The 576716-nt window shown below is 41.2% G+C and overlaps 1 protein-coding gene and 1 non-coding gene across 2 annotated transcripts; both read right to left on the bottom strand.

Annotated features, from left to right (window-relative positions):
- Window positions 1-17762: 17762 nt before the first annotated feature.
- TRNAF-GAA (transfer RNA phenylalanine (anticodon GAA)) lies at window positions 17763-17834 on the bottom strand. Its single transcript has one exon. It is a non-coding gene; the product is annotated as a tRNA-Phe (tRNA).
- Window positions 17835-143574: 125740 nt separating this feature from the next.
- On the bottom strand, window positions 143575-537173 carry NTRK2 (neurotrophic receptor tyrosine kinase 2). Its single transcript, XM_052644926.1, has 18 exons — window positions 536962-537173; window positions 501381-501455; window positions 501197-501268; window positions 494787-494855; window positions 491491-491645; window positions 470807-470943; window positions 470161-470293; window positions 467441-467746; window positions 452665-452700; window positions 449510-449607; window positions 436042-436141; window positions 316779-316826; window positions 310864-311052; window positions 240988-241118; window positions 223935-224107; window positions 215830-216064; window positions 144653-144811; window positions 143575-143760 (listed from the first exon to the last, which is right to left on the bottom strand). Exons 1-18 carry the CDS (start codon window positions 537171-537173, stop codon window positions 143575-143577), a joined length of 2514 nt encoding a protein of 837 aa, XP_052500886.1.
- Between the last annotated feature and the right edge of the window lie 39543 nt (window positions 537174-576716).

Below are 576716 nucleotides of genomic sequence, written 5' to 3'. Positions count from 1 at the left end.
CTCTGCGCCAAATTGAATCCATTTTTACACTTAGGGAACAGTGCCAGAATCTTGAGCCTAAAAGGCTGAAATAGTTGGTTCCAGGGTCCTAATCAATGGACAACAGGCTTCAGTGAGATGACATGAGCCTTCCACTGGAGCCAAAGAAACTGCTAAGATAGAGAATGAAATTATTGCCAAGGGGATGACAAAGAGACACAGAATACAGCAGTAGCTAATCTTGGTGATTTGTTTCCAGGCATTCTATAGTCATTCCATTTCATTGATTAATGACTCTGATTTCTAGGAAGTAACAATGGAAAAATGCCAACCTTGGGTATGCAATTTAAGTCTCTCAAACTGCGTTTTAAGTGGTATCTGTCCGTTGTCCCTAAGGCGATAGATGAGGATTTCCACATACCCACAGAAAAGTCTCATCTTTCTCATCTCTGGACTGAGTACCAATTCCACCACTGGCCTTTTAGGGGGTTCTTTAAGAGCCACTTGACTCTTTTCACAGTTACTATGGATGGAGGAAGTGTCAAAAAGAAGGAAGACTTGTGTTTGGATGCCAAATACTGAGAGATCTTTTCCAGCTTTAGATCCATGAGAAGTGATGATGCCTCATGTCATCATGTCTACTGTCATTTTGGAGACAGAGATCTTGATTCTTTCCATTTACTTGCTCATTGTACAATCATTTTCCTTTTAGACCACTCAGAAAAAACTTCTATCCACTCCAATAAGTCAAGTCCTTCCACAAGGCATTTTATTGAGACAATGCCTAGAGTTCATTGACATCAAATACTTTGAAAGGCATTAACAGTATCAGTAGCCATGGTCTTATTTAAACGGGTGCATATCTGAGTGATTGTCTAGTGGTCCATGAAGTAGATCACAGTAAACCTTACTGGATTCCATTATCAGGTCCAGACAATATTGTTCAGCAAATAAAGTTTATCTTCTGTCTATTGAACATTTTTTCCCCTTAAGGAATCTCTTATCTCCTTTCCTTTCTCTCAGCTTCATATTCTCATTTTCATTCTTCCTTTTAAAATCTCCTTTGAATAATGGATCTAACACACTCATTTACACTTGGTATGTAGGTCAGATGAGACCTACTTAATCTGTTCATTCTCATAATCAGTTAAGATAATAGATAAGAAAGCAAGAAAGGAGGAAGCACTCCCAGTAGTTCACATTTAAAAAGATATAAACTCATAAATGGTAGAAGTAAGTGTCTAATTGCAGAGCTAAAGACATGAGTGAGTTGGTAGGAACTTTTTAAAGTGCATGATAACTCTACCTTCATGAACATCTATTTGTGGTTAACCTTGCCCAACTCTGTTAGCCCCAACTACAGTCATCATAATGAACACTTCCAATTCTAGGAAATATACTAGAATGTGAAATACTTTGGATGTGAAAATTGGCATCTCCAGTCAGAAGGAGATGGTCTAGTTTTATAGGGGAAAAAGTCACTGACCTCATTATATATATAAATGATATGCTAAACATATGTAATGAAACACAAGTTTGATTTTTTTAATTCTTCTTTACCTTTAAAGTGTATTTTGTATGAGACTCTTCTATGAAGCCACAGAATGAAAACGTTTCGAGTCCCTGGACTTTTCAGTCATTCTTAGGTAATAGATATCCTCTCAATAACTTTGTCATGGAGACAGTCTCAGTTCACAAAATCAGAATGTCTAGAAGACATTGATAAAAATTATGGATGAAATTATGAATGATTTAGAATGAAATTAGCTCTGTGTTAGCAACTTTAGAGAAAAAGTAATTCTTTGAAAGTGTCCAAGTGGTCTCATGAAAGCCTCCTCTTTGGACTTTAGGTAAAGAAGGTAATACTCCTCTCCCTCCTTTCTGGGGGAATTAGAGACTCAGGAAGACAACAGCTCTTTCTGAAGAAATATCCCTGTTACTTCACACAATGTACAGTTTTTATAGCCTTGATATTACTGAAGGGGTTAAGAGTGATGAAACTTGTTTTATATCATTACTTTGAAAATTATGTGTTTGAGTGTTTGTCCCACACCTACTTTGATAAACTGAACCTATCTTAGAGATGCTTTGGTTGCAGTTAAGACCAGAATGGTCCCACTTTAACATACCTTATATTAATAAACCGGTATTTCCCCTAGTGGTTTTAACTTGTAAATTGGGGTTAGGTAGGGCCTCACTGATCAGAAATGTTGGCTACTCTTTATTCTTAAAATGCAAACACAGAACCAGTATTTCATATGTCCAAATGATGGCTATATGGATTGAGAAAGGTAACTGATTAGACAGCTGTAGATATCACAGAGACTTGAATTTGCTAAGTTAAATTTTCTTTTAAGCATTGAAGTTCCATGGGACAGTCTGTAAAGTGTTTGTAATCATGTTTCTGCAAGTTTAATCTTATTCCCTGGGAAACCAAATATAAGAACTATTTTAGTTATGATCTTAGAGACAGAAGGGTGAGTCCGAGATACTCTTCTCACTGCACAAGCCAATGAAAAAAGTACTGAAATTAATCTTTGGTCTCATTTCACCAGTGCCTTGTTTCACCAGCCTGTACCTCATTATATTCCAGGTCAACATAAGCACATTGCTATTCCACTTAATGGTACAATGTTAAGGGTGGTGGTTTTTGGTTGAGGGTGAGACAGTCATGAAACCCTGCAGTGAATCCAAAATGGAACACAGAAACATAAGTGCCACACTCCATCCTACTGGGTTACTGGTCACCATGAATGTTTCTCTTTCATTCCTCAATTATCTTTTCCCTTTGTGAAGGACCATTTTCCAGAATCTTGCAAATATGTGGCCTGATTTTGTGGATTTCCTAAAAGTTATTGCAATTTCTTTATATGTTGTTTCACACATCTATTGATAAATCTTTTTATTAAACTTAGCCTAAAGAAACTGACAAATTCAATAAACCGTTCAAAAGGCTAGACTTGATTGTAAAGAAACCAGCATTTATATTCTTATTCATCAGAGCACTTGGTGAAGTCCTTCTTTGATGATAATATTGGGCTTTATCATGATAAATATAGTCCCTCCTTAATATGGCTCTATTTTTATTCCTTTGCTTTCCTGTGCTTTCTAATTATGCAAAGTATTCCTCTAGTAATGACCAAAGACTACCAAGGCTGGTGACACAGGCTAGTGCAAGCAGTTGAAATTAAGAGATAAGAAAATATAAAGGATTGACATTCAACAGTAAATCTTTTGATTTAATGGGTGCATGAGTAGTGAACCCATATGCTGCTGGTGATGGCTTTAAACTATGTTTGCAAATTCTATGATACTTCTTCAAAAAGTGGAGTTTAAGTCTCCTTTTCATCAGTGTGAGAACCTAGTGACTAGCATATGTTAATGTGATGGCATGTAGCTTTGTAAAAAGCACTGGAACTTCAGCTTTTCTCTCTTGGGTTATTGACTCTGAAAGAAGACAGCATGGTGGCCTAAGGGCACATCAAACAGTCCATGGAGAGGCTTCTGAGACAAAGATCTGAGGCTTCCTGTCCACAGCCATGAGAGTGAGTCATCTTGGATGCTGATCTTCTAGCTCCAGCCAAACTTTCAGATTACTGCAGCCCAAGCTGACATCTTGACTACAGCATCATGAGGGACTCCAAGTCAGAAGTATCCAGCTAAATATTTCTTGAGTTCTTGATACATAGAACCTGAGATAATAATTCTTTTTTTAAAAATCTATGAGTTTTGAGGGTAATTTGTTATGCAGCAACAGATAAATAATACATTCCTGAAAGCAATACTTTCTGCATGTCTCTGAAATGGAGAGGTACTGAAGTTGAATTGAGTTGAAGTTTCATCCTAGTGATAAAATACAAGTCTTTCTTTTGTTTACTGCAAACAATAGATGATTTGATTACTGTAAGAAGAGAATTCTTTGGCATAAAAATGGCGTCTTTGGGAAACTGAAAATGGCAACAAAAAGCACTTGAGAGTTTTCCATTAAAGGTAACTGAAATCATTGAAGGCTACTGTTAGCAAGAGGTTTTTGATGTTGATAGAAAAGGGAGCAGGGGAAAATGCAACATATTTTCTTAAGGGCATTTTCATTTATCAAAAATAGAATCTTAGGGGCATTCACACACTAAATTTGGCAGGATTTTCAAAGCAAAAAAGCTTATTTAAACTCAGTTTGGTATCCTAGCATAAATGAAAAATGCCTGCAATTGCTATTGAGTCAGCTTCCCTAGTGCACCAGCGTCCTGCTCTGTCCATTGCAATTTGCCTACATTCTGCCTACACCTAAATAGTCATAAAAGGTCTCCATACATACTTTACTAATCTCTCCTTGAACTGCTTAATTTGAGAGTACCATCTTGTTCTTGCTGGTAGGATGCTTGGAGATCTGCCCCAAACCCACAATGTTGCCTTTTTGCCGATAGGTGGGGATTGGGCCTTATCGAGGTCAGGGCCACCTCATTTTAATTTGTGGCCCCAGCAGAGCATCCAGCCCACAGTAAGCAGTCAACACAAGCTTAACAAACATGTGAACAAACATACTCAGAGGAAGCAGAATTAAAACATACAGTAAGGCGTAAGGATGGAGAGAAAACCCATTCACCAAAAAGTATATTTTGAATGAACCTGAGAAGCAATATAGTCCATCTCAAGTATTATGGAGCTTGAGAATACTGCAAGAAGCTGCATATTTTAAAAATTCTCTTCGGATAAAATATAACCTCTAAGTCAAAACTTGACCTGTAAGAATAAGTTTTGTGTTTAAGAGCCAAATGCTTTGCAATCAGCCCAGCCTCACTGAATCTTCATGCTCCTTTTCTAGTTTTACAATGATAACAAAGTCATTTAAACATTTGCGGCCTCAGTTTTCTCATCTGTGAGATGGGAATAACAATATCTACCTGTAAGTGTTGTTGTAAAGGTTAGTGAGATCATATTTGTAAAGCCCTTAGTGCAGGGTTGAACACTGAGACAGAACTTAATAAATGAAAGCTTTTATGTTTTTGTTATGATTTCTCAAAAGGCATTATGATTTCTCAAAAGACATACAAAGCTAAAAATGGAGTAAACATAAAAATGAAAGATAACATATGCTATGGATAATCTTTCTCCCTTTATTACACAGTGTAAACTTGTACTCAAAATATGCTAGTCCCTGATCACTTAATCAGTCATTATGCACTGAGTATTTCCATCCTGGCCTCCCTCCTATGTCAACTAAGCTTCTGCTTTAGGGCCTTTGCACTTGCTGTTTTATCTGCTTCCAAAGCTCTTCTTTCAGATATTTACACATCTCTCTGATTCACTTTGTTCAGATTACTATACAAATACAACAGAGGTTTCACTTCTCCTTACCTGGTTTAACTTTTCTCTATAGCCATTATTACTACCCGGTATATAGGCATACACTCAGCTCTCCATATCTACAGTTTCTGCATCCTCAATTTGGATTCAACCAATTGAGGATTGAAAATATATTTTTTAATTCTAAAAAGCTCCCAAAAGCAAAACATGAATTTGCCATGCACCAGAAACTCTTTATACGATATTTGCATTGTGTTTGCATTTATCTACATGCGGTTACATTGTGTTAGGTACGACCAGTGATCCACAGATGATTTTAAGCATACAGGAGATACACATAATTTGTATGCAAATATGATATCATTTTATATAAAGGACTTGAGTATCCCCAGATTTTGGTATCTGGGGGCTGTGCTAGAACTAATTCCCTGTGGATACTGAGGACAACTGTATTTGCTTCTTGGTGTATTATCCATCTTCCTCATCCCTGTATTAGACTCAGGAGGGCAGCGACTTTGCTTTACTCACTGCTGAGTCCCAGTTTATAGAACAGTGCTTAGCACTGAATGAGTTTGTAATAAATACTTGAAGAATGAATGACTGAATAAAATTCTGAGTTACAAAGATAATAGTGTATGATATTGTATCAGAACTAGAGCTTACAGACTATCTACTTGCATTTGTCCATTATTTTCTTCCCACCGGCATATACCCTAATTCCACATTTTAAATCAAATTTGGCTTCAACTCCCCGTCCCAACTCTCAGCTGTTCCCAGGGAGATTTGTGCAATAAGTCCACCTGACATTAATACATCCCTTCTCTGAAATCCCTTAAGTTAGATCTTGATTAATGAGAAATAATTGAACAAGAGAAGCCATGTGACTGATTTCCTATGGTGGTGAAAGGTAATTTGTGCTTTAGTGAAGATAATCTCTATTAAACTTCTTCAACCTAATAGCTTTATAAAGAAGTACATACATACTCACCTGGTGTTTGGACTTCTACCATCCTCTTAGAACCTCCCATGGGAAGGTGTGGGGGCATATGAACTAGACAACTCAGTTTTGCCTGGTACCTAAATCCTGTAGAAGTCACTCCAAACGCATGGACTGTCCAGTTAGCATAAACCTGCCCAGCCCTTGAGATAAATACATTAGTTTTCTGATTAGATAAGAAAGAATATTTATGTTATCATAATTCTGTTCCATATCCTAGGAGATCTAGGAGATTAGTCATCATGCAAGGAGAGAGTTAAAAAAAAGAGGCATTTGCCAAGAGCCCTGGCTCTAGGGTCAATATACAAACTCTGTGTTCTTGAGCAAAGTTTGCTTTCTTTGAAACGAAGTTTTCTTCTCTGGAAATACTTGGCCAATTTACCACACAAGGATGGAAGTGGCTTCATAAGCTATAAAGAGCTTTATATATTGAAGTGCAATTTACCTTGACTGTTAAGCCCAACTGCTGCCATCTTAGTAGATAGCTACCATGCACCAGGACAAGGGCTACGGATGTGATGAGTGCTACAACAGGCCTAGGGCTACTGAATGAGTTCCCCAGGGCTGCTAGAGCACGGTACCACAGACTGGACAGCTTACACAACAGACCTTTATTGTCTCATAGTTTTGAAAGTTAAAATCAGAGATCAAGGTTTTGCTGCTTCTAAGAGCTGTGAGAAAGGATCTGATCCATGCCTCTCTCCTAGTTTCTGGGGGTTTTCTGGCTTTAGAAGCATTCCCTCGGTCTCTGCCTTTACCTTGACATGATGTTCTCCCTGTGTGCATGTGTCTTTGTGTCCCAGCGTTCCCTTTGTATAAGGACACCAGACACAATGGCCTAGGGCTCATCCTAGTGACCTTATCTGAACTTAGCTAATTACATCTGCAATGACTCTACTTCCAAATAAGGTCACGCTGTGAGATACTGGGGGACAGGATATCAACATATGAATTTGGGGGAGAAACAATTCAACCCACGTAACAATCGTGTACCCAGAATGCCTCGCCAGATCAAATTATCATGAGGCAAGAGTTTGTTTCCGAGTTAGTCTAGCTTACCTTCCCTTACAATATGTTCTGTTTCCTCTAGCCGACTGCCATGCACTTTCATAATATCTTCCTGTTGGTGCCCAGACATCAGTTCCATGCCAACGAGGAGAGAGGTGGGAGTGGTCTGCCCTAGTGGGATGAATATTTTATCACTCATGTTGTTCAGAGTTGCTAGAGCAAGGTGATAATCAAAAGCAGATGAACTTTCAGTTGGTTATATTATTGTTGTTAAATCCTCTACAGACAGTGTATCCCTTTATTGCCAGCACTCAGAGAGGATTGCTCCCACTGACCTGCCCTTGACACACCACTGCCAGACCTGCCCAAACACAGCTCAACTCACCAGTGGGAATAGCATGAATGATTTCCCAGGAGGCTCCTCAGTCCCTCTGCAAATAGAATTTCACCAAACCTCATCCACAAATGCATAAACATGCCCAGATATCCTTGTTGAGAAAAGCTATCCTAAACTTGTTTATGGCCAAGAGAGTACAAAATGACCTTCTAAAAATGTACTGGGGTATGATTTAACAAGCCCAAGAAGGACCATTTATCTTTGGAAATGTACCTTTCATGGCTCTGCTATGTATTGTTAATTAAAGACTCATATTTTGTGAAGTTAATGTTAATTTGTCAGTCTTGCTGAGATGCAAATAATTTTTGTCCAGTTGAAAAGATAAGGCATTCACCTAGCAATCTTACTCTTATTTTCTTAAATGCCTACGAATACCCAGCTCCTCAAAAATTTTTAACTGAATTTATTATCTTAGTGGGTCCATTGTTAATTAATTAATATGTCTTTGACATGGTCAAAATGCACCAGTCCTCAATAGAAGGATATGCTTAAGCTGCATCCCGGTTTTTATAGGGTATGGCTTATTCCAAACTGCTTAATGTTCTGAAGTATGGTTGATGAAGACACTGGTACTTCTTTTGTTTAGTATATGTCTGTCTCTTCTTTCCTTTGACTGCTGTCAATGCTTCATTCTTTTTCACTCAATGTGAGAAAGAGCCATCAGTAAAGGGAGAGGGAAAGGTTTGTGCTTGTACACATGGAAGTTAGAAGCAGAGTTTTAGGTAGAAAATAGAGTGGGATGGCTTTCCACTGAATTGTATACTTGCCACACAATGAAAATTAATTTCTGGGCAGGTGATGCCTGAAGAGAGGGGACATGAGTTCTCATTGGTGGCAAAACCAGGAAATACATGGAGGATTTAACATTACTGAAAATTCATTCTCTCTAGGACTTTTTCCAGGATTCCTGATTATGCAGCTTTATGTTTGTTTGTTATTTTTTTCTCAAAATCTAACCAACAGGAAATTGAATATTAAGAGAGATGGCAAATACCCTGTTTTACTGGAGTTACACTTACTTTTTCAAGCCCCCAAGTTGGTCATCTGCAGTGTGCATTCCCAGGTTTTGGATGTGTAAGAAGTTGCTATAATGGAAGGTGTGCTAGTGGCCCTTATGCACTGAATATTAGATATTGAAGTGAGTTGCAAAGCATCGCCCTGCAGGACTTCCAAGAAGGGAATCAGAAATCAACTATACCCCTAATCCTCATGGGGATTATAAAAAAGTCTAGATAGGTGGAGATGAGGGGAGGATTTCTGGCAAGGATTTCTTGGAAAAGAGTAATGCTTAGTACCATGCCTAAGATAAGGAGCAACGATGTTTCGCCTTTAGAGAGAGATGATAACAGAGCTAATCTGAGAGCTGGTTTTGTGTCCCTTGAACCTATAACACAGAGTGGTTCTTGGATGTGGAAAATTAGCCTATCATTAAAAAAAAGTCCTTCCCTGTCCATGGCCATGGGTGGAGTGTGCTTCTCCTGTGTCTTGATCCATCATTCTACTATGGGACTTGATTTATCAATAGGGTGTTAGCAACTGATTCAAGCAAGAGCTTGGAATGTGTATGGGCATGCCTGTCAGTGTCTCCACTTTTGTCATGGGAAGAACATGCCTGGCTAGCCACCTGGTATAAGGAGAATGAAAGACTCACGGAACAGACCTGCTGCTACAAACAATCCATAGGTATAAGAATAAACTACTGTTATTTTAAGCCACTGAGATTTGAGGTTGTTTGCTATAGAGCATCACTGTGGTCACAGATGATTGATATTTTTGTCTTACTACTTTGATGGTAGAGAAAAAGAGAGTTGCTCCTTGCTTGGAGTCAACCCCCGCTCTCAGTGCATCCAAAGACATGCTTGAGAGTTTCCTGTGAACTGGATGTGCTATCTGCATTGGAAAGACTTAGCATGGGGATTGTGTCAGGCAAGGCTGATAGATTTGGTTGGTACAGAAACAATGATCCCTTATAATATTCAAATAGCTTATTATACATAGAGATAGCGAAAGCAAGAGGAGCAAGTGTGCTAGTTTTCTGTGTCCCTTGTTCAATAGGGCAGCACCAGAATAAGAGGGTCTGGACACTACACCATGAATGGTGGGACATCCTGGTGCTGAAAAGCCCATTCTTGCTGCAGATAGCCATTCAGCAGCCTGCAGCTCTACTCTAAGTAGGAGTGAGACAGAAAGTCTCAGACCTTGGCAGAATCCAGGTGGCACTGAGGAGCCATCTGGTGACAGCCTCCCAGGAAGGCAAGTGAGAGATAGCCCCTTCTGCGCTGTATGTCATCATTAGTCTTTCAGCCCTGAAGAAGTGTTTGAAGGGACTGCTGTGCTCTGCCCTACTTAGTTGCTCAAACTCTTTGCAACCCTATGGACTATATCCTGCCAGGCTCCTCTCTCCATGGCATTCTCCAGGCAGGAATACTGGAGTGGGTTGCCATGCCCTTCTCTGGGGAAATCTTCCTAACCCAGGGATGGAACCCAGGTCTCAGGTGGATTCTTTACCATCTGAGCCACCAGGGAAGTCCAAGAATACTGGAGTGGGTAACCTACCCCTTCGCCAGGGGATCTTCCCGATCCAGGAATCAACCCGGAGTCTCCTGCATTGCAGGCAGATTCTTTATCAGCTGAACTATCAGGGAAGCCTGAAAGCTGCTTCCAGAAGTATTTTCAGATTTGAAAATTGTAAGCAAATTTTCAAGTGCCGAATGCAGTCTACAATAATATTTATTAAAAATATTCTAGCTTTATTCATAATTATAGAGATTATCAGAGATTTTTTCTTAAGGCATAGCCATGGATGCAAGTAATCGCATTGCAGAAAAATTTTCCTCTGCTTGTGCAATACTGTATGTTATATATAGTATATATACATGTGGGCTTCCCAGGTGGTGCAGTGGTAAAAAATCTGCCTGCCAACGACGATATGCAAAAAACCTCAGTTCAGTCCCTGGGTCAGGAGGATTCCCTGGAGTAGGAAATGGCAACCCATTCCAGTATTCTTGCCTGGAAAACCCCATGGATGGAGGAGCCTGGCAGGCTATAGTCCACGGGGTTGCAAAGAGTCATGCACAACTGAGCAACTGAATACGCACACATAAATGCATATGTGTTAATAAATGTATTATCTTGAAAAGACTTGCTTATAAGACTATTGTGAATAAAATCCCTTTTAGATGAGAGTTCAAAATAATAGCAAAGTTTTGCAAAGGCTCTGAAGTTGAGTTAGAACTTAGAAAACTTTTACTGCCTTTGAGGAGGTAATATAAATACCAATTTTAGTAAATATTTGAAGACAAGGACAGACAACATGCAATCAGTGTTGAAGCGAAACATAGATGATTCTATGGAAGGTGTTAGCTGACCTGCCCATAGTCTATGTCATGCTGTCAAACAGCATTTGATGTTTTTTCTATTGACATTGAAGTAATTGTCACGAAATCTTTGTACTTTGGTATTTGTATGGCTGTGTGTGTGTGTGTGTGTGTGAGTCGCTCAGTTGTGTCAGACTATTTGCCACCCCATGGACTATAGCCTGCCAGGCTTCTATGTCCATGGAATTCTCCAGGCAAGAATACTGGAGTGGGTTGCCATTCCCTTCTCCAGAGGAACTTCCTATCTCAGGGACTGAACCCTTGTCTCTTGCATCACAGGCTGATTCTTTACCATTTGAGCTACAGGGAAGTCATATTGTATGGTTGGAATTGAGCAATTAAAGGATTTTTGTGATCTTGTTGTCATTTAGTATTTTTCAATCTTCTCACATTCCCAAAGCCCACTGACTGTCTTTGACAAATGCAACTGAGAGAATCCTCAGTATATTCAAAGCACTAAAAGTATATTTTAATTCTGAAGGGATGCCTCCTCCCAAATCTTACTGACTTTTAAGTAATCTGTTAAGGGAAGTCTACTTACTTCTTATCACTTACAGTTTTCAATATCTCTTTAGCAGTAAGATTATGCAAATTAAGAGAAAAGAAAACAGTATTATTGAAGACTCCATCACTTGAAGGAACTCATTGAATGTGTTAAAGAAAAATGACAAAAAAATTTATCCTTCAAGTGTTAAGGCTGTTCTTAAAAGGACAAACTTACTTATGAACAGAATAAGAAAATCCGACTTGAAGTGGATAATTATTACAGTACTTGCCATGCCTATCTTTTGAAATGGATTTTATCCCTTGAAAAATTCAATTCTAATATATGGATGTTACTAAATACTCTTATAGTATGTGTAGTATTGAAGAAGGGATTGAAATTTGATGATCATGCTCTTTCATTTTTTGTCAGTGAACAACATTTAAAAAATTGTTGATCAAGTGATTCAATGTATTCCTGAAGAATGGAAAAGTAAGCTATGCCATGAAAGATGGCACTGTGTGCTTAAAAAAAATCAGATTATAAGTCTTACAGTTGTTCATTTTATGCATGTACATGTTCAGTATACCGGCTTACAATGTTAATTTGAGCATAGCTTCTCAACATAGAATGTTCAATCGACAAAAAACAAAGTAAGTTGGATGTGACCACTGTATAAGCTATGTTACAATATGAGGGGAACTTAGACTGTAACTGTAAGAAATTTTATAAGCAAATTCTGCAAAATAAGTAACTTGTCAGGAAAGCCAACTCAGCAGAGAAATATATTAAAGAAAGAAATATGTAATTTAGATACTTATCAGCTATTTCAGATAAAATACAAATAATTTTTTAGTATCAAATATATATATTTCCATATTTTTCTTTTTCTCTCAATCTACAGTGTATGGACAATTCAAAATAATTAATGTTTTCCTGAGTATCCCATAGCTTTATTTGCTTAATCTGACAACCCTGGTCAAATAGAGGATGTCTTGGGGTCTCCTAAGCTCTCTAATTTACTTGGGAACCAATCTTTGACACAAACAGATCATGAAATAGAGAGGAAAAGTATTCATGATAAATATAGAGTCTTCAAGTAGACCTAGAACCTTGGAAATTTATCCAATAAGAGAAGAAATCCCATCACTAAAGATAGCCTTTCAACTTTGCCTCAATAGCCCAATAGCTAGACAGATGCAAGTGGATAGCCCATATATACTTTATAAATTTTTCATCACTTTGTAGACATTTTAAAAGTCAGAGTTCACATAAAAATAGCTTGTGGTTCTTGCTGACTGTGGGCAGAGCTAATGTTGAGCCCTGAAGATGCTTTCTGTGAAGGAGTTTGAGCACAGAGGAGTGTGTAATCTGTCTGCCCAAGGGTTGCCTGTCCCTGGGGGCATCTGGGAGACTCTGGGTTGCATTTTTATTGTTTCTTAAGTAGCAGCAGCACTTCCATTAACATATTCCCTGGTTAGAAGATAAACTTCATTCATATAAATGTTCTCTAGGGCTTGCCTTTCTGTCTATAATGCTTCTCCTAATGGCCTCTCAAAAAATTACCTTTTCTGTCCTTGTTTTAAATTTACACTAAGAACCATGTTGCTGTCTCCTGGCTTGAGCGTAGGGTTTAGCAAAATCCTCAGACCATTCTTTTACCTGTGGGTTACTGTTAGGAGAAGTGATGAGGAAAAGCAGAAGTGGAATTCACAAAGAAACCTGTGTTTCAAGTAACAAAGCGCCTTCAACAATGAGATGCTTACTGAGGCAGGACCGGTAGTGGCACTGGCTACAAATCCAGAAAATGCCCAAGAGGCAACTCACACCTGAGCTTCCCCTTAAGAAGTGAAAGTGGGATTCAGGACACAGTGGTATGTAAACATATAAAAGAAAGCTTCGGTGGAAAGAGCAGTGGATTCACATTCTTACAGACTGATTTTACGATAGGTCTGAGTTCAAGTTTTTGCTGGAAAAAAAATCAACCCCTTGAAGTGTGTTACCTCTTTTGATAAAACATATGGGTGTGATGTCTTTCTCATGAAATTGTTGTGAGGATTAAACACACACACAGGCACTCAGTAAATGTTATTTGTCTTTACCCTTCATTTATTTGTGCCTTCATAGTGTCATTCAATCTACAGACACTTATTGAGCCCCTACTATGTGATTGCACTCTGGAGGGTGTTAGGGATATAATGAAGAAAAAACTCCCTCCCTCCAAAAACATAACCAAAACCCAGAGCCCTTGATTCTTACCCTTTATTGTTATCATACTGGCAGAAGAGATAGAAATTAGATATCAGATTACAACTAGAATGCTTGATATGAAAGGGATATTTTGATGCTATAAGAATACATGTTAGGGGGCTTCAGGTCAGCTTTCTCTTATTAAAATTGAATGTAGATTCAAAGGATGACTAGGAAATAACTGGGCTAACAGGAGTTAGCATGACAAAGTTGGGAGGGAACATTGGGCATCTCAAGAAAGGAAAAAAGAACACCAATAAAGCATATTGGAAACTATAAAGAAACGTGCAGAGAGGCAGCATGGTGTTTGGTCTTACTTGCAAAGTTGGAAGTAAATTACATCAGAACACTCATATTAGCTCTAAAATTCAGCACATATAGCTTCATATTCCACCACACTGAATACTGTGGACTGACTCAGTGCAGAGAAATGGATTAAATTTTCCTTAATGGTCACTCAATTCAATTATTTATTGACCAAAGTAACCAGATCACAACCAATTATTTCAGTCTTCTTAATAACACATTAGCTTGATTATAGCGATAATTGCGAAAGATGACTCCGTTAATTGGTTTAGGGGAAAATGGGTTTTCCCATATATGTAAGGCTTAATGTAATCTAACATTGTTTGGTTAGAATCTAGCTGGAAATGGAAAGCTGTGTTCTTGACAAGCCAGTTTAGGCTTTAAAAATATGTCTTTGTTTATGACCTTATAGTACTGATCTCATTTTGACCTGACATGACCTGATATATTATGCATGGCTTCTAGGGTCCAAGGATACATCTATATATCTGTCAGAGAACCCACATCAGGAACATAAACCTTGAGAACATAATTCTTTAACAGAGCAAGATAACTACACTATAGTTACAGAGAACTCGGACACATGGCAGCGTTTCTATAGGGTTTATCGCCAAATACAGTTCGGCAGATCAAGCCAGAGATTGGGAATCACCCAAATTGGGGTTTGAATCTAAGCTTGACCATGAGTTGTGTGACTTTGGACAAATGACCTAAGTTGTATGGGGCCTTAGGTTCATCATCTGTAAGATGGGAATTATCATTCTCATTTCTCAAGATTAAGTGAAATCAAATGCGCTCACAGCTATCCAATTAGTATTTACTACTTTATCATCTTCCATTATAAGTTAACTGAGGAGACTGGACACGCACAATGAGGAAACTGATAAGCCCAAATAGTAGTTCCTGAGGACAGAAAGGAGTTCCACAGGGAATGATAGCAGAGTCCATGGAGAGGATGTCAGGGCAGGACTCAAGAGAGGCAGTCGCTGGGCTCAGAGGATTCCATCTCCCAGAGATGGAAGCATCCATGCTGCTGACTATTGAACCAACTTGATTCACCTGCAAAGGAGTTGATGTATTTGAGAACCATGGAATAACCTGGGAATGTGTGCTAAGTCACTTCAGTTGTGTCCGATTCTTTGCGACTCTATGGACTGTAGCCCAGCAGGCTCCTCTGTCCATGGGATTCTCCAGGTAAGAATACTGGAGTGGGTAGCCATTCTCTTCTCCAGGGGATCTTCCCAACCCAAGGATCGAACCTGTGTCTCTTACATCTCCTGCTTTGGCAGGTGGGTTCTTTGCCATAAGTGTCACCTGGGAGTATCTGTATTTTAAAAAGACCAATGTGCAAAAAACTGTTTTTTGCTCTCTTTGCTGAAAAACCACTGCTCTAAATGAATTCTTTTATTTCTTCAGCTCAAAAGACAGACTCAAAAGGCCTGAGGGGAACTGATCTGTCATAACTGGTATGAAGTTATTATTGTGCTCAGGAGATTTACATGGAGGACCTGACTACCTTTGTTATTACCATCTCAGAAAGAAATAGAACTTGCATTCTGAGGAAGTCAGTTTCAGTTTTCCAAAATTCCATGAACCCCTCAGCTGGCAAGAGAATTCTATCGGCAGTCCCTTGGAGCTGGCTGCAGTCTTGTGTTAAAATCATGATCCCATTAACCAAGGAACTATTAATCTTCTTATAGACTGTTAAACAGAAAACCGCAGGCAGTGAAATAACAGCTGGTTGGGAGTGATGAAACTTTAAAGGGCACAGTTGAGAGGCCTGGTGTGAAACCACACCAAAGCTCAGCCTTCCAGCAGCAAACTCAACTGCCATCCTAGACAGGCTGGCTGAAACACGTACTGAGCTGGCAAGAGCCACCAGATGGGTGTGAGGATCCTGGGATGCCCAGCTAGTCATGTAACTCACAGCACAAGCCTTGGAAGAGGCAGCCAAAAAGTAAAATCCTTGAACTTGCACAGATTCTGACCAGCCCACACACATTTTCTCCCTCCACTTCCCACGCTTACCTGTCAGCCACGGCACAGGCACTGGCAAACTGCCTGGAGAAATGTTGCAGGGTTTCTCCTTTTATTAGGACTCATATTTGCCCACAGAGCAATTTTCTTAATATCTAGGCTGGGCTTTGGCACAGTGCTGGCTTAAAGAGCTGTGCTATTTAAGTAAAATTTAGTCCTAGGGCTCCCAAGACTTAAAATGATGATAATGGTATAGCCAATCAGCTCAGCCCCAGGAGGATTTGGCTTGAAGGACAGGACCACTGTCATATTTCTGAGTTCCTGATGGTTCCCAGTAGTCTCCAGGTCTGGATATGTTAAGTTGGAGCTGGACAGGAATAATGTCACCCAGCCTCCTCCTATGAGCCAAGCAAAAATATCAATGAGAAAACGCAAAAGCTAATATTCACCTGGAAATTGTCATAGTTGGGGCTGCAGAGTGTAGAGGCAAGAGTAATCCCTTGGAGAAAGAGCCAGTGGAGCCCAGCAGTTTTAGTGGAGGACAGCATTTTTGTAGGGGCCTGTGAGATGTGTAACGTGGTAATTACTCAAGTGGTACTTTAGCTGCTTTTCAGGGCTTTGCTTTCTCAGGTGTTCCTCTTTTACTATTTGCAAAAAGAAGTCTCCTCCATAAAGGTGTGAAGAAACTGGAAACTTCCTATGTTGCTGAGAGGGCAGCCACTTCAGAAAAAAGTCTGACAGTTCTGCAACAAATTAAAGAGGGTTACCTTATGACCCAGAAATTTCTCTCCTAGATATATACGTAAGAGAATTGAAAACGTACGTCCACAAAAGAGACTTATTTCCAAAGGATCATAACAACAGCATTCATAATAGCCCCCACATGGAATGAAAACAACCCACATGTCTATCAACAGGTGAATGCATAAGCGAAATGTAATATATCCTCCCAATGGAATATTATTCAGCCATGAAAAGGAGTGAAGTATTTATATATGCTATAACATGGATAAAATTTGAAAGCATCATGCTAAAAAGTGATAGAGAAGCTAGATGCAAATTATGACTCCATTTAAAGGAGATGTTCAGATAAGAGGATTTTACAGAGACAGAAAGTAGATCAGTGTTTACCTGGGATCAGTGTGGGGGCCATAGGGAGTGACTGCTAATGCATACGGGATTCCTTTCTGGGGTGATAAAATTGATCTGGAAATAGATAGTGGTGATGGTTACACAACCTTTTAAACAAAATAGTGAGTGAGTGCAGAGAAGGCAATGGCACTTCACTCCAGTACTCTTGCCTGGAAAATCACATGGACGGAGGAGCCTGGTAGGCTGCAGTCCATGGGGTCGCTAGGAGTCAGACACGGCTGAGCGACTTCACTTTCACTTTTCACTTTCATGCATTGGAGAAGGAAATGGCAACCCACTCCAGTGTTCTTGCCTGAAGAATCCCAGGGACGGGGGAGCCTGGTGGGCTGCCGTCTATGGGGTCACACAGAGTCGGACATGACTGAAGCGACTTAGCAGCAGCAGCAGCAGCAGTGAGTGAGTGAGTGAAGTCGCTCAGTCGTGTCTGACTCTTTGCGACCCCGTGGACTGTAGCCCACCAGGCTTCTCCATCCATGGGATTCTCCAGGCAACAATACTGGAGTGGGTTGCCATTTCCATCTCTGGGGGATCTTCCCAACCCAGGGATCGAACCCAGGTCTCCTGCATTTCAGGCAGATGCTTTAACCTCTGAGCCACCAGGGAAGCCCTTTTAAACATAATAAAACCCACTGAATTGTGTAATTTAAATGGTGAATTTCACAGTATGTAAAAATATATCATTTTAAAAAATATCTCATCCAAAGTGAAAAGAGACTGTAGAAAGTTTAGTTAAGAGACAGAATCTAGATTTGTGTTTGGAAGTTCGCATGCTTACTTAGGACATTGGATAGACATTTCATTTTGAGCACTTTATAATGTCTATAAAAAGATATTTTCCTCGAAAGGGTAAAACCATGAATTTCAAATATAAGTAAATATAAATAAAGCAAATATAAAATGAGCTCATATCAGAAGCTTTAGTTAATTAATGAGGAAATTAGTAAGAGGCAACAGCAACTTCAAGGAGTGTTCGAAGAATGAGAAATATATAGGCAGAAACGGAAAATGAAATGAACCTTAAAATTATTATAAAACTAGCCTATCCACAGGGCAATAATCAATTGTGTTCCACAAGCCATAATTTATTTGCATTTCTGTGGACAAGAATCATTTGCATTATTATCAGTATTCTTCAACCTACAAAGTTGTGAAATAGCTCAAAGTCAATAAAAGGCAGAGGAAAATCCCTGAAAAGATGTGCTAGAGAGGAGATACAGTAATCAAAACTTTTTTGCTCATTTCAAAGTCCATAATTTTTCTTGGCTTGTCTAAGATACTGTAGGTACTTTGATGGTTGAATGGAAGAATGAATGAATACTACTGTTTCATTTAAATTTATTTTGTTTTAATCAGTTCAGTCCAGTTCAGTCACTCAGTTGCATCCGTCTTTTTGTGACCCCCTGAACCGCAGCATGCCAAATCATACATATTCAAACTTACATATTCCATAATAAATGCTGGTCATGTCAATCATTATCCAGGGGATCCGTATTTATTTAGAAGTTACTGGGTGCTAGGTCAGGAGCTTACAATTTAGTTGGGGTGGCCTGGGTGAAAAAATGAAAAACATCTGAATATGAAAGTGATTAACCACTTAATGAGAAACACTAACAGAGCAAAAGAGAGCCCAGAGAAAAGCAAAGTCACTGTGGGCTGAAAGACTCTGAGGAAGGAAGTGGTATTTTGAGCTGCACTTTCAACACACAACAAATATTTAATGATCAGTCACTAAAGGTGACACACTAAGATAAGTGCTTGTGTTCAGATGACACAACCCAGACTGAATCTCAACTTCACTCTCTTTGCAAAGTAAGTTGGGAAAGTTACATGAGCTTTCTGCACCACAGTTTTCTCTTTTTCAAAATGGGACTAATAAAGGGAACCTAACCCATGGGCTTAGACGGTAAAGCGTCTGCCTGCAATGCGGGAGACTTGGGTTCGATCCCTGGGTTGGGAAGATCCCCTGGAGAAGGAAATGGCCACCCACTCCAGTACTCTTGCCTGGAAAATTCCATGGACTGAGGAGCCTGGTAGGTTACAGTCCATGGGGTCGCAAAGAGTCAGACACGACTGAGCGACCTCATACTCATAATCCATGAATTGCAGATGGTGACTGCAGCCATGAAATCAAAAGATGCTTACTCCTTGAAAGGAAAGTTATGACTGACCTAGACAGCATATTAAAATGCAAAGACATTACTTTGCCAACAAAGGTCCATCTAGTCAAGGCTATGGTTTTTCCAGTAGTTATGTACGGATGTGAGAATTGGACTATAAAGAAAGCTGAGCACCAAAGAATTGATGCTTCTGAACTGTGGTGTTGGAGAAGACTCTTGAGAGTCCCTTGGAGTGAAAGGAGATCCAACCAGTCCATCCTAAAGGAGATCAATCCTGGGTGTTCATTGGAAGGACTGATGTTTAAGATTAAACTCCAATACTTTGGCCACCAGATGGGAAGAGCTGACTCATTTGAAAAGACCCTGATGCTGGGAAAAATTGAGGGCAGGAGGAGAAGGGGATGACAGAGGATGAGATGGTTGGATGGCATCACCGACTCAATGGACATGGGTTTGGATAGGCTCTGGGAGCTGGTGATGGACAGGGAGGCCTGGTGTGCTGTGGTTCATGGGGTTGCAAAGAGTTGGACATGACTGAGTGACTGAACTGAACTGAACTGAACTGAACCCATGAATATCTCATGAAGATTAAACGAGCTAAAGAAGGTAAAGTGTCACAAGCAGCATGTTACATATAGTAAACTCTCAATAAATAATATTTATGTCCATTAAACTGTTACTGAGGGCCATTTCTTGTTTTGTAACAGCACAAAGTCAGGAGGGAAGAAAGCTGTGAACAGGGAAGGGGTGTTGATTTCTTAAAATGCCTATAAAGTGAAAGCTCTCCCCAACAAGTTTATATATGTCATTTCCTCTAATTCTTACAATAAACCTGCGAGTTAAGTATCATCATACTCTTCTTAAAGGTCAGGAAAAGGGACCCACAGGGTGGATTAAAATCCTGGCTCATCTTGGGCTGAGAATCAGTGTTTGCCATATGTATGCCCTGTGCTCAGAGCAGGAATGCACGTGCATTGTGCTGAGAGAGCACAGAAGGGGAAATCCTTCTCTATCAAGAGAAATATCTTGGCAGGGGGAGAGCATTCCAGGTTGGGAAGTGGCTTAGATGGAGACACAAGGGCAAACAATGGGAAATGGGAGGCAGGTTTTATAAACAATAACAATAACATGTGCAGCAATGGCAAGGCAAGAGAAAAGACTAATAATATCTTTATGTTTGGATGAAAACACACGAGGAGAAGAGCAGAAGCCTGAGAGTGGTACTCTCAGCACAAGCATGTAGAACGGCTTTAACTCTTTCAGGCCTTGCCATTTCCCTTACATCAGTATTGTCAAGCATTTCTTTGTAGCAGCAGGATCCTCTTGTCCTCTTGGCCTTCTCTTCCTCCACTTGCTGAAAGATAGAATAGGAGAACAATCTTTGGGGCCACATAGCTCCTTGGTTAATAGAACATTGTGCAAAAAAATAAATAAATAAGCTGAGTTAGTCGGAAATGATAAGCCATCTAAGCAACCTGGAATTCTACACTCAAACAGTCAGCAACTGTTTGAGGTCAGAAATAGGTGATGTCACTGGTAGTGGGGGCAATGATTCAGTCCACTGGGGAGGAGTGAGGTAACTCACAAGAATAAAAAATCTAGGTCATATCCACAAAATCGTGGTAGTAGAATGGAACTCAGTAGTGTAAAATGTAGATCAGAGAGTGGATGCACAGAAGAAGGAGACATAACTTCCAGTATCTCTGAAGTACAACAGCTGTTTGTGAACTTCAGATGACTTTTATATTTCTGAGAGTTTGACCACCTGGCCCAGTCACTTTCTTTGAGTGCATGTCCAAATATATATTCTATTGTCTATGTCAAAGACATAGTCACATCTTGCTGTTGGCCAGGGGATATAGCAGGAGGATTATCAATCCCAGATGCTTCTTCACATCCAACTGCTGCTGCTGCTGCTGCTAAGTCGCTTCAGTCATGTCTGACTCTGGGCAACCCCATAGATGACAGCCCACCAGGCTTGCCGTCCCAGGGATTCTCCAGGTAAGAACACTGGATTGGGTTGCCATTTCCTTCTCCAATGCATGAAAATGAAAAGTGAAAGAGGTCACTCAGTCGTGTCCGACTCTTCGCGACCCCATGGACTGTAGCCTACCAGGCTTTTCCGTCCATGGGATTTTCCAGGCAAGAGTACTGGAGTGGGATGTCATCGCCTTCTCCGTCATATCCAACTAGGAGGGTGGTTTAAGCTTGAGGTTTTGTGTCAAATCCTCTCCATTATCTGAACCATTATTTTCTGAGACACTTAATGGGGGATTCTATTGGCCGAAAGTCACTAGGTGTCTGAGGGTTCAACTTACACAAATCAATAGAAACTTACAATATATTTGATGGATCTTGACTTCGAACCTAAGCCCTAGTGATTTCAAGGTCACACTGCTCACGATTTTTAATTTCAAATTTTCTTTAATGAAGAACCTTTAGAGGATTAATAAAAAAATGTTCCAGCCAGGCTTTTGATGAGAGAATATGGCCTTTCAGTTGCAAAAGGAAAATATATATTGGACCCCCTTGGCAAACAGGAGAGGCATAGAGGAATCTAAGTTTTGGAATTTTATTTGAGAATTGTGAATGTCTTTGTGTTTAGTTTGTATAATATTCACCAAGGGTTATTAGAATCTGATAAGCTTCTTTGTTGCTTATAACAGACCATGCATGCTGAGAGTAACAATCTAATTATCCAAACTGCTGGTATCCAAGATACTGTCTCCCAAGATTAATGTGTTTGCGTTATGAGTTTCCCTCTGAGTGAGAGACAGTGGTCCTAAATAAATTGCACTGAATTGCTGTAATGAACAATGAAAATAAATCAGTTTCTCATGTCAATTCTAGATGTGAGTGATTTCCACTGTTGATAGAGCAAGGCCAGTCTCGTGTGTTAGAATTAAAGCAAAGCAATTCTTTGGACCATAAAAAACCATGACAGTCCTTCTTGGTTAATGAGCTTGCTGCTCTTCTCAGAGTTCTGTTACCTGCAATTTTCCTTTTTACTATTCCTTTCTGCAGATGCCTATTTCACGCTGTGGCTTTCAATCCTGCCCACAGGCATTTATGTAGTCCCAGAGGTTAGCCCACCTGTGAGACACCCTGACATTGAGGTTGCTTCTAACATAGTAATTAAAAAGAGGCTGTGGAACCACGATGCTCAAGTTCACATCCCAGCTTCTGTATTTATTATGCACCCTGCATATTAGTTAACCATTCTGAGCTTCTTTTTCATTGTCTGTAAATGAGGATGAAGAAATTTAAACTTTTGTATAAGGATAAAATAAATTCTACGTGTAGAATGTATAAAATAGTGCCTGACATATAGTGGGTCTTAATCATGTGAGTTTTTATTATTTTCACCATTATTACCTAGTATGATATAAAGTGTCCTGGATGTGGAGCCAAAATAGCTGAGTCCAAAAAACCCTAGTTCTCCAAGTGGAATTCCAGATCTATGAATTTGGGAAATGTAATTTCAACTCTGAAATATAAAACCCATCTATAAAAGGTGGCAAAATATACTTCACAGAGTTCAAGAGGATTAAGGAGAAAAGCACGTGGAAGCAGAGATACACTGTGTAGTGGTCAAGGGCATGTATTATGGAATCACACTGAGCTGGACACATATGTCAGCTAGTTATGTGGCCCTGGGGAAGTTATTTTTCCTACTAAACCTCAGATTTATTTATAAAATGGGGACAACAGTAGTTTGTTTTTGTGTGTGAGGATTAAATGTTTTAGCACAGTTTCTGGTCAGAGTTCCATTGGACAACTGATAAACAGCAGTGAACACTGTTGTCAAAAAAGCACACAAGCAACACCTGGCCCAATATCTGATGCTCAGCCCCCCATTTTCTACCTCCTCCCTCTCTTCCTCCACCCACTCCTTGGAACTTGGCAGAAGTTCTGCCCCTGCATCCTGTTAGGAGCTGCTGCTTGGCATAGTCACAGCTCTCACACCCCTTTCCCTCAGTATGAATTGTACCTTATTTCAGAGGCCTCAGCTCGTGTCTATTACTATTTCTTTTCCTCCTCAACACAGGGAGCAACACTTCACATTTTTTAGAATGCTTTGCACTTTCCAGAGGGTTCATAAGATAATAAGATCCTATGGAATAGGGGTGTTTATTAGCACCATTCAATAGATCAAGTGATTTGTGGGCAAAAACACATGTTTGTTCAAGGGCTCGGATGTGCCAGACACTGATTAAATAGGTTTCATATCTACTGATTTCCCAGTTATATGGGTGAGGAAGCTGAAGCTCAGGGAGACTAGTAGGCTTGCTCACCATAGCAGATGGGAAGACCCAGAGATGAAAGTCAACAGTGGGTCTCTTTGCATAGAAAACAAACTTATGGACCAAAGGGGAAAAAGCGGAGGGAACTAAATTAGGAGTTTGGGATTAGCAGATACAAACTACCATATATAAAACAGACAAACAAGAAAGTCCTACTGTACAGCGCAAGGAACTGTATTAAAAACATCTTATAATCGACTAAGAGAAAAAAATATCTGAAAAAGAATGCACATATACTTGTATGCATGGATGTATATAAAGCTGAATCACTTTACTGCACACAGAAACTAACACAACATTATAAATCAACCATATTTCAATTTTAAGAAAAGAGTCTTTGAGTTCAAAAGCTTGAAGTTTTAACACAAATCACAGAAAGAGTCAAGGAGTTGCCACAGGATTATTACTGAAAACTTGTAGAAAGATTATTTGAATGAAACGTTTGATTTTTGCTTTCCTGATTAAAAAAAAAATAGTGAAATGTACCGAATAAGTCAGAATCTGCCCTTAAGACACTCACAGTTCATGAAATTCATCTGTACCAACAGGGAGAGATATTTGTATAACATGCAATAATTCTGATACAAATTTTTAGTAAAATTGAAACCTGCATTGTACACTATGGCAGTCATTAACTCTTTGTAAATATTTATGTTTTAATTGAAATAAACTGAAATTAAATACAGTTTTTTTTTGCCGCTTGTTTATTTTTTTTAATTGAAGGATAATTGTTTTACAGAATTTTGTGATTTTCTGTCACACATCAACAAGAATCATCCCGTAGGTACAACCATGTCCTCTCCGTCCCAAACCTCCCTCTCATCACCTTCCCCATCCCACCTTCTAGATTGTCACAGAGCCCCTGTTTGAGTTCCCCATGTCATACTGCAAGTTCCTATTGGCTACCTGTTTTACACACGGTGTTGTAAGTTTCCATGTTACTCTTTCCATAGGTCTCACCTTCTCCCTCTTCCCCTCCCCTGTGTCCATAGGTCTGTTCTTAATATGTTTTCCATTGCTGCCCTGAAATTCATCAGTACCATCTTTCTAGGTTCCATATGTAAGCATCAGTATATAATATTTATATTTCTCTTCCTGATTTACTTCACTCTGTATAATAGGCTCTAGCTTGGTCCACCTCATTAGGTCTGATTCTAATGTGTTCCTTTTTATGGCTGAGTAGTATTCCATCGTGTACATGTACCATATCTTCCTTATCCATTCATCTGTTGAGGGACATCTAGGTTGCATCTATGTTCTAGCTATTGTAAATAGTGCTGCAGTGAACATTGGGATACATGTGTCTTTTTTAGTGAAATTACTGGGCCATATGGTGGTTTAAATACAATTAATGAGATTAATGCTATGCTTTCTGGGTCTTCTGCCAGGACTGCCTGAGTTGAGAGCTGGGGAAAGTTGAGACCTACAAGGAACCCAGCACTGTGGAAACTGCATTCATCCAGCAGTAAAGAAAAGATCCTGGTCTCCTGGAGCCTGGGGAGCAAGGTAGCCCACAACAAGGAATGGAAGCTCCTTCCTCTTCTAATCTCTCTCCTAGAAAATGAAGAAGGGGCATGAGAAAACCTGGGATATGGAAATATTCTGTGCTGATTGAGGCAGTGGTTTTATGGGTGTAAATATCTGTCAAAGCTCATTGAATTCTATATTCTAAATGAATGTAGTTCCTTATATGTAAATTAAATCACAGTGAAATTGATTTTGAAAAGGAAATATATGGACGTGAGTTTGAGAAAGCTCTAGGAGTTGGTGATGGACAGGGAAGCCTGGCATGCTGCCGTCCCTGGGGTCACAAAGAGTCGGACATGCTTGGGTGACTGAACTGAACTGAAGCATATACACACACGTGCACATATGTGCATGAACACACATACACACTCAACCTTGGCCCAAGATGGGTAAAAATATTGAACATACCAGGTTTTGGTGAAGGTGTGAAGCAACTGGAACTTTCCTAACACTGTTGATAGGAAAGAAAAATGTGTAGTATTGGAAAACTCTTTTGCAGGAACTATTGAAACTGAACATATGCATACCTTTGCCCAGCAATTCCACTCCTAATAAATAACAGAAATGCAAACATATGTTCACCAAAAGATGTCTAGCAAAATGTTCATAGCAGCACTGAAATGCTCAGAGCTTCAAACTGGAAAATATTCAAATGGCCATAATAGATGAATGGGTTAGCCCATTGTTGTATATTAATGTAATGGAATATTAAATGTCAACAGAAATAGACAAATTATAACCATACAATATGGGTGAAGCTTAAAAATACTGTGTTGAATATAAAAAGACAGACACAAAGGGATTAAAGAACATGATTATTCCATTTATTAAAAAATTCAAAATAGGCAAGTTATGATGAAAAGTCTGGGTTCTGTTTACTCATGTGGGGAATTAGTGACAAGAAGAGGCCACTGAAGTGCTTCTAGGTGTCCTACTTCATTCTTTCTTGATGTGGGTGATGTTTACATGAGTGTTTTCAGGTTATAATAAGTCACTGCACTGTGCCATTTTGGTTTAAGTCCTTTTCTATATGTGTGTTACATTTCAGTAATGAATTTACTTAAGAAACATTTCAGCACTGCTTAATGTATTCACAGCTCAAACCTGCTGGGTTTGAATATTTTAAGGGAACCTGTGCTTCTTCAAAGAGAATGAACCATTACTATTTTAGATTACTGTGAATTTGTTCTCCTTGAGGATATCCCAGCTATCATCTGTAAGAGCATATGGAGTTATCACAGGCAGGACAATATAAGGTGCTCTTCAACTCTCTGTTGATAGGAGGAGGAGGAACCAGACTGGAGCCGATAAAACATTCCTGTTCCAAGGGTGAGAAGCCCCGAAATAAAAGCAGGTGAGCCTCCTTCCCTTGATAGAAGTTTAAAAGGAAAAGACTTAAGATTTTTTTTTTTACTTTACTCTGTTAGTAGTCTGTCTGTCTAGTTTGTGCATCAGGTGAGAGAAAACTTAAAGATATGCCAAATATTGGTGTAAGCCTGGGTGGTAGATGGTAGTAAGGCATCTTAGTATAACAGAGGGAGCTTAGGCTTTGTGGACACACAGGGCTGAACCTGAATTCTGAATCACTGTCCCTTGGTGTATCTGGATGAACTTAGAGAAAGTTATGAAATCTTTCAGAGCCCCACATTTCTGATGTAAAACAAACGAGAAACATTTCACATTTGGGACAAGTATTAGCATTAAATGTCAGAGTTCTACACACTTTATTTGACCATGAACTTTATCAAGATGAACCTTTAACATTTTACATCAGGATCAAAAACAACTTTATATACATACACACACACACACACACAGAGAAAAAACATTTTACAAAGTAATACTCTTGTTATTTGTGGTGAATTGATGTTTTTGATTGTTTCATTTATTTTCATAAAACATTTTTGATTCTCTTTCATTTATTTTAAATTATTTATTCTGTCAGCTGCAACCATCTAAATCTATTTCATCCCCTACTAGTAAGCCATTGCCCAGAGTCTAAAAAACCTCAGTCTCAACCCTTAATGCAAGGCTGACAGTCATCAGGCATAAATGAGACCACCATAAAGTTTGGATCAAATAACTTCTTTAAAATTTCATCAGACTACAGTCTGCTGTTTATTAGCAAAGCAGGGTCTTTCCAAAGCAAAAACCCCTGAAAGGTGTGGTTCTTGGTGAAACTCCTGACCTCAGTAGTGTTTCCCAACTATGGCTCCATATTAGATCATCTCCTATGCTTAAAAGACGCTTACTCCTTGGAAGAAAAGTTATGACCAACCTAGACAGCATATTCAAAAGCAGAGACATTACTTTGCCAACAAAGATCCGTCTAGTCAAGGCTATGGTTTTTCCTGTGGTCATGTATGGATGTGAGAGTTGAACTGTGAAGAAAGCTGAGTGCCGAAGAATTGATATTTTTGAACTGTGATGTTGGAGAAGACTCTTGAGGGTTCCTTGGACTGCAGGGAGATCCAACCAGTCCATCCTACAGAAAATCAGTCCTGAATATTCATTGGAAGGACTGATGTTGAAGCTGAAACTCCAGTACTTTGGTCACCTGATGCAAAGAAATGACTCATTTGAAAAGACCCTGATGCTGGGAAAGATTGAAGGTGGGAGGAGAAGGGGACAACAGAGGATGAGATGGTTGGATGGCGTCACTGACTCAATGGACATGAATATGAGTAAACTCTGGGACTTGGTGATGGACAGGGAGGCCTGGCGTGCTGCAGTCCGTGGGGTCGCAAAGAGTCGGACACGACTGAGTGACTGAATTGAACTGACCATTCTATAAAAGCCTGATACCCCAATGGTAATACCTTGATGGGAGCGTGACAGGAGTGCGTGCATACTTAGTTGCTCTTGGTCCGACTTTCTGCGACCTCATGGACTGTAGCCCATCCATTGAATTTTCAAGGCAAGAACACTGGAGTGGGTTGCCATTTCCTCCTTCAGGAATCTTCCCCATCCAGAGATCAAACCTGCATCTCCTGCATTGCAGGCAGATTCTTTATATTCTGAGCCATCAGGAAAGCCCTGTTGGGAGTGGAGTAAGAACTCATTTCTCAGGCTCTAAAGCAGTGACTAAATTTATGTTAATCTGTGAATTCACCTGAAACAACAAGAATGGAGAGTCTGGGGACTTCCTCAGGCTCTTGTTAAAGTCAGCAGACTAACATTGGTAAAGTACCTTGAGGTCCCTTGATCAAGTGACTAAGAGATTATGTTAATGAGGTTGTGCCATTTGGAGTTTACTACTGAAGATAAATGAAGACAAGACAGTGTTTCCCCAAAGGGTGTGCTCAGATCACACACTATCCTGCTTTTACGTCAGCCTGCTGTGTATCTCATTGTGAAGGCATAAAAATTTAGCTAATTCTGGGAGACCAGAACTTTGCCTTTTTATCTGCATTCTGAAATATGTTTATGACCAAAACATCTTATGACCCATAAGATGCTTTTCCAATCACATAAGAACATAATTGTAAAGATGCCCTAAATTTCCAATCTGGTTGCAGCACTTAGACTGACCAGAAATCTCTTCCTATTACAGAAAATATAGTTGAAAAATGACACAGCAGAAATGTTCAGCAAGTTTCCTTCTCTTGATTTTTTCAAGCTACCCGGGTTTAATCTCTCACAAAGGAGCATTTAAAACAAAGATATACTTGCTTCTTGTACGAACATATAATTCCATTTAGTATTTTCAGACATGCTCATGCAGGAGGAGAAAAAGGTCTGAAAGAGCTAAGAGAGAGCCTTTATCTTTTGTGTGCAGTTCCAATCAATCATTCCATTTACCACATGATACAAAGCACAGGGTTGACTGCATTATGGGGCTTATTGAGCTCAGCTCTTTGAGACCCCATTTACTCTTCTAGAAGTATGTGCTCCGATTAATAATAGATGGTTAGCTACATAGTTAAGTAGAATGATTGGCACCTTTTATTGTTTGTTTTTAAGACTAAGTTCATGAAACTGGCTGAACAGAGCAGAGGTTTGTTCCTGGGCTGGCTAATAAATGCCTGCCTGTTTGTAAACTCAGAAAGCCCTCCTCCCAAAGATCAAAATATTGGTGCTCTCTGGACATTTGCTCCATTATTTGTGGTGCTCAAATCCTTGTGAATACTATGGCCCTTGAGTCTTCTTTTCCTGTAAGGATAGGTCACCCTTTTGGTAACTGGAAAAGTTGTTGCTGGCATGTTCTTTCCTCTAAGCAGACAGCATAATTAGAAATTTACCACTGATTTGATACAGTTGGGCTTCCCTGGTGGCTCAGATGGTAAGGAATCTGCCTGCAATGCAGGATATCTGGATTTGACCCCTGGGTTGGGAAGATCCCCTGGAGAAGGGAATGGCACCCTACTTCAGTATTTTTGCCAAGAGAATTCCATGGACAGAGGAGTCTGACAGGCTATATAGTCCATGGGGTCACAAAAAGTCAGACAGGACTTTCACTTTTTTTTTTTGGTACAGACAGTACTTCATGGGCTACATAAAGTTTGGGAAGGATGGGCTGAAGTTTAGTTGCTAAAACTCTGCCAAGGAATGTGAAGTGAATAAACATTTAATCCCAAACCTAAAACCCAAAAGCTTAAAATTAGAAAGGCTGACATTATAGCAAACATTGCGTGCATATACAAGTGTATATGCTGAGCATATGTACCGAGTGTGGGACTTCCCAGGTGGAGCTAGTGGTACAGACCTCCGCTGCCAATGCAGGAGATGATGTGAGTTGGATCCTTGGGTTGGGAAGATCCCTTGGAGGAGGGAATGAAAGTCCATTTCAGTATTCTTGCCTGGAAAATTCCATGGACTGAAGAGCCTGGAGGGGTATAGTCCATGGGGTCACAAAGAGTCGGACATGACTGAAGTGACTTAGCATCCACACATGTACCAAGTGTGGGACAGGTTTCTTCAAAACCTGCCCACATCCTGTACATAACCCGTTTACTGAAGTCTCCCCAGTCACTTAGGTTGAGTGGGCCATCTGATGCCCTCCTGAGCCCTTGGAGAGATGAGGACCTGGAAATTCAGATTGCATAAGTAACCTGGCCTTGGCCAAGGTCACATAAAGAATAGTTGGGTGACCTCGTGTTTCACCCTTTGGGAACACAAAGCCAGTATTGTTAGATATTGCAGAATACACAGCTATGACTTGAGTTTTCTCAAAGGGGATGGATGACAACTCAGGTGAGTAGATGAAAACAGGTGAGGAAAGTGGTATGGAAAACAGGTGAGGTGACAGCTTTCCATGGGTTAGTCACACTTGCTGCTACAAAGAAATATTAAATGGGAACAAAGGCATCAGCACATCTTAGAATTACAGGGTCATCTAGACACCAAGATCATCGATGGGCCAAACTGGAGCTCCTCAGAGACAGGAAACTGCCACTGGCTGACATTTGCCTTTGTACTCTCCGTGATCTGGCAACTCACCAAGGGATCCTTACTTTCCTCTAGAACTTTTTTAAAACTTTTGCAGTCCAGTTCAGTTCAGTTCAGTTCAGTTGCTCAGTCGTGTCTGATTTTTGCAACCCCATGAATCACAGCACACCAGGCCTCCCTGTCCGTCACCAACTCCCGGAGTTCACTCAGACTCGCGTCCATCGAGTCAGTGATGCCATCCAGCCATCTCATCCTCTGTTGTCCCCTTCTCCTCCTGCCCCCAATCCCTCCCAGCATCAAAGACTTTTCCAATGAGTCAGCTCTTCAAATGAGGTGTCCAAAGTACTGGAGTTTCAGCTTTAGCATCATTCCTTCCAAAGAAATCCCAGAGTTGATCTCCTTCAGAATGGACTGGTTGGATCTCCTTGCAGTCCAAGGGACTCGCAAGAGTCTTCTCCAACACCACAGTTCAAAAGCATCAATTCCTCGGCACTCAGCCTTCTTCATAGTCCAACTCTCGCATCCATACATGACTACTGGAAAAACCATAGCCTTGACTAGACGGCCCTTAGTCAGCAAAGTAATGTCTCTGCTTTTGAATATACTATCTAGGTTGGTCATAACTTTACTTCCAAGGAGTAAGCGTCTTTTAATTTCATGGCTGCAGTCACCATCTGCAGTGATTTTGGAGCCCCCCAAAATAAAGTCTGACACTGTTTCCCCGTCTATTTCCCATGGAGTGATGGGACCGGATGCCATGATCTTCGTTTTCTGAATGTTGAGCTTTAAGCCAACTTTTTCACTCTCCTCTTTCACTTTCATCAAGAGGCTTTTTAGCTCCTCTTCACTTTCTGCCATAAAGGTGGTGTCATCTGCATATCTGAGGTGATTGATATTTGTCCCAGCAATCTTGATTCCAGCTTGTGTTTCTTCCAGTCCAGCATTTCTCATGGGAATTAAAGATGACCAGGTCCTTGTTGGTTATCTGTTTTGAATGTAGCACAGGGAAATCTGCTCAATATTCTGTAATAATTTAAATGGGAAAACAATTTGAAAAAGTAGATACATATGTATGTATAACTGAATCACTTTGCTGTACACCTTAAATTAATACAACATTGTTAAATCAAACATACTCTGATACAAAATAAAAATTAAAAAAAAGAACAGGATTGATGTATAGTAAAACAGTTACGCTGAGGGAGCTCGTCAATCCATTAAAAATAGTAATACAATTAATATTCATTGAGTGGTTACTATGCACTAGATACCATGATAATAACTGTATGTATATTGAAGTATTTAATTCTCCCAAAAGCCCATAATGTTGGTCTGATAATGCATTTTACAGATGAGACTGGATGATAGAGTGGCTCAGAAACTTCCTTAAAGCCTTAGCACTAGTCAGCAGGTAGAACCGGGACTCAACTTCAGGTCTGTTTGATATCAATATCCTTGCTCTGAACATTATAATCTATAGGTATATAGGTGGCTTTGTGGGTATTTTTTCCTTGCTATTTTTCCCAACGGAACATTCCCCACTTTTCACCTCTTCCTTAGTATGCATTTTCTCTTATTTTTTCCCAAGCATCCAGAAGATGTCTTTTCAATGATGAGAGCTCCTCTCTCCTAGCGTAAGTGAGACACTGTCTTTGATCTTCCATAGCTTTGAAATTCTTGAATCTAGGTATTGTCCAAGTCTCTTGCCCATTCTTTAAGTGGAGAGAGCAAGACCGTACTAAATGTTAAAAGTGATGGACCAATATTTAAGAAGCACTAAGAGCTCTTCCACTCAATATTTTCCCAGAATGTACAAGCATTTCCAATTACTGTGCTTTTCTCCAAACCTAGGATCAACAAATGAGTCACAGATGTCAACTTTCACGGAAGGCTACTCGCTGAATGCAGTCTGTTCTTGCTTATTGGAAACCCTTTAGCATGGGTTCTTTGTGTTTCTGTTACCATGACAATATTTGACCCCTTCTCGTGTTTTCTTTTTCCAGATCTGAGGCACACTTCACACAAGTGGAATCATTACGAAAACTACTTGCTGCCTATGATGATAATCTTAAGTGGATTTCATTTATTGTCCTTTATCAGGACCATGCTGTTTATATGAGGACTTCAGTTTGTCAAGTTATAATATTTTGGCACAAGGGATATTTTCACCTTTTATGTTTCAGATTTCAGCTCAAAGATCACCTGTGAACTTCTTTCCTGACTCTGCAAGACTACATTAGACTACTAAAGTTTCTGCATTATCCCTTCCATTGTATTTTCTACAATCACTGAAGTTTTCTTTTTTAAAAATAGACACTTTTAGAGCAGTTTCAGGTACACAGAAAATTGAGCAGACAGTGCAGAGGATTTCCAGACACTTCCTACCTCTACACATGGACAACATCTCCACCAACACATCCTGTCCCAGAGTGAACATTTGGTACTATTGATGCTGCTGCTACTGCTAAGTCACTTCAGTCATGTCTGACTCTGTGCAACCCCAGAGACAGCAGCCCACCAGGCTCTCCTGTCCCTGGGATTCTCCAGGCAAGAACACTGGAGTGGGTTGCCATTTCCTTCTCCAATGCATGAAAGTGAAAAGTGAAAGTGAAGTCGCTCAGTCGTGTCCGACTCTTAGCGACCCCATGGACTGCAGCCTACCAGGCTCCTCCGCCCATGGGATTTTCGAGGCAAGAGTACTGGAGTGGGGTGCCACTGCCTTCTCCGTGATGAACCTATGTCAACACATCATTATTATCCCAAGTCCACACTTTGAATGGTTTCACTCTTGGTGTTGTACATCCATAGGTTTGTGATAAAGTTATAATGACACATAGCCACAATGATAGTATGATTAAGAGTAGTTTCACTGCTTTCAAAATCCTCTGTGCTCTGCCTACCCCTCACTCCCTCCTCCCCAGCCCACCAATAAGCATCAATCTTTTTACTGTCTCCAGAGTTTTGCCTTTTCCAGAATGACATATAATATTCAGATTGGCTTATTTCACTTATGCCATGAAATTAAGAGACGCTTACTCCTTGGAAGAAAAGTTATGACCAACCTAGATAACATATTGAAAACAGAGACATTACTTTGCCAACAAAGGTTCGTCTAGTCAAGTCTATGGTGTTTCCAGTAACAGATGTCAACTTTCACGGAAGGCTACTCTCTGAATGCAGTCTGTTCTTACTTATTGGAAACCCTTTAGCATGGGTTCTTTGTGTTTCATGCATGGATGTGACAGTTGGACGGTGAAGAAAGCTGAGCACCAAAGAGTTGATGCTTTTGAACAGTGGTGTTGGAGGAGACTCTTGAGAGTCCCTTGGACTGCAAGGAGATCCAACCAGTCCATTCTGAAGGAGATCAGCCCTGGGATTTCTTTGGAAGGAATGATGCTAAAGCTGAAACTCCAGTACTTTGGACACCTCATGTGAAGAGTTGACTCATTGGAAAAGACTCTGATGCTGGGAGGGATTGTGGACAGGAGAAGAAGGGGACGACAGAGGATGAGATGGCTGGATGGCATCACTGACTCGATGGAAGTGACTCTAAGTGAACTCCGGGAGTTGGTGATGGACAGGGAGGCCTGGCATGCTGCAATTCATGGGGTCGCAAAGAGTCGGACATGACTGAGCGACTGAACTGAACTGAACTAAACTGGACTGAATATGCACTTAAGATTCCTCCATATCTTTTCATGGCTTGATAGCTCATTGTTTTAAGCTTTAAATGATATTTCATTGTCTATATATACCACGATTATTTATCCATTCACCTAATGAAGGTCATCTTCATTGCTTCTGAGTTCTGTCAACTATGAACAAAGCTACTATAAACATCTGTGTGTGGATTATTGTGTGAACATAAATTTTCAGTTCTTTTGGGTAAATACAAAGGAGCACAATTTCTTGATTATATAGTAAGAATATGCTTATTTATTTATCTATTTGGAAACTGTAAGCTTGTCTTGCAAAGAGGCTGTACCATTTTGCATTCCCACCAGCAGTGAATGAGAGTTCCTGTTGCTTCACATACTTGCCAGTGATTGATGTTGTGTGTGTGTTGAATTTGGTCAATCTAATGAATGGGTAGTGGTAGCTCATTGTTTTAATTTGTAATTCCCTGATGATATATGCTGTTGAGCACCTTTTCTTATACTTACATGCCATATGTTTGTCGTCTTTGGTAACGTGTCTGTTCAGCTCTTGCCATCTTCAAATCAGGTTGTTCATTTTCTAATGTAGTTGTTTAATGCCTGTGTTCACTGTAGCAACATAAAATCCTAGAAGTCAGGAGCTCTGAGTTTTTTCTTACTGTTGTCTTCTCAGCACCTGGCCCAGGGCCTACAGGGATTCAGTAAGTGTTTGTTTAATAAAAGAATGAGTGTGCGCATGAACTTGATCACCGCTCTGGCCAACCTGACATCATTGAAACCCATATTTGCCAATGTACTCATCACCGTAAGCAGTTTCCTTATTCTAATTCTCAGTTCTCTTATTTCTAAAGTGGATGTTATCATAAAATCAAACTTTCCAATAGGTGTGAGAATTATATGAGATAATAACTGAAAATACTTTGTAAACTGTAATGCTGGTTATTTCTAATATCATATTATTACTTATGATTAAGTCCAGCAAATCAAGCTTTAAAGAAGTATTTCAAGAAAATTTTAGGTGTAGGATAATTGTCATCTACTTCAGTAATTTCAGTCTGAGCTTAATGATAGAGCTTATGGTAGAGCTTAATGATAGCTACTGGAGAAGGCAATGGCACCCCACTCCAGTACTCTTGCCTGGAGAATCCTATGGATGGAGGAGCCTGGAAGGCTGCAGTCCATGGGGTCGCTGAGGGTCAGACACGACTGAGCGACTTCACTTTCACTTTTCACTTTCATGCATTGGAGAAGGAAATGGCAACCCACTCCAGTGTTCTTGCCTGGAGAATCCCAGGGACGGGGGAGCCTGGTGGGCTGCCATCTATGGGGTCGCACAGAGTCAGACACGACTGAAGCGACTTAGCAGCAATGATAGCTACTGTTAAATGACTGTGTCCTATATGCCAAGTGTTCTCCACACATGATTTCTAATCACTGTAACCACATGCACTGTAAGTATCATTTTTCATAGATGAAAAATCTATCAATCACAGTGACTGAGCAAGAATTTGAACCCAGGTTAGCTTCATAGCAAACCCTATGTGTTTCCACTTGCCCTGAATGGTGTCTGACAACTAAACTAAATCAGCTGAAGTGGAAACTTTTAGCCTGCACAGCTTTAGAATTTTCTGGAAGAATAACTCAGTCTTTGCAAGAGAAAATTGAGAAACTAGAGATTTTCACTGGTTACTGTGGAATAGAAGTATTCTGGAAGCTTTTGAGAAAGTGCTCTGCTTGCACCTCCCTTATTGGTCTTTAAGAACCTGAAGCTCCAAGCCCTCATGCACAGATGGGCAACAAGGGCTCAGGCAGAAGTGTGGTCAGCCCTGCCTTGGCCTTGCTGTGAAGTCAGACTCTTTATGTCAAATATGGGCAGTGATGCTTTCCCTAATGGGACTGTATGTTTCGGCTGGAAGCCCAGACATGAAGACATGAATGTATCTCTTGCCTACCCACTGGCTCAACATAATGGCAAAGATCAGACTTAGCTTGAAGAAAGGTTCTTTACTTCCTACAGTGGGATTGTTCACACTCATATCTGGTTTGTAACTAAATGACTAGACTATTGAGAGTTGCTTTCACAGTGACCCTTTCCTCCACAACTTGCTACATCCATAAAACTCTGCCAGAGACAGATTAGGCCACCTGGAGATCAGAGCACCTCAGACACCACGGAGTTGAGAGCTGACTCTATTCCTGTTAGCCACGACACAACAGACGTAGATTTAAAGTAGTCTGTTAGAATCGGTCCTGGGCGAATTTTAGGAGGTTGACAATTGCTAGGGTTTCTATTTTAGTCTAGAATCTGAAAATGTATTTTGTGCTTATTCTGCTATCTAGGTACAGTATTCTTCTAAAAAATGCTGGTTCTTGCCCTAGTTTTTCTTTGCTAAAAGTCTCTTCAAGGCAGAAGTAAATCTCTTCTCTGTATTGCTGTAGATTACATCTTATGTATCCCTTCATCTATGATAAAACTAGAAAATGGTAAGTGCTCTGTCATTATTGAAAGGCTATAAGCAAAAATGACCTTTCTTGCCCACTTTCTGCCAGCTGCCCACCCCCGACCTGACCATCACCCTCATTTGAAAACATTTCATGAGGTCTTTCAAGACCACACATACGAAAGGGCATCCCCATCACTGAGACTGACTTCTGCCCTGCATCAGTGTTTCTTATTACTCTTATCTGCTTATTGGATTACCATTAGCTACTTATCTTGACAAATGCACAACCATAAATATAATTTACTGGATTTTGAAACTATAAGCCATGGCTTGTTTATATCATTCTTTGTTTCCAGGCAGGATTTAGTAGTACATGCATTTTATTAAAGGATCCTTCCTCTGCCTCAGTCCAGGCTAACAAATACATATTTCCCTGCTCCTTTCCCCTTTATTTTTCTGCCAAAAAGGCCCAAATAGAAACTGTTGCTTGGTTTATAGCCTTCTAAGTTTTTTTTCCTGAAACAGAAGGCTATGACGTTTGAACAAAATATGGTATTTCCTTCACAGCAATTTGTATGTTAGTGATGAGAAAGAGCCAATGTAAAATTCAAAAATATTCCTGACACCTTATCTCATACATGTGTCAGCGAAGTTTCAGACGGGAACTCACGAAGTAAAGAATCTTTTCCTATTTCACCTTTGACAAGTGAGTGCACGTTTTCCGTCATTTGAGGAGTGTATATCTTAAGGAACTCTGAAAGACAAAAGCACTACAACTTGATTCCAGCTGCCAAATAAGGAATCTGTGATGGGCGAACCTCTATTCTGCTTCAGCATCAGCTATGCAAACTCTTCACAACGCCTCTTTCACTTGTCCTAAAACCGCCCAACCTTATCTTCTGCCTGGAAAGTTTTCCACTGATTAACTGACATTTCTATTTGAGACACTTGCCTGGATTCTGATGTGGGAAATTCAGGGACAGGTCAAGAATGCCTGGGTTAAAATTTTTTACTTGGAGTTGAAAGCAAATCCAGAAATAGAATTCAGTGGCTTGGGCATGGGAAGGTTTCAAGAGTCTGTAGACTCTGCTAATGGACTCTGCAGTCACTGCTTTTTAAACCTCTCATCAAGCTGTTTGCAAATAAGCAGGGAAGACCTGCCCTTTAGCCTGTGCATGAAACACGTACTCTCCTTACTTCAGCCCTCAGAATCCCCAAAGAGACCCTAGGGCACTGATCTAGTTTGCCCTCTGAGCTGAAAAGCCCCTGGCTTATCACAGTATACCCATCAGTGTTGAGAGCAGGTATAACTCATTCACTCACACAGGCAGACGCAGAGTAAAAGCATTTGCAAGTGATTGTATTATTTTTACCAAGTTACCAAGTGCTTATGAAAACAAAATGCTCTATTCAGAAAACCCCAGAATTTGCAATCCAAATCTTTCAAACTTCTGGGGCCCTTGATCTTAGTATGACTCAGTAAGACAACCCAGGCCCCCATCCCACGGTCCGGGAGGGACTCCTCCCTGTATCCCAGAAGATTTCTAGGGAGCTCTCAATTTCTTGATAAGTCCACACAGCATCCAGTTTGGCAGCAGGCTTTAGGTTTTGTCTTTCTGGTTTCCTTTACCTCACACTGGAAATCACTCCAAAACCTTCCTTTCCTCAGAGTACCACTAAGTCTTTTGTATCTAGTGAAATTTACAGAAAATTTGAACTATTAATAAGAGAAGGGCAAAATCTTCACCTTGGATTTTAAATATCACTATCCAAAGATTCCATCAGCCAATTCTCACCATAGGCAATTTATCGGAAGCCAAGCTCTCTTGTGACTCAGCTGGTAAAGAATCTGCCTGCAATATATTATTATATATTAAATATACAATTTAAATCTTATACACTGATGCTTGAAGGCAGGTAACACAATCCACATTTAATAAGGAAAGAATGGGAGGTTCTAAGATGCTAATTAACTTGCCTGAGGCCACACTCCTGGTAAGTGGTGGAGATGGGATTTAATCCAAGGCTTGGCTGATTTCTAGGTTCACGCCTCTTCCTGCACACATGCGATGAGTTGCCTAGGATAGCTTCTTCTGGTTCTACTCTCTTGCTTTTTGGGTAATCAAAGATCATAATCCAGGCAGTTGAAGAACCTAGGAAGTAGATGGCTCCCAATAGCTTCATTTCTGCCTTCTGTCTCCCAAACATAAACTGAACTCTTTAGAGAAAAAGTTTACTCTCCTGTCTATAAAGACCCTTAAATTCTCCAAAGCTTCACAGCTGTGTGAAGCACACTACGCCCTTCCTTCCTCACCCCAAAGTCCTACAGTAGAACATTAACTTTGTAGAAAGGCTTAGGTTTTATTCACAAACACCCATTTTGTTTTATCACAAACACCTATTGACACAATTTCTTAACATATCCCATTGATGGTATACATATTTTAGGTTAAGAATTACAATAAATACAATGACCTCGAATTAGGTCCATAACCTAATTGGTCCAATGACCACAGAATTAGAAAAAAAAAAAAATCTTCTTTTTTCCTCACTCAAGTAGAAGCTTATGAATCTCTTTTCTCATATTCTCCCATCTTCTACAATGATCCTCCCAAGGTCATTGTCTCATCCACTCATTTGGAATAATGATGGGGTGACTAATGACCATGTGGGAAAGATGGAAATCAGGGATGGTTCCGAGTGGCACAAACCTCTCCTTATTCCTGAGCCCCTCCAATTACAATTGTACCTGCTGACAGATGCAGACCTGCTAACTCACAGAGAAACATGAAATCTTGGTATTTTTTCTTGGCACTTAGAGTTACCAAGTTTCTCAAGAACTTCTTCCCTGGAGGAAAAATAGAAAGTATTCACTGACAGATTAGACCAGAATTACCTTTTAATAAAGAGATACTGGGTAATATCAATTGCCATTAATGAAAGATACCTTTTCCCTACCAATAATCTTCCAAAAATTGATCAGAAATCACCAGGACTCTGCTGAGACAAAATCATGGTGGATAAACCACCACTATTTCACACATGGATTAATGCATCGCCCTCCTATCTACTTTCAACTGTCTCCCACCGTGTGTGGGGGGGCCCCAAGACCACTCTCAGGCTCAGTGATTTGCTAGGACAGACAGGACTCAGAAAAGTTGTTTTACTCATGGTACAGTTTATTATAATAAAGGCAGGCAGTTGGAAATTAGGAAAAGTCACATGGGTGGAGTCCAGGAGAAACCAGGCACAAGCTTCCAGGTGTGTCCTCCTGGGGGAGTCAGACAGGACATATTGAATATCCTTTCAACAATGATGTGTGACTATGTTTGTCAATTGTTTCAACTAGGAAAACCTTGTGTTCAGGCTTTTATTGTGGGTCAGTCATGTACATATGCAGCATCTGTGTGAGTGATCCCAGCTACTCAGACTGCAGTCCTCTTATCTGCTGAAACTAGTATAGCCTGTCCTAAACCCTCATGAACAACAAAACTCTTTTTAAACAGAGTATTCCAAGGGCTCAGAAGTTATCTCCCAGGAGCCCCACTAAAGCATCTGTTTTTTGAAGCCAGATCTCTGTTGAATGTGCAGGATTTGAGCAACCCAGGCCTGCTGAGTTAACTCTTACTTCCCTTGAGTCTATTCTCTGCAGAGATGACTGCTTAAAGTCAGAGAGATGCTGCTTAAAACTGAAGACAGGAAACACCATCACTCCTCTGCTCAGAAGCCCTGAGCTTCCTTGGTGGGTCAGACAGGAAAGAATCTGCCTTCTATGAGGGAGATTCAGGTTCAAACCTTGGGTTGGGAAGATCCCCTGGAGAAGGAAATGACTACCTATTCCAGTATTCTTTCCTGGAGAATTTCCATGGATAGAGGAGTCTGGCAGGCTATAGTCCATGGGGCTGCAAAAAGTCAGACTTGATTAAGCAACTAACACTATGACTCCACGTCATCTGGTTCCTGCCATGTCTTCATTCACCCCATTTGCTCCTCCTTAGCTCACTAGACGCCAGTCTCATCAGCCCCCTCCCTGTGTCTCAAAACCATATGCGCATTCATGCCTCCAGGAATATGTTTCCTCCCCTCAGAATGACTTTTTGTCATTTGTGCACAAGATTTCCTTCCTTGGTCACAACATCTAACATTTAACCCCATTCCCAGAACATTGCATATTTTACTTTTGCCTATTTTTCCCTGCTTACCACTCATCATTGACTATTATACTCTATGACTTCATTACTCATTACTCCTCTCCCCCCTAGAATGCTAACTCCTGAGGTGTGTCATCTTTGTTCTCTGCCATATCCATGGTTAGAAGCAGTGCTTGACATACTCAATACTATTGTTGAATGAATAAATAAATGAGGTGAAGGTGGTTGTATGGATCCCCATCCTAAGTAGCCAGGAAACAATGATCATCATATCAACATCACATCAACATCATTAATAAAGCTTTACCCTTTGGGGTCATTTTACAGATTTCAAAAAGTTTCTGTAGTTATTAACTACCTGGGCCTCATCTCTCTGGGAAGTGAGTATAATAAATAGTGAATGCTTCTTCTGTGCTAATGTGGGATGTAGGGGAAGGTGAGTACAAGGTAAGGAGATGCAGAGGAAAGGAGATTGGAATCAATGTCTTCGGCACTTTGGTCTTCCATAAACTTCCACTCTATGGGGCTTGTATAAGACACTATCATTTATGGGTTCAGTTTGTCTTTGTTTATAAAATAAAGAAGTTGAACTTGGTTTTGATAATGTGAAGTCCTTCTTTTTCCATAAGCTTGTTGTAATAGCCCAGTTTAATGAGCTCCAATGTGGTTTCTTTCAACTCATACTGTTCTTTTTCTGAGAAAGGACAGTTTGGATCAAGGGTCTTCTTTCTCTAAGACTATAGGTGGGATTCTAGATCTGTCCTGAGATTTACCTTGAACTTCCTGTGGCAATCGCTGCTATTGCAATTAGGAAGGGTAATTAACTCCTTCTAAGTTCACCCTTTTATTTTAACCAAGTATCTCTACTGCTTTCAAATACATAACAATGTTTCGATAACCTGGAGAAATGCCTATGCTATTTTACTAAGTGTTAAAAAATAGCATCAAAAAGTAAATTTAAAGTATTGTCTTAATTACACAAAAACGTGTATAGCAAATGTATGGAAGTATGCAAAATGTCAACTGTGCTTTCTTTGTGTACTGGCAGTTTTCCCCATCTAGCTATTTGTTCATTTCTATATTTTTCATAATGTCTAAAATAAATGTGCTTTGATACCTAACATTATTTGCTTAATTTGAAATTTTAAGACAAAACCAAACATAATAAGAAAACTAAGTATAGAGTGACAAAATTTATGTTATTTTTATTTTCCAAGGTGATTTTTTGAGATTATGAACATAGTTGACCAAAAAAGGTTAAAATTTGTATTTCCTTGGATTGAGTATCATTTCAGTACTTAGTCAATGCCAACTGGTAGTCAAGCTCTCCTTTTGGGGATGTATGCTAGAGTATCAGAAGTTTATTTGAGGAGAGCAGCCATTAGAATCACATCTTTCATGCAATTTAACTTGCTTTCAGAACTACCGTTTGCCCCAGCCTAAATGAATTTTCACCCACTTCAATCCTTGGAGAAGAAACTCAGAACCAGAAGGCTTTGCTCTTTATTAGTTCTGGAACAGGTAGGCTTGAAGCAGCAGCAAGTTCCTGTTCCAAATGGGCCAATCCAATCGTGTTGACAGTGATTTAAAACAAGTAGGATACTTTTAGGGCAAAAGTGTGTGTGTGTGTGTGTGTGTGTGTGTGTGTGTGTGCGTGTGTGTGTATGATAGAAAGATTCTTGATATTCTCTTAAACTGAGTACTTCCTCTCTGCCCATATATAATTGTCCCTTATTGTGGGAAAGACATGATATACAATAACAACAACAACAGACCACTAAGTGAGCTGTTTCCAAGCTTCATTTACACCCTATCATTTAACTGAGTGCTAAAGTGCTCGAGTTTAATCCTCTTTCTCAAGTGCCAAAACTGAGCGTACATGAAAAGCAAAATGTATTTTCCCAAGTATCAGGTTTCACAGGCAGATGTTACATAGATGTGACCAACTATGTCTGTGTGTGTTTTCAGTAAACATTTCAACTTCTATTATTGAGTTTAATTTACCCAGCTTATATGTTTGTCAGCTATCCTCTGTCTCCGTATCCAAGGGATTGGAACTCAACTGAACTTCCCATAACACAAATCACCAAACTGTGTTCTGCATCAGTGTCTGTTAGTGCATGTACTTTATCTTCCTTACAAAATTACAAGTTCTTAAAGATTAGGGGCTGAATCTATTTTAAAATTTTCATATTCTGTCACACAGTGTCTTTGTCACAAAAGTTGATGGCTGTCACTGAGACTATCTACAGTTGGGCACTAAGTGGCCAGTGGTTGATGGAAGAGTGGGGACAAGAGAGGACAGACATTTAAGATGTGTTGAGTATAAGCTCTTAACAGTCACTAGACTAAGGACGTTAAAAAACTCATTTTCTCTGATAATATCTTTTATATGTGTATTATTATTTGAATCACTTTATAGATGAGGAAAAGGCAATTTGAATGAGTGACATCATTTATGAAGCATTAGGATTCAAAAACATTTCAGTCTAATACTCCAATTTTACGTCTTTTGATTGACTGTTCCAGGACTTCACAGTGACCTTGGCCTTGAAATTTGCTCCAGATTGCCTGGCAGTCATGGACATTTCATTCAGTACAAAAAGAAGTGTACCGTCTCTCTCTTGCTTTTCTATAGGGTCCACTGTCTTATTTGTAAGCAGCGTCTGGAGCCTGGGAGAACCTCTGTTTCTTTTGAAACTTGGCTTTGAATGTTAAACCTATTTATTTATAAAGGACATTTAAGAGCTCCCCAGAGGCTGATGGTTCTACTATTTGCAGGTGGATCCCTGCCCAAACTGAGGTCATCTTTCAGAGTAACAGTTGAAAGCAATGGTCTTTCTACTTTATCTTTTTCATGGCAGGTAACTCATCTGTCAACAGCATGTCAATCAAATTTCAATTATTAATGAATGTCCTTAGGATGGAGGACATTTGAGAAATGGACACATCATGTGGTACAATCTTGAATGTATTTACTGGCTCTTGCCATGCAGCGCTAAGTCACTTCAGTCGTGTCTGACTCTTTGCGACCCTATGGATTATAGCCTGCCAGGCTTCTCTGTCCATGGGATTCTCCAGGCAAGAATACTGGAGTGGGTTTCCGTGCCCTCCTCCAGGAGATCTTCCCGACTCAGGGATCGAATCTATGTCTCCTTAAGCTCCCATATTGTAGGCAGATTCTTTACTGCTGAGCCTCTGGGAAGCCCTTATTGGTGCATATGACAGTCTATAAACATTGTATGTGTGCAGTCTGGCCGCTTCACTGACCCCTGATATGGAACTGGATGGAAGGAAGTTCTTGCTACACTTTGTGATCACTCCAGTGAGCCAGTCTCCCACTGTCCTGTTCACAGCATTCTAGGCAGCTGATGATAATGGGGACACATCTTCCATACATATTTAGGGAAAGGCTGCAGTCCATGGGGTCTCGAAGAGTCGGACACAACTGAGTGACTACACTTTCACTTTCCACTTGCATGCACTGGAGAAAGAAATGGCACCCCACTCCAGTGTTCTTGCCTGGAGAATCCCAGGGGCGGCAGAGCCTGGTGGGCTGCCGTCTATGGGGTCACACAGAGTTGGACACGACTGAAGTGACTTAGCAGCAGCAGCAGCAGCACTACCAGGAAGAGCTACTGGAAATGATGGTAATGAGGCACTGTGCAGGCAGACTCCACACAGTCAAAGTACTGCTCATGTGGGAAGCTGGGAGGCTGGAAATTTATAGGAGAGAAGCCAGCAGTAAGTAAGACAATCCCACCTCCACAGCCCCCCACCCCACTCGTCAGGGAGCTTAAGGCTCCCTCCTAATCTTTCTTTGACCCCAGCTTACTCCAAACTGGTTTGTGCCGGCTAAGAGCTTGGTAGGAACCTTTGCTCCCTGCAATATTTTTTTACACCATACCTGTTCCCTGGTGACTCAGATGGTAAAAAGTCTGCCTGCAGTGCAGGAGAATTCCATAGACAGAGGAGCCTGGTGGGCTACAGTGCTTGGGGTCACGAAGAGTCGGACATGACTGAACGACTAACACTGTGTATAAAGAACTTGTACTGAGATTTCACAAGACCCTTGACATTACCCAAAAAGAACATCAGGAAACAGAGCAAGCATCAGTGTGTCTGCCTACATGCAGAGGAAACTTCAGAAAGAGAGCCACTCTGGATACACAGTGATAGCCAAATGCGTTGAACTCAGAGAATCCACATATTCTGTGTGCTTTGGGAAAATAGGAACTGACCACGGGACTCTGTGCCCATAATTTCTGTCGATTTTTTTCCTCTGAGGATTTTATTTTCCTTGTGCTTTTCTTTGGTGAGAGCTGGACTTGAGACCCAGTTGATTGTTAATTTAAAACACAATAAACATCATTATTTACTTAAAATTAGATTTTTTGTCCCTTAATACTGAACTGCCACATGAAACAAAACACCCCCGTGCAGACAAGGCACAGAAGGTTGCGTAACCCAGGCTGCCTGCTTCTGTTTTCCTAATGAAATGGCCGCGTCTCTGGTTTTATGGGCACGACAGAGTCTGGGAAAGGCACACGTCAATGTTGCTCCTGAAGGAACATGCTGGTGAGATTCCTTTGCTCTGAGCTGCTTCTCTTTACTTCATTCCCCCTGCTGAGTTCTTCCTTACTCGGCAGAGGAGAAACTACTTTGGGGTTGAAATAAATTAAAATGAAGTCTGACTCTGTCCCTTATACTGGTAACTTCTCCTCCTTTATTGTCTATGCACCTCTCCCTGGATTTTCCCAGTCTGTCTTGGATGTTTGTCTATTTTCACTAGAAGACATCCTCCCCATGCCCTGACCTTGTTCCTAAGGTCACTTTCCGGTTTGTATTAGAACCCAGAATGGTTGTGCTTGGAAGGTGAATCCACAGGCAAGCTTACCAGAAGCTGAGATTCACTGTGGTCATAACAGAACCTGATCCCCAAGGCTGAAAGTATGTGAATCAACACTCCAGTTCCAGCTTGCTAACGCAGGACCGTGACTGAGGTTTTGTAGAGAGATGGGGAATATCCTGCCAGGGAGGTGAGGGAAAGGTGTGTGTTTGGCGTGGCTTCAAACAAGAAGGCATAAGCTCTGTCGTTCAGTTTCAGGCAATATGGTTGCCAAGGGAAGATTATGAAGTAAGAGTCCTTCCTAGGGCACATGGAATCTCATTATCAAGGTGGCCGCTGACTGTCCATATGAAGGCCAGCCTGGCTGTCCAGACCAATCCCCAGATGGGTGAGTTACTCTGGAGGGCAGGTGCTACACTAGTGAAGTGGTGTCATTGGCCAGGCAGGAAACCAAAAGAGAAGCATTTCTTTTTTTGGTGGGATTCATGCTCCATTTCCCCAGCTGCTTGCTCCCTGGAATGGCATCCCCAGCTTTGGCCCCAGGCCACCAGGCCTTGGGGCTGAGCATTCCTCGAGCCTTTGGAACAGCTTGGCATCCAGTCAGTGTGCACATCTGGAATGTGCAGCTGGATTCAGAACTTTCCAGTGGACTCTGGCACTCGGCAGTGTGTTGGGACTGTTGGCATTGACTCAGTTTGAAGGGGTTACAGCCCATATTTCCTCAAATGGTGCTTCTTGCTCATCAATACCTGCAGTCCAAGGCAGAGAAGGAGCCTCTGTTCCACTCAGGCAAAGAGAGCAAGGTCACGGTTAAGTTGGATGAAGAAGCCCCGTGTAGCAGGTCCAGATGTCTGTCAGCCATGGGATGAGGTTTTCTGTTCAGAGCAGAGCAGTGAACAACAGGATGTGATTAGGAATTCATGGAACAAACTGGCTTCTCCCTGGCTGCCTGTGCCTTCTTCGTGGCACTCACAGTTCACCCAGGCTGAGAGCAAGGCAGGCAGAGAGAGCCACGCCCACCCTCTTTCCCACCCTCTTTCCCTTACTTCCTTAATGTGTCTGACTCTTCAAAAACAGCAACAGTCATTTGTTGAGTACTTATTAAGTGCCAAGAACTTTATATACATTGGCTCGCTTAACCTTTACAAGAACCCAATGATGTATGATTCCTGCCCGGATTTGAAGCAAAGGAAACGAGACTCAGAGATATTAATTATCTCAGACTTCTGGACACTCTTAGAGAGTGGCCAAATGAAATCCTGTGTTGTTTCTATCTGCCTTCAAAGTCCATTACTCTTTATGACTTGGTCATGCCACATTAACTCGACTTTCCAAGAGTTTTGATAGGAGTTAGATTATCTAGGATACAGGGTGACTGCTGTAACAAACACCCAGGATAAGAATAGCTTATACAAATCAAAAGTTTAATTTTTCTCAACCCAAACAAAAGCAGTCCAAGACTGATGTGGTAGTTCTGCAGCGCCAGGGAGGCACTATAGCTCCTCTACGTGGTTCAATGTGGTTCTTTCTGATATCTGCTTCCAACTGGAAGGATGAACAAAAGTGAGGCAAGACAACACACACACCCCCAAATGGCTCAGTCACAGATCCACACATAGCAATAAGGATAGCATAAAAATTAGGCTTTATGCTAAACCTTTATGTGGATGACTAAAGTCTAGTACCAAATAAGCACAGAAGAGGGCAAGAATGGATATTGAGGCACAGTTCTCCCTATTTGCCATGTATTCTAATGGCCAATCCAAATTTCAGAAGGAAAAAAAATAGTGTGATACCTTTAATGTAAAGGCATCTGGATCTTTCTGGACTGGATCAAGAATAATAGAAGTCTGAGATACAAGCAAGCCATCTTCCTTGAGAAATGGAAAAATAGGAGAAGAGAGAGAGACAGAGACCTGTAAAGATACCAGTGATTCATAGATCATCGGATAGAACTGGTCATATGGCTTCAACTGGACTGCAACAGAGGCTGGAAAATATTGGGGAGATCATGGATTTGGGATGAGCATCAATTGTCTCTGCCGTGGAGATTTCACAAAAAACAAGACTTTCCAACTTTTCTTGGAAAATCAGATGTAGCAACTGGAGATGTAATCAGATGAAATCAGATGTAGCACCATGGTGAACGAGACACACTGGAAACCAATTTCTCTGACTAAAGTGGGCAGTTGAGGAGCTCCAGTTGCTACATCTGATTTTCCAAGAAAAGTTGGAAAGTCTTGTTTTTTGTGAAATCTCCACGGCAGAGACAATTGATGCTCATCCCAAATCCATGATCTCCCCAATATTTTCCAGCCTCTGTTGCAGTCAGAATGGAGAAGGCAATGGCACCCCACTCCAGTACTCTTGCCTGGAAAATCCCATGGACGGAGGAGCCTGGAAGGCTACAGTCCATGGGGTCGCTAAGAGTTGGACACGACTGAGCGACTTCACTTTCACTTTTCACTTTCATGCATTGGAGAAGGAAATGGCAACCCACTCCAGTGTTCTTGCCTGGAGAATCCCAGGGATGGTGGAGCCTGATGGGCTGCCATCTATGGGGTCGCACAGAGTCGGACACGACTGAAGCAACTTAGGAGCAGCAGCAGTGTCAGATACAGTTTTGAATGATTTTAGAAGGCTTGTCCTAAGTTGTTCCTGACAAGCCAAGGCAATTCATTTTATTCCAGAATAAGAATTGTTTCGCCCTAAATACATTTCCTTACATTTTCCTCAATGACTCTCTACACTTCCTCACACTTTGACTGTGAGAACAACCTTCATGTAGCCCTGTGGGTTGATATTTTGAAACTCAAAGATTGTGGGAAACATCTAGTATGGGCTTTGCAAGTGTAAGAAATAGTACTGTGCATATTTTAATGAAAACTTTATGAATGGCCATGCCTCTTCTTTTCACTCTGTTCAAGGAAGGTGGAGAGAATTAGTAAGCTAAAGATCGAGGTTGAAGTGTTAGTCTATGACTTGTTAGATGTCTGACCATGGGTGCATCTTTAGCCTCTTGGAACCCTTATAAAACATTCAGTACAAAGTGGTCATAGGAATTCCCTTGTGTTCCAGTGGTTAGGACTTGGCACTTTCAGTGCTATGACCCAGGTTCAGTCTCTGTTCACGGAGCTGAGATCCCACAAGCTGCTCAGCGTGACCGCAAACAAAAATCGGTGGCAATGAGGATTAAGTGAGGTAAAGTTTGTGACGGCATTGTAAACTGCAACACCAATGACACCAATTCAGTTTATAATCTATCTTTCAAGTTTTGTAGCTTTCTATTTCTTTTAAATTTTCAATAATGCAGTCTCCTCTACACTTATTTTATTTTTATTTTACTTAAGATAAAGGCAAGAACTTAAACATAGTTCTAGATATCTAGAAGAGACAAGAAAAATATTCTCCTTTTACAGTTCAAGAAACAGACCAAGTAGACTCACCAGAGTCAAACAGCGAAGGCAGAATAAAAGTTGAAAGTTAGTCGTGTCCGACTCTTGCTACCCCCCGGACTACACGGTCCATGGAATTCTCCAGCCAGAATACCGGAGTGTCTAGCTGTTCCCTTCTCCAGGGGATCTTGCCTGCCCAGGGATCAAACCCAGGTCTCCCATATTGCAGGATTCTTTACCAGCTGAGCCGCCAGGGAAGCCCAAAAGTTGAAAGGTTGTGGGCAAAATTAAAAGAAAGACCAAATACAGCTGATTCTCATTATTTGCAGATTCTCTATTTGCAAATTTGCCTACTGGTTAACATTTATCTGTAATTCTAAAATCAATATTCCTAGAGTAGTCATTTGCAGACATGAGCAGAGCAGTGAAAAATTTAAATCACCCCACAAAGCACATTCCTAACTGAGCTTGGACAGGGTGACATTGCCTTCTTGTTTCAGGTCTTATACTGTAAACACGTGTTCTTTTTGCAGTTTTGTTTTGTTTTGCATTTTTGTGCTTCTTATTGGTGTTTTCACTCTTTAAAATGGCTCCCAAACATAGAGCTGCAGTGTTATCTAACATAAGAAGTGTGTGATGAGCCTTATGGAGAAAGTATGTGCTATAGATAACTCCACTGAAGGATGAGTTATGTTGCTGCTGACCAAAATTTCAATTTTAATGAAACACACACACACACACACACACACATTGCGTAAGGTGCTTTAAATAGAGAAACATAAAACAAGATCATGTATTGATTTGTTGATCAAAATGTAACCATAGGCTTGCAGGAACTTAACTCTATGATTTCCTTAAAAGTAATGGCTCAATATTAGCTAATTGTATATCTGAGGCAAATTTATAGAGCATAATTACTGTGAATAATGCAAATCAACTGTATATTGCCAGATGCAAGCCCTTCATTATAATTCAAAACTTTTAACAAGATTGCTTTCATTTCAAGCCCCTTTCAAGTAGAGTGATGGAACCAATGGAAAGCACTGTGTCTTGGTGGCATCTTTGACATGCCACCGATGTTATCAGCTAACTTTGGAAATATATAGCTTAGCCACAAGTCACTTTGAGCTCCATGTGAGCTATAGCATGAGCCTGAATTCAATATTTAGGGTCTAAGCTCAGAAGTAGATGTATTTCATTCATTTTGACTTCACAATCAATATAAGTTAAAAGTTGACTGATTGGTGGTTTAGGTTAATAAGATGAAAAATTATGAAATGTTTAGATTTCTCATTTCCTTTTGAAATAGTTGTGTAAATCAGTCTGTCTTTCTGCCTTTCTCCTCTCCTTGCCTTCATCCTATTCTCTTCTCTTTTCCTCTCGATTTTAATCTCTTTCACTTCTCTCACTCCCCTCTCTGCTCTCTCTTCTCCCTCATTTCTCTTTCCTGATGTCATGACACTTTTCTGTGTACAGAGCACAAAGCAAACCAGAAACTTGATAATTACTCATTTAATTTCATGACTACAGAGGACAACCCTATCAAATGCACTCTGAGAACTCTCAAAATGCAAAGATCAAAAGGCGACTTGAGGAAGCTGCGTTTTGAGATAACTTTTAAAACCTCTATTTGTTTTTTTCTCCTAGCTCAGGGCAAAAGAATTAAAAAAGTGAAAATACGTTTAAAGAAATCCCTGAGAGTTGAACTGTATTTTAGGTAACTTAGATCTCAAAAGTGACTTTTAAAAAGTGTGAAAAAACATGATGCACAACTGTATGATCTTAATTACATAAAAATGAAGGCTTAGTTGTGTAAATACACAAATGAGATCTAGAAGGACACATCAAATGGTAAGCTGCTTGTGATTATGGATGACTTTGTGTTTTGCTTCTTGTGTTTTTTGGTTTCCTATTATGCACGTGTTAACTTTTAATAAATAAATATTTTAAAAGTAAAAAAAATTTTGAATTAGCTGCTGATTGCATTGAGCAAAGGCTGGAAATAAATGAAACCAATTCACTTGGAGACTTAGTTAGAAATTGGCTAAATTTGGAGCTTTGTTTGCCTTTTGTGAAATATCTACCTGGTTACAGTATTTCATGTTTTAATAACAAGCCTGGCTTTGTTAAAGATGCGTGAGCATTGGAGGTAACATGCTTGATCTTGTTAAGATCTGTTGGGGCACTCTCTCTTTTCTCCCTTAGATGCACAAGTTTCAGTCCTGATCCATCATGCCAAGATAAGAGCTGGAGAGCTTTTAGTTGAAGAGTAGCCATTTAGTGCTTCTGAAAGAAGTCTCAGTACAGCTTCCCCATGCACCCGGAGTCACTTTAACGATACCAGGGAGCACATAATGCACTTTACCCTGATGTTTCACTACTTTAGGCACTAACCCATTGTCAGATCCACCATCAATATCTTATTAAATTCATCACTGTGTCCTTGACATTATTTTAATAGCTCTGGCAATTGCATGATAGATATAAATAAATCACAAGCCTGAATTTTCTTTTATGTGACTTCCTGACTCAATCCACCACTCACTTTCTCTTTAGCTATAAAAATCCTTAGGCAACCAGTCACTTTTTCAGTTGGTAGGAGCACTGTGACAGGAGCTTTACATAGATGCTTTCTGAAGCATTTGCTTTAACACTGCAGATTTATCTATGGAGCCAAACCCTTGAACATCAAAGACAAGGGTTTTGTCTTTGATTGTTTGATTGGCCCTGGTCTACTGAGAACTTGACCTCAGCCCTCTCCAGTTTCAGGTACCTGGGAAACACGTGTTCTCGTGATTCATGTACATAGGTAAAACATGCTTTGAAATGCTTTCTTTAGTCCTTGCTAGATGAGAGCAGTGTTACTATTTCAAGCTTAACCAGCAGTCTGGATTTCTCTATTTCACAAGCTTGAATAAATCGAACATCTTATTTTGAAAGTTCTCTGCCCTTTTCTTCCTTTTTTCTTTCTTAGCAACATATGAGCTTTTACACCATTTACTGATGCAAATTGCAGACATTTTTTTAGAACTATGCTGTGGCTAGCTTCTTTAGGCTAAAAATACTCCAGCTTAACTGTGTTAGAGATGATGATTTATGAATTTTATGGGAAACCAGGGGAAGATCACTATTAGATAATATTATCGCCAGGAAAACACAAGTCCCCAAATCATGCTTATAGAGGAATTATTATGCCTGAGAACGAGATAAACTGAAACAGAAGATAAAGTAACACTGTTTTTAGCTTACCTCCGTCTTCACGAAAAACTTGAGTGAAATGGATTGGGTTACAAGAAAGCAACTTTTCCTTCCACAAGGTGCTCAAGCTTGAGTATGTGTAAGAATCACCTAGAAGCCTGGTTAACATGCAAGTCACTTGGCCCTATCCTTGATGTAGTAAGTCAGGGGTGGGGCTTGAGAGTTTGCATTTCTCACTTTGAGATCTTCTGAGTTAGGCCTTCATCACCTCAAGATAAAGCAAAACGTGAAGTCCAACCCGCCTATAGCCCTCCAAGTCCATGCCCATGTTTTTGATCTTAACCCCATGATGTCAGGAAAATTCCTTCAGTTCCTGGCACTGAGCTGGCCCCAGCCTAGTACGTTGGGCATTGTGTTCCATTTCAGTAACTCCAGGTCTGCCTGATGGATGAGAGAAACTCAATACTGGGCCCCACGGGTGGAAGAAAAGAAAGAAGATGGTGCCACTCCGTCATTCACTGGCTGTGCCCAACACTGAAAAGCTCTGCCCATCGCACATGGCCCACTCGTTTGTATGATGAGAGCTGACCAGTGAGCTCGGTCCCCTCCTTGCACACCCAGCACCAAAGAGGGAGTACAGAGAAGGGCTCACGCTAGTTTTAGAAAAGGAAATTGTACCCTCATTTCTTCCCCCACTGCTGATTTCTTCGGATAAACCACAGTCAGTGGTTTCCCATGTGTGTCTCCTGCCCACTGGTACCAAGTCATCTTCTTTGCGTGTGTGCCTCTATTTCAACAGCAGAAGTGCACAATTATGTTTGAAAACAGACTTCAATTCTTGCAGAAAATATCCTTGAAAGTAATCCTATAATGAGTATTTTTGTAAATTATGTCTTTTCTCCTTAAATCATCTATTTTATATATTCCTGCTATCATGGATACAGTCTGAAGTAAGTGAGACATGTAAATTTGGACTTATCTGCCCATTGCTTATTTTGCTGTTAACGTTTTATTGTAGAAAATTTCAAACATGCTTTTATTTTTTTCAATTTTTTAAAAGAATAATCTTTATTTAAAAATTTATTTATTTTTGGTTGTGCTGGGTCTTCATTGCTCTACAGGCTTTTCTCTAGTTGTGATGCGTGAGTTTCTCACTGCGGTGGCTTCTCTTGCTATGGAGCATGGGCTCTAGGGCATGCAGGCTTCCATATTTCTGGCACATGGGCTCAGTAGTTGCAGCCTCCAGGCTCTACAGCACAGGTTCAATAGTGGTGGTGCACTGGCTTAGTTGCTCCCTGGCATGTGGGATCTTTCTGGATTCAGGGATTGAATGTGTCCTTCACTGGCGGGCAGATTCCTTACCACTGAAGTATCTGGGAAGCCCTCTTTGTTTTCAGAATGGAGAACACGTGTATACCCATGGCAGATTCATGTTGATGTATGGCAAAACCAATACAATATTGTAAAGTAATTAGCCTCCAATTAAAATACACAAATTTATAATTTAAAAAACTATTTTCCCCAACTTTTCTGCTGTTTGAACTTTATCTGGTATGGAGAGAAAATACAAGACTCTCTTAGGAATTTGGGTTGAGGATAGTAGACTTCCCATCACATAGTATTTTCTTATGACCCTTCAGTGTTGGGAAAAACTGTTCTTTACTTGCAGAAGTGATGTCTTTTTTTGGATAGATAATGTGAACCTTGCTCTGATTGTGCTTCTGTCTACTTTAATTTGAGGTCTTTTAGAGACAATTTGTAATAACTTCTAGCTTGTGTATAGAAGCTTTGGGCACTCATTTCTGAATGCTACAGTGGTCTTTAATTTCTTCCCCTTGTCTCTTAAAAAATTCTATTTTATTCAAAACATTTCTGTTAACACTCTCTGATCAACTTTTAAAAAGGAGATAGGGTAAAAACAAATGCATTTTTCAGACAAAGGGATTATCTTCCTGCCCTTACAGTAACAGCCCATCGTGGAGTCTATGTGCTAGACAAGAAAAGCATTTGATCTCATTGAAAGAAATCCATGCCCAGCAGTAACCTGACAAATACACCGCAGGAACATCAGTGGGCATCACGAGAATGCGTACTTATGGCCAGTCAAGAAGCCTTTTTGCATCCATTAGTCTCACGTGAGCTCATTGACTTTACTGAGCTCCAGTGAATGAAAGCCCTTTCAAGTCTGGTTCCTTCCAACCTCCAATAGGTTGTGATTCCATCAATTTCTACTATTTGGGGTTGCAGAAATACTATATATTAAGGTAAAAAACCTGGACAAGATGACTTAAAATATATTACAAAGTCCTACAAATATGTACAAAAAAGACAACTCATTAGGAAAATGGAATTGGATCAAAAAAGTATTTCACAGAACTAAAAATGACCACACGTGTATGAGAAAAGTCTGGGCAATCTCATTCCTAACAGAGAACAAGCAAATTACATAACAAACAAAATAGTGGCTTTGGCCAGCTAGATTGGCAATATTTTAGGAAAAGTAGGAGAGTATGGGAAATGAATCCTCTTAATCACCGTTGATGGGATTATTGTCCTAACCTGAAGGTAAGTTGCAAAGAATTACCCCAAACTTAAATGGGGAGCCTGTACCAGGAAGAATTCTTCTAGGGAATTATCCTTCACAAATAGTGGCACTTGTATACAGAGGCATGTATATGCATGCCACGGTCACATTCATTATAATATTGAAAAAAGGGATAATTAAATAGTCCATTAATAGGTGAATGATAAAGTAATCATTATGTGGATGTATCCATATGATGGCACCCTATGCAGCAGTTTAATGAGCATGATAGCTCTCTGTGTGCCAGCATGGAAACACTCTTCAAAACATATGGTTCAAAGGATAAAAGCAAGATGCAGAACAATATGAAAAGACTATGAGTCCACATATGTAGCAAACGAACTACTGCAGACAATATGTTTTTGTGTGTCTTTAAGAAGGCAAACACACCGAGAAAGGACTTTTAAAAATAGCTAGTCCTGGTTAGGGGAGTGGGCTGGAGATGGCGATGGGGAGGAGAGTGAAGAAGGGCTTTTAATTTGTTATCGTATGTAGTTCTGCAACATTTGAACTTTAACTTTTTCATGTTTGCATCCCTGCATAGTGCAATTACCCCCCCCCCCAAAAAGAGCCTTTAAAATAATGATAAAAATTAGGATAAAAGAACTAAATAGATACATATTCAAATATAATCTGGGTAATGGAATTACAGATAGTTTTTAGTTGTTTTGAGTGGCTGTTTCCAAATTTTTACAGTGAATATATACTGTTTTATAAGCAGACCCCCCTAAAAAAAAACAACTTCCTCACTTTGATACATTTTACTCTGCCCTTTCTAAGCATATAGGAAAGGGATAGGACAGAACAATGTATTTTAACCACGCTAATTTTCTTTCCCATTCTTTCAGCTACTCTCATCATTAGAGAGAATCTTCTGTTTCCTCCATTCCTGCACTTTAACACTTTCTGACAGAGCTTCTTGGGTTATATTCACTGCTTCTCTCAAACGCTAGGAATAAGTTCAGCCCTTGTTCAGTTGCTAAGTCATGTCCAATGCTTTGAGACCTCAAAGACTGCAGCATGCCAGGCTTCCCTGTCCTCCACTATCTCCTGGAGTTTGCTCAAATTCATGTCCAAGTTTTAGTGCTGATAGTGTCTTATTCCCAGAAAAGCCATCAACTCCCACTTCCTCCAGGGGAAGGATGCTGAGCTTCTTTTTTTTCTTCTTCTTCTTCTAATTTGTCCTTTTTGTCAGTACAGCATTATGCAGTCCAGAGTCCCCATCTTCTGTGTATTTACCTGGACACCTGGGAATTTCTTTTTTGACAAGAAACATATTTTCCTCCAGCTGTGCCCTCATGGACAACTCCCATCTCCATTCGGTCTGGAGATTTCACAGGCTGAACTCCTGCCTATCTCCCTTGGATCAGCTCAGAATCATGCTTTCTCCTGAACAGGCCATATGGACTACTTGTGGATGATTTCCCATGGCCCATTCACCTTTTATCATAAGCACACCAAGGTATCCACGTGTGGCACATGTTTTTGAGAGGTAAAGAGAATTTCATGGAAATGGATCCATGCATGGGCTTCCCTTTCCCCCGCCACCTTGCTTTTCCCCACAGTAGTATCTCTTATGTATACAAATTATCTCCTTAAGGCAGACTTCTCAATCTATAAAATATATGCAAATAGCCTAGGGATTTGGTTAAAATGCAGATGCAGATTCTAATTCATTAAGTCTAGGGCAAGACCTTGCATTTCCATCGATTTCCCAGGGGATGGTGATTCTGCTAATCCCTAGGGTGCATTTATGGCAACCCACTCCAGTAGTCTTGGCTGGAGAATCCCAGGGACGGCGGAGCCTGGTGGGCTGCCGTCTATGGGATCGCACATGGTCGGACACGACTGAAGTGACTTAGCAGCAGCAGGGTGCACTTAGAATGGTAAGGTTCTCAGAGACAGGAGTGAGAATTAGTCTCATCAAAGCTATGTAAGGGTATGAATCAAAGGTATGATTGAACTTATGGATACAAGTTTCATTTGGATATATCATCTTAAGTATAAACCAAAAGACCCACAGTTTTATAGAAAGACCTGGCTGTGAATCCCATAACACTGGAATCCCAGGAATGAAAAAGCAGCTCAGAAGGGGTGTACTGAACTCTCAAAGAAAAAACATGTATCCCATTTCTTTTTTGATATATTTAGAGTTTATTTCAGGTTGTCATACGGGTACAGAGTAATTAAAATACAGTGTGGTTATTTGAGCATTTCTTTATATTGAATATTTGTTTAAATTTTTTTATGCTGAACACTATTTATACTGTTTTTGAATATGTTATTTTGAGGTTTTCTTAGTAGTTTCTCTGTGTACTACAATATATGCTTGTAGTTTACAGCTATTTAATGACTTCAAGTGAGATGAAACCTTGTTTCCATTTATTTCTCTTTACTCTCTCAATTTCTCTCTTTCTCCTTCTGTTACAAGATATAAATTAAAGAAAAAAATGTGCCATTGATGGCCTTTAGTACACTCACAATATTTTGCAACCATAACCACTGTCTAATTTAACACTGTGCATTCTGCTGCTGCTAAGTCACTTCAGTCATGTCCGACTCTGTGTGACCCCGTAGACGGCAGCCCTCCAGGCTCCCCTGTCCCTGGGATTCTCCAGGCAAGAACACCAGAATGGGTTGCCATTTCCTTCTCCAATGCACAAAAGTGAAAAGTGAAAGTGAAGTCGCTCAGTCGTGTCTGACTCTTAGCAACCCCATGGACTGCAGCCTACCAGGCTCCTCCATCCATGCATTCTAATCACCTTCAAAAGAAACCATATACCTATAAGTAGTTACTCTCCATGCTTCCTCTCCCTAGTCCCAGGCAACCACTAAACTACTTTCTGCTTCTATGGATTTGGTTGTTCTAGATATTTTATATAAATGGAATCAGAACACATGGCCTTTATGTCTGATTCCTTTCACTTATCATAATGTTATCAAAGTTTACTCATGTAGTAAGATATATCAGCATGTCATTCATTTTCATAGCTGTATCATATTCCATATTAACTGGTATGTGAATGGGAAACTTCTATTATAAAGTCATTATACATTTGTATTCATTCAGGACTGGGACTAGGGTGACAAATATGAACAAAGTGAAATAATTATCTTGAACCCTTAATTTTACAAGAAGCTAAAAGCAACTTAATACTCCTGATAAATAATAAGATAATATTTTGAAAAATCAAAATTAATGTAAAAAGTCCATGATAAAATATCAGTTTTAAATAAAGACAGGATCAGTATTACTGCTGTCTCTTCTTGACATTGGCTGCAATGTGGCTTGGCACATCACTGTTACTGGCAATGTATTTTATTTTTTTGTTTTTTTAATTTTTTTTTTTTTAGATTTTTAGATTTTTATTTATTTATTTATTTTCAATTTTTATTTTTACTTCATTTTACTTTACAATATTGTATTGGTTTTGCCATACATTGACATGAATCCACCACGGGTGTACATGCGTTCCCAAACATGAACCCCCCTCCCACCTCCCTCCCCATAACATCTCTCTGGGTCATCCCCGTGCACCAGCCCCAAGCATGCTGTATCCTGCATCAGACATAGACTGGCGATTCGTTTCTTACATGATAGTATACATGTTTCAATGCCATTCTCCAAATCATCCCACCCTCTCCCTCTCCCTCTGAGTCCAAAAGTCCACTCTACACACCTGTGTCTCTTTTGCTGTCTCGCATACAGGGTCATCATGTTACTGGCATGTATTTTAAAAGTTGATATTTGTTAGTCAGACATTTTCATACTGATTTTGATAAAATATTATACTGGAAAAATATTTTGTTTTGATCCCTGAGTTTTTGGTGTCACCTTAAATTGGGCACCAGAAGAGAGAGTGTCTCAATCACTTCACCTTAATCCTGGCCCCTAGAAAAAATAATGGCAACCTACTCCAGTATTCTTGCCTGGAGAATCCCATGGATAAGGGAGCCTGGCTACAGTCCATGGGGTTGCAAAGAGTTGGACACGACTGAGTGATTCAGTTCAGTTCAGTCGCTCAGTCGTGTCCGACTCTTTGCAACCCCACGAATCGCAGCACGCCAGGCCTCCCTGTCCATCACCAACTCCCGGAGTTCACTCAGACTCACATCCTTTGAGTCAATGATGCCATCTAGCCATCTCATCCTCGGTTGTCCCCTTCTCCTCCTGCCCCCAATCTCTCCCAGCATCAGAGTCTTTTCCAACGAGTCAACTCTTCGTATGAGGTGGCCAAAGTACTGGAGTTTCAGCTTTAGCATCATTCCTTCTAAAGAAATCCCAGGGTTGATCTCCTTCAGAATGGACTGGTTGGATCTCCTTGCAGTCCAAGGGACTCTCAAGAGTTTTCTCCAACACCACAGTTCAAAAGCATCACTTCTTCCGCACTCAGCCTTCTTCACAGTTCAACTCTCACATCCATACATGACCACTGGAAAAACCATAGCCTTGACTAGACGGCCCTTAGTTGGCAAAGTAATGTCTCTGCTTTTGAATATGCTATCTAGGTTGGTCATAACTTTCCTTCCAAGGAGTAAGTGTCTTTTAATTTCATGGCTGCAGTCCCTTACTACTAATGTTTTTTTTTTTTTTTTTAATGCAAACTACTTTGCCCTCATATACTAATAAAACAAGAGAAAATACTAGCAGAATGAACAAGATGACTTCCAAAATTAAATTAAAATGAGTTAAAAATTTAGTGAAAGGCTTGAAATATAAAGTCTTGACAACCCTCAAGAAGATAAATCCAAAGCCAATGACATAAAAATATGAGAGAAAAAAAATTCAGTCAGTTCACTTCAGTCACTCAGTCATGTCTGACTCTTTGTGACCCCACAGACTGCAGTACGCCAGGCTTCCCTGTCCATCACCAACTCCCGAAGCTTGCTCAAACTCATGTCCATTGAGTTGATGATGCCATCCAACCATCTCATCCTCTGTTGTTCCCTTCCCCTCCTGCCTTCTATCTTTCACAGCATCAGGGTCTTTTCCAATAAATCAGTTCTTTGCAAGAATCTAACCAGAAAAAAACTTAACATCAGACTATTAAGAATTTAAAAGTTAAACACACATGTACACACACACACACACCCCTACACATACACACAGAGGAGATATTTATTAACTAAATTTTACCAGAAAAATTCTGTGACCTAAAAGGTCTCCAAAGAGTGATAGAAGATTCAAACTCAGGAGCATCATTGCAAAATTTCAGAACACCAAAGATAACAGCATACAGAGGAAAAAAAAAAAGAAAAGAAAAATTTCAGACAAAGGAATGAGTATCAGAATGACATCAGGTTCTTGAAAGAACACTTTAAGCACTGTGTGGGCAGATACTCTGCTGCGTGGCCTGCCTCACTGTGAATGACTGCATTATGTCTGAAAATAAAAATACAGTGATGGTAAGTGACATTTGTAAGAGATGTTACCAAGATAAATCTGAACAAAGTGGTCCCCAAGTACAATACAATCGAGAGTCTGAAAAACCCAGAGCAGGTGGAAGGTGAGCCACCATCCTTAGAACGGTGTGCCCTCTTATACATTTGGCACATTTGAATCACACCATAATATAAGTTCCACAGGACCTGGGACCTGCTTTACCTGTTCACTGAAGTATTGGCAGCATCTAAAGTATGGTGTGACACAAATTAGTGCTCTGTAAAAACTTACTGAGCAGATAAATAAATGGATCTTTGAGGTCCATCACTGATCGTCTTATGAGCAAGGTGGGTACCATGTAAAAATGTGTTTAGACAAGGTGGGAGCAAGAACATCCTGGTGCAGCATGAATCAGAACTGCAGGGAGCACAGAGGTCTCCCATTTTTGCTGGTCTGTATTGGGAGCTTGGGTGTTCCCCTCTGGCCTACTTCATGCTACATTCTTAGTTTTAATTAATAATGGAGACTTTAATGAAATATTTGGAAGCACAGAGATGCCTAATAACAACACAAAAGCACTTGCTATTAGGAGGCTTCATTTCTAACACTTGCACCCTTATTACTTTTAGGTATTCTGTTTTGTTTTCCAACAGTTTAAAGTACATGTTTCCTAGAGAAGTCAGCACGTCTATTTTCAGAGTTTGAAGAAAACATATTTTTGGCATTTATATAGTTTGTGTCTCATTTGTTGGTTTATTATTTTTTTCTGGTATTTATTTTTTCTCCTTATTTCTAATCCCTCTAACGAATTTAATCCCATCCTTCACATGTATATGCCCAAGATAATGTTCTGAACCTTGGCAGATCTCAACTAAATACTTTTTAATTAACTCACTGCCATTTCCATCCCTGGTTTCATTTGGACCAAAAAATAAAAAATAAAATAAAGTTGTCCTGTCTCTAGCAGATGCCTTGAGACGCCTGACAGTGCACTGTTGTGAAAGACTTTGACAGACTTGCCAAGCAGACTGAAGGCTCCTTCCTTTAACCTTAAAGAAATGTCCCAACCGCTCCCAGAAATATATGTCTTCTGCCCAGGAATAGGGAGCAGAGCCAAGCCATGTCATGCTTCTGCTTAGATTCTTATTAATCTATTTTCAATTATTTTTAAAAGTTTTCCTTTGGTAAATGTACCAAATAAGTGCATGTGATTCACTTCAGGGACCAAGGCACTTCTGCATTAGAAACAGGCCAATCCTGTGAGTGATTAGAAAGTTTCCTGGAGGACCATTCTGTGCAAATTGGACTTAACCCAAGATCTGACTTCAAAGGACAAAACTGATGGTTAAGTGGAGAAAAATTATTCCCTTATGATTAAAAAGAAAATGGTATATTTTGTGCAGACTGGAAGCATCATTCTGATGCAAAAGCTTCCCTCTCTCCTGCTCTGTGCCTTTTGTGAGGAAGCAGCCAAAGAGAGAGAAACTAATTACACTCCGAATTTCCTCTCCCGGGAAAGCTCTGGACTAGTGCTACTTCAGGTGAGGTCTGTGGACCTGGCTGCCACTCCTCACACTGCTGGTTGCTGTTAACAAGACAAAGAACTTGCAAGGGAATGTAAACCCATTACATCATTAAGCAGACTTTTGAGTCCCAGAAATTCACAAGGAGACTTCCTTGATGAAGGAGGCAGGTCTTGATTCACATTCTGAGGTAAGCTTCTTGTCTCCATTGAACTGGTACTTTGGGTGGCACTGTGGTAATCCATGGGGCTTTTCAGGTGTCACTAGTGGTAAAGAACCCACCTGCCAATGCAGAAGCCTCAAGAGGTGAAGGTTCGATCCCTGGTTGGGAAGATACCCTGGAGGAGGAAATGGCATCCCACTCCAGTATTCTTGCCTGGAAAACTCGTGGACAGAGGGGCCTGGTGGACGACAGTCCATGGCATTGCAAGAGTCAGGCATGACTGAGCGACTGCATGTATGAACACGGTAGTCCGTGGTGGAAGGATAACTCCTGAATTGGTTCTTGAGAAGCCAGTGAATTAGTTCTGGTTGCAAGTGACAGCAACACACCCAAGCCAGCCCAAGAAAAGACTTTAAGAATGCAAACATGGAAACTCGTGGAAATCCAAAAGCTGAGATCATGGATCAGAAACTTCCAGAAGCTAGAAAGCCTGCTCCAGAAGCAAAGTGCTCTAACAGGAGCAGCAGCAAAACCTTGTGACGTACATATGTATGCAGTTCAGTTAACAGGTTTTGGAGACATTTCACTCCTCTGCTTTTACTTACAGTTTCTGCTTCCTCCTGACAGTGTGTATCAGTATCCAGCACATAGTGAACTGAATCTAATTCAACTTGAGGTCACTTTTTTCTCAATGAATTTTATTAAAGGTAAAAGAAACTTGGAGTTATTAAACCTCTGCATGGGGATTATAGATAATACAAGGGCTCTAGCAATATATTTGAAAAGTACTTTACTTTCCACTGGCAATGATATAAAAAAGATTTTGATGAAGGCGTAGATCACAGTGCCAGTTACATAGACAAGAAAAGGGTGAATAAGAAGCAGAGCTTAAAATAAGCAGTTTAAAAGAGACAAAAATCAGTTGTCTGAGCAACAGATCTATCTTGCAGATGTGCTTTATTTAACCTACATATTGCTTTCACACACCTTTACACTCATATACACTTACTTGTATATTTTAAAATTTACCCTTGTGTATTAACCCATATTGTGCTGAGTTAACTCATATGTGCTAGGTTACTCTGTGGCTGCTGCAAAAATTGCCACAAGCTTGCTTCTTACAGTTCTGGGGGCCAGAAGTCCAAAATCAGTTTTACTGGGCTGAAATCAAGATGTTGGCAGGAGATATGTTCCTTGAACATTTCAGCTACTGGTAGCTGCCAGCATTCCTTGACTTGAGGCTGCATCATCTAATCTCAGTGATCACATTGCCTTCTCCTCTTTCATGTGAAATTTCCCTCTTCTCCATTTCATAAAGACATTCATGGTGGCATTTAAGGCCCACCCACATAATTCAGGATCATCTCCCAAGATCCTTAACTTAATCACATTTGCAAAGACCCCTTTCCCAGAGATATCTTGGGGCATTGCATTCAGCCTACCACATCCTATGAGATAATTTTTTGACTATTTCTTATCTATGAAAGTAACTATCATATGACAAAAATGAATGGTTGCCAGAAAATAAATCAGGTTCAATATAAAATTCAGATCTCTGTCTTTTCCTGAAAAATGGGAAGACTTGGATAAACTGGGGCCAAATCCTCAGTAGGAACACAGGTGGTTGTCAGCAGCATCTGACCCTGTGTAGAATTCACCTGTGGTCTCCAGCTCACTATTGCGCCTGTTTCTGGTACTTACTTGGACTCTGAATTGATTTGAGTTTGTAACCTCTGACAGAGTTGCAATGTTCACAAAGGCACACCTCTACTACAAAGTACCAAGGATACTCTCATGGATAAGGTCTGCTTGAGCAGGTTCTAAAGGTTAGCCAGGCAAAGTTCAGGGTGGGGAAATAGGTAAGCTCATTCTAAATAAGTAAGCAGAGCCAGAAAGCTGGGAAAGAATTAGCTTCTAAGCCACTGTATGGCACCCCGATATTTCTTCCTACAGCCTTGAAGGCAAGATTGCTCTTACATGATGGTTGAACCCACCTGGAATGAAGGGATCCTAAGAGAGCCTCAGTAACTTCATTGTGGTCTTCACCCCATTAATCCCATATTAGAATCAACTGACTGGGGCAGCTGGCCTATTCTGCAAGGTTCTGGAAGGCACAGTACATTTGTCCCTATGGCAACTTGTAGACACAAATCATAATGCAGACACAAAATGAGATGCAATGATACTCCTTGAGGATAAACAAGAAGTACATAGCTTTCATTACCTTTATCATGGTTCCAGAAGTGCTTTGTGTTTATCTGGGGAAAGAGACAAGCCCCTGAGCTGGGAGCACACTGGTGTGTTCCAGGGGCAGTGAGGAGGCCAGTGTGTCTGCAGTGAAGGGGTGGATTGAGGAAGTAATAGGAAATGAGGTGAAAGAGAGGACCTTGTAGGCTGTGAAGGGATTTGATATTTATTGTGATAAGATTGGATAATATGGGAGGATTTTGAGGAGGGGAGTATTATGACCTGAATTGTCTTTTACAGGCTAACTCTGGCTGCTATCTAATCTGGGATTAGATTATAGCTGGTTCAGAGTGGTAGAGGAGAGATGAGAGAAAGAGTCACACAAGAGAAGAGTGTGTCTGCCCTGGTGGTAGGAGAAATATTTCTGAAGGGAGAGTAAGAAAAATGTCACAAAGCTCTTATGCTAATTAGAACCAGGAACATCAATATATGATTATATCCCAATTTAAGACAATGCAATAAGGTTTCAGGGGAAGGACTATGGCATAGGATTCCAATAAAACTCTATACCATTCCTAAAATATAGTAAAATGAGCCAAACATACTTCTTAAAGAATGGGAAAGTAGAAGAATAGCGCTGGAATCGCATGGCTCCCATGCAGTGGCCTTATCATTTATAGGGTCTTTACTGCGATGCTCTAAAACACTGGTTTTCACTCCCTCCAAAATAAATAAAAGGTACAGTGCCATTTACATTAGTAAATTTGACTGAAAATTCCGTGGGAAAACAGGAAAGAGTATTTATATCACAGGTAAAAGGCCAAAGAGAAATTCCTTGATATTTTGTTCATTGATTAATTTCCAAATCCAAGCCTCTCTACTCATTCTCTGTACTTCCACCAACTTCGTACAAGGCCCCTTTACTGTCCAAAGGAGTTAAGCTCTGGTTCTCAGCTTAGATCCTCTTAACAAAACCAAACCAAAAGTAGTTGTCTCTCCCCTCGCTCTTCCAACGTAGCAACAATCTATTTTATTGTTGTTCAAGCATGGCTCCAAGTTCTAGTCCCCTATTCCAAGTAGTTTATTAAAATATTAACCCAACAAATACAGGCCTTTTCTAGGATTAAGGATGTTGCTGACAGGAAATACAATTTTTCTACACATTGTGATGAAAAGAAGTTTGTAATTTTTGTATCAAAATTATAGAATATCAAACACTTTGTAAAATTTTACCCAGAAATAGAGAAATAGTGAAGTTCATAAAATGGTACACAGCCAGTGGTGTCCTGCAGCCAGTTCATAGTGGCTCATGAAAGCCATTATTGTATGTTCTTCTCAACATCCAAATTCAGGGGCACCATGCTGTAGCTGAAATAAGCCATGATGCCGCTGTTTACACCACAGGAATTATAATGCTGAAATCAAGCTTTTTTTTTTTTTTCCTATAAAATTGATTTGCCACATATCACTTCTTATTGGAAGAGACAGCAGAAAAAAACTTATAAAAAGTTCACTTTCATTCTCCGACTTGAAACAAGGAAGACTAAGAAGTCTAAATGAGAAGTCCACATAAAAACAGATTAGAAATCAAGTATGAAAAACCTGTATGTTGATCTATTTAAGTGTACAACTAGAATCAAATGACTTGGGGCTTCAGTTCTTCAAAGGCACACTAGCCCATTCCTCCCTTGTCATTCCCCTCTCCCCTACAATTAAAAGACCCTGGATGTACTACAACAAAGGATACAAAGTTTCTGAAAGTGAAAAGAAGGCTGCTGCTGCTGCTGCTAAGTCGCTTCAGTCATGTCTGACTCTGTGCAGCCACATAGATGGCAGCCCACTAGCCTCCTCCATCCCTGGGATTCTCCAGGAGAGAATACTGGAGTGGGTTGCCATCTCCTTCTCCAATGCATGAAAGTGAAAAGTGAAAGTGAAGTCACTCAGTCTAGTCCAACTCCTAGTGACCCCGTGGACTACAGCCTACCAGGCTCCTCTGTCCATGGGATTTTCCAGGCAAGAGTACTTGACTGGGTTGCCATTGCCTTCTCTGGAAAGAAGGCAGAGGAATGCCTAAAATTCTTGGGCTATAAGGAACAATAAGATAGTGAATTCCCTGGGTTTCCTTGTTCCCCACTGCACCCCCCACCCCTGGCCCTGCCACCGCCACCCACCCATGTATCCTTTTTTTTTTAATTTTTATTTTTACTTCATTTTACTTTACAATACTGTATTGGTTTTGCCATACATTGACATGAATCCTTGAGAAAACATTGCAGAAGCTTCCAACTCAGCACTGCTAAACAACATAGGCAGGACATGGTCCTCCTAGCCAAAGACGTCAGGAAAGAACAGCTAACAACAGAAAATCTTTTCAACAGTGCTTTAACCTGACACAAATGGAAAAGCTGAACTCCTTGCTGAGGTTTCACTGGGGTTGTATAGTAGCTCTAAACCCTCACAGAAGCAGGTGGCATCTCTGATTCCCCTTGCCAGGTGGTGTCTGCAGAGCTGAGCATAGAGCTAATCTTGCATCTCCCATCTGGGAGAAGGAGGTAGTGAAAATTTGGTTGGCACATTGTGTGATGTTGGATGAACTAAGTGGGCAGTTGATCTTTAATCCCTTGCTTGTCAAAGCAGGTAGTGGTCCAAATCACTTGGTCATGGTTGAGTTGATGGAATCCAATGTGGAGCTGAGCCTCCACCTCCACACAACAGAATGGGTTGTGATGAGGAAGTAGTAGGCAGAGCTAATCCCCATTCAGTTTTACCACCCTTCCTTCAGTGCCATCAGAGTCCACCTCTACCTAGGATCAACAGGACTGAAGGAGCTTGACAAATGCAGGACTAGTTGGCACCCTGCTTACCCCCTGCTCTCCCCTGGTTCCAGTGGGAATCTAGGGCTCTACATTCACTTTTCAGTAACAGAGTGCTGTGAGTCTGCCATCTGCTTTTTCCCTCTCTGATGTCAGTGAAGCCCAGTGAGGAGCTGATCTTGTACCTCCACTTGAAGAAAATGAAGCAATGTAATGTGGACTCCACTTTCCCTGGAAAGTTACTGGGGCAGCTGAACTTTTATCCAACATGTTTCACTGAGGCAATGTGAATCAGGGCCTCTATTTGCAGGGGTGTTTTCAGCACTGCCTTGTGAGAGGCTGAACATCCCATCCAGCCCTCATGCTATACCTCAACCTGTTAAACAGGATATACAGTTTCAATCCTAAAGGAAATCAACCCTGAATGTTCATTGCAAGGACTGATGTTGAAGCTGAAGCTTCAGTATTTTGGTCACCTGATGCAAAAAGCCAACTAATTGGAAAAGACCTTGACGCTGGGAAATATTGGAGGCCAAAGGAGAAGGGGGTGGTAGAACATGAGATGGTTAAATAGCATCACTGACTCAGTGGATATTATTAATTTGAGCAAACTCTGAGAGATAGTGAAGGACAGGGAAGCCTTCCATGCTGCAGTCTATGGGGTCGCAAAAGTCAGACTCCACTTACTGACTAACAACAGCAAAGTTTCAAAATACAGTATTTAAAATGTCCAGGTAATAAAGAAAAAAAATAATAAAACATTATTTTTTATTTAATAATATTAAATAATTAATATTATATTAATCATTACAAGTGATAAAAAATCACTAGTCAGTCCAAGAACCTGGAGAATCACAACATAAATGAGAAAAAACTGATGATAAAAGTGAAACAAATCCAATGTTGGGGCTACCTGAAAATGCTTTAAAACAATTATAAATTACCTTCAAAACAATTATAAATTACCTTGGATTAATAAAAATAGAAAACTTCCTCAGATAAGTAGAAATTATATAAAAAACCCAATGGATGTTATAGAGCTAAAGCATATAACAACTGAAAAAACCCCACTGGATGAATTCATTATAGAGTAGAGTCTACAGAAGATAGAATTAGTGAACTTGAGGACAGATCAATAGAAGTTACTCAATCTGAACATAAAAAGAACGTGAATTAATAAAAGGACAAAACCTCAGGTACCTGTGGGACAAATGAACTAATAACAAAAGAGCTAATATTTGCATCATTGGAGCTCCAGAAGAAAAAGAGAAAGAAAGATGCTGGGAAATATGGCTAGAAACATCTTGAACTGTTGATACCTAAATGTTTATTACAATCAGTGTGTTGAAGAAACTAGAGGGAAATGGAAGTTCACCAGAGACTTAGTATCCTTAAAAAAGAACCAAATAAAAACTATATAAATGAAAAATGCAACATCTGATATTAAGAAGTCAATAAATATATTTAAGAGCAGATTAAATGCAGGCATGTAGACAGACACATTGAATGATATGCCAATAAAATAGCCAGACTAAAGTTCAGAGAGAGATAGAAAATGTGAGAATTATGGGGCAAAAGTTTAAGAGCTATTTGGAAAATAGTGGGGTTTCCCACATGGTGCTAGTGGTAAAGAACCCACCTGCCGAGGCTGAAGAGACGAAGGTTTGACCCCTGGTTCTGGAAGATCCCTTAGAGGAGGAAATGGCAACCTACTCCAGTATTCTTGTCTGGGAAATCCCATGGACAGAGAAGTCTGGCAGGCTTCAGTCCATGAGGCCATAGAGTCAGACACCCCTGAGTGGCCGAGCATGAAGCATGGGGCAAATGCCGAAGAGCTATTTGGAAAACAATAGAAACAGACCCACTCCAGTGCTGTTGCCTGGAGAATCCCATGGATGGAGGAGCCTGGTAGGCTGCAGTCCATGGGGTCGCTAGGAGTCAGACACGACTGAGCGACTTCACTTTCACTTTTCATTTTCATGCATTGGAGAAGGAAATGGCAACCCACTCCAGTGTTCTTGCCTGGAGAATCCCAGGGACAGGGGAGCCTGGTGGGCTGCCGTCTGTGGGGTCGCACAGAGTCGGACATGACTGAAGCGACTTAGCAGAAGCAGCAGCAGCAGAAATAGACTAATGTATGTGACTTCAAGTTTCAAAAGCAGCCCATACGGGAGGAAATGATCACCTTCAAAGCAGCAACAAAGCAAAAATTAGGTCATCACTAACCTCTCGGTAGAGACAGTAGAAGCCAGGAGACAGTAGAACGACATCTTTAAAATGTTGAAAGAATGAAACTGCCAACTAGAATTCTTTAGACTGTGAAAATATCCTTCAAAAACAAAGGCAAAATTAAGATGTTTGTAGAAAAATTAAAGTCGAGTGTTGTTAGCTGACATGACTGCATGATATACTAAAGGGAGCTTTTTAGAAAAGGCAAAATGAAGGAAGAACAGAAAAGACAAGTTAAAATGAACATTGACTAAATAATGTAGTAGTAGTAATGTCTCACTATTCTTAAAATGCATTAAGACTCAAATGCAGGATAACTATACATTGAAAGTGGTAGGAGGCAAATGTACCTAAAGCATTATCAGAGAGGCAGTAAAGGTAATAATCTACATTATTAACCTCTTATAACTTAGGAGTATACATGTTCATGTATAGAATAGCTTTTCAAAGGAAAGTAAAAAGCGAAACCATAACCAATAGGACAACAGAGGAAAAGATGATATAATAAAATATTTTATTACTTTCCAAAAGATATCAAGTAATGAAAGCAAAGGAACAAAAAATCAAGTGTTTGATGGCAGCGATAAACACAAATATATTAGTAATTATAATAAGTGAAATGGACTAAATACTCCAATGAAAAGTCATAAATTGTCAGCCATTTATATGCTGCTTACAAAACACACTCCTTGATATAAGCAAAATGTTTTAAAATATACTATGAAAATACCAAACAAAAGAAAGCTGAGCTAGCTATGCTAATACTAGACAAAGGAGAATTTAATGTGAGAAGCATTTCTAGAGACAAAGCAAGTAATTTCATAATGATATACAGATCAATCTATTGGAACAACATAAAAATTCTAAATTTGTAAGCACTCAGTAGCATTGCTTTAAGACATATAGGGCAAAAACTGACACAATTAAAGAGAGATTAGACAAATGTACAATGATGATATGGGCTTCCCTTGTGGCTCAGCTGGTAAAGAATCCACCTGCAATGCAGGAGACCTTGGTTCAATCCCTGAGTTGGGAAGACCTCCTGGAGAAGGGAAAGGCTACCCACTCCAGTATCATGATCTGGAGAATTCCATGGACTGTGTAGTCCATGGGGTCACAAAGAGTCGGACATGACTGAGCAACTTTCAGACTAGACAATGATGATTTAAGATTTTAAAAAACTTCTCTCAACTGAAAAGACAAGCATTAAAAAAAGTCAATAGTGATATAGAAGACCTTAACAACCTGCATATTGATACATACAGAATACTGGACCTGATGGCAACAACATATAGTTTATTTTCAAGTTGCATAAGATATTTACCAAAATTTCTAAGAAAAGAATAAATACAGAAAGGTTTTCAATATACGATGCAAGTATTCATTTTGACCTATGAAATAATAGCAAAAAATAAAAAAATTAAAAACCCCACAAAATAAAACCTCAAAGAAACTAGAAGGAAATAATTAATTAAAAACAGAAATCATAAAAGGGATACCAAATGTTCAATAAAGAAATCAACAGTGCCAAAATTGGCTTTTTGAAAAGATTAATAAATTTGGCAAACTCCTAGCAACATTGATAAAGGAAAAAAGAATAAAAGAATTGCCAGTAACGTGAATAAAATAAGGACATCAGTATGTATTCTAAAGATATTAAAAAGATCATAAGAAGATACTATAAGCAATTTTATACCAATACATTTGAAAATTTAGATGCTATGAACCAATCTCTCAAAAACAGCTGTTAAATATGACCCAAAAGGAAATAAAAAATCTAAATAAGCTTTTGATTGAACAAATTGAGTGATAGTCATCCCAGAAAGAAAACTATCCCCAGATGATTCACAAGTAATTTTTTCCAAATATTTAATGAAGAAATACTATCAACCTTACATAAACTTTTCCAGAGTAAAGGAAAAGATAGAACACATCTGAATTTGTTTTCACAGGACAGCTTAATTTTGATACCAAACTCTGACAAAAACATAATAATAATGGATGTTATAAGCCATGTATCTCATAATTTAGATATAAAAATCTTATATAAAATACTTGCAAATCAACCGAACTAACACATAGACATAGTTTAGCATTCAAAAATTCAGTTAATGTTATTCACCACATTAACACAAATAGGAAAATTACTATATATTCCTTATTGAGAAACACAAAGCATTAAATAAAATTCAATACTCATTATATTTTTAAAAATCCTCTTAGCAAACTAGAATTAGGAGACTCTAATTCAAAAAGGAATTTTTTAATGCAAAATGTTACAGTAAGATTTTCACACTTAAGGTAAAATATTAAAAACTTTGCTCCTGAGATTGGGAATGAGACAAAGACGTATACTTCAAGCTCCTATTCAACTTTTACTAGAGGTTCTAGCAAGCACAATAGGATAAAAAAATTAAGTAAAATGCTTCCAAATGGGAAAGGAGAACATACTGTCATCATTTGAAGATATTGTTATTGTGCAAAAAGAAAATTTAAAAGAATCTGCAAATAATTAGAACTAACAATTGAACTTAGCAAGATGACTAAGTACAAGGCAAATATTTTAAAAGTCAATTTTTATTTTTCCATATTTCATATTTTCCATATTTCCATAAAATCAATTTCCATATTTATCTCTGTATATCAGAAACAATACAAAAAAGATGTTAATGACCCAGATAACCATGATGGTGTGATCACTCACCTAGAGCCAGACATCTTGGAGTCTGAAGTCAGGTGGGCCTTAGAAGCATCACTAAGAACAAAACTAGTGGAAGTGATGGAATTACAGCTGAGCTATTTCAAGCTCTAAAAGATGATGTTGTTAAAGTGCTGCACTCAATATGCCAGCAAATGTGTGAAACTCAGTGGTGGCCACAGGACTGGAAAAGGTTAGTTTTTATTCCAATCCCAAAGAACATTCAAACTCCTGCACAATTGCACTCATCTCATATGCTAGCAAAGTAATGCTCAAAATTCTCCAAACTAGTCTTCAGAAGTAAGTGAACCAAGAACTTCCTGACGCTGAAGCTAGATTTTTAAAAGGCAGAGGAACCAGAGATCAAATTGCCAACATCCTTTGGATCATAAAAAATGAGAGTTCCAGAAAAACATCTACTTTTGCTTTATTGACTATGCCAAAGCCTTTGACTCTGTGGATCACAACAAACTGTTGAAAATTTTCAAGAAATGGGAATACCAGACAACATTGCCTGCCTTCTGAGAAATCTGTATGCAGGCCAAGAAGCAAAAGTTAGAACCAGACGTGGAACAATGGACTGGTTCCATTGAAAAAGGAGTATGTCAAGGCTGTATATTGTCACCCTGCTTATTTAACTTATATGCAGAGTACACCATGGGACATGCTGGGCAGTATGAAGAATAAGTTGGAATCAAGATTGCTGGGAGAAATTTCAATAACTTCAGACATGAAGATGACACCACCCTTATTGCAGAAAGGGAAGAGGAACTGAAGAGCCTCTTGATGAAAGTGAAAGAGGAGAGTGAAAAATTTGGCTTAAAATTCAACATTCAGAAAATGAAGATCATGGCATCTGGTCCCACCACTTCATGGCAAATAGATGGGGAAACAATGGAAACAGCAACAGACTGTTTTGGGGGGCTCCAAAATCACTTAAAATGGTGACTACAGCCATGAAATTAAAAGACGCTTGCTCCTTGGAAGAAAAGCTATGGCCAACTTGAACAGCATATTAAAAAGCAGAGATATTACTTTGCCAACAAGGTCCATTTAGTCAAAGCTATGGTTTTTCCAGTGGTCATGTATGGATGTGAGAGTTGGACTGTAAAGACAGCTGAACGCTGAAGAACTGATGCTTTTGAGCTGTGATATTGGAGAAGACTCTTGAGAGTCCTTTGGACTGCAAGGAGATCCAACCATTCAATTCTAAAGGAATTCAGTGCTGAATATTCACTCGAAGGACTGATGCTGAAGATGAAACTCCACAAAAAAAAAAAAAAGATGAAACTCCACTACCTTGGTCACCTGATATGAAGAACTGACTCATTGGAAAAGTCCCTGATGCTGGGAAAGATTAAAGGCAGAAGGAGAAGGGGACAACAGATGATGAGATGGTTGGATGGCATCACTGACTCGATGGACATGAGTTTGAGCAAGCTCTGGCAGTTCGTGATGGACAGGGAAGCATAGCATGCTGCAGTCCATGGGGTCGCAAAGAGTTGGACACAAGTGAGTGATTGACCTGAACCAGAAGCAAAATAGAAATTAAGATGAAATAATCTACACACTATTAAAATTAATACTTGAACTTAGCAAGGTAATTATAAAATAGAAAATTAGTAAAGTATCAAATGCTTAGAAGTACATACAATAAAATTAGTGAAGACTTCTATTTTGTAAACTACAAAACATTATTGAGGGAAATTAAGGAAGATCTAAATAAACGGAGTAATATTCTATGATCATTGATTGGAAGACTCATTATAGCAAGCATGTCAATTTCCCCAAAATTTTAAACATATTCAGTGAAATTCTAATCAATGTTCCAGCAGATGTGTGTGTGTGTGTGTGTGTGTGTGTGTGTGTGTACAGGTTAATTTAAAAAAGTGATTCAAAAGTGTATGTGGAAATACAAAGAGACAAGGATAATCAAGACACTCTTGAAGAGGAGCACTAACAAAGCTGGAAAGCCCAATTGGCAGAAACCAAGAATGACTATAAAGCTATAGTGATTAAGACAATGTGATATTGACCCAAGGGTGCATACTGACAAGTAAGACAAAAGAGAGAACTCATAGAGAAGCCTACATATACACAGTCTCCTGGTTTATGACATTGACATTGAAATATGTTGAAATACGTTGAGCAAAGGACAGTCTTTTTAATAAATGATGTGGGGTCAACCGAATATACACATGAAAAAAAATAAATCTCAACTTCTGTTTCACCCCACACACAAAAATCAATTCCAGATGGATTGAGGATGAAAATATAAGCAATAAAACAATAAAGCTTTTAGAAGACTGTTTTCACAAATATAGGCAGAGTTCTTAGTTCAGTTCAGTCGCTCAGTCGTGTCCGACTCTTTGCGACCCCATAAACCACAGTACACCAGGCCTCCCTGTCCATCAACCCAGGGAGTCCACCCAAACCCATGTCCATTGTGTCGGTGATGCCATCCAACCAGCTCATCCTCTGTCGTCTCCTTCTCCTCCTGCCCTCAATCTTTCCCAGCATCAGGGTCTTTTCAAATGAGTCAGCTCTCCGCATCAGGTGGCCAAAGTATTGGAGTTTCAGTATCAACATCAGTCCCTCAAATGAACACCCAGGACTGATCTCCTTTAGGATGGACTGGTTGGATCTCCTTGAAATCCAAGGGACTCTCAAGAGTCTTCTCCAACACCACAGTTCAAAAGCATCAATTCTTCAGCACTCAGCTTTCTTTATAGTCCAACTCTCACATCCATACATGACTGCTGGAAAAACCATAGCCTTGACTAGATGGACCTTCGTTGGCAAAGTAATGTCTCTGCTTTTTAATATGCTGTCTAGTTTGGTCATAATTTTCCTTCCAAGGACTAAGCATCTTTTAATTTCATGGCTGCAATCACCATCCACAGTGATTTTGGAGCCCAGAAAATAAAGTCAGCCACTGTTTCCACTTTTTCCCCATCTATTTGCCATGAAGGATGGGACCAGATGCCATGATCTTAGTTTCTGAATTTTGAGCTTTAAGCCAACTTTTTCACTCTCCTCTTTCACTTTCATCAAGAGCCTCTTTAGTTTTTATTCACTTTCTGCCATAAGGGTGGTGTCCTCTGCATATATGAGGCTATTGATATTTCTCCTGGCAATCTTGATTCCAGCTTGTGCTTCTTCCAGCCCAGTGTTTCTCTTGATGTGCTCTACATAGAAGTTGAATAAGCAGAATGACAATACACAGCCTTGACGTACTCCTTTTCCTATTTGGAACCAGTCTGTTGTTCCATGTCCAGTTCTAACTGTTGCTTCCTGACCTGCATACAGGTTTCTCAAGAGGCAGGTCAGGTGGTCTGGTATTCCCATTTCTTGAAAATTTTCAACAGTTTGTTGTGATCCACAGAGTCAAAGGCTTTGGCATAGTCAATAAAGCAGAAATAGATGTTTTTCTGGAACTCTCTTGCTTTTTCCATGATCCAGCGGATGTTGGCAATTTGATCTCTGGTTCCTCTGCCTTTTCCAAAACCAGCTTGAACATCTGGAAGTTCATGGTTCACGTACTGCTGAAGTCTGGCTTGGAGAATTTTGAGCATTACTTTATTAGCATGTGAGATGAGTGCAATTGTGCAGTAGTTTGAGCATTCTTTGGCATTACCTTTCTTTGGGATTGGAATGAAAACTGACCTTTTCCAGTCCTGTGGCCATTGCTGAGTTTTCCAAATTTGCTGACATATTGAGTGCAGCACTTTCACAGCATCATCTTTTAGAATTTGAAATGGTCAACTGGAATTCCATAAATGTAGTACAAAAAGCATTGGTCATAAAGGGAAAAGAAAAGATTTATTGGACCATGGTAATGTCAACTTCCGTGTGTGGAAAGATACTTTTAATTGAGTGAAAAAGCTAGCTATAGAGTGGAGTTATATAACATACATATTTAACAAAGTATTCTTTTGCATAAGAGCCAGATTAAAAACATACATATATAACACACAAAGTTGACCATTGGGCTTTAACTGTCTTGGTTCACTTATATGTGTATTTTTTTTAATAGTAGATACAACAGTACTACATGATCCTTACAGCTGAATCTGGGAATGTGGAACCATGAATATAGAGGAAAGTTGCATAATGAAGTTGTTGTTCAATCTGTTATAAATTACATGGGATTTTTGACTACTCAGAGGGTCAGTGCCCCTCATTCCAGTGTTGTTTAAGGATCAACTTTATATATATATATATAATGTATGTATTTAATGTGTATTTATATAATATAAACTATAATTATATAAATTATAACTATATCATTACATAAAATATTATACATAAATATACAATCAATAAAAGGCCAGAAAACCAATAGAAAGAAAGACAACAGATACTTACAGAAGAATGTATCCAAGTATTGAACATGTGCATGAAAAAATACTTCATTAGTCATCAGGGAAATGCAAAAATAATACCACAATACAACTTCAACACAGTCACCAGAATTGTTAAAATGTAAAAAAGCAAGTGTTGGTGGAACAATCAGAGCTCTTGTGTGCTGCTGATGGGAGTGTACATGGGTAAATCAGTTGGAAAACTGTGCAGTGGTATTTACTAAATCTGAACATATACAGACGCTATGGCTGAATAGTTTCCTTTTTAGTTACATGCCCAGCAGAAATCTGAACATATGTTCACCACAAACATGGATGAGGAAGTGCATAGATGTACAATTTGTGATCATCAATATTGGAAACAACTGAAGTGTCCATCAAAAATGGACTGACATGAAAAATTCCTGGTCACAGCAAGTGGTCCTACTGCAGGAGCTGGCAGGGACTCTCTTGCTGGGGACCCTCAGAAGTCTGACAGCCTAGAAGAAAAAGGTCACTGGGTGATACCACTAGGTAGATGCCCAAAGAGGATAGGTTAGCACACATGCGCTCCCCAATTCCTGTTCCATGCTATCGAGTGAGTCTATAGAGAGGGACAAGGAAATCCTCTATTGCCTGAGTTTAAATCTAAAACAGGCTTTTCCAGCTGGCTCAGTGGTAAAGAACCCACCTGCCGGTGCAGGAGACATAAGAGATATGGGTTCGTTCCTTGGGCCAGAAGTATCCCCTGAAGGAAGAAATGGCAAGACACTCTAGTATTCTTGCCTGGAAAAGTCCTGTGGTCAGAGGGACCTGGTAGGCTACAGTTGATGGGGTCACAGAGAGTTGGATATGACTGAGCATGCAAGCACACAAACCTAAAACAGTGAGAATAACACTAGTAACTATTTCTTTAGAGTATTTTACTTTTATTTTTTTATTTTACTTTATTTTACTTTACAATACTGTATTGGTTTTGCCATGCATCAACATGAATCTGCCAGGGGTGTACATGAGTTCCTAATCCTGAACCACCCTCCCACCTCCCTCCCCATACCATCTCTCTGGGTCATCCCAGTGCACCAGCTCCAAGCATCCTGTATCCTGCTTAGAACCTAGACTGGCGATTCGTTTCTTACATGATATTATACATGTTTCAATGCCATTCTTCCAAATCATCCCACCCTCTCCCTCTCCCACAGAGTCCAAAGGTCTGTTTTATACATCTGTGTCTCTTTTGCTGTCTCACATACAGGGTTATTGTTACCATCTTTCTAAATTCCATATATATGTGTTAGTATACTGTATTGGTGTTTTTCTTTCTGGCTTACTTCACTCTGTATAATTGGCTCCAGTTTCATTCACCTTATTAGAACTGATTCAAATGTATTCTTTTTAATGGCTGAGTAATACTCCATTGTGTATATGTACCACAGCTTTCCTATCCATTCATCTGCTGATGGACATCTAGATTGCTTCCATGTCCTGGCTATTATAAACAGTGCTGCGATGAACATTGGGGTACACGTGTCTCTTTGAATTCTGGTTTCCTTGGTGTGTATGCCCAGCAGTGGGATTGCTGGGTCATAAGGCAGTTCTATTTCCAGTTTTTTAAGGAATCTCCACACTGTTCTCCATAGTGGCTGTACTAAAAGAATGAAACTAGAAAACCTTCTAACACCACACACAAAAATAAACTCAAAATGGATTAAAGATCTAAACGTAAGACCAGAAACTATAAAACTCCTAGAGGAGAACATAGGCAAAACACTCTCCGACATAAATCACAGCAGGATCCTCTATGACCCACCTCCCAGAATATTGGAAATAAAAGCAAAAATAAACAAATGGGATGTAATTAAAATTAAAAGCTTCTGCACAACAAAGGAAACTATAAGCAAGGTGAAAAGACAGCCTTTGGAATGGGAGAAAATAACAGCAAATGAAGCAACTGACAAACAACTAATCTCAAAAATATACAAGCAACTCATGCAGTTCAATTCCAGAAAAACAAATGACCCAATCAAAAAATGGGCCAAAGAACTAAATAGACATTTCTCCAAAGAAGACATACAGATGGCTAACAAACACATGAAAAGATGCTCAACATCACTCATTATCAGAGAAATGCAAATCAAGACCACAATGAGGTACCACTTCACACCAGTCAGAATGGCTGCGATCCAAAAGTCTACAAGCAATAAATGCTGGAGAGGGTGTGGAGAAAAGGGAACCCTCTTACACTGTTGGTGGAGTATTTTAGATTAGGCTTACAAAAGTTATTTTCTTGCTTCTCACATCTTTTTTTAAATTGTGATAAAATACATATAATATTTACCATCTTAAGTTTACCATTCTTAAGTTTACAGTCCATTGCCATTAAGTCCATTTATGTTGAGATAGTATCACAGGAAGTCTTTTCATCTTGCAAAACTGAAACTCTGTACTCATGAAGTACCATTCCTCCCTCTCCCTGCCTCCTCTGTCTTCTGTCTCGATGAGTCACCCTATCTAGGTAGCTCATATAAATGAAATAACACAGTATTTGTCATTTTGTGTATGGCCTGTTTCACTTAGCACGATGTCATTAAGATTCATCTTGACATTATAACATGTGTTAGGATTTCCTTTTTAAAAAACGCAGAATAATATTGTTTTGTATGGATATACCACATTCTGTGTATTCATTCCTCTATGAAAACTTGAATTTCTTCCACATGCTGGTTATTGTGAACAAATGCTGCCATAAACCTGGATACAAGTATCTCCTTTGAGTTCTTGCTTTCTATTCCTTTGAGTACCTACCCAGCAGTGGAATTGCTAGATCATATGGTGATTCTATCTGTAATCTTTTGAGGAACCACCTTATTGTTTTCCATAGTGACTGCACCATTTTGCATGGAATATTTTATATTAAGCTTTTAAGGGAAAAGGAAACTCGAGACAGAAGCTCAATTCAGTTGTAGGAAAACAAAGACAATTACATTTGTTTTCCACACCTGTGTTTGTTGACTGAAGACATGTATACCTGCTGTGCTTGTTTGAATTAAGGATTCTGCTTTCTCCCTCCTGAGGTTTGAATTCAACAACTTGCCCTTATTTTTTTTTCATCTGCAGAGTGCCAAAAGAAGATGATTTGCATGGATTTTTGCCTTTGCATCCCGCATCTTAGCACTATGAAAACACAGCCTTTCCCTGCCTTCTTATGGGTGGAGAAGTAGGCTGCAGCTCTGCAAACACTGCTTTTTCTTCTAGCCCTCCTCCTCCTCCTTGTCATCTTTGTTGGGCTGGATCTTGCAGACCAGTCTCCTTTACTCTTTGTCGTTCCTTGATTTCTGTTCCTGTTTGCTTTCTACTTCTCTGACCACGCTTCTTCCTCCTCCTGTTCCAGAGATGTCACCAAGGATATGCCCATGGCCTTCCTCTCCTCTAGGCAGTCCAGCGGCCCCTCTGGCCCACGATTCTTAGGGAACACTAGGAAAGCAGAGCAAAGGCCAGGAGTCAGAAACCTCTTGACACTGATTCTGCTGTCAGTGGCCAAGTTCATGGTACAGCTGACTGAGTGTTGGTAAAAGCCAGGACTTAGATGATTCAGAGGTTCCTATTTGGGCAAATGGATTGTGCCACCACCTGTGATGGAAAGCCAGAAGAAGATAAGGGCTTCAGTTATAGACACCTTAGTCTGAGCTGCCTGCAGGAGATCTAGGTGGCATATGCTGCTTCCTATCTCTCACGTCTCCTCCTGTTCTGATTCCCTGCCAGTGCCCTGATCACTGCTCACCTGGGCTAGCTGAATAGCCTGAACAGGCCTCTCTCCTAGTTTCTACTTCCTATCCCAAACTCTAGGGTTAATCATCCTAGAGCGAGACCTTGGTCATATGCTACTCTTCCCTACAAGTCACGGTGTCTGCTACCACCCAGTCATGTCACATACATCATCCTATGCTGCCTGTACACAATTCACACTGCTACACAGTCATGTCACTTACTGTCATCATATGTCACACAGTACACACAGCCACACAATCATATGACACATTGTCATGATATATTGCATGTCACATAGTACACACTACTATAAGTTGTATCATGTGCTATTGCATATGTTACATGCTACAATTATTTATTATTAGTGTGCTCATGCAGTGTGTCTATTTGTGACCCCATGGACTGTCACCTGCCAGGCTCCTCTGTCCATGAAATTTTACAGGAAAGAATACTGGAGTAAACTGCCATTTCCTACTCCAGGGGATCTTCCTGATCAAGAAGTCTAACTCAGGCCTCCTGTGTCTTGTGCACTGGCAGGTGGGTTCTTTACCAGCAGCGCCACCTGGGAAGCCCATGCTACAAACCATCACACAATCAGGTTCCATCCTTTCCTACATCACACTTCACGTAGTATACACTAATATACAATCACATCATATTACGGGATTTGTCACACAGCACACACTACCACATAATCACATCACATGTAAAAACTGCAACCCCTCAGCAACCTTAACTCATCGTCATCCTTTCTATATTAAATATAAATTTCCTATCCTGGAATTCCGCATGCTAGGATGTTTTTGGTTGCAAGACATAAATCCCGATTTAACATGTTTTAAGCGATAAGGATGCTAAGTGTTTTTCATCCTCAGTCAGGTAAATCACATTAACTCTGGATTAGAGAAGAGGAAATGGAGACCCAGAATTGTTAAGTGATTTGCTCAGCACCAAACAGCTAATAAATGTCAGAGTCAAGCCTTTTAACTTCATCTACTGTCTCCAAAGCCCATGGTCTCTTTCCTCTGTATATTTCCTAATGTGACTTGTCCCTTGCATTCTCCATTTCTTATTTTAAGAGGTTGGGGTGAAGGAGATCTTGGTGAATGACAATGTTTTTTCAATTCTGACCTAGTGAATAAAAAGTCTTTTTAGAGTACCTGCTGTGTGCCAGCAGAGTGGGAAACACTGAAAACCATGTAGCCTAGTTCTTGCCCTTAAGGCATGTCCAACCTAGTAGGAGAAAGATGGCATCAAAGCACAGCTAATCTTTAGAGACTGATAAAGTGGGGCAAATCTGTAATTGTGCAGAGCAGAAGAGAAGCTGATCGCACTGTGACTGCTTGGGTCTTGTCAACGGGTAGGATTTTCATGAAGCAAATGTGAAGAGCATTCTAACAGCATGAACAGGACCTGACAGCAGGAATTCATGGAGAAATTAGTAGCTATTAAAGAAGAGACCCCTTTGTCCTGCTTTTCTCTGTATGCCATGTCCCGTACTGCATTTCCCCTCCAGTCCTAAGCCCTTCTTCCTTCTAGGGCTTTCCTCTGACCTGTCTACCTCTTTCATCTAGAGCCACAATGTCTTCCTTTATTGACCTTTTCCTAGCTACATCTAAACATTCTCAAATCTCTCCTACCTTAAAAAGAAGAAATGCTTCCACATATCTGCTTCCGTCTCTCTCTCTCCTTCCCAGCCTGACTTCTCTACACAGAGAATGATGCACGGTATTCAATTCTTCACCCCTACTCCCTGCTGCTGTCATCTGGATTTCATCCTCAGTAAAGCTCTTCATATTTGTGCTGATCTCAGCACAAAGTCTTCCTTGGAGCTGAATGCAATGGCCATTTTCAGTCTTTTAGGCCCTTAATCAATTTGGCCTGGTCAAATTGCTGGTCAAGCAGCATTTGGCCCTGGTCATGATCATGCTTCTGTGGTGGCTCAGTGGTAAAGAATCTGCCTGTCAATGCAGGAGATGAGGGTTCAATCCCTGGGTGGGGAAGATTCCCTGGAGAAGGGTATGGCAACTCAGTCTAGTTTTTTTGGGCTTTCCTGATGGCTCAGACAGTAAAGCATCTACCTGCAATGTGGGAGAAGTGTGTTCAATTCCTAGGTTGGGAAGATCCCCTAGAGAAGGAAATGGCAATTCACTCCAGCACTCTTGCCTGGAAAATCCCATGGACAGAGGAGCCTGATAGGCTACAGCCCATGGGGTCGCAAAGAGTGGGACACGACTGAGTGACTTCACTTTCACTTTCATGATCTCCTAGCTTCCAAGGTGGTGCTAGCAGTAAAGAATCTCCCTGCTAGTGCAGGAGACAAGAGATACAGATTTGATCCCTGGGTCGGGATGATCCCATGGAGGAGGGCACGGCAATCCACTTCAGTATTCTTGCTGGAGAATCCCATGGACAGAGGAGCCTGGCAGGCTACAGTCCACAGGGTCTCAGAGAGTCAGTCATGCCTGAAGCGACTTAGCACAGCACACACGTGGTCTCCTTGGAGCTCTCCTTCCTGGCTTCTCTAACCCCACCCATCCCTCATTTGCCTCTGCCATCTCTTGTTTTGGTGTCATCTGGAAGGTTCACTTTCTCTGCCCTGCCCAACCTTGCCTGCTTCTGTTCTCTTTAAATGGTGCTGACCTACGTGTACTGTCCCTTCACTCTCTCTCAGTGATCAGCAACCCCTGGCTTGACCTTGATTACCCTGAACCTTAGATTTCTGTCTCTGGACCAGAGTTTTCTTCTGAGCTTCAGATCTTAATGGGCGTCTCAGGGGAATGTTTCCAAGACCCTCAAAATTGATGTTCAAAACCAAAATCATCATCTTTTTCCTCCCATCCCCATGGCTGCTCCCCCACCTCTTTATCCTGCCTCCTTACATAGCACTACTGCTCATCTGGAACTAATCCTTCAGCATCTCTGGGGTAACTTCCAACACCTCCCCACTTCTCACCCTCCATTGACCAACTCTCATGGATTCTTAATTTCAAACATATATCCCTCCAACAGTCCTGTCCATCTGCCTTGGCCACTGGTAAGCCCATCATCATGTCTCTCACTTGGACAACTGGTATAGCCTTCTAACAGAACTTTCTGCTTCCAGTCTTCAGGGTGAAGGTTGGACTTAGCACTCTAGCCCAAACCAACTTTATAAAATTCAAATGCGTTCATGTCATCCCCTTGCCTAAAATCCTTCAATGCCCCTTAGTCTATTGCTTGTCACTCTGGGTGGGAGTCCTGGCTTGCCTTTCCTATCTCGCATATGACCTATATCCCTCACATTTGTAGTTGTATTCATCCGGAAATTTTTCATTTCCCAGAATGTGCCTGTCTTTTGCCTTTGAGTCTTTGTAGATGCTGCCCCCTTTTGCCTGCAGCGCTCCCAACTCTGCCCCTTGATATTTCTGAGAGTTGGAGAGATGCCCTTTCCGCCTTCTCCATGGCATCCTCTACATCAGTCAGTTCAGTTCAGTCGCTCAGTCGTATCCGACTTTTTGTGACCCCCATGAATCACATCATGGCAGGCTCACCTACCCATCACCAACTCCTGGAGTTCACTCAGACTCACATCCATCGAGTCCGTGATGCCATCCAGCCATCTCATCCTCTGTCGTCCCCTTCTCCTCCTGCCCCCAAGCCCTCCCAGCATCAGAGTCTTTTCCAATGAGTCAGGTCTTCGCATGAGGTGGCCAAAGTACTGGAGTTTCAGCTTTAGCATCATTCCTTCCAAAGAAATCCCAGGGCTGATCTCCTTCGGAATGGACCGGTTGGATATCCTTGCAGTCCAAGGGACTCTCAAGAGTCTTCTCCAACACCACAGTTCAAAAGCATCAATTCTTCAGTGCTCATATATTTAATATATCTATTTCCTTTTAAAATTTATTTTATTAGAGTACAGTTTATTTACAATGGTGTGTTAGTTTCTGCTATATAGCAAAGTGAATCAGTTATTCACAGATATATATTCAGTTATTTTAGATTCTTCATTTGGGTCATTACAGAGTATTGAGTAGAATTCCTTGTGCTATACAGTAGATCCTTATTAGCTATCTATATTATATATAGTCGTGTATATATGGGGCTTCCCTGGTGGCTCAGATGATAAAGAATTTGCCTGCAATGTGGGAGACCAAGGTTTAATCCCTGGGTCAGGAAGATGCCCTGGAGGAAGTCATGGCAATACACTCTAGTATCTTTGTCTGGAGAATCCCATGGACAGAGGATCCTGGCAGACTATAGTCCATGGGGTTGCCAAGAGTCGGATATGCCTGAAGCAATTTAGCACACACAGCACAGTGTATATATGTCATTCCCAATCTCCCAATTCATCCCTCCCCCATCTCCCCCATTTTCCCCTTGGTTACTGTAAGTTTTTTTTTTTTCCCCTAGATCTGTGACTCAATTTCCGTTTCATAAAAGAGTTCATCTGTATCATTTTTAAAGATTCATTCTCTAATTTCATAGTTCTGTTTACATTATTGTTAACTTGTCTGATTCTGACTCTGGACTGAGCTTGATGAGGATGAGAACCATGTTCTTTCTGTTAAATAAAAAATTGCATAAGATGACTCACTGTATCATATCCCTTTTGTTTCTAGGTGAATTGATAGAAAAGGGGAAATAAATATGATGAATTGAAAAAAACAGTATGCAATGAAGAGAAAAATACTACAAGAAAACACCTGGGCTTGCAGTTCTGGCTTAAAATTGGAAATTTTCAATTTAGTACATGGACTTACAGAATGTTTGAGCTGGAAGGGCCATCAAGTATCACCACTGCCCAATCCTTTCATTCTACAGATGAGGAAATTGATGTGTAACTTGTCTAAATCTGCAATGGAATTAACCTAGAACCAAAGTCTTTGGGCTTGGTGCTGGTTGGGCTTCGCTGGTGACTCAGGCAGTGAAGAATCCACATGCAATGCAGGAGACCTGGGGTTCGATCCCTGGGTTGGGAAGATCCCCTGGAGGAGGGCATGGCAGCCCATTCCAGTATTTTTTGCCTGGAGAATCCCCATGGACAGAGGAGCCTGGCGGGCTACAATCCATGAGGTTGCAAAGAGTTGGACATGACTGAGTGACTAAGCATATACACAGTGAAGTCAGGCAGCTTCCCAAGGTCTCATGGTTCTTCCTATAGTGCCAAGGCTATAGTTCAACACCAGGCTCTAGTTCCAGGCAGGAAGTTGGCCTAGACACACAGCAGCCACATCTGTGTTGTGCTTTGCACAGCTTCCTCCACTGACTGCATCACATTTTCCTCTGTGGGCTTATTCTGAACTCAGAGTAGGAGGCCACTTTACTCTGATCCATCAGAGTGCCGGACTCACAGGCAACCTCGGTGAAATAATTTATCTTCCTCCCAATTTTCTGTCATTCTTCACCATAAAGACAACATGTTCATCTATCAGCTACGGGACTCTCCCATCTTCTTGAGCCAAAATCTAACACAAAAACTCCTCTTCCACTAATCTGAGGGTGCTGCCAGATGTTTTGTTTTGTTTTTCAAATAATGTTTTCCCCTGGTGCCAATTTATCACTATCAGATAGTTCTTCCATAAAATGCCCAGGTGCATACTTTTCCCTCCTACACACTAAAGCAAATAGGGCAAGTTGACACTGCTATTCTAGGACAGAAATCCTAGAACTCACATAAAACCGAGCCCAGCTGTGTTCAGATACATACAGAGAAGGCCTGTTCAGACCTGGAGGGATATCTCCTCTCCAGACCATCCTGGAGAGGAGATAAGGAATGGAAGAGAACCTACATCTACCCCCTGAAGTAAGGGGGGACGTCTGTTATTTCTGACTGCCTCTTATCCTCTTAACGTGTGACGGAGAAATGAGACTTTCCTGAAGATAGACATAGCGTGTCCGGTGGAATGGGAGCTGGGTGGGAAGAGGAAGGGGAGAGATGATAGGGAGAAGGCCTGGAGGGACAGTTTTACAGGAAGACTGAGAACTCAGGCCCTGACTTAGGATTCCATTTCCTACTCCAGGGGAGTAGCAGGTGAGAGGAGTGGAGAGAGGCATATATCCTGTGACATCAGTCTATGGGGACCCAGGAAAAATACTCATCTGCCAGTAGCAGGTTGAGGGAGAGGGTTGGTGAGCCTGTTTCCTTGCTGAGTGCCTGTCGTACTGCTGTCTGCTGCCCACTGTAAACTGGTGTAGAGCAGAGGACGGCAGACTAGTCTGCAGGCCTGTTTTTTCATGGCTGGAGAGCTAAGAATGGCTTTCAGGTTTTTAAAAGGAAGCTTGGTGAAATGTTCTCTCTCTATATATGTATATATACATATATATCTATATAGTCATATTGAATATATATATACTGTTGTATGTACATCATATATATATTTATGTATGAATATATGAGAAAGACCATATGTGTCCCCCAAAGCCTAAAACTTTTTTCTTACTCTTTACAGCAGGTTTTACTGACCCTGGTGTAGAGGATTGGACTATCTAGATGGCTTAGAAGGGTGTTACATTGCCCTTCTATTTATTTCTATTTATGGAATTGCCTTCATGGCCTCTGGGTGGGTTCTCTCAAAGTCCATGAGGGACCAAACCCTTGGTCTCTAAAGTTGCAGGGGCTGTGGAAATTGCCTTCCCAGCATGGCTCTCATGGGAACTCAGGGCTTATTCTAGTGTTCAAGATGGGTCTTATAAATATTTTATGTACATGGGGTATTTTCTAAATTAAGCACCATTTTCCAACTAAAAGACTAACAAAAACTTTAAAAGGAGAAATTATATAATAAATAGTCCTCCTCCACCCTAGACTCTAAATTCGAAAGGACTACTATTGGAAGTTTCCTGTGTATCCTTAGTCTCATATATCTTAGTCTTATACAATGGGAACAAGTTATGCTACTGTCCAAATCTTGCTTTTTTTTCCCATTAACATAGTAATATAATGAGAAGATTTTTCCACATCAACAAATACAATCTGGCTCCTTGTTAATAGCATCATAGTATTCCTTTGACAGAATGTACCATATTTGAGTGAAGCATTCAGTTATTAATAACAACTAAATAGTCACTAGTATTTGCTAAAAACTTTAAATTTCTAATCCTTATAAACATAGCTTTGTGCAAATATGTGAATATAACTGGAAGATAAAGTCTTAGATGTGAAATTTCTGAGTTCAGTCGCTCAGTCATGTCCGACTCTTTGCGACCTCATGAATCGCAGCACACCAGGCCTCCCTGTCCATCACCAACTCCTAGAGTTCACTCAAACTCATGTCCATCGAGTCGGTGATGCCATCCAGCCATCTCATCCTTGATCATCCCCTTCTCCTCCTGCCCCCAATCCCTCCCAGCATCAGAGTCTTTTCCAATGAGTCAACTCTTCGTACAAGGTGTCCAAAGTATTGGAGTTTCAGCCTCAGCATTAGTCCTTCTAATGAAAACCCAGGACTGATCTCCTTTAGAATGGACTGGTTGGATCTCCTTGCAGTCCAAGGGACTCTCAAGAGTCTTATCCAGCACCACAGTTCAAAAGCATCAGTTCTTCAGCACTCAGCTTTCTTCACAGTCCAACTCTCACATCCATACATGACCACTGGAAAAATCATAGCCTTGACTAGATGGCCCTTTGTTGGCAAAGTAACGTCTCTGCTTTTTAATACGCTATCTAGGTTTGTCATAACTTTCCTTCCAAGGAGTAAGCATCTCTTAATTTCATGGCTACAGTCACCATCTGCAGTGATTTTGGTGAGTGAGTGAAATAGCTCAGTCGTGTCTGACTCTTTGCAACCCCAGGGACTGTAGCCTACCAGGCTCCTTAGTCCATGGGATTTTCCAGGCAAGAATACTAGAGTGGGTTGCCATTTCCTTCTCCAGGGGATCTTCCCAACCCAGGGATCGAACCCAGGTCTCCTGCATTGTAGGCAGACAGTTTACTGTCTGAGCTACCAGTGATTTTGGAGCCCCCCAAAATGAAGTCTGACAGTTTCCACTGTTTCCCCATCTATTTCCCCTGAAGTGATGGGACCAGATGCTTAACTGGTTTTAAATTTTACTTTGTTTTTGTTCAGTCACTCAGCCTTTACAACTCTTCGTGACCCCATGGACTATAGCATGCCAGGCTTCCCTTTCCTTCACTATCTCCTAGATTTTGCTCAAACTCATGTCCATCAAGTTGGTGACGCCATCCAACCAACTCATCCTCTGTTGCCCCCTTCTCCTCCTGCCCTCAATCTTTTCCAGTGAGTCAGCTCTTTCCATCAGGTAGTCAAAGTATTGGAGCTTCAGCTTCAGCATCTGTCCTTCCAATGGATATTCAGGACCTGATTTCCTTTAGGATAGACTGGTTTGATCTCCTTGCTGTCCAAGGGACTCTCAAGAGTCTTCTCCAGCACCACAGTTTGAAAGCATGAATTGTTTAGTGCTCAGCCTTAATGGTCCCACTCTCACATCTGCACATGACTAATGGGGAAATCATAGCTTTGACTATATGCACCTTTGTCACCAAAATGATGCCTCTGCTTTTTAATATTCTAAATTTATCATAGCTTTTTTTCCAAGGAGCAAGCATCTTTTAATTTCATGACTACAGTCATTGTCCATGGTGATTTTGGAGCCCAAGAAAATAGTCTCTCACTGTTTCCATTGTTTTCCCATCTATTTTCCATGAAGTGATGGGATCTGATGCTGTGATCTTCGTTTTTTGAATGTTGAGTTTTAAGCCAACTTATTCACTCTCCTCTTTCACCTTCACCTAGAGGCTCTTTAGTTCCTCTTCACTTTCTGCCATAAGTGTGGTGTCATCTGCATATCTGAGGTTATTTATATTTCTCCCAGCAATCTTGATTCCAGCTTGCGCTTCATCCCGTGCAGAATTTCACGTGTACTCTGCACATAAGTTGAATAAGCAGGGTGACAATATACAGCCTTGACATATTCCTTTCCCAATTTGGAATCAGTCCATTATTCCATGTCTGGTTCTAACTGTTGCTTCTTGATTTGCATATAGGTTTCACAGGAAGCAGATGAGGTGGTCTGGTATTACCATCTCTTTAAGAATTTTCTACAATTTTTTTGTGTGTGATCCACACAGCCAAAGGCTTAAGTGTAGTTGACAAAGCAGAGGTAGATGCTTTTCTGGAATTCCCTTGCTTTTTGTATGATCCAATGGATGTTGGCAATTTGATCTCTGGTTCCTCTTCCATTTCTAAATCCAGATTGTACACCTGGAAGTTCATGGTTCACATACTGTTAGAGTCTAGCTTGAAGGATTTTGAGCAGTACCTTGCTAGCATGTGAAATGAGTGAAACTGTGCCATAGTTTGGCATTCTTTGGCATTGTACTTATTTGGGACTGGAATGAAAACTGACCTTTTCCAATCATGGGGCCACTGCTGAGTTTTCCAAATTTGCTGGTGTGTTGAATGCAGCACTTTAACAGCATCATCTTTTAGGATTTGAAATAGCTCAGCTGGAATTCCATCACCTCCACTAGCTTTGTTCGTAGCAATGCTTCCTAAGGCCCACTTGATTTCACACTCCAGGATGTCTGACTCTAGGTGAGTGATCACACCATTGTGGTTATCTGGGTCATTAAGACATTTTTTGTTTAGTTTTTCTGTGTATTCTTGCCACCTCTTCTTAATGTCCTCTGCTTTTGTTGGGTCCCTACTTTTTCGGTCCTTTATTGTACCCATAATTGCATGAAATGTTCCCTTGCTATCTCTAATTTTCTTGAAGAGATCTCTAGTCTTTCCCATTGTGTCACTGTCCTCTATTTCTTTACATTGTTCACTTAGGACTTTGTTGCTTTTAATCTCTCCTTGTTATTCTTTGGAACTCTGCATTCAGATGGATATATCTTTCCCTTTCTCCCTTGCCTTTCACTTCTCTTATCAGCTATTTGTAAGGTCTCCTCAGACAACCGCTTTGCCATCTTGCATTTCTTTTTCTTGGGGTTTGGTTACCACCTCCTGTATAATATTATGAACCTCTGTCCATAGTTCTTCACTCACTCTGTCTATCGGATCTCGTCCCTTGAATCTATTTGTCACTTCCATTATATAATCATCAGGGATTTGATTTAGGTCATGCCTGAATGGCTTAGTGGTTTTCCGTATGTTCTTTGATTTGTCTGAATTTTGCAATAAGGAGTTCCTGATATAAGCCATAGTCAGCTCCCAGCCTTGTTTTATGCTGACTGTATAGAGCTTCTCCATCTTTGGTGGCAAGGAATAGAATCAAGTTGATTTTGGTATTGACCATCTGGTGATGTCCATGTATAGATACAAAGTGGTGATGTCCATGGGTAGATACATATTGATACATACTGGCAAACAACCCTCCAGAAAGCTGGCAAAGAATCAACTCTCCACCAACAGTTGGAAAGATACTTTCCCCCAAAAGTTTTGTTAATTTTGAGTCTTTTTTAAAAGGTTTTTAAAATTTTTATTTTTATTTATTTGTTTGTTTTTGGCTGTGCTAGGTCTTTGTTGTTGTGGGCGGGCTTTCTCTAGTTGCAGCAAGCAGGGGCTACCCTCTAGCTGTGGTGCACAGGCTTTTCACTGCAGTAGCTTCTCTTGTTGCAGAACATGGGTTGTAGGTGCATGGGCTTCAGTAGTCAAGATACTTGGGCTTATTTATACTGGGGCATGTGGGATCTTCCAGGTCCAGGGATCAAATCTGTATCCCCTGCATTGACAGGTGGATTCTCAACCACTAGACTACCAGGGAAGTCCAATATTGAATCTTATCATTGCCAATTTGGTAGGTCAGTATCAAAGTCCATTGAATAACATTGTATAAATCATCACCTATTATGTTTATTTTATTGGGATTTGTCAATTCACGCTTACGTTCATTGAGCTGTTAGAGTTTTTCTCCTTAACGCCTCCCACACCATCACTCACACATTACTGAAAACAGGGATTTTATCTGTCTTGTTTACCCACTGAGCCCCTGATCAATGCCCAGAACTGCATCTGACATACAGTAAGAAGATGTGTATGCACGTATGCTAAGTCCTTTCTGTCGTATTCATCTCTTTGTGACTCAGTGGACCATCACCTGTCAGGTTCCTCTGTCCATAGGATTCTCTAGGCAAGAATATTGGAGTAGGTTGCCATGCCCTCCTTCAGGGGATCTTCCTGACCCAGGGATCGAACCTGTGCCTATTACACCTCCTGCATTGGCAGGTGGGTTCTTTATAATTAGTGCCACCTGGGAAACACCAGTAGGCAGATGGTATTTGTTAAATGCATGATGAGTTTAAGAATCATTATATCATAAGAAAATTAAGCCCTCTGACTGTCAATACGTGTTGCAATTTTTTTCACTTTCATAATTCTTTTGGTTATTTAGTTTTTGTAATATAAAATGTTCATGAAATTTTCCATAGTTAAGAATATCATCCTTTGATTCATTTAAAATATGTTTTGCTATAAGATATGTCCAAGAAGGCACTGGTAACCCACTCCAGTACTCTTGCCTGGAAAATCCCATGGATGGAGGAGCCTGGTAGGCTGCAGTCCATGTGGTCGCTGAGAGTTGGCCATGACTGAGTGACTTCACTTTCATGCATTGGAGAACGAAATGGCAACTCACCCGAGAACCCAAGTGTTCTTGCCTTGAGAATCCCAGGGATGGGGGAACCTGGTGGGCTGCCGTCTATGTGGTCACGCAGAGTCGGACATGACTGAGGCAACTTAGCAGCAGCAGAAGCATAAGATATGTGGAAGAAATCAAGCTTAAATGTTTCTGCTTGATGAGGTCTTAAGGACACTTGAATGAGTCTAGCATATACTCTACTTGCTGGTTGGTTCACAAAATCCCATTTTAATCATGTCAAGCCTTCATCTCAAGGCTCTGGGTCATGCTCCTGAGAAGTGTAGATTTTATTCTGATGGAATGATGGGACAAAGTAGAGTGCTGGTTGGTACAGAGAAAGAAGTTCCCACTAGAGAGACAAGAGTATAGAAAAGAAAATTAGAAATTCGAAGACTGGCTTTTTCTTATCTTACAAAAATTATAAGACTAGCTTAATTAGGATATCTTACATTTGAGATAAATGCAGTTTTATTTATTTTTTTCTCATGCAAATTAGTGATGCTAATTCTCAGCCTGCCTACTCCTTGAGATGTAAAAGGTTACCTTTTACCATACTTCCCTGCTCCTTGAGATTGGACAGTCTGGAAGAGCATTCAAATGTTTTTTAAGAATTTCTGAAAGTCTTAAATTCTCCTGCTTCCGCTGCCTCTTCATCTTCAACGTATTCACTACATTTTCATATGAACCCCAGGCAAACACATATCTTTCCCCATTGTCACTACCCAATCATCAACAAAAATCCCTCATGCCAAATCTTTGTGAGTTTTGCAGAGCTTATGGAGGACATTTTTGAGCTAACCTTCTACCACCACACTGCTACCATCTTTGTACCCATCTTAATCCTCTGCCTCTGTTTGTCCTCACCCTCCCCCCTGTACTGGTCTAAGGACTTGCAAATTTTTTCCCTCAGTTAAGAAAACACCCTACCCTGCAATGTTACCCAGCAAGAAAGGGAGAGACTGTAGAGACTTTTTCCAACAAAGACAGTTTTGTGTCCTAATGGAATGCCAACTGTTGAGATCACAAAGTGTTCTCTAACCTCACTGTATTTACATTACATTTTTACAAGTCCATTACTGCACTTTTTCCCATCACACTTCGACTACCACCGCACACAACCATCTGCACATACATACATTTTCTTTTGCCTCTCTTTATCCATTATAAGGCAAGTTAGCGAACAATATGAAGGCTATGTGAATTTAATGGGTTGATAACCTTTGAGACATGGCTGTGTTGTTCCTGGTTCAGGGTCTAGACTAGATCCAGAAATTAGAACTGCAGACACTTAGAGTACTTACTGGTCCCTTAACAATTTGAGGTCCTAGGAGAAAATAAAGACTGGAAGCAACAGGCAAAAAAATAGGAATAGTCTAACACTTCCTCTGGTACCAGGGGAGTCTACATATAAATAGTGATACAATGTCTAGCAGGTGTGCAAAGGCAGATGATGATGAACCCAGAAGCTAATCAAACATGGGTGGATCTGCCTGGTGTTTTCAATTGTTGGAACCTGGGGGGCATCAGGGAAGTCTCACAGCAGGGAACAGACCCCTGCTCTATTTCAATGTGCAAAATGGTTGCCCTTGAAAACAAAGTGGCTGAGAAAATGAGTGGCAAGTATCACAGGCTACTAAAACTTAAAATGGGGAAAATATAAAGGGAAGGTCAATGATCATGAATGTCTGGAAAAGGGGTCAGCACACTATGGCTCATGGTCAAATCTCAATCTCTACTTATTTTTATAAATAAAGTTATATTGAAACACAGTGACAACATTTATATGTGTATTTTGTCTATTTCTGCTTTGATGCTCTAATAGCAGTGTTGAGTTGAAACAGTGATCACATGGCCTCCATAGCCTAAAATATTTACTATCTGGCCCTTTCACAGAAAAAAAATTACCTACCCCTGCTTGAGAATGTGAGTTCCCAAGAGCAGAGTTTTTCCTGTCTTGTCTCTGTCTCTATTTTCAGTATCTACATTAGGGCCTGGCACATCTAAAGTATTCAGTCAGTATTTGTTAAATGAATGAATAAGTAAATAAATGAACCAAGCCCCAAATGTTGAGAATCTCTTACTTTCCAAGCTCCTTTTGCCAAAGAGGAGCACTGGTTATGAGGACTAGGACAGGGTCTCTCGAGAGCAAGATTTACAAAGAACATACCACTACCTGAAGATCATCCTGTAGACAAAAGGAGTTTCTCAGATGCCCCTAACTGCTTTACCAGAAGAAACCTCCCCTGTGTGTCTATTTCTGGAAACTAAGCCTAATTTTAAATCTGTAGAATTAGTTAAGCACCTTGATAGTTTCACTAATGAATTCTGATGGTTAATTATGCTTAGTTTCTTAATGGTTTTCTCCCTCCATTAGAGCCCCTCTGTGCTAGCTTTTCTCAGAGGGCACAAATGATACCTACTGATTGGCATTCTTCTTCTTCAAGAAAAGGTTTTGAGTTCACTGAAGATTTCTTTTCCTTTCCTTGCCAATCCTCCTTGTTTTTACTGTTAATTATGAGCAGATAGAAAAAAAAATAAGATAATGGCAACCAGCAGAAGCTATGCTCAATATTTTGTAATAGCCTGTATAGGAAAGGTGCCAAAGAATGCTCAAACTACCGCACAATTGCACTCATCTCACATGCTAGTAAAGTAATGCTCAAAATTCTCCAAGCCAGGCTTCAGCAGTACGTGAACCATGAACTTCCAGATGTTCAAGCTGGTTTTAGAAAAGGCAGAAGAACCAGAGATTAAATTGAATTGCCAACATCCGCTGGATCATGGAAAAAGCGAGAGAATTCCAGAAAAACATCTATGTCTGCTTTATTGACTATGCCAAAGCCTTTGACTGTGTGGATCACAATAAACCGTGGAAAATTCTGAAAGAGATGGGGATACCAGACCACCTGACCTGCCTCTTGAGAAGCCTATATGCAGATCAGGAAGCAACAGTTAGAACTGGACATGGAACAACAGACTGGTTCCAAATAGGAAAAAGAGTACGTCAAGGCTGTATTTTGTCACCCTGCTTATTTAACTTATATGCAGAGTACATCATGAGAAACGCTGGGCTGGAAGAAGCACAAGCTGGAATCAAGATTGCCAGGAAAATATCAATAACCTCAGATATGCAGATGACACCACCCTTATGGCAGAAAGTGAAGAGGAGCTAAAAAGCCTCTAGATGAAAGTGAAAGAGGAGAGTGAAAAAGTTGGCATAAAGCTCAACATTCAGAAAATAAAGATCATGGCCTCTGGTCTCATCACTTCATGACAAATGAATGGGGAAACAGTGAAAACAGTGTCAGACTTTATTTTTTGGGGCTCCAAAATCACTGCAGATGGTGACTGCAGCCATGAAATTAAAAGACGCTTACTCCTTGGAAGAAAAGTTATAACCAATCTAGATAGCATATTGAAAAGCAGAGATATTACTTTGCCAACAAAGGGCCATCTAGTCAAGCCTATGGTTTTTCCAGTAGTCACGTATGGATGTGAGAGTTGGACTGTGAAGAAGGCTGAGCGCTGAATTGATGCTTTTGAACTGTGGTGTTGGAGAAGACTCTTCAGAGTCCCTTGGCCTGCAAGGAGATCCAACCAGTCCATTCTGAAGGAGATCAGCCCTGGGATTTCTTTGGAAGGAATGATGCTAAAGCTGAAACGCCTGTACAACCTCATGCGAAGAGTTGACTCATTGGAAAAGACTCTGATGCTGGGAGGGATTGGGAGCAGGAGGAGAAGGGGACGACAGAGGATGAGATGGCTGGATGGCATCACGGACTCGATGGAGGTGAGTCTGAGTGAACTCCAGGAGTTGGTGATGGACAGGGAGGCCTGGTGTGCTGCAATTCATGGGGTGGCAAAGAGTCGGACACAACTGAGCAACTGAACTGAACTCATATAGGAAAAGAATCTGAAAAAGAAGATAAATAGATAGATAGATAGATAAGTGAATCACCCTACTGTACACTTGAAACTAATGCAACATTATAAATCAACTTTACTTCAATTAAAAAAAAATACAAGAAGAACAATCAACTAGTTGTGTTCAATTTTCAGTTTTTAAAGTGTCTGCAACTGGCTTTTCAGACCTTGGACTGGGGTGAAGCTGCTGCTGTTGCTAAGTCACTTCAGTTCTGTCCGACTCTGTGCAACCCCATAGATGGCAACCCACCAGGCTCTGCTGTCCCTGGGATTCTCCAGGCAAGAACCCTGGAGTGGGTTGCCATTTCCTTCTCCAATGCATGAAAGTGAAAAGTAAAAGTGAAGTCACTCAGTCGTGTCCAACTCTTAGCGACCCCATGGACTGAAGCCTATGAGGCTCCTCCATCCATGGGATTTTCCAGGCAAGAGTACTGGACTGGGTTGGGTGAAAGTTGGTGTTAAATGACTACCCTTTCTCCCCAGTCACCAAAGTTTCTAAAGAAGTGAAATAAAAGCCTCATTCTTAGAATTAGAACTTGACAAGGATATTATATCCTACCCAAGGAACCAAAACTATTAAGCAGGAGGCACCCTACTCTCTCAAGTCTCCTGGGTGAGCATGTAGTAAAGGCCTTCATTCACCATTTCCCTCAAGCTTTTCTTTCTTAAAGGAGTTGTGTCATGATAGAGAACTCTTCAAACCCTGGAAGTGTGGTCTCTTCTTGTATCAGTCTGCTCAGGTTGTTATAACAAGAATATCATTTACTGGATGACTTAAACAACAGAAATTTATTTCTTACAGTTTGGAGGCTAGGAAGTCCAAGATCCAGATGTCAGCAGATTTGGTGACTGGTGAAGATCCACTTTTTGGTTTGCAGACGGTCATCTTCTCACTGTGTCCTCACATGATGAAGAGAGAGCATCTCTCTGGTGTCTCTAACAAGGGCATGAATCCCATTCATGAAGGTTCCATCTTTGCAACCTAGTTCAGTTCAGTTCAGTTGCTCAGTCCTATCTGATTCTTTGCAACCGCACGGACTACAGCATGCCAGGCTTCCCTGTCTATCACCAACTCCTGGAGCTTACTGAAACTCATGTCCATTGAGACAGTGATGCCATAGAACCATCTCATTCTCTGTTGTCCCCTTCTCCTCCCACCTTCAATCATTCCCAGCATCAGGGTGTTTTCCAATGAGTCAGTTCTTCCCATTAGGTGGCCAAAGTATTGAAATTTCAGCTTCAGCATCAGTTCAGTTCAGTTCAGTCACTCAGTTGTGTGTGACTCATTGTGACCCCACAAACCACAGCACACCAGGCCTCCCTGTCCATCACCAGTTCCCGGAGCGCACCCAAACCCATGTCCATCGAGTCGGTGATGCCATCCAGCCATCTTATCCTCTTTTGTCCCCTTCTCCTCCTGACCTCAATCTTTCCCAGCATCACTGTCTTTTCAAATGAGTCAGCTCTTCGCATCAACTGGCCAAAGTATTGGAGTTTCAGCTTCAGCCATTAGTACTTCCAATGAATACCCAGGACTGATCTCCTTTAGGATGGACTGGTTGGATCTCCTTGCAGTCCAAGGGACTCTCAAAAGTCTTCTCCAACACCACAGCTCAAAAGCATCAATTTGGCGCTCAGCTGTCTTTATAGTCCAACTCTCACATCCATACATGACTACTGGAAAAACCATAGCTTTGACTAGATGGCCCTTTGTTGGCAAAGTAATGTCTCTGCTTTTTAATATGCTGTCTAGGTTTGTCATAACTTTTTTTCCAAGGTGCAAGCATCTTTTAATTTCACAGCTGCAGTCACCATCTGCAGTGATGTTGGAGTCCCCCAAAATAAAGTCTGTCACTGTTTCCACTGTTTCCCCATCTATTTGCCATGAGGTGATGGGACCAGATGCCATGATCTTAGTTTTCTGAGTGTTGAGTTGTAAGCCAACTCTTTCATGACTTAATCACCTCCCAAAGGCCCCATCTCTCAGTACCATCACACTTCAACATATGAATTTATGGGTCAGGCACAAACCTTCAGTCCATAGCACCTATGCCATTAAAGGAAATAGACACATGCTTTCCTGGGTTTCCTGTCACTCTGATTGGTTTACATCTTCTGAGGTTTTCCAGAAAAAAGTACTGGATGCCAGTTCCAGTCATCATACAACCCTTCTCCTGACTTCTGCACTCAGTGTGTACTGTTTACAGTTTTGTTGTTGTTCCAGCACTCAGTCATGTCCAACTCTTTGTGACCCCATGGACTGCAGCAAGCCAGGCTTCAATGTCTTTCACCATCTTCTGGAGCTTGTTCAAACTCATGTCCATTGAGTAAGTGATGCCATCCAATCATCTCATCCTCTGTCTTCCCCTCTCTTCCTGCCGTTGATCTTTCCCAGTATCAGGGTCTTTTTCAATGAGTTGGCTCTTTGTATCAGGTGGTCAAAGTAGTAGAGATTCAGCTTCAGCATCAGTCCTTCTAATGAATAATCAGGATTGATTTCCTTTAGGATTGATTGGTTTGATCTCCTTGCAGTCCAAGGGACTCTCAAGAGTCTTTTCCAACTCCACAGATCAAAAGTATCAATTCTTCAGTGTTCAGCCTTTTTATGGTTCAACTCTTACATCCATACATGACTACTGGAAAAACCATAGCTTTGACTAGATGGACCTTTGTTGGCAAAGTAATGTCTCTGATTTTTAATATGCTATCTAGATTTGTCAAAGCTTTTCTTTCAAGAAGCAAGCACATTTTAATTTCATAACTGCAGACACCATCCACAGTGATTTTGCAGCCTGGGAAAATAAAATCTGTCACTGTTTCCATTGTTTCCCCATCTATCTGCCATGAAGTAATGGTCCCATCCCATCCCATCTGGCATGGGACTAGATGCCATGATATTTGTTTTCTGAATTTTGAGTTTTAAACCAACTTTTTTCACTCTCATCTTTCACCTTCACCAAGTGGCTCTTTAGTTCCTCTTCACTTTCTGTCATAAAGGTGGTGTCACCTGCATATCTGAGGTTACTGATATTTCTCCAGGCAATCTTGATTCCAGCTTGTGCTTCATCCAGCCTAGCATTTCTCATGATGTATTCTGCATATAAGTTAAATAAGCAGGGTTAAATACACAGCCTTGACATACTCTTTTCCCAACTTGGAATCAGTCCATTATTCTATGTCCAGTTCTAACTGTTGCTTCTTGATCTGCATACAGGTTTCTCAGGAGGCTGGTAAGGTGGTCTGGTATCCCCCTCTCTTTAAGAATTTTCCACAGTTTTTGTTTACCATCCGCCATGGTTCGCCACACCAGAAACTGCACCCAGTGTGTGCAGCCAGTCAAGTCCCAGGTATTTATTGAGTATCTTACATGTTTGTGACATTCACTTGGACATGTGTTGGAGACATAAGGATAAATAAAGTGAAATAAGGACCCATCTAGAGAAAAATTAAAGCTCAGAAGCATGCATAAAGTTATTATCCAACAAACAGTTGGTTAAAATCCAGGATTATCTTAAAGTTCAACCAAGTTGGAATTTAACTGAAATATAAAACTTGGGTTAAGTGAACCCCAGTCCTCCCAGGTGAGGTTCTGTTGATAAGGCAGTTAAAATTGCCTTTAGCAATGCACCTCTGAGGGCTTCCCTTGTGGCTCAGCAGTAAAGAATTTACCTGCCACAGCAGGAGACTCAAGAGACATGGATTCAATCTCTGGATCGGGAAGATCCCTTGGAGGAGGGCATAGCAACCCACTCCAGTATTCTTGCCTGGAGAGTCCCATGGACAGAGGAGCCTGGTGGGATAGTCGGACACAACTGAAGCAACTGAGCACAGCATAGCACAGCCCACCTCAGAAAATTCAGGTGATGGGTCTGTTCTCAGTACTTTTTAAAAAAGTAAACCAGAGCTCAGAAGAGTATTTGCATAGGACTCTGGGGACACATCGATTTCTGGATTGTCTGGGTATTTTTCAGGATTGATGCTGAATTGGAAAAGACTAGTAATTGATTTGGAGTGAATATTTAGAATTTTTCAATGTCGTATTTGTAACTTTCCCTGTAATTTGCCTGTAATCTATTTTCAAAGTGAATTTAGAATTGGCTTTAAAAATAATGGATGTATACTGAAACCATGCTAGCATAAGTTTTTTAGACTTAATAGAACTCTAGAAAAATGATGAATATTATATGTAAATTTCAAACATAAAAGTGTACTCCCAATTCATCCCCTATTAGTATTCACTATGGAGAAGCATGCAGGACTAGAAGGGTATGTTTTGGTCATAACCATAAAATTTTCATTTCTAAAAATAACATATGAGACCATCTCTTTTATTATATAAAAATTTCAATCTCTCCTTGCTTCTCCTTACTGAATTTCCCTCCTCAAGTTCCATGTCTAAAAAGCTTTCCTTCACTTTAGCCTGCCTCTTCTCACCTCTTCAACAGCTTTCTCTCATGAATTGTCACCTCCAAGCAGGAGAGCACAGCAGTACTTTTAAGCATGAGAAATCTGCTTGATAAATCTGCAGTTCACCATCAGACAACTTGACTGTTCAAGAATATTTTTTCAGTTTGGATCCCAGTGCAACTGACTGGTCTTTGTGGAGTTGAATGTTAAAATTGGGATGCTTCTGGGGAGAGTAAGATGGGCTATTTGCACAGGGCTCTTGGTCCCAAACAACAGCTGATCACAGAGACACAGGGATGGGACTACAGGCAGAAAATGCCCATTGTGAAGTTTTACATTTGTATCCTGCCAAGAAAAATTATCCACAGCCTAGAAACAGGCAAAAGGATCAGTATGAATCCTTTAGTGCCCTGGTGAAGCACTGCCTAACAAGCCTGCTACAAAGAGACCTGACTCTCTAGGGGAGTGTAACTTGTTTTGCACAATTGATTAAGGTCCAGACATTTACAATTCTCTGAAACAGATAAGGTGGGCTGAATTTCTTTCCTGATTCTGAGACAAGACAGCCAAAGATGATACTTTCCTGGCTCTGTGGCTTACTCACCGGTGAGCATCTAATTTATTAATCTTATGTTGACATTTCTGGATTTCCCATTGACCATAAACATCTCAAGTTTCCTTTTTCTTTGTTTTTTTTATTTGGATGTGTAGGGTCTTAGTTGTGGCATGTGGGATCTAAGTTCCCTGATCAGGGATCAGATCTGGGCTCCCTGAGTTGGGAACACGGAGTCTTAATCACTGGATCACTAGGGAAGTCCCTCATATTCTCCTTTTGAACTGGTGTTGCCATCCTTCTGTTTCTCCATTAATGATTCAGATGTTATATTGCGAAAACTTTGGCACATGTTCACTCTCTACTGTCCAAAGCTGTTTTTAAGTGTTTTGGACATTGTATTTTTACACTTTTTACCAATCCACAATGCCTATACTGAACTATGAGTTGATACTGTTCATCAATATCTCACTGTTCTCATGAATGGCTTAATTATATGGTATTATATGCTTATTAAAAGCATTAATTTCTCTAAAGTACATTTAAATTATAGCATAATCCTTGTGTTTCTGTTTTGATATTTATTTTTGATATAGCAAGAGTTTCATAAAGAGGCCTCACTTGACTTCTGAGAAGTCCTGGTTGGTCATCACCTTCCGAAATGTGCTAGAAAAATGTGAGAAAGTCTCTCCTTGTTGCTAAATTGTCAATGGAATTTTAAAGATGTATTGAACGTTGAGAAACACCAACACACACCCCTCTTTTCTTCCTAAAATAAGAGCTTAGGGATGTCCCAAAGGGAAGGAAACCTTTCCCCTTTTCCCTTTGATTTTGTTTTTCTTTTTATGTCTCCTTCACAGTCTGGGTACCATTAACACCTGACATCAAAGTCACAGGCATGACCTTCCTCAAAGGAATTCTAGAGAAAATTACTTTTCAAAAATGGCCAGTTATAGCCGTAGAATTTTGGGAACCTGGAGATCAACCCTGGGATTTCTTTGGAAGGAATGATGCTAAAGCTGAAACTCCAGTACTTTGGCCACCTCATGCGAAGAGTTGACTCATTGGAGAAGACTTTGATGCTGGGAGGGATTGCGGCAGGAGAAGAAGGGGACGAGAGAGGATGAGATGGCTGGATGGCATCACTGATCCGATGGACGTGAGTCTGAGTGAACTCCGGGAGTTGGTGATGGACAGGGAGGCCTAGCGTGCTGCAGTTCATGGGGTCGCAAAGAGTCGGACATGACTGAGTGACTGAACTGAACTGAACTGAAGGTAGAGTACAGAGATTAGAGACTGCCTTCCAGGGCTGCTTAGGTAATACTGATCTCTGTGTTCTTGGCAGAAGCCCCCTGGATCCATGAAGCACATCACCTGTATGTAACAGCAGCTCTGGATCTGGGGCTCAGGAAAATCACAAATTCAGGATGTTCAACGCTGAACTCATGATGCACTCTTTCTCATCTTCCCCATCTCAGTCAAAATCAGATTTTCAGATGTCAAATCTTGAAGTCAATTTTAAAATCTCTTCCTCTTATGATGGAATCCAGCCAAGTTTCACTGATTCTACCACCAAAATATCCCTTGAATTCATCCACACATCCCATGTCCATTGCCTGTAGCTAATGTGACGCAACATTATTTCTCCCCTGAGTGACTGCCATAGATTCCATAACTCTTATGCCCACTCCCATCATTACCTTTCTTCAGTTTCAGTAAATACAACAAGTTGCAGTCCATCAGCTCACTGCTGCTCCCTTAGAAAGAATTCAACCTGTGCCTTAGCCTACGAGGTGCCCACTTATCTCTCCAAGATATCTCTGCACATATTCTTCTCCTCTTTATGCTAGCATCTCTGTCTGCACTGGCCTTCCTCCAGTTTTTGACTATGTCAGGCCCCATACTGCCTCAGGATCTTTCCCGTGCTGAGAACACTCTCTTCTCTCCTTGGCAGCTCAGAGGTGACTTCCTGACCCCTAGGTGAGTCAGACCTTGTTACAAGTTCTCACTTCACTTCATGTTTCTCTATCAAACAATTTTCCACAAAGGGAATTGTAGCAGTATCTTAAGTGTTTGAATATTCAATGTGTCATTGATATGTGGAAGTATATATATATATATATTTCTCTTTCCCTTTCTGTGTGTTTGTGCAAGGATGACTCTAGGTCTGAGTGAAAATCTACCTCTTTCTCTACACTCTTTCCACCATGTGGACACCAGAAAATTCTTTCTCAAGACCAAGGGCATTGCACCATTGAGAGTGGGGAAACATGCTTTCTGTCAAAAGGGAGGGGCCATATGTATACCTATGACTGATTCATGTTGATGTATGGCAGAAACCAACACAGCATTTATTGTAAAGCAATTATCGTCCGATTAAAAATTAATTAATTAAAAAAGAAAATGGTTTGGGAACATGTCTCACAGGAACTTCAGCTTCTCCTGATGAGTGAGGTGCTACTGGAAGACACGTAGGGGTTTTCAGCTAAAACATTAGGAGACCAAAGGCAGAACTTACGACACTGAGGTGGGAGCAAATTGGTGATGAGAAAGAGTCGTTTCTGCCTATGATGACTTCGTGTGTACTTCCTGTGAGGAGCCTGGTCCAGATTAGTCCTCTGGTGAGTGGATCTGCTGCTAGGAGGTGGTCTAGCAAGCCCACCAGGAAGCCTTCATACAAGTGGCAATTCCAAGTCACCTGCATTGAGGCCACTGTCTGTCAGAGCATCTGAGAACCCAAGGGGACCTCTGGGATCCTGTGGGGAATAAGGGAGAGTTATAGACTTCAGGAGAACCTGGAATTTTAGACATATTGGAGCACTCCACACTGATCTAGAGCGCCTCCTACTGTATTCTCTGGTAATGCTATGCCTAATACTCAGATACTTTCACCCCAGTAAGTTGCAACTTCCAAGAAAGTTGGGATTGTCTCTGGATCACTGCATATACTCAAATTAGACAGTAACAAGACAAAGGCTTGTTCAAGTCTTCCAAGGGAAATGGGGAGACAGCTATGTAAATGATTCTTAAGGTGAATATAACCTCAGAAATGCCCCTAATTTAAAAAGAAACTGATTTAGAATCCCAGTGTGGACATTGGTAAAAAGAAAATGAGGGTGCTCTGGCTGAGTCAGGCATAAACACTTGGCCTTCAGCGTCTGAGTCGACCCCTGACTTCCCTGCTCCTTTCTCAAGGCATGCCTTGCTGGGCTGCTTGGAACACCACTCAACAACCCAGGGCTGGGTCATTCAGTAATGAGTCTGTGCTTCAGTTGCACAGAATTTGCCAGTTACAGCATGCTTTCTTATTGTTGTTCTCACTAAATTAGTGACCTGAAAATGTATTCTATCCCAAGACTCTCTGAAATTTGTGACCTAAGAAAATTGTAAGCTTTAAGGGTCTTAAGGATATTCTTGATGTCGAAAGCTGAAATTTCTGGTTCCCTAATTCCAATTCCAAAGAAAGGCAATGAAAAAGAATGCTCAAACTACTGCACAATTGCACTCATCTCACATGCTAGTAAAGTAATGCTCAAAATTCTCCAAGCCAGGCTTCAGCAATACATGAACCGTTAACTCCCTGATGTTCAAGCTGGTTTTAGAAAAGCCAGAGGAACCAGAGATCAAATTGCCAACATCCGCTAGATTATGGAAAAAGCAAGAGAATTCCAGAAAAACATCTATTTCTGCTTTATTGACTATGCCAAAGCCTTTGACTGTGTGGATCACAATAAACTGTGGAAAATTCTGAAAGAGATGGGAATACCAGACCACCTAACCTGCCTCTTGAGAAATCTGTATGCAGGTCAGGAAGAAACAGTTAGAACTGGACATGGAACAACAGACTGGTTCCAAATAGGAAAAAGAGTACGTCAAGGCTGTATATTGTCACCCTGCTTATTTAACTTCTATGCAGAGTACATCATGAGAAATGCTGGACTGGAAGAAACACAAGCTGGAATCAAGATTACCAGGAGAAATTTCAATAACCTCAGATATGCAGATGACACCACCCTTATGGCAGAAAGTGAAGAAGAGCTAAAAAGCCTCTTGATGAAAGTGAAAGAGGAGAGTGAAAAAGTTGGCTTAAAACTCAACATTCAGAAAACAAAGGTCATGTCATCCGGTCCCATCACTCCATGGGAAATAGATGGGGAAACAGTGGAAACAGTGTCAGACTTTATTTTTTTGGGCTCCAAAATCACTGCAGATGGTGACTGCAGCCATGAAATTAAAAGACTCTTACTCCTTGGAAGAAAAGTTCTGACCAACCTAGACAGTATATTCAAAAGCAGAGACATTACTTTGCTGACTAAGGTCTGTCTAGTTAAGGCAGCAGTTTTTCCAGTAGTCATGTATGGATGTGAGAGTTGGACTGTGAGGAAGGCTGAGCACCGAAGAATTGATGCTTTTGAACTGTGGTGTTGGAGAAGACTCTTGAGAGTCCCTTGGACTGCAAGGAGATCCAACCAGTCCATTCTGAAGGAGATCAACCCTGGGATTTCTTTGGAAAGAATGATGCTAAAGCTGAAGCTCCAGTACTTTGGCCACCTCACGTGAAGAGTTGACTCATTGGAAAAGACTGTGATGCTGGGAGGGATTGGGGGCAGGAGGAGAAGGGGATGACCAAGGATGAGATGGCTGGATGGCATCACGGACTCGATGGAGGTGAGTCTGAGTGAACTCCAGGAGATGGTGATGGACAGGGAGGCCTGGCATGCTACGATTCATGGGATCGCGAAGAGTTGGACACGACTGAGCGACTGAACTGAACTGAAAAAGCTTCCTTAATACACTGTGATGAGTTGCTTTTGGTGTTTCAAGGAAATCCCAAAAGATTGTCCATGACTGAGGGCCGGTCTCCTATACTTTAGGCAGTCAGAAAAGGCTAACTCAGCCAATTTCTGCTTTGGACAGAGAAGTCTGTCTGATTTCTTTGATTAGTTATCGCATTAGACACACTGGTTTCATCTTAAATCTCCAGCCCTCTCTTACTTACATGTCAAGAATGAGTGTGGGATCCCCATTCTGCCAAATCTGGACTCCATCTGCTCACTTCTCCACACTGCCTCCATCATACCTGCTGTTTGCCACATGTGTACTGACCCCAAGCAAACCCTGCTGTACTCCACCAAGACCTGTCAATACCCTGCTCTCCTCCCCTCCTACGTACTCTTTCTTAATCACTGGCTGTCAGACTTAGGGGACTGTCCTCACTTAATAAAGAAGTCATTGTTTAGATTGCATTTCCTAACATGATGGTGCCAGATTTTCAGCACAAAGCCAGCCCTTATGACAGACATGCAAATTAGCTTAGATCCAAAGGTCCAGGATCTGAAAGAAATTTAGGGTGATTAGAGCTAATCACTTGTAGGGGAACATATTTTATATTGAAAATACCACTCATGGCTCTAGGATGGGCAATTTGGCCAACATCTTCTCCTCTTAGTGCAGCTGACTGAGAGCAGTGCCTGAACCCTGCCACTCTAAAGTCAATAGGATGCATGGAAAGAGGCCTACATTCTTTAAACTTCAAGAGAAACCTGAATCTTCATGGGTAAAGATGGGCATGATTTTAAACTTCAATTTAATATTTGATAGACCCTTGAAAAATATCACCTGTGCTTTTTTTCATGAAAAAATGATTATGGTAATCTCTAGCCGTGCTCTGAAAATATTTGTCTGACAAAAGACCAGTCAATACTAAAGGAAATCAACCGTGAATATTCATTGGAAGGACTGATGCTAAAGCTGAAGCACCAATATTTTGGACACCTGATGCGAAGGGCCGATTCACTGGAAAAGACTGATGCTGGGAAAGATTGAGGGCAGGAAGAGAAAGGGGCAACTCAGGATGAGATCACTGATTCAATGGACATGAGTTTGAGCAAACTCCAGGAGACAGTGAAGGACAGGGACCCAAGGAAGGACTGGCATGCTGTAGTCCATGGGGTAGCAAAGAGTCGGACACGACTTGGCAACTGAACAACAGATATAATTTGATGGATCTCCATGAAAATAATTGCTATAGACTCTAATTACTTTTATCAAAAATTATGACTTCCAAATTCTCTTAGAGAGGGGTATACTATCTCAGTCAATCATCTAGAGCCACTCCTTATCATAGTCCCCTACCTTCCCTATTCCTGTGTTTTCTCCAGATGAATTACATGCATGGGGAAATTCAGGCTTGCAGCCGCTAAGCTGTGAGGCCAACAGTGGAACTCACATCTGTCAATTAATTTCCAAAGGATATATATTTTGCATTCTGCTGGAATAGGTTTCTGTAACACCCTTTCTCTACCAAGATGCTACCCATTTTAATTTTTCCCTTCTCCATTTGTTTCAGCCCATCAACTTACTTTCCAACCTCTCTTCATATCACTGTCACATTTAATAACTCTTTTTCCTTTCTCATATTTTTTTATCTTCTAAGGTTTTTTTTTTAATTTATTGGAATATAGCTGATTTAAAATGCTGTGTTAGTTTCTGCTATACAGCAAAGTGAATCACTTATACACACTTATATATCCATTCTTTCTTAGATTATTTTCCCATATATGTCACTACAGAGTATTGAGTAGAGATCCCTGCAGCTTTTTTTGTTTGTCTCCTTCCATTCATATTTTACAATGGCAGAAAAAGCCAGAGTGAAAGAGAATTGACTAGAGGATTGGCATGTAAATATGATTATATTTATTCTCCATCAATTGCACTAGATATTCAAGGATACCACAAGCTTTCCAAACAAGTCCCCTCATCTAAATTTGCTTGTCATAAAACAATTGCCTAATTTCCTGGGGCAATGTTATTCTTTTGGGGACTAATACTCCACATTAGGTTTATTTTACTATAAAACTTTATTTAATTTGACTCAAGTAATCAGGAAAGTCCCATAAAGCCCTTGTATTGGGGAAGAACAGAGATAAATTTTTTGTGGGGGAGAGGGGATCTATAAAGAAAAAATGTGCTAAGCCACTGGTAGTGCCAACCAGGGATGTGTCTAATCTGCTTTAAAGAACAAATGTTTTGAAGAACCATGGTATATGCATCATTCATATGTTAATAAGTTCCTCTCAAATATTTGTTATTCAAATAAAATGCTCAAATATTGACATAACTTGAACTACATATACAGTTTCATTAATATTTTTCTTTATATTTACTCTCTCACTTTTAAAATTTTAGACATTTTTAATTGAAATATAGTTACAAGGTGTTAGTTTCAGGTGTATAAAAAAGAATTCAAATACATATATATATATATATATATATATATATATATATATATATATACTTTTTCAACCCTTTTCCATTACAAGCTATTACAAGATAGTGGATATAGTTCCCTGTGCCATATAGTAGACATTTATTGTTTATCTATTATATATATGTTATATATATATTATTGTGTTTATGTCAATTCCCAATTTACTAATTTATCTCTCATTTTTACACAAATAAGTATATGTTCAAACCACTTCATCTCATCAGATAGATGGCAAACAAGATTCAGTCCATAAATAGAATCTTTCAGTGAACATTATTCAAAGGAAATAGCACAAATTATCAACTTCTGTCTAGATATGGCCTGCTAAAGGCTCCTAGTCTATGACTTATTTTCCCTCTGTTTTTAAAGGAGACTGGCAAGGGTTAAAAAGTGTTGATCAAATCATAGTCTTGCATTAAGTCTTTCTCCTTTGGGGAATCAGAATATATGAAGAGACTTGCAAATGCAACAACTTTTTGCTATGCAATTTTATATTCTTAATGTATTATGCCCTTAAAACTCCCGTTAATTTTTTGTACCATGAGTGGTATATTTTCTTCACCCTTAGTCTCACTCACTGATGTGTTTATTCACTCACTATCTCTACAAGCAGTATCATCAAGTCTTCTTGTAGATATTTTATATTTAGTGAATTGCCTCACCTAAAAACCCAGGAGCTAGAGGTGAGCGTCCGAGGCCACTTCTGTCAGAAGGTCAGCCTTTAGACCAACCCACTCCCTGCCTGGGGCTTCCCTGGTGGCTTAGATGGTAAAGAACCTGCCTACAATGCAGGAGACCAGAGTTCAATCCCCAGGTTGGGAAGATCCCCTGGAGAAGGGAATGGCTACACAATCCAGTAGTCTTACCTAGAGAATTTCATGCACAGACTACAGGGTCTTAAAGTGTTGGACACAACTGAGCGACTGACACACAGTGAATTGCCAACTTGAATGTAACAAAACTTCATTCCTTTCCCTATAATTCAGATTCTTACTACTTTTTTTGCATTGATCCTCTGAGGCATCTTCCCTAATAATCAACCCATATTTGTTTCAGTATAATCAACTTTAAGCCAATGAGTTCTTACCAGCCTTTCTGACACTATTCTGAATAGTGCCCACCTAGAAACTCAACGAGCTCACCATGCAACTTCCCGGCACAGTCACTTAATTTGTAGGGCCCCATTCAATAATTACCAAAATTTTGAGTGAGTTCTTCCTTTTGGAAGCCTCTTTGTTCATTTTAAAGGGTCCTTGAACCCCTCCTACAAGTGATGTCAGATTTGCTTTGCACCCACCTGCTCAAATGATGAAAGTGAGATGTACCATTTGCTGGGCGGTTTCTCTATGATGACATGAAGATGAGTGAATGACAATTTAGACAGTGAAGTTTACAGGTAGGATTCCATTTTTGAAAAGCAAAACCAGAGATAAGCCTGCATGTGAAATGATTCTTTGGGACCCCATGGGCTGTGGCCCACCAGGCTCCTCTGTCCATGGGATTCTCCAGGCAAGAATAGTGGAGTGGGTTGCCATTTCCTCCTGCCCCAGGGACTGAACCCACATCTCTAACCTCTCCTGCAATTGACAGGCGAGTTCTTTACCACAAGCGCCACCTGGGAAACAGGATATTTATTCTAGGCTGTATGTGTACTTATTTTCTGTAGTAACTAAATCTTCTGGAATCTCTAAATGTCTAGAGAGTGGAAAATTTAAGCTTGCCAATCATTGCATTGTCAGCACCCCCTTCCCTTCTTGTGTATAAAGCATCCCTGCCCCAGGTCAGCACGGTATCTCTGTGGGTATCTAGAGTCTAATGCTCCTCCTCTCCATCCTCCTTCCAAGATGGCATCTGGTGAAGTTATTGCTAGGGATTGTGGCTGATGATGGGACAAGGGGCCTAGGTAGCCCATCCAGCTGCTGTTCTCCACTGTGCTCTGGGGGAGGAACTCTGTCCCAATTATTACTACACACAAGCTTCCTCTCTGCTGAAGTCCCTGCTTCCAAGGACCTCCACCAGGACCAGGATTTAGGTCTGTTCTGCTCATTGCTGCCTCCCTGGCACCTTCAAAGAGTCATGTCAGGCACGCAGTTGGTACAGGAGAATCACTTCTAGAGTAAACACATGAATGTAATTGGTTCCTCTTTTTCTGTGACCCTGAACTACATAGTTACCACTGAGGCCTTGACCTTGGTGACCTCCCTGCCTACTCCCAGACCTGTGCCAGCCTGTAGGTGTTTAAGTCTCTCCCTTCACCTTGGAGGCCCACTTAGAAATTTCCCTCTTCCTGCAAACTCAGACCCAGAACCATGTATAAAAAAGGACACTGGAGAGTGTACTCTCCGAGTCCCCCCTGTAGCTCAGAGAAAAACTCAGAAGAGTAAAGTAGTGATGCCAAGTCGGTAAGAGACTGTCCAGCATTCCTTGCTTAAAAATTTAGAAAAGCTTTGCTCTCTTGCCAGACTATTGTCTTTCTGCAGGGTCAGAGATCTTATTTTCATGTATCAGAAGAGGAACACTGACCCAGCTCTTCTACTTCCTCTCGCTAGAAACATAATTCTCCCCAAGGTGAAGGTATGCCTCCAACAGAAAAGGAGATGGGTTATGTTCAAGGCAATGCAAGAAAGAAAGACAGGTTTGTAAGTGAATTAGCCAACAACTGATATATCTGTGGGCATATCCTTCTCATGAATACAAAGTAAAGTTTAAAATACTACTTTTTGAACACTAGTACCTGGGGTGGGGGAGTGGCGTGGGCTTAGCATAGGTGTTACTTGTAACTTATTGTTGCATGCATGCACACTCATTTGCTCAGTTGTGTCCAACTCTTAACAACCTCATGAACTTAGCCCTCCAGGCTCCTCTGTCCATGGGATTTCCCAGGCAAGAATACTGGAGTGGGCTGCCATTTCCTACTTCAGGGGATCTTCCCCACCCAGGGATTGAATCTGTGTCTCTTGTGGCTCCTGCATTGCAGGCGTATTCTTTACCACTGTGCCACTTGTTACACACATTTTTATGTTTGAATGGCTGCAATAAACATCGTTACCTTAAAAATCTTGAGAAGTGTAAAAATGTTCTAAGAGTAAAAACTAAACTGCTTGGGTCTTCTTCAAAGTTGTATGTGTCTGTATGTTTAAGTGTAAAACTACTGAGAACTCTCGGGTGGGTGAAAATCACTGGGGAACTGAAAACCCCAAAGGCCTGGGTCCCACCTCAGGATAACATACTTAGGGTGATCCTCATGCCCAGTGGGCACTGAGGCCCACCCTGCAGTGTGGATGGTGGTGATAGGGATGTTCTGGGGTCAGCGTGCAAGAGGCCCTGAGGAGTCTTCTGGGACTTTTGAGGCATACAACTTCGCAGCATGGGCTGGAGAGGTGGAGTGATTACAACAAAATTCTATCACTCCGTGTGTTCTGCAGGCCAACTGGAGCAGGCAGTGACAAGCAAGCCAAGAATTCGAGAGTCATTTTAACAGAATCTCAATAAGATTCTAATATTTCAGGCGCCCTTGACACTGACACCAGAAGTTTCAGTAATGAAAGGAAATAGGGACAGTGGCTTTGAAATCATAAACACACAGGGTTGGGATGACTTATGAGAGCAAAGGTTGGCAAGAACAGCCCCTTGGAGACGATCAGCAGAGACGCGGTCAGGAAAGCAACTCAGACATGAGTACCTTTGGCACAGGCATCAGCAGGTGGATATTGCAGCCTCTGGTGCATCTTAGGGACAGGAAACCTAGGCTAACCTGCAGCGAAAAGAGCTAGCTGGTCCACAGAGCATCCATGAGGTCCGTCCTGGGAACTTTCCAGAAGTATTTGTCAGGAATTTGAGGTGGCAACTGAGCTAGAAAAATACTGTTTGTCTCATCATTAGTCTGATTCATTCTTGGGCTCCCTTCTGAAAAGAAAAAAAAAATTGCTCAAATAGCCAATCAGGATTTCCCTGGTGGTAGAGTGGCACCCCACTCCAGTACTCTTGCCTGGAAAATCCCATGGACGGAGGAGCCTGGTAGGCTGTAGTCCATGGGGTCGCTAGGAGTCAGACACGACTGAGCGACTTCTCTTTCACTTTTCACTTTATGCATTGGAGAAGGAAATGGCAACCCACTCTAGTGTTCTTGCCTGGAGAATCCCAAGGACAGGGGAGCCTGGTGGGCTGCCGTCTATGGGGTCACACAGAGTCAGACATGACTGAAGTGATTGAGCAGCAGCAGCAGCAGCAGCAGCAGAGTGGTTAAAAATCCACTTGCCTGTGCAGGGGACACGGGTTCAGTACCTGGTCTGGGAGGATCTCACATACCACAGGGCAATAAGCCCGTGTGCCGCTACTGAGCCTGCACTCTAAGGCCTGTGCACCAGAAGTAGAGAGTAACCCTTACTTGCTGCAACTAGAGAAAGCTCATGAGTGGCAAAGAAGACCCAGTGCAGCCAAAATAAATAAATAAATAGGCAAGTAAATTCTTAAAAAAGAAATTTAAAAGGGGGCCAATCACCCTGCACCAGGACAAGTTGAGTGTCAGGAAGGCTTCACTGAGGAGGTGACAGGAAGTGTGCTCCCAGGTGGGCCCACACAACACAGGGTTTGGGCGGAAATTGTCACTACCTACTGCTGCCCAATGTGATCAAGGAATCTTCATCAAGGCCTGCTTTCTTGGACTTCCCCCATTGGTCTATATGTCTGTAATGTCCCTTGGTGACATGGGGAATCTCTGCTTAGTGTATTGTCTGGGAATGTATTTGTGGTTTCATCTGAGTAGAATTTCCAGTTACCAACTTGTAACAGCAAGAAAAGAATCTGTCACCAGCTCTATGCCAAACATGAGGTTCAAAACTCCAAATACTCAAAAAAGAAATCTGGTGTCTCTTCTATCTTGATTTTTTTCTCTCCAATTTTTTCCGAATGTTGCCCTTTGGTTCTTATTTCTTATTTCTTATTTGTGGAAGACCATTTCCCTCAGGCTCTATGTCTTCTGTCAGCAAGGCCCAGGCTAACTTATGAGATTCATGTGGTAGCTTCTTTTTCAAAGAAAAATAAGTGAAGTAAATGTGATTATGCTCAGAAGACCAAAGAATCATCCTACTGTCTCATTTTTGTGGTCCTGTATTTCAACCTCTCTGAAGAAAAATTCAGAGTTAAAAGGAAAAATCCAAAATATCAGCTTTCCTTTGCCTCTGCTTCTGCACATTCAGTGGCCTTTGCAGCAGGAAACAAACCAGAGCATCGCTTGCCAAGACGTATGTTTAAAATACAGATATATTTCAATAAAACTTTAGTATACTTAACACATATAAATTATACACTTTAGAGGGAAAGTTTAAGTGAATAAATAAAGGTTGTAAAAACAAGTCTAGTTTACCTGTTCTACTAAAGAAATAGTCTTAATGTGATGATGGTGCAATTATGCTCTTCATAAAACTTTTAAGAATTTACCAAAAGTATTAATTTATCACACACAAAAAAGAAATGAAGTCTGAGAATAAGAGCTAAGATCAGAGTTGTATAACAAGCATCTCCTTTCATTCCTTCTTAGACTTCTTTGGGACTCTTGGTATACCTCAGGTAAGACTTCAAGTAGACTTGAAACACTGTTCCAGTGGCCTCTGGTCCACCATCTCAGCCTTGCTCTCAGGCAGCCTAGCCTTACTCTGCCATGAGGGTCAGTTTTGTGCAACTGCAATGGTCAAATAAAAGCTGCTTTTCACTCAGCTAGCTTTTCCTTCTTGGAGCAGTTTGGATATTGCTGGATCATAAGTCCTGCCTATGTTACAAGAGACCCTGCCTTCCCCATCCTGGCCTCCTCCCTGTAGAGCCTAGTGAGCCTCCTTTGAGCTGCTCAAAGATTCTACCTCATTTTCCCTTATGTCACACAGGCTCTTCTCCTGAAGGATCTATACAAATCAGTAAAGGAAAGCAAGACACATAAACCTACCCTGGCATAGAAACATGGGACAATTGGCATGGGCCCCTGGCCTAAACAGGCTTCGCTGGTGGCTCAGATGGTAAAGAATCTGCCTGCAATGCAGGAGACCCAGGTTTGATCCCTAGGTTGGGAAGATCCCCTGGAGAAGGGAATGCCTATCCACTCCAGTATTCTCACCTAGAGAATCCCATAAGCAGGGGAGCCTGGCAGGCTATTGTCCATGGACTCGCAAACAGTCGGACATGACTGAGAAATTACCAATTTCATTTTTCACTTTTACTTCCTGGCCTAAATAAAAGAGTAAGGAGAATAGGGAGATACGAATTTTACCTAAGGTTAAAAACAAACTTGAGCACTGCCCCTCTACAGCTTCATCAGATCCAGGCCTTGTGGTCCTTGAAGGTGAAGGCATAGTGACGTTTTGCAGCTTGGAGGAATATTTGTGGGTCGAAAAGCAGACCTAATAACTGCACTCTACCCATGACAGTTTCTTGAGCAGAATTCTAATAGAAATCAATCTCTTCCAAAGAAGCTTTCTGAGGAAACTCCAGTATAAATATCAATCTACTTGGGAATATCCATAGACCAAGAAATGAAAAAGAGATGAAGAGGGAGACCAGGTCAAAATAATGCAGGGATTTGTTAATAAGAGTGTGAGGAGAGGTAAGGTCAGCTGATGAGATCAACTGAGCTTTGGCCTTGGGCTGAATGTTCACTGGTTGGGGGTGGACATAGGAGAGTGGATCCAGGTAGGAGATGGTGCCTTGTTCTGAGGTACAGTGTCAGGTTATGGCCATACCAGAGCGACAGGTACATCACTCATGGATTAGGGGAACAGGTAGAGAAAGTCCCCAAAGTACAGAGGAGGGTTGGTTCAGTATGGAAACCCTCAACTTTCCCCATCAAGGAGTCAGGTTACTCTGTTTCTCTGGGGTACACATGAGACAGAAAGATGTGCATTAAAAACATTGGTTTAAAAAACTAGAAAGACATTAGAACTTAGGAAGGAAGAATAGACCCTGACACCCCTTTGAATTGACTATCAATAACAAAGCAAACTGAACTTTCTGGATCTGTTTTGAATCTTAATGGGCAGGAGAATGTAAAGTGAAGAGTGGGAATTCATTGCAGGGGATACATGAGTACTGATGCACGATATGAAGCATGGCATTAATGTGAGCATCCTTTCTTGGGCCATATTGTCTTGTTTTTAATACATGAAGTAATATCCACGGAAGCTTCATTTGTCCATTCATAAACTTGTTGCCACTATTGGTTATCTCCACAGAGCTCTGAAATCTTTAACTATGGTCTCCTACCTTGAGAGTTCCAAGGATGCAAATCTTTGAAATTCCTAGGAGTCTGGCTGTCTTGATGGTGAGTTATCGATTTGCCACCTCTGGTCCTAGTTTTCTGGGGACCAGAGTAAAAATGTGAGCAAGCTCAGATGTCCTTTCCTATGAATGCCCTGTGATTTTTCTTCAAGAATGTCTTGCCTGCCTGGACTCAGAAGCCCCTTTCTCTGTGCCTGCATCGTGTGGCTCACCTGTGACCCATCTGAAGTTTCTGCTGATGGCCCTGCTCACACGTAGGCTCGGTTTCCCGCCTCCAGGAAGGAAAAAGAAATAAGACCAAGTGTAGTTTAAAAGAGCAGTGTAACTACTTTATAACCTGAGGAAGACCATGGCAACCCACTCCAGGATTCTTGCCTGGAGAATCCCACAGAGGAGCCTGGCAGGCTACAGTCCATAGAGCTGTAAAGAGTTGGACACGACTGAAGAAACTTGGCACATACAACTACTACATATAAAACAGGTAAGGACCTACTGCACAGCACAGGGAACTATACCCAGTATTTTATCATAACCTATAAGGGAAAAGAATCTGAAAAGTAATATATACCAGGCTTCCCTAGTAGGTCAGCTAGTAAAGAATCTGCCTGCAATGCAGGAGACCTCAGTTCAATTCCTGGGTTGGGAAGATCCCTTGGAGAAGGGATAGGCTACCCACTCCAGTATTCTCGGGCTTCCCTGGTGACTCATATGGTAAAGAATCCACCTGCAATATGGGAGACCTGGGTTCAATCCCTGGGTTGGGAAAATTCCCTGGAGGAGGGCATGGCAACCCACTCGAGGATTCTTGCCTGGAGAATCCTCATGGACAGAGGAGCCTGGTGGGCTTCTGTTCATGGGGTCACAAAGAGTCAGACATGACTGAGTGACTAAGTGCAGCTCAGCATATATATATATACACACACATATATAATATATATGCATAATTGAATATATATATAATATATATGTATATACATATACACACACATATATATGTATACACACATAATATATAATAACTCATAATATATAATAATACATAATATACATGTGTGTATATATACACACACACATATATATATACACACACATATATATACACACGCATATATATATATATACACACACATATAATATATATGTATAATTGAATATATATAATATATATGTATAATTGAATATATATAATATATATGTATAATTGAATCACTTTGCATACTTCAATTTAAAAAAAAAAAAGAATGGTGTAAAACCTTTGTCCTGGGACCTGGAAATCTAGATTGTCATCCGAGCCCTACGACCATCTGATTGTGAACCCTGAAGCAAATCACTTCACTTTCCAAGGTTTGAGGCTTCTTGTCTTTAGAATGGAGATGTAGGCCTAGCGCCCTAGGACTTCTTCAGCTCTTACATGATAAGATCCTTTTAAATATAAATTTTCAATTTTTTAGGATATATGAATAGATTATACAACTAACACCTTTGTGCCTACCTCCTTTTATGAAACACCAAAAATTACCAATACTTCTTTATATGTAATTCCTCTGTATCAAATTCTCTGATTTCAATCCCCTTCTCCCACCTCAGAGGGAATGCTATTCTGAATATAGTATTTATTATTTTTTGCAAGTCTTTATACTTCAATTATATACATTTTTGCCCCTCAGCAATATATGGTACTGTTATGCATTTTTTAAACTTGATGTATGCAAATGTAGTCAAGTCTATGTGTATTCTTTGGCAAATGAAAGTTTCTGCTCAAAATTATATGTATGAGAGCCATATATGCTGGCATCTGTTGTTTTATTTTTAAAATTTTCTTTGTTATGAAATATCATCTTAAGAATATACAGAATATTTGTATTGATTCTCCAGCTGTTCAGCATTTAGGTTGTTTTCCATTGTTTACTGTTACGAACACCCAGATTTTGGCTTATGTAGCCTTGTATGCAAAGATATGTTCTTAGGGTATATACCTACATGTGTGACCTCTGGTCTCAAGAGATGTGCACGTACAACTTTATTAAACTACTTTGACAGATTGTTCTCTAAAGTGTTAATTTATATCCCTACCAGCAGGATATTAGAGTATATGAATCTAGAAAGTGAGGCCCTGCAATGGTTTCTCCTGATAAAACAGTGTGGTCTTCCCTTCATAGGTGGTGAAACATTTTGTCTAATTGATAGGTGACAATGATGGAAAATTCAAAATTATTAATATGGTTCATTTATTCCACAAATATTCTTGAGCATCTGCTACATACCTGGCCCTGAAAAGTGCTGGGTATCAAGAGTCCCTCCCTCATGGAACTAACCACACATGCATTTATTAAATGTCTCTTTTGTGCAAGGAGTTTATTATCTATTTTTCTCATTTAATTATTGCCATAGACATAGATTGGCAAGTAAAATACTGCCAATTCCATTTTTCAAATGGAGAAACTGAGGCACAGCAAAAGCACATAGCTAAGAGATGGGATCAGAGCCCTAATGTGACTATAAATGTCCTGTCCATTCCCCTGTTTTCTCCTTCCCTGCTGGTTGTCTGAAATCCTCTACACAGGCAGAGAAAGCCCATCCATGTATGTGGTTCATCCTGAGATCCAGTGTGGATGAACTGCAAAGCATGTGCCTACCCTCCAGACTCAGAAACCTGGAACTCCCTGAGGAGGAACTGGTCTCTCAAGCTCTCATATTGGGAAATATTTAGAAACTCCTGAGAAGAGTTCTTATATCTTCTCCCATGCTTTCTTTCTGTATCTTTTGGGAGAATTCATGTTTGATTATAGATGTCTGGATTACAGTCTCTGAGAAACAATAGTCGTATCCCACAGAGATATGAAACTATGCTGGTGCCAAATAATATCGAGTTATAAAAACTCCAGTCTTGAGGTGTTTTTTTTTTTCTCCCACAACATCTTGAAAGCATTTTCTCTGTGTCAACTATGTATTCTAATCCTAAAAGAAAGGTCTTGATATTTGGAATATACAATATGCCCTTTTCCCTCAGCAAGGTGTACAATTAATTCCTTATGTTCTCGAATAAAATGGTGAAGCAGAGAGTGTCTCCAGGATCCCCTGAGCTTCCAGGCATACAATAAGAGTGTTTATCTTTTCATTTTCAGAAGCAATCACTGAATACCCCTGCCTGCAGGAGAACGAGTAGTGGGGATTTCTTTCAATTGTTTTCCCAAAGAGAGAGTAAATGAAGTCATCAAGCCATCTGGTCGACCTTCAGCAGTCATTTACTATATTCATTTATCATATCTATGAGTAAACTATAATAACAAGAAAAGAACTAGCCACAGGAATAAGAATCATGGGAAAAGTTTAAATGTTAAGAGGTTAAAAGTTATAAAAGGAAGAAATGGAAAATGGGAAAAGCTTCCTCATGCACCGTGCTTGCCTCAGTCTGCTTGTGTTGACGCATCTGTCCTGCAGTCCTGGCTGACTCCTCATCTTGACAGGTGGTTGTTATAGCTCTCCACCCTGGGGGAAGGGATAAAGGGGGAATCAAATTTCTGGGGGAACTCCCTCTCTATCTAAAGTCAGAGGCTGAGTAACTTCTCTGAATCAGAGCATTTTAGACAGATAGCTTGGAATTCAAAATACTGCCAGACTCCTAAATCTCTATCCACCCCCCCCTTCAACTTCCCATTACTGAGATCTAACTCTTTAATCAAAGCCAAAAATTTTCCTCAAACTAGAACAGACACAAAACCAAGAGCTCATGGGAACTGGGGCAAAGATTAACTATAGAAGTGAGCTAGAAAATCTTTCCTTCTCAATGTCTCCCCATCTCCTCTGAAGATGTACATGCAGTGCCCGTATCTTCAAAGAACCTCAATTGTAGACTATTTGGTAAGAAATGATCTGTGATTGACTGGTGCCACAGTAACTGTGGATGTGCCCATGCATGCAAGAGGGGCAGCTCAGAGTCTACAGTCTGTGTGGCATCATCTGGCTGTACTGGGCTCAGGGAACAAATCCCAACACCCCACCTGGGGTTGGGGGCCACCTTAATTGTCTTATCCCTTTGGATTGTTCTAGAGGATACTTTTAAAACAGATTTGAAGAATCTTAATTTAGCTGTTAATTTTCATCTTAGGTTTTCTTTCCTGAATGACCCTTCAGTTCAGTTCAGTTCAGTTCAGTCGCTCAGTTGTGTCTGACTCTTTGAGACTCTGTGAATCACAGCACGCCAGGCGTCCCTGTCCATCACCATCTCCCGGAGTTCACTCAGACTCACGTTCATCGAGTCCGTGATGCCATCCAACCATCTCATCCTCTGTCATCCCCTTCTCCTCCTGCCCCCAATCCTTCCCAGCATCAGAGTTTTTTCCAATGAGTCAGGTCTTCGCATGAGGTGGCCAAAGTACTGGAGTTTCAGCTTCAGCATCATTCCTTCTAAAGAAATCCCAGGGCTGATCTCCTTCAGAATGGACTGGTTGGATCTCCTTGCAGTCCAAGGGACTCTCAAGAGTCTCCTCCAACACCACAGTTAGCATATGGATTTGGATGGGAACTTCTTACATTTTATTACTACATGTGTTAAGGTGTTTTTTTTTTTGTTTGTTTGTTTCACTTTAAACTTTTTATTTTGTATTTCTTTTTCATACTGATGGCTTCGAAGAAAAGCTGTGTCCAACCTGAAAGTGAAAGCTGCTCAGTCATGTCTGACTCTTTGCGACTCCAAGGATTATACAGTCCATGGAATTCTCCAGGGCAGAATACTTGAGTGGGTAGCCTTTCCCTTCTCCAGGGGATCTTCCCAACCCAGGGATCGACCCCAGGTCTCCTGCATTGCAGGTAGATTATTTACCAGCTGAGCCACAAGGGAAGGAAGCCCAAGAATACCAGAGTGGGTAGCCTATCCCTTCTCCAGCAGATCTTCCCCACCCAGGAATTGAACTGGGGTCTCCTGCTTTGCAGGAGGATTCTTTACCAACTGATCTATCAGGGAAGCCAGTGACCAACCTAGACAGTATATTAAAAAGCAGAGACATCACTTTGCCAACAAAGGTCCATATAGTCAAAGCTTTGGCTTTTCCAGTAGTCATGTATGGATGTAAGAGTTGGACCATTAAGAAGGCTGAACACCAAAAAATTGATGTTTTTGAACTGTGGTGCTGGTAAAGACTCTTAAGAGTCCCTTGGACAGCAAGGAGATCAAACCAGTCAATCCTAAAGGAAATCAACCCTGAATATCCATTGGAAGGACTGATGCTGAAGCTAAAGCTCCTATACTTTGGACACCTGATGTGAAGAGGAGACTTATTGGAAAAGACCCTGATGCTGGGAAAGAAGGCAGGAAGAGAAGGGGATGACAGAGGATGAGATGGTTGGATGGTGTCACTGACTCGATTGACATGAGTTTTGGCAAGCACCAGGAGATGGTGAAGGACAAGAAAGCCTTGTGGGCTGCAGTCCATGGGTCACAAAGAGTTGAACACGACTGAGCACTGAACAGCAATTTTGTATTGGGGTATAGCTGATTAACAATGTTATATTGCCCAAATATCTTTTTTCATGGAGTGTGAGAAGAGTGGGCAATGGGAAGAAATTAGGACTGTAGTTGGGATAAACATTTTAAGGCACAAATTTTCTCTGGGCCATTCAAAACATAGATGAGACTACCGAGTTTCCCTCTAAACAAGGCTGACCCTAGTTCTACCACTTTTTGGGATAATGGCCTGTCTTCCCAGATGCCCAACATTTTTCAAGATGTCAGGTAAGAGCTGCACATATTTTTTTCATAGTGTATCTGATTTTTACATATAAAGGAAAAAGAAAAATTTAATTAATTACTGTGATGCACAGATTCTGTGATACATTGCCCAAGTGCTCCTTTAATGAAGAATTTTTGCCCCAGCTGCTGGGTGTGCTTTTAGCAGATAGCCTTTAATAGCAGATAACCTATTTTCAGGTCTCCTGCATCTGGAGAGAGCCCCAGTTCCCAAAGCTGCATCTCTTTCTATGGAACACAGCATGCACATGGGGCAAAATCATTACGTGGCTAACAAGAATACTACTCAATTTGTATCATAAAGAATATCAAGGACGGGTGATAAGAAGTGACACCTTATCACATTTGCCATAATCTATCTGTTACAAGCACATCACAGGTCCTGCCCACACTACGGGGAGCACCCTAGGGTCTGTCTCCCACACTGAATCGTCAAAAAGGCTGCCAGCTTCAAGTACCCAAAGCAGGAAAGGGCTTTGTGGCAGGTCCACAGTGAAGTACAAACAACACAGCTATTTGGGCCTTAGGACCTGAGAGACCCAACGGTATTAGAAAGTGGTAAAGAAAAGTTACATGGAGTTCATTAATATTTTGAATATCATTTTATGCAACACAATAAATAATAATATTTTATTAATGTGATATCTTGATTGAATCATGATTTTTCTGGCTTATTTTTCTACAAATTAATCAAAACTTAGCAGCCTCATTTTCAATGATATAATCGAAAGCAATGTTGGTTTGCTCTTGGAAAATGTAAGATCAAAAATAATTTTTAATTTCGAGAAGGTACTTTCTGCTGATAAAACCATTACTGGAGTTGTTAGGAGTATATTACAGACTGTGACAACATTGGGACAAATTCCAGACAAATTATTTCAAAATAAGACTTCAGTACATCTAGACCGTGATTCTAAATCCTTTTCTAAAAAGATTTAACTCTTCATATAAATCATTTTTGTTTAAGTCTGAGTTTAATTTTAAACATAAATTTATACAATGACATTTTAATGCTTCCTCTGACATTTCCTATAATTCATGGAATTTTACAAGAAATTAAAGTGACTTTGTGATTTGTATATAACTCAAAATGCCTGTTATACAGTATTGCTACATCTTCTATGACAAGAATACATCGATTTTTAAATTGCCTTTCTTGTTAGCAACTGGTTCATTGGAAAGTTCATATAAAACTACAGCTCTTTCCATTAAATGGGACAATTTAAAATTTAATTTCTATTTCTAGTGTATGGACCTATGCTTTCCAATCTTGCAGCAAATTCAAAACCAGAAATTCTACATTCCTTGAAGAATTCTAGTAATTCCTGATATGCTTTATTGCAGTGTTCTTGTTTATGCTTTCTAAAGAGCTCTGGTTCTAATAAAAATAAGTAATGTGATAGTAGGGGGCAGTTCCCCCACATATCCAAGCAATTCTCAGATACCAGCTGGGTGTCCCACAATTCAGCTCATTTCTGACACTACCTGCAGATAGAATCAGATTCCACAGGTTAAGGGATCAGTTCTACAAGACTGTCCCCCTACACACACACACACACACACACACACACACAAACACATACTTCAGATGCCAACTGCAAGTCCAGATCATCACTTGACCCATTGATCAGAGGATCCAACAACCCACTCCTTGGTTTTGGCTAATTTGATAGAGCAGCTCACAGAACTCAGAGAAAAATTTTACTTACTAGATCACTGGTTTGTTATAAAAGGATATAACTCAGGAACAGTCAGATAGAAGAGATGCATAGGTCTAGGTATGGGGAAAGGGCAAAGAGCTTCCATGTCCTGTCTATGAGAGCCACACCCAAATCTCCAGATGTTCATTAACCAAAGTGAAAGTGAAAGTGAAGTCGCTCAGTTGTGCTGACTCTTTGCAACCCCATAGACTGTAGCCTACCAGGCTCCTCCGTCCATGGGATTTTCCAGGCAAGAGTACTGGAGTGGGTTGCCATTTCCTTCTCCAGAGGATCTTCCCGACCCAGGGATAGAACCCGGGTCTCCCACATTGTAGGCAGACGCTTTACCGTCTGAGCCACCAGGGAAGCCTTTCATTAACCAAGAAGCTCTCTAAATCCCATCCGTTGGGTTTTTATGGAGGCTTCATTACATAGGCATCATTGGCCATCGGCCATTGGTTAAACTTCCAGCCCCTCTTCCCTCCATGGAGGTCAGAAGAGGAGACTGAAAGTTTCAACCTTCTAATCATATGATTGATTCTCCTGGCAATTAAACTACCTCCTTGCAAGTGAAAGTGAAGTTGCTCAGTTGTGTCTGACTCCTTGTGACCCCATGGACTGTAGCCTACCAGGCTCCTCTGTCCATGGTTTTTACCAGGCAAGAGTATTGGAGTGGGTTGTCATTTCCTTCTCCAGGGGATTTTCCCAACCCAGGGAATGCTGGCAGACACTATTTTGTCTGAGCCACCAGGGAAGCCCAACCTACCTCCTTAGATGCTTTCTAAAAGTCATCTCATTAACATAACAAAAGTACCTCTGAGCCCTTAGGAAACATCAAGGGTTTGAGGAGCTCTGTGCCTGAAATGGGGATGAAGACCAATAATATATTTATTATAACTCACAGTATCACACTTTATTTTTGTAATAACTTACTGAAATGTTTACTGGCTGAGCACAGATAGTCCCTCTCTCAGCCCTCAGGCTGAAGAGTTAATATTTGTGCAGATGCCACAGCTCCAGCCTCCAGGGATGAATGGGAAAGACGGCTTCTCACCACAGGTCCCAGCACTAAACTCAAGAGCTTTCTCTCCTTTCTTCCAGGACTGTGGCTGCCACCATGGCTGTTTCTGTTGCTGCTGCTGCCATTCCGGTCCAGGCCACCCCTGCGATCTTCAGAGCCCTGACCAGTCCCAGGTATGCTTAGGTGCACCAGGTACCCAGGCTGATTGCTTGGTGTGCATGCTGAACACTGACTGCTCTGCCTGTGGATCTGACAGTATATGCACTGTTACCTGGTTATTTCCCCTGCATACACACATGTCCTGTTCTACTGGACTTCCCTGATAGGCATAAGTTAAAAGATAAAATCATTAGGAACTTTAAGATGGTGTTCACAGAGCACTAAACCAAGCATGCAGCCCTTTAGGAGAATGGAGTCCTGTGTGACTACGTTGATTACATGCCCATGAAGCTAGCCCTGATGGCATAAAGTCAGTGTTCTTGGATGTCCTATGTGTTGGTGGCTGCTACACTGTCACAGGACCAAGCAGGGAAGACCACACAGAACCAAGAAGAGAAGTGCCTTCGCTTTCCACATCCCACCAGAATCCCTCTAATGCCCTTAACAAAGCTAAATACTATGCCAGATGGGAAAGATAAAGTACGGTCCAGCTTCAGCATCACAGTGCAGGATGAAGAATGGACTTAGAGAGGTTTTCCTGGTGGTCCAGTTGTTAGGACTCTGTGCTTCCACTGCAGAGGGCACAAGTTTGATCCCTGGTCAGGGAACTAAGATTCTGCATACAGCACAGTGCAGCCAAAAAGAAAGTGAATTTAGAGGACTAAGGAGTTGACTTAACTCAATTTGGAAATGTGCAGAGTTTGAAAGGCTAAAGGCAAAAGGAAATTTACATAAGCACTGTGTTCCAGTTGATAGTTTTGTTCCATGAAGGTTTGGGTTACCAATTTTGACACCACTATGCATGTATACTTGGGCTGGGCAATCAAGTAGATGGTAGAAGCCAGGTTTCACACTGTTGAAGTGGGAGGTTATGAATAAGCAAGGGAACGAGGCTAGAATGCTCCATGTGGTAATAGATTAGAGTTGGAGACATCAGTATGAACCCATGTTTGGCTCAGTATTGGAAGGACTGATGCTGAAGCTGAAGCTTCAATACCTTGGCCATTAGATGCAAAGAGTTGACTCATTGGAAAAGACCATGATGCTGAGAAAGATTGAAGGCAGGAGGAGAAGGGGGGTGACAGAGGATGAGATCATTAGATGGCATCATAGACTCAATGGATAGGAGTTTGAGCAAACTCTGGGAGATAGTGAAGGACAGGGAAGCCTGGCGTGCTGCTATCCATGGAGTCACAAAGAGTCAGACACAACTGAGTGACTGAACAATAACAACAAAGATATACATGGTTACATATAGAAATATTTACACAGAGGAATGCATCCATATATCTCCTTGACCTGAGAGGAGGACTGGGAAGCGAAGACCCATTAATTACAGTAAACATATCTAGAACTCAGATCTTGGTTTCTAATGTTGTTCTCAAATAAAGGGAATCAGGGTTTGTTGAAGAACTAATTGATACTAGGACTGAGGCAGGAAACATTCAAAATGAGCCTGGAGTATCTAAGATGCCAAAAAATAGGAAAATGCAAAAAAACAAAACCAATCAGAAAAATGAATAGTAATGGGGAGTTCCACTGTAATGGAAAGGAATCCAGATGCCAGCTAAAAGAGTTCCAAATGGCCAGAGCTGGAATGATTTGAGCAATAAGATAAATAATGGAGTGTTGAATTATTGTCCAAAGTATAATATTAATTTCTACAAGTCCATAGTGGTGTAAATAAATAATTGACTAAATTAATAAGTGGGAGAAAATAGACAAATCTTCCATGCAGAAGAATTCTGAATAATTAACGTAGCTACTCCTTCACCCTCAAGGTAGTACAACATGGGAAAAGATTTATAAAAAGAGTAACTTTACAGTGGAGACTCTGACAAACATCACTGCAAGCCAGATGACCAGAGTTAGCATCAACTCGGACAGGTCACACAAATAGCATGTACTCTTCAAATAATGTGAAGAGTGGCCCATAACTCTGTGACCTTCTTGCCCAAAGCACATTACTCCACAAATCCCAACTGAGGAATAATCTATATAATAACTGACCTCAAGACTGTCAAAATCAACAAAAACAAAGAATGTCCAAGAAAAGACCATAATCAAGAGAAGTCTAAGGATACTTGACTACTAAATGTTATGTGTGGTCCTGGATGGGATCCTGGGGCAGAAAAGAACATGAGGGAAACACTGGGGCAATCTGAACAAAGAACGGACTTTAGTTAATAATAATATGCTAATATTGATCCTTTAGTTGTGACAAGTATATTATGCAGATGTAGGATGTTAGTTATAGGGAGAACTGGGTGATGGATATACAGTAATTCTCTGTACTATCTTCACAATTATTCTGTAAACATAAAACTGCTCTAAAATAACAATTTAGTTTTAAAAGAATAGATCTGAAGCTGAGAGACTGAAACTTGGTAAGTGTATGACATATTAATGTCCTTCAGAGAGTATTCAACCCTGAAAGAGGCACCGAACTATAGAAGAGACAAAATGCTTTGGTCCACTAACCTCAGCCAGCCTCTATCCTCAGCCATTGCAGTAAAGGCACAAAGGCACATGTGTGAAATGTACAGATGACCGGGGATGAAGCAGGCACCTGACCCATCAGCATGTACTCCAACATACCGAGGTTGATCTAGCTATCTTCATGGCTGAATGTCTAACCCGCCCATTATGGGGGCCAATAACGAGCTCTTAATATTGGCATGAGGCAAAATGGCCACTTGGTGTCAAGTTGTCAAGTCAACTACATTGAACCTCTGTCGCCTTCTCAATCCTGCTTCCTTCTCTTCTCATCCATAAGCATTCATCCCAAGAGCACTGTTTAATAAACATCTTACATGCTGATCTCCAACCCAGCATTTGTATCCCAAGGAAACTGACCTGTGACAAATGTCCACTCAGTGTCAAGATCTATGCTGGGTGACTTGCATTTCTCATTTCTTCTATTTTTCACAACACCCTGTGAGATATTTTCAATGGTGCCTACCTTTAAGAGTTGAGGCAGGAAGTCTCAGAGGTTAATGAACTTGTCCAGGGCTCTATCACTCTTAGGTTCAGAGCTACTTTACAGGCCATGTCTGAGAAGGCTACCATGGTAGCTACACCTGTTGTAAGAAAAAGAAAAGGACACTAATCATTTCCTTCAATAGACCAGACATTTTGCTAGATCCTTGTGCCTACATATCATTCAGTTCCACTAACTCAATTAAAGTAGAGAGGATTATCCCCATTTTAAACATCAATAAAGCCAAGTATAAGGGACTTTAACTAGATGAGCAAAAACATTGGTTGTGGAATCCATTCCTGTCTGAATTAAAAGGCAGCACACTCTCCTCCAGGTCAAATTACTTACTCTAAGATCAAGAGCCACCCAGAGACAGCCTGAGAGATTGGAGTCCCTGAGACATGTATTTACCTAGAAACCACACAAACTATGCTGTATTCATTGACTTATCAACCAAAAAGATGGGTATCTTCTTTCTCAGTGAGTTTCACAGATTTTCCAAACGGGTCTCCCAACAGCCTCCTAGACCCTGCAGTTACCTATAATAAGTGTTATTGTTGTTTAGTCAATAAGTCATATCTGACTCTTACTGATCCCATGGACTGTAGCCCACCAGGCTCCTCTGTCTGTGGGATTTTCCAGGCAAGAATACTGGAGTGGGTTGCTGTGCCCTCCTCCAGGGGATCTTCTCTATCCAGGGATCAAACTCGCAACTCCTGCATCTCCTGCATTGATAGGCCAATTATTTACCACTGAGCCACCAGGGAAGCTCTAATAATAACGGCGCTTACATAATTTTTGATCCAAAGCATGATATGTAAGAGTATCATGGACAATAGGAGAAAACCAGATGGCCACGAGTAAATGGAGAAAAATGCTGCCCCTACTATTGAGAAAACATGTTCTATGTTTCTTACATACTCTTGATTCACAATTAGTGCCGCAAACCAAATCACACTGTAAGTTGGGTTTTAGGAGAGAGCGCTTCACTGAATGGCCCTGGCTTTAATGCACTAAGTTTTCCCCTGAAAATTCAACCACAATCCTGGCCTCTTAATCACATAGCCGCTTGAGTTCCACTCTGATATAAACACTGCACATTTCCGATTTGTGGAATTGTTTTCCTTTAATTAAATGAAGGGGGGAGGTGTAGTTATTTTCAACTCTCTTCACAAATTACTACCCAGTAGAAACAGAATCATGTATTGTAAGTAGTACTCATTCTATTTATTGTGCCGTCTATTGATGTGTGTTGGACTTGTTCTATTTTGGAGGCACTGCCATGGTAACTGGGCTCCTGACAAAGGCCTGTGTCAGAGCCAAACTTGTACATGCAGAACTTCAGATAAGTGATGAAATAAAGAATCAACCTCAGCAGGCTCAAAAATAACAATTTGGAGAATCATGTTTTGCTCCTGAGTGTTTTCATCCACAAAGTTGGGAAGTTCTGAGAGGCAGATCATGGGATTTACTGGACATCAAACTGGATCTGAGCAAAAGGGTGGAAGGAAGTCTATTTTCACATTCTCTTAGCATCCCCCTGTCAACTTCTACGGCTTTGCCTTTGGGTCAGGCTCACAGTTTTAGGCACAAAGTACAGGCTGGTGTTCAGCCTTTAGAGAACCAGGGTGGCTTTAGAGGATTGGCCTTGACTCCACGGCCCTGAGATGTGGCCCTGAATCTGCCCTTAGATAGCTCAGGGGCTTCACCAAACCAGGATTCTGTTGCCACTTCTATACATGGAAGCCCTTGGAAGGCACGGGTGCCCTAATGTCAGGTTCCCCCTGAAGCTGGTGCAGGGAGGAGATGGGGAGGAGTCTGCTTGAGTCTCCATTCTCTGTAGAACCAGCAGATCTCAGTGTTCCTGTGGTGAGTGGCATGGCACCTAAACCATGCTGACTCTCTATAGCCCAGGTCTGCAGGGACCAAGGACACCAGAAGGAAGCTCACATGAACAAAACTCCTTTCCCTGGAGGATCTCCCTTTGGATTTTGCATAGAAATAACAGTCTCTCGTTACTTCCATTCAATTTCTCACTCTGTAAAGCATAAGCAGCGACCAGGTCAAGCTCTTCCTTCCCCATCTCTACCCCATCCTCCTTCCTTTTCCTAGATCCCCTCAGCCTATCAGTTCAGGCTTGGTTTAACTCCTGAGTTGGGTCCAGGAGTAGAAGGGAGTTCAGATGCTCAGGGGTGGCTATGGACCAGTCCATAGAACTCATCCTGGGGTTCAACACCAGTGGGAGAATTACCTTTCCTTTCCCACTAGTTTTAGCCAATGCTCATGGCTTCATGAACTAACTTATTCAGGTCTGAATTCAATCCAGAAGCAAGATGACCACCATCTATGTGGAGCATGTTCAGAAGGACTAAAAGTAGATGTCTAACAAGTCTCTGGGAAGCCATGAGCTCCAGAGGGAAGGTTAATGGGAATGGTACCATCTGTGTATATTTCCTGACCCCAGGGAGAACGAACCAGGGCACAGACAAGAAGGGAGAAAACTGAGGGGTTTCCCTGTTTATTAGAGAAACAGATTTCACTTGGCTGAAATAAAATTTGTAAGATTATCTAGGAATCCCAACTTCTCACATTAGCCATCATTTCCTATCCCCAGTATTTGAGAGGTGATTGTAAACTTAGCACAGAAGGGTAAGCTTAGTGCCCCATCCTGTTAGTACTTCAACAAAAAAAAAACCACATGGTGTCCCACCTCACGATCCTTGGTGTCCCCCTATCCCATAAAGCATTTCAGTCCTTGGTTCTCCCATTGGCCCTCCCCTATCCCCAAGCTTTAACCAGAAGGCTTGACTCTCTTGAGGGTTTCTGTGACTAAGGGGTCCTTGGGTCAGAAATAACAGATGTGGGCCTGGATTGACCCAGCTCTCCTCAACTCTCTCACCCTCTGAGTTTTCTTTTATTGATGATGGGAATCCCACATTTCTCTCTGATCCTACTTCTTATTTCTCTTCCCCCAAATCTCCCCCTCCCATAAACAACAGAAACAACTGCTTTCCCACTCAACAGCCTTCTCTCTTGGGATCCTGGGTATTTCCATTTAGGGGAGTCAGTTATCATGCTAGCTATGCCTTCCTCCCTTATTTAATCCATGCCTCCTCCAGTTTGTCAAATACTCCCCTTGCGAAGGGGGAGGGGGAAGCAGAGTTGGGGACCATGGAGGCATTGAGACAACAGGTGTAGAAATCTTTTTAGATTAAAAAGCAAACTGACTAAGATGTCCACCGATGGTAATCTTATGATTTTTCTACAGGGTAGAGTTCACAGTTTGGTAAAAAAAAAAAAAATAGTGCTGATTATCCACATCTAGGGTGAATATATGTAAAGGTGAGAGAGGTCACGGAGGAAGTAGGGAACTGGAGAAATTCTTAATAAACCATAGGAAGAAGACCAACATGGGGCTTTCTATTTTTAGGGGTGACAGAATACTTCCGGCCTGTTAGGACTTGAGATGTTAATTATAGGACCTGTGGATGTCAGCAGAGAGCTTTTAAAAGAATAACTTAAGTGCCTAAAATCCCCCCAAGAATACAGAGCCCGTTTTTAGAAATGGCCGTCAAAGACAACAAAAGCCAAATGCGCAAATGCCTTCTACGCAAGGTGGTGCTGGGCAACCAGCTCGCTTTCCAGCCTCCCCCCACGCTGTTGCTAGGAAACCAAAGGGCTATACTTCCATCATCTCCATACTTGCTGGGAGATTGAGTAATTGGTCTCTGGATGTGCGTGTGCTGCTTCCCAAAATATCTTTTTAAAAAGACGTGAGAGAGATGCAGAGCTCGTAGGTAGGATGGCGGAGGGCGGACTGTGTCCCCAGAGGGCAGCGGGTTCCAAAAGCCAGGACTGCAGCAGAGGGGGAGGAGGGGAGGACCCACGTTGGGGACGGAAGTTGGCAGCTGTTTACAGCTTCCCAGATTCTTTCTTATCTTCAGTTTTCTTATTTGAGACTGATCTCCTAAACTGAATCTGGAAATTGGTAGCAACAATTAAAACCTGGAGAGTAATGTGGTTTAGTTTTTGTTCTTATTATTGATACAGCAAGGCCAGAAGAAATACTTTATTTTGCATGCACTTAAAATATAAATGCACATCCTTTGCAGTGCTGGATTACAGTTGTTGAACCTCATTTTGTGGGGCAGGGAGCTGGTGTTAGAAATAGGCAGGCTGTGGACATATACCCATGCACACATGCACCCAGGCCACTGTGATGAAAATGCCTCCTTCAGCTGCAGGGAGTCAAAGAAATAGAACATCAGGGCCCACAGCTGAGGATGTCTGGAAGTTGGGAAACAAAGTACTGAGACTTAGCACTGCTCCTAACAGCTGCAAGACTGTTCATTATCTTTCTGTGCCTCAGTTTCATCATCTGTGACCCTACGTGGTTGAGATAGTCCATCCCCAGTGTACATTTCACATATTTATCTACATCTAGTCCCACCTTCTCCCCAGAGTCAAGGGACAAGGTCATATCATTGCTTTGTGAAGCTTTTCAATCTTTCCTATTAATTATGTGAATGATTTCTGCATTTTGTATTTTTCCAATATTGATTCAAATTACTTGTTGCTGGAAGTCTTGAAGAGTAGACTTGCAAACCAAGTAAGTGACATTTAAATTGTATTATTTTCCTTTTTGTTACACTTTTCATACACTTAACGTGTTCAAAAATTCACTTTTAATAGCATCACTTTAAAAAAAATAAAAAACCAAGGTAGGAGGATGGAAGGAGGTAGGGGGTTTAGGATATATTGACATTATATTCTGATCTTATAAATGAGAACTTAGAATCTGGGGAGTTTTCCTTACAGTCACTCACTGGGTGATTAAGTGTTGTAAAATTCTATCAGGAATTAGGAAACTCGCTTTCTAGTTCTGACTCTTATCTTCCTTACTTTCAACTCCTGGGACCATGATCAGACTCTTCTCTGTAAAATGGAGGGAAAGTCCATGCTCCAATCCTCAGAGGAATGTTAGGAAACAAAATTGCCATAATATATGTAACTGAACTTTGGAACGTAGAAAGGGTGCACAGAATGTTCTGCATTCTTTTCACTGTGTGCCTGATAAATTTATTCATTTATTCAGCAGGCATTTTCTGAGATGATTCTGCCACTAGGCCCTCATTAGGTATTGATTCACATGGCACATATCCGTGGTCAATGTCATCCCCTCAGTTTTGGGGAGAGGGACCCTCGATTACTATGGATGACTGAATTCTCAACATCCACACCCCCTGGGTACTAGACCTTCTCATAGGCTGAACCTTTGCCCAGTGTGAAAACTGCTCTTAAATCACTCCCAGGAGTGTCTGTCTTACTGCATTCTCGAACACTCCCAGTGACAGAAACCTCAGACACTTTACTTCCTGTGTTAATGAGCGCTAGTGCCTGATCGCTATACAAGCAGATGTTCCTGAGCCAAAACAAACAAACAAAAAATTACACCTATCTTTAGGTTAGCAAATATCCCCTACCCTTGGCTGAGCAGGCAAATAAGCAATGCTTTTCACCTTTTTTTTTTCTCATTAGAGACAATAAAGCTCGCTGTCTCTGGGAACATCCAGACCCCCTCATTTTCCTCATTTTCGAGAGCATCCTGGGAGGTTTTGGATGGACCTCTATTATGAGGGCTGTGAGGAGTGTTAGCTGTCTTGACATCACCAGTAAGTGGGGTGGAGGAGCCACACCTCGTTTTTAATCTTTATGGAGAGGAGGCGCCACACCTCACTTTTAGTCTTTCTGATCCCGTTAGAAGTTGCTTTCTCCTTGTGCCAAAAGTGAATTGAAACCTGGAGAGCAAGGGAGGGAAAATGGGACTTGTGGACTGGGCATTAGCTTTACCAGGCAGAGCTGAGTTCCTTCTCTTTTTGTCTTGGGTATTTGGCAAAGATTCCAGAGTTTTCTGTAGGGGGATGGATGTGGGAGGAAGAGCACAAGGGAGTCATAAAAGGGTGCCAAGTAATAATGAATGAGAGTTATTCTGTGCACTCCCAGGAGATCTGAGCCCATAGGAGGCAGATGTCAGTTCAGCACCAGGAAGTGCTTGCTTAGGAAACTTTGTAAAATGCAAATGGCCTAGGGGGAGAGTGGGTAGGCTGGAGCAGGGCAAGGCAGGAGGAGATGTTCAAATAAATTCCCTTTCACTGGGACTGGCCCCCCTAGCAAGAATGTCCATGGGACTGCCCTCTGTGCCCCCTCCAACCCTGTGAATCTGTGATGCTACAGGAGCTCCAGGAAAGACATTCTGATCCATAATCACCCCTCTACCCTCAATCCAGAAAGGTCTTCTTTGTCCCAAACTAAGAAGTATGATACAACGTTTCAAAGTGCTTTTTAAAAGTCTACACTAGAAAAGTCCCCAAGTCCAGCTGAATTGAACAAAAATGACTTATCATCCCTGGGGCTGGGGGACTTATAATTTGCATGATTAAGGAAGTGCTGGCCTTTCACCTGTAATGGTCTCATGCTAGTGTTTAATAGCAATATGGCAGAACTTGAGCTCCAGTGTATCCAGACAGCTCCGTTTTCATGGTCACAGGCTAAGTCCAAGCCTTGTGGTTGCCCTGCTTTTTATGGTAAGCTAGCAGCTGGGTGTTCTTCATCAGAACCCATGGTTGGAGAACCACCATCTTCTTCTGCCATTATGGGAAGCTGGAGCCCAACCTTTCAGTTGATCAGGACTGATTGATTGCTTTCAATACAGGGCCATAATGGGTCTCCATGGAGCTTTGCAGGAAGGAGAACATGCAATTTACTACTTAACTCCTTGGACATTGATGATCTGCTTTTCAAATCTATCTAGTGTTCTGTCTAGCACTGGTGACAGTTCTAGGCCCTTTTCGGTCTGACCCATTCTCTGTTGGAGTCAAGTACTCGGATGTTTCTATTTGGATGGTTGAAATTCTGATGCTGAATCTTATCAGCCTCTAGAACAACAATTCTCCACATTAGTTACACATTAGAAACAACTAGACAGTGTACACACACACACACACACACACACACACATACACACACATAAAAGCCAAACAGTGTCTGGTCCAACTTGTCCAACTCAGACTAATAGCAACTAATTCTTTCAGGGTGAGACTTTGGCTTCTGCATTTTTCAAAGTTCTCCAAGTGATTCTGATCTACAACAAGAACTGCTGTTGCCAGAAAAATAGGACTACGTGAAAAGAATCCTCACCTAAATGAAGGAAGAAAGTGTTGAGATTTCCAGGAAGATGGAGCACAAAACAAGTACAGAAAGCTTCTGTCTTGTTCACATACACATGCTTGGTAAAATATAACCAAATGGAAAAAGAAACAGAAAAATCTCCACAAGCCAAAGGAAACCTAAAGACAAATTAAGGCCTGTCACTCAGTTTGAGAGTAGATAGCCATCATACCGTGTGGATCAAGTGTCAGGAGGCGGTGGCCCTCGAGGTGGCTGTAGTATGTTGGAGGACATTTGACCTAGAGGCAGAGCTCTCATTTCTGGCATCAGAATCACTGGATTGTGATGGAAGGTAAATGGGAAGCCCTTCTTGTATTTCCTGGGTGTCGGTGAATCTTGAGATCTAAAGGATACCCTAGGAAGGGAGGGCACACCCAGTAACTGCTGAGATTGGTTTTGCTCCTGCAGGATGCGGACTTGAGTCAAATATAGCCTGATCTAAAGGAAATGAAGTAGTGGCATTTCCCACCCTTAGGCTGGTATCTACAAATCCATACGTACCTGCTGTAGAAGGAGAGGTTGTAGTTGTTGGTAGGCAGGTTGTTATAGCATCTGTATGGCTTTAGGGCTTTGCCTGGTGGCTCAGCAGTAAAGAATCAGCTTGCAATGTGGGAGATGCAGGTTTGATACATAGGTTTGATCACTGGAGTTGGATCATAGGGGTCAGAAAGATCCCCTGGAGAAGGACATGGCAGCCCACTCCAGTATTCTTGCATGGAAAATCCCATGGAAAGAGATGCCTAACAGGCTACAGTCCATGAGTCATGGAAGAGTCAAACACAGCTGAGTGACTAAACAACAATACAACATGATGTGTGTATACAAATAAACCTATATAGTAATACTAAAAGTGATTAGATATCATGACCTATCTCATGAAAAATAGATGTCCTATAGATGAATAGTGGTGCCCATGTGAGAAGTGATTGAAGTAGTTAATTGGTATTTAAAATGCTATTATCAATACCAGGCTGTTTGCTAATGAGGATAAGGGACGTGGCAGATTTTTGTATGTACATGAAGTGATTGATTCTGAAGACTGAGGATTTATTCTAAGTGTTGTACAAGTGTCATTGTTGCTACATGAAGGAGGCAGAAGAATCTGGCAGAGCCCAGGTCTCTAATGCCAGGAATGCAGCTTTCAGTGACCAGAGCTCCCTGGGTCTTCCATCGTGTCTCCCCCAACCCCATCCCCACGTCACCTGAACAGAGGTCAGGCTGGTCTTGGCATTAGCACATCATTGCACCTGTGACTTCCATGCAAGGCCAGGGAAGGGAAGTTTCCAGGCCCACATTGCATTTTATGTATGCTCAGACACTCAGTTGTGTCGGACTCTTTGCCACCCCATAGACTATAGCCCACCAGCCTCATAGTCAATAAATCATTGCTTGTTGGATGAATTTGGTGTGAGTCTGGCATTCATTGTAAAATACCACCTGTAGAAGGCAGGAGGGATGAGGTCTTTAGCTCTCATATAGCTCTAACCGTGGGAGAGCTGACACGGGGGAAATGGCCAGATTTGCAGAGAGGTAGTCTCGCATACTGCAAGCCTCAGAACCTGGTTGCTAGGCAACCGTCTCCACTGCAGGCTCACCCTCCCGAAGCTGATGTGTGATGTGAAGAGGGTTAAGGAGCAGTGGGTCCAGGAAAGCATCCCAAAGACCATGCCAGATTTGGGCTTTGGCTTCATGCCAAATTCTTACGCCATCCGTAATGACCCAAATCTTTACACTCCAGGTTTAACTTCCTAGAAACTCTCTAGTCTCCTGGAACCTGGAATCTTGGCATCAGCTCCCCCTCATAACTCCATCCGTAACAGGGCTGGGATGTTGAATTGTTTTCAGCAGTCTCTGAGGGGCCTGGAGCCCAGACCCTAAGCACTAAGACACGTGGCTAGACTGAACTCCAGCTGCGGACTTCAGGGAACCAGCCAGGTGCCTGCATTTCTATTCTGCCTGTTGCCTGGAGTGGGACCTCATGAGTTTCTCCCTTGTTGGGGGATTAAATGACTACCTCTCTGGCAAATAGTAAGTACTATATTTGCTGGTCCATGTTTTTTGTTCTAATTTTTTGGCAGTTCCTTAAGTCACAGTGCCTTAGTTTTCTCACCTGTAACTGGGGATAATAATAGTACCCACCTCTCAGGGTTGATGTAAGAGCTGGGTAAGTTACCATACTGGAGAGGTTTAGAGGGAGGCCTCCAAAAGGATATGCCAACAGAGTAGTCCCCGGAACCTGGGAACCTGATCTGATAAGGCAAAAAAGAGCAAGGAAGAGCTTTTCCTAGATTATCTGGGTGGGTCTTAAATGTAGCCACATGTATCCTTATAAGACAGACACACAGAAGAGGAGGCAAGGTGGCCGCTGAGGCAGAGATTGGAGTGATGTGGCCACAAGGAACACCTGGAGCCCCCAGAGGCTGGAACAGTAAAGGACAGTCTCCCTGAGTGTCTCCAGAGGGAGCGTGTTCCCACCCACACCTCAGGTTCAGACTTCGTGCCTCCAGGACTGAGAGACAAGACATTTCTGTTGTTTTAAACCACTCAGTTGGTGGCAATTTGTTAGAGAAAAATCAGGAAACTAATACACATACATAACACCTTGGCATGCACTGAGCACTTGTTTTGTTAGTCAATTTGTTCTAAAGGTTAGGACACCTGTTTGAATGAGGTTATTAGCCACAATACTTCAGAAGTTATGTTCCCAGCCAAGCAGTTAGGCTTTCTCAAGGGTAAACTAAAGGTGTATATTTGAGGGAGAAAATGGGATGGGGTCTACAAACCAGGAGATGAGGGCTCTGAAAAGTTTGACTTTAGGTTTGGAATTTAAACTGATTATTGGGGCTTCCTTAGTGGCTCAGATGGTAAAGAATCTGCCTGCAATGCAGGAGACCCGGCTTCGATCCCTGGGTTGAAAAGATCCCCCAGAGAAGGGAATGGCTGCCCACTCTAGTGTTCTTGCCTGGAGAATTCCATGAACAGAGGAGCCTGGGGTGGGGTACAGTCCATGGGGTCACAAAGAGTCAGACAGGACTGAGCGACTAACACTTTTACTCACCAATTATAACTATACAAATAATAGGGATATAAAAACATTGTCTGGTAAAGGTGTGGATCTTTAATGATCCAAATGGGTTATGACTGGCTAGAGCCTCAGTGGTTTGCCCTGCAGTCTGTAATGCTGTTTCTCTGAGTGGGATCTACACTTCAATCCTGCAGCGACGACATGTGTTCCTACTGGGATGTTTGGACAAGTTATTCCCTCCCCCCATGGCTTTGAATTCCCCAAGTCTCTGCTGACTTTTAACCTGATTGTGTCTTTTTAACTCAAGGAACATATATCTGAGCCAGTGAGAGGCGTTTTCATGGACAAAGCTCCTGAGGAGTATGATATAAGGACAGGGCTGTCAAACTACATTCCTGAAGCCTCCAGTAGGAATGCTGCCCAGATGCCTTCTGTGCATCTCAGAGGAGATGGATAGGCAGTGGTCAGACAGTGGGGAACACAACGGTGAGATGCTGAGAAACGCAAGTGTGAGTGGATGGCTCTGATGGCCAGGAAAAGATGGTCTGCCAGATCTCCGTGAAACCACCCTTCTTTTATCTTCCTTCACCTGTAAGTTAGGAAACACTGGTTAACGGAGAGGCTGAGAATATGTGAAAATGGCTACTTCTGTTCCTGAATCCTTATGATTCCTAGAGCTGCCCCAACCCTAGACCATGATATACAACGTTTCTCTTATGGTAAGTTTCTTAGGTCTGATCTGTTAGAAATCCTGGTGATTCTATCTGCTTGTTCCATGCTGTTTCACATGGTAGTCTCGAGACACCTGTGACTCTTTAAATGTAATTGAAATGAAATCAAATTTAAAATTCAGCTCTTAGTCCCACTCGCCACATGTCAAGTGCCCACTAGCCCTATTGGACAGTGCAGATAAAATACTTCTATCATTGCAGAAAGTTCTATTGGACAGAGATGTTCTAGTTATCCAAGATCAAAGTTTAAAATGTCAGGTTATGGAAGGGTGAGCCAGGGGGAATCTTTTACTCTCATTGCTTCAACTGATAAAAAATGGCAGGTACCTGCAGTGACCTTATCTAAAATACAGACAGACGGACAGACAAAGAGCACACCATGCCTTGTGAAAATTCTAGTAATCATCATGTCACTTTTAGTGTCTCTTTTGGAGGATGTTATTTATTGTAAGACATCATTTTTATTAAATACAGTGTAGTACAAGAGACTTTCCATGTCAGGTTGAGAGAAGCTGGTCACATAATTTACAAACAAAACTTTTTTTTTGTTTTTTTTAAGCACTGATATTCTGGTGTCACTTTGAAATCAGCCAAGATGCAGTGGGTCTTAATAAAGCAATGGACCTCCAAAAAGATTGCAAAATAAGAACCAGTAAGTATCAGTACAGAGACGTCACATTAAAAGGAAAATAAAGCAAATGAAAAGAGAGTTTCAAATACCAGGTCACAATTTAAGGGGCAATATATCTTTAGATGTTGAAATGTGTATGTGTGTGTGTGTGTGTGTGTGTGTGTGTGTGTGTGTGTGTGTGGATATGGCCTGGATATATACAAACATCTCTCCATGTACAGAAGCAGATCCAGAGACTGACTGCATCTCTAGGCAGATTTGTGAGGGATAGATAATGATCAATGAATGCAAGGAACAGTATTTCACCATAATTTAGTCATTTGTCCAGGGATTATATATTTAAAATCCACATTTAATTCAAAGACCTCATATTGAAACACTTCCAGCAGTTTTATACATTTTTACAGTAAGACATACAATCTGCAAGATGTAGGCCTTTACATTTCATTTTCTTCAATTTTTTTTCTCCCAATTCAAACCTGTGGCTATTAGCAGCTTTTATTTTGCTTGCTCCAGTATGTTGAACATTCAGCCTTCACCCAGGATCATTCTCATTAAGGTACAGACCAAAGAAATAAACACAGACCTGGCCTAAAATGCATAGACTAAAAAAAATGGCATCTCATGTTTTCCCATTGCGTCTTCTGAGACGCATGTTAAGATGGCAAAGAGTTGCTTGGTTGCTCTTGTGAAATTCACAGTGTTTTGCCTGCAACACGTATACATATATATATATATATATATATATATTTTTTTTTTTTTTTGCTTCTCTTTGTGTCTGTGATGAATGGAGCAAAGAAATATATATATAAATAAATAAATACATAAATAAATAAAGGTAGAAGAAAAAAAGGAAAAAAAAAGTACAAAAACTAAGGATATTCGAGAACCTTTGACTTATAGCAGCAGTGATCCATTCCAGCCCTGACAACAAGAACATACCCCTTCATATTTCTCTCCAAGTCCCTCCCACTGTGGATTCGTTAGAATATCATTTGCTGTCTCAACCTCAGAGTCTCTGCACCCTACCGTCACTAATTGGGAAGAAACTGCTTTAACTGCTCACTTAGCCATCTGAGGAGTTGGGTCTCTGGCATTCCCCCTCATGAGATTTTCTGTAACAGTGATAATAGGACCAAACTGAAGCTCATCATGGGAAACAAAAAGTCCTCAAATGGGGGAAAAGAGGGAAAGAAAGAGCAAGAGAATTGAGGGTATGTGTGTCTGTAGTCATTTATTTAATTAGATACATGATTTAATGTTATTGGTATTATAGAAGGTCCAATGTAAAAAGGAAAAAGTTAAAAAAAAAAAGAAGTCTATTCCTGACCAGGGGATCCTGTCGTCATGGTTCTTGGCAAAGGCCAGCATTGTACACTGTTGTCTCTTGTGTTCCACTAGGATGTGGGAATTCACCCTGCAGTGGGGTCTTGGATCTCACCACTGGCCTTTAGGACACTGGGTTCCCTCCACTCCAGTGCTCTTTTGGAGTGCTTGGCCTCTGAAAGCAAGTGTAAAGGGGTTTCAGTGGGACAGGTAAGCATAATACAAATAAATGTGCAAAAGGATTAAAAAAAATAAATTTTCCTTTTCTGGAACTTTACATAAGGAGATCTATTTCCAGCTGCATTTTCCTTTGCAAAGAGGCAGAAAAAAGGACTCAGTGTAGTGGGATGGCTTCGATTCAGTTATGGGAAGCACATTATCCTAAATATGTCTCCCACCCATGCAGTACTGCACAGAGTTGAAAAGTGTAATGGGGTCCTACCCACATGGAGAAGGGAAGCACTACCAGCAACATGACATTAAAAAGGTTTTGGTTATTCAGCAGATTTTAAGCAAATTATTCATACTGCACCCTACTCATAATTATGTCTATTACTGTGTGCCTATAAATTTATACATAAGCTCACAAACACACTATGCACGTATGTTTGTCTATGTATAAATCAAGTATTTATAACACACATATAAATATGTGGAAATATCACAGGGAGCGCTGATGTGAACACATAATGTGAATTCTGATATCATCTTTTATAGTCTACTTCAAAATGTTTCCTAAATAAGCCTGATTATGACATTGGTTCAGTGTGCAAAGGTTTAGCTGAAGCTATGAACATGATTATATATCATGAGATCTCAGCTGCTTACATCTCACATAATTCATTTTGCTCTTCTAATTTCATATCCTACTTCATGAATTTGTTAGCCAGCTTTCTCTTTCATACAGTTTGTTTATATATGAGAGTCTCTCGTGGACCAAATCATGAACTTCAGAGTCAAGAGTACTTAGATTAAGTCCCTGGGGTGCCTGGAGAGTTCTAGCATGTCATTTAACTTCTCCAAGTCTCAATTTCCTCACCTCTAAAAAATGGGAATAATTTGTCACCGTATGTGAAAAAAAATGCTTGGGAAACGATGAAACAATGTATAAATGGAAACTTTGTCAGGCCAAGTTCAGGCTAGAGAATTGGGTTTGTCACCACTCTTGTTGTAGTTTTTAATGAATCTCATGGCAGGTCCTATTTTGTGACCTTTGCGCTGCTGAATTAGGTTGGCCCTTTTTTTAAAATTATAAGCATGAGAAGAGAGGATTCTGGAGGAACAAGGGTGGAGACTCGAAGATGGTTTGTGTTTCGTTCAGCTACTTTAAAAGCAATCTGGGATCCTTTACAATGTGAGACGTCTCTGCAGTCAGTACATACTCTTGAGATAACAGAGGAAAAAAATTAATAATAAGCAGCAATATAAATAACTATAAAACTTTGCACTTGCATAGAACCTTTCATTTCAAGACCTTGAGGGAGTCAGAAGGTAAAGAGAATTTTTTTCTTTTTTCTTTTTTTTTTTTTTTTTGCTTTTTTCCTTCAGAGGAAAACACAACACTGAAAGGGGAGGGGAATGCTTCCCTCCTCTCATCTGCTTTAAACAAATCCTTGCTCCAATACTGCACGGCCCTCCTTTAATCTGAACCCTTCAAGTATTACCGCCTTTGCTCTCTGTTAAAATCAAACAAGTAACTTGCAGCTTCTTCCCCCAGAGCAGCTGGCCAGTTGCACAGAATGACAAACCTGTGGAGGCTTTTGGGTCATTGCTGATGAAATCTAGAGAAATTTTATACAAACCTGCCTCTTCTTACTGCTTCACAGGGTGCCACAGTGTTTTAACAGTACTATGGGTCCTTAATAGGATATATACATGCAGGTATATATCATGGAGATATGGCTTTCATTATATTATTATGTGTGTTCTGGAGGGTTTTTTGTCACCAACCAAGAGAACAACAATTCAGCTCCCATGTCTCATAGGCCAGTGCAGAACTTGAAAGGACTATGGGGTTTGTCTTGTCCAACCCCCTTCATTTGACAGCAGATACTACTGGGTTTCCTTTTGTTCTCTGTTAACGGATACTTTTGATTTTTTGAGAACTGGCTTTCAATGCCTATAATGGAAAATAAGGTGCTCCAGTAATTAAGGGCATAAGGGCACAAGCAAAACCTAAACAGAGCACTTGCACCTTCAGAAACAAACATGAAATAAAATGACTTAAGTTGAATTCAAATCTCTCCCTTTCAATCTGGCTCATATTATAAAGATGCCAAGTTAGCAAAATTCCCCTCACAGAGGGTAGCAAGTTTTCTTGAGGAACAGAAAAAATTTTCTTCCTTGGTATAACTGATCACCCAGGTAACTGTAAATTTCTATTTAAATTTACAACTTCTTTTTGCAAAACCTGTGACTATGCCCAGAAGCACACCTCCAAAGCTCAGTCTGGGCATAGCCTCCCATTGGTATGCTGTGCCTAATTTTTACTTTTTAAAAATGCAGTGAAAAGAACAAAACAGCTTATTAACAATGGAGTACATTTAGAATGAAACCACTCTCCCAACCAGAGCCCAGAGCAAGGTCTCGGCCTGTGTACACTGAACATCAATGCCTGTGATACCCCCAGGGTGGGCGAGGTTTCCTCTCCCTTGGGGGTTGATTTTGCCCTTTCCCCAGCCCCACAGTGGGTGGGATGTTGTTGAGGATATCCAAGTTTCAGGGTCCGTATTTGTTAACAACCCATCACCACCATATGACCCAGAGACATTTATACTCAGCTGATGAATTCAATTAGCTTCCCATAATTATTTAAGTTACACCTTTTACGGATCTGCTCTATATATCAGGGGCACGATGTCTGGAGCTGTAGTTTATGCACACAAGGTATTAATTGATGAAGACCATGCACAGTTTTGCTTGCACAGTTGGATGGACAGGTGGGGTGGAGGGCAGGGGTCGAGGGAAGTGCTGTCTGTAAAGTTCAATGTAAGAGAAACTTGCCTCTGAGTTTAGAGCTTGTCCTCTCTTTTCCAAGTCCTTGGCTTTCCCATCTGACCCTGAAATGATCTCTGGACGAGAATCCACCTGAACTTGACAAAGGCTCAGTGGATAACACTCGGCAAAACAAACCAGTGCCATCACTATGGCCTACAAGGATGAGACTGTCGGAATGTGTTGTGTGCCATCTTGCCTCCCAGAAGCTGTATTTTCTCTGTACTACACTCTAGCATTTCCGGTGATGGGAAAAGAATAGCCCATGGCACAGAGTTCAACAGTCCTCATACTCCTCAGAAAGGTCCTTGGGGGAAAGTGCCCGATACATTCCTCCCAGCTACCAGTGGCTGGGTTTTCTTAAGTTGAAACTGACGCCAGTAGATTCCAATGGTTGTCTTTGTTCTTCCCATACTGTGGTTTATAATAAATCTTCTTTCTCTCTGGTCTTAATCTCCCATAGATAAAGGCTTCCCAAATTGAACACAAGTTTTCCTTTTTCATACACAGGCTTAAGCCATCCCAAAACAATAAGAACAGTAATAATAATAAATAAATAGAAGTGAATCCATAGAAACTCTCGGTGTCTGTACAGCAAAAGTGACAAAGTTTAAGTCAAATATTTGTTTTCCCTTTTTTTCATCCACATCAAAGGCAGGAATACAACAAGGCATTGTTAGTTGTGGTGGGCAAACTGGAGTGTCTGCTGATATAACAAATTAGGTTTGTTAAGGCCTTTGTCTATGCAGAGTTAATAGTAATGCAGAAGCCAGATTGATTAAAAAAGAAAAGGTAAGGGTTGTAAAGCAAGGAAGACAAAAAATAAAGTGGGGGCGGAAACTAGAGAATAAATGAAGGGAGATGGAAAGAGAGAAAGAGAATGCTAAAAAGAAGTCCATACTGTGTCTACAGGTGGAGAAGTACACGTCGCTTCCCTCGGAAAGCTTCTCGGTGTCTTTGTTGTTAATACTGTCAGAGCAAAGAACAGCGGATTGATGGCATCGAGCGGCAGTTAAAAGACGTTCATCCTCTCGGCCCAACTGAGGAAGTGCTTTGGGAAGGACTGGTCTGGGGGAATGGGCCCTACCCTAGAATATCCAGGTAGACTGGAGATGCCTTGGCCAAGTTCTGAAGGAGGGTGTGGATGCCCTTGATGTTCTTCCTCATGTGGGGCTCTCGCTGCCAGCACCCCAGCATCAGCTCGTAGACTTCCTGGGGGCATGTTCGAGGTCGCTGCAGGACTCGGCCCTGAGTGATGCATTCTATCACCTGGATGGAATGGAGCACAGAGACAGGATCAGACCAGAGGAAAAACAATGTGGATGCAATAATGTCAGTACAGAGAGAGGGTTGCTTTAAAGAAACCCACTCAGTGTTTTTCTTTCTTTCTTTTTTTTTTTTTTTTTTCACAAGGAAGAAAGCAATTGTTCTAGGTTTGCATATCATGGTTAATTTGATGGGTTCATATCCATTTTTCAAGTCACACTGATTTCATCAAAGTGGCGGAGAAATAATTTATCTAGATGGAACCTTCCTAAACCACACCCTGGAATTCCAATGGGTTTCAGTTGTACTGGCCTGAGATGGAACCAGGGTCACTTTTGTGCCAGGGAATCTTAGGGTACAGAAATGAGCAGTCATTTTGGATCATGGAATTGGATAAAAGACAGACTTGGACCTGAAGAAGTGAGGTGCCTGATCAAGAAGTAATGTTTAAATATAGACATAATTGCAAAAGGATTAGAAAAGAAAAACAAAATGCCTGAGTTTTTCACTAGAAGTAATGTACCAGTGAAATGTGCAAAAAAGGAGAGAAGCTTGAAAGCTTCTTGGAATAATACCAAAAGAGCTAGCTGGACTCTCAGGGTGCCAAAATGCCACATCTGCTATCAATTTCCTAGATGAACAGCACGAAATGACTCCTGGATCCCCACAACCAGAGAATCACAGGCACATCAGCAAATGCTGTGCTTTTCTCTTTCCAGAACTCTTACGTTTGGAGAATGACCATGATACTTAGGTACATGGCAGGCCATGGGGAGGTGCTGCTCCCAACAAAGCCACAGGGACGCCACAGGAGAGCATTTCGTGGCTTCCAGCCCAGGGATATCTCTCAGTGTCAGCCCTCTAGGCATCTTGGTGCTGCTCACCACACACGCACCTCGTTGTTTGACAGCTGGTACCAGGGCTGTTTCCCGTACGTGAAGATCTCCCACAACACGACCCCCAGGCTCCAGACGTCACTTTCGGTGGTGAACTTCCTATACATGATGCTCTCTGGGGGCATCCAGCGAATGGGCAGCATTGTGTGGCCACCGACCTGGCAGAAAAGAGGTAAGCAGGATGGCATCAGTCACCTGGAAACCAACTTCCCATCATCAGGGGCAAAAGTGTGAAAGGGAGACGGGGTGCATTTTTTCCCTTTATTTGTATTTATTAATTTTAACTGTTTATAAGGCATAAGGGAAATACAATTTGTTTATCATCTCAAGCAACAGAGACAGAGGGCAAAGCGTGGTCAAAGGATTTTTTCTCATACTGTTTGCAATTCTCTTTCTCAAAACTATATAGGAGCAGAGATGGTGATTGGGTGGATAGTCATCTTGTATAAAACACAAACGCACATACTTTCTGGTATGAGAATGACTTGATTGTCTAACTAACAAGATAACTTTGGCCAGGATAATGAGGGTTCAGGATCCAAAAATGACCCACCAAAGGACTCTGTTTCCTTAGCAAACCACAGCTTCCTTATGCTTCCTTAAACTGTCAGGAGATCACACAGAGCTGTCTTGAACATCCTTGTCACAACCCAGCAATGGTCAGGGCAGAAATGACTATTCCCATTTTACAGATGAGGCAACTGAGGTTCAGGTTGCTATGGACACAAAGAAATCAGGTCTTTGAGCTCAAGACTTTACTATAGCACTTCAACTGAAGTGATTTACAAAAGTAAATTGGTAAGTATGTAATAGGGAAGAACATTTTGTATTCTATTACAAGTTAATCACTAAAGGGATACTGAGTATAAGCTTAAATTATACGTAATGCCCCATCTCTGGGAATCCTGCTTCACAGCTATTAGCATTCAGCTAAAATACGTTTGTTTAATTCACAGGAAACATCCTGACCAGGCCCTTCCTCCACTGCTGGGAGGGAGAATTTAACACACCCCTCTAGAGGCAGATGGGAACCAGGAAATGCTTGACTTATCCCTTCCCCTTTTAGTATAAAAAAGTCTGAATTCTAACACAGGCAAGATGGGTCTTTGGGGCATGAGCCTGCCATCTGCTTGGTCTGCTGTCCTTCTGAATAAAGTGGTTATTCCTTGCCCCAGCGACTCATATCTCGATTATCGGCCTGCAGTGCAGTGAGGAGTGCAAGCTTAAACTCAAAGACAAGTATGGGTTTTCAAAAGCCCGTTTTAGTAAAAACGCCAAGGCTGAGGCGTTACACAGCAACAGCATTAGCACAGGTGAAGAAAACTTTGACCAAAGAGATTTATCATTTCCTACTTCCTGGAGAAAAAGTAAGAATTCCATGTATAGGTTTGTAGCCCATCAAGGCTTTCTGATTTTTGAATTGAGATCAGATTTATGCACCATAGCCCTGTGGGAGGCAGGTCCCACTTTTCATGCTGGTGAACCCCAGCACTACCTGCCCAAATGCCAAGCTGACATTGGGGCAGTGGTTGAGTTCATAGGACTTCAGGAATTAGACTTCCCTGACAACTGCCAGCCCCTGAGTTCTGAGACCAATGCCACATAGAATTTCTGCCCAATTACAATTCTCAGTGTCCCTTGGACAGCAAGGAGATCAAACCAGTCAATCCTAAAGGAAACCAACCCTGAATATTCATTGGAAGGACTGATGCTGAAGCTGAAGCTCCAATACTTTGGCCACCTGATGTGAAGAGTCGACTCACTGGAAAAGATCCTGATGTTGGGAAAGACTGAAGGTAGAAGGAGAAGGGGACAGCAGAGGGTGAGATGGTTGGGTGGCATCCCTGACTCGATGGACATGACTTTGAGCAAATTCCAGGAGATAGTAAAGGACAGGGAGGCTTGAAGTGCTGCAGTCCATGGGGTCAAAAAGAGTCTGTCATGACCAAGCAACAACAACAATTCTCATTTCTGACTCATTAAGGGAAGAAAATGGACTAAAAGTGCCTAAAAAAATGCTGCTCCACTCTGAAGTCCAAGGAGCGGAGAGTGTCAGAGATCTCTAATTTGTTTGGTAATTTTAAATGATGCTCTTATTAGCCAAAAAAGCACACATGTGAAAAAAATCACACATTCTCTGTACAAAGAGTCTGACAAGTGGAGACATAACTTGCTGGCACAGGATTAAGGTGCCCCTGTAGTTTTACTCTTCAGGATTTAAATGCATGAAAAGTTCAGGTGCTAAGTGTGGGCTTGTTGCCTTCCACCAGATTTCAATTTCATCACTTTTTCCTCATTCTGCCATCGCTGTTAAATGACCACTGATTTCCCTCATGGAGCTGCCTGGACATGTTTGTAAGTGATAACGGTACTCACCACCAGGGGTTGATGTCCAAAACACAACCTGTACAACCCAGGTTGAGCAGAAAGGATGCTGGTGGTCATAGGGTGACAGCCACATGGGCATGTTTCTGGCTGACGGATATCCGCCAGGCTCTGAAACCCTGAAACCCCATGTATCCAGGACTTTGGGAAAGGAAATCTACCAACATTTTCAGATGCTTACAAACACTGGGGACACCAAGCTTGTATGCACCCCCAGGTGCTGGCAGCCCACACCCCTGCACCAATGTGGGTGGCAGTGTGGGGAGCTACGTGGTGCAGAGTGACATGGAGTGAGAGGTCTCTGCCTAGCTTTTCAGTGAAAACACATAATTCTATCTTTTATGGGAATAGTGAAATTATTGAAGTTGAAATATTGAAATTAGGATTAGAAAAATGTTGAAATCAGATAATGCATGCTCAGTTGCTTCAGTTGTGTCTGACTCTTTGTGATCCCATGGATTGTAGCCCGCCAGACTCCTCTGTCCCTGGGATTCTCTAGGCAAGAATACATCCAATGAATAGTGGATCTGTGGTGGTAAAGAGAAGACAGGGATATTATGGAACAATGTGGTGTTTTTCTGGCTACTTCACCTTCAAAGTATTAAGAGCTAGGTCTCCACACTTGCTCTTAGGTCAGAGTCTTCCCAGGTGGCATAGTGGTAAACAATCCACCTGCCAGTGCAGGAGACATGGGTTCAGTCCCTGGGTGGAGAAGATCCCCTGGAGGAGAAAATGGCCAGTATTCTTGCCTGGACAATTCCATGAACGGCAGAGCCTGGAGGTCTAGAGTCCATGGAGTTGCAAAGAGTTGGACACAACTGAGCATGCGCGCGCGCGCACACACACACACACACACACACACACACACACACACACTCCACATGTGTTCCTAGGTCAGAGGTGTCAAATATAATCTGTAACCCTCCTCATTTCTTGGAGATCCACAATGAACAGAATACCCTTGAAGTGTCCCAGGAGTTTGGCAGAAAGAATAAATTAAACTTCGTTTAATTTAGTGAACTGAGTTAATTTAAATGTGTTTTTGTAGGGCAGAAAGAGAGAGAAAGAGCCACTTACATACATTCCTAGAACTAGACAGTAAAAATCCCACTTTGGGACACATTAAACTACGAAGATGCCAGGCTTTTGTATTCTTTGTGTGTTCCCAGCTGTGGTGCAGTGGACAATACTCAACTCATGACTTTAGATGGGGGCCAAAAGGTACAGATTTCCAGCTCTAAATAAGTCCTGAGGGTACAATGTACAGCATGGTGACTATACTAAATAAGACTATATTGCATATTTGAAAGTAGATCCTGAAAGTTTTCCTCACAACAACGAAAAAATTTTTCCTATATTAAGTAGACAACTATTAACTAGATTTATTCTGTGGTGATCACTGTGCAGTACATAGAAATACCAATTAGTTATACTGTATACAAATAGAAGGGTTTCCCTGGTGGCTCAGTCAGTAAAGAATCTGCTGCAAGGCAGGAGGCTGCCTGCAATGCAGGAGACCAGGGTTCAGTTCCTGGGTCAGGAAGATCCCCTGGAGAGGGAAATGGCAACCCACTCCAGTATGCTTCCCTGGGAAATCCCATGGACAGAGGAGCCAGGTGGGCTACAGTCCTGGGGTTGCAAGAGTCAGGCGTAAATGAGCAACTAAACCACCAGACAAACTGAGTACTATATGTCAAGTATACTTCAATTTAAAAAGCAAAATAGGGAATTCCCTGGTGGTCCAGTGGTTAAGACCCTACACTTTCACTGCAAGGGGCACAGGTTTGATCCCTGGTCTGGGAACTAACCCACATGCCACAAATGAAATGCTGGGCTCCAATACATACTACTCCATATACTATTTCCTAGCTGGATAAACTTAAACAGTTGCCAAACCTCTCTGTGTCCTAGTTTTTCCAATTATAAACTGTCGGTAATAATATATACCTCCTAAGGTTATCACAAGCTAAATACTCAAGCAAACAATATTTGTGAGGGCTCTTTATGAATTTTAATGCACTAAATTATTTCTAGGTGTTGCTTCTTTCTCTGGAGCCTTTATTATCTTCTTCTGTCAATGGGAAGCAGCCATTCTAGATACATTAAGACGAGTCAGCACTACTGGCTTCCCACAGAGGGCAGTCACTTCCTCCCTCTGCAGTGACCAGTACTGTAGGGCACCTCTCATTACAACACCTACTCTTACAGGTTCTCTGTCCTGTGTTGCTCATAGCCGAAGAAAAGTCTCCCATGTCCTTTAAAGGAGAAAAAAAAAAAAGATTCACATTTTGATTTACATGTTTTCCCATCTGATCATTTATTTTACACTTGCAGTCTCTTTGGGACAGATTTTTCACTCTAATATTAGTTTCCAAGAACCCCCTCTGAGATTTCACACATGCCATTATAAATAATGCTCTCCTTGTTCTAATGTCAAATGGGCCAGTGGTGGGAGCATCTAATAAAAGTTCAGACAGGGTTCACGAGTTTTCTAAACCCATTTAGAACATTTCTGAGTATTTCTTTTGCCACCTTTTCTCAGGAGTTTGGATCATGTCACAAAAGTGCCCCCCACAAAATAAAAAGAAAGCCACCCTGGTTACAGAATACTGTCACATTCCAGTCACAGTCACCGGGTGGTTTTGGATCTCACAACACCACATACTGTGCGCGACAAACACAATGAGATATTTGTCCTGTATTGTGCAACTTGGCAGTTGGCCCTCACACTCTTGCTTAAATATTTGTGAGATGGAAAGTGATCCCAAGTATGACATGGGGAGTCAGAACTGCTGCTCTGATTGCCAGACACACAGTGATGCCGGGAGAGACCTTCCAGTGATCAACCTTGGTCAGGAATGTGCTCTTCACTAAATGTACCGGAAGGAGCTGATACAACATGGGAAATCCACTTAACTAGGGAGCTGACTTGGCTTACAGTTTTTATTTTCCTCAACCCAAGAGACTGGAATTTTAGCTCTGTAATTAACTACTTGCCACTACTTTCCCACCATAATCATCTGTCAACACACAGCAGCTTACCTTTACAAAGAATTTCTGCTCAGTGATTTCACTTGAACCCAGTTAATTACCCTCTTGAGTAGACATCAGCTTGCCTTCATATTATAAATAATGCCCCTAAATTCAGAGAGTTGAAGTGGCTTATCTAGAGCCATATGCATAACCCCTCCCCCAGGACACCTTGTGGCTCATTCTGATGGCTCACTTTGTGTTTCAGACTTCTGCAATCTCCAGTTCATGCCCTGAATTCAGCCAGCAAACAGCTGTGGCTCCTCACCCAGGCCAAACCGACTTGTGCCTTTTGGAAAGTTTGATCTAGTTTTCTACCTCCTCTGGAATATCTCTTAAAGGCAAATTCAAGTTCCATCACTTCAAGGAACTTATCCTCCCTTCTATAGCTCAGCGATATTTCTAAGTGCCAGGGAACCCAGCACCCCTTAGCACAGCTCTTGTAACACTGAGGGCACTCCCTACTCCTGCTAATGGATCACATGCCCAAGAGGGAAGGGTGCCGATCACTTAATGGCTGGCAAGGCATGGGGGGCATTGGTTGGTAAGCAGACCATATCTTTAAGTTTCTTCTGAGCGTTGATATTTGGGGAGGAATTTTCAATGTGTTCCTTCAAAGAGATCAGTATTTAGTACTTTCTCATCTATTTGCCAATAACTTCTCTAAACTCTTCATAGAAATGCCCTTAGATTAAATGGTTGGAAACTGCCTAACCTAATAGACACCCCAAATAAGAACCATTCAGTGAAATTCAAAACTTCTTAATAAAATGTAATCCAAAATACTGGTGTGCACAGGGAGTATAAAAACTCTCTAAGTTGTGTATGAAATCCCACTCATTCCTCTGTACATCCTATACATTAATATACGATTCTGTACATTACCATCTGTACAGTAGATGGGGGCGTCTATGGTGCAGACTTCACGCTAGTTGATCTAGGAATGAGGTTTAGGAAGATGTCATAATGAATAACATGAGGGAATATTGCTCTGTAAGATGGTGACTGACGTCTCATATCCTCTGAAGATGGAGAAAAAGGACAGAGACTTAGACTTGGAAAGTCAAATGATGCAAAAGGAAAGACTGGCTGGCCATCAAGGCTGCTTATCATTGTGACTTGCTTAAATCAGTGAAGCTAATCAGAGCAATGTCCGGAGCCAGTGGCCATAAAGAAAAAAAAAAAAATTCCATACTGCCTAAAGTAAATCAAGCTATGGAAAAGAATGGATTCTCTCATTAAAACATCTATGAAAAGAACTGTTTGTTTGGTTCTAAATATTTATTTCTATGACACTTCATAATTTTGAGGGTGACATGTATAGGATGATCTGGTTAAAAAAGGAAACTGTTCTTGGAAAAACACCTAGACCTAAGCGTCCTTTAAATCTCCATGTTTGAAAGGTGTTAAAACAACAAATCCTGGACAAAATACTAAAAGGGCCTAGGGCCTTCATAAAACTGAAGTCAATGATTTTACTATTTTTAAATCAACTTGGATACATCTAATCAGTTTAACTACAATATTTGTTTCTTGCCCAAGAAATACTCTTTGGTTACATACTCTTTGGTCACTAGGTTATCAGGTCAGTTCAGTTCAGTCGCTCAGTCGTGTCTGACTCTTTGCAACCCCATGAATCGCAGCACGCCAGGCCTCCCTGAATCACCAACTCCCGGAGTTCACTCAGACTCACGTCCATCAAGTCTGTGATGCCATCCAGCCATCTCATCCTCAGTCGTCCCCTTCTTCTCCTGCCCCCAATCCCTCCCAGCATCAGAGTCTTTTCCAATGAGTCAACTCTTCGCATGAGGTGGCCAAGGTACTGGAGTTTCAGCTTTAGTATCATTCCTTCCAAACAACACCCAGGGCTGATCTCCTTTAGAATGGACTGGTTGGATCTCCTTGCAGGCCAAGGGACTCTCAAGAGTCTTCTCCAACACCACAGTTCAAAAGCATCAATTCTTTGGCGCTCAGCCTTCTTCACAGTCCAACTCTCACATCCATACATGACCACTCGAAAAACCATAGCCTTGACTAGATGGACCTTTGTTGGCAAAGTAATATCTCTGCTTTTCTATATGCTATCTAGGTTGGTCATAACTTTTCTTCCAAGGAGTAAGCGTCTTTTAATTTCATGGCTGCAGTCACCATCTGCAGTGATTTTGGAGCCCAAAAAAATAAAGTCTGACACTGTTTCCACTGTTTCCCCATCTATTTCCCATGAAGTGATGGGAGCAGATGCCATGATCTTTGTTTTCTGAAAGTTGAGCTTTAAGCCAACTTTTTCACTCTCCTCTTTCACTTTCATCAGGAGGCTTTTTAGTTCCTCTTCACTTTCTGCCATGAAGGTGGTGTCATCTGCATATCTGAGGTTATTGATATTTTTCCCAGCAATCTTGATTCCAGCTTGTGCTTGTTCCAGCCTAGCGTTTCTCATGATGTAAGTTAAATAAGTTAAATAAGCAAGGTGACAATATACAGCCTTGACGTACTGCTTTTCCTATTTGGAACCAGTCTGTTGTTCCATGTCCAGTTCTAACTGTTGCTTCCTGACCTGCATACAGATTTCTCAAGAGGCAGGTTAGGTGGTCTGGTATTCCCATAGCTTTCAGAATTTTCCACAGTTTCTTGTGATCCACACAGTCAAAGGCTTTGGCATAGTCAATAAAGCAGAAATAGATGTTTTTCTGGAACTCTCTTGCTTTTTCCATGATCCAGCGGATGTTGGCAATTTGATCTCTGGTTCCTCTGCCTTTTCTAAAACCAGCTTGAACATTATAGATTGTGGAAATTTCTCCATTGCTTAATGTGCAATGGATTTATTTTTCTACATTGGGAAACTAGGATTTAGGAAGGTCAAGGAACTTGCTGAGCAAGTGGAGACATGAATTGGTGACCAGCAGTATTGAAGCCAGCTCTCTAATCCACTATTATTTGGAGTTTAGGCTCTTTCTTATTTATTTATTTATTTATTTAACAAATACACATAGTATCTTTATCCCTGGTGCAAGTTGAAGAGGAATATGCAATCTGTTTTCCAGGTACACTGGTTGATGAGAGGAGGTAACAAGCATAGCTCTCATTCTTTTGAGCTTCACATAAAACACATCTACCATCTTCCTTGCTCCCTTGCTGTCTTCTCTGACAGCATCTATCCCTTTCAGTGTGGACCCTCCCACTTTATCTCTGAGTCCCTTTCTCTGTATCTTCTCTCAAATCTCACTTGTCTAGTCTCCTTTCAAATGCCAACATTGCCCTTTGTTTTGCCTAATTCTTTTATCTCCCAAAGCATCATTCTTGTCCTCCCCACAGCTCATTCTCCTACCACAGTGATACTTACTCTCCCCTCTGTGAATCTCAGAGGCATGGTGGCAGGCTGGAGCCCTTCTATAGATCCAAAGCAAGTGCCCAGCTGGCTTTGTAAACACTGATGATTTAAAGGTGAATAAAGTGGCTCCATGGTAAAGAAGAAGAATCTGCCTGCCAATACAAGAGATGCAGGTTCATTCCCCTGGTTGGGAAGATCCCTTGGAGAAGGAAAGGGCAACCCACTCCAATGTTGGGAAATCCCATGGACAGAGGAGCCTGGTGGGCTATCGTCAATGGGGTCACAAAGACTTGGACATGATTTAGCAACTAAACAACAACAATACAGCTAATGTGGGACCTTCTAAACTCAAGTAGCAAAGATCAACGATGCCTGGGAGGCCACGTTCAACTTGTGGTCTTTAGTGAGTGAGTGATAACTCATTTGGAAGCCAAACATTTTACTCCCTTAGAAACAGGCAGGCCAAAGGGCAAGCCCCATTAAGGGATGATTAGCTGTCAGAGGCTTTTGGCTGCATTAAATATTGAAAAAACTCCTAGCTCTCCTGATCACACTCTACACCCACTTGCTTTATTTCTGCAGTTTCTCCTAAGCTGTTCCTTAAAAATTTATGATATCTGTAAATTTTAAGAAGTATTTGGACCTTATATATTTATTTATTATATACTGCATCTGTAATAGGAAATTTAAAAAAAAGGGGTAGAGTGAAACAATTTGTGCAAAATCATCTCCTTGGAGAACCTGGGACTGCTGTGGTCAGACTGCGAACACTTTATGACCATATCCAGGATCACATCTCCTATTACAAAGAGTGATGGGTGCTTTTGTGGTGTGTGGCTAGCAAACCAGAGGATACTTCATGGGAAGTGATTCAGCCCTTCCCAGATGTTGTGAATGAACGGAGCTTCGTGAACACAGCCATGAATGAATGGGGTCAGGAGGAGTGCTGGGGACAGCCTGGTCACCCTGTCTCTTCCAGTGGGAAATGATTATTGCCTCACCTGAAACTGCTGTCACTTGCAGCCTAGAAAATCTTCCATTATCTTTTATTAATCTGGTCATAGAGGGTGTGACATTAATTTCAAGCCAAGTGGTTTCTGGGTTAGTCAAAATATTTTCGGAATATTTTTTCCCGATGAGAATTCATTTTGTCTTTATTCCACCACCATGAAATAATAATATAAATAGTGGGAAAATACCTTCTGTTTGTATACATTTTCTGCTTTTTCATAGCACTTCCATATCTATTAATTGTATAATAATGGTACATATCTCAGAATATGGTTGTGAAGATTCAATAAACTGATATTAGAAAAGCTTTGTGGTGCCACAGTGTGATACCATTTGTATTACATTCTTGAGAAGACAGAACTATAGGCCTAGAAAACCTATGGTTGTCAGGGCCTGGGAATTTGGGGGGAGCTTGTCTTACAGATGTATGAGGGAATTGGGGGTGGTGATGACAATGTTCTGAACTCTTATTGTGGTAGCAGTTAAATGACTATGTTTGTCAAAACCCAGAACTATACACTAAAAAAGGTGAATTTAACTATATGCCATAAAGCTCTTAGAATTAACATCTGGTACACATTAATAACAAAAGTACAAAACATATTAGCTGTTGTTACACTAAGAATTGATTCCCTGATAATCTTCTAGGGTAAGCCAAGCATGTCTTTTCATCTCAGTCTAAGAGTTGAGGAATCTCCAGTCCCAGAGGCAAAGTGACCTACCAGAGACCACACAGGTTAGAAGGCAGAGCTACACCAGAACCCATCTCTCCGGAAGCATTCTGCCTCCAGTCTGATATGGAGTCAGACTCAGGGCTAGGAAAGGCTCTCTGGATTCATTTGCTGAGACTGCCATAACAAAAGGCCACGGACTGGGGAGCTAAAACAGGACATTTATTTTCTCACAGTACTAGAACCCAGCATCAAGTTTCCAGCCAGTTCAGTCTCTGGTGAGAGCTCTGGTTTACTAGCAACTTTGTGTAGCTTGTGTGAGTGCAGGGAGAGTATGAGCTTTCGATGTCTCTTCTTATAAGGACACTAATCCTGCTGATGGGGCCCCACTCTGTGACCTCATTTGACCTCAATTATTTCCTCAGAGACTCTGTTTTTAAATTCAGCCACATAGGAGTTAGGGCTTCAAGACCTAAATTTGGTGGAGAGGGACACACTCAGTCCACAACACTCTGCTTGCCACTTTGCTTGCCACAGGAGCAAGAACAGCTCCCAAAATGAGAAGATGCACAATTCTGGTCCAGAAGGCAGATCTGTAGTCCTCGGTCAGCATTTTCAGGGCCTCCCAAGTGGTGCTAGTGGTAAAGAACTCACCTCCCAGTGCAGGTAGACAAGAGATGCAAGTTCAATCCCTGGGTCAAGAAGATCCCCTGGAGAGCATGGCAACCCACTCCAGTATTCTTGCCTGAAGAATCCCATGGACAGAGAAGCCTGGCGGGTTACCTTCCATAAGGTCACAAAGAGCTGGACACAATTGAAGCGACTTAGCACACACGCACATCAGTTTTTTCATGCCTGCAAGTGAAGGTCTAAGCCACTGCTCTCTTCCCTTCTTAGGTAGTTCTTGACAGTTTTGCTGTTATCAACTGATTCCAGAGCTTAACAGATGCTGTTGTTCCATAGCAGCCCCAGATTCAGCTTGTTTCCCTGCAAACCTCAGGGCAATCTCAGTCCTCATCTTGTCCACCAACTCCACCCCAGTTCCTCTGGGGGTAGCTAAGAGAGAGTAAGCAGACCCTCGGACTTCCCCATCATTTGTGGATGAAGGGAGAAGGGCTTCCCAGACTCCATGTCACCTCAGGTGACATCCCTCATGGGTCCTCTTGCCCCTGCTTGTGCTCTCTATACAGTTTCAAGAGCCAACCACCCTAGTCTTAGAAGTTAGTGTAGTTTTCACTTGATTTTACATTCTCTCCAATCAGGAGCAAAAAAGTCTTCTCTCAGTAAAGCTTAAAACTGCAATTTTTAAGCTTAAACCATGTTTAAGAATCACATTGGGATCTAGAAATGAGGATTCTTCATTTTATCAATAAAGTGAAATTAAACAGTGAAAACATCCCCCTTTCTCTGACTGCCTCCCCACTCCTTAACCCACTAACTCTTGTCCATTTTGATGGGGAGTTTCCCAAGTGAATCAATGGGAGGATAAAGACTTTGGAAAGAATGAAGACAGCAGGCAGCCTGACGTGTGGTCCTTGTACCCCTACATCACTCAGCAATGGGAACTTGTTCATTCTAACGATACACGCCTCATCCACCTGCCATTATTTTAGTGTTCAACATTACTGAGCTTACAGCCTCTTAAGCATTATGGGTTTTAGCCCAAGAGATCATCTGACTCTTTAGTACTTGAGACCAAAGCATTGCATCCTTTCATAGTGAAAAGCCAACAGGGACTGACCAGTCATGAGCAAAGGCAACCAGGAAAGCAGAGGCTATGTCGATCTGTGTCACTGTCTAGGTGATCACATTACGTTGGTTTAGTTCCAAAGTTCCAATGTGAAGTTGCTTCTATGGAAATAACTCAGAAAGGCTGAATTCCAGCTAACTTTAAGTAAAGGAAGAAGTCAGCGATTTTCCAACAGTGTAGGGGGGGAAAAAAAAGCTTCTCTGTACTACAAACAGTATTCTCAGTATCAGTGGTAGCTACTGAAGGCATTCTGTTTAGTACATGGGCAAATAAGGTTTCCGGCTGGATACCACACATCTGTTCCACCATTAACCCCAGCTTGTTAGTTAACACTGAGGACCCTGTCAGAACGCATATTCCACCATTAACCAGAGATGAGGACTTAATACACCAGAGCCCGTTAAAAATGAGTAAGTTATCTTTCTTCCCAGTTCATTCTGATACAGAAACTGATGTCCGTGTCCACGTGAATGTAACATTAATGGGAAAGTTGCTTTCTCTAGGGAGCTCTGAATGCCTGCCTGACATCATTATGGTCCTTTTCTGCTATGTCTGTGATATATGAAATGTGCAGCAATTGTGACCTTGGTTATAATAGACACTGTGATTTCTTAGGATGATTGTGAAAGCTAAGAAGTCATGTAATACAAGTAACTCTCAGTTACTGAGTCCTCATGCTGTACATGATGTTCTGTGCTAAAGACAATACTCACACTTAAATTTCATTTGTTCGTACCTCTCCCAACATACCTACAGATAAAATATATCCATAAAAAATGCACATATTATAAGAAACAGCTGTTTTGTGATTGTGAAGCTGAAACTCAGTTTCTGACCAGCAGCTTTTCTTTTCAGAATGGACAGCAAACAGTTAATAACAGTGGCTGCTGAGGGTTATGGAAAATCAGTGTCTCTGGATGCCTCTTAAGCCATCGCACGAAGCACCTACAACTGAAGAAAGTAAAAGACCAGCGGTTGGGGAGGAACTGGGGCCATGTGTCTACGGGCCTAGCACAAGGTCCTTATGGCCACTGTGGAATTTCTTTAAAGTCTTTAAAGAAATTTAAAGATAAATAAAGACTTTATTTCATCTTTAACATCTTATATAACTGTTGCATTCGATTCCACAGCACATTAAGAAAAGTGATGATTTCTCCCTAAATCATGTATTAAAATGGATACTTCAGGAACCTGGGCCATGCTGATTTTGTACCTTCATGAGTTCCTGTTCTGGACATGCCAACTTGTGTCCAGAGTCTAGGCAGATACCTGTTTGAGAGGCATTGGTGGCAGAGAGTAAAGGGTTTTAGAGTCAACAGATCTGGTTTCTTGCTCTAGCTCAGCTAGTTACTAAGTGAGTATAAATAAATTACTTCCTATGATAGTATCTTTCATCACATATACATAGGAATAAAATCTTAGAAGCTTGAATCAAGCCTACACCCTTTCCCAACATGCTAAGTTCTAGAAAAGCTGGTAAACAAGCCCAGTGGCCAGAAACAGGCAAAAAGAAGTATTTTAGCAGTCACCTTGGGATGACAACAATAAGCCTGCACCAGGATGCTACAGGGTCCTGAGGGGCCCCTTTCCTACTGTGGTCTATGTAGACACTCCCTCCTGGGGGTGCCCAGCATGGTGTCTTGCATCACAGCCCGGGGGTCTTCTCTGGTGCTGACAAGACTCTCCATGTGACTTTGGCCAAGGCATCACCTTCCTCTAAGCCCTAGGTTTTTCACATATAGAAGAGAGACCCTGTTGTTATCTGTGAGGCTCCAGTGAGGCAGCTGAAATAAAATGTCTTACGTGGTAACACCCAATACACGTGGCTTTATTTAGTACATATCAACTCACTTACAGTTAAGTACTACATGCACTGTGGGGAAACAGCATTGGATGAGATTAGATGGGAGCTTGTTCCATAATCATAACACAAGGTGGGGAATTGATGCTATGGTGGAAATGTGACCAACAGCTAGGGCTTGTGACACTGGTCCCTTTCTGTCCACTCCTTAATTTACTCTTGCTCCCAGCCCCCTTCCATTTAAAAGTTGATATTAGGATGCCTGAACATTTGCTACTGTGTCCAGAGGGTCATAGGAAAGGGAGAGTATTGGGAAAGAGCAGGAGAGAAAGTTGTCAAAGAAGATCAAGGTCCTGAGTCTCTGTAGAAGTTTCCTGAGAAGGAGTTGGTCACACTGCCCCATAGAGGCTGTGATGGCAAGGGTGTGTTAAGCTTTCTGGCTAATGGTCAAATCCAAATAGCATGTACTACAGGTCAACCAAACACTACACACGATCTCACCGAGCTGCCCTGAACTACAAGTTGAGCCAACGCAGGGATGCTGAGGACACATAAGTCAGGAATCACCATCAGCAGCAGCATGTGATGGAATGGAGTCAGTGGCTTAGCCACATATTGAGGGTAGGGGGGGCGTCACTCTTTTCCCTTCCTGAAAGTCCTGAAGCACACAGTCAAGGGTTGGTGAACTCTAAGAAGTCCTTCTGAGGATATCCTTCAAAAGACATCTCAACTCTCTTCATTTCTTTCCACCCCTGTGTTGATCTCCTGATTGGGTCCTTTCCCTCCCTCGGTGACTGTGTCAGCTTCCTAACTGCTCCATCACTTTTCTCCTTTTATTTATTTCTTTCTTTACTTTATTTTATTTTTTGGCTGTGTTGTGTGAAAAGGCAGAGGAACCAGAGATCAAACTACCATCTGTTGGATCATCGGAAGAGCAAGAGAGTTCCAGAAAAACATCTACTCCCACTTTATTGACTATGCCAAAGCCTTTGACTGTGTGGATCACAACAAACTCAAAAATTCTGAAAGAGATGGGAATATGAGACCACTTGACCTGCCTCTTGAGAAATCTGTATGCAAGTCAAGAAGCAACAGTTAGAACTGGACATGGAACAACAGACTGGTTCCAAATCAGGAAAGGAGTACATCAAGGCTGTGTATTGTTACCCTGCTTATTTAACTTATATGCAGAATACATCATGAGAAATGCTGGGCTGGATGAATCACAAGCTGGAATCAAGATTGGCAGGAGAAATATCAATAACCTCAGATATGCAGATGACACCACCCTTATGGCAGAAAGTGAAGAGGAACTAAAAAGCCTCTTAATGAAAGTGAGAGGAGAGTGAAAAAGCTGGCTTAAAGCTCAACATTCAGAAAATTAAGATCATGGCATCTGGTCCAGTCACCTCATGGCAAATAAATGGGGAAACAGTGGAAACAGTGAGAGACTTTTGGGGCTCCAAAATCACTGCAGATGGTGATTGCAGCCATGAAATTAAAAGACGTTTACTCCTTGGAAGAAAAGTTATGACCAACCTAATCAGCATATTAAAAAGCAGAGACATTACTTTGCCAACAAAGGTCCGTCTTGTCAAAGCTATGGTTTTTCGAGTGGTCATGTATGGATGTGAGAGTTGGACTATAAAGAAAGCTGAGCACCAAAGAATTGAAGCTTTTGAACTGTGGTGTTGCAGAAGACTCTTGAGAGTCAATTCTAAAGGAAATCAGTCCTGAATATTCATTGGAAGGACTCATGCCGAAGCTGAAACTCCAATACTTTGGCACCTGATGCAAAGAGCTGACTCATTTGAAAAGACCCTGATGCTGAGAAAGACTGAAGCCAGGAGAAGACGGGGACACGGTGGAGGGCAACACCAACTCAAAGGACACGAGTTTGAGTTAACTCCGGAAGTTGGTGACGGACAGGGAGGCCTGGCATGCTGCAGTCCATGGGGTCTCAAAGAGTCGGACATGAATGAGCGACTGAACTGTCTGGGCTTTCTCTAGTTGCGGTGAAGTGGGGTGGGGTGTGTGCTGCTCTCCGTTACGGTTCACAAGCTTCTCTTCAGCAGCTTATCTTGTTGCAGGTGGGCTCTAGGATGCACGGGCTTCAGTAGTTGCAGCCCTCAGGCTCAGTAGTTGTGGTGCATGGGCTCAGTCGCTCCGTGGCAGGTGGGATCTTCTCTTGACCAAGATTCGAACCCATGTCCTCTGTATAGGCAGGCGGATTTTCACCCATTGCACCACCAGGGAAGTGTTATCATTTCCCTTCTTAACTTTCTCCAAATTACTGTCCATCCAATAGCCAGAGAAATGGTCTTGAAATATTAATTATATCTACTCATTTGTTTTTCTGCTATAAACTCTCCAATGACTTTGCATTGCCCTTAGGATAAAATGAAATGTCACTGGAGTGTCTGAGAGCACCCTAGTTGTTCTCGGTGCCTCCCTCCCCAGTGTTCTCTTTACCGCTTTTCTGATAGTAACCTCCATCTGGTCTTAACTTTCCTTAGTGCTTCCTCATCACAGGTCCTTCACACATGCAGCTTCTCAATTTTTACCTGGCTGACTTCTTTGTGTCCATTAGGACTAAACTTAAGTACTTTTGATGCTTAAAAGCAAGTTGAACTCTCAGGGAGACCCACAGTATCAATCAGTAGCATTGCTTATTTGTATGGTCACATGCTTGGCTATCTCTCTCTGCCTCTGATGCACACTTCCTAAAGAAAGTACTAGCCAGTGCCTGTATGCTCAACAAATATCTGTTAAATAAAACAGTTGCATCTGGCTCCCCAGGGGCATAGTCTTGGTAGATAGACACTACAGTATGAAATAAATATGGAAGAAGAAGAAGGGCCAAAACGTCAAAGGCATCTTCCTGTCAACCCTCCTTGGGTCTGTCAGTACAGAGTCCTTGGAGCCCGGATGGGTATGGGGGACAGAAGGGAAAGGACAGTAGCCAATTTGCTTGGAAAGCGACACCCGTTTCTAATTTAAACTGCAAATAAGGAATGGAAACAGACATGTGTTGTACACAGAGTAACGAACATATGGGACCAGTTACCCAAAAAAGCCATGGAAGCCTGAAGATTAATGAGTTGAAGTGACACCTCGGTGGAGGAGAGGGTGTGAAGGTGTGGGGAGGAGTCAGAGAGGCAAAGGGCTGGCTGTCCTGTCCCGGGGGTTCCCATCCCTCTGCTTACCCTGAGGTATGTTCCATTGGCTATCTCAACTTCTCTGGATGAAGCCATCTTACTTACAGTATCCCCCAAGTGGCCTCATCAGAACCTTCCTATGGGAGGGGCTTGTGGGGAGCAGGAGAGGTTGGGAGCAGACACGTACAGGTGGGAGAGGCTGGACTGGAAGCCGTCCTGGATGTATCACTACTACTTAGTCTCCATGGCTGGGGAAGTAAGGGGACAGATAGATATTGGTGAGAGGAGGTCTAAAGCCCTCAGACCTCTACTCAGCATCACCCTGCCTCCTACATCATCTACCCTCTGATTCTCACCTCCTGCGGTAGCTGCATAGCCTTAAATCCTGAGCAGAGTGCTTGGAGTAACTAAAGCCTGGAGAAATTTAGCTAAAAGCCAAATCCCCATCTTCAAAGGACTATCCATTTCCATCTTGGCAGATAATATTTGGAAAAGCTATTATGACATGTTTTGGATTCTCAAACCCTCATTGCACAGAGGAGATTGATCTGTTTCATCGACTTGATAATCATTTGTTTGTTTTGGCATCATTCATTCATTTAGCAACAATCTATTAAGCTACCTGGACCGGGTGCTGAGCCATGTTGTGGGCACTGGGGTGGGACGTCCATTAGCTCCATGTTCTCATGAAGCCCTCAGTTTAATGAGAGGTACAGACCATGCATCAATAAACAGATATCTATGCCTGATAATGCCAAGGGTGAGAAACACCGTGAGGAAAAGGAGGTGAATAGATGGATAGGCTAGAGGGGCAGTGGTAATTTAAACAGAAAGCTCAGCAAAGGGTATTCTAAGCAGGGAAAATCTAAGCATAAATCTGAAAAAATGTGAAAGAACAAGACACACAAACATCAGGAAGAAGGGCTTTCCAGGCACTAGAGTTAACAGATAAAAAGGTCCTGAGGTGGGAATAAACTTTGTTTGGATAGTAAGGAGACCAGTGTGGCTGTAGCGACTATAGCAAGGGGGGTGATAGGTAGGAATGGGTGTGGCATCTTAGGGGTCATCACTGGTGGGGTTTTATGTAAGGGCACAGCTTCACTGAATGGCATGTCTATAGCTGTGCATTTGTATCTATATCTTAACTTCTATATCTAAATAATATGCTACATTCCAGATAGTATTTTAAGGCAAGCTATTTAACATTGTTTTAAAGCAAACACATAATCTATGACCTAACTATCATTTCTATTCACTAAGGAGAGACATCTGAGCGCACAATCAGAATCAGAGTCTGAGGTGACAATGGGAGAGCCCAAATCCACAAATCTTGCCCCTTTCTTTGATTTTTGCCCCTTATTTTGCACCACTTTCCCAAATCCACTTGGTGGATGACCAGCCAGGAAAGCCAGCTAAAGCGATTAGCCACTTTCTCTGAGTCCTGCTCAGGAGGAAATCCCTTCTTCCCCAATCTATACAGCTCAACAGTGATAACCGATACTTTCTTTTCCAGAAAGTGATGGATTCAGGAAACAAAATGAGTCTGACCACATGGGCCCCTCGCTCTTTCTGTCAATGGAAGGAGGAGGGGGCAGGAGAGAGATTCGTTAACTTCTAGTCCCTTAAGTAGCACAGAAGCATTCCCGAGTTTCTCAGGACCCTGAGTTATACCCCCCATGATGTTGAACTTCGGGATTTATGCTGATGGTCCCAGCACACTTCTCTCTGTCAGTACATATGTAGGAAGCGCCCTCCACATTACCTTGTTTTTCCTGATTACTCCCCCGATATTCCATCAGTTATATGATTATCTCTCTGCTGAGGTCACCCCTTGACTACTAAAAAGTTTGAGCTTCCTTTGAGGAAGAAAACAACCCTGGTGGTATCCCACCAGGGATATTGGGAATTGGGAAAAGATTTCAGAGCCTTGGTGTCCTTAATGCTTGTCTGTTTCTGTTCTTTCTTTGTGTACTTTGCTTCCTGCCTCTCAATCCCTCAGTCAACCCCCTATGACATTATTTTTTCCTTGCAAATTCCCTCCCAAGGTCTCTATGCCTGCCAATTATATTTTGTTTATACCAAACCATCCATTTAGGTACAGATCATTGGCATTTAGCATATGACATTTACTGGTTAATATCTACTTGACTCCATTTACGGAAATAGCTTGCATGAAACACATAAAGGTCTTCAAGCACTCCTAATCTCCTCTGTGAACACAGACTCGGGGATAACAATTCTCTTCAGTCCTGAATTTGTCTTCAGAGATGAAGACAAGAACACTCCAGAGAAGGGCAAGGTTTATACAGAACAAACAAGCTACTGCAAATTAACTGAACACTGAGGGGAAAAGATCAGAAACGATTCCCAACTTAAGAATGTTGAACTTCAAAACAATCTGTCCCCTTTCCAATGGTAGTGTGTCTTCTGCTTACTGAAAAGGTTGCTGCTGCTGCTGCTAAGACACTTCAGTCGCGTTCGACTCTGTGTGATCCCATAGATGGCCTCCTACCAGACTCCTCTGTCCCTGGGATTCTCCAGGCAAGAACACTGGGGTGGGTTGCCATTTCCTTCTCCAATGCATGAAAGTGAAAAGTAAAAGTGAAGTCGCTCAGTCATGTCCAACTCTTAGCAACCCCATGGACTGTAGCCCACCAGGCTCCTCCATCCGTGGGATTTTCCAGGCAAGAGTACTGGAGTGGGGTGCCAAATGTCCTCAGATTTCTTTCCCTTTTGAATCCCTGTCTCTCCCTTCTTCTTCCCTAAATATCACCGCTATCCTCACGGACCACTGTGTGTGTTTGTGTGTCAGTTGCTCAGTCGTGTCTGACTCTTTGTGATCCCATAGACTGTAGCCCACCAGGCTCCTCTGTCCATGGGATTCTCCAGACAAGAATATTGGAGTGGATTGTCATTCCCTCCTCCAGGGGATCTTCCCAACCCAGGGATTAAACCCAGGTCTCCCACATTGCAGGCAGATTCTTTACCATCTAAGCCATCAGGAAAGCCCACTGACCACCATATTTTTATTTAAAGCTGAGAGTCACCATTGATTCCCTAGTCTCCCTCATTGCCCATATCCAAGTCATCATTAGGTTCTTTCAGTTCGACCTGCAAAGCATGCCTGAATGTGCCCACGTTCTCATGTCCACTGTTACATAATTCAAGCCTTCTTGCACATTTACTCGAACTTCTGCAGTTGCCTCCTCTAAGCTCTTCTAGCTCTACCCTCCAAGTGCTGTCCCAACTCAGAGGGCAACTAACCCGAGTTACTCTTATCCTAGCCTGGCCTGATGTTGAAGTATCCTTCGAAGACAACCTTACCTGCTCCCAGAAACTCCTTCCTGGTCTTGGTGGTCTGATATGCCACCTCTATCCCATAGCAATGACTTAGTGAATGACCTCTCTCTTTGCCCTGGGGTCATATTTTAACCTTTGCCTATCACCGTAACTTGAATAAAACTGAATCCTCGAGCAATAAAATGACAAAAAGTATACATTCAAGTGATTAGTTCTTCATGGGCTATATCTGGTCAAACTTTCGAAGATAGGAATGCTTATGTTTTGAGGAATTTGTGGAAGACTTTTTATCAATTTGCTAAACATGTTACTGGTCACTTCATCACCTCTCTAAATGAAATCACTAAAGTTGCACCTTTATTTTTAAGTGGGAAAAGTGGTTACCCTGAAGGAAAAAAAAATTGGTTCCACAGAAAAGGAACCCAAAATGATCTTTATAAAGTAAACCACCATGGAGAGACAGCAGCAGCTAATAGCATCTGGGAAGACCACACACCCACACATCTGAGGCTCACACCAGCGGAGAGCCTCATGGGTCAGGCTCTTAATGACCTCTGCTAATGAAAACTCAACCAATCAGAACTGGTTTCATTCTGAGAGTTATCCTCCTGGGGTCTTCAGAAATTACCAGCAAGCTTGCTTTGCATTTATATCACCCACGGTCCTGGTCAGGAAAACTAGGAGTTTATTCAGCTGGAGGGAAGTAGGCTAAGGGGTGACCAGACATCATCTTCAGGCAAGAAGGCAGAACCTTCAGGAGAGCAATGCCTGGCTGCTTGCACTCAAGGGCACGTCAAGGAAAGGTGACACACTAATCTCACATGTGATATAATTGGCTTCTTGACATGAATGCCCAATAGGTCATTAACTGCCTGAATGCTCAGTGAGGGCAGCTGTGAAGTCCCCTGCCCTGCATCCTCTGATGCTCTGAGTTGAGATACCCAGTGGAACTTTCCCAGCTGTCCCCTGATTTAAAATTTTCAGTCTCCAGCGTAGGGAAAAGGAGCTCTGGGCAACTCATATTCTAGAGAAAATCAATCAGTCAGAGTCCAGCACCTGAAAGTTGGACCAGATTCCTGCTCCTGTAATAGAAAAACCCCTTCAGTAACCAGGTACCACCCTAGATTCCTCCCCTCTCTCAGTCTGTGTGGGGAGAAAACTGGGGCAGGGAGGGAACAAAGGAATGGATTTGCTGGTCTCGGGGCCACTGGTGGCATGTATGAGACCCACCACATGACGATCTAGAAAAAGCAAAACTATGGACACAGTAAAAAGATCAGTGACTGATGGGCTAGAGGGAGCAAGGGATGAATAGGCGGAGCACAGAGGATATTTAGGGCACTGAAACTATTCTGTATGATACTATAATGGTGGCTATGTGTCATTATAAATTCGTAAAAACCCATAAAATGTACAGGCTTCCCAGGTGTCACAGTGGTAGAGAATTCACCTACCAATGCATGAAATGCAAGAGACGCGATCCCTGGGTTGGGAAGATCCCCCGGAGTAGGAAATGGCAACCCGCCCCAGTACTCTTGCCTGGAGAAGCCCATGGACAGAGGAGTCTGGCGGGCTCTGACATGACTGAACACACACATAAAATGTACAGCACTAATATGAACTCTTATTGAAACTTTTGGTGATGATGGATCCTTTTTTTTACCATAGAATATATACACTGTTTCCCCCACATATGACTTGGGGCAAAACACTCTTACTGACTTTTGGTGATAATGCTGTGTCAGTGTACATTCATGATTATAACATACCCTGGAGAGATTTGATAGTAGGGGCCACTATGCATGTGTTGGGTTAGGGTGTGTACAGGAATTTTACTTTCTGATCAATTTTCTAGGAACCTAAAACTACTCTAAAAAATAAAGTGTATTTCTTAAAGTGCTACAGTAAGCAGGCTGTGGCATTGACTTAGGCTCCATTGCTCGCTTAGCACCCTGCCATCTAAAATTTCTGGAAAAGAGGTTGTGTCCTCCTTCCTCGGTTCTCAGTGTGATCTGCTATCCTTCACTGTGCTGTGGAGGCTCTTCCAAATGGACTGAGAACCCAAGCAGTGAACACAGAAATAGGGTTGGAGGAAACCCACAGAGAACACAGCAGGGTGGAGGCTGGTATGGAGCGGTCCACCCTCCCAGCCCCAGGGCAGAAGCCGGTGTAGTTGGAAGTCTACTCTCAATAAGAAACGGGATGCTGAGCTGCTCGGGCATATCTGAAATGGGGAAGCAATGAGAGTTTGGGAAAGAAGCCAAGAGAATTTGGGGCAGGCCATTCTTACCAAGATGAAATTAACTTTAGTGTGGACTGCACACATTATTTCCTCCACATATGACTTGGGGCAAAAATCCTTTTTTTGTTGTTAATGTTGGGAACTTGATAGCTAAATTTGCTAAAAACAATTAGAAGGATGTTGGGTATATCAGTATAGCAATGATGCTGAGTTAGTATAAATTAAGATGAGGAAGAACTAAAGGATATTAGTGAGAAGTGTCTTTAATATAATGATTTGTGCCATAATGGTGTTGTCATTGACATAGTGAAAGGTATTAGAATATGATTTTCATCATGATAATTCTCTTTTAAGGATATTGGAGTCTTGACAGACAGTACAAAATGAGCTTTCATAAGTTACTAATGAGGAGGAGTCTCAGTTGAGAACAGTGAATGTCTTACAACCATTCCTACAAGCTTAGGCAGTCATAAAAGAGGAACCGTCCATACTGGGTGACCGAAGGGTGTTCAGTGGGAGAGACAAACAGCTAACATGGGCTAACTGGGTGTTCAACCTTGTCCTCCTGCACATATAGATAAGTGGCTGGGTTCTCTGATGTAGGCCGAGGAGGTGGGGCCCCAGGAGGTACCTGAGACAAAATATTTGGAAAATGCACCAAGAATCCCCAAGGACAGAGGACAACAAGGAAGAGCTACCCTGGCTGAGAGAATGGAAAGGCTCCTCGAGGGGCTCACAAAAGAGACTGACAAACCTCAGCCACAGATGAGGGTCCATTTGGGGCAAACCTTCCCACAGCGGGGCTTTACTAAAATGACATCATCTGAGTCTGGATGGCGAAACCATGTCGGGGGTGACACTGTGGATAAATGAGGTCCTTCTTGTAGAAAACTCCTTTACTTTACTGAATCAATTCGCCGTATATCAAATTCTAAGGAATGAGAATGGTAGCAGAAAAGAGAGTTTCTCCATGCAGCAGAGCCTGAGGTCAAGGGTTCTTGGAGCCTACCTTCTCAGAGTGCAACAGCAGGGAAGCCAGGGTTGGGGGAAAGGAGAGTGAGGGAGGGAAGGAGGCAGAGGCAGTAAGAAGAGCGGCTGAGCTGGCTCCTGTGTGGTGTCTGTGTGACTAACTGCCCGCAGGATGCTTCTGAGAGGTTACAGGAATACGGGGTCTCAAAAGAGTCTGAATGAAGAGAAGATTGGGGAATAACTTATCTACAGGCTCCTGTCTCCTATTACTCAAAAATTCCAATACTGTGTCTTGGTTTCCCTGAACTTCTATGTTGAGTGAGCCTCACAGGCATCAGCGTGAGCCCAATAGAGTTTGATGTCTCAGTATTGATGGAGAGGCACCAAGCCAGGAGGTGAGAGGTACATAGTATGGGCGAGATGTAAGGCACTGCACAGTCAGCTGGGGAACCCACACACAGCTGGTCATCGCAACAGGAGCTGGAGCGGAATGAAGGGGCCAATGGTTCCAAAGACAGGCAAAGCCAAAAGGATCTGAAGCAGGGCATGAGGTGTATCTGCTATAGGGAGGGGGTCAAGCAACAACACCCCACTATCTCTTCCTTCTTCTGCCATTCCATCATGGCTGGAGACACCTTTCCCCACCCAAGTTAACAGACCCATCATTGCTTAAGCAGCCTCAGGTTATTTCAACCCCTTCTTAAATTTTCTTTGCTGAAGACAAAATCAGCCCCCATGTCAGGGTGACTTGGCACTCCTTCCATCTTATGCCTGGATTCACTCTTGTTCTCCATCCCCAAGGGGTGGCAAGCATCTGTGCTGGTCACCACATACTCTCAGCTCAAAGCTCACGGTGCTGGAGTTTCTCCAGGAAGGCTCTTTCCTGGTACAGGATTCGGCTCCATCTTAGTCTAGTTATCACTCCGGTAATCACAGCTGTCCCTCAGGCTTCCAGAGATGCCTGGATATGTGCCTTGAAACACAAGCTCAGTGATGATCCCCAACCCCTAGGACAAATGCCTTAAAGCCAACTCCTGCCTGACAGGACTTTGAGGTATCCATGTGTAAGACTTGTGGTCCATCTATTTCAGGGGACACTCAGCTTCTTTTGATCCCTAACGTCAAGTGGAGACTGACTTTAATCTCAACCAGTGACTGTGTCCCTGAGCTAATGCCCTGCCACTCGTTGGACCTGCTCATCATTGTGCCAGGTCTAAATCCCAGCCACCGCCTGACCCTCCACCTGCCCTGTCTGGCTGCCATGCCTTCTCTGCGAATTCTACACTGTGAGGACAACAGCAAGTCAGGAGTTGATGGAGAAGTCCTCATTAGCTGCCTCCATGGCCAGGAGACAGGGATGTAGATACATGCTACTTATCACAAAGCTGAATGTGGACAAAGCCCCAGGTGATTCTGTGTGTAGGTGAAGCTGGGTTCACCAGCTTGGAAACAGCCATAGAGAGGAAGAGGGTTAACAGGGGTGAGGCGGGGGGAGGGGGCAATGAGAAAATCAGTCTTTTTCCTGCTCTTCCCACAGCACGCATCTGAGAGAGGGATTGGGCTGCTATCTATTACCCTCCATCTCTTTCTCTCTCTATCTCTCCATACTTCTCTAAGTTTTCATATAATGCCATGATACAGATGGGAGGTCTGGTACTTACAGGCCTACCCGAGGCCAACAGCCTTCTGGTTGCAGACTGAGAATAGAGCCCTTGCTCTCTGATTCTGAATCCAGGGCCCACTGCCCTCCACTGCATATCCTAAAGCAGTGGTCCCCAGCCTTCCTCACACCAGGGACTGGTTTCCTGGAAGACAGTTTTCCCATGGACAGGGATGGGAGATGGTTTCAAGGTGATTCAAGTGCATTACACTTATACTGCTACTGATCTGACAGGAAGCAGGACTTAAGCTGTAAAGTGAGCTATAGGGAGCTGCTATAAATTCAGATGAAGCTCCACTTGCTGGCTGCTCGCCTCCTGCCTGTGTGCCTGAGTTCCTAACAGCAGCATCGGGTCATGGCCTGGGGGCTGGGGAGTCCCATCTTAGGGCACCGATCTACGTCCTCTCCTGGGAACCACACAGGGAGGGCAGACTCTGAGGTCCCAATGCAGAATGTCTCTCCTTGAATAAGGTGTGATCAGGAGACAGGCAGAGCAGGGAATAGTTCCATTTTCCATCTGCAAAACTGAGCTTTAAATGACTTACGTCTGGGCATCTGTGCTCTGCCCACTAGCCCACAGTCATCCGGGGCAGAATCACTATCTTACTCCACCATATTCCTCTAACTGCTGCTGCTACTGCTGAGTCTCTCAATTGTGTCAGACTCTTCGCAACCCCACGGACTTGTAGCCTACTAGGCTCCTCTGTCCATAGAATTCTGCAGGCAAGAATACTGGAGTGGGTTGCCATTTCCTTCTCCAGGGGATCTTCCAGACTAAGGGGTTGAACTCATGTTTCCTGTGTCTCCTGCATTGCAGGCAGATTCTGTACCCACTGAGTCATCGGGGAAGCTATCCCCCTGACGTGACACCTTAAATCTTCATTGCTAAGCTTGATGGACTAAGAAACCATGAAGGAGGTCATTGCCTGGTCTCATCACAGCTATGTGTTTCATGCTGCATTAATAAACGCTGAGTTGCTTAATCACTCACATTAATGGAAAGGGGATTACATCTTTAGAAATGCTTTTTCCTAAGGTTAATATTTCGTGTTAAATCTATTCACTTTTTTGACATTTTATGACCTGTGTACAGCAGTCTCGTATGTTCACAATAATGTTCAAATTGAAAGAGCGTGATGATCACTTCACAAAATAAAAAGTATTCTTTGTTAAGTCGATTTTAAGCATCTCATTACATTTGAGACTCGCATCCAATCAGATCTTTTCCCTTTAAAACTTTGACTCCTTTATTTTCCCAGGCTTGTAATGATATTCAAAGTCTAAGAAGAGAATGCTGACGTCTCTGGGGATCTCAAGTGTCCATGTGTTTCTCATCCTCTCTTAAAGGCTAATTACCTTCAGACAGTTGAATGTGATCTATTGTATTAAAAACTTAACAAGCCTGGAATTGTTAGCTTAAATTTGGACCTGATCTCAAGTTTCTGTTTAGTTGGCTAGATAAAGGTGGTATGTTCCAGTGTTGGAAACATCACCAATCTGTGTTCCAGGCCATATGCTGGTTCTTTACATACATTAATTTATTTAATTCTTGCAACAACCCAGCAAGCTAGGGATTATGATGTCCAGTTCTCAGAAAAAGAGACAGGCTCAGAGAGGATAAACGACTTGCCCAAGTATGTGACAGAATGACTCCAGCAGCGCCTTGACTCCCAGGCCAGGATCATTTCTAATTTGCTGGAGTTCTTGGCTTCAGTTGAGAACCTACAGAAGTCATACCTGCTCTTCACTTGAGCATCTGGGATACTGCAGGTCCCGATGGGCTGAGTGAGACTCAGAGGCTATCCCAATGCAAAAAAAAACAAGCCAGGGATAAGGATTTGTTTTTTCTTAAATTCTACCAATATTATAATTACTAGGGGAGAGAAAAACCAGCGGCAACAGAGTGTAGTCATTCTTGGGCACACAGTCCAGAGCAGTGTGATTCTTCCTGAAGCCCAGCAGGCTTTCTACAGCAATTCCTGCTGATAAGGGGCCAGGGGCTGCCTACATCTCAGTAGGAATCTATGGGTTGCATTTCCCTTAAGGAAGGCTCTGCAAAGGAAAAAAAATGAAATAGAATTTTTCTAACACGTTTCTGTTTCTAAGGACTCACGTGGACTTTATCATTCACTGGCTATTTTTAAAATGGTTTAAGGCTACTTCTAAGCCCTGATCACAATGTCACCTTGTCTCAGGGGCAATCCTCCCATTCCAGTTGGAGCATGTTGTATGCATGGCCACTGGGCTGTCTGTACATCCATCCTTCTGCATGTTAGTGATTCATCTAGGTCTAATTTAGGCCACAATGCACACCGGGCAGGAACTCTTCAATCCCATGTTCTCTGCAATGTTCAGCAGATTTTGTTCACTCAACAAATGTTAAATGCCAGTAATAACTAACACCTTCTCTCTCTAAATAAAACACTATTTTGAGACAGCATATACATACCATTGTGATTTAATCTTTTATTTAGAGAACAGGAAAAAAATGTCACACACAAATTCTGCCAGCAATGAGTTTAGAAGTCTAAAACTGGGTCATGGTAACAGGATGGAGGATATGGGATGCTGAAGAGTTGGGAAGTATTGGAATGATCTGGGGATGGTAATAATAGTGTCTCGTGAAAGGCGTCACAAAGGAGACAAGGTGGGAGAATGGAAAGAGCACTAGATCGGGGCTGGCCATTGAGTCAGGAGCCAATTCAGCCGGCAGTTTCACCTTTGTGGGACTCAAGGGTTAAATTGGATGATACCTAAGAAAGGTCTACTCATTTATTTAAATTATTCATTCATTCATTGAGCACATGCTTATTAGGTATCTACTATGCATTTGATATGGGGAAAATATTGGCAAAGATGGTGCCCCCCTCCCCCTACAGAACTTAGAAAAAGTGAGTGTTAGTCATTCAGTTGTGTCTGACTCTTTGTCACCCCATGGACTATAGCCCACCAGGCTCCTCTGTCCACAGAATTCTCCAGGCAAGAATACTAGAGGGGGTTGCCATGCCTTTCTCCAGGGGATCTTCCTGATCCAGGGATCGAACCTGGGTCTTCCGCATTGCAAGCAGATTATTTACCAACTGAGCCACCAGGGAAGTCCACAGAACTTAGAGATATTCATCAAATAATCTCAAAATAAGTGTGAAATTCAAGTGTGATGAATGCTGTAGAGGAGAGGTACATGATGCATAAAAATAGGAGAGATAGTCAAAATAGCTAACAGGCACCAACTAAAGGTAACCGGCACGGAGTTGTGTCTAAAGGTTCCTTATGCATGGAGTTAACTCTTCAGTGGCTGAAGGAAATGGACTCAGGGTGGTGGGTATTTACCAAATTGTGCAGAAATATTTCACATTTTGCAGTTAGTATTCTGGCTAAATATTGGCGTTGCCTAAGAGTTGGACTGTGAAGAAGGCTGAGCACCAAAGAATTGATGCTTTTGAACTGTGGTGTTGGAGAAGACTCTTGAGAATCCCTTGGACTGCAAGGAGATCCAACCAGTCCATTCTGAAGGAGATCAGCCCTGGGATTTCTTTGGAAGGAATGATGCTAAAGCTGAAACTCCAGTACTTTGGCCACCTCATGTGAAGAGTTGACTCATTGGAAAAGACTGATGCTGGGAGGGATTGGGGGAAGGAGGAGAAGGGGACGACCGAGGATGAGATGGCTGGATGGGATCACTGATTCGATGGATGTGAGTTGGTGACGGACAGAGAGGCCTGGCGTGCTGCGATTCATGGGGTTGCAAAGAGTCGAACACGACTGAGTGACTGAAATGAAATGAACTGAAGAGCTTCTAATGAAAGGACTTGCTCTGTGCTGCATAACTGGTTAAAGGCTTCATGTAATGGTGACATTTGAGCCAAGACTTGAAGAATAATTAAGAATTAACTAGGTGAAGAGAGGAGAATAATTATTCTAGGCATAGTAAGTGGAGCATGTTCCAAGGTCCTGTGGCAGGAGGGAATGAAATGTGTTTGAGGAGCTTTAAAACTAGAGAATGCAGTAAGCGATGGAAGTTGACTAGGGCATGGGGTAGGGGATTTAGATAAGACCCAGAACTTTTAGGATCTTACAGGTCAGGAAAAGGGTCTCATTTTTATTTATTTATTTTTTTCCTCAATGAGCAATGGGAAGTCAGTAAAGATTTTAAGCTGAGAAGGGCATGGTCAGGTTTGCATTTTACAAAGAACACCCAGGCTACCATGTTAAGCAGGAATGGCACTGGCAGGAGCTGAAAGGCTGCTGTGGTCATCAAGGGGAGAGGTTGGTGGCTCAGACTAGGATCCTGGTGATAAAGGTGGAAAAAGCATGAAGTTTCTTATTTGCTAAATTGGTAGATGATGGCCAGTCACTGAGCTAGACCTGGGGCATTCTGGAGTTGGGAGCCAGAGAGAGACTGTTGGAAGGGATGGGGTTGACCATGGAGTGATGGAGGGACCACTGCAGTATTCAAGGGGAAATATGAGTGCAGGGATGGTCTGGGCTAGAGGTATGCCTTCAAAGGTCATCTTTGCAACAGTGGTCACTGATGCCCAGATGGGCAAAAGAAGCCTAGGGATGAGTGGCAGGCTGAGGAGAGGCTTGAGAAACTCCAGCAGTTAATGACTGGCCTCTATCTGTGAAGTCTAAGAGTACCTAGGGCAGATGGGGAAGACAAAGTGGTCCAGCATCAAGGAAGCCTGGAGAGAGAACATTTCAAAAGGTGTGGAAACAATTATCAAGTGGAATGAGGACTGAAAAGGTCCATTGGCTTATCTCCTGAGAGATTTCACTGAAGATTTACTGAGTGCTGATATACTTTCCTTTTAACTCTTCCCTTTGAATTAATCATGGACTCACAAATAATTGTTTGTATAGTTCAGAGAGGTCCCTGGACCATCATCTTGTTTCCCCAATGTGATATCTTGCACAGCAATAACATCAAAACCTGGAAACTGACATGGCACAATACAATGAACTGGACCAGAGACCTCAGTCACATTACAGTAATAGATGTTCTGATGGAACAGTGAGGACAGGAGTGGGCCGGGCAGGGAGTTAAAGAGGGAACAGAGGCATGGTAGAGAGTAAATATTTATTATATTCTGCTCTGCTCCAAGCATGAGGCCAGACACTGGGCACAGTGTGGAGCCCTGTGGAAACCTTGACATTTACAGGATCTGGACGAGGATTCAGGCAAGGAGAAGCTGAGGTAAAAGTCTACCTCTGGAAGTTGGTGCCAGTGTCAGAGGCCACAGCAGGCCGGGAGCAGGCACAATAGTGGTGAGTCATTGAGAACAGGCTCTGAAGCCCAACAGTGGTTGGAGAAAGTATATATGGGGACAGAAAGCATCAGGGCTCTTCCTTTAGGACAGATTTTCTGGGGGTTTTACCATTCCAATGCTTCTCAGATTTTACAAACTTGTAAGAACAATGGACCTTTCTGCACTGGAGCTTAAATCATTTCACATCTCTTAGGTTTTCTACTTGCATTTTAGAGGGAACTTTTAGCTGGTAGGTTGGAGTGAAATATTCCTAACAAATCCATTTTACAGGTAAATGCACTGAACCTCAACCACATAGCACAGCCCTTCCTAGATCTTGGAATTCAGACTTGATGGCATTGGCATAGAGATCTCTACTTCCGACTTTGCCCTGGATCTCTACTAAGCTGTGTAAATCATCATTGCTTTTTCTGAAAGTTTGAACGTTTTTTTTTTTTTTTCTAATATCATCCAAGTTGGCTACCTCCAGGTTTCAAACAGCCAACAATATCACAGGGCATGTTTTATATTTGTCTTTTGCTCTGTCTGATGGATGGCCAACAACCAGAAAAATAATTAAGTATATAAAACCATAAGGATAGATCTTACTGCTGCTCCTCATTCCAACTACTCCCCCACTAGGGTCATTCCATGAAGCCCTGTTCCCAAGATGGAAGGAGGCAAAGAAGAGGAAGTCAAAGGAAGAGACACAGGTGGAACATGATAGAAAGACCTGGATCCCCATGGGGATACATGGGAAATGAGGCTGCATTTAGTCTCATTCAGACAGGTGTGCTGGGAGTTTCCCCTCATCTACCCCATTCCATCTCAGCCACTGGAACTTAACGAACGCTGGCCGCTATATGAGAGAAGCTGCAACCAGAGGTTCTGGTCCTGCATACTGATTGGCCCACATTAATGACTTTTCATCCCCTCCCTGCAACTGCAACAATCCCCTCTTCCGAAATCACCCGTTCTTAGCAGAGGAGGCTGCTGCCATGGCAACCTAGCCATCCAATGCTGGGAAAACTCACCATAGAGACATGAGGAGAAAAAATCCACTGTTGGGTTTCCTAAGAAAAGGGGCTCAAAGGAAAGGGAGAAGGAGAACAAAGATCGGGGAGGAGGGAAAGGGATGATGTGACTGGAGTCAGGGCGCTTTCCTGGCTGATAGCTGAGGGTGCCCTGTACAAACGTGCGTCCAGACACACAAACCCACAGAGAACAGGTCAGAGGGGGCCTGGCTCTGTGAGATGCCATCTACATACACCAACACCTTACCCATGAGGTGCCCAGTTCAGAAGAGGAAAGACAGAAGCACGCCTGCCACGCCTGTCTCCTTAATGAAATGCTCCCTCCATACTCGTAAGCAGAGAGCTCTAACATGCTCTGATCAAAATGTGGACTTTATCACTGAGAGCTTTTTTTATTGTTTTCCGCTATTAGAAGATAATATTTGAAATAGTATCTTCTTTGAAAAGAGAGGAAGTATATTCAATGGGACATATATATTGTTGACTTGTAAGTTTGTTTGGAAGCAGCCTGCTTCCACCCGACATTGTGATGTTGCTATGGAGGAAGACACCAGGCCCACACACTCTTTAAAAGAACAGCAGACAGGGGTGTTTGGTGATCTCTTCTAATTCCAGGGTCCCCCTTAGCATTGTCTGAAGCTCTGTCCTTTCTGAAATAGTTTAGTTCGTTCTCCTCTGTTCTTTAAAACTCCCCTTCGGATTCCCTTTCTTCCTGTTTCTAAAGCAAGGAAGTGCCTTTTGCGTCATGAGCCCATGGCATCATTTCTGAAACACCCCAGTGTTCAGGAGCTGGAGCACATAATGTCAAAATGGGGTGTTTAGTTCTCAGAACCAAAGCAAACACATACACAAATGTTCTCTCTGGGACCAACGTGGGAGACAGTTTATAAAGGCCGACCACAAGCTGATTGTGTTTCTTGACAGTCCCCTTCTCAAAGGAACAAGCAAATTCCCCCATGCCTTTCTATGTGCTTGACAACTCCCTGAAGCCAGCCAGGGCTGGGAGCTCACTTCAGATACAAGCCAGAAAAGCCTGGGAGCAGGAGACAGCTTGCGCTTGGAGCATGGAGCACTGGAAACCACACAAAACCAGGAGGCACTTGTTTTTCAGATAGAAAGAGCAAAGACTTCTTTGATTGTATTAAATAATGTACAACAATGTCACATTTATCTTTGTCCCTCTGATGTCATTTTTGACACAAAGACTGTGATGTGCTTGCTCCCAAGCCCGGAATTTCAACGTGATCTTCGATAAATCTTTCGTTCATTTCTTTTCAACAGATATTTATTGGGCAAACTCTTCTAGATGCCAGAAACACAAAGATGCATATCCGCCTGGCCTCCTTTTAGAGAGTAGTGGAGATACTAGCAGCCTCTTACATTTGCAGTCTACTTCCAGTGTCCAAAGCACTTCACACACATTATCTAATTTAATCCTGGGGAATAGCCTGGCAGAGTGTAGATAAAACCTGGGCTGCAAGAAATGAGAGGCAGGAAGTCCTTGACAAAAGATGCCACCAGGGTTGGCGGACGGTATCCTTGATATTAACTACTTACTTTGCACTTGGGAAATTTAGGTGCTAAAAGTACGTGTTCTCTGGGTACCGAAGTGCAAGGCTGTCTGGGTATGGAAAGCCTCTCGGGAAATTAAATAAGTTATCCTTCAAAGAAATCTTTGAAAGTGGGGACACTTTATTCAGAAAGAAAATTGGCTTTCCTCTCAACAAAGACTGCAAAGAAGATATTTTCAAAGCGATGGCTTAATGAGGTAGAAAGAACACTGAACAAGGAGTTGGGAAGTTAGTGGCCTGGTCCTACTCTGTGGCTTTTGGCAAATGAGGAAATTGGGCCAGATTATCTGTCAACTGCAGGTCCAAAATGTTGCATGACTGACTAGATAGGTTTGCCACTTTAAATGTTTTTCAGCAGTTCCTGAAAACAAGTTGAGCAAAGACAGTTTTAGAAATTATACAATTATTGCTACATAATATGTGTACTTATTTAATTTCCAAGATTGGTCTGGTGTCAAGGGATAAATAGCATTTTCTAGGACTTCTAATTTTGAGGTCCTCTACCACATGTACGATAGGAAGGATAAGGATGAAATGCATGATTCCTGGAACAAAATAGATACTTCATCAATATTTGCCTCATAAACACATGAAGACATGGATAAATAAGTGAATAAATGAGGAACACATGGCCTTAGAGAGCAACGATCAGCATTTTGTCCTGCTGACATCCTGGGGTATGCAAAAGGATACGGTTCTGCGAAGTGTATCAAAGTATCTTGTGCTAAAACTAAAAGCCATGTAGCCATAAACAAAACAGTGCCTTGCGGAGAGGAAGGCTGGGTGGGTACATGTGAACAAGAAATTTAATTTTGCTACTTTAGGCCCAATGTTTCCTCGAGGTTAGGTTGGTGCTTTATTGTTGAGTAGTAAGTTGTCTGTGTTCTCTGATCCGAGATATTTGCATTTGGAAATGAAGTACTCTCATTCTGGCCCCATGCCAAGACAATTCTGTGCAGATCCACACTTTAGATTTAAGTCCAGAATCGCAGCTTATAGCAGAGATATTTTTTGTCATTTTATGTCATCCCTTGCTACCAGATAAGCCATTTGTGGTCCTCTGGGCTCCTTGGCATTGGCTTGTGAACTGTCACACTGACAGTGCCCTCAAGGTTATGTCCACCCTGTATGTTGTGTAGGTGCAGCCTGAAGAACCTGCCACTTCTAGACATCTCTCTCCCCAAAGAAGCCCTTGGCTTCAGCCATAGAAGTCTCCTATGGACCTTCCTGTGCCTCTGCTCTGCAGCTGTGTCTCCTGGGGAAATGCGTTCATTCTTCTGGATCTTGTCAACTCCCTTCAACATATGGCACAGGCTTCTTGGTGGCTCTCTACAAACCACTGCACCCCACCCCCACCCCCCACCCCAACCCCAACACATGAGCTACATCTAGCATTTACTCTTCTGATACAACTACTTATGGTAGTATCACTTTATGCATAAATTTTGTCTTTCCAAATAGGTTTAAAATGTGTAGACTGGAAACTGTATTTAGTGCACAACCATGATCCTACAGTGACTCAGTTCAGTTCAGTTCAGTTGCTCAGTTGTGTCCGACTCTTTGCAACCCCATGAATCGCAGCACGCCAGGCCTCCCTGTCCATCACCAACTCCCAGAGTTCACCCAGACTCATGTCCATCGAGTCAGTGATGCCATCCAGCCATCTCATCCTCGGTCGCCCCCTTCTTCTCCTGCCCCCAATCCCTCCCAGCATCAGAGTCAACTCTTCGCATGAGGTGGCCAAAGTACTGGAGTTTCAGCTTTAGCATCATTCCTTCCAAAGAAATCCCAGGGCTGATCTCCTTCAGAAGGGACTGGTTGGATCTCCTTGCAGGCCAAGGGACTCTCAAGAGTCTTCTCCAACACCACAGTTCAAAAGCATCAATTCTTCGGTGCTCAGCCTTCTTCACAGTCCAACTCTCACATCCATACGTGACCACTGGAAAAACCATAGCCTTGACTAGATGGACCTTAGTTGGCAAAGTAATGTCTCTGCTTTTCAATATGCTATCTAGGTTGGTCATAACTTTTCTTCCAAGGAGCAAGCATCTTTTAATTTCATGGCTGCAATCACCATCTGCAGTGATTTTGGAGCCCCCCAAAATAAGGTCTGACACTGTTTCCACTGTTTCCCCATCTATTTCCCATGGAGTGATGGGACCAGACGCCATGATCTTCGTTTTCTGAATGTTGAGCTTTAAGCCAACTTTTTCACTCTCCTCTTTTACTTTCACCAAGAGGCTTCTTAGTTCCTCTTCACTTTCTGCCAAGGGTTAAGCAACTATTTGTTGATTGATGGTGATGATAAATTGAAATTATCATGGAGTCATCACAGTTTTGGCATACAAAAATGAGTTGGGTGGCCATTGAGGATCTGGTCTCAGACATGTCTCTGCATCACTGAAAACCTGGGGGTTTTTTGAGCTATACCAGGTCCAAGGACACCAGTGACACCAACCATTCAGAACAACACCTGCCTCAAGGTCTCCCCTCATAATCATGTAGTCATCTGGGGCCCCAACCAATTCTTAACAAATATCCCTTGTGCCAACTCCAATTACAATTATTAATAGACAACTCATATAACTCACTATAACATTGCCGTTGTCTGTCTTTATAAGCCTCCCCCATTTTATAGTCTGGTGGATCATAATTCAGGTGCTTTTTAAATCTATATCTCCCAGTTGAAGTCCTAACAAACCCCAAAGAAACACCTTTTTATTTCAATTACATCTCTGCTTCTGAAATTTTGGTTAACAAGGGATAATAAATACATCATAGGATGTACAATAAATACATTAAGGAAGTTCAGTTCAGTTCATTTCATTTCAGTCACTCAGTCGTGTCCGACTCTGTGCAACCTCATAGACGCCAGCCCACCAGGTTCCCCCATCCCTGGGATTCTCCAGGCAAGAATACTGGAATGGGTTGCCATTTCCTTCTCCAATGCATGAAAGTGAAAAGTGAAAGTGAAGTCACTCAGCCATGTGCGACTCCTAGCGACTCCATGGACTGCAGCCTACCAGGCTCCTCTGTCCATGGGATTTTCCAGGCAAGAGTACTGGAGTGGGGTGCCATTGCCTTCTCTGGTTTAGTGACTAAGTCATGACCAACTCTTTTGTGACCCCATGAACTATAGCCCTCCAGGCTCCTCTGGCCATCGGATTTCTCAGGCAAGAATACTGGATTGGGTAGAAGTTTCCTTCTCCAGGGGATCTTCCTCAATGAGAGATCCAATACCCATCTCCCGCATTGGAAAGGAGATTCTTTACCAAGATTCTTTATCAGGGAAGCCCTTATACTTTAGTAGTGGTAAGTTAAGCAATCAAGAAGAAATTATTTAAAGAGAAAAGCAGGAATACAATTATCTCCTCACAGGCACCATTGCTTAGTTAATGCTTCTGCTCAGAAAAATAATTTGAATTATTCGATTTGGTATTAACTGATATTTCCCTCTTAATATTTCACTAAAAATCATGAGCTTTGAATGCTTCTGAGACTAACAGGAGAGATATAAAAAAGAAAGGAAAAGAGGGAATTTAATGATGGAAGATCCTCAAAGACTTGGGTTCCCGTCTCTGAACTGAGGAAATGACACTACTTGTATTTTCCTAACTTCAAAAAGAAAACAGGTGTGGGGTTTCTTACCCATGTGTTTTGTAAAACTGAATCACATTTCATGTACTGAGCCATCTAAATGTAGTCACTGGATCATTTCTTCTTCCACCCAAATCAGTTATTGACCAGATATTGATGAGAGCCCAGCCATTTAAAGCTGGGGGCTCAATTAACATAAATCTGTAAAAATATCATTTCAGTGGAGTGGAATGGCTACAAGGCTGAATTTCCTAGCAATTTCCTTTCACCTCGAAATGAAAACTTGGGCCATTTCAGGTCTCAACTGCTCAGTTTTTAAAATCAAAAGGTATCAAATCTAAGATCTCATTTACAGGAGAAAATGTGACCTTTCTCCCTCAGTCTCAACAGAAACAGCCCCAGCTGATTTCATATTTCCTTAGTGAAACTGCCTGTGTTTCAGAGGCCAATTATCACATGATCTCTTCTGATCAAAAGCATACTTTTATAGGGTGTTTGGATGGAATGACCTGAGTGGAACAGTTAAATTAAAAGCACCGTCCTAGACCGAAACACACAGAGTGCAACAGTGAGTCCCCATTCAGGGCACAAGTTTCTCTCTCCCACCTGACTCTGTCTCTTTTGCCCCTTCTCTTCAATAGTTTATCAAATAGTTTCAGTAGATCTAAAGGAATTAATTCTACCAACAAATGAGATGCATAAATGACCATGAAATGTTAATATTGTAAATAGAAGAAGTTTTGAGGTTGCCAAACACTGTTTCAGTGGTGACTGGAGCAATCCCTTTAAAGAATTTCTATCAGTCAGTCTGAATTGGTGAGGGCATGAGAATCTTATCATTTGGCTTGAGGGCTGCCTGAAGCTGGTCATCTGTGGCCTTCAAATAGCAGTCAAATCAGAACTGTAATTTAACCTTTTAGTGCCTCACTGTCTAGCAGCCACCTTTTCACTCGGGGTGGTTCTACAAAAAAACACGGAGTGATTCTCTGTGTAATTAAAGTTCCAGCTGCATGGGTCTGCTCCCTAGAAATTCAAAGAGTCCTAGAGACCTGTCTCATAGAGCCTTCTTGTTCCCACCACCCTGATCCGCCATCCTCCTGTTTCCTCCTCTTTCCCACCCTTTCTGGGTTTTAACTCACCTCTGAAATAGTGACAAAAAAAAAAACACTGTAAAATAATTAATAGTCTCTCTTCCTAACTAAATTGGGTGCTCCTTGAAGGCATGTGTTATTTGTCTTAACACAGAGCCTTAATAAATGTTGGCAGAATTAATGAAAGTTCCCTTTGCCCATAATGATGCTGGCAAAAACATGTCCATGTGAATAAATTAAGTGTTTTAAAATCTTTAACCCAAATTGTGCTTAACCCATTCAAGGATAGATTTTATTCTTCAAAAAGATACCATAATAGTATTTATCCATATTTATGCCTAACAAGGACCATAAATATTAATTCACAGATAGGTATCATCACTCTTAGCAAGTCAATAGCATACTGAAAGGCCAGGCAACTAACAATTAGTTTTCAGAGGGATAGTTAAGATCTTGGGCTGTGCAGGGAATACTCTGCAGGTTCCAATCCTGGCTTTTAACATTTATCGATGGTGTGAAAGGTAGGCTGAGTTTCTTCACCTTTACAGCAGGGTCCAGTATAGTCATGGAGTTGTTGGCTGAATTTTATGAGTGGCACCTATAAAGTACTCACAGGGGTTTGTCCTCAGTAAGACTCCATAAGCTTGAGTCAGCAGCCAGCTGCCCACAATAACAAAACTACTCTTTCAAGCAGTGAGACAAATTATGGGGTTTCAGATAGGGTAACTTTACCTTGTTTCCATCATGGAAAAAGAATATGAAAATAACATCAAGAGATTGGTTCATACCTGATTACTAATTCCCTATGTGCTTGATTTATCTACATAAAATAATATATTAATAAAGGGCTCAGATGTTTCTACCAACACCCTTGCAAGGACAGATAAGAGATTTTTAAACCTCTTTTTCCTCAAAAGACACAGCCTTGTCCTGGTAGCTTAGTCAAAGACATTTCTATCAATGTCTTTGAATTCATAGAAATATTCATAGAAAAATTCATAGGAGAATAAAGTCATGCTCACAGCCCGTAATAATAGCAGTGACTTTGGGGTCCTATTGGTTAACATACTAGTACAGTTTCAAGTGTTCAAAATATATGTCATTCATGTGATCACAGCCATCTGCCAAAGATACAGGAGAAAGACAAGCAGAGTGAAACAGGGAGGTTTAGGAGGCTTCTCATTTAAGAGGAATTAGTGGCAACAGTGAGACTGGAACCCAGGTATGTTGGCTCTTAACACCAAGCTCTTTTTAGTTTAACCTGAAATGCTTCTTTATGAACTACAGTTGATTTTTTAAAATTTGAATGCCTGGGGGGCCTGATCTATTTTACCAAGGCCCCTCTACAATTCCCATGTACACCAAGGTTTATGAGTCACTTCCCTACAGCAGCAGTCCCCAGCCATTGTGGGCACCAAGGACTGCTTTCATGGAAGACATTTTTTTCCATGGACCGAGGTGGGGTGGCTGGGGGATGGTTTCAGGATGATTCAAGCAAATTACATATATTGTGCACTTTATTTCTATTATATCAGCTCCACCTCAGATCATCAGGCATTAGGTCTCAGAGGCTGGGGACCCCTGTCCTAGAGCAAGCAAGCTAATAATAACTAAATTATCTTATTCAGTTCTTATAATACCTCTAAGATCTGTAATATCATCATTTTAGATAAAAGAAACTGAGGCTCTAAAGGAATAATCAAACTTTCTGACATCATGGGTCAGTAAGAGAAAACTGAAACTCACACCTATGTCTGCCTGGCTCCAGAGGCCCAGCTCCTAAACTTACTGCTTCTCAACACCCTCAAAAAATGGGGTTTTACTAGAGAACTTTCCAACCAGCTTATCTATAATTTCTACCAGGTTGTTCCTTTTCTTTGCAAAAGACCTTCCCACTTAAAATGATGGCTATTATGTCTCTCCATTCTCATCATATAATTTAGGGATGAGATGTTAAAATAATCAGTTTGACAATGGAGATCTGAGGTTTACTAGAAAGTTATTTTAAAAAACAAACAAAAAACCCCCTAATTCCAGTGGGGCCCATGCTCCTATAGCCTAGGTCACTTGCTATACTTCTCCAAATTTGAAGAACACTTTCGGTCACTGACTGGGACTTATTTTCTAAGAGAATAAAAAGGTAATTAACTTCCATTTCCATAACTAGAACAAGCTCAAGAATGCAAAGAGAATTGTTTACATATAATTAAACAAAGAGTCAAAAAAAAAAAAAAAGGCAAGGGCTTGAGTTAGCAGAAGAAACAACCAATGGAAGTCTTTACAGCTCTCTTTTGAAATACTTTTCAAAGAACAACAGATACTTTGTCCTGGAATCTGTTGATGCTGATTGAAGGCCAGGGCCTCTGCTTAAGGGGCTACATATTTCATTTAATGTTGTTTCTCTCTCCATCAGTCTTTAAGTTTTCAAGCAGTCATGGGAACAGAACTGATTATAAACTTAAAAAGACAGCAGTTTGGTATTAAGTTGCTGTCAAAAGGCAAATAGGTAGTCATTTTTAAGACTAGAATTGGGAACACTTACGGGGCCTTTTTTTCTCTAGCTCGTGCACCTGAAAAATGACTGCCCTACCAAGAACCAATTTGAAGGGTCAGAATAGGAAGTGCCCTTTCCCACCTCCCTATTCTTGCTTTGCTTAACAAAAGTTGGATCCAGAAAGAACAAGAGACAGAGGAAAGAAACCACCACAACTCTGAGGAAAAAAAACCTATATAATCTACTTAACTACATGCTACCCATCCCCTTTGACTAATAAACATACATCATTGTACTTTATCTACATATCTATATGAAATGAAGATTAACTGAGGCTGTCTTATCTTTGAAATAATTTTTAAGTCAGACTGTATAAATTACTTCCTTTAAGCCTAATGGTCATATGAACATTAAACAGTAGCTATATGAGAGTTGGACCATAAAGAAAGCTGAGCACTGGAGAATTGATGCTTTTGAACTGTAGTGTTGGAGAAGACTCCTGAGAGTTCCTTAGACTGGAAGGAGATCAAACCAGTCAATCCTAAAGGAAATCAGTCCTGAATATTCATTGGAAGGACTGATGCTGAAGCTGAAGCTCCTATACTTTGGCCTCCCAATGTGAAGAACTGACTCATTGGAAAAGACCCTGATGCTGGGAAAGACTGAAGGGAGGAAGAGAAGGAGGCGACAGAGGATGAGATGGTTGGATGGCATCACCAACTCAATGGACATGAGTTTGAGTAAACTCCGGGAGTTGGTGAAGGACAGGAAAGCCTGGTGTGCTGCAGTCCATGGGGTCACAAAGAGTCAGACATGACTTGGTGACTGAACAACAATAACAAATACTATGTACTGGACATCTTTGCATTCTGTACCCTACATTTTTATATTCCATGGCACGTGTGCAAAAGTGTGGTTTTAAAATCAGCACATTAGTTCATAAGAAGGAAAATAAATGGAGAGATTGGCGAAACGAGAATAAGGTGGATCTGAGAGCAGCATAAGGATTTTGGTGAGGATGAGAAGGCCTTAGCACACAGAGGAAGAGGCACTTGGCTACCATGTGGACTTAGGTTAGATGCCTCCTTTGATACAATTTAAGGTCAAGGTCCTGCTGAGAAAGAATCCTGAACAATTGTGCTTTGCTTTGCGAGTCCTCAGTCAGTAAGAGCCGCCGAGGGAAACTGCTGTGTGTCAGTCTTCACAGTATGCCCACCACTGTGAGCTTTTCTAAAAGCCACCTTGGCTAAAGGCCACCAAACTCTGCTCCCTTTCTAATACTGATATCTAATAGTAAAACTTTGTGGCACGGGATTGTGTCATTCATAATTCAATGGGTGAGTGTTTCTAAAAGCCACGTTGGCTAAAGGCCACCTAAGTCTGTTTCCTTTCCTAAACCTCTAATACTGACATCTAATAGTAAAACTTTGTGGCATGGGATTGTGTAATTCATAATTCAATCCATTCAAAAGGGAAAATGTTATCGCATGGGGACACTAAGAAAATGCAAAACATTCTTTAGTTTACATTTGCACTAATCAGAATGTCCATGCAATAACAAAGGCACTGGATAGAAATTCAGAAATTAACTCTCTTGGGTAGTTATTCCACATGATGCTGATCCATCAACTGGATTGTTATCCTTCTTGCCCATAGAATTAGCTAATTTTTTGACTAAGCCAATTTAATTCTTTTGGCTGCCTAGGTTCCTCTTTAGACTTATCAATGAAAACCCAGAAACTATCATTTTAAAGGTTAAACTGCTAAATGGTTCACAACACAGACATTTTAAAACAATTTCCCTCTCTAGAACTCGTTCCTTTTTATTCTGTGGACATAATGACTGAAGTGAAATGCTATTTTTTTAAAAATGCAATTCTTTCACTTATGGAGAAAAAGGACACTGGAGTATCATGCACTCTCAAATGACTTAAGAAACAATGAAAAAATCAGCAATTTCCAATGGGTATGCACTTTGAACTATAGGTTAAACAAACTATGTTTTGTTTCCAAAATAAAATAGAAAAAAAATGGATTAGGAAAAACATTTGCTTAATTACATATAGATGAGTAATTACATACACACACATGCACACATGCAATCACATCCCACATATTTTAAGGAATTACTCAGTTAAAAATAAAATTTAGACCTCAATGTGTAAAAAGCACACAGGCAGAAAATCTACATTAGATTAGAGAAAACAATAATGGGTTACAAAAAGTGGAGTGTTTGGCTTTGCCATTTGTCCTTTCCAGCCTCTTTGGAGGAGAAGGCAATGGCACCCCACTCCAGTACTCTTGCCTGGAGAATCCCACGGATGAAGGAGCCTGGTAGGCTACAGTCCATGGGGTCGCAGAGAGTCAGACACGACTGAGTGACTTCACTTTCACTTTTCACCTTCATGCATTGGAGAAGGAAATGGCAACCCACTCCAATGTTCCTGCCTGGAGAATCCCAGGGACGGGGGAGCCTGGTGGGCTGCTGTCTATGGGGTCACACAGAGTCGGACATGACTGAAATGACTTAGCAGCAGCAGCCCCTTTGGAAAGGTCTGCTCAGCCTATGAAAGCATCACCTAAATGCCTATAAAAGCCTGGCATGGGTATATGAATTTGTTTCAGGCTACTTGCTCTCTCACAGTTTGAGCCACTAACGCTTGCTTCCATGGTCCCAGTTTCTTCATTACATCTACTCTAAGGGAGTTCAGCATTGCATGCTTTGATAGCTCCTCTTGCCACCCTACACAAACTGGACCTGGCAAACGTTCCTTCAGATTCACAGTCAGCCTCTGCTCTTTTACTGGAAAGGTGGAGCAGGGACTTTCTTGGCTGTTAATTTCCTGCATTGCCCTAGAGGAACTCATCAACAGTCAGAGAGACAGAGATCATGCAACCATAATCAAAGGGATCCAGATGCACACCCAGGGGACAGTGTTTTATTTAAGAATTTGCCAAACTTTTCATTTGGTTACCCATCTTCTTTGGCTTGGATGGAACTGAGACACCCAGGGATTGGGGATTAGCAACATTCATATCATGGTGCACTCTATACAACTGTTTTAAAAGCAGGATGATGATACAGATTGAGTCATAATGACATTCATATTCTGTGAGCCACTACTGGAGTTTATGCTACGTAAATCATTCAAAATTAAAATATCCTGTGTACCATCATGCTCTTTGTACAGTTATTTAAAATGATAAGAAAAGAAAGAATCTAGAAATCAAACTATAGGGAAGAACATGTTAATTATGCTAACTCAATGGAATATTACTTAGTCATCAAAAGTGATCATTCACTGTAACAATAAAAATGTTTATAATAGACTAAGCACAAAAACCAAATAAGCATTTTAAGTTCAAAGTGACTACAGTTATAGAATGTGTGTGTGTACAGTATATGTGCCATAGAGCCTCATTATTCATAAATTCTGTGTTTGTAAGTTTACCTAATCCCTAAAATATGTTTATAATCCCCATATCAATAATCACATTGCTTTCCTAGGTATTCACAGGTATGTACAGAGCAGTGAAAACTTTAGGTCATCTGTACATTCCTGGTTATGTTGGAACAAGGTAAAACTCTGTCTTCTTGTTTTAGCTCTGACACTGAAAGTGAGCATTCTTTTCACAGTCTATTTAAGGCCATTAAAAAAAAATCTTCTTTATTGGTGATTTCACTATTTAAAATGGCCTGCAGGGATAATGCTAATGTGCTATCTAGTGTTCCTAAGAGCAAGAAGGATACGCTGTACCTTACAGAGAAAAAAATATGTATGAAAGAAAAGTTGTATTCAAGCATGAGTTATGGTTGGCCATGAATTCAACCTTAATAGATCAACAGTATATATAAAACAAGATGTCTTTAAACAGAAACATGAAACAAGGCTATGTTTTGATCAGTTGATAAAAATGTCATGATCAAAGGTTCACAGGAACCTGGTTCCAAATAGGAAAAGGAGTACGTCAAGGCTGTATATTGTCACCCTGCTTATTTAACTTATATGCAGAGTACTTCCCTGGTGGCTCAGATGGTAAAGCGTCTGTCTACAATGTGGGAGACCCGGGTTTGATCCCTGGGTCTGGAAGATCCCCTGGAGAAGGAAATGGCAATCCCCTCCAGTACTATTGCCTGGAAAATCCCATGGACAGATGAGCCTGGTAGGCTACAGTCCATGGGGTCGCAAAGAGTTGGACGCGACTGAGCAACTTCACTTCTTCATATCATGAGAAACACTGGCCTGGAGGGAGCACAAGCTGGAATCAAGATTGCTGGGAGAAATATCAATAACCACAGATATGCAGATGACACCACCCTTATGGCAGAAAGTGAAGAGGAACTAAAAAGCCTCTTGATGAAAGTGAAAGAGGAGAGTGAAAAAGTTGGCTTAAAGCTCAACATTAGAAAACGAAGATCATGGCACCTGGTCCCATCACTTCATGGCAAATATATGGGGAAACAGTGGCTGGCTTTATTTTTCTGGGCTCCAAAATTACTGCAGATGGTGGCTGCAGCAATGAAATTAAAGATGCTTACTCCTTGGAAGGAAAGTTATGACCAACCTAGACAGCATATTAAAAAGTAGAGACATTACTTTGCCAACAAAGGTCTGTCTAGTCAAGGCAATGGTTTTTCCAGTGGTCATGTATGGACATGAGAGTTGGACTATAAAGAAAGCTGAGCACAGAAGAATTGATGCTTTTGAACTTTTATAAAGAAAGCTGAGCACAGAAGAATTGATGCTTTTGAACTCTGGTGTTGGAGAAGACTCTTGAGAGTCCCTCGGACTGCAAGGAGATCCAACCAGTCCATCCTAAAGGAGATCAGTCCTGGGTGTTCGTTGGAAGGACTGATGTTGAAGCTGAGACTCCAATACTTTGGCCACCTGATGAGAAGAGTTGACTCATTTGAAAAGACCCTGATGATGGGAAAGATTGAGGGCAGGAGGAGAAGGGGATGACAGAGGATGAGATGGTTGGATGGCATCACTGACATGATGGACATGGGTTTGGGTGGACTCCGGGAGTCATGATGAACAGGGAGGCCTGGCGTGCTGCGGTTCATGGAGTGGCAAAGAGTCAGACACGTCTGAGCGACTGAACTGAACTGAACTGAACCCTGTATTTTCTCTGAGAACAATGATTCAATATATGCTAGTTTTTGTAGAACACAACTATCACTAATAAAAATTGACTTCATATACATATCCATGCATACATATCCATACATGTATACATATCTGCCTATATACAAACATATATATATATATACACACAATATAAGAGAATTACTGTGTATAAATACACATGTATGTAACTATGTGAGTTTAAGAATGACAGTTTTCCTCTTAAAATTTTAAAAGTTTTTTATATCATTGCTTTTACCATGAAAACATTTAATATGGACAAAAGCCAAATAATCCATGCTGACTGATAACAGAGTTCCCTAGTCATATGTACAGATCTCTTAGAATTGGTGCCTTGCAATCTCTGTCAAACAAAGCAGGTTGGCCAGCATGTGTCCTTCATGCGCATTTCCTGGACAAATCACCTGATCTCCCAATGTTTTAGTTGGCAGAGGTAAAAATAATATGGGGCCCTGCATGAATGTATACATTAAAATCTTGCAGTAGGTTTCCCAGGGAGATACTCTGATTCACCTATCATTGTGGTCTTCAGAGCATCTACTCTGAATGGTTACTCAGTGCTATGGACTGAGTTTTCTCTTCCAAAATTCATAAGTTGAAAACCTAATCTCCTAATAGGAGAGTATCAAAATGTAGCGCCTTTTGAAGGTGGTTATATTTAGACATAGCCAAGACTGTGATACCCTCAAGATGGGATTAATGCTCTTATAAAAAAGGGAGGTGACAAGGAGCCTCTCTCTCTTTCTCTTTCATTGGTTCTCTGTGTTCATATGCCAAGGAACATGTGCATGTGAAGATATAACTAGGAAGACAGCCCACACCAACAAGCTAACTATTCTGACCACCAGAGCCCTGCCCTTCAGACCAGCAGAAATACATTTTTGCTGCTAAAGCCATCTGGTCTCCAGCATTCTCTTACGAAGCCCAAGCTGCTTCATGCACTTGGGTCCAGTCCTCTTGCCACCTGGCTTCCCATTGGGTTCAAAGGACAGGGTGCTGGGTGTGGAGTCATCACAGGCTGGCCACCTCCTTCTAACAAAAGGCACAGCTCGTGTCAGGTGGTCCTCTCCAGGTGACTACCTTTCCTGGGTTCAGGTAACCCCTCCTTCCCCCTGTTACCTCAGTCCAACAGGTTATGAGGTCCTACACTATCCCTTGTGGTTTCCCTAAAACCTACCTACATTTTTGTAAATAGTCCTTTAATTTAAATATGTTTCTCTTACTCAAGTTCAGTGTGTCACTATTTTCTGCCAAAACTCTGGCAGGATCTAACAAAACATAGGGATTGCTAAAAAAATTATTTTAATAAAAACAGAATTCCAAACATCATTTCTCTGATAAAGAGATTGAGACCTAAGAACTTCTAATCAACAGGTAACAATGTAACATCCTCAGGGGCACTGGCGTCATCACAACTGGGATCACCAGACACTTCCCTGCTGGTCTGGTAGTTAAGGGCTCACCTTCCAATGCAGGGGACATAGGTCCATCCCTGTCTGGGGAACTAAGATCCCACATGCTGTGGAGTAACTAAGCCCACACGCCACAGCTAGAGAATCTGTGCAACCCCATGAAAGATCCCCCTGATGCAACTAAGACCCAACACAGCCAAATAAATCAGTAAATATTGAAAAAAAAATAACAACAAAAAAAGAAAAAAATGGGGTCACCATGGGGCAGTGGCTGTTGTATGGCCTATACCACTTGGCTTGTGATGACAAAGACCACGTGATGGAAGCAATGGAACCTCTTCTGGTCTGCCTAGAGTAAAACGTTCATATTGCATTTTTATTCCCATGCTCTATGAGCCAGCCCTTCCACAATCTCTGCTTCCATTTTTATTTCGGCCATGTCTTTTCCTCCCATCTTGGTTCCATTCACTGAAAAGTCTCCATTGTTCTAGGGGTCAGGAAACAAGGGCAGTTGGGGCGCTTGCTGAGAAGTGATTGCCTAGCAACCCATCTTCCTTCTTCCAAGGACAGAGGCTATTTGCATTTTGGGAAAAAAAGAAAAAAGCTCCCCTTCTCATGAGTCCCGGAGTAAGAATATCTTGCTGACCACTCCTCAAAGGAACCTTCCTTTCTCTGAGGACTCCCCCTGGGTGGCCTTTCTCTGCCTGCTGCTGCTGTGTGTCCTCCTCTCAGGGTGGGCGCCACCTTCTGAGGGGCACCCAGAGCTGCGGAGGCCAATGAGTGCCTTCTGGCACTGCCAAGCTGCAGCCCCGGGTGGGCAGCACCAGGACAGGGCTCAGAACATCCTGATCTCATTCATGTGGACTTTACTTTCCCACACTGCTCTTTCCTTTTGTAGCTTTCTTTCCTGGAAACCTGCCACACCCAGGGGGTGTCTAGGCATGCTGCTCCTAACCCTCAAGCTGCTGGTGAGTTCCCCGAACTTGCTTAGGGGAAGCTGAAGCTAGCTGAGGCAGGGAAACAGGAGGGCTGTAAACTTCACTGAGAAGCTATTCGCCCACCTACGTGAGGTGGGAACTGAGAGAAGAGAGACTGTTTTTACATCATCGGGGAAACTGAACTGGGTTTACATATGGGAAAATCACTATTCCAAACTAGAGACCTCCTACAAAAACATCTCATCCTCCATTTTTCTCAGTCTCCATGCTGAAGGAAAAAAGGATTATCCTCTTATAAGGGAGGCGTGAAGAGTGGTAAGACAGGAGCCCTCCCTGTTTTATGCCTTAAAGAGATAAACAGAACTCTTGGGCAATCTGGGTTCAAGTTGGGCAAGAACTTCAATCTTTTGAAGCTCTGACTTGTCATCTTTAAAACTGAGATCTTTAAGAATTACATTGAACACTGTTGACAATGTTTAACTCCAGTAGCTCAAGGCATGTACTCCGGGGTGTACTACTTAACGAAAACCATTGCATTACTGTATTCACGTTGGTTTCCTCTGCCCCTTTAGGATATTCGTCTTGAGGAGAGGGCCTGGTTATCCACAGATAACTGACCTACAACCCTATAGAAGATACAGCTGGCATTTTACCTTCCCAGGTAGCGCTAGTGGTAAAGAACCCACCTGACAAAGGAGATGTAAGAGTCATGGGTTCAATCCCTGGGTCTGGAAGATCCTTGGAAGGAAGGCACTGCAGCCCACTCCAGTATTCTTGCCTGGACAGAGGAGCCTGGTGGGATATGGTCCATAGGCTCACAAAGAGTAGGACATGACTGAAGCAACTTAGCACACACACACACAAGAAGATGTTACCAGGTTTTAAAGAACTTGGCATTCCTTGACCATTTTATGTATTGAGTTGGCCAAGAAGTTTGTTCAGGTTTTTCCATAAGATGTTACTGATATGTATGTGTATTTCCTTGTGTACATATAACCCAAGACAAAGAAACCATGGAAGTCCATATATGGCTAATAAATAAATAAACTTCTTTGACTACTATATGGAAACTCCTTCAAGAGAGAAACAGTGGAAAACTAATCCTCTTATCTGTAAGGCCAGGAGATAAATACAGAAGAAAATTCTGAATGATTCATGGGAGTTGGTCTATAAGCAGAGGAAGAAACAATTCTTTTTTTAATACCACTAACCCCCAAATTTTATCTCCTCTGGTAAAACAAGCATGGCTTTATTTTTATTTGCTATTTTTACCAGATTTTTTAATTCTCTAAGAATTGATCTTAAGCCTTCTCTAGGTAGAAAATATTTAATTCAGTGGAACTTGGAATTGAGCTTTGAATTTTAGAGCCAGAAGGACTATAGAAGTTATCTGACCCAAACAATATCATCATTTCACAGTTGAGGCCCATACCCTGAGGTCCAAGGAGGTTTGGGTTTGCCCAAAGAACATGCAAATCACACGGGTGGTTCCTAATGCATAGAAATCATTGCTTATGACACTTCAGGTTCATGTAACTACAGGCAGCTGAATTTATTAGTGACAGGAGTAATATGCTTGTTAGCAGGTCACTTTGTTTCACACTTGAAAGAGTTCTGAGGTATATATTTTGTGTATGGGGATTAGAAATCTAGAATGCTAAAGCAAGGGACTGAAATAGGCCACCATACTTCTATTCATTTCTCATTCATCCCAGTGGGAGCATTATAGGACACACTATGTGTCCTACCAGTGCATGGGCAAGTAGAGAAAACAATTACAGCTAAGTGTGTTCTTGGGTACATGGTCTCTCCACTGAAAAACTGGTGAATCTGTCTTGAGATTCTAGAGAACAGTGAAGCAGTCATCTGGTAAAAAGGTGAATCAAGCATTCTCTGAGTTTCTCGGACCTGCTTACCATTTCTCTCTCTCTCTCTGTTTTTTCTCTTTAACTGCTCCCGCTTTGTTATTCACAGCTTCAAAACTGTGAACATTTGGGAATTCTCTCTCTGACATGGAGAACCTGTTGGTCGTGGTCCCTACACCATTTAAATAATTATGTCATAAGTATAATGAGATGCTAAGCCTCAGACTCTTTATATTAGTCCCTGCACATAAAATCAATGCCTTTGAAAGCTCAGATGAAGTTTGGCAACTTTGAAAGAAGCAAGAAGAGTGTAAACTAAGGGCTTACTGGAAAGTGTTGAGTAAATTGGAAAAATAGTTGATTCTGGAAACAGAGTGCTTTATAAATTTCTCCCTGTGTGTAGAAGAATTCTATCTGGTTGTATCCTTTTTATTTGTGCTAAAATAATTTACATAAATGAGAATATGGTAGCTGACTTTGATTGTAAGAATAGAAACCTTGAAATCTTTGAGCTATCAAGGACTTTAGAAGTAATCTACATTACAGAATCCACCAAACTAAGTAAAGTAAAAATGCATCATATCGGTATGAATTTACTTATAAAATTTCACATTGGTTACATTTATGTATTATAAATCAAACCCACCCCCCCCCCCAAAAAAATCAAAGTTTTGCTATTTTCCAGTGTGTTAAAATTGTATATACAACCCATCTGAGCATGTTGGTTTCTGTTAGTTTTTATTAATGGTTATAATGTACTTAGTATTAATAGTTATGTTAATTGTTATAATACATATAAGCAGATGACATTTAAATATAGAACTAATCACTGAAACTCCTCCACGAAAATACCTGTCTTCCACAGAACACAGTTCTACAACATCATGGAAGATGGAAAGCCTATGCTTGGATGCTTCACTCCAGTGACAAGGAACTCATCTCTTGGCAAGGTTTCCCATCAGAGCTCTCACTCTTAGGTACTTCCTCTTTACACAGTGCCACATCCACTTCATGAAACTTTTACCTAGCAGTCCCCTTCCTGGCCTCTAGAAATACTGTCTTCATTGGCAGGGGAGAAAGCAGCTATTGTGTTTATATCTAGGCCTTTCTTTCTCTCACCCCAATATTCCCCATTCCCTCAACTATCTCTCCTATGGACTGGTCCCAGACTTCTTGATCACTCTCCTCCCAGTGTTCTCTTGCTTCTTAGAACATGAAATATACACCCAAGAAATATAGCTGGCTTAAAATTACATCAAACTCAATATGTACCAACTGAGTTCTTGTTCTCTTCCCAGCCCATCTGAAAACTAGGACAGGGAATCACACCACTGACTGTCTAACCATGCAGGTCAGAAATCTATTTCACATCCTTGACATCCGATGCTTTGCACTTTCCATACCGAATCCACCACTACATCCTGCGATTCTGCCTTATAAATAGCTTATAAACCTCTTTATTGGTTTTGTCTCCACTGCCATCACCCTTGACCACCATACATACCAGCCTGTCTTTCCTGAACTTCTGTAAGAACCTCTTAACCCATCTGCTTATAGCTGCCCTGGCTCTCCAGAGTTGCACCACCCAACATGCTTTCATACTCTGGTGCTGGAGAAGACTCTTGAGAGTTCCTTGGACAGCAAGGATATCAAACCAGTCAGTCCTAAAGGGAATCAATTCTGAATATTCACTGGAAGAACTGATGCTGAAGCTGAGGCTCCAATACTTTGGCCACCTGATGCGAAGAGTCGACTCATTGGAAAAGACCCTGATGATGGGAAAGACTGAGAGAAGGAGGAGAAGAGGGCAACAGAGGATGAGATGGTTGGATGGCATCATTGACTCAATGGCCATGAGTTTAAGCAAACTCTAAGAGACAGTGAAGGACAGGGAAGCCTGGGGTGCTGCAGTCCATGGGGTTGCAAAGAGTCAGACATGACTTAGCAACTAAACAACAATAACATCTTGCTCGAAATTCTTAGCAGCATCTCATTCTTTCATGATAATGGAAAATGGCTGACAAGGTCCTTTGTGACTCAGCTCCTTTCTTCCTTTCTGCTTCTCCATCTGGATTGACACCTCACACTCTGTGTTTAGCACACTGGCCATCTTTTGTTTCCTTCCTTATGCTCTGCTTCTCTTGCAACAGGCCTTCCTACCTGGGGTGTTTTTTTCCACTTTTTTTAATATAAATTTATTTATTTTAATCGGAAGTTAATTACTTCACAATATTGTATTGGTTTTGCCATATACCAACATGTATCCACCACAGGTATACATGTGTTCCCCATCCTGAACCCTCCTCCCTCCTCCCTCCTCCCTCCCCATACCATCCCTCTGGGTCATCTCAGTGCACCAGCCCCAAGTTGCTTTCTTCCCCCTGGGCTGTACTTTTTTGTCCTAGTAAACCCAACCTGCAGGATTCAGCTCAAAGATTCCTACCTCAGTCTTCCCAGAGGTCAGATCCCTTGTTGTAAATAATTACAGCCCTCAGGACATCTGCTTCATGACACTCATCACAGCTCTTACTTACATATTTTCATTTGATTAATGCCTGGCTCCCCAGCTGGACCATTAGCTTCACTAGGCTGAGACGTGTCTATTTTTGCTCACTTCTTCTCTCCTAGGGCACATAAGGTGCTCCAAAATATTTGTTGAGTAAATTAACTATGCAATTCCTATTTTGATATTTGATATCTGGTTCCATCAAGGCAATTGATCTAAAGTTTAGGAAAAAACATGACACAAATATGATCAATAATAACTTGAAACCCAAAGCAGATGAATAAATGGAGAACTCAAAGTTGTTTTTAAAAGAATGTGTGTCTCTGGGTATAGTTAAAGAATGTCCAGCTTATCCCTTGACAATATTAAGTCTGAGATTTATGTGAACAGTAGGAACTAGGGAAAAGGAAGAAGAACAGATGATAAAGAGAGACGAACAAATGTTGACCAATTTTCAAAAGGGACTGAAGAAGCAAGATTACAAAAACAACTTACAACCAAACATGACCTTTATCCTAAACTGAAATTTAACAGAAACTATTAACATTTAAAAAGGGTTTAAATGCACTTGGAAAAAGAAGTGATGGTGATCAGGAGCAAGTATAGTTTCATCAAGATTAGGTCATAGCAGATGGTCATCCACTTTCTGTTAGGTGAACTACAGCATAGGGACAAGGGAGAATGTCAAGAGCATGAAGTATATTGATTTCATCAAGACTCTTGGCAAAATCCACTGTAGTATCCTTGAGATGTAAGGAAATATGGGCTGAAAAGTGAAGTCGCTCAGTTATGTCTGACACTTTGCGACCCCTACCAGGCTCCTCCATCCACGGGATTTTCCAGGCAAGAATACTGGAGTGCGTTGCCATTTCCTCCTCCATGGGCTGAACCTGTGGATAGTTAAACACTGGTATGTGCCTGCCTAGTTTAACACTGCCCTGTCTAGGACTGATTCACTCCAATGTTCTTTAGCTCTGAGGGGTTCTCTTTAAATGTTCAAATATACTTAAAATAATGATAGCTGACACACGAAACACTCACTATGTGGTGGGTACAATTTCAAGTGCATTTAATCCTTGCAACAGTAATTTGAAAAGTTATTATGGTCATTGCCATTTAACAGTTGAAGAAATTGAGTGTAGAGGTTAAGGAGCATGTTCAATGTCACAGAGTTAGTAAGAGGTAGAATTGGCATTTGAACCTAGGCAGTCTGGCCCCAGAGTCTAAATTCTGTATGCTACCCTAATCCCCACCACTACCTCCATGCTTCAGATGCTCTAGAATGCTCTCAGCCAGGGAGAGGGACTCCACCATACCTGACTGATGGTCATTCATGCACCGGTCTGTAATGTTCTAAAGTAGGGCCTATAATGCACAGACTCTCAAGGGATCCATGAAAAAAATTCAGAGGGTTCTGTAAGCATGGTTTGTACCTAATTTTCACAAACCTAACAAAAGTTAGTATTTCCAGTCCTTAATGTTGGCAGCAAACCACAGTATTGTCACCCATAAAAAGCAGATATTTTCAGGTTACATGATTGCTGTTGCAGGTATTACAACACATCATTTATGCTCATCACCTGTAAATTAGAGGGGTTATTAGACCTGCCACCAGATCTCATTATTGAATATTTTAACAAAAACACTGGCATTAGTATATCACATTTTAAACATGTTGTAACTGTACTGCAATGGAATGGTGTACCTGCTTAGCCACATGTATTTTATGTTATGCATTTAAAGCCTTATTTGGGGAAGGAGTCCCTAGACTTCATCAGCTTGTGAAAGGGCAGAGGCTGCCCCATGCTGTTGAAGCCAAATTTGTGCTACAGCGTGTGTGGCTTAGGCCATGATGCTTTCCCTTCATGACCTGTGTTTCATGCTCAAGCAAATAGTTATGACTAATCATGGCTGACAAAAGGTAAGCAAGTGATAGTTCTGGACCACAAAGAGAAAAGGAGTATAGCACACAGAATATTAAAATGGGTTTTCTGCAGTGGCAGCTAAAGTTGTCTTTAAGGATATAGCAGAAGAAATACAGAGTACAAATCAACAGGCAGAAAGGATCAGGGAAGTCTTCTGACATTCTCAAAGACCTCATAAGCATCACTCTAGCCTGGGAGGGCTGCCCAACAGAGTATAAAAAGTGGTTGTAAAACACTCGTGGGAGGAATGTCATAAATCCAGGGGACAAGGATTGAAAGAGCGATGGCCAATGTATGTGGCCCTATGTCGACACCCTGAGACCACCCTATAAAGATCTGAAACAGTGCCCACATTCCTAGGAACCCATCCAAGTTTCTGGCATGTTTATCTAAGAGCATTTCTCCAAACATGGGAGATGGGGCCCAATATATGCCACAGGGTTTCCACATTGTTCCTGTTCATTGATTAGAAGAATAACTCACATACATATTCTCTACACCTTCCACGGCGGCTTCACAACAGCACCAAGCAACAGGCAGAACAAACTTCTTTGCCATTTCACTGAGATGGAAAGTAAGGTCAGAGAAGTGAAAGGAGTTGCTCAGAGCCACACACTGCATATATATTGCAGGTGAGGATGAAACCAGCTCTGCTGTTTGCTGGTTCCATATTCCTTGGCATACTAACCAGATTTGAAATCTGGGAAGAATCCAGATTCCTTCCTTGAGAAGTCAGACTAGCTATATCTGAAGCCCTTTGAAGCTGTGATTCTGAAATTTAAAGTACGCATCCCCTTTTCTCCTATAGCCAACCAGGCTTGAGGAATCTGTCCTACACAGTGAACCAGTGTCCTAGCTGGACCTGAATGACCACTAAGGGCAGAACTCAGAGAATTCACCAGGCAACCTGTCTCCACCTCCCAGAGAGAAGACTGGGGAAGCTGGGCATGTGATGACGGAACCAGGGAGTTTCAGAGTGGGAAGAACATGGCTTTTTCCTTCTAGCACAGGGGTTCAAATGTCAGTTCTGCCACTTGGATGAGCTATGGGATCTCAGGAAACTGACTTCACCTCTCCAAATATTACTCTGTTAGTCTGCATGTGGTTGAGAAGCTTACATGTCAAGCTGAGATATAAAAAGAGGCCAGTGAATGTTAGTCTTCCTTCCAAGACCCAATATCAGCCCTCTAAGATATTAGCAGGGGGCTTTTCAGGTCACAGTTGTTTCCTACAATGAAACTTAATGAGTTTTCCAGGAGAAATTCACTACTTGATCTAAAAGAGCTGGGAAGAGTTCAAATACCTGAGGTGGCCACAAAAATAATAGCAAAATGCTGATGTGGGACTTAATTCACTGTGCAACTTCACCTTGGAGTAAAGCCTCCCTCTGTGCCCTAAAAACTGGAGCATCAATGACTATACTCTCGAGAAAGGTTTCTGTGCTCAAACGGATTCTGAGGCATGAGCCTCAAATCCTCCTCAGCCTCCTCTGCTGTATCCCCGTCATCAGCAACATGTGAATGAACCAAATTATCTCCAGGGCTGAGGGCGTGGGCCACATAGCTGGCTCCACCGTCAAAGGAGCCCAGCGTCATGTTCTCCACCCCCTTAGGAGGTGGCTAGTGCTGTCGTAGGGCTGTGAGGGAGGAAGCCAGCCTGGAAATGCCATGTAGGGAAGAAACTGTTCCATTTCAGTGTGAGGATTCTAAAATAGCTGCTAATAAAAAGCCTTCATACTGTGACACTTCAATACAGACACCCACAAGGATACCTTGACAAGCTGTTTGACTCCTCACAAGCTTTTTCTTGCTTTTCCTGCACAGGGCCCCCACCAGTCACCCACACAGACATACAACTATGCAGTGACAGAGAAAGCCAGCAGGGGTCTGCCTAGACTGTAGGACCAGCCAGGGAGCCCCAGTTCCCTGCGGGAGGGAAGCATCGCTGCTCTGATGTTGGCTTGTCCAGGTACCTGTCACAGCAATTTGAACCTGCTGCTTATTCTCTCTCTATCCTTCTGTTGTCTTTGACAATGCTTAGCCAGACAATGAGTCAAGCTTACCTCCTGGGATGAGAGGGGAGAACATCAAATGAAATTCCATTTACCAATTCAGAAATGCCATGGTTCAGTGGATCTAGGCTCTGAACATAAGGGGAGTAGAACATGACTCTACGATAGTGGTTAAAATCTGAAGAGCTTCTCCCATTGGAAGTGCTAACGATCCTTTAATTACTATAGCACTATCTCAATCAGGAAAATAATAGGTCAAGTTTGAAAGAAGTTTTAACAGCACTTATTCTATTTCTGAAGCTTGATAATTAAGATCTTTCATAAAATTACTATGTGAATCTTAGCATAGATGAGACCGTATTACCTACTTTCTATAAATGCTGCTGAGCAGAAACCAGATGATTCTTATACTTGAGTGTACGTTGGATTCACCTAAGAAGCTTGCTGTGAGAAGGCAATGGCACCCCACTCCAGTACTCTTGCCTGGAAAATCCCATGGACGGGGGAACCTGGTAGACTGCAGTCCATGGGGTTGCTAGGAGTTGGACACGACTGAGAGACTTCACTTTGACTTTTCACTTTCATGCATTGGAGAAGGAAATGGCAACCTACTTCAGTGTTCTTGCCTGGAGAATCCCAGGGACGGGGAGCCTGTTGGGCTGCCGTCTATGGGGTCGCACAGAGTCGGACATGACTGAAGTGACTTAGCAGCAGTAGCAGCAAGAAGCTTGATAAAAGTATAAATTCCCAATTCTCATCTTCAGAGATGCTGGATCAGTATATCTAAGGTGAGACCCAGTGATCGATATTTTGAAGAAATCACTTTGAAGTTATTCAGAGGCATGGTCAAGCCTGGGATGCATGATAGCACTAGGTAAGGTCACCCTGCTATGCCTCCTTAGCATGAAAAGAACTTGAGAAGTTGTCTAACAGTTGGATATCCTAAAGTAGAGCTTCCCCAGTGGCTTGGTGGTAAAGAATCCGCTGGAAAAGGAAGAACAGCAGGAGACTCAGGTTTGACCCCTGGGTCAGGAAGTTCCCCTGGGGGAGGGTATGGGAACCCACTCTAGTATTCTTGCCTGGAGAATCCCATGGACAGAGGAGCCTAGCAGACTACAATCCATAGGGTCGCAGAGTCAGACACGACTGAAGCGACTTAGCATGCACATTCTAAAGCAACTTTATGTTTGAGAATTCTCTTAGTGGAATTCAATTTGGAACTTGTTTTTATTAGATAAGTAGAATTTTTCAGTTTTTATGCCTTTAATAAGTTCTCATGACCACCAATTAATGACTACCAAGAGAAGCTGTTGTACATCCTGGCGTTTTTAATGTCTTCATATATACACAGATTAGGTTAGGTTGTTGTAACAATCTCTTGTAATTTTATAATTCTTCAAATCTGGATCAATAGACCAAATAAGAATGTGAACTAACTGCCTGAGGATAGAATTCTAAGCAAGTGTTATGGAGAGTTGAGCTGCTAAGTTGCTTCAGTCATGTCCGACTCTGTGCGACCCCATAGACGACAGCCCACCAGGCTCCCCTATCCCTGGGATTCTCCAGGCAAGAACACTGGAGTGGGTTGCCATTTCCTTCTCCAGTGCATGAAAGTGAAAAGTCAAAGTGAAGTCACTCAGTTGTGCCCGACTCTTAGCGACCCCATGGACTGCAGCCCACAAGGCTCCTCCGTCCATGGGATTTTCCAGGCAAGAGTACTGGAGTGGGGTGCCATTGCCTTCTCCGATGGAGAGTTGAGAGATAAAGTCAAATCATACTTGCACCTAGGACCTATTTCCACACTGAAGTCCCACTATTATGGATAAATCTTTACTGCCAAAGACTTCAAAGGGAATGGTGTACAGGCTTTCTCAGACCTTCCTTTTAAGCAATTATCATAATCAGTAAGAACCCAGAAAGAGCTCAGCACTGTGTGAGGCATTATGGAGGTTAATGTTAGAAGATGCACATTCTACCTGAGAAGTACTTGTAATCAGGTCACGTAGTCTTGATTATAACTTCAGTCATCTGCAATAGTCTTTAAGTTCAATACCACCTGCATCTGCTATTCTTTCTCTCTTTTTTATAAATTTTTAAAAATTTTAATTGGAGGCTAATTAGTTTACACTATTGTGGTGGTTTTTGTCATACATTCACATGAATCAGCCATGGGTGTACATGTGTTCCCCATCCTGACCCTCCCTCCCACTTCCTTCCCCATCCCATCCCTCAGGGTCGTCCCAGTGCACCAGCCCTGAGCAGCCTGCCTCATGCATCGAACCTGGACTGGTGATTTATTTAACATATGATAATATATATGTTTCAATGTTATTCTCTCAAATCATCCCACCCTCGCCTTCTCCCACAGAGTCTAACAGTCTGTTCTTTACATCTGTGTCTCTTTTGCTGTCTTGCATATAAGGTCATCGTTGTTGCTGCTGCTGCTGCTAAGTCATTTCAGTCGTGTCTGACTCCATGTGACCCCAGAGACAGCAGCCCATCAGGCTCCCCCGTTCCTGGGATTCTCCAGGCAAGAACACTGGAGTGGGTCGCCATTTCCTTCTCCAATGCATGAAAGTGAAAAGTGAAAGTGAAGTCGCGCAGTGTCTGACCCTCAGCGACTTCATAGACTGCTCTTTCTAAATTCCATATATATGCATTAATACACTGTATTGGTGTTTTTCTTTCTGACTTACTTCACTCTGTATAATAGGCTCTAGTTTCATCTACCTCATTAGCACTGATTCAAATGCATATTTTTTAATAGCTGAGTAATATTCCATTGTGTATATGTACCACAGCTTTCTTATCTATTTGTCTACCACTTACATCTGGGTTGCTTCCATGTCCTGGCTATTGTAAACAGTGCCAAGATGAACATTGGGCTACATGTGTCTCTTTCAATTCTGGTTTCCTCAGTGTGTATGCCCAGCAGTGGGATTGCTGGGTTGTACAGCAGTCCTATTTCCAGTTTGTTTTTTAAGGAATCTCCACACTGTTCTCCATAGTGGCTGTACTGGTTTGCATTCCCATCAACAGTGTAAGAGGGTTCCTTTTTCTCTGCACCCTCTCCAGCATTTATTGTTTGTAGACTTTGATAGCAGCCATTCGGACTGGCGTGAGATGGTACCTCACTGTGGTTTTGATTTGCATTTCTCTGATAATGAGTGGTGTTGAGCATCTTTTCATGTGTTTGTTAGCCATTTGTATGTCTTCTTTGGAGAAATGACTACTTAGTTTTTTGGCCCACTTTTTGATTGGGTTGCTTATTTTTCTGGAATTGAGCTGCAGGAATTGCTTGTATGTTTTTGGGATTAATTCTTTGTCACTTGCTTCATTCTTTCTTTAAGACTCAAGTCAAATTCTATTTCTCTCCCAGATTTCATCCCACATGCCAATAAAAATCAATTTGTCTCTACACTTCACAACATGCCTAGCATTAGAGTGATTTATTATGTTTCTTCTCCCCCAAGAGATTTGTGGTTTTCTTTAGGGAACAGAATACATCTCATTCAGAATCTACATTTTGGAGAGACATGGCTAAAAATTATATATGCAGTACCATATTGGACGAATTCAGTCCTTATCCATCCAAGGTGTTCTGTCCCTGACCACAGGACAAAGTCTGTGGGAAAATGTGAAAAGTGTGGAGTATTATTAATATTCTGCTCACACAGCTTTTTCCAAAGCTTTCTTGAACTAGTTCACATTTTGAGCCTTGGGAATCTCTCAGAGGTAACAAGGAAGCTTAGATAATTTTCTCTTGCTCAACACTCACTGAAGATGGAGAAAATCTACTCTCTTACAAAAGTAATAATCTTGTGTAGGCAGGAAAACTGATTGTAGAAGAAGTATTATGTAAATGTAAGTTACTTAATTAAAAAGAAAAAAAATCCTTCACAGGAAGTAGCTGATCTAAAGAGGTGGGAGAACTTGTTTTCTTTACTGCAGCTTACACGTAGTTCACTGATAGATTTTTTAATGACATATTAATCATCATTGAGAGATGGCAACTGTCTTCTACTTCTAAGCAAGGTGGAGTGACAGGGAAAGAATATACTGTCTCATCAGAAACAACCAAAAACTGACTTAAATATGCATATGAAACAATTATTTTCAAGACACTAGATAATAGGCAATTAGAGATCATGATACTTGAGAGATTAGAAACAAACACAGTGAGTCCCACGGTTGCCAAGATTACTTCATTCATTGGTGGAGCACAGCATGCTCCTTGAGTTGAGGAGATGGAGCTGAGAGCCCAGAGAGATCAAGGTGACTACAGTGGACAAGACACAAAACCAGAGAAGAGAGAGCTGCACACAGAAAACTCTGAGGACCTACAGAAGGTGCCTTTCAAGTATTCAGCTGAGTATGGATCATTGCATGCAAATGAGGACACTCTCAATGGCTGGGAAAGAACAACCCAAAAGGATCAGTGCCCAGTGCTCACACAGGACCAGGAATACTGCCAGTTCCCATGAAGCAGAGTGAAAATCTCATGATTCATGGGGAATCAGGTAGCGTGCCTAGTAGATCTTGCCTCAGCAATGGGGAATTATTAGTTCTAAAGTAAGCAATGATTTAGAAATACCTAATAAATCGTACCAGCAACACACAAAGGGATCAAGTAGTTTCAAGGCATTATAACCACATTTCAGAACAAAGCTCAAAAATATTTTTAGTAAGGCAAAATATCCAGCATACAGCAAGATAGAATTCAAAATGTCTGGCATCCAATCTAAAATCATAAGGCATACAAAGCACTTGGAAAATATGATCCATGATAAGGAGAAAAATCAAACAATGAAAATGGATCCAGGACTGACACACATGATAGAACTACAGGCAAACAGACTGAAACATTTATTACACATTTATAGAGCATAATTATAAAATTATAGTTTCATAATATAAACATTTAAATATAAATTTAACATATAAATATAAATTTAAATATAAAATGTTTATAATAAACATTTATTATAAAAGTTAATTGGAGTTAATTAGAATGGAAGATATAAGAAAAGGTCCATATAGAACTTGTAGGAATGAAAACTTGAATAAGTGATATGAAAACTATAATGAATGGGAATGAAGGATCCTAAATTAGACACTGCAGAAGAAAAAAATTATGGAAGTTGAAGGCAAAATAATAGAAATTATCCAAAATGAAACACACAAAGAAAGGAGAATCCAAAACTATAAAACGAGCTCAGTGAGCCATGAGGAAGCTGTAAGTGACTTAACAAAAGTGAAATTGGAGTCCCTGCAAGTAAGTGAGGGCATAGATGAAATATTTGAACACATAGTGGCCCCAAATCTTCAAACTGATGAAAATTATAAGCCCACAATCCAAGAAACCCAGTGAATCCAAGGGAAAATCTTTAAAGCAGCTTGAAGAAAAAGATGCATTATATACAGAGGAGTAAAACTCTCCTATTGAAAAATGCCAGCAATTTTATTTTTTTAGCAGTTAATATGTGGCACTTCAATTTATTTTACTCAGCAAGCTTTAAAGGCAGATGCTCATTGAGAATAAAGAAACAGAGGCCATGATGGCACCTAAGGTGAGCATGGAAAGGTTTCTTTGCTCTTCTCAGAGCCACTCACTTTGGCTTCCTTTTCACCTATAGTACAATCACAGTTTATCTAGATCTTCAGAAAGCCATTCATCTCTGCTAGTCAGTTCAGTCCTTGGTCCTGGCCCATGTGTGGTCAGTGAGGTATAAGACGGAGTCTTTGCGGAAGAGTTCTGGGAAAGAGTTACTTCCTGATGAAAGAAAGGTATATAGGTAGAAATTATTTTCACCTGCAGCCATCCTGCCTCCTTTCTCCTCCAACTGCAGTTTTGACATGTTTGGAATTGAGGCAACCATCCTTCAGCCATGAATAAAACACCAAGAAAATGTCAGGTGCCAGTAAATTGCTCTGACACTGGAAAGCTTCTGAACCCATTAGAAAACTGCCCACCTGTAAATTTCTTATAGTGTGAACAAAAGCAACTCCCTATCTGCTTGGCCTATGCCTAAGTGCATTCCCACCTAACTGCTAGAAAAGGGAAATCAGATATTTGAACTTTCGTCTTTAGGATCACTGTTGGATGCTCTTTTCTCTGTATCATTGTTAGGTCTTTATTGTCAGTGTCCTTTTAAGGGGCTCTTGTCTCAGTGATGCAAAGATATGGAATGTGACAGATATAAGACAGCTGAAGCCTAACTGCTTCCAGATGGGTAAAAATGGGAGAAAGTATCTACTGAATATACTTCTCAGTACTTTGAGGAATCAGAACCCTTCTGGCCCATGCACATCAATGGGCTATTGCCTACCATCCTTCCCAGCACACCTGAAAACACCAATTTCTGTATGTAGTACTCCTGTGTACACAAGAGGAAGGGCTCTTGATTTCAAGAATAAGAGACTCAGAAGACTAAAAAACAAGAGGATTTATCCCATCATCTGCTAACAGACTCCACTAGTTGGTAAATGGATGGAGCCAGGGCTCTGGACAAAGCTCTGGATAGAACCAGGGCTCTGAAGCAGGCCAGCTCTTTGTGCAGACTTTGGCCACTTTCTATAGCTCTTCTGAAAAGGCCACACATCCCAGTAATAGATGAAAGGCTCTAAGGAGTTCTGTAGCAAGGAAATTATTGCTTACCTTAGTGATCATGGATCTCTTTTACTGGTGAAAGAGATGGATCAGCTAAGGGATCTAGTTTGAGAGACACTGCACTAGACCAATCAAATACATACAGCAGTGGAGATCTGGGGATCTGTTGGGCAGATCTATTTTCATAAGCTGCCAGAATGCAATCTGACATGTCACTTTCTGGCATAAAATCTCTCAGTAGCTTCCCACTGACAAAAAGGCCAAGTTCAAAGAATTTGGCATAGCAAACAGGCAGCTGTGAAGCCTGATAATAATGTGAATAGCCTACTTTCTTAACCTCAAGGGTATGTAAAGGAGCTTCATTCTCAGGCCATGCATTATGATGTTTTCACACCATTTCTTCTCCTATGCTACCTCCTATGCCAAGAATTCCCCCCTCTCCTCATCGTCGACAGCCTTCTTGCCAATAGATAAATTTCTGATTCATATCTTAAATACCAGTTCAAATGCCTTGTCTTTGTGACCTTGACTCTGATTTCCTAAAGCAGACTGGTAGCTTTCTTTTTAGGGTTCCTTATACATATTTCTGTTGATATTTCAGCATCCATCACATTGTGTTCAGTTACTCAGTTGTGTCCAGCTCTGTGCGATCCCATGGACTGTAGCCCATAAGAATCCTCTGTCCATTGAATTTTTCAGGCAAGAATTCTGAAGTGGGTTGCCAATTCCTACTCCGGGGGATCTTCCCAATCCAGGGATGGAATACATGTCTCTTGTGCCTCCTGCATTGGCAGGTGGATTCTTTATCACTAGCGCCAACTAGGAAGCCCCTTCATCATATGGTGCTGTGTGTCACTTCAGTAGTGTCTAACTCTTTGTGATCATATGGACTGTAGTCCACCAGGTTCCTCTATCCATGGGATTCTCCAGGCAAGAATACTGGAGTGGGCTGCATGCCCTCCTCCAGGGGGGATCTTCCCAACCCAGAGATCAAACTCATATCTCCTACATTACAGGAAGATTCTTTACTGCCGGGCCACCAGGGAAGCCATTATCACACATCTAAAGACTCTGCCTTTATTATTTAGTACAGTATCTAGCATGTGGCAGCTGCTTCATTAATGTGTGTTGAATGAATGAATAAATGGACACTCACCCACCCTGTTACAACTCCAAAGCATATGTGAAAGGTTCTTAGGGAGGATTGAATACAAACTGAGTCAATTTAGCATCTTAAAACAATTTATGCAAATCTACTTTAACATAGAATTAGCCTGAATTCAATGTTCTGATTTCTGCCCAACAGGCAAGTTCCTCTGAACTGTGCTTTTTCTCTCACTGTTGTTCAAGGCATAAAATTAAAGATGATTTCATAGAATAAACAACCTCTTATGTTTCTGGGGCCACTTCAATCAAAAGAACCTAACCGGAAAGGTCTATAATTGTTTGTGTGAAAGTTAAGAGTCATCGTGTGAGTATCTATTAAGGAGAAAAATAAGGAAATGGTATCTGCAAAAGAGAGTTAATGACACAGAGAACATTCTTCTTTCAGGAAGATGTGTTTGTTGCCTTTTTATATGAATACTCTGTCTGGTTTTAAGGGTTCTAGGCAAATATATCAGAGGAAGTTTGTCCACTATAGTGTTAATGTAAATAAGTTTCAGCTCTGGGCTTTCTACTGAAAATAAATTGTCTGAGATAAAGATGTCCCTGTATCTCTAGCTTTACTTCCTGAAGGCAGTGTTCCTAGACCCAGCACCAGGCCTGTCTGCAAGTCTGAGTATCTTCAGTTTTCATCAATAGAGCTAAAAAGACACATTCATCAAGGCTTTTCCTTATATGTGTCCTATTCAGCATACCTAGTCTGTGCCGTGCACTCTGCCAGGCACAGAGATAAAGATATATAAAATTTATCCTCTCTCCGCTCTCACATCAATGAGAAGACATGAGCAGATTTCCATGATGCAAAATACTCTATGCTGTAACACTTATTTCTAACAAGTATTGAGGGATCACAGATTTGTCAGCCATTGTTCTGTTTGGAGGAAGTCAGGGAGGTGGTGGAACTGAGGTTATCGCTTAGGAATCAGCAGTTATCACCAGGTAGACACAGTGTTGCTCCTCATAACGGGGATGACCTGAGCATTTTACAAAGCACAGTAAAAACATCTGTGGAATGAGTTAAGATTTACCTATTTACTCCACAATCTATTCATCTATCTATTTATCATCTACCTACCTACTTAGAAATGCTCACATTACAAGCAAATATTCCTTAAAAAAATAAACACTTTTATTTTTCAAGACCAAGGTATAAAAATTAACCCTTGATTATTTTTCATGTGCTTGTCCAGTTTTTAAATTACCTAAGGCAATGCCAAAGAATGCTCAAACTACCACACAATTGCACTCATCTCACACGCTAGTAAAGTAATGCTCAAAATTCTCCAAGCCAGGCTTCAGCAATATGTGAACCGTGAACTTCCTGATGTTCAAGCTGGTTTTAGAAAAAGCAGAGGAACCAGAGATCAAATTGCCAACATCCGCTGGATCATCGAAAAAGCAAGAGAGTTCCAGAAAAACAACTATTTCTGCTTTATTGACTATGCCAAAGCCTTTGACTGTGTGGATCACAACAAACTGGAAAATTCTGAAAGAGATGGGAATACAAGACCACCTGACCTGCCTCTTGAGAAACCTGTAATGCAAGTAGGAAGAAACAGTTAGAACTGGACATGGAACAACAGACTGGTTCCAAATAGGAAAAGGAGTACGTCAAGGCTGTATATTGTCGCCCTGCTTATTTAACTTATATGCAGAGTACATCATGAGAAATGGTGGGCTGGAAGAAGCACAAGCTGGAATCAAGATTGCCGGGAGAAATATCAATAACCTCAGATATGCAGATGACACCACCCTTATGGCAGAAACTGAAGAAGAACTAAAGAGCCTCTTGATGAAAGTGAAAGAGGAGAGTGAAAAAGTTGGCTTAAAGCTCAACATTCAGAAAACGAAGATCATGGCATGTGGTCCCATCACTTCATGGGAAATAGACGGGGAAACAGTGGAAACAGTGTCAGATTTTTTTTTGGGGGGGGGGCTCCAGAATCACTGCAGATGGTGATTGCAGCCATGAAATTAAAAGACACTTACTCCTTGGAAGAAAAGTTATGACCAACCTAGATATCATATTGAAAAGCAGAGACATTACTTTGCCAACTAAGGGCGGTCTAGTCAAGGCTATGGTTTTTCCAGTAGTCATGTATGGATGTGAGAGTTAGACTGTGAAGAAAGCTGAGTGCCTAAGAATTGATGCTTTTGAAGTGTGGTGTTGGAGAAGACTCTTGAGAGTCCCTTGGACTGCAAGGACATCCAACCAGTCCATTCTGAAGGAGATCAACCCTGGGATTTCTTTGGAGGGAATGATGCTGAAGCTGAAACTCCAGTACTTTGGCCACCTCATGTGAAGAGTTGACTCATTGGAAAAGACTCTGATGCTGGGAGGGATTGGGGGCAGGAGAAGGAGACGACAGAGGATGAGATGGCTGGATGGCATCACTGACTCGATGGACATGAGTCTGAGTGAACTCCAGGAGTTGGTGACGGACAGGGAGGCCTGGCGTGCTGCGATTCATGGGGTCGCAAAGAGTCGGACACGACTGAGTGACTGAACTGAACTGAACTGAAGCCTTCTCTCTTCTATGGTTCAGGACTTTATTTTCTAGTTTATCACCCTTTTTCCTCCGGGGTAGGCAGAGTAAGGGACAAAGTACCTAAAGTTCAAAACAGTTCTTTTTGCTACTTGTTATATTAGCTTAGTTTAACAAAACTTGTCTTCCTTTCTCTGTGCTGTTGATAAACTGTATTAAGCACTTTCAGATGATTTCCAGACTTGTTTATATCATTTTAACACTTTAGGATTCTCACCATGGCCTTTAACCAAGTTAGATTCACTTGCTTCTTTAAATGTCCACTATTAATGAGCTTCCCAATTCTGTTTCCCTGTTTTTTATTAAGTGAAAGATGAATTAAAAGATAGAATTGCTTACCCCCACCACCATAAAACTAAAACTCAAAGTGTTGTATAAGACTTAAAAGTGAGGATTTCAGATCTTTGGGGCTCTGTACTCACCAATGGTCACCATTCATTTTAAAGGCATGTTGAAACCAAATCATGGAAAATACCAAAGCATACATTTAAAAATCTCAGTGGATCCACTGAGGCATAGTAATGACCAAGTAGACTGAGATCCTAGGTCTCTGACAGTCAGAATGTGACAGAAATCTGGTTCAGATGCTTCCTAAATGTCAGGCTTTGCCAGTGGAGGGAAGGAATAAAAACGAAATGAAAGACTGGTACCGCAGAGCTGCTAATTAAAACAATTCAGAGAACATAAATGCTAGAGTAATTTTGGACCTGCCATATCAGGCTGGTTTCAATGCAAATGTAGTGTTCCGATTTCTTCCTTCTTTAGGAAGATATAATTAGCTCAGCTGCAACAGGGTGGAAGCTTTGAGGCAGCCGTTTCCTGGTGCTGCCAGCTCCCCCATGATGGAGGAACAGCTGCCACCCGCCCCTCCTGCCATAGATCACACAGAGCTGGGGCCACCCCACAAGGCAGCTCACAAGCCACCATGAGCAGAAGGCTCAGGCTGACAGTGGGATTGGTTCTTGCTTAAAGATAAAGATCATGTAACTCCTTAATCCAGTTGACTCCATGCCCAAACAGCATCTTTCCATGGAAGACACCCTTGGTGAAGACAAAAGTCCTCATCCACTACTGTGCAGGAAGGATATTAACGTGGTGATGATGATAGCCCACATTAGCCACAGCAGTTCCCCACCTTGGAGTATGAAAGCTTTTGAAGAAATTAAGAACAAAATAATTACAAAAATGTGCTCACAAATGAGCTGTAAGGAGAATAGATTCCCCAGCTTCCATGGCAGAAAAGATGAAGAGAAACCATGATGAGGATGGGCTTAACACTAAGCTTATGGATGGTCCAACAGGTGGGTGACTTATGTGAAAGCAAAAGTGTCCTGGGAGGTAAGCCATACAAAGTCATGCTGGATTCACATGCAGAAATAGAGCAATGGCTTCTACTTGTCCATTGGACAAACTCAAGAGAGTGAACTTCATGGATAGGCTTTTGATATTTGAATAAGCAAAGATATTCTACAAATGAGTTCTATGACAATAAATACTTTCATGGAACCAAAAAGTAGATTACCACTTGAAAATTTTAGAGACAGCAAAATGAAATTCATAATTTCTTATTTTTTCTAAGCTACTACTAAATCAGCCAGTTCTTATGCTCATCATCCACTTTGTACCAAATCCCACCAGGCCCACTTGTCACAGAGGTCAAGGTAAGGCTGGTTCTTTCTCCTCATCCTCAATGGGAACAACAAACAACAAAGTGAGCATATAAACCTTGAAGTCGCAACTGAGTAGGGACCATGGTGGGGGGATTAAATCAGTGTGGCACCTGAAGCACATTTCTTAATGACTAAGACAGTTTTGTGAAGAACATCTAACAAATAAAGAAACTGGGAATCATTATTTCCTCCAATCTATTCAGAAGGAAGTATTTCAAGAAAATCTCACTAAGTGGAGAATTTTCTTTTTAACAAAATCAGAATATATGGTAGATGACAAATGACAGTGTTTTAAAATGCATAAATGACCAAGGCTAAATTCTCATGTCTATAATAATGGTCATTGCTTTCTAGTATTTTTGAGGCTTTTTAAATCAAGATATAATTCTTATACCATAATATTTACCCTTTTAAAGTGCATGTTCAATGATTTTTATTATATTTACACACATACTAAACAACCATCACACTACACAATTATAGAACATTTTCATCACTCCAAAAAGAAACTTCATGTCCAGAACCAGTCACTTCTCATTCTCCATTGTCCCCCAGCTTCTGGTAACCACAAATCTACCTCCTGCTCTGTGGATTTGCCTATTCTGGATATTCCGTATAAATGGAATCATATAGTATGTAACCTTTTGCGCTTGATTTCCTTCACTTAACCATAATAATGTTTTCAATGTTCATATTGTAGCATGAATCAGTACATCATTCCTTTTGATTAATGAATAATAGTCAATCATACAGATGATCACATTTTGTTTATCTGTTTACTATTTGATGGACCCTTAAACTGTTTCCACTTTTGAGCTATTATGAATAATGCTGCTATTTCATTTGTGTACCTGTGTGTGTGTGTGTGTGTGTGTGTGTGTGTACACATATGGTTTTAATTCTCTTGGGTATATACCAACGAGTAGAATTTCTGAGTTATATGATGACTCTGTTGTACATTTTGAGGAACTGCCAAACTATTTCCAAAGCAACTGCACCAATTTACATTCCCACCAGCAATTTATGAGGGTTCCAATTTCTCCACATCCCTGTTAACACTTCGTATTGTCTGTTTTGCCCAGTGGATATGAAGTGGTACCTCATTGTGGTTTTGATTTACATTTCCCTAATGACTGATGATGTTGAGCATCATTTTATGTACTTATTGGCCATTTGTATATTTTTTGGGGGGGCACCAAAAGAAAATTAAATCTTTCACCTATTTTATAATTGGGTAATCTATCTTCATATTGTTAAGTTTTTCAGTCCTTTTCTTCAGAATTATTTTTCCAGAGATTGTAGCAAAAGTCACTGAGTTCTACCTCATTCAGTCACAGCTTTGAGAATGAAGCATAGCTTTATTGATTTGGATAATGATAAAGTTGAAAATATTTACTGAGCACTTATTTTGTGCCAGACCACTCTGAAACCTTTATTAACGTACTGTGAAAGGGAGAGCCACTGCCAGGGCCACATGTTTCTTCCCTGGATGCTCATCAAGATCAGTAAAGATTGTTTTTAAGGAAAAGCCCATGTGTTCATTTGTCTCCTTGGACAGGGAAATGCCCCCATCTGTCCACTCCCTGCCAAAGAAGCAGAGCTAACAGAGAACACACATCCATTGGCATGTAACCTCCAGCCGTGTTTTAGCTTTCCAGACCACACTAGTCATCACTAGACTTAGAACAGGTGCTTATCACAATGTGTATCAAAATGACAAAGGAAGAACCCCCACAAAACAATCTACAGAAGAATATGCAGCTAAGCAATGGGTTCATTGTCCTAGACTAATTGTAGCAAAGTCAGCTCAGCTAAAAGGCAGACATTGAGGTGAGAGAGGCTGCAAGAAAGACTACAGGAGACAAAAGGAGGAAGTTCTTCTTCAAAGATAGGTCATGATGGGAGGAGCAAAGGCAAGTACAGGCATGTTCTTCGCCAGGCCCAATCTAGTACAAAAGTTAGTTCAGTTATAGGTTTTATCTTTTTAGGTGATATATTTCTAAAACACTTGTTTTTCTCCCTACATCCCTCTGCCCTTAAAAATCAAGCATGACAACAAGAAAAAAAGTGGGGGTTTGAGATGGTAGAACATGACCCCAAATCTTCACTTTCAATATCACAACTTCACAGTTTCCAGAAATGACCCTTTTCTTTCATACCCGAGTTCTGAGATCTCAGTTAACAAATCTAATACTCCAAGGCGGCTAACTCCAGGTAATCAGTGGATTTGCATCATTGAATACAATTCTAGCTGTTAGCTTGTTAGAGGGTGGAACCCAGACAGACTGGGTAGGACAGAACCTCTTATCAAGAGGTCACCAACCAAGATGGTTCTCAGTGGCAACTTCCAACATCTTAGTGCACCTTCATTTATGTGAATGAGTTCACCTAAAGTCAAACCTCAAACAAAAGGCTTCAGGCATAATTTCACGGAATCAAAACCAAACCTCTAAATCCTTTAACTTTGTGGCCTCCTAAAGTCCTCAGGGCTGCCCCGGCACAACTCTCATGTTGAAATCTTTCTCTTGACAATATCTAGAGAACCATGGAAAGGGCAGGATGGTGTGGCGGGCTGAATTATGTCCTCCCCAGACTTACATGCAGAAGCCTTAGCCCCTAGTATCCCAGAATACAGTTGTATTCAGAGATGGGCCTTTAAAGAGGTAATTAAGCTAAAATGAGGCCATTAGGGTGGGCCTTAAACCAGCCTGACTGACATTCTTATAAGAAGCAATTTAGACACAGAGAGAGACCCCAGGGATATATGTGCACAAAGAAACCATGTCCTCCACTTGAGGACGTACACAGCACGAAGGCACAGACTGTAAGCCAAGGAGAGAAGCCTTAAAAGAAAACAACCCTACTGTCGCCTTGAGCTTGGACTTCCAGCCTCCAGCACTGTGTGAAAATCATCCTCTGCCGTGCAAGCCACTGAGCCTGCAGTATTCTGTTGCGGCAGCCCAGGCACATGACTACAACAAGGAAGGAGGGAAGCCCAGGGAAGGAGAGCCCTGGGCCTCCTCACGGGTACAGCCACTCACCCTGTAGTAGTCAGTGCTGTACACGTCCCGGGACATGCCGAAGTCCCCGATCTTCACCAGGAGGTTCTCGCCCACCAGGCAGTTCCGGGTGGCCAGGTCTCGGTGCACGAAGTGCTGCGACGCCAGGTAGACCATGCCTGCAGCGATCTGCTGGGCGATGTGCAGCATCTGTGATTGCGTCAGCTCCGCCGGTGGGTTGCCCTCGGCCATCAGCACTGCATCCGGTCCATGTGCCCTGGGAAGGACACAAAAGGCCTCATGGAGCCTCGGCTCTTTGCCTTGAGGGGTCCTGTGCCCCTCATCAGCTGCTGGTGTGGGAGGATACTACTTGCCTTAGCGAAAATAGGAGGCAAGGACAATCCACCCATAGTTTTACCTCCAAAACCTCCAGAGTACCCAGGCTTCATTTCCCAGAAAGTCTAACATTTCCAGGACCCCATGGGCCTGAACAGTGCTCCCTCAACATACAGACAGGTTCACCTTTTAGGGCTCTGGAACTACACTGGGGTCAGGCACTGGCTAGATTACAAAACCCTAGAAAGCAGTGGGTGGCTGAAGCAAAAACAAGTGAACAAAAAAATATGCAAATTAAAATAAAACACTGGAGGAGAGTTTCACTCTCCTGGGGTCAGGAGTCATTGCACCCCTGCAGGAGCCCCAACTCTCCCCCTCTCAGCCATGTCCTGCAGCAGAGGGTCCTCACCCAGGCTGGTCCCTCCAGAGTGCAGCTCTGATCTCCCCCCATTTCACCCGTTCCATGGCCCAACATGGTTTCAAGCTACCCTTGTCATCCTCAAACCAGCTTGGCAAAATAACTGAGCATCCTCATCCCAGGCATTCATTCCCAGTGAAAAATGCCATCTCCTTCAGCTCAGCCCCATCCCTGATCTCCAGCTCCATCTGCACTGGCCACCACAGAGGGCAGCTTTTTGAATCACAATACATTTAGTCTCTCACTGGGGCAACTTTTATTCCCCATACTATGTGTGGGGAGTGGTGAAGTATGGTGCTGTTGTATATCTTCTTTATATTCTGTCTTATCCAGTTTTCTCCCAGCTATGTGGCAACTTAAGGCATCTGAACAGTGGCATGTGCTTCAGGGAAGGGAGGGTCTCAGTCTTAGGATGCCACTGTTAACCCTTTACCTCCACCCGCATTCCCCAACTTGGAATTCTGCCTGGTGAGCTAAGACTGGAGTCACTGCCTGGATGGACTGAGGGGGTGCTTCAGGGCCAGGAGGAAAGGCTACTTTTGCTGCTGGACCTGCCAGGACAGTCTAAGGGCTTCTCCCTCCCAAAGGCAAACAAGGGAGATCCTTCAGGACAGTTGGAAGCACTTCAAATAAACATAGAAGATTCTAAACAAATTTTAAACTGGGTGACCCCATCCACAGTGTTCCAGAGCTATATCAGTATTTGAAAATAAGAGCCAGAATTATCCAAGAACATCCAACTTGTTTGGCCCCTCCTCCTACCGGCCAGCCCCACAGCCCCTCCCACCACGGCTGCGGCCACACTGGCTCCCAAAACACACTGTCACCAGACATTTTGTCCTTGCATTTTCAGAGAATAAGCACTGGACAAGCAGGTGGGGAATGTCCCAGCTCTGGCTGTGTCCAGCCCTGTGGCCCGGGAAAGTCTTTTCGTGAGTCCAGTTTGTTGTTGCTCTTCAGTCGCTCAGTTGTGTCTGATTCTCTGTGACCCCATGGACTGCAGCACAGCAGGCTTCCCTGTCCTTCACTATCTCCTGAAATTTGCTCAAACTCATGTCATTGAGTCAATGATGCCCAGTCTGTAATTTTCCCATCAGTCAAAAATCCAAAGGTCTTTTATGTTGGGTTATCATTTGATTTGGCTGTCGTTGCTAAGTTGTGTCTGACTCTTGTGACCCAACGGACCATATCCTGCCAGGCTCCTCTGTCCATGGGATTTCCTAGGCAAGAATACTGGAGTGGGTAGCCATTTGCTTCTCCAAGGGATCTTCCTGATCCAGGGATCAAACTTGGATCTCCTCCATTGCAGGTGGATTCTTTACTGACTGAGCCACTGGGGCTGTCACTTAGGTTCCTTTTATCCGAAAACATCTGGATATAACCTTTCCTGTTTTGGTACAAGGCAAATTCTAACACATTTATTTCACCTCCATTCAAACTCCAGCCCTGACTGCCAATGGTCACACTGAGGAGAATACAGGAAAAGCCTTGCCTTCTTTCTGCTCAGACTCTCTTACTGGAGTAAGAAGTCTTACAGTGCAGTGGGCAAGGTTCTAGGTTATCAGAAATGAATTTGATCTCCTTCTAACATGCTAGTTTTGACCTCAGTGGATGCAGACATCTCTGGGCCTGCTTCCTCATTCTGTGAAGTGGGGATACTGACTATACCTTCCTAATACGATTACACTGACAGAAGAGGCTTTAGACACTGCTAGCGTGGTGCCTTGTGGATTTTCACTTTAAAGCCAGAGGGAAATGCTTTGAAATACAGTTTTCCTTAAAAAAAGAAATGGATGGTGATATGAAAACATTCATTATCCCCTGTGCGTTTCTTTTTGTGATTGGCCTGTGAGGAGGCTCTCAGAACTGGCCCCGTCCCCTCGCTAAAGGTTACTCAAACCCAATCCTTCCTAGCACCAAGGGGGCAGGGCAAAGTGACAGCATTTTCACTCATCATAGGAAATGCCAGGAAAGGGATCTAGAGATGCACATAAATTATGAGAAACACCCAGAAAATGTAAGCCAGGGTGAAATCGTCCCAGATTCAGTTCAAAGAGTGACCTACTGTGATGATAGATAATCTGTGGCTGAAATAAGGCTGTGTACCCTCTCATCGATGTGATGGACATGAATTTGACTAGGCTCTGAGAGTTGGTGATGGACAGGGAAGCCTGGCATGATGCAGCCCATGGGGTCGCAAAGAGTCGGACATGACCGAGCTACTGAACTGACTGACTGACTGACCCTCTCCTATCATGTGTGCCTGTGTATTGAGGTTGCATGCAGGCATGCCAGGTTGCTTCAGTCACTTTCAACTCTCTGCTACCCTATGGGCCATGGCCCTCCAGGCTCCTCTGTCCATGGGATTCTCCAGGCAAGAATACTGGAGTAGATGTTGTCCCCACAAACTTTCCTCTCTGACACATTTTCCTCTTTATTCTGGTTGATGGATCTGTAATCCTGGGAGTTATACCTTCTGCATTATGGCAGCACCTGGACTGCTCTGTCCTCCAGTTTCTATAGTACTGGGAGAAGCACTGGAAGTTCCATGGAGCCACTGGAAGTTTCAGGAACTGTAGAATTTAAGGAACAAGTCAATTGCTGAGAGAAAGTAGAAGGGGGAATGGGTACTGCTGTGTTTAGAAATGGCATCACATGGCTTACACAGTCTGGATCATTCTGACCCTCTATAACCTCATGAATGGGGCTTCCTAGGGGGTGCTGGTGGTAAATAATCCACCTGCCAATGCAGGAGACCTAAGATGCGGGTTCAATCCCTGGGTAGGGATGATCCCCTGGAGGAGGGCATGGCAACCCACTCGAGTATTCTTGCCTGGAGAATCCCATGGAGAGAGGAGCCTGGTGGGCTATGGTCCATAAGATAGCAGAGAGTTGGAAACGATTGAAGCAATTTGGCACACCTGCACACAACCTCATGAATATACACGCACACGTGATAGAAGAGGGGACACAGCATTATTTCAGCCCCAGAAATCCAGACTCCTCTAAGAATCTTTCTGTGGCAGAGACTTTAGGAAAGAGAAAAAGGTAGAGGCCAGTGCAAAAGGCCACCTCTGTGTGCAAAACCCCCATCCTGCAGCAGTCTGCTCCATAGCACTGGAAAGCAGGGGCTCTCCAGGACCCCCTGCCCTGTACCCCCTCCCCTTGGGGGTGGGGCAGGCTCGTGCATTGTTAACCAGACATTTCTCCTGCTCAGTTCTGGGTATCTTGAGTAGAAAGTCCTGGTGTAAAAAGAGGGCAGGCAAGGCTTTTAAATAAGTTCTTAAGAGGAGTGCAGACAAAGGTGACAACCCCTCTCTGCTTCACTCCACAGGGTACCCTGCAGCTCTTGGAAATAGCAACATATTTCACCTCTTTAAGGAGAACATGCCTCAAGAGGGGAGAGCCCCTCTGGGCTTGGGGAGCAGGTAGCAGGGTCAGGATTCTGACCAGGGAGGCTTCCCTCCCTGCCTTGGCCTGTTGTCTCCCAGTGTGGGTGGCAGAAGCACTCAGCCACACTCTTGTGGTTCTTTAGTTCAGCTCAGTTCAGTCGCTCAGTCGTGTCCTACTCTTTGCAGCTCCATGAACCGCAGCACGCCAGGGCTCCCTGTCCATCACCAACTCCCGGAGTCCACCCAAACCCACTGTGACTCTAGACCATTACAAAACACTGCTTCCCTTCTGATTTTTAATGGCCCCCTCAGGAGGAAGTGTTGATGTGGCTGAGGCAATGGGGTTTGCAGCCAGGGGCTCTGGCTTTGAATCTCAGCTCTGTCATTCACTAGTCATGTGACTTTTTTCAGCTGTATACTGTGGATGTTGGTGTGCTCTGTGCTGTGCTAAGTCACGTCAGTCTGGTTCTTTGCAACCCCATGGACTGTAGCCTGCCAAGCTCCTCTGTCCATGGGGTTCTCCAGACAAGAGTACTGGAGTGGGTTGCCATGCCCTCCTCCAGGGGATCCTCTCCACCCAGGGGTTGAACATGCATCTCTTAGGTCTCCTGCATTGGCAAGTGGATTCTTTACTGCCAGCATCACATAGGAAGCCCCAGGGATAATGGCAATGATAGCTGATTAAGCTGATACATTTAAAACATTAGAATGCTTAGAAAGACTCAATAAATAGCTATTTTGTTTGGCCTTGCCATGAGGCTTGAGGGATATTAGTTCCCTGATCAGGTGTTAAACCTGGCTCCCAGCAATGAAATTCCCTTGTCCTAACCACTGGACCGCCAGGGAACTCCCAATAAACAGCTGTTATCACTTGAAAAAAGGGCCCTTTTCTATATTCCCTTCATTGAAGGTAATTCAGGAGACTTTTAAGAGGAAAAATTGTAATCTCCCTGAAAGCAAGGACTATGCTTGACTCTTCATCTCCCAGCCAACCTAACATAAGGCCTGTTCCTGTTGGTCCTCAATGGCTTTGGGATGAATAAAAGGGGTGGGAGGATAACTGTAGACATCTGTCTTCACAGAGAAGTTCCAATGATACTTGAGGACACAATTCATGGCAGCGTAAGGACATGGTTCCCTCCCAGAAGGAGAGGACAGACTGTAGTTCACAGCATATCCTTGCACCTGAGAACCTGATTCTTAGCATAGAAACCCTTTTGCTCCGAGAATTCAGCAGGTTCTGAAATTGAGTAGAGGAGGTTTTCAACAACTCCCTGCCCTGTACAAGCTGCCGAGGGAGAATCAGGTGCCTGCTCCTTCTGGAAGGCATGGAGGAGAACTAGGGATGGAGCTGAGAGTGAAGGAATCAACACACACACACACATGCACACACACGTGTGCACACACAAACATGTGCACAGTCTGAGCACACAGAGGCATTTACTTGAGTCCAGGTGAGTACATTTGAATCTATTATTCTACAGTTTGGGGAAAGCACCATTTTACAATAGGGACATAGTCTAGAACATGGGAATAGAAGGAAATTAGTTCTCCTATAAGCAGCTAGATCTCAACTAAATGCAGCTTCTTTTCTTCCGTTCACATTAGATGAGTCAAACTGTGTATAAGCCCCCACTGTCTTCTCTCCTACCACCTGTGTATGTGTATTCATGAGGCTAGAGACGGTCAAAAGGATCCAGACTGCACAAGCCATGGGATGCCATTTCCAAACACAGTAGTACCCTCTCCCCATTTCACTTTCTGTCAGCAATTGACTTATTCCTTAAATTATACATTTCCTGAACTTTCCAGTGGCTGCATGAAGCTACTGGTACTGATTTTATTGGAAGTCTCTCTCTAGTGCCTGTGGAAACTGGAGGAAGACAGAGTAGTCTAAGTGCTACAGTAATGCAAAAGGTGTAATTTCCCAGGATTACGGATCCCTCAACCAAAATGAACAGGAAAATGTGTCAGAGAAGAAGGGCTATGGATGCAACATCTATTGATTACCTGCTCTCACAATGGGTTTCCCTGATGGCTCAGACAGTAAACAACTTGCCTGTAATGCAGGAAGTCTGGGTTTGATCCATGGGTCTGGAAGCACCCCTGGAGAAGGATATGGCTATCCACTCCAGTATTCTTGCCTGGAGAATCACATGGACAGAGGAGCCCGGCGGGCTATAGTCCATGGAATTGCAAAGAGTCAGACATGACTGAGCGACTAACAATACGTTAGCCTTTTCTAACACACAACATTAGCCATCACAATAGTCCCAACACCAGTCCATGAGATGGGTGTTATTATACCCCTTTTGCAGGTGAGAAAACTGAAGCCAGTGAGGAACATCTTCCTTATTTCTCTTAAGTTAAACTATCTACCAAGGAATCATAGCTAACAACTGCATTTTAAAGAAAACAGCATGTTAGAGCCAGATGTGTCTTTGAGAGGATCTAACTCAGACCCACCTGAGGGTTGAGGTGATTGAGGCAAAGTGGGTTGGGGACCCACCCAAGGACCCCAAGCAGCAGATGCAGAACAGGAAGGAGAGCTGTGTCTTCTAGCCCTCACCACTGAGAGAGACTTCTTACTTTTCCCATTGTGTAAGATCTTAAATGTGTGGCTTCCATTTGCACATCTGCTTAATGTAAATAAAAGCATCACTTGATTTCCTTCACCAAGGAGTATCGGGATCACCACACTTATTTTCTCCCCTGGTAGATACAGGATAAGAAAGCTCACTATGGGTTCCAGTAGGGTGACCACAACCATCCTCTATCTCCCTCAATAAACCCAGCTCCCTTCAGTTTCCCTCACTGAGGTAGTTGGTGTATGAGTAGAAATCACTAGTAGCAGGATTCAAGCTTCTGCTTGTTGAAAACATCCTACCGGCTTCTATGCCATGAGCTTTCTATTCATTCTAATTCAGCCTCATGCTTACCCTGCTGGCTCAGTAGTGTCATCAGAACAGCTAAGAGACTTGCCCAAGGTCATTCAGCTAATACATGCCAGAGCTGAGATTCAACTCCAGCACAGCATCCTGCCTGGATCATTAGTGTCCCCTCAAGAGACACTGCTCTGCGATGCCTTTCACTTTGTGAGGTATCTCTCACTTGCTATATCTTGCAGCCCCTCCCAGGCCCCTGCACCCATTGCCCCAAGGAAGGGACCTGCCTGAGAACCTGCCATTGAAACAAGACCCAGTTTGGCCAGTGCTGGAAATCCAAGTGACAACCCTATTTAGCAACCCAACAACTCCCTTTTATCCACCACGCTTCCCCTTTCCTCATTTTGCCACCTTTCAGTTTCTCCCTGACCACACAACCCCCAGATGAAGCTGGCCATCTTTTCCTGACTTCAGGGACTTGACTTGAGTCCCAATCCTGAGTCTTCCCTAGACCTGTCCTTCCTTCTAGATGTTTCACTCTTTTGATGGTGTTCTTTTCACTCAATCCTCTGACCTACTGACCTCCTGGTTCTGCTTTCTGTCCTCAGAACAGAGTCCAAATGTCCATCTTTCCAGCCATGACTCCTCCTACCTCCTTGTCTAACCCTCCTTTCGCCCTGGTTTTTTGCGTTGTTGGGTGTCTCCAGACTCATCACTCTCACCAGCCCTTTTCCTGTGACACCTGGGAGCCTGAGCTCTTGCTGTTTCCTTTATCAGAACAACACTCTTCCCTTATCCACCTGGAAAACTTCTACAGATCCTAAGGCCCATCTCAGATGTACATGTCATGTACCATTTAATAAGCCAACACTCAATAAATGCAGGTGGGAAGGAGTGGAATCATTAGTGTCACGTTAGTAGAGTTTGTTGATTCAGGAAAAGAAGCAGGGCAGTGGACTTGGGCTCTTTTTCTGTGGCAGGCATTGGTGTTGTCACCAGGATAGGTGGTTCCAGAGAAAGCTCCAGGGGCCCCTTGGTCACTCCTGGGAACTTCCTGTCCTCACCCCCAGCTCATATGGAGCCCACCTCCCCCCTGGCTCCCGGCACCTCCCGTACCTGAGGAATTTGTTGAGGTCCCCATGCTTCATGTACTCGAAGACCATTATGAGTGGGTCGCCCTCCACGCAGACGCCATAGAACTTGACAATGTGCTCGTGCTGGAGGTTGGTCAGCAGCTCGGCCTCGCGGTGGAAGTCCTTGCGTGCATTGTCGCTGGCATCCTTCAGCGTCTGAGGGCCAGGGGCAGAGAAGAGAAACCAACACAGCTCAGACTGAGGGTGTGAGCGGGAAGCTGTCAAGCAGTCATTATTCTAGGGGGCTTGATGTTCCTGGATGGGAAGGTCATTCATCCCATGTATCACACACTCAGGTATCAGAAAATTGAGAACAAATGGCCTAATTCCTGAGGAAAAAAATGTTTGTCTGAAGAACTGAGGAAAAGCTCCTTCTGGATATGGAAAGTTTTACAGTTTACGAAGCATTTGCATAGATGTTCTCCATTAAGCAACTGACATGAACTTTTCTTTTTATAGGATGTTGAATATATTTCCTTGTGCTATACAGTAGGTCCTTGTTTATTTTATATATATTAAATAGTAGTGTGTATCTCTTAAACCCAGATTTCCAGTTTATCCATCCCTCCTTCTTTCCTCTTTGGTAAACATAAGTTTGTTTTCTATGTCTGTGAGTCTATTTCTGTTTTATAAATAAGTTCCTTTCTATCATTTTTTAGATTCCACAAATATTTCTCTTTCTCTTTAGGTCCATCCATGTTGCTGCAAATGGCATTACTTTGTTCTTTTTACGGCTGATTAATATTCCATTGTATATATGTACCACATTTTCTTTATTCATTCATCTGTTGCTAGGCATTTAGGCTGTTTTCTTGACTATTATGTCTTGGCTATTATGAATAGTGCAGGTATAAACATTAAACTGCAAGTATCTTTCTGAATTAAAGTTTTCATCTTTTCTGGATATATGTCATGAGTGGGATTGCTGGATCATACGGCAACTCTGTTTTTAGTTCTTTAAGGAACTTCCATACTGTTCTCTATGATGGCTGTACCGACTTACATTCGGACCAACAGCATAGGAGGGCTCCCTTTTTGCCATGTGCTCTCCAGCATTCGTTATTTGTAGACTTTCTGATGATGGCCATTCTGAGCAGTGTGAGGTACAGCTGTTAAGATTTTTATCCTCATCATTTTAAACCATGGTCCCAATCATTACCTCTCCCATTTGGGGGCCAGTTGGGCTTCCCTCATAACTCAGTCGGTAAAAAAATCCACCTGCAATGCAGGAGATCCCGGTTTAATTCCTGGGTCGGGAAGATCCCCTGGAGAAGGGATAGGCTACCTACTCCAGTATTCTTGGGCTTCCCTTGTGGCTCAGCTGGTAAAGAATCCACCTGCAATGTAGGAGCCCTGGGTTCAATCCGTGGGTTGGGAAGATCCCCTGGAGAAGGGAAAGGCTACCCACTCCAGTATTCTGGCCTGGAGAATTCCAGGGACTATACAGTCCATGGGGTCGCAAAGAGCTGGACATGACTGAGCAACTTTCACTTTCACTTGTACTTTCTAGGCTGTCCTGTGCACCTCACCCCTACTCATATAAACTTTGTAAAGCTTTATATTATGAAAATATTTAGTAGAGAGAAGAACATAATAAACCCTCAGGTACCCATCTTCCAGCTTCAGCAATGAAGATATCTCCAGTCTTTATTATGTAAGCTCTCCAAAAAGACTTCCCCAGCTTGTGCCCCATCCACTGCTGGCTCAGGAAATGTCTGTGCCAGTGAGCTCATGAAGGCCAGTCATGCTGCCACAAAAACCATGTCCAAGAGCATGCAGATGGGCTCTGGTGCCTCTAGTTCTCTGTTCATTCCATTTCGCCTCCCACCACAGTGTCACAACAGGGCACAACTAGCATTTGTTGACACCACACACACGCTGAGCTCCTGTCCTATGCCAGTCCCTGACCAGAGCTGCAGCGGCATCAAGAAGATGTTGACCTAAATAGCGGCCTCAGACACTCATGAGCAAATAGGGTGATAAATCACAATTATAATTCAACCTCCAGACACAGTGCCTGAATGATCTGGCTTCCCTGCATCTCTATCCAGCTTGATCTCTTGACATGCCTGTCTTGAAACTTATGCTTCCACTTTATGAAATGTCTGAAGCTGCCCAAATGACACTGGCCACATTCCTCCTGCCCTGTCCGTGTTCATCTCTCTGCCTGGTATGCTGATTTGGCCGGGGTCACCGATACTGGGGGTTGAATAATACCCTGCCCCAAAGGTATCCACATTCTAGTTCCTGAATGTGTTACCTTACATGGCAAAGGGGACTATACAAATATGATTAGGTTAAGGATCTTGATGTGGGGAGATGACCCTAGGTTATCTGAGTGACTTCAATGTCATCACAAACAAGGATCCTTATGAGAGACAGGCAGGAGGTTTTTCCAGCAGTCATGTGTGGATGTGAGTGTTGGACCATACAGAGGGCTAAGTGCTGAAGAACTGATGCTTTTGAACTGTGGTGCTGGAGGAGATTCTTGAGAGTCCCTTGGACTGCAAGGAGATCCAAAAATCCTAAAGGAAATGAACACTGAATATTCATTGGAAGGACTGATGCTGAAGCTGAAGCTCCAATATTTGGTCACCTGATGTGAAGAGCAACTCACCGGAAAAGACCCCGATTCTGGGAAAGATTGAAGGCAGGAGGAGAAGGGGATGACAGAGGATGAGATGGTTGGATGGCATCACTGACTCAATGGACATGAGTTTGAGCAAACTCCAGGAGATGGTGAAGGACAGATAAGCCTGGCATGCTGCAGTCCACTGGGTCTCAAAGAGTCAGACATGACTTAGTGACTGAACAACAACAACAAAGAGGAGCAAGAAAAAAAAACTGTTAGGATAGAAGCAGAGATGAGAGAGGAGAGAAGATACTTTACTGCTGGCTTGGAAGAATTGAGAAGAGGCCATGAGCCAATGGGGAATATGGGGAGCCTCTAAAATCCAGACAAGGCAAGGAAAAGAATTCTCCCCTAGATCCTCCAGAAGGAGCCAAAGCATCTTGGCCTTAACTAAGAAAACCTAATTTCAGATATCTGCCCCCAACACTGTGAGAGAAATAATTTGCATTGTTTAAGCCCCTGAGTTCGTAGTAATCTGTTACAGCACCTGTAAGAATACATAGACTACCACTACACCTGGTTAACACCTAGCAGTCCTCCAAGACTAGGCTCTGCCATCACCTTCCTGAGAAGTGTTCACTGACACGTGGATTGTTGTCACGTCCCTGCGGCCTGGCCTCCCAGGCTAGCTTGGACAACCCTCATAGGTGCACCTCATTCCACCTCTATCATATCACTGGCCATAGTACACTCTAATTGCACATTTATTTGCTTATCTCTGGTACAGATGGTAAGCTTCTTGACCCAGGGACTGTGTCCCCACCTCCACACTGCTGGCGCTGGGCACAGCACCAGGCACATGGTGTACAGTCCAGAGGTGTTTGTGGAATGGGTGATAAAGGCTATGAGAAGCAAACACTGGGAGCAAAAGAGGAGGTCAGAGGGAAGCCCAAAGGACTCCTCCTGGGAGAGGTGGCATGTGACTCCCTTCTCCAAGGAAACTGCAGTAGGTCATGATCAAAGTTAGATGGCAAATGAGAATATCTATATTCACTTAAGTAGACACTGGAACAGAATGAAAGCACTGTCATCCGCCAGTGTGTCTGAGTGCAGGGCTCGCACTGTGTCCTGTGTCCAAGAACTCTGTCAGGTACTTGGTGGTCATTGTGTAGCTCACTGCCTGGATGCATCTGACCTGGACAACAAATGGACCTTGGGATATGCCACAGGTCAGGATCCCTGGGGAGAAGACTGAGATGGAGTTTGGTGGGCAAGACACGTATTGGGATTCATACCTGTGGGAGGAATTGTGCAGAAAGTGAGGCTAAGCTGTGATTCAGTCTAATAGAAGCTCATCTGCCCTGCAGGATGAGCCTTCAGAGTGGTCCTGAGTTGGGCAAAGGGGGCTGGGCCTTTATAGCCCCTTAACAAGGAACCATTGGATGGTGGACACACCAGGAAAGGAGTATGACCTTGAGTGGACTTGCTGAGCCCTCATAAGTTGCTGGCACCCAAGGACTGTCTGTTGCAGCAAGTGCTTCATTCCCAGGGGGTCTGGGTGGTCTGTCATTGAGTTTACCACACAATGAGTTTGTAATATACAATCAACCCCACCTAAGACTGCTCTCCAGACAGTACACTGAGAATACGCAGGGCCTGCCTTGCATCAGCAACAGGAAATATAAGCAGCAGCAAGATCATGAAGTCTTTTCTGTTACGACCTTTCCAGAAGCTAGTATTTTCATAAACTGCCTTTAGTAGGATTTGAAGCTTTCTTTCCAGTGACCTAACCTAAGGAGACAGGAATTGTAGGTATACTTCTCATTAGACCAGACACAGTTGCTTCTTATGTCAAATTCTAGAGATCCTTGAGATGTCATTCCAAAAACAAAAAGTGTCTGGTGATGGGGTTCACTATTCTCCCTTAAGAGTGAGGTTTTCTGAGAAGTGTCCCTAAATGCACCACTGGTTCTGCTTGGAAAGTGAGCAGATTTGGGCCAGTGAGTGCTCAGAGAGGCCATAAAGCTGTGATAGAGTCGTTGCTACAGAAACTGCACATTTCTTCATATAATAACAAAATGAACAGTGACTGAAAATTTGAGGTCTAGGGCTCTGCTCCCTTTCAGCTCAGAAAACTGGGCTCACACACTTTCAAACTAATCTCCTCTCATCTCTGTTGCATTGCAAGTGAGAAGAACTTATCTTGGTGATTTGTTTACCTTGGTTTCACCCATTGGCAAGTTCTTAGCTGTTTTTTTTTTTTTTTTTTAATCCACACACTGTTTTGTAGATGAGGTGAGTAGATGGACATGGAGGGATGCCCCTCATGTCCTTATCAGCTTTGGGCTCACAGAGCAAAACACACACAGAGCATTTCTTACACTCAGATTTCCATTATGATTTTGGTACGTGCCCGTCTCCCCTATGTCCTTTGACAGAAATGTGTTGTGTTCACCCATTTATCACTGGCTGCCTATCTCAGTGTCTGGCAACTTCAAGAACCCATGACCCATGAGGTCTGTGCAAACTAGAGATTAAGGAGCATTGGGAAGGGATGAAAAGTGATTGGTTATCTGGAAAGACAGAGCATGAGCCCAAGTAAGGAACAGAAATGAAGGAAGCATCTGGAAGAGAAAGCAGGTAGGGGGGTGCAAGGTTAAGGAGAGGACAGCCCAAAGCACTCTCTCCTGGACAGCTGACCCCAAAGTTTGTGTAGATATTGACACTGGTGATACCCACAGGGGAGCAGGTCTAGCTTCACATCAAAAGATCCAGGTTCAAACCTTGGCTCTGCTCTGGACCTCTCTGAACTCTGGTTTTCTCTTCTGTAGGATAAAGAAGGGGTAACAATGTAATTTCCTTCACAGGCTGCCTGGCAGGACTAAGTGAGGTAGTATAAGCTGAAATACCTCCCCAGCTCCCTGGTACAGACTGATATTTGGGAGATTCAAACTTGAAACTTCAACCAACTTGCATTCAATTCGCTCATGCTAAGTAAGATCTGAGAAGGCCAAAAGATGCATGGATAAGGCATGAGGCCAGTCCAAGGCATGAAAGTACCTCTGAGACTGCCTTGGTTCCCTCCTGAAATCCCTTGAAGCCTGTGGAGCTTTCTCAGAGATCCAGTCTCTTTATGCACTCTGCTTTGAGTTGCTGAGATAATTCATTTCCAGTCTCTTTATGCACTCTGCTTTGAGTTGCTGCTGTGGTCAGGCCTTGTTCCATCTTTAACCATGAATTGGAGAAGGCAACTGAGATTTTCAGATCATTATCAAAAAGCATGAACACATTCTGCAGGTAAACATTCTTCTCAAGTTTCAGCTATGTAGTACTGACTCAAGAACGTTAGATTTTGTGTGTTTATATGCGTGTGTTAGAGAAAGAGAGAAAGAGAGACATGAAGGGATGTCAGACAGCAGGGTAGAGTGGGAAGGAAGACAGGGTTTTCTTGTGTTGGGGGCACCAAACTGAAAGACTTAACAAACATCTCATATTTCCATTCCCCAAAGCAAAATCCTACAAGAAGAGACTCCACTCTCAGTGCAAAACTGTGCTTAAAAACTGTGCTTCAGTACTATTTCTCAATTTAAGAAAACGAGATCTCACTATTCATGGGACAAACGTATTTAACAAATCTGGCTTCATCCTATGTATGTGCCCATCCATTTTTACATGTAAAGTTCTTTTGCTAAATTATGATCCAATTCTATTTTAAGAGATTCAGAAAATATGGCGGTAACGAGTTGGGCAAAATCATCTTCTGAATTTGGCACTCGAAGGACAGAATTTTTCTAAGGGTGGAACCATAGCCAGACAGCAATCAGAAGCTGGAAAAATCCTGCTATCAACCCTATTTATAAATTTCATCTCTGTTTTAGCACCGTGGCTGATTGTCATTTTACTCAATTAAGGGTGGCGTGGCTAGTTCCCCAATCCCTTGGCAATGGACACAGGGTGGCAGCTTCCCTCACTGACAGTCCCTTCCACTTAAGTTTCATTTTGACAGGCGTATTTGCCCCATCATTGAACACTGCTATTTTCTTACTCCTAGCATCTGCTTTGTAGCTTCATTTCATCTTATTCCTGGTGAATTTCCTGACACTCTAAAGATGCTACCCTTTCTGAAGACATTCTCAAGGGAGAAGACTTATCCAGAGCTTCAGTGAGTTACTGTCTGGTGTTCACATTGATCCAGAGTTGGAAGAGTGGATTAAAATGAAATAAACTCAAGTACAGAGCTGAAGTGAAGGTAAAATAGGAGGAAAAAACAAAAGAAGATTAACATTTTTCTGAAATGCTTCCACAGACTATTAAGACTAACAGGAAGCTAGTAGGAGAAGCCAGAGGACTTATTTGAAACCATTGGTGTGGCTGGATGCTGTGGGACATGACAAATGATTGTGTGTTCAAAGTATAGGTGGTTTAGGAGTTGTTTTTCAGTTGCCAAGTTGTGTCAAACTCTTCACAACCTCATGGACTGTAGCATACCAGGCTTCCTGTATCTCACCATCTCCGGTTGCCCAAGTTTATGTCCATTGAATCAGTGATTCAATCCACCTATCTCATCCTCTGTCACCCTCTTCTCCTTCTGCCTTCAATCTTTCCCAGCATCAGGGTTTTTTCCAGTGACACAAGGTAAAATGAAGACTATCCTTTTTAACATGCTGGTCTTATATCTTTCTCTTTTACATTTTAGAGAGCAGAGAAACAGAGTTAAGGTGAAAGATAAAAAAAGAGATTATTATGGCAAAACCTTATTACACACTATGCATACCACTGTGCTTAAAGCATAAAAGGCAATGAGTAAACTCTCCTATGAGGCAACCAATATCTGTGAGAATTGTGGCCAACATGCTGAAGTGTTTCTGGGTCAAGATCTGTTTCTAACTGAGACTGTTTACTCTTCTGATGTCTTCCAGATCTGCAATGTCCAAAATGGTAGCCAACAGCTACATTTGGTCAGTGATAATTTGAATATAGATGGTCCAAACTGAGATATGCTACAAGTGTAAAATACAGATTTCAGATTTTGAAAACTTGGTGTACATAAAATATCTCATTAATATTTTTAGATTAACAGTATGTTGAAATGAAAATATTTTAGGTAGATTGAGTTAAATTAAATACATTAATATAATTAGTTTCATCTGCATGCTTATACTTTTTAACGTGCAGACTAGGAAATTTTGAAACACAAACAATTTGTGGCTTGCTTTTGTGACTCACATTGTACTTCTACTGGACAGATCCATTCTATAAAATCCACCTTAGTAGGCTATTAATGAGTCAATCTGCTTTGGGGGAAAATAATGCTAAAGTGAAATACTGTTAAGACAGACATGCTCCTCATACAGTTCCTTACAGGCAATGATTACTCCAGTATTTAGAAGGAGATGGTGAAGGACAAGGAAGCCTGGCATGCTGCAATCCATGGGTCACAAAGAGTTGGACACAACTGAGCAACTGAACAACAAAAGCCACAAGACTGTATGATTCTTCTAACTTATAGGGTCATCTCTGAAGAAAAGTAGATGAAGCTTCTAACCAATTCTTACAAAAGTGAAATTTTGAGGAGTATATTTTAATAAATTCAGAGAGAGAAAGAGCTTGATAGAAATAAAATCTTAGAAACTAAGAAGAGTGTAGTAACTGCCCTCCTAGCATTCCTAGAAATGTAAAAGCTAATTAGATGACTGAATAAAGACAATACTGCTCACACACACACCTAGATAGTTCTCACTGTACTAGAAACCAACACTCTGTATATCAACTCAATGATATGCAACCAGCCCTTGCAAGGATTTTAAATATATACCAAGTGGCAGTCTCAGATACAAGATTCATAGCCAGGGTGCTGATTGCTGCTATGTTTATTTTCACAACCATGGTTCCAACTCTAACAAGTCAAACATCTAATGAGAATCATGAGGTTAATTTCTAATTCACATACTTTAAGTACTTACAGAATTTGAGGAAAAAGATTGATGGTTTGTGTGTGTATATTATATCAAGTTGCATATTATAAATGCTAATCTTTGAAAGACAGGAAACTAATTCACAGCAACTGTCATATTAGAGAAATATTGACTCAAAAGAATAAATCAGAAGTTGGCCTTCAATATGGACAATTGCAAGACACTTACAGGCTTTAAATACACCAGCATTCAATTGACTGAGATAATTCCACTGGATAGAAAAGAGCTGATGGGTCCCTGTAGACCCTGATTCGACTCTGAGTTGGGCTGCCATGTTAAAGTCAATTAAAAAGCAGCCCATCTGCCACAATGTATATTTTCCAGGGATGCACAGGAGTTAAATGAATACCCCAGCTATGTTTGGTATCAGATGAGTCCTCAGTAGAGTGGAATGTACTGCTTGGTTTCAGCATTTCTGAAAAGATGTATGTAAATTGGAGAAAAGCCAAGAAAAAAAGGGTTAAGGAGACAAATTAACGAGACAAAAAACAGATCTCCCATCAAAGGTTAAAAGTTGAAGTTACTGGGGAAGGGACATTGATGGAGCAACTTAATAACTGGGGCCCAAGTGACTCCAGTACAAGAGGGATTCTGACACGGGAAATGTTACTGTCCATCCTACAGCACATGTGAGTGCACACACACACACACACACACACACGAGCACATGTATACACATGCACTCACCAAGAAAGAATGCACTCCCACTACAAGAAGATAGAGATCTATTAAGCAATGTCCAGACAATAAGATGATTAAGCCTTTTAGCAAGCCGCCATTAAAAGTTATACAATTTGTTACCAGAAACTTATAAAGATGGAATTGATAGTATTTTCTGCAACATTATATTCTGTTAAGGAATATAACTATCTTTTAAGGGCAACACTGATAAATATTCTCTTAACTACATTAATCTTGTCATCAATTTCTATTTGTGGGAAAGGAATTTCACATACTAAAGTAAATTAAGAAGAGGAGAGGGGCACAGGAAGAAGGAGGAATGGGTGAGAGACTTCACAAATAATCAAGATGTAAGAACAGAAGGATGACTCTTCTTAAAAATTAAACATAAGGAAGGAAAGAAGAAAGACAAGAAGAAGGAAAGGAAGGAAGGAAGGAAGAGAAGAAGGGAGAAAGAAAATAGCCATCTGGTTTAGAAATAAACTTGTGTGGATAAAGTATTTGAGTTGATGAACTCTTGACACTCTTTCTTATCTACAGATTGCTTCCCTGTTCCAGAACCGGTGGTTCCTGGAAAGCGATTCTTTTCAAGCTCTTCCACTGCCCTTACAAATATTTTAAGACAACTGGCTTTAGTTGCTTCTGGCCTATAAGTGGTCTCATCTGTGTCACGTGATCACACTGGATTCTTGGACTGCAGGCAGGTGCCTGGCAGGAACACTGAGTGGAATAACTGGACACATGGTATTTCCTTCTTAAGGAATCTAAAGGTAAGTTATAGAGCCCATGGGAGCAGCAGCTGCCAGGACGCAGCAGCCCAAGCCAGGGAGCAGAGAGGGGTGAGATAGCTGTGCCATGCCAGCAGGGAAGCCTGGAGGAGAGACCTAGTGCCTCCTGCAAGGATAACAAAGGGACTGCCCTAAGGGCCAGTTCAGATCCTAGCGAGCTTCTAGACCCAACTGCTCTACTCACAGTGAGGTCCTGCAAGTCCTATTTGAGATGGTCATCTTTCATTTTTTCCTGTCAGATCTCTTTTCTCTGTCTTCTCACTTAGCAGCTCTACCATTCTTTCAGGAAACAAACGCCTCCCTACATTTGGTCAACATGTGTGAGGAGAGCTGACCTCATCTTCCATTTGCAGGGATAGGCATGTGACCCAGGCCTGGATAATCAGAACATTCTATTCCCTTGGCTGGAGGGCCTGGTGAAACAACTCAAGATAAACCAATAGGGGGTGGCCCTTCAACTTGTGCATAGTTGTTGGGAAAGAGGAGTTCTCTTTTGGGTTGCCAGGATGGCTGCATGTAAACCCAGAGCAGTTCTTGCTGAATCTTTACCAAAGTATGGGGAGAACCTGCCCAAGAATGCATTCAGCATAGAAGAAAGCAGAGCTGAGAGATGGAGAGAGAGAAAGAGAGAGAGAGAGGGGGGGGGAATTGCTGATGCCAGGGAGCTAGAGCACCAACAGCAAGGGTTTCCAGTAGTTTGGGCAAATAAATTCCCTTTTCTGCCTAAATCAGCTTGAGTTGTGTTTCCAATGAACATTATACTGCTCTTATATACTGCTCAAAGCTGATTGAGATATTTTGCTTGCATCCCCTCACGAGGCGAAAGCACTCACTCTGGAATTTTCTTTATTTCCACCTATTTCCTTGAATTACATTTCTATTTGGGAAAACAAGAATATCTCTCTTATTATCATACACAATTGAGCAAAATTACCCACTCCTTTGTATTACCTCATACATCATGTTGAATTTCCTCAGTTTGGTTTATAGGGCATGTGTAGGATTCAGTACATGAAAATATGATGCACAGGGAGCCTGGGGCTGATGTGGAGGTCAGAGTTTTAGTCCTTGGTCTGACATTAAGTGATCTCGTTCAAGCTATGTGACTTTGGAAGGATCATTTATCTTCTCTGGGCCCCTCTTCTGTTTCCTCATTGGCAAAAAAGTATGAGTTAAACTAAAAAAATTCAATAATAGCTCTATATTTCTGCATAGTGATTTAGTTATTTCTAAAATGATTTCTCATTAGATTACATCATATATATATACACACACATATACTATACACACATATAAATAGCTGATCAAATCATTTCCTTAGTTAGAAGTGCCAACTGCCAACACTTTACTTTTTCAAAAGGCTCTTTTTCAATAGTCCATCCATCCATCCAACAAGCATTTATTGCCTGCTATTACATACTAGGCAATGTGCTAAAAGGTATGATTCCTACCCTCAAGAATATGCCACTCTACTGGAGAAGATAGACAAATGTTGCTGATTAAATATACCCACAAATACATGTACTGATTAACAGCCTTAACAAATGCTCTTAAGGACAAGTACAGATGCCTCAATAACATGGAACTGGGAGGTCTGACCTAGACCAGGGAGTAAGAGGAAGTCTCCTTGAAGGGGTAACTTGAGATGAGAGCTGATGGGTGAGGGGAGCTGTATGGCTCCTCTGTAGGGCAGGGCCCCCCAGGCAAGGGCATGGCCATGGTGTGTTAGATACTATGTGAGCTGGCTCGTGGTAACATGCCACAGAGTGTATTAGTCAACTTTGCCAAAACCCTTGCATCATTTCCTCTGTTGTTGACAAGCAAATATTTAGTAATATGAAAAGAAAAAGCCCTTCGTTAGATATAAAGAAAGTGCCTGCTGAGCTCAGACATCACTGTTTCGCACCTTGCCAAGTCTTGTGCAGCATCTATAACTCCTTTTAACTCGCACCTCAAGGAAGTCACTCAGCTTCTCTGGATCTGTCATCTATAAAACACGAGACGTGGGTTATAGATACGATTCCTAAGGCCTCTCTTGTGTTTCTAGGAATACACCTGAGTTAGTGGAGAGGGGGAAGAGAGACTATGAATCCTACAAAGCCCACTTGTGGCTATATTTTAAAAAATGAAAATTAGCGTGCATTCACAGCACAAGGAAATGTAGGAATTGTAGCTATTGAAAAGCAAATTGGATGGAGCCAAAAATAGTTAATGCATCCACAGCTAATGCAGAGAAACTGCAATGAAGTGTTTCCTTGGCAATTGAGTTAAAGATAAAGGAACTTATTTTGATCAAAGACTGGTTTCTATGCATCTCATTTTCTCTCTGGGTTCTCCAGTTGTCTTTCAGTGGGAAGGCACAAATCCATTTCACTAAGAAACAAAGGTCATCCAAAAATATCAAGCAAAGGGCAATCTGACTGGATCCAAACAAGCAGATACTCTAATGAGAGAGGCTGGCTCAGGCTCTGAACCCTTGAGGGGTCTGCACAAGCCTAGGCTAACTCCCATCTTAAACTGACTTCTGCGGATCCCTCAAGCTCTTTAGTCATTTGGAACAAGCAGCGTCAAAATTTACAGGAACCTGACATCTGTCAGTCTGAATGTAAAACCTTGGATTTCAAACCAGTCAGCTCCTTCTAGAGAAGGAAAGAGGACAATAGCTGCTATTTCTTAGCATGCATCATCAATGCTGCAGGGGTTGCTAGGCAACGGGCAGAAAGACTGTCAAACATCCCTGGGTGCCTCCAATGGAAGAGAAGCAGCCCCGGCAGCCACTCCTCAGAGGTGACAGGTTATGGAGGCCCTGGAGGCCACGTTCAGTTCCTTTTTAAAAAAATTCCTTTACTGTGGTCAGCAAGGCACCATAGACATTTTCCTCCCAGACTTCTCAGATAGTCTTTGAATACACTTGCAATTGGCCCACGTGCCTAAACATGAGCAGGTCAGGCCGGCAAGAGTCAGCTCCATGTGTTATTCTGATCCCATTCATCCCAGAGCCCACGGAAACCCGGACTTGTTCCTTGCGTGGCTGTGGCCTCTGGATCTCACAGTTAAAATGGGCCCCCGCCCCACCGAAGCTTGAAATCATTCCGGCCAAGGTAAGCAAAGCCTCTGATTTCCACAAAAGGCTACATTTGAGGTAAGGGAGATGAGATTTCTTTGGTGTATGACCTTGTAGTTGAAATGACTGTTTAAGCTGTGGCTATTTTTTTCTCACTACTTGAGAGAAAGGGGCAAATTTTCTTTGTTTTCTTTTTCAGCAGTTTTGATTAAAGAGCACACACTCATCGTGGGTTGTTAATCTGCAAACAATTATTTGGCAAAGCCAGGAGGTTCATGGGGACTGGGGCCTGGGTCTGGGTGGAACATGGGATGAGGGCTGTGATCGGGATTTAAAGAAAGGCTGCAGTCCATGGGGTGGTGAAGAGTCGGACATGACTGAGCGACTTCACTTTCACTTTTCACTTTCAAGCATTGGAGAAGGAAATGGCAACCCACTCCAGTGTTCTTGCCTGGAGAATCCCAGGAACAGGGGAGCCTGGTGGGCTGCTGTCTATGGGGTCGCACAGAGTCGGACACGACTACAGTGACTTAGCAGCAGCAGCAGCACCAACAGTAGTGATGGGAAGTATGCTGTGGGCAGGACCATTGGCTGAACATTGCTGACACTGGCTAATCCTTCATCTTTACTAGATTAAGCTCTGAAATCCTGTTTAGCATGCGTTTGGAAGGAAAAGTGATGTCTGAGTTAAAGGTGCCCTGGATTTAGCTGGGTAGCACTGGCTCCTTAAGGACACTGCAAGAAGTACAGAGGAGCAAGCACAGAATTAGAAATAACAGGAACATGAAAGGCGATACCCGCTGAGAAATTTTGAGTCTATTTCTATCAAGCGGAGGGCTTCCCACGTGGCACTAGTGGTAAAGAACCCACCTGCCAATGCAGGAGACATAAGTCATGTGGGTTCGATTCCTGGGTTGGGAAGATCCCCCGGAGGGGGGCATGGCAACCCACTCCAGTATTCTTCCCTAGAGAATGCCATGGACAGAGGAGCCTGGCTAGCTACAGTCCATGGGGGCGCAAAGAGTCGGACACGGCTGAAGCAACTGAGCACACACTACCGAGCTGAGGCCTCTCAGCTATTCCTACACTATCCTCTAGGTTTCCCTCATCTCCTACGATTTTCTCACATTCAAAGCTTTCACCTTGTGACCTCATGAAGTGAACAGTTTCCTGGATGGCCTCCAAACATCAGTGGGAAACATGGCCCAGACCTTGGCCCCAGGGTCCTCATTGTCCTTGTCTATGACACATGCAAGATTGGGGTTACATGTTCCCAGAATGTCTTCCAGCTCTATCCTTATATCAGGCTCTGAATCTCCAAAAATAGAGGCACCTTTTGGTCCCATTTTTCCAAAGGGGGTAAAAAAAGATAACAGCAGAAGAAAGCGAAGACTGCAGATATAACACTGCCAAATGTTCTGAACATTTTGTGCTTTAAAAAAAATAACAAACTTTTTGAGTAAATGAAAGAAAAGAGGAAGCCTTCTCAGCAGCAGGAATTAAACATCCTCAGGGTCCCTGCAGGATTCTCCTTTCACTCCACTCACCCCGCTTGACCTTGATTCTCTCCCGCATCTCCCTTCCCCTCTTCTCTCCTCTGTCTCACTACCCCCTCCACTTGCCTATCTTAGTGAGATGATGTTTATTCCATAGATATTACATTTCTCATCCCTAGAAAGGCCTGTCCTTTATTCACCCCAAAGTATAGCTTTTTAGGAGCCTTTCCTGAGAGTTTAAGTGTATCTGAGCCACTCGGCTTAGTTACTTTTGATGGCGAGGAAAGCAAATGCATGGTGTTTCATTAGGATGAACTGTAACAGAAACTATGTTTAGTCTGTAGGTTGGGAAAGTTTAAGAATCATTTTATTTCTCTCCTCCGTTACCCATTAAGCATATTTTGAAGTATTTTAAGGCTGAGTACAACAGTAATGGAATACATATCTCTTTTAAAAAATGAAAAGTTCCTCAGTACCATTTTTCTAGATTCCGTTATATATGTGTCAATATACAATATTTGTTTTTCTCTTTCAGACTTATTTCACTCTGTATAATAGGATGAAATGAGATTCATCCACCTCAGCTCAATTTGCAGGGCAGGTATAGAGAAGAAGACATAAAGAACAGATTTGCGGACACAATGAGGGAAGGAGACGGTGAGACCGCTTCAGAGAGTAGCACTGAAACATACAGAGTACCATATGTAAAATAGATAACTAGTGGGAAGTTGCTGTGTAACACAGGGGACTCCGCTCAGTGCGCTGCGGCAACCTAGAGGGGTGGGATGGGGAGGGCATGGGAGAAGGGTTCAAGGGGGAGGGGACATATATATACTTATGGCTGATTCATGTAGGTATACAGCAGAAACCAAGACAACTCTGTAAAGCAATTATCCTCCAATTAAAAACGAATAAAAGTTAAAGCATTAAAAGACCAGAAAAATAAATAAATAAATAAAACACATCCATCGACTCGCAAAGAAAGTTGTCCTGGTTATAATGAGGAAATAAATGCCACTTGTGCAAATACTTTGTTTGGCCAAATGAACAAATAAAAACCAAAACTCAATCATCTTACGTTAGGTCACAAAGTTACATTTTATTACATTAGCCACATACTTATTCATTTGGCCCTTAATTCATTTTATAAACACATGCCTCTCTTAAGTGTTTTACATAAATTGTACCTTGGTGATTTTTTTAAACATTTTTACAGTGCACATGTAAAAGATATGCTGAAGTTTTTTGTGCTATTTGTGTTAATCCTTGTGATTTAGAGGGTCCAGTGGAAATTTCAGCCCTTTCAATAATGTTTATTTTTTTAATATAAATTTATTTATTTTAATTGGAGGCTAATTACTTAACAATTTTATTGAAGATGCTGCTGCTGCTAAGTTGCTTCATTTGTGTCTGACCCTATGCAACTCCATAGATAGCAGCCCACCAGGCTCCTCTGTCCCTGGGATTCTCCAGGCAAAAACACTGGAGTGGGTTGCCATTTCCTTCTCCAATGCATGAGAGTGAAAAGTGAAAATGAAGTTGCTCAGTCGTGTCAGACTCTTTGCAACCCCATAGACTGTAGTCACCAGGCTCCTCCGTCCATGGGATTTTCCAGGCAAGAGTACTGGAATGGGTTGCCATTTCCTTCTCCATATTGAAAATGAGGTCTCCTTTAAAAAATTATTGTAATTTAACACATAGGCATTTATTATTTTATTTTTATTTTCCATGCCATGCAGCACGTGTGATCTTAGTTCCCTGACCAGGGATCGAACCTGCATCCTCTGCAATGGAAGCATGGAGCTTTACAACAATTGGACTGCCAGGGGATTCCTCAGGTCTCCTTTTTAGAGTTTATGGAAAAATGGTTATGACAAAAGATTTTCAGACTTCTGTCTTTCAATAAAATCTCGTGTCTCCTAGGGCGGTAAGATCCATCCCCCAGAGATGTTCCCTTCCAGATGCCATGTCTAGGGCCTTGGAGATATTTGGAAGGGACAAAGTAAGTACATAACAAAACTTCTCAGCAGAAATGAGGCTGAGAGAGGGAAGTGAAGATCACAGTATCCTTTCCAGGTCTTCTGAACATGAGACAAGCTCCAGCTGAACTTGGACACGCTCCGAGCAATCTGAGGAGAAAGCGAAGTCTCCAAGTTTGGTGGGGTGGATTGTGTTTGACCCCAATGACCTCTGTCCAGAGTTCAGTTAACACTGACTGGGGAGATTAACTCAGAGATATCCACTGCCTGCAGGCTGGAAAGATGTTCCTGAGCAGAACCCGTTGTCCCTGTGCCCCAAACATCCTTCCCACTGTCCATCACTTAAAGGAATTTGGACACATCCTCCATGGTAGATGTACTTTGCTCCTGAAACGGTCACTGCAATAAAATAAAATAAAGCAACACTTCCACACGTGAGTAGTGATCATGGGTAATGAGACATTCTGGAGTGTTCGCTTACCTTCACAGCCACCAAGATCTTGTCCTGCTCAGGACAGAGGTTATAGCATTCAGCGAGGAAAACTTTTCCAAAGGCTCCTTCACCTAGCTCCCTTTTCAAGACAATGTTGTGTCGCTTGATGTGCTGAACAACTGTAAGACAAAGACAGAAGGGAAATTGGAATCGAGGCAGCCAGAGCTGAAGGCAAAGGGCAGGAGTTGGCAGGCTGCATCCTGAGCTCACAGGCCTAAAGTCTCTCCTCTGCACATGGAAAACTGGAGGATAAACTCAGCATCCATCCTCTACGTCCAAAAGGGCTTCCAGGCAGTCGGTGGTTTAGGCTTGCTCTCCAGAATGGAATCACTGTTTTTGATAGAACCAAAGGAATCACTTAGCTGTTGGCTGCAAAACATCATTCATGATCTTTATGGACCAAGAAAGGGGAGAATTGAGAAGGGGATGGATATGAATGGCAGGTCTCTCATAAGCCAGATGCTTTGCATATATTCATCAGTTATGTCTAGTGGGAAAAGCAGAGAGCTAGCTAGGAAGCCCTGAGCCTTTGTTAAGCCCCTTCAGCTTATTGAGGGAGACAGGCTCAGAGGACACAAAGGGAAAATGCAAGATCTGTGCATTGCTGATGAAGGCTGTGTCCTCACCTCACTTTTTGCTTCCTCACGTGGTGGGCTCCATGGTTGAGTTTTGGTGACTCCTTCCATTTAGACCAGAAATGGCTAGCCGATTGTGCTAACGGCTGGTTTCCTTAGCTCCTTTCTAAGAGCAGGTTCTAGCCTTGGCTGTTTAAAGCCAAGAAGAGACATGCACAGAAGCATCAGGGGAAGGGGGATGATTTATTCTTCTCATCTAGAGCTGAGCTGGCCCATGCCACTCATCCATCATCTTCCTGGAGGAGGCAGGAGGCGGTCCCAAGGTGGTTCTTTGGGAGCCTGGTAGTGCACAGTGGGAGGCAAGTGAATGATTCTCAGGACAAAGCTGGTGGAGAAGCCCGAAAAGAGACTCTGCAGAGGATAGAGGACTTTACAAGGACGAGGCTTGGGCCTCGTCACCCAGCACATCAAGCGTTGGATCCCCGAGCCCAGGGCTTCCACTGGGTCACTGCCACCAGGCATTTCTGAACTTCTCATCCCTGAGTGGCATACTGAAAAAAGAGACTGTGAGTCCCTCTAGGGCTTGGAATGTGCAGTCAACAATATTCTCTCATTGGACTCTAAGAAGCATTCTTTCCTACATTTTAGACATGGGGAAACTGAGTCTGCAGGAATTTCAATGATTCATAGTGTGGGAATGGAGGAATTGGGATGTGGACTCAGGTTTGTGTGAACCCAGAGTCTGTAACTTTTCTTCTGCACCAGAAAGTTCTTGTTTCAGTTGTAAGTTATGCTAAGTGTGATGAGAGAAAGGGAAGTATGTAAGCAAGAGAGTAAAAGGTAAAAATAACCTCCCAGTTTCCTTCCTGCTTAGTTCAACAGCCAGTTCAAATTATCAAAAGTTCCAAAGAAAATACAAAGCTTATCTCTACAGTTTTAATCATGATAATAACATGAATACCCATGAAGTCACCATTCCATTAAGAAACAGAACATCACTAGTACTTTTGAAGCACCACTGTGTTCTTTCTGGATTGTACCCATTTCCGACTCACCTCCCTGGGATAATCACTATCCTGAATTTTGTGTTAATCATTCCCTTGTTGGTTTGCTACCACTGACATCTCCCCAGTGAGAGACTGTTGCTTGTTTTGAAGCTAATAAATGGAGTCATATTACATGCATCCTTCCCTGTCTTACATCTATCTCTCAACATTGTTCTTGAGACTGAATTACACTGTGTGTAGTAGTAGTAGTACTTCTTTTGCTTCTACTTTGTAATATTCTGTGGAAGGACTGTAATACCATTTATTTGTCCATGCTAGGTTGATGGATATGATATATACAGTTTCTTCTTAGATACAACTTGATATAAAATGCAAGTGGTGATTAAGGTTTTGCTTTAATAGGATTTTACCCCTGATAATTCATGCGGTTTGGAGCTATGGCTGCTTCCTTGGGCCTCTGGGAACTCAGGGTGATAAAAATCAAAAGGTCTTTTATGAGCAACATTATTAATGAATCTAAGAATGTATATTAATTTCTCATGCTCCAGCAGCAATGCCTGAATTTAAGAGGGGAAAGACGTGTTCATTAGGAAGAGTGCCCATATAAAGAGATGAATGTAATTCTTGCAGGGAATTAGCTGCCCTATTTAAATCTAATATTTAACTCCACAGTTGTCATATGTTCATTGAGAATTAAATTGCCACTTGATTTACTTTACACTCTAACCAGATCAAGGCTAGTATTTAACTTTTTTTTTTTTTTGCATTTGATTTACACTTTTCTTGCCTCCCTCCTCCCCTCTCTCCTTTCTTTCTCCTTCTTTCCTTCCTTTTCCTTCCTTTTCCTTTTCTCCCTCTCTCCCCATCCCTCCCCACCACCCCACCACCCTCTCTTTCATTCCAAGGAGTAAAAAAGGTTGATGGGAAATAACTTTCTAAAGCTATAGATAAAGCCACAACTTCATCATCTTCCAAGCTAAAATTGATGAGACCAGTTTTACCACACTGGCCTTGAAGGCAGCAGACACATCTTTTCAGAAAATGGCTATTTTGCATTAATTTGCTTTGCTATGTTTGGGATATAGTAGATTACACGAATAGTGGCCTTTTGCCAATGTACTCCATCTAAATAGAAGGAATTCCTCTTTTCTAAGACTGGAAGCCACTGAGGGGCACAGGTAACAAGTTTTTGTCTGTATTTGCATTTCTGCCAGGGTTTCATAGTGCTCTGCACACAGCTGGTGCTATCCAAATATTTGTTGGAAAATGTGCCAAATGATAATAGAAGCAAGAGACAAATACTGTTCAGTTTTATGATTTCAGTTAACTGACAATAATTCTACTGAATGTGCAGGCAATAAAAAAGCTCAGTTCTCCAAGATGTCAGCAGTAGGAAGAACAAGTAGTCTGAAGCGATCATATACTTGAGCTAAGAATTTCTTCCCATTCTTCTCCAGGAGAGCATTGAAACATATCCCAAACTGCCTCATTGCCCGTTTCCCTCAATCACCAAAGGAATTCCTCAGTACCCTCTCAGACCATCCCTCTTTATCCAGCCTCAAACTGCCAAATTGCTCATAACTTCCCCAAGCAGAGCCAATGCTAACCCCTTCATCTCCCTCACAAGTCCTTCCATCAGTTCTTCTGGGCGAAATGCCCATCATCCAGTAGGTCCCTGTATCCTAAATCTCTCCTTAAACTTCTCTTTACCTCCTCAGCTCCAATAAAACCTTGGCTTTGCTGAGGATGCACTTCTCTGATGGCTCAGCAGTAAAGAATATGCCTACCAATGCAGGAGATGCAGGTCAGGAAAATTTCATCCCTGGGTCAGGAAGATACCCTAGAGAAGGAAATGACTGCCTACTCAGGCATTCTTGCCTGGGAAATCCCATGGACAGAGGAGACCAGCAGGCTACAGTTCCATGGGGTCGCAAAAGAGTCAGATACAAAATGACTTAGCAGCTAAAACACCACCACCATAATGTGCCTGAGGACACCCATGACTTCTCCCTCCAGTCCTCTCAAATGAAAGCCATCCCCACCCTTCATTCCCAGGTACATCAAGGCCTTTGGGCATGATGTCTGACCATGACCCACCACCCTCCACACCCCACCATCTCCTGCTAGAGCCGCAACCAGTTCAAAGCATCTGTCTTAGGGAGCCATCAGCCTGTACCACGTTGGGCCCCTCACTATGACATCTTGGCTACCTCACTCACTCACTGAGCTCCTTGCTCACATTTTCCCTCTACCTCCTGATACCAGCATTCTAAGAGCCCGAGGCACAGACAGGTGAAGTGTTAATAGTTTGCCCAAGTTGTACAAACACTCAGCTGCCGTTCATCTTGTGTCTTTCAGCAATGCAGCTAAGAGGAAAGGCATTGGGAAGTTTGGTTTGGCTGTTTGCGTGGCATTTAGCAGACTTTTTCTTGGGAGTCAGACTTTCTTTTTTAAAATTTTATGTTATTATTATCATTATTTGGTGGGGGGCAAGCTGCACACATACAGGATCTTAGCTCCCTGGCTGGGGATCGAACTTGAAGTGTGGAGTCCTAATCACTGGACCACCAGGGAAGTCCCAAGACTTTCCTAATGAAAAAAGGAATGCACTGGTTTCTATTCGAGACAATCTCACTGTGGACAGGCGCTTTGAATAACACTGCCTTAAAGAGCCCTAGGAACATTTGGGCCAAGTGAGTCTAAGTGAAAGTCACTCAGTTGTGCCTAACTCTGCAACATTATAGACTGTAGCCTACCAGGCTCCTCTGTTCATGGAATTCTTTAGGCAAGAATACTGGAGTGGGTAAATGTTCCCTTCTCCAGGGGATCTTCCCAACCCAGGGATTGAACCCAGATCTCCTGCACTGCAGGTGGATTCCTTACCATCTGAACCACCAGGGAAGCCCAAAGATTCCATGATAAATAAGCTATCGGGTAAGCATGTTAAAACTTTTTACATTCTTTATTTCTTAGGTCAGTCGAAGCTCTGCTTTTAACTTTGGAGACTCAAGTAAAACCACTTCAAACCCAATATGAATAACTAACAAAAATAAATAAATGAAACACCCAGACTCTACCATAAATAGCTTCTTAGATTTGAAGGGGAAAACATCAAGACAATAGTTGATTTCTTTAAATAAATTTTTTTTTTTATAAAAAGTACCTTTTTAAAATTCACCTTGCCAAAGATAGGAGTACCCGGAAGAGGTGTGTGTGGTGTGGGGACCACCAAACTCCTGTGGTCTGCAGACTGATCTATGTATGTTCATATAGTCAAAACAAAAGGTGTGATTAGATTACTGTACAAATATATCTACTCTATGGAATCAGGGAGAAATTGATGACCAGAAGTAATAATTGAGATGAGGGACTAAATATTGTGGATGTCTTTATCATTAATGGAATTTTCCAGGGTGGAAATTCACTGCACTTGGGCATTTGCTTCCTAAGTACCAGAACTGAGTAGATTTCTAGTTTTGCATTAGCATCACATTCCAGCCACTGAAAAATGCGTTCTGCCACAAAGAAGTTTCAGTAGTTGTTGGAGATGCTTGTAGTTTCAGATGGTTTAAATAAAATTCCTAGTATCAACTTCTCCCAGAAGTAAATATCCTATATATACATGCAGTCTACAGTTCAACCCAGGTCTATATTCATTACTACTAAATCTAAAACTAACAAAATGAATAAATAAATATCACTCCACCCATTTAAAGTTGAAATTGGAAACATATCCTCCCATTTCCTTAGTAATAGAGTATCACAGAGAACCTTGTCCCCCTGGACATATCCTACTCATCACATGGACCTTAAATTGAGACATTCATGGAATCTTTAATATATGCCAACTACTCTGCAGTTAAAAGGAAAGACATCTTATATTTGTGAGTAGGACTGTATAAATAATATACCCCAGAAAATAATGTTCTGTATTAGGAGGAATCTCTATGTTTCCCTACAAACCTAAATGTACGGCCCGCCTCAGCAGTTCCAGTGCAGAGGACCAGATGCTGTGATGGAAACAGAAGTTAAAGATCACTGAGACCGACTCCCTCATGTTTGACAGTTGGCCAGTGAGTCTCAGAGAGGTGAAGTGACTCTCCCAGGGCCACACAGCTAGAAAGTGACCAAGCTAGAACTCAGATCCCCTCTCAGGAGAATGACCTTGGACTCTGTAACACAAGCCCCTATTTGAGATTGCATGCAGTGAGCATTCCCTGCCAGTAAAGTGAAAACAGGTATATCATTCAGTTAATCATCTCTTCAACTAGAAATACTTGAAACATTCACATTTATCATCTGAAATGGATCAAGTATCTCATAATGAAGAATATCATTACAAAATGGCCAATAAACATAAAATATGAGTGCATAAAGTAGGATGCCAAAGCTATGAAAAATGCTTGAGCTTGATTTTAAATGCAAGTAACAAAAATTATTTACTAAATATCTTAATGTCTATATCATAAGGAGCATATTGAAACAGGTTAAATCATCCACCTTGAAAAAGTCAATTTATATGAAAGATGGGAACTATGGTTTTGAATGTCATCTATATTATTATTATTAAGATATAAGTTTGGATAATATTGAAAATAAATGTGATTAAGACCAGAGATGTAAAACACACCAGGACAAGACAAAGCCAAATATTCATAAATAACATTAATGATAAAATAAAACATGTAACAATACTGAGCCATTCTTAAGCAATTTTCAGCAAAAAATCCCAATGTGCATTACCATCGATTAATTTTCATATCCCTCTGAATGAGGTCAATAGTTACATTTATTTTACAGATGACACTACAATTAATTGACTAACTTGTGGTCATAGAGCAATCCACTTACCTTTTTCCAAGTGCAATTTCCAATGAAACAAGGAAATAGGAAGGAAAGAGAGAGACCCTAATATGTGCTGATTGCTATTAAGGGCCTGGAAATGTGCTGAGAGGTTTACGAAGGTTATCAATCTTCACAGCAATCTAGTAGGGTATCCTTATTTCCATTTTCAGATTAAAGTAACAAGGAGGGGATCACATGTGCTAAATAACTCGTCTGAATTGATGCTGAAGCTGAAACTCCAGTACTTTGGCCACCTGATGCGAAGAGCTGACTCATTTGAAAACCTCTAATGCTGGGAAAGATTGAAGGCAGGAGGAGAAGGGGACAACAGAGGATGAGATGGTTGGATGGCATCACTGACTCAATGGACGTGAGTTTGAGTAAACTCTCGGAGTGGGTGATGGACAGGGAGGCCTGATGTGCTGCGGTCCGTGGGGTCACAAAGAGTCTGACACGACTGAGCGACTGAATTGAATTGAACTGAATTGAACTGAATTTGTATTATACAATTGGTAACAGGCAGAGTTTAAATTCTTTCCACTACAACACTTTATCTTTCCTTGGCCTTCTTACAACAGACAAAGTGAAAGAGAAAGTGAGCTTGAATTTGCCCACCTGGGGATCATGGGTCTACATTTATCACTTTAGTTCAACAAACCTTCATTAAGCATGTACTATAGCCTGGACTTCGCTGGTAGCTCAGATGGCAAAGAATTTGCCTGCAATGCAGGAGACAAAGGGTTGATCTTTGGGTCAGGAAGATCCCCTGGAGAAAGGAATGGCTACCCACTCCAGTATTCTTAGGGCTTCCCAGGTGGCGCTAGTGGTAAAGAACCCACTTGGCAGCACAGGAGACATAAGAGATGTGGGTTCGATGCCTGGGTCAGGAAGATTCCCTGGAGGAAGGCATGGCTATCTACTCCAGTATTCTTGCCTGGAGAATCCCACAGACAGAGGAGTCTGGCGGGTTATAGTCCACGGGGTCACAAAAGAGTTGGACATGACTAAAGCAATTTCAGGTACTTTATGCAATCATGCAAGGGAAAAGAAAACCTTAAATAAGAACTCAAATCAGAGAAAACAGAAAAGAAGGCTAAAACAAGATAAGTAGAAATGCAAATGTGCAGATTCTAAGGTTCCACATAGCTATTAAAATTGCCATAATTTGACTCTGAGTTTCCTGGCAGCAGAAGCCAAGAGGGAAACACAATAATTTATAAAATTTTGACTACTCATAAGTAAGAGCACAGAAATTCCTATGATAAGTAAAATTTTTCATGGAATTTAGTTTTGAAAGGAATACATCAAAAAAATAAAAGAAAGGAATACATCAAATGGATTTTACATTGAAAATCAATGTCTTTAACAACATCTGTAGTGTAAATAGTAAGCATCCTAAGAATATTTCTTATGGCAGAGCTCAATAAGGAAAAAACATATGACACAAAAACCACCCTCAGTCAAACACTACACAGGGAGTCTAGAGTGCTTATCATCATAATGGCATAAAAATCAATGTCTATGGGCTTACTCAGGAATGCTTTGGGGATGGGGTTAAAGAAGAGATGTAATTTTCCACACCGACTGCTGGGCCTACAACATATTAGGCAATCAATACTATTTTATGAATAAATAATAACATGAACATGCAAAAATAGATGAGTGATTGAACAAGAGATGAGAATGGTAGAGAAGAGGGCATTTAAGGAGGGGGAAGAGAAAAAGCAAGGATGAGGATGAGGAAAAAGCCCACAGTGCTATTTAAGAAGTTGTGATTTGTCCTATTTTTTTCCTAAAGAGAAGGAGCAGACAATATGTAGCAAAAGGAAGATGAGGTTGGATCAGAGAGGACCTTGAAGTCCTTATAAACAAGCCTGGACTCATGGACAAATGACTTCACTGCTTTTTGCCTTCATTTTGTTGTCTTTAAATCAAAGAGTTTAGATTAAACAGTATTTTAGGTCTGCTTCAGCACATTCATGTTCCATAATCAGTGAATCCTTGGATTTGTTTTATATGTAAGTTCTATCTAGAAGACTTTTGAGCGTGGAAGAAAAGTGACAAGAACAAACGATTCTGGCAGTAGTCGAACTAGAGGCAGAGGGGCAAGTTTAGAAGTAACTACCGACCTCCCTCTCACAGAGGCCCATGCTGAGCGGGAAGGTGGGCTCCATCCAGCCACTCATCCATCCTTCCTCTCCAGTCTCCTGTCCAAGAAATGCACACAGCTCAGGGTGACAGACCACAGGGAGGCTGAGATCAAGTCTGTGACCCCAAAGGGAACAGGTGAAGTCACCAAGGACTAATCCTGATGTTTTCAGGGACAGACAGAAAACAAGGAGCCTTAGAACAAGACCAAAGTGGACAGATGTGAGAGGCAGGAGAAAGGGCCAAGGATGAGCCAGAAGAGAGCAGAAGGGAGACTTCTGGGGCCGGGGAGTAAGTGAGAGGTTAGGAAGTGGTGGTGGTGAGTGGAGATTGCACAAGTGGAGGGTTGGGGCAGGGACAGACAGGTGGGTCTAGGGATGACACAGTGACTCTCAGGGATGGGTACTGGGGGGATTTAGAGGAGGGAGAGATTTGAGGGTGTTTGTAAGTAAGGAGAATGTGCGTGCTCAGTCACTCAGTTGTGTCTGACTCTTCACGGCCCCATGGACTGTGGCTCTTTTACCCATGGGATTCTCCAGGCAAGAATGCTGGATAGGTTGTCATTTCCTCGTTTCCAGGGTACTCTCTCAACCCAGGGATCGAACTCTTGTCTCTTGCATCTCCTGCATTGGCAGGCAGGTTCTTTACCACTAGTACCACCTGGGAAGCCCCAAGGAGAATAGTAGAAAGCAAGACATTAAATAGGTACCGCAAATTGGAAGGAAGGGGAAAAAAAGGAGAGAAGGAAGGAAAAGAAATCTAGTGGGACAGATGACTGGGGAAGACACTGGGAATCCAATAAGATTGATGAAGCAGAAAAATTCAGAGAGTGGAAAGATTTTGAGTGAATCATCTTCTAAGGGCCTCAGCTTTGATGCTGGACCACTGAAGAAGGAAGTGGACTTTCAGGGATTCCCAAGAGGCCCAGTGGGACCCTTCAGGCTAAGCCTTGCACTGGGTCTAGTGATGGGCAAAACAGACTCTTACAAGGTAAGTTTGCCTTGCTGGGAGTGCACCAGGTACCTACTTGGATACCCCTTATGACATCCAATGGCAGCAAAGGACCTTTTCCTCCTAAATCAAATTTTAATACCGTGTGTTGAATGAGTGCAGAGCAGCTATGGGAAGAAAGGTAAGATTGGGTTTTGTCTAACCTGAAATTCACATTAGATAAAAGACTTGAGTTATCTGAAATTAAAATACTCAAAACTTCTTGTAGAAAACAGCCAGAGAGGGGGAAAGCCCCAGAAATCTTTCAAGCTGTTAGACTAAAGGGAACACCACACTTCAAAATACACATACGGCACATCCTTCGCTTTGACAGCCCCTAACAGCCAAAATTATATCTGTTCTACACTCTGGCATGTGGTAGAGTTGGATTGATTTGCCCTGACAGCCCTCCCTGCTGGAACAATACTTGTCAGTCAGCCCCAGCAATGTTTGTATTTTCAAGAATAATTATGCAGAGTGATGTACAAGATTCTGGCAGGTGGGCCAGACAGGCTTATCTGCCTACTTCTCCAACCCTGTGTCCCTAAGCCCTAATGCTCTACCTGCTTCTGAGGATGGAAAACACCCCTTTAATGCCCTCTGTCCCCCTCCCAAGCTGTGCATCATCTTCCATTTGAGGGGTCTATGCTGATGTCTGTTTTATCATTTGGGATCCCCCATTCTATGCTCTCCAAACAGAAACCATCATTTCTTCAATAATTTCAACTGGTAGCCACTTATATTCCTAATTGATTTTTTAAAGTTAGCTGGCCTTTACCAATGTACTTCTGAATGAAAGCTCCATTGTGCATGACATGTTTCATCTTTGGTGGGGTTAATTCACATATCACACACACACACACACACACACCCCAGTGTGCATTCAGTGGCCTCCTTACTCTATGTCTTAATTGTGGACAGTTTATCTGAGCTTAAATATATTGAGTATCTTCTCTGTGCACATACTCTAGTAAGGGTAAGAGAAATGCAGATATAATGACAATGTGGTCAGAATGTGATAAACAGAGATGACAGGGGCCAAACAAGTGTTCTGAAGGTGGGGCCATTCAGGAAAGGTTCCTTGGAGTCATTGAGACAATTCTAGAAAAGCAAGTTTTTCTTCATGAGGAAAGCTCTGAACTCATGAGAATGGGGCAAGCACTTAGCCTAAGAAACAGTGGGAGCCAGTGGGCACTTCATGAGTTCTGGCATTCCTTGCCAGCTTCCCAGGCTGCTTTCCATGGCTGCAGAACTGCCTCAATTCCACAGAAAGGCAGTGATTAGTAGAGCTCATGATATGTGATGAACGAAAAGGAAAGGATCACAAACAACGTTTTTGGGTGCATCACGTGTTTTCCATCTCTGGATGGGTTACTAGACAATATACTGAACAGAGTACTATGGTATTTCCTCTTCAATATGATTACTAGAAAACTTGTATTCTCAAAGGTAGGGATAATTTTGTTTTCCTTAAAGGATTTTTCAATACTTTCAGCATCTTTCACTCCAACATACCTTTTTTTGTTTTTTCTCTTTCTCATTTCACCATTTAAGCTTCTATGTGTAAAGAATTGTGTTTGATGCTGGGGAAGGTTCAAGGGTGAATAAGGGCAAGAGGAAGTCAGGCTGATGGTCATTAATTGTATATCCACTACATACGAGGTGTTATGTCAAGCCTTGGGCATACAATTTCTTATTCAGACATCCTACTGGACGTAAGAAGAGACATCACTATCTTCCTTTGGAGGTTGGGAGAAATAAGTCTTGGAGATGTTAAGCAATTTGCCCAAAGCCCTACAGCTGGAAAGTGGGCAAGGCAAGTTAGAACTGTCTTTAAAACCAGGCTGCTGCTGCTGCTGCTGCTAAGTCACTTCCGTCGTGTCCGACTCTGCGCGACCCCATAGACGGCAGCCCACCAGGCTCCCCCGTCCCTGGGATTCTCCAGGCGAGAACACTGGAGTGGGTTGCCATTTCCTTCTCCAATGCATGAAAGTGAAAAGTCAAAGTGAAGCCGCTCAGTTGTGTCCGACTCTTAGCAACCTCATGGACTGCAGCCCACCAGGCAGTCTCTCCCAACAGAACACAAATGTTTCCCCTAAAGGAACTGTAGTCTACTAGGGAGATGAGACACAAAGTACACAGATAACAGTTGTACAAGGAAGAGTGTACAACTCACAATGACAGATGTTTGAAATACAGGGTTGTGACTTGTGCATGTTTAGAAGAAAAAGTAAGTTCTTTAAATAGAGGGTATAGGGTTGTAGGATGTGCCATTTGAATTTTCCCCTGTAAGTTGAAAGGGTTTGAAATGTTGGTTAGAAAGAAGGGTGTTGTTGAGTAATGAATTAAGACATTTCCAAACTGCCAGAATGTCACTGGCTTGCTCATGTACTGGATATTCATATTAAGGCATATCCTCGTTAAAGTCCAAAATCTGAAATCTATTTGCTGCTGTTGCTACGTCACTTCAGTCATGTCCAACTCTGCGTGACCCCAGAGATGGCAGCCCACCAGGCCCCTGTCCCTGGGGTTCTCCAGGCAAGAACACTGGAGTGGGTTGCCATTTCCTTCTCCAATGCATGAAAGTGAAAAGTGAAAGTGAAGTCGCTCAGTCGTGTCCGACTCTTAGCGACCCCATGGACTGCAGCCTACCAGGCTCCTCCGTCCATGGCTTTTTCCAGGCAAGAAATCTATTTAGGTTGAACCAAATGAATTTTCCATGTTTGCAGACCCAAATGAGACAAACATTAGCTATTTCATGTGGCTTATTGTTAGGTTGTATCTTTACAAACAGAAACTCTGAAAGTTAGAAAGGAACTCATATCTTTTAATGTTCAGAAAAAGGAAAGTAATACATGCACATGATAAAAAACCAAGAGCCTTAAGAAAAAAGTTGTACCCTTCCATTCTCCTCCCTGTCCTTGGTCTTACTCTCTTGGGAAATCAATATAATACAATTTGGATTTTGGTTTTCTAGGGGTGATTGCCATAACTCTAATTAATAAGCTATTGTTTTCCCAATTTAAGACTTCTCTATTGATTCTCCACTTTATTAGAGGAGGATTTTGCTCATACTACCTCCTACTCAGTCCAATAATTAACTGCTGTATTAATTTTTAGCTATTCTATTGATTATCTATCATACTATACCTCCATTTCAGCCAGTATCCTGACACCCTTTGTATATAAGCATATATATGGGTGTATTAGCACTCCTATCTTCTCTCTACCCCATTCACACATTGGGGTTTATTCTTTGAGCTTGGCCTTTACTACAACTGTGCCAATATTATTGCCATGTACATTCCATTCACAATATGATACAATAAAGGCTTTTATGGTTCTAAAACTTGAACTGCAATAAATAAACTTTATGTTACTATGATGGTGAAGAATCCACCTGCAATGCTGGAGTTTCAGGTTCAATCTCTGGGTATGAAAGATCCCCTGGAGAAGGGAATGGCAACCCACTCCAGTATTCTTGCCTAGGAAATCCTATAGACAGAGGAGCCTGGCGGGCTACAGTCCATGGGGTCACAAAGAGTTAGAGACGACTGACAGACTAACATTTCACTTCATGTTGATATGACCAGCTTAATACTGTATATTACAAGGCTAAATGAGTGCTGGGTCTACATTTGTGTTTCATGACTAATGCCCTGTAGAGAACTTCTGAGCCACTTGAAGAAGGATGTTCATAGCAACAAGATCAAAAGACTTCTCTCTTCTAACCATGAAGACTGTTCTGGCATAAAATTCAAACAGACAGATTTTTCATTTCTCCTGCTGGTACTTAGCAGACCTCTCAGATTGAAGTCTATGGTACTTATTCAACACTGGGAAGTCATTTTTGGTTTTTCCTTTGATAATTTTCTCCTACCATTTTCCTCAGTTCTCATTATTATCTGGAAATCTTAATAATCATATTCCACTTCTCCTGATACAATCGAATTGTATGAATTCTCTCTCATGAATTAATTCTTTTTCTCTTCTTCTCTAGCTCTGTCTGCCTCTGCCTTTTTGCTCTTTATTCTGGAAGAATTTCTTTTGTATCTTTCATACCTATGATTGAAACTTCCATTTCTACCATCATAGATTTAATTTGTATGAGTTCCTTATCTTATAATTCCTTTTTTCTAGCTATCCAATTTTGATTTATGTGTATCAAATCTCAAATCAGAGAACATTTTTTCTTCTTTAAAATTTTCTTCCACTCAAAAAGTTTCTGTACCCTCCAAGGTCAGTTTTTCTCTCAGATCTTCTCTTTCAGTTGCTATTGTCCTCACATGTAGAGTGGATCTTGAATCTTATTTACACTGAAAGAAGAAAGTCTGGGTAGCCAATAAGGATTTCCTGAGTTATTTAGTCAGTATTGCCAACTTCAGAAAGGAAGGTTAGTTAAGAATTGGATCATTGGTAGAACATAGATAGGAATGCCTTGCTTTAGGATGAACAGGCGGACAATGGACCATTTGGCTAGAGTATAAACAGGTCAGAGTAAAGAGAACAGTACTCTGGAGTTCTAATACCCATGTTACTACCAGGCTTTATCCTCTATGACAGTCTGGCAATTTCTGCACAGAAATGTTTTAGATTCTTTTTTGTATGAAGATAAATATATATCCACTTCTCTGCCCAGTTGGAGATGGGAGTGTATATCTCTCATGCCTCCCTTGTTTTAAGCCCTTTCTCACTCTTTCCTTCTGTTGAACCTGCTGCACTTGCTGATCCCAAGCCTGGAGCCACTGCAGCTTCCACCGAAGGGCACTCTTGCCTCCACTTCAGATCCCCATGGCATATCCTGAGCTGAAGATCTCTCCTCTATGTTTCATGTATCAGCATGGCAACCACGCTCCATCTATTTTCCAGAAATCTAATGAAAAATCTCAGCCGTTACAGCCCCAGCCTCTCCTTCACTTCACTGTTATGGATAAGGGGGCAAACAGATACACTCCAGTCAGCAATCTGTGCAGAATGTCTTCAGTACCTTACTAGGGAAGTTCTCCTTGGAGTCTCCACGCAGATGGAATGTTCTCAAGAGCTCAACCCAGGGTGCCTGAGGCCCTTAAACAACCTATTTATTTCACAAATGAAGACAGCAAGGCACAGTAAAAGTGCTAATTTCCCAGAGCTTAGCCAGGACTCAAAACCATTTGCTTGCCCTCAAATCCAGTGCCATTTTCATTATACCCTGGTCTTTCTCATTATAGATATTTATCAACCAAACACAGCACATAGTTCAAAAGTGTAAGAACAGGGGAAGGCAGGGAAGATAAGGACTGCATGAAGTCAGCAGAATATGGCTGTAGCCTGTGCCCAGAAGTCAAATCACTCTTCCTCTGCAGCTACCAGATTTATCTCTTGTGCCCTCTGCCTATTTACACTCTCCATCTCCGATGAGCTGCAAAAGCTGGGGTGTGAACTCACATCAAGAAGCACTGTGTTAAAGGCAGTGTATGAACTGAAGGCAGATTTATAATATGACAGTCATGGTGCTTGGGTTCCATTCCTCTCTGTCTTAGGACAAGAACATGTTTTGTGTGCTTCTGTCAGCTGGAATACTTCCAAACTTTGCAGTCAATGCTACGAATTCAGTTTTTGGAGAGTTGTTATAAAAAGCGCACAGCTAAGTCATGTTACCTAATTACACTGCTTTAGAGAAGCGAGAACCATCCCTACCCACTGAGCATGGGGTCCTGTTGAGGATCCTATATTGGGTCAAGCTAATCTGGCTCTTGCTCTGGTTCCCCAAGTTTATAATGAAGTCCTTTCTAGACACTGCCTTCTCCTGAGAAAGTTTCAATGCAACTATTACAAAGGAAACTACTTATATTGGGTGATTAAAAATTCTGTTGTTAAATGTTAATAACCACTTACAGCTGCAATTAGCATGGTCTAAAGTATTAAAATGACATCAAATATTCAGAGTAGATTACATAAAATTCATTCAAGAAAATGATGGGATCAACAAGGGATTGATTTCTCAAATATACAAACAGCTCAGTCAGTTTAGTGTCAGAAAAACAAACAATAAAACCAACAAATGGGCAGAACAACTAAATAGACATTTCTCCAAAGAAGATATACAGATGACTAAGAGGCATATGAAAAGATGCTTAACATTATTAGAGAAAAGAAAATCAAAACTACAATGAAGTACCACCTCACACTTGTTAAAATGATTATTATCAAACAAATCTACAAATAAGAAACGCTGGAGAAGGTATGGAGAAAAGGGAACTCTCCTACATTGCTGGTGGGAATGTAAATTGGTACAGCCACTACAGAGAACAGAATGAAATTTCTTTCAGAAACTAAAAGCTATGATAAGATCCATCAATCCCTCTCTTGGACATATATCTGGAAAAAGAGGAAAACTAATTGAAAAAGATGCATGAGCCCTGAAGTTCCCAGCAGCACTATTGAAATATCAAAGATATAGAAGAGAAATGGATAGAAAGATGTGGTGTAGACCTATAATGGAATACTACTCAGTCATCAAAGGAATGAAGTAATGCTATTTGAAGCAGCACAGATGAACCTAGAGATATCATACTCAGCGAAATCAGCCAGAGAAAAACAAATATCATTCGATATCACTTACATACGGAATCTAAAAAGAGATACAAATGACCTTATTTATAACACAGAAATAGACTCACAGAGAAAACAAATCTAAGGTTACCAAAGGAGAAAGAGGTGGGGATAAATTGGGAGTCTGGGATGAATAGATACACACCACTATATATAAACCAGATAAACAAGGAATTACTATACTCAATATCTTACAATAATACCTGTAATGGAATAGAATTTTAAAAAGAATATATACATATACATATGCATATACATCTATATATATTATGTATAAATACACATTTGAAACTAACAGAGCATTGTAAATCTACTATATTTCAATAAAAAATAAGATAACAGAAGATAAAAAATAAGCCATTGTTAAATTTTATGGTATACTGAAGTGGAGGCAGTAATCAGCTGATGGCAATTTGTTCCTATGGGTGTGGTTAAATGATGTCAGCCTCACCTAGCGCTGAGCGGACAAGCCTCCAGAGAGAACTTGATGCCTCAGGAGGAATGAAATCTGCATGGGGTTGAACTGATAGTTAGGACTTAACATGGGACCCAGGTCACTTATGTGATCCAGGTTCTCCTACCATAAAATGCTTGAGTGAACCAATAGGATTTGGAAGGTACAATAAAAGATTCTTAGATTTTGAGATGAATATGCACATGACTGCAATGAACAGGAGTGAGGTCCATACAAGTCCAGATGGATCTCACCAGAGCCATGAGAGAACCAGTGAAGACCCAGGGGGAAATGTCTGTTGAGGAAGAAAAGTGTGAAATAAGGAGGAAAGTGCCCCATGGCAGGGGCCAGGGTGGTGGTGGGGGAAGCAGTGAGTGAAAATAACCACAGTTTGCAGTCCGGGTTGAAGAGGCAGAAAGGAAGCCTCAGTCCAATCGTTGCTGTAACTTACGACACGCGTGTGTGTGTGCATGCTCAGTCGTGTCCGACTCTTTGCGAGCCCATGGACTGTAGCCTGCCAGGCTCCTCTGTCCATGGGATTTCCCAGGCAAGAATACTGGAGTGGGTTGGTATTTCCAACTTCAGGGGATCTTCCTGACCCAGGGATCAAACCCGCATCTCCTGCAGCTTCTGCTGCATTGGCAGGTGAATTCTTTACTGCTGAACCACTTGGGAAGCTGACTAACTACACGAGTTAACAGCAATTCACTTCATATATCTGTCCAACTTCCATTTCTCTCCTCCTGCTGTAAAATGAGAATAGAAATCCCTGACCCTTGCATCCTAGCAAGAACAAAATGGTATTCTAAATAAAAGGCACTCGGAAAAGTAAAATGTAGTATAAATGGTGTATAAATGTAGTATATATAGTAACCATAAATGGTTACATGGTGTGACCACTGCTACTGAGCAATCTGGTGTTCAAGATAAATAGTGCCTTACAGACGTATTTTTGGGGTTCAATTCAACATTAACTATTATAGACAAACTATAATACTAATGGGGCCTTCTGCTCTGGAGTACTTAAAGGCTTACAAAGTACTCTGACATGTTATTTTACATGAGCACGGAAAAAGATCTGTGGAATGGGCTATGAACAGTTTCCTGAGTTTCATTTCACAGCTAAGGAAGCAGAGGCTCAGAGGTTGAGGGGCTTATCCGAGGTTACACAGCTGGACAGTTATAGAACCAGAACCCAAGCTTGACCTTTCAATTTCAAGTTCAGTGTTCTTTACACCAGAAAGGCATAGTGGCATTATGCAGATCACGAATCACAAAAGTAAAAAAATCATTCTGGAGATAAGACTTGTAGATAAAATGTTAAGATCAATGCAAAACACTAGTGGAAAAATAGTGCCAAACATTTGTCTACTCGAAAGATATGAACTCAAGAAAGGAGAAGTTAATGTGAATGGTAATTACAGGAAAGGCTTCACATATTAAGAAAAGCTCTGGGTTTTCATGTGAAAAATGGATTTCTTAGAATAGTTGGAAATAAAGGAGAAGAAGCAAAAGCATGAAGTCAGAATGGTGAGACTAAAATTGCTGTTTAATCAGGGGTGCAGTAAGAGGTGGTGGGAGAGAAGTTTCAACAGAAGATTTGATAGGTTAAATGGAACCAGATCATACAGAGCCCAAGGTTAGATGAGAAGGTTTAGCTTTGATTCCACAAGCAGAATCTAGGTTCCTGAAAAAGGGAGTGGCATTATAAATGCAGTATGTTGAAAAAGACCCTGATGCTGGCAAAGACTGAAGGCAAAAGGAGAAGAGGGCAGCAGAGGATGAGATGGTTAGATAACATCACTGACTCAGTGGACATGAATCTGAGCAAACTCTGGGAGATGGTGAAGGACAGGAAGTCTGACATGCTGCTGTCCACGAGGTCACAAAGAGTCAGACATGACCTAGCAACTGAACAACCACAACAACTTATTGTCTGGCAGGAATATGCACAGTGTATTAAATGCACCCAGAAACACAGAGAGTAGCTAGGAGATCACTGCATTAACGACAACATACTCATGAAGCCCCTGTACCACAGCAGTGGCAATGAAAATAAAAGGAAAGCTACAAATCCTGAGTCAAGTCGTCACTGGATAATCAGAGCAAGAGAATTACTCACTCAGCTCATTCAACTGCCATACTCCACCTGACTTTCAGAAGCATAAATAGTTGTCTTAATCATATTTTCCCTTAACCATGCTGCCAAATTAAGTGATCCAGAGTTGCCAAAGAAAAAAGTTCATTAAAAATCACTGGAATTTGTCAAAAAGGTTCTTTAATTCATCCCTTGGTCTTCTATCCAAGATTTCTCAGAAGTGAAATTGCTATACACATGCACAAACACCACTAGGCTAGGGTCACCTTCAGACCTTTCCAATGCCTTTAAATATGGACCCATGTCATGAATCCTTGTATTTAATGTCAAAACATATTGTCAAGTGTCACTTTTCACTGGACCCATATAAGCTCTGAGGGGGTGAGGTGAAGATGGGGAGAAGAAACTGATGCAAAGGAGCCTCAAATATGAAGCAGGGGAGGAGAAGGACAGGAAGATACGGGCCAGTATGGCACTGTGGATGGAGAGCCCAGATCTTAATAACTTGGTTGTCTGAACCAACCCAAGCTCAGTGCTTCAGTCTGCCTTTCCAGCATTCATTATCTGAACCTTGCCCCGAAGCAAAGCAGGTTAAAAGTTGAAATTAGTCCTCTTTCTTGGTTGGCTGGTAGGTTCATAGACATGGTCTGATTTGAACAGCTTCCATTTCCCAAGTGACTTTTAATAAAGACATACTTTCCCTTTAAATTTCAACAGCTCTGCTGTGTTTTCCATTCCCTCTTCATTTCAGCATGTGGGCATCACACACAGACACACACACACACACACAGACACCTCGCACGCTGCACTGACAGCTGCTTGCCAGTCAATGAAGTCACGTTACTCTGTCATGAGGATGTGTGAAATCAGCCATCTCCCAGGAGGTGGGCAGAGGCACGCACGATGCAATCAATGTAAACGGGGAATTTTCTGTCTCCTGAGCCTGTTTTGTTGGCTCATTGAGCAGAGGAGTCAACAAGCTTCATTGGGTGCAGAACTGTACTTAGGAAAAGCCTTTTCTTTTTATTGCCATTATATGTGATAATGACTTCATGAGACTGTCACCTTTAGATTCACACTGGCTGGATGAAGCAGGCTCCCTGCTCTCAGAAAAATCCCACAGAATTAACCTCTTTTTCTCACGAAGATGTCAATAGCTATATTCAACCCATACTCCACAAGCAGGCAGACCAGAGCCCCTCCAATGGCCCCAAGGCTGGGGACAAGCTCCATCACTGTCATGATAGCTTCAGCACCTCAAAGCATCTCTCTCAGAGCTGATGATCACAGTGCCCCATGCCAGACAGTCGTCACTGCTGCCAAGGAACTGTCAGCCCAGGCATTCCTCTGGCTGCACATGTATTCATGGGTCATTCCAATACAAAGACCTCCCTCCCAGACTCCAGCAACCCAGAAATGGATGACTTAAACCAAGTACTGCAGAGCTTAATTGTATTATTCCACAGGGATTTTGTACTCCATGGAAAGAACTTATGAAAGACAGATGTCTATTTTTGGGTTAAACATGCTTACATAATGCCTGATGGTGTGCAAAAAATGATTTGTCTTGTCTCACCTGACATTTGTTCATTGTTAGACTACCTCCAAGGACTTCCCTGCCCCCAGTTAAACCACTATCCAAAATAAACCAAAGCCAACAATTAGGCTTCATTGTTTAAATAAGAAATGTACAGAGGGAGGAAAGCTCCAGGACACTGGGACAGGGTGAGACCCTGGATGGCTAATTAACAGGACAGGGAAGGGAGTGTGACAGTCTCACACATAGGAGCTGGCAGCCCTAACTAATTAGCAACAAATAATTTTACAGTAAGAGCAAGGACACATGTATTATGTTCTATAAAAGCTTAATAGATGTCACCATAAATCACTCCCATCTCTCCCCTGAAATTGAACTTGCAAGCAGGCTGCCTTGAAATCTTCAGGAATGAGGAATGTAGAGGATTACACCCACTCCAGTATCCCTGCCTATTATCTCTTGTATCTCAATACGAAAGCAAGATTGCTTTCTTTCTGCCACTTGGCCCTTGACACATCTCAGCTGTTGTAACTGAGGTAGCATCAGTAACCTCTGTGGCACCCTGGCCCTGAACCAGTTCTGATTATGGAAGGCAAGAAATGATCAGCCAGAGTTCCTGTTAGGATCTCGGATCCATGGTGTTGCTCTGGATTGGATGTCTGGTGTTTCCAGAAGGAGCTTCCTGCCTGAGATATAGAACAGATTCCTTCATCTATGCCTCCTCTTACTGATTAGAACATTATGTTGAGAGGATGGGGCTTTGGGGAAAGAGTGCCATGAGCAACTAGTAATGTCTGCTAGGCACTGGGATTAGAAGCACTGTTGGTTTTCATTCTGTTTTCATTTGCCACCATTAAAGAAATATGTAAAATACATATAACACAAAATTTATCATTTTTAATGTGTACATTTTAGTGGCAGTAAACACATCACAATTCTGTGCAACTATCACTACTATCTGGTGATTCCCAGGTGGCTCAAGAGTAAAGAACCTGCCTGCCAATACTAGAGATGCAGGTTCCATCCCTGGGTCAGGAAGATTCCTTGGAGAAGGAAATGGTAACCCACTCCAGTATCCTGCCTGGAAAATCCCATGGACAGAGGAGCCTGGTGGGCTACAGTCCATGGGGTTGCAAAGAGTCAGATATGACTTAGCAACTGAACAACAACAAATCATTACTATCTACTCTCTAGTTTTCAGAATTTTTCCATCACCCCAAGTGGAAACTCTGAACCTGTTAAGCATTCACTTCCTATTCCCTGCTGTACCTCAGTCCCTGGCAACTACTAATCTGTTTTCTGTCTCTATAGATTTGTCTATCCTGGATATTTCAGATATACGGAATCATACAGTATGTGCCCTTTTGTGTCTGGCATCTTTTAACTTAATGTTTTCAAGGGTCACCATGTTCTAGCAGGTGTGAGTGCTGTTGTTCTGATCACCCTGACTAGGCCTGTCAAGATCCTAGACCATTATTCTCCTTCAGGTTCCTAAATAGGATCTCAGTTCCCTTTCGAATCAGGAACCCACTATGAAACCCAGCCAAGTCTTTCTAGGTCTTTATGTCAAATAGTCGACCTTTATTCTCATCCTCCCAGGCACTCGGTGGAACACTGCTCTCAGAGGGCAAAGTAACTGAAACCAGCACTCTGCTACCTGTTACATAGCTATTGCTGCCATGCTCCACCAACCAGACTGCCTTTCCTGGGAATGGAAGCAGACTTGACCCACTCTTCAGAGTCCTGTACATTGCTTATTCATGACTGAGAGATTTCAAAAGCTAGGCTTTAGCCAGGTGAGTTCCCTCAGTCTTGAGTGTGACCTTTGCTTCCAGGAAGACAGAATAGATATACTTTTCTCAATGTTTCCCACTAAGTACCACTAAACACCTTTAATAATATATGTAAAGCAAATTTAAGAAAACTCTAAAAGAAGTAATAATTGAAACTTCGCAAATCTAGCAAAGACATAAACCTGAAGATTCAAGAAGCATCCAAGCACACGAGCACTCAAAAATATACTTTCTTCTGTCTTTTCATTCCTGTATGCTTCAGTCAAAAGAGGAAGTGGTTTAGGAATGAAGATAGAGAAAACACTGGTATTCCTTGAGATGAGCTGTGGCTGGGCATGCGTACTAAGTTGCTTCAGTCGTGCCCCACTCTGTGTGACCCTGTGGACCTTAGCCCGCCAGGCTCTTCTGTCCATGGGATTCTCCAAGCAAGAACACTGGAGTGGATGCCATGCACTCCTCCAGGGGATCCTCCTGATTCAGGGATCAGAGCTGTTGCTGAGGGGAATCCAAAAGGGTGGTATGAAGTATTACTTTCTTTCTAAGTGTAGCCAAAAAATGACTAATGTGTGTGTTAGCTACTCAGTGTGTCTGACTCTTTGCAACCCCTTGGACTGTAGCCTGCCAGCCCCTCCTGTGCCTGGAATTCTCTAGGCAAGAGTACTTGAATGGGTTGCCATGCCCTTCTCCTGGGGATCCTCTCAACCCAGGGATCAAACCTGGGTTTCCTGCATTGTAAGCAGAATTTTTACTATCTGAGCCACGAGGGAAGTGATAATGATTAATACATTTATTTAACTCCCCTTAAATGAATCAGTAATAGGTGAACCGTGAACTTCCAGATGTTCAAGCTGGTTTTAGAAAAGGCATGGGAACCAGAGATCAAATTGCCAACATCTGCTGGATCATCGAAAAAGCAAGAGAGTTCCAGAAAAACACTACTTCTGCTTTATTGACTACGCCAAAGCCTTTGACTGTGTGGATCACAATAAACTGTGGAAAATTCTTAAAGAGATGGGAATACCAGACCACCTAACCTGCCTCTTGCGAAAACTGTATGCAGGTCAGGAAGCAACAGTTAGAACTGGACATGGAACAACAGACTGGTTCCAAATAGGAAAAGGAGTACATCAAGGCTGTATATTGTCACCCTGCTTATTTAACTTATATGCAGAGAACATCATGAAGAAACGTTGGACTAGAAGAAGCACAAGCTGGAATCAAGATTGCCGGGAGAAATATCAATAACCTCAGATATGCAGATGACACCACCCTTATGGCAGAAAGTGAAGAAGAACTGAAAAGCCTCTAGATGAAAGTGAAAATGGAGAGTGAAAAAGTTGCCTTAAAGCTCAACATTCAGAAAACGAAGATCATGGCATCTGCTCCCATCACTTCATGGGAAATAGACGGGGAAACAGTGGCAACAGTGGCTGACTTTATTTGGGGAGGGGGGGCTCCAGAATCACTGCAGATGGTGATTGCAGCCATGAAATTAAAAGATGCTTACTCCTTGGAAGAAAAGTTATGACCAAACTAGATAGCATATTGAAAAGCAGAGACATTACTTTGCCAACAAAGGTCCATTTAATCAGGGCTATGGTTTTTCCAGTGGTCATGTATGGATGTGAGAGTTGGACTGTGAAGAAAGCTGAGTGCCAAAGAATTAATGCTTTTGAACTATGGTGTTGGAAAAGACTTTGAGAGTCACTTGGACTGTAAGGAAATCCAACCAGTCCATTCTAAAGGAGATCAGTCCTGGGTGTTCTTTGGAAGGACTGATGCTGAAGCTGAAACTCCAATACTTTGGCCACCTCATGCGAAGAGCTGACTCACTGGAAAAGACCCTGATGCTGTGGGGAATTGGGGGCAGGAGGAAAAGGGGACGACAGAGGATGAGATGGCTGGATGGCATCACTGACTTGATGGAAGTGACTTTGAGTGAACTCTGGGAGTTGGTGATGGACAGGGAGGCCTGGCGTGCTGCCATTCATGGGGTTGCAAAGAGTCAGACATGACTGAGCGACTGAAATGAAATGAAATGAATCAAGTATCCCTCTTCCATGGATAAGTGGTATTACACACTGTGTTTCTTTAAATACTATAATAAAAACATTTCCTTGAAAAAAAAAGTTAATCCCAAACAGGATAAACCCAAAGAAATACACACTATGAAGATTAGAGTCAAACTTTTGAAAACTAAAGACAAAGAAAAAATGTTGAATGTACTGAGAGAAATGACACCTCATGTATAAGGGAAAAACTATTTGAATGTAGTGGATTTCTCATATGAAACCATGGAGACCAGAAGAAAGTAGCCTAACCTTACTCAAGTGATTAAAGATATTGTTAACTTAGAATCTTACATCCAGTGAAATATTCTTCAGGAGTAAGAAAAGAAAACAAATAATTAGTAAATATAATACATTTTCCTTCTATTTTTGAGTTTTCTAAAGGAAAGAGGAAAGTGAAAAAGTTGGCTTAAAGCTCAACATTCAGAAAACAAAGATCATGGCATGTGGTCCCATCACTTCATGGCAAATAGATGGGGAAACAGTGGAAACAGTGTCACACTTTATTTTTGGGGGCTCCAAAATCACTGCAGATGGTGATTGCAGCCATGAAATTAAAAGACACTTACTCCTTGTAACAAAAGTTATGAGCAACCTAGATAGCATATTGAAAAGCAGAGACATTACTTTGCCAACAAAGGTCCATCTAGTCAAGGCTATGGTTTTTCCTGTGGTCATGTATGGATGTGAGAGTTGGACTGTGAAGAAAGCTGAGCGCCGAAGAAATGATGCTTTTGAACTGTGGTGTTGGAGAAGACTCTTGAGAGTGCCTTGGACTGCAAGGAGATCCAACCAGTCCATTCTAAAGGAGATCAGCCCTGGGTGTTCTTTGGAAGGAATGATACTGAAGCTGAAACTCCAATACTTTGGCCACCTCATGTGAAGAGTTGACTCATTGGAAAAGACTCTGATGCTGGGAGGGATTGTGGGCAGGAGGAGAAGGGGACAACAGAGGATGAGATGGCTGGATGGCATCACTGACTCGATGGACATGAGTTTGAGTGAACTCCAGGAGTTGGTGATGGACAGGGAGGCCTGGCGTGCTGCGATTCATGGGGTCGCAAAGAGTCGGACACCACTGAGTGACTGAACTGAACTGAACTGAACTGAACTGAATGTATATTTGGTGGATGAAGCAAAAATTATAACATTGTTTTATTATTAATGTACATAGAAAAAATAATGAAGACAATTTTAAGTTACAAAGGGAAAGTAAGGGGAGTAGCATTTCTACATTTTATTTGAACTGGTAAAATGCCAGAACAGTAGACTATGATAAATTATGTTAATATAATACCAAGAGCAAGCATTAAGAAAGGTATGCAAAGGGACATACTTAAAAATGCTATAGATACATCAAAATGCAATTATAAAAAATGTTCAACTAACTTGAGGAAATCAGGAAGAAGAAACAAAGAGAAATAAAGGCAGCAACAAAAGAGAACAAACAGAAAAAAAAATTAAATAAGAGACTTAAGCCCTAAGATATAAGTAACTGCATGAAATGGAAGGCTCTAAAAAGCCAATTAAAAGATAGAAATTCATATATGAATGAATGATATATACAAGACAACTATATGAAATCCATAAGAAAGTCACTTAAATATAATAGTATAGGCAAGCTGAAAAGAAAAGAATGAATGGAAAATGACCATGGAAACATCAATCAAAAGAAATCAGAAATGGTTATATCACTTAAACTAAACTTTAGAGCACAGAAAATTATCAGAGACAGAAGGAGATACTAGACAATTGATATGAGTCAATCAACTAAAAATACACACCAATCCTAAATGCGAATGCACCAAAAAATATGTAAGAAAAAAGTGAGATCACTTAAAACAGAAACAGACAAATCCACTATAAAAATTACAGACTTCAATCTCTTTCAATAACTGGTAAAACTACTCAACAGAAAAATCAGCTAGAATGAAGAAGACTTTTCACAGATCATCCTTTAGGATTTGAAATGACTTAACTGGAATTCCATCACCTCCACTAGCTATGTTCATAGTCATGCTTCCTAAGGCCCACTTGACTTCCTGTTCCAGGATGTCTGGCTCTAGGTGAGTGATCATACCATCGTGATTATCTCGGTGGTGAAGTTCTTTTTTGTATAATTCTTCTGTGTATTCTTGCCACCTCTTCTTAATATCTCCTGCTTTTGTTAGATCTATACCACTTCCATCCTTTATTGTGCCCGTCTTTGAAAGAAATGTTCACACCTAACTTGCCTCTTGAGAGATCTGTATGCAGGTCAGGAAGGAAGAGTTAGAACTGGATATGGAACAGACTGGTTCCAAATAGGGAAAGCAGTACATCAAGGCTGTATATTGTCACCCTGCTTATTTAACTTATATGCAGAGTACATCATGAGAAATGCTGGGCTGGATGAAGCACAAGCTGGAATCAAGATTACCAGGAGAAATATCCACAACCTCAGATATGCAGATGACACCACCCTTATGGAAGAAAGTAAAGAGGAACGAAAGAGCCTCTTGATGAAAGTGAAAGAGGAGAGTGAAAAAGTTGGCTTAAAGCTCAACATTCAGAAAACGAAGATCATGGCATCTGGTCCCATCACTTCATGGCAAATAGATGGGGAAACAGTAGCAACAGTGCCTGACTTTATTTGGGGGAGGGCTCCAAAATCACCGCAGATGGTGACTGCAGCCATGAAATTAAAAGATGCTTACTCCTTGGAAGAAAAGCTATGACCAACTTGGACAGCATATTAAAAAGCAGAGACATTACTTTGCCAACAAGGTCCATCTAGTCAAAGCTATGTTTTTTCCAGTAGTCATGTATGGATGTGAGAGTTGGACTATAAATACAGCTGAGCACTGAAGAATTGATGCTTTTGAACTGTGGTGTTGGAGAAGATTCTTGAAAGTCCCTTGGACTGCAAGGAGATCCACCAGTCCATTCTAAAGGAGATCAGTTCTAAATAGTTCTGAATATTCATTAGAAGGACTGATGCTGAAGCTGAAACTCCAATACTTTGGCCACCTGATGGAAAGAACTGACTCATTTGAAAAGACCCTGATGCTGAGAAAGAGTGAAGGCGGGAGGAGAAGGAGACGACAGAGGATGAGATGGCTGGATGGTATCACCGACTCAATGGACATGAGTTTGGGTGGACTCCGGGAGTTGGTGATGGACAGGGAGGCCTGGCGTGCTACAATTCATGGGGTTGCAAAGAGTCGGACACGACCAAGCGACTGAACTGAAACTGAACTGAACTGAATCAAAATTTAAAACTTTTACTAATGGTTCTGTTAAACAGATGAAAAGACCTCAAAAACACTAGGAGGAAATTTTTTCAACCTTATCTCTGACAAAGTATCTAGAATACATAAATAATTCTCAGAACTCAATTGTTAAAAGGCAACAAAAAATCCAATTACAAGATGAATATGAAAAGTATCTAGAGGCGGCATGGCAGAAAATGACAAGAAAAGCTATTCAAAATAATTAGCTGCTGCTGTTGCTAAGTCGCTTCAGTTGTATCCGACTCATTGCGACCCCATGGACTGCAGCCTACCAGGCTCCTCCATCCATGGGATTTTCCAGGCAGGAGTACTGGAGTGGGTTGTCATTGCCTTCTCCGAATTAGCTGCTAGGGAAATGCAAAGTAAAGCCACAATGAGTTATCATTACATACCTATCAAAATGGCTAAAAGAGAAATCATAACAATATCAAGTGCTGACAAGGGTGAAGAAATGGGTCACTCATACATAGCTTATGGGCGTGGAAAATGGTACAACCATTCTGTAAAAAGGTTTGGCAGTTTCTTAAAAAAAAAAAAGATAAATATACAACTATATACCACCCAACTATTGTAATTCTGGGCATTAATTCTAGAGGAATGAAAACTTACATTCACACACTGTGAAAGTGTAAGTGTTAGTCGCTCAGTTCTGTCTGACTTTTTGCAACTCCATGGACTGTAGTTCACCAGGCTCCTCTGTCCATGGAATTTTCCAGGCAAGAATACTGGAGTGGGTAGCCATTCCCTTCCCCAGGATCCTCCTAACCCAGGGATCAAACCTGGGTCTCCCACATTGCAGGCAGAGTCTTTACTGTCTGTCCCACCAAGGAAGCACCTGTGTACACACAGTGTACACAAATATTTATGTGTACATAGTAGCTTTCTCCACAACAGCCCTAAACTGGAAACAACCCAGATGTTTTTTAATAGGTATATGATTAAATGAACTGTGATATGTCTATACAATGGAATACAGTAGTAAAGTAGAAGTCACTCAGTTGTGTCCAACTCTTTGCAACCCCATGGACCGTAGTGCACCAGGCTCCTCTGGCCATGGAATTCTGCAAAAAAGAATACTGGAGTGGGTTGTTATTCCTTTCTCCAGGGGATCTTCCCAAATGGAATACAACTTAGCAATAAATGGAAACTAGTCATTGATACACACAAAAACCTGAATGGATTTCTGGAGAATTAGGCTGAATGAGAAAAAAAAAAAAAAAGAGAGAGAGAGAGAAACTTCAAAAGATTGTATCTTTTATGACTCCATTTACATAATATTCTTGAAACGAAAAAATTATAGAACTAGATTAGTGGTTGCCAAAGGATTATGGATGGAAGAGAGAAAAGTCAGGAAAAGGAATAGAATGTAGCTATAAAAGGGAAACATAAGGAATCTTGGGGGTGATGGAGAGGCTCTGCATCTTGACTGTATCCTTGGCGACAACCCAACTGTGATACTGTCCTATAATTTTACAAGATATTATCATGGGAGGAAACTGAGGAAAAGATACATGGGATCACTCTGTATTATTACTTACAACTGCATGTGAATCTACAATTATCGCAAAGTAAAATTTTTAATTTAAAAATGTCAGAGACATGCCTTGTGCCATCAGGTAAGTTTTAAATATGGACAAAGCACATTAGTTGCTTGTGCAGAACAGTTTGCCACTAAAAGCTACCATTCATTATGAACAATTACAGCTTTGGTCCCACCTGAATCATAAGTGAGCTCCTTGAGGGCCTGACTCATGTATTATTTATCCATAAATACCCAACAGTGCATAGAAAGCACCCTGCTATGTAATAAGTGCTCAATAAATGCTTGTTGACAATACTTTTATCAGTAATGCTTTGAGTATGTCAGTATGTGTATGGTGCACAGCTGAAACATTGATTGCTGCAAATGAGGAAGACATTAAAGAAATGCGTCATGGAGCAAATGAATGCCACCCTTAAGAAAGCAATTAGATCCTTTGTTTTTAAACTAGTGTTCTGTTTATTTTTCTTTGTTTTTGTCAGATTACAAATATAATTGATGTTCATTACAGGAAAGTTTTAAAGTCTAGAAAAGTGAAAAGACCTTTCACTATACTATTTTAATGACTGGACAAGTTACTTATTTGACATGCTGCATTTCCAAAGTAGCTCACCTCCATTTTCTTGCTCTTGAATCATCCCTTCATCAGACTTGAGTTGCTGTGTTGTACTTAGTCGCTAGTCATATCTGACTCTTTGCAACCCCATGGACTGTAGCCTGCCAGGCTCCTCTGTCCATGGAGATTCTCCAGGCAACCCGGATCTTCCCAACCACCAGGGAAGCCCAAAAATATCAGAGTGGGTAGCCTATCCCTTCTCCAGGGAATCTTCCTGACCCAGGAATCAAACCCAGGGTCTTCTTCATGGCAGGTGGATTCTTTACCAACTGAGCTACCATGGAAGCCCAGACTTATGTTGAGGACTTGCCAAGGGCAGTCATGCATACCCAGAGGTAAATGTGCCCCCCTGTGTTTTCCTACAAATAAAATTAACTCAGTTGTTTGGAGGGTCCAGCCAAAGGACCCTATTTCTCTTTTCTGGTGGTTGGTATCAGAAAAGCCTGTTCTGTATATTTTGATATCTTCAAAGGACAGTGCTCCCTCATTAATGATAAATACAGTTGATAATTTGCCCAGCAGTAAAGGTTTCCAGATGATAACTCCAGAAGACGTCTCCAGGCCAGGCACCACAATTAACAGAGAAGGCAAGAAACAGCCAAAGGCTATCAATTGGCCTTGAATAAGAGATTGGGAGTTCAGAAACTGTAAACGTGGGCAAGATTCTGAATGTAATCGAATGTTTCCAAAACAGAACAAAGCAAATCAACACAGGACAAGGTGCTAGGATACATAACCATGCAATATTTACATCAAATCCATATTCCTGGAAAAACTAGGAAAAGAAAAGCAAGCAACAACCTTTACAGGGAAAAAAGTAATTACCTCCAAGAACAACCAGGCAAATTCTGTTACTTTATCAAGAGAAATACATTATTTTCCTTCCTTGATATTTGTTGCTGGTATAAGTTTTATCTACTAGCCTGAGATGAATTAAGTAAAACTTCTGGAATTTTTGCCAATCAGGTACAAACAAATTGTGTGCTAGTGTTTGTTCCACATTTTGAAAGGGAAGTAAACTAATTCAGAGTGTGTTTCTGTTTGTTTATTGCTCCTGTTAATAATAATGGAGAATCAAAGAACCCAGACGTTTACAAAAATACTAAATGGGATGTTAAATGCAACATGCTTTTCAATTCATTTTCTGAAAATGTTCTTTTGCTATGGAAATAGTTTGCAACTTATCTTGATGAAACCCATTCTTCCCAGGTGAAGACCTTCTAACTGGGTTCACCATATTGTCTCACCTTTCATAGATAATGAGCTAGTTGAAATCTGCATTAGAATCAGTCCTGCCAGCTATGAACAGAGTGGTAGATGTCAAGGTCACATTCAACACCACTTATTATTAGTGGTGCATGTGTGTTTCTTAGGCATGTCCAAGTCTTTGTGGACCTGTGGACTGTAGCCCACCAGGCTCCTCTGTCCATGGGATTCTTCAGGCAAGAAGACTAGAGTGGGATACCAGGCCCTACTCCAGGGGATCTTCCCGACCCAGGGATCAAACTCGCGTCTCTTAAGTCCCCTGCATTGGCAGGTGGGTTCTTTATCACTATCGCCACCTGGAAAGCCCAGAACTAAAATTAACTGTACTTAAACAATCAGGATGACACTGGTCAGACCACCACCTGACCAATTTCAAGATGACTATCACAGCTGACTGCTGTTTCTACATGTAACCCTCTTCCTTTGTCTATAAAAACCCTTGCTCATTGATGGTGGGGGGAGTCAGCCTTTGGAAGGGTGTCTACCACCCTCCCCCACACCCTCCCTGACAATATTCAAAATAAAGCAAAATTTCCTTTCCACAAACCTTGCCTCTTTAATGGCTTTTCAGCAGTAAGCAGCTGGACCTCACTTTCAGTTACAGTATGACTTACTAATGAGCTAAAACATGCAGTTTAGAAACCATTGGTTTAAAAGACAATTTAGTAGAAACATTTTCCTCTTATCCACTCTAGTACTCTATCTTGTACCATGCAGGAGAAACAGAAATTTTCAACATTCTTTAATTATGCCCAGCACATGTATTTTCACTGTGATTAGCACATAACATAGAATTTAGCATCTTAACCACTTCCAAGTGTACAGTTCATGGGCCTTAAGTACATTCACACTGTTGTGCAACTATCACCACCATCCATCTCCAAACTCATTTTTGAAAAACAGAAACTCTGCTTCATTAAACAAAAACTTCCCAGTCGCCTCAACCCCAGCCCTTGATAGCCATTCTAGGTCTGCTCTCTATGGATCTGATTACTATAGGTGCCTCATTTAAGTGGAATCATGCAGTGTTCGCCCTTTGAGGCTAGATTATTTCGCTCAGCATGATGTCGCTAAAGTTTATCCATGTTGGAGCATATGTCAGATTTCTCTTCTTTTTTAATTCTGACTACTGCATACTTTTTTCCCTGGTGGCTCAGACAGTAAAGAATCTGCCTGAAATTTGGGAAACTCATGTTCGATCCCTGGGTCAGGACGATCCCCTGGAGAAAGGAAGGGCAACCCACTCTAGTATTCTTGCCTGGAAAATCCTATGGATAGAGGAGCCTGGCGGGCTACAGTCCACAGGGTCAAACAGAGTTGGACACGACTGAACCACTAACACTTTTACTTTCCTTTCATTTCACGTAGCATAATGTCCTTAAAGTTTATCCATGCTGCCGCACATGTCAGATTTCCCTTCCTGTTTTAAGTCTGCCTATTGCGTACTTTGTATGAACACACCACATTTTGTTCGTCCATTCATCCACCAATGCATACTGTGCCTTGTGCTTTTAAAGCTCTGCTTCTGTGTCCATATCATTTCCTGGACATTCTTAGCTTCCACCACAGCACCCCTAAAACACACACACACACACACACCATTCCAACACCCCACCATGGAGTGGGTATGGGGATAACAGTACTACTTGGTATCTCACTTGTGGCCTTCCTGCCACATCTCCACCAGCTTCCTTCTTCCCCTTCGAGAGACCATATGACACACTCCGCTCTGTTCCCCACTTGGATCATATTTCCACAGTACAGCTAACTACACTAACAAATCCTTTCTCCTGAATGTGTAAACCATCTCAAGCCCCGAGTACCACATTTCACCTAAGGCTACACCGTCATAACAGCGTCATCTCACCATCCACCTTTCCTCTCTCCTTTTTTTAAAGGAAAAATAAATCCATAGTGTTCTTTAGGGTTGACAAGCCTAAGTGAGGCTACAAAAATATTGGTATAGGAGACAAGAAAAGCTAGAGACTTATAAACTAAAATGGAGATGTTTTCTATTTACTTAAATACTTGGCTTAAAACAGTGTTACTTTCCACTGTTTTTCATGGCAAAGTTAGAGATCTGACTGTTAGAGAAATAGGTTTATGCAAGCTAGCCTCATAGCCTAACCACCATGTATGAAATTGTTCCTGTCAGAGTAGTGTGTTCAAAACATTGGCTTTATATTCAGCCAGCATATGTAATAGAAGAAAAAAAACTCCTCTCTCTTCACAGAATACCTTGTGATTTAAAGTGATAACTCTAACTTTTCATCTCTGATATCAAAAAGGAGACAGAATTTGCAAACATTCACAGAAAATTCAGATGCCCTTTTTAGCAATTAGTTTCCACTTTCTTAACTACATTTTCTCAAACTACAGTTGTTATGCAAAGATAAAATATAAGGGAAGTGGAGGATAGCAGAAAATGCCATCCAGAGAAGGGGTATGAAGAGGAGATAAAGCAAAGCATGTGATAAAACCATAAGGTGGAAGCCGTACCTAAAGAATAAATGGCTGCCTTGCTGAGAACTTATTAAAATTCAAAGGTATTTATAAAGATTAAAAATTAAGGTTGGCTGGAGTTACTCAGCTAGGCAAGTTCTCTGCAAATTCCATTAATAATTAAACCTTTTATACCAATCCATGTGATTCCTAGAGGAATGCATTAAAGACATGGTGTGTCCTCTGCCCAAGGTTAGGCAAGAAGCCAATTCAATGATGAGGATAAAATTCATGAATTCTCAGTTCAGCACACCATGTGCCTAGCATACATGGTAGAAGAAAATAACCTATAATAAATTCTGATTAAGAAAGGGAGTCCAGAGAACAAAGTGTTTTGAAGTAAGGTCATTTCCATAGGTAAGCTGTTTTGCAGCACCTATCAGATTTTGGTCTCACTTCTTTTTGGCATTATAGGCACCATTCATTTAGAGTCACTCATTTTTGAACAGTCTGAAGCAGCTTATTGTAATAGCTAGAGCACCTGCTTAGTAATACTCTAGGCAGGAAGCTCTACAGATTCGTTGATGACGTATCCCCCTGATTCAGCACAAAGACAACAGTCTTTCAGTAAACCTCCTAGGTCAGGTCACATCCTTACTGTGTTCTGGAAGGAGGACAGGATAGGAAGGAAGGAAGGAGGAAAGAAGGAAAGAAAAAAGAAGGAAAGTAGGAAGAAAAGAAGGAAGGAAAACAAAATAATGAATGAACTAATGGAGGTAGGACTGAGAGAAGGAAAGATTTTCCTGACTACTGGGAGTATACTGCTTTTCCTTTTTTATTTAATTTTTTTTTAATTGGAGGGAATAGGAATGGTGTTGAGTCTTGAACCTGGGGCTTTCTGACAGGAAAGCCCATGCTGTTTTCACTGTCACAGAGAAGAACAAAGCAGGATTCTTAGGCAAGCTGGACAAAGCTGGAAAGGGGAGAGGTAGCAGCTGTTTTTGACTGGAATACCCTTCTGTCATCCCTACCCTTCTATTACTAGCCTTGTAGATTAGTTTGCCTACTTCCCTTCTCCCCATAATAATCTAAAATTTAAATATAAAAACACTTAAACCAATGATACTCATTGTTTATACAAATTCAGAGTTCTAAAATTACTAAAAACAGAAAACAAAAAGCACCCCAAATCTCATCCCAAAACTTTTCATCTCACTTTGCCTTTAACTACTATGAAATATAACACAGATTCACCCTAAGCCCCAGGTTCCCAAAGAATACACATGGATCCATTGAGCTGTTCAAAGAACACTCAAGAATTTTTTTGTTTCTTGCCTTCTCATTAGTAGGAAAAAGAAAACGCTCCTTACTAATAGTTTTGATGGTAGTCTTTAGATTAAACTCTTACTAGGCAAAGATACAAAGCAACATTACATCACCGATTCAATGGACATGAACTTGGGCAAACTCCAGGAGATGGTGAGGGACGGGCTGGCGTGCTGTAGCCCATGGGGTCATGAAGAGTCGGACATGACTTGGTGACTGAACAACAACAACATCCACCTTTACTTCAAAGGAAAGGTGAGTTTCGGGGCATTGTGAGCAGTGGGGTTATGACTGAGACATGGGTGGATCTCGGGCTTTTCAGAAGAAGCCAGCAGAGGGGAAAGGGGAGCCGAGATCCAGGGGTGAACCACATTCTCAAGAACCACCATTACTATTGCATGTTAGACACAACCATAATATTTTGGATAAAGCAAAGTTATAAATAAAGAGACAGATGAAAACATGTATGTTCTTCATAATAATTTGGAGGTTCTTGTATCAGTATTAATATGGTTCAGTCTTGCTTATTTTATAGGGTTCAGAACACTGTTTACATTTTTTAAATTATAAAAGAGCTTATAGTAATTTATATTTGTCTCTTCATTTTGTGGGTCCTATCTGCAAGTTAATTGTTGGGAAAAACCTTAATTAAACATGTAACCTGTGATTGCATGTTTTCTTTTTTTAAAATGCCATTCTGTTTACAATGTTCCTGTTAGTAATTTTATTTCTAGGTTAAAATGTATGCTGTTCATTGGCACAAATGGCTTCTCCCTCCTGTTACCTACTCATGCACCTTTTGATCAATGTGCTGCTTCCTTACGCTTGAAAAAATAGTTTTTGTACTTAAATTGATAGCCATCTTTGGCTGTTAAAAACTCTTTAGCTGAAGATTTGCGGAAATGAATTTTAAGTGAATCAGTTAAATGAGGGCTTCGCATTATGATTTTATGCAGGCCGCCCTCTGTCATCTTAGAAGAGCCGAGGAGGCTTCCTTTCTGATTCAATGACTGGAGAAGATGATACTAAAGATCCAATCCCTGGAAAAGTTGGCAAATTATCATTGAACTCACACCTGCAAATATATATATATATAAATATATACTTTTAAATAGCACTGTTGGATCCTCTCAAAGAATGCCTCTGAAATGCAGCCGCTGTGGCTGACTTTAGCCTTGCTCACTCTAGAACTGTCAATCCTCAGAGCCACAGATCATGGACAAAATAAAAAAGAAACCATGCTCTCATTGTGCCCATGGAATTCCTAGGACTCTTGGTGGTCCCAGATTTAAGGATGAAAATGTCAAGAATATCCTTTCTTCACGATCCTCAATCCAATGAACATACCCCAAAACAGAATCTTTCATACACCCTGAACCTCAGGAGGGTAGAAGAGAGAAGGGCAGTATCAGAGCCCTAGTCAGAAATAGGAAGACTGACTTCTCATCCCCTCTCTGCTATTCATTAGCTATGAGATATTGAATTAGTCCCATACTCTTACAATGGTTTTCTTATGTTTTAACTAAAGAGGTAGAACTATGGGACCTCTAAGATCTAACATTCTGAATGTGACTGTGGCTATAGAGACACCAGCACTTCCTTTCCTTGAGATGAATGAAATCTGTCTGATTTCCATCAAGAGAAGCATTTGGCACTGTGTCTCACAGGCAAAATGGAGCAATGAGATATCTGGTTTGCTTGAGATGTCCCCAGACTGAGTCATTCCTTTACTATGGCCTCCTTCCTTTGTATCCACCCTGATGGGTATTGTTAAATCAGGTTTCTCCTTGGATTTTCTAACTAGCCCTAAAATGCAGGCCAGGCAGGGAGGTTTTTTCCATAGACCAAGGAACTCAGAATTTGAGGGGCTTAGTGTCCACACAATAGGGAACTAGACTGCTGGTCTGTGGGCTCCTATATTATAGTGTTGCTGTGTTCTTCGTCCAGACACACTCTGCCTTCATTGTCCTCTCTGTCCCTACCTCTCCGTCTCTTCCTTCCTTTCGACTTTCTTTTCTCTATGACTCAAAATAAGCAATAGAAATAGAAATCCCTATGCAAATAGTATAGAGTAGTTTGGCATGTTATTTGCACAGCTGGTTCGAATTCCTGACCTACATTCCAATATGTTACACAAACAATGCCCTTTTGAAAGACCTAAACAGACATCTCTCCGAAGGAGACCTACAGATGGCCAACACGAACATGAAAAGACACTCAATATCACTAATTACTAGAGAAATGCAAATCAAATCCACAGTGCGCTATCACCTCACACCAGTCAGAATGGCCATATTAAAAATATTTACAAATAATAAATGCTGGAGAGTGTGTGGAGAAAAGGGAACCCTCCTATACTGTTGGGGGGAATAGAAGTTGGTGCAGCCATTATGGAGAACAGTATGGAGGTTTCTTAAAAAAACTAAAAACAGGGCTACCATATGATCCAACAATCCCACACTTGAGCAAATATCTTGAGAAGATGAAAACTCTCATTCAAAAATATCCATGCACCTCAGTGTTCAAGAAACACTATTTGCAATAACAAAGACATGGAAACAACCCAAGTGCCTATCAACAGATGATTGGTTTAAGAAAATGTGATATATATATATATATATATATATATATATACACACACACACATATATATATACAATGGAATATTATTGAGCCATAAGAAAGAATGAATAATGTCATTTGAAACAACATAGACAGACCTAGAGAATGTCATACTAAGTGAAGTAAGTCAGACAGAGAGAAACAAATATTATATGCTATCACTTATATGAGAAATTAAAAAATAATATAAATGAATCTGTATACAAAACAGCTGCTGCTGCTAAGTCACTTCAGTCGTGTCTGGCTCTGTGCGACCCCATAGACGGCAGCCCTCCAGGCTCCCCGTCCCTGGGATTCTCCAGGCAAGAACACTGGAGTGGGTTGCCATTTCCTTCTCCACTGCATGAAAGTGGAAAGTGAAAAGTGAAAGTGAAGTCGCTCAGTCATGTCCGACCCTCAGCGACCCCATGGACTGCAGCCTACCAGGCTCCTCCATCCATGGGATTTTCCAGGCAAGAGTACTGGAGTGGGGTGCCATTGCTTTCTCCGATACAATACAGAAATGGACTCAAAAACATAAAAAACAAATTATGTTTACTAAAGGGGAAAGAGAGGAGGGGGAGGGATAATTTGGGAGTATAGTGTTAACAGATACAACCTACTATTATATAAAATAGATAAACAATAAGATGCTACTGTATAGCACAGGGAACTATATTCAATATCATGTAATAACCTATAATGGAAAATGATCTGAAAAATAATACATAAGTGAATTACTTTGCTGAACACTTGAAACTAACCCAATATTGTAAATTGACTCTACTTCAATAAAAAGAAAACAATGCCCTTTCGGCCCTCCATGACATAGTCCCAGGGATGGGAACATCAGACGGAGGACTGAGGCTAACAGCTGGAAGGGCAAGTAACCTCCCAACTTTCCAGAGAGAGGAAAAACAATCAGATCATAATGACAGACAGAACTGTTAAACATTCTCCTTGTATTGAAGGTACACATTTAAAACTCACATAGAAAACACATTTATGGTTTCCGGTAGAGGAGGGATAAATTAGGAGGATGGGATTAACATATACACATTGCTATAGATAATCATCAGGGGCCTGATATATTAAAAGAAAAACAAACATGAAAACAAAGACATTGCTACCATCCATGCCTAGAGTGCTATGCACACCCCTTCAGATATTTTAGGCACACATCTCCTGTTATAGCCTGAAATACATGTTCAGCTTTTGATGGAGAGTTACTGTAGAATTAGATAAGAGAAAGAATAAAATCTCTAAGTTATTAGAATTTTCTGAAAAGTCAATACTCTTGATTGTCTTTAATAGAACCATACTTAGCGTTTCTCAGGGCAGTGAGACAAACATCCATGATGGCATATTTCCAAAGGAATTATTAAGGCATCGGTTTGAGAATCATCACCCTCTTGTCCCCCAATTTCAGTACTCAGATCACTCAAAAAGGGCACATTTGTACTACCCTAGACTCTGCTGGCACTAAAGACAAGTATCTTGGTAAAGCAAGCCTTCATTCAGAAATAAACTGCAAACAATAGAAAAGTTCTTTCTATAGTAACTTTAAAGCCACTGTGTAATTCTCCAAGTCCGAGTGTGTATATAACAAAAACAAGGTCCTTTTGTCCAGTCAGAAATATCTACTTCATCTAAATACATTGTTCTCAGCCACAGGCAGACCCAATTTTTTATATTACAGTGTCACTTGGAAAATCACAACTAATTACAGACACAGCCCAGAGATATTGTGGGTTTAGGTCCAGACCACCACAATAAGGTGAATATCGCAATAAAGTGAGTCGCATATTTTTTTATTTCCCAGTGCATGTAGAAGTTGTTTCCTCTCTACTGTAGTCTGTTACATGTGCAATAGCACTGTGTCTAAAAAACAATGCACATGCCTCCATTAAAGATACTTTATTGCTAAAAAATGATAATCATCTTCTGAGCCTTCAGCAAGTCATGCTGACCACAGATTATCATAACAAACACAATAGTGAAAAGCGTGAAATATTGTGAGAATAACCAAAGTGAGCAAATGCTGCTGGGAAAATGGTGCCAATAGAATTGCTCAACACAGGGTTGCCCAGATCTTAACTTTGTTAAAAAATGAGAGAGGGAGAAAACATAGTATCTTTGAAGCAGAATAAAGTGAAGTGCAATAAAATGAGGTGTACCTGATATAAGAGGGAGACAGTTTTCTGAGGAAGTAATGGCACCATGGATATCAGCTGTGAGACAGAAGTAGACTCCTGCAAGCCCAGGGGCCAGACATTTCCAAGCCACTATTTTGTGACTTGAGCAAATCTCCTCACTATTTCTCAAATGGTAAAGAATCTACCTGTAATGCAAAGGACCGAGGTTCGATCCCCAGATCAGGAAGATCCCCTAGAGAAGAGAATGGCTACCCACCCGTTTTCTTGCCTGGAGAATTCCATGGACAGAGTAGCCTGGTAGGCTACGGTCCATGGGGTCACAAAGAGTCAGACACAACTGAGCGACTGATACTTTCACACTTTCTTTCACAGTCGTTTCCCGCTAATACATCAGAGGTTGAAGCATTTCCATCAAAAATGAATCTGTCTTACAAAGGGGGCTTTCAAAACCAGTTATGGATGTCATGGAAAGAATCAACAGTAGCAGATAGAAGCCCTCATCTCTGTCTGATCTATAGGCTTTTCTGCCTCTGGGTTTCCTCACGAGTCAAAAGGAGCACCGCGCACAAGAGAACAGGTCTGGCTTTCTACCCACTGCAGGGCTAGGCTACAGTTGCCATGGTTACAAAGACAAGGACATCCCTGGTCTTCCCCTCACAAGCCTTTTCAGTTGTCATTTAGTGCATCTTCTTCATATCCATGTGTGACAGGAGTGAAATTCATCACTGTCCCAGCTAACGTGGGGGACAACCACCCCGTGAGAAATGGGACAGAAGTGCCCCCAAGAAGTACTTCGGGGATGTGGATGAAAGGCTTGCTGCTGTGCCCCATCCTTCTGGGTCCTAAGGCACTGACTACACATGGGTAGCAGGCATTATTCTCAGCCTCACAGTGTTTTTGTCCAGGGACAGGACTAGAGGACTAGCACCCAAGGGACTCCTGTGCCTGATCAGGTGAGTGACGGTGTGACTGGTGTTAGAGGCTCCAGAGCAGAAGTCAGAACCACAGCATAAAGAATGCCACAGCAGTACCCACAGCACAGGGTCCCAGAGGATATAGGGCCTCAGTTCAGTTCAGTTCAGTCGCTCAGTTGTGTCTGACTCTTCGGGACCCCATGGCTTCCCTGTTCATCATCAACTCCCAGAGCTGGCTCAAACTCATGTCCACTGAGTCAGTGATGCCATTCAACCATCTCATCCTCTGTCGTCCCCTTCTCCTCCTGCGTTCAATCTTTCCTAGCATTAGGGTCTTTTCCAATGAGTCACTTCTTCACATCAGGGGGCCAAAGTATTGGAGTTTCAGCTTCAGCTTCAGCATCACTTCTTCCAATGAATATTATGGACGATTTACCTTAGGATTTACTGGCTTGATCTCCTGGCATAGTGGTTAAGGACTCGGGCTCAGAAGGAGACATCTGGAGAGCTATTCTAGCTCTTCCACTGGCCAGGTGTCTATCCAGGAGAAGTCACAGCACCCCCAGAAGTTTGCTTGCCTCCTATGTGGAATGTGGATAATGGGGTTAATAGTAGCAGCATCTCTTGCTTAGATCCGTGACCATGACTCCAGGAAGAGCCAGACAAGAAGCTCTAAGAAAGAAGGTGGCCCACTCACCATCCAGAGGATACCCATTTCTCCTGCTCCTAATTTCCAGCTACTGTCATGGAATTCACCAGGGGTTCTTGACTCTTCACCGACCCATGTCCTCTCACCTATCCTAGTTAGCATCCTCCCCATCCTTCTCACCAGGAGCCACTCCTACAGAAAGGCAGAAGAACAAGTTTTGCCACTTGAGACATCTTGATGTGAGGGCTTTGAGATATCTCATAATTAAATTTTAAAATGTATGGTGGGAGGTCATTTATGTAAAAGTGTAGTCAAAAGGAATGGGTTAAAAAGGGCATTTAAAAAAAAACAATTTCTTTTAAAAAAGCAGACCCTTCCAATGCACTTGTACTTGGTCAGTTTCCTTTCAGAGATGTGTTAGAGGAACTAGATATGCCAGAATCCTATAGGACATGAAATCTCTTTAGAGACACACTATAGAGGTCTAACATGAAATTACTTCTTTCTTTCCAATTTCAGGGGATTTCACAAGTCATCAGAAGTGGGTTAGTTTGGGGGAAGAAAATATGTGCTTTCAATTCCCATCCCTGCAGGCTCCATCCATCCAACATCTTACTGAGCACGTCTGTGGTGCCATACAGTGTTTTAGGTACTGAGGGTGCCGCAGTGGGTAAAGGAAACTTACCCCTTGTGTTAGGGGAGGAAAATCCCTACCCTTGTGGGATTTACATTCTTGGCACACTGCCTGCTGTATGAACGCATGCATGCACTTTCACCCTAACAACCAGGTCACCCTGCTAGATCTAAAGTGGTTCTATAATTTCTTTAACAAGTGGAGCCATGCATATAACTAAAGTTGTTATGTTCAGAAAAAAATGTTTAAAGCAACAAATCTTGAATTGTTTCACAGAAAACCTGTCAACAGGACAACAACAAAACAAGACAGAGAGAGAGAGGCTCGCTCAAATGCGGGCAACCTAAGAATACTAGAAGTGCTGTTTAAACATTAACATAGGGACTTCCCTGGTGGTCCAGTGTTTAAGACTTCACCTTCCAATGCAGGGGGTGTAGGTTCAATCCCTGATCAAGGAGCTAAGACCCCATTTGCCTCCAGCCAAAAACCAAAACATAAAACAGAAGCAAAATTAAAATAAATTCAATAAAGACTTTAAAAAACTTGTCCACATCCAAAAAAAAACCTTTTAAAAAAGAAAGAAATTAATATAGACAGAGAAAACAACCTTATGGAGACCAAAGGGGAAGGTAGGGGGGATAAATTAAGAGTTTGGGATTAACACATATACACTGCTACATATAAAAGATAACTAATGGGGAACTACTGTACAGAACAGGGAAGTATACTCAATATTTCTTAATAACCTATAAAGGGAAAAGAATCTGGAAAAGAACATATATAAAACTGAATCACTTTGCTGTACACAACATTGTAAATCAACTATACTTCAATGAAAAAAATTTTTAAGAAATTAATATAGGCTTCTGAAGGAGAACAATATATCACACTCTTTAAAAATCTTATCGGATGAGTTAAAGATCTCGGAACCCCACTCACCCTTTGTTTTAGATAATAATTCTCCAAATGTACTGCAGCAAGCAAACAAGCCCTTTATTCAAACAAGCTTCTCCAGCAGGGAGATGGGAAAAGGGAGCAAAAGGAAACCTGGCAAAGATCAGCCTTCACAGGGCTCTGATCCTTCTCTGCAATACTCTATCGATTGGCTCACACTCCCCGAAGATCTGAAACATTTTATAACCAAGACCATAATTGAATGCCATCAGGGGTTCATGGGGACTTCCTTCTTTAACATTTAAAGAGGCGATAAGCACTAGTTTAAAAGCCATAAACATTACCAAGAAGCCAAGGCAGTCCCACAGATGGATCTTGCTCTTCTGAGCCCTGCTTGTTAATGGCGGCCACAAACACCTGGCCACTGGCTCCAGAGACACATGGAGCAAGTTCCCCATCCCGCCTCTAGGGTTTGATAAGCTGGCTGCCAAGACAGGACGACAAGCAGGTGAAGGAAAGGAGAGCTGCTTGGGAAGAATCATTTCCAGGGAAAAGCAATTTAAAAAGCCTTTCATCAAAAACTGCTGATGTGACAGGTAGTGGATCAGATGCGCTAGGAACCTCCCAACCTCTCCCCTGCTAAATTCACATCCAGGCAACATCCCTGGCATCAGAGAAGGGGGAAATTTCTGTACCAACATCATTGCTTAAGCATTAGAGCTGGAAAGTTGCAGAATATGTCCTTAACATTTAAGACATTAAAAAAAGAGTTTAAAGTCCACGGAGCCTCTTGTCTTTCTTTTTATCTTACGGCCAATATACTGCACCTCCCCACCCTTCACTTCCTCCCCTGTCCTGAGTTTGGTAAGTTGTGCACATTGTTGCCCCGGGTTGTCTTAAGACTTAAGCATTATATTTTCCCCATTATTCTTGGTGTTTTAGTCTCTCAGTCGTGTCTGACTCTTTGTGACCCCATGGACTGTAGCCTGGCAGGCTCCTCTGTCCATGGGATTCTCCAGGCAAGAATACTAGAGTGAGCTGCCATTTTCTTCCCCAGGGGAATCTTGCTGACCCAGGGATCAAACCCAAGTCTCTTGCATTGGCAGGCGGATTCTTTACCACTGAGTCACTTGGGAAGCCCATAGATCTGTATATATTCCTGCAGTTTTATTGCAGCCATGCCAAGTTGCAAATGCATTATGTTCTCTGATGCTTGTCCAGTTTCCTTCTATCTATTAAGCTTTGTCTGCAGCTAATTAGAGGAAAGGTTTATGAATTGTGTCCCAATCTTGTATGGTATTTTTGAAGTCATCATAGACAATATTATAGATGATTGATTGTATCTGTTGTTTTGAGATGCGTATGGCACTGTATTAATTTGATGTCTGTCATCACTCATGTTTCCATGTATTTTTAGATTAGGCTTCACGGTAAGATTTTCGGAGAGGAACAGTTGCTTGGGTGATAATTTTACATGAACACCATATTTCCAGACTGGAAAACTTAAGGAAGCTTCTTGATCTTGGCCAGCCTTAAGCAAGGCACGCTGAAGTTCAGATAGGGTGTTTCAGTGGAGGTGGGGGTAGACAGGGAATCTTCCTGTTATTTGCTGACTGATCCATGTAATGAGACAGAACAGAAAGTTGGGACAAGTAAACTGCAGCAATCCCCTTAAAATTCCTCACTTTGCCTTAGTTCAGCAACCAATGACCCATTAAAGTACAAAGCTAAATAAAATCATCTGTTAGTAGAGATAAGCGTGATTGCTACTAGTCTGGTTATACAAACTGTGCGCCATTAAATTAAGCATGTGAGATGCAAAACAAAGAGAACCAGCTCACAGTGGGCATGTGTTCAAGGCACTGGAGCAGCAGCTTTCTTAGCGTAATGTGGGTGTACAATGCAATCTATTAAAACTTCTTGGAGTTTGGGGTCTGACTAGTGCATACGATTTCCAGGCACCTGTAAGACTTCTCATTTATCTGAATAACAATGAACATCTTCACTTGGGAACCTACTTGCTGCACAGCCTGGCCGTCTGGACTTCATAACCTAATGATATCTCCTTGCAGCACTGGGTTGGAGAGGCATGCTGGGGTGAACTTCATCTGGGTTGCCCTTTCTTTGTTACTGTATGTACCTCATTTATCTTGGAAAGTAGAGGGACCTGTTTCTTGTCATTGAAAGAGCCCTGTGGGTTTGGAAAAGCCTCAAAGATAACATCAGCTCCCCATACAGCTCCTTTCCCTACACTGGAAGCAGAGTCGGCAGCGTCTTGCCTGGTTAGCCAAGAATCTTCACCCTGCTCGGGAGATACACATCATTTTCCCCCTAGATTGCTCTGCATGCTTTGAAGCAAACTCCTTCCTCCTTCATCTCATGGAACAACCAGAATAAAGCCAATAATACTGGTCTGATTCATAGACACAAAGGCAGACCCCTAATAAACACAGCCAGGCCTGGAGATCACGTGGTCTGTGTGTGCGTCCCCAGCCCTCTGATGGCTGCCACATTCCCATCTGCGCATCCTCATCCACTTTGTCATCAAGAAGCTGCCGCTGCTGCTGCAGGCTTGAAGGGGCCAAAATCAGCACACAGGGTCAACTGCCCGCAAATTGCTAAACAGCCAAGGATGACTTCTAGAGCAAGAATCCCTGCTTCTCTATGAGGCAGCAAACGGAGCCATAGCTCTCAAAGCACAAAGAATTACACTTTCACAATTTAAGATTTTTTAGTATTAGATAAAGAAGCCCACTTCTCATCCAGAAGACATGCTGTATAGTTTCATTAATAACAGGCTCTAGAACAGGCAAAATGAATCTAAGCCTTAAAAAATCAGAACAATGATTGTTTCTGATGAGGGAGTGGAGGGGATTGACTGGCAAGACACTTAGGAAACTTTATGGGGTGAGAGTAATGCTCTGGGTCTTGATGGGGGTTTGGTTACACAGGAGTAGGCATTTGTCAAAGCTCATTGAATAGGACATTTAGGACTAGGGTAATTCATTACATAAAAGTTTCATCTCAAAGAAATTAGGAGAGAAAGAAAGAAGGAGAAAGAGAAAGAGAAGAAAGAACAGATGGACGGAAGGAATAAAGGAAAGGAGAGAGGGAGGAAAAGCGGGAGAGAGGCAGGGAGAAAAAAAGAGAGACAGACCATAAATAAATATTGAACTCTAACTTTTGTTTGTTGATGTGTTTAGGGTTGAGGTGTCCTGTTGTCTGCAGCTTACTGTGAAATGCTTCTAAAAATGCATGGATAGATGATAAAGAGGTCTTCATTGGAGAATCCAGATGGGTTTATGGATGCTCACTGAACCATTCTTGAATCTTTTTGTTAATAAAATACAGGTAATGGAAGGAAGAAATCCAATTCTACTCTTTAGGAGTCAGCTCCAGAGTTGGTAATTTGGGGGATATGGCAAGGGAGTCTCACCCAGAAAGGAGGCCAAGACATGAGAGGCAGGGCTATCGCAAACAATGGCGGTGCACACAGCTCTTCCTGTACATTGCATGGATTCGGTTGCTTGCGGCCTCTTTCTCTCAGCTCTTCAGGATTGTAATATACAATTCTGCTTGGCAGCAGAGCTCAGATAACTTAAACAAGAAAAATGTCCTTTGGATAATTTGCAGACTTTGACCTGAAATAAGGGCAGATACATTTAGATATATGATTTGTTTTCTGGCTGCTGTGTTATTTCAAAGTATCCTTGTTACTGCTTGTGATGGAAAACGCCCCCACCATCAGGGAAATGAATCAGACTGGGTTACTAAAACCTTATCCTTCAGCTCTCCTGCCTAATATCCATCTTACTATCATATTGACCTAAGTTCACCTCTTTAAAAAAATTCTTTTAGTGTGATACATGCTGTAAAGAATTTTCTTCTTTTTTTTAAGCAGACTATATTGGCTGAGCCAAACAAGTTAAGTTACATCCCTGGACACCTTAACAAAACAGAGTCCTTTTAAAATTTCTATAAATTCTAATTTATAACTCTCAATTCTAAGGGCTAAAGAATGAGAACAAAGATATGAACATCAATAAAAATGACTGGTATTTGCTTTGAGATTCAGTCCTAGATAAGTGAGATAAATACATGAACCAACCATCTAGTGTTTCCTAGACGTATCCCACTTTCCTCTCAGATTAGCCCTTCTACTAAGTTCTAAAACCCAACCAGACAGAGAGCTGAGAAAAGAAGAAAAACCTGGAACTTGCTTTCCTAAGTGGCATGTCCATGGTAGTGTGTCAAGGTTAAGTAAAATCAGAGTAAATATTTCCATAACTCCCATAAGAGTTCATTTTACTTGAATATCCAGGGAATATATTTTTATACTAAAATATAACACATATATTCTAGGATAGAATGCAGTATTCCCATATTGTAGTAGACTGTTACTTTGGTGACCTCAATATACTCTGACTCCTTATTGTCGTGTTCTTGTGTGAGCTCCTGGCTTTGAATCCAGACCAGCTCTAGGATCTAATTTAACCAATAAAGTGCAGTGAAAGCAAGACTCTGCTTGCTTTAGACCCTAACACTTAAGGCCTTTCAGCTTTCAACACTGTGCTTTAAAAAAAAAAAAAGTTTGACTACCTTGAGTGTTTCATGCTTTGAGAAAGCACAAGCATCCATGTGCAGGAGTGCACGTGGAGGGGAACTGAGTGTCTTGACTGATAATCCTAGCTGAATTCCCAGCCAGCTATCACACAACTTGCTGCTGTGTGCAATAGACCACTTTGGACCTTCTTTAGGTCCAAGCCAACACTGTATGAAGTAGAAAACCTCTTGGTCAACCCACAGAATTGTGAGAGTTAATCCATTGTTCTTGTTTTAAGCTGATAAATTTGGGGGCAGTTTGTTAGTCAGAATTAGATAACCAAAGCTTATGTTTAAAAATAAAATGGGGGATTTCAATGAAATGTTAGAATTGAAAAAGGCATCTTACTTAGAATTATCCCCTGAGACCTCTATCTACCAGTGAAGGTAGTTCAGTGAAGATGATCAAGAAGCATTTCCTTAAAATGTAATTCATGAGAAGGTGATCCCCTAGATTCAGGTGTATTTCCTAGTTATTATATGATCAAGAGGAACATAATGTCCAATGCCTTTGGTAAATGATCAGAGATAAGCATTTTTTTAATCCTGCCTGTTCATACCAAGGTGATTGCTAGCGGGATCATTTCAAGACATTATGAAGGTAGGAACCTCATTTATATTAGGCACTCTCTCCTGCTAAGTTGCTTCAGTCGTGTCCGACTCTGTGTGACCCCATAGATGGCAGCCCACCAGGCTCCTCCATCCCTGGGATTCTCAAGGCAAGAACACCGGAGTGGGTTGCCATTTCCTTCTCCAATGCATGAAAGTGAAAAGTGAAAGTGAAGTCGCTCAGTTGTGTCCAACTCCTAGTGACCCCATGGACCGCAGCCCACCAGGCTCCTCCATCCATGGGATTTTCCAGGCAAGAGTACTGGAGTGGGCTGCCATTGCCTTCTCTGATTCATCTCCACTCTCTCCTAGTTCTCTTATTATTCCTCCCTCAAATTACTGCTCTTCTAAGAGCCTCTAGCCATATGGACAGTTGCAACTAATCCTAGACCAGGAGAAAAGATCAGGAAAGTCTGGTCTGTGTCTGTTATATCCAGGATAAAGAACCTAACGCCATGGCTAAGAAAGGGACTCTCACTCCACCAGTGCAACAAATGGCCCCTTCATAGCAAGACCCTTAACATCTCCCAGCCACATTAAATCTCTGAATTAGAAGCCCTTGCCCAGGTCAGGACCCATCACATGAGGACAGTAGGGGTCACAGTCATTAGCACCGATCAGTCACACCCTTGGACCCTATGCAGAGCACATGGTCAGAGCCTGAGAAATGGAAACCTGAAGTGACCCTAATTGAGGAAGAAAAGAATGGGAGACACAGGAGAACCTCTATTGACCACAATGAGCCATGCATTAATGCACTGCAAATCAGTGAAGGTGATTTGGTGAACCAGAGCAGGTGGATATTATTATCTACATTTTGTGCATATTGCAATGATGTTGACAAAGTACTTAGAATAGCAGCTGGCTCTTAATAAATAACCCAAGGCAGTAGCAATGAGTATTTTTTATTGTGTAGTTAATACCATTTTACAGAGTGGAAACTGAGGCTTATTATGATTATGTGGCGTGCCCAAGATCACACAAGAGCAACTGTGTGGGGCCAGGATTAAAGCCTCAATCTGCCTGATGCCACTATCTCCATACTAGGAATAAGGATGATGTTGTGAGGACAGTTGTTTCCTCTGGGCAATGGCTGAAAAAGTGACACCTTTAGACTATGCCCCAATGATATGTTAAAGTTATGTAGAAATTCAAAATACAAAAATTTGGGGGGTTGAGATGGGAATACCAGACCACCTGACCTGCCTCTTGAGAAACCTGTGTGCAGGTCAGGAAGCAACAGTTAGAACTGGATATGGAACAACAGACTGGTTCCAAATAGGAAAAGGAGTACGTTAAGGCTGTATATTGTCACCCTGCTTATTTAACTTATATGCAGAGCACATCATGAGAAATGCTGGGCTGGAAGAAGCACAAGCTGGAATCAAGATTGCCGGGAGAAATATCAATAACCTCAGATAGGCAGATGACACCACCCTTATGGCAGAAAGTGGAGAGGAACTAAAACGCCTCTTGATGAAAGTGAAAGAGGAGAGTGAAAAAGTTGCCTTAAAGCTCAACATTCAGGAAACGAAGATCATGGCATGTGGTCCCATCACTTCATGGGAAATAGATGGGGATACAGTGGAAACAGTGTCAGATTTTATTTTTTTGGGCTCCAAAATCACTGCAGATGGTGACTGCAGCCATGAAATTAAAAGACGCTTACTCCTTGGAAGGAAAGTTATGACCAACATAGATAGCATATTGAAAAGCAGAGACATTACTTTGCCAACAAAGGTCCATCTAGTCAAGGCTATGGTTTTTCCAGTAGTCATGTATGGATGTGAGTATCGGACTATGAAGAAAGCTGAGCGCCGAAGAATTGATGCTTTTGAACTGTGGTGTTGGAAAAGACCCTTGAGAGTCCCTTGGACTGCAAGGAGATCCAACCAGTCCATTCTAAAGGAGATCAGTCCTGGGTGTTCTTTGGAAAGAATGATACTAAAGCTTAAACTCCAATACTTTGGCCACCTCATGTGAAGACTTGACTCATTGGAGAAGACTCTGATGCTTGGAGGGATTGGCAGCAGGAGGAGAAGGGGATGACAGAGGATAAGATGGCTGGATGGCATCACTGACTGATGAGCATGAGTTTGAGTGAACTTCGGGAGTTGGTGATGGACAGGGAGGCCTGGTGTGCTGCGATTCATGGGGTCGCAAAGAGTCAGACATGACTGAGCAACTGAACTGAACTGTTAAAAGCACTGAGGATATTTTAGAATGACATGAAGGGAGAAATTTTTTTAAAGATGTATTTTTAAAAAGTCATTACTCTCAGTGATTACAAATGAAGAAAGTTCATCCATGAGCCAATTAACTAACAGATAAAGGCTGACCTTTGCAAGGATTTCAACCAAAGCAGATTTTGTAACCCATGATTTGTCCTGATAATCGACTCAATCTTCTACTATTATGCTTGGACGTCTGGGGTCAGGTCAATTTCAGAGTGCATGACACTCTATGGATCATGCCCCTCCCCTTAGGAATTTCTCTAGGGTCAGTGCCCAGGTGCTTGGTGATGAGTGGTGGAGACAGAAGTCTTCAGGTGCTCTGAGGTGGGAGAAGCTGGGTTTTCATCTTTTCTCTGCCACTTTCTCCTGAGACCTCAAGTCTTACTTAAACTCTCCAAGTCTCATTCTTCTTATCCATAAGAAATGGCCTGAATGTGAACTTTATGTGAGATAACGTATGTGGAAACAGTTCATGGTAAGTCTCTAAAAAGGTCCTTTCCTCCCCCCTTTCCAGAACTGGTTAAGTCCCTCTCTAACATCTAAACCCAAGAATAACATTTTCTTCTTCTTTCTTTGCACTGGCTGACTTTAGTTTGCCTTGTTAACTACTTGGAAATTAATGAGGCAGAATTTATTTTGTTTTCTGTTCTACTCTGTGGTTTGTCAAGAAGCCATGTACCTTAAAAAATGGGTTTTGTCACTTCTTGTAAAATTAATTTGAATCTTAAGCAAACAGGACACAAAACAAGATCATGTGTCCTTCTTTTTCCCCATTATATCAAGAAAATAATTTGCAATCTCCAGTAACACTAATAAATAATCTTTCCCTTAAGGAAAAAAAAAAGTATAAACTCAGTCCTTTTGTCTAATCCCAGTGTAAGAGATTTTTCTACTGGGGGTCCAAGCCAGAAAGCTGAAATCTAGATAACAAAGTAAAGCTAAGAATGGACACCGCCATCTTGCTGGAGATGGTTACCTAACGTCCTAAGAGGCGTTGACTATCAACAGCCAGAAAGAGAAACAGCATCTGGGGCTACATACAGGACTCCAGCTTTTACATCACTGATACATTTGGTCTGGCCATGAAAAGAACGCTCCAGAATAGCCTACAGTCAAGAGGCAGGGAGGCTGCCATTTTTGTTTTGGGGTATCAAATGATTTTCTTCCTGAACCTCAAATAATTCGACTCCAAGGCTTTACCAGCTGTCATTAAAGATGCTAGAGTATCATTTTTTAATTCCTTTGGCAGCAGGAAAACAGCTCCTCAAGGAGGGGGGGGTGGGGCACTTAATTTCATGCTAGTCACTTGATGATGAATAGGTCTCTAGGTCTTTGGCAGCTGTTGGCCAGATTCTCACCACCAGGGGAGGATGCAGGATGATGGGAGATAAGCTCAAGTCAATCCTTAAAAATTCCTTTGCCTTGAAATCTCACTTAAGGAAAGCACCCGGCTTAAGGGGATGAGAAGAAAAAAAGCAACACACACATTTGGCTACAAAATACCAGTTTTGGCCTTTGCAAGAACCTCTTCCATTTCCTGAAATATGATCCATTTTCCTAAAATAAAATGTGTGAAGAAATGACACAAGTCATTGATTTTTTCCCCCCCTTGGATGAACCACATACCTTCCGCCCAAGCAAAATTTATTCTCAGGAAGAGCGTCCAAACCCACGCGGAATCTTAATCTTTTGTTCAAACCCCACATACGTTTTACCCTCAGTAAGTTTAGGCAAAAACTGATAGCTAATGCTTTTCATTAAGCCAGTCAAGAAAAATTGCTTACCAGGTTTTACTCCTTCATCAGCCTAATTACACCCATTCACGGTTCCTTTCAGATAGAGATTTCAAATTCCAACTCTCAAAGACTCACACCACCCAAGAGACATCTGCTTCCTGGCTCACTCTGTCTCCTTTTTATATTACCCAGTGAAAAATACTCAGTGGCCCAGAAAGTGCCAATTAAGCAAAACCGGGAAGCGAGAACTTCCAGGTTTCAAGCTGGTGAAGGGTCAGGTCAAGGAGAAGGTGTTGAGATAAAGGTCATGGGAGACGGTGAGAAGAAAGACAGATTGGAATCTTCTCAGTCAACACACTCAGGGAAAAGCAGTTGGGCCTCCAGATTCCAGTGACCAGCCTCAGATACCTCTGCGTGGTGAAAATGGGCGTAATGTGCACATGTTACTGAGGCAAAGTTGGCCTGAAACACGCTGAGGCACAAAGTTGGAGTGAGGGCTCCAAGGATGACAAAAGCATGAGGTTTGAGTGATAATAACTAAGGCTGAACTTGAATGCCAAACCTAGGTAGTTTTCAGGTAGCAATTCCATTTCTCCAAACCATTAAATCTGGAATATTTTGGAGATTCGGGGCCCAACAGCTCCACAAGCTTGGGAAGCCACTTCCCATTCACAGTCCAAACTAAGATACCATGGATCCCCTAAGTCCAAACTAGGGGAGGGAAGGAATAGAAGTTTGGGATTAGCAGAAGCAAACTATTATATATAGGATGAATAAACAACAAGGTCCTACTGTTGTTCCCTGCAGCACAGGGAACTATATTCAATATCCTGTGACAAACCATAATAGAAAAGAATATGAAAAAGGATATATATACATATGTGTAACTGAGTCACTTTGCTGTACAGAAGAAATTAACACAACATTGTAAATCAACTACACTTCAATAAAACTTTTTTAGAAAATAAAAAATATAGAAAAGCTTAAAAAAAAAAAGAAAATATAGGGATACAACTTCAACCTTATAAAGTCTAACCTTAACTTTCTCTCTAAGGAAAGTTCTCTGTTTGGGAACTGCATTAAATGAGTCCACACCAAATTCTTTACAGCAGTCACAAAGATCTACAAAATCATACAGTATTGAGCAAAAGAATGAAAATCTATTTCCCATGTGCAGTGTATTCTGAGTTCTTTGAAAATGTGATCTTTCTGGCTAAATAATCTATTGGTAGAAACAATGTAAAGAAGCAGAGCATCTTCAGAATCGCTGTTGGAAAACTATTTTGAACACTGGGTTTACAAAACCTCACAGGAAATACGTCCTCCTGATGCCTCTTTCTTCTAAAGCTGCCCAAGCTGACTCTTGTTTATGCTTTCAGCTTGGGGCTTTCATAAGCGCATGGCATAGTGCTTCTCTAGATTATTAAAAGCAAATAAATAAATAACTTCTACTACAAGTTCATTTCAGGTACTCAATTTATCACAGCACAAATAACACCAATGTGGTTCACATTTATATTGCATCTTTAATAATAAATATCTAGGGGTACTGAAATTGTGCATGTGTGATAGCCATACTTCACAAACCTGTGTAATAGCTGGAGATCCTGTTTTGAGGGCCCAGTCTCACAATTTAAAGCTTGGTACCTTTTCAACGATTTGTCACTTGAATCTCATTTTTAAGGGATTATCAGAATACAGGCTTCTGGCCTTTCAGTTTTCAATTAGTGAGGTCATATTTTAAAGGCTTGGTAATTTTTGATCAACGAGTCACAGATTTGTGAATCGAGTAGCTTGAATGGGTGACAGTAATCTCTATTTCAGAGAGTTATAAAGTACTGGCTAGTCCAGGGCCACATCTCAGGCTAGCAAATGACCTAGTTATTTCCACTCTCTTTGGCTAAACTAGGAAGCAAGACAAGAGGCTTTTCCCACTAGTTTCCTTACCTCTCAACCACATCCAGGGTATATTTTATGCACTGCATATTTAGCTTTGTGGCATTAGTTTTTATGTTTAACATTTTGAGAAGGCACTTCGTTCTGAGAAATACAAATAGTGTCATTGCAAAATACCCTATTTGCACTGAAATATAATAAATAAAGAAAATGTATAAAATCACCCTTCCTGGCACTATCCACCATGTAATCAGTGTTAAGTGTCTGTGATCAATTGTGCCTAACAAATTGCTCAAGCACCATAAGCATTATGAAAAGACCACAGTTTTATTAAACACTGGAAATTGTATTTTTCCCAGTGGTTTTACTATAAGATAATGAACTCCCTGTGAGTGGTGGCAGAGATGCAAATTCAATTTTGCACAAGACTCACAAATACCATGATATATTATGCTGATGGAGACACGGTCTCTGTCTAGACAAAATGAAAAAATTGCCTCGGATTCAGTAAATGTGTATAATTAAGAAAATATGAACAGCTAATCATCAATATTGCATGCATGTTTGTATCCCCAGTCTTGTTTTTTTACTTTTAAATTATAGTTGAAAGTTGAACCTCTTCTTCTGGGTTTCAGATTTCACTTTTCAAAGAGACTATTGATATTGATGAAGCCAGAAGGCACCCTAATCAGGCCCCAAAATTGTACTAACTTTTCCTTAAATTTTTCTTTCAACCAAGTGGCATGCCTGGGTTTTAATTTATAAGAGCAGGCTTTATTACACAAATAAGCAGACATTGTCTGGGGGGACAAAACTGAAGCAGCTCTGATAGTTTTATTAATTTATTTGATTTACTTCTGGTTTCCCTTACCCAATCTTATTTATGTCAAAGTAAGTTGAAGCAGAATTCATTATGTAGTGAAATCCAATTTGAACACTTTTTATTGGGACATGGTGATTCAATCATTTCTCTCCTTAAATCCCATTATCTCTTCTCACATTATTTTGTACAGATCAAATCACATAAGATGAAATTCTAAAAGAAACTTAAGAAGTTGTGGACAGGAATGAAATAATATCTGAATAATTCCTTATACTATGAATATTATTATACCACAGTTAACTTCTTATCATTTTTCATTCTAGTAGCATATTTTCACTGAAGAAAATTAACTGAGTTAGCAAACTTTCCTAAGTAAACTTTTGAAGCAATGTTAGTTTCTAATTGTTTTGATATAGGATTAACAGAAGTACTGAATCTAATCTGACCCTGTTTGGGCATTTTGACATATGGTTTATTAAGTATATTTAAAAAATTGCCAAATTACTACCAAATCTTTTCCTCGTCCAATAGCAGAGTTTAGGAACTCTCAAATTTTGATAACTTTATAAAATGTTTGTGAAAAACTATTTATTTCCCTGTGTCATTGTGTCAGGTATATTGTTAGTATGTAGGGACTCCTCAAGTCATAAATGCATCTAGTTACCGAAGTCCATCACCTTGTTAATTATTTAGAGTCATTTTCGCATGGAAACACTGAAGTTATACATAGAATGACAAGACTATCCCACCATACTATACCTTCCAAATCACAGTTCCTTTGCTTTAATCCATCATGAGTGAAATAATTTCCATCTTTAGAGACCTGTAAAAGCTCTGTGCAGACCAGAGAGGGTAGCCAAATCCAGCAATTCAAATGAAAATGTTGCCTGACTTCTACTCCTAACAGAATCAGAGGGGAATTTAACTTGTTAGCCATGTCAGATGCCTGGTCAAGTACAGGTGTATTTTTCCCCCAAAAGTACAAGTACAACAATTATACATATGCATTCATGTGCTCCTTCAGTTATTCACCACATGTTCATTATGCAAAGTCCTGAACACTGTTTTAGGAGCTGAAGATGCCGAAGCACGTGTGTGTCCACTGAACAGCCTGTGGTTGAAAACTTACAAAATTGTCATTAAGTCTTTCCATCTGCAATTTACAGTATCACTCAGTGACTGCTGCCACTCATTCCTGGGTGAGACATGACTTCCTGAGTGTACACATTAATCATCCAATATATGATTATACATGCTGAGCCTAATCTGAACTTGCATCCTCAACACCTCCCTATACCACCCATCCTAGAGTTTTCTTTGTTAAAGATTCCAGATAGTATTATTAGTCAGAGATTTGTTTAATTTCATTTCATTAGGAAACTTTTCCATATTGGCAAATGGGAGATACACATAAAATACACACAATGCTTATTCCAGGGTAAGCAAAAGACTCATCAAATTCTCTTTGGAAATATTTCAACTCTGCTTCTCTGAAGTCTCATCCTCTTTAGTCTCTCCAAGCCGCTCTTGGGCTGCACTTCCATAAATGCTAAAGGACTGCCCAAGTTTTGAAGGTTTGTGCTGACATATGCACGGAGGTTCAGGGGGCTTAGAAATCTCCAACAAACAATAGTTTGATTGAATCATTATTTTTTATGATGGCCTCTGAATGGCAATTGAATAATTCATACCCCAAACTATGATCTTTTCTAAGTTGTTTTTTAAAAGTTATTCATTTTTAATTGCAGTATAATTGCTTTACAATGCTATGTTATTTTCTTCTAAGTTTTTTTTTTAAGATAATTAGGAAAGTAAACAGTGGGTCCGAAAGAGTTTATTCATTTTGGCTCACCTCACCATTCTCATTCACCTGCAGTTGTCATGCACAGTGAAGAGTTGCTATGTGATGTTTTGGGGGAGCATGTATTAGTCTACCTAATAGGAGACAAATATGAGGTCATACACACGAATCTGTGGGAGCAGATACACCCATGGTAAAGTAGATGCCTTAAAATAACAGCTCCTCGATGTCCCCTGACCTTATTGAACATCCTGATGAATGCTCTTCTCATGGAAAAAGATGCCACTCATCAAAGTGATTCATGGTTTTTAAAAAGACCCCTTACAGGCTAAATATCTACAAGAATCTTGACCCTTTTCGAACAGGCAATTTGGAAACATGAATCTTTGCATGGAAAAAAAAAAAAAAAAGAGTCTTAGAGGGTGAACCAGAAATGTGACTCGTCTGCCCTACAAAATGTTCACACATGGCTGGCACTGAAATTGGCTGTCTGTAGAATGGTCATCATGAAGGCAATATTAGCCTGTGTCCTCTTGGTCTTTCTGGAGCAGGGTAGCCTGGGAAGGTGCTGTGGGTGCTTTGACACTTGGAACATTGCTTTATAAAGCTCAGTAAATGTGTGCACTTCAACTGGCTCCTCGAACTCTTGGCACTCTGAACTCTGTCTTTGGAGAAACAGATATCAAGCTCACCTAGGAAAAGTGATGTGCTTATCTTGGAGGAATGAAGGTGTTCAAGAAAGAGTCAAAGATCTATGATCTTTTCCCAGGATTTTCTGAACTAAGACCACAAAAAGGCAAACTTTTTAGAGTGGGCTGGGCAACGGGAAGGCTTCCCAGGTGGTGCTAGTGGTAAAGAACCCTCTGCCAATGCAGGAGATGTAAAAGAAGCGGGTTCAATCCCTGGGTCAGGAAGATTCCCTGGAGAAGGACACAGCAACCCACTCCAGTATTCTTGCCTGGAAAATCCTGTGGACAGAGGAGCCTGGTGGGCTACAGTCCATGGGGTTGCAGAGTCAAACATGACTGAAGCAACTTAGCATGCATGCATGCATGGACGGGGTGGGGGAAGTAGGATTTGACATGATTTTAACTAGCAAAAAATAAAAGTGAGGGTTTATGATTATTTATTTATTAATTATTCATGAGTATTTACTATTTCTGGTAATGACTCCATCAAGGAGACCTACCTGCTGCCCCGGTGGGCTCTGCTAACCTTACATTAGAGACCGGGCCTGGGGTCAGTCTACCACTGGCTCCTTTCTCCTCTAACAATAAGCTCACTACCTGCCACCTGGCACTTCCCTGCCTGTGTGCTTGAAGGTTAACACACTCAGCTTACCTTGATCAGCTCACATGAAAGGTGCAACACCAACAGTACAATTCCTCTTGCAGAGTTTGAAAATTGCTCTCCATTATTTTTGGAAAAGGTCAGCAGGAACCCTCAGCTCAAAAGAGCCCCAGACTTAAAGAAGGCCAACTGGGGACTGAACAGAAACTCTCCCACATTAGGACTATAATTTGGGTTCATTATTTCCCCTCCTAGCCTCTCTGAGCCTCAGTTTTCTCATCTATTAAACAGAGTAATAATATCTATCCTATGGCGCTGACAGGGATTCATTTGTTTTTTATGTGAAAATGCAACTTGTAAGGCCTGGCACATAAAAGGCATTCGATATTGGTTGTTTTAGATAATCAAAAACGCACACATTACAAAAGGGGCTCATGGCATTATGGAAAAGGCTGAGTGAAAATGGAGTATTAAAAATCTCAAAAGGTATATCTCAAATTTATCAAATCTCATACTAAAGTTCCAAATGTGGGAAAATGAAACAATATCTATTATCTAAATTTCACTTTTATTTTAAAATTTTATCCAATTTTTTTCTAGATTAATTCTCAATTTTGCTAAGAAGATCTCCTGACCCTCCTCTCGTTTCTGCCTTTTTAAAAGAATCTTTCTCATTCTGTCTTTTCTTTCTTTCTCCTTCCCTTTCTTTGTTTCTTTTCTCTCTCTCTGTTTTTGGCAGTCTTGTTCATTTCCTCACTCTGGAGAGTCACATATGAAAAAAAGTCCATCAGAAGATGAGAGTGCCTGTCTGTGCAGATATTTCAGCAGACAGCACTGGATGGTTAGTGCTGGGGATGCTGAAGCTGGCTGATTCAGAGGAATGCATCTCCAGGGGCAGATGAGATGTGGGAAGGGAGAACAATTAGGTCAGGAATGCAGGAAAGAAGAGAAGCCTGAAAGCTAATCAGCCCAGCAGCTAATGTACACAAAATGGCATTTTGCAAAGACCAGAGGTTTACACAAGATCCTGGCCAGAAGGAGTCTGAGTCTAGGGCTGAGTTAAAGTGAGCAGAGTGAGATTCTTGCCCTGTGCAAAAAATTTAAGGGAATATCCCAGATTCAGTCATTAACATGAATAATGTTTTTTATTCTCCATTATTTATTATCACTTTTTCATTGAGTTGATGAACAGTATCACATAAGTTTAGGTGTACAATATAATGATTCACAATTTTTAAAGATTATATTCCATTCATAGTTAGTATAAATTATACTAAAATATTAAAGCATTACAATTAATGTTTTAATGCCATGTTTTTAAAAACTAAACATTAAAAAAACAGTTGTGAAGGAAAAAATATGAAAATTTTAAAGCCAGGATTTGACCTTGGATTTGTAGCACTCACCCTAACCCCTGCTTTCTTAAGTCTGTCTATTATACACTTTGAAATTTTCTTCATAGGTTTTTCATTAATTTTTGTCTTTTAAAATATTGCATTCAGATGTGATTTATCTTGATGGCTGATATTCTTTCGTGCTCCTTTAAATTCTGCACTTTAATTGAGGGCCTCACCCATATTACCTTAATGCTGGCTCTGCCGGGTGCAGTGGGGGCTCTTTGAAAGCCCAGAGGAGCTGCTTGGGAGCTAAATGGGAGTTAATGGAGACAACTTCTAGGATGCTGTTGGTAGTGCTTTTAGGAATCCCAATACTGAACTAAATTCTCAAGTTTATGTAAGAATAATTATTAGTTGGTGATAAAAAGTAGGCAACGGACACCACAAATCTGACACTCTTGTCTTTATTGGCATAAGAGTTTGGCTCTGAATGATTAACTACATCACAAATTCCAATACAACAGATTTCATTTCCATCAACGAGCCTCTATAGTAAAGATTTCCAAGCTCCATTATCATTCATACATATGCGGGACAAGCCCTGGAGATTCTAAACATAGTAAAAGAATGCAGATCATGTTTCAGGCCTACTCTCTTCAAACATAAGAGAGGGAAATAAAGTTAAGCAACAAGGCGATGGCACCCCACTCTAGTACTCTTGCCTGGAAAATCCCATGGATGGAGGAGCCTGGTGGGCTGCGGTCCACTGGGTCACAAAGAGTCAGACACGACTGAGCGACTTCACTGTCATTTTTCACTTTCATGCATTGGAGAAGGAAATGGCAACCCACTCCAGCGTTCTTGCCTGGAGAGTCCTAGGGACGGGGGAGCCTGGTGGGCTGCCGTCTATGGGGTCACACAAAGTCAGACACGACTGAAGTGACTTAGCAGCAGCAGCAGCAATGAGCAGAGTCCCCTCCCTATCCCACCTCCGCAGATCCTGGTGCAGCATCAGAGGGCAGAGCTGCTGAGATCAGCACTGCAAGGCAGCAGGCAGGAGCCCAGCAAGCAGTAAGAGGCTCATTGCTTGTTGTGGGGAAGCAGGAAGACCTTCAAGACAAGACCACAGTAACACTCAGACTGGGTGCCCCTTAGCTGAAGTGTCTCCTTGGGGAACATCATCAATGTGAATTCACACAAGCCCCCTCTTTCCAAAGGTGGGCATAAGGTATGAGGATGACACGGATTCATCCCCAGTCCTACAACCCCTCCCTAGCTTGGCCCACACACAGAAGCTTGGTCTTTGATAACACAGAGCTCTTCTAAGAGAACAAAAGAGGGCCTCCTGGGATGTCAACACCAAGGACCATACTCACATATCAGTGATCAGACCCCAATCTGGCTAAGATTCGCTTTAATTTGAAACTTGGAATTCGATGTGCAGGAAACAGCAGAGAGTATACACAAACACAGAGAAGACACACGGTTCAGGAAGTGAGTGATATGGTTATTCCCTCTGCTACTTGGCCATCAACTTCCTCAAAGTCCAGGAGTTCAGGAATCCACGGCAGAGCTCCTGGTCATCAAAATCTTCCTAGGTTTCCTCTTCGGAGGCCAGTGCTAATAAAGGTCTAGGTAGGGCTCAAGGCAAACTAAAATCTTATATGTACACAAGGAAATTTTAGTCAAAGGTTCTTAAGAGAGAGGAAAATATCCTAAAAATGGCAACACTTGGGAAAGAAGAAAATGGCCCGCTCTAAATAAGGGCTAATGAGTGATACAGAAGCACAACTGCTTCTCTGGATATCAGGTGTTGGCATTAACTGAACTAGGAATAAGGATGAAATGTCGTCATTAGCATCATGGTTCCTGAACCTTCATACATAGAGAAAAGGAGGGAGGGTGATAGAATGATATGAACAAAGGAATTTATATTTACGGGCCAGAGGAAGGAAAGCCAGGATAGAGACACTTTGAGGCCAGTTAGTCCAGCTGGCCGGGTACTCTATTAATAGAAAGTAGGAGTTCGTCCCTGGGTAACAGTTTCTCTCTGTTCATTAGCAACAGACTAAAGGCCAACCCACTTGTAAAAGTAAACTCTTTTCAGGAACAAGGGTGGAGATGAGTATTAGGCATGAGAGCATAAATGAATCTGAAAATCCATTCTTCTTTCAGGAAAACATGTCGGGTGGCCACTCAGTGGTGCAGAGATATCATGTAATCTCCTGTAATGAAGGCATTCCATAACATGGAGACCAGCTCTTTTAATATAATTAGATAGTGTGGCATTGTATCCTGTCCCCCCTGTATCAACCACTTATTGGAACATTAGGAATATAGCACTTAGTCTAAATGCCATCATTATCTAATAATCACTTGGGTTCCACTTTAATGCACCCAGAAGGTCAACGGCGTGGTTAAATAAATTTGCTAAATAATAGCAACAAGGTAAAAAGAATGTTGATGTCTACCCATATTCATAGCATGTACAGGAACTGATGAAAATAATAGAGAAACTAGACATTAGATTATTGTTTTCTTTCTAGAATTCCTCTTTGGCTCCCCACCCCCTTTGGTTCAACACTGAACAAATCTAACTTCTTACATATCATAGGAATCTATGTATTCTGGAATTACTTTTAGAACCTATCTACTTTAATAGGACTCTGCAAAATACCAACTTTGAACCACTCCAGTATGTCATACTGTTGATAGAGGTCCTCTATACAGAACCCCAGCTTAGGCCTTGATGCTTGAGACATTAGAAGAGGAAGCCTTTCATGAGAAGACTCATGAGGAAATCTCATGGAGAGATGACTGGGCCACTGACTGCATCAAGTTTAGGTAAGGCAGGATGTCTAAAGGGAGACTCCAATTTATCAGAGGTCCTTGCACAGCCCAGGAATCCCGGGCAGAAGAAAAGGCATCTCTACATAGTGGAAAGCAAATCAGATGTAACCAGCCTGACCCTTTCAGATCCAGGACTCCTGGCTCTCTGAAAGGAGCTAGCCTGCCAGGGTGAAGAACTAGGAGAGAGAAAGTGATCATCTGCTCCAGTTGAGCAGTCAGCTACATCTGGAGTCATGCAGAGAGCTGATCCTAAACTGAGGCACTCAGGCTTCCTTGGCAAATGAGGGAGCCTTCTGCTTCCCAAGTCCTCTCAGCCTCCAACACAAGGTTTGTCTCCTCTGTAACACTCACCTTGTAAAAGCTGAGCTCCTCTGGATTAAGGGTCACTCGAAACCTGACCTGCTAAGGTCAGCCCAGCCCACCTCTGTCTTAACTCCTATATGGTTGTTGTTTAGTCACTAAATCATGTCCAACTCTTTGTGACCCTGTGGACTGCAGCATGCCAGGCTCCTCTCTCCTCTACTATCTCCTGGATTTTGCTCAAATCCATGTCTACTGAGTCAGTGATACTATCTAACCACCTCATCCTCTGCTGTCCCCCTCACCTCCTGCCCTCAGTCTTTCCCAGCAGCAGGGTCTTTTCCAGTGAGTGAGCTCTTCATATCAGGTGATACTCCTATGTATAACCAAGCAAATAGAAGATCTGACACCAACAATAATACACCCAGTGAGCTTCCTAAAGACTTTCCAACACAATTCACCCAAGACAACCCATTACTGGAGAGGTATGAACAAAGCCCAGTACAAACAAAGGCCAGGGTTCAAGTGGTTAGACTTTATCTCGTAGGAGGTTAAAATGACAGACACAAGATGACAAAGTTTGATATCCAAATGATATTAACAGTAGTTATCTCTGTTAGAATTGTAGGTAAGTTTTTATTCCATCTTTGTTTCTTATGTTTTCTAAATTTCCTTCTATAACCTATAGTATTTATTTTTAAAGAATTGCATTTTAGGGACTCTGAAGGCGTTTTGGTGAATGAAGACTTAATTCTGTCTTACTAGCAGAAATCAATCATCAGAGCTAAGCCAACTAGGGAGATCAATCCAATATGATTTGCCCAAGACTGTCTTGTTTTAAAAGAACTTCCGCAACCCTGGTTGGGGGCGGGGGGGGCGGGGTACAGTTACTGTTATACTGACATGTACTTCTCCTTTGGACCACAAATACTGCCTTCTAACTTTTACCTCCCTCAGGGAGCTCAGGCATTCAGAAATACACCGCATCCTCTCAGCCAAAGGAAGCGGGCTCAGACAGCGAGCACCGTGAGCACTTTGGGCTGCTGTCTCCATCTCAGAAGGCTGCTTTACTCCTAGAGGCTAAGCCCGAAGAGGGAAATTGCCTTTTGTGGTTGGCTATCAGGTTGAAATGAGAAGTAGATCTCTCTCCAATTCTTTCCTGTCCATGGTGTGGAGCAAATTCATCTTACATACTTCAAGAGAAATATTCACTATCAAGGGGTTTCCCAGGTGGCGCTAGTGGTAAAAAATCCACCTGCCAGAGCTGGAGATGTAAGAGACATGGGTTCCACCCCTGTGTTGGGAAGATCCCCTGGAAGAGGGCCTGGCAACCCACTGCAGTATTCTTGCCTGGAGAATCTCATGGACAGAGGAGCCTGGCAGGCTACAGTCCATAGGGTCTCAAAAAGTCTAACATGATTGAAGCGACTCACCATGCACACACTTACCAATGGCCATGATAAAGAGCAGACAAAGAAACTACAGCACAGTGAAGGAAGGGCAGTATGGCTGTACCTCATAAGGAGAGCTGGCATGACGATAAATCTGAGAAGGAGCCCAACCACGGTGGCTTACCCTCTCTAGCTGGCAGAATTAGTTAAGACAGAGAAAATCTGCACTTCACAAAGAGAAAGCCTGCACTCTGTGACATTAGCTGCCATGAAGGATTGAGCTATGAGCAAGCATCACATCCAAGAAAAACTCCCCTTCTGTCATCTCTACTTAACCACAGGGAGCACTCAGTGTTCAAAGCATCTGGGTAACAGGAGCTCCCTAGCAACATAAGAGGCTCCTCTGCGTATGTTTGCTGAGCTGGTTGTAGTCCCCAGTCTGCTGGCACATGTGAGAGTGACCAACTGGAAACCAAAATGGTGGTGCATTTGATTAGATTCATCCTGCTGGTATCCCTCTCCAGTTGGGCTGGGCTTTGAAAATTATCCAGAACAAACACTGTAGAATCCTGCATCTGCTGGGATGCTTCTAGCACATCAGTGATGATTTGGTGAAACTGAACTGAACTGTCTGGTGTGTGAGAGGGTACATAATTTCCTCTTGATTGGCCAATGATGTGGAAGTAAAATCAGAATATCACTCTGAGTGTTTCTGTGACCTAAATCCATAATAGTTTTTTTTTTTTTTCCTTTTTTAGCCATTAAATGTAAGATGGAGTGTTTTCTCTAAGAGGTCTTGGTATCCTATAATTGGGTGATATTTCTTTTTTGATAACAAGTCATATCACCCAGGGGTCAAACGCTAATAGAATGAAGTCTCTTATTTTACATAGTCATAAATGTGCTTGAATTTTCTTTTCAGAGGAGTTTTTAACATGTCTTACATTGCACATATAATTATGCAGCATGTATTTATTTCCTTTCTACAAGGAAACTCAAGTTGCTTTTTTTAAACATTATTTGATAGCTTCTTACCATCTCCTCTGGAGTTGAAAGGAGAATATAGTATCAAGCTGTGATAGCTAGCAGTGGGAAACTATGGCACCAAGAGACAGAGTTGGATTGGGACTTTACAGAGTCTATGAGCAGTGTACCATGAAGACCCCCATGAGATGGGTTGTCAGCCCACTGTGCCATAAATGAAGCAATTTCTAAGGATCCTAAAATAACTGCATTCTCTAGTCCCTAACACTCATGCTGGGCAAAATAGACCTAGGTTATTTTTAAAGTGCAGGCCATAGCCTTCAAAGGGATATAAACAGTTCCCAAAGCAGCTATCTTTTGGCCAATTAAATACTTAGAAGCAAATGTACTTAGAAGCAAAATTAGCAGGCAAAGGACATAAGAAAGTGCTAAAGCAATTGTTTCTGCCTGTTTTTAAACCCTATCAAATGGACCATCAAAATGGACCATGGGCACAGATTGCACTGAAGTTTGAAGATAACCTCCAATAACTCTCAACCCTTGATCTGATGAGCTCCTGGGGTCTTGGATATACTTCAGAACTTTTGCTCAGGTGTACTCAAAGTAATGTTACAAATATGTTCAAAACCTCTGCAGTTCTGTGAAAAATACCACTTCTATTACCTCCCCTGGCTGGTAACACAATGACAGTGTAGGTATGGCAGCTAAGAGGATCAACAGGGGTGCCCTGCATGATCTTTTCAACTACTGTGAAAACATTCCGTTCCTTTATTATGTTTTATTTCCTTCGTCTTTGCTGGTCTATGAATCTGTGCTTATCTACATAGTTACCTAATAAGCATGTAACCAATGGGAACCCACACACACAAATGTATACACACACAAACGTATACACACACACAGACTAGAATAGTTAGAGGAGCATGGTGTACTCTGCAGGAAATCAATCAATGTCCATTTCATTGGAAATGAAATCCAAATGGGGAAAAGTCAGAATTCCTTATCTGCATCTTCCACAGAGAGTTAGTTACTAGCCCTAGATACACATAGAGGGCATGCGCTGTAAGAACAAACACATACAGTACATATTTAGAGACAATTCTCATTTAATGTAGACCCTCCACCTAGGATTCTAGCTAATTTATAAGGCTGCTTTAGGAAAGACACAATTCTAGAGATGACAAGTCTATGCCATTTGCCTTTCCTGAAGGGGAAGCTATAACGCATTCCCACCCTTCAAAAGAACCCAAGATTGATGATTCAGGGGTATTGTTGGTTAGGGTGGGTTTTCTTTCTTTCTTTTTTTTCCAGTTCAGAAGTTGTGTTTCCATTGTACCCTGTCAAAAATGTTCTTAGAAGACAAGGAGAGAGGACAGTAGCAGAGCTGCCCTTGAGCCCAGTTGGTCAGTCCTACTAGGAAACAACCCCGTGTGGTCAGATGACATGCTTTTCAGACACGTCTACACAGACTAGTTGAATTAAAGACCAACTGCAGCCTTGATGTTGCTGAGCTCCTCAGCTCCATCTTGCCATCCTGATTGATCGAGGAGATGGGTCTATAGTTAAAGTGGCATAGCACTCTGAGGGCTTAGTCATTAGAGCACACTGCTTTCTCTTGGGAAGGCAACTTCTTGCTTGGCTAGGTTTTGGAAGCTAAGGAGTGACGTCAAGATGTTGTCTGGCCAGAATTTGCAGATAACCATAGAACTCTTCTCCTCCATCAGGCATGGATTTAGCCTCCTTTAGTTCCTGCAGTGACACAGGAGCCTCCAAATACCAAATTATTATCAGGCGGTCTTGGGGGAACCTCTGGGCCCTGCAATAAAGTAGACAGACTTGCTATTGGAAAGTGCTCGGGAGCAATTCAGCCCTGTTCAGATTGTTCTAAAATCCTGCAAACCACCTCTAGACTTTGAAAACCTCTCATAGCTCCTGAAAGTGAAAAAGTACTTTGGGGGATATAAATTAGCATCAGCCTTCACTCAAATAATCTTACACAACATTTAAAGAAATATGGCTTAATCATGATTTTTGGTTCACTTGTTGTTTTGTTTTTAGAACAAAGTTACACAAGCAGGGAGCCTGTGTCACTTTGGACAAGCTACTTCTGAGCACTGTCTGTAAAATCAACTGTTTGTATTCACTGATATTTAAAGTCATAAACAGTTGATGTATTGTGGACCAAATATGATTTGTGCTGATGTATTTTGTTGGTTCCACTCATTGTTTTAAATCTTGGAGAACTCACATTACAAAAAAAAAAAAAAAGCCTGCTCTCTCTGGAACATTTGGAATATCTGGTAATACCAGGCCCATGTTCCATCATGATCTTCACTACACCATGTCATCTTTCTGATCCAGCCTGTTTCTCATATTGACCCTACAAGTCACTGGGGTTTAGGATGCTTGCCCTAAGCTATCCTAACCTTGTGCCTTGTAATTACACAATGTCTTTCAACACTGGCCTCCCCAAGGAGACTCCCTGTGGGCAAGGAACAAGCCATCATTATCACCCAATTTCCAATTCTTAATATTGTAGGAGTATTGTGGGTAGTCAATAAATATGTGATGAATTGAACTTCACTTTCCACATTAGATTCTTATAATTCAGTGAAGTATGATGGGATCTCTGTTTGTAAGATCATGCATGTATTCTAAAGCCAACATCTTTGAATAGCAGGAAGCTTTAGGAAAGAGAAGTAAATGTGCTGGTTTGTGACCCAAGCCTCTGATGGGTCCATCAGAGACTGTATGTTTCATGTGATATTTTGCTTTAAGCACATGAAGAAAGTTCCACACTTTTTCTGAGAGCTTCTTAAATTTGTTTTTCATATGTAACCTATCCAATTTCTTGGAAGAGCCCTTCTTTAAAGGTTAGCTGAGAAAACATTTGAAGGGAATAAGTTAACTGAAAGCCAAGCTACCAAAATTTCATGGGCCTATAGTAACAAATCCCTCTCTTTCTGTATGTCAGATCTATGCATTTTGAATATTTTAATTTCTGAATGACTACAATTAGGATCCTCAAAGAAAAGATTCTTTGTTAAAGGCTTATTTCTGCTAAAATTTTATCTAAATCTACTTAAACTGGTTAATATGTAAAAAATTCATCCAACATTTAAAAATCTGTGTCGGTAAGTTTAATAAGAATAGACCCAGTGAAAAACGTTCAATGTGAAGGTCATTACACTTGTTACAAGTCTGTTAGTAATTGATATTTCAGTAATATATAGCCATATCTGGTCAACATCTGGCCCACATCAGAGACAAATAGTGTCCCATGCTATCATGAAGTAGTTCAGTGGGTATAATTTCTGCTCTCTAGGAGCTTACAATCTAACCTGGTTTTAATCAAGACTACAGAAACATATACCAGAGTGGTAACACCTAGGGCTTCACAAAAGGCATCAGACACACTGAAGATAAAGGGAAAAAAATATGGGGTAAAGAATGACATTTAAGAAAAGGTAAAGAGATAAGAGAAGTAAATTGCTTCTTCATTCCCATTTCTTTGAAAAAGAATTTATGGAAGATGTGTTATTTTAAGTGTTCTTAAAATCATGAAAGAGCATATGGCTTGATGCTTGAAAGAAAGAAAATTTCTGCTAGTATAAGATGCTAAGTGATTGAGAACACTGAACCAGTCAGGATGGTTGTGTGAAGGACTAGAGTTTATAATGAAAAACCAATGGTCTGGAGCCCTCTGGTAGAGGACAGAAGCTGAAGGGAAGCTGCCAGTCTCCTCAACTCTCTTCTAATTCCTTCCAAATGGGAGTGGCATAGAGTGGTTGAGCCATAAAACCAAAACTCCTTTAAAATTACCAAATTGTCTAATCAAAAACCCTTATAAAAACCTTCATGGATGCTAGACTAAGGAAATAACCGTTAGAAATTTTCCAATGGGATTTTGAAGGAAAGAAAGCACATTGAGAAAGAACCACAGACTCAGAAGCCATCTAGCCTATTTGATTCTATAGCATATGTTTGTTTGTTTCCTTGATCACTGGTTCATTTTCTCTTATTGGACTTGTTGAACTAATGATGCCCACTTGATTATTCAGCTTTAACTTTTCTCCATTGACAAAAGCAAATTTTTGAGTACAGTTTAATTTTAGTCAACGTCAATTATAATGTAGCCTCTGGTTAACTGAAGTATATCATACAGCCTGGTACTGGCAGTGGTGACAGGGGGGGTCAAAATACCCTGTTCTTAGTGATGACAATCAAAATGATGACAGATTCTCTCACTACAGTGTCTTGCATTGCTTTATTATTTCACTGTTATGCATGCAGGGCATTTCAAGAACTGTTGGGGGATGCTTATCTCAACAAAGAATGCACATTGTAAGCAAGGCCTCCACACATCTTGTTTACACCATAATTATAATATTAGAATTAATAATATCATGATTTCAAATAGTACCTTTTATTCCAAGGAGCTCAGTATTCTTCAGATATGCTATTCTATTTATCTTGTCATATTACAAATTCAGCTGAAATCTGTGGTGGGGTCTCACATATTACAAGATTGTAATACTGTTCTTCTTAGTGATTAAATTCAAATTCAAATGCATTATTAAACATACCTCAGGATAAATTTGAATGAATAGAAGGAAATTACAGATATTTGTTGATATTTTAAAAATACTCACTGCTAAATCCCCTTATCCATGAGAGTTCTCGGTGGAAAGTCAGTCCCCAAAATCTAACCCTGAAATAGTCCTACCTTACCTGAGACAGGTAGGAGCAGGAGAAGAGTAAGATGGGGTAAGAACATGCAAACAGAAAAAAAGATGCCTACTTGTCAGTGCCAGGAACCCAGGGGACCTTAGCCACCTGGCAGTCTGACCCTCAGAGTCCCTTATTCATGTTTAAGGGAAGGCCTATAGTTCCAATGACATAAGCCTGTTTGTTCACTGTGGTTTTATTTCTTGTTGTCCTTCAGGCTTTGCCCTTGCATTCTTTATATTTGAGCAGTGGCTCAGAAAGCAGGATAGAGTCTCCAAGAAAGATTTAAGTTCCCCAGTAGAGGCTAATGGGTTCATCTGGTTCTGAGAAACATAATTCAGTGTAGGCACACCTGTTGTGAAGTCCCTTTGTTATTGTGATATCACAGTAAGTCTCATGATAAGAACTAAGACTGAACAAAAAAACAGAACTACTTAAATTGATACCACCTGTGTGCAACACAGAACATTCCTGACAACCATTGGTGTGTTATTTTAAAGACTTTCAATAAACCAAATTTGAATCCCACCAATTGCTTATCTTATGACACTTCTGGTTTCTGTCTCTATCTTTTTCAAGATAAGCATGCCTGATTCCAAGTTCATGTTGACAAATGGTTTTGGAAAATGGATCCCAAGAGAAGTCAGTTCTGCCCACAGTTCCCATCCCAGCAGGAGACACACCCTAAGAATGTCATAATCAACAAACTAAATGATCTATTCCATGGGCTCAAAGCCTCAAGAATCCTTAAGACATTTCACTTCACCCTCCCCTCAATCATCCTCATCAGGGACTCTGATAAACATGCTGCTAGATACAGCTATGAAGCAAATGGGCCAGTAAGTATAAACAGCTGTACTTACATGTGTCTGGCTTGAGCTGACTGTTGGTAATGCCAAAGTACTGGGGATTTTCAATGACAGGAATCTTGGTCATTCCAATAATGACAGCATCAGGGCCACCCTCTGAAGACGACGGGGTGTTACTCCCATTGGAGATGTGATGCAGTGGGCTGGCAGAGTCATCATCATTGCTGATAACCGAGGCTGGGCCTGAAGTTGGAAAAACATATATTCTCCTATAATTCTTCATGGGTTTGTTGAGCTATAATTTATATATATATATATATATATATATATATATATATATATATATATATAATTCACACATTTAAAGTATACAATCCAATAGGCTTTAACATATTCAAAGAGTTGTAAAACCATCAGTACAATTATCATTTCAGTTAGCAGTCACTCCCCATTCTCCCCACTTCCAGTCCTAGGCAATAATGAATTTACTTTGTATCTATATAGATTTACCTATTGTGGATACTTCATATAAATGAGATCATATAAGATGTGATGTTTGGGGACCAGCTTCTTTCATTTAGTGTAACATTTTAAAAGTTGTTTCACATTATAACATGCATCATTACTTTATTCCCTTTTATAGACAAAATTCTATTGTATGGATATGTCCCATTTTTGTTGATCAATTCAATCGATTGATATTTGGGTTATTTAAAATTTTGGCTATTACGAATAATGTGGCTATGAGCATTCATGTGCAAGTTTTTGTGTGGACATATTTTTCATTTCTCTTGGGTGGAATTGCTGGGTCATGGCAACCCACTTCAGTATTCTTGCCTAGAGAATCCCCATCGACAGAGGAGCCTGGCAGGCTGCAGTCCATGGGGTTGCAAAGCATTGGACATTACTGAGAGACTAAGCATGCATGCACAGTAGCTTTATGGTTAACCTTTTGAGGAACTGCCAAACTGTTTTCCATATTTTATATCCTCACCAGCAATGTATCAGGGTTTCAATTTCTTTACTTCCTTCTCCTGTAATTTGATATGCAGCTTTCCTCTCTGTTCTCTGAAAATCTTTAGAACACTCATTGAAATTCCCGGCATGAATCTAGGATTCCTGTTGTACAGTGTACTGAAAGATGACCTATGAGTTCAAAGATTGGATCCTTTCTGCACTCTTTGGACAAATCACTTACCTTTTTGTACCTCTACATCCACTTACATGTGTAAAATGTGCAAAATGATATCTTTTTGTTACTTTATTAGGCTTTGAATGAAACTTCTGATGAAAATTTGCTTCATATGTATGAATTACTAAAAAAAACTTACAACTAGTCAACAAAAAGTGCATTGGACTGTCCTGTTACTATGTTCACTTTCGCAGAGACTACACCATTTTTGCCTACAAGATACTTTCATAGCAATAATGAATCAATCCAATAACAATGTTCCCTGCTTTGCCTTTAGCTATAATACTATTTGTAAAGCAATTACATGGATATCTTTATATTAAAACAATGAGCATAACATTTTTGCATGCCAGATTTGAACTTTACAGTCCAAAATCTCAGAATGTATATGCCTATAAATACAGTCTACTATGTCTTATGTAAACAATTCATCCATTGACCACTAAACCCATAATGTTTGCAACCAAAACACATTTCCAAAGATAAAGGTCTACATTCATTAAAAACTTCATAACAATTAAGATCTCAGGAGCTCTTGATAGACACACCCTTCAAGAAAAGTAGACAAAGTCCCCTAGACATATAGTACATGTGTTTCTGTAGTATGTTGAATAGGTTCAAAGTCCCAAAGAAGGCTCCCAGTGGCCAGGGCTACTATAATAAGCTAAGAGAAATATAGGAAGAAAAGGATATGGAGGAAAGACAAAGAGAAGACAAAATCCAATGTGCAGCCAAGACAAATGTGTGGCAGGGAAATGAAAGCCTGAATGCCTATTTCCTGAGCAAGGCCATGTGTGTCCATCCAACCACCAGGATGTCTCAGCACCTCCATCCAATCTCTACCTTCTCCTTCACATTTAACTTTTTATGTAAGAAGCACAGCAATTCTAGAAACAAAAGCTGTTATATCATACATTTTTGAATACCCTCTGAAATATCACAGTAATCCACCCCCAACCCCCCAAATCCATTTTCTCTCTTATATGGGGATTATCACTGTTTGGAGGGATAACAACTGGACATTCCCCAGCTAGCTGTCTTAAACTATGTAGGAGGCAGCCAACTGCTATTATAGGTAATTTTAAAAAAGCATTCTCTCAAGGGGATGTGTATTTAAGTTGCCTTTAATGATACACTCTGGCTTACTTCTGCAAGCAAGTTCTCACACAGCCAATTTAGAAGCCACCAAACACTCAAAGCCAAGGGAAGCTCACTGGTTGTGCTCATCCTGAGCCTAGCTCACTGGTGTTTGTAAACAGTGGAAATTCTGCCAAGAATAGCTATACAGACAAGTTCTTGCTAATATTCTTAACCATTCCTGTTTCATGATTTGCTTTCTGACAGGCCCCTATCACCTACAGCTTAAACCCAGAGGTGGAAAATGGAAATGTGCTATGCTAAGGTTTCTGCATCTTGTCGATAAGACCTTCCCCTCCATGGGCTTCCTCGCTCCAGTCCTGGCTCAGCTGTCCACTCCTTCGAGGTTAGCAAAGCATGCTATTACCCGAGCCCGAGAAGAGTGCAGTGAAGGCATTTCTCAGCAGATTCCAGGCTGCACATTTACCCCCAGAAATGCAAGAGTTGTCATGTTCAGACACTCCACATGCTGTCAGAAGGCCAGTAATATTTGCTTCTGAATTCCCTGCAACAATTAGAAACGCACTGATCCCAGTTGCTTTGTCTCTGATTCTCTTTTGGCCCAGGGCAGGCAATCCACATTCCCATAGCATTCAATCATTTTGGAGGACGTTGATACTTAGAAGACAATGTTGAAATTCCTCCAGGAATTCAGGCTCTGAAGCATCTGCCATGTACACAGCAGAGCCTTACTTAAAGAGTTCAACCAAGGGACTTGCTCTCTGCTTCTCGCCCATCACCGCACCCTTCCCCCACCTTGCTAAGTAAAATCCCCAACTCCGAGGTAACAGATCCTAAGGGAACAGGCTCTGTTTGGAGGGAAATTTTCTGAGCACAGAAACAGTATAAAGCACTAGAGGTAATTTTTCAAAAGCCTTTTCACTTTGCCAGAAGGTCACTGTTGACAAATTTGAACAACATATAAACCTCAACAATTTATCAAGTGGCATGTTAATTCAAGTGTTGTTTGTTTCATTATTGATGTTCCAAATCCTGGAAGATTGATACAGCTAGCAAGGTTGCAGAGTTTCAGCCATTTTTCTGTGAACATTTTGATCTAATGGAGCACAGCAAAGTCGGGAAGGGGAAAGCTCTCGGGGGAGACGATGAATGTCTATATAATTTGACAGCAGCCTGTCTGTGCATATCATGGATGTCTCGTTGTGTGTCTGTGCACGTGGAAGAAACACTGAGAAAAGACAGACAGAAGAAGAATTGGGGGCATATCACAGCATGTGAGAAATTCACAGGAGGACTTGAAAAGATGTCTTATAATATTAATAAGAAGTTTTAAATTGCTGGGTATGTGCAGCTTGCTGAGTTTGGGGTAGATAATTCTAATTACTGAGCTGACAAATAGGAGCTATGCCTGGAAACATTTTTAGCCCATTTTGATTTTACTGTGTCTCACGTACCAGGAGGCATTTTTCTTTTACCAGAGCTGCTCAGTAATGTATCTGGCATTTATGACTTTACAGACATTTTTAAGCCTGGCTGAGACCTTTTTGCCCTGGTAAGAATCGATGTAGGTCATCTGGAGAAGAGGTTTCCTTTTCTCAAGGCCAACATGCTTTCGAGGAGAGAGACAGATTATTGTTAATCAGATAGCCATATCAAACATGTCTTTTGTTTTCTGTATTCTGCTGCTTCAACATCTAGGGCCTTGGTGACAGAGGAGGGACTGCCAGTTCCTAGAGATAATAAAGTGCTTGCCTACAAAAGTATGTTTCAGATATAAGCCGACCTATCCACAGTCTATGCCCCCAAACCACATTCCTTATCAGGCTATCACACTCCAGGCCACTATCCACCTGCCCCATCACCCCAGAGCCACATGATCAGACAACTAGGGACGGTCCCTATATCCCAGAGCCCATTGCCCTTATTCAACCCAGCCAATTCTAACCTGTTTACCCTGCCTCACCCATTCCTTTCTGCAGAAACCACAGTAGAGGCTCTTGTCTATGTTTCACCCTCACTCCCTCTGCTTCCTGATGGACCCCGTGCCCTCTTCAGCATCATGGTCCCCACCATGGCGTGATCTGCCCTTCTCTTGGGATCTGTGAGTAACAAACTACATTTTCAGTGGCAGTCATCTCCTGACTGGCCTCAACACACCTGAATAATAACAAAACCTACAAAGCAGCAGCACCTCTGATGAATTGTAGTTGAAAGAATAAGAATTCTGAAGAATTCCCTCAGCTGTAGCCTAAAAGGATGAAGCCCGGTTTTTCAAGCTTACAGGGAATAAGTGGCTCTCTACAAAGCAAACTGGCCTGGAAAACATTCACATGGTTGCAATGATTTGCTGTTTAGTGGAGGAAAGACCTCATCTCACAGCACTGTTGTGGGAGAGTTTATCACTCAATTCCCCTCTTCACCACAACCACACACAGAGTGAGCACAAAGCCCTGGAAAGGCCTTCAAGATTGCACAGGCAGGCAATCTTCTCTCTGCTATCTTAGCAATATCTTGGCAAATCGCCTATGATGAGCCGGATCTGAAATTTGCCCCAGGTCATTGCAGACAAGTCCTGAGCTGGTTGCACTTAATGTTCCAACTTTGACACATTCCACCTTCTCTTTGCTGGTTAAGAGCTTTAGCCTTGGAATTCCTGGGGCAAGTTAAGGGTCAGGATGACTTCCCCCATCAGGCCCCCTCTGGCTCAGTGTCTGCCACCTCTGGGCCCAGCCAGTGCAATATTTTGGATCACTGGACAGACACTAAGAAAGACTATCCTTTAGGAAAGATCTGCTATCAGGCTCGACAAGGGAAAGGAAACAGGCTTCTTTGTACGGATGGGATGAACACGCAATAGGTGAATGGTTTAGAACTAGAAGACTGACCCTGGTACGCTTTCCCTATTTTACAGTTTTCCCTATAACCAACTTTGCTAAAATGCTAACCAACAGATAGTCAAGATGGGGCCAGATCTTGGAAATGCACAGGCAAGATGTAAAGATAGTGTTTTTTCATGACTTCTAAGCAATTCCTGTTCATTGTCTCTGTAGCCATAGAAAATACTGAACAAATTAGAGGCCCTAGGAGATCACACCTGATTCCAATCCTAGTGATGAGATACATTATCTGCACTCATTTGGTAGCTACAAACTCTGCTTTTCAATTGCCGGCACATAGTCTGAATGTAAGGAGCAGAATGCAATCAAGCACAAATCATAGTGTCTGGACTTTAGAGTCTTGCTTTGAAAGAGAAGTGGTCATAAATGAACAGCTGATTTCCCAATTCAGAAATTTATTACATGTTGGCCAATGGAAGAAAGTTAAGATCCAAGCTTGCCCAGACTTGAATATTCAGCCAACTGTTTGCTATACGTGGAGTTGGAGTACAGTCGCATTTTATTCCCTTAACCTTTAAAATGCAGCCACAAGCTAGATCTGGACCACAGTTCACACTTCCTCATAGGACAAAACAAGTTGATGTCAAAAACGCAAAACGAGCTACTGAAGTCAATTTTCCTTTTTTGGAAAATTCTAGACCTCTTGATTCGGCAAAACAAAAATTGGGATCACAGAAAGAGAATCAAGGGCCAACAAGTATTAATAAAGAAGGTCAAAGCAGTTTCATCCTAATTAAACAACACAAACTCATTACTTATCCAGAGAAGTGGGAACTACTTACCGACACCTTGTCTTGATTTTACTTTCCCAAATCCAAACCATGAGAAATCTGAAAACCACAACAAAACATAAAATAAACTTCGAAAGAGAAGCGTAAACCAGAGGCATTCAGCCCTATCCCTAGTGAAATAACAAACTCCCCCAAAAAGCTCCACTGGGGACCAAAGCTTCCCCTCAAACACCTGGAAACAAACCCTTGGGTTTTTGAGTAAAGATTTATTTCTCGTCCTGAGAACAGGGAGGTTGGGATCAGAAAAGAGGCGGCAAGAGGCTGTCTTCACGAAAAATGGCCAAAACCCAGGGTTCAAGGCACTGAGCAGATTTTCCTCCTCACTGTCTCTCTTTCCTCTAAGTATCAAATCATCAAACAGGGAACTGCCGGGGTGAAAGCAACACAGTGCATTTGGCAAACACACCCTGGTTCTCAACCACGGACATGTAGGGAAATAATCAAAGAAAACAGATCTTTTCTGGAGCAAAGACAAGCAGTACAAAAAAGAACATGAAATCGCATGGGAGAACTGACACTCAGGCTGGATGGGGATTCAAGAGAAAGAAAGAGGATCATGATTGTACATAGATTCCACAACCGACTTGCTGTGTGATGGTGGGCAGCTCCCAGCAGCTTCGTGCCTCTTTGTAGCACAAGGCTCCAGAGGCATGTGAGGGAAAAGGTCTACCAAGTGTTTGGAGGTCCTCAGTGAAGAAAGCCACAGTGAAATGCCTGTTTGCTTCCTGGGCCCCACTGTTCCCTTCTAGGTAGTTTCCCCTGGGTTCAAAGTAAATTCAGCACAGCAGGGAAATCTCTGGATAAGAGGCCAATAAAGGGTTTGTTGTTCAGTCACTAAGTTGTGTCTGACTCTGAGATCCCATGGACTATAGCATGTCAGGCCTCCCTGTTCCAAATTTGCCCAAGGTAATGGAGCCCCAACTATGTCTGATAAAGAGAATGGAGCCCAAATAAGTAGTAACTGTGTTTCTCAGCTCCTTAGATCTGCAGTGATTTTTACAGGCAGCTAGGATAAAAGACTACATAAGAAAAGAGCCCATGGAAATGAAAAATGTATATAAAAACTCTTTGCGCACTCAAAAATGCCTTACAAAGTTGTCACGATTGCTATCGTTTTAAAGTACATTTAAGCCTTTCCTTTATTGGTATTCTACAATTTCAGCTGTAAACCAGTTTTTACTTCTGATTGGTATTTCTCTGAATGCTTTTTTCCAGGTTTTAAAAGGCAGAGAGAAGGCCTGGCCTCTACCCAATGCTAAAGAAAGATTCGTTTGCATGAAAACAGTGACCTCATTTACTGGGTCCTCAGTGTAGCAAGGCCTATGGATTTTTTAGTTACAACTAATCTCTTTCAAAACAGAGTGAATTTTCCTAATGTTCACTTTTGTTTTTCTATATTCTTTTGATTTACTTAGTTTTAATTATCATCATGGATTAAATATTTGGACTCTTTTTTCACTTGAGTATTTTCTCAAAATCATCTTTCTATCTTACTGAGCACCCACTGAAGAGCAAGGCCATAGTGCCCCTCACAGATTACCCATTTCAGATTATTGTCCATTATCCAGTGTCATAACCACAACTTCTAGGAATATCCTTGTATGTCTTAGGTGCTCCCATCTCCATTTTGAGAGATCATTCCCTCAAGATAAATTCCAGAAATAGAATTACTGGGTCAAAATGGGGAAATACTGTTAAGGTTCTCAATGCACATTATCTAATTGTTTTCTCACTACATGTGATCTTACTTTCACCAACAGTGAATAAGAAGGTGGACTGTGTATTTCCAAAAGGAAAGTTAAGGGTGAACCATTTCTGATATCCATCCTGCCATTGGTAGGTCTTCAACTAATTGAACAAACACTGCCTCCCATCTTTGCCACATGAAACCACTCACCACCCCCACCCCCCACATGTCCTAGGCTGGGGTTTGGCATAGGTGCAGTAGGGAGAACTACAGGTATAAAAAGAAAGAGAGTAAGGCAGATACCACTTGTGTAGTCATTGTAATTCACCAGGTTCCTCTCCCACCGCAGACTCTTCTCCCCTGGTTCTCAGCCAGATCTTATAATAAACCCCTACTCCTTGACAAGAGACTGACTCAGAACAACTGGCTGATAGGCTTAGCAAAAGCCACAGTTATTAGTGACTGAGCGGGGACCTAGCTTTCTGATGCCAAATCCAGAACTTTTTCTTTCATAATTGCTTTTCCAACCCTCCAAATAACCAAAATTAGCCAAAGTGAAGAGAATGGCAACTAACTCACTCCAGTATTCTTGCCTGGAGAATCCCATGGACAGAGGAGCCTGGTGATTTTACAGTCCATGGAATCTCAAAGAGTTGGACATGACTAAGTGACTAACACTGCTACTACTATAATGTCATAATTAGGATCCAATTTTACACATAGAAAAACACTTGAATTAGTCATTCATTCCTCATTTTTTTCTTCAGCAGGCATATTTGAAGAGTCAAGAATAAAGAACTGCATGGTCTTCCCTCAAGGAGATTAAGATCAAGGATCAGCTCTCCTAGAAAAACATCAGGGGTATTTGGGAACTCAAAGGAGGGATATCTAGCTGAATCTGGGAGGCAGGGTGGGGAGGCAGTTGTGGGGGAAGAGTTCTCTGGCTTCTTGACAACAGACTAAAATTCACCAAGAATGGGAAAAAGCAGAGGGGTATATTTTCACTGTGAATTGTTCAGTTATGACCAGAGTGGGAAGCATCATATTTGTCAAGGGGCTGATGCAGCTGGAAAGAGGGGAAAAAAAAAAAAAATGCTGAGACACATAAATAAGGGCCAAGCCAAGAGTTTGGAATCTATGGTGAAATTGCAGGTAGACCCTAGAAACCAATCAACCAACCTTAGGCCAGGAAGAAGCAAGATCAAAATTAGTTTTAGAAAGGGGTTGCAGGATAGAAACAAGATGATACTAGAGAAAGACTGAGGGCAAGAGACTGGTTGAGGAGGCTTTTACAGAAATCAGAGCCTGAAAAAATCATGACCTGAGCCTGGTAGTAGGGAAATGAGACAGGGACAAGATGGGGACTGCTGTCTGGTCTATTTAAGGGAATCAAGAGGACTTGGACATTGTAAGTAGAGGAGGAGAGTATCAGAAATGGACAAAGATATTCTTGAGTTTAGACAACAATACACATGGTGATGCTGCCCAATATCTCCAAGGAAATTGACAGAGAAATAGGCTTAGGGGTTTCAACTCACAGTGTGGGTATGGGGCACAAATCCCAAATAAGGTAACTTTTGGAAGACTCTCCTGAAGTAGGAAATATTTTTGCCTGGAAAATTCCATGGACAGAGGAGCCTGGTGGGTTACATTCCAGAGTCATAATGTGATATGACTGAGCACCTAGGCACCAGCAGCATGTGGAGAAAACCTAAGAGAGAGACTTCTAGGGTTTGAATCTCAGGTCTAGAGCTCAAAGTTGTTGTTGCTGAGTCGCTAAGTCATGTCTGACTTTTCGCAGCCCCATGAACTGCAGCACGCCAGGCTTCCCTGTCCTTGACTATCTCCTGGAGTTTGCCCAAACCCACGTCCGTTAAGCCAGTGATGCCATCCAACCGTCTCATCCTCTGTCATCCCCTTCTCCTCCTGTCTTAATCTCTCCCAGCATCAGGCTCTTTTCAGGTCAGCTCTCTGCATCAGGTGGCCAGTGGATCTGACCAAGTTTAACCAGAACCCAGAGTCCAATGAGAACAGAGGCTAGTGGCTGCAACTGAGACACATTTCTTCTTTGATCATGCAAAACACTCTTTTTGGCAGGTACAAATTAAAGAGTACAACTGAGGCTAACTTTTAACAAGCTTGTTCCTAAATTGCTAAAATATTTCTAAGTTCTTTTTAACATTAACACAATTATTATGTAAGAGAGAATGTAATATCCTTGACCATATGCCAAAGTTCTTGGAAAATTTAACAGACCAGGCCGAGCACTATCACATTGATACCTCTCTCCCCTCCAAAAGCTGTCCTTTGTTCAACAACTTTTTCTTGATGAATTTAAGCAGTAGTCTTAAAACCATGATACTAAACGTCAACCGCAAAACTTTCCCATGAGGCCAAAAAGAAACAATTTCTCAATTTCCTGCAATGTTTCACCCATTGGGAATAGAGTCCTGCCAAACATTCATTTATTTTCTATTTAATAAAGAGACACTTTATTCACTGCCACATAAAGGGCTCCTTCAAAAGCAAATATAGTTGCAGCAAGCTTAAAGGAACTCCTTCTTTTGGAATCTAGACCAACAAAGACTCTATATTATGAAATTAACCAATTAAATCCATCTCTCTTGAAGAAAATTCTAGAAAGTTTTTCCTCATGCAGAGAAAAGGAAGATAGAAAAGAAAATAGCACAGCTCTAAAATGAGACCCAAACTAAATAAAATAAATAGCCATAAAGATTGCTTTTCAAATGTCTCTCAAAGGAAAACTAAAATTTATGGGTTGAAACGAAATATTTAGGATGTAAGGGAGAGAATCAGAGAAAGGAGGGAGAAACAGGCAAAGTGGAAGAAATTTAATCTTCCCTGTGGTGCTGAATGGTACAAACACTAAATGTGATTGTTAGAAGGGTTCTGATCTCAAGAGGATGTCATTTATGGAGTTGTGATTTGTAAGTTTCAGGAAAAAATTGTTTTTATATGTTAGAAGGGAAAGCAACTCTTCCAACTCTGGAGGAATTAAAATTTGCTGTGTTGTCAATTGAAATTTCTTTATAATTTTATTATTGAAATTTCTCTATATTTCAAGGCAAGATTCATCACCCTCCACCCCCAAGAAAAGCATCTCTAATGCTGTGATGATGGAAGCACATGGGAAAATACGATTCACTGACAAAAATGCACTTCACGTCCAACTTCTTGTGGCCACACCCATTCCCTGGAGGACCGGTGAGAGAGGAGCCATGGGCTGCCTGGCTGCAGGGAAGTGTTCAGCCCAGAGCACACTCCATAGTGCTTGGGTGAGCAGCTGACTGCCCGTCACCTCACACAAAGAAGTAGGATGACTGGTCATTGCACTAGAAAGGAAATGAAAGAAAAGGATCGCTTTGTTGATGATACAATCATCTCTCTTTCCAACTGACACATAATCAGAATGAGTAATAGTTTGCTTCAAATTAATTCCAGTTCCACAGGGCACAGAACAATGTAGTTTGGGGCCAAGTTTCCACTTCGATTTAACTTAATCTTTTACTTAAGGACACAACCTTTATATAAGTCCCATCTCCACAGACCAGCAAGAGGGCTCACTTTAAGTTAAATCACAGTTCCAAAGGGTTCCAGATTCCTCCTGACCAGCCTCCATTGGCTCCATCCTTTCCCTTCCCTCAAATTTCCAGTGTGACTTATGTTCACTGTTATTAAGAAAAGTAACACTGAACACCTCCAATTGACAAATCTGAAGAAAAGTATGTGTATTGTGGGGTTTCCCAGGTGGCTCTACTGGTAAAGAACCCACCTGCCAATGCAGCAGATATAAGAGATGTGGGTTTGATCCCTGGGTCGGGAAGATCCCTTGGACGAGGGCATGTATTATTGCCTGGAGAATCCCATGGACAGAGGAGGCTGGCAGGCCATAGTCCATAGGGTCACAGAGAGTCTGACAAAACTGAATCGACTTAGCACAGCACAGCACACATACACAGTTATTAACTGACCCCATGACCTCTAAATTCCAATTCACAAATTCAAAATCACATTTCATGTATATCTGTATTTTTCTGGAGAGAAAATCCACATATTTTCTTGGATTTGAAAAAGGTACTTCACTGCAAAATGCTAAGAACCAATGAAATACATATAAATCGTTTCAGAGACAAAAGTTTAATTGCATAAGTTCTCCACATCTGGGCTTCCCTGGTGGCTCAGTGATAAAGAATCCGCTTGTCAATGCATAAGACATGGGTTCAGATCCCTGGGTTGAGAAGATCCTCTCGAGAAGGAAATAGCAAACCACTCCACTATTTTTGCCTCCCAGGGACAGAGGAGCCAGGTGGGCTACAGTCCATGAAGTTGCAAAGAGTTGGACAAGACTTGGTGACTGAACAACAACTCTGCATTCTCTAAATTCTGTTTAACTATATTCCTTATCAACTGTTGAATCAGGTGCTCAGAACCATCTGTCATCTACCACTTAGACTTCTACAGGGACCTTCTTCCCTGTCTCCTGCTTGGTTGTTCTTGCCCCCTCTGAACCTCTTTTCCACAGAGCTGCCAGAATAATATTTTCAAGTATTGGTCAGATTATTGCATTCCTCCAATGGACACCCTATAAAGCTTTCTTGTCACATCTAGTATAAACTTCTGATGATGACTAGAGTCCTGTACCATGTGGGCTCCCCTACCCTCCCATCTCCTAGGAAATGGCCACAGTGGTCTCTTTCCTATTTCTGCACACTCTGCACATTTCCCCGCCTCCTCCCCAAATCCTCTGCTCAGGCTTTCTTCACACCTAACCACCTCTCATCCTTCAGTTTTCAGGGCAACTATCACACTTCAGAGGGGCCCTGACCTCAGCCTTTTAACCTGAGTTTCTCTCAGCCACTCTCACTCACTATCATCCCTTCTTTCTCAGAGAACGTGTGCATGTGTTTACTCGCTCAGTCGTGTCTGACTCTTTGCGACCCCATGGACTGCAGTCCTCCAGGCTCCTCTGTCCATGGGGATTCTCCAAGCAAGAATACTGGAATGGGTTGCCATGCCCTCCTCCAGGGGATCTTCCCCAACCCAGGGATCGAACCTAGATCTCCCACATTGCAGGAGGATTCTTTACAGACTGAGCCACCTGGGAAGCCCAGAAATACTGGAGAGGGTTCAGTTCAGTTCAGGTCAGTCACTCAGTTGTGTCTGACTCTTTGCAACCCCATGAATCGCAGCACGCCAGGCCTCCCTGTCCATCACCAACTCCTGGAGTTCACTCAGACTCGCGTCCATCGAGTCAGTGATGCCATCCAGCCATCTCATCCTCGGTCGTCCCCTTCTCCTCCTGCCCTCAATCCCTCCCAGCATCAGAGTCTTTTCCAATGAGTCAACTCTTCACATGAGGTGGCCAAAGTACTGGAGTTTCACCTTTGGCATCATTCCTTCCAAAGAAATCCCAGGGTTGATCTCCTTTAGGATGGACTGGTTGGATCTCCTTGCAGTCCAAGGGACCCTCAAGAGTCTTCTCCAACACCACAGTTCAAAAGCATCAATTCTTCGGCGCTCAGCCTTCTTCACAGTCCAACTCTCACATCCATACATGACCACAGGAAAAACCATAGCCTTGACTAGAGGGACCTTAGTTGGCAAAGTAATGTTTCTGCTTTTGAATATGCTATCTGGGTTGCTCATAACTTTTCTTCCAAGGAGTAAGCATCTTTTAATTTCATGGCTGCAGTCACCATCTGCAGTGATTTTGGAGCCCAAAAAAATAAAGTCTGACACTGTTTCCACTGTTTCCCCATCTATTTCCCATGTAGCCTATCCCTTCTCCAGGGAATCTTCCCAGGCCAGGAATCAAACCGGGGTCTCCTGCACTGCAGGTGGATTCTTCACCAGCTGAGCTACCAGGAGCCCTCCTTTTCAGGATGTACCAATAAAGAATCTGACTCACTTCCGGAATTATTTCTTGTCTTTATCCTTTACTAGAACTTGAGTTCCATGAAGTCAGTAACTGTCTTAGAAGAGGCTCCACCCTCCTGAAATAGACTCTGACACAAGGATTCAAGTGATGAATCCTTCAGTTTATTAGAAAGGATCCAAGAACACTAGAGGGGGCGAGAGCCCCTGACACAGGGAGATAAAGAAGCCTGGAGTGGATATGTTATCCGTTGGGTTACACTGGGGACAACTAGAGCTCAAATCCCTGAGTGCTTGGGGACAGGGTGTAGAATGCATCTCACAGTGTTTCTTACCAAAACATGAGGAAGTTGTGTCATTTGCCTTCCAACCACCATTTGTCATTCTGCTAGGAGAGAGCCCTGGGGCAGAGTTCCCAGTGTTTGGAGCAAGACATGGGGGCGAGCACAGGATGGTGGGACCTGGGAGGACCTGTTGGGGGTGCCAAACAGGATTTGCTATAGAAATCTTGTCTATGTTGCTCACCACCACCTCTAGTGCCTAAAACAGGCCCTTAACAGATACTTATCAAGAAGAATCATGTTTAAAAGCTGACGCAGGATACAGCATGCTTGGGGCTGGTGCATGGGGATGACCCACAGAGATGTTATGGGGAGAGAGGTCGGAGGGGGGTTCATGTTTGGGAACACATGTAAGAATTAAAGATTTTAAAATTAAAAAAATAAAAAACTTTATACTAAAAAAATAAATAAATAAAAGCATAACAGTAGGAAGGACTGCAAGTCTAGTAAAAATATCAACAGGCAAATTATATGCTCAACATAAAAACAACAATATTTTGCAAGTATATTTGCTGCCCTCTTGATTAATTTATTCCCCTTACCTGCAGCCCCACCCCCCACCAAGGAATCTCAAAAAAGTATTTAAAAAGTGACCAATACCCAGAACCCAGCATTCTGGGCAGGAGTGTGGAATAAAGATGCTGGGATGAAGATGTCAGGTGCGAGGTCTCGCTAGATGCTGTAAGAAAAAAACTTCATAACCTTAGGTGGGTCATTTCTCTCCCTCACGGGCTCTGCTTCCTACTCCATGAAGACAGGGGCTGAAAAGTGGCATCAAAGGTCCATTTGAGCCCTAGCAATCCATAATACTATTCATCAGGCATGTATGACTGGGAATAAATTGCCACTTGGCCTTCCATAGCTTTCCTGAGCATGGGTATTTTGGGATTGTGAGATCATGTGCAATTTAAAGAAAAGCACTCTGTCCACCAGCCTAGATTTCCTCCTGCTAAATAATACTCAGATGCTTTGGGGTCACTATTTCCTCATCTTGTCAGAAGAGCCTGCGCTCTGCAAAAGCAATTTTTAAAAAAATGGTACTTATTGAATACTTGCTAGATGTTAGGACACTTACTGGAGATTAGATATTACTTTAATTAGGGAAAATTGGTCAGCTTCTATTCCAGCATTAAAAAAAATAATAAAATTAAGCTTAAGTGATTTTTGTATCCTACAGACTTAAGGTTCAGAAGCCTCAAGTGAGAATAGACAAAACAGACTTGCTCAGAATGTGGCAAAATGATCTCTTCCCCTTCAAACATTTAATTTTGAAGACAAAATGCTGCCAACCACATTCCTCTTTCATTTTGAACAGGTAGACTATTTCAAAGAAAATTCATTTGATCTACGTCTGTCATTCACAAACATTACAAAGTGTTGGGTTTTTTTTTAATCTGTTCTAAATTCTGAAGGTTTATTCTTTAACACAGGAGGTCACACTATCTACTCTGAGTGGATAAAAAAAAAAAGGAAACTACAATTCCAAAGGGTTAGTTTTAGACTTGGAACTTCGAGAAACCCAGAAGCAGCCTCTGTTTACTAGGAATAGTTGACAAACGTAAGAGAGGCATATTAAAGCTTTGCCTTTCTGAGGTCCCACCTCAGCGAGAGCTCAAAACACTCTATAAACACTTTTTTTCAGCTGTCACAAGCTCCCTGCAGGGAAGACAGGGGATGTCTGGTTGCACACACACAACATTTCCCTAATACTGTCTTCACAGTCAAGAAATACTGCCTCAGATTCACCCCAGACTCCCTTCTCTCTGCAAAGCAACACTAGTAAGCACTTGGAGCAAGTCTTTCGGGAGGAAAATTGGCTAAGTTTCATCATTTGAGAAGTGATATTAGTGGCCTCAAAGAGAGTGACAAACCCATAGAGTCTGACAAACACTTTATGTCAGACTCCCCTGAGCTTTCATTTCCATGGAAAACCTAAACAGTGACTCAGAGACCTGAGCCGACTTGTTCAGACCTGTCTGCGGTGCCTTCACCAATTGAGGCCAAAACGTGCTTTCTGCTCTTCCTTGCACAAAAACTGTCACCATAGGACATGAATTTGAAAATGCTTTTGCAATTGTTGCTATAGATTCATAGTTATATTCATATTTATGCATATATATAAATATAGCATGCAAATTCTTTTTTCAGTTTCTCTAAACCAACATTTACTGAAGCTAATTCAAAGCACCATGTAGGAATTTTTTTGTGGTTTTATTGTGGAATTTTGGAAGGAGTAGGAGGATGGCAGCATTTCTAGCCATCTCACTTTAAAATATTTTCAATTGTATTCAAATCCTTCTCTTTAGTCTTGGGATGTGGTGACCTTTGCCTTTCTTTCCAGTGACCCACTGTCAACCTCATTCCACACCAAGACTCTTGAATCCAGCCAAGGTCAGGAAATGTGTGAGGCTGATACAATAGCTAAGATGTTTATTTAATTTTATTACCATGTGCTCTTCTATTAGGAAGCTCCTGTAATGGAATAGAACATAATAGGATTATATACACTTATAAAGCTGGGTGCTGAATAAAAATAATTGAATAAAATAACCATAAATAGAACAAAATGAAAACCCATTGTTGAAAATGCAGTACCAGTGACATGAATTAACTATCAGCCATCCACTTCCTGCTTAACATCACTAGAGGTGGTTACACACTGTTAGTGGAAGAAAGTCAAATCCATAAGATGTTAACTGCATTTCTTTCCTTTGTGTTTCCTACTAACTGCCCACTGTGCTCTTTAAGATCCACTGCTATTCTGGAAACTAATCAAAATTGACTGGCTAGGTCAGGGATTCTTTGAATTTTTGCCTCCCAGTGGAAGCTGGACAACGTCTGGAGACATTTGGGTTTGTCACCATGGGAAGGGTGAGGTGGAGGAGGTGTGCTTCTAGCATGCGGTGGGTAGAGGCCAGGGATGATGGTAAACAGCCAACAGTACTCAGGCCAGTCCACCTCACAACGAAGAATTTAAGTCTTAGAACATCGAGGGTGCCTTAACGGAGAAACATTGGCATAAGTCATAGCCCAGCAGAGGTGGAATTTATCCCCAAATCCTGTTAAAAAGAAAACTTAGCCTGTTTGAGCTCACTGTCAGTGTAACAGTCTCTTCTCTCATGTTATCCAATGTTCTTGTCACTGGTCCCTCTCAGTTTCTCATACCGCTCAAGAAATAGCTATAATGTCATACTTTCTGTTGCTCCCAAACACCAAAAAATGCTATCCTGGTCCACATGGGCTAGGCAATGCAATATGAGAGGATGGGAGCTGCATTTGGATTCCAAGGCTTGGGTTTGAGTCTTAATAAAGCAGTGTGTGTGCGCTCAGTCACTGACCTGCCTCTTGAGAAACCTGTAGGCAGGTCAGGAAGCAACAGTTAAAATTGGACATGAAACAACAGACTGGTTCCAAATAGGAAAAGGAGTACATCAAGGCTGTATATTGTCACCCTGCTTATTTAACTTATATGCGGAGTACATCATGAGAAACACTGGACTGGATGAAGCACAAGCTGGAATCAAGATTGCCGGGAGAAATATCCACAGCTCAGATATGCAAATGACACCACCCTTATGGTTCTGCTTGTGAAGAAGAACTAAAGAGCTTCTTGATGAAAGTGAAAGAGGAGAGTGACAAAGTTGGCTTAAAGCTCAACATTCAGAAAACTAAGATCATGCATCCAGTCCCATCACTTCATGGGAAATAGATGGGGAAACAGTGGAAACAGTGGCTGACTTTATTTTTGGGGGGCTCCAAAATCACTGCAGATGGTGACTGCAACCATGAAACTAAAAGACGCTTACTCCTTGGAAGGAAAGTTATGACCAACCTAGAAAGCATATTAAAAAGCAGAGACATTACTTTGCCAACAAAGGTCCATCTAGTCAAGGCTATAGTTTTTCCAGTAGTCATGTATGAATGTTAGAGTTGGATTGTAAAGAAAGCTGAGTGCTGAAGAATTGATGCTTTTGAACTGTGGTGTTGGAGAAGACTCTTGAGAGTCCCTTGGACTGCAAGGAGATCCAACCAGTCCTCCTAAAGGAGATCAGTCCTGGGTGTTCTTTGGAAGGACTGATGACCACTACTTTTTGTATTTCCAAGGCACGTTGCTCTTTGCCTGTCATATTATCTCACTCTGAATTTTAATTATCTACTTCCTTTTTGTAACTTCTCCTCACTGGAAGTTCTTTATGAGCAACAAAAATATTTCTGTCTTGTATCTCCATTGTACTTCTAGCACTGAGCACAGATGCTGATACAATTTAGGTGCTCAATAAAGATTTACTGAATGGATAGGTAAATGAATTCCAACTTTTCACCTTTGGATTCATTGATCAAGAACCAAATTTGGAGTGATGTGGGATCACAGTTGTGTTAAGACACTGGGCTGCTCCCTCTCCTCCCTGGCCAGCAGAGGATTAGAAACCACCACCCCCACCATCACCAATCCACATAACTTGCTTTTACAAACCAAAGGGAACAGAAATGACACATATTTAATAGTCAGTCATAAGTTTTCCACTTCCTTTTCATCCTAACACCATGGACCATGAAACCTCATCTTCGGATGCACTGTGTTGTACATGGAGTATGAGGGAAAATAATCTTCTCTGTTTTAATGGTTACTTATTTCTACAACATCACTTAGCCTATTCTAACTGATACAATAGTAAAGTTTCAAGTGAATCTTACTAAAACGTAATCTTATCTATAAAAATATCAGGCTTTTATTTTATTCAAAGACTCTGATATGTATGGTTAAGAGAATACATGCACACACATGGACTCTCTAAAGCATGTGCAAGTGTGTGCATAAATACATAATGTATAAATATTCATGATAAAAGAATACAAAAAGTTAAAAAAAAAACTCATTGTAATTCACGTGAAGAAATCAGAATTGGGTGAGATAGGGTGGAGGGTGGGTGGGAGGTTCAAGAGGGAGGGGACATGTATACTCGTAGCTGATTCGCATTGTTGCACTAGCAGAAACCAACAAAATATTGTAAAGCAATTATCCTCCAATTAAAAAATAAAACAAGCAAAACGAAAACTAATACCTGAAACAAAATGTTTTTCTTTAAGAACCACTAAATATAAAAGTGTTGTACTAAGCTATAAAGGAGGGGGGAGGGACAGTGCAAATCAGAATGAATTAACAGATGAGAAGAGAAACAAGAAACAGAAAAGCAAAGAATTCAGAGTTGCAAACTTGTAAGCAGTCCCCTTAGAAGGCCATGCCTTCATTCCAAAGATTTTGGTCCTGTTTGTCACATTTCCGAACTTGTTGCAGGGAATTATCTTTAATTAATATAACAGAGTCTTCAAACTATGGGAATCTTCATTATTGGAGAGGAAACTTTGATATTTTAACAGCCAAAGATCACTTGGAGCCAGGTCTGGTGGAATGTGTGGGTGATTAAGCTGGACCATAACACAATTATTCGCCAGGGTGTCCAATTCTGTAGGCTCAAGTCTCCACCATTATTGTAGAGCTCATAAGTTTTCACTGAAGACACTTCTGAAAGATGAATTCTAAAAATGCACACGCTCTCTTTTCCAGTGAGTCTCAAACTTTTGCATAGTTCTAAAATCATGACTAAATGTCAGTCACTAGTAACTTCCTGGCCCCTTAATTCATGGCCACTAAGTAGAGGCAACGTGAGTGGAAGCATGGCTGGGTGTTCTTCAAGGCATCTGTTAGAAGCTAACTAAGCACGTTTACTCTCAGATTATATTATCATACAAGCAATTGAATCCTGGTGGATAAAAGCCCACTTAAAACAGAATTTATTAGAGATTATTTTTGTTTGTGTTCTGAATTATATTGTGTATTCCCCAAATTCATATGTGACCCCATGGACTGTAACCCTCAAGGCTCCTCTGTCCATGGGATTTCCCAGGCAAGAATACTGGAGTGGGTTTCTATTTCCTTCTCCACAAATTCATATGCTGAAGCCCTAATTTCCAATATATCTGTATTTGGCCTTTAAGGAGGTAATGAGGTTAAATGAGACCACAAGAGTGGGAGTTTAATCTCATAGGACTGGTGTCTTCTTTTTGTCCACAGGGCCACAGTGAGAAGGTGGTGTCTTCAAGCCAGGAAGAGGGCCCTTGTCAGGAACCTGATTGGCTGTACCTGATCTTGGACTTCTAGGCTCCAGGGCTGTGAGAAAGTAAATGCTTTTTGTTAAGCCACCCAATCTGATATTGCACTGTGGTGCCCTGCACAGACTAGTCCAGTTTGTTTGTTGGCTTTTTTTGTTTGTTTGTTTGTTTGCCGTTGTTATCGCTATTTGGACTGCCACCCTGTATCCACTTCCTTGTCCTCAACTGGTCATGATTTTCATTTGGTTATCCACCTACCCCAAAACAGCCAATTTGATTCAAGATGGAACTAATGGCTCAGACACAAAAATTCATAATTCCATTCCCTGCCCATTGTGTGGCTCAAGAATTGGCATGTGACTAAAGTGAGTCTGAACAAAATCAAGTCTGGGATGCATGTACAAAGGTTGACAGAAGTGATCCCTTTTCAGATGGGATTTGGAGGGATTAGCATCAGGACTGAATGAACTGCAACCATGAGAGAAAAGTTTGTCTTTGAATCAAGCCAATCAGTGCTTGGGCCTTGGATCAAGCCATATCTAGAGCTTGGTATTTACTTCCTGATGGTGTCAGGGAGTAAATTGTCAGGGAGTATTGTTAAAGGCAACTGTAAGATGCCCAACTAAAACAGGGAAGGAGCAAGAGTCATATAATTGTCAGTAAGTCAGTCCTGCAGCCCCAGAGGCTAGAGTAAATGGGTACCGCATTCTGGAGTCCTTCCACGCATCCAAGTTTTATTACCACTAATGTTGAATCGGCCTGTTATGGAGATGTAAATGTCCTGTTCTTCAAAGGCTTGTTTGACAGGATGAAAAGCTTTGGGTTTTCAATGACTTTGACTCTTCAGGAGATGGGAGGACAGCCTATTTTAGCAATTTCCATGGGAATGAATAGACATATACTTTAGCTATTCAAATATTTAACTAGCCCCTTTGTTGCTGTTTTGAATTCCAAGGAGCTGCAGCTGCCTGTTTGTGTCTGTTGTGCCTTTAAGGAGCTTGCTGATTCAGTGGGATCCCTTGAATGCATTAATTAGCCTTCTCTCATTTTCCCAGCCCATGCCTATGAAGAAATGAGCATTTACAGCTCCAATTGTGGAACCATGTGAGTCTTCAGGGTACCAGATAAAGGCAGGCTCAGAACTACCTGCTTTTTGATGGGCATTTTTACACTGGCAGCAGCCTGCAAGATGAATTTATTGGTGATCACTATTGGCAGGCGAATGAAACACGGGCCCTGGATTAAAGTGTAACAGGGGAACAGGGATATTAATCAGCCCAGGTACATGAGTCAGAAAGAGGTAAGGATGCACAGAAAATAAAATGTTATGGAAGGCTAGAAAATGATTTATCATTTTTAATATATATCATCTAAACTCACTCTGTATAACTGCTTGTAGGTCTCCATGTTGTGAAGCCTTGGGCAATAAAACACTCCTTTAAAACACTAAGGTGAAAGATGCTGGTGGGGAAAATAAAGAAGCATGAAGAGTGAACTGACTGTAAAAGAAAGACAAGTGTGTAGCTTAAAATTAAATTTCCACTCTTTCCTTTTAAAATTATTTATAAATACAGATTTTGCTTGGAAAAACTACACTCTATTGATAAGATGGAGAGTAAGATGAAAAGTCTTTCTGTGAGGGTCCATTTCTCAGATCATTCTTAAAGTTGTTATTATATGAGACAATGTACTCTCAAGAGTATGTGTCCATGGCAGGCTTAACTGTTAAGCCAACTGATTAAATTATTATTAACTTTGAATCCTTGACTTGGAAGCTTGGTTCTACACAACTAAGCACTAATTTATGGAAGTTAGCAAGAAGAAAGTCTACTTGACGATATGAAATGAGACATCCCTTCCCCCGTTAGTAATTACCAGTCTTACTTGAGATTTTTCAACCCAGGAAATTGTACAATGTATTTTCAGGACGGTTTCCCTTTCTGCAATAGGAAGAAACAAATAACAGCACATCCGTCAGCATTCTGTAGCACTTTCTAGCTTCTAACAGTAACTGTTTGTCTCAGTTTCCCTTCAGAAACATCAGCTATGTCTAGGACATGTGTATGTTCCCCCAGAACCACCAGGAAATGTAATAAGAGCAGAATATCAGGGGCACCATGGTCTGCTTCTTTATTTACCTCCTACACAAAAGTTCTCTGATATTCTATGATAAGCTATGTTTATAAACACAGAACCCTTTTTTTTTTTTCAAACAGTGGACCATCTATGACTGGACTCCTGCTAGCTGAAAAGGCAATGGCTTCTGCTCTGGTCCAGGCCTCTCCAGCTCTCATGACAGCTGCTATCTTGACCTACTTAGCCTCTGCCTTCTTCTCACCCTCGTTAGTTCCATCCTCCATTCTGCAGCTGGACAGAACTTGCTAAAATGTGCAAATCTTCTTCATCAACACTACTTAAATTTGATCAAGGGCTCCACATCACTGCCCTACAACCCAAACTCCTAATCTGGGGCTTGGATTCAAGTTCCTTTCCAGACGTCTCTCTTCCAGTCTCTTTTCTCTCATTTTAAGCCCTAGTAACTGAGGTAGCAGCTGGCAGCTTTATGCTTAAATTGTGCTGTGTCTTGTCTGTGCCTTAACTCTATGTCTTTGCTTACGCCAATCCTTTCTCTAGTTTTTTTCCTATGCATCCTTTACGACTCAAGGCTTACCTCCTTTAGCATGCCTCTCTGATCACTTTGACCAGGCTAAATGTTTCTCTTCTCTGCTCACATGAAACTCTTTGCATATCTTGATTAAAACCAAGCATTTTAACAATTTTTTCACATATCTAACCAAGTCCTTGACTAGATTATACATCTTTGAGAAGCCTCTGCCTCCAGAAACAGGAACATATAGGGCTGAGTCATTTCACACTCCCCCCACTGGTGCCCTTGGAGTTGTTCAAGTCTGGGCAGGGTAGGGCAGCATGTGGTCTTCACTAGAGGTCCACATCTTTGACCTCTAATTCTCTGCCTTCAGAAATCACTGTGGAAAATGCAACCATCAAGTGCATAAGAACACATAAAACCATTACAGCTATGAAGACCAAGCATTGTTTAACTGAGCAGCTAGCCAACCTGTCAGTAGGGCCTTGAGGAATAAAGCACAATGGGCAGCCATCTTTAAGTGAAGGAAAGTGAGAAGCAACTATGTATAATATCCAAGACATTGAAACAACTCAAATGCCCATCAACAGATGACTGGTTTAAGAAGGTGTGTGTGTGTGTGTGTGTGTGTGTGTGTGTGTGTGTGTGTGTAATGGAATATTACTCAGCCATAAAAATATGAAATAATGCCATTTGCAACATGGATGGACCTAATGAAATAAGTCAGAGAAAGACAAATATTATATGGTATCACCTAAACATGAAATCTAAAAAATAACACAAACAAACATATATATAAAACAGACTAAAAGTCAGAAAATAAACTTCTGATTACCAAAGGGGAAAGGGAAGAGGGATAAATTAGGAGCATGGGATTAAGAGATACAAATGACTATACATAAAATATAGAAGCAACAAGGATTTACTATATAACAGAGGAAATAATATTCAATATCTTTTAATAACTTATAATGGAAAACCTTCTGAATATATGTAGATATGTATAACTGAATCACTTTGCTGTACACCCGAAACTAACACAATATTGTAAGTCAACTAGACTTCAAAAAAATAAGAAAATCCTGAAGCTTAGGAGATTTCTTTGGTGCTAGCAGAAGCCTGCACTAGGCAAAGAGGCTCTGAAAGGGGAGTGAGGGCTACAGGAATCAAGGTTTGTCTGCTTCACAAGCCTTCCTGAACACCTTCAGGTATAAGAACTGCTTAGTTATTGTAGAACCACAAAATCAATCCATCAGTTAAAAAGTGTGTAATATGATGGGAAGGATTCACATTTACCGCATTTCCCCTATGTGCTAGGTATCTTATTATTGGATACTCACCATTACACCAAGTAGGTATTATAATCCCCATTCCTGAAATACAGAGGAATTCAGTAATCTTTGAATCGTGCAGACAGGAAATGGAGCAGAATAAATGCATAGTCAAGAATCAGTCAGAAAGCCTGGGTCACAAGGATAATCTGGGGAGTCATCCAAGTATGTGCCCTCTCTCATACTTCTCCCCATACAAATACTCAAGGTCTTTCATAAACTTCTGGAAAACTGAGTGTTCACAGTCTAAGGTCTCCTAAGACCTTTGAGTTGGCTTTTATAGTGGGTCTAGAACATGTCTGTCCATCTGTTTTCCCAGATGTTCAACAAAGTCAGATTCAACCTAAAGAATGAAGGATTCTCATCAGTGGTGCCAGAGTAGTGCCAGGCTGTGGACAAAGTGAGGTTACAATTCTCAAATAGAGGAAAACCCCAATCCTTCATTGAAATCCGGGGCTCACAGAGAGAGTGGGCTCCCACAAACAGGCAGGTCATTTCCCGACACACAGCGAGACCAGAAAAGCAGCACTAAGTGCATGACAAAGAGAGGAAGAGTCAGAGCCCCAGGAAGAGTCAGAGCTCAGGCTGACACCAGCAGGCTTGGAGTGGAGGAAAAGTCTGGATGCAAATCAACAACTTTGGCCGAGGGTCTTCCTTTGAGTTCGGAGCCAATTTTATTAACTCATCCAGAATGAGGTTGGAATTCACACACACAGCCTGAAAAACTGTGTTTGCCCTCCAATAGTGTAAACATATGTTTTATGAAGATAACCCTGGCAGTCATGGGAAAAATTATTTACAAGAGAGCAAGACTTGAATCAGAAGGGTGATGGGCTATGAGATCCCTGATGTTGATCAAAAAACCCAGGACCTCTTCACATGAAATAGAATTGTGTCCCCAAGGATGTGAACACCCAGACTAAGAGTACTCACTCCTTTTCTGTGCTTCAGAGCTGCAGTGGCATGCAAGGTGGATGGAGACAGGAGAAGGGGTGGGATTCCAGAGTCACCCACATTGGTTGGGTCATCAAATTTCTGGGGAAAAGGATTAATAATTATCCCTGTGGCTTTAATGTTCTGTCTATAAGATGCAACATATCTGAATGTGTAGCCTGTCTGCTAGTGATTTAGGGCTCCGTAGACAAGTAAGATGGATGATGACTATCCAGTTGAAGTAACTATCACAATTTGATAATAATAAGTGATCAGGGAAAGCCTCCCTGAGGTGGTGCTTGAGCAAGGATCTGCAAGAGGTAAGGAGAGCACTCCAGAAGAGGGAACTACATGTACAAGGTCACGTGCCCAGGGTGGCTGTAAAGAGCAAGATGGCTTGGGAGTTCAGGTATTCCAGGAGGGAGATCAGCAGAGACAGAAAAAGAAGTGGGTGTCTTTGTTTGTGGTGTGAGGAGGTTGAAGGACTCTTGGCTGGTGGCAGAGAGTGAGCTAGAAAGAGGACTGGGGGGTGGGGTTCTTTAGATGATGGAGGCTGGCAATGACAAGGTGAAGCAAACATCTCCAGGAGAGCATGACCACAGCAGGACAGAGGGCACGCTTCTCACAAAGGACCAAACGGGATGTGTGTTTTTCCTAGTCAGTGAGAATAATCAATAAAGAGATCTACTTCTAAAGTCTTTAGGAATGGAGGAAAGAGGGAGGGAGAGAAAGGGAGACATTGGTGGCCAAACACACCACTCAAAACATGAGATTTCTGAACGCAGTGCTTAAGAAAAAAGACCCAAGAAACCCAATATCCTGGAGCTCAGAGCATCCCTGAATCCTTCGTCTGGACCACTAATAAAGAGCAGCAATTTGTCTGAATTTTGCAGACAAGTTTGAAGTGCTGGCAGCCTCCACACATGCGCTGTTTTTCAGGGATCCAGGAAAGAGGAGGCGGCGGCAGGACTCCCGGGCAGCAAAGCAGAGGAAAGCCACAGGCATGCTGGGGCCTGGCCGGGAGAGGAAGCCTCCTGCTCTGCGCTGGCTCAGGCTCTGAAATCTGCTCTATGGCAGCGAGGTTCACGCTTGGCCAAGTTCAGCACAGGGCCAGGCATGGAGCAAGTGCTCCGTAAAGGTTTGGTGTTGTCCAGATGAAGGTGCCTACCTCTGCTCTGGATCTTCCTGGAGCCCGAGTGCCCTCGGATGTGGGCCAAACTGTGCCAAGCCCCCGCTAGGGGAGGGACGTGCCACGGTGAAAGGAGATGGTGGGGCCAGTAGTTTGAAGCTCCAGATTTTTATTCTCATTTCTGTCCAACCCATAAACCTACAGTGAACAACGACTGTGTGCTAAGCTCTGTACAAAGAACAGGGGATCTCATGGAAATCTGTCCATATTACATATTTATTAAAGCAGAGAAGTCAAAATAAAGGGCAAAAGAAGTCAAATTAAAATTTGTGCTCACCTGTGGTCTATATTGTTTCAGCTTTTTAAAAAGTCTACTTTGACATATGTGCAGTAATATATGATGTGTGGAATCTCAAAAAATGGTACAGATAAACCTATTTGCAGGGAAAGAAAAGAGATACAGATGTAGAGAGCAGACGTGTAGACATGGATGTGGGGAAAAGGCATGTAGGATGGATTGAGAAAGTAGCCTCAACATACACACACTACCATGTGTAAAATGGGGCTTCCCTGGTGGCTCAGATGGTAAAGAATCTGCCTGCAGTGTGGGAGATGCGGGTTCGATCCCTGGGTCTGGAAGATCCCCTGGAGAAGGAAATGGCTACCCGCTGCAGTATTCTTGTCTGGAGAATTTCATGGACAGAGCAGTCTAGTGGCCTACAGTCCATGGGGGTCACAAAGAGTCAGACACAACTGAGTGCAGGTAGCTTAGATAGTTGACACGTGTAAGCAGCTAGGGGGAGCCTGCTGTATGGCACAAGGAGCTCAGCTTGGCGCTCTGCTATAACCTAGAGAGGTGGGATGGGAGGTGGAGGTGGAAGGGGGGCTCCATAGGTGGGGAAGGGGTGCGGGATATGTGTAAACATACAGCTGACCCACTTTGTTGTATAACAGAAGCTACCACAACAATGTAAAGCCACTATACCCCAGTTTTTTTTTTTTTTTTGTTTGTTTTTTTTAATGTGTATTTTGACTCTTTTGGAAAGAAATTCTCAGAACAGAAGATGAGAGCCACCTCAATGTTTCACACATAAAACTCAAAAATACCCATTAGGTTGACCACCAAACCACAAAGCAGAGTAATAAATAATACATAGTATTCGTCAGAATCAGTACCAATGCGGGTTAATTACTACAGTAATAAAGGAAGTGAGGTAATTTATTTTTTCTAAGAGTTAATGAAGTAAATGTTTCGCCTTCTTGTACACCTCGGCATTGTCTTTGTTTTAGAAATTGAATCCAAGTCTCATAGGAAGACATGGCAAAAAGAATCATTAAGGTTTCTGTGTGGAATTTCAATTATTTCAAATCAAAGAAGCAGAAGGTAGATAGTATTTAAAACAGTTCTACATTTTAAAGACAAAAGACTTGACTATTTTCAGTAAAGAAGCCATTATTTATTTTACTTTAAATTATATGTCAGCAATAAAAGTTCACAAAATAGTATATGTTATGGGAAGGAAAGTAATACTAAGTATGTTGAACTCACTCCTGTGGTATACTCTTTTTGTTGTTAAAAGCTTTGGAATAACTTTTTGCATTATAAAACACATGCTTATCTTCTATAGAAAATTTGAAAAATACAGAAAGTATAAAAAAGAAAATATCATCCCACATCTCATAATATTGACATTCTGATGATTTTACTTCATTTTTTTCTGTGTAAAAATTAAGTCTGAAATCAGAATGCGATTGGCTAGATACAGTTTAATATTCTAAACGTTTCATTTTACATGGTGAGCACATCATTTACCTTATTGTCTTTGGAATTTTGCCATCATTTAATTAGTCATTCTCATACTATGGAACATTTAGAGTTTTTTTTTTTTTCTTGTGTTTTTTTGTTTTTTGCTATTGTAAATTCTGCAGAGAGTATCTTTCATTTATTATTTATTTTCACTGCACGGGGTCTTCACTGTGGTGTGTGGGCTCTTTGTTGTGGCAGGCTTCTCTTGCTGCAGAACATGGGCTCTAGAGCTTGAGGGCCCAATAGTTACAGCATGTGGGCTACAGTGTGTGGGATCTTAGTTCCCCGACCAGAGATGGAACTCACATCCTCTGCACTGAAGATGGATTCTTAACCACTGGTCCGCCAGAGAAGTCTTGAGAGTATCAACTTTAACCAAATAGCTTCCTCCCCATCTCTGTACCTGTTTTCTTCCAGATGTACTGTACTGACTGTTGTTGTTTTCCTGTTCTGAGGGATATTACTTTACCACTATATTATCTAACATTATTGCTCACATATGGGTGAGTTATTAAATAATCTGGTATCCTGCCAGAGCATAGAAACTTTAGATTCAGAACTAGGTATATAAATTGGTTCTCGGCCATTTTCAAGGCACTAATAATATCTGTAAATATTATATCTTTCCCTTTTCTTTAAATAAGTCTCTTACATCCATTTGACATCTTGCTGCATTAGCTAGAACTTCCTGAACATGATCAAATCATAGTGATGATGCACAGATTCTTGTGATGCTTCAGATTTTAATGGGAAAACTATTGAAATTTCACCATTAAGTTTGATGGTGATCATATCAGATGTAGCCTTTTTATCACACAAAGAGGGTATTCTTCTTAGTCTAGCAGGTTTTATAAGTTATTTAATATTGTAAACACATATACCAGATGGAAATCACCAGATTTTCTTTTGTGAGTTAATCACTGGATTCTTGGCTTATCCTAGTGGCATTGGGGTTATTCTTTTATTATTCAGTTCAGTTCAGTTCAGTCGCTCAGTCATGTCCGACTCTTTGCGACCCCATGAATCGCAGCACGCCAGGTCTCCCTGTCCATCACCAACTCCCGGAGTTCACTCAAACTCGCGTCCATCGAGTCAGTGATGCCATCCAGCCATCTCATCCTCGGTCGTCCCCTTCTCCTGCCCCCAATTCCTCCCAGCATCAGAGTCTTTTCTAATGAGTTAGCTCTTTGCATGAGGTGGCCAAAGTACTGGAGTTTCAGCCTTAGCATCATTCCTTCCAAAGAAATCCCAGGGTTGATCTCCTTCAGAATGGACTGGTTGGATCTCCTTGCAGTCCAAGGGACTCTCAAGAATCTTTTCCAACACCACAGTTCAAAGCATCAATTCTTCGGCACTCAGCTTTCTTCACAGTCCAACTCTCACATTCCTTCATGACTACTGGAAAAACCATAGCCTTGACTAGACAGAACTTTGTTGGCAAAATAATGTCTCAGCTTTTCAATATGCTGTCTAGGTTGGTCGTAACTTTTCTTCCAAGGAGTAATTAAGTGTCTTTTAATTTCATGGCTGTAATCACCATCTGCAGTGATTTTGGAGCCCCCCCAAAATAAAGTCTGCCACTGTTTCCACTGTTTCCCCATCTATTTCCCATGGTAGTGGCATTGGGGTTATTCTTTTATTATTAGGTTTTATAAAAAGTTATCTGGACTTTTATCTTTTTATATATAAAAGCCCTCTCTTTAAGGACTTCCTTTGTGGCCCAGTGGTTAAGACTCCACGCTTCCACTGCAGGGGTGGTGGGTTCTATCTATGGTTTGGGAACTAAGATCCCATAATCCCCAAGATCATGCGGCATAGTGTGACCACCCCCCTCCAAAAGAGGATAAAATTTAAAAATAATAAACATCTTAAAAAATAAAGGCCCTCATTTTTTCCTTTGGACAAAATGCCATGTGACAAAATCTTCCCCAATGCCCCAGATTTTACTAATATTGAGAACCTGCCTGGTTCCAGGCAGTTTCTGAGCATTTTACATGCATCTCTAAATGCTCCTATAAGGTATATAGTATAGCTATTTCCATTTTATGATTGAGGAAATGTAGACACAGTGTCGTCAAACATTTGGCTTGAGTTCACACAGCCAGTGAATGGTAGAGTGAGGAACTGGCCCCAGACAGCCCGACACAAATGTATGCACACAGATGGCCATGCTCCTAGCTGGGATTACATTTGTATCACCTGCCACAAGGGCCTTCAGTGGGTCACGTGACTTCTCCTAGAAATAGTTTTCTCATCTCTTGAGTAAGGATGATAGTAGGAATAATACCCACCTAGCAGCACTGGTGTGACACTCTCTATGATATGGAAGAAACATTCAATGAAATAACAGTTAACTTTTCTCATTACTGTTTTTAATGTTCTTAGCAAATATCGCTAAGAGTCGGACACGACTGAGTGACTTCACTTTCACTTTTCACTTTCATGCATTGGAGAAGGTAATGGCAACCCACTCCAGTGTTCTTGCCTGGAGAATCCCAGGGATGCAGGAGCCTGGTGGGCTGCCATCTATGGGGTCACACAGAGTTGGACACAACTGAAGCGACTTAGCAGCAGCAGCAGCAAATATTGACTAAATGTCTACTCAGTGCCAGACATCATTCAGGGTATCTGAGAAATACCACAGCCCTCATGGAACTTCTGTCATTGTATATTCTGAAATTATTTGAGATTACGTTATTCTATATGTATGACACTCTACCACAGCTCCAAATCCATTACTTGCACTTTTGAAACTTAAAACATTCACAAAACCCAAAAGAAAATCACTTGGTGTTAAAACCAGACCTGAACCACTCACTGTGAGGCTATTTGTAGACTTAACTTATTTCAGTTGGCGCGACTAGGCCTCAGCTTCACTGAAGTATGATGGAGTGTGACTACCAAGAGCTCCCCCAGGTCCTACTGGAGGTGGTAGTAATATTCACTGGAGGAAGCATCTTGCATTTCTAAAATTTAAGAAATCTCTGAATCTAAAGCACCTGGTTCCAAGGATAAAAAAAAGTGTGGTCCCATACAATGCGTGATAATATTAGATTATGTCAGAAAAGAATCACATTACATTAGAGTAGAATCTAATAGCATAATTTCTTCTCTCAATTAGAACACAAGTCCTGGGAGAGAGGGAGGGATAAATTAGGAGTTTGGGATGATTAACATATACACTCTACTGTATATAAAACAGATAAACAAGGACCTACTGTATAGCACAGGGAACTCTATTCAATATCTTGTAATTACTGATAATGGAAAGGAATCCGAAAAGGAATATATATATATATATATATATATGCTTGTATGTACAATTGGTTCACTTTGCTGTACACGTAAAGCTAATACAACATTGGAAATCAACTTATTTCAATACAAATTAAAGAAATAATGACTTTCTCAGAAAGCTAAAGGGGGGAAGTTCTTTGAAGGCACTGACTTGTCTCACTCATCACACTGTCTCCCTCAGTAATTCACATGCTTCCAAGTCCCTGGTAGTTCTTGATAATCATTCCACTCAAATCAATTCAGTCCAAGAGCATGCTCTTTGATCCAAGATATTTCAGTTCCCTGAAGGGCTTTTCCTCAGATAACATTATCAGTCCAGCCATGCTTTTTAACCAGCTGTGGGGAAAACCAAAAGGGCAGACCATAGGAAGGGCTGCCCTTGACTTGCATGTCTATACACCTAGAGATGCTTTTCTGCCTCATATCAACCTGTTTGGCCTTCAATGTCTGCAAAGTAGCCTTGTTATTAATAAAATTCTTGAAAGCTGTCAGCCCATCTTAACGATTTTATCTTCACCATAAGGCTAACTCAAAACATGTTAGCAAAAGATTAGAACTGTGGTGCTTGCTCAAATAGTATGGAACTCTTATTTCTCTATGGTTTCTGCTCAAAGGTGGCCGCCTGATGGAATGGGATTCAGCATTCTGCCTTGACACAAGGCATGAGATGTTAAATTCTGCCTTACGCTTCAACTACAGGGGCCCTCTTATGTTACTGGGACTGCTTCATCTTGTCTGTGGTTTTGAGTTGTATATTAGATAAGGATTTGCCACCCCTGCACGGGCGATTCCAAAGTTGCCTCAAGCCGGCTCTATAAGCCATGACTAGGAAAAACAACAACTGACACGGCTTTTACACACTAGTTTTTTCAAAGTACTTACACATACATGATTTCAGAACTGTTTCCCACCAGCTGACCTCCCAGGTCAACCTTAGGTGCCATTACCTGCGCAGCTATCTTCAGCATGGACAGAGCCATGATTTTGCAGAATTTTAAGATATGACAATCACAAGGGATATGGGAGGAGGACAGCTTTGATTTGTCGCCAACCTAATGCATCATCTGTGGATTTTAGTGAGCTTATTATTATCTCTATCTGAATCTCACAGTAGCAAATGCCAGAAAAATTATCCCATAGTTCTGGCACCTGACAAGACACACCCTTGTTTGATGTGGAAAAACCCACAGTTCCAAAGGCAACAATGGCTCCTTTCAAAGCCAGGCTAGTTTCACCAACAGGAAATAGCTCAGCACACTCCACCTTGCAGTGTTGGATCATGCACAGATGAACATTAAGTATGTCTACTGTGATGACTGATAAGGATGACAGGGCAAGAGAGGAGAGGTGCCTTGCAGGAGGCCAAGTGCTCAAAATTGCTGACTGATGAATGGTAACAGCTATTAAATGCCATCCTAAAAGATAACTACTCTTGAAAATATACCTAAGTTAATTCAAACTCCCTGATAAAATGGCTGTGATTGAATTGTGCAAGTCTTTATTAAAACAGGCATGCCTGGAGCAGTGGGAAGAAATGCATAAGTAGTTGTTAGAATACCACTTACCCACAAGAGAAGACTAAGCAGTGCCCAATGGTAAATGATATGGGGGCTCCTTATTCATAAATTATTAAGAATTTCAAAAATGTTGACAGCAGAGCACTAAACCAAGAACACAGCCCTTTGGCAGGGGACTTGTGTGAAGACACAGATTCACTCCCATGAAGTCGGTCCTGAGCATGAGTAATGGTTTGTATGTAATGTTACAGTTATCCTTCTTGTTACCTGTAATTGGTGGACTTCTGGATTAACAGATGGCTTGACAGGTGAACAGACCTAATAACCTGAGTCAGGAAAGGTAGGGTCAGCTGCTATCTTGGTTCCACATGAAACACTTCCCTCAAATAAGAAATGGACAATGAACTGGAAAACTGGAGGAGTCCCGGAAGCTCCAGGCAAAGTGTTGACCTTGCTAATCAAGGGGGAAGTGTGATTAGGAGTTGATGTTACCCGATGAGCTCTAAAGTCATTCCCACCTTGTGAAAAGAGGCTCAGTGAGCAGAGGCTCAGAAGATAGCACTCAGTGAAGAAGTGCTAACCCTTTGGGGCTCAGGTCTGATTACCCTGGACACAAGCACCAGAGCATCCTAGGGTCTGCTAGCCTGGAGACCTGTTATCAACGTAGAATCAGAAACCTGCCATTTACAATTTTATTTTGACCTGATTTCACTTCTTTTTTAGGTTGGATAAACACGGAATGCCCAGCTAAATTCCCATTTCAGACATTCAGGAAATAATATTTTGGGTAAGCATTTCCAAACCTGGCAACTCTTTGATAGGTTCTTCATAGATTCTGCCTCCATATTTTATAAAGTTCTATAAGAAAATGTCAACTTCTCCCAGCTGAGCTAGAATTTGAGGGAGGTGACAGTATAACAGGCAGGAATAGCCCCAGTGACTATAGCCAAGCTGCCCAACTGGAAGGGAAACTCAAAAGAACTAAGCAAAGGAGACACCTGTGTGCCCATCCTCACCTGTCTGTGGTTCTCAATATTCTCTGCACCCTGGGATCCCCTGGGGTGTTTTAAAGACATTGATACCAAGGTTCTGTACCCCAGAAATCCTTATTTAATTGGTCCAAGAGGTAGTCAAAGCAGATGGAATTTCAAAAGTTCCCCAGGTGACTTTGGGATTGACATGTCCACACTGCTATATTCAAAACGGATGACCAACAGGAACTACTGTATAGCCCATAGAACTCTGCTCAATGTTATGCGGCAGCATGGATGGGAGGGGAGTTTGGGAGAGAATGGATGCGTGTATATGTATGGCTGAGTCACTCTGCTGTGCACCTGAAACTACCACAACGTTGTTAATAGGCCACACTGCAATATAAACAATTTTTAAAAAGATCAGAAGGCGAAAAAGGTACAAAATGCCACCGTGAGTAGTGTTTTTCCATCAAGTCAGGCATTTATATATGTGAACATATTAGTGGGTTTTTTAGAGAAATATCTTCTTGCTTTTAGACTGACTTTGCAAATGAGGCACTCACATTACTAGATAATAATAGCCATATGAAAAGAGAAAACAAGTGAAACTGAAATCATTACTAAATATAGATGGAGCATTAGGCTCTTCTAATTATTATCAGGAAGTGAAGTGAAGTGAAAGTCACTCAGTCTTGTCTGACTCTTTGCGACCACATGGACTATACAGTCCGTGGAATTCTCCAGGCCAGAATACTGGAGCCTTTCCTTTCCCCAGGGGATCTTCTCAACCCAGGGATCGAACCCAGGTCTCCTGTATTGCAAGCAGATTCTTTACCAGCTGAGCCACAAGGGAAGCCCAAATAAAGTCTGTCATGGTTTCCACACTGGGGTGGGTAGCCTTTAAAGTAAATAGCTTATATATTGCTTCTTGTTTCAAAATGTAAAAATTTTAGACATGAGAGTTACCCATCACTGGTGAAAAGTCTGGACTATATTAACATTGCATAAAATATTTATTGTGATTAAAAAAAAAAGAAAGTTCCCCAGGAGAGAACTATTGCACTGAAACCCCAGTGGGTTACTGGATTTGGTTCATCAGTGGATGTCACTATTAAAACATCAAGTATATATATCTTCCAAACAGAGGGTAAGAAACGGATTGGACATCCACTTAACCATCTACAAGAGTGATCATTTCTCTCTTTCTTTTTTTCATGTAAAATGCTAAAAGTGCAAGCTTCACCTTAGAATCAGTTGGTACCCAACCACATCCCTAGATATTTGCGTTGAGTTAATCTGGTGTGGGTCCCAGGCAAAAGCATTTTTAACAGCCCTCCAGGGATTCTAGCCTACAGTATGAGCTGAGGACCACCTCACAGAACAAGGGCTCTCAAGCTTCACCGTGCATCAGAAGCCCTCAGGGAATGTTTAAATATGTAGATTCCTCCTCACCCCAAACCACCATCCCATCACAAGTAGGCATTTTAACAAGCTGACTCTGCTGTAGCCGGAGCAGTGGACTTCTCTGCCAGAGACATCCTCCCCCACCCAGCCAGGACCCAAGAAAAGCGAGGGGGCTGCTCATACTCTGTTTTTGGGCTGGAACAGTTACTGATATCACTTTATGGTTCTGACAAGAAAACCAAGGATTGAGGTCAATCCCCCACATCCTTGCATGAAGCCAGGGTCAATGGACAACAATGTGATATTTTCAACACATAAACTATCTCATCATGTGATACAACTGGGCCTTCTTTTGCTGTTCCCACATTTGCCTGATTCTGATGTGTTGCCCCAGGCCCCCCATCACCTCCATGATGTCTTACCTATCCTTTCACGGTCGGCAGAAAAGCCGGTTCCCCATGAATCCTTCTCTTGATCGCCACAAAACAAGAAATTGTGTCTTTCTGTTCACAGTATCCCTGTCGTTGTTTAAATCTCTTGAATGGTGTCTTATTCCATCTTGCTCTATTTCTTTTGTAAACTTAAAATTACCTGTGAGATTATAAACCTCTTGAAGTCATGCCTCATCTCTCTGTATTTCTTTAAAATGCCCATCATTATTGTGTGAATGTCAGATGCTTGTGTACTAAATTGTGATTGTTGCTACAACACCTCAAGCACCAAAGTTAACAGGAGAATACAGGAGGATCTGAGTTCATTGAATTTACATTCTGAATAATAGCATGCAAGGAAAATGCCTCTCTCTATTTTTAAAATAATGTTTTCTGGACACAACCACAAATGAAATTTCTGAATCTTTTGGAGTTGATTAGGATGTTACCATGAAGAATAATTTACAAATTCTATTTTCTGAGACTGCAAAAGACCTTCCTGCTTGAGTTTAAACAATTTTTGCTTTCTTAGAGGTGTATCTTCCTTTAAGCCTGGAAGCTACACCTACTCTCCCATTCACAGAGAAGAGCTTGTGAGAATCTAAGTTTACTTCCATCTTGCGAGTGTCTCCTGATCGCACATTTTGTTACTTGGCCTAATCCCCAAAGTTTCCTTTTTTCCCTTATAGTCATTGAAAGTTCTCCAGAAATTGTTGTGTGTTGACACTGGAAACAGAAGGATTGGATTGAACGCTGGCTATCACTTTTATTAGCTCTATGACCTCAAGTAATTCAGTTGGAGTCTCTGTTCCATCTCTGAAAAATGGGGATAAAAGTAGTACCTACTATGATTAGTATCTACCACTACCATCCTATCTCATAGGAATGTTATGAGGATTTCAGGAGTTGGCATATGTTCACCACTTAAAAGTACTGCCTAGTACATGGTACGGCTTCCAAGGTGGCACTAGTGGTAAAGAACCTGCCTGCCAATGCCAGTGCAGGAAATGTAAGAGACACAGGATCAATCCTTGGGTCACAAAGATCCCCTGGAGAAGGAAATGGCAACCCACTCTAATATTCTTGCTTGGAAAACCCCATGGACAGAGGAACATGGTGGGCTACAGTCCATAGGGTTGCACAGAGTCAGGTATGACTGAAGCGACTTAGCACTCAAGTACATGGTAAGTTGCCTCTCTTTGACTCTGGGAGACTAGATGCATTGTCTTTTCTTATTGGCAATGAGTATACACATGTGCACACACACTTTTAACTATAGGTTCATACATATACAAAACAACATATAAACATGAAAGCAAAAATTAGGAGAGAAAACTAACAAAATTCAGTGCTAATAAGAATATAAGAGATAAGCATACTATATGCCTTTGGTGTGACTGCAAATTAGCCAATATGTCCAGAAAGTAAATACTGCAAGAGTCTTAAAAATATTAAGACCTTGTGATTTAGAAACATTATATCTGTGAATTAATCCTAAGGGGAAAAACCCAAAGATATGAACAATGGTTTAGGCACAAAGATGTCTATGACAGTGTGTTTTTTAAGAAAGAAATTATTTAAATGCCCAATTCTAGGAAATGATTATAAATATTAAGATTTACTCACATGATGAAATATTATGAAGCCATGGAAAATGTTTATGAGATGTGTTAATTCCATGAAGAAATCTTTATAATACACTCTTTAGTATATATAATAGAAAATAAAAACCATTTATATTACTATACATGATTGACCCTTGAACAGCATGAAGTTGAACTGCATGAGTCCACTTATATGTGAAGTTTTTACAATAGTCAATGCTACAGTGCTTCATAATTTGTTGTTGGCTGAACCCAGTGATGTGTAACCACAAATATGGAAGGCTGACTATATGGAGGCTGTTCACTGGAACAGAGGGTCAGTACCCCCAATCCCTGAATTGGTCTAAGGTCAGCTGTATAGCATTATTTCAGTAATGTGGCAATTATATAGAGAGATAGGTTATTGAGGGGAAAAAACGAAAATATTTCTAGATGGCAGGAGTCTTGTATCTCTTTGTAATTTATACAGTTTTTAAAAACAGAGTATTAGGATTTCAAAAATCACTTGGGAAAGGACATAACATAGAATATGGACATCAGAATTATTTCATTCACTGTATAGAGATTTCAAAATATTTTATGTGATGTTTGAAAAAGCTTTAGATATTAAACCATTCCTACCCTGAAATAGGGTAAGAGCACATTCATGCAATACCCTCTCTTATTTATTGCATGACCTTTCTCTCTTGTAGGCTAAGATCTGTTCAAAGAAAGCTGAAAAACAAAACAACGGCAACACACATACCCCTCAGGCTACCCAGCAAAGCAGGAAGGGGGCAAGAGGAGTAATAAAAAGCCCAGTTGCTTCAGCTTTATGAGCTACTTATTCCCATCACCTTGCTAACCAACACTGCCAAAGTGGAAACTTTCATAAAGACTCATAAACCCTTCCTGGTTTAGCTGAAATGAGATGGTGTAGAGCCTTCCAGGTGTAGGACCCTGTACACAGAGGTGAAGGGCACCGGGACTGATCGGAGCTCTCTCTCAGGAAGGCTTGAGCCTAGAGAGTGTGATCCCAGGATGGGGATGGGAAAGGTGGGGAAACAGACAACGGTGGGATCTGAACGCACAAAGTGTCTCCTAACCTGCTCCCACTGCCAGAGCCACTGCGTGTTTCCATATTCCACATAAATGACATGAATCCCATAATGCCTTAAATTCAGCTGCAAGTGAGCTAGGTGAGAAATGTCTACTGCTGAGGGAGGGGTATCTAAACCACTCCTATTCTAGAGAAGTGTCAGCCCAGCTCTGCCCCCAGATGCTTTTGATGGCACATTCCCAAGAATGATTAGTGTTGTCATCCATTGATAGATGAGAGGCACAACACCTTCACATTCAGTGAGAAAAAAAAACAGTCCTTGCTATCTCTTGTGGAAAGGCAATGGCCATCCAGGAGTTCCCAGTACAAAAGAAAAATATGGAGCTTAGTGAAGAGGATTAAACTGCCTCATCCATCAAAGGCAAAAAGAGAGTCATAAATCCATGAACAACCCCAGAAGGCATCAGATGGACCCCACCATCCATCTTGGAATGTCAGAGAGGAGCGCGTGTGAGACTTTGAGATGCACCCCCATCACAGCCTTCTCTCACACTTGATCTGGATCCTGAAAGCTACCCAAGCCACGGAGACCAACCACAAGATGATTTAATAAATCTGATTCTAAGAAGAACTTGAGAGCAAAATTGGCTTGGTTTTTCCATTCGGAAGAAGCAAAGCCACGAGAAACTGTTGGGTAGCTTGTATAGGGCAGAAATTGCATCCAGGAGTCCGTGGAGGAAATTTGTCCCCAGATGTGCTTAGTTTGACTATTGCATTGTTTAATAAATATTCTACATGCTTGCCAGTGTTTTAAAATCAGGAAATTTCATGTAAGAAATATTGATTTCTGGTTTTTCTTAAAAAAAAAAACAACTAAGATAAAATGGACAACCCTACAGAATGATCCACAACCTGTCAGCAGAAGTGGAAAAGTGACACCCTTTAGGCAGGGCATGCAGTGTGGCCAGGAGTCCACTGCACAGATTGATGTATTTGCCTGGACCTCGTAACAGGCAATGAGTCCACAATCCCTGAACTACTGGTGATATCAGTAAATTTAAATTTCATTCTGCCCCAGCTTGTTGAAGAGACTGACAGACATTTTCTTCCTTCCTTTTCTTTGAATTTTATCAGCCAAAAACAAAAAGTCAACCAATAAAAAAATTTAGTTTTTTTTTTTCAAGAAATAAAAACATACTGAATGAGAAACTCAAGAAGGATAAATCTTTTACTGGGGGGTTACTAATGAGTCTTTTGAGTTCTTTTTGGAACAGGTAAGAGAATTCATCTGTTTGGAGGGCAGGATGGAAGATGGGGAATTTGTCTTATTCTCTAGAAAATCTTCTCCTGAAGCCTGAATCTCTCTAATCACAAGCAGAATGAGGGAGAAGAACTATGGAAACGCAAAATTTTCCTGTCATAAGAATAAATCCTAAAAGATAAATTTTTAGCTTCAACATAGAACGAAGTTATAGCTTTTTGACAAATGATTTTCTGGGTTGCCATGACAACTGAGCCTGTTAGAGGTGTACATAGAGAGGCCTGCCCATAAATCAGAACTCTTTAAGAAGGGGTTAAAACAAATATTTCTAGACTATTCCCAAGCGATAGTGCCAAAAATGTAATTATAGACATTTGTATCAGTCTGCCATAAAGCATGACAGCTCCAATTTTACAAAACGTTAATTAAAAAAATCTATTAGAGCCATGTCCCTCTGAGAGAAATTAATATCACACCTAAGGTTGGGAGTCAGTGCAACACAGAGGCTGTGAAAATTGGGATGGCACAGTCAGAAAGAGAGGCTGAGAAGCAGACTAGTCAATAAGCAGTTTAATGAAGAGTTTGTGCTAGATCCCGATCCTCCAGAGAAGAAACACTCAGATCCAGATGACAGTGCTGCGAGCTTTCTGGAAGCTTGAGAGAACTGCGAAAAGTAAAGATCTGGAGATGGAATTGGAAAAGAAAAGCTGATAGATGGAAGTTAAGCTCATCGGGAAACATGGGGATGAAGCACCTAAGAATCATTCAATCCAGGAGGACATGATAACAAGCAGTAACTTCTAATGAGGTCAGAAAAAATGAGAGTTAGCTTAAAATCAGACACTGGAAAAATGCTTCTCAAGTTAAAGGTCATGAGACTCCATTCCAAGGGTCACAAATTGGCAGCCTGAGGCCAAACTGAGTCCAGAGAGAAGTTCTCTCTGGCCTGCACAGTGTTCTTTTTAAAAATGTACAGTGTTTGCCAACATTTAAAAATCAGGAGATTGGACATAACAATCTGACTTCTTCTCTTTAAAAAGCAGATGATTTGGCAGCAACAGGCCTGGATTGCTGTGTGACTGGTGAGCGGAGCTGGGATAGAAAGCATAAACTCCATGAGGACAGGAATTCTCCTCACTTAGTCCTTGTCCTGAGCACCAATAACAGTGTAGGGCATGTAAGAGATGTAAAAGGTACTCAGGAGAGTTTGAATGGATGAGTCGACAGCAGCTGCCATCTTCCCTCTTTACATAAGACTCTCCTGAGGTCCCTTACCCAAAGGACTACCTGCCTAGCCCCTAAAGTCATCTGAGTTTTCCACTTTACACTGTAAGATTTTTATTTAGTTGGGACATCATGACAGGAATTCCCCACAGAACCCATTCTCATGGCCACATGTGCAGGCCACTGAGGCACAATAACAATGCAGTAATATCTTTAAGGACTTAAATCATCCAAAAACAAGTTTCCCTTGGAGGTCTGGCATGAACTTTCATCCTGCAGGCAGAAAGCAAAACTAAGAGACTTGCCACAAACCTCCTTCAGTGCTTGGAAGAGAGCAAGTAACACTGATAAATTTAATCATTCATTTGTTCATTCAACAAACACTGAACCACTTCTAAGTGTTACTGGCCATGTGATATGTCTCTTTAACCTTGATGGCCAGAGATTTAAATTTTTGTTAAATGAATGAATGAGTAGTAGAAATCACTATAGAGAAGAAATATATTGTGAATCTACTATGTGCCATATATATATATATATATATATATATATATATATATATATATAAAGTAATCCTCAACCTCTGTGTTTAAAATTCTTTTCCCTATTTTGTAGAAAAGGAAGCTGAGACTTGAGTCCACAGCATGGGTAGAACAGGAATTCGAGTTTAGGTGTGCTTGGCAGCCACACTGTGTGCAATTCATTATGCTACCAACCTCTCAGCTAAACTCTGTTCTCAGGAGAGGGTTCAATAGTCACCTCCAAAAACATTTTCCATTCTAATTCCTGGAGCATGGGAAGGTGATCTTATTTGGCAAAAATCTTTGCAAGTTAATTAAGGATCTCAAAGTATCATCCTGGATGCAGGGTAGGTTCAGAATCCAGTGGCCATTAGTCCTTTGAGAGGAAGAGAAGTATCCTTGCAGATACAGGGAGAAGAGGGCTTTGTGAAGACAGAGATTGGAGTGAAGCATTTATAAGCCACAGGACCCCAAGACTTGTCAGCAACTCCCAGAGGCTGGACCTGAGGCAGGGAGCCAACTTTCCCTCTGATCCACTGGGAGAAACCAAGCCCGCCAACACCTCAACTTTAGGCTCTGGTCTCCACAATGATGACAGAATGCATTTCTGCTGTTGGAAGCCACTGAGTTCATGGTAATTTGTTGGAGCAGCCCTAGAAAACTAATACGTTGAAATATTCCTGGTCCACAGGACTGGAGCAGATCCCCCAGAAAACTCTGCCTGTACTGTTCATGGTGAGGATTATGCTGCATTTGGGATACTAAAGCTTTACTGGTCATCTTTACCTCAGAAGTTCCCTATCTTTGATGAAGCCTTTCAGCTTGAGGTCCCACACAGCTGTATCCAGAAACTAGCTCAAACCTCAACAAAAGTGAATTCAGTTGAGAGTTACATATACTTTCTTTGCTTCTTTGAAAGCACAGGGAGTACCTCTGTCAGGAATGGTATGTGGTCCAGGGCTTTGGAGAAATTCAACTTAATGCAGCAAAAGAGGACCCATGCTCTCAGTTCAGTTCAGTTCAGTTCAGTTGCTCAGTTGTGTCCGACTCTTTGCAACCCCATGAATTGCAGCACGCTAGGCCTCCCTGTCCATCACCAACTCCCGGAGTTCACTCAGACTCACATCCATCGAGTCAGTGATGCTATCCAGCCATCTCATCCTCTGTTGTCCCCTTCTCCTCCTGCCCCCAATTCCTCCCAGCATCAGAGTCTTTTCCAATGAGTCAACTCTTCACATGAGGTGGCCAAAGTATTGGAGTTTAAGCTTTAGCATCATTCCTTCCAAAGAAATCCCAGGGCTGATCTCCTTCAGAATGGACTGGTTGGATCTCCTTGCAGTCCAAGGGACTTTCAGGAGTCTTCTCCAACACCACAGTTCAAAAGCATCAATTCTTTGGCACTCAGCTTTCTTCACAGTCCAACTCTCACATCCATACATGACCACTGGAAAAACCATAACCTTGACTAGACGGACCTTTGTTAGCAAAGTAATAGCTCTGCTTTTTAATATGCTGTCTAGGTTGGTCATAGCTTTCCTTCCAAGGAGTCTTTTAATTTCATGGCTGCAATCACCATCTGCAGTGATTTTGGAACCCCCCAAAATAAAGTCTGACACTGTTTCCACTGTTTCCCCATCTATTTGCTATGAAGTGATGGGACCAGATGCCATGATCTTTGTTTTCTGAATGTTGAGCTTTAAGGCAACTTTTTCACTCTCCTCTTTCACTTTCATCAAGAGGCCCTTTAGTTCTTCTTCACTTTCTGCCATAAGGGTGGTGTCATCTGCATATCTGAGGTTATTGATATTTCTCCCAGCAATCTTGATTCCAGCTTGTGCTTCTTCCAGCCCAGCATTTCTCATGATGTACTCCACATAGAAGTTAAATAAGCAGGGTGACAATATACAGCCTTGACGTACTCCTTTTCCTATTTGGAACCAGTCTGTTGTTCCATATCCAGTTCTAACTGTTGCTTCCTGACCTGCATATAGGTTTCTCAAGAGGCAGGTCAGGTGGTCTGGTATTCCCATCTCGTTCAGAATTTTCCACAGTTTATTGTGATCCCACAGTCAAGGCTCTGGCATAGTCAATAAAGCAGCAATAGATGTTTTTCTGGAACTCTCTTGCTTTTTCTGTGATCCAGCGGATGTTGGCAATTTGATCACTGGTTCCTCTCAGATCAGATCAAATAAGGCTTGATACTACTATGTGAAGATGAAGTGAAGTGACGTGAAAATCGCTCAGTCGTGTCCGACTCTTTTAGACTCCATGGACTACACAGTCCATGGAATTCTCCAGGATAGAATACTGAAGTGGGTAGCTGTTCCCTTTTCCAGGGGATCTTCCCAACCCAGGGATAGAACCCAGGTCTCCCACATTACAGGCAGATTCTGTAGAAGGCATGAATTCTGTGTGAGCTGTTCTGGGGAAGCTTCTGGGAGAAAGAAGGGAATCTATGCTGAGTCTTGAAAAAGGACAAGAGAGGGGATAATCATCATGTTGTTGTTTTGGTCACTAAGCCCGACTCTTTTGTGACCCCTTGGACTGTAGCCCACCAGGTTCCATGGAATTCTCCAGGCAAAAGTACTGGAGTTGTTTGCCATTCCTTCTCCAGGCAATCTTCTTGCCACACGGGTTGAACCTGATTCTCCTGCATTTGCAGGCAGATTCTTTACTGCTGAGCCACCAACAATGGTATTATTTACTCAGCACCTGCAAAAGGTCAAACGCTGTCCTACTGACCTGCAATAAATTTCCAATGTATTTCTCCCAGTCACCCCACTAGTTAGACATTTACTTCCATTATTTTCTTAAGGGGAAATCTGAGACTCTGAGAAACAAACGCCAAGTTCAAGTTCACCCAGATAATAAGTGGGAGGACTCAACAGTTGAAAGTACAGGTGGTGGGAGAAAGAGGCTCCAACCAGGTGGAGTGAGCATCTTGGGAAAGAGGAACAGAGGGGACATATGGAGAGGGGATGGCTGCGAAAACAGACTGGAGAGAGAATTACCTTTCGAGGAGCTTGGTTTTGATCACCTTAGCTGTGTGAGTCCCTAGAGGTGTGTGAGTACAAGACCAACCAGCACAAGTCTGCATTTTGGGAGGAAAGTGGTGCACTCAGGGATGAAAGCAAGAGGGTGAGAACACCCATTTGCTCCTTTCAAGGGCCTTATGGGAGGCAGGGGTGATGTCAGTGACAAACACAGAGCAGATTTGAAAGCCTGGGGAGCAAGACCTGGCTTGATTTCAGGACGGCCTTCAAAGGGTGAGGCCAAGGAAGTTGTCCTGGCTCACCCGGAAGTTGGGGAGGAGGAGCCAGCCATTGACCACAGTAGAGGGCACAGGGCAAGGGCTGCGTGGGCCTACGTGGTAGACTCAGGTTAAAAAAAAAATCTGATCTTTCCTTGCCTCTGGGCCCCTCAGACTCCAGCGATGTCTGGTTAGCAGATGGTACTACAGCTTCTGCCTTTCTCCCTGCCTCCAATGGATTCCCTTCAAGGGGAGCTGCTTGGAGTTTAGAGGGTATATCTTTAATTAAACACATGAACAATTTTCAATTCTCCAAAGGAAATAGAATATTCTAGCTTTGAATCAGACAAGATGTGTCTTATAAGCCCAGAACTTAGTACTAGGGTACGGAGCATCCCAAACACCGCTTACATCTCAGATATGAAGCATCAAACCCAGTGTGAAAAACTTGGAGCTAGGAGCTCCTGGCTTGAGCGAGCCCTCTCAGAACTGTCTAGGGAGTTGCTGGTTCACAGCATCTTCTGAGTTTCTACTGACCTGCCCCTGCCTTCTCCAAAGAGCCATGCTGTCCTCCCTCCAGGTAACCTGAGAGGAAGAGACCAGCTGAGAGTCTGGGGCCAACACACCAAGTAGTCAGGAACTATGATACTCCCAACTCAGCACCCTGATCTCTGTAACAAGCATCTGGAAAAAGTATCAGCAAGCAGGGGACTGGACTGGAGGCAAAAGATCCAGGCCGGAATTCTGGCTCGACCTCTGCTTCTTTTTACCTGTGGGCTCAGTGGGCAAAGTCATAGCTCCCTGTGGTGGGATATGATGGCATGGCTGTTGTGTGCCCAGCCTAGGCAACAGCCAGCACTTTTGTCTCTTGGCTGGAGGGCCACCCTTGAGCTTCTGGAACTCACTTTTGTCTGTTGGGACCCTTAGTCAGTGATCAGGGGTACATGAATATGAAAGCTTGACTTCCAAATCTCTGGAGGACAACTTACACTGAGGGGCTCCCCCACCACAAAGCTTTGTCTGAAATCCTCTCCTGGGAGCCCCCTCTCCTGTCCTGCCTTCTCCACTCCTCCCCTGGGCAGCCCGGAGACTCACCCTTCATCAATCACTCCCACAGGAATCCCCAAGGCAGAGTCGGCTTCCAGGAAACTCAACCAAAAGACCAGTATCTGTTCAAGGCCATTGTGGAGGAACAGATCTTAAAAGCAGTGAACAGAATATTCAGCACAGGGGTTACAACAGGAAAAATCTGGCAAAAAGACGTGTTTTGTTTGGCTCGTGGAGACTTTAAAAAATGTGAAGAGCCTTGCCAACATTTAAAAATTGGGAGATTTCACACAAAACTCCAGATCTTCCCTTGCCTTGTAAAACCAGGTTTGATGACCGTGAGCCTGAATTCCTGCAGAGCAACACTAGCTGGGGTGGGCTAGCTCTGCCCATGCATGGGGCCACTCCACCTACTCATTCCCATGACCCATCTGGTCTCCTGAGTCAGTGGAGTTGGCAATCTATGGTGTAGCCCATAGAAAGCATTCAGCAAAGTCTGTCGAATCTGAACAAGGATTTTTCTTGAAAACAATTCAACTCGAGGCTGGGGTGAAGAATTGTGTAAGAGGATGCCTCGCTCAGCTCCATTCCAGCTCTTTCCTCATGCCTGGCAAGGTGCTTCCATAAACACTCATCCGAAAGAAGCTGAGTCGATGAGGAGAGCTGCCACCTTAGGACATTTATTTGACAGGGAACACAGAATGAAGTGAAATCAAGTCACTGGTAGTTTGGGGAGGTAGGCAAGAAAAGCAAAAACAGGTCTTAGCTTCAGATGTCGTTTTATGTTGCCATAAATAAAAGGATGGCTACAGCTCAAAAATGACATTTTAAACATTTCAAAATGTTGACTTGCCCAGTTTGCACTTCTAAAAAAGAAACATGGTATGGTTGAAGCCCTTTAAACCAATATAACTGGTAGCAGGTCATTTAAAGAATGACTTAAATGTTCCCTTCAACTCTGCAGCCCAGCGGTCCAGCCAGGGGTGTGCAGGGCACTGTCAGTTGGGCACTATGCTTTACAGAGAGACGGGAAGTGAAACCATCCTGTACATCACAGAAGCGGAGGTCAGATAAGACTGCTCCTATTGTATGAGAGCACCCTGCGGACCCTCAATGTCAGGGAGAAAAAGTGATCAAGCTACACCCTGAAATCCACCAGTGCTCTGAAATCCACCCCTTCATTTGCATAAAGTCCATGCTCCTGTGGGCTGCTCCAGCACCAATGACTGAGCCTAGTCTGGAGTTGTAAGGTAGACACATCCCAGAGGACGAGGAACTCCTCGGATGGCCCTTTGTGGCTCACAGATATCCAGCAGCCCCAAATCCCCCAAATCTACCCCAAAGTTCTGCCAACACCAGCTCAGAGAGAGTGGCAATCTGGGGTGCTTCACCCAGGCTTTCCTCCCACCCCTATCCCTTCAAAGCACTGCTTGCTAGGCAGTCTGATACTCCTGCAGCCTTCTCTGGCTTCTCCATTTTCTCTCACACAAGAGTTTTTCCTGATTAAAAAATCCTTGCAGCTTTAATCCCCACTTGGCACTTGCTTCTCCAAGGACACATTCTGCATTCAAAAATTCCTCCTGCCTATATTCTGAAAAATCTGTATCCTGTACCCAATAATCAGAGGCTCCCAACTTTTGTGACATTACAGGAATCCAAAGGAAAAAGTACTTAAGATGAGTATTCAAGGAACTGGATATGCAGTTAAGATAAAAAGAAGGAAAGGAAGACAGCTTCTCAGTAGTTCCTCCATTCTGACAATTTTCTACTGAGAAAACGAGCAGGGAGAGCCCCAGAACACAACCAACTCATACCTCTCAGGAAAACTCCCTGAGACTTCCTGATTACCTGTCTTGCTCTGGAGTCCCAGCTGTTAAATTGCCATTTGAGGACGAGATATACAGTCCCTTGGAGAACAGCTGACCAAGAAGTCTTTTGTGGCCACAATAGAGACCACAAGTCTATCATTCTCCATACCCTAGACCTCAGCATTTCTGACTGTCATTTTGTGGAAAGGCAGAAAAGAGAAGTTCACTGCCTGCATGAAAATGTAAATGTGGCTGACAACCAAAGAAAGAAAGAACACAGCCAGACATACATACATACACACACACACACACACACACACACACACATGCACACACACACGCACACACACATGCACACACATGCGTGCGCACGCACACACACACACACACTTATGCTGCTAAGAGGGTTAATGTTTTAACCTTCAGGCTGGTTATTTCATAATTCACAGCAAAATAGAAAAGGAAGGCAAAATCAGCAACATCGTTTATAAGCCCTGGAAAATGGAAGTTTCCAAGCTGTCATAAATAAGGATGGAAGCACTTGCCAAGTCAGAAAGTTGGCCAAGTTTGAATCCACTCAATCCTTATATCTTGGAGCTCAGAATGGAACACCAACCTTTTGGGATTTGTAATAACTTCTTCTCAGCAAAACTTTTTGCTATTTATAAGGAAGTAAAAACAAAAGCAAAAAATACAATACAGAAAGTTTTCTAAAGGAGCATTAAATCCCAGTGAGCAGTGGGAAGGTGATAATAGTATAATGTGCTGGAATTAACTTCTAATTTAATCAAACAAAGCTTAACATATGCAATATTCCTTTTCCGTGTGTGTGTGAGAGAGAGAATTATTACGTCTTTCCTTCCTTCCTTTCTCTTTTTCACTCACATACCATTTCACTTTTTAAATACGTATTCCACCCAACCAATTGTAAATTTAAAATTTAACTGTTAAAATTAAAGAATAGATAAAGCATAGCTGTGTCTGTTTATGTTGGTGGAAAGGCAGCCAGAGGAAAAGAAAAAAGAGGACGGAAAAGAAAGAAGAGAGACAAAATAGGTACCGAGAGCTGGGACACCTTTCACAAATTTATAGTCAGTCAAAAAGAATTAGCACCACCAAGGTGAAGAGCAGAGGTCTGACGGCTCTCTCAGAGTTTGCAGCCGGGGGTCCCTCAAGAGAACAAAAGAGCACTGTCCTCAGAGAGTGAGGGCCAGAAGCATGAATTCCTAGGCAGACAGATCTCATTTGTGGAACCTTGGACAAGTCAGCTTTTCAAGTCTTTTTTCCCTCTTGCAAAGTATGCATGATAACGGTGTCAACATTGCAGACACTGTAACTGTATGGCCCAGGAGATCAAAGAGGACATCTGTTTTGCTAACTGTGGTATCTTCCCAGTACCTGGCTCATGTCTGACCTATAATTGATGATTAATACTTAGCCAGATTTTGAATAGGGTCTGGCTAAGATAAAACAAGATAATGTATTAAAGAATTTACTGATAGTTCCCTGGTGGCTCAGATGGTAAAGAATCTGCCTGCAATGTGGGAGATCTGGGTTTGATTCCTGGGTTGGGAAAATCCCCTGGAGAAAGGAAAGACTACCCACTCCAGTATTCTGGCCTGGAGAATTCCACGGACAGAGGAACCTGGCAAGCTACAGTCTACAGGATCTCAAAGAATCAGACACAATTGAGTGACTTTCACTTCCACTTTTCACTTTCATACATAGATCTCAGTGGGGTGGTGTTACAGAAAAAGAATTCACCCCAGGGATTTCACATGAAGAGATGTAGGGATGATGTAGAGACATTTGGGCAGGCTAAAGGGACAAACAAGAGGTGGCGACTCATGGAGACTGACCACAGAGGGAAGTTTTTCCCACCTCTAGGGTTGAAGCCTGTCTGAGGAGGCCTTACAAATAGCTGTGAAAAGAAGAGAAGCAAAAAGCAAAGGAGAAAAGGAAAGATATAAGCATCTGAATGCAGAGTTCCAAAGAATAGCAAGAAGAGATAAGAAAGCCTTCTTCAGTGATCAATGCAAAGAAATAGAGGAAAAGAACAGAATGGGAAAGACTAGAGATCTCTTCGAGAAAATTAGAGATACCAAGGGAACATTTCATGCAAAGATGGGTTTGATAAAGGACAGAAATGGTATGGACCTAACAGAAGCAGAAGATATTAAGAAGAGATGGTAAGAATACACAGAACTGTACAAAAAAGATCTTCACGACCCAGATAATCACGATGGTGTGATCACTCATCTAGAGCCAGACATCCTGGAATGTGAAGTCAAGTGGGCCTTAGAGAGCATCACTATGAACTAAGCTAGTGGAGGTGATGGCATTCCAGTTGAGCTATTTCAAATTGTGAAAGATGATGCTGTGAAAGTGCTGCACTCAATATTCCAGCAAATTTGGAAAACTCAGCAGTGGCCACAGGACTGGAAAAGGTCAGTTTTCATTCCAATTCCAAAGAAAGGCAATGCCAAAGAATGCTTTAACTACCACACAATTGCACTCATCTCACATGCTAGTAAAGTAATGCTCAAAATTCTCCAAGCCAGGCTTCAGCAATACGTGAACCGTGAACTTCCTGATGTTCAAGCTGGTTTTAGAAAAGGCAGAGGAACCAGAGATCAAATTGCCAACATCCGCTGGATCATGGAAAAAGCAAGAGTTCCAGAAAAACATCTATTTCTGCTTTATTGACTATACCAAAGCCTTTGACTTTGTGGATCACAATAAACTGTGGAAAATTCTGAACGAGATGGGAATCCTAGACCACCTGACCTGCCTCTTGAGAAATCTGTATGCAGGTCAGGAAGCAACAGTTAGAACTGGATATGGAACAACAGACTGGTTCCAAATAGGAAAAGGAGTACATCAAGGCTGTATACATCCTGCTTATTTAACTTCTATGCAGAGTACATCATGAGAAATGCTGGGCTGGAAGAAGCACAAGCTGGAATCAAGATTGCCGGGAGAAATATCAATAACCTCAGATAGGCAGATGACACCACCCTTATGGCAGAAAGTGAAGAGGAACTAAAATGCCTCTTGATGAAAGTGAAAGAGGAGAGTGAAAAAGTTGCCTTAAAGCTCAACATTCAGAAAACAAAGATCATGGCATCTTGTCCCATCACTTCATGGGAAATAGATGGGGAAACAGTGGAAACATTGTCAGACTTTATTTTTCAGGCTCCAAAATCACTGCAGATGGTGACTGCAGCCATGAAATTAAAAGACACTTACTCCTTGGAAGAAAAGTCATGACCAACCTAGATAGCATATTCAAAAGCGAGACATTACTTTGCCGACTGAGGTCCGTCTAGTCAACGTTATGGTTTTTCCAGTGGTCATGTATGGATGTGAGAGTTGGACTGTGAAGAAGGCTGAGCGCCGAAGAATTGTTGGAGAAGACTCTTGAGAGTCCCTTGGACTGCAAGGAGATCCAACCAGTCCATTCTGAAGGAGATCAGCCCTGGGACTTCTTTGGAAGGAATGATGCTAAAGCTGAAACTCCAGTACTTTGGCCACCTCATGTGAAGTGTTGACTCATTGGAAAAAGACTCTGATGCTGGGAGGGATTGAGGGCAGGAGGAGAAGGGGACGACCAAGGATGAGATGGCTGGATGGCATCACCGACTCAATGGACATGAGTCTGAGTGAACTCCGGGAGTTGGTGATGGACAGGGAGGCCTGGCATGCTGCGATTCATGGGGTCTCAAAGAGTCGGACATGACTGAGTGACTGAACTGAACTAAACTGAGGGTTGAAGGGACAAAGGAGCTCACCAGCATTCAACTCAACAGTATTTAGAGCAAGAGAGCCATAGAGAGGTAGTTGGCCTCCCCCAAATCCAGGAGTCTAGGTAAATGCAGAGAGAAATATTTGCTCTGAGTATAATATCTGAATATCCTGAAGCACCCTCATAGATTATCTATTATTACTATTCAGCAATACCTATTGTGTCTGACTCTTTGCTACCCCATGGATGGTAGCCTGCCAGGCTCCTCTGTCCATGGGATTTTTCAGGCAAGAATATTGGAGTAGGTTGCCATTTCCTCCCCAAAGAATCTTCCTGACCTAGAGATTGAACCCAAGTCTCCTGCACCTCCTGCATTGCAGGTGAATTCTTTACCCACTGAGCCATCTGGGAAATAGACTATCTTAGTTCAGGATTCATAGTTCATGTTAAAAACCTAGAACTCCCCCAAAAGTCCAAATACTGCCGACACCTCTGTACTTCCCACCCAGCTCCAGGGTCTTCAGAGAAATTGTGTGAGCGTACCTGAAGCTGATTCTAATCCATAGAGCAATCTAATCTACATTTTTATTTATCAATTCAGCAAGACTAATTGCTGTAAGATGAGAACTAGTAGAAAGAGATGGAAGGGTGGCAAACCAACACAAAAGAGGCTTTGCCTTTCTTCCTTCAAAACATGGTAAAATTTTTAAAAGGAGAGAGAATTGTCTGCTCATTAGTTTATGGTTGAGCAGAGATTTTTGATTCAGTAAACACAGGCCCCGGGGTCTGTGGTATGTGAGATGGGACTTGACCAAATGACTGGAAAATTAGCATGTGCCCTTGGCAGTCTCTGTCAGACACTGGCTGCAGACAGGACCTTCAGGGACAGGAGCAGCAACATGACCGTGTGGCTCAGATGCTGCTCTGTCTTGTGTCTCTGAGGCAAGAAACAGCTCAGCCATCTCCAACACCTTGTCCCAAAGTCCAGATCCTCTCCATGGAGGTGGCAGGATGTGTTCTCAAGCAAACCTTCCCTTCACGTCCCTGACCTGCATCTTCACTGAAGTGGTTTCTCTACCTTCACATATCCTCACTGGAGAGCTGTGCTTAGTTGCTCAGCCATGTACAACTCTTCATGACCCTATGGACTGTAGCCTGCCAGACTCCTCTGTCCATGGGGATTCTCCAGGAAAGAATACTGGAGTGAGTTGCCATGCCCTCTTCCAAGGGATCTTCCCAACTCAGGAATCAAACCGGGGTCTCCTGCATTGCAGAAGATTCTTTACCAGCTAAGCTACCAGGGAAGCTCAAGCGACTGCTTCATATAAATAGGAAGTGCTCCAGATTCCGAGCAACAAGAAAATTCACTTCAGAATGATCAAAGTCAATAAATCCATCTTCAGGTACAATGGAGAAAAGGCAAACACACTCTGGGTTTTCAATAGCTAATTAGCAACGGATACATACTGGATGCAACTTCCATTTCATAAAGTGAAATTTAGAAAGCAAGTGTCAAGTTCACTACAGTGCCACATATTGTGAAGTCAAGATTGGCAAGGACTTTGTGAGCAGCATGAACTACTGAGGGAGACGGGTGGGGGGGGGGGGTGGTGGTGTTGACTGGGATAAAGCCTCTCCTGTGACTTCAATTAACCTTACTATTCTGCATCTGGACAATAATAATCTCTGCTCAGTTGCTAGTGCTTGTAGGAGTGACCACTGGGCCTTTGCACAGCCCTGGGGGTGACCTAGCCACCTCACTAGCCTTACTCCAGTCCTGGCCCTCCTCAAGGGCCCAGCCCAAGCCCACTAGCTCTTTCAAGCACTATCGCTCAGAATTAGCCTGTGTGTATGCTCAGTCACTTCGGTCACATCTGACTCTTTGCTGTCTTACGGAGTGTAGCCCACCAGGCTCCTCTGTCCATGGAATTTCCCAGGCAAGAATACTCGAGTGGGTTGCCATGCCCTCCTCCAGGGAATCTTCTGGACTCAGAATTGAACCTACATCTCCTATGTTACAGGCAGATTCTTTACCCACTGAGCCACCTAGGAAGCCCCCCAGAGTTAGTCTGCTGCTGCTAAGTCGCTTCAGTCGTGTCTGACTCTGTGCGACCCTGTAGACGGCAGCCCACCAGGCTCCTCCATCCATAGGACTTTCCATGCAAAAGTACTGAAGTGGGGTGCCATTGCCTTCTCCTAGATTCAAATCCTGGCATTCCTCCTCATTAGCTAGGTAACTTGAAACAAGCCCCTCATCATTCTGTTCCTCAGTTTCCTAACCTTTCCAGTGGGAGCAATATTAGCATCTGCCTCATAGACTGTTAAAAGAACCACAAAGCACTTAAAATAGTGCTTGGCACATGGTTGGAAACCAATACCTATTAGCCTGATGCCTGTTTATCTATCTATCTATCTATCTATCTAAAAGGTAGATCCAATGATAAACACCGCTTTAAAAAGTGTTAGAAAAGACAGTAACAACTGTAAAAATACCTTAAATTGTGTGCTGGTAAAACTTCAGTACCACTTACTTAAAATGATTTAATAAGAAAAAAACGCCCAAATTACAAAATATTTTTAAATAAATGAAATGTCATTACCCCAAGTGTGACCAATTGTATTGCCTGCTACAGCTATTATGAAAAACTACGTCAGTACTCAGAAAACCCATTGCCTATAAACACTTGTTTCTAAAGGAACTTGAAACAAGTTTTTCCTTTCAAACAATCTCTTAGCCAATTCTTGTGTTATTTTTATCCTTAGCCAAAGATTTTCAAATAGATAATTCAAAAGTTAAAGATAACGGAGGAACCCCTTCAAATGATGAAAAATTCCAATTTAATGAAGTGAGAACCAAAGGAGAAAACCATATTTGGGATATGATCTTCAATGCTTTTCTTCCAGAATCCTCAAACTGCAGAGCATCACCTGAACTCATTGAACAATCATAATACGGCCCCAAACTACGGCTTCCCTTGTGGCTCAGATGGTATGCCTGCAATGCTGGAGACCTGGGTTCGATCTCTGGATTGGGACGATCCCCTGGAGAAGGATATGGCTACCCACTGCAGTATTCTCACTTAGAGAATTCCACGGGCAGAGGAGCCTGGAGGGCCACACTCAATGGGATTGCAAAGAGTCAGACACGACTGAGTGAGTAACACACACACAGGCCCAGTTGAGTAGGACCAGGAGATGAGGGGACCACGGAGATGCTTGTTGAGGGGTGGGGAGTGGTCCCACAGGCCTCTTCCTATCCCCTTTCCTCCTAACCATACCCTGCCCCCTCACACAAGGAAACGTTGGGGCTTGGGTCACTTTGAGAAAACAGTCCTTTGTCCTACACAGGTCTCAGTTTCCCTATCTGTAAAAGGCCATGCTGCTGCTGCTGCTAAGTCACTTCAGTCGTGTCCGACTCTATGTGGCCCCATAGACGGCAGCCCACCAGGCTCCTCCGTCCCTGGGATTCTCCAGGCAAGAACACTGGAGTGGGTTGCCATTTCCTTCTCCAATGCATGAAAGTGAAAAGTGAAAGGGAAGTCGCTCAGTCATGTCCAGCTTTTCGCGACCCCATGGACCGCCACCTACCAGGCTCCTCTGTCCACGGGATTTTCCAGGCAAGAGTACTGGAGTGATAAAAGGCCATAGCCAGGAGAATTAAGGCAGAGGCCAAAAACTGACAGCCAGGGAGTAGTCCTGGAATGTTTTACATGGTCAGCACCCTCTTTCTGCAAAGGCATGAATTTGTAGCTGCTCTTTAAGAATTGGAACATTTTGCAATTAAAAAAAAAAAAAAAAGCCTGCACAGCTGACATCTTTTGGTAAATAAAGGATCTGGCAGCACTGAGATCCCAGTTCCATAGGAACACAATTGACTGGTGCTAAGAAATGGCTGCCATCTATGTGCTATGAAGAAAAAGTAGGCTAAGGATACAGGATGTGATTGCTTCCCAGGTGGTGCTAGTGGTAAAGAACCCACCTGCTCAATCCAGGGTCAAAAGGATCCCCTGGAGGAGGGCATGACAACCCACTCCAGTATTCTTGCCTGGAGAATTCCATGTATAGAGGAGCTTTGCAGGCTAAAATCCACAGGGTCACAAAGAGTCAAACACAACTGAAGTAACTTAGCATGCATGTATTAGCATGAATGCAGGCAGGCCCAAACAGATCATGACCTCTTATTCTATCAAAATCAAATCTGACTGTGATCAATATGCAAAAATCACATGGTCAGGGAGAGGAATCTAGGAAGAGATTTAGGAGTACCCCTGAGAAAGCTCAGAGTGGCGTTCCCTGCTTGGACCATGTCCAAAACGACCCACACCGGCGTGGGGAGGGAAGCGCCCCTTCATGAGGACTCTTATTGCACCCAAGCAACTGCTGAATGACCCATACATGCAAGCGAGTCTGTGAATCCAGGACATTTATGGAGGCAGACCCAAGCACAGTGCAAACCCATGTCCTTTCAAGTATTATTATTAGTGATACCCAGTACTTCTCCCCATGCCAAGTACATCATCTAGGTTTCATAGGAGCCCAGTGGGGAGACACTGCTACCATTATCCTCATCTCTTGAGGAATGAAGTCGTGAAGTAGCTTTCCCAAGGTCAATTAGTCTGCGAGCAGAGCTGGAATTCTAACTCTCGAAGTCTGCGTCCAGTGCCTACCACCTCAGATTACCATACAACTTCCAAATTACCATCAAAACCTATTCTCAGCTCAGCACATTTAAAAGTGCCTTAGAAAACACACAAGTCACCAGCACTAAACAGGTTCTTTGAAGGGGGTCGGCATATTTGGCTCAATAAGTATGTATGACATCAGGTCATATTGTTTTTCCAATTCCTAAGTCATCGATTCAGAGTGAAAACACTTACAAGGTTACAAGAAAGTGAAAGCAATCTCAAATGAATCAAAGCTGGGGACCTTGATTTTAGGTCCTATCTGAAAAGGGGAAAATGAGAAAAGACAGTGTGGCCAGGCAGGAAATGGAGACCAAAAGGGTGTGAAGTATGGGCACCATGCTCACAGTTAAGATTCAAGATGGTACCTTATCTCCGTGCCCACTTGTCTTCCTCTCTGTCTCCCTCCCTCCTTCATAGCACAAGTTATCAGGTTCATTTGACCACAAAGTCAGTTAGAACGGAGGGAGAGAGCACTGAGAATACTTCCTGTAGGAATGTGAGTCATTCCAAAGGACTTTCCCACAGGATGTTAAGTTTCATCTTTTTAATCCCTTAAACTTTTTGCTGTATTTTAGGATTGCCTTTTAGCCAATGAAAATATATCTGATGCAAGAATCAATAAACCATAAATGTGCAACTCACATTGATTGAAATTTTAAAAATATTTTTTAGAAGAGATTTATTTCAGAATCTACAGGGCTTTGGGACTCCCCCACACTCCAGTGACATTTCTCACACTTTCTTCTAACACCTTTAGATTTGAACACCACCAACGACACATGAGGTGATGGTATGTATTTGAAGCAGGTGGGGGGTGGAAATATACAAGTCCCTACAGAGAATGCAAGACACATGGAGATGAATTACAAAACTTTATTGACTTGTTAAAAACATGAATGAATTCAGCAAGTACATTTATGGTCTATCCACATTGTTAAAACAGTACTTAAAAATAAAATAAAAATGATTATCCATTATTTACAGGAAATGTGGGAAAATGACTTTAAGACCTGGAACATTATGGGGAACAAAACAGGGCATGAGAATGATTCACAGGCTGCCTATATGGATTACAGCAAATGGATTTAAACACGACATGAGTGAAACTCAAAGATCTTTCTCTGGAGTCTCCTGCTATTTTTTTTTCCATTTCTTTTTTCTTTTTTTTTTTTGTATTTTCAGCTTCACTGAGGTATAATCAACAAAGAAAATTGTGAGATGTTGAAAGTGTACAGTGTGACAATTTGAAATACATATACATTGTGAATAGAACCTCTTGCTATTTTATATTTGTTTATAGAAGCTCTATTCATAAATGGATGGTGGTGAATTTTAGAGGTGGTGAAAATCTCTGTGCTTTCCTTTACCTCTCACATGCTTATTTTTCTGTGAAACTAAGACTCCTGACATAGCCAATGTCAAGCCATCTTGGGTGAGCAGTAATGACCAGCCTGAGGCTCCAAACCACATTAGCCTGCGTTCAACTCAGGGTGATCTCACTGTCAAAATTAGATGGCTGGGAGGTCCCTTTGTCCCTGAAGACCAAAACAAGGAAATGGGCTAACTTGAGTTGAAAACTGCCTTCTCTGACAACTGTTTTCATATCACTTTCTGGATTAGGAAGTCTGTTAACTTAATTCAGCCTGGCAGCACCCCACAGAAAATTGTATCCTTGCCCTGTCCAGCAGGGTCCTTAACCTTCCCAGGTGTCCTTGAACAGACCTGTCATGGTTTATAGGCACTGTAGGTATGTTAACACAGCAGAACATGCTTAATGGCATGGCTACTTCTGTCCTAGTTTCCCCGGAATACAGCCTGCTGAGTGGCACAAGCCTGGGGGTCCACTGACCTTCACCAGCGAGGAATGGCACAGCCCACGTGGCTGAAGACCCTGGAGTTTATGGTATCTATTATCTAGAGTCTGGACAAAAGAAGATGAAATGAGCTTCTATTGTACTGGGAGGAAATTAGATGAAAACCCAGGGAGGGGGCACTGGACAGAAAGCAATGGAGCAAGTGAAAGCATAAATCATCTTGGAGAGCTAGAGAAGAGTTAATATTGGTCCCAGTTAGTGCTTTGATTCCATTTTGCAATGGGAAAAAAAAAAGTGTGTGCAAAGTAACCAATAGAGCAAATAAAAATAAGCTCTCTGTCATGGAGTCAATTTAGAGTGTTGGAGAGAGAAACATCAGAGATTTTAACAGAATCAAAAAAAAAAAAGAAAAAAAGAGGAGAGAAAAAGAAAGACAGCTTGCATCATGCTGGCTCTCACCCCTGGCCTGAATTCATGCCTGTACTCCTTGAGTTGTTTACTCATCCAATGGCTGAATCCTGATGGCCTCTGGTCACTGTTGCGGGGTGGGGTGTAAGCCGGGTAAGGAGCGGGAAAGAGTTCACAGCCAAAAGTGAATCCTGTATTCTGCATTGCAGGCTTGGGGCTGGGATTGTTCATGCCTGATTTCTAGTCCTTACTCTTGGAAAGAAGATTCAGTGGGTCAAAATGAAACCAGTGCCTGCTGGAGACCAGGAGAGAAAACCTCTGAATCCATGACAGTATGTGGAGATCCCTTCCTCCTGTTAAGAGATTGATCTCCTTTAGTCTCAGACTGATGTATCATGCGATGACAGTGGGAGTTTATTCCTCTCTCTCTCAGCTGCCTGGGAGGGTCTCAGTGGGACCTGAATCAAGATACAGGACCTGAGACACACCTCTTGAAGAGGACACACCTGCTTTGCATTCACCAACAGGCTGTATCAGTACATTAAGGAAAACCAATGAAGTGGGGCCATGTGCTGTCCCATCTGAACCTGTGCTTTCCCATCTCTCGCTGGATACAGTGAAAGAACAATGATCTTGCTTTAAGACCAGAGTAACAAACTGGCAGCCCACAGACATGTTTTGTTGGCCTACATAACGTTTTAAAAATAACTGAGCCAACTTTTTAAAAATAGAGACATTTAACATAAAAAATCCAGGTTTCAAGTTTCTCTTAAAGAATCAGAAGGTTTGGAAATCTGGGCTGTCATTCCTGGGAGGCAGGAGTTGGCTGGTCTGGGTGACAGCCACCCCTCTGGAGGGGATGGTGTTCACTCAGCTGGCCCATGTTGCTCACTTAGTATACCTGCCTGGCACTAAAATGCCACATCCTTGTTGGAGGACGATGGACTTGATTTCAGCAAAACTGCTGCCTTTCTTTCTATAATGCTGGAAAAATGCATGCTACATCCCTTTAGGATGCTCAAAAAAGATTTCTTACAGGGGACATCAAAAGCAAAGAATGAGTGGGGTGGTCTGGAGTACAGAAATGAGAAGTTAGATTACTGATGGAGGTCTTCAGGGATTTAAAAAAAAGAAAGAAAAGCAAAGAACACAAGACCAACTGAAACCATTTTCTAATAGCCTGATGTTTTCATTGTTCCCCTAGGAGACGTCAACTGCTCTTTGACTGATTCAATTGCCTTATCTGTCCACTTTTCTCCATTTTCTCCAAAAATCTAGCTGCAACTCTTTTAGCTGTTGAGGACTAATATTCTTTTTTTTTCTTTTAAGGTCTGGGATACTTATAAAATAGTCCTTAGAGAGTTTATTGGCTTTTTATGACTCCACGGAATAACATAAAAACTTTAAACAAAATTGCACCAAATGGCTAATATTTAAGAACCCTGACCATCCTGACAGCCTATGACAGGCTCTCAGTTTGAATTTCATTTTTCTTTCAGGGGTCAGGATTTCTGCAATCAGCTGGCCTTTTTGTAAATTGACACCTTTGGGAAAGATCAAAATTTAAGTAGTGACAGGAACTGTCATTCAACAGTGAGCAAGAAAATGGGAATTCAGAGAATATTTAGACCTCCCCCTGCCCAGAGTCAGCTGCCCTCACACTCAAAAACCCTTTGGGAAACACAGCTTCTGAGAACAGCAGCCTGTCTCTGCTTTGGAGGAACCACCCTTCTTTCAGGCAGGGGTACTGAGCAGCCGAGTCAAATGCTGTAATCCATAGGACTCCGTGAAATGTCCGCATCAAGCAATAACACATTTTGTGGCTAATGTAAAAGATAGAGTATAAAGTATTCATCTTGGAAAATCTATTTATATCAAGTGGTGCCTACATGGATCCCGGTTTGTTGAGATTAATGCCTTGGTTACTCAGGATTCAAAATGATGTTTCTGAATATGTTGGACCAGTTAAAAATCTATAGAACCTTAAAGCTGAACTGCAAAACTTGAGTAACTATCCCTCCCACCCCCACCAAAAGGGCTTTTCAAAAATGTCAGTAAGTTTCCAATTCAGCTGTGACATCTATGGGCAGGTGTGAACAGTCAGAGCCAACTGTGTTTTCAAACAAGATGCTCCGGGCCTGGCTCTGAAGTTCCCCCAACAGGAAAGGTGTGAGGCAGGCAAGAGCAGCCAAACCTCACAGGGGTCCCATCCCGCCTGGTGCACACTAAGCGAAGTGCACGCAAAGGTCACTGTGTTGGCCACGTGCGTGAGATGGGTGTCCACGTAAGAGTAAGGCAGGGATGCAGGATTCTGTAACTCGAAGGCTGCCCCTGCAGCACTGAAGCTGGACATTATAAAGCATGTATTCATTAGCAACCTGCCACCTGTGTGCTGCTGGGGTCAGGAAGAGCTGTCCGGCTCAGGAAAACCCAGCGGAGTGGAGTATGTTGTAGGGGACTACCCTTCTTAGAATGTGGCCTCCTGCTCACAGCAGGCCAGCCATTCAGCTCGCAGGCCTTTTCAGAGCAAAAAGCTACAGTTCTGTCATGGGAACAGCGTGAGATGCTGCGGCCCTCTCACTCGGCAAACTTCTAAAAAGCAGGTGGATCACAGAGGTCAAACAAAAGGGCATATGCACCATATGTATATGTTTTACTTCTTTCCGATTTTTCTGAAACTATGCCTGACCAAAATTCACATCCCCTTACCAATTAGCTTATTTCTTTTCTTTTTCCATTTCTTTTTTTGTCTGCTGATAAACTTTAAGGAAAGCATTATTGTTGATAGCATTGACTCTGGACCTTAACAGCCAGCGAAGGAAAGAAACTCCCAAGGCTATCCCCAAGCCCCCACAGCGATGGAGCATATGCCCTTAACTCTTTTAGTCACTGCTTTCTAGGTAGAAAAGTGAAACTTTCTGAATTCAGTACTGATTAAACAACAGAAAACAGTGCTAAAATTCATGTTAAATGGAGATTACACTGTTTAGTGTGTACCTATACCTGTTCCTAAATTTAGATTTGTTTTAAACTTTGCAGTTCACCTTTAATAAACAGCAACATTGAAAATCAATACATTTTCAGTATGGTCAAACAGCACACACCTTTCTGAAGAGAAGCACAATCCAACAGTATTTCAATTCAACTTTGTATTTGAATGATCGTGAGAACCAAAGAGAAGCATTAATTTTGTTTTCTTGACTTTCTTAGCTGCCTGTGAGCTGTCTCTGCATTGGTGTCCCCAATTCACAGTTCACAGCACCCGTGGGCTTCATGTGGTACCTCCTGCAAATACCACCCACATCTACCAGGAAATCCCAGGTAAGAGGCACTTCCCAGGAAAGGTCAATGCCGGCACCCAGAGTCCAGCTTACAAGGCAGCATCAACCAACAAGCACCACAGCCCCCTTCTCTGTCTTTTCCTTTATTTCAGTTACCCATCCAGTGGAATCTTATGAAACAAAACAAAACCTAAAAGAAACACAAAATAAAACATAAGTCATGCTCAAAAGAAAAATCAATGGAAAATAACATGCAAGTACAATCACTTTTAAAAGAACATAATAAACATCAAAACTGAGACACAACATGGAATATGCTTGAAAACATAAAGATAATGTAATTACAAAACAGGAATCAGGAGAAAATGGGAGTCTCATTATCAAACAGCTTAGTTTTAGACTTAAAACTGAGTTTACATGGCACAGGAAACACAGGGAAGAGATGCAAAGGATTCCTGCACGCAGTTCCACCCACAACTGTCTCAGATGCTAACACCTTAAGAATTAGGAGAAATCTGTGCACAATAAAAGATGACCCCTCAGTAATTTTTATATATAAGGAAAAAATAAAATCCAATAACAGATATCTACCCAAATTCTAATTTTCTTTTCCTAAATATAAAACCAAATTATTTCTAAAATAATTAATTACTCAGCCAGATCAGAGAACTGGCTGGCTTCACCTGGAGAAATATTGAGCTCATGTGAGGATTTAGATTCTTTTTTAGGAATCTTACTATTAATTGTGTGTGTGTGTGTATGTGTACCATGTCTGATTCTTTGTGACCCCATGGACTATAGCCTGCTAGGCTCCTCTGTCCATGGAATTTTCCAGGCAAGAACACTGAAGTGGATTGCTATTTCCCTCTCCAGGGGACTAACCTGACCCAAGGATCAAGTCCTTATCTCTTACATCTCCTCCATTGGCAGGCAAATTCTTTACCACTGTGCCACCTGGGAATCTCAATTAATTAACTGCATATATTTAATTAAGTGCCATACCATATCTATGGCACATATATAGAATCTGCTATATAAAATATGGTATATAGCATACAACATGAAATATATTTGTATGTACATACATTATATATACAATTTAAGACATGTAGTATCTAGTACACATAATATAAAACATATATAATACTTAATATCAACTAATTCTGCACACATCTACTGAGAACCAACCAAATAGCAGACACTGTAATACATGATGCAAAAATAAAGAAACTGGAGTTCCTTGACTTCAAATACTTCATTGACTCTAGATGTGGAGAAAGATGAGGGAATCACTTGCACAGGGAATCTCCTTTGTGCCAGGGTATCTTCTAAGCTCTTTGCTTAAATAAGTCACGATAACCTTAGGAGATCGGTTCTATTGTTAGACCCGCTTAACTGGTGAGAAAACTGAGGCCCAGAGACTGAGCAGCCTCTCAAGTTCTGACAGCTAGTGTGGGATGGAACTCAAACTCCCAGAAGCTCTGGTGCCGTGGCTGCCCTACCATGACCTTACAAGTGATAAGCTTTCTCCGAACTTGCCTGTGAAAACCCAGCAGGAATAGGGAAGGTTTTATTACATAGAATTCTGTGAGTAAATTGTATGAATCTTCATCAGCTTCGTAAGTGACAGAATAGATGATGTCATAGTAGAAACCCCCAAGACGCTTCCAAGACGTTTTCAAGTTTAGCTTTGGAAGACACTTCTAAACCCAACCCTCCAGACTCCTGATTTTCCTCAACCTGGTGTCTGGTCTGCCAAGTGCTGGTGTCATCTGCCTCCAGAGCTGTAATTACCATCACCAAGCTGTATAATCATTTAAAACAACACTAAAAGAGTCTATGGAGCTTAATTTCCATGGCATTTCTCTCTCCTGCCCTTCCAAGTCTCAGGAAAAGAACGAGGGACAAACGCCAAACATCGTTTATGGATTTAATCACCCACAGAGCACTGAGAATTTAGGAAGCACACAGTGATGCTGATTACGTCTCCTTCATATCTGTCACTAGTCTCTGTCTAAAAGCCCAGCCTCCAGGCAAACACAAGCAGCGCTAGTTGAAGAGTGCACTACGGCACGTAGCTCGAGAACACCGAATGAACTAACCTTAGCTACTCTTTCAGGTTTCAAGAGGGTGGATCTCAGATTCCTTCCCATCGAAACAGTGGGATTAATATGAGGATGTCAAGTTTGCCAATAAAAGCAAGAAAAGCTTGGAGATACAAATAGAAGACATCACCCTCAAACAAAATATTTGCTGATTCGATATACCAGTTTCTCTGAACATGCAATTTTAAAGGGTTTACTTGATTAAAATAACAACAGATTAAACTGCTAATGCAAACCTTATTTCCACTGGGTTTATGGCATTGGGTTGGCCCAAAAATTTGTTCGTGTTTTTCCGTAACATTTGATGGAAAAACCCAAACAAACTTTTGGGCCAACCCCATACAAGAACTTGAGGAGTTGACTGATGTCAGAGTGTTTAATTGGAACCAGGCTGCTCTTCTAATTTGCTTCTATTTGCCACTTCCCTTGCCATGCAGCTCCCCAACCCGCCCTACAGGTTCTTTTGTTTTTTGGGTTTTTTTACATTTTTCAGACATAGAGAATAGGCTTATGGACATGGGGAGAGGGGAAGAAAGGGAGAGATTGTGGAAAAAATAACATGGACACTTACATTACCATATGTAAAATAGATAGCAGCAGGAATTTGCTGTATGGCTCAGGAAACTCAAACAGGGGCTCTGTATCAATCTAGATGGGTGAGATGGGGTGGAAGATGGGAGGGAGGTTCAAAAGAGGGGATGTATGTATACCTATGACTCATTCATGTTGAGGTTTGTCAGAAAACAACAAAATTCTGTAAAGCAATTATCCTTCAATAAAAAAATAAATTTAAAAATGAAAAAAAATGTACAGCCTCTTTTATTTATTAAAATTGGGAGAAACAATTTGCTGGACTAGATGGAAGCTCTTTTGGACTGCCATTTGCTCAGGCTGCAGCAGGATTTGCCTCATTTAAGTTGGTGTCGTGTCGTGTCCCTCTGTAACCTTCTTCTGCTCTGCCTTTTGTGATGTGTCCTTCTCAAAGACAAACATCTCAGTTCCACACACCTATGCAAGAAAAGCAAGTAAAGCCACCCTAAAATGCACACTTTATGTCTTTCTTGATGAAGCCAGCTTGTTATAATGATAAGCAGTAGGTAGTGTCTGCATGTAAATCATGGCTTACACCACCCCTCACCTCAAGGAAGGCAAGTCAGTCTCCTTCCCATATACTTGATACTCAACACATACCACTGATACACTAAAGATACACCACCAACTCATGAAAAATTAGTTTCGTTTAAAACTTGACTACCTTAAGAAAATGCATCCAATGCTTCATGTTTCCAAAGGGTTGATGGTAAATTTCAATTAGGACCCCAACTTAGCCACCGAGATCTAATGACTTGTGCCCTCTCATGTTATAAGAAACCCCAAAAAAGGGCCACAAAATGATATAAAACAATAGATCATTATTTTCTCCTAGTGAGGGGGAAAGTTTTTAGACCACAACAAATGGCTGAACATCTTGTGGGTTTAGCAGCCAAACGAGCTGTCTAGCTTCTGAGTCTGAAATATAGATATTTTGACAGTGTGACATTCTGAAGCGTTTGCAGAATTCCGATGGTGCACGGTAGTTATCGTGACAACAGCTCCTTTATCAAAAACAATTCTAGAAAAACTCTGCCACCGCTGCTTACACTTAGCTGAGCTAAATAAGAACAAGGATAAAGCAGGTGCTGAATGAGAAATGTGATGTCAAGTTGAAAGCAGAGAAGAAAAACCCGGATGGGTCTCTGCTATTTGCTGATTCTGGATCCACTTATCAACCTCTTCAAAGAGAAGGACCAGGGGGGCTGAAGGTCAGTGAAGCACTGTGCTTTCTTTACCATTGGTTTCTGACCCATTTAGATTTTTTTACACTCAAACATGCACACATTTTCCTCCTATTACTCAGAAGCAATCAGCCATAAAATGGCAAGGATCTGCAGTACATTTAAATTAACAGCAATTTATCTGAAGCAAAAAGGAAAACTGCTGAGTTGAAAGGATGATAAAGGAACGGAAGAAAGATGCAGCTGCAATCTAAAAAAACAGATCTTATCGCATTTGTTATTGGAGAAGTAGAAAAGTGCCAGCTTGGTGTCTGCAGGGCACGGTGCCACCTTGGAGACAGCAAGGTGGCCAGGGTGCCAGAATGGCAGCTCACCTTCATTGGAAAGCAAAGTAAACATCCCCGGAGCCTTCTGGAAAATGTTTACCAGGTAAAAATCAGAGAATCTCCTGTGTTCTTATAGGATTAGGTGTCCAGGAAATGGTGGGGGTAAAATCCTTTCCTTCAGTTAGACTTGAGCCAGGTGCAATTTTGTTTTATTTTAGCACTTGGGCTGAAACCCTGATTGTCCTCACTTGACATCTCTGTGAAACGTTTAGTATCTGTTGGTTATTACATCAACTAGCCTTTGCTTTTGTGCCTTTTCAATTATATTTTATAGGTGAGTCACTCAGCCCACATGGCTGTTGTGATATGTCCATGGTCACCCAGGAACAGAATGAGAGCTGAAGTATAAACTCAGACCTCTGGATGGTCAGTCCCTCTTTACAAATGGTATCACCTGCAACTGTGGCAAAAATTTCCCAACAGTTAAACTTACATCCTTCTCTGCACTCATTCCAAAAGGTGCTTAACCATCCTTCGAGCACCCATTTCCTTTCCAGGGACATTCCTTTTGTCTACACACCATCACATCTCCTAAGATCACCTTCTACCAAGCAAGCCTCCCCCATTCTTGAAGATCCAGCATAAAAGCCATTTCCTTCGAGTAATTAGTTCTTTCTCTCTTAACTTCTACAGCATTCTCTTCCATTCACTAACATGTTCTTCTTTTGTACTTTTGCTAAACTTCTGTATCTTTTCTGTTCACTTTCCTGCATCCCAGACTTTAAGCACAGGAGGGTAGAGAGAGCATGTCTCTACATCTTCTTATGCCCTACCTGCCTCTCATGCTGCTAAGGACAGCATGCATTCCAAGCCATAGCATAGTAATGTCTAAAACTTTTCTTGAACTTTGATGGACTTGGGAACAGAACCAAAATGGAAGGGAGGGGAGAGACAATACAGTGTAGGGTCTGCTGCTTCTCACTGGTAAGTGGGTTAATCAAATCACTTCAAACCTTCCTGTATAAAATCACACATTTGGTCAAACGTGTATGGAAGTTTGCAGAGTTAAGACACAAGAACCAGTGGGTGCCTCCTGAAGCATTTTTAGCTCCTGAGGGAAAAGTACTAGACTTGGTTCATTCTAATTCTCATGATGGTCAGAATTATGGGGTGTGGGAGTGGGAGAAAGGAAGCTGTTGCCCATTTGTTAGCTGAAGACCAAAAACTAAAGTAAATGGCTGAGGACAGTCAGCAAGGCTTTTAAAGCTCAGGTTTGACTTCATAAAATGAAGTTAAGTTATGAGCTGAAAATTAAAGCAGGAAACACAAAGTTCTTGGCAAAACCTGAATTTGTAAGGAAATCTAAAGCTCTTGTGCAATTAAAATTCAATGATTCGAAGGAGGATGTGATCTGATCAGCAGGGCCTGATGAAAAGTGTCCAAGGCCACAAGCACCATCACATCAGGGATTTCACATAGGATGGGAAGCACATCCAAAGACCAAGGCCATTGCAATTATCTGTGGAATAACTTAAAGATGCCATAAGCAGAGTAGGAAAGAAAAACAAGTTTATGGTTTAAGGGGCATTAAATACTCAAAAGGCTTGTACTACAAACAAAGTGAAATACCCAAATCAATCTATTGTCCTCCTGTGGGTTGTGCCTTGCATTCTGACTCAGACAATAAAGATACACTGCAAAATCTATAGGGTAACTCTTTGCAAGGTGAAATGATATCTTCCTAAAGACACTACTCCATGATTCTCAGACCAGAGGCTTACCAATGACTTGAACATTCAATACATAAGCATGGAATTGTCAATTTCATTATAGAAGACCACATACTTGCTGCTGCCAATATAGATTTGTGGCTAGATTTGTTTTTGCCAAACTACTCCAGACAATGATTTGTCTTAGTATATGAATCCAGAGGATGACAATGTAGTATCCAAACAGAAAACAAATGACATAAAACCTGTTACTCAATTAACCTATAAATACCGAAACCTGCAAGAACCTCAAACATTCACAAAGGAAGTTGCTCAGCTCTGCTCAGTCATGGGTAAAACCAAGGCCCACAGATCAAAATGAGTCTGGAACTAAATTTCTAGAAAAGTAAATAATGCATAAAATAAGCAACAGAAAACAAGTGGACATGGGGCAGCCAGAGCTGGTCTGATGGTGATGATGATGGTGATGATGGTGGTGGTGATGATCATAGAGAAGATAATGGTGGTGGTGATGATGGAGATTATGGTGGTGGTGGTGGTGATGGTGGAGATTATGGTGGTAATGATAGTGGTGGTGAAGTAGGAGATGGAAAAAGGAAGAGCAGGAGGAAGAGGAGAACTTAGAGGTAAAGCACTGCTGTTGATGTACTTGGGAGACTTCAAGCATGTAGAGAGGGTAGCCCCAATTACTGGAGAGTGAACACAGATATAGTAAGGCCTCAGAGCAGAACTATGATCCCATGTCCAAATTCAAGCTGATCCTTCAAAGAAGAGAGTAGGTAAAAGTAAAATTTGTCCTGGACCACCACTTTCTAATTAGGCATTCCCAGACATGCTTCAGCATCAGAGTCTGAAAATTAGTAACACTTAGGATGCCTGCTAAGAAAGCAGCTATCAGGGGTCTTTGGAGTGCCCAGTGTCCCTGCCTATTACTGCAAAGCAGTAAAGTCAGATCCACTAATGGTTCCAATGAAGCAGAGAGGAAGGTCAAACAAATTACCTTCTCTTGAATAGAGGTACCTCCTAAATCTCATCTCCATTCAATTAGCAAAGTGCACAAGATAATGAAACCTCAGCTAAGCACCAAATATTCTAGAAAGCAAAACAAAGAGAAGTGAGGTTGATAATCTCTACTATCTGACTAGAATAAACATGACTTATCCAAATCCGCCTGAGAACAGGATCAAAAATCAAAGGTCTTTGAGCTATCTGGAAATGGACATCTTGGGAGGTGGACTGCATCTGATGCTCTAGTGCAGACAAGGTGAAATTGCCAAAGGCCACATCCTGGGGGCTTAACTCTTGCTCTTCAAGGAGTCCAGTTAGTGTGGCCACTCCCCAACCCTGTGATGGTTCCCTCTCTCATATGTTGCTGCCACACCACCTCCTCCTCACTGTCCAGCCCCCACAAGCAAGGACATGACTGTCAGCTGCGCAGGTACCTGCTCCCAGACTACAGTTCTGCCTCCACGGCTGCTTCAGGCACATTTAGGAAGCTGCCTGGCTTCCAAGATTCTTGTCTGGCCCTAGCCTTTTATGCAGAAAAGTGTGTGTGCCCGAGTTTAGAAACAGGAGACTATCACGGGGCAGGAAGGAGGTCCTCCACCCAAACGTGCCCTTTTTCTCTGGGACCTTTTCTCCAGGACAACATTAGCAGAAGGACTTCCATCATCTCAGAAGTTATCTCACCAGAATGAGAAATAAAACATGCCTCACCTCCAGAACATCTGAAGTGCGATGGGGAATTTGGGGTCTGGAAGGTGGTTCACCTGCCCTTGGTGAGCCTATGAGGGACATGACCTGACACCAAATTGAAAGTCCCAGATCAGACCCTTCAGAAGTGAATCCAACTCATATTCCAGTGGTCATCTCTTACCCTAGCAAGATGCATAAGGTAATGTCCCAGACGTGCTCACCAGTCTGAAAGAATACCAGTCTATTCCTACTACAAAGAACAGGATCCATGGTCCAAAAGCATTTCCCCATCAGGTGGAACCTCTGGGATGTTAATGCCACAGCCAACCCTGCTGACCACTTCTTATCAGCAGCAGGTGACCCATTTCAAAAAGTCTCGATAATATGGAGAACCTACTCTAATTGCCACAGGAAACATGAAAAGTGCAAAGTCAGTCCCACAGACACAGCATTCAGACTTGGGCAACCAGTCGATGCCCTGACTTGACTTCATATGCATTCAGACTTGGACAGCCAGCTGAACCCCTGACTTGACTTAACCCCAAAATTCTGGCAGTCTCCACTGTTGTGACTTTTTTATTTGCTAAAAAGAACTCATTCTGGAAAAAACGCATCCCACCTTACGACCCTGACTAACCCCGCAGCAATATCTCAGAGCAGCTGGAATAGATGTCAACCTCAGTGCTTTAAGCACGGCAGTACCCGTATCTGAAAGACAAGAAGATTCTCTCTGCCTCAATTCTTTCATGCAGTAACACAGGAAGTCCCTTCATACTTTCTTGGTTTAGGTACAATTTATACATGTAGAAAACTCGGAATTTTTAAGATAGTGCATTTTTACACACACCAGATTTCACAGTTTATTTTCTTTTTTAAATAAAGTATGCATGGCATACATGGCATACCAAATATAACAGCTTGGTTAAGAATTATAGCAACCATGCCAAGAATCAACTAGAACCAAGACACTGGAAAAACAATGTATGCTAGTTTTTTTCTTATAATGAAAATTTAGTATATCCAAACATCTGACATTATTTTAAGGAATGCTTTCCATACCTTACAGGAAGTTCTTTAGTAAGTCAAAGTGATTAAAAGGGAAAGGCTATTTATCTTGTAACTGTACACACGTTATTAGTTCGAAACAGAAATCATCATCTACGTAAACACAAGAGGCATTCAAAGGACACGTGATGGACAAATGCACTGCCTTATGTGAAAGGTGTAAAAATCTATAATGTCACATAGATGAAAGGACAGAGTATAATTACACGGGCATAGACGTAATGACCGGATTATAAATTGTTCTTCCGTTTTTCATAATCATGGCCACTTACCATCCACTGTTTAACTCTACAAGATTCTAGAACTTTATTTATAGCTGGCATTGTGATCAGAATCTTAGTAAGTACAATTGCCCTATGTTTTTTTCTTCTTTGTTAATTTAATGAGGCCCAAAAGAAAACCACAAGGATGGCTGTTAAGAGAGCAAAAAGCAGCCTGAAGCCAGCGGAACTGAGCTTGGGTCCTGGCTCTCTGGGCCTCTCTGAGCCTCAGTTGCCTGTTCTAGAACAGTGATGAAATAAATCTAACATACTGAAGTGAGTAGAGTTGATATGATTACCTAATACTCCCCAAGCCATTTTCAAGTTCCTCAGCTCAGTACAGTTGCTAGAATTAGGACATTTAGACTAAGTGCCAAGCCTTGGAAATTCCAAACTATCCTACTGATTAAAAAAAATATATTGCATTTGAAATAATCTCTCTCCTGACCTTCGTCCACCTTCATTGAGCCCATTTAGGACTTTGTGGCAAATGCTTACTATGACTTTGAACCAACTAATGACCATTCCTTAAAGCTTTCTAGACTGGAAGTTCCACAAACACTTGTCCTGTTCCAGGCTGTGTAGCCAAGAGTCTTTCTAGTTTATCTCCCAATTTTATACCTTCTTTTGTTTCATTTTTCAGAGATGTCCAAATGTGTTTTTGAGGATATATTTTCTCTTGTTCTCTCTGACTCTCTGTCTTTCTCTAATCCTGTCTCTGCCTCTCTCTCATGTCTTACTTTCTCTGTATCTCTGGGCCCTTCTCTCATTTTCTCCTGTGGACTGGAAAGAACTGAGGCATATGTTGACATCATTATTTTTGTTTATTGAGTGGAACTTATATTCTAGATTTTAATATGATATAATTTCCTCTTTAATAACCTAATCTAGTTTCCACTTTATTGGAAGTTATCTCACCATTATGTTTCTGGGATTATTTTGTTTTACTCTACTAAGACACTGGGTGCAAAAAACATTCAATTTATAAAAATCTGATTTCCCTATACCTTCTCAAGTATATATGAGTCATATTTAACACTTCCTTTGGGAAGGGGAATATCATTTGCTTGTTGAGTATTGAAAAGCAAGGTGAGCACTTCCATTTTACAGATAAAAGCACATAAGCAGAAGTGGGCTCAGTGATCACATTTTGTTTAAGTATACTTTTTTATTGAAATACAGTTGATTTATAATATTGTGTTAGTTTTAAGCATATAGCAAAGTGACTCAATTGCATATGAATATATACAAATATATATTCTTTTTTGTTTTCTGTTATAGTTTGTTACATGACATTAACTGTAGTTTCCTGCACTATATGGTAAATCCTTATTGTAAGCATATGTTTCATTCACTGATCATACAGTAATAAGTTACCTTTCACTGTGACGACAGGACATCAAAACGTCTTTTTAAATTATCTTGCATAATTCAGCCTGGCACTTTAGGACAAAAAAAATTCTCCAGCATCATTTCCAAAACAAGGACTTCTGACATCCACTAAGAAATAAATGCTTCAAGAACCAAGGGGACTTTAAAATAGGTGAAGTCCGTCCACCACTGGGGTGTGCTAAGATGCTTTTGTGCTATTCTCTAGTATAATCATATGCTACTCACGATAATAATTGTACTTTCCAGATTTCTATTCACAGTCACGAGCAGGACACTTCAATCCTGCAGGCAACTCAGCAGCCACTGCAAATGATTGCTTTCGACTGCATTTTCAATCATAGGCCTAAACAAATTCTTTATTATAAGCTATCAAGTAAAAACTCACAGAAGGAAACTTTGCTCAAAACCTCCATTTTCACACTCCTGCGAAACTGTGGTCCTCTCAGTTAGAAGCCCTGGGACTGCTGAAGAAGGCTGTGTTGAACCACAGCCAGCCACCAAAGCCACAGGCTGGCCAAGGACCCTTTCCCACTCCTCTAAGGAGGTAAAATGGCTTTTTGATGCCAAAATTGTGGCCTCTGGTTGGTGATATCACTGACTGTGAAGAGGGATTCAGGGATTTCACACCCAGGATGGAAGACATCTGAAAACTATTCCATGACTCCAGTTCCAATTCTAGAACCACACACACACAAAGAAATTGCAAAAATATTTTGCCTTTATCCACAGTTACAGGAGTCTATAGTTCCACAGCTGAGGACTATACAGAGGGGACAAACATGAAACCTCACCTTGATAGGTGTTCAGTTTGCCCTTGTCCTTGACACCTACACCAGCTGCCCGAGCCCAGGAGAGAGACACACACACCCTCTAGATCCAGAGTTGCCTCTGAGATGTTGCTCATTTCCTCCCATCTAGCATCTTCCAGCAGTAGCTAAATGAACCAAACCCTAACTAAATTTAACTTAATTGCACCTAAATTACAGTCACAAAGCCCCTTCAGAAGATTCAGTCAATTTCTTGAGGGAGAAAGTAACTGTTTTACCATATAATTATAAACTTAATTAACATAAAATAAATTAATTAGGGACTTGCGCTCACACTGAACACCATAGTTTAGCTGTTTATGGTTGTACTTTCCAAGGGAAGCGAAACCTGGAAAAGAGGGCAAACGTGTTTTAACTAATCCTACCTCACCTCTCCAAACTCCTAACTGAACTGTCAGATTACTGGTTTATACGTGGCATCTAAAATTCTACAGAACTCAAGTGGAGAGACCTTACGTGTTCATCTCTAGGAAAAAAAAAAAAAAAAGTCCCGTCCTAAACCATCAGAGCTCCACTAGTTCTTAGCTGGCAGTTCACTGAAATAACAGATGATTATACAAAGCAGAGTTCTCCATCCCAGAGTATAATGACAAAAACTCACCTAGAGCCGAAATAACCATCTGCCACAGATTGTTCCACATGGTTTGTTTGCTTTTTTTTTTTTTTTAATTCTGAGAAAGAATTAAAAAATGGTTTTGGCAAAGAAAGATGATTTCACAAAAATGACCCAGTTTCCAACCTGTGTTGCCTGAACTATTGTCCTAAAATTGCTTTTATCTAACTAAAGAGAGGAAGAGGCTGAGAAGAGGAATCTCGAGGGTGATCTTGATGGCACAGAATTAAGTTTTTTGGTAAGTGAAAAAAAGTCTTGTTCTAATTTTCCAAAGTGTCCATAATTTCTAGGAACTCCAACCTGCATCTCTCATACTCATTTTTTCCCTTGACTGCTGTGAAGGTGGAAAATAGCTGCTGTGCAAAATCTGACCCATGGGGAGGCAGGAAGAAGAGTGGTTGAGAGTAGGATTCTGAAACTAGGATGTGCAATGATGGTGTGACTTTGGGGAGGCTGCCTCGGTTTACTCATCAGTAAAATGAAGCTCATGATGGCATTTAATTTGGAGTCCCTGTGAAGATTAGATAAGTTAATATATATCAAGTGCTTAGAAGAGTGTGTGGCGAATGATGCACATTCAATAAATATTAGATATTCTGCACTCCAGCTCTTAGCATTTGTCCCTTTGAACCAGAGAATGTGCTTTGTTCAAAACGAGTTGTGAATGTTTACTAACACAGACCTAATATGCTGCGCATTCTGGTCAATACATGTACCAAACGGAAAAGACAACGTGGTACTGATATTGTTAATAAAAGAAATTCCTATGTTTTAGATAAGAAGTGATCTATGTTCTCACAGAGTCAGAGAACTGAGTGAAGAAAGGACACTCAGAGACTCTGTAGCCCCTGCACTCTAGGCAGTGTCCCCATGTCATCTCAAAGGCACAGAGCCAGCAAAGGGCAAACTCAGGTGTTGGCTACAGACACAGAGCTGAAACAAAATGTTAACGTGGTGCCAAAGGCAGAAATCGAACCAGGTTTTTGTTGTTGTTGTATTTTTTTTTAATTTGAAAATAAATATCCCAGTGCCCCAATGGATCTTGTCTCAGAGTTTTGAATGCATTTCTGCTAAATCACCTATTTATCTTATTTTTATCTAAACATTTTTAAATTGATTTCCACATGGAAGGGAAGTGGAACCCAATCACTGTGTTCAGCTATCACAGAATCACCCATGACCAGTAATGGTCACATGTTTTCTGTGAAGAGCCAAAGAGTAAATATTTTCAACTCTATGGGACATAGTCTCTATTACAACTAGCATGTTACTCTACTGCTGTAACATGAAATCACTCATGAGATATGTGAAGGAATGAGCTGGCTATGTTCCAATAAAACTTTATTTATAAAAAACAGATGACAAGTTTCACCTGACCCATGGGCCACAGCTCGCAGATCTTTGATTAACGCCACCATTGCCTTATATTGCTTTTACCTTAGTTCCTTTACCCTTGCCACCTTAAGTTTCCTCCTTAAATGAACTTTCATACTATTCCAATATTCTTACTATGATATGATCTATATGCAGTAGAATCCAATTTATGGTGTACTAGAAAGAAAAGCCAGCATGAATTTATGAAAATGCTAAATTATGAAATATGTTTAAAGAAATGCAGCTTTATTACTTTCATATATATACAAGAATTGAAATTAAGCCAATAAAGCATTTCCAGCATGTTTTGGCAAGTAGGGGGTAATTCAGCCTTACCCCAAAGAAAAGAAGAACTGAAATTTATATAATTCATCAACTGTTTTCATGAGATTTCTTCTAAAGGGCTTAAAAAGTTTGTTCTCTAAGACAGTGGAATATGATTCCTACTACCCTGTCTTATTCCACGATTGACTGATTTGGTGATTCTTTTGTTCACAGAAGATGCCCAAATACTTTACCAAAATCAATTTCTCACTAAATTAATGATCTGAATCAGCCAGAGTTTTTGCACTGTCAGTAAAACTAAACAAACTGTAATCCTATGACATCCTAGACTGCCATCATCCCTTGAAACAGTTGACCTTTGGCAGATATTGTGGGTTGCTATTCAAAACACACCCACAAATCCCTTTCCCCTTGCCTCCCTCTACCTTTGAGGGCGAGAGACCAATATTATTGATTTTCCAGTCTCCCTTGAAGCTAAGCATGGGCATATGTCATAATCTTGGCCATTGAGATACAGCAAGAAGTCTGGGGCGTGGGTTCCTTCTCTTCTTGAATGAAAAGGTCAAACCTCATTGCCTTCTTTCTACCTGGCATATAGATTTGACACCTAGAGGCAACACAGTCACCCCGAGACCGCAAGGTCATGAACATGAGAAAAGGGTCTACCTGCTGCTTCCCAGGTGGTGCTAGTGGTAAAGAACCCACCACCAAAAAGAAGTGATTGGCTTTTGAGTGACTGTGCTGCATCTGTGTGACACTTGGAACTGTCTGCAACAAGCCATGTCACAATAGTGTGGGGCTGGGTGAAGAGCCAGGACAGAACTGCCCTAAGGACAGTCACCTGGGGCCCCAGAGAGCCCGAGAGTTGGGGTAGCCAGACCTCCCCCATGCCTCTAAAGGGGTCACAGAAGTGACCCCCAGAGAAGAATGATGCCCTCAGTTACATGATCAAGGAGACAAAGAAATTTGGGGCAAGGAAGGGGGTATTCAGAATAGGAGAACTGAGCAGAGAAAAGATAGTGTGAACGTATAATTCACTGAGCCAGGCACTGCAGAGGAAGCATGGGGACTGGCCAGCCATTGGCTGAGTCCCAGGGTTAGGTAAAACTAACAGACCCCCCAGATGTCTGAGGGTATGGGGGCTGAGGAGCCTGTGGTGGTTCTAGAAAGCAGCTGCCCCACATGTATCCTCTCTTCTCAGGGCCCCTAAAAGTTGTAAGATGGATAGCCTCAGGTCCTCTGGGTTTCCCTTGAGCCCAGAGAACTGAGCAAGAACATCCATAGGTGCCTGTCACTAAAGAAGGCCAGAGAATTGGCCAAGAGCATCAGTGGGCATGAAACCAGGCAAGGGAGCCACAGAAGAATCTGGGTGGCCTAATGCTGGAGGCCATGGCAGGCCTCAGAATGTGGGCAGTGAAGAAACCCAGGATGGAGGACCAGGGGCCAAGAAGATGCTGAGAAAAGTCTATCCCACCCTGTCCTTCAGATCCCTAAACTTCCAGGGTTTACCTGAAAGGACAACATTAAGAGGAAAATAAAGACCATAAGTGATAGTCTCTCCTAATACAGATTTCACGAGACTGTGTTTGTGTCTCCCCTTGTTATCTCACTGACAGTCTGTCTTCTGATCAAACACAGCAAGATGGAAACATGTCAACGAGGGTGAGATGCCCATGTTTCAGATCACGATGTGAAGAAAAGGAATCCAGTCTACTTAACATCAGATTCAACCCTCGTCCCAGACCTCCCACGTCCTTCTACAGTCAAGAATTTCCCTCCTCGAATGATACTCACCTCGACCATAACTACAAATCTGTGAAAGGCAGATGGTGAATAAGGGAGGATAACAGCCACGTTTTCCTCACGTGTCTGATAGTGTGAGGCACTTTATGTGTACACAAACTAATTTAAAGTGAGCTTTCTCCTCGTATCAGAGATAAGAAAACTAGGAAGGTAAATAACTTGCCCAGTCTCCAACAAACAGTAAAACACAGCTCTATCCAACCTCAAAGCGTACCTCATGGTACTGTTTAGGTTTGGCTTTCAACTGTGTTCTGCCATTTTGTTAGCCAATCTGCATTGCTTTCTTAACCTGTTAACTCTCTCTCCCAAAGAGGAAAGTCAAGAGCCCTCAGAGCCTTTGCCCCAACCCAGAAATAAATGGCCCAGTGGCCCTCATTTGGAGGTGATGCCTCATTCTTATTTCTAGTCAATGTCCCCCAATCTTCTTTCCTGTAGTTTGGTATTCTCATAGATACAATGTCTCCTTTCTCTGTTTCTCTGTCTGTGTGGTTCATAGGCACCATCAAATGCTGAAGATGAGGGTTGAAATGTTCCTGGATACAGTCCCAGAGAGATACACACATCAACTGCGACCACCAAGCCTCCCTCTCCTTGCCAAACTTGCATCTCTGGACATGAAAAGAAAGCAGCTTGCACTTGTGTGTCGTCGAATGGATTATCTGAAACCTCCCCGGCTCCCACAGCAGGGACTGGCATGGGTTTTCTGGAAAGGGCCAAGCAGCAAAGCTTCCCAGCTGTACGGTCTACATGGTGTCCCTCTGAGGCAAGCACTCCACTCTGCTGTTTTAGCACAAAAGCAGCCATGGAACACGACACACGGAAGCTGCCATATTCCAGTAAACTTTTATTCAGAGAAACAGATCTGGCCCACAGGTGTGCTGATCCCTATTCTGTAGTCATTTCTGTGACCCACACGGCAAGAGGGCTAGTTGTCCTCCCTTCCTCTGAAATAGAACAGCATGGAAATTATTTCACATTAAAATATCTCAACCTGTATAAATTTACCTATAGGTTGTGCCTCAAATGCCTTCTGGAAAAAAAAAAATTCAAAATCTTGTTTCATAAAATAATCATCTGTGTTTGTGACTGGAGAAGTGAATGCCTCAGGGTGGGCAAATGGTCCTGGAGCCACACGGATCTGCGGGCCACAGCTGGGAGAAGATTCCTGGCCGTGCTCACCATCCCCAACTTCACCATATGAAAAATACTGCCTCTCAATTAGTAGCACAGAAAGAGTAGTACTTTCATTATAACTCACACTCTGCAATTTAGGTCATGCCTACAGCAATCAATAAAACCCTCCACTTAGATTTTCCATGGTTAATTTGATCCCCCCCACAACCAGCTCTAAACCAGTAGAGTTGTTTTTTGTTTGTTTTTTTACGTTGTTTTCAATTAAACCAATTTGTCACAGACACCTCTGTTCTCGATAGGGTAGTTTCAGTGCAATTTCTTTCTTGTTTTGAAAATAGCAAAGTGGGCAATGTGCATGTGCAAGGGTTAGGCTCCAACCGCTATAGTTTGTGCAAAGAGCTACTGGAAATAGAAAAGATCACACATCACACACACACACACAGACACACACACACACACACACACACACACACACAGACAGTTGACTTCCTTTATAGTCTGATTGTGCACATTCTGTACACACCTTTGAGTGTGCAGAATGTTAGACCTGGATAGTGGTGCTGATGGTGATGACAGCTCCACTTTAATCCATCACTGGTACATAACGAACACCCTCACACATGTCATCTCAAATCCTCATGGTAAATCCTTTCCCTGTTTACAGAAGAGGAAATCGAGGACTAGGGAACTGATATAATATCTATTTCACAGGAAGGCTGTGAAACACTGAGGTCAAAAGATGGCTCAGGGTTTAAATCTCCTCCACCTTACTAATTTGTGACATTGAGCAACTTTCTTAATCTTGGGCAAGGCTAGGTGTTCTCACTTGTAAATGGTGATACTTACAACTTTCTTAAGACTGTTGAAAGAACCAGATGAGAGAATATCTGTCTATAAGCTCCTAGATGGGTGGCTTAGCACATGCATTAGTCTGAACCAGAAGAAAAGGCCTCTATTTAACCACATCCTAGCCTAAGAAAGTAATAATTTCATATGGCTCAAACTGATAACAGCTCAGCAAATGGCAGTATTGTTGTTACTGCTCCAGGACGATAGCAGGTGGCAAAGGAGGGATTTTAATCTCAATGTGACTGATAGTAGAAGCTAGTTCTTTTTTGCTAACCTAGTGACCTTCAGAGAAATACAATGATATTTCTTGCAGAGCGGTCTCTTGATAAACTGAAAATGACATCATGGAGCTGGTAAATGATAAGAACAACATGGATGTTTTTTCATTTTATTAAAAGCATTTTATGAACAGGGCAAATCTATTTCATAATCAGCTTGGTATATCTAAAACTTGTTTGAAGTATATTAACCAAATGTCAGTTGAATAAAAATGGGAACTGTCTCTCTCCTTTAATGTATGAAGGTTCATGATCTACGGAAAATTGGGATCTGCCTCATTAAGCAGTTATAATTAACTCTGCTCATAATATTCTACAGTGGAATTGCTGTCGTGGTTGATACTTAACGCTAGGAGGATAATTCAGCAGTATTTGAAGAAAGAACAATCAGATTTTCTCTTTTCACATTCCATGTTGGGAAACTGGGAGTAAACTGAACTTTCTCTTCCCAGGCTGGGGAATCTTAGGGAAGAGAGACTTCCCCTCAAATGCCTATCTGCTCATTGACAGGTTTAAAAGAAATAACTTCCCATCTGAATCTAAACCACTTGTTGTTTTCCCATGTCCCCAGTGGTTACATATGTTGAGAGTCTAGACATTCTTCAAGCTTGAGTTACATTTTAGACAATGTCTTTCAAACTCAGAGACAATTATAAAAATTTTTCCATAAAATATGAGATTTTAATCTCCAGGGTGTTGCCTTATATGATCTTAAGACCCAATCACAAAGAGGAAATTCTCCGCTTTTTTTTTTTCTAAATATCAACAAATAAGGAAACATCATTCTTCAGGGCAATGAATAGAGAGGAAATACCATAGTCAAGAATGCATTTGAAAATATTTGCATAGTATTTTCACTGGAAACCACATGTGTTCTCTGGAACTTTTCAGGGTGTCTACCCCTGAGGTGTCCATAGTCAGAAAAACTCTCTGGTGAGAAACTTTTAAAAGTAAAAGTTCTGCCTGCCTTTGAGTCTGCATGGAACCAAGGATTGCTTTGGAATATTGCAGAGAGAATGGTCAGTTATTTGACTCTTTTCATTTGTTTGTTTTTTCCCTTTTTGGCTGATAGGAGACATAAGCAAATATAAGTAAATACTAGGACAAAAGCATTTAACTCTAAGTGTTAATATAGATATTCTGGCCAGAGTCCTCAAACAATGAGATGACCAAAAGGAACACAACTGCTGGACGAATAGGAGCCATAGGCCAGGCCCCCTTTCATCTCTTGATCACCATTTGGATGCTGGGTTGTACAACCATCAAAGCCCCCGTCATCAGGTACCAAAAGAGCACCACACTTGCTCTGTTCAGCAGAAGAATAAGATGCTTGAATTTCTCTAACAGCAGTCTGTCAGAGAGAACCTTTATTCTAAAAAGCTCAACTATGCCAATATATACTAAAATAAATAAACAGAGGACCTCCCAAGTGGCTCAGTGGTAAAGAACTTGCCTGCCAATGCAGGAGACACAGAAGATGCAGGTTCGATCCCTGGGATGGGAAGATCCCCTAGAGCAGGAAACGGCAACCCGCTCCAGTATTCTTGCCTGGGAAATCCCAGGGACAGAATAGCCTGGCAGGCTACAGTTCATGGGATCTCAAAACAGTCGACATGACTTAGTCACTAAACAACAACAACAAATAAACAGAAAAAATGACATGACTAGGCAGATCCCTAGGGGGCAATGTTTACGTTTAAAAGGAAAGAGCCAATAAAAATATAACACAAATAACTGAAGAGGAGACCCAAGGATTAATAAAACCACACTACAGCCAGGGTTTTATTTAGCAATAATGATTGCCTTATTGGTGCAGATCAGCAATTATAAGAGGAATTTCTCAACACATGTAAGAATTAAAGATTTTAAAATTAAAAAAAAAAAAAAACACTATATATGTTTAAAAAAAAAAAAAAAAAAAAAAAAAAAGAGGAATTTCTCCATCGATTCTCTAGTTTCTATCTTGAACTAAATTAGTCTTTCAACTCATTGAAATTGTATTGTAAACTCCCCTTCGTACACCCACCACACTGACCCCCATCTCCTTCAACATCCCTATCGGCTCCATAAAATCCTATCTCTCTGCACTACATCCACCCAAACCTTTTGGGATGGATGCATGGGATAGTTTTCAAAACTTAAAAAAAGACTAGCTGACATAGCAAATACCAAACATGAGTGACCTTGAGGATATAGATCAAGCTCTGTCTCTCTGTTACAGAGGTAGAGAAATGAAGCAGTCTTCTAAACCATTAATGGATTCCTTTTCTATTCTTCTATTCAACTCCCACATCCCTCATCCAAGCAAGGAATCTTCACCCTCACATCTTGGTGGGAAACAGTCATATTTCTTCTGTATTCATGTTTGAGAAGAAAGTGCAATTTTCCCACTACTTAAAATAGCCAAGGAAAAACTGATCCACAATCAACTGAACAACTGTCTTGGAAAGATTTACTAATTTTTGCTCCTTCTGTGAGGCTGATGGTTAAGTTTCCCTTAGAAATCTATTAAGAAGGTAACAGCAAAGAAGAGAACAATTTTTAACTAAAAGTTTGCCTGACTTCATTTTTCTAGTTAAAAGTTTTCTCCAATAGAAGATTGAGACTGGCATATAGACCACTTAGATTACAGACTGAGAGTGTGTCCATGAACGAGGGAGAAATCCATATTAAAAATGTAATTGGGAGAATGCATTGTCTGGGAGAAACATATCTACTACATCCATCAACACCCTAATATACAACCTATTTATTACGTATCCCTAATGTATAAACTTGATGAAAGTGAAAGAGGAGAGTGAAAAAGTTGCCTTAAAGCTCAACATTCAGAAAATGAAGATCATGGCATCTGATCCTATTACTTCATGGCAAATAGATGGGGAAACAGTGGAAACAGTGTCAGACTTAATTTTGGGGGGCTCCAAAGTCACTGCAGATGGTGATTGCAGCCATGAAATTAGAAGACGCTTACTCCTTGGAAGGAAAGTTATGATCAACCTAGATAGCATACTGAAAAGCAGAGACATTACTTTGCCAACAAAGATCTGTCTAGTCAAGGCTATGGTTTTTCCAGTGGTCATGTATGGATGTGAGAGTTGGACTGTGAAGAAAGCTGAGTGCCGAAGAATTGATGCTTTTGAACTGTGGTGTTGGAGAAGACTCTTGAGAGTCTTTTGGACTGCAAGAAGACCCAACCAGTCCATTCTAAAGGAGATGAGTCCTGGGATTTCTTTGGAAGGAATGATGCTAAACCTGAAACTCCAATACTTTGGCCACCTCATGCAAAGAGTTGACTCATTGGAAAAGACTCTGATGCTGGGAGGGATTGGGAGCAGGAAGAGAAGAGGACGACAGAGGATGAGATGGCTGGATGGCATCACCGACTCGATGGATGTGAGTCTGAGTGAACTCCGGGAGTTGGTGATGGACCGGGAGGCCTGGCATGCTGCAATTCATGGGGTCACAAAGAGTTGGACACGGCTGAGCAACTGAACTGAACTGACTGAATATACAAACTATTTACTATGTATCTCTAATACACAAGCTATTTACTATGTACCCCCTAAAGTGCTCAGTTTCGTGTCCCTAATGTGCATGCTTAGCTGCTAAGTTGGGTCTGATTCTTTGAGACACCATGGACTGTAACTCACCAGGCTCCTCTACTCATGGATTTCTCAGCCAAGAATACTAGAACGGGTTGTCATTTCCTACTCCAGGGGATCTTCCTGACCCAGAGATTGAACCAACAGCTCCTGCATCTCCTGCATTGGCAGGTGGATTCTTTACCACTGAGCCACCTGGAAAGACACCTACTCACAATATACACAAGCTATTTTGTTAACCAACCACCTAACAAGCTCCTAGGAAGAGAGTATCAAGAGCTGCTATGAGTAGGAAGACAGCAAAGTGGTAAGGAAGTTTAGGGTTATGATGAGCTTGATTGATAACCTCTGTCTTCAGAAGGCAAGAAATGGCATCAGGCAGGGAGTGAAGAGAGAGGACAGACTTGCAGTGAGGGTGGAAGGCAGACGGGCAAGAAAGCCCTCCTGGATTTAAGACTGCCACTAACTTCAGGCTGACCTCAGCAAGCCCGGGGTCACTCTGGGCTTGTTTCCCCAAGAAGGTGGAACCAGAAAGCCTCAGACCCCCACTTGCAGCTCAAACCTTCAGAGATTCTATGATGCAAACTTGTCTTTCTTTGCCACCTCTAGACCAAGCCCTGAGTGTCGGCATTTTCAGTTGATGGATACGTGGCAGCTGCCTCTGAGGGCCAAGTCATTGAGGCATTCTGCCTCCGCACTCTGTGCAGCCAACGCTTCAGAGGCTTAGCTCTGGGCTATCAAGACCTGGCATGAATACAATTAATTCAGCTCACCTCCCCAGGACTTCTGGCTGTTCCCCAACTGCTCAGTAATTTCACAATCTGCTTGCTTGAAGCCAGTTCGCCTAGTGATCACTTCTTCAGGTTGCACCTGAGGACAGCCAGCAGCTGCCATCTGTCCCTACAAGCCTCCCTGCTTCTTCTCACCTCTTCACGTCACAGGGGTGCGGCAGACACCTCAGCCCCTGCCATGGCAGAACCAAACAGGTCTTCAACTTGCTTGACTCTGGGCTTCTGGGCCCTGATACTACCAAAAGGCCTTGGCAATAACTTCTCAGTGGCCTTTTCTCCAGCCTCTTTCAGTTGATCAAGCTAGGGCCTTCAGTATTGGTGAGCACAGGTAAGCACAGACTATTTCTAAATGTCTCTGTTCCCTGGATTCCTCTAACACCACCGTCAGGCATCTCCAGCCTCCATCTGGCCATTTCGTCCTTTCCCCCTCCACAGTTTTGTGGTGCCCAAGCTTCCCCGATCCTCATCCTCTGGCAGCTCACCCACAGCTATACCGTCCCCCCTCCAGGGCTCTGGTCTGTGTTCTCTGCTCTGTTTCTTTCTGCTAGAAACAGATACTTGTTCTGGAAGGATCTGGGTTTATCTGCATTCAACATGGTAACACTCAAGGTTGACAAAGTCCCTCTCCTGCTAAAAGTTCTCTCCAGGCTCCCTCTAGAAAAAGTCCATCCTAGGCCACCTGGCCGCCCTCTTCAGCTCTGTCCCCTGCCCTTGGTCAGTCTACCTGGACAATACTTGACACTTCTCTGTCCTCCAGCATCTCGTGTCTCAGACACACATGACACCGTTCCCCCATAGCACCCAACCCTGCCCTCATCCCTCAGTTCAAACCTCTAAAAGAGACTTCCCTTTGCCACCTCCCTGCCTGGGGGACTCTTGCCTTCAACAGCCAAGCTCAAGTACTTTCTTCTACATAAAACAATCCTGGGTCTCTGAAGCTGGGGCAGAGGAGCTCCCATCTGAGGCCCCAGAACAGACACTGATAACAGTGTATCACACTGCTCTCTTTGATTGGGTTTTCAGCAAATTCATTCAGCAAATACTTCTCCAGGGTGAACTTCTCCTCTTGATAGCCCACATAAAGAACAGACACTCAACCAAATGTCAAAAAAGGGCCTCGATGAATCTGATCAATAACAGCCAAATTTACATTCTTGTTCATTTAGATTTCATTTTCCTCCCATTTGGGGGGTTTTAAAAACTTTCATTTTCATTTTCTTATCAAGTATATTACTGTGCATGCTAAATTGTTTCAGCCATGTCCAACTCTTTGCAACCCTATGGCGTGTAGCCCACCAGGTTCCTCTGTCCATGAAATTCTCTAGGCAAGAATACTGGAGTGGGTTGCCATGCCCTCCTCCAGATCTTCCCAACCCAGGGATTGAACCATCCCTTCTGTCTCCTGCACTGGCAGGTGAGTTCTTTACCACTAGCACCACCTGTGAAGCCCATGTATATTACTACTACTATTTTAAAAATATTCTAATTCTGAAAGGTAATATTATATTATATTATGCTATATATGGGAGAAGGCAATGGCACCCCACTCCGGTACTCTTGCCTGGGAAATCCCATGGGCAGAGGAGCCTGGTGGGCTGCCGTCCATGGGGTCGCTAAGAGTCGGACATGACTGAGCGACTTCACTTTCACTTTTCACTTTCATGCATTGGAGAAGGAAATGGCAACCCACTCCAGTGTTCTTGCCTAGAGAATCCCAGGGATGGGGGAGCCTGGTGGGCTGCCGTCTATGGGGTCACACAGAGTCAGACACGACTGAAGTGACTTAGCAGCAGCAGCATGCTATATATATAATAATAATCAAATATCATGTGTGTGTGCTCAGTCATTCAACTGTGTCTGACTTTGCAACCCCATGGACTGTAGCCTGCCAGGCTCCTCTGTTCATGGGATTTTTTCAGGCAAGAATGCTGGAGTGGTTGGATTGAACCCACATCTCCTGTGTCTTGCATTGCAGGTGAATTTTTTACCTGCTGAGCCATTGGGGAAGCCCACTTATAATAGTGATTATAATAATTAAGACTAATAATAATAAAGTTGTTGAATGTTATTTTTATGCTTGCTATATGTGCAATAATATAGCTAATATGTGATGTTAACCATACACTAAACTTTCTTCTAAGTGCTTCACATGTATTAATTCATTGAATCTTCATAACAGCCCTAGATGTAATATTATCATTATTCCCTTTTAGAAGTGAGTAAACTAAGGCACAGAAAGGTTGAGAAACAAGGCCAAACTCACAAAGTTAGTAAATGCTGGCGATCAAGCTAAAACCCAAGAAACTGACTAGTGAATTAACCTGACTGCCTCTCTGTACCCTATCCCACTCACCATAAGAGCATCTAATAGATATTCTTTCATTCTCACAATTCTCACAATTCAAAACAGGTTTTGAGAGGTTAGAAAATTCACCAAAGGTCACACAGCTAGTAAAGGATGGGCATTGGAATTAAAAACTCAGTGTTCTGCCTAACTTTACACGTGTGAAAATATGAGATGCAGAAAGAACATACAGAGTTTATTAAAGCCTATCCATACAGTCATTACTGTTTAGGCAGCCACATTTCACTGTGCTCCAGCCCCCCAAATACATGAGGAACCTGTTCATATCATCCTAATTTCACACATGTATAAGGAGCCAGTGCCTAGCTCAGTCTAGGAATCATGTCTCCTTGATCTGAGACTCCAGAGCTAGCCCCATTCAGTTGTCTGTGTCATTACACATGAGATCATTTTGCACCAGGCCATTCTGAATAGGCAGTTTTTGGTAGCATCACTTCAAGCTTCCAAAAATCTGACCAGCCTGGAAACAGAACTGCTTCCCCCTTGGTTCAGGAACAACACTTTAAAAAAAAAAAAAAAAGGAGATTAAAATTAAGAGTGGGTTTTAAAGATGCTTATCAAGAAACCCCTGATTCTTAGAGAACCACTGCCTACACCCACACTCCCAGGGTGTCCACAGCTCCTTAGAGCAGACAAGGTGTTTGCAATCATAGATGTGTGATGATCTCTGGGAGTTGGAAGCCTGGAATTCAAACATTGCAACATAAAATCTTTCTCAAAAATAAGCTTATTTCCCACTGTCTCTTTTTCAGTTTAGAACTAGCTTCTTTCTTTTCATAAAGTTTTCATTTTTCTGGTTATTCAGTTAAAAAAGATTGAAAGATTAGCTTAGTGAAAATAAAGAAAACAACACATCCTATTTTGGAGAAAAACAGAAAAAGTAACCAGAAGCAGAGACAGAAGGATCAAAAAAACGAAGGGGCAGGGGAAGCAGAAAAGAATAATGAAAAGAAATAATACTAATGCTGAATACCACTGAAAATTTGTAACTGATATCTGCCCAGATTCAGATCCTGGTATCACCACTCATCAGTCAAGTTACTTCATCTTCTGTATCTTTAGTTGCTTTATCTGTACTTCCTCATCAACTCATGAGATTTTTGAGGCTATCAAATGAGATAATACATATAAAGTATGGAGTCATTTCTGGAACAAAGCAAAGGCTTAAAAATTGATAACTATTTATGGTGGTGATTATTTTAAGGAAGACATAAATTTCACCACCTTAATTATCCCCAGGGGACTCTGGGAATGTGAGACTCTTAGAGGACTGGGGTTGGCAACCAACAATGTAGAGACTAAGGGCTCACACTGGGACTCACAGGCTCCGGTTGCCTTGGTTTTGCACAAAAGTATGCATGACTTTTGGAATTCTCAGGTCATGTTTATAAGAGATTTCTCAGTTCCTTTCAGACCAAAGGTACAATAAATTCTGGTGCACGATGCCAGGGGAGAGGCTCTGATAGTGTGGTGCTTGTGTGTAAGTCACCAAATTGGCTAGGAATGAAAGAAACTTCAGTCCATCCTTTGTTTGCAATGAGGAGCTTTCCCTGACTTTCTAAATTGATGTTTTAAGAACACTGAATGCCTTCCAAGGACATTTTTCTAATGCAATTTATTAAAAAACAAACAAAAATTTCATAGGAAAAAATAAGACTCAATATACTGTTAAAAAGCATATGTCATAAACTCTGTGTAATTAGGGATTTTTCAGACTGAAAGTTTCTTTAGGACAGTATTTTGGAGACCCAGTTCTATGAAAGCTTTTTTTTTCTTTTTAAAAAAAGTATTACTATTTTTTTTTATTTTAGAATACTTTCAGATTTACAGAAAGAAAAGTGTTCAAGTACTGCACATTCACTTTCCCCTATTATTAACAATTTATATCAGTATAGTACATTTGTTTTGCTTAACTATTTTTTCTAATTAGAGTAAAATTGCTTTGCAATGTTATCTTGGTTTCTGCTGCACAACAATGCCAATCAGCCATGTGCATACATATATCCCCTCCCTCCTGATCCATCCCCCCATTGCACCCCTCAGCAGGAGCAAAAAGTAACCTTTCCTCTAGAGGACCACAGCAATACCTCTGTCTCTCTTCTTAAAAATTAGTTATGTTGGCCTTGAGTCGTACAGAAGCCACTTGACTGCAAGGGTTACTACTTCTTTAGCTTCATAATCACTCCTTTTTCCATGCATCTACATAGCAGGTCCTTCACAAATATTTGATGATTCAGCAAATACACTCGTTAGATTCAGAAATAGTTACTGTTTTCTAACCAGGGTGGATGAAAAAGACAGCTGGACTGGGGCAGCCATCCTATTGCAGTAAATGACTTGGTTTGACCAGTAGAGCATGATTTTGGTTTGGGGTTTATCATTCCTGTCGTATTAAAAGGGAAAAGAAGTGGGGATATACCTTCCTAAAACTTCTGTGATGCTATTTGCATTCTTAAATTGCTGCTAACACCATCTGTTTATAGGTCTCAGGAGAAATACGATGAGAAGATAAAGAAGGGAACTTTTCTCATGAAATGCATGAAATCAAATTAAATAGGATTCATGACTCTCTGTCTCCTCTCTCTATCCAACCTCCTGGAGAAAATGGATTCTACTGGGTTCACAAAAACATTTTATGAGTGTTCAGTTCTCAAAGTAACTAAATTGTGAGAAGGAAAAAATACTCAATAAGATATGAATGATGCCCCCAAAGGGTTATTTTTTCCAATTGATCTGAATTAAAATGTTAATAACCCAGATGAGTAGTGTTCTGGTATTTTGATTCAGTGGACTTTGGGTTGTTTTTCTTCATCGTAAGCAAACACCAATTACTTGACAAACATTCTCTGGCCCCACCCCTCAGGAGATGTCACTGAGAGGAACAGAGTCCTGGCCTGGGACCTTGCACGTGGCAACCATGAAAGGAATATTGGTTGAGTGTGTAGCATGGAAATGAACAGTGTTGACTCAGCACACAGAAATCACGTACCCAGATGAAGGCCTTCTCTCTCTTCGTGCACATGCCCAAACACACACACGTGCCTTCAAGAGCAGCTACCAAAAGCTACACATTTAACACAGATACAAACTCATTTCACTTTCAACACACTCTGAAGAAGAAGCATCACCCTGATTGTCTGGAAGGGGAAAAGCCAGCTGAGAGATGAGGAAACTACCCAAAGCCACACAGCTAGTAACCATCATACTGGGATTTGAACCCAGATCTGCCAGACTCTGCTCATGCCTTTCCATCAGGCCACACTGCTTCCTTCTATCATGCTGCCTTTGCCACACATTTTAGGAACTCATTTCTTAAATCTTACCCTGAAAACATGCTAATATCAGTTTGAATTACTTGAACTTGGTCAACACTATTGGCAGCCCTATCTCAAGTCCTGCTCCCCAGCCCTCCTACCCACTCTTCCTACTGCCCCAAGTGTTCTTTATACAACATACACATTACTGAGACACTTCCGCCATGCAAAATCCTTTGGGATAAATCCTATCCATGGGTTACCCGAGGACCTCCAAAATGGCCTCATCTCCCCAATTCCCTTCTTGTCTCTCTGCCCAATTCTCTACACTCACTCTACTCAGCTAAACCAAAGTCCATGCAAAGGTATGAATGCCACAAGTTTTCTGATATAGTTATGCCTTGGGACAGGAACCTCCAACCTAGAATCCTCCCATCCTCCTTCTTCCCACCCCTCTCCCAATTCTTACATTCTGCCAGTTCCAAAGCCCCCTCCAGCATTCATCTTTAGGACAGTTTCTAAAGTTTAGATATTCATCAAGGCTCCCACAGCAATCTGCACTTACCCTCTCCCAAAATACCTTCCAAATTATGCTTAAAGTATCCATTGACTCTCTACTTTCCCAATAAAGTGTAGGCTCCTCAGAGATGGGGCCGTCTGACCCAATGCTTAATATAGACACATGTTTATAAATGAATGAAGGTAAGTGGGAAGAGATGACAGCAAACATTTAACCTCTTATGGTGAATCTGACTCAGAGAAATATCTGAGAATTATTCAGAGCCAAATTGAGTAAACAACAGGCATGATCAATCTGGGTAACACTGCTTAAGGTTCAAAACCATTTCAACAAAATAAATTGAGATAGAGACTGTTGTCAAGAGAAAGTCAACCCCTGTACATACAAAATGTCCCTTCATAGGCTGCTCAACATTTCCTAAATAAACACCTGTGAATGGAAACGTCATCAGGAGTGCTTATTATCAATACATGACACTTTGATCATATTGGGGTTTGTGGAGTATACCCAGTAAAAGGGTATCCATAGGACGACATCAGTCATGCACGTCTTATCCGAGAAATTCTTGCAGCTCTCCCATAAGAAGCTTTAGCAAGCCTCTCTTGGACTCTCACATACAATCTATCTTTCTCACTGCTGCTGCTGCTGCTGCTGCTGCTGCTGCTGCTAAGTCACTTCAGTCGTGTCCGACTCTGTGTGACCCCATAGTCGGCAGCCCACCAGACTCCCCCATCCCTGGGATTCTCCATGCAAGAACACTGGAGTGGGTTACCATTTCCTTCTCAAATGTATGAAAGTGAAAAGTGAAAGTGAAGTCGCTCAGTCGTGTCCTACTCTTCGCAACCCCATGGACTGCAGCCTACCAGGCTCCTCCATCCATAGGATTTTCCAGGCAAAAGTACTGCAGTGGGGTACCATCGCCGTCTCCCATCTTTCCCACTAGAGAAGTCAAATCCCATACGCTCACCCACCTCAGGACACAAGTCAGTGGATAACAGAAAATTGAGCATCAGAGCTTGATCAAAGGCACTGGTTTAAGAAACATAATTTCGCAGAAGTCAATTCTCACCAAGCCATTAACGTATCTGTAAGTTCTTGCAAGTGAACAGACACTATCAGGCTAGGCTGTTAGACTCCAGAGTGCAGTCCTTACAAATGCTGAGGCAAAGAGATGTCACTGCCTCAGAAAATATGGTACTTGGTGATATGACAAGTACAATGGTATTTATCATCTGTGTCCACGGCTTAGTGGACATGAGCCATATCTGAAAAGGAAAAGGGTGATTCAGCCTATTAAGTATGCAGAACATCGTCTTTCAATACAAAATGGTCCTTGATGACTGTTTTTTTTTTTTCATATCCAATAGTTCCATCCAATCCAAGTGGGAAAAAAGGAGGAGCAGAACAAGCTACAACTTTTCTGCTGCAGCTACAGTCACAGTAAAACTAGGTGTTGTTGGGCAGAATGGAACTCAACAAAATATACAAACAACCTCTTAATTCTTCACAATTCTTTCCCCTACAGAAGGGCCACTTCCTCATACTTAACTCTTGCTGCCTCCTTTCCCTATGTACTTATAAATGATTTTACAAAGTCTTCTGAGAGCTAGATTTCAAGTGTGTTCAGATTAGAAATTTCCAAAGTAAAGCTTTCTATAAAAAACTTGAGTTCTGGCAGGCCCACATCCCTGGCTTGGTAAGCATTCCCTGTTGAACTGAAGATGAATTGTCTGGCAGTTAATGAGACAAATGACATAAAGTTGTCATTTGGTGAAACTTCAATGCCAAAACCTGCTCCTCCCTTCCACCGGCTTTTTTCCTAGCAGGTTATCATATACTCTTTTAAACAGTTCTCTCTTATGCAACTATTTAGTTTTAAAACACCCTCTAAGGTATTCTCTAAAAGTCCTCCATTAAAAAATCATTACAAATGGCCCTGCTTACAAATGACTTTACCAGCTGAGAGATTCTCATGCTAAAGTAAAAGGCACTAAAGGAATTATCATAATAAGTGGTTAGTTAGCTCCTTGTTGAATCTTTCGTTTTCAGTCCATACAGAGGAGATGCCTACAACTTCATATGCTTAAAATAACAAAGAAATGTCTAAGTTATGTCAATTACATCCCTACACTGACCATGATTATGCTTGATATATTTGTACCAGTCCTACCTGGGCCCCCCAAATGTAGTCAAGTACAAAAGTTTGGTGATGTTTCCACCAGAGGGCATTCATCTCATTGAAAACAGATATTTTTCAACTGTTTGCCTAAATTCAGGATACAAGGTAAAGAATGTTAGTTATACTGAAATGGCTAAAGCACATAATCTGTTTATGAATCTAGACATTCACACTTTCAACAGGAGGCAAAAAGCCTGAGTCTTCTAGTGTGGGCTGTTCTTGAATCACATGCTTTCTATATATGGAAAGATGTACTATGAGTATGGGAAAGTTTTTCTTATATTCTAAGAGATAAGATACATTAGAGAATATTATGAACTTAACAAATGTGTCAACAAAACATGCATTTCAAGAGCAACTCAACTACTGATTTTAGGAGATATCATTAATTATAGATTAATTTGAGGGGCTCTAGCTGGCACTCTCTTAAATTTCTTCCACATCCTAAAAGTATTAAAAGACCCCCACAAAAGCAAAGATTATTATTTTTTAAAAATGCCTGCTTCTCAAGCATTGTGTCATCTTTTCTTCTGACTGGACAACACAGTTACTTTGCACATGTAGGCTTGGACACTGGAAGACAGAAACAGGGCTGGCCTTCTTTGGAAAAGCCATGAAAAGAGGAAGAAAGAACGATAGCATATACAAAGATCACACATCTACCATTTTATACTCTGAATCCTTAGAGTCCTCTATAAAAAAGAAACTCCGTGTAGAGCCATAACACACATCGTCCAGAAGGGCTCACACACTGAATTCCTGAGAGAATCCATATCATCATCACTCCTGTTTGATGCTGTTCTTGATAAGCAAACATCAGTCATACTCCTGAAATTACCACACACGACCTAGAAAACTTCCCATTTTTTCTTTACAGAACAAAAAAAAATCCCAGGTATCATACTTTACATTTCTACCTATTAATCATGTGATATACTAACTTTTAACTATAAATCAACTGGTCAGTAAAGACTATTAATCAGTGAAATCTAGCACCACCCCTGACCCTGATGGCACTTCTGAACATATCTCACTCTCTTTCTAAACAGTCTTCAATTTTGTATAGAAAGCAGACGCATCCACAGCAGGGACCACAGATGCTTAAGGTAAAGTTGCAACGGAGCATTGGGCCTCGATATTCCTTTCAACTAGAACTGCCTTCTGTCTGCATCTCACTGTTCATGCACCCACCAAAAGAAGTTAAATCAGCAGCCTGTTACAAAATATTAATATGTAGAGTATTGTTATTTTATTAGCTATACTGCTGTTTGCTCTCATAAGGCAAGAGTCAGCAAACTTTTTCTGTCAAGGACCAGACAGCAAATACTTTAGGCTTTGGGGGCTACACAGTTTCAGTCATAACTACTCAGTTCTGACTCTGCAGCATAGAAACAGTCAATGACAAACTATAAAAGAATGGGTAGGGCTTTGTGCCAATAAAACTTTATTTACAAGAACAAACAATGGGCCAGACTTGATCTATAGACCTTAGTTCAACAGTTCTGTCTTGAGGGGATACTGCTGCTGCTAAGTCACATCAGTCATGTCTGACTCCGTGCAACCCCATAGACGGCAGCCCACCAGGTTCCCCTGTCCCTGGTACTCTCCAGGCAAGAATACTGGTGTGGGTTGCCATTTCCTTTTTCAATGCATGCATGCGTGCTAAGTCGCTTCAGTCGTGTCTGACTCTGTGTGACCCCATGGACAGCAGCCTACCAGGCTCCTCTGTCCACAGGATTCTCTAGGCAAGAATACTGGAGTGAGTTGCCATTTCCTTTTCCACTTGAGAGTATAGCTCAAATATTTTTTCTTCTGTACAGATGGAATTCTGATATGCACCACAGCCCAGAGGGTCCCTAATGGCAAGCATATTAATCATAACCAGATTTTCAAAGAAAAAAAAATAACATACAGTCCCCTCTATAGTGACTTATTTTCTATTTGCAAAATCTACCTGCTAGGGGTCTTCTCTGACCCACTAGTGATGTAGGTTGTTAATGCTGGTGGTCATGGCCATTTGGTCATTGACATATACACACTGTTGATACTACATATAACATAGATGGGGCTTCCCTGGTGGCCCAGATGGTAAAGAAGCTGCCTAAAATGCAGGAGACCCAGATCCAATCTCTGGGTCAGGAAGATCCCCTGGAGAAGGGAACGACTACCCGCTTCAGTATTCTTGCCTGGAGAATTCCGTAAACAGGGGAGCCTGGAGGTCTACATTCATCCATGGGGTTGCAAAGAGCCAGACATGATTTGAGTGACTAACATTTTCACTTTTACTTTTCATAAAATAGATAACTAATGAGAACCTAATGTATAACACAAGAACTCTACTCGACGCTCTGCGGTGACCTAAATGGGAAGGAAATTCAAAAAAGAGGGGATACGTGTGTATGTATGGCTGATTCACTTTGCTTTACAGCAGAAACTAATGCAATATTGTAAAGCAATTATACTCCAATAAAGTTTAAAAAAAAAACAAAACAAGCTAATAAAAAAGAATTGTCCTGATTTCTTCTTGGTGCCTCTGCTGTTCACTTGTCTCAGCAATGGATAGAAACAGAGCAGGAGGCTTCACCAGAAAAAAGTCCTATGTGGCATTAAGATTTCAGATGCAACATACTGTGAAAAGTTCCTCAGACTTACACACTCTTCTCCTATCTAACTAAACACCTCACCTCCCTTTTACTGAAGAATATCTGAAGAACAAATAAGTCACCAGGACCCTGCTTGAAACAGCTCATCACTACTGAGACATCCCCTTGACAGGGGCAAAAGAATGCATAGCAGACATTTGGGCTGGCACAGCACACCCTTCTCAGAGAATTTTCCCCACTAGCAGACCAAGTGGGGAAGATAATTTGTCTCAGTGTGTCTAGACAAAAATCTGGGACAGTTAATGCAAAATCCTCTTTTTAAAAATCAACTTCTATTTTTGCTTTCCTCAACAAAGGCAAGATGGAGGAGGTAGTTGGAAACTGACATCTTGAACATGGCAGTTGAATTGTCTTTACAGTTTGGCCTGACCTTAAGCAATAAATCTACGTATTCCATCTTTTCACTTGTTAATCCATTTGCTTTATGCTGGAAGACAAACCTCCTTGGAAATGGGTGCATCATATTATTAGAAGAAGAAAAAAAGTTGTAAAGGAAGCTCTGAATCAGTGTTACCAGGTTTCCAACGGAGTTGATGTAGACCCATCAGAATGTGCATCTATGTTTGGTGGGCTTTTTTTACTACTATTATTCATTAATATTTTTATTCTTGTCCATGTGCCCAAAGACCTTGGCAAGATGAACATTTTATAAATCTGATAAATAATTGAAGCCTCCCAATCAATACCACCCAAGGGAGAGGGAAGGCGGCACTCAAGTCTGCATTAACTTCAAGGTCCTCTCTTCTAGTAAATGCTGAGGGAAGAAGAGACAGGTCTGGGCAAAGCCAGAGGCCAGGAAAAGCTCATCTCATTGGGGTGGGCTCAGTGAACAAGCCAGCTCCTTCTACTTGTTCCTCCGAGGCTTGCGGGAGAGAAGGCAGAGGAGAGCAAGTCAGTCCACTATGTCAGGCTCATATGATGGGTACAGATAGGCTAAAAGATGGAAACATTACAAGGGTTCCTGGGAAGCCCAGGTCTGTGAGCTGGGCAGTTCACACAGGAGGGAGACTTGCCCTTCAGGAGCTTCACTGGAACTGCAGTGTCTGGGCTGATGCTTAAACTCTGGGAAATTGTTTCAGTCAACACAGCAGTAAAGCACTCCAGAGAGGGACTTCACAGAGCTCTGCAGCCAAACTAAGCCCAGGGGAATTCCAGGGTAAGTCTCATAAAGAGGGAGGCACAAAGCCTCATGAGTGCTAAGAGGATTCACCATGCTCCTCATTCATCCATAAACGCAGGTGTCTGGATTCCAAATATATGTCATTATGATTCTACAGATAACCCATTTATAAGGAGTCATCACTGGTTGGCACCTGAGCAGCTTTATGCTTTTCTAGAAGTATCAGTGACAATCAAATGGCACCTACCAGCCTTTCCATAGAAAAGAAATAAGTTGAGCTGGCAGTTGGTTTATTTAAAGGAAGCAAATAGCTAAGCTGGTGATACCCAAAATGTAAAGGAAGACTTTTTAAAAAGAAGAAAACAATCATGCTGTTGGAAATGAACTACAAAAAATCATTTAGACTATGATCCTGCCTCAAGGTAAATTTATCTATAAATTTCCAGGGCAAACAGAACATACATTATTGTAGAAGATCGTGAAATAGAAAACAAAAGCTTCTACAAACAAACTTGAATGGTCAAACTATCTTCACTGTCAAAAAATTATTAATTATGACTGCTCTGCAATGGATTGCTCTTCTCCAAACACTTGAATTCTTTGAGAGCAGAGAAAAACACCAGAAGTCAAAGAAGAAATCTCTTCTACAATCTTCTGGAAGATTTAGCCTCTACTTAGACATTCAAAGCCAAATGAAATCAACTACTTTGCAAGATAATCCATTTACAGGCAACAAAACTTATGTATTAAAAAGTTACCATTAGTCCAAATTTTCCTCTGCTATTCTCCCTTGTACTATTTGCCAATTTTGTAAACATCTCTCAGAGTCTCTTCAGAGCTCTCTGAGTTAACGTCATATCTGTCAAACGAGGATGAGAACAGGCTCCGCACTTAAACAGTGCAAGCCACACTATAAAGCACCATAGGTGATCCCACTATTCATAAGACATAAACATTCTGTTTTCTTAATGTAAATTGCTCCCCTCCTGTAAGGGGCTTAGCTGAATGCCCAGACCAGAAGTTATTTACCTCCTAGAGTCTTCCTGATAGAACCAACCCTCAGGACAATCTAGGGATTCAGAAACACTTTTTTTCCCATGGTTTCTAAAAAAACTATTGGACCTAAAATTAATAATAAAGATATCCTACTATCTATGGTTGGATGATGACACTCTGTGGGTTCCTTGTGTTTCTGTACATCTTACATTGAGAGGCACTCACTGCTATTGGTTCTGGATTATCATTTTAAGGATGTTTGTATGGTAAACAGCCTTAAGAGATGGAATATCTTCAGAGAAGAAGTGTGTTTACTGCCCACTTTAAAAGATTCAGATTCCCTATGTCTGTGTCTCTGTTTCTGGTGTGCAAGGACCAGTATAGCACAAGGAAGGAAAAAAAAGAGGTACAATCTGTTTGTAGGATGCTGCTGTTTAGTTGCTAAGCCTGTCCAATACTTTTGTGACCTCATGGACTGAAGCTCACCAGATTCCTCTGTCTGTGGGGTTTTCCCAGGAAGAATACTAGAATGGGTTGCCATTTCCTTCTCTGGGGGATCTTTCCAACCCAAGGATTGAACCCATGTCTCCTGCATTAACAGACAGGTTCTTTACCACCAAGCAAGCCCAACATATATACGGTAAAGAACCTGCCTGTTTTATATATATATATATATATATATATATATATATATATATATATATATCTCAGCATTATGACTGCTCTGCAATGGATTGCTCTTCTCCAAACACTTGAATTCTTTGAGAGCAGAGAAAAACACCAGAAGTCAAAGAAGAAATCTCTTCTGCAATCTTCTGGAAGATTTAGCCTCTACTTAGACATTCAAAGCCAAATGAAATCAACTACTTTGCAAGATAATCCATTTACAGGGGGTCACAAAGAGTCAGACACGATGGAGCAACTAAACTGAACTGAGAATAGTCAAATTCATAGAGTCAGAAATACATTGGTAGATGCCAGGGGCCAGGGAGTGAAGGAATGGGGAGTTAGTGCTTAATGGGGACAGAGTTTCAGTTTAGGAAGGTGAAAAAGTCAGGAGATGGATGATGGTGAAAGCTGCACAACAATGTAAATGTTCTTAGTGCCACTGAACTATACAGATAAATATGGTTAGAATAATATGCTTTATATGACTTTTACAACGATAAACATATTTTTAAAATTCAAGACTGCCTAAATGTGGGGGTCCTTTTCTATAACACCACCCAGAATATGTGCAGACTTCTATCTGGGTCCATCTGCATCACCTCCATGAGATGTGGGTCAGAGAGAACTGATGTAAACATGCTGCTCATGCCACTTCCTGTGGAAAGAGTAATAAAGCCCCAGGCCTTTGATTCAGGAGTCTCATGTCTTCTGCTGTCACCTATGAAATTGTGGCAAACCAACTTGTTGACTTGCAAGTAGCATAAAATCTAAGACCCTTCACTGTTCTCAATACCTGCTACTGACAGAGCTTTAAAAAAAGTAACCTATATCTATATTAATATCTCTGTCTACCCACCTACCTATCTAAGGAGGACTAATTATGTGCCTCAGAGATTCTTTATAGCTCTCTTGGGCAATCATGTATAAGACAGCCCACAATGAAGTTACTGGGATAGAAACTGCAAAGCTGTTTCACTCTATTAAAGGTAGCCATAAGAAGCTAGGTAAAACGGGCATAAACAAAATGAAGATTAACCTTAATGTCCTGTATGTACTCTAAGGCAGGGCTTCTCAAACTTTAATGAACATATAAATCACCTGGGAATCTCATTAAAATGCAGATTTGAATTCAGTAGGTCTGGAATGAAGCCCAAGTAACAATTTCCCAAGTGATACTGATGATGCTGGTCCAAGTACTGCACTTTGATAGCAAGGCTCTAGCAATAACTAATATATATTATATGCATATTAACACTCTGATATTTGTATAAGCTCTAACATTTTTCATAAAAATATCTCCACCAACCCAGAAAGTCCATATGAATCACTGAGCATTGGTCTAAGAAAGAATACTGAAAACATTCTTGAGTACATGATTATGAGTGCTTGTACACTTAAATGTGGGAAATATGAATATTTGTTATGAATTATCCTTCAGTGGAAACAGTGGCAAACTTTATTTTGGGGGGCTCCAAAATCACTGCAGATGGTGATTGCAGCCATGAAATTAAAAGACGCTTACTCCTTGGAAGAAAATCTATGACCAACCTAGACAGCATATTAAAAAGCAGAGACATTACTTTACCAACAAAAGTCTGTCTAGTCAAGGCTATGGTTTTTCCTGTAGCCATGTATGGATATGAGAGTTGGACTATAAAGAAAGCTGAGCACAGAAGAATTGATGCTTTTGAACTGTGGTGTTGGAGAAGACTCTTGAGAGTCCCTAGGACTGCAAGGAGATACAACCAGTCCATCTTAAAGGAAATCAGTCTTGAATATTCATTGGAAGGACTGATGTTGAAGCTGAAACTCCAATATCTTGTCTGCCTGATGCGAAGAGCTGACTCATTTGAAAAGACCCTGATGCTGGGAAAGATTGAGGGCAGGAGGAGAAGGGGACGACAGAGGATGAGATGGTTGGATGGCATCACCGACTCAATGGACATGAGTTTGAGTAAACTCCAGGAGTTGGCGATGGGCAGGGAGGCCTGGTATGCTGCAATCCATGGAGTTGCAAAGAGTCAGACACAACTGAGCGACTGAACTGAACTGAGCTGAACTGATCCTTCATTGTGAATTATAAACACATTCTATTCAAAGAACTGGTAGCAAAGGGAACACACAGGAAAAGACCTTCCTAGAGAAGACAGAGTCTTTTGACTGTAGCAAGAATAAAAGAAACAGAGCAAATTACAGTCTTACAGTTTATGTTGCTGGTAACTGTATTTCTGGTAAAGCTTATGCTGATGGGTTAAGCATAACAGGAAAGAGAACATAATATGTGGACATAAGACAGACTCTGGGAAAGCAAATGTTCTGTGGGGGAAAACCCAGTGGGCAGGGCTTCAGGGGCCTGTGCTGTGGTCCCAACCCTATCACTCCCTTGCTGTGAGAGCTCAGAGAAGCAGTCTGTCCCCACCTGACCACTTGACCACTTCCTCACTCTTGCTTCTTGGCCGTAGGTTTCAATCACCCACACAGGCAGCCTCTCAGCCTCACAGACCCTTTTTTAAAGAGTGTCATCAGCCCAAATAAATCAATCTCTCTCTCTCTCATCTTATTCATTGGGGGAAAAGTTGGTGAGCCAATCTGAAAAGCATGGGAGAGGGTCCAGAAATGAATGAAAGGTGGAAATTTATTTTAGAATCGTATCGGGAAATACTTGGTTGCACTTTTACTTTATCCCTTTTCCTTCTTCCACCGTCTCCTTCTTTCATTTCTTTGGTCTTCTCTTCTCCTTCCTCCTTTCCTCCTCTCCATACTCTCTCTTCAAAAAGATAGTTGGAAAGGCAGCAAGGCGTATTTCAGTATTCCACACATTTGTTTCTGGTGAGCTTACTGACTTGCTTTTAAATAGATTTCTGTGGTAGAATATGCTTAGGAAATCCTGGGTCCAACAGATAAGAACTGCAGCATTTCCTGCCACATCAGTAAACAAAGATGTCATAGTCGTCAGCAACTGCAGCCCTCCAACGTGAGACAGTCCGCCCTGAGGAAATTCAGGAAAGAAAGGAAAACCTGCCATCTAGTAGCCATCACACTGCAGCCACTCCCTACAGTGAGCTCTGAGGAAACTCAGGATGTGAAAACACAGGATACTAGCCTCAAACAGCTGAGGTGCACTTAATTCAAAGACTTCTCTACTGAGAACTGTCTCAACAGAGATGGTCTTTAATAGGCAATGTACACCCTGCCTCTCTGAAAAGGGACCGCAGGGTGCTGTGTTTTCTGTATTTGACAACAGGACCACATAAACCAGCCCTTCCCCTGCTAGCGTTCTGAAGAATTCACTTGGAGACAGTTCTGGCATGAAGATTTTGGATGCCAGAAACAAGCTATCGTGTTTCACCTCAAACAAGCCTTGGGCAAGTCATATAACCTAAGCCTCCAGTTTCCTCATGTGTAGCCAGGAGGTCAGTGACATCTAACAGATGGGGCTATTGAGGAGACAAGTAAGATGAAGTATGAAAAGTGTCAGGCACAGAGCCCCCTCTCCAACCAGGGCTTTTAGATTCACAGGTGAGGTTAACCTGTGTCCCTTGAGGGCTAGCTTACAAAGCATCCATCCTACTGAGAAACTACCCTTGGAGATGAGGCCACTGGCCTCTTTACTGACTAGTGTTGTTTAGTCCTATTCCCTCAAACCTGAACATTCCCTTCTAGGGGCTTCCCACTCGGCTGTGTGTGCTTGTGACCACAGTGCCAACAGATGACATTTACCAAATGAATAAGGAAGAGAAAAAAAAACATCAAGATAAGAAAGGTCACAGAAAATAAACAAAGGCAGAAATGAGGGCAGGTCAGAGAGTTTCAGGCATATCTGTCCAGAGGCAGCTTCAGTTTGGCCTCCTTAGGGGGAGCATGGCCTCCGGCAAGTGAAATATAACCTCCCTTCCATTTAAAAAATAAAGATAATGATACCTTATCTCATAGCACTGTGCTGAAGAATTAAGAGAGATCAGATATGTTATGCACTTAGCACAGAAGGTAGCACAGAGCAGGAGCTCAGAACAATAAAAACAAAGCTAAATGTTCTTTCGAAACTAAAGGGAAAAATACAGAGCTGTTATTCTCAAATCCAATTCTTTGACTTCTAGATTGGAAACTGGATATTATGCTCCTCCTGAGGAAATGCCAGAAAAAGGAATACACATGGGGCATCATTTCCTACATCTGACTTCAGATACACCCAGTGAGTGGTGGTAGATGTAGTTTCAATGCTGCCATTTTGAGTGAGTGAGAGAAAGAGAAAGAGAGTCTCTTACTATCTACTGGATTCCAAAAAGACTGAAGTCAACAATGGAGAAACAACATCTCAGATTTGCTGATAACCAACCCTTACTCATCCCCTTCCTCACAGCAATCAGGTAGAGAGATCACCAGGACTCCCCTCACCTCCTCCACCCACTACTACATTTTCCCCATGCCCTATACATTTATCAATCTATTGTCATCTCCCTCTCTCTCTGTCCTCAGGGTCTATCACAGGGAAGGGTCTCTTGCTGGCCCAGAGCATTTGGTGAAGAAGTGAACAAATCCCACATTAGTTATTTAATAAGCAAGACCACTCAAGGATTTACAGTCCATCAAAACAATATGAAGACTGTGAAAACAGAATTTTTTAAAAAATGGTAATGTTATTATAACTCATATGAACAGTTTTATTAATCACTTCCAACTTTAATAGCCAATCAAGGCAGAAAGTAAAAAGTCGTGGCAGAAGCCAAGAAATCAACATAAACAAGATCACTCTTCACACTGAGATGTTCTAACCCTGCCTCTCAGTGACCTCCTGACCAATCCCTAAATTCAGCAGCTCACCTGTGACCTCAGGAATAATTCTGAACTCCACGGCACACAGGAAGACCTTTTGCGTTTTGGTCATTGTCCATCTTACCGTTATCATCTCGTGTCATTGTCCTCTTGTATCTGCTCCTCCAGCAACATCCAAACTACCTGATAAGAACCTTCATGCTAGGACAGGTGCCTTCTCCACCCTCTCCTCCTCTACGCAACCTTCCAGACTCTACTAGAGGGCTGACAACCCTGTGAAGTACACTCTGATTTCTCTTCAGTTCAGTTCAGTTCAGTTCAGTCCCTCAGCAGTGTCCAACTCTTTGTTGGACATGAACCACACCATGCCAGGCCTCCCTATCCATCACCAACTACCGGAGTCTACCCAAACCCACGTCCATTGAGTCGGTGATGCCATCCAACCATCTCATCCTCTGTCCAAACCCATGTCCATTGAGTCAGCGATACCATCCAACCATCTTCTCCTCTGTCATCCCTTTCTCCTCCTGCCCTCAATAAATCAGTCCCCTCCTACATGGGGCTATTTAGATTACTGCCATGTCACCTTCTTAGATGTCAGACTTCCTCTAGACTACAAACTTCTGGAAGACAAGTAATGATGTACACATATTTACTCCCTGTGCCTGATACACTGTATATCCTCAGTAAGTGTTTATTGGAAGAATAAACGGATGCAAGTCCAGTATTACACACTTTCCATTCGCTCATCATCGTCCTTCCCAACTAATCAACTTTCAGCCACTGACAAGAAACACTGAAAGGATCTGAGGTGAACTTTATGAAACTTTAGGGAACCCTTAATATCTACTGAGCACTATCTTATTAACCTTTAGATTAAATCAGAATTCCTCTCTGAAAGTGAAGCTGGTGTGTTGATTTTACAGATTAAAAAAAGAGAGAGAGAGAAGAAACTCAGAGAGGATAAGCCACCAAAAAAGAAACGAGCAGGACTTGAGTCTGTGCTCCTTTGGCTACTGTATCCGAACTCAAATGCAAATTTCTTTTTATCCTTTACCCTTTCGAAGGATGCTCTCTTTCCAATTGTCCTCCATTATAATTCTCACCTTTTAAACTGTGTCCCCTGGCAGCCCTCAGATGGTCTGCCTACCAAATCTCTTCTAGCCTATTGAACACAACCCAAGTTCCTCTCTCTTCCAGATCCTCCTGCCCCCAAAACCTGACCAAGTGTTTCTACTGCTTTCTAGTGTCTGCCTTCAGTGTCTCTTCTGCCCAAGTCACTTGGACGGCTTTGTAACAATTTCCAATAACATAGCATGTATACCAAAAATACATGGATCTTTGTTTTTTCCTTATAGTTTAGTTCAAAAGACATTTACTGACCTACTGACCATTAACTCTGACTTGCACCATACAAGCACTAAGGACACGGGGATTCAAACACAAAATCGTTGACCTTGAGATCTCAGGTTAATGGAAAGGGTAATAAGTATGCATATTCTTTCAACATGATGGGTTAAGAATTTTTCTGGATGATTATTCATGGTACAAATACAAACATGTTGTGTGAAGTTGCTTCAGTTGTGTCAAGTTGCTTCAGTTGTGTCCAACTCTGTGAGGCCCCATAGGCTACTGCTTGCCAGGTTCCTATGCCCATGGGATTCTCCAGGCAAGAATACTGCACTGGGTTGCCATGTCCTCCTTCAGGGGATCTTCCTGACCCAGGGATTGAACCCATGTCTCTTATGTCTAATCTGCATTGGCAGGCAGGTTCTTTTACCACTAGTGCCACCCAGGAAGCCTATATGCAAATCCACAAAAAAAGAACTTTGTCCATTGTGACGTATCAGAGAAAGCTTCCTGGAAGAAGTAATGCCTGAGCTTCATCTTTAAAAGATAAAGTAAGAAATAATCAGACTAAAGAGTAGAGGAGGGCACTTGAGAAAGAGGGAACAGCTAGAGTTTTTAATAAGTGCTGATAACACCTCAGAAAAAATTCAAAGACTTCTGATATGGTTTCTGTGTACTCTTGCTGAAATTTTTACATGGGCAGGGTTTGTGTCAGCAACGAATAATTCAAATAGGTTCCAACACAGATGGCTGATGGAAGTCCATCTTGATGACCAAGCCATCATTGCCATTAGCCTTCATTTTTTTTTTTTTCTTTAAGGATCTCTCTTTGGAACAGACTGATGATTCCTATAGAGGAGTTAGAGTATCAGAACATGATGCTCCATTTAGGGGCCAGGACAGTCATTTTCTAAACAGCATCCTGGTACCATACGGTCACAGCACTGAGCATGGCCATCCTGGAAAGACAGCCATGAGAGAAACCTTCATCCTCTGCTCTGGGAGCACATTCCTGGTGCCCTGTTCTGTTTTCCACCTTTTCTGTAATTCTGTTTTTCTATGAAACACCCCAGATTCGGTCATGAACTGGACAGAGAACTCCCTGTTCACAACAAATGGATGTGATGTGATTCAAGCACTTATTAGAAATCATTTTCAATCACTCTCATTCTGGGAAATTAAGTTTGGTGTTTGGTAATGCATTTTGCTATCACTTAATAAAGAGACAGTTTCCTCCAATGTTAATAAGTCATATGAATGTTGATGTTGGGATGCCTCTTTGATAGCATCTAGAAGTAGAACTAGGCAAGGGAGTCAGCAGGGCAGCAGTCAAAAAAGTTAAATCATTAAAACCAGAAAGATTTGGGGTTCAAATTGTGGTTCTGCTAATTACTAGCTCTGTGACTTGGGCATGTTAATAAATGCCTCTGGACTTCAATTAACTCATCCTTAAAATGCAAGGTTATTATGAAAATCAAAGAAAATGTGTCAAGAAAGTGGCACACAGTGGCTTCCCTCAATAAATGATAACTATAATCTATACCTCACTTGAATTTTTAATTAAATTTTAAGATCACTCACTTGCAGATTATAGCTCAGATTGGCAGGCAAGGGATTAAAAATAGTTTTGAATATATTTATAAAAGTAACAAATAACATATTTAATTTCTTAGAGCTCCTGCAGAAAATGCTGTCTTAAGTCAGTTATTCAGAAGTTGACTCAGAGAGCAGCATTCACGGCAGGTGATTTATCCAAGGAGGGGTCCCAGGAGAGAGGAAAGAAGTAATGGGAAGAAGAACATCCAAGAAAAGCTGCAATTTCAGGTGAAGTCTCAGTCTCAGCCTGACCCCACAGGGAGCTCTGGAGTGTAAATTACACCATATATCCTGCAGAGAACTTGTGAATTACCCAACAGAGCTGGCCTAGCCTAAAGGCAAGGGAGTGAGCTTGCTCCTTCTAAACCAGTTCAGTTATCAGCAAAGCAGTTGAGGGAAGAGAGTGCAGAGTACTGAGCTCCCAGCCACTTTCAGTTCTGTGTGTGTGTGTGTGTGTGTGTGTGTGTGTACTGGGGTGGGGGAAGAGTGACACAAGTTCAAGGTTAAGCCTCTGAAGGAGGTCTCAGATGCTAGCCCTTAGGAGCAGAAACCAGGGAAAGTGCACAGGACCAGTGAAAGGAGTTTGAGAGCAGCTGAGTGGAACATGAACATTTGCAACATTAATCAAGAGAATTTCACGGACCCACTCTATGCTGACTTTGCCTTTTCATCATTTGAGTTGGGCAATAGCCCAATAATGTACCTTACACTGCAAATACATCTATTGAGATGGCTGGATGGCATCACGGACTCGATGGACGTGAGTCTGAGTGAACTCCAGGAGATGGTGATGGACAGCGAGGCCTGGTGTGCTGCAATTCATGAGGTCGTAGAGTCAGACACGACTGAGCGACTGAACTGAACTGAACTGAAGTTTGTAGTAAATATTTCCTAGGAGTATGAAACTCAAGTTTAAAGGTTTGCCCCGAGGCACCCCAAAAAATGAGCTCTTCAACCTAATATGATTATGGTTTTCTATTGAAGAAAGTTGTGCTAGTCACTAATAGAGGGCACTGACCCTTCTCAGACAGAAATGATTGAGAAAGGGCAGTGGGAAACTCCTCAAATGCCAGGAGAAAAACTGGCAGAAACAATTCCTGGAATCTTCATGCATATTCATTGAACCATCGATGTAGCTCAAGATCCTGGGATGCTATTTAAATTGAGTTGTATAATCTATGCATCTGGTTTAAGACAGATCTATATTGCAAGATTCAATACTGCTTTATTCAACTAAATTCTGGAAATGTAAAATATAATTTCTTATACCTTCAGGGGCTTATCTGTAGAGAGTGTAAGGGGACTTTAAGACCTTGGGAAATAAGGACTCAATGGAGACAGCCAATTGGATAGATAGACTGGGGCACAGGTCAACTGAAGATTAACTAATATATTAATATAAGTGACTACAAAAATATAAAACATTAAAATATTTTTTAAATAACAATATACATAATTTGTTAGGGTCATGAATGGTTCTATACATCCCTTTTTCAAAAATTTCCAATAGGGTTTATAATTTAGCAATTTGCAACTTAAGGCACCTATGTCAGTACAAATACTGTATAAGCAGATGTATTACAATAAAATTCATGAAAAATTTATGAGGAGCCCAACAGACAGATAACACTGGTGATTAATGGACACCTCAAGTTTGTAAACATAATAAGTTACAATTATAAATAAACAGCTAGTAACCACAATTGCCACCAAAGAGCAGGGGTTGTTTCTACTTTTGGACTCTCAGAATACCACAGGAGACCAAGACATTTACAGAAACTCCTATGGGTGTGGGGAGGGTGGGAGGAGGCGAGATGACAGAGCCTAAGAATGACTGTTTTCTTCAAACAAGATTCTCAAGTCTTACTACTGTTCCAAAATATTTGCAATGAACTATCATCTCAAGGTGAAACATTTGATAAAGTTGATGCTAAAACAAAAGGATGAAGCTACTTAGACTTGGTGTTCCCCACTCTTGGCATAAATGGTACGGACCAAACAGAAGCAGAAGATATTAAGAAGAGGTGGCAAGAATACACAAAAGAACTGTACAAAAAAGATCTTCACGACCTAGATAATCACGATGGTGTGATCACTCACACTCACCTAGAGCCAGACATCCTGGAATGTGAAGTCAAGTGGGCCTTAGGAAGCATCACTACGAACAAAGCTAGTGGAGGTAATGGTATTTCAGTTGAGCTTTTTCAAATCCTATATACGCAGAGTACATCATGAGAAACGCTGGACTGGAAGAAGCACAAGCTGGAATCAAGATTGCTGGGAGAAATATCAATAACCTCAGATATGCAGATGATACTACCCTTATGGCAGAAAGTGAAGAAGAGCTAAGAAGCCTCTTGATGAAAGTGAAAGGGGAGAGCAAAAAAGTTGGCTTAAAGCTCAACAGTCAGAAAATGAAGATCATGGCATCCGGTCCCATCACTTCATGGGAAATAGATGGGGAAACAGTGGAAACAGTGTCAGACTTTATTTTGGGGGGCTCCAAAATCACTGCAGATGGTGACTGCAGCCATGAAATTAAAAGATGCTTACTCCTTGGAAGGAAAGTTATGACCAACTTAGACAGTATATTCAAAAGCAGAGACATTACTTTGCCGACTAAGGTCCGTCTAGTCAAGGCTATGGTTTTTCCAGTGGTCATGTATGGATGTGAGAGTTGGACTGTGAAGAAGGCTGAGCACTGAAGAATTGATGCTTTTGAACTGTGGTGTTGGAGAAAACTCTTGAGAGTCCCTTGGACTGCAAGGAGATCCAAACAGTCCATTCTGAAGGAGATCAACCCTGGGATTTCTTTGGAAGGAATGATGCTAAAGCTGAAGCTCCAATACTTTGCCCACCTCATGTGAAGAGTTGACTCATTGGAAAAGACTCTGATGCTGGGAGGGATTGGGGGCAGGAGGGGAACGGGATGACAGAGGATGAGATGGCTGGATGGCATCACGGACTCGAGGGACGTGAGTCTGAGTGAACTCCGGGAGATGGTGATGGACAGGGAGGCCTGGCGTGCTGCGATTCATGGGGTCACAAAGAGTCGGACACAACTGAGTGACTGAACTCAACTGAACTGAAGATGATGCTGTGAAAGTGCTGCACTCAATATGCCAGCAAATTTGGAAAACTCAGCAGTGGCCACAGGACTGGAAAAGGTCAGTTTTCATTCCAATCCCAAAGAAAGGCAATGCCAAAGAATGCTCAAACCACTGCACAACTGCACTCATCTCACATGTTAGTAAAGAAGTGCTCAAAATTCTCCAAGCCAGGCTTCAGCAATACGTGAACCGTGAAGTTCCAGATGTTCAATGTGGTTTTAGAAAGGGCAGAGGAACCAGAGATCAAATTGCCAACATCTGCTGGATCATCAAAAAAGCAAGAGAGCTTCAGAAAAAAAAATCTATTTCTGCTTTATTGACTATGCCAAAGCCTTTGACTGTGTGGATCGCAATAAACTGTGGCAAATTCTGAAAGAGATGGGAATACCATACCACCTGACCTTCTCCTTGAGAAACCTGTATGCAGGTCAGGAAGCAACAGTTAGAATTGGACATGGAACAACAGACTGGTTCCAAATAGGGCAAGGAGTATGTCAAGGCTGTATATTGTCACCCTGCTTATTTAACTTATATGCAGAGTATATCATGAGAAACGCTGGGCTGGAAGAAGCACAAGGTGTAATCAAGATTGCTGGGAGACACATCAATAACCTCAGATATGCAGATGATACCACCCTTATGGTAGAAAGTGAAGAACTAAAAAGCCTCTTGATGAAAGTGAAAGAGGAGAGTGACGAAGTTGGCTTAAAGCTTAACATTCAGAAAATGAAGATCATGGCATCCGGTCCCATTACTTCATGGCAAATAGATGGAGAAACAGTGGAAACAGAGGCTGACTTTATTTTTCTGGGCTCCAAAATCACTGCAGATGGTGATTGAGGCCATGAAATTAAAAGACGCTTAGTCCTTGGAAGGAAAGTTATGACCAACCTAGACAGCATATTCAGAGAAGGCAATGGCACCCCACTCCAGTACTCCTGCCTGGAAAATTCCATGGACGGAGGAGCCTGGTAGGCTATAGTCCATGGGGTAGCTGAGGGTCAGACACAACTGAGCAACTTCACTTTCACTTTTCACTTTCATGCATTGGAGAAGGAAATGGCAACCCACTCCATTGTTCTTGCCTGGAGAATCCCAGGGACGGGGGAGCCTGGTGGGCTGCCATCTGTGGGGTCCCACAGAGTCGGACAAGACTGAAGTGACTTAGCATCAGCAGCAGCAGCAGACAGCATATTAAAAAGCAGAGACATTACTTTGTCAACAAAGGTTCATCTAGTCAAGGCTATGGTTTTTCCAATGGTCATGTATGGATGTGAGAGTTGGACTATAAAGAAAGCTGAGCACCAAAGAATTGATGCTTTTGAACTGTGGTGTTGGAGAAAACTCTTGAGAGTCCCTTGGACTGCAAGGAGAGCCAACCAGTCCATCCTAAAGTAGATCAGTCCTGAGTGTTCATTGGAAGGACTGATGTTGAAGCTGAAACTCCAATACTTTGGCCACCTGATACAAAGAGCTGACTCATTTGAAAAGACCCTGATGCTGGGAAAGATTGAAGGCAGGAGGAGAAGGGGACGACAGAGGATGAGATGGTTGGATGGCATACTGATTCAATGGACTTCGGTTTGGGTAGACTCCAGCAGTTGGTGATGGATAAGGAGGCCTGACATGCTGCGGTTCAATGGGTCTCAAAGATTCGGACACGACTGAACAACTGAAATGAACTGAACTGAACTGAACTCTTGGCATATTTAAAGTCTGATTACAGTTCTCTGCTTTCCCATGCATTGTTTTGTAAAAGAAAAGGTTTGGGATTGATAAGAATATGATATGTAGTATAAGACACTAAACAGAGGAAAAACAGAAATCCAACCAAAATTAATACTGTCCAAGAATCTGTGGCAATGAATGGGATTATCCAAAACTGTGGCCATTGTTTTTCCATTTTAGGTTCTCATAATGCAAGTCCATACATGGCAGGTGTGTCTTTTCAAATGTGTGTTTTTTTTAATTTTGCTGGTAATATTGGAGTTTATTTCTTTGAATTTGCTAACCTATTAGCATATTAAGTGATAGGTGAGAAAATAAGCTATAATAAATACATCTTACTGGGAACTTCCTAAGCAGGAAGATTTACATGAGGTTTACATACTCAAGAACCCAATGCAGATCTCATGGGGAAAGGATAGAGAGGATTCTGCTCTAGATCACCCAGGCTAGAGGACAGGGATTTTGGACTGACGGAAAGGAAAGAGAAGAGAGAAGATTCCCAAAGATGATGGTCAAATGCTTCTCAAAGAGGGAATAAAAAGAGGGCGAAGCATAGAGACAGAAAAATACATTAAGGAGATCTGGTCATAGAATAATTACATCATGCCAAACCCAGACCCCTCTGTGCTTCAAGAAAGAAGATCAATCCACACCACATGATGGCAAAGTATTATCAATTTGTTAAGCAGGATAATCAAGTGCATTCTTACTCTGTGGAAATCCACAGCTTCAAGAAAATACAAACTGAGCTTAAGTACTAGCCTTGTGTTTCAAGACAAAAAACAAAACAAACAAACAAAAATCATGCAGAGGACATGGGTTCCACTTAATATCTTAATATTTAACCATCATGATAAGAAAAAACAGAAAAATCTACATGATGTCTTTGCTCACTGTGAAAATGTATCATTTGAGTTTTCAAACAGTTGGCATTTTGCTCCTAATGGCAACTGAGATCTCAAAAAGAGAGAATTTTCTTGAATTATGTCAGATATGAAATTAACTGGAATGTAAAGACACTGTACAGGAGACAGTGACCAAAACCATCCCAAAGAAAAAGAAATGCAAAAAGACAAAGTGGTTGCCTGAGGAATCCTTACAAATAGCTGAGAAAAGAAGAGAAATGAAAAGTAAAGGAGAAAGGAAAAGATACACCCAACTGAATGCAGTGTACCAGAAAATGGCAAGGAGAGTTAGGAAAGCCTGTTTAAGTGAACAATGCCAAGAAATAAAGGGAAACAATAGAATGGGTAACATTAGAGATCTCTTGAAGAAAATTGGAGATATCAAGGAAACATTTCATGTAAGGATGGGCATGATAAAGGAGAGAAACAGTAAGGATGTAACAGAAGCAGAAGAGATTAAAAGAGGTGGTAAGAATACACAGAAGAACTATACAAAAAAAGATCTTAACAACCCAGATAACCATGATGATGTAGTCACTCACCTAAAACCAGACATCCCGAGGTGTGAAATCAAGTGGATCTTAGGAAGCTTTTGAAGGGGATGGAATTCCAACTGAATTATTTCAAATCCTAAAAGATGATGCTGTTAAAGTGCTGCACTCAATATGTCAAAATTTAGAAAACAGCAGTGACCATAGGACTGGAAAAGGTCAGTTTTCATTCCAATCCCAAAGAAGGGCAATACCAAAGAATGTTCAAACTACCATACAATTGGGCTCATTTCACCTGTTAACAAGGTAATGCTCAGAATCCTTCAAGCTAGGCTTTAGCAGTATGTGAATCAAGAAATTCCAGATTTACAAGCTGGGTTTAGAAAACACAGAGGAACCAGAGATCAAATTGCCAACATTCACTGGATCATAAAGAAAGCAAAAGAATTCCAGAAAAACAACTACTGCTTCACTGACTGTATGAAAGCCTTTGACTGTGTGGATCACAACAAACTGTGGAAAACTCTTAAAGAGACAGGAATACCAAACCACCTTACCTGTCTTCTGAGAAACCTCTATGTAAGTCAAGAAGCAACAGTTATAACCAGACATGGAAAAACGGACTGGTTCAAATTTGGGAAAAGAGTACATTAAGGATGTATACTGTTCCCCTGCTTATTTAATTTATATGCAGAGTACAACATGTGAAATGCCAGGCTGGATGAAGCACAAGCTGGAATCAAGATTGCCAGGAGAAACAACAGCCTCAGATAAGCAGGTGATACCACTCTAATGGCAGAAAGTGAAGAGGACCTAAAGAGCCTCTTGATGAAGGGGAAAGATGAGAGTGAAAAAGCTAGCTTGAAACTCAACACTCAAAAACTAAAATAATGCCATCTGGTCCCATCATTTCATGGCAAATAGATGGGGGAAAAAATGGAAACAGAGGGAGATTTTATTTTCTTGGGCTCCAAAATCACTGCAGACAGTGACTGTAGCCGTGAAATTAAAAGATGTATGCTCCTTGGAAGAAAAGCTATGACAAACCTAGACAGCATATTAAAAAGCAGAGACATCACTTTGCTGACAAAGGTCCATACAGTTAAAGCTGTAGTTTTTCCAGTAGTCATGTTCTGATGTGAGAGTTGGACTATAAAGAAGGCTGAGAGCCAAAGAACTGATGCTTTTTGAATTATGGTTCTAGAGAAGACTCTTGAGAGTCCCTTGGACTGCAAGGAGATCAAACCAGTCAATCCTAAAGGAAATCATTCTGGAATATTCATTGGAAGCCTAAGTTCCAATACTTTGGCCACCTGATGCAAAGACCCAACTCACTGGAAAAGACCCTGATGCTGGAAAAGATTGAGAGCAGGAGGAGAAGGGAGTGACAGAGGATAAGATGGTTGGATGGCATCACTGACTCAACAGACATGAATTTGAGCAAACTCTGGGAGGTAGTGAAGGACAGAGAAGCCTGGCATGCTGCAGTTAATGGGGTCACAAAGAGTGGGATATGACTTAATGACTGAACAATAACATCAATCCCTCGGAGTGAACAGGGCTGCATAAAAGGAATCAGTGAAGATGAGAAAAATTATAAGATAACTCAAGGCCTAACTCAAAGCCTTGGTCCTACCCTCTTCTGGTCTCAAGTGGTCGTGGTCTTATGAAAACTAGCAATCACAGAATCTTAGAGTGTGTAACGCTGGGGAACGGTGACTACTAGAAACTTTAGACTATCATTTCAGAGTGTGTGCTGAATGTGTATCTGGGTGTGTATACATGTATTAATGTTGGAGACTGGGAAAAGATGGATCCTGACCTCGAGCAACAATGAATTTTCTGTCTCTCTCCCACTTACAGTTTAAGCACCATGAGGCAAAAATTTTGCTTAATATTACATTTCCAGAGCCTTAGAATAGTCTTACTCAGATAATCATTTTTAAACTGAAATCAAAATGATTTAGTTACTATTTTTCTTTATTGCATATTTTTAAGACTTAAGCCTTATGCTAAATAATATTTCTAGGAAACCAAGGGTATGATGTACCAGGCTTATTTTTCCTAATTAATATTAAAATAAATATAAAACTATCAAAGGTGTTATTCCCAAACATCCCTTAAACCAGTTTTGTTACCACTGAGTATATATGTCCCCAGCTTTGGGAAATATGGTATCATCCAATGGTAATGCATACCAGTTGAAACACATATTAGTGACATCCAATGGCAGTACATAAAAAGCAGCAAATTTAGTGTGGAAATAGAATTTGTTTATTCTTATGATATTTCTTAGTTTCGTAGCATAAAACATTAAAGCTGGAATCATAAGGCCTGGCTCCCAGCCCTTTATCTGCCACAAACCAGCTGTGTAACCTTAGGCAAGTCACTTAAGCTCTCTGGGCGCCAGTGTTCTCATCTCTGTAGTAAGGACTTGGGATGATTCCTAAACTCACTGGCAGTTCTCACTGTCTTTGATTCTACCAACAACCAAAAAGGTGCAGGAGAGAATCTAAAGTGATTAGGTTTATTACACCTACTTAATGTTTAATCATAGCGAAAAGGAAAAACAGAAGAATTTGCATAATGCTCAGTGACTTTGAGGAGCACAAAGTAAATATCTTACAAAATAAAATAATACTTTAGACACAGTAATACTGTGACCATAAGTCTTTTCTGTAACCTCATGACCCTCCCTAGTGTAGGCAGCTGGACCAAACCTCCATCGCCTCAAGGAAGGATTATCCGGGATCCAGATAAAACTAAAATTAAAAAGTAGAAATTATTGGTCAAGATCAGAATGCTCTTTTTTCATTTTTTAAAACAAAATCTAGTAGAAGGAATGATTAAAGCAGAAAAACACCCTTTTACAAAACTCATGTTAAATAATTGTTGCAAGAAAGCATCAGCACTGAGATTTTGGAGAGGGAGATATTTGCTAGATGTCAAATTATCACTCTACAAATTACCTACTAATTGCAAAGGGAAACTTATGTTTACAAAGAAAGGATCTGATGATCGCCATTTTTAAAAAGCAGTCCAACTTATAGAAATAGTGTGTTAACCTGACATTATGGGCTTCTAACGGTGATACACTGAACACACAGCACCTCTGTGATGGTCTTCTTCCCAAAAACATTTCAAGGGAGATAAGCAAATTAGATGCAGGAAGGAGAAAGCGTGTAACCCACCCCCTAGTCAAGCATGACAGCTGGGGAACCAGAGAGCATCTAGTCAAGTGTGGAGATTCAACAAAAGAAGACCTCCTTTTTGGAGGGACCTGAAAAAGTGGCCAAGAAGTCAAGACAATTTCAAGCCTATCATGGCAGGAACTGGAGCTCACCCTGTGTCTAGACAAGTCTCCTAGAGTTTCCTGAGTCCCCAGATCTTCAATGACACCCTTGCAGAGGATTGTGAAGGCAGGGGACCCTGCTTAGGAACACAAACATAAAACTGAGACCTGTACCACCTGGTAGCCAAGGACACCAACCAACACAGCTGCCACCAACATGGAGAAGTGACCACCAGTGACCACAGAACTCCCCCTCCTATACAGTGGCACCTCAGCATCCCTAAGCAATGAGGAAATGAAGACAAAAAGGAGAGATCAGACTTGAGGGGAAAAACACTAAATCTTCTGTGGTTGCCCATAATTATCTGAGATTACCCAGAATGGTAAGAGGTTATATTTCCACTGCCTAGTGCAAAAAGAGCGAAGTATAGATATTTAATTAAACTATGAGAAATAAAGTCACATACCTTACATTCTGTGCCCAAAATAAGTGCCTGCCCCATCCACCATCCTGTACTAGACATTTTAATATTCCTCTACCCTTGTCATAGCCTCAAGATCAAGACATAATGTGAGGAATACATTATGCATAAAAATATACATCTGAAATCACCTTGCAGTTGTCTACACTCACAGTTACATGGAATACAACACAGAAATTATTTATGGCCTATGGAATGCATGTGGCCTTCCAATATGAATAAATCAAGATTTATTTCAAATCAAATTAAAAAGCTATGCTATGAAGTCTGACTCAAAAGAGTTGAGAAGAAGATCAGCTGTTGGTCTGCTTCCTGAGAAGCCCACACCATTGCAGAAACAAAGAGCTAGGCAGAGCTGCCCCTCTTTTTTGGAGCTGGAATGTCAAAGGTAGCCCTGCTAGGATATATGCTACATGCAAATTAATAGGAAACAGACTTACTGGGAATGTCAGTTAGATAAGAAATAGCTTATGTTTTTAACTGAGAGGCAATATTTTCTTGGGATAACTATAAGCTGAAAACATATTCAGGATTATTTGGTATTGACCATATAGACACAATATTTCCTATGTTAATAATAGATCACAGTTTCACAGTGGAGAAAAAAGACTGCATCATTACACACCAAAATAATAAAGGACATCACCAGAAGTGCGTGGCAGAATCTTTTAGTGAGTGTGTGATAGTTCTGAATGGTTTTGCAATAGGATGGTAGATATTAAAGCTAGAGGAAACCCAGAGATGTTCTTTGATCCCACACTCTTAATTCTGGTCTTTACACAATCTTCTTTAACAGGTATGGGAAAGGCTCAGTTGGGTGGTTGACTCTGCTTAAGTCTTGCCAGAACTACTAAAGTTGGCGACCATGAGTGCAAACAGAAATATGATCTCATTCCCAGCATTCTCCACTCCCACCCTAAACTTGAGTCCCCTTCCTTCCTTCTACTGGCACTGGTTAGGGCCGAGATGATGCCTCTGCCTTCAACTCGGGATATTAATCTCTTACTGAAGACTTGGTGAGTGAGAATGGGTCTCTCTTTCTCTCTCTCATTCTTTCTTGTCCTCAGACCACTAAAGCTCATAGGTGATCACTGAAGAAGCCCATGCTATTCTACTTCTGCTGATGTCTTGATAAAAACAAAATCTTCCATGGCCACTTGCCTGCCCAAGCCTTGGCTTCTCTGGGAAAGCAACATTTTAGTCTGTGATTATATTAATATGAGTGAAAATCAATTGCATAAGGAATAATTTATTTTCTCCAGAATCCCTCTTTTAATCTAGTTTTTTTGGGGGGGGAGTTTTTAAATTTTTATTGTATATAAAAAAAAGAGCTAGCATTGCTTCTACATAAGGATGATCCATTCAAGAGTCATCAAAAACTAAAGTCTGCTTTTGTTAAAAGAAATTATTTGTAATCCCCCACACAAACGGGAAGCATATCATAACAGGAGCCTCCATGAGCTCATTTCTAGGCATAAGCTGATGGTTACTGAGGGAAGAGGGGCTCCCTTTCCCATCCCACCCTTGCCTGCTCTTTCTACTCCTTCCCTATAGTAAATACTCCTCCCAAAAGAAACTAGGAAAGACTACATACCAAATCAATCAATACATGAAATAGATTTCTCACAAACTCCAAAACAATTTCAATAAATGAATTGCTCAAAAGACGATAAAATTAGGAGTTTGCAATAATTTGTACACAGTATCTTAAAGGACAGAAAGGCTTAAAATAAGCATATGATTCAGCAACTTTATATTCATAATGCATACCCATAAAACATAGACACATTAAAATTACAAATTTTTCTACAAATTCAACTAATAAACCTTAAATATACACTGTATGCATTTGAGACATTTTTTTGCAATCCTGATTCAGAATACATTCAGACAGGACTCTCCCCATATTTTTTTCCTGACTTTGAATAAATGCATGTGTGCGTGCTCAGTTGTGTCCCACTTTTTGCAACCCCATGAACTGTAGCCCACCAGGCTCCTCTGTCCATGGAATTTTCCAGGCAAGAGTACTGGAGTGGGTTGCCATTTCCTCCTCCAGGGGATCTTCTCAACCCAGGGATCAAAACCATATCTCTTGCATTGCAGTCAGATTCTTTACCACTGAGCCATCAGGAAAGCCCAGTTATATATTACTAAAACATAAATCTTAACAATAGCTATCTTACAGAATTCATTCAGTGAGCCAGGCATGAAACTAAGCACTGATTTAATTCTTGTAATCAATTAAGAGATGAATATTATTCCTTCTACCAAAGAGGAATCTAAGATTTATAGAGTTTAAAAATTTGCCCCAAATTACGGTTAGCAGGTGGGAGACATGAAATCTGAACCCAAACTTATCTGATTCGTATGCTTCCAATATTTCCATATACTCCTAGGTTTGAAGACTTAAGAGTTAACAACTTACAAACATGAAGGATGTGCAGTATTCAAACAGGCTGTCTTCTGAGTTACCACGTGACAGTTCCGCTGATTTAGAGCTAAATTTACTCCCCGAGTCATTCAGTATTCTTGCCCAAAATAAAGTAGGATAAAACCAGAGCATATGTTAGAACTTAAGCCAAGTTATTATCTGTCTTCTTCACAGATTCTGAAAAGCTGGTCCACCAAAATCAGATGCTAGGAATGAGGAGGAAGAAAATCAAAATAGGGAGGGAAGAATGCTAAATTAGGAAGCACAGAGATGTGGAAGGACAAAATGGCAGGAAGAAAAACAAGAGGTTAAAAAAAAGAGAAACAAAGGATGAAAACAAGAAGAAAAGTAGCAGATTTTCCAATTGTGGAAGCCTTTTCTCAGTGCATGATGATCTGTGTAAGGTCAAAGTGAGTTCACCGCGGGATTTATGGAGGACCAAAGAGAGGATAGCAAGTGCTCCTGACGTTTAAGTACAAAATCGAATTTCTTAAAGGACTCTCTATCTTTTCGCAAGACTCATAGCATGGGAAGTCCCTAAACAATACAGCTGCACCCTCTACATAACAGGCATACCTGAGTTCTCCCCTGAATCACACTGGGCTTATGGGATGTCTATGTATGACAGGGAATTTTAAAAGTTTGCGGTCAGTGCGCTTGAAAAGCTAATGGGGAAAACGTTGCTGCTTCTGCTTCCTGCCTTGCCTGATGGAGCCATTCCTGAAAGTTCTGGGCCCACTTTCAATGTGCTGCAAAGAAATAGCATGTTCGGCCCCCAGGTAGACAAAAGCCAAATGGTGACCCTATAAGAAGTAATAAACTTCAGAGAGTAGATCTTCACCTCACGAACATAAGGATAAAGCTTTATATAGCATCTCCAACAGACAAGAATGGCACGCTTGGGCTCTTTTGACAAATTTTCACTTTGTCAAATTACTCAATAACTCTTGCAACCGAATATCTTTTATGAAATTTCCAAGGATTTGATTGTTATTGACAAATTTAGTTCTCTAGTAAGAAAATGCTAAACTCTACTGAAGCTGGGGAGGGGATTAAAAAAAAAAAAATAACCTATATTGTCTGATACTCTTGGGTGAGAATAAAACAGGAGAACCAACAAAGTTTATTACTTACTTTAAAAAAAGCCACTAAGCTCTTCAAAATTTCTTTTTATTAATGACTTTCTGATTCCAGAAAGTTAAAATAATATTGTTGGTCTCTCTCTAAAAATATCCCACAAACATCTTTATTGAATCTATGTCTGAAAAAGACAAGAGTACTTCATATCACCTTAAAAATTGAAAAATAATTTCAAAGAGATTAAAGGTCAAGTTAAAAAATATACATACAAAGTAAAGCTAGTGAAAGAAATGTAAAAAAGTATGTTTACAGTCTCAGGGAGGGGATGATTTCCTCAGCAAAATGCAAAACTCATATGGAAAACAGGGACAGATTTGCTTCTACAAAAAAAATGAAATGTTTGCCAAAAGCTACTATTTTAAAAGTCAAAAGAATAGAAGAAAATGTGAGCAATATATACAGCCAATAAAAGATTGATAGATACAGTTTAGAAGGTAAATCAACAAATAAACATTTCTTTCTATTCTCCACTTGATAAAGATGCCTTATTATTAATCAGAACAGTATTTCAAGTGAACTGGCAAAAATATAAAAGCTTGATAATATCTGATATGGGTGAAAGCATAAACAAGATGATGTTTTCATCTACTATTGATGGGAGTAAAAATTAATAAAGCATTTCTGCAAGGTAATCTATTAACATTTAAAATCAACATATAAAATATACAAACCTCCTCTCTCAGCAATCCATTTCCAAATATCTATCTTTATAAGTAAAATGTTAATTACTTTTCTACTTTTCATTGGGTAAAAATGTAAATCTTTTTACATTTTCCAATTCATTTAAAATAATAATTATAATAACCAAGTTACAGTAAATATTTGTATTGTTGCTGTTTAGTCACTATGAAAGTGAAGTCACTCAGTTGTGTCCGACTCTTTGCGACCCCGTGGACTGCAGCCCACCAGGCTCCTCTGTCCATGGGATTCTCCAGGCAAGAGTACTGGAGTGGGTTGCCATTTAAATGCCAGTAACATTTCAAAATGCTCCACATACATGAATTCAGTTTGTCTTACAAAAACTCCCCTAGATGGGTACAATTATTGCCCTAGTATAGATGGAGACCCTGAGGATGAGAAGATGAGAAATTTGCTCAAAGTCACACATTTGACATGAGTAGAGCCAGGATTCAGACCCAGGTAGCCTGATGCCAGAGTCCTCAGAAATACTAGGAACAAAATGCAGTAGATGCCTAGAAACTGATTCAGAAAGACCTATAAGTTAAATTGGTACTTTTAAAAAGATGTAAAACAAATTTGTGTTATGACTTCTTAATGCAACCATAAATGACTATATTAAAGTATCTACATAATGAGTAAGCCACATATTTTATTATTGACATAATATAAGCACTGGGAATGGTTATTGGAGGTTATCATTAGGAGTGGAAATGGCAGTGGGAGAGGAAGGTGAGTCCTATATGTCTGTGTATCTCTAATATGCTTGAAATTTTGAAAAACAAGAATGCATTCACATGTTACTGTTACAGTACTTTTAGCTCTATGTATCACAAAGGTGCTTGAAATTTTGAAAAACAAGAATGCATTCACATATTACTGTTATAATACTTTAATGTGATTTGTCTTAAAAAAAAAATAGTGTAGGGAGGGAAGGGTCATATGGAAAACAGTTTGTCCTTACAGATGTTTCTATATAACTGTGTTTCTGGCTTTCAGTCACATTTTTCCCTCTTTTAAAACTTGATCCAAATATCTGTTAAACTCAACCTCCTAAATTTTCCAGAATTGTTTTCAGCTTATATAAAAGGCTTTAACCTTTAACCTCTTTAGCTTTGGCCCCATTATGTTTATGAATATTTTTAAAGAACTAAAATTTTGGTTGCTCTTGAAAGACATTTAGAGGATCATTTATATAAGAGGAGAAACTTAAACTAAGGGCCTTGAATCTGGGGTTAAAACCTCTCTCTGTGTTCTTAGGCAGTATAGTTTTTCAGTCAACTATGAATCGGAACTATCAGAAGGCATCTAGGTGGTTTATGTGTAAGCAGAGGGGCCTGCAGAGGAGATCTGTAGGCTGTCAAACCTAAATAAGAGAAAAGGTTTCCTATTCTAGTTCCTCCTGTGGGATCTCTTCAGGTCACTTTGATACTTACTCCAGAAGGACAAAGGATGCCTCTGTATCGAGTGAATAATATCGTACGTGGACTTCCATCGGGAAACGCAACTAACAGAAAGCTGATGGCCACCACCGTTCTTCACCAGTGTGATGGCTGCCAACCCTGCTCTGCCCTTCTGGCTCCCTTATTTTTTTCCAACCCTGTACCCATCAATGCCATCAGGCAGGGCTCCCAAAGTGGAGCACTCTTAGAAGACTTGGCAGCCCTCATGCCCCTAGATGCTTCCAATTCCCCTTTATGTGCACTTCTACATTTTCAACAAAGAAAGGGAGCCAGGAAGCAATGTGAGAACTAAATACAAGACTTGGTTACAATAAAAATGAGAGAATTCAAAAGCCGGGTTGCCTGTTCCTTTGGCAGTGGAGCTGCTCTGGAAAGGGCCTTGAGCTCTACTTCAGTGAAAATTAAAATGAATCATAGGCAGTCTTCAAAGAAAAAGGATCAAATTATGTATTTACCTATGGGGTATTGATATAAACACAGATTTAGATAGATGTATTATACAGTTCATGCATCCATATTAAGCACACATATGACTAATCCCTATACAGAGGGCCAAACACTAACAGAGGAGCTTTATTCAGGACTCTGGAATTATGGTAACTAGATATTCAACCAAAAACCAAAACAATGGTGTCAAGACACAGAAAGAAGCATAGAGAAATGGACTAGGGTAAATTCTACCCCTTGACGTTTTTATTGAAACAGGACTGATAGTCTATTAGACGTGCCAACAAGAGGTTTAAAGCATATCAAGCGATAAGGAAACATAATTTCTAGGCTAACACCAAGATGGGAGCCACCATCTGGCGCTTCTGCCAGCCTCAAAGTTGGACAAAGTATATTCTGAGGCCATACATTCAAGAGGCAGACAGGCAGAAATTGAAGATGCTCATGTGCAAAATGGAAAGCCAAAGTGAACCCTCCAAACTTCAACAACAATAATACTTTAAAACTGTATGTGAAAACCTATATATCCTAAGAGAAAACCTGGACAAAATGACTTCTTGTCTATAACCATTACTTAACTGGAATAATTTTTTTAAGTATAGAAGCTTAGAAAAACTCCAAGATCTTTCTTTAACCATTCACTTACAAGTGAAAGTCACTCAGTTGTCTGACTGCTTGCAACCCCATGAACTATACAGTCCATGGAATTCTTCAGGACAGAATACTAGAATGGGTAGCCTTTCCCTTCTCCAGGGGATCTTCCCAGCCCAGGGATCAAACCCAGGTCTCCAACGTTGCAGGTAGATTCTTTGCCAGCTGACTCACCAGGGAAGCCCATTTACATACCAGTTGGCCCCCAAATATTTACTGTTTTCCAATTACCAGACTAACGTGGATGGAGTCTAAAATTCTCTGTGGTCTTTCATTCTACCAGTTAAAATTAATCAGCTGTCGACTTTGGCCTCAACACTGGGTAAGTAATGATGAACAAGATCATTATGAACTCTGGAGCTCACAGTCTGGCCTCTGTCTTCTAGATTACACCATCAGGATTCAGTTTCCATGAACTGACAGAACAGATTTAAAAAACAAACAAACAAACAAAAACACCCTATGAAGCTTACAGTTGCAGTCAGATAGACCTGCCTGAAAAGAACGCAGCACTGCTCTATTCTGAGATCTAGGTTGAACTCCCCTCTTTGGAATTTAAGGATCACCTTTCCATGGAAAGCAATGCCACTGATGCTGTTTGAGTTCTAGGGTTGACCTATAAAGCTTGAGTTGCCTTGCATGCAGCTACAGTGTGATTTTAAGGGATTTCTGGTTTGGGTTACCCTGAACCCATCAAATCAATAGTATTACACTGTAATTTACAGTCTCAACACTGCTACCGTGGACTGAAGTGTGCAATGCTGGGATGGGTGAAAAGCTAGAAATACCTATGGATGGGCCTGCTGCCACCCTTCAGTCTCAACCTATCTTCAGGATAAGAGAATATGAATGGGGGTAGAATGTCCCTGAAGGTGCTTAGGAGGGCAAGAGTTCCATTTGGAACAGCTCATTTGCACATCAGCCATTGGCCTCTCATAAAGAACCAAGGCATTGGTTCTGGCCAAGCCTACATACATTTCTTACTGGTGTCACTCAGAAACCACTAGTAATGTGTTTTCTGTTCATTTCAGAGTATAACAGTGTTTTTACATATTCTCCCCTTTTTAAGATGCCTGTTTTTCAACAGTAATTCAAGTTCTAATAGCATTTGAAGTACATTAACTTCTTTTTATTGAAGTATAGTTGATTGACAACTATACTTTCAGGTTTACCACAAATAAACACACATACACACATACACACACACACACACACACACACACATACAATATATACACCAAGTATGTGTGCATGCATGTTCAGTCACTTCAGTCTAGTCCAGCCGTTTGCAACCCTATGGACTGTAGCCCGCCAGGCTCCTCTGTTCATGAGTTGTTTGTTTTTTTTCAGGCAAGAATACTGGAGCGGATTGCCATGCCCTTCTCCACAGATCTTCCCCACCCAGAGATCAAACCTGCATCTCTGATGTCTCCTGCATCCCACTGAGCCTCCTCAAAAGTCCATATACAAGTGGATATATAGAATATATATATATATTCTTTTTTAGCTTCTTTTCCATAGTAGCTTATGATAAGAAATGGAATACAGTTCCCTGTGCTACACTCGATTTCCTTTTAACTTACATTAACTGCTAAACACCACGTTTTATGTAGTTTCATTACATGAACCTCATCTTCTTTTCTAGATCCCCAAGTTACAGCTCAGCATCTGACCATCAAACAAGAACCTCAACTCGGGCCCATTTGTTCAAACTACGGCACAGATAGATATGTAGCTAAAAGTAGAGAAGGAAGCTGTTCTAAACAAGAACCTGAGTCTCCGAGACAAATTTTTAAAAACAATTTTTATTTATGTCTAAAAATAAGGGAGTAAAACATAAGCTCTAGTAGTTACTGCTTGAAGAAAGCCATCTATTGGCTCTGTGACAGTTAAGTAAAACCTTTTCTTACCCATCGTTAAAGGTACGTTTAGGTTATACCCCAAAATTGTAGGTGCTTTGCAGTGGTCATCCCAATTTATACAAATAAGATACATTTTTAGTCTTAGTGCTGGAGTCATTATATGAAACACGAACTTCTGTGAAACAAAACATCTGCCTCTTATTCTTCTCCATCACTACACTACAGAGCATGTTCACATTTATAGACCATTATTCTGTTACTGTCTTAACACAAAGTAGAAATGAAGAATGTCTCCCAAATATTGCTCCTACAGTTTCCAAAGCCTTTCTAAGCTCCCAGGAAGACCTAAGACATATCCTTCCTCTGAAGATCCCATAAGATGAAAGCTTCCAACACTACCCTCAAGGCAGAAAAGTGATAGAGGTAGAATCTCTGTCCAATAAAACTTCTCCTTGGGGATATTCACCACAAGTGCTTCTAAGGAAAAGAAGCATCTGATCAAGACGAGGAGAACCAAATCCCATGGCAGGTGGCTGACACACAGAGAGGAAAACCCTAGCCCAGACCAGGGCACCAGCTGAATCCAGGGACACAGAAAGGTCCTCAAAGCTGTGGGTGGGTCTGGTTTGCAATGCTTATCCCACATTGTCACTCTTGGAAAGAGACCTGGGAGCCCATGTATCTCCCATAGAAAGGTGACTCTCTGAGAATGTTTGGGAAAAACAGCATCCGCATTCCTTGGAAACTGTTAGAAATGCCAATTTTCAGGCCCACAGCAGATCTATTAAATCAGAAACTCTCGGAGTAACCCAGAAAGTCTGTGTTTTCATAAGCCCTCCAGGAGTTTCTGAGGCAACGTCAAGTTTGCAAACCACCACCATAAGACTAATGAAAACTCATTGTAGAACAGCCCCCTCTACCATCACCACCACTCAAGTCTTATTCATAACTGCAGAATGAGAGATCTTTCCTCCTTCAGAAGAAATGTCAAGGATCAAGAGGGCAAAGGGGGAGTCAGGAGGAGGTTTAGCCATTATATTTAAGGACTTAACCGCTGTTCCTCCTCATTCATTTCAGGTTTTAGCATCTTGTTCATGGGCACACACAAAGGGAAAGGAGAAAGCATCAAAATGGATCTGACCCACCCTGGTGCCTGCTATACACTGGATAACCTGCTGCTACTTCCAACATCACTTCCAAGTAAGCAGGCAACAATAACAGTAAACGTGACGAGCGATATAGATCAAGAAAACCCACCCAGCTGTCTCCCCAACACAATTAAGACAGCACTAACTGTGGTGCCACAGCTTTCCCCAGCTAGTGGCATTTACAAGAGACCATGCAGAATTCACCAATAACATGAGTCAATACATAGGTTTAAATATCGGAGCAAATGCTTTTTAATCTCTAAAACTCTTGCCTACTTATAGCCCCCGAAATGAATTTTCAATTTTCTAAAAGAGACCAATGGTCTATTGCGGGCAACACAGACCCTAATTTTTAATCGAGCACTAGGAACTTTTCCACTAAAATAAGAAGTGACTCATTCACAATGCTTCAGTGTACCTCCAATAGCTGTTCTTATTTTGCCTCCCAACACTTTAAATTTCAAAAGATGAGAATCTGAAAATGTAGCAGCAACACAGAAAGCATGCCACAGAAACTCTAGAAGTCAAATGTACAATAGAAAGGACCTTTTTTTTACACAAAATATGTGTGTCTGTCACTTGTCTGGCACTAGCCTGCCTTTCTGAAGTAAAAGCAAAACTCAGACATAATTAGTCACTTGAAAACTCAAGAAAGCAGTTCTATGTTTTCTGAGACAATTGTTCTCATTGAAAGTGGGTAGTGCTGAGTAATCAACATGATTTTTCTCTGTCTTGATTTGTAGTATCATAGCTTTGTTGCTGTTTTCTCAGCCTTCAATCCTAGTCATTGTAAATCTAGCTGCTTCCTTCTTTAGTGGTAATTAGCATTAGTCATAAGCCAAAATGATTCCACATAAGTAGTAAAATAAACACAACCCTTCTTACCTTTCATGCCAAACTTGGAGTGTCTTGCCAACTTCAGCAGAAATAGCATTACCAGTAGACAAAATCCCACTACAGATGCAATTACCACCACAGCATAGACCTAGAGAAAAGAAAAGAGGGCAGTCATGACCTTGTTCATTAGTTCCTTGTACCCTGAAGCTGCTGCTGCTGCTGAAGACAGTTAATATTTATTGAATAATTACTACTTGATTTTCTAAGAACTTTATGGATACCAATTCACTTATTCTTCAACAAACCTAGGAAGAAGTATATAGGTCCTATTATTATCCCTATTCTACAAGTGAGAAACTGTAAGTTAAAGCTAATAGAAATATTCATCCAATTGATATTATATAGATAAACTTATACTAATACATCATATATTATATAATATATAAATATATATTTTATCTATCTATTACCTATATACCTGCATACCTATCTAGAAAGAGAAGAGAGAGAATATAAAACATGGATGACAAAATCCTAATAATTTTTGAAGCTGCTGAAAGATACAGGGGAGTTCATTTCTTTATTCTCTCTACTACTGTACATGTTTGAGAGTTGTCCATAATAGATTTTTTTTTAAGTTGGCTATTGTTGCTCTTAGGAAGTCAGAATGCCTGGAGCAGTGAGCAGGTCTAGAAGGGAGCAGGAAAGAAGTGGAGAGTGAGCTCAGCCTGTGAAGGCTCATGGGGTTGTAGACTTGACATGTGACCTTTTCTGTATGTATGAGAAAGATCAATACAGGATTGGTTTTTTTTTTATTTAAAAGTGTAATTGCAAGTTGGGAATCACACAAGATAGTACATGCATATCTTTGTGAATCTTGTCACAGCTCTGAGCTGGAAATCACAAAGGCACAAGTGCATAATGCTAAGTACACGCTAATAATTTAGAAAAAAAGATGGACATAGGGCTGTCTTCCATTTTTGTTATTCACCTCAAAGTCCCACTTCCAAAATATGTCTGTTTTTATAAACCAGGAGTTGGCAAACTTTTCCTGTAAAGCCTCACATTGTAAATCTCTGTGGCAACTAGTCAATTCCACTGCTATAGTGTGAAAACAGACATAGACAATATGCAAGCAAATGGGCTTGTCTGTGTTCCAATAAAACTTTATTGACAACAGATGGATAGCTGTATCTGGATATAGTTTAGCTAGAACTTAATTAGCACCCTGTGGAAAGAAGTGCTTGATGGTTAAGGTGATTTTGAAGTGAAATGAAGTGAAAGTTGCTCAGTCGTGTTCAACTTTTTGCAACCCAATGGACCATATGGTCCATGGAACTCTCCAAGCAAGTATACTGGAGTGGATAGCTATTCCCTTCTCCAGAGGATCTTACCAACCTAGGGATCAAACCCACGTCTCCTGTATTGCAGCAGATTCTTTACCAGCTGAGCCACCAGGGAAGCCCAAGCATGCCGCTAAACATACTGAAGTGCCTGGGACTTCAGTATGACACTCCAAAAGAAAAATTATCCATTGATAATAATGCTAATAGCACTAAGGGCAGTGTAGTCTTGCTTGGTGCCAAAATAAATGCTACATTTTCAAAAAGTGGCTGATGCGTCTGCCTCATCTTGGAATGAGGATGAGGCTGACAGAACTCCTAGTCAATACCTGTAATGAAACAAGAAATAAGCTTTTATTGTTTTAAGCCACTGAAATTTTGGGATTTTTGTTACCACAGCATAGCTTATCCTGATTAATATGCCCATATAATATACTATATATGGTATTCATATACCTTAGTGAGAGGCAGTGTCAAGTGGAGATTAAGAGGACAGATTCTCCGAGTTCAGAATTTAGATTTACCACATATTAGTTGCATGGTTTACAAATCACTTAACCTCTCAGCACCTCATAATCTTCATATGTTAACTAGGGGATATAATAACTCTACCTTGCAGGTTGTTGTAAGTCATCAATCAGTTAATATAGGTATTGGGCTTGACACAGTACCTCATTTAATAAGTAATTAATTATGTTTGCCATAATGATGATAATGATGATGGTAATAAAACTGAGGTTTAGAAAAACATAAGAAAGCAGCCCCAGGTCATACCTCTCAAGCTTGGGACTGAAATAAAAGCCTGCTGCTGCTGCTGCTGCTGCTGCTAAGTCGCTTCAGTTGTGTCTGACTCTGTGCGACCCCATAGACGGCAGCCCACCAGGCTCCCCCGTCCCTGGGATTCTCCAGGCAAGAACACTGGAGTGGGTCGAAATATAAGCCTAGCAAATATAAAACCTGTGATTTGTGTGTGATTTATCCACTACATTGCATTTTCAAAGTGTGTGGCTGAGAGTGAAAGCAGAATAATAAAAACACACGGCTATAGCTTCCTAGGTGGTACTAGCGGTAAAGAATCAGGCTGCCAATGCAGAAAACAGAAGAGACGCATGTTCAATCCCTGAGTCAGGAAGATCCCCTGGAGAAGGAAATGGCAACTCATCCCAGTATTTTTGCCTGAAAAATTCCATGAACAGAGGAGCCTGGTGGACTATAGTCCAAGGGGTCACAAAGAGTAGGACATGACTGAGCACACACACACTGAAATCCCCCCAGCAGAACCTTCAGATGGAGTTAGATGAAGACAGCATTAGATAAGCCGCAAAACGCAGAAAAGAGCACATGCCAAACACTTGTCTAGGGTGGAACAAAGGTGTGATATTTCTCTTTCTCTGCTGCTTCAGTTGTTAGTGGCTCTCCCAGGCAACACTTCTACAGATGTTTGAGCACACACTTAATTCTGTCTCTGTGACCTATATACAAATAGAACTGTAGTGATTCCTAAAAGGCAAGTTAGGAATCAACTTGTTCTAACTCAAACTTATCTTATGGTTTTGTGTATTTCTTTTTCAATCTTTATTTCTAACTAACATTTTCATGGGAAAGAGATCATCAGCTATAAGCTTCTCTACCCTATTATTAAATTCCAAAATTATACAGATAAACAAGTTCAAGCACTATCTTATAGAAAGGAATCTGAGATGAAGAGGGAATTGGAGGACCCACCCTGAGTCCCAGGATCTCTCTGCAGAGCCACAGTACAGTCTTCCCCACTTCAGAAAGTACCTGATTGGCATTCAGGAAACCTTTGTCCTTATGTTCCCAGGATACCTCACCTTTACCAGCTGTGACAGCTCACAGATGCTTCACTTTTCTAAAACTGTTTCCTCATTTGTATGTGGGGATAATATACCTGCCCTGCATTCTTTATTTCATTATGGACTGTTTAAGTTAACTTAGAAAATGGAAAGGTGATTGACTCCAGAAAAGCAGTTAAGGATCTGCTACCAAATATTTAAACCTATTGAAGCAGTTCTAAATGTAAAGAATGTTTTAATAAACAAATACTCTTATGACAATGAGAAGAATCATTTCCTCAAATTATTTGATAAATGCAGAGTTTCATGTACTGTGTGTATGTGTGTTGAGGTGGGAGTGTCTTCACATGGGAGAAAAGGAGTAAGTTTATTGGCTAGTTGGTTGGTTGGTTTTATCTAAGGCTACCTCTCAGCATATAATAAGGAGCTGCTCTGCTCTGAAAATTCAGCAGCATTCATGAGGAGCATTTGTTGGTTGCAAGTGTCTTCCAAAGGCTTTGAAAATACCACTGAATTTTGTATCAGCTCCCTGACTCTGAAACTTTTCTTCTAATCTAATGATCTTTCTGGTGATCAGGGGCTATTGATAGATTAAATGTTTGATCCACACATAATTTTGAAATTTTCTTTAAATTTTACAAAACTTTGACCTGCACTCTCATGCAAATTCCTAGGGGTTACAGATGGAGTCAAAATATACAGACTTTCAACAAAGATTATATTCACTGATCTTGCTCTCCAGTACCCTACCACAGACAGTTCAAACACTGAGATATACCAATTAAGGGCTTAAATTTAGCATTTGGATTCAAGTTAGCATACAATTTTTAGTAATTGAGATACATACACATCAGTTGGTTTAATGCATGCTCCTTGGATTCCTTACATACGCAAACAACATTCTCAAACCAAGAAACATTAAGTGTTTTGGTATGAGAGTAAAAACTTAAATGACTACACAAGGAAGGAATTAGAAAACATTCTGTAGTTAATTTAACACAGCAGTTTTTCTTGCTGTTTCAATGAATATAGTCATCTGTGGAAACATGTGTGTGTCTCCAAATACTGGATGTGTATTTATAAGTTGCAGTTAAGTTGCATCCCTTTTTGAGCCCCCTGGTCCCACTGCCATGGCCTTGGTTTAAATATTCATCATATCTCTTTATTATTGAACCAAATACCTAAATCATCACCCCACTTCCAATCTTTCTCTTATTAAACCCATTCCATAGTGTTCATCATCGGTCTAATCACCTCTAGGTGACAGGTACTATTCCAAGGACTAGGAATACAGCTGGGAAAAACACTGACCAGGTCACCTATACTAAGAATCTTACTAAAGAATCAGGGAAAGGAAAAAGATATTAAACATGTAAACAAATAAATACTCAAGATAATTATCACAATAATAACTGCTCAGAAGAAAAAGAAATGGGGCATTGGATGCTGCTAGCCACTCTAGCTAAAGCTGTGTGGTGACCCTTGGGAAGTGCATGCCTCCTAGAGAAAAAAGCAAATGTGAAAACTATGAGACAAAAGTAATCCTGGAGCATGCAAGAGAGTATTTTAAAAAGATAACTGGTAAACAGTGAGAAGAGTGTGCAGATGAAGTCAGAGAGACAGACAAGGGCAAGACATGTAGGTCCCTATTAACCATCATGAGGAGTTGGGTTTCTAAAACAAAAGTTTCATCACAATGCATTGAGAAGACTGAGAATGACAATAAAAGAGTGATCCTATTTGTGCTTTAAAAAGGTCACTCAAGGGAGAGGGTTCAAGATGGTGGTATAAGAAGATCCTAAACTCATCTACTACCATAGACACAGCAAGTCTACAACTAAATATGAAACAATTCCCTCAGAAAAGGGTCTGAAAACTAGATGAACAGAGCCTCCACTTGTTCCATCACAAGTATAATCATGGGGATGGGGTGTAAAAAAGATAAAGCTTTGGCATGTATTCAAACTTAAGTGACTACCAACTTAAAACAGGATATTACTTACATACAGTGTTACATGTGAATGTCCCAGTAATCACAAGGAAAAAGCTTATAGTAAAAAGAGGAAAAAATGATACGAGAATCTAAAGATAACACTTAAGAAAACCACCAAATACAAGATAAGAGAGAAAGAGAATAAGAAAGGAACAGAAAAGAACTACAAAAATAGCCATAAAACAACTAACAAAATGATGACATTATATACAGGTCAATAATTTCTTTAAATGTAAATGGGCTAAATTCACCAATCAAAAGACATGGAGTGACTAAATGGATTAAAAAGCATGATCTGTCTGTATGTTGCCTACAAGATACTCACTTTAGAAGAAAGAACACACACAGGCTTAAAATGAAGAGATAGAAAAAGATATTTCATGAAAACGGAATAAAAAGAAAGCTGGAATAGCTATATTCATAACAGACAAAACAAACTTTAAAACAAACACTGTAACAAAAGACAAAGGGCATTAAATAATGATAAAAGGGTCAATCCAGCAAGAAGATATAACATTTACAAAGGTATATGCACCCAATACAGGAGCACCAAGATACACAGAGCAAATGTTCAACATTCAGAAAACAAAGATCATGGCATCTGGTGCCATCACAGATGGAGAAACAGTGGAAACAATGGCAGACTTTATTTTGGGGGGCTCCAAAATCACTGTAGATAGTGACTGCAGCCATGAAATAAAAGACACTTACTCTTTGAAAGGAAAGTTATGACAAACTTAGACAGCATATTAAAAAGCAGAGACATTACTTTACCAACAAAGGTCTATCTAGTCAAGGCTATGGTTTTTCCAGTGGTCATGTATGGATGTGAGAGTTGGACTATAAAGAAACCTGAGTGCCAAAGGATTGATGCTTTTGAACTGTGGTATTAGAGAAGACTCTTGAGAGTACCCTGGACTGCAAGGAGATGCAACCAGTCCATCCTAAGGGAAATCAGTCCTGAATGTTCATTGGAAGGACTGATGTTGAAGCTGAAACTCCAATACTTTGGCCACCTGATGTGAAGAGCTGACTCATTTGAAAAGACCCTGATGCTGGGAAAGACTGAAGGTGGGAGGGGAAGGGGACGACAGCAAATGAGATGGTTGGATGGCATCACTGACTCAATGGACGTGAGTTTGAGTAAACTCTAGGAGTTGATGATGGACAGGGAGGCCTAGCGTGCTGCAGCCCATGGGGTCACAAAGAGTCGGACACGACTGAGTGACTGAACTGAAAGGGAGAATTTGAAAGAGATACAATAATAGCAGGAGACTTAACACCTGATTTATATCAATGGATTGATTATCCAAAAACTTGTTAGACCAGATGACCTTCCAGATATACAGAGAACATTCCATCAAAAAGCAGTAGATAAACATTCTTCTCAAGGGCACATGGAAGGTTCTCCAAGACAGTTCACATGTTAGGTCAGTAAACAAGTCTCAGTAAATTTAAGAGGATTAAAATCATATCAAACATCTTCTCCAAAGACAGTTACACGAAACTAAAACTTAGTCACAAGAAAAAATTGGAAAAACTGGAGATTAAACAACATGTTACTGAACAACCAATAGGTCTTTGAAGAAATCAAAGAAGAAATAAAAATGCATAGAGATGAATGAAAATAGAAATTTAACATACCAAAGTCTTTGGAATGCAGCAAACGTCACAAGAGGGACATTCATAGAAATACAGGCCAATCTCAATAAACAAGAAAAGCCCTAAATAAGGAAGCTAACTTTCCACCCAAAGGAACTAGAAAAAGCATAACACATGAAGCCAAATATTAGTAAAAGAAATAATAAAGATCCAAGCATAAATAAACAAAGACTAAAAAATAGAAAAGATCAATAAAACAAAAAGATAGCTCTTTGAAAAGATAAAATCAATAAAATTTCAGCTAGACTAATAAAAAAGAGACTCAAATATATAAAATCAGAAGTGAAAGAGAAGAAATAGCAATGACATCATAAGAAAACAAAGGCTCATAAGAGGCTGTTACAAACAACTATTTGCCAAAAAATTGGGCAAATTGGAATAAAAAGATAAACTCCTAGAAACATAATTTTTCAAGACTGAATTATTAAGAAATAGATCTGAATAGACAAATTACTAGTGAGGAAATTAAAACAGTAATCAAAATTCTCCCAATAAGCAAAAGCCCAGGACCAGGTAGTTTTAATGGCAAATTCTACAAAAACATTCCAATATTTAAGAACTATCTTTCCCAAATTCTTCAGGGAAAAAAAAAAAAAAAAAAAAAAAACCTGAAGAAGAAGGAACCTGCCAAAAGCATTCTACAAAGCTAACATTTCCCTGGTACCAAAACCAGATGAGGACACCAGAAAGAAAATAACTGGCCAATATCTTGATGAACACAGATGCAAAATCCTCAATGAATATTAGCAAAATACATCTGATATGCATTAAAAGGATCATACACCAGTGAAATGTAATTTATTCCAGGGATTCAAGGATGGTTCAATATCTGCAAACCGATCAACATGATACATAACATTAACAAAATGAAGGATAAATAATCACACATGATCACCTCAATTTATAAAGAAAAAAGCACCTGACAAAATTTAACATCCACTTATGATAACAACTCAACAAAGAGGTCAGCAACAAGACAAAAATGCCCACTCTTGCCACTTTCATTCAACACAATGTTGGAAGTCCTAGCCATAGAAATTAGGCAATAAAAAGAAATGAAAGCACCCAAATCAGAAAGAAAAAAGTAAAACTGTCATGATTTGCAGATGACATGATACCATATTAAGAAAACCCTGAAGAGTCCACCAAAAAATTATTATAACCAGTAAATTAATTCAGTGAAGTCACAGGATACAAAATCAATGTACAGATCTGTATGGCATTTCTATATACTAATAATGATCTATCAGAAAAGGAAACTAATAAAACAATCCCATTTGCAATTATACCAAAAGAATAAAATACCTAGGAATAAATTTAACCAAAAGTGAAAAGACCAGAACACAGAAAACTAAGACGATGATGAGAAATTGAAACAAAAACAAAAACACACAAATAAGTGGAAAGATATTCCATATTCATGAACTGGAAGAATTAATCTTGTTAAAATGTCCATAGTACCCAAAGCAGTCTATAGATTCAGTGTAAACTCTATCAAAATTCCAATGGCATATTTCATAGATCTAGAATAAATAATCCAAAAATTTGTATGGTACCAGTAAAGAACCTGAATAGCCAAAACTATCATGAGATAGAAGAACAAAGTTGGAGGTATCTCACTCCCTGATTTCACACTGTACTACAAAACTACAGTAATCAAAAGTTTGGCATGGATATAAAAATAGACACACAGATCAAGAGACAGAAGTGAGAACTGAGAAATAAACCCATATATATACAGACAATTAATTTATAACAGAGGAGCAAAGAACATACAGTGGAGAAAGAACAGTCTCTTCAGCACAATAAGTGGTGCTGGGAAAACTGGACAACCATATGCAAAAGAATGAAACTAGAAAACTATCTGATGCCACCTGCAAAAATTAACTCAGAATGGATTAAAAATTTGAATGTAAGACCTGAAACCATACAATTCTTAAATGGAAACATAGGCAATAATCTCACTGATATTAGTTTTAAAAATGTTTTTGTAGATCTGAATCCAAAGGCAAGTGAAACAAAGGCAAAAATAAATAAATAAGACTGCATCAAACTAAAAAGCTCCCTTACAGGGTAGGAAACTGTCATCAAAATAAAAATTCAACCTATGAGTGAAAGAAAATATTTACAAATCATATATCTGATAAGGGGTTAATATCCAAAATATAGAAAGAACTCATACAACTCAACAATAGAAAACCAAACCACCAGATTAAAAAATGTATGGAAAATTTGAATAAACATTTTTTCCCAAAGGCATACAGATGGCCAACAAGCACATGAAAATATGTTCAATATCACTAATTATTAGGGAAATGAAAGTCAAAACCATGTAAGATATCACCTCACACCTGTTAGAATGGCTATTATTGAAAAGCAAGAAATAACAAATGTTGGCAAGGATATTGAGAAAAGAGAATCTTCAAACACTGGTGGTGAGGATGCAAACTGGTACAGCCACCATGTAAAATAGTATGGAGACTCCTCAAATAATTAAGAATAGAAGTACCATACGACCCAGTTATTCTACTTCTGGGTATTTATACCAGAACATGAAAACACTAATTCAAAAGGATATATGCATCCATATGTTCAATGGACCATTTCTAGGGAAGAATTTTAGGCACAGAAAAGGTGTGCCTTCTATTTATTATCTCCCAGTAATGGACAGGTATCTGGGATTCAGTGTCAGGTTGCCTATTTCAGAACAAGGGGAGTCTGGTCACTGTAATCCTCTCTCCTTTCCAACCCAGCTTTGGGAACTCAAAGAACACCTAGTCCACCCTCTGTCCCTGGCCTCCCCTCCTCATGAATCCTGCTCATACATTGCATTCCATGCTCAGTGGTTCATGGCTATCCACTGGGGAGCAACATCCATGGCATTCCTGTGAATGATCCCATTATCTACCTGGTAACGTTCTGTTCCCACCACCCCCATGCCACAGCACACTGGGTTTAGGGCAGCCAAGAGTGGACAAGAGACTTGTATGATACTGTATGATATCACTTATGTGCAATTCTAAAACAATACAAGTGAATACACATGCAAAATAGAATCAAACTCAAGATTTAGGGGCTTCACTGGTGGCTCACTGATAAATAACCTGACTGCTGATTCAGGAAATGTGGGTTCAATCCCTGGGTCAGGATGATCCCCTAGAGGAGGAAATGGCAACCCACTCCAATATTCTTGCCTGGAGAATTCCATGGACAGGGGAGCCTGGCAGGCTATAGTCCATGGGGTTGCAAAGAGTCAAACATGACTTAGTAACTACACACATGTTCAATGCATCATTATTTACAATAGACAAGATGTGTTGACAACCCAAGTGTCCATCAACAGATGAATGGATAAGAAGATGTGATATGTATAAATGTATACCTATATATATTGGAATATTACTCAACGGAATAATACTCAATGGACTTGAGTTTTATTCAATGGAATATTACTCAGCCACTAAAAACAATGAAATCTTCCCATTTGTGAGAATATGGATGGACCTTGAAGGTACAACAGTAACGGAAATAAGTCGGACAAAAGACAAATACCTTATGATTTCACCCATCTGTAGAATCTAAAAAAAAAAAACCACAAAACAAACAAACAAACAAAATAGAAACCAACTCATAGATACAGAGATCAGATTAGTGGTTACCAAGAGAAAGGGAGTCGGGGTGAGCAAAATGAGTGAAGAGGGTCAACTGTATGGTGACAGATGGTAACTAGGCAGGTGGGACTATCACTCTTTAGTGCACATAGATGTGAAATTACAATATAGTACAGCTGAAACTTATAAAATAAAAAAACTAAAAAAAAAAAAAAAGTCACTCAGGCTGATGTATGAAAAAAGGCTGGAAGATCACAAGAGTGGGAGAGGGAGACAGGGTGGGAAGCTGGGCAGTCATCCAGGAACAAGCAATTGTGGCAAACTTTCTCTGCAAAGTGCCAAATGATAAATATTTCCAGCACTGCAGGCCATACAGACTTTGCTGCAACTACTCCATATGCCCTTGAGTGCAAAATTAGCCACAACAATATGTAAATAGGCATAATTCTATTCTAATAAAACTTTATTTATGGACATTGACATGTGAATTTCATAAAGAGCTCATGTGTCACAAAATGTCATCCTTTTTTTTTTTCAAACCACTTAAGATGTTAAAACTATTCTTAGCCTACAGACTACATAAGCTGAACTTGGCCCAAGGGCCATAGTTTGTGGATGGACAGGTTTGAAGTTTACAAGGAGGCAGAACTCACATGATATTTGACTGGGTGCACATGACAAGGAGGGAAAAGAAAAGAATGGAGGAGTCTGCTGGGTTTTGACCTGAGCTGCTGCCGCAGAGTCCTGGGGAGATGAACTAACACCCCTTTTGATGTTCTTCACTGCGCCATAAATCTAACCACCCGGCACTGAGGTTCAAGACCTCATGGCCAACTTCCCCAGCCTTGCCTCTGACCACCATCCTTCACACACCCTGCCTTCCAATCAAGAATGTTTCCAGTTTGCTGGCTCTTGTTCACACACCTACAAGGCCCTTCCTCTTCTTTCCTCTGTGTCCAAATTCCATGCATCCATCACAGGCTGTAAAACCTGTCCCACAGACTCCTCCAGCTCTCCTAAGAGGAAGGACCAGGGTGCTGCCCCTCTACATCTACCACTCCCATTGCCTTGCTCAGCCTCTATTTGCATTTTAGGTGCTAGTATTCACATCTCAGGTCTCTGACCTAAGTATAAGAACCAAAGGGATAGATCTGTATTTCATTCATATTTTTATATCCTCCCATAGCCAGCCCCTTTCAGAACTTACTGGATTTCTTACGCTCTGTAGGCACTGAAATTTTTATTAAGATATTTAAGGAGACAAGTGTGAAGGTGTGGAAACAAGAATAATTATACATATCCCTGAATGAGACGCTGGGCTGGATGAATAACAAGCTGGAATCAAGATTGCTGGAAGAAATATCAATAACCTTAGGTATGCAGATGATACCACCTTAATGGCAGAAAGTGAAGAACTAAAGAGCCTCTTGATGAAGCTGAAAATGGAGAGTAAAAAAGCTGGCTTAAAATGTAACATTCAGAAAACTAAGATTATGGCATCCAGTCCCATCACTTCATGGCAAGCAGATGGGGAGAAAATTGGAAACAGTAAAAGATTTTATTATCTTGGGCTCCAAAACCACTGCAGATGGTGACTGTAACCATGAAATTAAAACATGCTTTCTTCTTAAAAGAAAAGCTATGACAAACCTAGACAGCATATTAAAAAGCAGAGACATCACTTTGCTGACAAAGGTCCATACAGTCAAAGCTGTGGTTTTTCCAGTAGTCATGTATGGATGTGAGAGTGGGACCATAAAGAAGGCTGAGTGCTGAAGAAGTGATGCTTTTAAACTGTGGTGCTCGAGAAGACTCTTGAGAGTCCCTTGGATGGCAAGGTGATCAAACTAGTCAATCCTAAAGGAAATCAACCCTGAATATTCACTGGAAGTACAGATGCTGGAGCTGAAGCTCCAATACTTTGGCCACCTGATGTAAAGAGCCAACTCATTGAAAAAGACCCTAATTCTGGGAAAGGTTGAGGGCATGAGGAGTAGGGAGTGACAGAGAATGAGATGGTTGGATGGCATCATTGACTCAACGGACATAAGTCTGAGCAGACTCCACGAGATAGTGAAGGACAGTGAAGTCTGGCATGCTGCAGTCCACGGGCTCACGGAGTCAGACACGACCGAGCAACTGAAGAACAAAACTGAATGAGAAACCTGGTTTCTTGATAAAGTAGTAATACTCTTTTAAAGGACAATATTTTTTTTTAGAAACTTTAAGTTTTTGAAAGTTACCATACAATTTTTTATTCTCACTAACAATATCTAGGGGCTTTCCAGGTGGCGTTAGTGGTAAAGAACCTATCTGCAGCAGACCCAAGAGTTGCAGGTTCCATCCCTGAGCCAGGAAGATCTTCTGGAGGAGGGCATAGCAGCCCACTCCAGTATTCTTGCTTGGAGAATTCCATAGACAGAGGAGCCTGGCAGTCCATGCAGTCGTCGAGTCGGATATGACTGAGCAACTTAACAAGCACACACGCATGCCCGGAGTAATATCTAAGGCTTTCTATTTTTCCACAACCTTGCCAACATTTGTTTGTATCTGTCTTTTGTTTTGTTTTTGGCTTCCAAGTGACATGTGGTATCTTAGTTCTCAGACCAGGGATGGAACTCATGTCCCCTGTAGGGTGCAGGATCTTACCCACTGGACTGCCAAGGAAGTCCCTAAAGGACAGATATTTGAAACAGGAATCATCAGCAATAAGTCAGAGGCTATGCAGCACCTTTATGTGTGTGTTAGTTGCTCAGTCGTGTCTGACTCTTTGTGACCCCATGGAATTCTCCAGGCAAAAATACTGGAATGGTTTGCCATTCCCTTCTCCAGAGGTCTTTCCCAACTCAGGGACTGAACCTGGGTCTCCTGCATTGCAGGCAGATTCTTTACCACCTGAGCTACCAGGGAAGACCACAGTACGTTGATAACTTCTCTTAAGTCTTTCTATTAGTTCTTCCACCCTTCAACACCATATTTACATCTGAATGAAAGTATTTTGTTCAAAGACTGGCATTGAAGGTCCCTCAGGCATTCAAGCAATCAAAATGCTCAGAACAAATTTAGCAAACAAGTAAGCATCTCACTCACCGAGAGGTGTTCCCGACCTGTATCAACAACACCTGTGGGAAGGGTTCCATTACTTTTGTTCGTGGTGTCCCCAATGTCATTTGCCGCGGTTCCGTAATCTTAAATTGGAGAAAGGGGGAAAAGAAGGAAGCATGAAGTTGAAGTTGTCTTTAGGCTGCAATCAAACATGAGCCAAAGTAGAATCCAGATCAAAGCAAGACAAATCACAAGCTTCCAAACCACTGACAGTGTGGCTGGGGAGAAACATGACACCTCCCCACCTTGGTTTAAATTCACTGTAAGACTGTGTGATGTCAAAACTGTATTCAACTCAGATCTTTACATCATTGCTTTGTTGGTCAAATTCCAAACCAGGTTGAGGATTTTTTCTCTGCATATGAAGGTTTTTATTATATAATATTGTATATGATATCAATATATTCCTTTTTTGATAAAGTAATGAAAATACAAAAAAAATCGACCATACAACAGTCATAGATTTATAGGCCTAGAAGAGTCTTTGGAAATCAAGTCTAACCACCAGTTTTACAGCCAAAGAATGAAAGCTCAGAAATATTACTAGTAATTACTAGTCTTAAGGTCAACTGGCAAGAAGGCAACAGAGTCCGGAAATCAGACTTGAAATCAGCAGCACTGATTTCTGGACATCTTACTTTTTAAAAGAGTTCTGAATTGCCAATATTTCAGTTGCAGAATTAATGTATAGGGACTTCACCAACACAACACTTAGAATTTTGAGGATATGTTCTCATAGTTCTCAAATGTAGCTGCTCCTCTGGATCAATTTAGCCTACATGGGTCAGGATAGAAATAAGTGATTTTTCTGTAGGGAACATCTTTATTAATAATATTATATATAAAAGTCATAAAAAGTTTTAGTAAACTTATTGAAGACAATGTTGTTTATAAACGGTGTGTATTTTTATTCTAAATAGATATGGTGCCTTCAATTTCCATCCTGAGCAACCAACCTCATCAAGCCAGTCCCAGCTAATCTTCCCTTGGTAGAAATATCATGCTGGCCTCAAGGCAACCAATTTAAATTATATTCTTATTAGCAGAGTATTCCTTTGAATGTGAATGAAAATTAACAAAAACAGCATTTATTTTCTATCTGTGGCTGTTTCATTCTTAACCGTAAAACTATATTCTTACCATTTTCATTTTGAAAATATTAGAACTTATTAATATTTCAAACACTAGGAGATATCATTTATTTGCTTATTTTCCCTCTTCATATTATATCCAGCTACTCATGCAAAATTAAATCATTAAAGTATCTACAGTTTAATATAACAACATTTTAGGCCAAATATTCAATGTGTGATCTGAGTCCAATGGAAAGATGACATTTTTAGAGACTTAAAATTATTGGAAAGGAGTTCAAAACATAATTTTAAAATGGAAAAATCACAATACAATTTCTCTGTGATACAATCTGATGTACTCTTTCTTTAAGCCATATCAAAACAAATAAATATAAAAATACACAAATCACATCCACAAAATCACCCAAACCACAACAGCCTGGAGGGAATATGGCTTAACATGCATAAAGCAAGAAAAGACAATTTAATTCCCTAGATAAAATTAGCTCAAGTTAAATATACACACATAAACACAGAGAGAATCATTTTATATTTAAAAATGCAAATTATTTTTACATTAAAAATATAAATATACACATTTGTCAAGGTGTGCATCAGAATTAAAGAATATATATTTTATAGAATAAATATATAAATGCAACATTTTGATCAATGTAACTTTTGATCAATTTTAAATTTCAAGCCAAGTCTTGAAATTGAGCCTGCCATTTCCGCAAAAGAAGCCTCCTGATCATGAAAGTGGTTTCAAAACTATTAACAATGGGTTCTCATACCTAGTAAAATGACCCTGGAATTCAATTAAAATAGCAAAGGAAAGATGAGATATTTGGTAAGCTGATGCTGGGAGGGATTGGGGAAAGGAGGAGAAGGGGACGACAGAGGATGAGATGGCTGGATGGCATCACCGACTCGATGGACGTGAGTCTGAGTGAACTCCGGGAGTTGGTGATGGACAGGGAGGCCTGGCGTGCTGCGATTCATGGGGTCGCAAACAGTCGGACACGACTGAGCGACTGAACTACTGAATACAGTGGACAGTTTGGTTCCCTTCTTCCACATTCCAAAAGTAAAAGAGTTAGTTCCTCAGTTGTGTCTGACTCTTTACAACCCCATGGACTGAAGCCCTCCAGGCTCCCTGTCCATGGAATTCTCCAGGCAAGAATACTGGAGTGGGTATCCATTCCCTTCTCCAGGAGATCCTCCCAACCCAGGGATTGAACCCGGGTCTCCTACCTTGCAGGCAGATTCTTTACCATTTTAGAGAGACCCATTTTATTCAAGGGAATTTATTCCTCTAGGAAAGTTGATCTAAACTCCAGGGGTGGATCTATTTAACCAAGGGTTAATCCAGCCTCAATACTGGAGGCAAAATTGAACCATGACCCAACCGAGTCCTGAGTCAGAAACAGGGAAGGTTTGATGGAGGTCTCTGGGAAAGTTCTCCTTCTTCTGGAACAATTTCAGAAGTTCCTCCCTTTCTCCCATCAATGTGAATGACTCATTTTAAGACCATAAGAGAAACCAGCGTTCAGTGAAGCCAGCACAATGGGCAGGAGGGTGCAGAGATGGGGGGAAAAAAACCTGGATCCCTGATGATATGGTTGAGTTGCTGGTTTCACCAACTTCAAAACGTGCCTTGCCTTTGAGGTTCCTGTCTCTGAGCCAGGCTTTTTCATTATATAAGAAACATAATTTTGAATTGGGTTTACCGTCATAGCCAGAAATTGATACACCTCCCTTTTCTTGGTAGTCAAGGCTTTTAAACAGGTAATTAGTTCCCAATTATGGAAACAAAATGTCTGTTACAGCGGAATGGATTTACTACTTCCAAGAACAAGCATGAGAGAGAAAACACTATTTACAGGCATTGTAAATATCAAGGGAAAACAGCCATCAATACCGAATGATTTTTGAAGTATTATTTTGGCCTAAGTCATGCTTGAAGTGTATATTTAATTGAGCTTAAAGTTCTTCTTCAGTTGATTTATTACATTTTAGACAAATATATTTTGAAAAAATACAAAATACAGACCACATGATAGCTACCTTCATAAATTACATCAGGATAATTTGGATTTGCACCTAAAAAGCAAAACAAAACAAAGATATCTTGTTAAGTATGCATTCAAAGTTTAAAAATTACTAACTAAGCCCACTAAAATTGGCTAAATACATATTGAAGGTTTTAAATTGAATGGATTGTTCTATAGGTAAATAAAATCTGAAATTCTAGGTTTGCTTCATGTTAACCTTGTTGCTCTTCTCAAGCCCACAACTCCCGTCTCTATTCCAGAAAGGAAAAGAAAGGGGCAAACAGAAATTAAAAATCACTTTAATGAGAAAAAATTCAAGCATCAATGAACTATGGCCACTTTTTTTTTTGCTGTTTCTATTAAACATTTGAGCAATTTAATTACAATTTTGGTATTTTCATTCCAGAAGAAGATCACTTCTGATCCACTTTGATTATTCTCTGATGACTCAGGGTTTACTTTCATACATTGTTTTGGAAGGTCCATTTGTATTCACAAACACATTATTAACCAGCCTGGATGATAACGCCTGAAGTACAATTTTTCTCTCCACTTTGTCTTGAGGGACATTTCCAAGACAGAATAACCCTTTTATTACCCTAATATAACACAGAAAAATAAATGAACTTTCTCTACTGAGGTTACAAAAAATGTTATGTCAAGAAAGAAATTCAAGAGTATACCTTTTTTTTTTTGGATATGTCTTTAGTCACCAAAATGGTCAGAATATTCTGTTTTAAAATATTTCTAAGAAAATTTAAAAAAAAATTTTTTTTAATCTTTTTAAAATCACTGTTAACAAGAACAGGTGACAAAAAATTTTCTGCTACTTATTCTTCAATCAAAACTATTGAAACTACAGTATCTATATGAAAGCCTGCTTGGAATTAAAATCAAAATTTGATGTAACATTTAAGCAATTACGAAATGAATTTCCAAAGTCACTTTCTATGCTTTTAGTCTTTCCTCACTGTGTGAAATACAAAATTTGTAAACTATAAAATTTACTTGATTCTCATTTCATTTCTGGACTCTTAACAGAAATATACTTAATATCAGTGAAACTTGAGCCTATTTTCTGTTTTTGTAGCTCTTAGTAAATAAGCAAGATTAATTTAAATGAAGAACCAAATAAAAGTGGTCTTAATATTCAAGCCAGAATTTCAATACAGTTCATCTAGAAGATACCTATTTTAGCAGGGGAAAAAATAAGTCAATCATTGTCCATTTTGATTCAGGGATATTGCATACTGCTGTGCAGTCTGTGCTTTGTACAACTCTAGGGGGCACCATTAAGACTGTCACCAATGTTAATGGAATCACCTGAAATTGTGCAGTGCACAACCTGTACAGCCACTCCTGATGACCCTACATCAATTCATGCAAAGTCATCATTTCAGTCATTTTCAATTATATTTTGAGTTTTATAATCCCAAACATCATTTCAAAATAGCTTTGAGTTACAGAATATCAATAGACATTGTCAGAATTATTTGTAGCTGATACAACATTCCTGAGAAGGCTCTTGAAAGTGACTCTGCAAGTTGAAGGGGAATTCAGTGAATAAAGCAAGGGAATATCTCAATGGAAGCTCTAGGAATGTCATTAACAGGACACCCGCCCATCCTCTGAAGTCTTTTCTCTTTGCAACGTCCTTGGACCTACCTAGTGACGTGCCCCCAAAGTTAGGATTTTCCACCACTGCTGAAGAAAAGGTTCTATAATCCCAAGAAAGAAAGTCATTCTTTGCACTGCTCAGTAATCTGTTACTTTTTTTTTCTTTTGTTTTTAATTTATTTTAATTGGAGGCTAATTACTTGACAATATTGTAGTGGTTTTTGCCATACATTGACATGAATCAGCCATGGGTGTACATGTGTTCCCCATCCTGAACCCCCCTCCCACCTCCCTCCCCATCCCATCCCTCAGAAGATCCCATTCTGATCTGGTCCCACTGGTCTCTCAACATACAATCTGAATCTGCAAGGCATCTGCCCATTAGAGTCTGCTCCTCACTTCTAGACCTCACTCTAGGTCTCCAAGGCCCAGAATTTTCTCACCATGGCCCTGCACAAACTTCCTAGGACTGGTAAGCCCCTCCCCTACAACTGTCACCTCCAGGCAGCCACGCCACCAGGATGAGCACCCTCTGACATAAGACCCAAGTGAGTGTGAGCCAGGACAGGCGGGCTGAGGTGGCCACATGCACACCCATCCCCTTCATACAGCTCTCACCATATCACCGGAAGCCCAGGGCAGGGGCCATGACTGGGGACCAGCTCTACTGAAACCGCTCTGCTTCTGCTTGGAACGCCAAGAGTCTGAGAATTCGACCTGCAAACCCAGGCTTCCAGGTCATTATAAATATATATTTGCCAAGGTAACAGAATGTACTAAGTCACTTCAGTCATGTCCGACTCTGCGACCCCATGGACTGTAGCCCTCTAGGTTCCTCCATCCATGGGATTCTCCAGGCAAGAACACTGGAGTGGGTTGCCATGTCCTCTCCGGGGGATCTTCCCAACCCAGAGATCGAACCCACATCTAGTATGTTGCAGGAGGATTCTTAACCACTAGTGCCACCTGGGAAGCCCAAGGTAGGAGAATAGAACTTTTTTTTTTTTTTTTTAACAAGTCATTAACTTCATTTATATTTCTTAAGTATTTGGATTGAAGCATGTGGACCCTCACTCATACTAAATTAAACAACCATCTAAGATGGCCTGAGGCCAGGGAGTTTAAGTTTTAAAACCGGGACAGTTTTGAGCAAATCTGTGCAGTTTGTCCAGGATGGGGGCCTTCCCTGGACATAGGAAGTGCTAAAACTGGGACGAGTCGGTCACTCTGATTTCTTCTCATACCTTCAACAACCCTACATGCAGTCACCACCTGATTCCATCAGAAAGTAAAGAGGCTCTATGGATTCAGAGCCAGATTTATCTAAACTATACATGAATAAACTTCACCGAATATGACTGATATACAGGTGTATTCAGCCTCATCACAGAAAGGGAACATCCAAACTCATTACTCACACAAAGCCCTGCTGCTGCTGCTGCTAAGTCACTTCAGTCATGTCTGACTCTGTGCGACCCCATAGACGGCAGCCCACCAGGCTCTGCCATCCCTGGGATTCTCCAGGCAAGAACACTGGAGTGGGTTGCCATTTCCTTCTCCAAAGCATGAAAGTGAAAAGTGAAAGTGAAGTCGTTCAGTCATGTCTGACTCTTAGCAACCCCATGGACTGCAGCCTACCAGGCTCCTCCGCCCATGGGATTTTCCAGGCAAGAGTACTGGAGTGGGGTGCCATTGCCTTCTCCACAAAAAGCCCTGCTGCTGCTGCTGCTGCTAAGTCACTTCAGTCATGTCTGACTCTGTGCAACCCCATAGACGGCAGTCCACCAGGCTCTGCCATCCCTGGGATTCTCCAGGCAAGAACACTGGAGTGGGTTGCCATTTCCTTCTCCAATGCAGCAAAGTGAAAAGTGAAAGTGAAGTCGCTCAGTAGTGTCTGACTCTTAGCGACTCCATGGACTGCAGCCTACCAGGCTCCTCCATCCTTGGGACTTTCCAGGCAAGAGTACTGGAGTAGGTTGCCATTGCCTTCTCCACACAAAGCCCTAGGAAGATTCAAAATGTTGAATCAATGTTGAATCAATTCAATATAGCAAATGGGTACAGGAAAGTGGGATCTGGGATGGGATCAAAAGGAAATAGCTTAGCTCAGAACCTGGAAAACCAGGTCCTTTTCCAAACTTTTGATTCTTATCAGTGCATGGCTTTTCTACCAAGTTCACAGGCAAAACCATGAGGTCAGGCCTACACATTCTGAAAAGCACTATATTTTCCTTGTTTCATTGTCCCAGATGCATGAGAAGTATTGTCACTTTACTTTCATTGTCAGAAATAGCCAAATTTAGCACAAGATTATGAAACTCACAGGAAGACAACGTGGGAGGAACAATTTTTTTTTCCTCCCTATCATACTGTACTATGTCTGACGAGGACCTGTTCATCAAAAGAAAGAAATGTCTCTTCCTATACAAAGGTTTAGAAGACCTGCTACATGGAAGGATGCACAGACCCAGACTTTACAAAATGCTAGGGTCACATTACTCCAGCTGACCCCAGCTTAACAAGCATATTATTTTGCTTCTGGCAACTTCTGAGTCAAGCTAAGCTTCAATGATGTTTACATGCTAATAGCACAGTAGCTATTAACGTCATATTAAATGCAGAAACAGGAAAAAAATCACCATTTCCTTTTCAGACTTTTGGCAATGGTCAAAATTCAAAGATATCTGCCATTTTAAAGCCTAATTTCTCACTGGTTCCTTTTATTTAGTTTAAATTTATTCACTATGTATCATTATGTGCTAAAGGTAGGAACCACTGTTGGAGATAATCTGTATTAAAAAGTGAATGAGAAAAGATAAACATGGGATAGGAGGGGAAAAAGTCAATGAAAAGAGAATTGAAAGAGACATGTGTACCCCAGTGTTCACTGCAGCACTGTTTATAATAGCCAGGACATGGAAGCAACCTAGATGTCCATCAGCAAACGAATGGATAAGAAAGCTGTGGTACATATACACAATGGAGTATTACTCATCCATTAAAAAGAATACATTTGAATCAATTCTAATGAGGTGGATGAAACTGGAGCCTATTATACAGAGCGAAGTAAGCCGGAAAGAAAAACACCAATACAGTATACTAACGCATACACATGGAATTTAGAAAGATGGTATCGATAACCCTGTATGCGAGACAGCAAAAGAGACACAGATGTATAGAACAGTCTTTTGGACTCTGTGGGAGAGGGAGAGGGTGGGATGATTTGGGAGAATGGCATTGAAACATGTATAATATCATATAAGAAACGAATAGCCAGTCCAGGTTTGATGCAGGATATAGGGTGCTTGGGGCTGGTGCACTGGGATGACCCAGAGGGATGGTACATGGAGGGAGGTGGGAGGGGGGTTCAAGATGGGGAACATGTGTATACCTGTGGTGGATTCATGTTGATGTATGGCAAAACAAATACAATATTGTAAAGTAATTAGCCTCCAATTAAAATAAATAAATTTAAATTAAAAAAGAAAAGAAAGACAAATGCACTTGAGTAATGCACTTGTCGTGGAGATTTGAGAAGGGTTATGGTTCCCCACACCAGGGTCTCCTGCATTGCAGGAAGATTCTTTACCATCTGAGCTATGGGAAAGTCCCCAAGAGAGAGAGAGTCATGGTTTCTTGAGGGCTTCCGCAGTGGCTCAGTGGTAAAGAACCTGCCTACCAAAGCAGGAGACACAGGAGATGTGGGTTTGATGCCTGGGTCAGGAAGATCCCCTGAAGGAGGAAATGGCATCCCACTCCAGTATTCTTGCAGGGGAAATCCCATGGACAGGGGAGCCTGGAGGGTTATAGTCCATGGGGTCGCAAAGAGTTGAACATGACTGAAGCCACTGAGAACAGCACGGCATGGTTTCTTGAAGACTATACTAGTAGCTCTCATCAACTAAGAAATCTCAGACAGGAGCAACAGAGGTGGCCTCAAGCTCTAAAGCGTCGTGTTGGGAATCTCCAGAATAAAATATGGACTTCCTGGGACTCCCTTAACCCACTGGCATTCCAAACAAGCAGCAGACCATTCTCTACCTCCGCGGTTCACTCCAGTGTAGAAGCTAAAACTCTTTCCCAACCCAAACAAGATGAGTGCCCAGGTCTGCTTGTCTAATGTTCAAGTACTATCTGCTGAAGAGTCTGTTGAGTACCTCCAGGTGCTACACTCGCTAGTACCTTCTTGCTGACCTAAGGCCTGTTGTCAGAAATTATGGGAAGAGAGTTAACAGGTCCAGAGTGCAGCCTGAAAAACCCCAAGTGAAAAAGAACCATGAAGATTGAATTACAACCACACATGCACTCCTGACAAAGCTCTGTGTTCAACGTGCCATGTCTGCACCTCCAAAAGATGGACCTTGAGGACATTTAAGCTTCTAAACATGGATGACAGAATCACTTCCCCCCCCACAACAATATCGAACCAACGTTGTCCACCATTCTCTTAAGTCCATGCTAAATAGCTTAATGTGAGGGCCTATTTATTTCTATCTTCCAATCTCATTTATAGCTCATGAGTAAATCTTATGACTTTGTATAAACCTTCATGAGTAAATCTTTATGATTTTTTAACTGCAAAACACTACAGTAAAAGGAAAAACACATTTGCAGGATTTCAAAAATGGGGGGAAGATAGGTAGCCTGACCAGAGGGTTCACTTTCCATTCTGCTCTAGAGATAAAAATAATAGCAGAGGCCAGAAGACACATCTGTTTCTTTCCTTTAGGCTTTTCGTCTCTAACGCTTAAAAAGAAACTTTTTTGTCTTTCCTTTCAATTCTTTTTGCAGACTCTCTTTAGCTTGATTTTTAAAAATATTTCAAAGGATTCCACACGATAAAGGAATAACAAAAGATGTGTTCTTTTCAAATAAACTTTCCTTTGCTTTGTCAACAGTGTTTTCTAACTCAGGGCAGACCACCTTTTGAATTCCAGAGCCTTCTCCCCATCCCTCTCAGAATGGCAGGCAGAACTCAGGGACCAAAAACATCGGTGGTTCAGACATCTGGGTCCTTTTCTGGCTGAATCTCTACTGTGCCTGCAGCACTGAGAGCCTCTTCCCTTTTTCTACAACAAAGAAGTCTTCCATCTGACAGAAGAGGATAATAGCATTGGCTTGGCAACTCCTCAGGAGCTTCAGGAGGTGTAATTAATTAACATTAGTCCTCTTGAGACAAAAAGAGCTATTTAAGTATAAATCTTAATTATCATGATTATTATGAGTCTATAGCAGAACCATACCCTTCTCTGTTTTTAAGGCAGAAAAGCAGGCAAAACTTTTCTGCCTTTCACTCCCAGGACAGGACATGGGTCTTGACAAATGGCCTTAAGAATAAGTAGTGGGGGTGGGGGGCTTTATATTTTATGAATGTATAACATTTGGAGAAATTTCCTCACCCCACATTCTTTGGCCTAAGTACACCAAATCTAAATCTGCCAGTTCGAGGGCAATTCTAAGTGTTGTAGAGAGCGCTAGTTCATCCAGACGTCATGAATCTTTGGATAAAATGGCACAAATGAAAAGCTGTGGGGAAAGCTCTTCCAATATTTATAGTTTGCTTCTGACGCACATTTTGCATAGGAGACAACTGCTCCCGAATGAGGCAGCATAAGTCACTAACTCCCACTGCTTGTGTGAATGAGCATTCTTGAGCTGTGACATTCTTCCTGAATGAGTGGGCCATAGAGGCACTCTTTATGTACTGCCTAAAGAATGGAAAGCTTTAAAATCTGGGTATTTTATCGTCTAGCACTCCGGCTAGGTTTGTTCTAAGCCTAAAGCGTTCATCATTCGGGTCATGATTTCAACAAGAGAATCTACTCTTAAACAATCAATGTGTTCATGTTTACAATAATACCTGCCCTTGAATATTCTTGGAACTTGTGCTTTCTAATCAGAAGATGCTAGCAAAAGCTCCAGGTTTCTTCCACATGGCCCTCACAAGCAATCTCTCTACCGTGAATTTCCGCTTAGAATTCTGCTTAAAAGGGCACCCTCTCCAATTCTAATCTCCACTCAGTCTCCACACACATTCATGTTCGTGAAGCAACTTTTCTACATGTGGGACTGAATTCCAGTGACAGCCACATAATGGATCAATTTCATCTTAGACAAGTCTTATTTTTCACCCATAAGCTAAATTGGATACAGAAGCATCTTTGGAGAATCTGCAGATAACCCCTTGCTTTCCATGTGTGTGCCTGCACCACCACCTCTACTTATTCACTCTCCTAAGCTGCCTTAAGTCATCATGTTATTGTTGTTGCTTAGTCGCTAAGTTATGTCCGACTTTTTTTGACCTCATGGACTGTAGCTCGCCAGGCTCCCCTGACCAGGGGATTCCCCAAGCAAGAATACTGGAGTGGGTTGCCATTTCCTCCTCCAGGGAATCTTCTCGACCCAGTTATCAGACCCGAGCCTCCTGCATCTCTGCATAGGCAGGCAGTTTCTTTACCACCGAGCCATCCCAGAAGCCCTGAGCCATCCTGCTTTTAGGTAAACCCAATCAGAGTGCTTCTCTGTGCACCAGCTACTCCATGTTTTCATCATTATTCCTGGTTAATACCCTTGGAGAGTCAGTGAGGTAAGCTCAATGAATGCCTGAATAATCCTTCCAGTGTTCACACTGCCCCCGCCCCAGCCCTTGCCAGAGTGCAGGGAAGGACTGAAAGAACCGCCTTCACTACTCAAGTGTGGTCCATGGGTTTGCAGCACCATCTGGGAGCTCATTAGAAATGCAGATTGTCAGGCCCTTCTCCAGATCATGGAATCAGAATCCGCATTTAACAGGATCCCCGGGAGAGCTTATCTCTCATTAAAGGTTGAGAAATCCTGATTTATAATTCCTTGGCAAGTGTGGCCAAAGTCAATAGACCCCAGCGTTCATAGAGGGTAGTACTTTTTCAGTGAAACATAGAGTAACCCTGAAAATAGCAGACCTAAATATTGAGGGGGCTGGATAACGACTGCAAAAATGTTGGGGGTGAGGGCAAGAGATGTGTTTGTCTCTAGAGGCGTATATCTGGGTCCCACTGCAAATGGCAAGGCGGAAGGGAGAGAGCTTAGACACCTGAGGCAGCTTATATTCACCCACCCTCTCTAGGAACCTAACACTGACTCAGTTTTCTCCTAAAAAGGCCAAGTCTAGAAAGCTCCTGTAGTCAAGTGACAGAGTCTGGGGGTCCTCTTCTCTGGGCAAGCCCAAGCCCCCAGAGAGGCGAGGACAAAGCCAAAGCTGAGATGAAGCCGTTCTGGGCAGTTTCTTCCTAAGGCCAGAAAGCATAAGCACTGGGGAGGTGAGGATGGGCGCACTGGCAGCATGTTCTTGCCCCTCCCCCAGGAGAGGGCAGCACTGAGCTCCTCCCTGTGCGAGGTGAGGGGCCCTGAGGCCACGCCCAGACATATTCCTCTTCACAATCACCTTTATGTAAGTGTTAGAACCTGACATTTTACAGAGAAGGAAAGCTAGATTTAGAGGTGGTAAGAAATTGCTCAAAGCCACAGAGGTTATGAAAGACACAACTCAGGCAAATCAGAGCCTAGACTCAAACCCTTCTTACTGTGGCAAAGTTTCCCTTTGAATAACGGGGAGAGTGGGATAACCATGATTAAAAATCCAAGCTCAAACATCAGATCTGAGTGAGCCATGTGGATTAACACAAGAGACAGGAGTTTATTTCACTGAAAGGAAAAAGGACAATATTTGAGGTTCTACCTACTCCACTTAGTTTTTCTGTTCAAGGCTTCTACAAAAAGAGAACATTCAAAGGAGTGCTTACTTCTTTATTGCCTGCAATTTCTGCATATCTTCAGCTGAATAGGGTTTCCCTGGTGGTGCAGAGGTTAAAGCGTCTGCCTGCAATGTGGGACACCTGGATTTGATCCCTGGGTCAGGAAGATCCCCTGGAGAAGGAAATGGCAACCCACTCCAGTATTCTTGCCTGGAGAATCCCATGGACGGAGGAGCTTGGTGGGCTACAGGTCACGGGTCGCAAAGAGTCGTACACGACTGAGCGACTTCACTTCCACTTTCACTTTCAGCTGAATAGGGTTCCTTCTTTTCATGAGTAGGTCCTGCCTAACAGTGGGATAAGGACATCCCTGGGAATTAGAAGCCAAGAGAGACAACCACGAAGAGAAGCAGGAGACAGTAATGAAAGCCCAAGTGTTTCTCTGTCCTTTATCATTTTATGGGTAGTTGAAGTATTTCCTATTATTGGAAAAAAGGGCTGTGTTTCATCACCATCCAGTAGGTAGCCCAGCGTTTTCTGTTTCTCAAACCTCCAGAGAGACCTGACAAATTGTTCAAAATCCTAGAATTCCAGTACAACAGGCTGTTAAGCAAGACTCTTCCTGCGTTAGTAACCAACACCAAAGTGAGCACCAAAGGTGGAATTCACAAAAGCAATGATTGAATCCACGTCCTTTGAAATATCTGATACATGAAGAGATTTCAAAAGGTCCCAGAGAGGAGAGAAAAAGGAAAGACTTATAAAGAAGTTTCTCTGGGGAGAAGCGTCACCATCACCACCCCACCATGGGGCTTCCACAGCTGCACTTGAGAACATGACCTGTGTTCTTTGCAGGTGAAAGGCTCAAGGACCGGTGGCTGACTCTCCCAGAGATGGCTCAGGCCAAGTGTGGTGGGATGCAGCTGACATCTGGGTCCCGCCTGTGCACCCAGAATTGTCAGGTCAAGGGATCCTGAGGGCTCCCCTGGACCAGATAGAGGCAGCACAGAAGAAAGTCTGTGGGGGAGTCTAGAGGGCCAGAGGGAGCCCCCAACGTACAAAGCTGCATTCCTGGATATGAAGGAGGAGCCACTTTCAGCAGCCAGAACACGGATGCATTTCTGTCATGGGAGTTTCAGGAGAGGGGGCTGCAGAGAGAGGAATCCCAAAGTTCTCCAGGAAAGATGAGCTGTGAATCGACACTGAACACACCCAGGTCCCAAGAGCACAGAGCCACCAGCCAGTACACTTCCCTGCCCTCCATCCCCATGCCCATCCCCTCCACCCAGGCAGCACAAAAGCTTAAATCTCATTAGCTAGCTCTAGCCCCCACCCCCATTCTGCCAACCTGCGCAGAGAGGGGAGAGGAGACTGACCCTTAAGTCAAGTCCAGAGTTGATTTCTAACTCAGAAGCGACATCCTGTTTCACAGTTGAGATTCTATCTGCAACCTCAAGTGATCCCAGGATTGTCTGTTACTCAACAATGAGCAGAAAAATCTTGCTTGGGTCAGAATTCCATCCCAGACAAGTGACTCTCACCTTTGGCTGCACACTGGGATCACTGGGGAATCTCAAAAATGAAAAATGCCAAAGCCCAAGGCTCACCCTGGAAACACAGAATCAGAATTGCTAGAGATGGGCCCCAGAAATGTGTCTTAAAAAATGAAATAAGATTAAAAAACAATTAAAACTCAACCATTAATGTGTAACAAAGAGCAGGATGCAACTGTTCTAGTAGACCATGAAGTGACTAAATAGTAAAGGGACAATGGAAAACCAAGAGGAAATGAAATGAATTTGACTGTCACCAGCTGTGTTCTTCCACGGGCTAGAAAGACAAAAATCACTGTTCTCCAGATGCATTTTGAAGCAGAAAGCTCCTTGTTGTACTTTAAATATAACTCAAAACTGACCAGTTGCTGCTGCTGCTGCTGCTGCTGCTAAGTCACCTCAGTCGTGTCCAACTCTGTGCATCCCCATAGACGGCAGCCCACCAGGCTCCCCCGTCCCTGGGATTCTCCAGGGAAGAACACTGGAGTGGGTTGCCATTTCCTTCTCCAAACTGACCAGAGCTGAGTTCAATTCCAAGCATGGGATCAGAAATAATCAGTGTAGTGTTTAGAAAGTCTTGACTCCCTTTCTCAGTTGCAAGTCAAGTTGCCAGTGATGATCTGGACTGGTACCTGGGCCCTGCTGACATCTAAAGACCTGATAACACCTGTCCCTCCTCACAACAGCCTGGCTGGGGCTGGTGTCTGGTGTCAGACTCTGCAAGGTTCCAGCACTCTGGAGAGACACATGGGCATCTTTACTGCCAGTCTCACATCCTCACACCTGTAGATGGCACCCTCTTGGCCTGGCTGATGCTGGCTTGGGGTCTCTCTGCTCCAAGTGGAAAACAGAGCGTCTGCCACAATATCCCATATTTCCACTCCATGTGGTGTGAAAGGCAATTGGAACTGTCACTAAGTTCAGTCATCCTCTTCCATGCTCACCCATTTTTATATTATTAGGTGTTTTTAATTTGTCTGGTTTTATTCCTGTTTTAATTTCTGTCAACATGCTTCCTTCTCTATCTCCAAATAGAGAGTGAATTCTTAAATAAGGTGACCATTTCATGGAAATCTGAGCTCTGAGCTGAGTGAGGAACACATGCAACTAAAGACGGAAGAGCTGCTGTTTTAATTCTTCTGGATTCATACAGTGATGCAACTGACTTCACAGAAACCCCAGACTGCCTGGTTCCTGGGAAGTCCAGAAACTCCCAGTGTGAACAAAAGGATCTCATCAAAACAACTAGAGGGAAAAGTAGCTGTAACTTTATATCATGGAGATTTGTGAGAGCTGAACTTCTTGATCAACTACTGTATGATGACAACAGAAATACTGAAGGACCATAAACTCAAACATGACCTTAAAGTAGAATGTACATTTAGACCAGCAGGGTCTAAATATATATAGTATTATATATACATATATATAATATTTCCCTTTGTAAATTTTTCTTTAGTTTTCAGGTGAGTTAAGAGGGAAAGAAAGCATTTCTAAGAAAAGCCATTCTCTGTAGGCTAGGGCTACAAATCGCATAAATATCCACAAAGATTCTACTATACAAGCCAAGTGAGGTCAGTCTCTTAACTGGTCTCACTGGTTTATGGCCCATACAGGCCATTTATATATCCACTATCACCCTGGGCCAAGTCTCTTTCATTTCCACTTTCATTTATTACTCCCTGATAGTGGGTCCTTGAGTAATACTTAAAGTGAAATAAAAATCAGTCTTTTCTAAAGCCATATTTATTTTAAAGATCTGATAAAAAAGAATAAATGAAAAGAAAGGGAAAGAACATATTTTTTAAAATATGGCTTAATTTTTGTTGTAGATAAATAAATGATTATTTCCTTTTAAGGGAATACTTGAGAGACTTCAAGCTATTCTTAGACCAAAGAACCACTCTTTCCAATCACTAGCTAAGTTAAAACTAACAAAAGCTATTGATAAAAATGAGGCCACATGGATAAGACGAATTAAACTGTACCAAAGATTGGTACTGTACAGAAATGTTAAAAAAAAAACACACACATAAAAATCCTATCTAAAATAGAAGCTTCTGGCTTTACACTGACAGAACAGTGCTCATATCAAAGCATACAAACCACTTCTAAAACTTTTAAATGCCAGACCTTCAACCTGGAATCAAGTTCACCTCCAACAGTTTCAGAAGCCAGTTGTTGGTGAAATTCACATAAATCCTTAAGTTTAGATGAGAATAATGTACTAACGTGATGTCAGTTTCTTAGTTTCGACAAAAGTAAGCAATGCAAGATGTTAGCAACAGGGAAATCAGGTGAGGGGTAGCTGTGAACTCTCGGTACCATCTCTGTAACTTTTCTGTAGATTTAAAATTATTCACAAATAAAACATTCATTTAAAAACATACAAAAAACCATTGTCCCAGAAGCAAAGATTCTGGATTTAACTATAAAGCTGTTATCCCCACAAATGTGCAGGAAGAAAATGAACACAGTAATCTAGCGATTTACTACAGCGAATGTAGCCAAGCAACTAAACTCTCAATTAAGAGGAAGATTTAATGAAACAGACAACAACTGCCAGGGTGTCTGGGTAAGGCATCCAAACATAGCTTGTTTTATGTGCTCCTGAAAGGCTGTTTGTAAATCAAACTTATATAATTCAAATCACATTTTGAGCATGCTAAGGAAGCTGGTGCATTTAAAAAGCTGCTGAATAAATACCAGGATAACAGGAAGATGGATTGTGTAACAAGAATTACTGCATTCTCATTTGGTGAAGGTGGCTTGGCAGCCATCACCCTTTGTCCATGGGGCTGTCCTGGGAGCCATACTAGTACCTGCTGCCCAATCAGCCCCTGCCCCACCGGCCGCCAAGTTTCTATTTTCCCTTCTCTCTGCAAGGCTGACTTTGTGTGGCTTTGATTAATTCAGAGCTATTATGGTGAGGAATTCTAATCATGAACAGGTCCCAATAGCCAAACACATGGCTCAGCCTCCCCAGTGGTATCAGGTATTTGGGCAATACAATCAAGCAAATAAGAATACTTTCACTGAACAAGAGTGTCTGGAGCAAGTAAACACATGATATTGTCCCTGCTGTTACTGGGGCTCCCACTGAAATTCTTCTGCTGACCATGGACTGGACTCCCAATACCAGCCATCCTTTTCCCAATGCAAACCACTGGTCAGATGGGAACTAGCACCACTCTTAGAGAAATAATTCAGGATTCCATCAACGGATGCCTTAACTCAGTCAGCCCCGGTAAGCAAAACATTCCACAATACTGGTTTCTCAGCCACAGGTGAGGGAGCAGGATTCTCAATCCCAACTGGTTAAAGGGTCAGAAAATATATCTCAAACAGCGCATGAGCCGACCAAATTCAGCACACCTGCTCACAGATTTGCTTGTATTTTGTCACTGTGGGTACAAAATCTCATATAACACGTGAGAGAAAAATAATGTGTGTGTTGTCAGAATATTGTTCAAATTATTCATCCCTATCACCTCCATGGGAGGAGTATGAGGCCCTGCTCCTGGACTGGCCTTGGCCCTATGACTTGCTTTGGCCAATGGCCTACAAGTTGAAGAAACTGTGTGCCAATCCCCAAAGAAGGCCTTATAAAGCCTTGCTTTCTTCTTTTTTTTTTTTGCTGCCCTCTTGCACTTTGTACTTATCCTAAGAAGTAGATCTCCTGCGTAGCTGCTGTTTCTGCACCCTGCACCCCAGAAAAAACACACATGCAACAAAATTCCCCTAGCTGATCTACAGGCCCATGAGCAAGATAAAATGTTTGTTTCAAGCCACTGGGTTTGGGAGTGGTTTATTGTACTCATGAGGTTGTCAATAGTTGAGTGATACACACTAGCCCTCTCCAGATGCAAAAACATTAGGTACTCACCATCATCGATTCCAGGCCAGCCCATGAAGTGAGCAGAAATCTGTTTCTCATCCTTCCCATATTCGTTCTTGGCTACTAACTTGTAGTCCCCATTGTTCATGTGAGTGGGGTTGTCCAGCTGGAGGCAGCCGTGGTACTCCGTATGATTGGTAACATGGATTTTAGTACAGATGTATTTGGACTCATTCAAAATTGCCCCGTTATAGAACCACTGAAGCGCTGGCTTGGGATTGCCTTTCACAGTGAATGGAATGCACCAGTGGTGGTCTGAGGTTGGAGATTCGAGAAATGTGATAGTTGGAGCAACTAAATTGAAAAAGAGAGAGTTAATAGCATCAGAAAGCTCAGAATTCTCCCCATCTCCAAATCTCTGTGTCATAGATAGGGGGGTCTTACTCAACCATTGTCTGGTTTAAGAAAACATACGACCTGCAACTCTGGAATCCATCAATATTTTGTATCATCATCAAGTTTGATTTAACTTTTACAGAGAGCTTCAGAAAGAATCCTTTCCCTGCTCTGCCTAAGATCCATGCATCATAGGCATCTTTACACCTATTCAGTGTGAAAATCAACTCCAAACAGATCCCAGTGATTTCTGACAGTGGAAAGGGCTCATTTGAAGTTGACTTTGGTTTCTAACACATATGCCTTGATATTATGGAGATTAATCACCAAAACATTGAGGACCACTATTCTTACAGGGCTTCGCTAAATAATACAATGACAAAAATGACTTTGGAAAGTTTGCTTGAAGCTCGGATCTCACATAAATTTTCCAAAACAAATAAAACTGGTCAATGCAAAGAATGTTACTCCTGATGTTGACTGATTATTATAAAGTCTGATAAATTGATATATTTTTCACTGTCAAATAGTAAATGCTCTTTAATAGCATCACTTTTCATTATAGTACAGTCCATTTTTGCTAGAATTTCAGATACATCAAAGTTTTGATCCTTTAAATGTCTGAGGTCCTATCTAAACCTGAAAAACAAACTAGAGATTATTTTAAAATTAAATATAAAGCACTTTATTCTTAAGGGAAACAAACATTATCAGGTAGCATCTTTAAAGAGAGTACTTATCCTGAATGAAGACACTTAAAATCCCTCTTAAGTGGGATACATGTTGTCCATTTTCATGTGGTCTGACTTTGATAAGTATAAAACTGAGGACTGGAAAAGACCTTTGAGACCTAATAGTATCATTTTTTCAGATGAAAAAACCCAAGTGCTATGAGGTTAAGTGACTTGGCCAAGGTTACTGAGTGAGGAAAATCTGGACCAGGAATCCAGAACTCTTAAAGCCCTTCCCTTCATGCATCACTTCCTGGTTGTACATGTTCATCAGATAAAGTGGGGCAATCATAGCCTGGCAACTGATACATCTGAGTGGGTCACTGCTAAGGATCTCTCAGATGTTAATATTCCCTAACACTTATTTCTCATTATCTAAACCTTGATAGACTAGACCAGCTCTCCAGACCAGGGAGTCTACATAGACATTAACCTAAACTGGAAAACATTTGAATTGGAGTGCCCTTATTTGTAGGTCTGTGTGACAAACACAGGGATCACAATGGGGGAAGGACAATACTTACCTTCCTCCCACCAGCCCAGGTCCCCATATGCCCAGGCCCCACTTCTTCCTGCCACCACACTCTAATGTGCTTTTTGTGAGGTGTTGATTTAAAGACATAAAGTTGGAGACTTGGTTGTACATGTTTGGGGATGACACTGACTTCAAGATTGGTCAAAATCATGAGAAACTGTGAGTCCAAGACCTTCTGGGCATCGGGGCAGTATTGACACTGGCAATAGGTTGGCGATTTCAATCATTCACTCCAACAGTCACATAAGGAATGTGCGTTATGAGTGAATGCTAATCAGTGTATCAACACCTCGTGTCCACATGTGTATAATGCACATTCATACTTGTGCACACTCGTGTTCTTCTCAGCCAAATCCTAATTCAGAGTGAAACCTCATTAATTTATACCACAGCAGCTCAGAATTTGCAATGATGTGAAGATTATGTATTTTTTTACTGAATACGTACATCATTCACATTGAATGAAACAATCTGGAATGCTAAGATATACGTTGCATTGTTTACAATACTGGAAAACAATGTACATATGCTAAAGAAACATTAATATCCTTTATCTTCAGAAGACAGAAACTTAAAGCAATTATAATAATAAAAGTTTTTTGCAGGTAATAATAATTTTCAGCCATTTTAGTACTATTCCTTCCACTTCCCACAGAAGCTTGATGTCAAACTAATGAGGTTTATTTTTTGTAGCATCAATATATTGAGTATGAACAGCCAGCCCAATACTTTAGGTATCACAACTTTAAAGGTTCATATTGCTTTTATAGAGAACAAACTTTAGAAACTAGTTTATCGAAATTTAAGCCACAAGTTATTAACAAAAGGAAGATAACCAGCTCTTGATATGTTCTATCAAAAAAAGACAGGATAAGGCACAATAGGACAAGTTTAAGATCGAGAAAGAAGCTTAAAGACAACACATGAACAAGAGAGATTAGCAGAAATAGAAAGAATGGAAGGAGCTGGTAACATTTCTTAATTAAGGACGCACAGAACACTGCAGATACTTTTTTAATGCACAAAGCAGCAGAGGTCCCCAACCACAAATGCGGGTGTGTCCATGATCTTTTCTATTAAAAACACACGTTGATCTGATTACGTACAATGTACAGTGAGGTTGACAGAATCTTGATCTTCTCCTACAAGATTTTCTGCCACACAAGAGATTTGCTTTCCACTGTCATCAGATGAAATGTTAGTTATCCTTAAGGAGCCCTGTGTGTGGCTTGTTTCATTCTACAAATGAATTAACAGACAAAAATAATCTTGATTAGAACTGAACCCAATAGTGAGAAGATTTGGCATTTCTTCCCCTAACTAGAGAAAATCATCTGTAACATTAGAAAAAAAATTCCAGTCTAATCAAGCTCAATAAAGGGGCAACTCAGAAGTTAATCTGTTATCCCCAGATTTTAATTATAAATGTGTGAAGCTGATTTAATCCTTGAATTCCTACCTACCTTCCTCGAAGGGAAAAAAGCACAATGAGAGTCACTCACCTTGCTCATGATGAAACTAAAAGCTTACTAGAGACCTACAGACTTTCCAATCTATGAAGTATACATAACTAAAATACAATCTGCCTTAGTCTTTGTTTAGTAAGGATAGACAGAAAGTAAATACACAACAAAACTCATTGTAAATCTCTCTATGTGGCCCTATAAAATATTAAATGATTATCGCTAGGTTAATACAATCTCAAGTTCTGAGATATTCTCATCTCTACAAACATACAAACACAAGACTTACCATATGCTTGGAAACCAGATTACCGACATCCCAGTACAAATTTGGAACTGGGTCACCTGCAACAGTACAAGATAATGTGATAGACTTTCCCTCCTCCACAGTGAGGTTAGGTGCAGCCAGATTTGCTGATGGCAAACCTATGGAGCAAGGAAAGTAAAGGAAGACATATACAAATAGTTACGTGCATTATCAAAATAACAGCAACAAGCTGAAAACTCTCTCTGCTTTAAAAATCAATCATTATTTGCTTTCTGAGACTGACTTATGTTGATCTGAAAAAATGCCAAATTGATAAGCTTTACAGATTTGATGAGAGCCGAAAGATGTGCAAAGAGATTTGAAAACAAATTTTGCATGTGTCTCAAAAATATCATTGCAGAATAATCTTTTATTTTTAAAAAAGCCCACTAGTTTGTAGAACTACATCTTCTGGTTCTTGTTCTGTTTTACAGTTATCAATCCAGTTGTTTGCACATAGTCATTGTATTTGTAGAACAGCTTATTTTTCCCTCAGTTTTCTCTCTCCCATTTTTTTTACAGTCAAGGACAAAAGGGTGGGAGGCATCTACAATTTTTGCATAAACCCATTTTTTTCATTAAATAACTCACAAATCTAACCCACTACCAGAACTAGATTTTTAAAGAGATAAACTATGATCTTGAAATATAAGTTTAAAAAGCAGACTGAGATGAAACTGGAGTCTATTCTACAGAATGAAGTAAGCCAGAAAGAAAAACACCAATACAGTATATTAACACATATATATGGAATTTAGAAAGATGATAGCAACAACCCTGTATGTGAGATAGCAAAAGAGACACAGATGTATAGAACAGTCTTTTGGACTCTGTGGGAGAGGGCAAGGGTGGGATGATTTGGGAGAATGACATTGAAACATGTATAATATCCTATATGAAACGAATTGCCAGTCCAGGTTCGATGCATGATACTGGATGCTTGGGGCTGGTGCACTGAGACGACCCAGAGGGATGGTACAGGGAGGGAGGAGGGAGGGGGTTCAGGATAGGGAACACGTGTACACCCGTGGCGGATTCATGTTGATGTATGGCAAAACCAATACAACATTGTAAAGTAATTAACCTTCAATTAAAATAAATAAATTTATATTTTTTAAAAAAAGCAGACAGAGATTTTTAAACAGCCCAATTATGGAAGTTGGTTTCAAAGCATTTTTCAAAGATAATTAATAAATTTGAACCATACAGCATTAGAATGTTTCAAAGCTATATAAATCATAGTTAAATATTACAGGTATACTTGGTCACCCTATTTATGACATGATGAAAAAAACTGTATAGATCATTATGCCAGTGAAAAGCTCCTTTTTGGAAAAACCCTGAGAAAGTATTTGTTACCAGATGAAATTCTGATGCTTATAAACATTTTTTAATATTTCAAAACAGCTTCATTTTTGTACTTTTATATTTCAAAAGTCAGCTTTTCTTACTAACGCTATCATTTCATTAAACTATTATACCATTTGGGTGTTTATACTGCTCTTATTCATAGTCTTTTTAACATGAAGGTGGGTCTCAGAATATGTCAGGTCTTGCCAGTCAAGCAAGCCTCTCGATTGGTATCAGAAACTCATCTTAGGACTGCATTCACCCCCACAGCTCTGTCCCATGGAACTATGACACATCATTAAACTCAGGAGGAACCCACAGGTCAGAAAAGGCAATTCATCTTCAATAGCCGTGAAATTTCAATTAGCCTGCCCACCCAGGGGTTTCTGACCTGTCACCTTCACACTATTATGCATAAATCCTTCTCTTAAGACACAGTTCTTACTGACAACACTATTATTATTTATTCCTGAAACCAGACTACAGTAAGATTTACATAGTACATCTCATGGTATCCCCACAATTGGTAGAGGACTTCCCAACAAGATCTGGCTTTCAGTGGGCTGGTGTGACATCTTCAGAACCCTTCCTTTTTGTCAGCCTTTAACAGAGAGCAATGTTGTATTTTTCACAAGGTTCCAAACAGTCCCCTAATAGCCTGAACTTATATCGAGCAATGAAACATATACAAGTGATCAAGAGGCACTGCAGTTGACTGGAATGAACACTGGGTCAGGAATCAGAAGCCCTAGACCCTAAACCTGGCCCATACTACGTGCCATCGGGTGAATCATTTTTCCTCTCTCAATGTGATTTATTCTATATTAAATACACTGTTCAATCAGAAGATCTAGCTAGGATTTTTCCAGCTCTAGAATTTGGTGACCACTTTTATGACAATTAAGCTTTCCAATGTAAGAGGCTTGTCATGGCAAGATATTAATACAAGGAATGGGTTTATTTTTTTAAAAATCTTGAAGCCACTGGTATGCTGTAGGTGACTTTTTCCAGATATGCATTTCTTTTAAAAAAATACATAGCCACATAGTTTGAAAAGTCTATAATTCTACAAAATGTGTTATAAAAAATATTCAAACCATCTCTCAGATCAGGAATAAGACAGTGATGCCCACTTTTGCCACTTTTATTCAACATAGAATTGGAAGTCCTAGCCACAGGAATCAGACAAAAACAAATAAATGAAAGATATCTAAATTGAAAAGGAAAAGTAAAACTGTCACTGTTTGAAGACAACATGATATTATACATAGAAAATCCTAAAGGCACCACCAAAATAATACTAGAGCTCATCGATTAATTTAGTAAAGTTGCAGGATACAAAATTAATATACAGAAATCTATTGCATTTCCAGACATTAACAATAAACTATCTGAAGAAGAAACTGAGAAAAATTCCATTTACAATTGCGTCAAAAAGAACAAAATACCTAAAAATAAATCTAAGAAGGTAAAATACTTGTACCTGGAAAACTTTAAGACACTGATGAAAGAAATTAAAAACAACACAAACAGGTGGAAAGATATATGGTGCTCATGAATTTGAAGAATTAATATTGTTAAAATGACCATACCACCCAAGGTAATTCCTATCAAAATACAAACGGCATTTTCACAAAACTTGTATGCAAACACAAAAGACCCCAAATAGCTAAAACTATATAGCTATAAGAACAAAGAAAAAAGAACAAAACTGGAAGTATCATGCTCATTGATTTCAAACTCTATGATAAAGTTACAATAATCAAGAGTATGATGTCTGTGTTTATCATTCATTCATGTCTCTTTGTGACCCCATGGACTCTACAGCCCACCAGGCTTCTCTGTTCATGGAATTCTCCAGGCAAGAATATTAGAGTGGTTGCCATTCCCTTCTCCAGGGGATCTTCCCAACTCAGGGATCAAACCTGGGTCTCCTGTATGGCAGGCAGACTGTTTACCATCTGAGCCACCAGGGAAGCCCAAAGAGTATGCTGCTGCTGCTGCTGCTAAGTCGCTTCAGTCGTGTCCAACTCTGTGCGACCCCATAGACGACAACCCATCAGGCTCCCCCATCCCTGGGATTCTCTAGGCAAGAACACTGGAGTGGGTTGCCATTTCCTTCTCCAATGCATGAAAGTGAAAAGTGAAAGTGAAGTCGCTCAGTCGTGTCCGACTCTTAGCGACCCCACGGACTGCAGCCTACCAGGCTCCTCTGTCCATGGGATTTTCCAGGCAAGAGTACCGGAGTGGGGTACCATTGCCTTCTCCACAAAGAGTATGATACTGGCACAAAAACAGACACATTGATTAATGAAACTGAAGTGAGAACCTGGAAATGAATCTATACTTATATCAACAGTTACTATTTTACAAAGGAAGCAAGAATATATAATGCAGTAAAGACAGCCTCTTCAAAAACTGGTATGAGGAAAACTGAACAGCTACAGTCAAAAGAATCAAAGCTAGACTACTTACTTATACCATGAACAAAAAGAAATTCAAAATGAATTAAAGATTTAAATGTAGGACCTAAAACCATAAACCTCCAGAAGAAAACACAGGCAGTATATACTCTCTGATACTGGTCTTAGAAAAAATTTTTTTAATAAAGGGGGAAAAAGAAAATAAATGTAACTTTGTTGTTGTTGCTATTTAGTTGGTAAGTCATGCCTGATTCTTAGCAACCCCATGGGCTGTAGCCTGCCAGGATCCTCACTCTATGAGATTTCCCAAGCAAGAATACTGGAGTGGGTTGCCAGTTCCTTCTCCAGGGGATATTCTCAACCCAGGGATCAAACGCATGTCTTCTGCATTGGAAGGTGGATTCTTTATCGCTGAGCCACCAGAAAAGCTCAAATTTAACTACAACAAAGTAAAAAAGATTTTGTAAAGCAAAGTAAACTATCAACAAAATGAAAAGTTTCCCTTTGAACAGATAAATATTTGCAAACTATATATCTGATAAGGGATTAGTATCTAAAGTATACCATGAACACATGTAACTCAACATAAAAAAGAACCATTTAAAAAATGGGCAGAGGATCTAAATAGACATTTTTCCAAAGAACTACAGATGTCCAACAGGCACATGAAAAGTGGTTCAACATCACTAATCAACAGGGTGTAAATCAAAACCACAATGAGATAACACCTCACATTATTCAGAACTAGCATGATAAATGTTGGCAAAGAATGGAGAAAAGGGAATTCTCATGCACTGTTGGTGGAAATTTAAATTGGTGCAGCCATCATAGAAAACAGTGTGGAGACTCCTTGACATTTTTTAAAAATAGAACTATCATATAATCCAGCAATTTCACTTCTAGGTAATTAATCCAAAGAAAACAAAAACACTAATCAGAAAACATATCTGCACTCTTATGTCCATTTCAGCATTGTTTTTACAATAGCCAACCTAAGTGTTCATCAGCGGTTGAAGATGAAGATGTGCTATATAAACACAATGGAATACTAGCCATATAAAAGAATGAAATCTTGTCATTTGTGACAACATGGATGGACTTAGTATTTTGCTAAGTGAAATAAATCAGACAGAGAAACACAAATACTGTATAATTTCACTTATAGGTGGAATCTAAAAACCAAAGCAAATTAAACAAACATAAAAAAAAAAAAACAGATATAGGAAAAAATCAGATAGTGGCCAGTGGAGAGTGGGGTAGGAGAGGAAAGAAGTAGGTGAGGGAAATTAAGAGGCATAAATTTCCAGTTGCAAAATACTGACAGGTTTGAAATGTACAAAAAGGACAGTGTAGGCAATATAGTCAATAATTATGTAATATCTTTGTATGGTAACGTAACTAAGGCTGAGCATGGTGATCATTTGAAATGTATAGAATATTGAAACACTATGCTGTGTATCTGAAACTTAATAGAGTATTGTAGGCTATTTATGCCTGAAAAACACACCAAAAAAGCAAACTTATAGAAAAAGAGATCAGATTTGTGGTTACCAGGTGCTGGGGGTAGGTGGAAGGAGGGGAGATTGAATAAAGTAGTCAAACGGTACAGACTTGCAGTTACAAGTAACTACGAGAGATATAATTTACAACATAAGGAAAAATTGTTTCCATTTCTTTAATTTTGTATCTATATGAGATGATGGATTTTCACTAAACTTACTGTTAAAATCATTTCATGATGTACTTAAATCAAATTGTGCTGTACACCTTAAACTTATACAGTGCTGTCTGTCAATCATATCTTAATAAAACTGAGGAAAAATATAACAACTACAAACACAGGGGGAAAAAAGAAAATATTCAAACTACCGTGTGAAAAATAGTACCCATGTGGCACTATTTCCTGTTCCCCAGAAGCACTCATTTCATCTCTTTTAACTTCCGTTTGGGTATTGATCTCTGTATCACTAAATATTGTGCTTATACTGCTGCTTCTTAGTTTTTCTGTTTTAACATAATCTACTGGCCTCTCACCATGGAAGATGAGAACTAGGCTCATGTTCACACCACTCTATGTTCATATCTTACCATATGCTATGAAGTTTTGTTGTCTGAATGTAAACATGAAGTTTACTATAAATATATAAACCTTACTGATAGCTGAAACACTGTAATAGTTATATTTTATCAAATTTAAGACCGCATTAACTGTAGGATGTAGTACTGTGATAAGAACCACTAAGAAAGGAAAAAAATGATGTCAATTCAACTATGACGTAATGCCTTCTCATCACTTAGATCTGCATTTCGTGGTTAGACTTACTGGGTAACCCATCTGTTTTAAATCTTTCTTTCCTGTATCCTATCTTTTTTTATCTGCTCTATTTATGGGGAAATTTCCTCAGATCTACCTTACAAGCTTTCTTTTGATATTTTCATTTCTGTCATACTTTTAGTTTCCAAGGCTTGTTGTTGTTGTTCCTGAGTGGTCTGCTATTATTAACACTCTTGTGTTTATTTCATAGAAGCAAGATCTCTTCTAATCCCTAATATCTATGAGACATTAATGATAATTTCTTATGAATTTTTCTTCGGTCTAAATCAGCTTTGTTTCTTGCAACTTTTTCTTTCTTTGGATGTTTTGTATTTGTCTTTAATATAAGCTTTTCTCAAACAGCTTGTGATCTTTGGCTGTTCTTTAATCTTTAAGAATGGGGCACTAGAATCATTACATATTAACTGCCAGTATCATTGTAGAGTTTCACTATTATCGGCCTCTTTAATGGATACCTCCTAGTGTCAGTATCCTTAAATCCTTCTCCGGATGGTATTGGTCAGATTATTCAGATAATGCTCTTCCAGTGTCCTGTTCAGAAGAGGAAGAAAACTAGAAATACAGGTTTCTCTGGCTTCCCTGGTAGTTCTACTGATAAAGAATCCACCTGCAATGAAGGAGATATCAGTTTGATTCCTGGGACAGGAGGATCCCCTGGAGAAGGGATAGGCTATCCAAAACTCCAGTATTCTTGGGCTTCCCTGGTGGCTCAGACAGTAAATAATCTGCCCAAAATGCAGGAGACCTATGTTCGATCCCTGGGTTAGGAAGATCCCCTGGAGGAGGAGATGGTAACATACTCCAGTATACTTGCCTGGAGAATCTGCATGGACAGAGGAACCTGGGTTCACAAAGAGTTGGACATGACTGAGCGACTAAGCACTGGCTATTTAAAAACAGAACCTTTCTATGAAACCTTTTGAAAGCCGAAATGACATAAAGCAAAGAAGCAGTAACCTTAGCACACCTGCTAACAAATGCACAGAGTAAATCAAGATAAAGCATAGATTCTCACAGACACAGCTCAAAGCTATGGTGGCTTGAGGAGATGCTGAGTGTAGTTCCCAGGAAGGAGCTTGGTGGTGCCACTCACACTGCTCAGGGCGCCTGCTGCCTCTTAACAGCTCCATGCAAAACAAATGCTGAATGCCATTTTTGCTCTTTGCCTTGTTTTGTACAAGCAAAAATCCTCTTCAGACTCCTTTCAGAAAAGCAAAGTGGTGTAAAGCAAACAGCTGTATGTAAACCCATAATTCTATGACTCTCACAGCCTCAACTCTACTTGGAGTTCCTCATGATCTTTGTTTTATCCTTTTTAGAAAACAAACTTCTAGTTCATATACACCTGGGATGTACGGGACAAAAATCTTTCAACCACTCTCCTCTATTTAGTGTTACACTGAACTCTCACTTCCTGAGCCTGGTAGAAGTTCTGCAATACAAATCAAGCTCTCCTCTTGGCTTTCCCCATTGCTAACTTGGTAACCAGTATTTTCAGCCTTCAGTCAGTCACTTACTTACCCATCTACTTCCCAGTTTGCAACTGCAAAACCACAAATGTTTGTTGACTTCTCTCCCATTTTCTTGTATTTATAGATTAATCTGCTGAGTTTGGAAAAACCACAGAGCCAGGGCTTGCCATGGTGCTTGTTCTTAAGGTCTGAGCTCCGCACTAGCTGGCTTGATCAACAGACACCTTTCCTGGCACCTCAAACATAAACCAGTGGTATAAATCTCCTACCTTTTACAAATGTATCTAACTGTGGAAATTTCAAGCACAAAAGAGGTTAAAATAGAGATTCTCAGCAGAGAATGCTATGCCATAATCTTAATTTCCCCTGTAAAATCTACCATGCTTTTTTTTTCCCTTCAAGCCTAAATTTATATGATTAACAGTTCTAAAAATGTTTGCTTAATTACAGTACTAGCAGTAATGTTTATTCTGCATTAACTGTACTAGGAAGTCTTATCTAGTACTGAATATTTTTGTTAATTTAATTCTTACAACCAAACTTGAAGTATTTGTTCTCATTCAATTAATAAAGAATGTGAGTTTTGGAAAGGTCAAATACCTCTTCCAAAGTTGCCTAAGTACCTGGGATTTGAACTCAAAGATGAAGGTGTTCACCATATAACACACTATCTTCCCAGACTGCATATATCCCTTTTAGCACAGACTATAAATACCAATACATATCCATAATCTGGAAATTTGGTTCATTTAAAAAATACTTATGCATCTATTTGTGAGGGAAGAGTGAATCTCCTTTATTTACAGAGAAATTGTATCACCCTGTCATAGCAGTTTCCAAAGGAATCTGTGAAAAATTGGCCAAGTCTAGATCTTTTAAATGTAAAGTCTTCCACAAATGAGTAAGCATCTGACTCACGTTAATTCTACAGCATTAATATGCTGGCCAAAGACTCAATAATGGAAAAAACAATCTGTACTTGAAATATCACTTGAGGTTTAATTAGCACAATAAAAATGAATTGGGAAGCATGAATAGCCAAGGCAGGATAAACCATTTGCCAGGCACTACTTCCTGGCTTAATAAGATTTGAAATCAGCACAAGTACAGAGCAAAGCTCAGCAATGCCTCCAAGAGCTTCCAGCACTTCAGTAATGGGATCCTGATTTAAGTTTCAGGGCTGTCTTCCTTTACACTCTGAGAAACCTCACTAGAGATAAGAGATGACTAGCTGCCTGGACATACAGACACCTCTGAGGCCAGGAAGAGCCCAGTAAAGGAGGTAACTCATCAATGTATTGGTTAAGACCCTGGACAGACAGATGTCAGTTAGAATCAAACTCACTCATTACCTGTTTATTTGTAATACTTGGTAAGCTTCTATTTCTTCATCTAGAAATAGGGATACTGATGACATCTACTTTCTAGAGCTTTTAGGATGGCTAATAAGATACTATGGAAAATATTCCAGATAATGTCTAGTACATATAAAGCCCTTAAAAAGTATTAGCTATGACTGTTATTACTGGAGAGGTGGCAAGAATACACAGAAAAACTATACAAAAAAGATCTTCACTACCCAGATAATCAGGATGGTGTGATCACTCACCTAGAGCCAGACATCCTGGAATGTGAAGTCAAGTGGGCCTTAGGAAGCATCACTATGAACAAAGCTAGTGGAGGTGATGGGATTCCAGTTGACCTATTTCAAATCCTGAAAGATGATGCTATCAAAGTGCTGCACTCAATATGCCAGCAAATTTGGAAAACAGCAGTGGTCACAGGACTGGAAAAGGTCAATTTTCATTCCAATCCCAAAGAAAGGTAATGCCAAAGAATGCTCAAACTACCACACAATTGCACTCTTCTCACACACTGGCAAAATATTACTCAAAATTCTCCAAGCCAGACTTCAACAGTATGTGAACCATGAACTTCCAGATGTTCAAGCTGGATTTAAAAAAGGCAGAGGAACAAGAGATCAAATTGCCAACATCTGTTGGATCATTGAAAAAGCAAGAGAGTTCCAGAAAAACATCTGCTTCTGCTTTATTGACTATGCCAAAGCCTTTGACAGTGTGGATCACAGCTAACTGGAAAATTCTGAAAGAGATGAGAATACCAGACCACCTGACCTGCCTCCTGAGAAATCTGTATGCAGGTCAAGAAGCAACAGTTAGAACTGGACATGGAACAAAAGAATGGTTCCAAATAAGGAAAATAATACATCAAGGCTGTATACTGTCACCCTGCTTATTTAACTTATATGCAGAGTACATCATGAGAAATGCTGGACAGGATGAAGCACAAGCTGGAATTAAGATTGCCAGGAGAAATATCAATAAACTCAGATATGCAGATGATACCACCCTTGAGTGGCTTGCCATTCCCTTTTCCAGTGGACCACATTCTATCAGAACTTTCCACCATGACCCATGGTGAAGAAAGTGAAGAACTAAGGAGTCTCTTGTTGAAAGTGAAAGAGAGAGTGAAAGAGTTGGCTTAAAACTCAGCATTCAGAAAACCCAGATCATGGTGTCTGGTCCCATCACTTCAAAGCAAATAGATGTAGAAATAATGGAACCAATGAGAGACTACATTTTGGGGCTCCAAAATCACTGCAGATGGTGATTGCAGCCATGAAATTACAAGACACTTGCTCCTTGGAAGGAAAGTTATCTAACCTAGACATCTTACTAAAAAGTAGAGACATTACTTTGCCAACAAAGGTCCATCTAGCCAAAGGTATGGTTTTTCAGTAGTCATGTATGGATGTGAGAGTTGGACTATAAAGAAAGCTGAGCACCAAAGAATCGATGCTTTTGAACTGTGATGTTGAAGAAGACTCACGAGAGTCCCTTGGACTGCAAAGAAATCCAACCAGTCCATCGTAAAGCAAATCTGTCCTGAATATTCATTGGAAAAGACTGATGTTGAAGCTGAAACTCCAATACTTTGGCCACCTGATGCAAAGAATTGATTCATTTGAAAAGGCCCTGATTCTGGGAAAGATTGAAGGCAGGAGGAGAAGGGGACGACAGAGGATGAGATGGTTGGATGGTATCACTGACTCAATGGACATGAGTTTGGGTAAACTCCAGGAGTTGATGATGGACAAGGAGGCCTGGGGTGCTGCAGTCCATGGGGTCACAAAGAGTTGGACACAACTGAGCGGCTGAACTGAACTGATTTACTGTTATTGGGCTTCCCCAAATGCTCAGTGGATAAGGAACCTGTCTGTAATGTGGAAAACATAGATGTGGATTTGATCCCTGGGTCGGGAAGATCCCTGGGAGGAGAAAATGGCAATCCACTCCAGTATTTTCCAGAAAAATCCCATGAACAGAGGAGCCTGGGCTATAGTCCAAAGAGTCACAGAATCAGACAGGACTGAGCGACTAAGCAAGCAAGCAAGATTACTGTTATTACCAACATTAATATGAATATTTAGTTTTAATTGGTACATCTGAATTTAGACATGTGCATATCTTACATTTTGTCAAATTTCTTCAAATAAAAATAAGAAAGCCATAGTATGATATCACAAAGAAATGAAATGTACTCAAACAATCATGGGAACTATAAGATCAATGGAAGTTAAATGGTTCTTTTAGAGTAGGATTTCTTAGCTTTTAATATACTAATGTGCATAGTGAACATCAGATTTACAGAATTTTCTATAGTTTTTTATTTCTTTAATCGTGGATTTTTTTTTCATACACAGAGCATCTCAAGGTCTTAGGAGCTGCACAGAAGGTAGGGTGGAAAAAGTTTGGTGGGCTAGATGATGACTCAAGCTCCTGTCAGGTTTAAGAATAAATAGTTGTACAAGCAAAAATCCAAGACCCATGTCTAAACCCTTGATACTCAAAGTATAGAGTATGGAACAAGGTGTTTGTTAGAATGTAGACTCTCAGACCCCAACTCATATCTGCTGGAAAAAGAAGCAGTTTTTTTTGGGGGGGAGCTGCATTGCATGGCAGGCAGGATTTAAGTTTCCTGACCAGGGATTAGACTCATGCCCCCTGCAACGGAAGCATGGAGTCCTCACCCCTGGACCACCAGGGAAGTCCCAAGAAGCAATTTTTTTTTTTTTTAACAGGAACTGCTGGTGATTCACATGCACGTTAAAGCAGCTTGGGAAGTACAGATCTAAAGAAAGTCAGCCTTTTCACTGGATAGCTGATGATTTGCTGCTGAGGTCTGCTGGCTGGTATGCCCTTTCCAGCCACATCCAGGTCAACAGCCATTGACACTGCTTCATATACTGGTGCACACTTATTGAAAATTGATAATATTGACTAGATCACTAATTCAAAGTACATGCATTCTCAATTCCTAATAATCGAGAAAAACTAACTTCTAAACTTTTTGAAATATCAACTCAACTTTGCAATAAATGAGATGGGTCAAGTTTGGGTTTTAATTTCAATATCCATCTGCAGCTCTGGATTATGTTCTTTTCCACCTCATTTTAGTGAGCCTGAGCTCTGTTCATTTCTTATTAGATCATCACTCCATGGGTATACAAATATTCAAGTAAATTATGATTTTTCCCTGCTTTCTGTCTTCTCTCCACTCACTTTCTATCTTCTTGGCATATCTTCCTATTTTTGTGTCCCCTAAACATATATATTTCACTGCCAGGAATGGAGCCAAAATGAGCCTGACCTATTTAGAAGTGGCTGCTTTACACCTGGTTGCAAAATGACAGAAAATTAGCAAAGTGACTTTCCAAGCTCAAATGGGAAGCTGTGCTTCTAGGCTTGTGTGAGCTGTCATGACAGTGACAGCAACCACAAAACTTCTAAAAACAAAAATCTGAACAGCTGCTGACAGCTTAGAAAAAACAGCTTTATTTGCCTTCTAAGAAGATAAAGAAAAGCAACGGTCCACTGTGTGGCTTGCTGTATTTTAGTGGATAAAAACCAGTCTCTAATAAAAGGAAGCAAAGCAGTAAACTAGACTTTGTAAATGTTTTTCAGAAAAAAAAAAAATCAATCTAGCTAAGATGCTAGGGAAATAAAGTTGTTTACCAATCTAAATTATACATGGAGTATTAATATGGCATTTCATCTTCTGTGACTGCTAACAAAGCTGAACTACTATCAGTCTGTTTTCCTGGTTTAAAACAAAAAAAGGAGTATATACACATATGCTAAAGAAATATGCATACTATAAATCATAGTGGAAACAAAAGTAAACAAAAATAAATCATTAACATCAGTTTACCTCAAGGAGACAGGCCTCTCTTCCTGGACACCTGTGACCCAACCTTTCACAACGTAAATAATATTTTGTTGATGTACCATAAGCAGGCTCTACACTAAAAGTCCAAAGGTTGGTAAAGTGGAAAATTGAAATTGCCATTATAAATCATGAAAAAATCAAAGGCAAACCTAATTTCAATCCATGGGACTATTAAGGGTATCTTGTATAATAACTGCACAGACATTCAACCCTGAACTGGAATTATCAGCTTTTATTCACTATGGTTATTTAACATATATGCAGAGTACATCATGCGAAATACCAGGCTAGATGAAGCACAAGCTGGAATCAAGATTGCCAGAAGAAATATCAATAGCCTCAGATATGCAAATGACACCATCCTTATGGCATAAAGTGAAGAGGAACTAAAAAGCCTATTGATGAAGGTGAAAGAGGAGAGAGAAAAAGCTGGCTGAAAACTCAACATGCAAAAAACGAAGATCATGGCATCCAGTCCATCACTTCACGGCAAATAGGTGGGAAAAAATGAAAACAGTGACAGACTTTACTTTCTTGGGCTCCAAAATCACTGCAGACGGTGACTGCGGCCTTGAAATTACAAGATGCTTGCTCCTTGGAAGAAAAGTTATGACCAACCTAGACAGCATATTAAAAAGCAGAGATATTACATTGCTGACAAAGGTCTATATAGTCAAAGCTATGGTTTTTCCAGTAGTCATGTATGAATGTGAAAGATGAACCATAAAGAAGGCTGAGCACCAAAGAACTGATGCTCTTGAACTGTAATGTTGAAGAAGACTCTTGAGAGTCCCTTGGACTGCAAGGAGATCAAACCAGTCAATCCTAAAGGAAACCAGTCCTGAATATTCATTGGAAGGACTGATGCTGAAGCTGGAGCTCCAATACTTTGGTCACCTGATGCAAAGAGCTGACTCATTAGAAAAGACACTGATGCTGGGAAAGATTGAAGACAGGAGAAGGGGACGACAGAGGATGAGATGGTTGGATGGTATCACTGACTCAATGGACATGAGTTTAAACAAGCTCCAGGAGTTGGTGATGGACAGGGAAGCCTGGTATACTGCAGTCCATGTGGTCACAAAGTGTCAGACATGACTGAGCGAGTGAGCAACAATTCACTGTGGAGCCAGCATGTTCTATGGTAACTAGTTACCAGTAAAATAGATTGAGGGATTTGACCCCAAAGAACACTGCCTTTTAAATACATTTGTTGCCTGCTCAGAACCAAGCATTTCATCCACTATTAACACCTCCTAAAGACACTCATTTCCAGAGATTTAAATCATAATTACAGTACAAAAAAATTAAAGTATAAAGTACTCTATTTTGTAGTAATTACATCCAGCCATGGGAAAAGACCAAAAGGTCTGGACTGCAAAACTAATCACTAAAGATCAACCAAATGCACAGGAACTAAGTACAAGAATTTAGAATATATAGTGTTATAAATACTGTCATTGAAAACACTAAAAGAGGTAGCAGGAACACTTCTATGTGGAGTAATAAATCAGCACAGTCTGAAAAAAGAACCATTCTTCACTAGCACTTGTGTGATTCAGTTTCTGTCTTCAGAACTACTGCTCATAGTACCCCCCTTTTTCTGATTAATGTGGAAATTTTACATGAATATGTTTTGTTGCCTTGTAATTAATAGTTTTCCTAAGGTTAAAAGGGACTTGGTGGAGAAACAGACCACAACATGTTTCACAGCATGAATAAATTTACAGTAATTCACGGCAGGAGGGGCTGTTAGAAAAATATTGTGAGACATTTCAACTGTGCTGTGAATGGGAATGGGAACTGTGCAGTTCAGCTTCCCAGCCTTTTCTACTGAGCTCACTCAATCACTAAGGGCAGAGGAGAAAGAAGAAAGGATATTCTTTTAAAATGCAAAAATGACAAACATTTCAACGGGAACTACAAAGTGCTAAAATATGGAATAATTTGGCTGGAAAAATATAAATGTTTAACTCATCTCTACTTCACTGACATATCTGGAACATTATATAAAATATCTAGTCCAATCTGATCATTAATATAATGTGGTTCATGCATTTATTAATTGAACAATTCAGCAAACATTAATCAAGTGACTGTTATGTTCAAGGGATACATCAGGCACCATGGAGGATGTGTTTTTGCTTATTAAATGGAGCGAGTTTGGGGACTTACCTGGTGGTCCAGTGGTTGAGAGTGTGCCTGCCAAGGCAGGGACACAGGTCCAATCCCTGGTCCCGGAACTAAGGTCCCACATGCTGCAGGGCAACTAAGCCCATTCACTGCTAAGCCAGGGTTCTAGGGCCCGTGAACCACAACTAATGAAGTCCGTGCACCTAGAGCTTGTGCATTGCAACAAGAGGAGCTACTGCATTGAGAAGCCCATGGACTGCAACGCAGAGTAGCCCTCGCTGGCAACAACTACAGAAAAAGCCCTCACGCAGCAACAAGGACCCAGCACAACCAAAAATAAATTAATAAATAATTTTTAAAATGTAGAGAATCTGTTCATCATATAATGCTTACACAGTTCAGTTCAGTTCAGTCACTCAGTCGTGTCTGACTCTTTGCAACCCTATGAACTGCAGCAAGCAAGGCCTCCCTGTCCATCACCAACTCCCTGAGCTTGCCCAAACTCACGTGCATTGAGTCGGTGATGCCATTCAACCATCTCATCCTCTGTTGTCCCCTTCTCCTCCTGCCCTCAATCTTTCCCAGAATCAGGGTCTTTTCCAATGAATCAGCTCTTCGCGTCAGGTGGTCAAAGTATTGGAGTTTCAGCTTCAGCATGTCTTTCCAATGAACACCCAGGACTGGTCTCCTTTAGGATGGACTAGTTGGATCTCCTTGCAGTCCAAGGGACTCTCAAGAGTCTTCTCCAACACCACAGTTCAAAAGCATCAATTCTTCAGTGCTCAGCTTTCTTTATAGTCCAACTCTCACATCCATACATGACTACTGGAAAAACCATAGCCTTGACTAGATGGACCTTTGTTGACAAAGTAATATCTCTGTTTTTTAATATGCTGTCTAAGTTGGTCATAACTTTCCTTCCAAGGAGCAAGCATCTTTTAATTTCATGGCTGCAGTCACCATCTGCAGTGATTTGGAGCCCCAAAAAATAAAGTCAGCCACTGTTTCCACTGTTTCCCCATCTATTTCCCATGAAGTGATGGGACCGGCTGCCATGATCTTAGTTTTCTGAATGTTGAGCTTTAAGCCAACTTTTTCACTCTCCTCAATGCTTACACAAAGCAATACTAAAAGGCGAAGTTTTTAAAGAAAACCCACCTTACAAAAAAATTAAATCCCAATAGCTCTTTTTTATTGAAATTAAAGTATTACCAGTTGCAAACCAAATGCAATGGCCATAGTTACTGGCAAATTGTTGGGTTTACAATGATGAAATACATAAGCCCATACTTCTGTGAGTTACTCTTAGAGTTAGCTAACAAGATTCATAGAAAAAAAAAAATGGCAATAAGATAAACTCCGTCAATCCGTGACTTAAACACAATCAATATATAGATATGTTTTAAAAGTTTGCTGAGGGTGAGACCTAAAAGAAAAGCCAACTGACCATTAATCCATGTTTTAAATAAGACTTGAAGACTTGAGGATATTATCCAACTTATCCAACATGGAATTTCAGAGACAGAATTTCAATCCAACAATCTAGAATAATTTGATGCTCAATCTAACTTCTCCTAAAGAACCAAAGTTGGGAAACTGTTGTGAGGAAAATTAATACGTGACAAAGCCCCAGACTTCAGTCTCTCCCTCTCATCTCAAATCTCTAGAAATTACATCGATTTTTTTTAAAAAAAATACACAATCATATTGGAAAATAAGAAGCCATTGTATTGCTGTATAAGAACTATGAGAAACTGCTGAACAAAAGAAAGTAGGAAAATGAAATTAAAGAAAAACAGCACAGTTCCAAATAAACACGAGTATGTACTGCAACAAAACAGGGAGGCTGCTGTGCTGACCTGAGATTGCAGGTGGACTGTAAGCACAACAGGGCCTCCCCTCCACCAAGTCACGGGGTTATTGGTTAGGAAAACAAGTAGGAGTGACAAGAGGAATAAGCTTTCCTTATCCCACCCTGGCCCTCCCACCTCAGGCACACCATCCAACAATTGCTGCAGCTGCCCCCAGGTAGCAGCAATTAGTACGGGAAGTTTACAAGAGAAAATCAGTCATGCTAGGTACTGAGGATACCCTAGAGATAAGATGAAACACTATATGGAAAAGGGTGTTTCAATCATTAAAAAAAAGAAAAAAAAGCATCACTAGAGACTTCAGAAATTAAAAATTGATTGGCAGAAGGAAAAATTCAGTAGCTGGAGAAATAGCTGAAGGGAAAAGTAGTGAGTAAACAGGCCCCCATTATGCACCACAAAAGAACCGGCAGATGGAAAGTATTATAGAAAGAGTGAGAGGTATGGAGAGAGGAGCCAGAGTGTAAATAACCATCTAAATAAATTAGAAAATTCTTCCAGGACTGAAGATGTGAATACTCACACTGAAAAAGTACACTGAATGTCAAACAAAATAAAATTTTAAACGCACACACACATGCCTAGTTACACTGTAGTAGCATTTAAGAATAACATGGATAAGGAGAAAATCCTAGAAGATTGTAGAGAAAAAAGAAAAGCATGGGCTACCTATCAAGAAAGAAGGATCAGGCTGGGCTTGGGCTTCTCATCAGCAATACTGAACACAGGGAACACATGGTGATATCTGCAAAAATCTGAGGAAGTTATCTTGAGTCTAGAATTTTACACTCGGTCAATTCCAATGAGAAGAAAAAATACAGGCTGATTTTCCACTGGGCAAGAACATGAAGATTTTTTTTTTAATTTATCTGAAAGAAATATTAGAAGATACACTCCAGCAAAAAGAAAAACCACTCCAAGAGGAAGTAGTGGAACAAATTCCAGGACATAACAAAGAAATAGTAAATCCTCAAAAACTCAAGTAACAATCTAAAAATAAAATCTCACGCAATAACAATCTGAGAGAAGGGAGGTGAAAGTACAGGGAAGTAAAAGTATCTTTTCTCATCTTGTTGGGTATTCTTTCTGGATACTTACAGAAAATATGTTTAAGTATGTGATAAATATTTTGATAATTTTAAAGTAAGTGATAAATATTTTGGCCTTATATAATTTATACAGAAACAATTTATAACTTTCAAACAATTAAGAAAAATAAAACAATGACCAGTATCAGTGGAAGAAAAAGGAAGGAAAGGGAATAATCTTATAGAAAAATAGGTAAGATATAAGTAGGCAATTCAATGAAGAATAATTGCAATGTCCAAACAACAGAAGATGCTCAATAGCAATCAATAGCAAGTAATGACATACCATTTTTTTTAGAGATACAAAAAATAAGAAGCTTGCTATAAGGTACACTTTGCTAGGGTGGCTATAAATTGGTACAATCACTTTTCAATGTACAAACCATATTAACCAAAAATTCTGTTTCCTACTATGTACTCTAGAAAAGCCTTTGCATCTGTATGTACGTAGAAAGATTATGTATAAGGATACTTGTTGAAATACTTTTGTAATAAAATGGGAAATACCCATCAATATGGAAAATTTAACATAATCAAGATATATTCTACCATGAATAGCACACAAGGATTAAAAAGATATGATAGATCTATGGTTACTGATCTGAATGATCACAAACAAGCAAAAGACAAGTTTAATATGTAAATGTAGGAAATCATTTTTGCAAAAATTTGTATTAATAGTATTTGTGCAATTATAAGAAAAAAATCTTTGGAAAGAAAGTAAAAATCAGCGGAGAAAGAACATAACAGCTTAAGAACACATACAAAAAAGTCTATCAGTTCATCTTTCCTAATGTTGCTTTATGAAAAGCATTGTTGACATTGAAATTAATTTTGAATATTACCATAAAAGTAATCATTCAGTCTTAATCAATCAACCAAACACACACCCTCTGGCAGTGGATTCAAGGCCTCACTCTTGTACAGAGTTCATTGACTAATTTGTAGGAAACAAATTCAAAAATATTAAAAATTGACAAATTGGTCAGGAAACGTTAGAACCAGTTCACTGCTATCCCTCCCCTACCCCAATCACAATGGTCTATCAACAACACATTAGGTGGGTGTATTACAGGAATGTTCTCAAGACAAGATGGTCAAAAGTTAAAATTAAAAAAAAAATAGAATTGGTTTCAGGCAAGGGCAAAGCAGACGTCTACTAAGAGCCTTTTGTGAAATCAGAACAGGAGTCAGATGCTTTCCCTTTTGCCCTCTCAGTGGTTACTGAAACAGTGTGGCCACAATAGTCATGGGGACTTGGGAGCTAGCCAAGTGGCCAGGTGACTCAACATTCAATTTCTTGTCCCTCTAGGCGATTCCTCTCAGTGGTACAAATTTATACCAGAATAGAGAACAGTTATCAGGAAAAGAGAGATATTAAAAGCTTTTTTTTAAAGTACTGGCTAATAAAGAAAGTTGAGAGAAGTTGACAAGGGACAAAGCTTTATTCCCCATTGTGAAATCAAAGGGCCCTCGTTACAACAAAAATCTGGGGAAAGGTAACTGCTGTCTTCTAAGACTTCTCGGGGGAAGAAACAAATGGTTATCATTCCTTTATTACATTTTCATTAAAAATGAGCAGCAGTTATATTTTCCTTAAATAAAAATTGACTCCAAACAATAGACTTCTCTGAAAATGAAGACTTGAAAGTTTATGGTTAATACACAGATTCCCCTCGGACGAGAACCAGGTGCTACATGACAGTTTGCTGTGTCACCAGCCACTGGGCCAGAAGATCACATCTAATTGTAAACTGATTAACTGGTTGACTGATTAAAATTTCAACAGAGGAATAATATGCATAATAATATGCATACCTGCAGAGGTATGTTCCAAGAGCCCTCAGCAGTAAAATCCTAACCAGAACTCTTGGATTTTCCTTTCTTGTAAACACACTGGCACTCACAGAGCTATAATTTTATGATATGGTGCCCTTTTAAATTCTGGAAGTACAAATGCTGGGGAGAGAAATGGGGGACAAGACTAAAGGAGACTCGTAAACCCAGACATGGGAGATAGCATGTTTAAGGGCACATTTGTGGCACCCCACTGAGAGACACCGACATCTGGCAGCAAGACAAGTTTAAGGGAATGTTCTGTATTGAATCATATGTTCTCATGCTGCCAGGACACATTATCCCCTGGGATCCTTCCTCTACATCAGCAGTACCCAACACTTTCGGTACCGGGGATCACTCTTACGGAAGACAATTTTTCCACAGAGTGAGGTTGTGGGGAGGCGGGTTCTGGCAGTAATGCCAGAGTGATGGGGAGCAACGGGGAGCAGCAGATGGAGAAGTGACCACTCGCCCACTGCACACCTCCTGCTGTGCAGTCTGGTTTCTAATTGTGCGGTCCACAGTCCCAAGTGTCAGGGACCCCTGCTCTACATAGCCTGGGTGCCAACCAAATATATATGGCTAGTGAAGTACCACACTCTCAGCAGATACTTTTTGGATGGATGGATGGATGGATGGACAGAAAAATGAACAAAGAAACAAAGGAATAACAGTGTACACTTTTTCTGCATGCTTAAAATCATCCACTGAGCATTAATATTCTACTTGCAAAGAATGCTCAGCAAAGTTGCTCTCAGCTACGGCAAAAGTAGCCCAACCCAGTAGAGACATCCACAGCACATATACAAAATCTGGGTAATGGTAACCTTCACAGCCTCTCTATCACACAAGGGCAATTAGATAATTAATAGCAAATAGAACTCATTGATTTAAAGGTATATTACCACAATGGGGTATCTGCAGGTTTGCCAGTGAAATATTCTTGCTGTTTTCATCCAGACAGTACAAATCCTGAGTTTCTGGACTAGGTTTAGTCTCCTGAAGAGTCTTGATCCACATAATGTCACAGGAGCACATAAATGGGTTGCCCACCAGAATCCTACATGAAACAAAAATGAAATCCAATCAGCCTTCTCTTTCTCAGTTTTAGCTATAGAAGTGTTTAACAAAGCACTAATAATATTATGAATTCCTTCCAGCTGGCAATTTGTGGAAGACACACCCATCTTTATAGTATAACTACTTATTATTCACTCATTAATTGAATACTGATCTTCTGCTATGTGTAAACACCCCCATAGAGGCTAAAGGATGCAAAGTGATGTAAGACCTTTCAGACCCATAGGGAAACAAGATAGGAACAGAAATAACCATAATGTAGTATGGAAAACAATGTCTCATAAGATGGAGAAAAATAAGATGCCATGACAAATTTATCAGAGTTATTACACTGTTATGAAGATCTTAAGGGAAAAAGCCAATGTTGACTTTTCAGGAACATCAACATACTGATTTCTAAGCAGGCTAGAGATTCAAGTGTTACCACTTAATAAGTTCAAACTTCAGTGGAGGACAGAGAAGTTTCATCTGAATTAAAAATGAGATTATGAATGCAAGACAAAAGTGTGAGTGCCAGGAGGGTATACTCCCAGCTTTCCAAATGACACGATCACAGTCCAGTTTGACTGGTGCAAGAAAGTCAAATTGAAGTGAATGTGACTGATGGAACTTGGAAGGAAGCTCTCAGACATCTCTCTCTCTCTCTCTCTCTCTCTCTCTCTCTCATACACACACAGACAGAAAAACACACAGACACACACTCACGCACGTGCGCACATCCCAAGCTCAGGCTTTCTGAGAGCAAGGGCAACTGAGCTACAGGCTGAGCTACTTAGCCCCTTGTCAGAGGGTGTTCACAGAGAAAGCCACCATTCAGCCATGCTGCCTTGGACTCCTGTGGCCTGTGATTGGTAAAGGAGGAAGTAGTCAAGAGGAAAATAAAAACCACAAGAAAAAAACCTTTAAATGCTTTTTCATAATACTCAGTGGCCTATTTAAGATGACTTCCATTTATGGAAATGAGCCTTTAAATGAGGCCATTTAAAATCATTATGTAGGCTCTGCCTGGCATTAACCACAATACTTGAGATTTCCTTGAGGACAGGACCTGGGCTTTGCAACATCATTTACTCCTGTGGTTTTCTGGTTGGATTCTAAGAATCTCAGGGAATCCCTGGAGACTTTTCCAGGAGTTTCTTTGGGGAAAATGTGGTCAAGGCATACTCATTTAATTTGTGTTGGCTTGACAGCCTCCAAATATCCCTCTAACACCAAAATAAGAGTTGACACTACTAGGTATGGAATATGCAGTTGAAATCCACAATGTTTAAACCCCAACTAAGTTGTTTCCTGGTGTTCTGAATCCATGAAAAACTAAGAAGGAATAAAGAAGCAAAGAGATCTTCAATTATAAACACACCAGAGTTCATCCGACCACACAGCACCTCTCACACACTGAGCAGACTTCTTTGCAGTGATGGTTAGAGCAGGTTAGACTTAATCTGTTTAGGCTTCTACCTCTTCCACTGGATAGCAGAGTCCTGGAATGCACAAACCTTTCTCCTTATATCCCCATGGCCTAATGTCATGTTAAATCTGATTTGTAACAGGCACACAGTTAACATTTGTTGAGTGACTTGATCAAATGCTACAGGGAGATTATTGAGACATGTGAAAATGAAACCAGAATCCAATTTTTAACCCATCACGAAAAGTCTGTGTAGCAATGCTCAAAATTTTTATCCTGAGTAGCTTACTCTACTTCACATATCTTCCTTAAGTTTTGTATGCCCAGCCCTAAGTTAGAAACCTAACTCAAATGGCTCAGATAGTAAAGAATCCACCTGCAATGCAGGAGTCCCAAGATAAATCCCTCAGTTGGGAAGATCCCCTGGAAAAGGGAACGGCAACCCACTGAAGTATTCTTGCCTGGAGAATTCCAGAGACAGAGGAGCCTGGTGAGCTATAGTCCATGGGGTCGTAAAGAGCTGGACACAACTGAGCACGCATGCACAGGCTTCATTGCTAAAACTGGCCAACAGAAGCCTCAGTTAATCCTAAACTAAACTCTTGGTGGGTTAGAAAACCAGTGTTGCCACTTTCTGGATTATGTTTATTCCAAAAGAGTTGCCACCATGTAACTCTCATTATTACCTAACTCATTAACTTGGTATTGCTCTACTAGTGGCATCTTCTAATCTGCACAATTTCTTTGTGAATAGAGGTGGACCCTACATCCCAGTCCACATATAGGTTAAGAAAAAGTTATTGCCTAGTATTCAAAGACCTGGTCCACCTTTGCTCATTTCTGACACACATATCCTGTGCCTTAGGGTTCTTTGGGTAGGAATGTCAACAGTTTATATTTGCTTCACAGTGACAGCACAACAATTAAGAGGACTTCCCTGGTGGTCCAGTGGCTAAGACTCTGAGCTCCCAATGCCCTGGTTCAACCCCTCATCAGGCAACTACATCTCACATGCCCAAACTAAAAGATCCCAACTAAAAGAACTGGAAAAGCCAAATAAATAAATGAATAAGAATTCAGCACACTGGGAAATGCTGGCTATCAAAGATCAATAAATTTCGATGTTTTTCCTATCATTTTACAACAAAAGGGATTTAGGCATGAGGATAAATCCTGAATGCAGTGACCGACCCTATAGGAAATCTCACAAAGATAGATGGGTAGGGAGATGGTTGTCTCTACTCCAGTGTTCATTAAGGGCCAGTGGGCACTGTCATTTGGAGCATAAGCCAACAGTGCCTGCTGGTTTTGCCCACTGGTATTAATATTTCCTCCTTGAATGCATTTGCTCTCCATTAGGGACTGAACAGAACAAAAACCAAACCAATGTTATGAGATGTGTAGCCATATTTTTCACACAAAACCCTTGTCTTTACCTCTCCTTTAGAAAACAAGTCCTTTATGTAAAAACAACATTTAAACTCATCAAAAATGATACATTACTATTGAGATTTCTATTTTTTTTTACTGCTGAATCATACTCTAGGGAAGGAATAAAAAAAAAAACAGCCCACAATTAGGAAATCATTTTTCAACTCATTTTCAAATTTTGATATAAAAATAGATCTGCAGCATCGCTTATTTTTAAAAATACTTAATTACACTTCCCTTTGAAATTATTTTCTGCAAATGCCATACAAAATTATTACTTACAGCTCAGACAAGTCAAGGTGACGAAAATGTTTCCTAGACAAAATCGTCAGTTTATTTCGGGTAAAATTGCTGTAAGGAATCAAAAACATTAAATGTGAATTACAAGCGTACATTTCTGGAATAAAGTATTTAGAATTTTTTTCAAAACATAATTTTATTTGATCATGGTTCCTGCCTTACTTAGATCCAATAATCTCTTTCTTTCACCTTGAGTGATAGCTTAGTTTTTCCTGCCTCTGCTATAATTCTTGCTTGAATGTGGGGTTGGGGTAGGGGGTTTATAATTTTCATAATGTCTATTTTAAATCTCTTTTTTACCCAAAAGTTTCTTTCCCATATTCTGAACCAACTTATATACCTTCTAGAGATATTTGACCTTCTGAACAATTAATAGGATTAAACTAAATTAAATTTAAAGCAAAACTCACTAGATGAAAAGGTACTTCAAAAATAAAGAGCATCATGAATATTTTGAAATATTAACATGACACACAAAATTTTTAATATTAACTGAATTTAATACATCCTAATCAAAGAATATGTCAAGGCTGCATATTGTCGCCCTGCTTATTTAACTTATATGCAAAGTACATCATGAGAAACGCTGGGCTGGAGGAAGCACAAGCTGGAATCAAGATTGCTGGGAGAAACATCAATAACCTCAAATATGCAGATGACACTACCTTTATGTCAGAAAGTGAAGAGGAACTAAAAAGCCTCTTGATGAAAGTAAAAGAGGAGAGTGAAAAAGTTGGCTTAAAGCTCAACATTCAGAAAACAAAGATCATGGCATCTGGTCCCATCACTTCACGGGAAATAGATGGGGAAACAGTGGAAACAGTGTCAGACTTTATTTTTCGGGGCTCCAAAATCACTGCAGATGGTGACTGCAGCCATGAAATTAAAAGACTCTTACTCCTTGGAAGAAAATATCATGAGCAACCTAGATAGCATATTGAAAAGCAGAGACATTACTTTGCCGACTAAGGTCTGTCTAGTCAAGGCTATGGTTTTTCCAGTAGTCATGTATGGATGTGAGAGTTGGACTGTGAAGAAAGCTGAGCACCAAAGAATTGATGCTTTTGAACTGTGGTGTTGGAGAAGACTCTTGAGAGTCCCTTAGACTGCAAGGAGATCCAACCAGTCCATTCTAAAGGAGATCAGTCCTGGGTGTTCTTTAGCAGGAATGATGCTAAAGCTGAAACTCCAGTACTTTGGCCACCTCATGCGAAGAGTTGACTCATTGGAAAAGACTCTGATGCTGGGAGGGATTGTGGGCAGGAGGAGAAGGGGACGACAGAGGATGAGATGGCTGAATAGCATTACTGACTCGATGAACATGAGTCTGAGTGAACTCCGAGAGTTAGTGATGGACTGGGAGGCCTGGGGTGCTGCGATTCATGGGGTCGCAAAGAGTCAGACACGACTGAGCGATTGAACTGAACTGAACTGAACTGAATCGAAAAGATAATCTTATTGATTAACTCTATGTGCTTGCTTCTAAATGCCTTCCAAATAACCAAACAATTTCATGAGAACGATAAAAACAAAATACCAGATAAACAAAGAATATCTCAGATTTTGTCCAGAACAAATAGTCTAGCAACATATCATTTGAAGATTTGGACCATCCAGACAATGAAAATATGACCTATTTGTGACTAAAAATACTAACAAATATACTGACATGTTTCAAATATATATTAATAGTTGCATTTAATGAAAGAGGAGCTTTAGTTTCCAGTGTTCAGTGCCATGAGACCTTGAGCTGGGTAATTCAAAGTGTTAATACTGGCAGTTGACTCCTGTGAATTTGTTTATTGGTCGAATTTATTTTAAAAGAGTGCAATGCTTGGGCCTCTAGACATGTGTTTAAATAAGTAACATGGATGTAAAACAAATATTAGCTTTTACAAAACAGCTGAGCCTTCAACAATTTGCAATGAGCCTTTCAGTGTATGATTCCAGTTTAGCAAAGTGAGCACTGGGCTGAGAGTCAGGTAAATATGCGAGAGCTAAGGGGAGCGCAATCTCAGCTGTACTGAGGCTAGTGTGTTGTGTCCATCCCACAGAATCACGGGTCAGGGTCTCCTGGTATGTCTGGCCAGTTTCCTCCAGAGAGAAGTTAAGGACCTGGAGGAGCTAATATATGAACTAACACTAGTCAGTGGATGGATAAAGAAAATGCTACTTTGGCAGCTCATAATTCAAGAAGGCACATGGCCACTTCCAGCTTAATTCTGTATTGAGATTTCCTCTCATTCAAACTTCACTCACACCAAGATGCCCTCTTTCTTCTATGCTGGCATCTTTTCTCTTCACACTGAGTGTAAAGTGCTCACCCACATGAAAAAATAATCCAGAGGAAAGTTGTAAAATGTGCCCACATAAATCTTTTCTTTTGGAACGTGAATTACAAATGGGTTTCACTACAGTATAATACATTGACAAGTTACTCTGTGTGTCTTCTCCACAGCCTGTGAGGCACACATGTTTTCATCTTCATCACAAATCCCCATTCTTCTGAAGGAAAAAAAAAAAAAAAACAAAAACACCCTTATTTTCCTCCCAAGAAGAATGAGGAATGAGGACGCAAAGAAAGAGGACATACTCACTGTCACAGTTCCAGGTCAGCTAGCAAGCCAGCACAGGGGCAGCTGCCCTGTCGAGCTGCTAGCAGCACAGCCCAGAGCCAGGAACAAGATGAGTTTTATGAACCATACTTATTACTGGGGCCAAAAGCCAAAAGGGAGGAGGAGGGGAGGAAAAAAAAAATCAACAATCTTCTTACTGTTTGATTATAGAACTTTTGCAAAGGAGCTAATTAGCACCTCTGCAAAGCCCCTGGAAAACACAAATACTGGTTTTTCTCACAGTTTTCTGAGTTCTCGGGGACTGCTGGAATTAAAGGCACCTAGAAATAAACTCAGGGATCCGTCCTAGGGGGCTCTAGACAGTCAGCGTGGGGTACTAATAAGCACAGTGTAGGAGAGGAATGATAAAAGGAACAGACAGGATCCAACTGAATGTCCCTAAAGCCCAAAGTGAAACAGATGCTCTTGTGAATACTTTTATTTTGTTGGGAAAATTCAGAGAGATAATCAGTATATCCCAGGGGTAGAGAGAAAGAGTCTTTCATACATAGATCTTTATCAGCTCCCTTACAGTCATGGTGCTGAGAATCAACTAAGGATGCTGCTCAGGAAATCAAGGAAAACACACCAGCATCGCGAGTTCTCAGCCATAGGAAGAGGTTGAGACCCAGGTCTCGAAAGGCAGACACCTGAATGAATCCCTTCCTCTCCGCCACTTCCTAAAGCCAACTGCTGAAATGAATTTCTGTTTTGACCATTAGAAGCCTCTCTTGTCATGTGACTATCTGAAGCTTACTGACACTCTGACTTCTGTCTGAATATCAGCCTGACTTCGTGTTGTCTTACCATTCGACAATCACCATAAATATCAGTAATGTTTGTAGTTTGATCAATAATTCAGTTCAGTTCAGTCACTCAGTCGTGTCCGACTCTTGTGATCCCATGAATCGCAGCATGCCAGGCCTCCCTGTCCATCACCAACTCCCGGAGTTCACTCAGACTCACGTCCATCGAGTCGGTGATGCCATCCAGCCATCTCATCCTCTGTCGTCCCCTTCTCCTCCTGCCCACAATCCCTCCCAGCATCAGAGTCTTTTCCAATGAGTCAACTCTTCGCATGAGGTGGCCAAAGTACTGGAGTTTCAGCTTTAGCATCATTCCTTCCAAAGGAATCCCAGGGTTGATCTCCTTTAGAATGGACTGGTTGGATCTCCTTGCAGTCCAAGGGACTCTCAAGAGTCTTCTCCAACACCACAGTTCAAAAGCATCAATTCTTTGGTGCTCAGCTTTCTTCACAGTCCAACTCTCACATCCATACATGACCACTGGAAAAACCATAGCCTTGACTAGACAGACCTTAGTCGGCAAAGTAATGTCTCTGCTTTTCAATATGCTATCTAGGTTGCTCATAACTTTCCTTCCAAGGAGTAAGAGTCTTTTAATTTCATGGCTGCAGTCACCATCTGCAGTGATTTTGGAGCCCAAAAAAATAAAGTCTGACACTGTTTCTACTGTTTCCCCATCTATTTCCCGTGAAGTGATGGGACCGGGTGCCATGATCTTCATTTTCTGAATGTTGAGCTTTAAGCCAACTTTTTCACTCTCCTCTTTTACTTTCATCAAGAGGCTTTTAAGTTCCTCTTCACTTTCTGCCATAAGGGTGGTGTCATCTGCATATCTGAGGTTATTGATGTTTCTCCCAGCAATCTTGATTCCAGCTTGTGTTTCTTCCAGTCCAGCGTTTCTCATGATGTACTCTGCATAGAAGTTAAATAAGCAGGGTGACAATATATAGCCTTGACGTACTCCTTTTTCTATTTGGACCCAGTCTGTTGTTCCATGTCCAGTTCTAACTGTTGCTTCCTGACCTGCATACAGATTTCTCAAGAGGCAGGTCAGGTGGTCTGGTATTAATTAGACTTCCCAATTGTTGGCTGTTAAGAAACTATATTATGTCCATCTCCTTGGTTTCCTATTTTCAAATGACACCTCTTTGGGAGACTTGGACAAATAATTGACTTTACATAAGTATGTACAGCCCAGAGAATGCCATTAAAATTATTCTACCATGTATCAGCCTAAAAAATATTACAAAAGGTGGCTTTGGTTTTCATATAAATATCTTAGAACAAGGAAAGTAGGGAAAATAGAAGAGGCACAGTAGAGTCATAAATAAGGCTGTTTGTAAAACCATAATTAACCATAGCCCACTATTTAGATCATAACGTCAGGAGAAGTGATGTAGTAAAACAGCCAGTAAAATGCAGTCATTGAGTAATTCAGGTCTATAGTCAGCAGTAATGAAAATACCAGTACGTAACCACCAAGGTCATTAATTACACTTAAGTGATTGCATTAGAGCATTTCCCCTTTTTCTTGTATTCAACTTCTTCTCTCTTGTTTATGTTATCAAGGTCTACATAAAGACATCAGAATTTGTGCAGGCAAACCAACTACAGAGATGCTGCCAAAAAGCCTCCAAGTGAAATGTGTTAATAAAGTTCCTTGGAGTTTTATCACCTTTCTCCAAAAGTTTTGCATTTTAATTCTACAGACTTTATTTTCAAATTGACTTCATCATTAATGCCACCTATGAAATATGAAGCCCTTGCACTAGTTTGATGAAATTAAGGTTTTTCATAAGATCAACAAATCACCATGGAGTGTCCAGGCAATCTACTCAAAGAGAATGATCTCTTTTATAGACTGGTCTGAATAACAGTCAGGGAACTGTTCTACCCAAGACAAAGAAAGAGGACAAATGTTACAAGGTATGATTGTCTTATTATATGCAAAATACATTTTATTTTCTGTATTCTTACTAAAAGAACATAGATAGCCAAAATGAGCCCTGCATCAAAATTCTGCTACTTTCCATCTGGAGACCTGATTTTATTAATACACTTATGAAATGGGAATCAGAAAGATCCTTCCTACCAACTGTTAGAAAAATCAAGTGAGATCAAGCAGGTAAGAATTCTGCAGGTAGACTACAGACTATGAAATACATAAGGTGTTGTTGCAGGGAACCTGCAAAGCACAGAGATCCAGTGAATGCAGGCAACAGTCCTCCCACAGAAATTCCTACTGAAAACTTGGGGTGTGGGGGTTGACAATCAGAACTTAAGGGTGGGTAATCCTCTGCTTCATGAAGAAACATCTTAGGAAGGCCACATCTTATTGACTAAGTGCCATCGTCTAAGAGGATTTAACAGTAAACAACCTAAGTGCTCCCACTGTCTGTATTTCCATTTGACGTCAGTTGATATCACCCTGACTTCAGTGGAAGCCTTTGCTATTGTTACAATTGTCTGAACCTCTGGCATGTTTCATGATTGATTTTTCTCCACTTTTATCAATCACGGCAGATAGCTTTTGGAAAATGAAGGTTCAAAAGAGGACCTACTATAGGAGAAAGTGCATGAGCAATTTTTAGTTCCCGGTGAAGGCCAAGGCCAAGTCAGTTTCTTTCAATTCCACTAGTTTGATGTCTTCCAGGGAACATGTCATGAGTCCAAGGAAAAGAATCGAGAACGCTGTACAGGACATAGTTATCACATCAGACTCCTTTCTGTTGGCCTATTGCTCCGTCCAAGATGGAAATGGCCCAGAAATTCATGAAAGGGAATAAGTAGGCTGTTGTAAGTACCCCTCTGAAGCTATTCAGAAATCAAAGCTAATGTTTCTAAGCTATTGTCGAAGCTATACTAACTTTTAAAAAGGAGATTTCTAGCTGGGAAAGGAGGAAAATAAACAGAGGGGGAAAACACTGAATAAATTGGGTCCTGGGAAGCAAAAGAATCAAGCTTTACTTACATGTGCTGTAAGTTGCTGTTTTTCAGGAATGCTTTATGAGCCACAGATTTTAATCCAGAATCCACAATGGTCCTAAGAAAGTACACAATGGCGTGAATGTTAGAACTAATGAACACACGTCCCTCTGACTACTACAGAGCATAAAAAAGTTCTGACATAAGGTATGCAAGTTCTGAGTACTCACAGGTTTTTCAGTCCCACATAAGCTTCAAGATCATCTTCGTTGATGATTTCTAATCTTTTCTGATTTGCAATGTAACTGCAAAAAAAGAAAAGAAAAACAGAGTGCAAACTCAAGACTCAATGCAGGCAATCCATAAAAATTAGGTAACCTCCATCCAACCTCACCAGACTGCTCAAGGTGATCCCTCCCCACCCACCTGGCCCCACTATTTATTTTAAATACAGCAAGGGGAGGAGTACTGAGTGTGATCAAGGAGAAACCATGGCTGAGCAGGTTTTGTATTCAATGACAGGACCATCAGGTTTCTTATTAAATTTTTATCACTCTTTCAACTAACAAGTTCAGTTTGCCTCTCCACTCAAGGTAATCCCTTGGATACAGAGGTGAAAATAACTTACAAATACATCCACTACCTCTCAAAAGCATTTCAATCTGTGACACCCACAGGGATGCTGGCGTCACCACACACAGGACAAGTCACATCTGTCCTCACCTTCCAAGAGCAGCAGTCCCTCCTTCCTTTTACCTCCGGAAACACTGAAGCAGATTCCCCTCCCCCTTTCTCTCCCTCCATCCCTTCCTCCAAACCCTCTCTTTTCCTGGCCCAGGATCCACTCTTTCTGCTTTTGTCAGTAATGAAATGAAATTTTCCGTTCAGGAGCCACATTTCACAAACCCCACATTGCCCTCGTGTACTCTGTGTAGAGGGGCTTCCCACATGAGGCTAGTGGTAAAGAGCTCGCCTGCCAAAGCAAGAGACTTAAGAGTTGTGGTTTCGTTCCCTGAGCTGGGAAGATTCCCCTGGAGGAGGGCATGGCAACCCACGCCAGTATTATTGCCTGGAGAGTCCCATGGACAAAGGAGCCTGGCGGGCTACAGTCCATAGGGTCACAAAGAGTCAGACGCGACTGAAGCAACTTAGCACATATGCATGCAGGCACACGCTCACTCTGTAGAAATCTCTTCCCCATCTGCCAGTCCTTCAAATACAGGAGTAGACAGGTAATGCTGGCTGCACAGAGAGCTCCATCCCCCTGGCTATGGCTTAGAAATGTGCTGTAACCTTGACTGGGCTAATGAGAAGCTTCCCTAAAATCAAAAGATTAATGCTGTGACAATGCCTTTCTCTTTCTCTGGGATCTTAGCTGAAAGATTACACAGGCTTGGGGATTCCATGAAAAATATTTCTACCACAGGGAAAGGTAGTGTTCAAGAATGAAGTCAGCACACCGGAGGAAAGAGAGCTAAGAAATAAAAAGAGAGACAGAACTCTGAAAATGCCACTTAAAGCCTTTGGATCCATTTGTCTCTGAGGTTAGTTTTCATTAATGAAAGTCTGATCTGAAATGTCTGTCACTTGCAACTAGTAAAGTCACTGGTAATATAAACACAAAGCTATCAAACCTATTACCATGGAATTACCCTGTGCTGAAGTTATCTGAGCATCTATCTATTCACTTTTCTTAGATCATGACCTCTTTCTGAAGATAGCTGGATCCTGTTTTATAATTCTTAACATGCACCGTAGAGCTTCCCTTTTAGATCAGTTGGTAAAGAATCTGCCTGCAGTGCAGGAGACCCAGGTTCAATTCCTGGGTTGGGAAGATCCCCTGGAGAAGGAATTGGCAACCCACTCCAGTATTCTTGCCTGGAGAATCCTATGGACAGAGAAGCCTGCCAGGCTACAGTCCATGGGGTCGCAAGAGTTGGACACGACTTAGCAACTAAACCACCAACACAACATGCACCATAGCATCTAACAAACCACCTCGTACAAAGTAGGTCTTCAAGGATGAAGGGTGGACAGACAGATGGATGGATAGAAGAATGAATGGGCAACACTTGGAGCTCCATAGACACTCCAGGAAGTTGTGTTAGAATGGATTTTTCTTTCTCTTTCAAAACATTTAAGATACATAGCATACCAAGTAAGACACTGAAAACAAATATGTAACCCTACTGTTAACAACATTAATTAAAGGAGAAAAATAATAGCCAATGAGGGGAAAGATATAGCATCTATAGGTCCCTTCTGCTCAATCCAAAAGAAGGAAAAAAGATATCAAAATACATGGTAACTATTGGGACACCCATTTTTAGAAGATAAATGTTAGAAATAAAATAAAACACCTATTTTTAGAAATCAAACTTTAGAAATAAAATAAAAAGGTTCTGAGAGAACCAAATCACACCAAAGAGAAATAATTTTTAAAGGACCCACATAAACTTTGTCTCCTGTTACATAAGAAAGCAACACTAGGCAACGTCCAAGACAGGGGAGCATCTTCTACTCAAAGAGCTTGGCTCTCCCTAATACCGGGAGCCTAGAACATAATAGACTTGCAGGAAGGATTCACTCCCTTCTTTGCTTCTACTTCACACAGAAAGAAACATTTTAAGACTCCACTCTAATTACCAAACAACAATTTTAACATTATGAGTTTTTATGAGATATTTCAAAATTACCACACTTTAGGTATTTTTTCCCCAAGATTTTCAATCCACTAACATTTTCCAGTAAAAACCATAGTAACCTCCATCTTCTAAATCACTTCCCAATAAAAAACCACATTCCAGAGAGCCCTACATTTTAATACTTTTTTCATGCATTTGGCAGAAGGAAAGGACAAATAATGTAGGCAAGGTTTCCTTCAGGGTCACAACCAGGATTCCAGAGAACTTGTCCCCTCCTCACAGCTGAGCTAGCATGGTGGCTGTCACTGTTCTGAAATCTTCAGATTCTTCAGCTCTCTCTGCCTGCCTTGTCACTGACTGCATCAGGGCTTGACACTCAGGAGGTATTTAATCAACGTCTGTGGCACAAAGCATTTATGTTTACCTTTTCCTTTAATTATTTATCCCCTTTATTTTATTGTTATTTTATTTTCATCAGATTCCCAATTTATAAACTCCCCACTTGTATTCAATAAAATACAATGAGCTAAACATAAAAACAAAAAGCACTGAAGAAAGAAAAGCCAGGCCAGAGATATCAGTGAAGCTAGGAACTGGGTTTAAAATGGATATTTTGGGTTAGTGAAAAAGTTCATTCATTCTATACAAGTTAATGGAAAAACCCAAATGAACTTTTTGGCCAACCCAATATTTGCTGGAAAAGGACCACAAGCTTAATTCTAAGCTTTCCAGTGACCAATGCCCAGGAAGAGAAGAAAAGGAAGATACATTTAGTCAATGGTAAATTCACAGTGATCATGAGATGAAAAATAAGTCAGATATTAGGCAATACATAACTCTTCTTGAATCTAAGACAAGACAGAAGATTTTGCTGAAAAACATCAAAAAAAAGTGAAATTATGAAAAGTGGTCACTGGAGAATATTCTTCCACTGTGGAGGCAGGAATGCAGGATAAAGAATGGATTCTCCTCCTGGTCAAAATGGAAAAAAAAATCAACAAAAGAGCTGGATGCAAAAGTCAGCAAGTGCCTCTTTGGATGCCAAGAATTCCCTGTCGTAAGTTACCATCTGCACAGATGCCCACAACATAGCTGTAGGCCAGAAACTGCTCATGAAATCTACCCCTTAAGAAACATTTTTAAGGTACTATTAAGGAGGAACCATAGACTGGAAGCCAGTAAAGTTAATAACAAACATTTCACAGAGGGGAACACCAATGGTCCAGGAACATATGAAAAGCTGCTCACCCCTCAAGGAATCTGAAATGCAAACTAAATAACATGGACTTCCCATTCCTTTCCTGCTAGCTGGACACAATGTTCAAATTCTGACTATATAAAGCATTTCTAAGGATCAGTTATTTCTCTGACATTGCTCGGGGGAGCATAAACTGACACAACCACTTTGAAGAGTAATTTGCCAGTATCCTAGAAAATCCTACGTCACACGCTTTATAGAGTCCAGCAATTCCATTCTAGGTTTTCATCTGAGAACCACATGAGGAGAGATATGCAAGAATATTCACTTGTAATACAGTCAGAATAAAAAGCTGGAAACAGCCCAAGGGTCCATCAACTAAGAAACAATAAAATGAGATGTGTTACATAAGCTGGATTGAACCAGATCTTCATATTTGAGCAGAAAGAAATCTTCATGCTAAGTGAGAAAAAAAAATAAGCAAAATTTCAGACTGATATGTACTTATAAAACAATTGATGTGAACTTTTAAAAAGACACAGCAAGGGGGGTGGAGGGATAAATTGGGAGACTTGGATTCACATATACACACTACTATATATAAAATAGATAACTATTAAGTACAGAGAACTTTACTTAATACTCTGTAATGACCTATATGAGAAAAGAATCTAAAAAAGAGATGATATATGTGTATGAAGAATGGATTCACTGTGATGTACAGGAGAAAGTAACATAACATTGTAAATCAACTATACTCCAATAAAAAAAAATTTTTAAAGCAAAACAATAAAATGACATAAAACAATACTACATAGTGAGGGATATTTGTAAGGTATAAAAAGAAGAATGCAAGGAAGGTCATCTTGGGAAAGCAGAACGGGTTTGGGTCAAGGATAAAGAAACAGAAACTGTTAAACGATTTTATTAAACTATTAAACTATTTCTTTTCTTAAAAGAAAAATGCCTTTGTAAAAAATGAAAAAGAAAAAAGAAAAAGGCCCTTGTAACAAAAAAGACAAAAATATTAAAAGTATCAGTTCTGAATATAAGCACCTGAAGTTACTGTTATGTCATTACACTTTTATGAATTTTTTTAAATGTATGAAGAGAAAAGAAAGAAAGGAGGAAGGAGAGGAGGAAGGAAGGAAGCAAGGGAGAAAGGGGGGAAAGAAAGAGGGAGAGACGGAGACAGAGAAAGCCACAAGAGAAATGACCACAGGGAAGATGAACTCCAGGGCTTCTCAGTTACTAGGTGACCAAACACACTTGGGCTCGAGTCCCTGGTTCCTTGGACTACCCAAAACCAAACCTTCTAAAAGCCTTCTGCTCCCTGCCCCTGAGCTCCTGGATGGGACCAGAAGACTAAGAAGCATGCTGGGCTGCCCCCTACTGGTGACTTTCACGTGCCTCCACCAGGTCTTCTGAGCTCTGCCCTCTCCTCACTCCCACTAATCAGAAAAGCAGCAGCTACAGAGACTAACCTAGGGTTAGGAAGGAGGGCGGAAGGGCCAGGCTAGGGCAGACAGCTGAGAGATGCATGGACAGGCAGTGAGGCAGACTCTCTTCCAAGAAAACCTTTTCCTGTCACTCCAGTCAAGGTGATGTCCAACTCTGAGGGCTCTTTACTGAGCCAAGCTTTGCTTAAGAGAAGCTTCAAGAAGGGTTTCACTGTCAACAAAGCAGTGGAAAGGCCCAGCATTTTGCTGCAGACCTTTCTCTCGCTGACAACTCCTAGCTCTTCTGGCCCGTGCCTACCCGTCCGGAAAGCTAAGGTCCCAGAGGCTTTAAGGCAGAAGCCCTCCCCCTAGAGCCCATGCCCCAGCATTCCCATGAATGCAGACAAGCTTTCCAGCTTCTGTCTTTCCAACCTGCAGATGCTGCTGCCTTAGGTCTCTCTCTCTTCTTAACTTTTTGGTTTATATTGGAGTATATGATAAAGGTGAAAGAGAAGAGTGAAAAAGCTGGCTTAAAACTCAACATTCAAAAAATGAAGATCATGGCATCCAGTCCCATCACTTTTTGCAAATAGATGGGGAAAAAGTGGAAGCAGTGACAGATTTTATTTTCTTGGGCTCCAAAATAACCATGGACAGTGACTGCAGTCATGAAATTAAATCGGAAGGCAAGCTATGATAAACCTAGACAGCATATTAAAAAGCAAAGATATCACTTTGGCGACAAAGGTCTGTCTAGTCAAAACTATAGTTTTTCCAGTAGTCACTATGGAAGTGAGAGTTGGACCATAAAGAAAGTTGAGCGCCGAAGAATTGATACCTTCAAATTGTGGTGCTGGAGAAGACTCTTGAGAGTCCCTTCGACAGCAAGGAGATCAGATTAGTCAATCCTAAAGAACATCAACCCTGAATATTCACTGGATGGACTGATGCTGAAGCTGAAACTCCAATACTTTGGCCGTTTGATGCATAGAGCCCACTCATTAGAAAAGACCTTGATGCTAGGAAAGATTGAAGGCAAAAGGAGACGAGGGCAGCAGAGGATGAGATGGTTAGACAGCATCACTAATTCAATGGACGTGACTCTGAGCAAACTCCGGGAGATACTGAAGGACAGGGAACCCTGGTGCACTGCAGTCCGTGATGTCACAAAGAGACAGATACAACTTAGTGACTGAAAAACAACAACACAGCCGACTGACAATGCTGTGATAGTTTAGGGTAGACAGCAAAGCAATTCAGCCATACATATATGTGTATCCATTCTCCCCCAGCTCCCCTTTAAGGACAGTAGGCAGCCTTTGAATAGTGACAGAGACTTTGTGGATTTAGATGCTTAAATTTGATACTCCTTAAGAGTTTCTCCCTTTTACCTCCTTGACCTCAAAGTCCTCTGGCCCACCCCTCCATCTGCAATGTGTGCAAAATACTCACTGGCCTTTGACCATTCTGTTTTGCCAAAATATGCCTTTCTCCTTTATCAAATCTATCTCTACAACTCCTTCTTGGACCTCATATTAAGAGGGTTGTTTTCTATTGTTGATGTTTACTTTCACTACATCCTGAGACCACTATCTACCACCCTACAAGTTGGAACTTCTCAATTAATTCACCTAAAACTATTCTGTTGTTGTTTAGTGGCCGTCTAACTCTTTTGCGACCCAATGGATTATAGCCCACCAGACTCCTCCGTCATTGAGATTTCCCAGGAAAGAATACTGGAGTGGGTTGCCCTTTCCTTCTCCAGGGATCTTCCCAACCCAGGGACCAAACCCACCTCTCCTGCATTGGCAAGGGGATTCTTTACCACTGAGCCACCAGGGAGCCCCAGAACTAATCTGCTGCTGCTGCTGCTAAGTCACTTCAGTCGTGTCCAACTCAGTGCGACCGCATAGACAGCAGCCCTCCAGGCTCCCCGTCCCTGGGATTCTCCAGGCAAGATCACTGGAATGGGTTGCCATTTCCTTCTCCAATGCATGAAAGTAAAAAGTGAAAGTGAAGCCGCTCCGTCGTGTCCGACTCTTAGCGACTCCAGGGACTGCAGCCTACCAGGCTCCTGTCCATGGGATTTTCCAGGCAAGAGTGCTGGAGTGGGGTGCCATTGCCTTCTCCGAGAACTAATCTAGGCCCCTCCAATATCTGAGATACTTCCTGATTTACAAGCAACATCAAAAAGGCTTTTTTACAATCAGAACATTTTTATTCTATCAGGTGGCAAGCATTTTTTTAAAGCATTTATGTTCCTTCTTAACTTCATAATCAAGAATTAGAGGGAATGGAGATACACTTTGTACCCACCACGGTATTTTTCTACTAATCTATATAACTCTCCTACTGAATTGTTAACTCCTCAAACGGAAGAGTGTTACTCATCAAACAGTTGCATGCCCATTTCCTAACTCAGAGCTAATTCTGACGGAATACTGGCTGACTTAAAGCCATCAATCTGACCTCCACATTCCCCATTGGAGTTTTTATTACTTCACTGGAATGACCAGACATATATACACTATAAACGTTAAATGAAGATTGTGATAATAGGAGACTTCCCTGGTGGCACAATGGTTAAGGATCCGTCTGCCAATGCAGGAGACCCGGGTTCAATCCCTGGTTCTGAAAGATCCCATATGCTCTGGAGCAACTAAACCTGTGCACCACCAGAGCCTAACCTCTCAAGCCGGAGAACAGTAACTACTGAGTCCATGTGCCCAACTATTGAAGCCCACGTGCATGGCACAAGTAAATAAAAAACATTTTGATAATAGAAAATAAATTCACTTGTCATACAGAAAACAAGGAAACAAAGTAATGACTGGAACAGAAGACAGCCAATTTTGAAAGCAAAATTTGTCCTATCTAGAAGCAAATTTAGACCACAAACATACAAGCTAGTCAATCTAAATACTCATTAAATTTTCGTAAATGATAAAAACTAACTGCCCTCGGAAGATGAGCATTAATTTGCATCTCTGTCTCAGAAACGTTACAGCTAGAAAGAATCTTCGGATCCAGCTGTTTTGACCTTGAGGGGGTGATGCTCCTGAAGGTCAGTGCTCACTGCCACAGCATCTGATGAGCAGAAGAGATGTTTCTGAGCAGAGGTGAAGCAGCTGCACCGCAAGGGCACAGTGAAAGGACCTACAAGATATGACTGGGCAGTGAAGGCTTCCATAAGGTCAGTCCTTGAAGGGTCCCCGGAAAGTCAACAGGTAAAGAATGCAAATGTAAGCAAAGCCCACACTATTTGCCATTTTACTCTGTTTCATCACCAAAGCTTCTCCAGCCTCAATGTGACATCCAGGGCCCTACGCCTAACGAAAAGTTCATAGGTGGCTTTTCGGGAAAAAAAGAGAGAGATAAGTTTAGGAAAAATTCACAGAAACATTTTTGAATTACAGTTTCCTAGAAAGGATACTCATCCCACTTGAAAATATTTCACATTGGCTTTAACAACCTATCAAATAATTCCTCCATGCAACCTTTCCAAGTAACAAAAAGTGGTTTCTAATGCATCTTTTCTTCCTATGTATTAGCTTAACAGCAGTATCACTCCAAAGCAAAATATCCCTTTATCTTAGACTTTGTTTGGAGAAGGAAATGGCAGTCCAATCCAGTATTATTGCCTGGAGAATCCCCATGGACAGAGGCACCTGGCTGGCTACAAGTCCATGGGATCAGAAAGAGTCGGACATAGACTATGTTAGCTAAACTGTACTTTGGCAATATATCAAAAGAAATAGAAACAGCAGTGAATATTTCTAATGGTCACTCTTCAAAATGAAATCATTTCCCAACACTCTGGTGACCCCCATCCCACCCCACCACATAAATAAGTAGTCAAGCTAATAAAAGTAAATAAACTCAAACTTCACAAGAGATTGTGATATGAGCTAAGGCTTACAGCCATGGGGTGAGGCATTTCAGCTCTGATTGGATCCTTTCTGCCATAAGCTATCCATCCCAGGTAATAGGATAGTGCTTTTAAAAAAAAAAAATTGCCCCTTGGGTTTCCTGGTGGTACAGTAGTTAAGAATCCACCTTGCAAAGCAGGGGACACTGGTTCAATTCCTGGTTCAGGAAGATCCCACATACCATGGGGCAACTAAGGCCCTGCACCACAATTATTGAGCCTGTGCCCTGGAGCCCAGGAGCCACAACTGCTGAAGCCACGTGCCCTAGAGCCCGTGCTCTACAACAAGAAAAGCCACCACAATGAGAAGCCCCCATACCACAACTAGAGAGTGGCCCCCACTCTCCAAAACTAGAGAAAACCTGCATGAAGCAATGAAGACCCAGTGCAGCCAAAAATAAATAAATAAATATTTAAATAATTGCCCTTGTTCCCTGAATCCACAATAGGGTAGCTTTAGTTTCTCAGCAAACTGCTAAGAAGGAGCTTTGAAGATCAGTCCATGATGAGCCAAAGCAGGATTCAAAAGAAGACTTTCTCACTCCTTCAATCCAATCTTCACAGAGGGTCCACTACCCCACCTGTGACAACATGAATGCAGAGAATACCAAGTAAGCAGGCTCAGAACCTGAATTCCAATAGCCAGCCTAATAGCACAAGCTGATTAGCATTAGCACATCTACATTTTTGACCAAAGGTATAGAAGTAGCCCCAGTAATTCTTCTTGATAGAATGCTGTGTGCTGGACACTGGGGTATCCATGGGTGTCTCACTTAACCTAGCAAAGCTACCAGAAGAGCACTATGATTTTTTTTCTGCTTTTTACAAGAAGAAACCAAGGCCCAAGCTTGCCAGGTCACATCCCCAAGGTCACACGGCTGCCAAAACAGGATTTGAACCCAAATCTACCTGCCTCTGAATTCTGAGCTCAGAGCCACTGTACCACACTACTAGGACCATTAACTTATAAATCCTTCACCTACAACAAGATATAATTTCTAAAGTTTCTACAAAATGGTCCTTTGCAAATAATCACAGCCTGAAAACAACAGTCAATGAAAAGGAATGAGGACATTTTACAGGATGCTCTCATGTAGTATATCTACATACAGGTAACAGGAGATAAATAAAATATCTTCTCAGATTTCTACACAATGCCAAGCTCTGAGAACTGCAGCTTCCTAGAATAGCCTAAATTCCTTGGGAATTTAAGAATTCAAGTGCATGTGGAGAGCATATAAAGAAAACAAAACCCTCCTACACTGCTGGGGGGAACGCAAATTGGTGCAGCCACTATGGAAAAGAGTATGGAGGTTCCTTAAAAAACTAAAAATAGAGCTACCATATGTTCCTGCATTCCCACTCCTGGATATACATCCTGAAGAGATAAAAGATCTAATTCAAAAAGGTACATGCACCCCAATGTTCACAGCAGCACTATTTGCAATAGCTAAGACATGGCAACTACCTAAGTGTCCACTAGCAGATAAATGGACAAGATGTTAAATACACACACACACACGTGTGTGTGTGTGTGTGTGTGTGTGTGTGTGTGTGTGTAGGGAGGCTTCCCACATGCCACTAGTGGTAAAAAAAAAACAAACCCACTTGCCAATGCAGGAGATATAAGAGATGTGGGTTCAATCCCTGAGTTGGAAAGACCCCTGGAGAAGGAAATGGCAACACACTCCAGTATTCCTGCCTAGAGAATCCCATGGACACAGGAGCCTAGCAGGCTACAGTCCATGGGGTCGCAAAGAGTCAGACACAGCTGAGCAACTAACACTTTTCACTTTCCCAGGTGGCTCAATGTTAAAGAATCTGCCTAATGCAGGAGACACAGGAGATTTGGGTTTGATCGCTGTCAGGAAGATTCCCTAGAAAAGGGAATGACAATCCACTTCAGTATTCTTGTCCAGGAAATCCCATGAATGAAGAGCCTGGTAGACTTCAGTCCATGGAGTCACAAGAGTCAGACAGGACTAAGCAACTGAGCATCTGTGCATGCATATATATATGGGCTATTACTCAGCCATAAAAAAGAATGAAATAATGCCATTTGCAGCAATATGGATGGACCTAGAGATTATTATACTAAGTGAAGTCAGACAGAGGAAGACAAATATTGTGATATCACTTATATGTGGAACCTTAAAAATAATACGAATGAATGTATGTACAAAACAGAAACAAACTCACAGACACAGAAGACAAACTTATGGTTAACAAAAGGGAAGAGCAGAGGGATAAATTAAGAGTAGGGGATTAACAGATGTACATTACCATATACAAAATAAATGACAGAAATTTACTGTATAGCACAGGGAACTATATTCAATATCTTGTAACAAACTAATAATATAATGGAAGAGAATTGGGAAAAATAATAAAGATATACATATATATATGTATGTATGTATGTATGTATAACCAAATCACTTTGCTGTATACCTGAGACTAATAAAATATTGTAAATCAACCATATTTTTTAAAAAGTCAAGTGCCTGGAAAATAATGTGTAGTGTAAGGGATAAATAAGCCCTACTAGCTTCACCTCTCCCCAGTTATATGACCTTGGGCAAGTCCCTACACCTCAGTCTCCTTATTTAGAAAACAGAATAATAAGAGTACCTGCCTCAAGGAGTTGTTAGAACAATGAGAAATCTGCCCAAGCACATATGAGGACCTCAATTAATGCTAATTATTAACAATGAGCAGAAGCCTTTGGCCCAGGGGCGAGCTTGGTCACTAAGCAGCTGGTGAAATGAATCTCAACCTACCTCCAGTGCCCACATTCACGGAGGTGGAAATTTGGGCTTGATAATGTCTCAGTTCCCTTCAGCACTCAAATTATAAGAAAAACTTCAGCAACATATCATGAAGGAAAAATATCTTGGGTTTATCTCTGAGTATTTATATTTATACAGAAGTATTTATATAGAACTTTTCTTATCCATCTCTATCAATGGAGTGATTCCCAAAAAGAAACACTGCAATTTGTGACCAGAAAAATTAATTACAGAAAAACACCTTAGAGCTAAATTTCTATCTAAAACATATCAGTCTTCAGCAGAAAAATATAAATTTGACTTTAAGTAATAGCCTCCTATGAAAATTTAAGATTAGACCCCAGCCTACAAATAATGTGTCATGTAAACCTTATACCAGAAGGTGAGAAGAGTGTCAATATAATTAAAATAAATAAATTTTGTTTTTAGCTGCTAGCTTTCCAAAATGGGAAGATTTCCCATTTTTAAAAAATCTGAATTTCCTTATTCTCTTAAAGAGCCAGAAGGTCTTTCAAACTAGACTAGCATTTCTTTCTGGCAACCTTCACAGCGAGCATTGCTGCTGGGGGTCTGGGGCACATTTCCAGTTGGTCATAGTCCATCCGCAGCTATTTCTCTGGCTCATGGAAAGATATTAACGACACCTGATTTAATTCTTGCTTGTAATTTCCTCTGAGACGTCAAACTTCCAACTTTTCTCCTACACTGGTATGTCATCTCCATGCACAGAGATCCTTAAAATGAGTCTCATCAGATAAAATGACACAGAGACCACAATAAAAATACCTCCTGTTTTTAAAGAAGTTACTTCTACCTGTTCCCGAACCTTTAGAAACTTCTTCTGTTGTTTTAAAAACTTAACTAATATGGACACAGACATAAGCCAAGCATAACTTTATACTATTCTTGGTACAAGGGTAAAAAATCCCCAAGAGGAGCAAGAGATATGTTTTTCTTGACCAAAAAAAAAAAAAAAGAAAGGTTTTTCTTCGCATTTATTTACCATTTCATATTAGTTCTCAGATCTTTCAATAGATCATAATAACCTGCCATAGCAAACCTGAGGGGACAAGTACTAAATGTGTACCACGGCACAGTTTTGCCATGTCAGATGAAGAGCTCTGGGACAGAAATGGTCCTGATAAAGAAGTGCCATCAAGAAAGAGGCATAAGTGATACTGGAGCCAAAGTTTTTATCTCAGACAGGTGTACTCTCATATTGGTCGATGTGAAAGTGAAAGTGTTAGCTGCTCAGTCTTGTTTGACTCTTTTCAACCCCATGAACTATAGCCTGCCAGGCTCCTCTGTCCATGGAATTCTCCAGGCAAGAATACTGGAGTGGGTAACCATCCCCTTCTCCAGGGAATCTTCCCGACCAAAGGATCAAACCCAGTTCTCCTCCACTGCAGGAGGGTTCTTTACCATCTGAGCCACCAGGGAAGCCCTTGGTCAATACTAAACCACCAGGAATACAAGTCAGCTCACCGGGTCACTCAGGGTACACTCTTCAGTTAATTTATCCTGGCAGACCCATGAGAGGCCACCCCTCTCGGGGGTGGGGGCACCCCAGGAGCCTGAGAGGACTTTTCGTCTGGCTGGGAAGCCGTCTGGTCACACCTGCCCTGAACAGTTGCCAGGCTAAAACCATCTCTGCTGGGCTCTGTGGGTGGATCTCTGTGGTCTTGATCAAGCATCTGTCCACGTTCCGAGGCTGTCACAGCACTGCTTCCCCAGGCAAGCCTGGATCTGCCTGCTGGTACCTTGGTAGCTCATCTTGTCCGCAGACAGGGTGGCTTCCACCTGGATGGGCACACAAGTTGGGCTGCTTGGTCTTGTGAAAGGATGTCAGCCCCACCATCTGTTTGTCTGGCTTCCAAAGAGAATGAATCTGGCTATAACCAGGAACAGAGTAACATTTTCCAAGCTCTAGTCAGAGGGGATAACTTCAGCTCATCTGCAGTCCTGCTTCCAGCCTTGCCTGGCTTAGCAAAGGGGATGAGGAGATGGGTAACTAAGATCTTGCATTGTTTCAGTTTTATAATTACAGTACTGGGAGATGAAATTCTTGGACCACTTTAGTGTCCTTGCAGAACGGATGCCCTTGTCATTGCCCCCAACTTTCACTGACTTTCTCAGTAAGAAGAAAATGAAATCTTCACTTTTCATAAGAGCTGTGAATTGCATCACTCATATTCCCTGTAAAAGAAACTCTTCTCAGAACATACTGCCAGACAGAGCTATGTTCTTGCAGAATTAGTAGGCATTCTCCCCGCTAATAATGAGTTTCTCTTTTCACTGCCAAAAAGTTGAGGACAAATGTTGTGCTCAGTTACAGCAACTATATCAACTGTTAAGAGTTAGTTGCAGTTCTTGTCTCTTTTTTTTTCTCACTCCTCTCTCTCGTTTTTATCTGATTAACCTTATTGTGTAAAATAATCATCAGTTATTCAAATACTAGTGGTAAGTTGATTAATTGTGACATTTCTTATATTTATTATTCAATATGTGGTTGCCATTATGATCAATATGCTGGTACAACAGCGTCATTTTATAGTTTTCAAAAAATGAACTAGAAAATCACTTAATCCATGATTTTTTGTGTTTCAAAGTGACTGTTTATGAAAAATAAAATCTTGCAATTCCAATCCAACACAAAATTATCTTTTTTCCAAATTATTTCTTTTCCTCTTTTCCCATTATTTTGGGTCAATCAAGGTAAAAAAGAGGAAAAAGTACTTCCAATGATTAGCCCAGGACTTGAGAATTCTAAAAAGCATTCACGTCAGCACAAATCACAGCATAGCACACTTCTGAAAGCTCCTGGCCTCCGATCAGGTCAAATCATTCCACAGGAAAAGAATTTGGGGAACTAATATTTCTGCTCTAACTTTCAGATAGATCAAACTTGGCACAGGGGAAAATGAGCATCAAGCATAATGTCAAGAAAAAAGAATGATTCAAGTGGTAAAATTTTAGGATTTTTGTGAAGGTCTGTTTTGATATTGGCACATTTTTTCGGCCCACTTTATAGGCTGTGGGAGTAAGGTGAGTGATAGAATGTGAAAAACACTTGCAATTTTGCCTTTACTGGTTTCACTTCATATGTGACCCTTTAGTGGCTTTTATAGAAGGTTAGAGATTATTTTCTTTGGAGTTAAACTACAAAGATATTGGTGAAAAGGGATTCTAGTCATAATCGGCCATGTAAAGCCACAATAAAGAGAAGCCATTCTACAGAAAGGAAGTGTGAGTGCATCGAAAAGTCCTAAACAAATCTCTTGTAGAGATGTTTAATTTAAGGAATATATCATAGCTAGAAAAGATGCATATTTTGGAAGTACCTAGAGAATCAAACACATGGAGATGGAAAGTAGAATGCTAGCAGTTGGGGGAGGGGAATGGGCAGTTGTCATTCAATGGGTACAGAATTTCAGTTTTGCAGATGAAAAGAGTTGTGGATTTGGGTAGTTGTGTTGGTTGCACAATAATGTGAATGTACTTGAGGATACAAACTGTGCATTTTAAATATGTTAAGATGATAAATTCTGTGTATTTTACCAGAATTTTAAAACAAAGAAAAAAAGAAGGAATATATTCTGTAAGGTCTTGCAATTAAAAATGAGAAAGACAGTGAAAAGAGAAAATGGAATATAAATTGAATGATAACCTCCAGAGAGCATGGAAACTGTTGTAAACAATCTTATATATAAAACGGACCAGGACTATTGGTGAAAGCAAAGTCTCATAACCAAGATTATGACCTGAGTCATAGAAGCTAGATATGACCAATCACTGCTCAGCGCACAAATGTCCAGTATCCCAGTCAGCTGAGCGCACCAAGATGGAACCATGCACACCAGGGAAAGGGTATACAGAGGTTCCAATAAGAAGAACCAGCACCATTTTACATCCTCTCTCCTAAACCCAGCAACTTTCCACTGCCACACTCAAGTCACATTCTTTTGCTTTTCTGTCCTTCTTGAGACCTATAGAGTCTACTCTCCTTCAAAACACAGTTGAGGATAGCCACACAATAAAAATAAAAACAGACAGCCAAGCTCTAACTATGTGTTATGCATAGGTACAATCATTTTACATGCATCAGCTCATTTTCACCTCACAGAAACCCCACGAGAAAGTTCTATTATTGTCTCCTTTTACAGATGGGGAAACTGAGACAGCAAGGCCTCTATTTAACTAGTCCAAATAGCAGGGACAGATGAACCTCCGAATAAGGCTCTTAACCCTCCAAGTCATCCTGCCTCATAACCTCTGTGATTCCCAACACAAACTTCCAAAGAAAAAGAAATATTAATCTGTTGATCCATCTAAGCATGGCTATTGATACATTCAGCTATTTTTCAATTTGGAAAAAATATATAATGAGAAAAGAAACATTTTAGGCACAGTTTTCACAATTTCAGGATCCTCCTAGGGTACCACTAAAAAGAATTATCCAGCCATAAAGAGCAGAGACATTACTTTGTCAACAAAGGTCCGTCTAATCAAGGCTATGGTTTTTCCAGCAGTCATGTGTGGATGTGAGAGTTGGACTATAAAGAAAGCTGAGCACAGAAGAATTAATGCTTTTGAACTGTGGTGCTGGAGAAGACTCTTGAGAGTCCCTCGGACTGCAAGGGGATCCACCCAGTCCATCCTAAAGGAGATCAGTCCTGGGTGTTCATTGGAAGGACTGATGTTGAAGCTGAAACTCCAATACTTTGGCCATCTGATGTGAAGAGCTGACTCATTTGAAAAGACCCTGATGCTGGGAAAGATCAAGGGCAGGAGGAGAAGGGGACGACAGAGGATGAGATGGTTGAATGGCATCACCGACTGAATGGACATGAGTTTGGTTGACCTCCAGGAGTTGGTGATGGACAGGGAGGCCTGGCATGCTGTGGTCCATGGAGTCACAGAGTCAGAACTGAACTGAAAGAGCTGAATAATTCTTAAAATAGTACATTCAGATCTAGAACTTTTAGGAGCAATAATAAAATCTGTATGGGGAAGAGAGAAAAGTGGAAACCTAGAGTTACTGATGCTTAACTTCTGGGACAGATTCCCCATTAACTTCTGGGGACAGAGTCTATGCTTTGCTGTTTTGTCTGTGTCTGTGATATCACAAAGCTTGTTGTAACACAAGCTGGGAGCAAGGGGGAGGGCTAGAAATCCTGCACAGCTGTTCTTGGAAACATGGATCCCCATGCTTAAGAATCCCCCTGAAAACAGGTGAGGGCACTGCAATAGGACAAGCAGTCTGGAGAGCCTAACCACCTCTCTGTATGTGTGTGTGTTAGTCATCCAGTCATGGGACTGCACAACTCTTTTTGACCCCATGGACTGTAACTTGCTAGGTTCCTCTGTCCATGGGATTCTCCAGGCAAGAATAATAAAGTGGATTGCCATTCCCTTCTCCAAGGGATCTTCCTGACTCAGGGATGGAGCCCATATCTCTTGCATTGCAAGCGGATTCGTCACCATCTGAACCAGCAGAGAAGGCCACCCCTCTGTATCAGTTCAGTTCAGTTCAGTTCAGTAACTCAGTCATGTCAGACTCTTTGCGACCCCATGAACCACAACACGCCAGGCCTCCCTGTCCATCACTAACTCCCAGTGTTCACCTAAACCCATGTCCATTGAGTCAGTGATGCCATTCAACCATCTCATCCTCTGTCGTCCCCTTCTCCTCCTGCCCTCAATCTTTCCCAGCATCAGGGTCTTTTCAAATGAGCTAGCTCTTCGCATCAGGTGGCCAATGTATTGGAGTTTCAGCTTCAACATCAGTCATCAGTTTGTTGTGATCCACAACTTCTGAAAATTCTGAAAGAGATGGGAATACCAGACCACCTGACCTGACTCTTGAGAAACCTGTATGCAGGTCAGGAACCAACAGTTAGAACTGGACATGGACCAACAGACTGGTTCCAAATAGGAAAAGGAATATGTCAAGGCTGTATACTGTCACCCTGCTTATTTAACTTCTATGCAGAGTACATCATGAGAAACTCTGGGCTGGAAGAAACACAAGCTGGAATCAAGATTGCTGGGAGAAATATCAATAACCTCAGATACACAGGTGACACCACCCTTATGGCAGAATGTGAAGAAGAACTAAAAAGCCTCTTAACGAAAGTGAAAAAGGAGAGTGAAAAAGTTATCTTAAAGCTCAACATTAAGAAAACTAAGATCATGGCATCTGGTCCCCTCTGTATGCTCCTATGCAAAAGCTCTATACTTCCTCTACTCTACAGCACATTATGGCTCAAAACTATCACAAAGCCAAGGTCAGATCCATAAGGCAAACACCCAGACAACCTTGCCCCTTAGCTCTAGGCAGTGGGCCCTGGCATGTCAGAGGCCCTCACTCTGGTACTCCTCTATATGAGGCAGCAGGATGCTCCCACCTGGAAATCACACCTGCCCGTCTTGACCTAGTAGGACCTCAGAATTTTCTACGCAAAGACCCTTAAGCCCATTCCTGGGGCCTATGCAGGCCTTTCTGTGGGTCTGTCCTCCTGTTGCCGATGAGCATGTTCTAGGCACAATTCTCTGTGTGTGTGTGTGTGTGTGTGTGTGTGTGTGTGCGTGTGTGTGTGTGTGTATGTGGTGGTGGTGGGAGGGTCCAAGGTGTGTGTGTGTGTGTGCGCGCGCATGCGTGTGTGTGTGTGTGTGTGTGTGTGTGTGTGGTGGTGGTGGGAGGGTCCAAGGTTGCTGTCTGTGGTGCTATTGATGAGTTCAGCTGTGCAGGACAATGATCTGACTGGGGACCTACAACAAGCCATATAAATGGGAGGAGCTGGCCTCAGTCTTATTACCTAGGACCCAGAAAACCACCTGGTGGGAGAACATAGTCAAGACATATTTGTTGATTAACTAATTGACTAGATGAATGAATAAATGGATCAATCAAGCAATCAATCCATGTTTATCAGTCAACGCCTGTCCTCCATTTCAGGAATCTGCTGGAAAAGATAACTTTGTCAACAGAATGTCTGTGGCACACTGAACTGTACACATATAGATATAATCTACAATAAAGAGAGAGTGGTGACAGAGCGGACTCTAGGGTAGCCTGGCGTAAATAAAAGGTTCAGCAATGCTTTCAAGTCACCAGGCAGTTAAGCTCTAGGAAAGTTCTGGGTTTTTGTTTTTGTTTTTGTTTTTATGAGAAAGCAATTCCCTGAGAAAATAAATGAGATGGCAAAGAAGTTAAGCCCCAGAGGGCCACCCGGGTTCACCATGAGAGTCAGTGACTCAACCAAAAATAGTACTTTTCTCTTAAGAGGTAAATATTATATGTTCCTTCCATAATGGCCATTCCTTTTTAAGTTTAAATTTCAAAACACACAAGGAATCTAAACGATTTTCATTTGTTATGTATATTATGAACATACTGCATCGTGTAAACATAAATAAATGGATATTATTTATCTCAAGGGAGAATTATCTTTTTGGATTATTCAACACAATCTGTTCACCTATATTCTTCCCCACTCTATTTTTAAAAGACTTTCAAATCTTTTATGTCTATCAGTTGCTTTGTGATCAGTTTTGCAAACAACTATTAAAATGTCTAAAATGACTGATAATGTCAATTATTATGAATACAAACGAAGCACCATGAAACATTACAGGATCAGCCCAATGCACCCTGATTGTAAAGGTGCAAAAGTATGTGGAACAGGTGCTTCATTAAACTGGACTTGACACACTGTTCATACCCCTGAAAAATGTGCAGCCTCTATCATCCATACTACAAGAAGGATAAATCACATCTGAAATTTCACACCAGAATCGCTTTTTAAGTGAAACGCCATAAATGCAGTCACAGGGAAAACTGCATTTGATCCACAGGGATATCCATTATTAGCTATTATAAAACAGAAAAGGCACAAATCTTCCTCATTAGACCCATGTGTTCACTGGAGATAGAATTTCCCTAATATGATTCTTCTTTCCTGGATTTACCCTTGTTGTTGAGCTGATTTGTTCTGCATCTCTCTTTATCTGCTTACATTCACCCTCCATCTCTTCCCTGTCTCTCCTTCCTGCTGGATACATAATAATCCTGCCTCATCAAAGCTCTTCCTTTCTTCCTTTCCAAAGATGCTGTCTTTATGATGAATTGATTTCTTACTGTGCAGGAACCAGCATAGTGCTATTTAATTCCATAAAGGTTATTTATTTAAACAAACATATTAACCTGATGACTTTATGAAAATCATGTCTAGAAATTTACACACTGACAGCCCAAAGAACAACTTTATAAATATTCTCATTTGGAATTCTAAAAGATAGATTTGTAGGAGAAGGGGATACACACACACACACACGCACACACACACACATATATATCCTTGCGTCTGTGGATAATAGGGAAATCTAGGACACTGTGCTGCTGCTGCTGCTGCTAAGTCGCTTCAGTCATGTCCTGTGCAACCCCATAGACGGCAGCCCACTAGGCTCCCCTGTCCCTGGGATTCTCCAGGCAAGAACACTGGAGAGGGTTGCCATTTCCTTCTCCAGTGCATGAAAGTGAAAAGTGAAAGCGAAGTCGCTCAGTCATGTCCGACTCTTAGCGACCTCATGGACTGCAGCCCACCAGGCTCCTCCATCCATGGGATTTTCCAGGCAAGAGTACTGGAGTGGGCTGCCATTGCCTTCTCCGAGACACTGTGCTAGGGAAGAGCAATAAACAAGATCCACATGGTCCCTGCCTCCCTGATGGCTCAGACAGAAAAGAATCTGCCTGCGATTCAGGAGACCCAGGTTTGATTCTTGGGTCGAGAAGATCCCCTGGAGAAGGGAATGGCTACCCACTCCAGTATTCTTGCCTGAAGAATCCCATGGAGAGAGGCGCCTGGCAGGCTATAGTCCATGGGGTCCCAAAGAGTTGGACTGAGTGACTAAACCTACTTCATACTAGAAGAGGGCATGCAGACTGGCACATAGGCCTGCATTTACATATTAAGTGACCTATGATAGGGTTGGAAAACACTGGGTGGGGCTGTAAAAGCACATGGTAGAGACGTGTAGCCCAGAGGAAGAGAGGCAGAGGAAGGTAGTCAGAGGCAGGAGCCACAAGAATGGTATTCCTGGCAGAGAGGACAGCCAGTGTGAAGCCTTGGAGGCGAGTGAGACTATAACTCCATAGAGCAATAGAAAACTTGGAGAGACTGCATCATCCTATTAAAGAAAGGGAGAGAGAAAAAATGAGGCTGGAGAAATGGGCTTGAATTAGAGAGTGCAGGGCTTTTATGACTTATTAAGAAATTGTGAGATTTTAATATACAAATATAAATGCTGTCTTAATTTAAAACATCAATATTGTGTGGTGGGGAGCTAGGAAAGCAGTCCCTAAAATGCATATGGAAAAATTAGCATGTAAGAATAATCCTGAAAATTCTGAAAGGAATTTATGAGTAAGACTAATACAAGTAGAAAATACATAAATATATATGTGAAACTTCAGAAGATAAAAAGTTTAGTGCTAGTATGTAAACAGACAAACTGATTAACAGAAGAGGATAGATCCCAAAATAAGCCAAAACACAAGGATGATCTTTATACTTAACCATATTAGAATTCATTTAAATTTTAAATATTTAATTTAAAATTGTTATTTTAAATTAGTGAAGGAAAAGTTGAATAATATAATCAATGGTGTCAGGAGACCTGATAGACTGATTAGCTATCTTGAAACAGTTGTTTTTACTGCTTCACCTTTTATATTTTAAAAATCCAGACAGAACCATACAAAAGCATGAAATAGTAGAGGTAAAAGAAGAAAATATAGGAGACTTATTTTATACTTTTATGGAAGGAAAGACTCTTTTTAGCCTCATTTACAATACAGAAGTCATAAGGAAATAATAAATTTTACTACAAAAACATTTAAGTCTGTGTAACCAAAAACTATGATCAACATCAGAAGACAAGCAAAACATTAGACAAAGCATAAATTTTCTTATTGCTAAACAGATTTTACGAATCAATTTTTTGAAAAGGTCACCAATCCAATAGAAAAAGAAAATGCCTAAGGGATACACAGTTCACAGAAAAAGAAGTACAAATGGCTCGTTGTGTGTTAGTGGCTCAGGTTTGCCTGGACTTTTTGCAACCCCATGGACTCTAGCCCACCAGGCTCCTCTGTCCATGGGATTCTCCAGGCAAGGATACTGGAGTGGTTTGCCATTTCCTTCTCCAGGGGATCTTCCCGACCCAGGGATCGAACCCTGGTCTCCTGCACTGCAGGCAGATTCTTAAGCCAACTGAGCTACTTACATTTACATAAAAAGATGTTTAACAAATCATAATTAAAGAATTGTGAAATAAAGCAATAATGCTACACTATTTCCCAGGAATGTGACTGACAAAGGTCAAAAGTTTTGATAACAAACAGTATCAGCTTGGCTGTAGAAAAACAGGTGCTTCCAGTTTGGGTGGCAGAATAAAACGATGTGATCTTTTCGCAAGACAACTTGGCAATATCTATCAAATCATAAATGTCATGCAAATGCCCCTGTAATTCAAATTCTAGAAACTTTTCCTATAGATAAAATTATGCAAGTGTGCAAGAACTTGAACACAGGGTGTCCAAGTAAAAATTAGTCAAATGAAATCTATTCCTTCCATGAGAACTGTGTGACTGTGACAAAATAAGGTTGCAGTACATATGCTGATGCATACATGCGTGCTAAGTTCCTTCAGCCATATCCAACTATTTGGGACTTTACAGACAGTACTTCACCAGGTTCATCTGTCCATAGGATTCTCCTGACCCAGGGATGGAACCCACGTCTCCTGTGGCTTCTGCATTGCAGGAGGTTTCTTGAGTCACCAGGGAAGTCCCACATACGTTGATACAGAAACATTTTTAAGATACACTGTTAAGTAAAAAAATACTTAACAGTAAAAAAAAAAATGTAGACAGTTATATACCCATATATATGTATACATAAACATACATATATGCGTACATATATACCCACGTATGTGAGTAGACTCACATGCTTGAGTAGACTCTTCCTAAAAGCAAGCATACAAACTAAAATCTAAGTTTCTACTGGAGAGAGAGGCAGAGGGATTGGCCAGTTGGAACCCATGATGGGAGGGAGAATAACTTATCGTGATACACTTCTTTATACTGTTTATATCTCTTAAAACATTCAAATATTAATTTTTAAAAACTAATTATGAATAAAAGTCCATATAATAACGTTAATCCATTTCAAAGAAAAAAATGTGCAAAATCACTTTAAAGACTCAGAAGGGTTCCCAGGCTTGAGCAAGTCTTGGCTAAAGGCACTAACCTTTCTGAAGAAAGAATGTGTCAATCAGAATTGGTGCTGGGCAGTGAATAAAGGAGAGAGAAAGGAGTGTCCATCCAGGGGACACAGGTCTGGGCCAAAGTACTTCAAGTTCTGCATTCCCCTTTGTAAAGGCTCTCCCATTATGGAGATGGATGCCTCAGGCAAGCTTAACTTAATGCCATTTAACATTTTAAATGCAGAATTAAGTGCCCTTGCTCTAATTCCAAGATCACCAAGCATGGTTCCAGTTAATAATTTGTTCTCCTTTATAGATCTGCTGGTATAGAAAGCAACTGTTATGCTGACTGTGTGTCTGAATCTATGTGACAGTTATATATGCTTTACTGTATAGCAATATAGTGATAATCTGGTTTTGTTTTAACCTATAAAACCACAACTTTGGGCTTTATTTTAAGAGACATGGGGAGCCATGGGGTGATTAGAAGCAATGACATAAGGTCAGCATTTTAGAAAGCCCACTCCAACATAGTGTGGTATATGGACACAAAGAGGGTGAGACTGCAGACCACAACACTACATAGGAGCTGCTGCATTTTATGCAAAAAATGATGATGGTTTTGAATTAAATTTTTGGTTGTGTAAGTATTTGTTTGATGTTTCTTTCTCCTCCCAGACTGCAAGCTTGGAAAGGAAAAGAAACCAGGTCAATCTTGCTTGCAACCATATCCCAAGTACTTAGCATGACACAGAGCAGATCCCAATTAGTATCTGTTGGAAGCAAGAATAAATGAATGAGGGAATCTGGACAGTAGAGATAAAAAGAATTAGACAAATATAAAAAATATTTAGAGAAGTGACTTGGCAAGACAATAACCGAATGAATACAGGGGTTAAGGAGTGGGAGGAGCCAAGGTTTTGCCATGCGAAACAAAACATTTTGACCAAGTGGGCAGTGGCGCCATTCATTAAGGTAGGGAACACTGGAAATGGGTTTGGGGTGACCATGATGATTTAATTTGGAAATGTCAAGCGTGATGCACTATGACATATCCAAGAAGGATGTTCAGTAGACAGATGACCCAAAGGTCATCACTATAGTTGATGGGGACAGTTATTAGGACATCAGGAGAATGCAGAAGGCAACAGAAGTCATAAGTGAGGCTGACATAGCTCAGGAAGAGAAGCAGCCCTAGGACAAAGGCTGAAGGGATGTCGACTTTTAGGAGAAAAGCAGAGGAAAGGAAGCCTTTAAGTAAGAAGACTGTCCCCAGCCAGATGGTTAGGGAGAAAATGAGAACACTTCATTGACACCGAGGCCAAAGAAAAAGAATGCTTCAGAAGGGATGAGAAATGAGGCCAAGTTCTGCTAAGAAGCAAATAAGAGAAGGGCAGAGAAATTTGCCTTAGATTAGTTCTATGAGTCTTTGGGATGCAGTGGAGAGCAAGTTTGATGAAGCAGTGGATTGAGACTGGATTCAGAGGGGAGGAAATAGACAGAATGCAGACCAGTCTTCTAAGATCGGCAGTCAAAGGAAGAGAGAAAAGGGCCAAGACTAAAGGGACCTGGAAGGATTAGAAGGGGACAGAGCCAAAGGAAAACTTTGCTAAGATGGAAGGGACCCAGTCCTGCTTAAATTCTGACACTGACAAGAGGAAGAGATTGAAAATTCAGACGAGAGAGGGCAAGTCATCAACAGAGAAAAAGTTAAAGGGGATGGGATCTGTCATAGAGGGGGAGTGATTAGTTGTAGCCAAAGACACTCCTGCCCTTCCCGTGTACTGGAAGGGAAAGGCTGGTTTCAGATACAGGCAGTTTGTTCATATGGAATATAAGTGGATAAAGCCACAAAAATATCACAGTACTGACAGAGAAAAAAATAACCAAACTCAGCTGGCCTGCTGTCATCATAGAAAGCAGGCATGCGGATTGCTCACATCCAGTCTACACGTCCATGCCTCCCACTATTAACAATAAAAAGTATGCACATTTGAGAGGAAACACCCTTTTTAATTGGTCCCATGTCTGGCTCAAGCTGAAAACAATCACCACGTAAATGCGGGTTTTAGCCTCATGTGCACTGACTGTCCTTATCACATTCTATTAAAATTAGATCTCTCTCTCTCTCCCATGTGTATAAGCTACTCAGAAGCTTCTTGCCTCAGTAAAGTACCTAAGTGGTCTGTAGCATCACCAGTGTCCTCAATAAACACTAGTTGAACTGAACTAACGTGGGCATGAAGTTTGACTTAGATGACAGGCAGCCCACATGACGATCAGGAAACACGCGGCAAACTATTCCAGCCCGGAGGAAAATGAAACTTGGTGGAGGCAAAAAGATGAAAGTTGATTTCAGGCAAGCTTCTGCTTAGGGGGTCATGGAAAGTGAAGACTGGCAAAAAGGCAAGCCAACTAGAGATCCTTCTGGAGCAGCGACCACAGAAATGGACCAAGAGTGGCCTGAAAAGGTCAGAACAGACACACATGGTAGCAGGTATTCCGATCAGATGTAAACGAGTGGATTAGCTGATGCAATTGCCTAAACGTGCAGGTAGACAGTGCATGTTTGAAAAAAAAGCTAACCTCTGGGTGGGGGGATAGTTGTTTCAATGGGTGGGAAACCTTGGGATCACTGCCACGCAGGCTGGCAGGGAGAAGGTAACCTGCAAAGCCATCTAACCTGAACCAAAACGGTGAACCTAGAGAAACTCACAGATAGGACTCTGTTGCTTAAGATACCTACAGACCTGGAGCAAGCTCTGGGTTAGGCCTGGGGGAGGAGGCAAGGGTGAATTTCACAACAGAAAAGAAAAGACTGGCGCCTGTGGCTGCCTGACTCAGAATCACAGAACTCTTTAGAGATTAGCATCCAACTAATCCCAACCTTCAGTTTCAGGATAATATGTACAGCATGGTGGCTGATGAGATTAAATGGTTTATCCAGGATCCCGAGTTCTGAAACTGTGAGAGTGTGAACTTGAAACCAAACTCCCATCTCCTCATCCAGTTACCCAGAGTCCTTTACACTGCTGCCTCTCTGAGTGAGTTGACCTTGGCAGGCCAGTTTCAGTTGGAACCATGGTGTCTGACCCACGGGTTCTGCAACACAAGACTTCTTCACTGTCCATGGAAGGGGCTTTGCAGCGAACCACCTGCCTGAGTGTGTGTGTACCTGTATGTTGAGGGCAGTGTGGAAGGGAATAAAAATCATGACCAAGAACAGAAGGAGACTGAAGGGTCACAAAGGGAAAAGGCCAAACCCAGGAGGGCAAGGGCAATACGGGGGTGTGCATGTGCTAAGTTGCTTCAGTCGTGTCTGACTCTTTGTGACCCTATGGACTGTACCCCTCCAGGTTCCTCTGTCCATGGGATTCTCCAGGCGAGAATACTGGACTTGGTTGCCATGCCCTTCTCCAGGGGATCTTCCCGACCCAGGGATTGAACCCACGTCTCCTGCATCGGCAGGTGGCTCTTTACCTCTCACTTAGCAGAGGGGCTGTGAAGTAAGGCCAGAAGCAGACCAAAAAGGGTGTGTGGTTTGTGTTGGCTGGGTTTTTTCTCTGGCTTGCCAGAGAACTCAGCGGCCATCATGTCAAGCTCCCCTGCCCACCTCAGTTCCCAGGCCTGCACACACATTCTAAGACAAGTGTGCCAAGGCCGAAGAAGGGAAGCAAACTGTCCCCACTGTGAGCCATAGTCAGAGGATTCAGGCCCAGGCCCCTCTGCCACTTTGCAGCAGGGGACTCCAGGGCACATGAAATAAAAGCAACTTTTATGGCAAAGATTAGAGTTCACAAGAGCCCACCTTCTTAAATGGCACGATATTTCAGAGGTCGAAAATCAAAATTCTAATGTCTCTTGGTTTAAATAACACTACTGTAGAATTGTTCGAAAATACCTCACCAGTAATGTTTTTTTGTTTCTGTTGAGAACTGATCAAAGAGGACAGACATGTGAGTTTCTGAGTAGCTGGGTCGGATAACCCAGCTCAGAGTCACTGCCCTGAAGCTCAGATTTCACCTAGAGAAGAACTTCTCTTGGGTTCTCGTTGAGAGAAATCCAGACAGAGTAAAACAAAATTAAAAGTCTGAGTGGGGATATAATGTACAGCATGGTGGCCACAGTCAATACTGTAATATATTTTTGGAAAGTTGCTAAGATAGTAGATTTAAAATTCCCATCACAAGAAAAAAAAATGTGCTAACTATGTGTGGTGATTGGACTTCCGAGGTGGTGCGGTGGTAAAGAATCTGTCTGCCAATGTGGGAGCCGCAAGAGACTCAAGTTAGACTCCTGGGTTGGAAAGATCCCTTGGAGTAGGAAATAGCAACCCACTTCAATATTCCTACCTGAAAAATTCCATGGACAGAGGAGCCTGGCAGGTTATATAGTCCATGGGGTCACAAAGAGCAGAATATGAGAGACTTGCGCGTGCACACACACACACACACACACACACACACATACATGCGGTGATAGATATTAACTAGATTTATTAAGGAAATCATTTTGTAATATATACAGATATTGAAAATCATGTTGTAGGCTTGAAACTAATATAACATTGTGTGTCAATTAAATCCCCAAAATGCCTAGAAGTAAATCTTCAATTGTTAGAAAAAACTTTACAAGTCAAGATTCTTAAGTCTGAAAGGACCACACCTAGTAGAGTTTTATGCCTATATTTATATATTCATAGACACATTGTACACACAAATAGAATTCTAGGGTGTGTGTGTCTGGTCTGTTCAGGAAATTATTGGAATATGAAGATTATAGGAAAGAGTGGGCAATAATAATAGGTCACTTTTTGCAATAAAAGAGGGATTCTAAATGATGTATAGTTATCAAAATTTTATTCTATACTAGAAGATACTATATTCTCCAGGGCACATAAATCATTTACCTCTTAAGAGTACAACAGATTACAAAGGAGATGATAGTAGAAGAGAAAGATACAAGATGAAGCCTCAATTCACCTCCTTCCCACTACTGTGCTGTTTAACTTGTGAACATTTATTTGAATAACTACACTTCTCCTAAAATTGCCTGTACTCTCAAGGCCAGATCTGAACAGGTGGGTCTAAGCAGACAAAGCCCTAAGCAAGACTCTGCATAAACCTCTATCCTGAAATACGCTCAGCTTGACCAAAGAACTTCAGGCAAGCCAATCAACCTGACAGTCCCTCTGAGCCTGTCAGAACCTTCCCACCTACTTCAGAGCGAGGTTTTAAACCTAAATAAGCAGATGTCTGTAAAGTGCTCTCCAGGAACCTTGGGGAGAAGCCCTGCGTGAAACCAGAGGTATGTCTCAGAAGCGCGCTTGTACTGGAAAAGGCTTAGCACAGGCCGTGTACAACGTACAAAATCGTAGCAGAATGAATTCTGAATGGGAGTCAACAACTCTTAAGCTTGCTCACTGGCTCTGCTATCCCTCTTGGGGCCATGAGAAGCCAGAAGCAAAGAGAAGGCTGGAAAGAATAGTACTCTCTGGCCACAGGGCTTTCATGGGAGCCAAGACAGATTTTGTATATAAGGTTGTGGGTTCCTCCATCTACATAACCACCCCTGACTGTGGCAAAGACTCTGGGGCAGTGGCCTCCATTATGCTCTGTCTGTTCTGACCTCGCTCCAATCCTAATCTGCCTGGATGGTCCAGCCGGTGCAAGGTCAGCATCTCTCATGGCAGCCAACTCATGAAGGCCTTTCTCTGCAGCCTGGCTTTTGTGAAAGTGCTAGAGAAGAGGAAGAGTTAAAATTAAAACAAACAACCACACTCACAGTAAAGTAAACAAAAAAATATATTTGTTCTCATGCAAAGATCAGGCTATTGCTTTGTGATCAGTAGTTCATGAACTTTTAACTGCTCTGTCTCCAGTAGACATGGGTTCCCATAGACTTAGCCAGACTAAACTTGTCTTCACATCCCTGATGCTTCTAAAATGGTGGACTGGAGTCAGGTTCAGTCCAAGGAAACAGAACAGAGGGGAGGCCCCCTAGAGGGAAGGTTTTGGCACTACCTTTGGATGCTAGCAGGAAGCTTCTAAGCCTCATGATGTCTTTAATGTGCCATGGCCAGAAAAGCAACTCTCTTCTCTGCCCCTCATTCACGCAAGGGGGGTTAAAGCAGAGCATTTCTAAGGCCCCCTTCTCCTTCCTTGATCTTGACTTTAAGTGACCCTGTGAACTTGGACTCATCAGCCCAGCACTAACATGCCACCAGTCTTCTTAGTATCTCACATTTAAAAAGACATGGATGTACTCTGTAATGAACTATATGGGAAAAGAAACTAAAAAAAATACGGGAATATATACGCATACATCAGTTCAGTTCAGTCACTCAGTCATGTCTGACTCTTTGCGACACCATGAACTGCAGCATGCCAGGACTCCCTGTCTATCACCAATTCCCGGAGTTTACCCAAACTCATGTCCATCGAGTCAGTGATGCCATCCAATCATCTCATCCTCTGTTGTCCCCTTCTCCTCTTGCCTTCAATCTGTCCCGGCATCAAGGTCTTTTAAAATGAGTCAGTTCTTCACATCAGGTGCCCAAAGTATTGGAGTTTCAGCTTCAGCATCAGTCCTTCCAGTGAATATTCAGGACTGATTTCTTTTAGGATGACTGGTTGGATCTCCCTGCAGTCCAAGGGACTCTCAAGAGTCTTCTCCAACGCCACAATTCAAAAGCATCAATTCTTTGGTGCTCAGCTTTCCTTATAGTCCAACTCTCACCTCCATACTTGACTAATGGAAAAACCATAGCTTTGACTAGATGGACCTTTGTTGGCAAAGTAATATCTCTGCTTTTTAATATGCTAAGTTGGCCATAACTTTTCTTCCAAGGAGCAAGCGTCTTTTAATTTCATGGCTGCAATCACCATCTGCAGTGATTTTGGAGCCCAAAAAATAGTCTGTCACTGTTTCCACTGTTTCCCCATCTATTTGTCACACATACATTTATATATATATATAATATATATGTATATTATATATAATATATATAAAAAGATTCACTTTGCTGTACACCTGAAACTAACACAGCATTGTAAATCAACTATATTTCAATAAAAAATTAATTTTTAATGATTTTAAAAAGACATGGATGGCTTGGAGAATTCAGAGCAGATGCTGAAAACATGCACACAGGACATGATGACATGGAAGGTCCTCAGATACTCTCATTGCCGGGCTCTAAGCACCACTCCTTACTTCAGAGCTGATGTATAAACTGAACTTTCTCCACAGCTGAAGCTTTGTGGAGCTTCAGAATCAGAGTACGGGGTCCAAAGCCCTCGGTTTACTTCTGACAAGCTCAGACCCAGAAACATTAAGGAGCTGCTTCTAGATCACGTAATTCCAGCTTTCTGTAACATGGTGGAGTGGGGAGTTGAAATATGCAAGTTTAGTACCTATGTATTATTTTTCTCCCCAGGTTTATAACAACCACAAGCATTCATTCACTCCTTCATCTCTGAGATCAATATTTACCACTTCACAGTCCTTTGGACAGCCCAGAGAGCAAAGCAAATGGTTAGAAGGCATCCTGATTATGTGGGCTCTTTTCCTCTTTTAATAGAGATCAATCAGAAATCAAATACGAAGCTAAAATTATCAGGCCACTGCAGGGCTCAGATCTGTGCCACCTGGGGGTGGGATTTATGTTTTTTAAAACTTAGAACAAATAGATTATGAAAATGATCAATCAACTATTAATAACTCATGGTTCAGATTTTTTTTCTATCCCTTTCTTTCTCTTACATACACCAAATGAGGGAAAAAATTGCCCTGTCTAAATAACTGCTCCCCTAAATCACCCAACTGATTTGTAAACAGTAAGTAAAATAAAAAATTGACACTGCTATAAGGAGCAGCAGGTACAATGCTACATTCTACCCTACTGCTTTGAACCTACAAGAATCTCTCTAGAGAAGCAGTAAAGATAGTTGGATGGATAATGTCAGGGTATAATATTCAATAATGGCTTGATATTGTTTATTTTGATAACAGGCAGGATGAACAATGAGTTAAAACTGGAGGCACCTGCTTGGTATCAAAGATTTTTTAAAAAGAAGAAGAAGAAACAAAAAGTCGAAAAACAAAAATTAAATTCCTTTTCCCCAGCTAAAGAAAAATTCTAGGTTTTATACCCCCACAACCTAGAGATAGTCAAAGCAATCATGCAGAATGTTCTTGGGGAGAAAGAGACCTCAACTCTCAGCTGTTCAGCCAACTTTTTGACTTAGAAAATGTCAGAAATAACACAAACAGAGGTTTATGGGATAGAAACAGTGAAAGATCTTAAACAAAATTAAACACAGAACTGGGTAGCTATGACCACATCTTCTTAATTTCCCAATACTTGCTTGTAATAATATATAACCCAGGCTCTTCGCTCAACTCTAGTGCTCTGAATTCCCATAAGGAAATATCACTTTTTGGAGAAGAAAAATAATCAAATACATTTTCCTGTATAGTTAATGGGAGGTGATGGAGAGGGAGAGGTGGAAGAAAGTAGGGTCAGAAGGTCACAGGGCTTTTCAATTGTTTTATCCAATGTAATAAAAACTTCCTCAGCGTAGAGACAGAAGGTATGAAATTGAGATTTCAAATGGCTGTGCTGAGCTGAATTGTGTGAATAGCTTCACTAGGGAGAAAGAGTGTTTTTAACTTGTTTGCAAGTTGTATTGAATAATGAATGCTGTAAATAAGACGGCCTAATTTATTAACAAGTCCAATCTGGCTTATGCAACCACAATGAAAACTTAGGCTGTAGTTCTTAAATGCATGTAAAGCACAGTTCAAGGTTCTAGAACTCCCAATGGAGGGACTGAGAAGTAAATATCAGAGTGATAAAATCTGATCCCTTTGAATCCTTTTAAATGCCAGAATATTTTAGTACAATTAACTGCAGCAGTGGAAAAGCTTACGCAGGTGAGAGAGCCAAAATTAATGTATTAATGACATAACATTACAATTTCTTAACCAAGCCAACAGTGAATTACATACAGAGGCTTGAGCAGCAAAAGCTACAAATCCTATTTACGTTGTACTAAGAGGAAAAATATTAGATTGGTCTCCAAATATCAATCCCAAATCAGCGAATGTCACCAAAGAAATTTAGAAATAAAAAGTCACTGCTGGTCTTCATAAAATATGGGCAATATAAAAATGCATGCCCTTTCACAGCCATGTAAATACACTTAACACTTCTGAACAGCACATTAAAAATGGTTAACGTGGTAGGTAGATTTTATGTCATGTGTTTCTGACCATGATTTTTAAAACTCCATGACCTATTTTATGTTTGAACCATATCTCTTACCACTGGGTGAGACAGAACGTGTCTTTTGGGAAGCATTTTGACACATTCTGAAACTTAAATGGCTGATTACATAACTCCAACAACAGACTTTACTCTTGCGTCCTGTTTATATGTGACAATAGTATTGTTTGTAAATTTAACGTAGCACTGCTTTGGGATAATCATCTCCAAATAACAGAAGCTGGCACATTTTAGCAGTGTGACGTTAGGCAGGTGTGAAGTGTAACTATAGATGGACATAGACCTAGACATAGGTCACATCAGTGGGTAAAGAATATGAGACAGATACTGTGAAGGGAAGATTTTTAATAAAACAGGTTCAAACAAGGACTCTGAAAATGAAATGTCAGCATGGCTTAAAACATACGTGTAGAATCAAAAAATAAAATCCTCTCCCTTAATTAGTCTATATGTATATTTTTTTAAATTTTCTACCATGGCTTCTCTCTGAACCTTAAAAGGCACAGTGACTGTGACTTTTCCCCAGTGTATTTAGCCGCTCAGTCATGGCCAACTCTTTGCTACCCCATGGACTGTAGCCCACCGGGCTCTTCTGTCCATGTGGATTCTCAGGCAATTTCCCCAACATATAGATATTAAGAGATTTACTATTTTTAAATGATATAGTAAACTGTTTCAGCAAGTTCTAATCACACTTTATTTAGCTACATTAGTCCTACTTTTAAAAAACAGAAACATATCATTTCAGCTAAACTTCATTAAACTAGAACTTTAAAACAGGTTATTTTAGGAATACCATTGGGTCGAATAACAAAGTAAAAAAAAAAAAGTGTAATTTGGTTCCAACTGTAGCTGGTATCCACTGGCCAAGAATTGAAAAGCTGTTCAAGCAAATATTAATATGTAAGAAAGAGAGCACAGATGGTGTCATATAAGGATGAGAGTGAAACAAGCCCAACCACTGATGTCATTTTGAGATCAAAGCAAAAGAATTCAAAATAATTATATGAAGTGCTTTCCAAACAAGGATCTCAATACATTTTACAGATAAAGACACTGGGGCATAAACTGACAAGGCTCAAATAAAGCTGAGGGAATGAGCAGAGAAAAGTACTTTTTCTCAGAGCTCACCTCTATCAGCTTGACTCCTGTTTCTAAACTAATTCCCCATTCCCATACACTGAGCTTACACACCACTCCATCCCCTGAATCTCAATGGATTTTCAAATCAGAAGAAGAAAATGAGTAGAAATTAGGAATTATGATTACTATTATTAGATGAATAACTGTGACAAATGCTTTAGTAAATGTAAAAAGAAAAAAATGTAAGCCTGAAAATAGGAACCTGCCATCAGATAAAAGGAAATAACAACAATTGTGAGAACTGATATAGGAAAACTCTACGCAAATCTGTTATTAATAATTTCATATCTATCAGGCAGCTAAGACCACTCAGGCGTAAAATAATATTTTTTAAAGAGTTTTCCTCCAATTATGGCCTTAAAAATACTAAACTGAAAAAAATAATAATTAGCCCTATGTTTCCTCCTTCATTATCTATCTAGCACCTAATACAGAATTTTAAAACAATCACAAAAGAAAACACCACCTAACTGTTTTCAGGCATTCCTCATGGTCTCAAAATAGTCTGAAGGGCTCTGAATTCCATATGGCTTCCTCCATCTGACTACTGACACCCTATCTCATGAAAAAGACACAAATCCTGACAAAAGGCCACCGACACTCTGACCAGCCTGGCGAGCCTCTACCAGCCCAAGCCAGCGTCGGCGCAGTCAGGACCCTACCCACCCTTCCTGTCCAGCTCTGCCTGCCGCTCTCCTTGCCAAAAGGATTGCGATCTGAGCATCCTGGATCCAGCCTGACAGCTGGCTGCTCCCGGCACATCTCAGCACTGCTGGGCCGGCACGTTTTCCTCTGTTCTGTTGTCATTTCCTTCTGCCTGAGCCCTCTAACAAGAGCATCACCAACAGGACAAACAGCAGAGGCTGGGAAGGTCTCTTACTTACATTAAAAAACAGGTTGTCTCGGTCAACAACGTTGGCATAGCCAGGGTGTGTGTTATCCAAGGCGGGGCCCGGGGGGGGGGGGGGGGGGGGGGAGGGGTGGTGGGCACGGTGTTGAGGGGGGAGATGCATGCGCACTCGCCAACCGGAAGGCCACAGCCCAAGCCTTACTTTCAATGCTATCTCTCCTGGTGTCAACAGTCTCAAGTAAACCAGGAGAAACTTTGCCTTACAATCCTTTTTATGGATGAATAAAATATCATGTTAATGAAACATATAAAAGGGCAAAGTTGCTGGCTGGGGGAATCTCTAATAGAAGGAACAAGAGAATACTAGAGAAAGGACTGGTGAGCCCCTAGTTGGTAACAGACTGTCACAACGCATCAGACGAGGCCAGAAATACACAATTCTGCTTCTCCAATGGACCAGGACAAGTTCAAGCACTTCCAGGGACATAGGGGTCCCAGGGTGAAGACAGTATTCATCAGAGTATTCCATGCTGCTTTATCATCCAACCTCCTCCTGGGGAACTATTCAATGGGCAATTACGATTTATAATCCAAATGATCTCAAAATTCTATCTCTGGGAAGTCAAGTCCAAATTAAATCAGACCAGGCTTTTAGGCTTCCAAGGATCACATTTTCTCTTTTGAGCCCAGTGCATTTCAACACTCAGAACTTCTCCTCTTACAGATTATTTTCAAGGCCATCTCTGGATGCAATCTCCTATGCAAAATCTGATGTATAAAATGAAAAAGGAAACTGGTAAACTCCAGCTCTCAAAGAAGCTAAGGGGGAGACACTCTAACTTCCTTCAGCAGATTTTTCCAAAGTTACTTATTTTAACCTCCTTTCTCATAAATATTACTGGAACTGCTCCTAACCCAATATACACAGAGAACCTTATGAAACAAAAATGTCCAAAACTTAAGTTATTGCATATGGAAAGACTAAAGCACACCCAGCAGGGCTTTGGAATATAAAGTGTATAAGAATACCGTATAATAGACATCTATTATTTAGAACATTTTAAATTATCACACTTCTCCCAGTGTTAACAGCACCAAGGCAGTGAAACAGGTAACTGACACACGGCCCAGTCCTGCACCTCTCTTCTCTGACTTCTCCCCAGACTTGAGACAACACTCATGCCCAGGAGGGACCCGCCTGACCAGCCTAGCCCTAGAGTCAAGGAGAGGATGAAGAAGGAAGAGGACCAGGAACTCACATTTCGGTGATGTTCTCAGGATCTGCACTGGTAGACTCCAGCCTCGGAAACGCCACGATGCCAGGAGAAGGATCGCCGCACCAGATCCGAGAGGCGCTGCACTTGCAGGATGTGGGACAGGCAAGAGCGGCCCTCCAGAAGCCCACAATCAGCCAGCAGAAGCCCCAGAGCCGCGCCATGGCGGGTCCATGCCACCTGGTCCAGGACGACATTCCTAGCCACCAGTACCAGCCCAAGTCAGCCTGAGTGCGTGTCGCTGAGCTGTCCCGGCCGGTCTCCCCTGCCCGCGCCGAGTGGCCTTTGCCGCGCTCACCACTCTTTCCTCTCGGTGCTGGTCTCAGGCGCGCAGAGCCGAGCGTGTCAGGGGCTGAGCGTGTCCTGTCGGGCGGCACCGTTCACAGTGGCAGGGGCATCTCGGGCCTTGTCACAGGGGGCGCTACCGCCTCTCGGAGCTCCGCTGCGGCCGCCGCTGCATGGCCCAGCGAGCCGAGCACCGGCCCGCGGCGCTCCCGGGATGCTCTGGGGCTCAGGCTTCTGGCTAGACGCGCGCTGCGATCCGGGACGCACCTCGGGGCTGAGGACAAACAGATACGCGTAAGGCTGAGCTCAAGACCCTATACGCCACTAATTGGGGTACTCTCCCTCCGCGCTCGCGTCACCCCCACCGCGAGCCCAGCTGGGATACTGGGGATAGATGAGTGCCCAGCTCCGGCCGGCCCCAGAAATAAACTTGCCCCTCGATGGCACTGACGCCGCGGGGCACCACTGTGCCCACTCTCTCCCGGTGCCTAAGGCTGAAGGAGGGGAAAATAGGGCAAGGGACAGGATCCCATGGCACCGGCCAAGGGTAGGACTCCTTAAAGGGAGGCGCGGAGATTGCCGAGAACGCTGGTTCCGCGACGGGGCCCCCGAATGATGCTGCAGAATCCGTCACGGCCCCTGGGCACAGGGGGCGCGGGCAGGTGGCGCGGCGCGTCCCACCTGGGAAGCCGACGCGGCCACCCCAGAGGGGACAATGAGGGCCGAGACGACGGAGGTCACTGTCCGCGCTGCTCACCCCGGCTCCGGCGCCTACCGCCAGCCGGCGGCGCCTGGGTCCAGGCTCCTCCTGCCGCTGGGCACGGAGCTCGGAGAGCTCGAGCGAAGCAGCGAGCGAGGCTCCTGCTCCAACCTAATTCCGGGAGCCGCCGCCGCCGCCGCCGCCGCCGCCGCCGCCGCCGCCGCCGCCGCCTCTGCTACTGCTGGCGAAGTGACGTGAGGGCTGACGCAGAGCAGGGGCAGAAACTCCAGAAAATTAGTCTGAAATCCAAAAACACACACGCTCATACACACACAAACCCATAACACCCTCCAGACAAAAGCAACAGGGAGGGGAGGGGAATCTGGGGGCGAGCGGGGAGGAGGGAGGCATCGGTGCCACTGGCCAGAAGCAGACAGCAGCAGCATGTGGGAGTTCACACACGCGCACACCCGCACACAGCCTGGCCGTGTAGACGCGCGCGCCTGTGTGTGCGTGTGTGTGAGTGCATTTAGACCCAGGTACCTCTAAGCTGAACCATTCCCCGGCTCTGACACCTCCCAGTCCCTAATTCACACCCAGGTCTCTTCTAAAATCGCAGTAGAGGCCGTCTCCTCTTTTGAAATGGAAACCGGGCTCGGTTCAGCTCTGAAAAATGCGCTGATTCTTATTATAGGAATCCTCCCTCCCTTTTCCCTCCCCGCTGCATTCTCCTTTCCCATCCTGCCTAAAAGGGAGGACGAGCTATCCTAAAAATAAATAAATATTGTAAACACAGAAACGTGTCCAGCATTGGTAACCAAGGATAACCGCCCCTATTCCGGGTCATCTATTTGGGGATCGGTGTTTTCGGAGGGTCTTCCTGTTGGTGCTTTGGCAGAGGGAAGGCAGTCTCCAAATGCAACTCCAGCTCTCTAAGCGAGTCTTTTTCCCTGTCGTTTTCTGGCATCACACGCCCGGGAAACAGAGACATGTGAGGGGAAGGGAGCGCGCCTGAAGCGTATTGGGTTCCCTAAATGCGCGGTAGCAACCCTGGCCTGTCCGATGTGTGGCGCCGCGTCATTTTATCTCATCCTTCATCCTGGGAGGATGCAGCCATTCCCTGATCTTAGCTTCACTCCCCGCTATGCCCACCCTCACGAGGGGCACCCAGAGCCCTCGCTCCCCTGCCGTACCTTGAGCGTTTTCGTGTGTGCGTGGGTGAGAGCGAACGCGTGCCTTGCGCCCGCGCTGCCCGGAGCACGACACACATCCAGCTACTGAGAAGCCCGGCGCGGGCAGAGCCCGGGGGTCTCACTAGGGACACACGAGGTGATCCGGGAGGGTCGAGTGACAAACTCTAACTGCACTGAGGGCGCAGTTAAATGATGGCTGCGGGGCATTCGAAAGCCTTGTCTGAGAATCCGTCTTCCCATTTGCGGCTCGGAGAGTCTTTTTCCGCAGTCATTTAAAAGGGAACTGGGAAAATGCACCGCAGTGCCTGACACTTCCGAGGGCTCTGGTGCCCCCGCGCGGGGAGAGAGCGCCCGGCACGCTTGGGAGCACCAACCCAAGGCCGCGGCGGCGCCAGGCACTGCGCTGGGGGCGCTCTCTGGCTCCAGACGCGCAACCCGCGGCGCCCGACGCGTGCGCACCCATGCCCGACCCGTGAGCGGCTCACCAGCCCTCGCCAGCTTCCTCCCAGGAAAAAGGCTAGCAAACCTCCCCGCGAAAAAGGGCGACGGGGATGGGATCTCCTTCAAAAGATAAGTGTGTCCACAAATCTATCCGAAAATGCTGGGGATGGGTAGGATCGAGAACCCTGAACGCCATGGTGAATGCTGAGATCTCGGCTATGCCTTAAATAATACAAGGGAACTGAAAGCATTTAGTGGGGCTTTCGTACAGACCCTGGGCTCTGAGTGTAAGTGGGAATCCTCGGGCAACATCCAAATGATCTCTTTGCAGGCCTTTGCAAGGCCAGTAGGCCTTTCCCTCACCGCCATCACTTGGCTGTGACACACCTTGGGTGCTGAACTGGCCAGGCTGAAGTTCATTTCACTGCTCAGCCCCTGCTGGGTGAAGATGTGCCAAAGTAGAGAAGCCAAGGGCAAAAATGTTTTGGTCCAGGTCATACAAGAACATTCCTCCTCGTGTCTTGCCAGTGTCCTTAACGGAGCTGCCCCTGCGGAACACCTGGGGCAGGGTGTGTACAGAAATACTCACATCTCTCTCTCACACCTCCACTAGATTCCCATGTTTCCCAGAAAAGGTCTATTTGCACCCTACTGGCAGTAAAGTGTCAAGGCAACATCCAAAGGGCCACCAGTTTTAGAGCGGTTTGCAGACCAGAAGATTCGAATTATGTTGGAATATTTTTAGTTTGTATTGTAAGAGATATGTAATACTAGTGTATTTAGAGTCTAAATATGCCTCTACTGAATCTCTCTTAAAATTAAAACTTGCAGCCCCACTTCTAATCAGCTTTCTGTTCCTCCTATAGTTCTTACCATCTTTTAATAGATAATTTACTTATTATATCATTTATAATTTACATTCATATTATTTCTCTGTCAGTAGACTATGAACTCCATGAAAGCAAGGATCTTTATTTTTTCATTAATATATCTCAAGGATGTAGTCAGTATTAAAATATATGTGTGTGTGGTGTTTAATGAAATAAACTGAAGCTGAGTTTTCTCAAACAGGCCAGCTACATTTTCTTAACTTCTAACCCCGCAAGTCTATCTGAATAATTTTCCCTAGACACCTTCCTTTCCATCTCCACAGTCTTTCTGTGCTGTGAAAACTCACATCAATTCTTGGAGCCTGACTTTCTGTCTTCTCTAGTCACAGCTAGGGACAGCCTCCGTCTGTTTCACACTGGTGCTTCAACATGTTCATGTACAGTGCCTTAAACACACTGAACAATCAATAACTGTTTCTTAACTGGTGAAAGTACCAATCTTCCTCAATTTAAGACCTACCAGATATCAGGGTTTCTCAGACCATGGCTGTATAAGTGATAATGAACAGTTTTCAGGTAAAATAGGGATAATTTCCCCCAAATCATATAAACTCTTCAAGGTAGAGATGGAGACTAAGCATTGCAGACTCTTGTCCATATTGGACCATGATGTTCCTAGAACAGTGTTTCTCAGGCTATTTTCACCATGTGCTGTGTGCTAAGTTGCTTCAGTTGTGTCCGACTCTGCACGACCCTATGAACTGTAGCCCCCCAGGTTCCTCTGTCCATGGGATTCTCCAGGCAAGAATACTGGAGTGGGTTACCATACCCTTCTCCAGGGGAACTTCCCAACCCAGGGATCAAACCCTAGTCTCTTACATGTCCTGCACTGGCAGGTGGGTTCTTTACCACTTGCACCACCTGGGAAGCCCATGGCCTACAGTAAAAAATGCCTTTTAGATCATAATCCAATGCACATGTACATATATGCATATGATTAATACAAAAGTTCCACTAAATAAGATTTGTTTTAATACATGGAATACAGTGATATTTTGTTTTCTGTTTTATGCCATTTCATTTTCTAGTGCTTGTAATAGCATAATAAGTTGATCTTAACATTCCATACTGGGTGATTAAAACAAAAACAGAAACACTGCCAGTTTCTGCCTCTGACTAAGATGGAGTAATAGGGAACATTTAACCTCCCAACCAAACCAACAACACACTGAACAAAACACCTGAAACAACAACTTTCAAGACAGTGGACATAAGGCAGTGAAGGGTGTGGCTCAGGGCAAGGGAACCCAGGCAGAGTCCAGCTCCCTGATATAGCTGAAAGGTCAGGGAAATCAAGGAAGGCAGAGTTCCCAAGGAAAGAAGCAGTGAAGAGGGTGATGTAGAGAGAGAGAGCACTCCAGAGGTCTGCAGAAGGTCCATCTTAAGTATTCAGTGAAGTGAAGTACTGATTAGCACATGCAGATAATTAAACTACTTGAAAAGATAAAAGGAACAAGGTCAAAGAAACATTCAAAAGGGAAATTGAAAATATGACATATCAGAATTTGTGCTCAGTAAAGCTAGGAGGGTGGGGAAGGCAGATGTTAAACAAATATTTAGAAAAAGAATTTATGCAATGCCACTAAAGCCTCTTCTAGTATTTAGGAGGAATTTTATAGCCTATGTTATGTAGCCTACTAAATGCCTATGTCAGAAAAGAAGAAATGTCTCTAACCAATGACCTCAATTTCCACCTTAAGAAACCAGAAGAAGAAGAACATATGAAACACAGACTAAACAGAGGAGATGAAATAATAAAGAACAGAATGGAAAATAATGCAATTTTTAAAAAAAACAGAAAAGAGAGAAAATCTGTGAAGCCAAAAGACAATTCTTTGAGAAGATGAGTAAAATTGATAAATCTCTTGCTAGGCTAGCCAGAAATGAAAGAAAGAAGACACAGATTATTAATCACTTCAGTTCAGTCACTCAGCCATGTCCGACTCTTTGCTACCCCGTGGACTGCAGCATGCCAGGTTATCAATAACAGCAGGGAAAGCAATGACAACATGAGAGAGTTGGAAATATTGTGAACCATGCTATGCAGATAAAGTTGACAGTTTAAATGAAAGAGGTGTATTTTGAGAGATAAAAGCTAACAAGTCTCACTAGAGAAGGAATAGATTACCTGAATAGTCCCATATCTATTTCAGAAGTTTAATCTATAGTTTACAATCTTCCCATAAAGAAAACTCCATTTTGTTGTTGTAGAGCACAACATTGTAAAGCAATTTCCTCCAATTAAAAAGTAAATTTAAAAAAAATTTTAAGAAGAGAAAATTCCAGGGCCAAATGGCTTCTTTGATGAATTCCACAAAATAATTAAGGAAAAATAATACCAGAAAATATTCTAAAATTAACACAATTTACCATACTTACAGACTGAAAAGTTAAAATTATACCATGATTTCAAAAGACTTAGGAAAGTCTTTGACTACATCTACCCCTGAAAACTCTTGGCAAACTAGAAATAAAAACTAACAGCCTCAATTGATAAGTAGAATCAGTGAAAAAACCTACAGCTAACATAATGATTAAAGTGGAAAATGGAATGCTCTTTCCCAAATATCAAGAAGGTGACAAGGATATCCTATTTTACCATTTCTATTCAACATTATACTGGAGATTCTAGTCAGTGCAGTAAGTCAAGAAATACATATTTTTAAAAATCCATACTGGAAAAGAAGAATAAAACCACCTTTATAAACAAACAACATGATCTCTTACACAGAAAATTCTATGAAGTCTAACTACAAAAGTGAGTGAAGTCACGTCGCTCAGTCATGTCTGACTCTTTGTGACCCCATGGACTGTAGCCTACCAGACTCCTCCATCCATGGGGTTTTCCAGGCAAGAATACTGGAGTGGGTTGCCATTTCCTTTTCCAGGAGATCTTCCCAACCCAAGGATTGAACCCGGGTCTCCTGCATTGTAGGTAGACACTTTACTGTCTAAGCCACCAGGGGAGTCTTCAACTACAAAAAAGTTATTCATATTAATAAGTGAATTATAAAGTTTGCAGAATGCAACTTAAGTGTTTACAAATTAATTGTATCATATACTAGTGATAAAATCAGGAATTAAAATTGTTAAATAATACTAATTGCAAGAGCATAAAATATAAAATACTCAGAGATAAAATGCAATATAAAAAGGAAAAAATTGATAATTAGGTTGTATGAAAATTACTAATTTCTGTTCTTAAAAACACAGTTTTCAGATAATAAAAAGAAAAGCCCAAAATTGAGAGACTTATTCGCAAATCATATATCTAATAAAGGGCTTATAGAGACTTTATAAAGAACTCTCAAAGCTTAATAATAATAAACAATTGCAAAAGTATGCAATGATTTCCACATGTATTTTACCAGAGAAAGTATACAGGTGGCAGATAAGCACATGAGAAGATGCTCAATATCATTAGGGGGAAATGCAAATTAAAACTATAAGGAGGTACCTACATACCAATTAGAATGGCAAAAATTTAAAAAGCTCACTATATCCAGTGTTGGTCAGAATGTGAAGCAATTGGAATTCTCATACACTACTGGTAGGGGTGTAAAATGACACAGCCACTTTGGAAAGTAGAACAGTTTCTTAAAAAGTGAAGCATACACTTATCATGTGATTCAGCCATTCTAATTCTATGTATTTCGGTTTCAGTTTTCAGTTCAGTCACTCAGTCATGTCTGACTCTGTGTGACCCCATGAACCACAGCACACCAGGCCTCCCTGTCCATCACCAACTCCTAGAGTTTACCCAAACTCTTGTCCATTGAGTCGGTGATGCCATCCAACCATCTCATCCTCTGTTGGCCCCTTCTCCTCCTGCCCTCAATCTTTCCCAGCATCAGGGTCTTTTCAAATGAGTCAGCTCTTCGCATCAGGTGGCCAAAGTATTGGAGTTTCAGCTTTAGCATCATTCCTTCCAAAGAATACCCAGGACTGATCACCTTTAGGATGGACTGGTTGGATCTCCTTGAAATCCAAGGGACTCTCAAGAGTCTTCTCCAACACCACAGTTCAAAAGCATCAATTCTTCAGTGCTCAGCTTTCTTTATAGTCCAACTCGCACATCCATACATGACTGCTGAAAAGACCATAGCCTTGACTAGACGGACCTTTGTTGACAAAGTAATGTCTCTGCTTTTTAATATGCTGTCAACTTGGTCATAACTTTCCTTCCAAGGAGTAAGTGTCTTTTAATTTCATGGCTGCAGTCACCATCTGCAGTGATTTTGGAGCCCAAAAAGATAAAGTCAGCCACTGTTTCCCCAACTATTTTCCATGAAGTGATGGGATTGGATGCCATGACCTCAGTTTTCTGAATGTTGAGCTTTAAGCCAACATTTTCACTCTCCTCTTTCACTTTCATCAAGAGGCTCTCCTTCTTCACTTTCTGCCATATGGGTGGTGTCATCTGCCTATCTGAGGTTATTGATATTTCTCCCAGCAATCTTTTCCAGCTTGTGATTCATCCAGCCCAGTGTTTCTCATGATATACTCCACATATAAGTTAAATAAGCAGGGTGACAATATATAGTCTTGATGTACTACTTTTCCTATTTGGAACCAGTCTGTTGTTCCATGTCCAGTTCTAACTGTTGCTTCCTGACTGCATTCAGGTTTCTCAAGAGGCAGGTCAGGTGGTCTGGTATTCCCATGTATTTACCCAAGAGAAATGTCCACATAAAGATTTAACATGAGTATTCAGATTATTTTGTACAACCAAAAACTGGAAACAATTCAAATATTCATCAATAGGTAAATGGATAAACAAATTGTAGCATGTCCATTTTATGGACATAAAATGAAATGCTTCTCAACAATAAAAAGTAAGCAACTATTGATACTTGCCACCAAATGAATGAATCTAAGAATAATTATGCTAAGTGAAATAAACCAGACAAAAAGAGTATATCCTGTATCTTTCCTTTTTTATAAAACCATAGAAAATGTAAACTATCATGACATAAAGCAAATCAGAAATTGTTAGTGATAGGTGCAAGGAGTGGGCTGGGAAAAGCCAGAAGGAGAAATGAAATAGGGGCACAGGAATGTTTTGAGGATAATGGATGTATTCATATCTTTATTGTGGTGATGGTTTCAATATTATCAAATAGTTTATTCAAATTTATTTAGTTTATTATACATCAAAAATTCCTTTATAAAGCTACTTTTAAAACCAGAAAGAAACACTATCCTAGATCCTCCTAATGTCAATTTCTTGTTCCCATTGAAGTGCTATTAGAACCACCCTAAAGGAAGCAGTTACAAAGTTTGGAGGCTTTTTAATAAATTCAGATTCAGTACTTTTCTAATTTTATAACAGCCTACTTTGTAATAGTTTTTACATTGTGGGGCTTCTCTGGTAGCTCAGGTGGTAAAGAATCTGTCTGCAATGCAGGAGACCCTGATTTGATTCCTGGGTCATGAAGATCCCCTGGAGAAGGGAATGGCAACCCTCTCGAGTATTTTTGCCTGGAGAATTCCATGGAAAGACCATGGGGTCGCAAAGAGTTGGATACAACTGAGCAACTAACACTACATTTTGGAAAAAAAAAATTGTGAAAACTATCATTCAAAAGATAGATAGCAGCCCAACCTAGAAATACCCTAAAGGCCCATTAATAGTAGAGAAATTCAGTAAATTACAATGCTTCCCTTTTTTAATATTATACATCTATTTAAAATGTTAAAACTATATACATTTACTTGGAAATATGTCCATAGTTTATTAACTGAATAAGGCAAGTTGCATGGTAATATATAGTCTGATTCTACAAAGAATGCCAATATGGTGCTTTGTGGATGTGTGGAGAAAGGCAAAGAATTATTGACACCAAATAGAACACTGGTGACCTAGAAAGATCAGAGAGGTTGTTGGCAGAAGAAGCGGACAGATCAGAAAACTTGAGAAATATTTCTTTGGTGTTAGTAACTTTCTTATCCATCATATGCCTTCTTTATCCCACATTTCCTATTTTTTTGCCTTTTTCCCCCTCAGGTCCAGTGTACCTTGTTACTGGAGTTTCTCCCTTGGGTGGAAAGAACTGAATCTAAAGCATGTTTATAATCTAAATAATGTTCATCACTGGATGTTTCACTTTCCTGAGAATATCTGTATGTTAGTAGAGGAAAAGGGGTAAGACGTAATCCAAAGGAATTTCAGGTGCCACAGCATGTACAAATGGAAAATATTTTGGTAAGGAGGAAGCTCAGCACTGGAGCCAGAGGCTGTTACTCATTACTACCTGCTCACTCCCTCTCACCTCAAAGCCCTGTTTTACTGTTCAAAAGTTTTCAAATTCACATCCTCCAACTCTGAGTTGGGAGTCTCAAGTTTTCCTGTCTCTGCCCACATAGTCTGTGAGCTTCATGCTGCCCTGTCACTCTGAACCTTAGCCACACCCACGATATCATCCCACTTTCTTTCTTCCCTGTGTCCAAACCTTCCACTTTTAGCTCTTAGTTGTACACTTAACACACACTAAGCCAACAGAGACTTATGTAGCTTTTATGAACACCTAAAGGGAAAAGCATATGGAGAATATTTGAGAGCTCCGGGAAATTGACAGGAGACAGGGATCAAGACCATCCCGAAGAAAAAGAAATGCAAAAAAGCAAAACGGCTCTCTGAAGAGGTCTTACAAATAGCTGTGAAAAGAAGAGAAGTGAAAAACAAAGGAGAAAAAGAAAAATATACCCATTTGAATGCAGAGTTCCAAAGAAGAGCAAGGAGAGATAAGAAAGCCTTCCTCAATGATCATTGCAAAGAAATAGAAGAAAACAATAGAATGGGAAAGACTAGAGATCTCTTCAAGAAAATTAGAGATACCAATGGAACATTTCATGCAAAGATGTGCTCAATAAAGGACAGAAATGGTATGGAACTAACAGAAGCAGTTGATTTTAAGAAGAGGTGGCAAGAATACACGGAAGAACTGTACAAAAAAGATCTTCACGACCAAGATAATCATGATGGTGTGATCACTCACACTCACCTAGAGCCAGACATCCTGGAATGTGAAGTCAAGTGGGCCTTAGGAAGCATCACAATGAACAAAGCTAGTGGAGGTGATGGAATTCCAGCGGAGCTATTTCAAATTCTGAAAGATGATGCTGTGAAAGTGCTGCACTCAACACACCAGCAAATTTGGAAAACTCAGCAGTGGCCACAGGACCGGAAAAGGTCAGTTTTCATTCCAATCCCAAAGAAAGGCAATGCCAAAGAATGTTCACACTACTGCACAATTGCACTCAGCTCACATGGTAGCAAAGTATCCAAGCCAAGCTTCAACAATATGTGAACTGTGAACTTCCAGATGTTCAAGCTGGTTTTAGAAAAGGCAGAGGAACCAGAGACCAAATCGCCAACATCAGCTGGATCACCAAAAAAGCAAGTGAGTTCCAGAAAAACATCTATTTCTGCTTTATTGACTATGCCTAAGCCTTGGACTGTGTGGATCACAACTGTGTGGATCAGACCACCTGACCTGCTTCTTGAGAAATCCATATGCAGGTCAGGAAGCAACAGTTAGAACTGGACACGGAACAACAGACTGGTTCCAAATAGGGAAAGAAATACTTCAAGGCTGCATACTGTCACCCTGCTTATTTAACTTATATGCAGAGTACATCATGAGAAACGCTGGGCTGGAAGAAGCACAAGCTGGAATCAAGATTGCTGGGAGAAATATCAATAACCTCAGATATGTAGATGACACCACCCTGATGGCAGAAAGTGAAGAAGAACTAAAGAGCCTCCTGATGAAAGTGAAAGAAAGAGCCTCTTGATGAAAGTGAAAGAAGGGAGTGAAAGAGTTGGTTTAAAACTCAACATTCAGAAAACTAAGATCATGGCATCTAGTCCCATCACTTCATGGCAAATAGATGGGAAACAGTGGAAACTGGCTAACTTTATCTTTTTGGACTCCAAAATCACTGCAGATGGTGACTGCAGCCATGAAATTAAAAGACACTCCTTGGAAGGAAAGTTATGACCAACTTGACAGCAAATTAAAAAGCAGAGACATTACTTTGTCAACAAAGGTCTGTCTACTCAAGCCTATGGTTTTTCCAGTAGTCACTTATGGATGTGAGATTTGGATTTTAAAGAAAGCTGAGCACTGAAGAATTTATGCTTTTGAACTGTGGTGTTGGAGAAGACTCTTTGAGTGTCCCTTGGACCTAAGGAGATCCAAGAAGTCCATCCTAAAGGAAATCAGTCCTGGATATTCATTGGAAGGACTGATGTTGAAGCTGAAACTCCAATACTTTGGCCATCTGATGTGAACAGCTGACTCATTTGAAAAGACCCTGATGCTGGAAAAGATTGAGGGTGGGAGTAGAAGGGTTGATAGAGGCTGAGATTTTTGGGTGGCATCACTGACTCAATGGACAGGAGTTTGGGTAAACTTTAGGAGTTGGTGATGGACAGGGAGGCCTGGTGTGCTGTGGTTCATGGGGTCACACAGAGTTGGACACGACTGAGTGACTGAACTGAACTGACTGATAACTAGGTGACCCTGAAATCTAAGTGTGAACCATCTATCTGACTAGATCCCATGGTAACCTCTAGATTGTTTTCCTAGTCTATTTCAATAGTCTTATATCAATACCCATACCTGTCCTTGTGTTGCCCTATTTCACTAAAAGTTATCTTATGACACCATCAAAGAACTTTTTTCTTTAAACAAGGGAGTTTACTTACTCATCCATAAGCAGTTATGGATGCCTCTTCTGTGCCACCCAGCCTAGATTTATTGTGGAAGTCATGTTCCTGGTTCCTACTCAATCAACAATTACAATCCACAGTGTTTAAAGCCATATAATCCTTAAAGTTTTAAAAGTACAATTATTCAGTTGTATCAGACCTCTACAGATATTTAACTAAAAGTTCCTCCAACTGAAGTTGTAACCCATTAGTTAGTCAGTTTAGTGGATTTGATGAGGATATTTCTAATGAAATAGACTAAGGAGCGGTGGCTGCACAGGCACAGGAGGGCCTAGAGGAGCTATCCCACGTTGAAGGTCAGGAACGGCGGCAGTAAGGAGATACCCCTCATCCAAGGTAAGGAGCAGCGGCTGCGCTTTGCTGGAGCAGCTGTGAAGAGATACCCTATGCCCAAGGTAAGAGAAACCCAAGTAAGATGGTAGATGTTGCAAGTGGGCATCAGAGGGCAGACACATTGAAACCATACTCACAGAAAACTAGTCAATCTAATCACACTAGGACCATAGCCTTGTCTAACTCAATGATACCAAGCCATTCCTGCAGGGCAACCCAAGACGGGTGGGTCATGGTGGAGAGGTCTGACAGAATGTGGTCCACTGGAGAAGGGAATGGCAAGTCACTTCAGTATTCTTGCCTTGAGAACCCCATGAACAGTATGAAAAGGCAAAATGATAGGATACCAAAAGAGGAACTCCCCAGGTCATTAGGTGCCCAATATGTTACTGGAGATCAGTGGAGAAATTACTCCAGAAAGAATGAAGGGATGGACCCAAAGCAAAAACAATACCCAGTTGTGGATGTGACTGATGATAGAAGTAAGATCCGATGCTGCAAAAGCAATATTGCATAGGAACTTGGAATGTCAGGTCCATGAATCAAGGCAAATTGGAAGTGGTCAAACAAGAGATGGCAAGGGTGAACGTCAACATTCTAGGAATCAGTGAACTAAAATGGACTGGAATGGGTGAATTTAACTCAGATGACCATTATATCTACTACTGCGGGCAGGAATCCCTCAGAAGAAATGGAGTAGCCATCATGGTCAACAAAAGAGTTCGAAATGCAGTACTTGGATGCAGTCTCAAAAACAACAGAATGATCTCTGTTTGTCTCCAAGGCAAACCATTCAATATCACAGCTATCCAAGTCTATGCCCCAACCAGTAACGCTGAAGAAACTGAAGTTGAATGATTTCATGAAGACCTACAAGACCTTTTAGAACTAACACCCAAAAAAGATGTCCTTTTCATTCTAGGGGACTGGAATGCAAAAGTAGGAAGTCAGGAAACACCTGGAGTAACAGGCAAATTTGGCCTTGGAATGTGGAATGAAGCAGGGCAAAGACTAATAGAGTTTTGCCAAGAAAATGCAGTGGTCATAGCAAACACCCTCTTCCAACAACACAAGAGAAGACTCTACACATAGACATCACCAGATGGTCAACACCAAAATCAGATTGATTATATTCTTTGCAGCCAAAGATGGGGAAGCTTTATACAGTCAACAAAAACAAGACCAGGAGCTGACTGTGGCTCAGATCATGAGCTCCTTATTACCAAATTCAGACTCAAATTGAAGAAAGTAGGGAAAACTGCTAGACCATTCAGGTATGACCTAAATCAAATCCCTTATGATTATACAGTGGAAGTGAGAAACAGATTTAAGGGCCTAGATCTGATAGATAGAGTGCCTGATGAACTATGGAATGAGGTTCGTGACATTGTACAGGAGACAGGGATCAAGACCATCCCCAAGGAAAAGAAATGCAAAAAAGCAGAATGGCTGTCTGGGGAGGCCTTACAAATAGCTGTGAAAAGAAGAGAGGTGAAAAGCAAAGGAGAAAAGTAAAGATATAAACATCTGAATGTAGAGTTCCAAAGAATAGCAAGAAGAGATAAGAAAGCCTTCTTCAGCAGTCAATGCAAAGAAATAGAGGAAAAGAACAGAATGGGAAAGACTAGAGATCTCTCCAAGAAAATTAGAGATACCAAGGGAACATTTCATGCAAAGATGGGCTCGATAAAGGACAGAAATGGTATGGAACTAACAGAAGCAGAAGATATTAAGAAGAGGTGGCAAGAATACACGGAAGAACTGTACAAAAAAGATCTTCACGACCCAGATACTCATGATGTGATCACTAATCTAGAGCCAGACATCCTGGAATGTGAAGTCAAGGGGCCTTAGAAAGCATCACTACGAACAAAGCTAGTGGAGGTGATGGAATTCCAGTTGAGCTGTTTCAAATCCTGAAAGATGATGCTGTGAAAGTGCTGCACTCAATATGCCAGCAAATTTGGAAAACTCAGCAGTGGCCACAGGACTGGAAGAGGTCAGTTTTCATTCCAATTCCAAAGAAAGGCAATGCCAAAGAATGCTCAAAGTACCACACAATTGCACTCATCTCACATGCTAGGAAAGTAATGCCCAAAATTCTCCAAGCCAGGCTTCAGCAATATGTGAACCGTGAACTCCCTGATGTTCAAGCTGGTTTTAGAAAAGGCAGAGGAACCAGAGATCAAATTGCCAACATCCACTGGATCATGGAAAAAGCAAGAGAATTTCAGAAAAACATCTATTTCTGCTTTATTGACTATGCCAAAGCCTTTGACTGTGTGGGTCACAATAAACTGTGGAAAATTCTGAAAGAGATGGGAATACTAGACCACCTGACCTGCCTCTTGAGAAATCTGTATGCAGGTCAGGAAGCACCAGTTAGAACTGGACATGTAACAACAGACTGGTTCCAAATAGGAAAAGGAGTACGTCAAGGCTGTATATTGTCACCCTGCTTATTTAACTTCTATACAGAGTACATCATGAGAAACGCTGGACTGGAAGAAACACAAGCTGGAATCAAGATTGCCAGGAGAAATATCAATAACCTCAGATATGCAGATGACACCACCCTTATGGCAGAAAGTGAAGAGGAGATAAAAAGCCTCCTGGTGAAAGTAAAAGAGGAGAGTGAAAAAGTTGGCTTAAAGCTCAACATTCAGAAAACAAAGATCATGTCATCTGGTCCCATCACTTCATGGGAAATACATGGGGAAACAGTAGAAACAGTGTCAGACTTCATTTTGGGGGGCTCCAAAATCACTGCAGATGGTGACTGCAGCCATGAAATTAAAAGACGCTTACTCCTTGGAAGGAAAGTTATGATCAACCTAGATAGCATACTGAAAAGCAGAGACATTACTTTGCCAACAAAGGTCTGTCTAGTCAAGGCTATGGTTTTTCCAGTGGTCATGTATGGATGTGAGAGTTGGACTGTGAAGAAGGCTGAGCGCCGAAGAATTGATGCTTTTGAACTGTGGTGTTGGAGAAGACTCTTAAGAGTCCCTTGGACTGCAGGGAGATCCAACCAGTCCATTCTGAAGGAGATCAGCCCTGGGATTTCTTTGGAAGGAATGATGCTAAAGCTGAAACTCCAGTACTTTGTCTACCTCATGCAAAGAGTTGACTCATTGGAAAAGACTCTGATGCTGGGAGGGATTGGAGGCAGGAGGAGAAGGGGACGACCTAGGATGAGATGGCTGGATGGCATCACAGACTCGATGGATGTGAGTCTGAGTGAATTCCGGGAAATGGTGATGGACAGGAAGGCCTCGTGTGCTGCAATTCATGGGGTGGCATAGAGTTGGTCACGACTGAGTGACTGAACTGGAACTAGAAGCTGTACTAGAATAGAAAACATCATGAAACTCATTATGGGGTGGGCTAGATTGTAGTATGGATGTATTTCTTACTAAGATTCACAAACAATTTTGAGATCCACTCTCATTTGCAGAAATCCTCTCTACAACAGGACATAATTCTAACTTGGCCTAAACACTTCCATCAACCCTCTTTATCAGTGTATTAGTAATAAGCACCTCACAGATTATATTAAAGTTTGTCATAAAGCATCACCAACTCTTTGAGGGAAGGAATTCTCTTATTTGTCATGGTAACCTTGTCATCTAACAGAATACCTTACATGGAGTTCAATATATATTGGTTGAACTAAAGTTAATCCCATTTTGTACACCTCTAATTATTGTAAAGTTCTGTTTTTATGAAAGTCTGTGTCTGCATCCCTAATTATTTTCATCCTTTGTGCCTTAGTTTTAACCTCATAGCTACAAAAAAAAAAAAACCAAAACATGAAATCCTTTTTCCATGTCACATTCCTTTCAATATTCAAATGTAATGTTTATGTCCTCTTTAAATATCTTATACATTTCTTATTACCTATTTCCAAGGGTTTCAACATCATTGTGTTCCTCAAGGTCTGTAACCCTCTACCAATATCCTTCTAGACCCAAGCTGTCCAATATGGTAGGCAATACCATGAGTGAGAGTACTTTAAATGTGGCCAATCCAAAATGAAATGTGCTATAAGTGTAAAATAAACACTTACTGTAAATATTTAGTGGGGGAAAAAAAGAAATAAGAAAAACAAAGAAAAGAAAAGAAAATATCTCATTAAATTTTTAAATATTTATTTACATTGGAATAATAGTTTGAATTTATTGTTACATAAAATAGATCACTAATATCACTCATGTGTTTCTTTTTACTCTTTTTAGTGTGGAAAAATCTATTTACTTTTGTTTTTAAAAATTATCAACTCAACATTTATCCTTCCTAAAATCCTCATTGCTGTTATCTTTGATTCAGTGACCCAGATAATCGAATCTTTTGGACTCTTCCATATAATCTTACAAAGTCTTAAATCTTACATCCAATATTTTAATTGTTATTCCTATATTTTTTCACCTTAAGTTTTAATATACATGCTTTCCATGAATCCATTCAAATCATTGACAAAAATTATTTAACACGATAGGTTCAAACATTCAACTAGAGTCATTATTTAGGCTGACGTTCGTTCCTTAAGTAATTAATTCATCTTTACACTGAGTGTGGATGTTTAACCAAGAATTCACCAAACTGAATTTCATATAATGTCTCCCTGGAACTTCGGCCTGAGCTATCTATGTGCCACACACCCAATTGCATAAAGACCAAGCTTGTATTGTCCACTAGTAGTTCTTTGTTTGAGAGGATTTGTTTGTTTTTGGTTTTGATTTGCTTTTCTTTTTTTTTCAATACTCTTGAACTCATCTCTCATGCCAACTCCAGATCTGTCCTCACTCTCACTTTATCTATTCTTTCTAAAAAACAAAACAAAAAACAAGAAAATAAACAGTATTACCTGAAGTCTAGGATGTATGACAGTCTTCTCAACAGCCCCTACTTAGCCAGTATGATCTCTAGTGCTACAGACAGGGCAATCTTGTGGGTGTCCATGGGCCTGTCATGAGTGTCCTACCCTCCTCATCCACTGAGTCCTAGGGACCCCTATAATATCCAAGCAACATTTCCTTGGGACAAGGACAATGGTATCATTCATGACTGAAGTGGAAGCATCCCAGCAGAAAAAAGGATCAAGGGGGCAGAATCAGGATGAACCAAGGTTGCTTGACACTTCTTTCCAATTAGAGATGCTTTTTGTGAGACACAAACTTCGTGCTGTGCTTTGATTTAATAAGAGAGACTCCTCATTCCTCTGCACAGGTCTTCTATTCCAAAGTTGTGATTACAACTAAAAGAATTGGGAAACACCTGTGTGAAAGTCTTATATTCATGTTTTTCCTTTTCTGAATTAGGTAGGATGGAAGTTAAGCAGCTTCAGTAAAGAAACCCCAGAATACAGTAGCCCAAACAAGCAGAAAATTTGTTTCTTTCCACATTACAGTTTAGAACCAATGCACATTCCAAGAAAGATGTGTGGGCCTACTTCATGTGATTATTCACAGACCCAAGCTCCTCTGAGGGTGTATCTCCAGGTACTAATTCACCAGCCTGTAGGAAGGAAGATGACCGGAAATGGTGGGCAAATAATTTCCTTCTGAGGAAATGACGTGGAAGTTTACATCACTTCCACTTATTTCTCTGGTAAGAATTTAGCCAAGAGGCCATTCCTTTACCTCAAGGGTCGAGAAATATAGTCATTTAACTTCATTTGACCAAACGTTCTGAGAAATTTGAAGCAGGAGTTTCTGTTACTCAGGAGAAGAAAAGGAAATGGATACTGAGACCAATCAGCAACATTTGCCACCATTTTCTAAACAGAAGTTCAGCAACATACAGTCTAGATTTTTCCTGACTGAATAATCCTTAATTTAACAGTATTTAATGGACAATTTAAACTTCCAGTGATACCTTGACACCTTCCCTTGCAGTCCCTGAGGAAAAACAGTATTTTTGCCCCATTGATCCCTTCAGCTAACTCTGAAGTCAGCCTTTCACACATGACTTCATCAATAAATATACACACAATATTATGAGTGGCAAAAACTACTGCCTAAATTTTCATGTCTAAGGATAGCTCTAAATTTTAACTATTATTCTAAAAAAATCTATAGGGAACATAACTTGCTTGCGCTTGTTCCTTCCAGTAGCTTTAACTAAAGCTTTCTTCCCATTATCAAAATAATAATAATAATAATGAACTGACATAGAAAAGGACTATCTGCAGCATCTTGCAATATTCTCACCTTTGCTCTAGAAACCATTAGGCTTGAGTTTCAGTCTCAACCATGCCACTTACTAGCTTGTGTGGTGTTTCTGGAAAAATAATTTACCTGTTCTAATCCTCAAATTTGCAAGCTTCCTAGGTGGCACAGTGTAAATAATCTGCCTGTCAATGCAGGAGACACAGGCTCAATCTCTGGGTCGAGAAGATCTTCTGGAGGAAGAAAAGGGAACCCGCTCTGGTATTCTTATCTGGCAGGCTGCAGTCCATGAAGTCGCAAAGAGTCGGACACGCCTGGACACGCACAAATCCTCAAATTTACCTGTCTGTAAAGTGAGTATGGCAGTTTGGAAACATGCTGTGGATTTTTTTATACCACTCCCACTGAGAAGTAGACTCCATGTCCCCTCCACTTGAATCTGGGCAGGCCTGTGAATTCCTCAGCCAATATCAAGTAGTAAGGGAATCACTGTATGACTTCTGAGCCCAGATCATCAAAGAAGATGCAGCTTCTGCTTTTTACTCTATAAGACTTGTTCTTGGAATCCTGAATCACTACGTGAGAAGCCCAGCTACCCTGGGGCTAGCATGCTGGAAAACATCTCAGTCAACAGTCCCAGTGACACTTAGCTTTCCAGACATACCTAAACCCTACCTAGTCCCCACTCATAAAATGGAGCCTCTTAGAGCCTCCAGACCAATCTCTCTGCCAACTGACTACCACTGAGTGACTTACGTTGATGCCACTAGGAACAGAAGAATTAGATGAACCTGCCTGAATTCCTGACCCATGGAACTGTGAAGCAGAGTAAAATAGTGAAATTAATAGTAAAATTAAACCTGCTAATTTGGGGGTAGTTTTGCTACACAGCATTGGATAAGCAAAACCACAAGGGAGTAAATAACCTCAATGGTCCCTTTCTGCTCGAATATTCTAGGATTTTATGAGTTAGAAATGGAGGTACAGCTACCTCATTTTCACTGACCACAAAATCTTCTCCATGTCTCTTATATTTCTCTTCCCAGATCCTCACCAGCATTACATAATTAATTAATTAACCATCCATCTTTAAAGTAATTGCTTTCCAGCAAAGGGATAACTCCTGTAATGATGCAAATAATATTTGGTTATTGCTTGGGAAGATGATATTTTCTATAACCTCGGAAATTTTGAAGGTACTCTAAGACTGCTGACAACAAGCAGCAGCTATTGATACCAGTCAGTGAAGAGCTACCCACATCAATTTTCATACCCTGACTTCAAGGGAGATGTTTGGGAATGGTGGGTCCTTAACCATCAGAACTTCAATTCTCTTAATTGACAAATACTGCTTAGCACTGGAAATATAAAGAGAAATAAGACATAATCCCTGTCTTCCCAGGTGCCTCAGTGGTAAAGAACCTGCCTGCCAATGCAGGAGATGCAAGGGACAAAGACTAGATCCTTGGGTTGGGAAGATCCTCTGGAGAAGGAAATGGCAACACACTCCAGTATTCTTGTCTGGAAAATCCCATGGACAGAGGAGTCTGGCAGGCTACAGTCCACAGTGTCGCAAAGAGTCAGACACGGTTGAGCAACTGAGTATGCACACACGCACTGTCTTCTAAGAGCTTTTAGGCCTATGGGAAGATGTGTAAAAATAGAACATTTCAATTTGCATGATGTAAGACTGAAGGTATGTGCTGGGAGCTATAGGAGACAAAAGAAGAACTGAGATCTCCATCAGATATGCAAGTATGGTTTCAAGGAAGCAATTAAAAATGACCCTTGAGCTGAGTCTTAAAGGAGGCACTTGATTTCTCAGAAGAAATGACCAAGGGGATGGCAAGGAGGCTGGAAACAGCTGGCACGTGGGTGGAACCACTGCCTGCACCTTACCTCTGCTCTGCTCCCCAAATTAGCACCAATTGTTTATGCTGGCCTCTTGCCCCCAAACTAGACGCTAAGAGAAATTGATGACTACTTTCTTACTATCAATACTTCTTTTTGCTCTGATCAGAGTCTGTCCTGTGGTCAGTCCACCCTCAGGAAAGCAGCTACTGCTGCTGCTGCTAAGTCGCTTCAGTTGTGTCCGACTCTGTGCGACCCCATGGACGGCAGCCCACCAGGCTCCTCTGTCCACAGGATTCTCAAGGCAAGAATACTGGAGTGGGTTGCCATTTCCTTCTCCACAGTAAAGCATCAGCCTCTCTCAACAGTTAGTGATTCCTGCCAAGACCTGCACCTGACAGGCCCTGAAACTTTTGCAACTACTTTCACGTATGTTCATCTCGTGTTCTTCTTTCCTTCTACCAAAGGGCCATAGCCCTTGGCTTTATATGATCTTAGAACTGTTCTAGCCTAAGTCTGATGAATAGAAAGTCCTGTACACAAAGTCTGTATCATGATTGCACTTCTGAAGTCATCCCAGGGAAAAAAAAAGATTATTCGGTAGAACTAAATTCACCTCTTATTTTACTTATATATTTATTCAATGTTTTATGTTGTGGAAAAAGTCACATAATATAAAAATACTGTTTTAAACATATTTAACTGTACATTTCAGCTACACTAAGTACATTCACATTATTGTGTGAATCTCACCATCATCCTTGGCTTGAATTTTTCACTTTCTTAAACTGAAACTCTGTCCCCATTAAACACTAACTCTACATCCCCCAACCCCTGACCCTTGGCATCTCCCAATGTACTTTCTGACTCTATGAATTTGATCTCTTATAAGTGGCAAAATTCACCTCTTCTTGAAATTCTGTTTTTCACCTATGTGATTTCTCTCTCTTAAAGGACCTTCATGTTGAGTGACCTCATGCCTTATAATATAATTTTCTGTCAGAAATCTTGGCGATTCTGCAAGGTCCTTTAACAGAAACTGAAGCTTCTGCCCTTCCCCTATCACCCTTTGAAAGTTTCAATATATTTTCTCTACTGCTGGAGGCCTTCTCCTAAACACAAGGTAAGATTTCTTGTGAATTAAGAGAGAAGGTCCTGGGGACTGGGAAATGCTCTCCAGCTTCCCATCTCCTCTCACCCTCACAAGTGAGCTGAGCATAAGAGAAAATTCTGTCCCCAAGCATAAGAGAAAATTCTGTCCCCAAAGACAAACCAATTTCTAAGGATAGTCAAAGCTAATTCTGGGTTTTCTGTACTCCAGGATATTTCCAATAATCTTCAAGGAGTGTTATCAGATTCATAAAACACAACCAAGAAATCATTTTTTTTTTTTTTTACTTCAACTTGAAAAGCCTTGTCACTTGGCTCTTCTAGATTGAGGGGGGACATCCTGAGAGCCATCCCCAGTAATCTTACAATTCCAAAGACATTATCACCCACTGACCACCAGTGTCCTTTGAACTCTTTGTTCTCTAAATAACTGAAAAATAATACTTTAAGAGTGATAACAGATTACTTATGAAGCAAAGGCATGTGCAGTTTTAAATTCTCAACTTGCCTTTTTGTGCCTGCAACTCCACCTTTAACAAACAGGGATAATATTTTCATACATCTTCTATCTCACACAGCTCTTGGATGAGTAATTAGAAATTGTAATTGAGTGTCTGAAACTTTAAGTCTGAAACTTTCTTTATGTGATGTTTATCTCCTCCAAAAATGGTGGTATTGCTTTTATGAATATCATTTTGCAAATGAAGAGAGTCATCAATTGCAGGCATCACATCACTTCACTGAAAGTTATTGAAGGATTGAAAGTGTCGAGGTTGCCCACATTTTCAGGGTGGAGAAAACAACAATGATGGGAGATGCTACCTCTGTGTCTAGGAGGGACAGCCCTGCAACTGGCCATCATGAGAAACGGCAAGGCACAGAAAGAACTCATCTCATCCCAGCAGCAGCAGCCTGCCAGCTTCCTTTGCTTTGGGGATTTTGACATAGTTATGGGTTGGTTATAGGACTGGGTTACCTCCATACCACCTGGGCTACCTTGGGTGTTTCATTCGAGAATGCCAAAGAGCTTCCTGCTAAGGTAGCCTTTTCTCCTCATTCATTTTTTTATCCTGAACATGATTTTTTTTGCAGAAAGGAAGGTGTCCCAAACTAGTTAGCATTCTCCTTCATTTTGGATTTCAGTGGCTACAAGAGGAAGAGAGGGTCTTTTACTCTTCTTTTTCTTATATTTGCCTCTGAGTGGAAAGCCATCTGAATGCTTGCTCGAGTTTGGCATAGCTCTTTGTGTAAAGAAGATATTTCTTTTTCTTATTTTCATAAGAACACTGAAAAGAGGTCTTCATAGGCTAGCCTAAAGACCCCTTCCATTCCAGAACCAAGGCTGTCTGTCTGCCTCCACCCCAACCCATATGGTCTCTGATTTCCCCACATGCCCTGCTCCTTCCTAGGGTCTTTGCTTTAGAACAGCCAAAACATGCACATGGGACCCAAGCCCACACGTATTTATCAGAGACTTGAGACAATGAGTGGAGCCAAATTTTAAAACAAAGCAAAACACTGCACAAAATAAACTGCTTGCATTTACTTTAATCTCTTTCCTTCCCTCATCAGCCTTCTTGATTGCTATTTATTTTTCAGTATTTCTCAGCAACACGAGCAGTTTTGTTTCTGCTCTGTTTTCTATCACTTTTCTCCAGACAGCCACAGGCAGTGAAGCAGACCTAAGACTGCCATCTTGTGCTCAAGACAGTTATCATTGTTTCTTTTGAAATCAAAAGCGATTTGTGGAATTTGGGAGAAGGCCTTGAAGTTCAGGTCTGATGTCCTCTGACCTAGGTATTCCCAGAAGCTTTTGAAATTTCCCCTCCTTTGGCATTAGCTTTTTCTTGGCCTTCCTTCTTCAGAATGCCATGAGTCATCCCTTAGTTGAAAGCCATTTTTTCCCAAATACTCCAAGTGTGCCTTAGAATAACTATAGTTGATGTGCCACTAGCTAAGCTTTTATGACTGGGCCCAGTGGCCCAATCTATGGGTCAGTAACTGCTCTGGGGCATTTAATAACTAAGTCGTGACATGCAGTTTAAAACCAAATACCTAGTGAGTATTCTCCACACCCCACTACCATCTCTGCATTGGAAACTGACCACACACAGATGGTGAAATATATGCCAGAACCTGGGCTGGATATCCTGTGGGGACAATATTCCAAATGTGCTGTGCTCAGAAGCTTTGGTTCTGTCTGACTCTTTGCAACCCCGTGGACTGTAGACTACCAGTCTGCTCTGTCCATAAGATTTTCCTGGCAAGAATACTGGACTGGGCTGCCATGTCCTCCTCCAGGGGATCTTCCTGATGCAAGGATAGAACCTGTGCTTTCCTTCATTTCCTGCATTGCCAGCAGATTCCTTACCTGCTGAGCCATCAGGGAAGCCCAAGATCCCAAAAGGCCTAGAAATAACCAGATAGGCTACTCTCAGGTGACATTTAATGCCAATCACAGTACAAAGTTGGTTTACCTCATTAACATGGGAAAGACAGAGCAAAGGAGAAAGGTAAGGGAAATAGAAGGAAAGGAAAGAACCATAGGCCAAGAGAAACCTAAAATGATCATAGGTGCAATGGGCCAAAATGAGAGAAGAGAGGTCCATAGAGGAACAAGCACTGGACCAGTAAAACAATAATCCCAGAAAAACAATGACAAGGGGAGGCAACACTGACAAGGGCTCACAGAGTCAGGGAGTCCACAGGGATCATCATGAACTGGAAAGGGCATGTGCCAGCCAAAGAACTCAACTCAAGGACCCAGTTGTCAGGGAGGAATATAGCTCTACGATACTGAATCTTCTGATGTTTAAGGAGAATCTGTAAATTTACATTTGCACATGAGATCTTCACATTTTTTTAAGTTGGTTCAAAAAAAAAAAAAAAAAAACAACACACTACTGTGCGGGACAAACCTGTATATAGACCAGAATCAACCTGTGGCAACTGGTTTAAGACCCTCCCCTATGCCAGACACAAAATTTTTATTGAAACATGGGTGCATAAATAGATACAGTACTGTACCTCCATCCTGTCCCTCTGTGTCTCATTCAAGAAAGTTTGTGCAAACTCAAGTAAGGTAATATCACTGATAGTATGACTTAACTTCATTTCTTTTCAAAAAGCATTCACACAATTAGACATCTACAAGCGAAAAAAAAAAGGGGGACCTTGACCTTAACTTTATTCCTTATACAGAAGTTTGTTCAAAATAAATCATAGGCTTAAACGTAAAACATAAATTTGTAGAAGTTTTATTTTTTAAAGAAAAGCATAGCAGAAAATGTTTGCAATCTAGGGTTAGGCAAAGAGTTTTTAGATTTGACATAAAAAATGTAATCCATTTGAAAAAATTGATAAATTTGACCTCATCAAAATTAAAATTGTTTGTTCTGTGAAACATACTGTTAACAGGATGAAAAGACAAATTACAGAGTAGAAGATATATTTACAAACCACATAACTAACAAAGAGACTTATGTCTAGTTAAATAAAGAACTCTCATAGCTCAACATGAAAAAAAAATACACAATTCCATCAGAAAATGGATCAAGACATGAAAAAAATATATCACCAAAGAAGAAATACAGATAATAAATACTCAAAAAATTAAAATCATTTATTAGGAAAATGCATATTAAAACCATGATGGAAATATCATTATACATCTATCTGAATTACTAAAATAAAAAAGTGATATCACTAAATGCTGACAAGGTTCACACAATTGTTGGTGGGAATATAAAATGGTATAATCACTGGAATATAGTTTGGCTGCTGCTGCTTTGCTGCTGCTGTTAAGTCACTTCAGTTGTGTCCGACCCTGTGCGAGCCCATAGACACCAGCCCACCAGGCTCCCCCATCCCTGGGATTCTCCGGGCAAGAACACTGGAGTGAGTTGCCACTTCCTTCTCCAATACATGAAAGTGAAAAGTGAAAGTGAAGTCAGTCAGTCATGTCTGACTCTTAGCAACCCCATGGACTGCAGCCTACCAGGCTCTTCCATCCATGGGATTTTCCAGGTAAGAATACTGGAGTGGAGTGCCATATAGTTTGGTAGTTTCCTCTAAAATTAAAAATGTACTTATGAAATGACATAGCAATTGCACTTTTAGGCATTCATCCCAGTGAAATTAGAACCTATGTTCACACAGAAACTTTTACTTGACCATTAATAGCAGTTTTATTCATAATAGCCCAAAATCCCTTCAGCAGGTTAATTGTTAAACAAACTGTGGTATATGTATACCATGGAATACTACTCAGCCATAAAAAAGGATCAGCTATGAAATTATGGATACACGCAATAACTTGGATGGACCTCAAGGGAATTATGTCAAGTGATAAAAAGTCAATCTCAAAAAGTCAAATGTTGTATGATTCCCTTTGTATAATATTCTCAAAATAACAAAACTGTAGAGATGGAGTGCAGATTGGTGATTGCCAAGGGTTAAGGATTGGCAGGGGGAAGAATGTTAAGGATTGGAGGGTGGGTATAGCCACAGGAATGAGTATGAAGGATCCCTGTGGCTGCATCTTGAATGTGAATGGTAGTTACACAGAGATACATGTATGATAGAATGCACTCAACTACACATATACACACAACACAAACACAGATGAGTGCAAGTATAACTGGTGAAACCTGTATCAGCTCTGTAAATTGTACCAAAGTCAATGCCCTGGTTTTGATATAGTTCTATAGTTACACAAGATATAAATACTGGGCCAAAGGGAGGCAAGGAGGCCCATGGAACCTCCTTATGTATTTCTTTTCAGTTTCCTCTGAGTCTGTAATTATTTCAAAATGAAATTTTTTTTTATAAAGGGAAAAAAACTTTATTTAAAGTTACTGGAAAGAACAAACACAAACAAGTTATGTTCCCTATAGATTTTTTTTAATAATGGTCAAAATTTAAAATTATCCTTAGAAATTAAAACAAATTGCAGCACATTAAATATAAATAGTAATATATCATTCATGCTACACTTTGCAACAGAATGTAGTGCACTGTGCATCCCTTCACTTGAATTGAAAATCCAAGCCCTTCTCCTTCCCTCCAAACTGGATTGCACTTAAACAACCCCATACAGTAGCTTTCACAATTACTGACTGATCCAGTGGCCTCAGAAGAGACTAAATCAAACATCCCAGGAACAAAAGTGTCTTTGTCATTCCCCCAAATCCCATTGGTTCAGGACTTTCCCTCACATTAAGTGAACTGTGAGTCACCTGCCTTAGAGATTAGTTGATGAATAATGAATGCTCACAAAGGCAATGGAGTGAGTGGCTTAGTGTATTAGCCAGGACAAGCTAAATGCTCTAAGAAACAAGCCCTAGTTCCAAGTGTTCTAACACAATAGAAGTTGATTGCTCCCTATTCCAAGTCCAAAGCAGACATTCCTGATTGGATGAATCTTCTCCCATGGTGACTCAGAAGATCCAGGCTCCTTCAGGCTCATGTACTCCATCTTCAATACATACTTGCTCCAGCATCACTCAACTGAAAAGAGTAGGAAAGAGGGAATATACCGAATGGAAACAGGGTGCTTTCCGGGTCACTCGGGAGCAGCATGCATCAGTTTCTCCAGCCCTACTCACAGGATTGTACCTACAAGCAGGTGGGCTAGGGAATGCCATTCAGCTGAGTGCCCAGGTAGAATGGATTTGCTGAGCACACAACAAGTCTCTGCTGCACAAATCTTTGTCAAGGCCCTCTTCCTGAAAGTGGAAGTTAGCTGCTAAAGACTAAAGAGGAGATGGGATAAGAGGCAACATGGGATTGAAGTAACTGGAGTGTGGGTCACAGAAGGTTCTATATGGAACTTTTATTTGCAGGAACTACCAGAAAACTATAACTTGTCAGCATTCAGAAGGATCCTGAAATTTCTACACAACTGAAAATTGCTCTTACAGCTGCAGTGGTGTGATCCCATATGTTTTGTCAGTTATTTTTCTTGTTACTTAATGGATACCAGGCTTAAAATTATTCACTGGGTGTAATGGTTATACACTGTAAATTTTTCAGACTTCAATTCTCCCCTCCCATTTCTTAAACATGAAATAATTTTTATTCTCAAATAGAGCCACAAAAAGAGGGAAACTTGTCTCCCACTAAATTCCTCCCTTTTAAGAAGCTAAAGCTGAGAGCATAAGATGCCCATAGCTTCTAGAAAATGCAATTTTCTAGTCATCTTTCTTCATAGTACAGAAAACTGCAAGAACTGACAATTAAGAAATTCAGTTACATCATGAAGAGATGACACAGAAACACAACTCTTCCTTGGCCACACCCCCCCAACTGGACTAAATTTGGCTTCTCAATGGCACGGATGGGTTATAAAAAGACTTAGTCATCATAAAAATGCTCTGAATGTGAAACAAATCCTCTAAATATTTATGAAAGATCCATTTCTAGCCCAAGATGGGAAATATGGTTTATCTCTACCCAACATCCCCACCAAATAACCCATGGAAATGTCCCTTTGGTTCTGAACTCCCTGTGAAATCCTTGCATGTACCCTTAGGACTCCTCATAAACAAACACTGCTCCCACCTCATCTTGGAACAGGCTTCTGAGATGGTCTCTCCTGTTAATGGTGTCATCATGAATCTGATTGTCTGAGGTAGAAATCTGACTCATTCTTCCAGCCCTCTTTCTCCCTCACTAGCCTAAGGAGAAGATCAGCAAGCTACTTGGAAAAAGATGCAATTCACTTTTAAAAATCAAGCTGCCAAAAATTTCATTAGAAGTGCTTTACCAAAACCAAAACAACTGCCATTTTTCCATATACACATTTCTAGGTTAAATGGAAAAATAACAAAAAATAAACTCCTACAAGATTTTTTCACAAAACCAGCTGTTGTATCACTTAGCTGTATCTACATTATCTACAGCCAACAGAGAATAGGCAGGGAAGATTCACTTATGTTTCACTGGTTATATACTCTAGACCAGAGGGTGACTTCATATACATTAGGAAGCCTTTGATAACAGTGAATAAAATAACCAGTGTTCCAGTTAACTGGAACATTTCCTCAGATGTTAGCATTCATGGAAGTTTGTACTGCATATTAGAGAAATTGATCATTCAGAGATTAGGAGCACAGTAGAAGGCATTTACCAGCAGGCTGCAGTACTAAAAATTCAGGTATGAAGGAAGGTTAGGTGCCCAGTGATATATGCATGGCGGACACTCAAAAAAAAAAAAAAAAAAAAAAAACCCAAACTCTGGATGAAACTAGTAAAATAATGTATAGAATTGAACTGATGTTAGTTGTGGACCTCCTACATATCGAGTCTTTAGTCTTTATATGATGGCTATTATTGTTCAGTCACTAAGTCCTGTCCTACTCTTTGCGACCCCATGGACTGAAGAATGCCAGGCTCCTCTGTTCTCCACTATCTCACAGAGTTTGCTAAAATTCACCTTGCTGGAGTCAGTGATGCTATCTAATCATCTCATCCTCTGTCCCCTCCTTCTCTTTCAATCTTTCCCAGCATCAGGGTCTTTCCCAGTGAGTCAGCTCTTCACATCATGTGGCCAAAATATTGGACCTTTAGCTTCAGCATCAGTCCTTCCATTGAATACTCAGGGTTTATTTCCTTTAGGACTGACTGAGTAATTTGCCTTGGAAATGAATCAAGATCATTCTGTTGTTTTTGAGGTTACATCCAAGTACTGCATTTCAGACTCTTTTTGTTAACTATGGGGGCTACTCCACTTTTTCTAGGGTTTCTTGTCCAGAGTAGTAGATACAAAGGTCATCTAAATTAAACTAGGCCATTCTCATCAAAGATGTCAATATTCATTCTGGCCATCTCTTGCTTGACCACGTCCAATTTACTTCATCAGTTCAGTTCAGTCTCTCAGTTGTGTCTGACTCTTTGCAACCCCTTGGACTGCAGCTCACCAGTCCTCCCTGTCCATCACCAACTCCCAAAGTTTACTCAAACTCATGTCCTTTGAGTCAGTGGTGCCATCCAGCCATCTCATCCTCTGTCGTCCCCATCTCCTCTTGCCTTCAATCTTTCCCAGCAACAGGGTCTTTTCCAATGAGTCAGTTCTTCGCATCAGGTGGCCAAAGTTTTGGAGTTTAAGCTTCAGGATCAATCCTTCCAATGAATATTCAGGACTGATTTCCTTTAAGATGGACTGGTTGGATCTCCTTGTAGTCCAAGGAATCCTCAAGAGTCTTCTCCAGGGAGTCTTCCTAAGATGGCAGAGGAATAGGATGGGGAGACCACTTTCTCCCCCACAAATTCATCGAAAGATCATTTGAACGCTGAGCAAAAACCACAAAACAACTTCTGAACGCTGGTAGAGGACACCAGGCAGCAAGAAAGGCAGCCCATTGTCTTCGAAAGGAGGTAGGACAAAATATAAAAGATAAAAAAAGTGACAAAAAAGTTAGGGGAGGAGACCTGTCTTAGGGAGGGAGTCATACAAGAGGAGAAGTTTCCAAACACCAGGAAACCCTCTCACTGGCAGGTCTGTGGGGAGTTTTGGAATCTCAGAAGGCAACATAACCAGGAGGAAAAAATAAATAAATAAAACCCACAGATTACGTGCCTAACTGCAGCTCCCAGTGGAGAAGTAGCCCAGATCAGGGAGGCCCAGGCTGCATTGCTTAGGGTAAGGACCAGGCCTGAATGCCCTGAGGACAAGCTGAGGGAGCTAATGTGAGATAGCAACTCAAACTGTGGGATTGCCAGAGAGAGAAAAAAAAAAAGAAAGAGAGAGAGAATTTTCCCACAAAAAGCTCTAACCTAAGGCACTGCTGGACCCACTCACAGAACAAAGGACTGAGAGAATACCAGAGGAGAGCTAGCCTGTGGCAGACTGGCTCATTACCCCCAGAGGCAGAGACGCAGGCAGGCAACAGCCAGAGCCAGAAGGCAAGGGGCAAACTCAGCCCCAGAGACGGCCTTCTCTACCAAACTGTGAGTAGGCTCCCAGTTGCTGCCAAATCTTCCTTGGATCGTGGACAGTTGACATCCACCAGGAGAGTTGCAGTCAGAGATCACCTCCCCAGAGGAGACACACGGGACACCTGAGACGGCGCTTTGGCTATGCACCCAGGAAACCAAGCAGCTGGGACTGGGGAGGTGATAAGATGCACCGCCCACCTGGGGAGTGTGCCCTCGCCAATCACCTGGTCTCCTGAGCTGCTCGTGCCTGGGAAGGGCACAAAACGCAGGCCCAACCAAGTCTGTGCCTTTGTGGAGTACCTGAGAACCTGAACCTGAGAGACTTAGACCTGGGAAGTGTACACAACCCAGGGCCCACCTTAGATAGTTCCCCTGCAGAGCAACCTGGAGCCTGAGCAGTCTAGAACGGGAAAGCACACATGCCGTGAGCGGAGACTAACCCAGTGTGGCCCAGACACTGCCAGCACTCCCCACACATGCCAGTGATATTTGTTTGCAATGTTCCTCCCTCCCCACAACATAACTGAACAACTGAGCCTAAATAAATGACCACCTTCGCCCCCTTGTGTCAGGGCTGAAGTTAAATACTGAAGAGACTTGCAAACAGAGGAAGCCAAAATAAACAAAGAAAAGGGAATGCTTTGGAAGTGACAGGTGCAACAGATTAAAGCCCTATAGTTAGCATTGGCTACATTGGAAGGGACCTATAGACCTTGAGCAGTATAAGCTGGAATAGTTCAGTTCAGTCGCTCAGTCGTGTCCGACTCTTTGCAACCCCATGAATCGCAGCACGCCAGGCCTCCCTGTCCATCACAATCTCCTGGAGTTCACTCAGACTCATGTTCATCGAGTCAGTAATGCCATCCAGCCATCTCATCCTCGGTCGTCCCCTTCTTCTCCTGACCCCAATCCCTCCCAGCATCAGAGTCTTTTCCAATGAGTCAACTCTTTGCATGAGGTGGCCAAAGTACTGGAGTTTCAGCTTTAGCATCATTCCTTCTAAAGAACACCCAGGACTGATCTCCTTCAGAATGGACTGGTTGGATCTCCTTGCAGTCCAAGGGACTCTCAAGAGTCTTCTCCAACACCACAGTTCAAAAGCATCAATTCTTCGGCACTCAGCCTTCTTCACAGTTCAACTCTCACATTCATACATGACTACTGGAAAAACCATAGCCTTGACTAGACGGACCTTAGTTGGCAAAGTAATGTCTCTGCTTTTGAATATACTATCTAGGTTGGTCATAACTTTTCTTCCAAGGAGTAAGCATCTTTTAATTTCATGGCTGCAGGAACTATCTGAAACTGAACTGACTCCACACTGCCCTGAACAGCTCCAGAGAAATTCCTAGATATATTTTACTATTATCATTTTTTTATTTTTTTATTTTTAAGTTCTTTATTACTCCTTTAATTTTCATTCTAAAACCTACTATTACTTTGAAAAATATAAGACCCTATTTTTAAAGCAAATTTCATATATATATATTTTATAACTTTTGCAATTTTGTTTTGTTTTGTTTTTAATATTGTATTTTTCAGAGTCTAACCACTAGATTTTTAATCTTTGCTTTTTTGGTATTTGTTATCAATTCTGTACCTTTAATAATCCAATCTTCAGTATCCATTTTTACTTAGGAGTGTGATTACTGGCTTGATTGCTGTCTCCCCTTTTGACTCTCTTTTTTCTCCCCCAGGTCACCTCTATCTCTTGCCTCCCCCTTCTCTTCTCTACTTAACTCTGTGAATCTCTTTGGGTGTTCCAGGCTGTGGAGAACACTTAGGGAACTGATCACAGGCTAGATTGATATCTCTCCTTTTGACTCCCCCTCCTCTCCTCCTGATCACCTCTATCTCCTTCCTCCTTCTCCTCTTCTCTATGGAACTCTGTGAACCTCTCTGAGTGTTCCAGACTGTGGAGAGCAAATAGGGAATTGATTACTGGCTAGATTGCCCTCACCCCTTTTGATTCCCGCTCTTCTCCTGGTCACCTCTATCTCCCTCCTCCCTCTCCTCTTCTCCATGTAACTCTGTGAACCTCTCTGGGTGTCCCCCACTGTGGAGAATCTTTTCACCATTAACGTAGATGTTTTATCATTGGTGCTGTATGGATGGAGAAGTCTTGAGGCTACTGTAAGAATAAGACTGAAAGCCAGAGGCAAGAGGCTTAAATCCGAAACTTGAGAACAACAGAAAACTCCTGACTCCAGGGAACATTAAGCGACAAGAGCTCATCCAAAAGCCTCCATACCTACACTGAAACCAAGCTCCACCCAAGTCAACAAGTTTCAGAGCAAGACATACCAAGCTAATTCTCAAAAAACACAGGAACATAACCCCGAGCACAAAAATACAGGTGGCCAAAAGTCCCACCAAACCACAGACACCACAAAACTCACTACTGGACACTTCATTGCACTCCAGAGAGAAGAGATCCAGTTCCACCCACCAGAACACCAATACAAGCTTCCCTAACCAGGAAACCTTGACAAGCCACTTGTCCAACCCCATCCACAGGGATAAACCTCCACAATAAAGAAGAACCACAAACTTCCAGCATACAGAAAGGCCACCCCAAACACAGCAACCTAAACAAGATGAAAAGGCAGAGAAATATTCATCAGGTAAAGGAACATGATAAAAGCCCACCAAACCAAACAAGAGGAGGGAATAGGGAGTCTACCTGAAAAAGAATTCAGAACAATGATAGTAAAAATGATCCAAAATCTTGAAAACAAAATGGAGTTACAGATAAATACTCTGGAGACAAGGACTGAGAAGATGCAAGAAAATTTAACAAGGACCTAGAAGAAATAAAAAAGAGTCAATCAATAATGAATAATGCAATAACTGAGATCAAAAGCACTCTGGAGAGAACCAACAGTAAAATAACTGAGGCAGAAGATAGGATAAGTGAGGTGGAAGATAGAATTGTGTACATAAATGAAGTAGACAGGAAAAAAGATAAAAAGAAATGAGGACAACCTCAGAGACCTCTGGGACAATGTTAAATGCCCCAACATTCAAACCATAGGAGTCCCAGAAGAAGAAGACAAAAAGAAAAGCCATGAAAAAATACTTCAGAAGATAATAGTTGAAAACTTCCCTAAAATATGGAAGGAAATAGCCACCCAAGTCTAAGAAACCCAGGAAGTCCCAAACAGGATAAACCCAATGCAAAACACTCCAAGACACATATTAATCAATCAGCAAAGATCAAACACAAAGAACAAATATTAAAAGCAGCAAGAAAAAAACAACAAATTACTCACAAAGGGATCCCCATAAGGATAACAGCCGATCTTTCAATAGAAATTCTTCAAGCCAGAAAGGAATGGCAGGACATACTTAAAGTGATGAAAGAGAAAAACCTACAACCCAGATTACTGTACCCAGAAAAGATCTCATTCAAATATGAAGGAGAAATCAAAAGCTTTACAGACAAGCAAAAGCACAAAGAATTCAGCACCACCAACCCAGCTCTTCAACAAATGCTAAGGGATCTTTGCTAGACAGGAAACACAGAAAAGGTTTATAAACTTGAATCCAAAACAACAAAGTAGATGGCAATGGGATCATACTTATCAATAATTACCTTAAATGTAAATGGGTTGAATGCCCCAACCAAAAGACAAAGACTGGCTGAATGGATACAAAAACAAGACCCCTATATATACTATCTACAAGAAACCCACCTCAAACCTAGGGACATATACAGACTGAAAGTACATGGCTGGAAAAAGATATTTCACACAAATGGAGACCAAAAGAAAGCAGGAGTAACAATACTCATATCAGATAAAATAGACTTTGAAATAAAGGCTGTGAAAAGAGAAAAAGAAGGACACTACCTAATGATCAAAGGATCAATCCAAGAAGAAGATATAATAATTATTAATATATATGCACCCAACATAGGAGCACTGCAATATATAAGGCAAACACTAAAAGTATGAGAGGGGAAATTAACAGTAACACAATAATAGTGGGAAACTTTAAGACTTTAATACATCACTCACACCTATGGATAGATCAATTAAACAGAAAATTAGCAAGGAAACACAAACTTTAAATGATACAATGGACCAATTAGACCTAATTGATATCTATAGGACATTTCACCCCAAAACAATGAATTTCACCTTTTTCTCAAGTGCACACGGAACTTTCTCCAAGATAGATCACATCCTAGGCCATAAATCTAGCCTTGGTAAATTCAAAAAAACTGAAATCATCTCAAGCATCTTTTCTGATCACAATGCAGTAAGATTAGATGTCAACTACAGGAAGAACACTATTAAAAATACAAACATATGGAGACTAAACAACACACTACTGAATAACCAACAAATCACAGAAGAAATCAAAACAGAAATCAAAATATGCATAGAAATGAATGAAAATGAAAACACAACAACCCAAAACCTATGGGATTCAGTAAAAGTGCTAAGAGGAAGGTTCATAGCAATACAAGCCTACCTCAAGTAACAGGAGAGAAAACGAATAACCTAACTCTACACATAAGCAACTAGAAAAAAGAAGAAATGAAGCACCCTAGGGTTAGTAGAAGGAAAGAAATCACAACAGACAACACAGAAATACAAAGGATCATAAGAGACTAATATCAGCAACTATATGCCAATAAAATGGACAACTTGGAAGAAATGGACAAATTCTTAGAAAAGTATAACTTTCCAAAACTGAACCAGGAAGAAATAGAAAATCTTAACGGACCCATCACAAGCACAGAAAGCAAAACTGTAATTAGAAATCTTCCAAAAAACAAAAGCCCAGGACCAGATGGCTTCACAGCTGAATTCTACCAAAAATTTAGAGAAGAGCTAACACCTATCCTACTCAGACTCTTCCAGAAAATTGCAGAAGAAGGTAAACTTTCAAACTTGTTCTATGAGGCCACCATCGCCCTAATACCAAAACCAGACAAAGATGCCACAAAAAAGAAAACTACAGGCCAATATCACTGGTGAACATAGATGCAAAAATCCTTAACAAAATTCTATCAAACAGAATCCAACAACATATTAAAAAGATCATACATTTTGACCAAGTGGGCTTTATTCCAGGGATGCAAGGATTCTTCAATATCTGCAAATCAATCAATGTAATATACCACATTAACAAATTGAAAGATGAAACCCATATGATTTATCTCAATAGATGAAGAGAAAGCCTTTGACAAAATTCAACATCCATTTATGATTTAAAAAAAAAACCTTCCAGAAAGCAGGCATAGAAGGAACATATCTCAACATAATAAAAGCCATATATGATAAACCCACAGCAAACATTATCCTCAATGGTGAAAAATTGAAAGCATTTCCCCTAAAGTCAGGAACAAGACAAGGATGCCAACTCTCACCACTACTATTCAACATAGTTTTGGAAGTTTTGGCCACAGCAATCAGAGAAGAAAAAGAAATAAAAGGAATTCAGATTGAAAAAAAGTAAAACTCTCACTGTTTGCAGATGACATGATCCTCTACATAGAAAACCCTAAAGATTCCATCAGAAAATTACTAGAGCTAATCAATGAATATAATAAAGTTGCAGGATATAAAATTAACACACAGAAATCCCTTGCATTCCTATACACTAACAATGAGAAAACTGAAAGAGAAATTAAGAGAACAATTCCATTCATCATTGCAACTAAAAGAATAAACTACTTAGGAATATATCTACCTAAAGGAGCAAAAGACCTATATATAGAAAACTATAAAACACTGATGAAAGAAACCAAAGAGGACACAAATAGATGGAGAAATATACCATGTTCATGGATCGGAAGAATCAATATAGTGAAAATGAGTATAGTACCCAAAGCAATCTATAGATTCAATGCAATCCCTATCAAGCTACGAATGGTATTTTTTCAAAGAGCTAGAACAAATAATTTCACAATTTGTATGGAAATACAAAAAAACCTCGAATAGCCAAAGCAATCTTGAGAAAGAAGAATGGAACTGGAGGAATCAACTTGCCTGACTTCAGGCTCTACAACAAAGCCACAGTCATCAAGACAGTATCGTACTGGCACAAAGACAGAAATATAGATCAATGGAACAAAATAGAAAGCCCAGAGATAAATCCACACACATATGGACACCTTATCTTTGATAAAGGAGGAAAGAATATATGATGGAGAAAAGACAATCTCTTTAACAAGTGGTGCTGGGAAAATTGGTCAACCACCTGTAAAAGAATGAAACTAGAATGCTTTATAACACCATACACAAAAGTAAACTCAAAATGGATTAAAGATCTAAATGTAAGACCAGAAACTATAAAACTCCTAGAGGAAAACATAGGCAAAACACTCTCTGATGTAAATCATTAACAGCATCCTCTATGACCCACCTCCCAGAGTAATGGAAATAAAAGCAAAAATAAACAAATGAGATCTAATTAAAATTAATAGCTTTTTCACAACGAAGGAAACTATAAGCAAGGTGAAAGGACAGCCTTCAGATGGGAGAAAATAATAGCAAATGAAGCAACAGACAAAGAATTAATCTCAAAAATATACAAGCAACTCCTGCAGCTCAATTCCAGAAAAATAAGCAACCCAATCAAAAACTGGGCCAAAGAACTAAACAGACATTTCTCCAAAGAAGACATACAGATGGCTAACAAACAAAAAGATACTCAACATCACTCATTGTCAGAGAAATGCAAATCAAAACCACAATGAGGTACCATCTCACACCACTCAGAATGGCTGCTATCCAAAAATCTACAAACAATAAATGCTGGAAAGGGTATGGAGAAAAAGGAACCCTCTTACACTGTTGATGGGAATGCAAATCAGTACAGCCATTATAGAGAACAGTGTGGAGATTCCTTTAAAAAAAACTGGAACTAGAACTGCCATAGGACCTGGCAATCCCACTGCTGGGCATACACACCAAGGAAACCAAAATTGAAACAGACACGTGTACCCCAATGTTCATCATAGCACTGTTTACAATAGTCAGGACATGGAAGCAACCTAGATGTCCATCAGCAGACGAATGGATAAGAAAGCTGTGGTACATGTACACAATGGAATATTACTCAGCTATTAAAAAGAATGCACTTGAATCAGTAGTAATGAGGTGGATGAAACTGGAGCCTATTATACAGAGTGAAGTAAGTAAGAAAGAAAACCACCAATACAGTATATATATGGGATTTAGAAACATGGTAATGATGACCCTATATGCAAGACAGCAAAAGAGACACAGATGTAAAGAACAGACTGTTGGACCCTGTGGGAGAAGGCGAGGGTGGGATGATTTGAGAGAATAGCATTGAAACATGTATATTATCATATGTGAAATAGATTGCCACTCCAGGTTTGATGCATGAGACAGGGTGCTCAGGGTTGGTGCACCGGGATGACTCTGAGGGGAGGGAGGTGGGAGGGAGAGTTGGATTGGGAACACATGTACCCCCATGGCTGATTCATGTGAATGTATGGCAAAAACCACCACAATATTGTAAAGTAATTAGCCTCCAATTAAAATTTTAAAAAAATAAAAAGAATCTTCAATACCACAGTTCAAAAACATCAATTCTTCAGTGCTCAGATCTCTTTATAGTCCAACTCTCACATCCATACATGACTACTGGAAAAACCATAGCTTTGACTAGCTTCACCTTTGTTGGCAAAGTAATCTCTCTGTTTTTTAATATGCTTTCTAGGTTGGTCATAACTTTTCTTCCAAGGAGCAAGCATCTTTCAACATATTCAACAAAAGACACTGAAATATCATATATGGGTGCTATCTCAAAAATGACAGAATGATCTCAGTTCATTACCAAGGCAAACCATTCAACATTACAGTAATTCCAGCCTATGCCCCAGCCACTAATGCCAAAAAAGCTGAAGTTGAATGGTTCTATGAAGATCTACAAGACATTCTAGAACTAACATGCAAAAATGATATCTTTTTCATTACAGGGTATTGGAATGCAAACATAGGATATCAAGAGATACTGGAGTAACAGGAAAGTTTGGCCCTGGAGTACAAAATGAAGCAGGCTAAAGTATAACAGACTTTTGTCAAGAGAATATGCTGGTCATAGCAAGCACACATTTCCAACAACACAAGAAACGACTCTACACATGGATGTTACCAGATGGTCAATACTGATATCAGATTGACTATGTTCTTTGCAGTCATCAGTGGAGAAGCTCTATACAATCAGCAAAAATATAACCTGGAGCTGACTCTGGCTCAGATCATGAGTTCCTTAATGCAAAATCAGGTTTAAATTGAAGACAGTAGGAAAAACAGCTAGGCCATTCAGGCATGCTGCTGCTGCTGCTCAGTCACTTCAGTCGTGTCCAACTCTGTGTGACCCCATAGATGGCAGCCCACCAGGCTCCCCCGTTCCTGGGATTCTCCAGGCAAGAACACTGGAGTGGGTTGCCATTTCCTTCTCCAATGCATGAAAGTGAAAAGTGAAAGGGAAGTCACTCAGTCGTGTCCGACTCTTTGCGACCCCATGGACCGCAGCCTACCAGGCTCCTCTGTCCACGGGATTTTCCAGGCAAGGGTACTGGAGTGGGGTGCTATCGTCTTCTTCAGGCATGACCTAAATCAAATCTCTTACGATTATACACTGGAAGTGACAAATAGATTCAAGGGATTAGATCTGGTAGACAGAGTGTCTGAAGAAATATGGACAGAGGTTCATAACATTGTACAGGAGGCAGTGACCAAAACCATCCAAAAGTAAAAGAATTGCAAGAAGGGAAAGGGTTTGTCTGAGGAGGCCTTACAAATAGCTGAGAGAAGAAAAGAAGCAAAAGGCAAAGGAGAAGGGAAAAAATATACCCAATTGAATGTAGAACTCTAAAGAATAACAAGGAGAAATAAGAAAGCCTTCTTAAGTGAACAATGCAAAGAAATAGAGGAAAACAACAGAATGGGAAAGACTTGAGATCTTCTCAAGAAAGTTGAACATACCAAGGAAATATTTCATGCAAAGATGGGCACAATAAAGGACAGAAATGGCAAGGACCTAATAGAAGAAGAAGAGATTAAGAAGAGGTGGCAAGAATACACAGAAGAACTGTATAAAAAG

Source organism: Budorcas taxicolor, chromosome 8 (genome assembly GCF_023091745.1).
Source record: "Budorcas taxicolor isolate Tak-1 chromosome 8, Takin1.1, whole genome shotgun sequence".
Classification (NCBI taxonomy): domain Eukaryota; kingdom Metazoa; phylum Chordata; class Mammalia; order Artiodactyla; family Bovidae; genus Budorcas; species Budorcas taxicolor.
The sequence above is the reverse complement of the archived record's forward strand: the minus strand, read 5'-3'. Positions and strand labels throughout refer to the sequence as shown.

Excerpts from the sequence above, each read along its gene's own strand:
- NTRK2 (XM_052644926.1), bottom strand. The coding sequence starts at position 537,173 with ATGTCGTCCTGGACCAGGTGGCATGGACCCGCCATGGCGCGGCTCTGG. Across the intron at positions 316,827-436,041 it reads CTCCAAGTTTGGCATGAAAG|ATTTCTCATGGTTTGGATTT; the intron begins GTAAGAAGGGTT and ends TGTGGTTTTCAG. Across the intron at positions 143,761-144,652 it reads ACCAGCTGTCAAACAACGAG|GTGATAGAATGCATCACTCA; the intron begins GTGCGTGTGTGG and ends CATTCCATCCAG.